General features: G+C 41.9%; 3 protein-coding genes and 1 long non-coding RNA gene across 6 annotated transcripts; 1 reads left to right on the forward strand and 3 right to left on the reverse strand.

Annotated features, from left to right (window-relative positions):
- Window positions 1-20,441: 20,441 nt before the first annotated feature.
- On the reverse strand, window positions 20,442-69,033 carry NUP155 (nucleoporin 155). 2 transcript variants are annotated; one of them, XM_077816771.1, is made up of 35 exons: window positions 68,853-69,033; window positions 66,468-66,605; window positions 64,868-64,964; window positions 63,573-63,643; window positions 62,890-62,982; window positions 61,544-61,710; window positions 60,458-60,563; window positions 59,801-59,874; window positions 59,355-59,446; window positions 59,106-59,203; window positions 58,469-58,621; window positions 55,091-55,191; window positions 53,171-53,341; window positions 51,557-51,667; window positions 49,956-50,050; window positions 49,268-49,356; window positions 47,783-47,845; window positions 47,543-47,693; window positions 45,521-45,587; window positions 43,587-43,705; window positions 43,261-43,364; window positions 39,549-39,682; window positions 37,643-37,834; window positions 36,730-36,868; window positions 34,367-34,502; window positions 33,418-33,571; window positions 33,039-33,143; window positions 32,706-32,860; window positions 30,811-30,940; window positions 30,026-30,139; window positions 29,320-29,440; window positions 26,383-26,493; window positions 24,685-24,821; window positions 22,265-22,371; window positions 20,442-20,892 (listed from the first exon to the last, which is right to left on the reverse strand). In XM_077816771.1, the coding sequence occupies exons 1-35, from the start codon at window positions 68,986-68,988 to the stop codon at window positions 20,754-20,756; spliced, it is 4,170 nt and encodes a 1,389-aa protein (XP_077672897.1). In that variant the 5' UTR covers window positions 68,989-69,033; the 3' UTR covers window positions 20,442-20,753. The 2 variants fall into 2 exon arrangements, with proteins under 2 accessions (XP_077672897.1, XP_077672898.1); XM_077816772.1 differs by lacking the exon at window positions 68,853-69,033 and adding an exon at window positions 67,977-68,035.
- Window positions 69,034-69,084: 51 nt separating this feature from the next.
- WDR70 (WD repeat domain 70) lies at window positions 69,085-339,306 on the forward strand. Its single transcript, XM_077816773.1, has 18 exons — window positions 69,085-69,218; window positions 71,341-71,403; window positions 72,041-72,124; window positions 89,619-89,739; window positions 97,073-97,265; window positions 153,098-153,157; window positions 169,772-169,905; window positions 185,566-185,719; window positions 189,834-189,910; window positions 233,629-233,803; window positions 272,553-272,652; window positions 282,133-282,217; window positions 284,214-284,352; window positions 316,217-316,317; window positions 317,921-318,000; window positions 320,395-320,511; window positions 320,916-321,078; window positions 338,118-339,306. The coding sequence occupies exons 1-18, from the start codon at window positions 69,167-69,169 to the stop codon at window positions 338,203-338,205; spliced, it is 1,986 nt and encodes a 661-aa protein (XP_077672899.1). The 5' UTR covers window positions 69,085-69,166; the 3' UTR covers window positions 338,206-339,306.
- Window positions 213,632-215,229, reverse strand: LOC144264861 (uncharacterized). The gene is made up of 2 exons (XR_013346122.1): window positions 215,094-215,229; window positions 213,632-214,647 (listed from the first exon to the last, which is right to left on the reverse strand). It is a non-coding gene; the product is annotated as an uncharacterized LOC144264861 (long non-coding RNA).
- A 57,440-nt stretch (window positions 339,307-396,746) lies between the features above and the next one.
- On the reverse strand, window positions 396,747-418,837 carry GDNF (glial cell derived neurotrophic factor). Of its 2 annotated transcripts, none has more exons than XM_077816254.1 (2): window positions 418,765-418,837; window positions 396,747-397,231 (listed from the first exon to the last, which is right to left on the reverse strand). In XM_077816254.1, the coding sequence occupies exons 1-2, from the start codon at window positions 418,835-418,837 to the stop codon at window positions 396,747-396,749; spliced, it is 558 nt and encodes a 185-aa protein (XP_077672380.1). The 2 variants fall into 2 exon arrangements, with proteins under 2 accessions (XP_077672380.1, XP_077672379.1); XM_077816253.1 differs by having other exon boundaries at window positions 418,666-418,837.
- Between the last annotated feature and the right edge of the window lie 157,879 nt (window positions 418,838-576,716).

Genomic DNA, 576,716 nt, shown 5'->3' on the forward strand with positions numbered 1-576,716 from the left:
AGGTTTGAAAGAAAAAACATTCAACCAGTTTCAGAGTAACAGCCGTGTTAGTCTGTATTTGCAAAAAGAAAAGGAGTACTTATGGCATCTTAGAGACTAACCAATTTATTTGAGCATGAGCTTTCGTGAGCTACAGCTCACTTCATCGGATGCATACCGTGGAAACTGCAGCAGACTTTATATACACACAGAGAATATGAAACAATACCGGAGGAGGGTATTGTTTCATATTCTCTGTGTGTATATAAAGTCTGCTGCAGTTTCCACGGTATGCATCCGATGAAGTGAGCTGTAACTCACGAAAGCTCATGCTCAAATAAATTGGTTAGTCTCTAAAGGTGCCACAAGTACTCCTTTTCTTTTTATTCAATCAGTTGTTTTCATGTTTTGGTTACAAGCTATATTTTTGAAGTTATAATCAATAGTATAACAGGATAATATCTAACAATGTAGAAAGCTACCCACAGTCTGCATTTTCCTTTTTGTATAATGTCTCAGCTACAGATGATTAAATATTATGACATACTATACTTTAGATAAGAGAAGGAAACTCATATGCAGCATATTGACGTTGCAGCGAGCAAGGGATGTGAAGGGGAACAAGAAGGATTTCTACAGGTTTGTTAGCAACAAGAAGGAGATCAGGGAAAGTGTGGGACCCTTACTGAATGGGGGAGGCAATTTAGTGACAGGTGATGTGGAAAAAGCTGAAGTACTCAATGCTTTTTTTTGCCTCGGGTCTTCACAGACAAGGTCAATTCCCAGATTGCTGCAGCACAGTATAGGGAGGAGGTGAGCAGCCCTCAATAGTGAAAGAACAGATTAAGGACTATTTAGAAAAGCTGGACGTGCACAAGTCCACGGGTCTGGATCTAATGCATCCGAGGGTGCTGAGGGAATTGGCTGATATAATTGCAGAGCCACGGGCCATTATCTCTGAAAACTCGTGGCGATCGGGGGAGGTTCCGAATGATTGAAAAAAGGCAAATATAGTGCCCATCTTTTTAAAAGGGAAGAAGGAGAATCTTGGGAACTACAGACCAGTCAGCCTTACCTCAGTCCCTGGAAAAATCATGGAGCAGGTCTTCAAGGAATCCATTTTGAAGCGCTTGTAGGAAGGAAGGTGATTAGGAACAGTCAGCATGGATTCACCAAGGGCAACCTCGTCCCAACTCTTGGCCCTTTTCTTGGCATATATCCCCAGCATAGATTTTAGGGTTCCATTGAATCTTTCAACCAGTCCATTGGTGTGAAGGTGGTCAGGGGCCATCTTAAGCTGTTTCACTCCACACGCCTTCTATAGCTCATTGAACAACTGCGACATAAAATTTGCCCCCCAATCAGACAAAATCTCCTTAGGGAAGCCCACTCTGCTGAAGATGGTGAGCAGGGCTCTTGCCACTGTTTTAGTTTCTATGTTAGACAGCGCAATTGCCTCAGGATACCAAGTGGCAAAGTCTACCACCACTAAGATATTGTTCATGCTTCTGGGTCGCAGTCTGGGCCTCAATTTCTTTGTCTTTTAACTCCCAGGCTAGCTGCCTCTCTCTTTCCTTCCCCTCTTGAGCAGCTTGTTGAGCTAAACTCTGGGCTTCCGTGGCTTTTTTCCTGGCAAATTGCGCATTAATCTCCATTTGTCTTAATACCATGTGTCTTTTATGTTCATTTTCCTTCTCAATAATCTGCAACCTGTGCAGTTCTAGCTTCTTTTGAGCGTCACTTTCACTCATTTTGCTGATTTTCCTGCCTCTATTTCCCTTATGCAAAATAAGCAAACAGAAAATAACAAACTAGTAACCACTTTGTCTGTTCTCTAGCCACCACACTTAAAACTCACTTAAAATCACTACCAGTGTCTCAAAGCAATCAGCTGTGCACAGATCCTGCTCGACAACGCCACTGTGATGGGTTTGGTCACAGAGACCCCCTTGGAACTGTCACCTGACGTGCTGGAATTACCTCTGAGCCCATTTTCCCTGCCAGCTTGGGCCTCCAGAACCCTGCCTTGTTGAGCCAGACACGCTAGCCTGCTGCAACACAGACCCAGGTCTGGTCCAAGCCCCCAAAACTGCAGAAATTTAACAAACAACTGCTCTGCAGGTTACCTGACTCCAGCACCGAGACACTCAGTTCCCAATGGGATCCAAACCTCCAATAAATCTGTTTTACTCTGTATAAAGCTTATACAAGGTAAACTCATAAATTTTCCGCCCTCTATAATACTGATAGAGAGATATGCACAGCTGTTTGCTCCCCGAGGTATTAATCACTTACTCTGGGTTAATAATAAACAAAAGTGATTAAGTATAAAAAGTAGGATTTAAGTGGTTTCAAGTAATAACTGACAGAACAAAATAAGTTACCAAGCAAAATAAAACAAAACACACAAGTCTAAGTCTAAGCCTAATACATTAAGAAACTGTTTACAGGTAAATCTCACCCTCAGAGATGTTCCAATAAGCTTCTTTCACAGACTAGACTCCTTCCTAGTCTGGGCCCAATCCTTTCCCCTGGTACAGTCCTTGTTAGTTCCAGCGGGCATCTTAGGTGAAAAGCTGGGGCTTTCTCATGACTGGGACCCTCTTTGTTTTGTTCCATACCCTTTTATAGTTTTGGCACAAGGCAGGAATCTTTTGTCTTTCTGGTCCCCACCCTTTCTTCTAAATGGAAAAGCACCAGGTTTAAGATGGATTCCAGTTCAGGTGACATGATCACATGTCACTATAAGATCTCCTTCTTCATTACCTAGGAGGTAGTCGATACATACACAGGAAGGCTTGCAGGTAAACAAACCCATTCACAGTTCATTGATTCTGAAGCACCCTTAATGGCTTCCACTTAATGTGTTTACATCAGTAATAGAAGTTTATATCTTATTCTCCTAACTCAAGACATAGAAATAATACATGTAAACAAATAGGATGAACAATTTAGTAGATTATGACCTTTGTAATGATACCTTACAAGAGATCTTTTGCATAAAGCATATTCCAGTTACTTTATATTCACAGTCAAAGCATATTTTCATAAAACATTATGGAGTGCAACATCACACTGTGAATATGGGGAAAGCAACAGATGTGATATATCTTTACTTTAGCAAAGCTTTTGATATGTTCTCCCACAGTATTCTTCACAACAAGTTTAAAAAGTATGGATTGGATGAATGGACTATAATGTGGATAGAAAGCTGGCTATATCGTCATGCTCAAGGGGTAGTGATCAAGGGCTCAATGTCTAGTTGGCAGCCGGTATCAAGCGGAGTGCCCCAAGGGTCAGTCCTGGGGCTGGTTTTGTTCAACATCTTCATTAAATGATCTGGATGCAGGGATGGATTGCACCTCCAGCAAGTTCACAGATGACACTAAGCTGTGGGGAGAGGTAGATACACTGGAGGGTAGGGATAGGGTCCAGAGTGACTTAGACAAATTGGAGGATTGGGCCAAAAGAAATCTGATGAGGTTCAACAAGGACAAGTGCAGAGTCCTGCACTTAAGACAGAAGAATCCCATGCACTGCTACAGGCTGGGGACTGACTGGCTAAGCAGCAGTTCTGCAGAAAAGGACCTGGAGATTACAGTGGATGAGAAGCTGGATATTAGTCAACAGTGTGCCCTTGTTGCCAAGAAGGCTAACGGCATATTGGGCTGCATTAGTAGAAGCATTGCCAGCAGATCGAGGGAAGTGATTATTCCCTTCTATTCAGCACTGGTGAGGCCACATCTGGAGTATTGTGTCCAGTTTTGGGCCCCCCCCCGCTGCAGAAAGGATGTGGACATATTAGATAGAGTCCAGTGAAAATGATCAGGGGGCTGGGGCACATGACTTATGAGGAGAGGCTGAGGGAACTGGGCTTACTTAGTCTGCAGAAGAGAAGAATGAGGGGGGATTTAATAGCAGCCTTCAACTTTTACCTGAAGGGTGTTTCCAAAGAGAATGGATCTAGGCTGATCTCAGTGGTGGCAGATGACAGAACAAGGAACAATGGTCTCAGGTTGGAGAGGGGGAGTTCTAGGTTGGATATTAGGAACAACTATTTCACTAGGAAGGTGGTGAAGCCCTGGAATGGGTTACCTAGGGAGCTGGTGGAATCTCCATCCTTAGAGGTTTTTAAGGCCCGGCTTGACAAAGCCCTGGCTAAGATGATTTAGTTGGGGTTGATATTGCTTTGAGCAGGGGATTGGACTAGATGAGCTCCTGAGGTCTCTTCCAACTCTATTCTTCTATGATTCTATAAATCCTTACCCACCTCAATGGTCTCTACGATTCCATCACCCTTCTCTGGGCTTCCCTCTAGGACACATCTCCCTTTGCACCCTAGAGTGAGGCTGTGAGGTCTGTCCCTTACTCATCTGCAACCTGTTGGTAGCCAGCAATCTGGACAGTTTTCTCACCTTACACCCCCCACTCCCTTCCTGGGGAAATGCTGCCTTTAGCTACAGGATGGGAGCTGGTCTCAACCACACCCACACCTAGAAGCATACAGTTTCCCACTGCTGCAGAGGAATTAAAGATACTCTCTCCCATTCCTTCAGCAGTTTCTGAGACTTTACGCTTCTCTGGGGTTTCAGAATGATATTCCTCCTTCCTGCAGGCAGACCCCTTGACAGCCCGAGCTACAAGGAAAAATGTCATTTTCCAGAAATAAAGCTATCGGGTTATTATCTACTGCTGCTGCAAATAAGACAGCTTCCAAACCCTCAGTTTCTATGTGCACTTTATCCAAAGGCACAAGGATTTTGTAACCTCCTATTAATAAAAAGTCTGCCATCTGTCCCGGCAGTATGTCACTTTCCTGTACAACACTTCTTCTAACCATAGAAATTTCTGCCTCTGTGTATTCCTACCCAAAGCCATTAATTTTTGCCATTGTTCTCTGCCATTAATTTTGACAGCCTTTATGTGCTTCATGCCTGGCTGGGCAGAGGCTCCTTTTACAAACTATGTATGATAAGTTGCAATTACCTGAGATGCCTCTGTGCTCAGGGTAGCAGCATTCCCATCAGTTGCTTGCTGCCTGTTCACTCCCAGTTCAGGACATTCATTCCTCAGGTGCTCAGTGGAATTACAGTGATAGCACCTTCTGGTGTCCTCTTTTTTTACAGAGGATTTGGGATGGGGAATAGAGGAATGGTTCTGGGGAGGTGAGTGCCCAGCATCCCATCCACCCTCCTTTTTCCCAGGGATAAAATGGGGATCCTGCTTTTCACCAGGTGTAAACCTCTGTCTGTGATTTGTTTACAATAGATGCTTGAGTTTGCTCAAATTCATCAGCTAGAGTGGCCATTTCCTCCACAGTTTTCACCTTTTTGTCCCATAAGCACTGTTTTACATCATCTTTACATATACTCAGGAAATGTTCTTGAGCAACAAGGTTACACATTCCCTCAAAGCTTGTAACACCTTTTCCCTTTACCCACTTTCCCATTAAATCTTTCGTCTGGTTTACATATGCCACATTACTCATCCCGGCACCTCTCTTAAAGCTTCTAAATTTTACTCTATATGTTTCAGGAGTAATCTGAAACTGTTTTAAAACCATTTCCTTGAATTTATCATAATCTGCAGCATCTCCAATTGGCATCTTATTGAATACATCCAGAGCTGTACCAGTCAACTTTGCAACCAAAGTGGGCATCTTCTGGTCCCCAGGGATTTTATGGAGCACACACAGCCTCTCAAAGATGATAAAGTATTCAGCAGTATTCCCTGTCTCACTGTATGCAGGACATAACCATTCCTATTTGTGGATTTTTGGAGAAGAGGGACTCACTGGAGCATGGGGGTTCTGGTTCTGCTTCTCTATCAAGTCCAGTTGGTACTTCTTCTCTCTTTCTTTCTACTCCATTTCCTTGGCTTGTTCCATGGCTAGTTTCTGGATCTCAGTTTCTTTGTTAGCCTCTATTTGTTTCAGTTTCAGAAGTCTATGGTATGCAGCTGCTTGCCTGGCCTCTTCTGCTTCCCTTTCTTTTATCTGTAATAGTTTTAACTCCAAAAGTCTTATGTTGTTTCTTCTTCTCTTCTGTCTGAAATCTGCACACTTCCAACTTCATGATAGTTTCACTTTCACTCATTTTGCTGCTTTTCTGTACCTCACCACTTGGCCACGCTCCTGCTGACTTCCTGCTCGACGCCTGCTCCTCCTTCTGGCCTACTGCTCGCCACTTTCGCCCGCTGCTCCCGCCAGTTACCTTCTGCTACCACCTGCCTCTCTGCTGTGACCTCTGTAGGTCAGTCCCTTAGTGATTGTCAGCTCTTAGTGACTTTTTAGCTCTCACCAGGCTGGGCAGAAACACTGTCCCACCACAAGTGATTTCAGCACTTAAAACAGCAAAAGGCTCCTAATGAAGCCTATTTATCTCTATCTTTGAATAGTGGGGAAGAACAGGTTAAACCAGACCAGAGACCCTTAGGGAGAGTTCATACCTCCTGGCCGGGACACTTGGCATTCGAGCCCCTGGCTTAATGAGGTCCGTTCAATTGAGGGTGACCCCCTCATTTGGGACAAGTTAAGCACAGTTGCTCTCCTTTACTTAGACAATAAAGACAACAACACTGATAACATTTCACTACCCCTGAATTCAGTACTAAAGTGATTTGTAACCCAACTCAAGCCAAAGTTGATCACTTGGAGCTACACAGCTCCTATTTGCTAGATATATATGCAGAGTAAGTGTATTCATGTAAATATAGTTTGCTACTGAAGTCTCTCCCATTCCCCAAATAGCTGTCAGGGGAGAGTTCATTCAGATTCTGCTTACATAATTTTTATAATTAACATGTTGTACAGTAATAGGTCAAAAGTCTTACAGAAATCTAAGTGTATTACATCAACACTATTTACCTTTATCAATCAAACTTGTAATTTCATCAAAAAATATATCAACCTAGTTTGACAGGATCCATTTTCCATAAATCCATGTTGATCTGCATTAATGACATTAGCCTTCTTTAATTCTTTGTTAGTCCAGTATCAGCTGTTTTATTATTTCACCCAGGATTAATAACAGGTTTACAGGCTTATAGTTAGCTGGGTCACCCCATTTACCCTTTCTAAAAATTGGCACAACATTAGCTTTCTTCCAGTCTTTGGGAACTTACCCAGTGCTTCAAGACTTATTGAAAATTAACAATGATCCAGTAAACTCCTCAGCCAGCTCTTCAAAAACAACTTGGATGCAAGTTATCTGGACCTGCTGATTTTAAAATGTCTCATTTCAGTATCTTCCATTTAACATTCTCCCGAAATAATAGTGGAGTGGAAAGAGACTATATCATCTGATTTATCCCCAAATGCAGAACAAAAATATTTATAGAACTCCCCTTCTAAGGGAATAACCACATCATTGGCAAAGGATGCTACAGTTGCATCAAGAACCTTTGGTTCTTGAATGTTATAGATCTTGAGGTCACTCTTGTTAATATACTTGTCCTTATCAGGCTTGTTCCGTTCATCCCTAATTACTTCCTCCAAGAAGGAGTGAAGGGTATTGCAGCCTCGGGAGGATTTTGTGGAGAGAAATTTACTCTGGGGCTTACTCTCAGGAACCTGCTCAGGTTTCGGAGCCAGACAGCTCACCTTCCTTAGTAGAAGAGAGAGAGGAGAAGAAGGAAGAGGAGTCATCTCTCCTAGATTTTTTTGTGCCTTTTCTTTCCTTTTTTTAGCCTTTTTATATATAAAACTTTTTTGCACGCTTTGGGGGCATAGAAACTGTGCTTTGTCTTTGGTGAGACTTTTTGTGGCTAGCCTTCCTTAGGGCCTGGAGCCATCTCAAGAGTTCTGCCTCAGAATCTTCCCCACTGGGTCCCATTCCCCCTGGGAGATGGGTAGGTGTGACATTCCCTTCGTATTATCTGGACCGGTGATCTGGTCACTCCAGGTCCTCGACTCTGGAAGCCAGCCTTACCCTGCCCTGCTGTGACAACTCCCACTCCCGGGCTCTTCACGCACAGCCTCTAGCATGTAAGCTGCTCCAAGCTATGTGAGTGAGCACTTTTGGGCAGCCACTGCTTGGACTGTGCAACCAACTGACACTAGCCAATATCTCCAGTCCCAGACACAACCCTAGGAACCTCTGTCTTGCAGTGTCCAGTTATGCCCGCTGGATGCTGCAAGCTTATATCAGTTCATCAATTTAACAAAGACATTGATATGTACCAGGCTTCTTGTCCCAAGGGGAGTCTCTGACACACTTCAAACCAAACACACTGCTTCAGGTAGAACAGACAAACAAATGTATTAACTACAAAAGATAGATTTTAAGTCAGTGATTCTCAAACTTTTGTACTGATGTCCCCTTTTACGTAGCAAGCTTCTGAGTGTGACCCCCCCTTATAAATTAAAAACACTTTTAAATATATTTAACACCATTATAAATACATGAGGCAAAACGGGGTTTGGAGTGGAGTCTGAGAGCTCCCGAACCCCAGTTTGAGAACCCCTGTTTTAAGTGATTATAAGTTAAAGCACAACAAGTCAGATTTGGTCAAATGAAATAAAAGCAAAACGCATTCTAAGCTGATCTTAACACTTTCAGTGCCCTTACAGACTTAGATGCTTCTCACCACAGGCTGGCTGGTTGTCCTTCAGCCAGGCTCTCCCCTTTGATCAGCGATTCAGTCTCTTGGTGGTGGTGTTTGTAGATGGAGGTGGAAGAGAGAGAGCATGGCAAACATCTCTCCCTTTTATCATGTTCTTTCTTCTCCCTGGGCTTTGCCCCCCCCGCTTCAGAGTCAGGTGAGCATTACCTCATCGTAGTCCCAAACTAACCAAGGGAAGGGGGGTGACTCACTTAAGAGTCCAACAGATCCTTTGTCGCTGTCTAGGCCAGTATCCTTTGTTCCTGTGAGGCTGGGTTGGGTTTGTCCCATACATGTTCTGCTCCTGGAGAGTTTTGTCTGGGCTTGTTTTAAGCCATGAGGACACATTTTCAGCCTCATAACTATATACATGAAATTACAACCTATAGCATTACTATAACAACGATGCTCAGTGCATCATGAGCCTTATCATAGAATCATAGAATATCAGGGTGGGAAGGGACCTCAGGAGGTCATCTAGCCCAACCCCCTGCTCAAAGCAGGACCGATCCCCAATTAAATCATCCCAGCCAGGGCTTTGTCAAGCCTGATCTTAAAAACTTCTAAGGAAGGAGATTCTACCACCTCCCTAGGTAACGCATTCCAGTGTTTCACCACCCTCCTAGTGAAAAAGTTTTTCCTAATATCCAACCTAAATCTCCTCCACTGCAACTTGAGACCATTACTCCTTGTTCTGTCATCTGCTACCACTGAGAACAGTCTAGAGCCATCCTCTTTGGAACCCCCTTTCAGGTAGTTGAAAGCAGCTATCAAATCCCCCCTCATTCTTCTCTTCCGTAGACTAAACATCCCCAGTTCCCTCAGCCTCTCCTCATAACTCATGTGTTTCAGTCCCCTAATCATTTTTGTTGCCCTCTGCTGGACTCTGTCCAATTTTTCCACATCCTTCTTGTAGTGTGAGGCCCAAAACTGGACACAGTACTCCAGATGAGGCCTCACCAGTGTCGAATAGAGGGGAACGATCACGTCCCTCGATCTGCTGGCAATGCCCCTACCTATACAGCCCAAAATGCCATTGGCCTTCTTGGCAACAAGGGCACACTGTTGACTCATATCCAGCTTCTCGTCCACTGTAACCCCTAGGTCCTTTTCTGTGGAACTGCTACCTAGCCATTTGGTCCCTAGTCTGTAGTGGTGCATTGGATTCTTCTGTCCTAAGTGCAGGACTCTGCACTTGTCCTTGTTGAACCTCATCAGATTTCTTTTGGCCCAATCCTCCAATTTGTCTAGGTCCCTCTGTATCCTATCCCTACCCTCCAGTGTATCTACCACTCCTCCCAGTTTAGTGTCATCTGCAAACTTGCTGAGGGTGCAATCCACACCATCCTCCGGATCATTTATGAAGATATTGAACAAAACCAGCCCGAGGACTGACCCTTGGGGCACTCCACTCGATACCGGCTGCCAACTAGACATGGAGCCATTGATCACTACCTGTTGAGCTTGACAATCTGGCCAGCTTTCTATCCACCTTATAGTGCATTCATCCAGCCCATACTTCTTTAACTTGCTGGCACGAATACTATGGGAGACAGTGTCAAAAGCTTTGCTAAAGTCAAGGAACAACACGTCCACTGCTTTCACTTCATCCACAGAGCCAGTTATCTTATCATAGAAGGCAATTAGATTAGTCAGGCATGACTTGCCCTTGGTGAATCCATGCTGACTGTTTCTGATCACGTTCCTCTCATCTAAGTGCTTCAGAATTGATTCCTTCAGGACCTGCTCCATGATTTTTCCAGGGACTGAGGTGAGGCTGACTGGCCTGTAGTTCCCAGGATCCTCCTTCTTCCCTTTTTTAAAGATGGGCACTACATTAGCCTTTTTCCAGTCGTCTGGGACTTCTCCCAATCGCCATGAGTTTTCAAAGATAGTGGCCAATGGCTCTGCAATCACATTCGCCAACTCCTTTAGCACTCTCGGATGCAACGCATCCGGCCCCATGGACTTGTGCTCGTCCGGCTTTTCTAAATAGTCCCGAACCACTTCTTTCTCCACAGAGGGCTGGTCACCTCCTTCCCATGCTATGCTGCCCAGTGCAGCAGTCTGGGAGCTGACCTTGTTTGTGAAGACAGAGGCAAAAAAAACATTGAGTACATTAGCTTTTTCCACATCCTCTGTCACTAGGTTGCCTCCCTCATTCAGTAAGGGGCCCACACTTTCCTTGACTTTCTTCTTGTTGCTAACATACCTGAAGAAACCCCTCTTATTACTCTTAACATCTCTTGCTAGCTGCAACTCCAGGTGTGATTTGGCCTTCCTGATTTCACTCCTGCATGCCCGAGCAATATTTTTATACTCATCCCTGGTCATTTGTCCAATCTTCCACTTCTTGTAAGCTTCTTTTTTGTATTTAAGATCAGCAAGGATTTCACTGTTAAGCCAAGCTGGTCGCCTGCCATATTTACTATTCTTTCGGGATGGTTTGTCCCTGTAACCTCAATAAGGATTCTTTAAAATACAGCCAGTTCTCCTGGACTCCTTTCCCCCTCATGTTATTCTCCCAGGGGATCTTGTCCATCAGTTTCCTGAGGGAGTCAAAGTATGCTTTTCTGAAGTCCAGGGTCCGTATTCTGCTGCTTTCCTTTCTTCCTTGTGTCAGGATCCTGAACTCAACCATTTCATGGTCACTGTCTCCCAGGTTCCCATCCACTTTTGCTTCCCCTACTAATTCTTCCCGGTTTGTGAGCAGCAGGTCAAGAAGAGCTCTGTCCCTAGTTGGTTTCTCCAGCACTTGCACCAGGAAATTGTCCCCTACATTTTCCAAAAACTTCCTGGATTGTCTATGCACCACTGTATTGCCTCTCCCAGCAGATATCAGGGTGATTGAAGTCTCCCATGAGAACCAGGGCGTGCGATCTTGTAACTTCTGTGAGTTGCCGGAAGAAAGCCTCGTCCACCTCATCCCCCTGGTCCGGTGGTCTATAGTAGACTTGTCAAGGTTCCTCCCCCACGCTGAACTCTAGGGTACAGATGTGGGGACCTGCATGAAAAACCTCCTAAGCTTATCTTTACCAGCTTAGGTCAAAACTTCCCCAAGGTACAGAATATTCCACCCTTTGTCCTTGGATTGGCTGCTATCACCACCAAACTAATACTGGTTACTGGGGAAGAGCTGTTTGGACGCGTCTTTCCCCCCAAAATACTTCCCAAAACCTTGCACCCCACTTCCTGGACAAGGTTTGGTAAAAAGCCTCACCAATTTGCCTAGGTGACTACAGACCCAGACCCTTGGATCTTAAGAACAATGAACAATCCTCCCAACACTTGCACTCCCCCTTTCCTGGGAAATGTTGGATAAAAAGCCTCACCAATTTGCATAGGTGACCACAGACCCAAACCCTTGGATCTGAGAACAATGAAAAAGCATTCAGTTTTCTTACAAGAAGACTTTTAATAAAAATAGAAGTAAATAGAAATAAAGAAATCCCCCCTGTAAAATCAGGATGGTAGATACCTTACAGGGTAATTAGATTCAAAAACATAGAGAACCCCTCTAGGCAAAACCTTAAGTTACAAAAAAGATACACAGACAGAAATAGTTATTCTATTCAGCACAGTTCTTTTCTCAGCCATTTAAAGAAATCATAATCTAACACGTACCTAGCTAGATTACTTACTAAAAGTTCTAAGACTCCATTCCTGGTCTATCCCCGACAAAGACCAGCATATAGACAGACACAGACCCTTTGTTTCTCTCCCTCCTCCCAGCTTTTGAAAGTATCTTGTCTCCTCATTGGTCATTTTGGTCAGGTGCCAGCGAGGTTACCTTTAGCTTCTTAACCCTTTACAGGTGAGAGGAGCTTTCCCCTGGCCAGGAGGGATTTCAAAGGGGTTTACCCTTCCCTTTATATTTATGACAAGACTACCACCACGACGTCACCCTTGTTGCTCACATTTCTAAAGTTAATCCAAAGACTCTCAGGTTTTTCTGCGAAGACACCCGACATGACAAACTTTGCATTGGATCACCACACAATCATATTATAAGGATGAACATGGGGGTGCAGGGTGTTCCCCCAAGGTACAGAGTGTCACTGTTAGAGCCCTGCTGATTGCCTTGGGATAGAGGGGCTGATTAGATGCCCTGCTTCTTTCCCCAGGACACTCAGAACCCATTTTAGGACTGGGTGAGGGGGTCAGACTTGTGACCCTGCAAGCTTCCCTTCTTTGTTCAGCAGGGGTCCCCTGGGACTGATCCCTGAATTGAGTGGTCAAGGTTCTCCCTGCTTTTGCAACCTCTCCCTGCTCAGCACTGGGGTTCCTGGTCCATTTTTCATTCGTTGGGGATACAACTTTCTCACCGGATGAGGCACCCCACCTGCCTGTCCAGCTCAAAGCACCGGGATCTAGTTAGGGATGGAAGGTTGGTGTAGGCTGGGCACGACTTGCCATCTGCTAAGTCTGGGAATGCTGCCTCACACATAGAGCACCACTTGGATTTGACCTGATGCTTTCTTGTTAGCTCTGCCATACCTGTAAGCATGGACGCCTGGTTTGTATAATTTTTGGTGGTGGCCAGAATGCGTCCAATCAGAGCTGTCCTATCCTTTGGACGGACTGGGGCAACCCAGGCCCCGTGCTTTGGGAGGCCCTGCGCTTCAGGGGGACATGAGGTACAGGGCAGGCTGGGGGGTTAGCAGAGGGCTTGGTGCTGGCAGCAGCCAGCAACCCGGCCCCAGCCTGCCGCACTGGCTCCCCATGTCGCTCAGGGGAGGGGGCGGAAGCTAGAAAGGGGTGGGGACTTGGGGGAAGGGTGGAATGGGCAGAGCAGGGGCGGGCTGGGTCTGGGTTGCTTACTGCTGCTGCTGCCAGGCCCCCCCATAAACCCCCCAGACCACCCTGGACCCTGCATCCCCCTGAAGCGAGGCCCCCCCCAAAGTGTGGTAAGCCTAAACATTGGTGGAGCCAGGCCCACGTTCCTAAATATTGGTGGAGCACGGGACCCACGGGCCCTTATAACTCACTGCCTATGCCTGTATGGGGCAGAGGAGTCAGCAGGCAGACACTGCAGTGGAGAGAAGATTAAACCCCTGAGGGGTTAACCAAGCCTGGGATGAGAAGGAATGCCAATGCTCTCCACTGCCCAAAAAATGGGCAGAAAAGTTAAAATAGGAATGAGAGCAGGAGCAAAAGAAAATACCATTGTGTGCTGCTGTGGAGGCAAGGAATCTGGCAGCAAGCCGGAGCAGAGAGGACAGGTGTTAGGATATAGATATTCAGGCCTGTCTCCAAAGGCCTGTACTGTAAGAATTTAGGTGTATTCTGATCACTTGACTAGTTATAGAGGTATAAAAGAAAGAATCAAAATCACTGTCTGCCAGTGTAAGGTCCTTGTCTTAATGTGACAGTTTGTGGCCCTGTTCTTAGGCTAAGGCCTTTGGCTAAGCAGCAGAGGCAGCCATAAGCTAGGAAGTGAACAGTCACATCCTCACATTCCAAACTCATCACATTGAAATAAGGTGCTATTGGGCTATTAGGAATACAATCCTGTCCTGATAGTGCCTATCACCTGCAGAGAAAGGGAAGTGCCTAGAAAATGTAAAAGGAAACTTAGTTTGATAGCATCCTATCTGGCAAGAATTCACTTATCACTAGCTGGGATGTGAAATCCTCACTTCTGTATTGTTTTGTCATTATAGCTCCCACTTTGCTATTGTTTGTCTGTATAATCTCTGTCTGGTTCTGTGATTGTTCCTGTCTGCTGTATAATTAATTTTGCTGGGTGTAAACTAATTAAAGTGGTGGGATATAATTGGTTAAATAATCATGTTACAATATGTTAGGATTGGTTAGTTAAATTTCAGGAAAATGATTGGTTAAGGTATAGCAAAGCAGAACTCAGGTTTTACTATATAGTCTGCAGTCAATCAGGAAGTGGGAGGGGGAGGGGGTGAGGGAAATGGGAACAGGGGTAAGGAAATTGCAATCATGTTTTGCTAAAGGGGGAAATGGGAACAGGGAATGGGGGTAAGGAAATTGGAATAATGTTTTGCTAAGGGCACGAATGGGAACAGGGACACAGGTGTAAGGCTCTGTGATGTCAGAGCGGGGAAGGAGGATACTAAGGAAGGAAACTGGAATCATGCTTGCTGGAAGTTCACCCCAATAAACATCAAATTGTTTGCACCTTTGGACTTCGGGTATTGTTGCTCTCTGTTCATGCGAGAAGGACCAGGGAAGTAAGTGGGTGAAGGAATAAGCCCCCTAACAACAGGGCCAGACAGTGTGGTGCCTAAACACTGATCCACCTTCCTGAGCTGCAGCCAGAGGACAGCGGACCAGACAGCTAGAGTTCTGGGAGACACTGGGCTGTAGCAATGTAAATTTGCTGAGCAATTGATTGATAGGCTTATTAAATGATGGTTCTGCATTTTAATTCTGTTGATCAGTAGCTGTAACGTACCTTTCCATGGTCCCTCCCTGAAATCATGTCCATTTTAACTTCTCCAACTTTATGCCAAGTGAAGTCGCATTTCTGTTAAGTTTAGTGTATTTCAATTTGGGCTGCCAAAACATAAGACAGAGGCAACTTAAAAAACTTATGAGTCTGCTTAGGGGAGTTGGCTTTCGATTTTATCTGTTGAATGTGCTAGAACAGTGCTTTTACTACAATTCAGTCTACTTTGAAAAAGGTGTTTGCTATACTCCAACTTCCTGTTTTTCTTTTCATCATAGGAGAACTATGTTAACTATTTTAAGACAAATTTTGGAACAATCACAACATACATTTAAAAAAAAGCCTTTTCCTTTGTATTGTCTTCCAAGTAACAGAATATTTTAACAGTGTGTAGTCCAGTAGCCAAAAATAAGGTCATGGGGCAGATTCTGAATTCAATTACACTCGTGTAAACCCAGGACAACTTGCTGGGTTCAATGGAATTTCTCCAAATTTATACCAATGTAACTGAAATAAGAATCTGATCCTTAGTATCTAAATCTCACCCCAATTTCTCTGTTAGCAATCTACTAAAGTCCTATTCCCAGACATGTTATAGTAGTTAAGGCCAAGAAGAACGTTTTTCATTCCGTGTTAATTTTAGAGACAGAAGATATTTCCTCACTGAAGCTTCCAATGAAAAAAGAATTAGCTAAATTTGGTAAAATATGGTTAACTGATGAAAGAAACTGTCAATCTCTATTTTCAAAAAGATGTTTAGACTTCAAACTCTGTTTTACCAATAGTCCTTACAGAGAAAAAATCTGATTGTTAATTTAAAAAAAACACATTTGGCAATATCCGTATTAAAAAATTACATATTGTGCATATGTCCATCCATTGTCAATATAGTTCAAATAAGCCACGTGAATTTCGATACCCAACATTCCATCAGTTATCAGGTTAATACAAATATTTCAAACTGAAAGAGAAGAAATATCTTCTACCACAATTTTAGACTAATATGAATAATGGTGAAAAGGTTTCCTGCTGTATGTTTTGAAAGATTTTAAATGCATTTCAAGGCTATCCCATGGTCAGACGAGGGATAAAACCTCAGGTATAAAGCACATTTATAATATCCATTGTAGAACCTGAACACTTAACTATACTTGAACAGTGCTCAATATTTTTGGCCAGCCACATGAATTCTCAACTAACCACTGGTCTATACCACCGTACACTTAGTAGTAAACCCAAAACCGAATAGATGCAGAAATGTAATCTAGAATCAAATTGAGTGCAGGGTAACTCCATTTCAGGATTGGAGGGTATGATTTAACTATTTCTTTCATCGTAGCTAGCAGCCTAGCAGCAGATGTCAGTGATATTAACTACTCTGCTTTACTTCAATAAGTAGAGCTACCACTTGGGGAATTAAAGGTTCTAGGTTCAGACTTCATCTGGAATGGATTCTTCATAAAAGGGAAGATATCAGATGACAGTAATCCTCAGACTTTCATTTTACCTTCCTAAAACATGAAGTGGAACAATCCTGATTTTTCCACTCATCTAATTTGTTCTTGTGGTAACGCACTTACCCATATTTTATGTTTATGAAACCTTTGTATTCTCCTTTACAGATTTACAGGCACATGTAAAAAAAAAGCAGCAACAACGATGATGGAAAGCTGAATGTATGGTCAAGAACATTTTTGCTTAAAGGTACAAGTTGCACAAATCTTGGAAAAGCAGAGACAATGCCCCAATGGCAAGATGACCTTTTTTGAGAAAAATGTCAGTCAAAGAAATTGAGTCTCTCATGTAAAAATCAGCTTTCCTCTCCCTTTGATCTCTAATTCCCACGTTCCACAGACTTTAAATAGATTTTTCTTGCTTTAAATTTCCTAAATTTAAGGCTGGGATATTACAGTTATGAACGCCAGGAAAACAAGATTTAAGGTTTATACTGCAGTTTTAACCGTAACCATCTGCAAGTATGATATATTAATAATATTTAGCGCTTTACATTTTCAAAGTGCTCTACAAACTAAACCTCACAACACTTGCAGGTGGTTGGCAAGTTATCCCCATTGTACAGATAGGAAAACTGAGATAGATGAAGTGACTTCCCTAACGTCACACAGCAAGTCAGTGGTAGACCTGTGTCTGGAACTCCATTCTTGTCTCCCATTCCAGTGCTAATTCCTCCAGCCTGTGCCTCATGCCCTATCAAGATCACATAACGTGGCAATACAACATATTGTTGAACAAATATTAAGTTTACAAATATGGGTTAAGTATGTGGAAACAAAAAAATAAAAGGGGAGCAGGGGACATAACTTGGTGTGAGTGTATGGCCAGTTAGGAAGTGAGGCTGGATTAACATGAAGGCTAACCATCATTACATTTTCTTGCAAAATTAAAAAAATATAAACTGCACAAATATACAAAATGCCTGAGCATAGAGATTTGCAGAAAATTAACATTTCTGTCTCTTTTGCAGAGAGGAACTAAGATTAGCCTTAAATGAAACAGTGCCGTTGTTGGGCTGATGTATCTTTTTCCGATACTTCCCCAGTTCACATAGTAACCCAACATATTTATGAGTTTGTGAGGTATTTCCACATTTATACGATCTGGGAGGAAAACCAGAATTAAAACGTCAGTTTTATTTTGGCCTACAGCTAACGTTGCAGGCTAGATCTACCCCAGTTTACTTACCGAATGAAGAGAAGCATGTTTTGGTGGGACAGAGAAATTAGAATCCTGAGTATACTTGGTGATTTGAGGGGGAAAACGTCCAGAGGTCTTCTCTGAATAAATTAAGTTTTGGAGCATGCTAAATATCACCCAGTAATTAAGTATATTTAAGATCTAAAGGCTATACATTGGTATCTAGGAAGTGTTTTCCTTTGTATGGGTGACTGAACAAATAATTCTTCTCTTCTACTTTAGAGTAGACAGAAGGTTGAGATTTGTGCCAACTGCAATACTTCTCCTGGATAATCCAGCCCTGGAAAAGTACAATACCAAGGAAAAGTCTTTTTGGTTAGTAAGTCGTCAAAAAGAGAAATTCCCCAAGGATGACTAAAAATGGAGATGGGTCTGACAACATAGTGTGGGGACAGAGGTGATTTCCAGTGTATGGTTTATGTAAGATCTGTTATTGGATATTTTCAGTCCCCGGAAAAATCATGGAACAGGTCCTCAAGGAATCAATTCTGAAGCACTTAGATGAGAGGAAAGTGATCAGGAACAGTCAGCATGGATTCACCAAGGGCAAGTCAAGCCTGACTAATCTAATTGCCTTCTATGATGAGGTAACTGGTTCTGTGGATGAAGAGAAAGCAGTGGACGTGTTGTTCCTTGACTTTAGCAAAGCTTTTGACACGGTCTCCCACAGTATTCTTGTCAGCAAGTTAAAGAAGTATGGGCTGGATGAATGCACCGTAAGGTGGGTAGAAAGTTGGCTAGATTGTCGGGCTCAACGGGTAGTGATCAATGGCTCCATGTCTAGGTGGCAGCCGGTATCAAGCGGAGTGCCCCAAGGGTCGGTCCTGGGGCCAATTTTGTTCAATATCTTCATAAATGATCTGGAGGATGGTGTGGATTGCACCCTCAGCAAGTTTGCAGATGACACTAAACTGGGAGGAGTGGTAGATACGCTGGAGGGTAGGGATAGGATATAGAGGGACTTAGACAAATTGGAGGATTGGGCCAAAAGAAATCTGATGAGGTTCAACAAAGACAAGTGCAGAGTCCTGCACTTAGGACGGAAGAATCCAATGCACCACTACAGACTAGGGACCAAATGGCTCGGCAGCAGTTCCGCAGAAAAGGACCTAGGGGTTACAGTGGACGAGAAGCTGGATATGAGTCAACAGTGTCCCCTTGTTGCCAAGAAGGCCAATGGCATTTTGGGATGTATAAGTAGGGGCATTGCCAGAGATTGAGGGACGTGATCGTTCCCCTCTGTTTGACATTGGTGAGGCCTCATCTGGAGTACTGTGTCCAGTTTTGGGCCCCACACTACAAGAAGGATGTGGAAAAATTGGACAGAGTCCAGCAGAGGGCAACAAAAATGATTAGAGGACTGGAACACATGACTTATGAGGAGAGGCTGAGGGAACTGGGATTGTTTAGTCTACGGAAGAGAAGGATGAGGGGGGATTTGATAGCTGCTTTCAACTACCTGCCAGGTGGTTCCAAAGAGGATGGATCTAGACTATTCTCAGTGGTAGCGGATGACAGGACAAGGAGTAATGGTCTCAAGTTGCAGTGGGGGAGATTTAGGTTGGATATTAGGAAAACCTTTTTCACTAGGAGGGTGGTGAAACACTGGAATGCGTTACCTAGGGAGGTGGTGGAATCTCCTTCCTTAGAAGTTTTTAAGGTCAGGCTTGACAAAGCCCTGGCTGGGATGATTTAATTGGGGATCGGTCCTGCTTTGAGCAGGGGGTTGGACTAGATGACCTCCTGAGGTCTCTTCCAACCCTGATATTCTATGATTCTATGGTATGTTTAATATGGATGCACACCTGTTTGTAGTTTGCACTACTGCTTTAGCTGTATTGGTCTCAGGATATTAGAGTGACAAGATGGGTGAGGTAAGATCTTTTATTGGACCAACTTCTGTTGGTGAAAGAGAAAAGCTTTCAAGCTATATTGAACTGAAGAAGAGCACTGTGCAGTTCAAAAGCATGTTTCTCTCACCAACAGAAGTTGGTCCAATAAAAGATATTACCTCACCCACCTTGTCTCTCTGGTAACTGTTTATAGAACAAAAATGAAACATTTACAGGTGGCCATACGTCTTGATGACTGTAGCAAGCTAAGCGCTATCTTACATAGATTGATCCTAGGAGGTAATTATACAGGATTCTTTGATTTTGTCCCATTTAGAAATGTAGGCAGACTGGCACTCAGAAGTATATGTGGTGAAAATGTCTAGCAGTTACGTTTTTCTGGAATGTAGCCCTTTTACACATTGTGGGTTTTCCAGGTAAAAATTAAGAGTTGAACAAAGCATAACTTCTATTAAGGAAAAAGATGGGAGAGAATGTTTGCTAGGCTTCTACTAGTGTATTTTTTTTTCAAATCCAGATCAAGCAAATTATGTCATTAGTTTCTGAAATATAGTCCTAATAATTCTATTATGGTGGCAATTTTTGTGCAAATAGCAGGCATGGAACGTATTGTCTTTATCAAAAGGTTAGCCATTATACAGGATCATGTACAGAGATACTTTTAAGATTGTGTTGCTAACCCTAGATCTAACCAGGTCTGAGGCCAGCTAGACAACTTTTCTCCAGTTTGTAATTCTCTTCTTGCTGCCTGCCAGTACCATCTCCATGTTTTTCATATTTGTCAATAGTGTATGATCACTTTTGAGATTGCATCCCAGTACTTCCTCCACTGCATTACGTAAATTATGTTTAGTGTAAAAAAAAAGAAAAAATGTTTTCCAAATACATTTAATCCTCAAGGGAGCAATTATACAAAGTATTTTATTTCAGCAGTATAAAAAAAGTTTTCCATTGTTAGAAAAATGTGGTGGTAGCAAAAGAAATTTATAATTTGGCAAATATACATTCTATTCTAATCTGTAGATTAGTAAGAGCATAGAACACACAAATAATCAATTGCAGCAGGAACTTTAATTTTCCCCTACTTCCTTCTGAGCATTTGTTCTTCCAGATTCCAGTGCAGACATCTGAGCTTCCATTTAACAGTTCATTTTCTCTGGACTAACAGTTCTTTATCATCTTAGTCAATGAAGCCGTTCTAATTTAGCCTGTAGGGATTTAAAATTCCCAATAGTGGTCTGCACTGTTAGTGTAGGGCTCATAGACTGAAGTTCAACAAGGTAGCAACTGACAGCATCCAAACATACATTAGTGAATCGTCGTCTGTAAAGAAAAACAACATTGTCAAGAAAACTCATTTTGGCTTTTGTTTATTAAAATTCATGTAAGAAAAGGAAGTGGGATTCCTTCAGATAGTAATGGAATAATCTGTAAATAACAAAAGCCCAAATCAGCTAACTTTAATTTTTCTAACATATAGTTAATGAAAAGCAAATATTTTAAATCTCATGTTTGTGACTGAAGTATACTGGGGAACTTGTTAAATCATTTCTATTTACCTGAGTTTTAACAGTTGCAGCAATTCAAAAACCAAATTTGTAGCTCTTGTCAGTTCAGGAGTGAAATATTTGTTTGAATAATTTCCAGTGTTTTTATCTAATAAATAATAATAAATTTAGAAGTACCCCCTCACTCAGGGATGCCTCAGAAGAACTATGCTGACTTGTTAGGAAACAATGTTATTTTGCAAAACAACTAGTTTTATTCAGTGAAATTTGTGAACATCAATGTAAAATTTGTAAATAAAAGTACATTTACATATACAAAATGGAATGAAAAAACTGAAAATAATCAGATATAAACATGATTCAATAGCAGGAAGGGGAAGCCTAAAATTAAAGATATGCTTTTCTAATTTTATTTATTTAAGTGAAATCTTATGCTTGTAAAAGGATGCTGGATTGTTAGTCCTGGAAAACAGTCCTCATTTCCCAGAATGTGCATTGCATGGACAGATTTACTGCAAGCTTCCCTCCACTATCCTGCCGATATGTCTGAACCCTGTTGCAGAGGAACTATTTCCAAGGGTAGAAGAATTCATACTCCACGGGTAAAATCCTAACCCCAGTTAAGTCAATAGCGAAACTTCTCATTAGAGCAATGGGGCCAAGATTTCACCTCACACCTAAGTAAATTCTTCACAAACCTATGGATTTTAGTTAAGCTCCATCAATAGTTGACAAGTATAAAATTGAAAATAGGTTCATAAAATATACACCAAAAATACCGTAAGTGTACCATATATGGTTGAAAGTTGTTTACAGAGAGGGCCAGTTGCCACTAAAGATTTACCACAATCACTGTGAATCTGATCCTTGAACATAAAGCTTCAAGAGGCAGCCAATTTTTGATGTAATTCGAGGGAGTCCTCATTTTTAAAGAACTAAAAACATTTACTTAAAAGTGAGACACAATTTGTTTAAAAACAAGCACCATAATAATTAAAGCCCCCATCACCTAAAACTACCCAATACATACCTCTGAACAACTGTAAGAGTAACAATGACTTTTGGTGACTCTACCTTGAGTTGCATTTTAAAATCAGTGACCCAAAGGGCTTTGGAGCTTCCAAAACAAATAACTTGAGAGTATATTTTTAAGTTTTGTGGAACATTTGTTTATAGTTCATAGTTACCTCTCAAAGTTAAGCACTTTGTTGGGGTCTTGTACATATCCCGATAATAATACATGAATACATTCCAAAAGGTGTAAAGGCTTTTTCATTCTATTCCAGTACGGATCCTAAAAGAAGATTACATCAATTTAGGGAGGCAGTACTAAGTTAATTCTGATTCATCGATAGGGAAATGTAGAGGATGTCAGTACATAAAAATTGCATTACTGCAATATTTTAAATGTTTGATTTATTACAGCAAAAGAATGAAAAAAAAGTGGGAACTGGATGTTCATTTACTTGCATGGGTTTCCACTAGGGAAACTGTAAAACACATGAAATTCATCAAACAGTATTGTAAATATTAGACTTTGTATAATTCTAAACACACTCTGAACTACTGAATAGTTTGGTAGGGTATGGATATGTAATGGGGTCTACAAACACCATATTGAGCATAGACAGAAAGGTTAGGAGAGCCTCTCCTGTTTACATGGAAGGAGCTTGACCACACCCCCATGTAGCTGCCACAGCTCCCAATTATGGAGACAGGCACCCACAGCTTCAGCCAATAGAGGAAACAAGGCCTGCTGCTATAAAGGAGAAATTACAGAGAAGGAAGGAGAGGCAGAAAGGCCTGGGATAGAGAAGGGGTGACAGCTCTGCAGCAGGCTGCCTCCACAAACACAGTCAAGAGACCGAAGCAGACTGCTAGACTCAATTAGAGGTGAGGACCCAAGTGTGACACTATACCCCATATTCATCACAGTAATATTATGATGCTATGATTATGGCATCATGGCGATGCATTTTGCACAATATGAGTAATGTGAGGTGTCATTGGAAAAGTTATGATTTGCTGAATATTATCTTATTTATAAGCATGTATCATTTTTGTATCTAAAGTTGTGAATATTGACTATGTATCTATATTTCAAATGTAGTTACACCTGGGTGACACCCACTGGGCAAAATGCTTCCAGCCCAGATAGCTGGTTGTGAAGGGCCCATTCAGGGTAATGAGCCATTAGGAAAAACAACAGGCCTTAGGAGAAGGTTATCCCCCACCTGGTGAGCCTTCCTGGGGATGCTCCAGACAACCTGTAAGTAATGGCTGCTATGAAGCAGTAGGGCATGCAAGGGGCATGTGACCAGACCACATGACACTGATCTCCATTTTGGGTACCTGTATTTTCCCACAAACTGGGCTAGGAATTGTTTTTGGAATAAAAGGTTCCCGCCATATGTTAAAGCAGGGAGTGACATCATCTGTGGTTCTTCACTCCCCACTACTCAACACTTAAGAGAAGCTTCTAAGGAAAAGGACTTGGACCAGGGGTGGGGAGCCCAAGCTGTGCCTTGAGAATCTGCAAGCCTGTTTGTATCATCAGTCAGGGTAAGAAATTCCTAAATCATATCCAATCTTTCTAGTATTTTAGGTTTAGTTTACAGTTTTGTTTATTTGCTAGGTAATCTGCTTTGATTTGTTTGCTATCATTTATAATTGCTTAGTATTTATCTTTCTGTAGTTAATAAGCTTGTTTTATGTTCTAACCTAAAGCAGTGTGCCTTTAAGTGAAGTGTCTGGTGAAATATCTCAGCTTGGTTACCACACATGTGCATATTCCTCTCCACATTGAGGGAGGGACATGCCTGGGGAGCTGGGAAACTGGCTGGTGTCTGCTGTTTACACTCAGGTAGCCCAGTTTGGGTGAGCGTTACTACCTGCTGTCGGGTAGTCGGGTGATTACAGGGCTTGGGTGAGGCTGGCTGTGTCCCCAACCCAGCTGTGTGTCTTAGAGGGGCGCTGTGGTTCCCACAGCTCCCAGACTGCACCCCAGGGGTGACAACTGGTCACACCAAGAACTACTCTGACCGGGGACAATCTGAGGAGCATCTGTCAGGAGCAGCAGGGACCCCTCAATAGATTATACCTGGAGCCAGTGACAGGGCAAAATGAACCACATAGATTATCTTTGTTCTTTAATCAGAAAAAACACACACTATGAACTAAACACGCAGGAAGTGATTCTTATTATTTGTGCCAGTCACAACCCAGGGAAATTAATAAGCTAAGAAAGATGAAATAGTTTGTCTGTTTCTGTTGACCTTGGCATTATGAACTACCTCTAAGAAAAAAGAAAATCATATTCAGGAATCCAAGACCTGTTGTCCATGCTGAAGTGCAGCAATTCTAATAATTTTAATCCTATTTATGATAGGCAGGAAATCATCTGTAGCTGAAGTAACAGAAATATCAGAGTTTAGTTTTCCTCACATACTAGGATCAGAAACAGTGAAGTTTTTTATTTTTTAAACTAGTAAGATATTCCGAAATCCCAAGGTCTATTAAAATGTCTGATACATCTCATTTTAACTTTAATATAAAATTTTAGAATTTAATGTTGAAGATAATATTTGAGCTCAAATTTTATCCTTACCCGTGCTTTGAACAACTGGTCATACACTTCAAGTAGCCTAGATAGTGGCACTCCAATTTCCCGCATAGTATAGGTTACGAATCCCACATCCCAGTTCAAAGAACAAACTTGTTGCTCTAAAAACTGCACTAAGAAATCTGAAAAAAAAAAAAGAACTGCCTGTTTAGGTTCCATCTTACTTTAATATTAGTTTAACAAAACTAATTAATGTTAGGTATCTACACAAAGTTATGTCTTCCTTACACAGAACCTTTCAACTGTGGAGATCAAAGCATTTTACAAAGTGGGTAAGAGTTATCCCAGAATTTACAAATGGGAAAACTGAGGCCGAGAGGATATGCAAGATGGGTTGCTTTCCACAGTCAGATGCTGTTATGAGCATCACAAGAGGTATTACTCAGGAGCAACAACACGATGTTACTAAAGGCTTAGCACATTGTCCTTGTGATACTTTCAGGCTATGCTGTTGTCCAGGGAAATTCAAGAGCCCAACTCTGATTTTCCCCTGTGACAGCACAACACACTGCTATTAGATTGCCAGACTAGTCTGTTTTATCCAAAATACCAGCACATCCATACCATGTTTAACTCTCGGTAACATAAAACTCTCGTATTTGCAAAAGCTTAGAGTGACATATATCCATGCAGGTTTTTATACAAACAACCTCTTCACCATGGGATTTGAGTATCTCAAAGAAGAAACACAGACCCCAATCTAATACAGGACACAGAGTTCCCATATATTATACTTCATGGAATTGCCTCTGTAGATATATAAAATATATAGATATGGCAAGTAGATACATAAAGAATCTAACAACTGTACAAAACACACACACACACACAATGCATATATTTAGCATGTGAATAGAAAGACGGCTCTACCCTTCAATGTCTAGTTTATGTAACTGTCCAAAAGTAAATTCAGCTGTTTGAATAGAGCAAAATAAGACCATTTCAGAACTTAGATTAGCTACAGTTTTGGGTGAAAAGTACTAATCATAGGTAAGTTCCAGGAATATAAGAATTGCCATATCATATCTGTATTATTAATATCTGTTTTTCCATTACAATCTTATCTATTCTCTTTTTCTAGCCACTCTCCCCAATCATCCTCCAAAGTGACTGTGATAATAAGCAAGCACCACAACCCCATTGTCCAAATTCTTACTCTTGGACAACAAAGAAATGACCAGCCATCTGCCCTAAAACCCATCATCAGGAATTCCCTAATTTACTCAACAACCTCAATCACTATTGTCTTCGCAATAGTAAACCTCAATGAAAATTGATTTCATTTTACTATTCCAGCCACAAGGGAAAATTTAACATATAAAAACAGTGATTAAATATTACAGACAGCGGAGGAAATAAAGTTTTCTTTAGAAACATAATCTTACAATTGTCTCTTTTCAGAAGAAAAAGACAGGTAATTTTCCATTAATCTGAAAAAAACTTGTTTCACCATGCTCTTTTGATTCTGTCTTGTATAAAGAGTACAGCATGTAAAGCTAACATTTATTTAACATATGCAAAAACAGCATCTATATATACTGGTAAATTTAGTTGCTTTTTAATTAGCATCATACAAAGTTTAAATACTGAATAAAACATGTATGTTTCAATGCTTAGGGAGTACATTTGAACCCATTGCCATAATGCCTATTTTTCTTCCAACTACTCTGTTAAATTGCTTACCTAAAGGAAAATAACGAGGTGTGCCAGCGTATATCTTTCCAAGCAATACCATCTTTAGACTAAGAGCTTGCATTCTGTCAGCTGGGCTCAGTGTTACACTGTCACTCAACTCTGAAAGAGAACAATTAGGCATATAATCTACCTTTAAAACTAAAGTTTATGGAGGGTAAGTAAATTAAAAAAAACAGCTATTACCTCTTACTACAGTGTTGTACTTGCATTTACCACTAACACTTCAAGCAAGTCTTTTCTAACCCTGACTTTTATATTCTTAGGGCATACACACAACTCCATTTATTGTTGGTGGGAAGTCAGTATGTATGCATGTAGAAATGCAAATACACTTTCAGATTTCATACGAATGCATATATGTTATATGAATAGGTTTAGTATTCCCTGGAATTTCACATAAATTCACTAATATACATGACCAAATGGCTTTAATATCTTAAGAAGTCTTATCCAATAGCTTTTGGGAGACCTATGTGAAATGAACTGTAGTTTCAAGCCAATACTCAGTGGAAAGGTGCACACATCGCAAAATCACCATCAACGATGACACAACTTTCCTGGCAGTCTCCAGTACAAAAGCAAGGACTGAGTGGGCAAGGAAAGTGAACTACTTGTTCACTATAGAGGTTAAGGCAAACTGGCAGAGCCAGGTGGGGAAGCCTGCCCTGCTAGAACCAGTGCTCTACCTCTTCTTTGGATAAACAGAAGACTTCAGTTTCCATGAGGTCAATTTGGCAACCTTTCATAAACACTAAATTCACCTGAGGTTTTAATCCTTCTCAGCATAGCTTTACTTAACATTTTGATTAAGATTTCCTTATCCTGAAACCTTCAGATGAAAGTCTGCAGGATTTCTGAAGCCATCTCTTTTAGAAATGCCCCTGTATAATGGCAACCAAGAGAAGTATAAACAGAGCTCTGCTCTGCCAAGCAGATGATCAGGGGTTTGAGGTCAGCAGGGGGTAGAAGTGGCAGCACACTCTGCCCTCTAGAAGGATCTTCACTTGCCATTTGGCAACTCATTTCTGTCTCCAGAGAACGCTATGTCCAGACTTTCCTTGAAGAGAGACATGGTTGCACATAATTGGTACAGGATGAGGGGGGAGGGAGGAAGAGAGGGGTGTTTCCTAGTGGATCACAAACTAAATAGGAGTCAACAATGTAATACTGTTGCAAAGCAAAAAAAGCAATCATAATTCCGGGATGTATTAGAAAGAGTGTTGTAAGCAAGAAACAAGAAGTAATTCTTCTACTCAACACTGGTAAGGCCTCAGCTGGGGTACTGTGTCCAGTTCTGGGCACCGCACTTCAGGAAAGATGTGGACAAACTGGAGAAAGTTCATAGGAGAGCAACAAAAACGATTAAAGGTCTAGAAAACTTGAACTACTTGGAAAGACTGAAAAAATTGGGTTTGCTTAGTCTGGAGAAGAGAAGACTGCAGTGGGACATGATAACAGTCCTCAAATAGGGCAAAAGGTTGTTATAAAGAGGAGGGTGATAAATTGTTCTTATTCACTGAGGATAGGACAAGTAGTAAGCGGCTTAGATTGCAGCAAGAGAGATTTAGACTAGAGATTAGGAAAAAATTCCTAACTGAGAAGGTTAGTTAAGCACAGGAACAAACTACATATGGAATCTTCATCATTGGAGGTTTTTAAGAACAGGTTAGACAAAATACCTGTCAGGAATGGTCTAGATCAGTGGTTCTCAAAGCTGGTCCGCCGCTTGTTGAGAAAAAGCCCCTGGCGGGCCGGACTGGTTTGTTTACCTGCTGCGTCCGCAGATTCGGCAGATCACAGCTCCCAGTGGCCGCAGTTCGCTGCTCCAGGCCAATGGGGGCTACGGGAAGCGTGGCCAATGGGGGCTGTGGGAAGGCAGCCAGCACGTTCCTGGGCCCGTGCCGCTTCCCGCAGCCCCCATTGGCCTGGAGCGGCGAACTGCGGCCACTGGGAGCCGCGATCGGCCGAACCTGTGGAAGCAGCAGGTAAATGAACTGGTCCGGTCCACCAGGGGCTTTCCCTGAACAAGTGGCTGACGTGCTTTGAGAACCACTGGTCTAGATAATACTTGACTTCTGCCTCCGTGCAGGGGACTGGATTAGATAACCTATCTCAGTCCCTTCCACTCCAACATTTCTATGATTCTATAAGGCAATGAAGGGGAGTAAGATGATTAATTGGGTGGGAGGATGTGCTGTAAAAAATGCCTATCTATAACGTGGGTTATTCAAGTCACATGTACATGTAAATCATCCTGAGATTTGTTTGTACAAATATTTGATTTCTATCTTTCGTTAGGCACTGGAAACAATCATGTTAACATTACTGAATTAATAGGCAGGCTCAAAAACCCAAGGACAGTTCAATTTCAACATACCATTTAATAAAGCCATTTTAAAAAAAATTGTGTAAATAGATAATGCTACTAACAAATGAACATATTTATTATTATAATGGAAAATAAGTGATTTTTTTCCTACGTATGTTATAACATGTCTTTGTGTTTAACAGCTGCATTCCACTCACTGTTAACACATCTTCTAAATCTTTAGAATGATTGAAATGAGGAGCATTCAGCTGCCATGTCCACAACTGGAAGAAAATGTACTTCTACTGCTGCAATACAAACAGACTCAAGCCCCAATCCCAAAACAAGCTACATGGGAGTACAGAGGATGAGGACCTCATCCTGTACTATTCTTTTGTTTAAATAATAAGCCTTTGAATTTCTACAAAATTCAAAGGCTTTGAAGTTAGGTTTTACATTCAATGAAATCTATACTGCAGAATATTCCTAAAAGATATACTTAACATCTCATGTGGATAGGATACTAACAGCAGCATAAGATCACTGGCACTAAGTGCTTTCATTATCAGTTATTCTATATTTCTAAGCTACTTCAGTCCCAGTCTGTCAAGACTTGCCTTTCTCAATTATTTCTTGCCAAAGAGTCTGCACCAAGATAGGGTCTGAATGCCCTGCACAATGTATAATTGCAAGCTTACACTCCGAGAGTTTGAAAGGGTCAGCAAATTCACCATACAGCTGCAATAAAAAAGACAGAGTTTGGTATTTCAGTCAAGACAAAACACCACGATTTATTATCTGAGTGAAATTAAATAGAACAGTTATTCATTAACATGCACCATACACAAAGTGAAACAAAGCCAAAATAGTAGACGGTGCATTTTAATAGCCATTGACAGATATTGCATGAAGAGCATTTGTATTGAATCAAGTCAGCTCTGTATCACCATACAATCTTAAAATTTTAAAGCAAGCTAAGAAAAAAATAGAGTGTTTGCCAATTCAACACCTCTAAAACCAAAGAAGCTATGCACTGTAAATAATATGTGTTTCCTACAGCCGACAACACAAAGAGAGAGATGAAATTATTGAAGGTAAAATATGAAAATATAAGATTAGACAGGCTAAACCTAAATATATATAAATTTTGAAAACAGGAAGCTGAATTCACTGTGACTGTTTTGGCTAATAGCTGATAAACAATTTGTTGGAATCTGTCATTCTCAGATATTAGAGAAGCTTATATTCAGGAGTGGGATATTGCATCTTCTTTTGCATGAGTAGTTTGAGCAGTCAGGTGAACATCAACTTATTTCTAATCACCTTGGTTATGTCCATCAGCTCAGAATCCAACTGGGAAATTGCATCTTGTACTGAAGAATGATGGAAATATTGCCGTTGTAATGTTTCCTCTATTTGTAGCTGTATCCTAGCCACCTAGTTTTAAAAAAATCAAGATAATTCAAGAGTCCTTCATTTCATCCAAAGCTATGGAAACTTGGAAAAACCTAGAATTGGTTCTAACATTTGAATACAGACATTCCATGAGTATATGGTAAAGACATAATCCTAGTAAAGTGAGTGAATCTGGATCCGCTGATTTTTACTGGGACAATGCATTTCAGCCTAAACAGTCTGTTTTTGCATTTACATCAGTAGAAAAAAAAATAGTGTAATTGTCAATAATACAAAAGACCTATGCTAACACTGATATTAATAGAAACATTAACTTTTCATCATAGCTTCTCCCCTGTCCTGTCCCTCCTCTCTTGTCCTGTCCATTCTCCTTCCGTCCAATGCCCTCGGCCCCTAACTTTTCTTTCCATTTCCTCCCTAATGAAGCCCACCTCCCAAAAAATAATTATGGAACTAACATGATGTTTGCTGCCATTACACAATTCACTCTGCTGTGTGCTATATCCCATTCCCCCACCCTGTCTGTCTTCTTTATTAGATTTTAAGCTCTTCAGGGAAGGGACTGTGCTGCTCTGTGTTTGTACAATGCCTAGCACAATCAGGCCCCCACTCTTGGTTGGTCCTTAGGCAGTACCATAAACATGATTAATAATAATTGCAACTAAGGAAAATGGTTTTTCATTTTTTCTTACTTCCATTTTCTCTTCTAGTTCATGTAGGAATTCACCATCTGCAGCTATCGATGATATGGCAGTGGAACTCTTGGCACTCAAAATGGCACGTGCAATATATTCAAGACGCTGCTGAAGTGAAATCTCTGTGCTGTAAAAGAAACATTCAATTGTAAGCCACGTGCCTAGAACATAGAATCATAGAAATGTAGGGCAGAAAGGGACCTTGAGAGGTCTAGAACAGCTACTGTGCTGAGGAAGGACCAAGTAAACCTAGACCATGCCTGACAGGTGTTTGTCCAGACCATGCCTGACAGGTGTTTTCAAAAACCTCCAGTGATGGGGATTCCACAACTTCCCTTGGAAGCTTATTCCAGAGCTTAACTACCCTTAGAGTTAAAAAGTTTCTCCTAAAATCTAATCTAAGTCTCCCTTGCTGCAGATCAAGCCCATTACTTCTTGTTCTCCATGTCCATTAAAGGAAGGACACAGTTCACACCATCCTCTTTATAACAGCCATTAACATATTTAAAGACTGTTTTCAGGTCCCCCCTCAATCTTCTCTCCAGAATAACCAAGCACAGGACCTTTTACCATGCTTGTTGTTCTCCTCAAGTTTCTCCCAATTTATCCACATCTTTCCTAAAGTGTGTCGACCAGAACTGGACACAGTACTCCAGCTGAGGAGTCACCAGTGCCAAGTAGAGTGTGACTATTACTTTCAGTGTCTTATGTATGACATTTTTGTTATTACACTCCAGAATATTAGCCTTTTTTGCAACTGCATCACATTGTTGACACATTCAATTTGTGGTCCACTATAAACCCTAGATCCTTTTCAGCACCTACTTAGTTATTCCCAATTTTGTAGTTGCACATTTGATTCTACCTTCCTAAGCATAGTACTTTGCACCTGTCTTTACTGAATTTCATCTTTCTGATTTCAAACCAATTCACTAATTTGTCAAGGTCATTTTGAGTTCTAATCCTGCCCTCCAGAGTGCTTGCAATATCTCCCAACTTGGTGTCATCTGAGAATTTTATAAGCATACTCTCCACTCCACTATCCAAGTCAAAATACTGGACTGACCCCTGTGGGACACCACTAGATATCCCTTACCATTTTGACACCAAACCACTAATAATTACTCCTTGAGTACGTATTTCAACTAGTTGTCAGTACTATAATACCCAGTTTTTAGTAATTTCATCTAGACCACATTTCCCTAGTTTGTTTATGAGAATGTCATGTGGAACTGTTGTATGCAATGGTGTTCTAGCCATGTCAGTCCCGGGATATTAGAGAGACAAGGTGGATGAGTTAATATATTTTATTGATCAACACGTCTCATCACTCTCACCAGTAGAAGTTAGTCCAATAAAAGATATTACCTCACCCACCTCGTCTCTCTAATGTGGAACTGTGTCAAAAGCTTTATTGAAGTCAAGATATATCATATCTACTGCTTCCCCCTATCCACTAGGCCAGTAATCCTGTAAAAAAGCGTGTTCCCAAGACTGTTCCCAAAATAATTATACTAAAGGGAGCATAGGAATCAGGACTTCTAAATTCTCCAGGCTCTGACACTGACTCCAAGTGTAACTAAATAACCACTTTGTATGTGCCCATCTGTAAGACATTTCTTCCTCTGCTACTCTACAATTATTATATAAAACTATATAATAAAATACACAATGTAACTAAGTTACCAGTCAATATTCTACAACTACATTAATTCTGTAACCTGTTTATTTCTGTGTAAAATATGCAACAATTTCCATTTTATCATTCTAATAGTAGCCAGGTTAAAAATAATATTTTAGGTTTTTGTTTATTGTTTAGTCTTTACACAAATTAACTTTTCTTTTATTATCTCAATACTAGGAATAATACACTGATGACAAACTGTCCATACCTGTGCATGTCTGCCAATTTAGCCAACACTCTGGCTGCATTACTGAAATTCCTGTTCTTCTCAAAGTATCTCCACAGTAAATCCATATAACGGACTTTGTTTTGATCAATCTTGGCCATACGCACCAGATATGGCTCCAGAAATGGGGAGGTAATCTGCAGGAATCATATAAACCACAGATAGGTCTTTTTTTTTTTTTTTTTTAAAAGCATCCTTAAAAACTTCTCTGTTCCTAGTGTGTGTTTTTAGCCAGTATTACAATCAACTCTTTGGGCCTAATAGAAGTACCCTACAAAATATTTTTGTGACTATGTTTGTTTTGCATGATCTTACCTGTAGCAGTTTATCTGCAAGGTCAGCTTGTATCAGCCAGTTGTAGAGAGCAATAGAGAAGAGTTCATCTGTTGAACGCTGAGCCAATTTTAGCATTTGTTCAAACTAAAGGAAGAAAAGCTCAAAGATGTTACTCCAGAACTGTTCACATTTCATAAATAGCTCAAAGTCTTTGTCACCGGGCTTACAAACATTGCATATTTATATGTGCCAACATCTATATTAACATTCAATAATTTCTGTGAACACCGTATCTTCTCACATACTGAAACAAATTCATTTCAAGTCCTGACTTTATCTCTGTTAATTTACTTTGCAACAATATGTTGTACAAACTTCCTTAATAGTTGTAACTAGGTTTCTTTTGTAAATTTCTTACATGCTGTCCCGCTTCTTCATTGCTCAGCATATTGGGATCAGATGACAACACTGGAGGGCCTGGCTTTTTGGGCACACTGGGAGACTGAGGAGCAGCTTTACTTTGATTTACTAGTTCCTGAAGGGTGTCAGTGATGCACTTGTAACTATTTAACCTGCAAGTAGGTGCAAGAGAAAGAACAGTTTAAGTTACAGATATCTGTGAGATCCTTGTTCCCACAAAATAGGTTACTATATACATTGAAAAAATATTTCTGAAACTAAAAGGAAAGGTTTTCTATAGGACCCTGTGAGTTGAATCAATGTAATTTACTACCAGTCTCTCTCCTCTGGAATGATCTTCCTCACAAATACTTTGTTGTGCAAATCCCCCACTTCAGTAGTAACTGCTAACATGCTATTTTCCTTTCAGTTAGGAGGGCAGGGTGCAAAGGCCTTGGAGGGTGCTTATTCCCAATAAGAAATAATTTAAGGGCTATACACTATGAATACTACTCCTCAGTCAGGTCATATTTTTCATAATGGAGCATCTTCCATTAAAAAAGTAACATGACTAAACCTGGCAAACATTTTACAGATATTCTTGAAGTCATTGCTGCCCCCAAACAATAGTGCTGTAAAGGGGGGCAGTTATAATCCTGAATATCATCCACAATTCCCTTTTTTTTTTTTTTTTTTTTTTAACAAGTTACAGGTTAATTCAATTATATAAAGTTTAGATCAGACAACCTTCCCCAAACCATATCTTATTACCTACGATCAGTTAACCTTTTGGCCAAAATAAAGATGGCACATCTTATCACTATCTAAGAAACATGCACTGAGAAAAATGTGTTCTCACCCTGCTCTTAATTCTAGAAGGCTTATCTATCATCCCACCCAAATCAGTGGAAAAGTTCTTATGAGTAAAGTGCCTTGAATAAAATTGCCCGTATATCCTGAAAACTTGCCTCTCCTGGAAAGCCTGGAGTCCAACAATATCCTCATCAGGTTCTCCATTTTTGTAGAAATGAAGTCCAAGACCTTGAGGATCCTTCTTCTCAGCAGCAGTAAGAGACAGTTCCACCACACCCTCATAGAAACGCACTTGAGATAAGGAAGAACTGAGAGTTTGGTCCATCACAATATTAAACATACTGCGAACTACTATACAATACTGAACTAATATATTGCACACTTCCCATTTTAGAATGCCAGAATTCCCCTCACTCCCAGTGGCCCTGATCCTACAAACACTTATGCACATGCTTAATTTGGGGGACTATTGACATGCTTAAAGTTATACATTTGAAGGATTGGGGCCCAAAACATTTTGAATATTACAGCAGTTGTATGATTATCTACAAAAAGAATTCATTTTCTCTGAATGCTAAGTTAACACAGAATGATCTTTCAACAACATGTATAGTATGAGACAACATCTGCAACAATAAACAGCCATTTAAATTCTACCCTAAGTGTTTTGTTAGAAGAATTTTACCAAATGGTTAAGTGCCTTGGCAATTTAGTGTAGAAAATGTGGAACAGTGCACAGGAGTATTTTTTAAATAGGAAAAATATGCCTGAGTTGCTCAAATCTAATCAAGACAAGCCATAAATAAAAGAAGATTTTGATGTGTATAAAATGCAAGGGCTAACAATAAGCTATTTATGGATGAAATTTGCTCAAAAACCAGAGGGAAATAAAAAACATGACACTAATGGACATCAGGAAAACTTCTTTATGCACAGAACAATCCATTTGTGGAATGGATAACAAAACACTAAAATCAGAAATTCAACCATGAATGTATTAAAAAACCCAAACAAATTCAACAAGTATAGTGCCTGAAGTAAATAGGATGAAATTCAATAAGAACACATGCAAAGTACTCTACTTAGGAAGGAACAATGAGTTGCACACAAAATGGGAAATGACTTCCTAGGAAGGAGTACTGCAGAAAGGAATCTGGGGATCATTGTGGATCTCAAGCTAATTATGAGCCAGCAGTTAGAACGGTTGCCAAAAAAAAAAAAAAAAAAAAAAAGCAAACATCATTCCGGGATGTATGAGCAGAAGTGTTGTAAACAAGGCACGAGAAGTAATTCTTCCGCTCTACTCTGTGGTGATTAGGCCTCAACTGGAGTATTGTGTCCAGTTCTGAGTGCCACATTTCAGCAGAGATGTGGACAAATTGGAAAAAGTCTAGAGAAGAGCAACAAAAACAATTAAAGGTCTAGAAAACATAACCTATGAGGGAAGATTGAAAAAACTGGGTTTGTTTAGTCTGGAGAAGAGAAAACTGAGTGGGGACATAATAGTCATGTACATAAAAGGTTGACGGAGGTACAAGGAGGATAGGGAAAATTGTTCTCCTTAACCTCTGAGGATAGAACAAGAAGCAATGGACTTAAATTAGAGCAAGGGCAGTTTAGGTTGGACATTAGGAAAACCTTCCTAATTGTCAGGGTGGTTAAGCACTGGAATAAATTGCCCAGGGAGGTTGTGAAATCTCCATCACTGGAGATTTTTAAGAGCAGGTTAGACAAACACCTGTCAGGGATGGTCTAGAGAATACTTAGTCCTGCCTTGAGTGCAGGGGACTGGACTAGATCAGGGATTCTCAATCTTTTTCTTTCTGAGGCCTTCCCAACACGTTATAAAAATTCCATGGCCCATCTGTGCAACCAGAATTGTTTTTCAGCAGATTTAAAGCCAGGGCTGGCATTAGGGGATAGCAAGCAGAACAACTGCCCAGGGCCCCACACCACAAGGAACTCTGTGAAGCTAAGTGCTCGGGCTTTGGCTTCAGCCCCGAGTAGCAGGGCTTGGAATTCGGCTTTCTGCCCTGGGCCCTAGTGAGTCTAATGCTGGCCCTGCTTTCTGGTTTATTTTGAAAGACTCCCTGAAACCTGCTTGCGCCTCCCAGGGGGCCCCAGAGTCCTGGCTGAGAACCGCTGGACTAGATGACCTCTTGAGGTCCCTTCCAGTCCTATGATTCTATGGTGAAAAGAAGAATCATTACAGATTAGGCCTATTGATGGACAAATGTAAATGAGCTGCTTAGATTCCTTCCATCCTGAAATATGACTATCAATAACAGCATAAAATAAGGCAAAGAGTTAACATATTTAGAATGTGAATTTGTACATAAGCTCCTCTGACTCCATGTGTTCATTTTTCTTACCTATATGTATATTTTTCTGGATTATCTCTCGGCTACTCCAAGAATACTATGCTTTGATCTGAAGTGCCAAAAAGAGGTAAAAATGGGGTCTGAACCAAAGACTGAACTCAAAAGTTGTCAAGTTTCCAGTGCTGTTTGCCTCTCACCTTGTCTATATTGTGCACAGACATTAGAAAGGTCCACTTGATTGCTGATCTTTTGGTACTCCTTCAATGACTCTCTTAGCATCTTCTCTTTTTCCAATTTGCTCTGAACCTGTCGGGACCGCTGAAGCAATTCATTTGCCTACAGTAAAACAATTGGAAATTTAAGTCCTTATTAATTTAAGTTACACTGTCATGAAGATTTTCTTTGCAATAACTCAGTTTCTGTTAACTCACATGTTTCAAAGCCTGAAGTACTACGGACCTTATCACTTCAAGTTTAAAAAAAAAAAAAAAAAGTTCTCTGCCCAGAGACAACATGTCAAGTTCTAGGCAGAAAGATTCTGTAACCAAAATAAGGGACAAAAGGAAGTTTTTGTTACTGGTTTACTGGCTGACTGAAATGAATGAATTAGTTCCTGTTTGAACGCTTGTTTTTAATGCTCCCGGGTGGATTACAGCGTTGTAAGATTGCTTAAATGTTAGGGCAAAAGAGGTTTTATATACATGGCTTTTTAACTATTACATAAATCTAAAGGAAATAAAGTTGGAGATGCAATTAAAAGTAGATTCATAATGGAAAATGTGCATTTAGCTATTGTATCACTACCAAATGACATGTCATTTAATGGCAAATAAATCTGACAGTCAAGAGCACAAACATTTTGTGCTCATTTGATCACACTACCTAATATTCTGCAAGTTTGGATGGAAGACCACTAATGATAATCAGCACATTTAAAGTAATTTCTGTTAGGCTTACATTGAGCTCCAAGAGGATACATATTAATATATACACATTAATATAAAATGCACAATAGCATTTTGCTAAGGCAAAAGAACAATTATACAGAACAATTCTGCCTTCCATGAATACCTCTCACTTTCACCACAGATAATCGAAAGTACATTATACCTTGGAACAGACAGCATCATCAGTACTGTACAGAAGTGGACATATGTCTTGTAAATGTGAACTGATGCCATCCACAGCAGCATTATCTCTGATGTAACAGTTAATGAGAGAGGCAATGAGTGCTCCAGTTAACTCTTTGTCTCTAATTACTAAGTCTTTGAAAGTAGTAATCTTCAAATGCTCTTGAAATTCCTATTGGAAGAAAAAAAATCCATTATATTTCCAAAGCTGCAGCATTCTCACATTTCCAAACAGGGCTATTATAATAGAAGCAAATTCAGCTGCTTTCCCAACAAAAAAATTTCAATGACCAAAATTCACAGAATCAATGCACATTTTTTAATGCATATTAACGATTAAAATAGAAAATACTATATTAAAGAGGATGGCCCAGCAGTTATGGCCCTTGCCTGGGACTCAGAAGAGCAGAGTGCAATTTCCTGCTCTGCCAAGGACTTCCTGTGTGGCCTGAAGTCTGTCTCACTTAAGTCTCTGTGCCTCGGTTCCCCATCTGTAAAACGGGGGGAATAATCCTATGTCCCTACCTCAGAGGGCTGTTGTGACAACGAATATGTTAAACATTGTGAGACATTCAGATACTGTAGGACTGGGGCCCATATATCTATCTAAGAGAGATGGATAAATGAATACTGCTGACTCAAAGGACTTTGGACGCAAAGGAAATTATGCATGTTTGCACCCTTGTTTGCTTCTTTGTATAAAGTCTTAAAGATTATCATCCTGTTTTTTAAAAAAATCATATAAATATCTGGTCATGTGAATCTTTTTGCAAACTAGTGGTATTATCTCTCAAGAGACTGAAAACTGCAAGAATGCAAGAGAAAGGTTTTTTTGTTAGTTTTAAACAGCTAGTTAACTAACTCTTGACAAACACTGGAGAAATGCTTCTTTTTTTAAAACAATCACTCCCAACCTCAAAAGTAGGGGACTGAGAAAACTCCCATGTCCATTTTTTAAACCAACAAATAAAACAAAGATACTTTCCCTCAGCGCGTACACACACACACTTCTGCAAATCATATTTAAAATTATCCTCACTATCACCAGGACAGAATTACTTATGCTCATAAATTAACTGCTGGTGCTAGGTTGGTGCTAATGGTGCAATGTTTTTCATTGCCAAACAAAAGAACTTTGATTAAAACTGTTATTGATGGGCAACTTAGAACACTCCATGTTGTTTACACAAGACAAATGTAGTTACTTTCTTTCCTTTATAAAGGTGACTTCAGTTCTACTTTCTCTGTCACTGAAATCAACTGTGTTTCATATAGGCTTTAGATTCCAAAGGTGTCTCCTGAGTTACTCGCTGCAGCATTTGTTGACACATCTGCCAATTATCTCAATGGTGGCAGCAGCAGAAGTTCCTCCACAAATTTCCTCGAGGACTGAACAGCCTTTCGCATCCCAAAACTGCTGGGACTTGAAGCCTCTGGTACCTGGGCCTTTCTTCCTCTGCTAGACCTTTGCAAGCCAGAAGGCAGGGAGTGAATTTTCTATGCAGGCTCATTTCAGTCCCATTGTCTTCACTCTGCACTTCCCAGACTTTGCTCAATGGCAAAGTGAGGACAAAGTGATTACAAAACAAACTCAATATTAACTTCTAAGCAGAGTTTTAAAAAAGCAAATCCAATATTACTTAATAGCATTTCAAATCGGCTAATTAGTTTGGGGTGTGAGAGCAACACGTTAGATTTTATTTTAAGGGAATACTTGCAACACCAAGAAAACTGAACTCTAGAAATCTCTGTACATGCTGTATAGGTTGTGAAGTCCATTTAAATGGATTAGACTAATTGTTTAAAATACATATTTAAGAAGTCCAGACTTGTTAAATGCAATCAACTAAAAAACAGACTGTTGTTCAGTAAAGTTTATACCATACCTTCTGAAGCTCACCTACAACAACATTGAATTGGTGCTCACAGAGAAGTTTCCACAAAGCTAAAGCTTGGCAGGTTTTGTGAACAAGTTGCTGGATCCCTTGAAGTGAGGTCTTTTCCGTTAACTGTGCCTCTGCTGTAACATTGAATAGATCATGGGTAATTTTCTATTCAGGTACTACATGTGGTCTTCTTGAGTTACTATGCCAACTTTTGTTTTACAATGACATTTCCCCATATTTTTAAGGAGTTTTTTCCTCTCTCTTTGATGTTTCATTTTCATTCCTGTTTGTGTGGATCTTTAAATCTCAACACTTCCCAAAACAGATACTAATTTGTCACTACTCATCTCCAACTACAAACACAACAGAAGACCTTTTTGAAAAATAAACATAGTTCTGTATGTGCATACTGATTTCATATATTGACCAGCCTCAAATAGAAGTCCAGATTAATAATTTATCATAAATTAAAAAAAAAGTGTATTAAATGAACTATACTAAATTATTCTAGAAACAGCAATTATAAATAATTTACTTAGAAATTTCCTTAACTTATGACTGCTATGGTAATGTAAATAAATTATTGATAATAGTAAGGCATTAACTAATCGCATCTTCTATTTAACAGCATCCCTTAAACATGAAATCTAAGTAACAAAAATAAAAAGGAAAAAAAAACCAATCCATGGATTGGAGTTAAGGGTGTGTTATGATGAAATATGAATATCTTTATATTGGATACAATATGTTGACTATGTAGGCAATGTAATACTTATGATGTCCTTAATTCACTTCTTTGATTAAGTGCTTGCATGTTGTGAAGATGCAACCACTACTGGTCACTTGGAAACCACAACTATGTTTGGAAAGAAACTTTTTGAGTTTTGGCATGCACACAGAAAAATATAACAAAACATTAATAGGCACTTGATCATTTTATTCTATTTAAAGGTTGTTGTTTTTTACTATTGGCAATATTTGTTACAGAAATGAGAGTGAAAGCATGAGAGAATTAGTAAACTGAAGAAACCTAAAGAACTTTGATCCTTGCTGTGTACGTGCACCACACAGCTAGTGAACTGATCTCATGCTGCATCTCTGTGAGTAACCCCTCATCCTGTCTGGTTTCTGAGTGCTGGCTGAGGTCTAAAACCTGTATTTAAGGAGGAAGCACAGTCTAATGGATTGGGTGACAGGAATTCATGAGTTCTAAACCAAGCTCTGCTATCTTCTTGATGGCTGGACTTTGCAAGTCTCAGTTATCTCATCAATTAATGGGGAGTAATACATACTGACCTACCTCACAGAAGAGTTGCTTGGATTCATATTATTACACCATTTAGAAAAGGTAAATTGCTACGTACTATGATTAACAAATACAGACAATTTTATGAATTAGCATGGCACAGATATTATCTGTATTACTGTATCACCTAGAAGCCCTATTCATGGACAGAGGACCCCATTATGTATAGAGACTTGTGACAAAAAGGAAGAAAGACCATAAGAATGGCCAAAGTGGGTCAGGCCAATGGTCCATCTAGTCCAGTGTCCTGTCTTCCAACAGTGGCTGGTACCACCGTTCTGATACTTCAGAACAGAATAGGGCAATTACTGAATGATCCAACCCGTCCGCCAGTCCCAACTTCTGGAAGTCTGAGGTTTAGGGACACTCAGAGCATGAGGTTGCATCCCTGACCATCTTGGCTAACAGCCACTGGTGGACCTATCCTCTATGAACTTATCTAATTCTTTTTTGAACCTAGTTAAGTTTTGGCCTTCACAACATCCTCTGGCAATGAGTTCCACAGGTTGACAGTGAGTTATGTGAAGTATTTCCTTACGTTTGTTTAAACCTGCTGCCTATTAATTTCATTGGGTGACCCCTGGTTCTTGTGTTACGTGAAGGGATAAATAACACTTTGTTATTCACTTTCTTCACACTATTCGTGGTTTTATAGACCAGTATCATATCCCCGCTTAGTCATCTCTTTTCTAAGATGAACAGTCTCTGCATATGGAAACCATTCCATGCCCCTAATAATTTTTGTTGCCCTTCTCTGTACCTTTTCCAATTCTAATATATAATTTTTGAGATGGGGCCATCAGAACTACATGCAGTATTCAAAGTGTGGGCATACCAAGGATTTACATAGTAGTATTGTGATATTTTCTTATTGTCTATCCCTTTCCTAATGGTTCCTAACATTGTTAGCTTTTTTGACTGTCACTGCACATTAAGCCAATGTTTTCAGAGTGGTAACAGCTAATTTAGACCCCATAATTTTGTACGTTTAGGTGATATTATGTTTTCCAATGTGCATTACTTTGCATTTTGTCAACATTGAATTTCATCTGCCATTTTGTTGCCCAGTCACCCAGTTTTCTGAGATCCCTTTGGAACTCTTTGTAGTCAGCTTTGGACTAAACTGTCTAGAGTAATTTTATATCATCTTCAAACTGCCACCTCACTGTTTACTCCTTTTTCTGGATTATTTATGAATACGTTGAACAGAACTGGTCCCATTACATATCCTTGGGGTACACTGCTATTTACTTCTCTCCACTGTGAAAACTGACCATTTATTCCTGCCATTTGTTTCCTATCATTTAACCAGTTACTGATCCATGAGAGGACCTACCCTCTTATCTTATGACTCCTTACTTTGCTTAATAGCCTTTGATGTGGGACCTTGTCAAAGGCTTTCTGAAAGTCCAAGTACATTATATTGACTGGATCACGCTTGTCCACGTGCCTGCTTACACCCTCAAAGAATTCTAATAGATGGGTGAGACATGATTTCCCTTTGCAAAAGCTGTGTTGACTCTTTCTTAACATATTGTGTTTATCTACGTGTCTGATAATTCTGTTTTTTACTATAGTTTCAACCAATTTGCCTGGTTCTGAAGTTAGGCTAACTAGACTAATTGCCAGGGTCACTTCTGGAGCCTTTTTTTTTTTTTTTTTTTTAAAAGACCAGAGTACAGACAACAGTCTAACTTTTATTTTATCCCAGTGCTTCTGAGTGTAAGAAATAGGACTGAGAAAACATATGCAACTACACAAGATTTTGACTTAATTCTTCGTAGAGGAGAAAGCAGCTTAAAAACTTCTTTAATTAGTTTAATTTATTGAAATGTCATGGGAAATGTGACCTGTGGTTTGCTATACCTCTGATAGCTAGATGCTACTGTCCTTAATAATTTGATATTCATTTTACAGACAAAAGTTATGTTTGTGAGTTGTTTAAGGAGTCAGTTTGAATACTAAATCTTACTATATCCAGTTGGAACTCATCCTAAACAGGATAAACATTTGTACTCTGTGATGAGTGATGTCACCCATCAAATTCAAAGCAGAAAGACTAGCAAGTGTTGCTAAGTCTACATTTGAGTTTTTATGTTGGGCACATGCTTCGTCCCCAGAGGAACCATATGGAAATGCCCACACCAATTTCCCCATAGAAATAAATGCAGAAATGTTGGTACTGACAAAATATTATATATATTGTCAGAAATGAAGAGCAAAATGTGAACAGTTGATGTCACCCAGACTACATCGTTCTTTGTACAGTTCTTACTTCTGAGTACAGTTTACTCAGAAAAGCCAGTTCTGCATTTTTATTCAGGCTCTTAACTGGAACAGCAGTGAGAGATTACCATTTGGATGCACCACCTTTTGCTACTCATTGTTCAAGAGTACTTCCCTTACCATGGAACTTCCTCTGGAGCTCTTGTTGCACTTGCTGAGAACTTCCACCATCAGGCCGCATGAACCCTAGTAACCTCTGCTGCAGGTTAGCTGGGGTGCTAAAACTGCAATTCCAAAATAAATTAAGAAGCTATTAGTGCAAACCCTGAACATTTATTTTAAAAAGAAACTAAAAACTACGTTTGAGAGTTTGAGTAGATATGTTTTATTAGAGAGGTAACAAACACTTTAAGCCAAATTGAACAGCATTGTTGTATCTATATGGAATAATTTTCAAAAAAGTAGCACTTCTATGCCTTTTGTAAACCAAACATATTCAATCCTACCTTGGGTTTCCAAGAGCTCCTACTGTTGCAAACTGTGAATTTCTGTCCAGAAATTCCTGTAAACCTTTTAGTTCTTGTAGCACAGATTCTAGCATGTGCGATGGAACACTGCTTTCAATCTGCAAGAGAAGGAGAGGGCTTCTTTACATTTCAAATCTCTGAACCTTTTAAATTTTCAGCTGAGAGATATAAAACGGTCACTAAAGAATAAAAACTATCAAGACAATATGACCAAAAGGACAACATATTGAAAGTGCTATGTGGAGTTAATGCACTATTATTAAGGCTATGATTTTGGCATGGAGGTCACGGTGTTCAAAGTAATCATGAATCTGAATGAAGTCTGTAAGGAGCCCATCCCACACTCACTCTGCAGCAACAGCATCTGTCGCATGGTGCTGGGCCTGGCTCCATAGGTGCCAGAGACGTGGGGCGGGGAGGACGATTATCTCCCTCCCGCTCTTTTTAAATAGGGGCCTCACCACCTTTTAAAACCTCTTTGGAAAGGAGCACACCACAGCCTGGCTAGCTGGCACCAGCTTCCACTCTGCATCGTGCAGCATCCTGGCTGGGTCCTGTTCTGTGTTGTGCCGCATGCTGGCAGTTGGGCCTTTACCTGCCAGAACTGCAGCGGCGGCTCCTCTTGGTGCTGGGGACTGGGTGAGTCTGGGATGGATCCGTCACTTGAGGACCTTGGACTCACCAGCAGGGAGGATAAGAAGTGGGGGTCAGAGGAGGGAAGAAGGTGGTGGAGAAAGAAACTCCAGGATGGTCATGCTGGACTTCTGCAGTCCTTCCAGCACCCATATCTGGCTCCCCACTCGGCCATCGCAATGTGGAGCACATGGTCACCATGCCATTCAGGTTTGGTGCATATGCCCCTCCATAGATGGAAATGAGGGGAGGACATGCCAAACCCGAGTGGCACTTAGACCATGTATGCAAGGCTGCAAAGCCTGGAATAAGGTAAGCTTGCTTTTACTACTTAAAAGCCCTTGTGCATGCTGATGTAGCAAAAACTACATTATTGGTGACCTTTCTGTGACTTTTCTTCCCTCTCCCCACAACTTTGCCATGAAATTTATAAAAATTTCCATGCCAAAATCATAGCCTTAACTATCATGCTCCACCTGAAGACCGCAGTCCAAACCTAGATTTGGCTGAATAAGAAGATGAGGCTGGCATTAATTTAGTACTCAGAAGTTTATCCACTCAGAAATCCACTACACATTTTGCCACATAGACTCAGTAGAAGCTCAAGACTAGAATATCAGAGATTATGCAGATTTTTGTTTATTAGAACATTTGCAGGCATATTATATATAATTTTCCTTGCATTTTTAAAGAGAATATTGGTGCCAGCTGACACCATCGGGAAATGAAATACTCTCTTGTTGCCACAAGTACTCCTTTTCTTTTTGCGGATACAGACTAACACGGCTGCTACTCTAAAACCTTGCAAAGGTCTGTATGGAGATGCAGAGCTCTTCTGTTGACTCACTCTGTCACAAGCTAGGACGCTACACAAAGGTTTAGATCAATTTCTGCTCAGCCATTCTTCTGGGGCTGTCAGCAAAGGAAACAGGATGCACTAAATTACAGTTTGGGTATTCTTTTGAAATAATGTGTATTAGGAGACTAAGACCAATGGATTTCATACAAATCACCAAACATACCAGCTAGTAATTTTTAGGCACCACTAATTTGGATAAAACTTTAAACTAGTAATTTAGACATGAAAGATTTTACATCCCCTTCCCAGTCCTCCTGTAAAGAACAATTAAATACAATCAATAAATATTTATTGTTTCTGCGAAAATGCGATGAGTATCACAATGCAGTGTCACTGATAAGAGAGGACATGTAAAAGTGCTAGAGAGAAATAAATAAAGTCTTTAAGGAAGATTTAAAAGACCAAATAATCTCCCACTTACTGCAACAACTTCTCGGTTACCACTCTTGAAAACTTTCTCAACTACTATACTGCCATCCCAAATATTTCTGAAATACAAGACAAAAGTATGTTAACACCAAATAAATTAACAAAAATGCCATTGGCCTTGAAAAATTGTTTCTTTTCTAAACCATTTCTTAATACAAATTGCCAATGTTTATGAATTAAAAAACCCTCCCTTCATCCTGAATCCAACCCAAAGATTCAACCTGTAAAAATCAGGGTCTTTATTCATAAAAAATCGTGAGCATAAGCTCTGTACCTTTCAGAATGAGGTAGGCACAAATTACAATTAAAGAAACAAAGCCTCTTTATGTGCTTTAAGAACACTAGGTTTGATTTCCTCAAATTATTTTGCACATAAGCTAATAGTAGTCTCAGAAGATGAGAGAATAGGCAGGCAACTATCATATATACCAGTGGTTCTCAGTTGTGGGTCCGTGGAACTCCGCAGACGAAACCCGGTGCCCTGAGCCCCAGCACTGAAGCCGAGAATGGTGCGGGGCTGAAGCCGGCGTCCCACCAAGTCCCTGAAGCTGGGATCGATGTGAGGCTGAAGATGGCCAAGTGCCCCTGCCCCCCCGTCCCAAGCCAGGAGAAGTGGGGGGCTGAAGCCGGAAGCCCCAGTACCCCCCATCCCGCTGAATCTGGGAGCTGTACTGGGAGCCTCTCCCTGCCTGTACATAGCCCCTAGCAAACCCCTGCCACCATCCTGAGCTACTCCCCTGCCTGCACACAGCCTCCAGCTACCCCTACCTGCACCCTGAGCTACTCCCCTGCCCGCATACAGCCTCCCTGCATCCTGAGTGGACTTCAGACTTTTTGAACTGAGTCCCCTCTTGGAGTTATATTTTTTGGTTGCATCCCTCCACAGCCCAGACAGGCTGGGTGGCCTACTGAGGGAGTCAGGGGGTGGAGGTGGCGCTCCCTCCCTGGATCCTACTGTATGGAACTGGCTCGAGCCCCGCCAGCCCTCCCCCCCCCCCAACAGAAGTAAAACTATGCCTATGCCCCAGCCTGGAGCCCCCATTTCCCCCCCGCCCCCACCAGGCCCTGGTGTTTTTGTAGCATGTAGAGGGGGGCCTAAGCAAGAAAAAGGTTGAAAACCCCTGAGATATGCCATAAAACACATTTTTTTCTTAAAGGAAGTACTTGTAGAGTACCAAAGAGGGTTTTTGTTCTTAAACAGGCCTCCTACTACCACATTGTTAGAGGGCAAGGTACAACTTGCCAAAATCCCCATTTCTGCAGTGCTATCGTCCAGCATACTAGAGATCAATAATACTATTATTTATTACTGGTAAGCACTAACAACTTGCTCAGAATAGGACACGGTTTTTAAAAATCCGTTAACCAAGAAGGCTACAAATTAGGGGCTCAGCCCTGTGAGGTGATGAGCATTCTTGTTTCCTACAGACTTGAATAGGACCTGAAAGCAAACAGCACCTCGCAGGACTGGACCATAAGAAACGAGTTTGCAGGGGTGTGTGCTTGTAGATGGCCCATTGCAGGATCAGGGCCTAAGTAGATCTCTTGCCCAGCTCACCCACAGAATGCAATACTAGCAGAGTTGTAAAGGGAATGATATAACAGATACCATATGAACAGGAAGGGAAGGAAACACATGGAACAGGAAGGGAGAAAGTGGAACAAAAAATTGCTGAGGCGTACTCCTTCACCTGCTCCGTCTATTATGTGTGATGATATACTTTCTGTGGGATAACCTGGGTGCTATTAGGTCTAAGAGAGGGAAGGCGGCCAACAGATTGGTCATTTTGTACATACATTACAATGTCTAACTACACACTTGTAGTGAGAAGCTAGCATGTAACATGTGATTACACTAGTCCACTGGAATTTACCTAGATTAGTCACATATACACACTTCTTAATTATTAAACTATAGTAAATACAGTATCAAAAGCAAATACTAAGCCATTAGTGGACAGAAAGACTATGTTATGAACTGAGTGACAAAACATCTTTTACACAAACAACTCACCCTATAATTCGAGAGAAGTATATGCAGATGCCATTGTGTTTTCCTGAAAACACTATCTCTGGGCCCATCATACCACTCATGGATGCGCCAGCCTGAGACATTGAACTGGCTGCAGCAAACATTGGGGTTGACATACTCGGAGGCTGCAAACCTAGGACAGGGACACATAGATTAATCCATTTACTTTTGATATAAATAAATCTAGTTGAGAAAACAACAAAAAATTAAAAAATAAAATACCTTGTACTGGTGTTGTCAAAAAGCTCGGATTAGGATAGGGACTGCCAATAGGCATAGGGGAACCTAAGGTGAAAGAAAGCAATATATACATTTATTGCATCAAAAACAACAATAAAAACCCATGATATGAAAAGAATGTTAAGATTGCCAAGTCAAGCACTCAGAAGTTAAGAAACATGAGAAATAAGTCTACCTGATGCAACCTTAGTTTGGCCCCGTGAACATATCCATTACCATAAAGTCTTTAATTACATGATCACTAACTATTTTTGCACAGGACCTTTCCTCATTTGGTGCGCAGAATTGTTTATGCTCACTGAATGAGTAGCTATTTAATATTTATTTTTATCCTAATCATTTAGTGTGGCACCATGCCTCATTTACTGCACACCATCCAAACTCGGCACCAAATACATGGGGCTTTCCTAAGGTATTCTCATTGCTAAAAAATGATTGAATTTCTCTTCACAACACTCCTGTGAGGTGAGGTGATATTATCCCCATTTTACACATGGGAACTGAGGCCAGAGAGTAAAGACAAAATTGTCAGAAGTGTCAACTACTTTTAGGTGTCCAATTTGCATAGCCTAGGGTCTGACCTTTTCAGGATACATAAGCCTTATATAATACTTTGTACATTCAGATTGGGGCTTTCATTGACTTCAGTTGCAGCTGTGAATTTTCGTCATTTCTCCAAACCAGACAAGTGTCTCAAGTTGAGTATCCAGAAAATGAGGAACACGCAATGGCCACCTGGGAAAATTTTGGTTTACGTTCCTTACCCAGTAACACATGGAACATGTCTGCGGAGGGGTAGAATTCAATTCACCAGGGTGACATTGAACTGTCTCTCCTGCCACCTCCCAACTTCTGCAATAAATGAGGCAGGGTTCCTACAGACAACAAGCTCCTTCACTACACAACCCTGATTCATTCCCAAAGCAGGTTCACCGTGCGCACTGAATGAGGCATGGTACTGCAGAGAAAACAGTAAGTGATCATGTAATTAAAGATTGTGTCATAACATTGATTGTGTCAAAAATCCTAACAATTAACTTATTTTACTTCTCATTTCTTCCATCACCCACATATGGGTAGACCTGCAGTGCCTGTGGAGGTATGAGAATGACACAAGTAAGAAGATACTCTGCAATATAGTGTTGATCAACTGCTTTCTGGCTGCCAAGGTGATTTTTGGCACTATGGCAAGAAGTCTGTATTTCCTTTATATTATGACAGCATCTTTAGAACACCTGGACATATTTTAGAATCACACCAGTGAACTCCTAAATCCAAAATAATTCAAAAGAAAAGTTGGAAAAACCCAACCCTAATAATCACCAGGTTTATTCCTTGAAATTGAGGCAGTGAATGAAAAGAAGGAAAATATTTCATATAAATAAGAGAGGGTAAAGATACAAGAAGCTGTGAAAATGAAACAAATTTCAGATTAAAAAAAAGATCAATGAAACATTTGCTACTCACTAGCAGGAACAGGAGAACCCAAAATTGGTCCTACGTTGCTTGGAGGAGGCAAAGCTGATGGAAATCGCATCTGTGCTTCTCCGCCATACCTAAGGTATGCCAGACAAAGACTAACTTCCTTGCATATCACGTACTTAGATCATCTGATTTTCAGGCCTTATTTTGTTAAATGTGGTTAAACAAACAGAAAATTATGCAATTTTTCATTTCTTGAGTTAAAAATACTGACCTCAAATTTTCAGAAAAAATTATTTGTGACTGTATGACTGATTTGTGCACTCAAATATGGAAACTGAATAATTACAAGTTAGATGAACAACAAGTCATTAGCATATTACAGACACAAATTCCACATGCTTTTTTCTGAACAATTAAGACATTTTTATTTGTTGATTTTTTTCTGGAGCGGAGTACGAGTTTTATGCAGAAGTTACAACTTCTAAAAAAACAAAACAAAAAGTTTCATATTCACTTCTAATTAAGTATACATGCATGATCAGTTGCATTTAAAATGCATGTTCCATGTTACTTTGTTAAGAGTTTACACTAATTTTAAAACAATACTTATACAGAACTCAAACAGTTCCTGCCTCCTGTAAACATACCAAGAGCTTCCTTTGTGGCTGTAATGGCATTCGATTTTAAACATAAAATTCAAGGCATAATCTACAAATTAATTGAAACTTACCTGAAAAATGCTCGGGTAGCCCAGGCAGACACTTCTCTATCACAAGCAGCAGCAGAGCAGGCAAGGATAAGGCAAGTGGCACAGGCCTGGTCCTCCTGTAGGAAATCATGATTTCTATCAGAGTGACAACAATTTAGACCATCGTGTTAAAAAGTTTGAAGGAGTTATACTGGCTCCTCACAAAATATTCAAGGCTCTGTTTGCCTCAACAGTGAGGCAATGAGGTCTATGCTACAGTTAGGTCAGCTTAACTACATCAGTCAGGCTGTGAAAAATATCATGTGCTGTGTGATGTAGTTAAGATGAACTAGGAAGAATTCTTCTGTCAACCAAGCTACCATTTCTTGGAGAGGGGGATTTCCTACAATGACAGAAGGACCTCTTCCATCACTGTAGTAAGTGCCACTGTAGCGTTTCCAGGGTTGACATAGCCTGAGTCTTGTCAGTTAAACAGAAAGGAATAGTCAGTCACAGTAAGAGATTCTGTTGTGGCAGGTAAAGTGACCCGTGAAAGCTTTCTGTGAACACTCTTGATTCTTGGTAGGTTAAATAAGCTAGCAGTAAATGAAATATATGGAAAAACTGTTTTATAGGTATAGATAAGACGTATTATACTTGTATGGAAATGTGAGTTTATTAAATTAGTGTTACAAAGGATAAGCATCTATATGATTTACAATGATTGTATTTGCTATTAAAGGACTAAACATTTAAATAAGCCACTGGAAAAAAAAAAACACGTCTCACCCACTTCTCAAAGAAATAATAGCCGAGGTTATTGTGAGGTTTCATTACTACTAAGCTGTGATGTAGAAATTAAGAAAGAACTACACGTGTCAAATAAAATCAAGTTCTGTGAAAAAGTTTCATTCTAGCTTGCTTGGTACCAGTTTTAGTAAAAAAGGAAGGTGGATTCTAAGTATTTGCAGCCACTGAAGCACATACAAAACTTTTCTGAAAAGGACTAGGACTGTGACACTTGTTTTTTCAAGATTAATAACTTTTCTAATAAGAAAATTACATTCCCAATTCTTGTCATAATTCTGCGTTTGTCACTTACATGAAGCAGACAGTTTTAAGGAAAAGAATATTACCCTTATGTTTTTAGACCCCATAAAAATGGTTACCTTCTTCCTTATACATTATCTTGCTTGTTCAACTGACAAAGCAGCATTATCTTGACCTTATAGCTACTCGGATAATTTGATGAGGAAGCCTATATAAGTACCTAGATATGATAAGTAATACAAGAACTAATATTTTTGAAGCCAAAGAATGGCCACATTTACAACACAAACTAATCCAGGTATATGACTGTACACCGAGGGCTTGCCTAATGGAGAGTTAGCATATAACAAGCTGCATTGTAAATCCACAGCACTCTAGACTGCCGCACACTGACTGGCCATGTGAACCCTGTCAAACTGCATCATGGAACCTTTAGTGTATGCTAGCAGGGTTCACATAGCCAGTCAGTGTGCAGCATGCTAGAGTGCTGTGGATTTACAACCCAGTTTGTTATACACTAATTCTTTGTATAGACAAACCCTAAGTCTATTCATAGAGGACTTTTTTCCCCATGGCAAGTTAAAAATTCCCACCTGATGCAACTTGAAAAACCTTTCAATCTCCTCTCCATCACCTCCTACATTGCAAACTAGAAGATGTCGCAGTTGATCTACAGGTCTGAGTTTATGAAACATAAGGCTCCCCTAAAGTAAAATAAAGCAATACAAAGTTTGAAATAATGAGATCTGCATGTTTTAATTGGCAAACAACAATTCAATACATTCATCTAACACCCTGAGGGCTTGTCTCACTTCAATGTTAGCTCAAGGTATAGTGAGTGTTGCTCCAACCCAACTCCTGTGCACACAAAAATCACTAGCTCAAGTAAAATGGTGTTTTAAACTTGAAATAGCTGGTCCATCGGGGTTACCAGCTGAAGTTCTAGCACTCCTCAAGCTAGTAATGCAGTGAGGCTGCAGCTACTTGCTACTGCTTCAGTTAGCAGAAGTCATCACTCTGCTAATTCAATCACTCTGTGTGGCTCAAGTGTTGTTTTCCAGTGTGGCCGCTCTCATTTGAGGGAAGCTTTTTTGAGTGTAGTAACTTGAGCTAACCAAAGCAGTGAAGACAAGTGCTGAGTTGCAATAATCAGGTCCCCAATAATCTGCAGCATTTCTAGACCACTTTCATAGCATGTAGCCGTACATTCTGTAATGGGTCCTGTAGTGTGATCTAACCAGACTCACAAATAGCCTTATGATAACAAAACTACAACAGGACTGCAGCAAGCTGGCAATTAATTTTATTATATTTCCTAATTGCTAAATTATTAGAAGGTTGAATTATTGCTACATTTTCCTTCCTATTGTAGAGAGTCATTAAATTTTACTACTACTTAATCTCAGCTATTTTTAAATGTAAGCCTTTTAAATAAAAAACAACTACCGAAGTTCTTGCGTCATGGAGTTTTTTTGTGAGGTGGCCAGAAATGGAATTCTTTGCTCAAAATTCCCCTAACAATAAATCTCTGCTCTTATTTCAAACTTTAGGATTCATACAGTTACCTCAGCAACCTGCATTTGTTCCAATTTTACATATCCACAGGTATATCTACACTTAGAGCTGGGGCTGTGATTCAGAGTTTGAGTAGACATATTTGTGCTAGCTCTCATGAAGATGGCATGCTAAAAGCAGTAGTGTAGCCACAGTAGCACGAGTAGTTGCAGCATGGGCTAGCTGCACCATGTATAACCCACTCAGACCCCATGGGTACGTTCTTGGGATAGCTAGCACATGCTACCGCATCTGCACTGCTGTCTTTAGCATGCTCTGCCCGAGTAGGTCTACTTGAGCTAGCAATCACCCCCCCCAACTCCGTGTACAAATTCCCTAAGAGTATGTTGAACTATTGGTCACCAGCTGATAATAAACCCATGTAACTCCCCTGAAGTCAACAGAGACAAATCAGTTTATGTCAGAAGATAATCTGGCCCTATAACCTTGAGTTGGTTTACAGAATTTACAAATGACTCCTTAACCATTTTTCCACTCCGCTCCCCCACCTCACCTTCACCAAAGGTATTCTCTGCAAACTCCATGCACATGGGTAGCCCTTTTCAGCACTGGGTCAGTCATTAAGCTTTAAGTTTCTGCTTCTCCCTCTCCCAATCTCTAAACAACAGGAAAAAAAAAAATCTATAACACACCTGGGCTGAGAGCAGAACAAATTTCTTTGGTGGCAGCATGTGTTGTTGTACAACAACAGGAGAATCAGTTATTGGAATAAGGTCTTTATTCAGTGGTGTTATAATCTTTGGAACTTTCAACTCATCTATGGCAGAAAGAGCCCATGAATGTCCATCAACATGTGTGGTCATCTGAGTAAGAGATGAACATTGTCAAAAGTTTGAAACAGGATGCACATTTTGCACACCAATGGTGATATCTAAATAACCAGTATTTAACATTACACAGCATAGAAACTGAAGTACTCTTAAGACAACAAGCCCCTAAGAAAATAAGACATTAAAAACAGATACATGCATATTTACCCCACCAGATTAAAAACTGGCTAAACTACTTCCAGTTATAAACTGCAAGCTCTTTGGGACAGATCATTATTTGTATGTACAATTAGCATAATGAGGCACTATGATGCTACTAATAATACAAATAGTAAAATCAAGCTGCAAATTGTACAAAACTCCAAATGCATAAAAACTGTTTATTTTTAAGTAATATCCAAGAGCTGCAAGTGAGACATGAGATTTTTAAAAAACTTCCAGTGACAGACTGGCAACAGTGATATATAATTGAGGCCAAGGCATTTGGTAGGATGGACGTCACTTAAAGGTATCTACCACATACTTGGTTTTCGTCCACACTCCTAGATCCAGTTTCTAACTGTCTAGTCTCCAAGGTGTTCCTTCAGCGTATGGTTGTTTTGTTTTGAAAGGACTCTTCCAATATGTCGGGGATCCCGCCAAGCTGCTCAAGCAGCTCCTACACCCACTCAGATCATCAGTCCTCTCCCAGCTCTCCCCGTGTATTTTAGGAATAGATGGAGAAGCCCTTTTGAAGGGCCAAACAGCAAACTGCCTACATAGGAGCTATCTAAGCATTATTTATTTTCTCTTACACAAGCATTGCTGAAAAGAAACAGAAAGAGGAACCAGAAGGGAGGAAACTGATGGGTGAGTCAGGGAATGATGAAAGGAGAAAACTGTAGTTCAGGTTTCAACTCTGTATGGCACAACCAGCCCCTTCCTCCAAACACTACCAAACTGCTTCAACCATACTACTCTTGACAGCTCACTTGTCCACTTCTCCAACAACAATCTTCATGCCTTCTTCCAAGCTGTACCCTATCCATGGAATGCCCTAACTGAACTGATCCATAAGGCAATGATTCTCTCCTCCTTCAAATCTCTCCTACAGACCCACCCTTCACCTGTGACACCTACAAGAAATGAGCCAAACAATGGAATGATTGAGGGAAGTATGGCGGAGCTGATATACTTGTTTAATTAAACAAAAATAATGTAGTATCTCCCCTGCCCTTCAAATGTTTACTCTTAGGGGAATTCTGCGCCACTGCGCATGTGCAGAATTTATGTCTCCCACAGATTTCTTTGCTTCCCCGCAGAAGTAAATGTTGCTCCTCTTAGATTATAAACGCTATGTGGCAGGACCACGTCTTGCTGTGTTTATGGACAGTACCTTGCACATTGCAGGCACCACCAAAACAAAAACAGTAGAAAATTTCCAACGATTTATAATGGCCAAGGTGTTTCTTACAATCCTACTTTGCATCAAACTGGGTTCTTCAGCTGGAGACTATTAAAGTGGCAGCTCCAACTGAAAGACACCAGCTCCATTCACAAAACAGAGATACCTAGTGTGAGACAGGTATGACAAAAAAACTACACTTAACTTTTTTAAAAAAAAAACAGTTACATAGCTCGATAAATATTTACCAAATAACTAGTCACAAGATTTTTTGTGTTAGTTATCTTTTCTATATAGGAACTTAAAAAGTGATTCATGGAGCCTATGATATTCAAATAATATTCTCCATGCCGCCTCAAAAAATTGATATTACTTTACAATATTGAAGAGGTTACTACCTGTGTTTCCATCATTGGTTTTTGAAATGGGAAAGAATCATGATTGATACACCACAAGATATCATTATCCTCATTTTCGGAAGCAGCCATCAGCAGGACACCTAACAAAAGAGTAAAATTAAGACTCTGTAGCGGAAGCGAAAACTTACATCAGGCCCACTGTTGCTAAACCTATATTTAAATTCAGTACAAGTCCATTCTACACATTCTTAAATTAATCTTACAAGGGGATCAACATCTAGCCATTGGCTGAGTTTATAAACTTAAGTATCTAAGGGGTTTTAGTGCAGATGTATATTTAACTGCTCTTTTGGTTCAGGAGTCTGTATTTGAACAGTCTGTTGGATCCCTTTTGCAGTATAGTCTAACATGCACTATATATGCACACAATGTATTCCAAGATACTCTATACATGCACACAAACAAGGATGAAGGTTAAAATTAAGACAGAAATGATTTAACGTTTTTCACTGATTTTTATGAAAGATTATGAGATGTTTAAATATACCCTGAAAGTAAAAAATATCTGGAAGTTATTTTAATAATAAATTCCATGCTGTGAAAATTTTAAATAGCTCTTCCCTAAAGTAGATTCATCACTCTATCACTAGTGCAGTGACAAAAATGCAAATTGCTGCATTCAGAGTCGGAGACTCAAGGTTCATCTAGAAGAAAGAGTTCAGTGCTAAAATAATACACAAACTCTCTGATGCACTTCAAGGATAGGCACATGAATATCCAATCTTCACAACACAAGGGCCTTACTAAGAATTTTCTGGAAGTCAAGGAGCCACATCTTATTTGTATATATTTATGCAAAATACACAGATTGTAATATGTGCTTACAGTTGTGTCTTCCACGACAGAGTAATAACAACTGCTTGTTACCAGTGTTCACCGGCAATAAAAGTGGTATGGCTTCACCCTACACTTCCAGAGGGTAACTGGATCATAACAGAATGATGCATGATGTTTTTGGCCCTTAAGCTATATGCTATGTAGCACAAGTTTAAACAGAAAAAAGGTTAACTAAAAATATAGAAGAAAAAAACTAAAATAATTTTACTGAAGAAAGGTTGGGTACTGTTACTGCTATGATCTGGACCAGTGGTTCTCAACCTGCAGCCCAATCAGCACACAACTGCAGCCCATGTGACATCCTCAGGGCCAGACAGGTACATAAGAACATATATATTATGTGGACGTGGCCCACATTACACACCGAGAGCTACATATGTGGTCCACAATGGCAAATAGATTGACAACCACTTTCTGGACCAAATGGGTCAATCTCTGCCTTGCTGTATGTCCTTGCAAACATCTACTCTGCAATCATTATCTCACAGGAGACCTATAAGGATTTATTAATACTAGTATAGTGTTCTGAACATATAAAGAACAATGTAAGTCTTCATTATTAGTTATTATTATTATTATTACTGGTAAGGGCTATTTATTCCAGATATTTAGAAGGGGTTCAAAGTTCAGAGTGTGACGAAGTCAGATCTGACACCTATACGTGAGTGGTCCTATTGGGTTCCAGGGAGATGAGTGAGTGCAAGCCCGCCCACGGCTAAAGGACCATCCCGCAGCCCATGGGGAGGATCCACAGAGCCCGGAAACTCAAGTAATTATGGAGGACAATGGACAAAATAACAGAGACAGGTGTGAAGGTCAAAGGGTCAAAAATAGGAAACCTGAGGGGACACTGATCAGAGAACCCGAGCCAGCGCCCACTGCTCCTCAAACGTGTCAAGGGAACCAGCAGATGCTGCCCAGAGGAACTCTGCCTGGATGTGTGAACGGAGGGAGGTTTGGAAATAGGCCCCACAGTCGCAGAGAACCGCCTCAGCCAACATCCTCTCCCTGCCGTTATAGATGGCCACCTTGGCCATCGCTAGGAAGAAACTGACGAGCAGGTCCCACGACTTTGTGGGACCATGGATAGGATGTGCATATATAAGGAGGTGGGGGGAGAAGTGCAGCCAAAAACTTAAAAGGAGGTCCAGGAGTAGCTGGAAAAGGGGCTGCAAACTGATGCACTCAAGGTAAATGCGGCAGGGTCTCCCTCACACCAGAGAAGGGACAGGCTTCAGGGACAGGAGTGAGTCATGCCAAATACACATCCGTGCTCACGGCTCCGTGGAGGAGCCACCAGCTGACATCCCCTGTGGGCTGCGGGACTAGGGTGGTTATAAGAGAGTGGTGGAAGTCAGGTATATCAGCCCTAAAATGGTAAAGGCCCTTTTCCCTTCGAGCTGAAAAGGTTACCTCAGGTTAACTGGAGAGCCTGAGGCCAATTAAGGGTTGCCTGTGATCTTCAAAAACCCCTTTTCTGGTAAGAGAGGAGGAGGAGAGATGAGAGACAAGTTGCAGCAGAGGTAATGGCAGTAGGGAGAAAAGGTTTCTCCTGGGGGGAAGGCTGCCCTCCTCCCTATATGTGATGCAATCAAGCCAACTGTGGTTTGGGGAAGGACTGGCACCCAGAAGCCAGCATAATAAGGCAACACCCCAGAGAGGGGGCAAGGAAAGGTACTCTCTTTTTGTATTTTGAGTTTGTTTCTTTTGTTTGGCTAAACAGTATTACTTGGGCCTACTTTGTAAATATTGAAAAATAAAGGAGATGGGGGTGAAGGACAGGGAGACCCTCCAGAGTAAGACCAATTTACTCCAGGCTCCCACCACCAGATAGAGAAACGCTGAGGCTGAACAGGTGGAGGAGGTGCCTTGTCACAATATGACTAAACTCAGTTAATACACAGCAAATTTAATTTGATACTGAAGCCTCAAAAATCTATGTTTTTATTAAAAACAGAAGAACAACAAACACGAATGGGTAACATTTTGAGGAACTGCAATGTGGTTTGGTCATGTAGTGTGTTCAGGGGCTTTAAAGTGCTTAGTTGCATGTCTCCCCTATGCATCTTTGAAAATTTACCTGGAAGACAACTGAATGGCTGAAGAGGTCAATTACACTATAAAGAGTTTTCTTCCATTTCTGGGTCACAGTTTTGAATTTAGTCTAGGTCAGAAGTGACCAAAAACTGAAGCCACCTGAAAGCTATTAGGCCGGCCTATATGAAATCAATTAGTAATTCAGACAAGATCACTAACACAACTGGCACACTTCTTGGCAAACTAAGCTCACAGACCAAGGACTTAATGGGCACAGAGCCTAACTATCACTATGTCATGTCTAGAGAATGTCTTTCAAGGATAAACTTGAGGTACAGTGATAGGATAGTGTACCGTACCACTGCCTGTGTTAAACTCAAAGTTTCCTACACCAAGTTTCCTACTGTAAAATGCAATCATGGTGGGACTACTTATAAAAGTCTTAAAGAATGGATCTTATTTAACCTGCACTCCAAGGCTTACCTTTGCTATAAAGAGCTCTGTGCACCTTTGATGGCTTCTCCACATTAGAAGCAGCGGAAAATCCTGGAGGTAAGCGGATGTGAACCAGTGTTAACATGGAGGGTCGAGCCATTGGATGCTTAAATGGGGATGTACTAAAATACATTCGTACACCTAGGCCAAAGAAAAAAGGAGATCACTCTTAGGCAATGGATTTTGTGGAAATATTATAAGTGGCTAACAGTCTCAACATATTTGATGCAAGGCTTAATTCAGAAGCTTGTAAGAAATTCTATATAAATATTATTACATTCCTTTCTTGAAAATGATCCTTCTATCCAAGTCAAATAATTCTGGTCCTGATCTGCCACTAGTTTTCTGCGTAACCTTTGACAAACCACTCTCCCCCTATTTCCTCAACTGTAAAACAGCATAAATAGTTATATGGTAGGATCAAGTATTTATCAGATGTCTGAAGTGCTTTGAACGTATGAAGCAATATACAAGGAACAGGTAACATTATTATAACGATTACTATATAAATGTTATAGTATGCATGGGGGACAGACAACCTTGCAAAGAAAAATGTTTGCCAATTTTCCGAACCTAAGCAGGTCTTATTTACTGATAAGGGAAGGAGGTAATATTGATTTCTTACCAGCATGTGTCACTGCCAGCAACTGACAATCTATAGATTCTGAATTTTCAATCACTGCTATCTGAACAATAGGCTTAAAAACAGAACGATCTATAGTCCTAAAAGAACAGAAAAGAGTTTACGTAACTGACATCATGCAATAAACAAATCAGAGAATACACAACACTCTTCCAAAGTTTGGTAAAACAAAAAAAAAGAAACAAACAGATTGCCCAATAGGAAGTATTTCAATCACACACTTCATATTACCTGGCAATGTTTCCAGCAGCAGAAACAACAGCATTCTGAGAAACAGAAGCAACTCTGGTCATTCCTTGACCATCTTGGCCCAGATCATAAACCTGTAATTTAATAACAGTTTAGTATTTAAATTAAATTAAATTAATGCACATAACTTTATCCCATCATGCAGTGACTCAGATTGCTCTCAATTCTTCTATGGCCTCAAGCTTCCATACACCAGAGGACTGAAGCAGTAGTCCTTCCTAGTTTTCAACAGCAAGGATTGTGGCCACAATATAGTTCAGAGGGGGAGGGAAATAAATGCAGGAATAAAATCCCTGGGGGAAATCCTTCATGTCTTGACTGGCATATAGAGAATCCTAATGTACAAACGTAGTTTTTCAGATGGGGAGGATAAAAATAACATATGCACGTAAGAAACTCCAAATAAGACATGGAAATTATTCAGATACCTGTATGACTCCTTTTTCTGAACGGGTATATAGGATGTTTCGAGAATTGTCAATGGCAATTTGAACTATGGGATCTGCAAAAAAAAGCATGTGAAAATCAAAACTGGATTTGGTGCAAACTAGTTAATACAGTAAAATTGACAGTACTGAAACTTTACAAGGGTAGATTTGCCTGGCATTTGACGGAATCACTCATTAGAATGTACTCATACAGGGCATTCCATTTACAATGGGCTCCTGCCCAGGAACAGATTTAAAAGTGACATATTAATATTTTACTGAAGTACAGTAGAACAACAGACTATCACTGTCTAATCCATTACAAAACAAACATTTTAAATATTTGTATAACAATTTCTAGTAAAAGTTTTGCTATACTGATTACAATATTTTCACTCCAGTATGTAAAACTTACCAAATTTATACCACAAAACAGGGACTTTAACCATTATGGCTAACATTTTCAGACTTCAATACCTAAATCCATATTTAGGGATCTAAGTAAGTAACTTGATTTTCAGAATTGGCAACCACTTGTTTTCGTCCCATAATCCCATAGTCTTTAACTCAATGCACCCAAGTGTGAAAATGTTGGCCTAAGGTTTTTTTTTTACATTAACTTATAAACATTTCAGTTATTGATACTTTATCACCTACCATCCTCTGAGAATGTGAATTGCAGCAATGAAGGAACAAGGAAAGAAAGGGAACTCTTTGAATGATTGATCTTTCTACATCGTTGACTAAACCAGCCTGCCTCAGCCTACAATTAAAAACATATAAAGCATTAAAACTAGCTAGGTAAACTAGCTATGTGAACTCCTGCATGATGACGCAATACACATAGTTTTCATGAACCCAATTTTAAAGGGACACTCTCCATTTGAAATGTAGATAATTTAAAAAAAAAAAAAAAGTAAAAGTTGTTTCAGAAACTTAGAAGCCTCTGAATCTCAAAGCCATTGTTTGTGGTTTTCTAATCACATTTTCCATTTTTGGGGTGCATGGGTGTGGTTGTAATATCTTTCTCTCTCCTGCAATGTGTCAAGAAACGATCCAAACAAAGGAAACTGATTGGCTGATTGTTACAGCCACCTGCTGAATATATCTTAAAATTAAGATTTTAACTTCTTTGGGCAGGGATTTACTTTTACAGGACATACCACAATGGGCCCATGACTTAGTTGGGACTTCCAAGAGCTGATATAATGTAAATTAATAAAAATAATCAGTACTTTCTTCAGTTTATTGTAATAAAAAAATAAACAGCCTATAAAAGACTTAACAGTGCCGCTTTAGAGACAAAGGACTGGGCTCAAGTCTGCAGATTGAGTCAGTGAAGTAAAATTAAATTCATGACAACAGATCAAACCTCATCCCAGTCAACTTCTAGGTTTTATCAGTCTCCAATAATCAGAACAGCTGCTCCTATTAAGGTGGTTTTGAAGGTAGAGATAAGATGGTTGGGGACAGCAGTGTCTGTAGAAGTTGTCAGAAAGGAGATCTCATGATGCTTGCCCTTTGCAGAACAATTTTTTTTGCTCATTTCTCAAATAAATTAGCTTATCACGACTATAGGTTGATAGCATTTCTGTATTAAGAGCTCAGAGCTATCACTCAAATAAATTAAGGCAGGCAACAGAATTGTGGAAATGAGGTGACAAGATTGACAAATTTTCAGTTCCCAAAACCCCAACCCCATAATCAAGAACAAAAATACCTTTGCATAAAGACTATATTCACCTGATAAGCTACTTCATATAAACAGCCATCCTTTCCAGCCAAAAAGATACGGCCATTTTCAGTGGAAGTTATGGTTAGAAGATAGGTATTATCAGTAGGGAGTGAATAGAGAGGATCTGGAAGCAGCTGCATTCCTCCAGACATGCTGTCATTCAGGGCTCCAGAACCTTAAAGAAATCAAGAAAAAACCCCCATCATATCTGTTGAGTTTGCTTGTTTAAATACCATGGTATTGTGATTTAGGACTATCTCAGAAAATCAGGAAACACTATAGTGAGACTGCAGCTTAGTGGACTGCCAGAGTTGGTTTCTTTCTTTTCTTTTCTTTTTTTTAAAGTCACAGCAAGTTTTGTTTACATTTTACCTCTCTCGGAAGCTTATAATCAATACTGTATGTTAAAATATTTTAAGACAATTAATATCCCAAAATCCTGACAAATCTAAACATAAGACTTCCCAGTTTGTCTATCAAACAGAGACATCATAACAACAACCTATTGAAAATATATTCTATTTTAGCCCTCTAATATTCTTACTCCCTCATAACTTTCTCAAAACCTCTCATTTATTTTTTCTACTTACACATTTCATGTGTAAAAATATACAGTACTGGGCTTGAGTTTTCTGTGATTCTGAATCAAATGCCAAAGAGTTCAGAGTCTGCCAATAAGTGTACCTTTACATTGCATTTTGCTCCAAGTGGGAGCAAGCCTCCCAGCCTTGGTTGACAGATCGGGGCTAGTGGGGTCCCACTAGCACTCTAAAAATAGCTGTATAGACAGATCTTTGAAGTTGCAGCTCAGGCTGGAGCTCAGGCTTGAAGCCATCACCAGCCCTAGGCTTCAGAGCCCAAGCCACAACTTCAAAGTGCTCTCTAGACAGCTATTTTTGGAGAGTGTGAAAGAGCACCATTACCTAGAGTCTGTCTACTGGTCAGGAAGGCATGCTCCTACTCGCTCCAAAATGCAGTGTAGATATACCCTAAGACACATTAAAAACTGATGCAGTTCACATGCTGCTCCTCCCTCAACACAATACTTGATTACTGGGAAACAGTTAACAGTCAGAGTATCTTCAAAAAGAACTAAAGGGTGGGTAACAGAGAGGATACTTCTCTGAATCTCTTGCAGGACAGGATACTGTATCCTACGTGAAAAGGATGCTATAAAGTTCTTTCACCCTGGACGCAGAAAGCCATAGAATTTTAGGAAAAGCCCCTTGGCATGCAGCTTAATATTTTTTAAATTACATAACTAGTAATAAATTAATGTTATGTGGTATTTAACTCGCAACTGAGAATATTATCCTAGAAATTTATATTTACTTGGGATGCGAGAGAGAATTACCTGCTTGCAAATTAGCATAGCTAAGTCCTAGAATCACTATATCCACAGGAGTGGCCAGAACCAGTAGGTATCGTACATGAGGCTGGAAAATACCTAAGAAAAGAAGAAAAGTTAGAACTTAGTTCAAGGCCAGTACACCAGATTCATACTAAGATCAACATTTTCCCTGCATGAAATTTACAATGGTCTGAGGGTTAGTCATATTGAAGGTCTGACAGCCTGTGACGCGCCAGAATTAGAAAACTATATACCATTCAGATGCCCAATTTTCCAATGCTTTATCTCATTCTATTCCAGCTCTGACAAGTCATGAAATATTGAGTCTTAAAATGATATTCCTATTACTATCTTCTTTTAACCTCCAACCCTACCCCCTCTCTCCAACTCTGTGTCCAATCTGATGTAAGCAGCTGTGACCAAAAGAACTACTACAGCTAGAAACCAATATTTCATGCCAGCTGACAGCAAGTCAGAATTCCTAGTTTTCAAATAGTATAAAACATTAGATTGTAACTTAGCAGTAATTGCAAGATCTCTAATGTTCATGACTACCTCACTACTTGTAACTTGTAAATCCTTCCATAACGCCTCTAGTTTCGTAAAGAAAATTAATCAGTTTTTTAAATTTTTGACAGTGTTCAGCAGCTATAGAATTCTGGTCACTGTCATGCATTTTTTATTACCTGCCTTTGGCTTCACAAGACCCACAGCAAGAATAGTTTCACTAAGACCATCAAAATAAGCAAGATCTCCCCTGTCAACAAATGAGAAAAAATTACATCAAAGCACAACAGAAAAGACTTTCAATATCCAATAATTTCTAAATATACAGAATCTGAAACTTTTAAATTCTTCTGTTACTATACAACAATTGTAACCCATCTTCTGCATTCTTTTCTTAGGGTGGAAGCAAGACCATTAGAATGGCACTGACCGAAAAAAGTCATCATAATAGCTATGTAACCAATCCTCTGTTTGGAATGAAGTAGTCATTTATGCTTTAAGTTTCAAATTTGAAATCCAACTGTATTTTTAATTCTCAGTTCCTTGTCTATTCACACAGTCTATTTTGTAGTCTATAGTACTCCCAAAGTTAGTCCAGATATAGCTCAACAGGAGAAAGGGATTCACTGCACTATTCAAAACCAACTTTCTTTCCTTCCTTCCTTCTTTCTGATAAAATTAGCTAAAGTGAGTTTAATTTACTATGGGGAAAAAAATCTATATATAAAAAAACCCACCTGTAATACCGTGAAGTTAGTATTATTCAACCCTATTGGTGCATGCATTCTGGAGATATTAACTAACCCTGTGTAAAGCACAAGTCTCATTTAAATCTCCTCTAGAAGTGTAATAATTCAGAAGAAAAACTGCAGTTACAGAAAATAAGTTATACTATAGAGACACATAAGGAACACAAACCCATGCACTGAATGGGCATCACAAGCATCTCTCCCTGAGGCATTCAAAAAGACTATGAATTTATCATCATAGTTTTATGAATCTTTAAATCATAAGTCAGGTAAGATATTTATATTAATAATAAATGTAAGTCAGAAAGCTTTGGTATATCTTCATCATTCTAAAGCCACATTATAAACATAAAAATAGCTGACTGTGGGAACATGATTGCCTACTACATATACACCATAATGCATGGATTAAACCTAGTCAACCAAGTTAATTGCTGTGTGAGCATACGGAGTCTAAAATAAAAACATTCCTCTTAAAAATTTTGAACTCAAGCTCAATATAAATACACCAACTTTAGGAGAGTAGAGAAGCCTAATACTAAAGGCATGCATTTTCCTTACCCATCTCTTATCCCCCCTACACCAAAAATCCAGAACCTGAAATGATCAAGGTACCTTAAAATGATAAGTACACTTCTGTGCTGAAACAAACCACTCCCCTTATAACCATGACTTAATTCAGATTTAACACCATATATACCTGAAGAAATTTGTTTTCTACATACCCATCTTCATAATTCCACATAAAAATGTCACTGTCAATAGTCAGCCATGCCCTGCTGATATCTGAAAATACTCCCATCATACAATTACATTGCATATCTGAAATACCACAGATGTAAGGAATAATGTACTCAGGCTAGCCATGACAAAATCCCCATCAGGCTATTTTAAAGTTGTAAGAATATGCACAGATACTAGTTAAAGAAGTTCTGTATGTGTGTACGAGAAGCTGACATATTTTGACAAGTGTGAAAAAATAAATGAAAACTACCTTTAAAAGAAATCAGATACAGATGTTGGGGGAAATTTCCTTGGTATTAGCTGTGCACCTCCCAAAGCTATGACATCATACTGCAGCTTTCTCTGGCCCTGCTTTGTTTGAAGATATTGCATATCAAACACATGGGGCATATTCACTATTTACTGCTGGTAAGTACCAGTAATACCAATGGACGTTCCACCTGTGCATCATAAATAGACTATGCTCCATGCTGGGAAAACCAATAACTACCACTGTTGATGCTTGGGCAGAATAAAATGTTCTCTCCTCAGACACCTTTTTACAGAGTTGGTGGGGGAAAAAAAAAGCACCATTTTGTAGCCCTATTACTTAAATGAGCATTAAAATTGAACAATCCATTGAAAGCAATAATGACTATTTTCACTTTCAAGGCCTTTCAGGCCTATCCCCACACTATCTACCACCAATGATGCCAGCCTCCATTGCCCCCTTGTTAAATTTCCAAAATAAGCAATTTTGTGCTTACTCCCATGCTGCCCCTCATGCTTGGCGGGAGTTCTACATAAATGTCTGCAAAGCTACATCATTTTTCACCTTCAAATCCTTAAAACTCTCCTTTGCTGTGCTGGTGCCTACAGAACGCTTGATAGTAGTTAGGCTGCTGGTGTGTTGAGATTGCTGCATATCATGCTGACTAACACACACTCACACACAAACCAAAATCTGAAATGGTGCCCCTGGTGAGCCAGGAGTGGCCAGAGAGCTGTGGGATGGCCCGGGGCTCTGGCAAGACATAGCCTCCTCCATGCGATAGCACAGAGCCAGCCTTGAGCCACAGGCTGAGTGCCACGCACCACGAGCTGCTGCACAGAAGTAACACCCAAAAATATTTAAATAAATGACATTCTATTATTTTTAACAGTGCAATTAAAACTGTGATTAATTGTAACTATTTTTTATTCTTGCAATTAATTTTTTTTATCATTTGACAGCCCTAAAAAGATATGCATCTCACGTAAGTAAGTTATTCCACTTGATTTTAAAAGCACTTTATTTTTACCTCTAACATATGCAGACCCCTTTAATTTAAATGTACTAAAATTGTTATGACAAACATACCCAACTGTCATTAAGCATCAAAATTACAATATGTAGCTGCCGATTATTGAAGCAACTTCACATAGATGGACCCCTGTAACTTCTTGGGAGCCATATGGACTTCAAGGTGGGTGTGTGCAGGATAAGGGTCCATCCAGGGGAAGCTGCTTGAAGGATCAGGGCCAAAGTGATTATGAAATAACAAAAGTTTATTTATAAAATTATTATACACACAAAGTAACATGCTATTTTTATTAGGATACGTCCAAATTGCTCCACTAGCTCAGGGGGAAGCGGGACTCTGCGGATTGAACTGATTTCTGGAAGATTGGGTATTGAGAGCAAACCAGGTCCTTGCAAAGGATAATCCATATCGGACATACCAGAAACTGTGGGACTACCTGCAATTAAAATAAATAAATAAATAAATAAAACAACACTTTAAAGTTTCATATGAAAAACAAGTTGTCAGCCAAAAAATAATACCCAATTGATACTTTACTTCAATTATCCTTAAGAGATTTCCCCTGCCCCAATATTTGAATTAGCAAGCACTAATTTCTGTTAAACCTGAATTAGACTACTTTATATTCCTCTCTTAATTTTGGTTGATTATTTCAGATAAATGGACAAACTAGAAAGTCCTTAAACCACAGGGAAGAACTAAACCAAATTTTAGCCCCTGATCCTTCAAAGACTTAAGCACATGTTTAATTTGAAGCATACGAGTAGTATTAAACATGAGTTTAGCATGTGTATAAATGTTTGTAGAATCAGGACTTTATACTGTAAATCCTAAATGAGACATGAGCAAAAGCAAAATTTACAATACACAAATAATACAAGTGCACTAAGAGTAACACAGCTCACTCAAAATATTTATGAAGTATTTTTAAAAGAGGGACTTTCACAATTTCAAGAGTATTTGTTTAAAGCCATATCTATAATATACATTTTAAATAAAGAAAACAAATAAAACATCTAGTGCCCTCCTAAAATTGGCTGATAGGCTCTCAAAATCTAATTTTATATATATGCTATAAGCACCTTCCATCCCAAAGGCTCTCGTAACTTGTTCACAAACTACATTGGTATAATACAAGTGAAATACAGTCCCCTCTGTCTATTATAAACTCCAAAGTTTATATTTACAATGTTTTTCTCCTGCCACCAAATGCAAGTTAGGCTAAATGCAAGGAGAGTCTCCTTTGTGGGAAGAGACTTATCAGACCAAGAAAAGTGACCATCTGTAAAGCTTCCTAAATGTTGTCTTCCTTTCCCTTTAGTTACACTTTTGACAGCTCAGTAACTTTTGAAATATTTTCATTTTAGAACTGCTGTTTCATATTCTATATTCGTGAAATCAGTTTCAAAAACTGTACTCTTTATTTGAGGAAAAAAGAGAACAAAATGTGTAATCTGTCCATGCACAAAAAGTTGCAAGATTGGGGCCTTGTTTTGTTGACTTTACCCTCTTTGGATGCATTTAAGCATCAATCTCTCCCCCCTTCTTTTTTTTCCGTTTTCCTCCTAGAGTCAACCCAATGCTATCGCTCACTATAGGATCATTTAAAATGACAGGTGCTTTAACTTAAGTAACTGTTACATGTAAGCGAGGTGCTCCTGACAAGGGAGAAACCTACATAACCCATCAAAGATGACTGAACTGAACCACATAAGGAAAGGAAGCAAATTCTCAACATACATGAAATATGGGCAATAAACTTTAAGGCAAACTGCAGGAATTATCTGGCAGCGCTAGCCTTAGTCACCTGTGGATGCTCACAGCTTGTCTATGGTACCAGCCCGATGGATGGGCAGCAATCAATCCAGCGGGGGAGAGGAGGAGTCGATTTATCATGTCTGGTATAGACTCAATAAATTGACCACCGTTGACTCCCATACACCACCTCAACGAAATCACAAGGGGAATCAACAGGAGAGTGTCTCCTGTCGACACAATGCGATAAGTAGATCTAAGTATGTCAACTTCAGCTACGTTATTCACATAGCTGAAGTTGCATAACTTTTAAGTCCATCCCTCCATAGTGTAGACCAACCCTAAAGCGCCTCATATGTAAGGGTATATCTACAGTGCAACAGAACGCCCTCAGCTGGCCTGGGCCCATCGGGCTTGGGCAATACAGGTTCAGGCTCCAGCTCCGACACCACACAAGAGGCAAGGGTCCCATAGCCCAGCCCAAATATCTACACTGCAATTTCACAGCCCTGAAGCAAGCCATGGGTGTTTCTCTGCAGTGTAGACATAACCTCGGAGACTCCTCAGCGGAACCAGGATTCTGAAGTGCAGTTTTCACGACCATCCGGAGGGGCTGGAGACTAGAGACGCCAGTGCCCCATGAGCTGCAGTTTTGGCTGGGACGTGACTGCCTGCGGGGGGCCGAGGGCAGGAAGAGGGTCGCAGAGGCACAGTACAGGGCGCTCTGGCACTGCTGCCCGCAGAGGGTCCCCAGAGCAGCCATCCCTGCAGGGGAGGTGGGGGGTAGCGCGCGGATCCCCGCGTGACCACCGGGCCCCAGCGGGATGAGCCGTGTGCGCCCGACCCGGCCGGGGAGAATCACAAGGGGAGGAGGAGGAAGCTCTGAGCGGGGGACCAGAGCGGTGAGCGGGCCCGTACGGATCCTCACCGGGCGCCGGCACAACCAGCAGCTCGGACAGGTCTGGGTAGCAGCGATCATCCTGGATCTGCCGGTCGATGATGCGGCCCGCGTTCTCCAGCGCCTCCTGCAAGGCCGGGGCGGCCGGGCTCATCGCCACAGGCATAGCGATATCGGCCGGAGAGAGACAGGACCGCGCCAAACCCCAGCAGCCACCGCGCCCGAGCGTCTGACGCACTTCCGCCTCACGACCAGTCACTTCCGGCGAAGGACGCCCCCGCAGGGAAGGGTTAAGTTTAAACTAGTCGCTGTGGTGAGGCCTCGGCAGGGAAGAAGATCCGGTGATGGATGCAGAGGAGACCGTTGGGGTGGGGGCGCTGGCGGCTGAGGCGTCTCGTGAGTGAAAGGGGAGGGGCAGGATGGAGAGCAGGACCAGGGGCTCCGAGAACCTGGCGGGGGGGTGGGAGGGGGAGGAGGAGGAGCGCCGCGCGCCTGCCCTGGGCGCTCGCACCTCGACTGCAGAGCTTGGTAATCCCTGGGCTCTTGGATCGGGCCGGGCCGTGTGCGCCGAGGTGACGGAATAAAAGAGCTCGGTTGCTCCTCTGAGGGCTGGTCTTAGCAAGTGACACCCCCCCCCCCCCCCCGGTCAGTGCCGAAGTCACTAGCAGTACCCAGCGCTTAGATGGGTGGTACCTTCTCAGCCAACGTGTGATTTAACTCCCGCTGCGCCCAGTCTGCGTCTCAGCGACAAACTCTCCTGCTGGATTAGCGTACAGCGCCGAGCCCCCCACGAGGCCTACATCCTTGCCTGTTCCTCACAAACAGATGCACGACCTGCTCTCAGGCAGAACATTAAGATATGTTCAGTGAAGGCGTGTCTAACATTAGTCTGTAATGTGTTGTTTGTACTTGATAAAGTATGAGGCTAGAGTTTTTAAGACCACAGTGTGGGCCAACATCTGTATTATTTATGAGTATTACTGTAGCAGCGAGATTGGAAGCTTGTTGTGCTAGGCACTCTGCATACACACAGTAAGAGAGTCTCTGCAGTGAAGAGCAGTCTAAAAAGCCAAGACAAAGAGCACAAGAAAGGACATCTCATCACCTGCGTTGTGCATGAACAAACTAAGGGCTTGTCTACACTGGCACTCTACAGCGCTACAACTTTCTCGCTCAGGAGGGTGAAAAAACACCCCGAGTGCTGCAAGTTTCAGTGCTGTAAAGTGCCAGTGTAGACAGTGCACCAGCGTTGGGAGCCGTGCCCCTCGTGGAGGTGGGTTTTTTTCAGAGTGCTGGGAGAGCTCTCCCTGTGCTGTGCCGTGACTACACAATCCAATGCTGCGCCAGTGCTTTAACATTGCCAGTGAAGATGTGCCCTAAGGCACTGAGAAATTAGGGGACTTGTCCAAGGATATACTTGATGTCTGTGGCGGAACTGGGAAGTCCCAAGTTAATATCTTAATTGCAAGACTATCCTTTCCTTAAGTAGAAGATGATAAATGGGAAAGAATTAACAAAGAGCTATAAAGCTGCTGGACTATTACCAAATGAAGTGCAAACCAATTAAATAAAGATGTTGTTACTAAAGGCTAGGATTTTTCAAACAAGCCTAAGGGAGCTAGGTACTATCGTAATATTGGGCCTACAAATTTATCCTAATTGTAAGCAAAACTATAAAGTGACTGTTGAATATCTCAGCCATTACACTTTATAACCCTGTCCCATTGGACACTGAGGCCTGGTTTACATCTAAAACTTAGGTAGACCTAGCTACATCGCGGTTGACCCAGCTACATCACTCAGGGCTGTGAAAAATTTCATGCTCTGCACACTGTAGTTTTGATGATCTAATCCCCAGTTTATTCACAGCTAAGTAGATGGAAGAATTTGTCTGTTGAGCTAGCTGGCGCCACTCAGAAAATCACTGTAGTGTCTATACTACAGTGGCAGATGGCTGAGATTTGAGCCTGTGTTTGTGCAATGTTTAGATAGAGTTCTCTCCAACTAACCATGCTGCTAAACCTGTTTGGGGGGATGATGCTAGGGACTTACAAGTGCAAGAAATATATTGGGGAAGGAGGACTATAAAGGGTAACTGGGGAACATGGAGAGGGAAGTGAGTTTGGCTGGGAAAACAACAGCCTGCTTGAGTGCTGCCACAGCAGCAGGGACAAGAGTCTGTCCAGCACCTTATCTGTGGCTACGATGTACTATGTGTGCAGCTCTGCTTATCCAGTAGGGCTGCTTCTCAGTAGCCGTGGGTTCAGAGAGTCCTGAGCGGATGTCTTTAGGAGTCTCTGTGAGTGGGCCAATCCCCTTGTGGCAGGGCTCTTCTTGATCTGCTGCAATCTCCCACGCAGTCACTTCCTGCTGGTGGAGGTGGCTCCTGTTGTGCTTCCTGGTGCAGCTCCAGCTGAGCAGCTAGGCACGGAGGGCGATGAGTGGCCACAACTGGGGAGGTGCTGGAACGGTGGGCTCTATGCACAGAATTTACTCTAACCATTCTGTTCCTTTGTAGATATGGAGCTGGTGGGAGGACCCCATCCGGAGCTAGCAGCCACGATGGGCTTCTCAGGCTTCGGTAAGTCCAGGGCTCATGAGAAGGGAAAATGAGGCACTGTCTGTGTGCTGGAGGGATACACCTTGTGCACTGGGAAAGTACTGGTTGGGGATGGTGAAGGGAGCAGTAGGCAGGAGTGTGAGTCTCTGTGGAGTAGGGTAGCATTATCCATAGCTGGAAAGCCTAGAGTACTTCTTGGGGCAGGATGCACTTGTTAAGGGTGTTGCAGTTCAGATGAAGCTTAACCCTGAAGCTTGTTTGTTCTTTCCCCAATTTTATATTATGGGTTGTGATTTAGAAGACTGTAAAATGCTCCTCAGTGGGTTGTACTATAGTATTTGTGGATTTAACTTTGACAATACTCTTGGAAATGCAATGTAAAAAGCATGGTAACATACGCTATCCAATTCACATCAATCACAGTAACTGTATATAAACTATGTGTGTATAGTGGGGAATAGGAGGTAGATTTTTTTGAAAGGCATGAAGGACAGTAAGGTGCCCAATTCCCATTTATGTAACAGTCCTAGTGAGAGAGTTTTAATCTGAAACTTGAATTGAAGAGCATCTGAGTTACCCTGGTCACTTGCTCATTTTAATCTTCTGAAGTTCATGTTACTTGGTCTTAATCAAAGTTTCTTTTTCACTCATCTTTTAGGAAAGAAAGCACGAACTTTTGACTTGGAAGCAATGTTTGAACAAACTCGAAGAACTGCAGTGGAAAGAAGTAAAAAAATGCTGGGTAAGATAGGTGAATCTCCCATGCTTGTGTATTTGACAAAAGGCTAACACACAATAATCTAACGTGTTTAACACTTGCCTTGTTTACATGTAGGTGTGAAAACATGTTGGAGAACATGTTTTAAAAATACACTTCATCATAGTGTAGACTGCTGTAGTGGGGCTGGATCATGCTGGGTTGACATACCGGGACTTTTGCTGCCTGGAGAATGCCGTTTTGTTCTCGAAACAACATCCTCCCTACAGTGTGTGGTGTATGCACAGTCACGCTACATTGAAGACACCATTTGTTAGAGCAAAATGGTGTCTTCTGCATAGCATGTGTGTGTGCAAGGTCATGCTGCCAGGGGCGTTCCAGTAGCTTCCCCTTCAGGACTTCACCACTGAGTGTGGACAAGTCCTAAATAGTTTGGGATCTGCTTACTTGAGAGATACCTCTCTCTCCAGGCCACACCTTTGTGGTTGAGATCAGCAAAGTTGCTGAAACTCCCTTATTATAAGTATAAGGAGCTACTTCCAAGTCATTATTCTGGACTATCTTTCAACCTTGGAATTTGTTCCCCACCACCCTCTGGTCAAAAATAACCAGAATTTGTTAACTTTCAGGCATAATACAAGGTCTGTGTAATTACTGATCCATTCAAGGAGGGGATGGGCACGTGGGTACAGGATTTGATTATCATGGTTCTGATTCTATGCTGAGAGCCATGTGAACACACTTCTGTGCAGATGCCTATTGGCTTTGGGGCTCTGAGCATTTGCCGGAGTATACCTGCTTTGTTCTTAGTTCAGGTTTGGGCCTAAGTCTGCTGTAAATTATGTATTTATTTGCTGGTGTGAGGAACACTTTGATGATATTGTGAAAATCACTTATATAAGGGGGTCAGAGCATTGACTTAAGCACCTTTTTAATATTGAATAAATCTAAATAAATGTTTCTTCATGTTGAAGTGTGTGATGCTGGTAAACCATGTGCCAGCTCATGCCAAAGTCACCATGTGACATTCCCCAAGGTGCAGCCTGGACTGTTGCACAGCTGTGCCCCCTCAGTTCGCCAACCTTTTACAGACTTTGCTTTGAGAGCAAGCACTCTTGGCCTGCTCTCACACAGCCCCCAGCATGTAAATTAATCTGAGCTATTCTGCAAAAAAGTTTGCATCAGCCACCCTTGAATTACACAGTAGAGCGACACAGCAAATTCCTTGTCCCAGACTTTCTCCACAGAAATATGTGTCTTGTATAGCCCAGCACCCGCCTGGACAACAATACAAGCTCATATAAAGTCTGTCATTTCATTAACAGAAAATGTTATGCACAAACCTTGTTACCTCAAACTGAGTTCCCAAACAATTCAATCCAAGCAAACTGTTTTAGATAAAATAATAAAAAGTTTGACTACAGAAAGCAAGATTTTAGGTGATTACAAGTAATAATGCATAAAAGTCAGAATTTTTTATAAAGAAATAAAAGGTAAAACACACTAAGTTCACTATTAAAGCAAAAGTGTCTCTCATCACATGTTCTAGCAGTCTTACTGGCTGAATTTTTCAGCCGGGATCCCTCCCTAGTCCAATGATGCTTCCTTTGTCTTTCAGATGTTTTTGATGCTATGAGTAGAGATGAAGGGAGAGATGTTTTGTGTCCTCTGTTCTTATCTCGTATAGTTATTTTCCTCTTTAAAAATCATTTTCGTCTGAGGTTCAGAAGACACACAAAGTCTATTTGCATGGGAATCCTCAGCTGTTCCTTTGCCAAGATGTAAATTTCTCACTCACACCCTTCTTCCTGCCAAAGAATGACCGGTTAACCAGGTCATTGAATTGTAGGACTGGAAGAGTGCTTGAGAAATCATCTAGTCTAGTCCCCTGCAATCAGGACTAAGTATTCTAGTCCATTTGATTATGTTAACACCTGCCTGAGGTATCAGTTTGCCTTTTGTCTCTGAGGAACTGGTTCGTGCCTGCCTTTCTAAACTTGGAACATGTCTCAGCAATGTCATATAGTAGACTCTTATTTCTCCACTACAATAATGATCAGCAAATTATGAGTTTTCAAATGGTGCCTCACAAGGCATACTTTGTAAAAGTGGTGGACATAAGGGTACAGACTTGTAAGACCCCATGTCTCAACTGAACACTGACAAATGCATAACTGGAATCATTCTGGCTCACCTGTGTGTTAGTATTGTTAAAGTAGGTGATACAGTTATATAAGAATGTTTCATGTTTACATTTTTTTAAATGCTTGAGAGTTGCTGTATGTATTAATTTCACTTATAACATCTATATCCCCTTATTGTATGGTGTCATAAACATACAGCTAAGGATAGCATAAAATCCCTCCTTTACCTGTAAGGGGTTAAGAAGCTCAAATAACCTGGATGGCACCTGACCAAAAGGACCAATAAGGGAAGATGATCCTTTCAAATCTGTGGGGGGAGGTTTTGTTTTGTGCTCTCTGTTTGTTGCTCTCTCTGGGACAGAGAGAGACCAGGGCAGGCAAAACACATCTCCTAAAACACTACCTGAAATAAGCATCTAAGATTACAAATCGTAAGTAATAGTAAGGAAATGCGTTAGATTATCTTTTGTTTTAGCTTGTGAATTTTCCCTATGCTAAGAGGGAGGTTTATTCCTGTTTTTTGTAACCTTAAAGTTTTGCCTCGAGGAGAATCCTCTGTGTTTTAAATCTTATTACCCTGTAAAATTACCTTCCATCCTGGTTTTGCAGAGGTGCTGCTTATACTTTTTTCCTTCATAATAAAGTTCTGTTTTAAAGAATCTGATTGATTTTTAGTGTCCTACAAATACAAGGGTCTGGTCTGTGCTTACCTTGTTTACCTATTTGGTTGGTATATTATTCTCAAGCCTCCCCAGGAAAGGGGTGAAGGGGCTTGGGGGGGATATTTTGGGGAAACAGGAACTCCAAGTGGTTCTTTTCCTGAATCTTTGTCTAACTCACTTGGTGGTGGCAGTAATACCGTCCAAGGACAAGGAAGAATTTGTGCCTTGGGGAAGTTTTTAACCTAAGCTGGTAGAAATAAGCTTAGCGGGGTCTTTCATGCTGGTCCCCACATCTGTACCCTTGAGTTCAGAGTGGGGAGGGAACCCTGACATAAGGTAATATTTAAGCATTTGTATTTTAAGTCTCTCTGACTGTGTAATCAGACAGAAGAGAGACATTAACTAGTGTAAACATTGGTCTCCAATGGAAGGTATGTCATGTCCTGGCTGACGAGCAAGGCCCTTCAATGCTAGAGAGATTATTGTGGAACATGAAAGAACTCTGCTCCTTTCCTGTCCCCGATGAGTCATACAAGTGAATGCCTCCCATCAGCTGAGTTTGCAGCTCAGAGCAGAAGGGACTAGGGTAAGGGAATAAACCCCAAATAAGTAGTAATTGTATCTTTTTGCTGGTTGGACTCTGAGAGACAGGATTACTAGGCATAAGCAAAAGAGCCAAGTGTTTTGTCTGGCTTAGCCCTAAAGGGGCCTATAGAGCTTGCTTGTCATAGAAGCTTCTATTACTTCAGAAACTTAAGTTATTTACAAGGTTAAAGCAGATATGTAGACAGATGAACTACAATCTTATTTTCTTATTAATAAATCTGTATAGTTTATTAGAGGATTGGCTACAAGTATTGTCTTTGGTGTAAGATCTAAGGTGCAATTGACCTGGGGAAAGTGACTGGTCCTTTGGGACTGGAAGTAACCTTGATTTGATTTGTGGTGTTAATTAGGCTAAGCTGGATGGTAAAACAGGTCAGAGCACGCTAAGGGGACTGTCTGTAGCTTCATGTTAAGGGTGTTAAAAGTGAAACTCAAGTATAGTGCTCCAACCAATGTTTGGGGTTTGTGCCCTGGACTTCTTAACAGTCTGCCCTGAGATTGGTACTCATGCCCTTGAGCCACAGGACAGCTGGACACTGATGTAGTTATAGCAGAATTCACATACTACAGGTCAAGTATATAGATCGTAACCTTAGTGCAGCTAAAGTTTAAACTGGATAGTGAGAGTTTTAAAGGTTAAAGAATAGACACAATGGATGAATCGCTATCATATGATGATCTTGGGAGAAAAGATATTCGAGATACATTTTTTTCAGAAAGAATATCCCTGTGACTGGGGTTCTGGAGGGAGCCAGCTGAGGTCACTCAATTAGGGGGAACTGCAAAGAATAGGGCAGACAATCACCAAAGCTGGTGGATATTCCAATACTTAAATTTAACAAATTTAACAAACCAGCACAAAACAGCTTCTGTTATACCTCATTGATTGCTCAGAAGTCAAAACAGTTCCCCTAAAGTAACCTAGTCTCAGACCTCCACCTAGTCACCCAAGTCAAATATGATGAGGATTAATGAAAATCTTAATCATAAAAGAAAAGGTTCTACTAATCCCAAAGGTTTGGACATGTTACCTCACAGGTTAATGAATATTCCAGATCTTACCCAAGTAATAAGAATTGACTATAAGTATCTAACTATAGGCTTGTGATGTAACCTTCTGTTTCCTAAGCACAACCAGTAATTATTACACAAATTAACATAGGGCAACTTATCCATTAGGTAGTCTATCACAAACTTCAAAGAGACATAGACAATGACATTATTTCACGCAAACTTTCTTCTAAACGTTAATATCCCCTTTTGATCTCTGAATTAATAGTTATAGTGACAGACAGGAACTATCTGTTTACATGGCTAACATTTATGAGTATACAGACAATTAGTATCACTTCCAACAACATAAGTTTGCATTTCAAAGTTCTAGCCCATCTACCATGAATGGCCCTAATTAACAATTGCAGATCTTTCTAACATGACATTAAAGGTTGGCTCTGGGTCATTCAGCCTGCAAGGTGCTTAACCCTTTCTGGCCATGTGTTATACTTTGTATAAGATTCGTTGCAATTATATAACAGTGATAATAATGATTTTCATGATTATGTTCTAATTAGACAACTTCACAATCTCCTAAAAAGAAAAGCCCAGTTCAGGAGCTGAGAGCTTTGTTCATAAGTTCTGACCAAGTAGAGTCCGAGGACCCTTCTGCCTCAGACACTGCAGAGGAGAGCACTGCAGTGGAACTGGACCAGCCCAGGAAGAAACAAGCACCAGAGACTGAGGGTGGAATTGTGGATCAGGGAGGCCGAGGCCACAGTCAAGATCAGTGAGGAGGTAGAGGAGAGAGCCCACCAAAGACTCAGGGTCAACAAAGAAGTTGATGAATGAGTCCACCAATGATGCATGGAACAAATTGAATCAGTCAAAGCCTATGAGGAAGCTGAGGAGAGGGCACAGAGGAGGCAGATAAAAGCTCAAATATTACAGTTCTGGTTATTGGGACAAGTAAAAGGAGCTTTCCCATCCAGTGAGTTTAACCTTCCCCCCTCCCCAAATAAAAGGGAGTGGGAGGAAGTCACTCAATGTATAAAGAAACTGACTGTGTAGAAGAATTCCTGTCCACCTTTGAGAGACTGTGGGATGCACAATATCCCAGTGGATAAACAGATATCTGTCCTCTTGTGATGTTAGCCTGGGCACAATCTGGATTGCTGAATAGCTGTCTCCTGAGTTCTCAAACCTGGGATACCTTTTACACAACTTTACTGGTGAACAGCCACTCCTGGCCAGTTAACGCACAGCCTCCAGCATGTAACTTGCTACCAGCTGCACAGTATTGAGTGCTGCTAGTTAACCACTCATGAATTATGCTGCAGAAGAACATCAGCAGATTCTCTAGTCCCAGACTTGCCCCCAGAAATGTCTTTTCTATTGCCTAGCATTTTGCTGAACAATGCAAGCTCATATAAAGTCTCATTTCATCAAAAGACAATGATGTATACTAGCTTTGTTATCCCAAATGGAGATTCCACCACAGTTTAATCGAAACACACCGGTTAGAAACAGAAAACAAGTCTATTAACTACAGAAAGAAAAGTAATGAGGCATTGTCCGAATTGGTTACTAAGACAACAAAAAGATAAATTAGGCATTTCGCGTGTATTTTAACAAGCTAAAATGGATTGAGAACAAATATCTTTCTCACCAGATGCTTTGCAGTCCACTGGCTGAGTTTTCTTTCACCAGGACTCCCCTTCTTTTACCCCTACCCCCAGTTCAGTTCTTTAAGAGTTGTTGAAGTCATGAGCAAAGATGGAGGAGAGTGAGATCCAGTGTTTTTCTCCCCTCTTTATAATTCAGTTCCTTGTGTTAAAAACATCCTTGCAGAGTCATGGTGACAAACAGCCACCATGTTGTGGATGTGAGGTTTGAATTGTCCTTGTGATGAAATGCAAATTTCTCGTTCACATCTTCCTCCTACCAGAGAATGGACCTTTAAACAGGTGACAGCTGATTAACACCTGGCTGGGGTGCTAGTATGCCTGTGTCTCTGAAGAACTAGTTTGGGCCTGCTTTTCCAACTTTAGAGCATGATACAGCAATGTTATACCATAGAAACTTACAATTTTGACACACATTCTACCAGGATAGTAAAGTTCAGGAAGTTTGAGTTTTTAAATGATACCTCACAAGGCATACTTTGTACAAAATTTGTCATTCTATAAAAGTGGTGAACACGATGGTATGGACTGTCACACCTCTTAACCAGATTAACTGGGAAAGCCAGACAAGTTTTTAATGGTATTGAGGAGGGTGATGCTACTGTGTATAAGAAATGTAAAGGAAATATATTGAAAAGATTTAAGATTATCCATGAGCCCTCAGAATGTTTGACAATATCACTCATGTTGAATACATAAAATGTGTAATTTTATGAGAAAATAGATATTGGGGTGGGGGCTGAAGGTGATTATAAAAAACTGTTTGATCTGAGGCCTAGGAGCAATTGTTATGAGTAGTTACAGAAGAGGTAAAGGCAGCTATGTGTGACAAAAAGCCACACACAAATTTATAGGCTGCTGTCATAAATGTAAAGGGAAGGGTAAACCCCTTTAAAATCCCTCCTGGCCAGAGGAAAAATCCTCTCACCTGTAAAGGGTTAAGAAGCTAAAGGTAACCTTGCTGGCGCCTGACCAAAATGACCAATGAGGAGACAAGATACTTTCAAAAGCTGGGAGGAGGGAGAGAAACAAAGGGTCTGTGTCTGTTGGTGTGCTGCTTTGCCAGGGATAGACCAGGAATGGAGTCTTAGAACTTTTAGTAAGTAATCTAGCTAGGTATGCGTTAGATTATGATTTCTTTAAATGGCTGAGAAAAGAATTGTGCTGAATAGAATGACTATTTCTGTCTGTGTGTCTTTTTTGTAACTTAAGGTTTTGCCTAGAGGGATTCTCTATGTTTTGAATCTAATTACCCTGTAAGGTGCCTACCATCCTGATTTTACAGGGGGGATTCCTTTACTCCTATTTACTTCTATTTCTATTAAAAATCTTCTTGTAAGAAAACTGAATGCTTTTTCATTGTTCTCAGATCCAAGGGTTTGGATCTGTGGTCACCTATGCAAATTGGTGAGGATTTTTACCAAACCTTTCCCAGGAAGTGGGGTGCAAGGGTTGGGAGGATTTTTGGGGGAAAAAACGTGTCCAAACTACGTTTCCCAGTAAAGCCAGTTAGAGTTTGGTGGTGGCAGTGGTTATTCCAAGGACAAAGGATAAAATTAATTTGTACCTTGGGGAAGTTTTAACCTAAGCTGGTAAAAGTAAGCTTAGGAGGTTTTCATGCAGGTCCCCACGTCTGTACCCTAGAGTTCAGAGTGGGGGAGGAACCTTGACAGCTGCAGAAATTGCTGATGAATATGTTGAATCAAGGGCCCATGGGGGCCCAAATCTCAGGGGAAGGGAAATCCCCATGTCACCCAACTTTGATTAAAAACAAACAAAACAAACAAACCAAAAACAAAACCCAAGGGAGACCATAGTTTAAAGCCCCCTACCAAAAGGGAAAGTAAGTAATCTACTGTCACTGTCAAGTATCAGAGTACCATCACTGTGGGGCTCCTGGCCATTTAGAACCAAATTGTCAAAAATTTAAAGTAATCCCATAATCCACACCTTCACCTGCCACTACTCTTGCTCCAAAGATAGCAGTAGGGCAGGAGGAAATAGTGAATATTAGGATTGAGGTCTTGGGAGTGTAGTGAAGAATTTATTTAAACTGTTAAGGTAAATGGCAGGAGGGACACAGCATTCCAAATCACTTTGGTCAAGGAAAGTTCGGTAAGGGAGGAAGACAGACTTGATCCTTAAGGTTGAGGATTTTAAAGGAGATACTATTGTGGGCATTAGCATTCTACTTCCTGCTGATGTTTTAATAGGCAATGATATTTTGTTCATCTCATAACTCGCAGCCAGAAAGAGTATAGCTCTTGCTCACTTGGCTTGTCTGTGGACATCAGGGAGGGTTGTGAGGATGAGAGAAATGCCCTCAGTCCTTTGTCAGCTGAAAGAAACAGTTTGTTCCCATAGGAGTGGTTTAGGTATTCCATTGCTTTGTCAGAGCCTGCTTTTGAGTGCAACTCAAAATAAGTTTACTGAGGCTCAACAGGCTGATCCTTCCCTTCATAAGGATAGGACTGCAGCTCAGAATAATACCCTTTCTTGGGAAGGAAAGAGTAGATTTCCCCTCACTCCCTTCCCCCCCCCCCCTTGAATGTGGTTTGTTGTACAGGGAGACTCCCTTAGGGGGGAAAAAAGGGCACTTTTGTGAGGTTTTCAAGCAGGTGCTTGTGCCTGCTACATACAGAACAGAATTGCTGTAGGTAGCTCATGATTGCCCCTTTGCTGGACATGTACAAGTGGAAAGAATCAGTGACAGGTTCACACAGAATTTCTGTTGGCCTTGTGTTTGAGACAGTAAAAAATTGCTGTAAGTTGTCTTATGTTAGAACTTTAAGAGATTAAATGGACCCTACAAGATACCTTTGCAGCTGTTGCCCATCATTAAACTTTGCAAGAGTATCTTAGATATTGTGGGACCCCTACCCATACCTTCCAGAAATGGAAAGAAATATCTACTGGTTGTGATGGATTCTGCCACTAGGTACCCAGAAGCCACAGCTCTGTCTAATATAGAAACTGAAACTATGGCTCCTACCTTAATTACTATTTTTAGCAGAGTAGTTTTTCTCAGGGAAATCTTGTCAGACTGTGGTGCAAATTTCATGTCTGTAGTTTTAAAAGAGTTATGGTAGTTATGTGGAGTGAGGCATACAATGGCTGCTTCCTATCATCCAGAAACTAAGTCTGGTAGAAAGATTCAGTGTGACATTGAAGTCTCTGGTGAGGTTCTCCTTTGAGGAGTGTCCCTGTGGGTGCTCCACTTCAGCTGAATGTACGTTCCTATACCTTTTCATTGGAGAATTTCAGCAGCAGTGCTTGTCTGGGTCGTGCATGCGCTGTCCCAATCTCGTGCTGCTGTTGGCCGCCTATCCAGCTCTATGTGACCAGACCACCCTTAGTACCTTCTCAACTGCCCTTGGCCTGAGATGGAGGTGTTAGAATAGCCTATTTAGTACTCTGGTTAGATTGTTAACCTTTTCTCCCCTTTTCTTTTTTCCTCTTAGAATTTTATTTTCTTCTTTACGCAGGTTTTGTTACCCCTTAGAGTAGTGTGTGTTCGTTCACCTTTAAGGTGAACCTGCTATAGTTGGAGCCATGCTCTGTTCACCGGGCTTCAAGTGCTGCCTTTCCTGCTGAGAAGTGATCCTTATTTGTGATGGACACTCCCAGTGTGTCTGGTGCCTTGGTCAGACACACCTCCTGCAGAAGTGCTCTCAGTGCCCCTACTTAAAAGCTTGCAACAAGAAGGCCAGAGATCTGAAACTCAAACTTATTGTAATGGAGAAGTCAGAGTGCCTGGTCTCTGACCCCGAAAAGCAGCCTCCCTCCGGACCCCGGTCCCCTTTGACCCATTCTGACAAACAGACTTCACCCTCCTCAAAGAGAGAGGCTCTTTGGAGGCTTGGAGTAGAGAAGCAAAGAGAAGCCTACTTCGTCCACCACGGTACTGACAGAGCTACCTAAATATGCAGCACCAATGCAATCTCCACAGGCTACCATGCCGCCTTCAGCTCCGTTAGCGCCGAGTGCTCCGACGTCAGCACCAATACCTACAATTACATTGGCACCGACTGCCTTGGTACCGAAACCATTGGTACCACATCAGTTTCTTCACCACAAGCACTTCCTTGTCTTGTCAACACCAGAATCACCACTCTTTGGCACTATTGTTACTCTGGTGCGCATGGTACTGTGCCACCCCTCCTCACCTCTGGACCCTCCATTTTTCAGTGAGGATGAAGATGGTGCTTACTCATCATGCTACTCCTCTCCTATTCCAACTAGTATGTCATTAGGTCCAGCTGTATAGCCCAAATATCACCACAGGACTGACACCCAGACGTGGTATGGGCACCAGTGGATCCCACCACCTATGCCATTCTCTACTGAGTGGCCCTACTGGGACCCCTGAGGGGCATACAGGAGACAATACTCCAGGCCCCCGAATGCCTACAGAGAGAGGACTAGATCTACACCACCCTTAGTGGCTGCAACATTAGAGCCCCCAAGAGGAAATTTTTGAATAAGAGGAAGAGACCCTGGAACAGAAAATACCCCAACAACCAACATTTCTTCTTCCCCAGACGAGGCCATAATGCCTCCACCACTCACAACTGCCAGTGATTTCAAACGCTTTCAGGAACTGTTCAGAAGAATCACTGATTCCCTTGAGATTCCCCTAGAGGAAGTCCCAGAGTCCCAACATAAGTTACTAGACATTCTGCAAACATCTTCAAAGATTACGCTTCCTGTAAATGAAGCGCTTATGGAACCAGCTAAAAAACTTATGGCATACCCCGGCAATAATGCTGTCCACATGCGAGTGAGTGGATAATTATATTACATTCCCCTGAAAGGGGATGGGCTTTTTATTTTCTCACTCCACACCTGTCAAGGTTCCTTCCCCACTCTGAACTCTACGGTACAGATGTGGGGACCTGCATGAAAGACCCCCTAAGCTTATTCTTACCAGCTTAGGTTAAAAACTTCCTCAAGGTACAAACTTTGCCTTGTCCTTGAAGGGTATACTGCCACCACCAAGCATATTAAACAAAGAACAGGGAAAGAGCCCACTTGGAGACATCTTCCCCCCCCCCCCCCAAATATCTCCCCAAGCCCTATACCCCCTTTCCTGGGGAAGGCTTGATAGGAATCCTCACCAATTTGTACAGGTGAACACAGACCCAAACCCCTGGATCTTAAGAACAATGAAAAAATCAATCAGGTTCTTAAAAAGAAGAATTTTAATTAAAGAAAAGGTAAAAGAATCACCTCTGTAAAATGAGGATGGTAAATACCTTACAAGGTAATCAGATTCAAAACACAGAGAATCCCTCTAGGCAAAACCTTAAGTTACAAAAAGGCACAAAAACAGGAATATACATTCCGTCCAGCACAGCTTATTTTACGAGCCATTAAAGAAAAGGAAATCTAACGCATTTCTAGCTAGCTTACTTACTAAGTTAACAGGAGTTGTAAGGCTGCATTCCTGATCTATTCCCAGCAAAAGCATCACACAGGATGTCAAAACACCACAGCAGATACATTGAGCAGAGAATTTGTCAGAACCACCAGTGGGAGCTAAACAACACAGTCCTGCAGAGCATATTCAAACACTGGAGTCACCCATCGTTTGACCTCTTTGCTACAGAGAATTACAAATGCCTACAATTCTGCTTGAGAGCAGGGTAGGAATCCTGATCCCTGGGCGATGCCTTTATCTTCAAATGGTACACGCCTCTGCTATATGCGTTTTCCCCCCCATCCTTCTGCTATTGAGGGTAATAAATAACATAAGGACTGACAAGGCCAAAGTAATCTTGATAGCCCCTACATGGCTGAGACAAACTTAATACTCATACCTGTTAAAGTATGGACCCCGTGCCCTTCTGCCGAACCTTCTGCCGCAGGATGCCGGAGAAGTTTATCAACCGAACCTGGAATGGCTTCACCTGAGAGCATTGCTCCTCCGTGGTTCCATCATGATGAAATGATTGTTAGTCTCTAAGGTGCCACAAGTACTCCTTTTTCTTTTTGTAAATACAGGCTAACATGGCTGCTACTCTGAAATCTGAAGATGTGAAAGACATATTATTAATCAGCAGAATGACAAGTACATGCAAGAGATTCAACATATGGTGTTACAACAAACAAGCCAGGGCCATTACTGCCCCTGTGTACCAATGATATTAGAATACATACTGGAGCTGAAGAAAACTGGCCGATCACTTAGCTCAGAGTACACCTCGCAGCTATTACTGCTTTCCACCACAAGGTTGTCGGTGTCTATTCACCCATCCTATCACCAAACGCTTTCTACAGGGGATCAGAAATGTCTATGTGAAATACAAGTCCATATCCCACCTTGGGGCTTGAACCTGGTGTCTTACTTATCTTCCATTTGAACCATTAGCAACATGCTCTCTGATTCATCTCTCAATGAAGTTAGCTCTCCCACTTAGCAGGCAGAAGTGATAATGATTAGGAAGGCTGGGGCTCTTATGTCACACCCAACATATGCCATATTTTTCAAGGACGAGGTCACCCTTAGACCTCATCCAAAATTTTTACCCAAAATATCTTTTCCACTTGAACCAACCAATCCACCTTCCCTCATTATTCCCCAAACCTAATGGGAGTAAACAAGATTCAATACTACACACTCTAGATGTCAGATGCATACTAGCGTTCTACCTTGGAAAAGGTAAGCCCATCAGGAAGTCACTGAGGCTCTTTATTTCAACTTTGGAATGATCTAAAGGTTCTGCTATATCCAAACAGGCTATCTAAATGAATTTCCAGGTGCATCCACCTTTGTTACCAACAGAAGAATCTACAACTCCCAGTGGGGATCTAAACTCACTCCCCCAGATCACTGTCAACTTCATTAGCCTTTCTAAACAATATACCGATTATGGACATATGTAACACATATGGGCGTTGGCACACACGTTCACAGAACACTACATGATTGACCAGGGCTCAAGATCGGACGCATTGTTAGGACTTACTGTGTTATCAGTTACTCATGCAACTCTGAAGCCCCTTCCATCCACCAAGCAGCAGTGCTCTACAGTCACTTGAAGTGGAGCACCCACAGGGACACTTCTCTAAGAAGGTTACTTATCCTGTACAGGAACTGAGATTCTTCAAGATGGGTGTCTGTGTGTGCTCCACTACCCACCCTCCTCCCCTCTTCTTCAGAGTTCGGTCTATGGACTCTGGTAGAGAAGGAACCAATGGGGGTCTGGTCGCACAGCACTAGATAGGCGCCCATATAAGATGGGGAGAGCACATCCACGACCCAGACAAGCACTGCTGCTGAAGTTCTCCAATCAAAGGTGCAGGGAAGCACATCTACCTGAAGTGGAGTACCCACAGGGATGCCCATCTCAGAGAACTTCAGTTACTGCACGGACAAGTAACCTTCTCATGTGTTACCCAACAAGAGAATGACTGGGATGTGTTGCTCCTTTATTTGTTGTTGGCATATCGGAGTGTACCCCAAAATCTACAGGGTTTGCCTCCTCTGATCTGCTTTACGGGAGATAGGTGTGGGGACCCTTAGACTCCCTGTTAACATAGTTGCACAAACCCACAGGGACCAATTTGAGACTGTTACTCTGGAGTCTAACTCTACAGGAGTGAGACAGGGAAATAGTCCATATCAATAGTAAAGAAAATGTAGTGGCATATGCCTTATCAAAAATAGGGGAACAGTGAGGTGTATATCAGGAGTGTAAGTGATCTCTTCCTACACCATTTTTGCATTGAGGGCATGACACTGGCAGACCAGGTGCCAGTTCATGCCAAGGTCCCCATATCTCAAGTGAATACTGAGAGATACATACCTGGAATCAGTCTGGCTCACCAGTGTGTTAGAATTATTAAAATTAAGTATCAGGATTATATAAGAATGTTTTTAGACTTTATTGAATGCTTGTGAGTTGCTGCATGCATCAATCTCAATTATAATATCTGTACTCCATATTGTAAGGCATAGCCTTTGATTTTATTTAAAGTGAATTTTGTAATGTGGTATTACACCACTATGGGTTCAGCTCTGGTGGCTACAGTTTCAAGCTTAACAGAGTGAAAGTCACTTCTGCTACTCGTTTTAGCGTTAGAGTCTCTAGGAACACAAAGACCAAGGGTGTGACCACACATATTCACAAGTACAAGGTCTAGTCTGTTTTAGAAGTTTTATTAAAGTTACAATTAAGGTTATGATTACCCAAGCATATAAAAATTTTATACAGACCTATGCATGTTACAAATATAGTTATACTCACATCCTTAACAATAGTGCTAGTGTCTGATTGCTCTCTCATGGCTTGATCATCAATAGAGGGATGGTTTCTGCTGGAGTCTCCCATAGGAAGCTCAAATTTCCCATTCTGGGCATCCCCTTTTTATAATGTGATTCTGTCTATACCTACATTCTGCACGTGTCCATAAAAGTGTCAGACCTTTTTTCTCTTCTTGGTCTGTGTCCCCTGGAAACTTAAGGGACCGCAATTTTCTATAGGCTGTGTAAATTCACTTTATGCTCATTAGCATTGACATATAACCTGTATCCTGTGGTTAAGACATGTCTCAGACAATTGTGCCTTTACAGTATTTTTATGATCTAATATTAATCTTCTGGGTAATTTTGAGCAATATTACCACCTGTTAACCTGATACCCAAGATTATGGGAAGAGAGTCACTTATGTCCTCATTTCTTGTCTCCAAGGCCTAAAATAGCTAAAAAGTCTTGCAGGCCTCAGCCTACAGGTTCTTGCGTTTCATCTTGTCTTACTTATATCTACTACATGGTTCCTCTAAATACTGATCAATCTTATAGTTTTATAATCCTACAAATTATCTCTAATATACAGCGAATATGGTAACATATTGATCAATCATATCACACGCTAAATGGACTATAATCATTGGCTACTAAGGTAATATTTACATATTTGTATTGTAAGCACTCTGTGACTGTTTAAATCACCAGACAGGAGATCAACATTAACTAGTGTAAAGTGTTGGTCTCCAACAGAAAGCATTATGTCATGGCAAGTGAGGAAGGCCCTTCGAACCAAGATAGACTATCGTTGAACGTTAAAGAGAATAATACTGTGTTGTTCTGCTCTTATTCCCCCTCCCCATGAAATGAGTCATGCAAGTGAATTCCTCCTATCAGCTAAGTTTGCAGCTCAGAGCACAAGGGGATGGGGATAAGGGAATAAAACCCCCTAACAAGATGGACCTGTATCTTTATGCTGATTGAACTCTGATGGGCAAGGATTACTATGCATAAGCAAAAGATCCCTCTTGTTTAGCCTGGGTTAGCCTTAAAGGATGTATAGAGCTTGCTTATCATAGAAGATTCTATGACTTGGAAAACGTAAGATAGTAACTCATTTGTGTACATATGTTAACCTGTTTTAACCTTGTAAATAACTTACTTCCTTTTCCTATTAATACATCTGTGTATAGTTTTATAGGATTGGATACAAGTTGTTGTCTTTGGTGCAAGATCTAACGTGCAATTTGTGATGCTGACAGACCAGGTGCCAGCTTAGCCAAAGCCCCAGGCCTCATTAAACATTTACAAATGCATAGCTGGCAGCCAGGCAAATTCACTTGTGTATTAATATAGATCAAAGTGATATTTAAATATAAAATTTATTTTGTTTAAACTTCATGAAAACTAATGAAATGTTACATGCACTGTTTTTTCATTTTTCTGTATCCTGTTATAAAGTAATAGCAAACATTTACATCATATGTACCCCTATAATTAAATAAATCAAATGAGAAATAAGCCTAATTAAGAAGTACTAATTCTTATGCATTTGAAGGCAAGTGGTCATTGTGTGTGTCATCTCCGAGCATATTTTTCTGAATTACTAAAGCCACCCCAATGTCTTGTCTCCCTCTGATAATAAGACAGAACTACATTTTTAAAAGAAACGGGCAGTCAGTTTTATCATGATGTAGGGGAGATGGTGTGAGGCTGGCAATGTGTTAACATCTAATATCTATTTTAATAATGCTAAGTTAATAAGAATGTGTTTTAGTATTTTATAAAATGCTTGTAGGATGTTGCATGTATTGTTCTCGCTCAAGTATATTTCATGTTATATTGTATCAGCAAACATTTTCATTGTATATAACCTTGTAACTAAGTAACCCATCAAACAAGAAAGAAGCCTTGTATAATGCAAATAACTGTCTCTTACAAGATGATGGTAAATCCTGCTCATTAAATGCAAATGAGCCATTATATGAGATCAAGGATCGAAGATATTAAGTGCATTCCTTCCCCACAGCCTTAACCCCATGAAGAAGAGATGTGTGGGAACTATTGCTGTCAACTTGGTTTCTGAGAGAAGAAGCTATAATATGGACACAAGAAAAATTCTTAATCTCTGGACTGTTTGGACTCTAATGGCAGAAGAACTAAACGAGAAGACAGAGATCCCTACATTTTCTCTGGGTAGCCCTAACAACTTTTGGGAAACTGTCAGATTACTACATCTCTGCTACCTTTTGAAATTATAGACTAATTCACCTGTTCATATATTTTTAACCTGCTTTAAGCTCTCATTCCTTTTTCTTAACTAATAAATCTTTAGTTAGTTTAGTATAGAATTGGCTACTAGAGTTTGTCTTTGATGTGAGATCTAGGATGTAAATCAATCTGGGTGAGTGACTGTTCTCTTGGGTGTAACCTGAATGTTTTGTGATTTTAGGTGCAAATGACCATTTATCACATAGTCCAGCTTGCCTGGGTGGCAAAATAGACTGATTATTTAAGGAGAGAGTCTGTGACTGCATTATAAATCTAGTGTAGTACTTAGGGAGTTCACATTTGTTACTGGGTTGGTGTAATCGAATTATAGAACATACCACCAGCTAGGGTATCTGCCCTGCTTTTTGAGTCTGCCCTGAGGGAGACACTCATGGCTGTGAGTCACTCCAGATAGTGAGTGAGATGGTTCTATAGGGACTCCTCTATAGTGAGGAAAATGGGAGTAACTAGTGAGAGCTGTAACAAATTTAATGATACCCATGTGTACTAGACTTGCTTCACCTGATTTAATTACCAATACCCTGTTCTGGAAAAAATTAAAGATCAGTATTGACTAATCATACCTTGTTGATGTTGAAAATGTTCAAATGTGAAACAGTGGTATATGCTATAAAACAGATAGTTAACAGTTTTAGTGTCTTAAGCTTGACTTTTCCCCGAGAGGTTTGTTTCTTTGAGTAATCATTTGGGTATCAAAATGACAGAGATTTAAAGGAAATTAGCTATTTTATTGTTTGGGAAAGTTAACCAATAAATTTCAATTAAAATGCTCTACTTCTGGAATATGTATCTGAAAATGAATTTAATAATACTGTCTCAAAAAGCAGCACCAAGTTTTCATTATTTTACATGGAGATCTAACGGTTGCATGTTCACTCCCTATTTAGAAGCCCGTGCAAGAGAAGAGGAAGCCCATAAAGAAGAAGAACTAAGAAGCCAACATGATGATGATCTTTCAGCAGCTTCAGGCTCAAGTGTGATGGGGGCTTGCTCTGCATTAACTTGCAGGTACCTAGATATAGTGGAAGTATCATACCATCTTACAACTGTTTTGTCTGAAGGGCTGTCTGTACTCTTGAGAGGAGGACAGGGACCACTGAACTTGTGTCCCCAAAACTATGTAAATGGACGTTTTCCACTACAATTTGCAATTATTAATCTACACTTTCTTAATATGGTCTGTCAATTTACAATCGTTTTATGGCTTATAAACACATTGAAGGGCTGTATGCTATTTTGATTGATTGCCATCTTCTCACTGTTAAGGCTTTGTGCACTTGTTTTCTTTATACATTTGATTCTGCCAATATTTTGTACTTAAAAAAAGTCCAGTAAAAGTCAATGGACATTGGGTCAAATAAATCATAACTGACAAATCAAGGAACAAATAGGTGCTATTGCCGCCTAAAATTGGATAAAACACATTTGTCCATGTCGACTGGAAAACAAATCAAAATATGTATGTAGCCACTACATGCATGCTACATATAATTATAAAAATATGTAGTTTTGTACCAGTTGCCTTATAGTGCTCACTATAGTTTGGCATGAAAACAAATTTCTATTATAAAATAGTTCTCTCCTGTTGCTATGTGGAAAACCTCACATGAACAGTGGCTAGTGATTTAAGTACCTGACTATACACCAAGTACTGTCAAATGCAGAACATAAACTGAAAAAAAATATAAATATTTTCTCTACACTCTTACCATACTAAAATGCTAATCTTCGGTATTGATACCTTGTTAATGGAAGGCCGAGAGTTACAATTAAACTTGCTGTGACTGATATTAGGTCTGAGACTTGCACAGTATGTGTGAGAGGGAGGTTTAAATGTAAGGGGTAAAGTAGGATGTGAGAGAACACAGAATAATAGAAAATTCTCAAAACACATTTCTTTTGGATAAGGGATTTGAGGAAGAATAGATTGGCTGTGCATGTTGGAAAGTGGGAGAAGGCAAGGGACCCTATTCAGCAATCTGATTCATGCAGGTGGACTCTTGTAACTAGAGGGAGTTCCAGTGTTGTTAATGGGCTCTGGGATTGCCGGGTTGGGAGCAACGGGAAGAGAGGACATGACATAAGAGTCTGATAGAAAAAGTCTGAGCTGTAGTCTGATTCCAGAGTTACACATTACCCTGAAAGTTATGATAAGGTGTTTGAACTTGATGCTGAAAGAGACAGGAAGCTGGGAAGAGAATGTGTCATTGTGCCCAGTGTTAATCTGGAGGGACAATACATAATAGTGAGAGGCTAGTTAAGGCCCATAATTCAGACCTTGGTACTCTCTTCTGAGACTACCAAAATTGCACCAAATACAGCAGTCTTTGTGATGCTTGTCATTAAGGAACTGATCCAAGGTTACCAACTTGTTCCGTTAGCCATCAGATAGTAACTTTTCCCCTCAATATTTAGTCTTTTTGTATTTCAAGTACATTGAGTCATCTAGCCCCACCCCATACTAAAATTAACCTAAGTTCTTGACAGTTTTATGTATATAATACACAAACACATTACTCCTGGGGGAATTCTGCACCACTGCGCATGTGCAGAATTTATATCCCCCACATATTTCTTTGCTTCCCTGCAGAAAAATGACTTTCTGATGGGGAAGCAAAAGGAAGCCACAAGAGCGGTCATGAGACCCTCCCCAGCAGTATGGTTCAGATGCCCAGGTCAGCTGGCAGAGAGGTAAATCACTATGGGGCAGAGAGGCGGGACTGGAAAAGACCCAGCTGGTGGCTCCTAACCTGTGCCGGGCTCAGCTGCTAGCCCCGGCTGGGCTGGGGAGGATGGGACTTCCTCTTCCCTTTCACAGCATCTGGGGCTGTGTCAGACCCACCCCATATTTCTCCCCTGACTGTAGGAAGCTCCGCAAACTCCCACTTTCTCCCCAAGCTTCCTGCACCCATCGCTTCTCAGCTACAGGGGAAGGGATCACTATATCGGGAGCTGCTTCCCCATCCACCAAACCCCCGTGCATACAGCCCCCCAACCACCTTCACCCCCCTGCAGAGTCCCATTACCATTGCACCCAGAACCCCCCCCCAACAAGCCCCTATTCACCAGATCCCCCACTGAACCACCCACACCCAGATTGCCCCACACCTGGATCCCCCCACCCTAAGTCCCTCCACACTTGGATCCTGCCTTCCTGAGCCTGCCTGCCTGCCCACACCTGGTGCATCTGGCACAGAGAGGCAGGGCTCTGGAGTGTTTCTGGGGCAAGCTCTGTCCTTGTGCTGTGTCAGGGTTGGGTGCAGCCTAATTGCTGAGTCCATGTCCCAGCGGGGAGCTGCACAGTGATCTCCCACCTCTGTGCAGCCAGTGGCCTGGGTTCCCCAATGCCATGCTGGAACCTCCACATTTATTTGACAGATAAAATTTGCACAATTTTAAAATATTGCACACATAATTTTTAATATTTTGGCATGGAAGCTCTAGGAATGTGTGTGTGTGTATGTATGTATTGTGACAAAGCACTGTCCTTGTCTCTGTAGGTCCCACGTTTCCTGGTGGATTTTGCTAGCCTCAGAGGCTCACTGTGGCCCTCCACGTAACCCTTCTCTCTCTAGAGGCAAAGGTCACAGCCTACTGAGCCATTTTCATCATAAGCCAGCAAGGGAGGTGAGGAGAGGCTACTCTTCCTTACACAGTCTCTGTTGTCTCCCAGTCTCACTGATTAATTCAGGGGGGGAAATGGAGGAGCCCACACCCACCCTCTACTCCAGGCTCCAGCCTAGAGACCCTAATAGTATTAGCTATGGTAGCTGATATTTTGGAAACAGGACACGTACAATTCTCTGGGCCACTTCCCCACAGCAGCTCCCCACTTCCTCAATATCTCCTTCACCCTTACCTCAGGGCCTCCTTCCTTGTGCCTGTTTTGGTTTGTACTGCTCAGTTTATCCAACAGCACAGCTTCCTCTTACAGCTCCTGACTGACACACCCACCCACCCACCTGACTAACTGGGAGGCTTTTAACTAGTTTCAGCCAGCCCCTGATTGGCTTCAGGTGTCCCAATCAACCTAGTTGTCTTCCCTGCCTTCTGGAAAGATCTTAATTGGCCCCAGGTGTCTTAATTGACCTGGAGCAGCTGCCACTTGCTTATCTTGGTAACAGGGATTTGTTTAGCCTGTGGCTAATATATCTGTCTCCCACTACTTTACTGTAGCCATCTGGCCTTGCCCCATCACAGTTTTTGTGTGTGTGTGTAAAGAGAGAGAAACGAGACAGCTACAGTATGTTGATTCCTAAATTAGCTATGAGGAGAAGGTTCTAATTGTTATGCTATTGGTATATTCATATGCATGCTTTAAGAATTCTGATTATTGTAAGGAGAACACACCTGCTAACATCTAGAAAGCAAAAACCAGTAGATTGTAAATTTACACTAATACATAACAGAGGGGGATGGAGGCATGGAAGGGAAGAGAGTCTTCCAGCATTTTATTACAGCTCTCCATTCTTCTCACTCCTCGCACCCCCTCATCTTTTAGGAGTGAAGGGGCAGCAGAAGATTTTATTCCTTCTATCTCTCCTATGCTTGCAGGGCAGGATCTCCTCTTTACTCTCTTTCAGCATTTTGAAAATAGGGATCTACAGTGTACTCTTGATTCTATGTTGGACAAATTGTAAATGTGAAGCAAAGCAAACAATTAAGGTTATAAATTCTTTGAGTCACAGATCATGTCACTGATTTGTTGAATTTCAGCATGTTGTCAGTGCTGACAAATTATAAATACATTGTGGGTTTGTTCAGATGTAAAGAAATTTTGGACTATAATTACAGGGAACATGGTCATACTTGTTAGATAGGCATATCCTGATCATCTAGGACTTTGCATGTCCCACATTGCTTCAGTGTCTGAGTATTCACTGTCTTCCGTATTGGGTGGATGGTAGTTGTTCAGTGTAAGGAACTAAACTTGACAGGCTATACGCAAGACACTTGTGTTGTAATATTTCCTGCTTGGTGTGCCATTCTTAACTGGAAGATGTGTTTGAAGATCTGGGAATTTATCTAAGAGTTGAGAAATTTAGATTTGTACTCAGAATAGTGCAGACTGGAACATCTTTCTTAAATCTGACTTTAAAATAACGTGTATGTGTTTAATTCTTGTTCTAAAAGACTGACTTGAACTTTCCAATCACGTTGAGTAATCTTTTATTTGTGTTTACTGATAAAATTAGGGCTGTCAAGCAATTAAAAAAATTAATCACGATTAATCACACAATTAAAAAAATTAATTGCGATTAATCACAATGTTTAAACAATAATAGAATACCATTTATTTAACTAGTTTTGGATGTTTTCTACGTTTTCAAATATATTGATTTCACTTACAACACAGAATACAAAGTGCACAGTGCTCACGTAATAGTTATTTTTGATTAAAATATTTGCACTGTGAAAGAGAAAGAAAAGAAATAGTATTTTCAATTCACCTAATACAAGTACTGTAGTGCAATCTCTTTATCATGAAAGTTGAACTTACAAATTTAGAATTATGTACGAAAAAGAACTGCATTCAAAAATAAAACAATGTAAAACTTCTGCGCCTACAAGTCCACTCAGTCCTACTTCTTGTTCAGCCAATCGCTGAGAGGAACAAGTTTGTTTACATTTGCAGGAGCTAATGCTGCCCACTTCTTGTTTACGATATCACCAGAAAGTTAAAACACGCATTTGCGTGGCACTATTGTAGCTGGCATTGCAAGGTATTTATGTGCCAGATGCAATAAAGATTTATATGTCCCTTCATTCTTCAACCACCATTCGAGAGGACATGCTGATAACGGGTTCTGCTCGATAACCATCCAGAGCAGTGCGGACAGACACACGTTCATTTTCGTTATTGGAGTCAGTCAGCTGCTACCAGTAGAAGGTTGATTTTCTCTTTTGGTGGTTCGGGTTCTGTAGTTTCCGCATCAGAGTATTGCTTTTTAAGACGTCTGAAAGCATGCGCTACCCCTTGTCCCTCTCAGATTTTGAAAGGCACTTCAGATTCTTAAATCTTGGGTTGAATGATGTAGCTATCTTTAGAAATCTCACATTGATACCCTCTTTTTGTTTTGTCAAATCTGCCGTGAAAGTGTTCTTAAAATGAACAACATGTGCTGGTCATCGTCGGAAACTGCTATAACATAAAATATATGGCAGAATGCAGGCAGGAGACGTACAATTCTCTCCCAAGGAGTTTAGTCATAAATTTAATTAATGCATTATTTTTTTTTACGAGCATCATCAGATTGGAGGCATATCCTCTAGAATGGTGGCCGAAGCATGAAGGAGCGTATGAATGTTTAGCATATTTGGCACGTAAAGACCTTGCAATGCTGGCTACAAAATTTGCCATGCAAATGCCTGTTCTCACTTTCAGGTGACATTGTAAACAAGAAACAGGCAGCATTATATCCTGTAAATGTAAACAAACTTATTTGTCTTAACAATTGGCTGAACAAGAAGTAGGACTGAGTGGACTTGTAGGTTCTAAAGTTTTTACATTGTTTTGTTTCTGGGTGCAGTTATGTAACAAAAAAATCTACATTTGTAAGTTGCACTTTCATGATAAAGAGATTGCACTACAGTACTTGTATGAGGTGAACTGAAAAATACTATTTCTTGTTCGCCAGTTTTACAGTGCAAATATTTGTAATAAAAATAACAATATAAAGTGAGCATTGTCTGCTTTGTATACTGTGTTGTAATTGAAATCAATATATTTGAAAATGTAGGAAAACATCCAAAATAGTTAATAAATTTCAATTGGTATTCTATTGTTTAACAGTGCAATTAAAATTGTGATTTATCATGATTAAATTTTTTATCACAATTAATTTTTTTGAGTTAATTGTATGAGTTAACTGTTTTTGTTCAGAACAGACCTGTTGTTAAATTATAAGCTTTCTAGGGCATGGGCTGTCTCTTTTGATGTGTTTGTATATTACCTAACATACAATGGGACCTTGAACTTGATAGGGACCTCTGATTTTTTTTTTTAAAGCACTTTATCTGTATTGGGAGTATTAATTTTACAAGTAATAAAATTTTTTACGCACAATACTTAATTTATTTTATTGTTTTTGCAATGGTGTATCTGCTGTTAGCACAACTGGGAAGTGGGTAACTGCTTTTGTAGAGCCAGCAGAGGGAGCACAAGAGCATTTATTTTTAGTAGCTTCTATGTGACCAGTAATAGTGGTACAGTTTTACTTTTCAAAAATGTCTTCCTGATTAAATTATGTGTGTTTGCACAATTCCTGTGGACTTCAATGGATGTTCCCTGTGTGAAATGGTAATATCACAGGGATCGGCAGCCTTTGGCATGCAGCCCATCCACTGACAGGCCGGGATGGCTTGTTTACCTGCAGCGTCCGCAGGTTCGGCCGATCGCAGCTACCACTGGCCTCTGTTCACCGTCCCTGGCCAATGGGGGATGTGGGAAGTGGCGTGGGCCACGGGATGTGCTTGCCGCTGCTTCCCGCAGCCCACATTGGCGGGGGAGGGCGAACCCGCAGCCAGTGGGAGCTGTGATGGGCCGAACCTGCAGATGCCACAGCTAAACAAACCATCCCGGACTGCCAGCGGCTTTCCCTGACAGGCCACTTGCCAAAGGTTGCCAATCCCTGTAATAGCACATGATCTTTACACTCCAGAGGCTACACTAGGAGATTACAGTGGAGATTGAGTATTTGGTCTAAAGTGCATGATCTCCTCTGCTTTAAGTTTTAAGGGTTGTAAAGCTTATACTGTATTTTGCATTTTCTCTGCCTTATTCTCTATTGCTTCTCCCTTGTGTAGTCGCTTTACACCTGTGCACAGTGAGTCTGAAACATTACAATTCTGATTTACTACTGCTTTACACAGGTATAAAATGCCTGCACAAGGTGCCAGGTACTGGAGAATCAGGCCCTAAAGTGATATATAATTAAGTACTGCTGTGACTGTAGACATTGAAAGCATATTAATATACCACCATTAATTAAAAAAAAAAATTAACTTTTTCTATTCTCCCGTGCAGTGATCCCTTGGTTGGCTGCTTTAGCACAGATTTCACCATACCTACCTACCAACTTCACAATGGTATTCTGTTCTCCCTAGATTCTTTCATTGTGCCTGTCACTACAGTATCTTTTTTTTTTTTTTTTTTTTTGCAAGTTTTGTTAATTGCTGTGAAGATTGTGGTGGACCTGTCTCTGCTCCCATTGAAGATAGTAGGAGTTTTGCCATTGACTTCAATAAGAGCAAAGTTAGGCCAATGCGGCGTGCTTCTGAAAACCACTCTAGAAATGCTGCATGTTACTTAAATAACCGTTTTTGCAATTCTTCCATACAGAGAGACAGAAAGTAGTGACAGTGAAGATGGTTCAAATGAAGAATTAATTGGTCCTCCTTTGCCATGCCAAACTTCCATTCGAGGACCAGCAGAGGATACTGATGATGATGAATTTATTGGGCCACCACTTCCACCAGGGTATAAAGACAGTGATGATGATGATGATGATGACGACATGCAAGAGGAAGATAATGTAAGTATTGTTTTTTTCCTAAATAAAGTATATATGTTTCAATATGCTGTGCAGATCTTCACATGTAACTAACTATTCTTTCTGTACAACTTAAATCAGTGGTTCTCAACCACGGGTACATGTAGCCCTGGGGGTACGCAGCAGTCTTCCAGGGGGTACATCAACTCATCTAGATATTTGCCTAGTTTTACAACAGCACTAGCAGAGCACTAAAAAAGCACTAGCAAACTAGCAAACTAAAACAGTACAAACTAAAATTTCATATAGACAAAATGAGAAAGTAAGCAATTTTTCAGTAATAGTGTGCTGTGAAACTTTTGTATTCTTATTTCTGATTTTGTTAGCAAATAGTTTTTAAGTGAGGTGAAACTTGGGGTACACAAGACAAATCAGACTCCTGAAAGGGGTATAGTAGTCTGGAAAGGTTGAGAGCCACTGGCTTAAATGGTGCTGCTGCTGTTCGTAGGTCCAAGATTTTTGGTTTTTCTAGTAGCTGTTTACCAAATCCATGTAATCTTCTTTTTCTATAGTAAAAAAAACCCTTGAATGCTTTAAACATACACACAGCAATGTCAGTATTCCAGAACAACCCAGCAGTACAATCCAGTGTGTGTGTGTAATAGATGGGGGGAAATTAACTAAGGATATGGATTTATGTTTCAGGTCTCAAAAGGGCTATCATACACTTGGCGAGAGACTTAAAAGTTATAGAAAATTGTTTGCATCCTGTTGTTAAATGTGCAGTATGGTATTGCAGAATCCCTTCCACTCAACACTCTTTTTTGATAGATTTTTAATATCTCCCTCTCCCCAACCATGGCACAAAATATTTTTCTGCTTTTTGAAGACGTATCTCCTTTAATGTCATTGTTGTAAAGAAACAAACTAGGATGCTATTGCAGGGAAAAATTAGTTTCATATGCTAAGTTCAATGGTTTTATTTCTAGTTGTTTCCATAATGTAAATGTGATTAGTAACACACGAAAAGCAACTAGTAACTGCAAAATCACTTCTCAATCTATTTATCTTTAGTATTGTTTGCTTATTGAAGCAGTGAATATAATCCTTTCCCAAATAAGAGGCCCAAATTCAGACAGAGTAAGTTTGCCAAAAATGTTTGGGGGGTAGGAAAAATACCACTGCAAATAAGTCTGATTATTTTTTTCTTTAAATCCAAATAAATAACAGAACAGCTTGTTCCAGTCTGGAAGGGAATGGTAAATTCAGGATTAGAGAAAAACATAGCCTGTTTTTTGTTTGCTTTTAAATATTGGAAGAGACTGGAAGAGACTGGATATTGCACATGTTCTGTTGACAGGGGCTTATTGCTGCATAATCAATTGGGGGTTTGGTCCACCTGCTTTTTCAAATCTCCTTGAACTGGAGATTTTATGACGTTTCCAATGTCCTTTGGTAGCTGCCATAACAGAAAATAGTTTCACTTGTGATGTTTTGGTTCTCTGCCTATATAAAACCTAGTTGTGCAGAAAAATAAAAATAAACAAAGTGCCCTTCTCCCATAATTAAGTGGGGTTTATTTTGTTTGGTGGGGGGATTCTGTGTAAGTTTTGAGTAAAAGTTGTGGATGATTTTAATTTTATCTGAAACTGTTTGCTTTATTCCAAGTGAATCAAGATATATATACAAGATCAGATCTACTGGCTGAACTACAGTCAGCCTCACCTCAGTTCCTGGAAAAATCATGGAGCAGGTCCTCAAGGAATCAATTCTGAAGCACTTGGACGAGAGGAAAGTGATCAGGAACAGTCAGCGTGGATTCACCAAGGGCAAGTCATGCCTGACTAATCTAATTGCCTTCTATGATGAGATAACTGGCTCTGTGGATGAGGGGAAAGCAGTGGATGTGTTGTTCCTTGACTTCAGCAAAGCTTTTGACACGGTCTCCCACAGAATTCTTGCCAGCAAGTTAAAGAAGTATGGGCTGGATGAATGGACTATAAGGTGGATAGAAAGTTGGCTAGATCATCGGGCTCAACGGGTAGTGATCAATGGCTCCATGTCTAGTTGGCAGCCGGTATCAAGTGGAGTGCCCCAAGAGTCGGTTCTGGGGCTGGTTTTGTTCAATATCTTCATTAATGATCTGGAGGATGGTGTGGATTGCACCCTCAGCAAGTTTGCAGATGACACTAAACTGGGAGGAGAGGTAGATACACTGGAGGGTAGGGATAGGATACAGAGGGACCTAGACAAATTGGAGGATTGGGCCAAAAGAAATCTAATGAGGTTCAACAAGGACAAGTGCAGAGTCCTGCAGTTAGGACGGAAGAATCCAATGCACCGCTACAGACTAGGGACCGAATGGCTCGGCAGCAGTTCTGCAGAAAAGGACCTAGGGGTGACAGTGGACGAGAAGCTGGATATGAGTCAACAGTGTGCCCTTGTTGCCAAGAAGGCCAATGGCCTTTTGGGATGTATATGTAGGGGATTTGCTAGCAGATCGAGGGACGTGATTGTTCCCTATGTTTGACATTGGTGAGGCCTCATCTGGAGTACTGTGTCCAGTTTTGGGCCCCACACTACAAGAAGGATGTGGAAAAATTGGAGAACGTCCAGCGGATGGCAACAAAAATGATTAGGGGACTGAAACACATGACTTATGAGGAGAGGCTGAGGGAACTGGGATTGTTTAGTCTGTATAAGAGAAGAATGAGGGGGGATTTGATAGCTGCTTTCAACTCCCTGAAAGGGGGTTCCAAAGAGGATGGCTCTAAATCATGGCTCTCGTGGGATTGTCCCCGTCCTCTTCTCCAAAAACAAACAAACAAAACCCTAAAACAAAACTACCCCCACCCCTGCCCTAGGACAGAGCGAGAAAGCAGTTCCACACACCCAAACGCTTCAGCTCTCCTGTCAGCACTTCTCGAGTTTGTAACTACTCTGTAGCACTGAATAGTTGAAGCCACACATAGCAAAACAGCTAGGCTTGGGAACTCAAGTCCTGCAAGAATATCTAATCCCAGGGGAATGAAAAGTTCTGCTGCTAGAAGTTCTAAAGATTTCAGTGTACACTAAATTAAATTAAAATAGTGTAAACTTTAAATCATGTTTTTATACATTGCCAACTAAAACCACATTTAAACCTCATGTCTCTCAATTTCACTAATGTACAACAGAAGAAGGATGTGGAAATACCTTCATAAATACTTCTTTCCTTAATTATTCCACTTCCCCCACACGTGTCTGCATCTTAGTGTCTTTCTTTCCTGTCACCCTTTTTATTTGTTTTTAACCACAACAGAGGTGTGAATAACACAAAGTATAAACCACGAGGAGCCCTTGTGGCACCGTAGAGACTAACAAATTTATTTTGAATGCCAGAGTTGGAAGGGACCTCTGGAGGTCATCTAGTCCAAGCCCCTGCCCAGAGCAGGACCAATCCCCAACTAAATCATCCCAGCCAGGGCTTTGTCGATCCTGACCTTAAAAACTTCTAAGGAAGGGGATTCCACCACCTCCCTAGGTAACACATTCCAGTGTTTCACCACCCTCCTAGTGAACAAGTTTTCCTAATATCCAACCTAAATCTCCCCTACTGCAACTTGAGACCATTCCTCCTTGTCCTGTCATCTGCTGTCACTGAGAATAGTCTAGATCTATCCTCTTTGGATCCACCTTTCAGTTAAAAGCAGCTCTCAAATTCCCCCTCATTCTTCTCTTCCGTAGACTAAACAATCCCAGTTCCCTCAGCCTCTCCTCATAAGTCATGTGCTCCAGCCCCCTAATAATTTTTGTTGCCCTCCGCTGGATGTTTTCCAATTTCTCCACATCCTTCTTGTAGTGTGGGGCCCAAAACTGGACACAGTACTCCAGATGAGGCCTCACCAATGTCTAATAGAGGGGAACGATCACATCCCTCGATCTGCTGGCAATGCCCCTACTTATACACCCCAAAATGCCATTGGCCTTCTTGGCAACGAGGGCACACTGTTGACTCATATCCAGCTTCTCGTCCACTGTCACCCCTAGGTCCTTTTCTGCAGAACTGCTGCTTAGCCATTCGGTCCCAAGTCTGTAGCGGTGCATTGGATTCTTCCATCCTAAGTGCAGGACTCTGCACTTGTCCTTGTTGAACCTCATCAGATTTCTTTTGGCCCAATCCTCTAATTTGTCTAGGGCTCTCTGTAACCTATCCCTACCCTCCTGCGTATCTACCTCTCTCCCGTTTAGTGTCATCTGCAAACTTGTGGAGGGTGCAATCCACACCATCCTCCAGGTCATTTATGAAGATATTGAACAAAACCAGCCCTAGGACCAACCCTTGGGGTACTCCACTTGATACCGGCTGCCAACTAGACATGGAGCCATTGATCACTACCCGTTGAGCCCGACAATCTAGCCAACTTTCTATCCATCTTATAGTCCATTCATCCAGCCCATACTTCTTTAACTTGCTGGCAAGAATACTGTGGGAGACCGTGTCAAAAGCTTTGCTAAAGTCAAGGAACAACACGTCCACTGCTTTCCCTTCATCCACAGAACCAATTATCTCATCATAGAAGGCAATTAGATTAGTCAGGCATGACTTTCCCTTGGTGAATCCATGCTGACTGTTCCTGATCACTTTCCTCTCGTCTGAGTGCTTCAGAATTGGTTCCTTGAGGACATGCTCCATGATTTTTCCAGGGACTGAGGTGAGGCTGACTGGCCTGTAGTTCCCAGGATCCTCCTCCTTCCCTTTTTTTAAAGATTGGCACTACATTAGACTTTTCCAGTCGTCTGGGACTTCTCCCGATCGCCATGAGTTTTCAAAGATAGTGGCCAATGGCTCTGCAATCACATCCGCCAACTCCTTTAGCACTCTCGGATGCAACGCATCCGGCCCCATGGACTTGTGCACGTCCAGTTTTTCTAAATAGTCCCGAACCACTTCTTTCTTCACAGACGGCTGGTCACCTCCTCCCCATGCTGTGCTTCCCAGTGCAGTAGTCTGGGAGCTGACCTTGTTCGTGAAGACAGAGGCAAAAAAGGCATTGAATACATTAGCTTTTTCCACATCCTCTGTCACTAAGTTGCCTCCCTCATTCAGTAAGGGACCCACACTTTCCTTGGCTTTCTTCTTGTTGCCAACATACCTGAAGAAACCCTTCTTGTTACTCTTAGCATCCCTCGCTAGCTGCAACTCCAGGTGTGATTTAGCCTTCCAGATTTCATTCCTATATGCCCGAGCAATATTTATATACTCATCCCTGGTCATTTGTCCAATCTTCCACTTCTTGTAAGCCTCTTTTTTGTGTTTAAGATCAGCAAGGATTTCACTGTTAAGCCAAGCTGGTCGCCTGCCATATATACTATTCTTTCTACACATCGGGATGGTTTGTCCCTGTAACCACAATAAGGATTCTTTAAAATACAGTCCATGGGTCCAGATCTAATGCATCCAAGGGTGCTGAGAGAGTTGGCTGATGTGATTGCAGAGCCATTGGCCATTATCTTTGAAAATTCATGGTGATCACAATTGGAAAAAGGCAAATATAGTGCCCACATTTAAAAAAGGGAAGAAAGAGAACCTGGGGAACTACAGTCTGGTCAGCCTCACTTCAAAGTCCCCAGCAAAATCACAGAGCAGATTCTCAAGGAATCCATTTTGAAGCACTTGGAGGAAAGGAAGGAGATCAGGAACAGTCAGCATGGATTCACCAAGGGCAAGTCATGCCTGCCCAACCTGATTGCCTTCTATGATGAGACAATTGGCTCTGTAGATATGGGGAAAGCGGTGGATGTGATACATCTTGACTTTAGCAAAGCTTTTGATACGGTCTCCCACAGTATTCTTGCCAGCAAGTTAAAAAAGTATGGGTTGGATGAATGGACTGTAAGGTGGATAAAAAGCTGACTAGATTGTCGGGCTCAACGGGTAGTGATCAATGGCTTGATGTGTAGTTGGCAGCCAGTATCAAGCGGAGTGCCCCAGGGATCGGTCCTGGGGCCAGTTTTGTTCAACATCTTTATCAATGATCTGGATGATGGGATTAATTAAACCCTCAGCAGGTTCGCAGATAACACTAAGCTGTGGGGAGAGGTAGATACGCTGGACGGTAGGGATAGGGTCCAGAGTGACCTAGACAGATTGGAGGATTGGGCCAATAGAAATCTGATGAGGTTCAACAAGGAAGTGCAGAGTCCTGCACTTAGGACAGAAGAATCCCATGCACTGCTACAGGCTGGGGACCGACTGTAAAGTAGTAAGCCAGTGTCAAAGCAGCAGTTGCAATTTGAGAGATCCTGGCTTGTAGCCCCATACATAGCCTGTTAGACCTGTTTCCTTATGTGATTAATCCTATACTTAGCCTGTATATATAGGATTTTTTTTAAAAGAGTTAAGTAAGACCTTGGTTTGAAAGATCTAGATAGTAGCTCTGCCGAGAGCAGATTGGACGACACAAGTGCTGTGGGTTTTCACAGCTAGCTGATTACTGTGTGATCCAATACTTCGTATAAATTGTTATCTTTATGTGGGAGAGGTGGGAGAAAACATACTGGCAAGCAAGAGAAATATATTGGTACACATTAGAGTGAAAACACTGGAAAGGTAGGGTCTCTTCCTCATGAAATTCGGCTAATATATGATATAAGCCACACCATGAACAGGCCACCAAAGGCTCAACATTGATCTTAGCCTTTGTTATCACTGTGGTTGAAATTTTAACAGTGTTATGAAACAATGCTTAAGATTCAACAGTAACCATCTATATAACAGTTTTATAGATTATCATCGTCCACAGAAAACCCATCTTCCTGTTGGGCAAAAAAACTATTTTGGAAATGTATTAGGAACAACAATATAATGTGGACAGGGTACTAGGCGTGCGTACCTTGCCATTTATATTGTAACTAGAGCATCTAATTTTATTAACTATATGTGAATCGATGGTCCCATTTACCCCACTGTTCCAATTTGTGGTTTAAACGGAACCTTCATTACAGTGGTGTAGGGAATATAAATAACAAGGTAGAACAATGTTTCCACTACAGATTGGCATCAAGTTGTAACAGACTCCCTTACTTCTTACTGCTGTATGCCAGTTCTGTTGCCCTCCATTAAAGATGCTGCATTTCCTTAGTGCTTTACATTTATACTTTTAAATCTTTGGGGATGAAGCAAGCAATAAATGTAAGTCATAAATATAAGCGTGCAATAAATAATATACATGTGGTAGCTGACATGCAAACTGTTGCTGAGATATGTAGGCACTTGTGACAGATTTACATGTATAACTCTCTTGATATGTGGATTTTGAACTCTGAATACAGTATCTTTTCACTTTCTGTCTCCATAGGGAAATGGGAAGCTTGCTAAGTTAAATTCTTGCTGTGGTACTGTAAATCCCTTAAGAATGCCAAAGGGGAAACAAAGTGTTGAACCAGCTGACTTTACTTTTCAAATGTGACCTTTCTCAGTGGCTTTCTCGTTTTCTGGTTGACAGTCTGACTTTCTAGAAATTTCCTTACATGGTTGCTCTGTATTGATTTATATCTGTTTGGATGACTGTGCATGAAATAACTACATAACTACATCTGATTGGGTTGGGGGGGGGGGGGAAGGGGGAGAGGCAGCAACTGGGAACCCAGATTAAAAGACCCAGAATGAAAAGTTTCAGACCTAGAGGTAGCAGCAGATGGATGTGTTTTAAGATTGTCTGAACTAAAGACAATAATTAAAAAAAAAAAAAAAAAAAAGTCTAGGTTAAATTTGTTTGAGAATAAGCAGAGGAGCAGAAATATGAGACTTGTGGGTTTTCAGTCTAAACAGTTAATTTGTAACTGGGAAAATTTTGTCAACATGGATGCCAGAGGCCTTTGGGGTCCAGAGCCTCCCATTACTGCTGTGCCTGAATTTAGCTATTTTTGTTTCCTGTGAAGGGAATAAGGAAACATCTGCACTTTCCTGATTTCCTGTCGATCGATTGGTGATCACAGTAAGATCCTCTGAGCCCCAAGAAAAGCAGGTGTTGATGTTATGAGAACTCCCTGATCCCTTTTTCCTGATTATACCTCAGCCTGGAGGGAGTTGCAGGGAAGTACTATGAGACCTTAAATGAAAGGATTGGTTCAGGAATATGCTCTTTGTTTCTAAACCAATTATGGGCCCAATTTTCTGTTCTGCCACAACATTTTTATGCTGATGTGACTCCGCTGAAGGACACTTTTTTTTTTTTCTACTTTTTTGATCTTGTAGGAAGCTAATTGCTTCCTTGACGAAGTGTAAACTTCAGCCATGGAGTCTCAAGTCTTCCAACTGTTCATAGAATTGTTACAGCACGTGCATCAATCATAGAAATGTAAGGCTTGAAAGGTCATCCCCCATGCTGAGGAACAAACTGGAACAGGTACAGAGAAGGGCTACTAGGATGATCCGAGGAATGGAAAACCTGTCTTATGAAAGGAGACTCAATGAGCTTGGCTTGTTTAGCCTAACTAAAAGAAGGCTGAGAGGAGATATGATTGTTATCTATAAATGTATCAGAGGGATAAATGCCATGGAGGGAGAAGAATTATTTAAGCTCAGTACCAATGTGGACACAAGAACAAATGGATCTAAATTGGCCATCAGGAAGCTTAGACTTGAATTTAGACGAAGGTTTCTAACCATCAGAGGAGTGAAGTTCTGGAACAGCCTTCCAATGGAAGCAGTGGGGGCAAATGACATATCTGGCTTCAAAACAAAGCTTGATAAGTTTATGGAGGAGATGATATGATGGGATAGCCTAATTTTGGCAATTAATTGATCTTCGACTACTCGCGATAGATATGCCCAATGGCCTGTGATGGATATTATATGAGGTGGGATCTGAGTTACTACAGAGAATTCTTTCCTTGGTGTCTGGCTGGTGAGTCTTGCCAACATGCTCAGGGTTTAGCCGATCGCCATATTTGGGGTCAGGAAGAAATTTTTCCCCAGGGCAATCTGGCAAAGGCCCTGGGGGGTTTTCGCCTTTCTCTGCAGCATGAGGTTACTTGCTGGAGGATTCTCTGCATCTTGAAGTCTTTAAACCATGATTTGAGGACTTCAGTAGCTCAGACATAAGTTAGGGGTTTGTTAGGGGGTGAGATTCCGTGACCTGCGTTGTGCAGGAGGTCAGACTAGATGATTGTAATGGTCCCTTCTGACCTTAAAGTCTATGATTCTATGAATTAAGTGTATATCTAGACCAGGGGTTGGCAACCTTTCAAAGAAGAAGATCCATTTTTTTTTGTTTTTGACCAAAATATTTAGAGAGCCGGATCACATGCAAAGCTACTTGTAGAGTTAGAATTTATCAACTAATAATAATTGAACATATTAAAGTTATTACTACTCACCACTACTTTTAATGCAACTTCTGTTGTTGGACATCTTTAGAGTTGCTCAATGTTTGGTGAATATGCCATGATTTTCATTTTCAAGCAGGACTCAAGATTCATATCTTGCAGTTGGCTCCTCAGTTTGTTTTTGATGAAATTCATGTTGGAAAACACTTGTTCACAGAAGTACGTTGAACCGAAGATTGGGAGAAGCCCAAATGCGTATTTCTTCAGCTTACTGTACATATCCGGTAGACCGTTCCAAATGTAGAATATAATCTGGTCTTGCCATTTAAAGTCATCCATTTCAGACCACTTGTGTTGTAGCCCCAGGGTGGATTTCTGCCATTCCAGCTTTTCAAGTTCAGTGACAAGGTCTTTCAATTTTGAATTCCATAAATCCTTGTCTTGCAAGTCCACTAATTCAAGTTCAAATTGCGCTCGATCGATTCCCTCAAATGCTGAAAAATTCAATGTAGAAGTGTCAGCTTCAAGCAATTTCAACAGAAATGACAAAGTTCCCTTCTGAACTTGTGAAATCAGTCAACAAATGCAGCTTGCATTTTGATGACTGTTTCTGCAAGGAACCTAACGTCAATGTTAGTCGTTTGTTTGTATTGCTTCAGTGTTGGGAAATGCACTAACATGCCCATCACAATGTCTCTTACAAACAAAGACAGCTTTCGTTCAAATGAAATAACTTCTTCCAAAATGGAAATTGCAGTGTTTCCTTTTCCCTGTAGTTTCCGATTCAGCATGTTTAAATGAGAAGTTAAATCCACCGTGAAATTGAATTTCTGCAGATAGTGACCATCCGTTAGCGCTACATATTTAAGGCCCTTTTCTCGAACACCCTAATTTCCTCAAGACGTGACTCAAACCTCACCAGGACTGCACCCCTGGAAAGCCATCTTACCTTGTTGTACATGAGAAGATCAGAATATTGGCAGTTAACTTCTTGAAGAAGCTCACAAAACTGCTGATGATTGTTAACAAAATTATGACAAGTGCTCTCAATCTGTAAGACCATTTCCTTTACTTTTGAGATTTCCTCTGGAAAGGTTTGTGCACAGAGTGCCTCCTGGTGGATTATGCAGTGAAATGAAATTACATCGTGCTCCATGGTTTCTTTAAGTAAAGGAACAAAACCTTTGTGTTCCCCCTTCATGCTCGGTGCTCCATCTGTAGCAATAGAAACTATTCTGTTGATGTCAATATCTTTTTGTTTCAGACATTCAGTGACAGCAGATACAAAATCTTTGCCCCAAGTTTGTCTTTTAGTGGCAATAATATGATCAACTTTTCTTGAGGACCTTGATCATTAATGTATCTGCCGAGTAAGGCAACCTGAGCGATGTCATCCACATCGCATGTCTCATTGCAGGCAATAGAAAAATCTGATGCTGATCTAATGTCACTAACCTGCTGGCTGGTTAAGTCTGTGGCCATCTTAACAGTTCTGTCCTTTATAGTCTTCGCAGATAATGGCATTTCTCTGATTTTCCTAACTATTTCATCTTTGTTTTTAAAATTGCCGAAGAGGTGCTTAGATGTTTTATTGAAACATTCTTTCACATATTCTCCAAATGTGAATGACTTCCCTCGTTTGATGATTGCTTGAGCTGCCATGAAACTAGCAGTAATGGTTCCGCTTGGCTCCTCCATCCATTTAGCAAACGTACATCTTGTTTGCTCTGCTTTGCGTCGGAGCTCCTCTACTGCTTTTTTCCTTGCATCACCAGCTGGATAGGTTTCAGCGAACGTCCAATGTTTCTTTTAAAAATGTCTTTCTAGGTTTGATTTCTTGTCGTTGGATAGTTTCTCGTTGCAAATGAAGCACGCTTGGAGTTCAGCTGAACTTGCTAGAAAAACAAGACTCCGTCCAATCATTTTGAAATTCTCGGTGTTTGTCTTTTATCTTTCTCTTTTTGGTTGTAATTTTTTTGATTGAAGGCATTTATCTGATCTGTTATTTCTGACTTTAGACTTGTTCCAATGTCCAACCATTTGAAAATACTAGTAAAGACATAGCACATCCGCTTCCTTTTCACAAGAAATTCCAAGAGTTTTATTGGTAGACAACAGTTGTCTTGGTAATGAGCCATTTGAATATAAACAGGAGGGGGCTGGGGTAGGGAATTGGGGTGCTGGAGGGGATGCAAGGTCTGGAAGGGAGTTTGGCTGCAGGAGGGGGTTCTAACCTGGGGCAGGGGGTTGGGGTATGGGAGGGGATGCAAGGTGCAGGCTCTGGCCGGGAGGCGCTTACCACAGGTGGCTCCTGGCCGGCAGCACAGCAGGGTTCAGGCAGGCTGCCTGCCTGCCCTGGCCCCATGCTGCTCCTGGAAGTGGCTGGCTGCTGGCATGTCTTTGCGTGCCCTGGCGGGGCAGGGGGAGGCGGCTCCACACACTGCTCCCACCCCCAGCACCGTCCTCACAGCTGCGGGCCAGTGCTTATGGGCGTGGGCAGTGCATGGAGACCCTCTGCCCCCTCCCTCCAAGGGGCGTGCCCAGACATGCCAGCAGCCAGACTCTTCCAGAAGCAGTGAGGTACCAGGGCAGGCGAGCAGCCTGCCTGAGCCCTCCTGTGCTGCCGGCCTGGAGCTGCCTGTGATAAGTGCCTCCTGGCCAGTGCCTGCACCTCAAACCCCCTCAAAAAACAGCTACTCGCAAGGGGGCATCCGAAGAGCCCCATGCAGCTCTGGAGCTGCAGGTTGCCAACCCCTAACCTAGACCATCCCTGACAAATGTTTGTCTAATCTCCAATGTTGGGCTCTCCCCAACCTCCCTTGGAAGCCACTTCCAGAACTTTACTACCCTTGCAGTTAAATTTTTTTTCTTATTATCCAAGCCAAGTGTCCTTTGCTGCATACTAAGACAATTACGTCTTGCTCTCCTCACAGTGGACATAGACAACAATTAATCACCATCCTCTTTATAACAACCTTCTACATATTTGAAGTATGTTATCATGTTCCCCGATCAGACTTCTCTTCTCTAAACCAACATGACCGGTTCTAATGCTGGCTTCACCATAGTACCCTGCCAGTGTGCCTCAAACCTGACCTGACTGGCCACCTGTAGCAGGGGGAGGGTAATTATTTCTCCGTGATAGATTTGTTTGTTAATGGAGACTGTTGATAGTAGTGTTTATTAGTATCAGTTGTGGTGGGAGGTAGGCATCTGTCAAGTGAGAACTGGTCCAAGGCTACCCAACTGATTTGTGTACACTATTGAACAGTTTTAGTAGGGGGGAGTACATTTTGGCCATTACTGACTTTTGTCTGGAAACTTTTCACTCTTCATTTGTATGGTAATTTGTTAGGAAGACTGATCACTTATTATAGCTGACTGTTCTGCCTTAGAGTACGTTGAATCAGTAATGTTGGTTTTGAATATTTTGCAGATACTTTATTTTATGGAGAGTGATCATATAATGCATGATGAGTACAAACTACAGGGTTGAAACATATCAGTGGTGTATGGTTTGTGATCTCTGCCTTGACTAACTTTTTAGTATTGTTCTTGGAACTAAATTCCATGAGACAGCATGTGATGGTACCAGTTATTGGGGATCTGTCTGTGCTGGATCCATGCTAATGGTGCTGGTTGGCTCTTTGGTTGTGGGGTTTTCTTGTGTGTCGTATTTGCCGTATACGTTTTAGACCGAATGACTGGTCAATTTATTATACTATATTATTCACATCTACTTCCCCTAAGGTCCTGAAGACTCTTGGTACCGGACATAGCTTTTGCAGGATCATTGCAGATCCCTGCAGAACTAAGCAACCATATCATGCCACCCTTACTTCTGCACTGCTGCCTTCAGAGCTGGGTGGCTGGCCGGCCAGCAGCTGCCACTCTCTAGCCGCCTAGCTCTGAGGGCAAGGAAAAAGGACGAGCAAGGACCAAAAAAAGAGGTCATGTCTGGGAAAACCCAGACATATGGTAGCCCTATTTTTTGTGATCTCACAACACCCCTACAAGAGCCTTGCAACCCACTTTTGGGTCTGGACCCCCCCAGTTTGAGAAACGGTGCTCTAAGTTATCAATTATAGCAATCATGAGTGTTACGAGTAACAGTAGTAGGCTTTAAAAAAAGACTTTCAGACAGAACTGTGGTTTAGGTTCAATGTCTCTTTAAAATATATTTGTGGCATTATGTGACCATGACACTTTTGAATGTTAAGGTATTTCATTTTGCTACTTGTATTTTAAATGGTTAAACAATTTCTTACTATTATCTAGTGCATTATCTAGCTTGTCTGTAGTCCTTTTCAGGCAAATGGAGCCCAAAGTTTGTTTGGCACTTTTGTTATAACACCTGTTTTCCCACGTCCTCATGCCTTTCTGAAAAAAGTCTCCTTGGCTGAATCTTTTCATGCTTGATCTAAGCCCAGAAGTACATTTTTATGGAAAATCTGAAGAAAATCTCATCAACCATTTTTGAGATATTGGAGAATATGAAAAGTATATATATTTTTAGTCTCTTCAGACTTTTTTCTTTCATTGATAACTTGGCCCATTTGCTTAACAATTTTTTTTAAGACTTGTATGCAAAATGGTGAGTTTATGGCCAAGATCTTCAAAAATGATTAGTGATTTTTGGATTCCCAAACTCAGACATCTTAACAGGATTTGTTTGTTAGAGGGGAGGCTCAATAGTTCATTTGTTAAATTTTGAAGAGTGTGGGGGTTAAGGGTAAATCACTTCTGAGCATCTTTAGCAGAATCTGCAAAGATTCTAACAGAATTTAATGATATCCTGTTTTCTTATGCCATCACATTGCATTTTCCCTACATGAACTGATAAGCCCACTGGTTGCTGCTAGCATAGTTTGCATGGGGTAGAGTTCATGGTCACATCTTCACTATAAAAATCAACAGTGTTGGGGAACCCAATTGCAGCACAGTTGAATCATATGAGGAGACAACACTGTTTCTTCTTGCAGGATAGCAGGGGTTGTGCTGTAATCATGTCCCTGAAACATTCTATAGCCTTGGATCTCTCTAAGGCTGTATCCTGAGTTGGGCAATGTTTTCAAAGTGACAGCCCTATGCCAAGTTTTAGGATTGTTTTGAGCCATTTCAAAGTTGCAGCAACAGTTTAACAGCCCACAGCAACTGTACTCTTCAGTTCAGGAATTGAAGAATACCATTTCCTGCTGATTTGGAGGGGGGAATTTAAGTAGACTGTAAAACAGAACACACAATTATGCTCTATGCAGATGATGCTCTTGAATTTGTATTAAGCTTGAGGTTACCATTCCTAATCTTCTAATCACTGTTAATAAGTTTAGAGACCCCTCAGAACATAAAATTATTTGGGGTATATTAGAAATCTTAGACATTAACAAATATGCCCACAAAGGCCTTTTCTAAAGTTGGAACTTTCAGTGGCAGTCCTTTTACATGAATATTTAAGACTACTGATTCCCAGTAATATTCAGGATATCCCAAAGATATGTATAGAACCAATTATTGCCCAAGTGGCTAGCAATTTGAGAAGGTAGAATTTGTTAATCCTCAGTTGGTTGGGTAAAATTAATATACAGAAAATGAATGTCCTTTCCAGAATCTCCCTATTTCTATTCCTCACTAGAAGCTGATGCTGCATCACTGACCCCAAGTTCAGTGAATGAGAACTGCATGGGACAAAAAAAGCTCATGGGTTTAACTCTCGGATCCATGTCTGCACTCCTCCGTTCTTTCCTCTCATGTTGGCACCATTACTGTAGCCTGACCTCTCATGTCAGCTATCTCAATTCCTGTATCTTCTAGCTTTTTAAGAAGCACATTTGTCATACCAGCTCCTGTAGTATCATCAATGTCAATAAATTCTAGAAAATGCTCTCTGACAGTCGCCATTGCAGGGACATTTTCACTAGGTTCTGTTGTTGCTACAAAACGCACCATTCAAGTAATTTGTTCCGTATCGCTGATGTCAGGTGTGCAGTCCAGAATAACAGAGTAATATCTTGCTGACTTCAGATCTGCCACAATCTTCTGTTTGACTTTTGTTGCCAGTAACTGTATGATCTCATTTTGAATTGCTTTTCAAGGTAGGGGTGTGTGTACATTTCTTGACTCTTCTTAGATGCACCTGGAGTACAGCATCAAACTCAGCCGTCAGCTCCACAATTGTAAGGAAGTTTCCATTGTTTGGCACATACAGCCGATCTGAAGTGCCACGCAGTACTAGGTTTTGGGTAGCAAGCATTCTCACAATGGCAATGAGCCTTTTCAGAACATTTTGCTAGTGAAGAGACTCTGATGCGATCTTCTCTTGAAGCTGATCATCTATGGTGACCTTTAACCTTAGTCTCATCTCAAGCTCTTTCTACCTATGGAATGATCTCTGGTGATTTGCTGCCTTCTCATGGCATGCCAGATTTCTAGCCAGATTTTTCCAGTCCTTTGTTCCTGTAGAAAACCAATGTGGCTGGAACATTAGACTGGAAGAGTTTGCAGCAAAAACAGTATGCAGCATTCTGGGTTTTTGACTACATGAGCCAGGGTCTCTCCACTTTGTCATCATTGGGGATTTCACGCCAGTAATGTGTTGGATGGAAACTTCTATTTTCATTGTCTTTGGGGAACATGAAGTTTTTCACTTGCTGTGGCCCATGCAGTACAAGGAAGTCCCTCAGGCCACTGCTCAAGTGGGTCCACAGTCCTGGATCATCTAGACTTAAGGAACTAAACTCAGTAGCAGCTGTTTCTTGCGCCTCCATCACACTCTTCTCTGATCTACACTTTTCTTCAGGAATGTGCATGGTTACATCCATTTGAGATGGAGATATGGATGTTGCAGTAGCTGCCAGGTCACCTGTACTCTGACTGGAAGATCAGGCATCCCCTCACCACTCACATCCTCACTGGGGCCGGAAGGCTCATCATGAACATTTGTCTCTATGTTTCTCAGAAGAGCTCCTTCCTGTTTAGATAGAAAAGCTTCCTTTGCTTTCTTTCCTTTTTCTGAATGCTGCCCCAGAAGAGTGTTTTCTTCTTTTACTCATGACTGGTGTTCTGTGCCAGCTGTAGTGGCTCTCAACACTCAATTGAAGGGGGCAAATAAGCAGGCTGGTAGCAGGGCCTGAGTGAGGGATGATATCAGCACTGTAAGGGCCTAACTGGCTCCTACTACTTCAGTTGACTGCCTGTTCTCCTCAAGTGGGTTCAGGGAAGCAGCAGGAAACAGGAAGCTCCTTGAGAAGCTGGTGTTAATCAGTCCAGGATCCTGGGGGTGCTAGAGAGGCACATAAGAGGCTCCTCCTCCTCTCTCTCTCTCCTGCTGCTTTCTGTTATTCCCTCTCACCTTTTCTCCTGCCTGCCGGTTATGTCTCTTGTTCCCTCCTTCCTCCAGCACAGCATTCCACCATGTCTGCATCTAGAGCAGAGAGAATACATATGCACCAGCAGCAGACACAATTTTCTACACTCTGGGTCCTAGTGGCACCCCCCTCCCCGCATCCCCTCCCCCTTCACAGTGGTCAGATTCTTACCAAAAAGTATCCCTCGCGATCAGGCATAATTAAAGATCACGATGGCAGTGTCTTCACTGAAGGTGGCAACATGAAATGTCAGTGGAGAGAACTGTGCCAGTCTGTATGCTTCATTACAGTCACTCACGATATAGGAAGACAGAACGAGTATGGAGCCGGAGCCATCAATCCTGCGAGAGGAAATGGTGTTTGCTATTATGAAAATGAAGCCTGGGAAAACACCAGGTGTAGATAACTCACCAGCAGAACTGTTAAAAAGTGACCATGGTATTAATTTTTCCACAAAAGATCATTATGAGGTATGGATAACTAAAAATTGGCTGTATGACTGGACAAAGGGAATCTTTCTGCCCTTTCCAAAGAAAGGAGACATAACAGAGTTTAGTAACAATTGAATCATCTCCCTAATATCCTATGTGAGGAAAGTTCTGCTGTAAGGTAATCCAAGATCACATGAAGTGAATGATAGAAGCAGAACTACCAGAAGAACAAGTTGGTTTCAGAGAGTGAGAAAACGTGATCAAATTGCAAATATCTTCATATTGTTCAAAAATGCAGGGCATACAATCACCCATTGATTATTATACTCAAAAGCATTCAGTGCTGTCTGACATGACTCTTTTGGACGATACTGGCAGATGTGGGGATTCTAAAGCATCTAATTGAACTCATTCCAAGTCTCTGTCATCAACAGACCATGGTGTGAACAGCAGCAAGCAACAGCGTGTGGCTTTCCACTGGGCAGGGTGTGAGATAAGGGTATGTTCTGTCCCCAAGCCTTTTCAACATATACACAGAGTTTATAATGAGACAAGCCTTGAAAGGTTTTGACAAAGTAGAAGGAGTTGATTTCCATTGGTGGACACCTTTTAACCGACCTCAGATATGCTCATGACATAACACTCTTTTTCTACAACCACTGATGTAATGCAATGAATGTTTGCATTTGTAAAAAGAGTCACTGAGGAAGATGGACTAACCCTGAATGACGCAAAAACTGAATGTACTCATGTTCAGATGATTTTAAAAAATAGTGTGCAAGCAGACATCATGATTAAGGGTCAAGTGGTAGAAGCAGTAGATGTATGATCCCAGGTACTGAATTCATATCCAGCTAAGGAGGCTGTTCCAAAGAAATCTGAAGAAGACTACAAATGGCTTACTCAGCCATTACCTCCCTTACAAAAGCTTGGAAAAAACTTGGCATCTCAAAATGTACAAAAGTTGACGGGGGAAAAGCTAATTTTTTCCCCATAGCAACTTATGGATGCAAATTGTAGGAAATGCATGCTGCTCCTAAGAAGAAAATTGGAGCTTTTGAGATATGATGCTGGTGAAAACTCTTGCATATCTCCTGGATAGAAAAGAAGACAAATGCTTATGTTAAAAACATTCTTGGAGAGAAATAGACCGTGCTGGTGAAATTCAACAGGTGCAAACGTGTTTGCTTTGGTCACATCAAACATAGAGATGGAAAGTTATTGTGGAAGGAATGGTGGTGGACCATAGTAGGGGATGACCCAGAAAGAGATGGGTAACATGCAGCATTACTGGGAGGTCAGCTACTGAATGTTGAAAGCTAGTGATGGATCAAAAAAGGCTTCTGAAAATTCTGCTATGATGTCACCAATATTCAGACATGAATAAATGGATTTGACTAACTTTACTTATAGTCCAAACAGTAGTAATTCGAAGTACAAGTGTGAAGAGCTCTTGTTTTGAATGAACCAAAAGTAAAAGTGATAACAGGTATTTGAAATATTTGCAATGGAGATGATTAATTTAGGGAGGTTATATTGGAAGGAATAGTGCAAGTGGCATGTAGTTGCATTTCCTTTCCAAAACAAGTCTTCACAGAATTTTCAATTAATAAATAATTTATATTGAACCACTGGACCTGCAGACTTTTCCAGTTTTATCCCTGGAGAGCAATTTTATTGACTGTCAGAATGTCTGCTGTTTGTCTAAAAGATGGCTTTTGATTTTTATGAATGTGATACTGTCACATATAACATTTTACAGCTGCTGCAATGGCATCTCTTATTTTCAGGTGGACACTTAGAGGTATATGGGGACTGCACATATTTGATGCTAACACTCTCCAGATCTTAATATACTATACATAACTTTCCTTTATTTCTCAGTTTCCTTTCCTGAATTTTAAATGTTTAGTATCATCCATTACAAATAATTAGGATCTTGAATAATATTTTACAGCAGTATCTTGTGTAGTATTTGTATTACTTGCTTCAGTTGCATTGTTACCGAAGATTGGTAAATGTTCAAAATATTGTGGCTATATAACAGTTATTTGATTTCCTTTCATAAATCATAAAGACTGCTCTTTTTCCAAAGGAACAGAAGAATCATAAACTTATAAATTAACAACTCCCCCTTTCCTAAGTTTAGGATTTTTGAGAGATGTGTAAAGCTTTCACTTGAATCCCTTCAGGTACACTTGGTGCCACATGTAAAATTTCTGTTCTTTTTGCTTCACCAGTTAGTATTTTCACAGAAACATAGAAATGTAGGTCTGGAAGGGGCTTCAAGGGGTCACCAAGTCCAGCCCCCGGTGCTAAGGCAATACCAAGTAAATCTAGACCACCCCTGACAGGTTATTAAAAACCCACAAGTGATGAGGATTTCACAGCCTCCTTTGGAAGCCTATCCCAGAACTTAACTACCCTTATAGTTAGAAAGATTTCCCAAATTACTAACCTAAATCTCCCTTGCTGCAGACTAACCCATTATTTCTTGTCCTATCTTCAGTGGACATGGAGAACAATTGATCACTGCTTTTTTTATAACAGCCCTTAATGTTTTTGAAGACTTATCAGGTCCCCCCGTAGTCATCTGTTCTCAAGACTAAACATGCCCAGTTTTTTAACCTTTCCTCATAGGTCAAGTCTTCTAAACCTTTAATCATTTTTAATGATTTAATCATTTTTGTTGCTTGCCCGAACTCTCTACAATTTGTCCACATCGTTTCTTAAGTGTGTTGCCCAAAATTGGACACAGTACTCCCTCTGAGGCCTCACCAGTGCTAAGTAGAGCAGGACAATTATTTCCCAGGTCTGTCTGTCTTAACTTTTTCTGCAACTGCATCACATTGTTGACTCACGTTTAATTTGTAATCCACTATAAACCTTCAGATCCTATTCAGCAGTACTACAACATGCAGAGTTACCCCCCCATTTTGTAGTTCATTTGATTTTTTTTTTTTTTTTCCTTCCCAAATGCTGTACTTTTGCCTTGTTTTTATAGAATTTCATTTGTGGAATTCAGGCCAGTTCTCTAATTGGTCAAGGCATTTTGAATTCTAATCCTTTCCTCCAAAATGCTTGCAGCCCCTCCTGGCATGGTGGTGTCTGAAAATTATATAAGCGTACACTCCATTTTATCAAAGTAGTTAATGAAAATATTGAATAATACTGTACCTGGGACTGACCCCTATGGTACCTCTCTAGATAAACGCTCCCAGTTGGACAGCAAAACATTGAGAACTACTCTTTTGAGTATAGTCATTCAACCAGTTGTGTGCCAACCTTAAAGTGTTTTCATCTAGACCAGTGATTTTCAAACTTTTTTACTGGTGACCCCTTTTATATAGCAAGCCTCTGAGTGCGCGCTCCCCTACCCCATCAATTAAAAATGCTTTTTTATATATTTAACACCATTATAAATGCTGGAGGCTAAGCGGGGTTTGGGGTGGAGGCTGACAGCTTGCGACACCCCCCCCCCCATGTAAGAACCTTGTGACCCCCTGTGGGGTCCCGACCCCCAGTTTGAGAACCCCTTATCTAGACCGCATTTCCCTAGTTCGCTTGTGAGAATGTCGTGTTACGGTCAAAAGCCTTACTAAAATCAAGAAATATCAGATCTGCTGCTTCCCCTATATCTGCTAAGCCAGTAACTTGTCAAAGAAGATGACACACTGCACCCCATATTCTTTGCAATGATATTATTATTATATGATTATGGCATAATTATGATGCATTTTATGCAAAACGGGTTATGTGAGGTTCTTGAAAAAGTTATGATTTACTGAATACAATTATCCTGTTTGTATACATGTATCATTTATGTATCTGAAGTTATGAATATTGACTACATAGCTGTATTTCAAATGTAGTTACACCTGGATAACGCCCACTAGACAAGATACTTTCAGTCTAGATCAGGGCCTCTCAACTTCATTGCAATGTGACCCCCTTCTGACAACAAAAATTACCACTTGACCCCAGGAAGAAGGAACAAAGCCTGAGCCCGCCCACTCTGAACTCTAGGGTACAGATGTGGGGACCTGCATGAAAACCTCCTAAGCTTACTTTTACCAGCTTAGGTTAAAACTTCCCCAAGGTACAAAATTATTTTACCCTTGGATTTCCACTGCCACCACCAAACTTTATCTGGGTTTACTGGGAAACGTGGTTTGGACACATCTTCCCCCCAAAATCCTCCCAATCCTTGCACCCCACTTCCTGGGGAAGGTTTGGTAAAAATCCTCACCAATTTGCATAGGTGACCACAGACCCAAACCCTTGGATCTTAGAACAATGAAAAAGCATTCAGTTTTCTTACAAGAAGACTTTTAATAGAAGTAAAGGAATCACCTCTGTAAAATCAGGATGGTAGATACCTTACAGGGTAATTAGATTCAAAACATAGAGAATCCCTCTAGGCAAAACCTTAAGTTACAAAAAAAGACACACAGACAGGGTTAGTCATTCTATTCAGCCCAGCTCTTTTCTCAGCCATTTAAAGAAATCATAATCTAACACATACCTAGCTAGATTACTTACTAAAAGTTCTAAGACTCCATTCCTGGTCTATCCCCGGCAAAAGCATCATATAGAGAGACACAGACCCTTTGTTTTTCTCCTTTCTCCCAGCTTTTGAAGGTATCTTGTCTCCTCATTGGTCATTTTGGTCAGGTTCCAGCGAGGTTACCTTTAGCTTCTTAACCCTTTACAGGTGAGAGGATTTTTCCTGTGGCCAGGAGGGATTTTAAAGGGGTTTACCCTTCCCTTTATACTTATGACCCCCCCCCCCCCCAATCTCAGCTAGGGTGAAACGCTGGCTGGGATTTCTTCTTGGAGCTCTAGGAAAAACGGAGTTAATAAGACACATGCACGTCTAAATATACTACCAAGTACATAAAGACTAACAATATTTTCCACATCTCAAGGACGATTTTAACCAGTTGATTCTGGGAAACTTTCATGGGAGAGTGCATCAGCCACTTTGTTAGAAGCTCCTGAGATGTGTTGGATGGCGAAATCAAAATCTTGGAGAGCTAAACTCCACCGAATAAGTTTTTTGTTATTTCCCATGGCGGTATGAAACCACTGTAGCGCAGCATGGTTGGTTTGCAGGTGGAAACGCCGTCCCCAAACATATGGGCATAGCTTTTCCAGGGCGTAGACAATGGCATAACATTCTTTTTCACTGACTGAACAGTTGCTTTCCCTCTCAGACAGTTTTTTGCTGAGAAACACTACAAGGTGGAATTCTTGATCAGGTCCTTTCTGCATTAAAACTGCTCCCACACCACGCTCAGACGCATCTGTGGTTACTAGGAACGGTTTCTCAAAGTCTGGGGCCCTTAGGTCAGGGTCAGACATGAGTGTCGCTTTAAGTTGGTTAAAAGCCTTCTGACACTCTTCGGTCTACTGAACGGCATTTGGCTGTTTCTTTTTGGTTAGGTCTGTCAGTGGGGCGGCGATTTGGCTGTATTGCGGTACAAATAGTCTGTAATAACCGGCCAAGCCTAAAAAGGATTGAACCTGTTTCTTTGACTTTGGGACAGGCCACTTTTGGATAGCATCCACTTTGGCCTGTAGGGGGCTGATAGTTCCTTGACCCACCTGGTTTCCAAGGTAAGTCACTCTGTTTAGGCCTATTTGACACTTCTTAGCCTTAACAGTTAGTCCTGCCTCCCTTATGCGCTCAAGGACTTTTTGTAGATGTTCCAGGTGGTCTGCCCAGGAATCCGAAAATATGGCCACATCGTCAAGGTAGACGACTGCATATTCTCCTAATCCCGCTAGGAGACCATCTACAAGTCTCTGGAAGGTGGTGGGTGCATTTCGCAGCTCGAAAGTACATTAAATTGATACAGCCCGAGATGTGTGGTGACGGCTAACCTTTCCTTGGCGGATTCATCTAGCGGTACTTGCTTGGTTAAGTCCAGTACCTCTTGGTTAAGGCCAAGGTAGAGATGAACGGGGCCCGTCCCAGTTTCTCTAATAGTTCATCTGTGCGTGGCATTGGATAGTTGTCAGGGCGAGTTGTACCATTTAGCTTACGGTAGTCTATGCAAAAACGTATTTCCCCATCTGGTTTGGGAACTAGAACCACTGGAGATGCCCATGCACTTCCAGAGGGGCGGATTACACCCATCTGTAACATATCCTGGATCTCCCGTTCTATAGCAGTTTTAGCTTGAGGAGACACCCGGTAAGGTTGGACTTTAATTGGGTGAGCATTACCTGTGTCAATGGAGTGGTATGCCCGTTCAGTCAGTCCTGGGGTGGCTGAGAACGTCGGCGCGTAGCTAGTGCACAGCTCCTTGATCTGCTGTCGCTGCATACGCCCAAGGGTCATGGAGAAGTTCACCTTTTCCACACCACCAGCACATTTCCCTTCGTGGTAGACACCTTCAGGCCACTCAGCGTCGTCTCCTCCGTGGGCTGTAAAGTGACAAACCTTTAATTCTCTGGAATAAAAGGGCTTTAGAGAATTAATATGGTACACCTTAGGCTTTTGGTTGGAGGTGGGGAATGCTATGCGATAATTAACAGCTCCCAGGTGCTTCTGGACCGTGAATGGCCCTTCCATTTTATGGGCCTGGAGCACCTTTAAGACCATGACCTGGTCTCCTACTTTGAAGGAATGCTCTCTGGCATGTTTATCATACCAGGCTTTTTGCTCTTTTTGAGCATCCTGTAAGTTTTCTTTAGCAAGAGCTAAAGAGGTTCGGAGGGTGTTTGGTAGGTTGGTTACAAAGTCCAGAATGTTAGTTCCTGGAGGAGGTGTAAATCCCTCCCATTGCTGCTTCACCAACTGTAATGGCTCCTTAACCTCACGGCCATATACAAGTTCAAATGGGGAAAACCCTAAACTGGGATGGGGTACAGCTCTGTAGGCAAAAAGTAACTGTTGCAACACTAAGTCCCAATCATTGGAGTGCTCATTTACAAATTTACATATCATGGCCCCCAAAGTTCCATTAAACTTCTCCACCATGCCATTTGTTTGATGGTGGTGAGGAGTGGCAACCAAGTGATTTACCCCATGAGCTTCCCAAAGGTTTTTCATAGTTCCTGCCAGGAAATTAGTCCCTGCATCTGTGAGGATGTCGGAGGGCCATCCTACCCTGGCAAAAATATTTGCTAGTGCCTGGCACACACTTTTAGCCCTGGTGTTGCTTAGAGCTACTGCTTCCGGCCATCGGGTGGCAAAATCCATGAAAGTCAGTATGTATTGCTTTCCTCTGGGTGTCTTTTTTGGAAAAGGACCCAGAATATCCACAGCTACTCGCTGAAATGGAACTTCAATGATGGGGAGTGGCTGGAGAGGGCCTTTGACCTGGTCTTGGGGTTTTCCCACTCTTTGGCATACTTCACAAGACCGGACATCGGTAGAAACATCCTTGCGCATTCCCTCCCAGTGGAATGACCCCCACCAATGGTCTTTGGTCCTGTTCACCCCAGCATGACCACTAGGATGATCGTGGGCTAAGCTCAAGAGCTTGGCCTGGTATTTAGTTGGAACTACCAACTGTTTCTGAGGATGCCAGTCTTCCTAGTGTCCACCAGAAAGAGTTTCCTTGTATAAAAGTCCTCTTTCTACAACAAACCTGGATTGATTAGAAGAGCTGAGAGGCAGTGGGTTGCTCCATGCCGCCGTCCAAGCTCTCTGGAGGCTTTCATTTGCTTCCTGTTCGGTCTGGAACTGTTCCCTTGATGCTGGAGACATCAGTTCCTCATTGTATTGTGGACCTATGCTTGGTCCCTCTGGAAGCGAAGTAGGGGATGGGGCTGTTTCCGTTGACTGTGGACCGCTCTCCGCTGGGACACTATGTTGGTGTTCTGGCTCCGGCTGAGCCTCTTGTGTAGGGTTATGGGCTGCTGCCAGTTCAGGTTCGGTGAGGCCCTCTGGTGTTGAGGTTGCAAGTACTGGATTCAGTGCTGGCAAATGGTCTGGTGCTGGTTGTTCTGCTGGTTCTGGGACTGGTTCCGTCTGGGTCTCTGGGACTGGATCCACTACTGCTGTTGCAGACATTGGCCTGGAGTCCGGGTCCATCACCTCTGACTGGGTCCTGTAGAAGTTTCCGGAACAGAGCTAGGCCTCACGGCTTGTTTAGCCTTACTACGGGTGACCATTCCCACCCTCTTGGCCTGCTTCACATGATTGGCCAAGTCTTCCCCCAACAGCATGGGGATGGGATAATCATCATAGACTGCAAAAGTCCACATTCCTGACCAGCCCTGGTACTGGACAGGCAACTTGGCTGTAGGCAAATCGAAAGAGTTGGACTTAAAGGGTTGAATCGTCACTTGGATCTCTGGGTTGATTAAATTGGGGTCCACTAAGGAAGCTGGATAGCTGACACTTGTGCTCCGGTGTTCCTCCATGCGGTGACCTTCTTCCCGCCCACACTCACAGTTTCCCTCTGCTCCAAGGGTATCTGGGAGGTATCTGCGCCTGCGGACCTCTGGTGTGATTCCAGTGCAATGAACTGTAATCTGTTGGGGTTCTTGGGGCAGTTGGCCATTACATGCCCCAGCTCGTTACGTTTAAAACATCGTCCAGCTGACAGGTCACTGGGGCGAGGCGAGTTGCTAGAGAATGGGGTGGTGGGACGATAAGGGGTCTGGAGGGTTCTTTGGGAGGTAGGTGGGGCCTTGGGCAGCCCCCGGTAATAGGGTGTGGTCTGGGGTTGTCCCTTCTGGTCTCCGCTCCAACTGCGACCAGTTTTCTTCTTCTCTGCCACCTCCACCCATCTGGCTCCAATCTCTCCTGCCTCGATTACAGTTTTGGGCTTCCCATCTAGGATATATCTTTCTATTTCCTCAGGAACCCCCTCTAAGAATTGTTCCATTTGCATTAGGAAGGGCAAATTTACTGGAGATTCAACACTTGCTCCTGCTATCCAGGCATCCCAGTGTTTCACAATGTGGTAGGCATGTCGGGTAAATGACACGTCTGGTTTCCACCTTAGGGCTCTGAACCTCCGACGAGACTGCTCGGGTATTATCCCCATTCTGACTCTCACCTTGGATTTCAACAGTTCATACTTGTTCATGTGTTCTTTAGGCATTTCAGCTGCCACCTCAGCTAAGGGTCCACTGAGCTGCGGCCTCAGCTCTACCATGTATTGGTTGGTAGAGATGCTGTACCCAAGGCAGGCCGTTTCAAAGTTTTCTAAGAAGGCCTCAGTATCATCGCCTGCTTTGTAGGTGGGGAACTTTCTGGGATGGGGAGTGGTACCTGGAGAAGGATTGCTAGGGTTTGTTGGTATATTCTGCTGAGCCTTTATCTTCTCCATCTCCTCCACATGCTTCCTCTCTTTTTCCTTCTCCTCCATTTCTTTGTCCTTTGCTTCCATTTCTTTGTACCTTGCTTCCATAGCTCTCCTCTGAGCAGCTGTTTGGTGTTGTTCTGCCTCTTTTGCTGCCTCCCTTTCTTTGTCCCTTGCCTCCATTGCTCTCCTGTGAGCAGCTTCTCGAGCTTTTTCGGCTTCTTTCATTGTCTCCAGTTTGGCCAACTCCAATTTGTGTAGTGCCTTGGTGTCTGTCATCTTTACCTCTCTGTTTTTAACTAACTTTACGCCCGAGGGTTAGAAATAAAACAAACAAAACTTGGCTTGTAAAATTTTGCTGTGCTGGAATAGGATACCTATTCTATGATAGTGATTGTCAGCTTACAGAAAAAGACAATTCCCTTTGTCTCTGCTTTGGCCCCCAATCAAAGCAAAAATCCTCCACTACTTGGAAACCTCCTTTCCAGCAGCCCCAAAGCAAAAAAAAATTCCTTTTCAAATCAGTGCTCCTTGTAAAAAAAAAAAAAAAAAAAAAATCAAAATCCTAAAAAAAAAAAACCCCAACCACTTTTGTCTCCAGGCAAATTTGTATAGAACACCCCCCTATTTACTTTTAGGGGAAAAAATCTCAGGTTTTGTGAAGACTATGAATTTCCCTGCAGGAGGTTAACTACTCTGCCTCCAGGCAAAGAACACCTGCAATTCACAAAGATAATCCCCTTTTGTCTCTGCTCTGGCCCCAAAGCAGAGAAAAAACTAGCTGCTTTCAGTTGGACCTCCTTTCCAGCAGCGCCAAAGGAAAAAAAAATTCCTTTTTAAAATCTGTATTTCTGGCTCAAAAAATCTCAAATTGATCTCAAAATGATTTCAGGTTAATCCCACCACTCTGCCACCATGTCAAGGTTTCTTCCCCACTCTGAACTCTAGGGTAAGATATGGGGACCTGCATAAAAACCTCCTAAGCTTACTTTTACCAGCTTAGGTTAAAACTTCCCCAATTATTTTTACTCTTGGATTTCCACTGCCACCACCAAACTTTATCTGGGTTTACTAGGAAAATGTAGTTTGGACACGTCTTTCCCCCAAAAATCCTCCCAACTCTTGCACCCCACTTCCTGGGGAAGGTTTGGTAAAAATCCTCACCAATTTGCATAGGTGACCACAGACCCAAACCCTTGGATCTTAGAACAATGAAAAAGCATTCAGTTTTCTTAAAAGAAGACTTTTAATAGAAGTAAAGAAATCACCTCTGTAAAATCAGGATGGTAGATTCCTTACAGGGTAATTAGATTCAAAACATAGAGAATCCCTCTAGGCAAAACCTTAAGTTACAAAAGAAGACACACAGACAGGAATATTCATTCTATTCAGCCCAGCTCTTTTCTCAGCCACTTAAAGAAATCATAATCTAACACATACTTAGCTAGATTACTTACTAAAAGTTCTAAGACTCCATTCCTGTTCTATCCCCTGCAAAAGCAGCATACAGACAGACACAGACCCTTTGTTTGTCTCCCTCCTCCCAGCTTTTGAAAGTATCTTGTCTCCTCATTGGTCATTTTCGTCAGGTGCTGGCAAGGTTACCTTTAGCTTCTTAACCCTTTACAGGTGAGAGGATTTTTCCTGTGGCCAGGAGGGATTTTAAAGGGGTTTACCCTTCCCTTTATATTTATGACAATTGCACTGTGACCCCCTTCTGACAACAAAAATTACCACTTGACCCCAGGAAGAATGAACAAAGCCTGAGCCCGCCCAAGTCCCACTGCCTTGGGAGGGGGGCAAAGCCTGAGCCCCACCTCCCTGGGTGGGAGGGGGCAAAGTCGAAGCCCCAGGGTTTCAGCCCAAGGCAGGGGCTGACACCCTTGGGCATCAGCTTCAGCCCTGGGCTGTGGGACTAGAGCTTCAGCTTTAGCCCCAGGCCCCAGCAAGTCTAAGCCAGCCCTGGTGACCCCATTAAAATGAAGTTGTGACCCATTTTGGGGTCCTGACCCACAGTTTGAAAACCGCTGGTCTAGATAGCTGGTTGGGAAGGGCCTATTCGGGGCAATGAGCCATTAGGGAAAACAGTAGACCTTAGGAGAAGCTTATCTTCCATCTGGTGAGCCTTCCTGAGAACACTCCAGACAGTCTGTAAGTAATGGCTGTTATGACTACAAGTACATGTGAACAGGTCACATGATTCTGGAGTCCATCTTGGGATGTCAGTATTTTTCCACAAACCGGTCTGGGAACCAAGTTTTGAAACAAAGGGTTCCTGCCATATGCTAAAGCTATATAAGGCAGGGAGTGACATCATCTGTGGTTCTTCGCTCCCCACACAAGACTCCTGGAAACATTTGAGGAACAAAGACTGAACTGAGGGAAGTACTGGACCCAGGCTAAAGGGATTTCTAGCCTATGCATGAAACACCTTGGGATTCCAAGCTGCAAAGCAAGTGTAGCTTGTGCCTTAAGAATCTACAAGTCTGCCTGCACCATCAGTTAGATTGGATAGGAATAGTAGATTCTCACCCTATCTAGTATATTAAGCTTAGGTTGCAGTTTTGTTTATTGGCTAGGTAATCTGCTTTGGTCTGTTTGCTATCACTTATAATTAAAGCTAAGATTTTGTCATGGTTATTTTTAATAAAAGTCATGGACAGGTCAAGGGCAATAAACAAATATTTGCGGAAGCTGTGACCTGTCTGTGACTTTTGCTGCTGCAGCTCCATGGTTTCCCCTGCCACTGTGGTAGCAGCAGGGTTTTCCCCTCCCCCCCCTCCACAAGGCTATCCCCAGTTGCTGGAACCCCCCTGCAGGGAGACCCTGAAGAGGCTGTCGCCTGTCGCTGGAAACCTGCAGGGGGACCCTGAGAAGGCTGTTGCTTGTTGCTCGGACCCTGCCAGGGCCCCACTGGCTGCCAGCTCCAGTGCCGCAGAGCCAGGGGATGAAGCAGAAAATGTCACAGAGGTCTCTGGAAGTCATGGCTTCTGTGACCTCCATGATATAAACATAGATTTTAAATGATTATAAGTAAGGCTATGTTTTGTAGTTAATAAACTTGTTTTTCATAGAATCATAGAATATCAGGGTTGGAAGGGTCCTCAGGAGGTCACGTAGTCCAACCCCCTGCTCAAATCAAAGCAGGACCAGTCCCCAACTAAAGAATCCTAGCTAGGGCTTTGTCAAACCTGACCTTAAAAACCTCTAAGGAAGGAGATTCCACCACCTCTCTAGGTAACTCATTCCAGGGCTTCATCACCCTCTTAGTGAAAAAGTTTTTCCTATTATCCAACCTAAACCTCCCCCACTGCAACTTGAGACCATTACTCCTTGTTCTGTCATCTGGTACCACTGAGAACAGTCTAGATCCATCCTGTTTGGAATCCCCTTTCAGGTAGCTGAAAGCAGCTATCAAATCCACCCTTACTCTTCTCTTCTGCAGACTAAATAATCCCAGTTCCCTCAGCCTCTCCTCGTAAATCATGTGTTTTTGTTTTAATCTAAACAAGTGAGCTTTGACTGGAGTGCTTGGGGAAAATCTCTGCTTGGTTACCACAAGTGTGCATTGCCCTCTTGACATTGAGGGAGAGGCAAGTATTAAACCCATATACTGGTCAGATTTGATCAGGGCAGGACAGTACTGCTTTGGGGTCCTAGGCTGGAAACCTGGTGATTAGAGAGCCTGTGTGTAACTGCAGCTGGGTGTGTCCTTACCTGTGTGAATGCTGGTGAAAGTGCAGGCTGGAAGGCTTTGCAGCTTGGCATAGCAGTACAGTGTGAAAGGGAGCCCAGGCTGGTGGGTCATAGGACTCAGTGTTACCCCAGTTCCATGTGGCACCCTGGGGGGAACCCGTCACAGAAGGAAATTAGGTTTGTTTAGTATGATTTGTTCTTGACAAATCCATGTTGGCTATTCCTTATAACTCTATTACCATTAGGTGCTTATCAATTCATATTAATCATTTGTTCCAGATATCAAAGTGAGGCTGACTGGTCTATAATCCCCTGGGTCCTTTTTGTTCTACCTTTCAAAGATAGGTTCCCTGTTTGCTATTTTCCAGTCCTTTGGGACATCATCCATCCTCCCTGAGTTCTCAAAGATCATTGCTAATGGTTCTTAAATTATGATACTTCTGCTAGTTCCTTAAGTACCTGACAATGAATTTTATCAGGCCCTGCCAACTTGAATACATTTAACTTATCTAAATATTCTTTCCCTCTTTTTGCTTGCGTTCCTTCCTCCTTGTTGTTAATATTAATTGTGTTGAGTATTTTGTCACCATTAACTTTTTTAGTGAAGACTGAAGCAAAATAGGCTTTATAAACTTTGTTGCTTCATTAACTTTGAGAATTTGAATATTTTGTATTCTAGACTTATTGTAGTTTTTAATGACTGTAACTGAAATTTCTCAAAGTGCAATCTACGTAATGAAGACTGACAAAATAAAATAATGGAGAAAGATGCCTTTATGCTTTTTCATCTGTTTATGTTGAACCCTTATGTAAAACTGAGACATGTAATTACAGAAAACAGGTCCTTTATTATAGCTAATCACTGCTGGGTGCTTCTGTTGTTTTGTAGAGCAGAAAACATGTCCTTCAGAGCTTCAGGTAATCATACAAAAACAAAAATAATGAGAGAAGCCTTTCCTCTCTATTTAAAAAATAAATAAAAAAGGCTATTCACATTTTGCCCTTGTTCATTAGGGTCAAGATTTCAAAAACCAGGAGATTGAAGTATGGTTCCAAAATACCTGCCTCAGTAGCTTCTCTTGGCTTGCTGTTTAATGTTGGCTGCTTGACAAAGATAGATTATTAGGCCATTTCCTTAATTTGAAGCATCAGAGTGGTCCAACTGATATCAGTGAGACTGTTTATTAGCTTAAAGCTAAGTGTTGGCAGTATCGGTATGACTGGCGATACAAACATGACATGCACAATAAGTTAATAGTATGAAGAAAATGATTTATGGCCCTGGAAACAACGTTCAAAATAGATGGAATTCTGGCAGCAAAAGTTGCTAGATACTCTGTTGGTACAAGCAAGTACCTACATAATCAAGCACAATAAGGGTAAGTCTACACTGTAGTTAGACACTCATGGCTGCCCCATGTCAGCTGACTTCGGCTCCTGGGGTTCAGGCTAAGGGGTTGTTTAATAGTGGTGTAGACATTCTGGCTCGGGCTGCAGCCTAAGCTCTGGATCCTTCCTACCTTGCAGGGTCATAGAGCCTGGGTTGCAGTCCGAGCCTGAATGTCTACACTGCAGTGAAACAGCCCTGCGAGCCTGAGTCAGCTGGCATGGATCAGCCGTGGGTTTTTAATTGCAGTATAGACATACCCTAAAGTCAAAATGAGTGCTTACAAGTAAGTAGTGTCAGCATTCTGCTCTATGAAGTGTCTCTTTTAAAAGGAGACACTAGGGGGCAGTAAGAGCATCTTTGTAGCTGCCGGACTGTCTTGCCATAGCTTCTACAGTCCAATTAGAAAATAATATACAAGAACCTGAAGTGATCAGTTTGGAAACAGTTTTGGTAGTAAATAGTCATGTATGAGGTTTATATTCATATATGTATATTCATATTTGTTATATTCATATTTAGAAACTTATTTCATAATAACTGAAAACTATACAAACCATTGCAACTGTTACTGTTCTGGCTTGTATTTTGGTGGTGCACAAAGGCCCCACTGGGCTCTATTGTGCTAGGCTTTGTATAAATATATAGGAAGACACAGTCCCTACACCACTGCTTATCATGTGATAGCCAGGAATTTGAATTAACGAAATACGTCCTGAAAAACAGTTTCTGTTTTTATGTGAATAATCTGTTTCTCCTCCTATAGCTGAATTGTACCAATTAAGATATTTAAAGCAATTAATTCTTTTACCTTTTTCGAAACTGAGTGCTGATATTTCATATTTATCAGAAAGCCAGAATATGCTATTGATTTACGTATCTCAAGAACTATCTGGGTTTAACTTGAAAGATAAACTGGACTTTTGATGCCTCTTATCCCAGAAATAAAAAACTGAAAAAATGAACTGCTTCTTTCTGAGGTTAATAATCTATCTTCTCAAGCTTCCATATGTGATTTGGGTTTATTAGGCTATATCTGCCACTTGCAAGAGGTCTTGTGTAGAGCAGAATTAACAAGGGAATTGAGAGCAGATTGTTCTGTACGAAGAAAGCTCATGTATGTCAAGCTAAGAATATTTCAGTTTTAGTCAGTGCTATCATTTCACGTATAAATAATCACCTTGTGTTTCCTGCCAAATAAATGCCAGAATCATAAGCAGCCCTATTGTCTATTGTTTTCTCAAGCATTATGAATATATTTTTCCCAGTGATAACACTTCTTTAAATAGATAGATGTATCCCTGAGCATTCATCACTATGGGAAATTCCAGAAATAAATACTAATCAGGCTTTGAAAATCTAAAGGAGGAATAACTAACTTAAGCATCCTCAATATCTACAAATTTTGCGTCCGTCTGTAATGTGTGCCTTTATGTAATGATTAAAAAGCCCGCAATGATACAGAATAAAAAATTAACCATTTAAAAAAAAACATTTAGATTCCCCATTGCTGTTGATTTCTAAACCTACTTTTTGTGAGAATTTATTATTTTAAAGTTCTTTTAACACTAAATCTGTTTTGACACCATTTATTCTACATTTAATTTTTTTTAAAAAAGAAAGATGTAGCACTCCCTACTACCACCATCACCCAACCATACTACTTGCTTTTGAGGTCTGCCTTACACATTTCCCACACATGCTGTTGGCTGTTCTCGTTACGCTTATTTTTTCCCGATTTTTCTGATTTAGATTTCAAGATTTCACTTATCTGATTTAGATTTCAAGCACCTCTCAGCAGGGACCTGAAATCCTGGCCACATTTAAGTCATTAGGAATTTTGCCACTGACTTCAGAATTTCACCCCTTATGTCTAAAGCTACGATTTAGTCACAGGTATTTTTAATAAAAGTAATGGAAAGGTCACGGACAATAAACAAAAAGTCACGGCCGTGACCTGTCCATGACCTGTACTGTATAAATACACCTGACTAAAACTTAGCTGCTGGGGATGGGGGTGTTCCAGTGGGTGCTGCTGCTGCTCTGGTCAGGGGGGCTCTGGTGTGCCGCTGCTGCAGGGGGGTGGCCTGGGGCCCTGTTGCTGCTGCTGCTTGGGCGGGTGGCCCAAGGCTCTGCTGCTGCCGTCCCCAGACCGCTGCTCCGGGGTAGTGCCCAGGACCAGTTGCCTGGGTCCACCTGAGCAGCAGCTGGTGTGGCTGGCCCCAGGGCTGCCCGAGAAGCAGATAGTGTGAGTAGCTCCGGGGTCCCCCCAGCTGCTTGGTTGGCCCTGGGGTCAGCTGCATCAGCTGCTGCTGAAGTCAGGGAGGTCCTGGAAATTCATGGACTTTCGTGACCTCAATGAGAGAACCATAGCCTTACTTATGTCTTAGGCCTGGTCTACACTTAAAACATATGTCAGTGTAACTACAGCGCTCAGGGGTATGAAAAATCCACATTCCTGAGCACTGTAGCTATGCTGACCTAACCCCTGGTGTAGACACGGCTAGAATGATGGAAAAATGCTTCTGTCAACCTAGCTTCCATCGCTCAAGGGAGATGCTGTTTCTTCAGTAACAGAAAATCTCCGGTGCCATGGCTATGCCACTACAGTCCTGTAGGAAACCATCAGTGCAAGATGGAAACATTGTTAGCTTCAGAAAGTAGCCTCACTGTGGGCTCTGCCGGCTGCCAATTGAAGTTCACTAGCAGAGGAATGTAGAAAAGTGTTCTGGTTAGCCAGGTGAGTTTGCTAAAGGGCCTTTACCTCCAGGAGGTGCTTCATGACTGCAGCTTTCTTACTGTGTACTCACATCATGGTGATGACAGATGTCAGTTTAGTGACAGAATGTTGAGTGGTTGTAATGGGCAAGTGTTAGGCAAATAAGAATCAGCAGCACGAGGAAATATTTAAGGACAATAGTAGGAAGTAACAGAGGCAAATGAACAGTATGAGCGTGGGGTGAGAAGTACAGAGCTGCTCATGAGGGAGAGCGAGTAGCAGAGGAGGAGATTTAAAGTACATTTCTACTCTGAAAAGTAACTGGGGGAAAAAAACAAACATGGTACAGTAAGGGCACATGTTCATTATGCCAATCACACCTGCATCAACTGTGCTTAGTTTACACATACAGCAAAAAGATTTCTTTTCCTAACTGCTAGCCCTACAATCTTGGCTGGGTTCTTTCTTTTTGAGCATCATTATAAGTGATGATAATTCCATAGGCAAATTATGCCCTCAGTTTATACTTCTGGAGTTCCAGTATCTGAAGTTACATTTTTCAGTAACACCCATGTAACCATTTCCATAGTTCACAAGTACATAGGTTTTTTTTTTTTTTGCTTCCTGACATCCATTTCTGTTCAAAACTGTTTTTGCATCCTTTTAGCAGTTCCTTGTGATAAAAATGAACTTGAGAGTAAACCAGGGTACAGAGGAAGATTCTGATGTTGGTTTTAAGGTGCGATGTTTATTAGGAAGATTGTCTCTTAGGTTAATGACTTCTGGAAGTATCTTTTGTTTTGTGTTCTTACTGTATGCAGTGTGCCTGGAATTGAAGAAAGGTGTATATAGAATATAAATACATTTGTTAATCTTGCATCTGTGCCCACTCATCTCTCATCAAAGGAAACAACCCAGTTTTAGAGTTCAAAGCTTCCTGAAAACTCTGAAATCGTGACAATACTGGATGATACACTGCCAGATGACTTAATTGAGCCTATGCCATTGTTCTCATGGAAATGGCATTCACATAAAGGAAAAGGCTGAGGTGCACAGACAATGCCCTATCAACTTGGCACCTTTAAAATGAGGATGGTTTACCATCTAAGCATCAGGCTTGACATACCTAGACAACCTGGAAACAGTTTCAAATCCCATCAGGGTCAACTCAGTCCTTCATCCATCAGAGAGGGATAAATTGAATTCATGCAGTTTACAGCGTAGGAGTCTTTTAGAGGAGACTAAAAACGGAGGTCCTGTCTGCTCTGTGTGAACATCAAAGATCGCACTGGAACCTTCATAAGGTTAGATATTTGTCCCAATGTGCTGGCCAAAATTCCCCGACTCCTACTGTTGTGCTGCTCTTTGGTTGCAGACTGGGCAATGTATACATACCCATGTGTCTGTCAGTGTTAACAGATACTTCCAGACTCTGGTTTGTGATGCACACAACCAGCTGAAAAACTCTATTTATATCCTTTTGCTCACTGTTAGCTTTTTTCTTCACCTATGTCCCACGCCACTGGAGACTGTTAGATGCAGTTCCAGAACAGCACTGTCTGTTGTGAGACTGCATTAATTTAGAATGCCTATAGATACGGTTTTCCTGTCCTTCATGGCAGCTTCTTTTGTGAGCAGCCACAAGAATTCAACATGAGCCGCTTGTTTCTTTCTCCCTTTATTAGTAACTTTTGGTTTTTTTTTCTTGTCTTTGCACTCCATATCAGACCTTCTGATAAGGTAGTGAATGGTGCCAGTGTTTCAACATTGTAAAAGAGGAAGAATTCCTTGAGTAGACTCAGAAGTTATAGTGTGAGCTTCCCTCACCTTCCCGCCAAAGCCCTTGTTGGTTGGTTTTTCCCTACAAATTCACAGTTCCAACCACAATAACATTGCAATCATGCACAGAAATTCTCCTGTTTGTTGCTCTCCTTCCCCCCAAAAGAAAAAAGAGTAAGGTGCTTGTGTGACAATATGGGAATCTGTACAAACTTATTATTTACTGCAGGGCTCTTTGTACCTATGTTATCAGACTGCAAATTCAATTTTTAATGTGGGAGTTAGTTGTCTTCTCTTGTGCTGTTAGCTCCATAATGGACCAAAGTTCTAAGGCATAGTGATACAGCCTCAAGGGCTGTCAGTAGGTGGGCTTTAACTGGGGACACAACATGGGTGAGGTAATTTCTTTTATTGGACCAACTTCTGTTGGTGAAAGAGACAAGCTTTCAAGCTTACACAAAGCTCTTCTTCAGGTTAGGAAAAATACTCAGGGCTTGTCTACACTTGAAACTCTACAGTTCTGCAGCCGCTCTAGCTTTTTAAGTGTAGATACTCACTATAGTGACAGGAGGAGTTCTCTTGTCAACATAGTTAACCCACCCATCTGAGGGTTTGACTACACTACCGGCTGGATTGATGGGCAGTGATCAATCCAGCGGGCATCTATTTATCGTGTCTAGTATAGATGTGATAAATCAACTGCCTATCGCTCTATCGTTGACTCTGGTACTCCACCTCAACGAGAAGTGTAAGGGGAATTGACAGAAGAGCATCTCCCATCGACACATTGCAGTGAAGACACTGCAGTAAGTAGATCTAAATACGTCGACTTCAGCTACGTTATTTATGTAGGTTTCAGAGTAGCAGCCGTGTTAGTCTGTATCCGCAAAAAAAATAGGAGTACTTGTGGCACCTTAGAGACTAACAAATTTATTAGAGCGTAAGCTTTCATGGGCTACAGCCCACTTCATCGGATGCATTGAATGGAACATATAGTAAGAAGATCTATATAGATAGATATACATACAGAGAAGGTGGAATTTACGTAGCTGAAGTTGCGTAACTTAGATCGATTCCCCCCTTCATAGTGTAGCCTAGCCCTGAGAGGCAATAGCTAGGTTAAGGGAAGAACTACAAGGCTCCGGGGGTGTGCATTTTTCACATCCCCTGAGTGAGGTAGCTGGGTCAACTTCAATCTTGAGTGCAGGTGTGACCTCAGAGCGTCACAGCTAAATACAAGGTGAAACTGATCCTTTAGCATAAGGAGTTAACATGTTGTAAGAGGCCATTCAAGATTAAGTGAGCAGTTAACACCTCTGCAGTTTTTTTCATAGATATTAAGGTCAGAAGGGACCATTATGATCATCTAGTCTGACCTGCACAATGCAGGCCACAGAATCTCACCCAACCACTCCTGCGAAAAACCTCTCACCTATGTCTGAGCTATTGAAGTCCTCAAATCGTGGTTTTAAAGACTTCAAGGAGCAGAGAATCCTCAGCAGCTGTAGGACAAAGGAATGTTAGTGGGTTGCAATGAATTGTTGTAATGAGCTATAAATCCAGTTTCTTTATGGAGTCCATGATTTTTAGTGTCTAGCAAAGTTATGAATTTATCTCCCAGGTTCATCTTTTGAAGGTGTTATGCATGTTTCCTTTGAGGATGTGGATTGAGAGGTCAGATATGGAGTGATCATTTTGTAAAAAGTTTCAGAGGGGTAGTCATGTTAGTCTGTGTCAGCAAAAACAACGAGGAGTCCTTGTGGCACCTTAGAGACTAACAAATTTATTTGGGCATAAGCTTTCGTGGGCTATAACCCACTTCATCAGATGCATTGAGTGACAAATACAGTAGGCAGGTATAAATATACAGCACATGAAAAGGTGGGAGTTGCCTTACCAAGTGAGGGGTCAGTGCTAACGAGGCCAATTCAATCAGGGTGGATGTGGCCCATTCCTAACGGTTGACAAGAAGGTCTGAGTGTCAACAGAGGGAAAATTACTTTTTGTAGTGACCCATCCATTCGATGGTGTCCAGTTTGCCAGTTAATTCCAGTTTTTGTAAAAAGTGTTCATCCACAGTGATATGGTGTTTTTGTCTTTATATCGTTTTCCTGGGTGAGTTCATTTGAGAGGGTAGTGATGCGTTTCATGCACATAATTGTTACTGCGGCAGTTAATGCATGTAATGCATGTGTACCTGGATGAGGTACATCACATGTTGTAATAGGCATGTGTAGGACCCAGGGCTCTTAAAAAATATATAGTGGGGGGTATTCATTACTGTAGTAGTGGAGATGTGTCTTCAGGTTTTGCATCTGTCCTCATGGCAGGGTCTGATTCTGCTTTTGAGTTGGTGTATCCTGCTCTGTGGGGAGTTTGCTTCTGATGATGAGCTTGGCAAATTGAGGGGGTGTTTGAAGGCCAGAAGAGAGGGACTGGGAAAGATTTCTTTCAGGATGTGGCCCCCAGCAAGTATGGGTTGTAATTGTTTAATGATACCCTGTATCGGTTCCAGTGTGGGATGGCAGGTGACGACTAGGTGTGTGTGATTGGAGGGGGTTAATTGCGGAGATTAGCCTTCTGTGAAATGTAATTGCTGTAGACAATACACTAGCTCCTAACCAGGGGACCTAGTTTCTTAGGGAGAGGTTGCCTTGGCAACAAAGTCACCTGGCAGGGGCATTGTGCTCAAGTGGGGCAGCTGGTGGGGTGTCGCTTGACAGAGCTAAAAGTTATGAAGAGGTAGGAGCTGATCTTTCTGGAGTCTTCAGTGCTTTTGTCCCAAAAGGAGAGAGAAGCTACTCAGCATGTGAAGGACTGCATAAAGCAGGGGGCCTTTCCTGAGCCAAGGTGCACTAAAAGGACTCCCAAGCAGGGGTGGCAGGTCTGTAGAAATTTCGGTGGTGCCCAGAACCCGCCCCCCCCCCCCACCTGCCTAAGGCTCTGGGAGGGAGTTTGGGTGGGGGAGGAGGTCTGGGGTGCAGGCCCTAGGCTGAGGCAGGGAATTGGGGTGCAGGCTCTGGGAGGGAGTTTGGGGGTGGGAGGCAGTGCGGGGTGAGGGCTGTGGGTATGGCTGCAGATGAGGCGTTTGGGGTGTGGGAGGGGCTCAGGGCAAGAGTAGGGGTGTAGGGGATGAGGGCTCTGTCTGGGGCTGGGAATGAGGGGTTTGGGGTGTGAGAGGGGCTCAGGGTGAGAGTAGGAGTGTCGGGGTGAGGGCTCAGTCTGGGGATGTGGGGTTTGTGGTGTTGGAGAGGCTCAGGGCTAAGGCAGGGGGTTGGAGTGCAGGGGGATGAGGGCTCTGGCTGGGACTGGGGATAAGGTGTTTGTTGTGTTGGAGGGGCTCAGGGCTAGGGTAGAGGGTTGAGAGTGCAGTGGGGGGGTGAAAGCTCTGGCTGGGGGTGTGGGCTCTGGGGTGGGGCAGGGCTGGGGATGAGTTTGGGGTGCAGGCAGGCTGCTCCAGGACAGGTGCCAGAGAGGACTCCCCCCCAGCCCTTTCCCTGCCAGCAGCAAGCTCTGGGGGAGGAGCCCCCCTTCCCACCCCACGAGCAGCACACTCACCCCCACCACTGTCACTGCACCTGCTCCTAGGGCCCCTCTCATGTCCAGGAATCTCCCTCGCCTCCCCTGTGGTGGGTGCCGGGGGGTGCTGCGTGCACCTCCTCCCTTGCTGTTGCCCCTGACTGTAGCCTCACTGGGGGTGAGGTATGGGGCTGCCCCCTTGCCCAACATGGGTCAGGAGCAGTGACTGCAGGCGGGGGGGCTACCTATGCTGGTGGAGGGTCCCGCCGGAAAAGGGAAGGGTCTGAGGTTGGAGAGCAGGCTCAGTCAGTCTTCCCTGGTAGTCGAGTTGGGTGGCACTAGGACCCTGCGGCAGCAGTTGCTCCAGGGAGGCAGCATGGAACTGCTCAGAAGAGGCAGCCAGGGAAGCTCTGCTCTGGGGCCCGGGGAGGAAGCAAGCAGGGGCCGGGGACACTCGGGGGAAGCGTGGGGGGGCGGCAGGTGGGCCGTGGGGGACACTCGGCCCCAAATATTGGTGGAGCTGGGCCTCTGGGCTCTGAATATTGCTGGTGTCAAGGCACCACGTAGAGGTATAACTCGCTGCCTATGCTCCCAAGGGAAAAGGAGTCAGAAAGGTCCAGGGGGAAGAAGGCTCCGAGTTGTAGCCCACAAGCCACGCACTGAAGCAGAAGAACTCCTGATAATCTAAGTGACTCCACCCCAGCCCAAAGAACAGCCTCTCATGGTCAGGAAACTGAGGCAGGAAAATGCTTGTAGTGTTTATTGTTTTGTGCTCTGTACTCTCTTGTGCTTTATCTGATTAAGTAAAAGAACAAATTCATTAGACTCTGTGTGTGTTAAATGCTTCACAACAACTGTGTGTCTCCAGAGAGAGTAACACTAACCCTGAAGCTTTGCACCTTTGGAATGGAGTTCTGGGAGAGGGTGCATTTAACTGTGAGGGAGTCTGAAGGGTCAGCCCTGTGCCCAGAGGAGGTAGGCAGCTGGATAGTGGGTTCTGGCTCTCAGGAGGGAGTTTTAGAGTGCAGATCTGCACTTCAGGAGTGTGCCTAGGGAGTCAGGGACCCAAGATTGAGGCAATGGCTGGCTGAACTCCATTCTGGCTCTGAAATATAAAACATCCAGGTTCCCAGAGAGCCAGAGGCTTGGATTCCCCTCACAACAGTCTGGTGTGTGGCTGGAAGGGAGCACCCAGCTAGAGCTGTGACAACCTGGATACCACAGAGTCGTGCACTGTAAATGCCAGATTAATAGGTTTTTCTATGCTTCAGTCTTTGTAGCATCTGAGCAGCTCTAACATTTATGAATTATTGTTGCAACATACCTGTGAAGTAGGGAAGTAATTTTTATTTGAGTGTCGTCTGCATATTCCCACTCATGAGATGCACTGGCTGGTGTAGCCTGGCTGGTGGAACCTTTTCTGAGCTATACTCATCTAAAAAACTTCATAATCATAGTATATGAAAGAAAAGTGCAGAGACTACATAAATCGAATTTTGATTCAAGTTAAATGCCAGAAAGAGTGAAGAAATACAAATACATTAGGTGGGGACTTCATTAGAATATATATGCAGCGGTTCCATATGGAGTACAGTGGATCAGGCCTCTCTGCATAGCAGTTTTGGGAATGATCAGGCAGTATATGATTCATGTTGCATAGCTGTAAACATTTTCAGGATCAGTTAAATGGAAATGAGAAACTGTATCCCATTAACCAGTCCTCTTAATATTTTTAGTGCAAAGTTTAGTTGCAGTCATTGAGTCATCAAACTACTATATTTGATTTTGTAGTAATTAAAAATAGTGTTGTTTGGAGGAACATTTTCTCAGCAGTGTGCAGGAGAAATCTTGTTGTGCTTATATATCAAGGGAAGCCAGGGTATAAATGTTTATGTAGATTAGCACACATCCTACACTTCTTGTGCACATCTTTGAACAGTTATTCCATACAGTAAAATTTCAGAGTCTTGTGTTTAAAGGAGAAGCCAAACAATTCAAGATAGCTGCATCTTTAACTAATGCAAGTTCTTTGGAGTGAGAGTTGTTTGCATTATTGGTGGTATTATAACAGGTTTAACAGCATTTAATGAACAAGGTAGTCACACAATATTGGCTTCCTTTGGTGGCAATTATTGTTTTGAGACTTACTTTATTAAAGAAATGTATCTAAGTGGTGTGTGTGTGTGTGTGTGTGAGAGAGAGAGAGTTAAGCAGATCTCGTGAGTACAACAAAAACATACTTTTTCCTATTTCCAGATGCATTGTTAGTCGCGTAGCAATTTATTGTCATGTCATATTATTCAAAATTGTGCTGCTATATCACAGTTCATAACATAGTTTAAATGGTAATGTTTTGAAGGTAATTTATGGGTGGTGTGGGAGAATTACTAATCGAAACAGTAATAGGATTGGAACCAGCTGTGTGAGCTAGATAGGAAATTGTCCTTCCTTCCTGCAGTAACTTAGACATGTTGTAATTTTTACTTTTTTTTTAATGCTTGCAATTCTTCCATGAATGGTTAGTTTATTTGCTGGCTGTAATTTTCAGTTTAGTTTCATATCTTAATTGGTAAACATATTTCTAGACTGAAGATTTTGGTATTGTTAGCGATAGCTATGTATATAAATGTCTTTTTTGGTGCCTTTTAGAATAAGTATGTGGGTAAACTTTTCTTTAAAATCAAAAGAACTGTTGAACATGAGGATCTGTGGATAACTCTCTACCACAGGAGGTTAGATTGTGTACAGTTAAGCTGAATTTCGGTGCATCTTGCTAACAATATTGAGATCTCAGAGATCTTACTAAATGTTCAAACCTTATTAAATTAAACCTTGTAGCAGCTCAGTATAATAGGTAAATATTCTAATTTTAAAGATGGAAAAACTGAGGCCTAGAGAAGTAAAATTACTTGCACAAAGTCAAAGAGCAAGGGTTGGTCTACACACACTTTTTGTAGTGCTTTAATTATATCAGTTTAAAAACCGATATAAACCTTTTATCATGGCTGCAGTTATATTGGCATTAAAAAACTTCAGTATCGCTTATTTCTGTGAATTTGATATTTATAAAATTTTATGCTCGAGTGAATCATCCTAACTCCTAAAATGCGTATCAGTCTCTTCCCTGACTAGAAAGTGTTATTACTACAGTACCTTTATCTTCATATGTGTTTCTAGGACATAGGCAATACTTGTCTGAGAGACTGTGGTTGAAATAGACTTTTTTCAGTTTTGAAAACTAGTTTTTATTTTAAAACTCATCAACCAGTTTTAATAGATTTAACAGTCTTATTATGTAATTGTGTGGTCTAAAGACATTAAAGATGTGCATATCGTCGACTCTTTGAGAATATTGGTCAGACCATTGGCTTTTGAAAAGCATCATTTCACTACACTTCTCACCAAAGTGTTCCAGAAGACACCTCAAACCATGAAAGAAAATTAGTGTGACTGCCATTCAGTGGTACAACCCCTGTTCTCACAGCAGTTGTTCACAGACAAAAGCAATATTCTCTTTCTCTGGGCACAGCACTTTAGTCTCCTGACTTGTCAATCTGCAACGTCCAGCAAAAAGCCATTGACTCTCTTCCGTAGCATCCTGTCCTCAAGCCATCTTCACCATCAAGTGGCAGGACAAGATCCCTGTGATGGGTTGGGTCACAGAGACCCCCTTGGGACTGCCACCTGTTGTGCTGAGACTACCTCTGAGCCTGTTTTCTCTGGCAGCTTGGGACTTCAGTACCCTGTCTTGTTGAGTCAGACACGCTAGCCTGCTACAAACACAGACCCAGGTCTGAACCGAGTCCCCCAAAAGCTGCAGGCTTAACTGAAAACAGCTTAAGAAGTGCTCCTGTCTCCAGCACCCAGATACCCAGTTCCCAATGGGGTCCAAACCCCAAAGAAATCGATTTTACTCTATATAAAGCTTATACAGGGTAAACTCATAAATTGTTTGCCCTCTATAACACTGATAGAGAGATATGCACAGCTGTTTGCTCCCCCGGGTATTAATACTTGCTCTGGGTTAATTAATAAGCAAAAAGTGATTTTATTAAATATAAAAAGTAGGATTTAAGTGGTTACAAGTAATAACAGACAGAACAAAGTAAATTACCAAGCAAAGTAAAACAAAAACACGCAAGTCTAAGCCTAATACAGTAGGAAACTAAATGCAGGTAAATCTCACCCTCAGAGATGTTCCAGGTTTCAGAGTAGCAGCTGTGTTAGTCTGTATCTGCAAAAAGAAAAGGAGTACTTGTGGCACCTTGGAGACTAACAAATTTATTTGAGCATAAGCTTTCGTGAGCTACAGCTCACTTCATCAGATGTATATCCAATAAGCTTCTTTGACAGACTAGACTCCTTCCTAGCCTGGGTCCAGCAATCACTCAGACCCCCATAGTTACTGTCCTTTGTTCCAGTTGTTTCAGACATCTCTTTGGGGTGGAGAGGCTATTTTTTGAGCCAGCTGAAGACAAAATGAAGGGGTTTCCAGGGCCTTATATAGTCTTTCTCTTGAGTGGAAACCCCTTTGTTCTCCTGTGTAAAATCCCCTCAACAAGGTGGAGTTTGCAGTCACCTGGGCAAGTCACATGTCTATGAATGATTCAGGTTTTTGCAGGTCGACGCCATTGTTTACATGTTAGTTTGAACGTTCCCAGGAAAACTCAGATGTGGATTGGCATCTCCCAAATTCCATTGTCAGTTAAGTGTTCCTTGTTTGGGCACTTTCTGAGAAAGGACTATTCTTAAGAAGCTGACCAAATGCTTCATTGAAGTTACTTAGTATCAAACAAATACATAGCCAATATTCATAACTTCAAATACAAAAATGATACACACACAGAGACAGCATAATCATAACCAGCAAACTACAACCTTCCCATAAACACCCCATTTGGCCTCCTCTGTATAAGAACTGATGCAACCATAGGACCCTGGTTGCAACAATGATCTATACGGTCAAAGTTTATGTCAATAACCTTACAATCCCCAACACTGAAGTCCTTGAGAGGTGCCAAATTCCTGGCATCGAAAGTATGTTCATCAGGTCTCGGTGGGTCAGACACATGATCTGCATGGAGGTTTCCCGAATACCAAAAGCAGTGTTTTACAGCCAACTTGCTGTAAGGATCGATCCATCCTCAGATACAAAGACCTCTTGAAGGCCAACCTTAAAGCATGCATGATAGACATTAAAATCTGGGAATGAGTTGCACTGGATACACCCAGATGGAGAGGTCAGTGTCATGAGGCCATGTCCACTTTAGAGGAGGGGCGTGTGAGGTCTTTGCAGAAGAGAGCATGTCGTAAGGACAGTGCCTCCAACCCTCCCTTCAACAATGAGTACACTTGCAAGTCATGCAACTGCATTTCGAAATCCAGGATTGGACTTGCTTCCCATATGAGAAGCCAAAAAAACCAATAAATCCAGAATGTAAGTCATTAGTAGCTGAACACTCATCTGTTGAACTGAAAGGAGAATCCATCAGAATTCATTAACAGTTTTATTGGTCTTTACTCCATTGTTTGTAAAACTTGTGGAAAAAAAGATAAAAACTACTTTTCCTAGTATGTGTACTCAAGTCCCTTAGCAACTATTTAATTTTAACTTACTGCTGGAGAAAACATAACTGTAGCTGTCTTTTGGTTTGTTGCTTGAACTACAAAGACATAGGTTTTTCACTGATGTGAGTCAGTATAACAACTCTGAAAGGTTTGCATTTCTAAAGGCTGGTGGCATTTTATCTAGAGCTTTCACAAATTTGCACAGACCCGCAGTTTGAATTTCATAATTTATTTGTTTTAAGTCAGGGGACAAACCTCAAGAACAGTAAAGCCACTTTCTCAAATTAAGAAAATATGGAAGTATTTTTGTGATTAAATTGTAGAATTGTAGGACTGGAAGGGACCTCAAGAGGTCTTCTAGTCCAGTCCCCTGCACTCAGGGCAGGACTAAATATTATCTAGATCATTACTGACAGGTGTTTGTCTAACCTGCTCTTAAAAATCTCCAGTGATGGGGATTCCATAACACAACGCTTGTTCTGGAACTGCTAAAGAATTTTTGGCTTCCATTAGTTTCTGTTGGTAGATCAAGTGAAAAAGCATAGATGGTGTGTGAGGTACATTTTTGTGTGTTTTATTATACCTTTTCTTGGCAAAGTATCTCTATAGATATTTTTTTCTTTCTCCTGAGCTAAAAGTATGCATTACATGGTACCTATGTGGACAGGCCAGCATGTCAGAGACCCATCCTCTGGTCTCATGACATGTTCCTTATCCTCTTTTGTTCCTGGATTCCTCCAATATACTCTGGTCTACTCCTGTGTGATTTCTGCACTTCAGAATTGTATGGTATAGAAATACAGATGTCTCCTTCAAAGTGGATATGAAATGTTAGTGGACTTCAAAGGGAAGGATGTGTGTATTGGAAAGAAGCATTTGGCCCTTAGTTATGGGCTTTCTTTTCACTGAGGTTTATTTTCACTTCTAGTTTCAAAGGTCTGCTGTCTTTCAGTTATTCTCTCTCCTTCCCCCCACGAAGGAGAAAGTTTAGCAAATTCTTAAAGAAGAAATAGTGAAAAATATATGGTGGTGTTTTTGTTTGGTTTCCCCTCATGAGCAAATAATGGAGAATGCTGATTTGTTCACTTTCCTCTATTGGGTAGAAACCAAGCATGGAAAGTTAAAGCCTAAAAGAATAATCTTTCTAAAAGTTATCAGTGAATGAAAACAGGTTTATAATTTTGCACTCTTAACTATATTATAGTGCTTGGCTGAGTAGTGCTAGATAGAGTTGCATATCTTGCCACCAAAATTAAACCATATCTTGCCTAAAACATAGGTACTTTCTTATAAAGCATAGTGAACGGTGCACAATAGCCTCTATCAAGTGAGAAGTATTGTATCCATTTGAAACTGAAGGGGTGGGGTATGTTAGGTAAGCAGAATGTAATTTATCTGGAGTATGGCCAGGACACTGGGGTTGAGAAAGATTCTCCTATGGAAACTGCAATGGGATTTTTAATGACCACATGCAATTTTACATTTAAAGCAGTTTTATCAGAGATTATAATTTGCCTTGGAAAAGACTGAAGTGAATCTATCTTGTTCACGTACATGAGAGCAATTCCAGCTCGTAAATATTAATGGAAACTATGACTTCACAGATTGAGGGCTCATTATGAATTTAGAAATCATCTGAGTGAGATTCCAGAATATGTGATGAAAAATAATCACCCATTACCTTTCAACTCTTAAAGCTAATTACCAGGAGAAAGAGGAGACAGGTTCTGTATACTTGAAGAGTGTAATATTTATGTATAAAGAGACATTTACAAATCATGCTGCAAATCTCGTTGTGTTACCTGTTGTTAGATACTGAACCAAAGGAGGTTTTTCAGGAAGGAAAACTGATAATAAGTGGCAAATGAAAGAAGCAAAGATTCTGTGCAAGTTTACTTACAAGTTTCTGGGAACAGTCTGAATGACCATTGACCGATTGTTTAATGAAATATTTTCTAGCTGACTTATAATAACGTTGTAGATTTGTGTTTTTAGGCATTTTTAGAGATGAAAGTCAAATCTAAGGTCTCTTGTCTTGCTAAGAAGGCTCTTCAATGCAGATCTAAGAAAAAAATCATGAGACTATGGATTAGGAGATGTTGGGAGAAGCAAGACAAGGTGCTATTTCTACATTGGTTAAATTAAGTTTGCCTCCTGTATGCATTAGAAAGGAAGTTCATGTATTTAAAGTCCCCATGAATTTTTGGCTGTATTCTTGGAGGGGTTTATTTTAGACCACAGAACAAATTAATAACTTTCCCTCCCGCCCACAAGTAATTAAAACTCAGAATGTGAGGCTATGCTGTTACAGTATTATCTGCATTAGCAATGGAGACTGATAAGAATGACTCTACAGCAAACTATGGCCCGCGGGACCATCCTGTCCGGACCCTGAGCTCCTGGCCCGAGAGGCTCGCCCCCGGCCCCTCCCCCACTGTATCCCCACCCCCGCAGCTTCAGCATGCCGTGCGGGAAGCGCTCTGGGCTGCAGGGCTACCTGCTCGTGCAGGGCAGTGCGGCAGCGTTTCTGGCTCTGGCCAGGCGGCGCGTCGGCCAGACATGCTGCTGTCAGCGGCTTGGTAAGGGGGCCGGAGGCCAGGGGGTCGGGTAAGGTGCAGGAGGTTTCTGGGGGGCAGTCGGGACAGGGCAGTTGGATGGGGTGGAGGTTGGGGGTGGTGGTGGGGGGGGAGGTCTCGGGATGGGGTGGTCAGGGGACAAGAAGCAGGGGGGATTGGATGGGTCGGGGTTTTTGAGGGGGGCAGATACGGGGCAGGGGCTAGGCTGTTTGGGGAGGCACAGCCTTCCCTAGCCGGCCCTCCATACAGTTTCGCACCCCGATGTGGCCCTCAGGCCAAAAACTTTGCCCACCCCTGCTCTACAGCATCCTCTTAATATTTTTCATTCCTTAGTGTCCTGTGCACCCATCATGGAGCCGTGAGAATCCTCCTAATTTCTCTTGCAGTAATACATCCCTCCCCACGCTGTGGATATCTCATGTGGGGACATCATCCAAGATGACTAATACACAAGATGGCTGTGTGTGTTTGCAGCCAACCCATTGTTGCCCTGGATACAAGTGTGCAGGATGTCATGGATGCTGCTAGGCTGGGACTTGTTGTGAGCACTTTGGACTTAAACTCGCATATGTCCCAAGGGAAGGTGAAGGTTGAGAAGCCTAGGAGAAGTGCACCCCATCAGCCTAGAGGCCCAGACGGAGCAGCACAGTCCTTCCTTTCACAGAGTGGCTCTCCCCTTTTTCCCCCTCACACACACTACAGCCAACATGACGCTTGGCCTCCAGCTCCCTTCCCAGCTGTCATAAAATCCTCCAGCTTCTTGGCCTGTTGATCCTCCAGAACTTGGTTGCTCATACTTAGGTGCATCTGCTGGCTTATTACAAAATTTTTCTTTTTATATTTCTTTTTGAAGCCACACTTTAGAAAATAAACACATGAGAACTGTGTGTAGTGAGAGTTAAGGTTTCATCAGGACCCACCCACCAACTCAAAACCCTAAAATCAAGGAAATGAAAAGTTAAGGGAAGAGTCTCCTGCCCTCCTTTCCACTTTGTTTGGCTACACCACCTGATAACACATTCCATAAAGCATTTGCTTCCATCTCCAATATATATGGAAAAACAATACATACCCCAGCTTTCTCAAACTTGCCCTCAAGCGCACATTCTTGACAGTGACTTCAGATGCTCCTGTACCAATAGATTGGGAAGTTTATTCTGTCTTAATTTTGTGCTAGAGTGCAAAAAGACATTCAGAACCCCTGCTCAGACCTCTACCACTTGAGCTACATGAGTAATTGCTAGCTTCTTGTTTAGGCACTACAGAAAGGCTTGACACACCCTTTCCCTGTGGGTTACACAACAGTTTGCTAGATAGCAGTAGCCTTCTGCATTAGCTATCTAATTGATCACGAATACTGGTAGAAGAATATAGGTTAGAGATAGGCTAACCAAAGCACATTGACTCTGAAAGGCAGTCTGGCTGAGTATGTAAGTTTTGGGTCTACCATGTTAGAATCCTGTGTTCTGTTCTTGAGCCTCTTGTTGTGATGTCATATAATCTATCTGCTGACTTATTTGTAAAATGGGGTGGCAGCTCAGACTTGAGTGCCTTCTGGGGTTAGGATTTATGGCCTTGGTTAATAAAATGGCTGGTGAGATTCCTGGATATATACACTGCCGTCAGTAGAGGTGAGATTTGAGCTCATGATCGTCTCTTGTTCAGCTCACGGAACTTCCCCTAGGCTACAGGGTATTTAGAAGGGTGAGAGTGTGTGTGTGTTTAGTGTGGGGGGAAGAGAGGAGTATGTGTGCACATATATCCTCTTTCTCCACCTTCTCTCTCACAACATGAGTTTAATCTGAGTGGACATATTACATCTTCACTGCTAAATATGGTAGATTCATCTTGGTGCATGTAACTTTTTAGTTATGGAGAAAAATTTGAAAAATCATGACCTACTACTGTCAAGGTTCCTCCCCCACTCTGAACTCTAGGGTACAGATGTGGGGACTTGCATGAAAGCCTCCTAAGCTTACTTTTACCAGCTTAGGTTAAAACTTCCCCAAGGTACAGATTAATTTTACTCTTTGCCCTTGGAATTTCCACTGCCACCACCAGACTTTAACTGGGTTTACTGTGAAACGTAGTTTGAACACATCTTTACCCCCAAATCCTCCCAACCCTTGCACCCCACTTCCTGGGGAAGGTTTGGTAAAAATCCTCACCAATTTGCATAGGTGACCACAGACCCAAACCCTTGGATCTTAGAACAATGAAAAAGCATTCAGTTTTCTTAAAAGAAGACTTTTAATAGAAGTAAAGAAATCACCTCTGTAAAATCAGGATGGTAGATAACTTACAGGATAATTAGATTCAAAACATAGAGAATCCCTCTAGGCAAAACCTTAAGTTACAAAAAAAGACACACAGACAGGAATATTCATTCTATTCAGCACAGCTCTTTTCTCAGCCACTTAAAGAAATCATAATCTAACACATACCTAGCTAGATTACTTACTAAAAGTTCTAAGACTCCATTCCTGGTCTATCCTCCCGGCAAAAGCAGCATACAGACAGACACAGACCCTTTGTTTGTCTCCCTCCTCCCAGCTTTTGAAAGTATCTTGTCTCCTCATTGGTCATTTTGGTCAGGTGCTGGCAAGGTTACCTTTAGCTTCTTAACCCTTTACAGGTGAGAGGATTTTTCCTGTGGCCAGGAGGGATTTTAAAGGGGTTTACCCTTCCCTTTATATTTATGACAAAAACAAAGAAAACCTAATGCATTTTCTAGCTAGATTACTTACTAACTTTACAGGAGTTGAAGGGTTTGCATCCTTGGTCTGTTTCCGGCAAAGATATCACACAGACAGACAAAAGCCTTTCCCCCCTCTCCAGATTCGAAAGTATCTTGTCTCCTCATTGGTCATTTTGGGTCAGGTGCCGGTGGGGTTACCTTAGCTTCTTAACCCTTTACAAGTGAAAGGATTTTGCCTCTGGCCAGAAGGGATTTTATAGCATTGTATACAGAAAAGTGATTACCCTTCCCTTTATATTTATGACAGGGCTCATTCAATGAGAGCACATGCAATGTCACTAGTGTTCCTCAATGACATTTCCATATTGGACATTTGCAGGGCCACCACATGATTGTCGATACATACATTTATGATCACTGCTTCTTCCAGAGCGGACGCTAATGTTGGAAGAACAGTCCTACGATCCTTACTCAGATAGACTCCAAGCCCCACCTCCGGATGGGGGGTTTCTGCTCACAAGTCACCTACTTGGAATACACATTTGCATCTACTCAAAGAAGAAGTGGTCACTTACTGTAACTATAGTTCTTCGAGATGTGAGGCAGTCGTATTCCACGACCCACTCTCTGTCCCCTCTGCATCAGAGTCTTCCCCGGGATGTCCGGTGCAAAGGAACTGATGGGGGTTCCAAGCCCATTCCCTTCCACCTTATATGCCCCCTTGCCTCTGTTTGCTGGAAGTTGGGGATGGATTATATGATGATTACCTGTTCCGTTCATTCCCTCTGAAGCACCTGACTTTGGCCACTGTCAGAAGACAGGATACTGGACTAGATGGACCTTTGGTTTGACTCAGTATGGCCATTCTTATGTTCTTATTCTGCTTTATTTAGCTTGCCTAGGGTTCACCTCAAGTTCAGCTAGGTGTAGCCCAAATTGTAGAATGACTGGTGTGCTCCTTACATTTTGTCTTATCTTTTAAACTGACTTTCTGGAAGGAGATCACCAATCTGAAGAAGCCCTGTCTTGGTGTTAACCTATAGTTGCTTCGAGATAAGTAAAAGCTCTATCTGGGGCTGAGAAAGAAGGGGCTGCTGGGAGGAGGCACCAAAAGCTCAGCAAACAGGTAGAGATGGAGTTACCTGCAACAAAGAGGAGCAGTGGTCCAGATTTCAGACTTGTGATCTTCTCTGCAGACATTCACTGTGCAAGCTGAGACCAAATTCTCAACAATGAAAGGTCAATTTAAAGGAGCAGGGCTGTTGGCTAGTTGAATAATATTTTACAGGTTTAAAAACTCATTAACATCTTAAAGCAATAAAAATGCAAAGTTTTCTAGAAATACAAGGAAAAATGTTGTCCGGACAGGTCAATTCCTGTGATAAATGGGAAGGAAAGTAAAGTTGCCATATCAAAACTTTTGTTTTGGTACACTCAAGAATATCTGTTCAGATTTCTTGTTGCTTCTAGTCAGGGTACGGATTCTCAGTTCAAATTCAACATTATTTGGCATGGCAATAGACTAACATAGAGTCCTAGAAATGTAGGTCTGGACGGAACCTTGAGAGGTCATCCAGTCCAGCCCCCTACACTGAAGGAAGACTAATTGTTCCTAACACATCCGTGGCAGATGTTTGTCTAACGTGTTCTTAAAGCCCTCCAGTGACCGGGATTCTACAATCTCCCTTGGAAGCCTATGCCAGTGTTTAAATATTCTTATAGTTAAAAAGTTTTTCTTAATATCTAACCTAAATCTCACTTGCTGTAGATTAAGCTGATTATTTCTCATCCTATTTTCAGTGGACGTGGAGAACAACTGATCACTTTCTTCTTTATAACAACCCTTAACATATTTGAAGAGGTTATCAGGTGCCCTCCCCACCCCCCCCTCTTTTCTTAGGACTTATTATGCCAGTTTTTAAATCTTCCATCATAGTTCAGGTTTTCTAAACCTTTTACCATTTTTGTTGCTTTCCTCTGGATTCTTTCAAGTTTGTCTACATATTTTCTAAAGTGTGCTGACCAGAACTGGATGTAATACTCTAGCTGAGACTTCACCAGTGCCAAGTGGAACAATTACATACGATAGTCCTGTGAATACATCCCAGAATATTAGCCTTTTTTGTGAGTGCATCACATCATTGACTCACATTCAGTTTGTGATCCTCTATAACCCCCTTTTCAGCAGTACTACCACCTAGGTAATTATTTTCCATTTTGTAATTATGCATTTGATTTTTCCTCCCTAAGTGTAGTACTTTGTACGTGTCTTTATAGAATTTCATCTTGTTGATTTTAGACAAATTCTCCTCCAATTTGTTAGTCGTTCTGAATTCTTACCTTGTCTTCCAAAGTGGTTGGAGCCCTTCTCAGCTTGGTGTTGTCTACAAATGTTATAAGCATATTCTACACTGCGTTATCCAAGTCCTTAATGAAAACATTGACTGGTACTGGACCCAGCATAGACCCCTGCAGGACCCTACTAGATCGATCCCCCTAATTTGACAGAGATCCATTGTAACTACTCTTTCCATATGGTCTTTCAACTAGTTTTGCACCCACCTTACGGTAAGTGTACCCCATATTTCATTGGGATTCCAAGTTAGTAACCCAAGGTTACTGTACAGTTTTATATTGAACAAACAATTTATTTTAGTATTTAGTCAAGCTTGTAGTTAAACTCCCAAGATGTGTGGGGTTCTTCCTAGCACAAAAGTCAGCACTTGTCAGAATATACTACCTAATTTTTTTCTTTAGAGCATGAAAAATCCTTGTCTGGTGTTCCTTGTTCTTTGGAATTACAATACTGGAAAGTCACTAGTTACATCTGTACTTGTGTGCATATATAGGCATTTGTTTTTGCAAGTTGGAGATATTTCTAGTGTCCTCTATAATTTAGGAAGTTTAGAGTTACTAAAATAGAATGAGTCACATTGATATTTTTTTTCTTTTTGGTAAATATTTGGCTATTTTTAAGAGATGCTTTGCCAAGATATGTCCCTGGAGGTTGTTATCTTAATTTTTGTTTTGAATAATCTAAACAGTTAGTTTAAATGTCAGGAATCCCTTGGAAAGCACAGAGTATAGTACAATGAACCCTCTGACTGTGTCTGATTTTCAGGAACAAGCTGTTAGAATTTTAAGATTTATCAGGTGGTACTGTTTACATGTATCTGTTGCTCCGCCTTATTGTTAAGCAGCCAGAAATACATTCAACGAGTGCTTCACAACAAGAAACCTCTTTATGTGAACTTTGTGTTCATCTCAAAGAGAAGGAGGCCAATTTACTACCACTTGGAGGTACTAGAGATTGAAATGAAATAAATGTTGGTCTGTCTTGCACATTTTATTTACTAATCTGAGGAAATTATATAGAAAGCTTTTTTATTGGTGTTTCTTAGTAGCTTTGAGATAGTTAAACAAAGTCATTTTAATGTTTTTAAATAAATGCTGTAACTCGCCTAAAAGATGAAGCACAAACAACTAATTGCAAATAGTCCAGTTCATTACTACTTAATATGGTAGTGACAAACCTCCTTTTTCATATTTGTAAGAGCTCCCTTGCCTGCTCTGCTGCTGCCTAACGCATTGAAAGAACTCACAAGACAGGCAGGTTACCCCTTAAAACTACATTAAGTACTGAAATATAGACATAATTTTGAAAGTAAACCTGTTTTTTGTGAGCAGGCATATAACATTTTCTTAAATGTTTGCACCGAATACACTAATAGCGTTCAAAATGCTCTGTTTTTGCTGCTGCTAACCAATGAAGATTTTCAATCTCTCTTTCGTGATGGAGGTTGTTCTTCAAAGTTGGTGCTTCCTCTGTTGTGGCAGATGCATACATCTCTGAAACTTATCACTATCTACATATATGATTTTCCTTGCCTGCCTTCTGTTTTATAAAATGTTCTAGAGCTATTGGTGATATCAAGAACCATAAATTACTGATGAGCAGTTTTTGGTATCACCCAAACAGTAATTAAAAGCACTTTAGAATATTAAGGAGGCTCAGCCATTGGAGGCTTAATTAATAATACAAAAATAACTTTTTCTGGTGCTTTATAGAGGTGGGGCCTGAACTGTAAATAGGGCTCCAGATCCAAACTTCTTCCCTAGGATTGTAGGTTGTTGGATCTGTAGTTATGATCCTTTAGGGTAGTGTATGCCAACATTCAACTAAGTGGTTCTGTGGGCTGTATGTAGAATTATCCCCTTTTCTGAAAAATTCTCTGGAGTCTGAGAGAAAGAACAGGTATAAGCTGTTTAACTAAGCACGTGTGTGAATTGAACCCTTTTCCTAAAGAGGCTATGTCAAATTCTGTAATATATTTAGACCAATGACCAGTTGGGGCTTATAGAATGTAAATGGAAAGAAATTAAAATAGGAATTATTTAACCTTATGCTACACCTATATCAAATAAATGTGCAACAATCTAATGCAAGCAACTTGCATTGTAGAATCTGGTATGCATGTGTTTTGATATCCCTTGTTAGGGCTCTACCCTACGGACAGTTTTACTAATTACACTGTAAACTATATTTTAAAAAGTAATTTTTAATTGAGTTCTTGTAGTAGAAAGTTATATCAACAGATATGACATTGGAATGATGGATTGTAACTATTTTAGAACATTAAGTAATGCCAGTTAAATGAGTGTTTTGTGAATGGTTCAAGTGACCTTCATTAAAACTTTAACTCACAGTGACTGGAATTCCTTCAGCTTTACTGCTTAGAGTAACTATTAACATATTTGTAACAGTTGTTAAATAGATGTTTTAGAGTTCTTATAAATCTTCTGGGGCTTGTAAATGGCTTTAGGTCTATATATTGGGATTAAACAAACTGCTCTGAATTACATTAGATTGACTACATCACATAGCCTGACACAAAAACTGTGCTAGTGGCATGCTTGTGGTCACAGTAGAGCTTGAGATAAATCTTTAAAGCCTATCCTTTGTCCTATCTACATTGTATATAACATAAATTGTTATGATGTAATTTTAGATTGTTGCATTAAGTGTGTAATAAATAATACTTGACAAAGTCAAATGATTTGAGAGGTAGTATGATTTATTAACATTTGTAATTCAAGATTTTAAGGTCTTTGGGGTCAAGGACCCAGCAGAAGAAGTTTTATTTTTTCTAAGGGACAAAATGGAAAAATAATAATATTTTAGATTATCGTTAATTTTTAATTGTTCCCCTCCTCTTAAGTATGTGTTCATTTAAAAAAAAAAACAAATTGTAAGGTTTCTTCCTTTTAAGGAAGCTATAAGAACCCTACATGGAATTTTTCCCTAAATACTTAAAGCCTATCCATTATTCTGTTTATAGTACTGCTACCTCATTAATAGCATATATATATTTTATAACATTTTATGCTGAAATGATTTTACTCTCAAAAATATTATCAGGAAAAAGTAGAAATTGGTTTTCATTTCCTGTTCAGGTTAAGTAGCTTATTTTAATGTTCATATTGTGATGGTTTTCTTGATGTAATGGCAATAGGCTAGGTCCATAAAATTGTATTTTTTTGTTTGTTTGTTTGTTTCAGAACCCTGTCAAGAAAATTCCAGACTCTCATGAAATTACACTCCTGCACGGGACCAAAACAGTAAGTGATAACTCCTAGACTTCTTATATTCTAATGGATTTCTCCAGAATTTTTGAACCACTTATGACAAATGAGATAAATATATATTTGGTTGCAACAGCAGTAAAGCTAAAAATGAAATACAGTAGGAAAAGGTGAGTAACCTCTGGGCAGCCACCAGTGCCTATACAAAGTTCCTTTCTGGACTCTGCAGCTATGAAGATAAGCAACAAAAGAACTGATATTTGGAGGCGAAGATGGAGATCATTAAGATTGATGGGTGCAAAGTGCTTTCTTAAAAAAAAAAAAAGTCCTCAAGTGTCTTGGAGGGGTGGCTGCTGATATTTGTAGTTTGTGGCTGCGGGTAAATCCTTAACTGGAAAACTGGATCATAAGAACAGAATTCTGTTGGGAATAATTTAAGCTCCTCCGATCAACTATTTTCCAAAAGGATTAGGAGAAAAGCAAATGACAAGAAGTCCATGTCAGATGGGCAGGATCCCCTGGGAGAATAACATGAGGGGGAAAGGAATCCAGGAGAGCTGGTTGTATTTTAAAGAATCCTTATTAAGGTTACAGGGACAAACTATCCCCATGTGTAGAAAGAATAGTAAATATGGCAGGCGACCAGCTTGGCTTAACAGTGAAATCCTTGCTGATCTTAAACACAAAAAAGAGGCTTACAAGAAGTGGAAGATTGGACAAATGACCAGGGAAGAGTATAAAAATATTGCTCGGGCATGCAGGAGTGAAATCAGGAAGGCCAAATGACACTTGGAGTTGCAGCTAGCAAGAGACTTTAAGAGTAACAAGAAAGGTTTCTTCAGGTATGTTAGCAACAAAAAGAAAGTCAAGGAAAGCATGGGCCCCTTACTGAATGAGGGAGGCAACCTAGTGACAGAGGATGTGGAAAAAGCTAATGTACTCAATGCTTTTTTTGCCTCTGTCTTCATGAACAAGGTCAGCTCCCAGACTACTGCACTGGGCAGCACAGCATGGGGAGGAGGTGACCAGCCGTCTGTGAAGAAAGAAGTGGTTTGGGACCATTTAGAAAGGCTGGATGAGCACAAGTCCATGGGGCCGGATGCACTGCAACCGAGAGTGCTAAATGAGTTGGCGGATGTGACTGCAGAGCCATTGGCCATTATCTTTGAAAACTCATGGCAATCGGGGGAATTCCCGGACGACTGGAAAAAGGCTAATGTAGTGCCCATCTTTAAAAAAGGGAAGAAGGAGGATCCTGGGAACTACAGGCCGGTCAGCCTTACCTCAGTCCCTGGAAAAATCATGGAGCAGGTCCTCAAGGAATCAATTCTGAAGCACTTAGAGGAGAGGAAAGTGATGAGGAACAGTCAGCATGGATTCACCAAGGGCAAGTCGTGTCTGACTAATCTAATTGCCTTCTATGACTAGATAGCTGGCTCTGTGGATGAGGGGAAAGCGGTGGACATGTTGTTCCTTGACTTTAGCAAAGCTTTTGACACCGTCTCCCACAGTATTCTTGCCAGCAAGTTAAAGAAGTATGGGCTGGATGAATGGACTATAAGATGAATAGAAAGTTGGCTAGATTGTCGGGCTCAACGGGTAGTGATCAATGGCTCCATGTCTAGTTGGCAGCTGGTATCAAGTGGAGTGCCCCAAGGGTCGGTCCTTGGGCCGGTTTTGTTCAATATCTTCATAAATGATCTGGAGGATGGTGTGGATTGCACCCTCAGCAAGTTTGCAGATGACACTAAACTGGGAGGAGAGGTAGATACACTGGAGGGTAGGGATAGGATACAGAGGGACCTAGACAAATTGGAGGATTGGGCCAAAAGAAATCTGAAGAGGTTCAACAAGGACAAGTGCAGAGTCTTGCACTTAGGACGGAAGAATCCAATGCACCGCTACAGACTAGGGACCGAATGGCTCGGCAGCAGTTCTGCAGAAAAGGCCTAGGGGTGACAGTGGACGAGAAGCTGGATATGAGTCAACAGTGTGCCCTTGTTGCTAAGAAGGTCAATGGCATTTTGGGATTTTTATGTAGGGGCATTGCCAGCAGATCGAGGGACGTGATCGTTCCCCTCTATTCGACATTGGTGAGGCCTCATCTGGAGTACTGTGTCCAGTTTTGGGCTCCACACAACAAGAAGGATGTGGAAAAATTGGAAAGAGTCCAGCGGAGGGCAACAAAAATGATTAGGGGTCTGGAACACATGACTTGTGAGGAGAGGCTGAGGGAACTGGGATTGTTTAGTCTGTAGAAGAGAAGAATGAGGGGAGATTTGATAGCTGCTTTGAACTACCTGAAAGGGGGTTCCAAAGAGGTTGGATCTAGACTGTTCTCAGTGGTAGCTGATGACAGAACAAGGAGTAATTGTCTTAAGTTGCAGTGGGGGAGGTTTAGGTTGGATATTAGGAAAATCTTTTTCACTGGGAGGGTGGTGAAACACTAGAATGCGTTACCTAGGGAGGTGGTGGAATCTCCTTCCTTAGATATTTTTAAAGTCAGGCTTGACAAAGCCCTGGCTGGGATGATTTAGTTGGGGATTGGTCCTGCTTTGAGCAGTGGGTTGGACTAGATGACCTCCTGAGGTCCCTTCCAACCCTGATATTCTATGATTCTATGAACCCACTGAAGTCTTGATATTCATGTGGGGGTCATTCACAACTCCAGAAGAATTCAAAGTTTCTGCCCGAGAAGAAAGGAAAAATTAGAGGTAATATCAAAATTTTAACTGATGCGACAATCCAAGTCCCAATAATGATGTCCTTTTGCACATTTATCATACCATTCACAAGAGAACCCTCTCGAGTGAACCTTAGGACATGTGCAGTTTTTTACCTTTCAAGATGTGCAGTGAATGAAGCAAGAGGCTCGTTTTCTCCTGCAGACTTCCTACAGATTCTTCCCCTCAAGGAGGATGACTATTTTGCCAAATTTCATCTTTTTCCTCAGTTTAGTACAGGAGTTGTTTAATAAATTCCAAAACAAACACATAAGTAAACATAAACATTGCAGAAATTATTTTGAAATTGAAAGTGGATCCCTCCTCATATTCAAAGAAGGCTGAACCATCTTGGTTCAAACTTAAAAAAAGAAAAATTACCTTCTTATGGAAAATTTCTGACTGATAGATGAAAGTTAAGAGCAAATGAAAATTGAAAGGTGGGGGCAAGGAGATTACAGTGGAAATGCGAATACAAACGTAACATTAGTGGCTAATAATTACTAACCTCTAAAGTGTGTGAATGCTGTCTCGAGAGAAAAATCCTTGAGCTAGAATAACTCCCCAACCAACATGGTTAGAGTGGTCCTGCTTGTAGGGCAGACTGTCTTTCACTAGGTTTTCTTGGTGGAGCTGCATAAGCAGATTATGATTTCTTTGACTGTTCGCAGCAGGATGCTGTGTCACCAAACTTTTCAATTTTTAATACCCATGTAAACCTATAGCGTTTCTTCCAGTTCTGATGTATCTCTGACAGAGAAACTGTTGAATACCAACAGTGAAGTGCCAGTAAGACTTCAGTGAAAGTAGTAATCCCTGCTGTATACTTTTTCTGTATGTGTAAATGATAATGCTTAAACATTTTTGAATTTTTAAGTGTGTGTATGTATGATGCCTGAATTTACTGGAAAAAAAAAAAAAGTCAGGGTTTAATGTGGTTTTTTACACTCATCATAGAAATGATTTTTTTCATAGAGCAGCAGTTAAATATGATATTTAAATTGCTGGTGCAATAAAACCTTCATGATACCAGGTCCGGAATGTCTTTCTTTTCTGGGATAGCTCAGTTTCATCAATGACTGTAAACATGATAATATTCAGAGTGTGTTATTTCACTAATAAAACATGTTCCTTTTTTATCCCAAATATTCATTTTTAGTGTATTCTTACTTTGTATTAAATACAAAAATATTACAGCGTAATAAATCAGAGCAAATCAGACGGGCCCTACTCTGCAATTCAGGAAAGCATGATCCAGCATCTTAAAAAAACCTAAGTTCTGATCCCGGCTCGGCCACTGATTTGCTATGTGACCTTGGAAAGGTCCCCATATCAATCTGTCTTTCTACCTATGTGTAAAATGTGAATAATTACACTTATCCAAGTTTTGTACAATATTTTGAGATCTGTGGGTGGAAATCTGTGTAGAAATGTTTCAGCTGTGAGCTCTTTGGGTAGGGGCTGTGTTCTTGTGTGTGAGGAAGGCACTTAGCATATTATAAATAACTCTTTTCTTCACTGTCACAGACACATACATTTCTCATCTGCTTTCTTCCTGCAATCCCTTCTCTTGCACCAGTGACCCCATTCTATCTCATCTCCTGACATCTATTATGCTCACTTTTATCCCCTTCCTCACTCTTCATCTAAACACCTGACTTTGCTCTGGCTCCTCTCCTCACAATACAAGCGTACGTTAGTATCTTCCATTTTAAAAGAAACCCATCCCTGACTGCACTTGCTTTTCCAACTACTGCCTCGTCTTCCACCTCCCTTTCATCTCTAGGATTATAGAACATGCTGTCTACGAAAGTTGTCTGGAGTTCCTCTCCTCCAATTCCATCCTAGGCCCTCTCCGATCTGACTTCCACCCTTTGCGCTCCAGTGAAACTGCTCTTGCCAAAGTCTCTAATGACCTTTTCCTAGACAGATCTCAGAAACGGTATTCCATCCCCATCCTCATCCTCCTTGACCAGTCAGCTGCCTTTGACCATACTCTTCTTGAAGTCTTGCCCTCCCTTTTCTCTGTCCTCTCCTGGTACTCTTCCTACCTCTCTAATTACTCCTGCAGTGTGTCCTTCAGAGAATCCTTCTCACCCTCTCCCCCCCAACTTTCTGTAGGGTCTCCATAGTTCTTCGTCTTTGGTCCCTATCCCTTCTCCTGAACACCTTATCTCTGGGTAATCTCATCTGCAAACAGAAATTCAACTACCATCTCTGTACAGTCATTTTAGAAACTTTATCTTTGCATCCGTCCTGAAGTGACATGTACCTAGTCAATACGGGGATAGTGGAAATCCCTCCATTATTGTTGAGTTTTTCATTTTAATAGCTTCTCTAATCTCTCTGAGTATTTCACAGTCACTATCACCATCCTGGTCAGGTGGTCGGTAATATATCCCTGCTGCTATAGATAGGTTTAGTTTATAGCTAAATCTTACATTTTTTTTCTGTATTTCTAAGATGTGTCCTTTCCTACCTATCCCACAGCTAAACTCTTGTCGAAGCTCTCTTTGTCTTGCTTCTTGATTACTTCCACATCCTTTTCTTTGGCTCTGATCAGTACAGTCTTGTCATCTTAGGTCCCTTGAGAATGCTGCTGCAAAGGTAATTTTCCTACCATGTCACTTTGAATATGTAGCTCCTCTCTGTGTATCCTTCCAGTGGATTACCCCTTTTTTATTGCATCAAACGTAAGTCTTCACTTTCAAAGCTCTTCATGGACTATTTCTACCCTACCTACGATTTCCCATTCACTATCAAGATGTCCATATCCAGCCTCTGATTGGCCCATGGTGCCAGCACCTTCGCCTTGTTAAATTTTTGAAACACCTTTGTGCTTTCTCCATGCTGCCCCTCATGCTTCTGATGAGCTTCCCGGAGATTTGTGTAAAAGTAACTCATTAGCCTACTTCAAATTCCTCCTTAAAAATATCTATCCTTTACCCATGATGCCTACAAAAACTTGACGATAGTTAAGGCACTAGTATACTGATACCACTACCTGTCATGCTGACCAATATTGTCTTACTGTTTCCTTGTACTCCCTATCTGTATTCATGTGTTGTCTCTTTTGTGTTATATTTAGATTCTGAGATATTTGGGGTAGAGATAGTCTCTTTGTTTTCGCAAAAAGAAAAGGAGTACTTGTGGCACCTTAGAGACTAACCAATTTATTTTAGCATGAGCTTTCGTGAGCTAAGCTCACGAAAGCTCATGCTAAAATAAATTGGTTAGTCTCTAAGGTGCCACAAGTACTCCTTTTCTTTTTGCGAATACAGACTAACACGGCTGTTACTCTGAAACCTCTCTTTGTTTTGTGTTTGTACAATCCTTAGTACATTGTGTTTCAGGTCCATGGCACTATGGTATCTTTTCTGATGAGATTACAAGTTTGGTTGATAAAGATAATAGTTTTCATGTAATATACTGAGACATCTGTAAGGTGTTTGACTTGCTACCACACAACGTTTAAATTCTAAGAATTAGAATGATATAATATTAGCATGGCACACATTTAATGGATTAAACACTAGCTAAATGATAGGTCTCAATGTAATTATAAACAAGTAATCTGATGAAGTGAGCTGTAGCTCACGAAAGCTTATGCTCAAATAAATTTGTTAGTCTCTAAGGTGCCACAAGTACTCCTTATCATTGAGTGGGTGTTTTTCTAGTTGGGCTCTTCAGGGATCGAGTCTTGGCCCTACACTGTGTAACATTTTTATCAATGACCTGGAAGAGAACATAAAATCACTGACAATGTTTGCAGATGACACAGATTGGGGAGTGCTAAATAATCAAGAGAACAGGCCTCTGATACTGAGCCATTTGGATTGCTTGGTAAACTTGGCGTAAGCAAACAATATGCATTTTAATATGGCTAAATGTATATATCAAGGAACAAAGAACATAGGCCGTACTTACTGAATGGAAGACTCTATACTGGGAAGAAGTGACTCAGAAAAAGATTTGGGGTTCATGGTGGATAATCAGCTGACCGTGAACTCTCAATGTGATACTGTGTCCAAAAGGGCAAATGTGATCCTTTGATCTGTAAACAGGAGAATCTTGTGCAGGAGTAGGAGATTTTACTTCTGTGTTTGGCACTGGTGTTACCACTGGTGGAATACAGTCTTCAGTTCTGGTGTCCACAATTCAAGAAGGATATTTATATATTGGAGATGGTTCAGAGAAGAGCCACAACAGTGATTAAAGGACTAGAAAATATGCCTTATAGTGGCAGTAAATCTATTTAGCTTAATAAAGAGAAAGTTAAGAGGAGACTTGATTAGTCTATAAGTACACTAGAACCTCAGAGTTAGAAACACCAGAGTTACGAACTGAACAGTAAACCACACACCTCATTTGGAACTGCAAGTACACAATCAGGCAGCAGCAGAGTCTAAAATAAAAAAGGGAGGGGGAGACAAATACAGTACAGTACTGTGTTAAACGTAAACTACTAAAAAAATAAAGGGAAAGCAGTATTTTTTCTTCTTCATAGTAAATCTTCAAAGCTGTTCTAAGTCAGTGTTCAGTTCTTCTTCCAGTGCTTGCTCATATCCATTCCCTGTCAGGTGTGCGCGCACCGCATTTACCGTTGCCAGAGATATTTTCCCCTGGTGTATCTGTAGGGCTGGCTCTAGTGCCCCTGGAGGCTCGCACTCATGTGCCGGTATAAGGGGCGCCACCTAAGTGACATCACCCTGCCTATGCACCAGACTTCAATGCAGGTCCATCTAGGGAGCTTGGCTCTCAGGGCAGTTGCTGCTTCAATGGCAGTATTGGAACCCGTGGGGGTTCCTAGCGGTGCCTGGGCCATTCTCTCAGCCGCTGTCTTCAGCGGTCTCCGAAAGGCCACGGGTTCCACCCCCACCTAAACCAGTTTCAGGGGCTGACTCAGACTCCAACCACAGCAGCAAGACCCCAGTGGTTCCACCGGAAGAGGCAACCCATCATGAGGCAACCCAGTCCCTACGATAGTGGTGGCATCTTCCTCCTCCTCATTCCCCGATGAAGTGGTTTCAGGCTCCACAAACCCGCTGCCTCTGGAGGCCTTTAGGGCTCATCAGGATCTCTTTAAAAGATTCACTACCAACCTCGGGCTGGAGGCAGATGAATTGAAGGAGCCCGCGGACAGCCTATTTGATGATATCTTGGCTGCAGTGGGGCCCTCTAAAGTGGCCTTGCCAGTTCATGAGGGGGTGGTAAAGCTGGTCAAGGTGCTCTGGCAGACTCCAGCGTCTCTGCCACCAATATCTAAAAAAGTGGAGAAAACATACTATGATGGGTTGAGTCACAAAGACCCCCTTGTGACTGCCACCTGATGTGTTGAGGCTACCTCTGAGCCCATTTTCCCTGGCAGCTTGGGACTTCAGTACCCTGTCTTGTTGAGCTTCAGTACCCTCAGAGCTTCTGGGGGACGTGGTTCAGACCTGGGTCTATGTTTGTAGCAGGCTAGCATGTCTGGCTTGACAAGGCAAGGGTTCTCTGTCTGATGTCTTCCTGCTCTCATGGAAGGATGACCTGCTGTACACCTTCCCAATTATTCCCCTGAAGATCAAAGAGAACAAGGTGAGCATTATCGTGATCGCCCTAGCGTGGTCGCGTCAACATTGCGCGTCTGTCATGCTTCTAGATCTCACAGTGGCAGCCCCGTGAATGAACCTGTAGGCTGGACCTAATCTTGCAAGATTGCAGATAGCTTCTTCATCTGAACCTCACCTCCCTGCACCTGACAGCATGGCTGCTGCATGGTTAAATCCGGACGCACAGGCCTGTTCGGAAAAAGTACAGTAGGTCTTGCTAGGTAGCAGGAAACCCTCTACTAGAGCTACCTACCAGGCCAAGTGGAAGCGCTTGTCTTGCTCGGCAGTCGAGCAGCGCCTTTGCCTGACTCAAGCTTCTCTGCAGTCTTAGACTATTTACTTGGTCTGAAGCACCAAGGCCTATCATTATCATTGCTCCAGGTCCACTTGGTAGCCATCTCAGCATTCCACCCACCAATTCAAGGCACATGGATCTTTTCCCATGAGATGACAAGGAGGCTCATCACATGATGGAAAGTTCCCAACCCAATTCCTCTGTGGGATTTAAACTTTGTCCTAGCCATACTCATTGCCTCCCTTTTCAAGCTCATGGCATGTGACTCCCTGCTTATCCTCTCATGGAAGGTTGCCTTCCTAGTGGCAGTTACTTCCGCCAGAAGAATTTCAGAACTTCAAGCCTGGACTTCAGATCCTCCTTACACTGTCGTCTACAAAAGTAAGGTCCAGTTGCGCTTCCAGCCCAAGGTGATGTCACAGTTTCATAGCAACCAGGACATCTTTTGCCCACTGTCCTTGCAAAACTGCACAGAATGGGCAAAGAGAGGTGTCTGTCTTCTTTGGATGGTAGAGGGCCCTGGTTTTTTATATTGACAGGACGAAGCCCTTCTGCAAGTTGACACAGCTTTTCTTGGCTGTGGCAGATAGAATGAAAGGGCACACTGTGTCTTCCCAGAGGATATCATCCTGTATCACAGCCTGCATCTAGGATTCTTACAAGCAGGCAAAGGTGCCGCCCGTAGCTGTCATAAAGGCCCATTCTGCAACAGCGCAAGCATTCTCAGCAGTGTTCCTCGCGCAAATATCAATCGAGGACATCTGCAGGGCTGCAACATGGTCATCAGTTCTTACCTTTGTGGCCCACTGTGCCATTACCCAACAGGTCCAAGATGCCAGTTTCAGAAGAGCTGTGTTGCAAGCAGCACATCCGTAACTCCTGGTCCACCTCCAAGGGCATTGCTTGTGAGTCACCTGACATGGAGTGGACATGAGCAAGTGCTCAAAGAAGAAACGTTTCAGAGTAGCAGCCGTGTTTGTCAGTATCTGCAAAAAGAACAGGAGTACTTATGGCACCTTAGAGACTAACAAATTTATTAGAGCATAAGCTTTCGTGGGCATCTGATAAGTGGGCTGTAGCTCACGAAAGATTATGCTCTAATAAATTTGTTAGTCTCTAAGGTGCCCCAAATACTCCTTTTTTCAAAGAAGAAAAGACCGTTACTAGCCTTCCGTAGCTCTTGTCCTTCGGGATGTGTTGCTCATGTCCATTCCATGACCCATCTTCCTACCTCTCTGTTGGAGTTGTCGGCAAGAAGGAACTGGAAAGACATGGGGCTGGCGGTGTCCATTATACTGGCCCATGAATATGGGCCTCTTCTGGGCACTAGAACCAGCCCTACGGATATCACGGGGGGGGAAAGAATCTCTGGCAACTGTGCATGCGGCACACACACACCTTACATTGAATGGACATAAGCAACACATCTCGAAGAACAACAGTTACGGAAGGTTAGTAACCATCTTTTGTAAACTTTTAAAAGAACAACCATAACTTTTTGTTCAGAGTTATGAACATTTCAGCGTTATAAACAATCTCTATTTCCAAGGTGTTTGTAACTCTGAGATTCCTACTCTATTGTAATGGGGAACAAATTTTTGATAAAGGGCTCTTTAATCTAGTTGAGAAAGGTATAGCATAATTCAATAGCTGGAAGATGAAGCTAGACAAAGTCAGACTGGAAATAAGGCATAAATTTTTAACAGTGAGCATAATTAACTACCGGAACAGTTTACCAAGGGCCATGTAGATTTTCCATCACAGGCAATTTTTAAAATCAAGATTCGATGTTTTTTATAAAATATGCCCTATGAATTATATTGGGGAAGTTCTTTGGGCTATGTTGTACAGGAGGTCAGACTGGATGATCACAATGGTCTCTTCTGATGTTGGACTCTGAATCTATGATTCTATGATGATAATAATAATACTGAAAACCAAATAATTACTATTTTAAGTCCTTATGGAAAGTTGGTAAACAACTTCATAGAGAGAATTCCAGTGGTGTGCTATAGAAATTACTCTAAATCCATGTAATGTAATATAGAATAGATTTTCTATGTGCTTTTTTAAACGTTCTGTAGAAGGTATAAAACCTATTAAATTCTACATAAAACACTTAAAGGTTCATTTCCTTTCAGTCCTGTAGGACTCTTCCATATGTTTTAAATTAAACGCTATGTTACCAATCTTTCCATAACTTGTCTGTCATATTTAAATACTACAGGAGCCTATTTGTTAACCTGATAAGGCCTGAACAAAGAGTCATCTTAATTAATTAGCCTCTTACAGTTTGTATGGCAACTTCCACCTTCTCTGAATATGTATATTTATATCTTCTTACTATATGTTCCATTCTATGCATCCGATGAAGTAGGCTGTAGCCCACGAAAGCTTATGCTCTAATAAATTTGTTAGTCTTTAAGGTGTTACAAGTACTCCTGTTCTTTTTAAAGTGTCTTATGTTTACCTGTTATTTCCTCCTTAGTAATCGTAGTAACATGGTATGAAGAACTGGGAAATCTGGGAAATGTCTGTATTTTTTATAAATATCATATGTACCTCAGTTAATATTATTCTCTGTGAATCCATAAGGTTTAATTCAAAGGAAACAAAACCATGGCAATGAATAGACACCTGAGGTAAACAGCTTGAAAGGAGCTAAGGTAACAGCAATTGGGCTATCAGTGGGGAAGAAACTGTCTGGTTCCATCCAGGCTTGTTTGTTTTACTCTTTCCAGTGCTAAAGCCTGGGATTAAAAGGGATTCTAAACCTAAAAGACCCTTGACAAAAGGCAGGGGGAGGGGGACTGAGTAAGCTAGAAGGACTGCTACAGTGTGTCCATGAAAAGCTGACCTGCTGGCAAACACACACACACACAGACACGTGTTGTGAGTATGACTCTCAACTCGGAGCTGGAGTTAGCTGGGCCGGGGAGCTTACTAAGGTGTAAGTATTACCCATGAGTGTGGGCCTTTTATTGTGTTACCCTTTGCCCTAAATGCTTTGTTCCTTTTGAGGAATGAATAAATAATGCTTTGTTTTGAAGATTCTGTTTCTCTTTCACTGCAAACTTATACTGTCACAGGATCCCAGAGGGAAACTCGTACAGATGCCAGAACAGTGTTGGACTTGTGTTGTTAATACCTTGGGAGTTAGGAGACTTCAGCCAAGAGATATGGTTTAAGTGTGGTTGGACCATGTGGTGCCACCTAGAGTGAGACGCAGGAAGCCAGGCTGTCACATGAGGTGTGTCCTCCAGAGCCACTATGCTGTGGCATAGAAGTTTTTATAATTTCTCGTTAAGAGGAGGAGAGGTGAAAAAGAAATATCTGATTGTGTTGAAAGATATTTTGTATGTGGGGAATTTACATAGTATGAACAGACATTTTAGAAAGTGTTTGCCTGGATTTTAAGTGCTAAAAAACTATACATCACATTGCATTTTAAACAAAATCCTGGCAGAAAAGTTGAATGAATTAGATCTTACGCAGAATCATACATGTATAAAATGTGCTTTTCTTAATTGTTTATAACCTTTAGCAAAACTACTTTCCTATTTTGTGTGAGGTGCTATCTACTTTTGCAGTACATGTTTGATTAAATTACCCTAGAAATGAAACTTGTGTTCTGTACTACTGTTTGTATATCAACTAATCTTCTGGAACATCTGTGATAATCTAAATTGGTTCAGATCACCACTGATCAATTTCCCATTGCATTGTGCTGCTACAGGCCAACTGAATAATTGGAAAAGATTAAAAATGAAATGGACACATCTTTTTGAAAAATATTGTTGAGCCTTTAAGTAATTTGAACAAATTCTCAAAATGTCAGAACAGAACATAAAATATACCTTGTGCTCATTTGGATGCTGCTTAAATATAGATGAAAGGTATATTTTATAAGCTTGATGGTTTGCCAGGCTTTCCTAAAAACCTTATATCATTTGCATTTTAAATGAATAGATTCTTGATCTTTCAACATCTCATCTTCTTAACAGTACTGTTTGGTGTCTGTTATCACTTCCTTTGGAAGACGCATTATTTTTCAGACCTGAAGTAATTCAGTTATGGCCTGTGTAAATAGTCTGAGTGCACTTTGGGTAGTTGATTTGCTGTATATCAAAACATTTATGGAAATATTAAAATAACTTATTTTCTGATTCGCTTTTGGTCAATATTTTAAATATACTTTTAATTTAAACTAGGTTATATAGGCTATAAAGTTTTAGTACAAACGTCTGGTATTATCAATGCTTGTCCAAAAAATAATAAAACAAAGGCACAACATTGTAGAGAACAGGTTGCATTATCCATGTCCAAGTTGTGCAGTTTCTTCTTTAATGCAGTTTCTATATTTGTGTGGCATTTTAAAATGGAAGTTGTAATTTCTAATTCAAACGTTTATTGTTGGGAACTACAATCTGGGAAGCCTCTTAGAAACATTTTGACTGCCTAAGAATGCAGCTGTCATCACTTTGAGCAGAGGTGAGATATAGATTGGGTATATACAGTACAAATAGATTGGATCGAATGAACAAAACAGATCAATGGAAAAAGCAGTTATCCCACAGAAGGGCTATCCAGTTTATTTATAATGAAATTACCCATCTACACATTCATACAGTAAAATGACAGTCCTTTAAAAATTAGTGGAACTCAATATCTTTTTTCAGGACATAGTCAATAGTACATAGAGAGTTTCATTTATTAAATGTATTTCATCTAAACTTAAATATCCCATCTGTATCTCTTCAGTCTAATGATCTTAGGCTGATGATGACTGTATTCCTGTGCAGCTGAAATGAATCAGAAAAGATTTCCCAAGCTAAAGAGTCTTTCCAGAAACCTGATTAATTTTCCAGTTGCCTTGCTTGTATATAGTAATAGGAGTTACTTTTTCCCAATGAAACTGCAGAGATAAATTTTCTCCTGACAGCTTTGACACTAGGTGAGCATGGGAAAAAGAACATAAAGAGATTTTCTGAACATCATGCTTTTTAACTTTTCAAATCATAACTGGGACAGTACAGATAGTAATTGTAGCAGAGAACCCCATTTTAGAATATTAACTGGATGCATGGTTAATATGGGGTTTGTCCACAGGCTCTACAGTCTACAAATCCTAAACAAGGTGAATGGTGTGCAAAGATATTTAAATTATTAAATAGTTAGCTTTTCCAGAAATGGGAAATTATTAAGTGGTCATATTCTGTTTATCATTGTCCTAAATGTGAAATTCATCTTAGTGGACAGGGCCTGAGGATTACGTGGTACCTGGGACCTTTTGATGACCGCTTGTACAGTGATACATTTAAACAGTTTAGGATAGAAAGTAAAGAAAAATGCTCTATCCAATTGAAACTACATGGGGAATTTAGGTAGGCAGGATGTAATAACCAAATTCCAGTTTGTGTAGAGACCCTGGACATAAATATCTGCTCTTGTGAAAAATGTAATGGGTTATCAGGGTTTTTTTTAATATCTCACCTGAAAGATGGCACTTCCAGCAGCAGTGCACCTCTAAAATAATGTTGGGTAATTGGATTAGTACTGACTCAGAAGAAAGGAATTTGCTTGATTAATCACTATCATCACTTCCTATACAACTTGGATTTTTCTGGCAGGTCTCAGGATGGAATCTCAGACATATATAATGGTAACCAAAGATGCTGGTGATTTTGACATATATCGCTTTAGGAGATGCCTACTTTCACGTTAAAAAAAATCTGGAAATCTCACCACAGGTTTCTATGGTTTTGCAACCAGAAGAAATATTTACAGCTCTATAGACACACTTCCCTATGAACTCTCCACTACTCCCACAGAATTTACAGAAAAGCATACATGTGATTAGAGTCTTCCACCACTGGAAGGGAATCATGTATTACCTTTTCTTGATATCTTGTTAGCAAGGGGTTTGTTGCTGCAGAAGATCATAGTTACTCTTGACCATATTGCTTCTAGTGCTTCTACTAAAATTTCCAGATCTTCTTCATTAAGGCCCAGTCCTTCTTCCCAATCCTGAAACCTATAGCTTGACTGCTGAACAGTAGGCACTACTAGAATATATTGATCTCTAACATTCTGGAAACATGTTTCAAATAGGCAGTACTCTGCTGTATGGAAATGATATGGCCATTGACACTGTCTCTCACCTCTTCAGAGTTCAGCCTTAAGCACTGGCAAGTGCTTCTGGATGCCAGAAAACAATCTAAATTAGTATCTCTGCTGCATTTAGATTTTCCTTGGGGAAGTTAAGTTACAGAATCTTCCCAAGGTCTTAAAGTGCTCTTTCTGAAGTCTAAAACTTGTTCTTCAAGCCCTCATGGCTCATCTCTTCAAGTCACTTTATTTCCTCTTGCTGAGGGTAGTCTTCCGTGTGGCAAAAGGGCTTCTGATCTGGGTGCTTTACTGATTATGTATTTGAGGAAGAAAAGGTAACCCGTGGCATAGCCCAGAACTTTTTTTCCAACGCTAATACCATCTATTCTGGGTCAAAGGACCTAGTTCTTCCCTCATTCTGCCTTAACCTGAAGCAACTGAAAGAGATTAAATGATGTACTTTGGACCTAACACATGAAATTTCACCTCTTACTTGCTAATTTCCATTCTTAGGGGAAGCCTGTGCAACCCTAACCCCCTCAAATTGGATTTAATTTGTAGTAATTCCAGGAGGGTTTAAAAATTTGAACCCAATTTTTTCATCATTTCTCAGATTTCTTATTTCTTCTGTTTACTGAGTTAGTTGTTCATACCTTTATAGGAGACCTTAAACTGGAGAGCTGAGTTGGTGGACAAAGCTTAATGGCTTACTTGACTGACAGCTTTGCTTCTACTACAATGTCAGTGCATTTCCTCTCACTAAGGATTTTAGACAGACTTTCTGTGAGAATAAAAATTAGGGGGGTCACAGGTAAATTTTTTTCTATTTTTTTTTCTTTGTTTGAAAACACAATTTATTGTACTGAAGACACTGAGAGGTAGAAAATATTACCTAAGTAGTCCTTTTCCACAGAAGCAATTTCTATAGTTGCTGCAGGGATGTTGCAATTCACTACTATTGATGCCACAATTCATGATTGTGAAGGGGAGGGAGTATGATCCATGTGATTGCCTGTGGAAGGGGTGATATCCATGAGACGCTTTCTATTAATGTCCTCATGTTATGAAAATTTGAAAACTCTTGGTGTGTAATTATTTAATTACACATTAATTGCAGTTTTAAATATTTGTCATAATTTTGTAGAATATTTCATTATAATGAAATGCTGCATTTCACTGAAACTTGAGGGCAATAATTTATGCTGAGGTGTTAGAAATGTTCATTTTGTAAGTGTTTTAATTATAGCAATGAACTATTGATTTTGTTACTTTTATGATACCTTTCCAGTAAATTTTCAAGTTTTTTGAGTTGTTACTTCTCCATGATGGCTTTCTTCTTTTGGTATATGCATCACCTATTCTTAATAATGCTTTTTGCATGAGCTCTCTACAGTTTTCATTAGAAAGCAACAATTACTAAGTAGTATACGTGTAAAGCTGTACTGGCATGGATAAATGGTACAGAGTCATAAAATGATGTAAATTAAATGTCATTTGATGATTATCTTACTAGAAATATTAGTATTGCTGGTATGCGTAATGGAAAAGGAAATTACATTTCTTCAGTAAGAGAAATGAAAACAACTGCATTCAGAAATAAAATAATTTACCCCAAACAAATGGAAACAAAATTAAATATTTTGTTAATTAACGTTTCTTCTTGAAATGATGCCGTCAGAAGGAGTGATTTTTATTTCCCTGTACATAATTCAGTCTTCACACAAGAGGTGACAGAAACTCTCCCAAAAAATGGAACACTGCATGGCTGACATGTGGAAGGAACAGACCAAGGCAATGACTGTGAAATATGGCTGTGTGAGACTAGTGCCATTCTGTGCACTGGTTACAGTTTAAAAAAAAAAAGTACAAAGAGGAAGATCAGACTACCTCTGAATTATCTTCATTGAATTCGTTTTGGTCTGTCTGTCTGTAGGTATCTGCTTTGGGTTTGGATCCCTCAGGCGCCCGTTTGGTAACTGGAGGCTATGACTATGATGTTCGGCTTTGGGACTTTGCTGGAATGGATGCATCTCTTCAAGCTTTTCGATCACTTCAACCTTGTGAATGGTATGTGTTGAGACTATCTTTCTGACTTAACAGCCCCTGTATTACAGCTTCTAGCTACAATACACTGTAAGTTGCAAAATGATTCTGTTGGAAAGGTTTTACTATCCCCTAATATTTCTACATTAGACAAAATGTGGATAGAGCTAGTTACATGCTGCCTGTCTTTCACATTTTGTTTGAAAGACGTGCATATTTTCTCTTGAGCTGGCTCAGCAAACTGTACTATTCAAATATTTAGCACCGCATACATAGGTATCAAATAAGCTAATTATAGGATAAATCTCTCAAGACAAATGCAGATGTAGTGTCTTTATTATATGCAGCAGGTTGATAGAATGTGCCCTGTCCCCCACCCCTCCTACTCGTACAAAGCTAGCTAAGAAAGAAAACAATTGATGGTAGTCTCATGTAGGCGCTTTAGTAGGAATAGGGCTTCTATAAGTACTAGTATTTTTTTGAGGAGAGCATCATCAGAGCCTTCAGCCCCAAAACCCGAGTTCTGCAAGCCTAAGTCAGCTGCCCTGGGCCAGCCATGGGTTCTTGTTCAAGTGCTTGTTCATGTCAGTTCCAATCAGGTGTGCATGTGCACGACAGTCAGACGATTTTTCCGGTAGCAGTATCTGTAGGGTCAGCCTGGGCACCCCCTGCAGTTGTGCCTTCATGGCGTCCAATATAGGGCCAGCCGACCTGACCCCCGCCTCAGTTTGTTCTTATCACCAGTGATGGCTTGCTAGAACTTCCCTCGCTCTTGCTTCTGCAAGCGCTTTTGGCAGTGTCCCATCGTGATCTGTATATAGTTAGTTTTTCTTAATAGGAGTAGTAGCTTTAGTAGTCATTTCTCTAAGTTTCCATTACGGGAGTGTGCCCCCCGCAGTTTCTCCCCCGACACCAGGGCATGCCTAAGTTTCCAGGGTTCAAATCTTGTGAAGACTGTGGCAAACTTATGCCGAAGAGTGACCCGCACACTTCTTGCTTGAAGTGCCTTAGTGAGAGTCACCAAAAGTACAAGTGCCGCATTTGTAAAGGATTTTGGCTGAAGACCCTTAAGGATCATGAGCAGAGACTCTTAATTATCCTCATGGGGGCAGCCCTCCGCCTACAGTCCAACCCCAGGTCGGCGGAGCATATGCCGAGTGCCTCCTCTTCGGTGCGCAGCGCATTGGCGCCAAGAAAGGAGGCCAAGGACTGCCGGCACCGACATGGCACTGAACATAAGACTTCTGGCAGGTGCCGATCTTTATCTCCGGAACCCCAGAAGAAAAAGAAGCAGGAGAGAGGGCCCTTCCTAAGCCTAAGGAGCCAGCGGCAAGGAGACCTCAGCCTAGCCAGCCTACTTCGGGCCCGGCGGTTCCCAGGGGCTTGTCGACTCCTGCTCCGCAAGGGGTCCAGTTGAGTCCGGCCCACTACCATTCTCTGGACTGTCATGGCCGGGACTTTCAACTCCCCTCCACTCTGGAGACCTTTAGGGCAGTGCAGGACCTTATTTGCTTGATGGTACCACCTTCTCCAAGGAGGGATCAGGCACCGGTGATAACCTGGCCACCTATTCCATCTAGGGGCAAGCTGGCATTGATGTCACACCACTCCCCGTCTCCTGCACGCCACTCCCTGACACTGGCCATCCATGTGTGGGAACTGCACCAGTCCCCAGAGGCTCTGCACCACTCCTTGGCACCACCCAGTGCTGCTCCTCTGTGGTCTTATTTTTGGAGACCTCTGAGTCCTGGGCAGAGTCCTATTGCTCAGATAGGTCCAACAGCAGGAGGTCTAGATCCTGGCGACACCGCCAGCCTCCTCCGGCGCCATGGCAACCACCAGCTTTGTAGCCCTTTTGAACTTCCTGGGTCAGAGCCTGGCATCGAGATCCAGATCGGTGTCAGTCACGTTGGCATCCTTTGATCCCGCCGCAGCAGCTGGCACCGGGACTATCTCTGGTGACTATGCCTGTGTCTCCACCTGCCCCTCTGACCTTGGCACCAACAACCTCAGCACCGGCCATCGCGGCACCAGTGACCTCAGCATCATCAGCTCACCAGCCCCACGAACAATGTGACACTCTCGGCGCCGAGGGCAGTGACCAAGGCCATGTGCCGGTGCTCTTGTCTTTGTCCTCCCCAGATGAGGCCATTGTGGGCACTTCGGTGGCCCCGCCCTTGGAGGATAAGGATAGTAGGGTCCTGCAACAGTTGTTGCGCAGGGTGGCCCAGGACCTGGGGATCCAGACAGAGGAAGTGGTAGAGGATGCTGATCCAGTGGCGGACATCCTTGCTCCCTCTTGGCCCTCACGTATTGCACTGCCACTCATTAAAACCGTAAATGAGACCACAAAAACTTTGTGGCAGACTCCGGCCTGTTTGCCCCCTACAGCTGTATCTGCGCCATCAAGAGCAGCCTGCAAGGAGGCCCTCATAATCAGTTTGCCTTCCTCCACCAAGGGTGGAGAATAAGTGAAGAGATGCTCATACCCCTTTAAGGGGACAAAATAGCGTCTCTCATGCCTCTTCGCTGTGCTCTGAAGATTGGGCCATTGTCTGCTGATCACTGTTACATGGGGCCAAGATCAAAAGCCCATATATAAAAGAAAGACTTAGCTATTCATGGTGGTTCTGGTTCTGAATATGAGGTAGTCATGAAGTTGTAGCCATGGGGAAAACCCAGTTGTAGGGTTTGAAAAATGGACACCTACCAGAGCCCACAGTTGGTGTCAGAGTGACCTCAGGTAAGCTTTTTTTTTTAAAAGCATATATGTAGGTTCTTTTAATGTTTTTAATGTTCTTTCTATAATTTTATCATTTTAAGAATGGATGTGCTTAGAAAGAGCTGTGTGGTAACTTGTTACTGCTGGCAGTTACACTATTTATCACGTTTGGAGAGAAAGCAAAGTGCAGACTCTAGCCTGTTTAGGTAGTCAGGCTTTCTGGGAATATAGTAGTATATGCAGGGAACTGTGCAGCCTGGAAAAACCTTGGTCAGGAGGGAGAGTGATGAGGGTCTCTGCCCAAGAGAGGTAACAGCTGGGAGCCAAAATTTTGGGACAAAATCAGAAACAATAAGGCACAAAATTAGTTGCATCCAGCAATAGACTTAAGAAGAGGTTCTATAAATACATTAGGAGCAGGAGAAAGAAGAAGGAGCACGTACATTGACTACTTAGCAGGGAAGGAGAACTAATTATGGATGACACTGAGAAAACTGAAGAGTTTAATGCCAATTTCAAGCTTCAAAAAGATCTCACAAAACTAAGTGATTGGGCAATGAACTGGCAAATGAAATTTAATGTGCATAAATGTTAAAGCAATGCACACTGGAAAAAATAACCCCAACTATCCATACAATATGATAGGGGCTAATTTAGCTACAACTAATCAGGAGAAAGATCTTGGAGTCATTGTGGATAGTTCTCTGAAGATGTCCACGCAGTGTGCTGCGGCAGTCAAAAAAGCAAACAGGATGTCAGGAATAATTTAAAAAGGGTTAGAGAGTAAGACGGAGAATATCTTATTGCCTTTATATAAATCCATGGTACGCCCACATCTTGAATACTGCTTACAGATGTGGTCCCATCATCTCAACAAAGATATATGGGCATTAGAAAAGGTAACCTTCTGGTTGCCTTCTAAGGTAACCTTTTCTAAAATTCCTCTTTATTACCCTGGAAAATTGGTGTAGTCAACTTGGACTTACAATAAGTGCCAAGAAGATTAAATGGTTTCATGTCAAAAAAGGGACAATAGGTAGTGTTGAAATGCAGCAGTACTGTAGAACAAGCAGAATCTTAACTGTTCCATCAGGGCCAAGGTTAAAAGATGATGTGCTTTATCTACGAGTGCTGCATGGAAATTGATGAAATCCTGGACTGAAAAAATACTGTTTGGTATCGAAGTCAACATTTATCAAGCCAGTGTATGAACGGTGCTACTTTATGGTCTGTAGGCAGCGGTGGTAAATGAAACGGACATCAGATGGTTGGGGGCAGTAAAGATGAGAGTTCTTAGAAGGATGGCAAGTGTAAAGTCGAACAATGTTAAGACAGAGTTAGAAGGAGATAGGATGTGAAATTGGGATTGACAGCAATCAAAAAGATTATGATGGTGGGGACGCTGCAGAAGACAAACAGATGGATAGGGTACCAAAAAAAATAATGTAAGCACAATGAAGGTCAGTTAGGCTTATAGGCCAGTCACCGACTAGATGGTGGAACATCATATTAAGGGACATGACAAGTCTGGCCTTAATGGAGAAACAATCCATGGACAGACATGAATGGTAATGCTCTACTGCTCCCTGTGTCTGCAAAGATGCTCTGAGTTAAGAAGAAATCTTTCTGGGTATCAGAGTTAGGCTGACTGGTCTGTAATTTCCTGGGTCTTCCTGTTTCCTGGTTTTGGAAGATAGGTATTGTGTTCACCTTTCACCAACCATATGGGACCTCACTCATCCTCCTTGAGTTCTTGAAGATAATTGCTAATGATTCAGAGATTGCTTCAGCTAGTTTCTTAAGTACTTGGCATAGTTTTACTCTACAGTTTTAATTTCCTTATTTTATTATCCATGTGGGAAATGGCTTTGTCAGAAAAAAAAAAAAATGAGTTCAAGCATTGTGCGTTCTGTCACAAACTAGACTTTTGTCTGAGATCAGCACATGACTTCTATTTGAAATTCATTGGGTTGTTGTTCCTTGTGTGCTCCCTTCATCCCTGAAGCATGCATCAAATAAGAATGTTGATAGAAAAATCTTCTTCTTTTTATGTAGTCTCCAAAGACTCCTTTTCCTGGATCTATATTTTTGATTTCTAGTGTATTATAACCCAAACAATTGAGTTTAAAAATAAAAAAAATAAAATCCTAAATCTTGGAAAAGGATTCTTAAGTCCTCCCTTCTGGCATCTTCAGTGTTAGAGTGCAAGAAGAATGACACAGTTAACCACTAATCTTGAGCCCAGCACAAAGATGATACATATATTTGACTATCTCTTGGGCCCTTTAGTGCTGAAAGAATCCTCAGATATGTAGGTACTTGGAATAACTTTGGATCCTTAAATCTGTTCATTCATGTAAATCTAGTTAGATCCTGTTGGATTCTTCAATAAGAAATCTTCAGTTGTCTGCAAAGATAGTTCTAGAACTCAAATACTGTTTCATCCCTGCCAAGGCAGTGAGATTTTTTCCAGGGCTTCCTCTGAGCCTAACAGGACTTCGGGTATGTCTACTCTACGAAATTAGGCCGAATTTATAGAAGTCGGTTTTGTAGAAAGCGGTTTTATACAGTTGATTGTGTGTGTCCCCATAGAACTGCTAAGTGCATGTAGTCGGCGGAGTGTGTCCACAGTACCGAGGCAACCGTCGACTTCCGGAGCGTTGCACTGTGGGTGGCTATCCCACAGTTGCCGCAGTTTCTGCCGTCCATTTGAATTCTGGGTAGAAATCCCAGTGTTTGATGGGGCTAAAACATTGTCACGGGTGGTTCTGGGTACATATCGTCAGGCCCCTGTTCGTTCCCTCCCTCCCTCCCTCCGTGAAAGCAAGGGCAGACAATCGTTTTGCGCCTTTTTTCTTGAGTTACCTGTGCAGACACCATACCACGGCAAGCATGGAGTCAGGTAACAGTCACCGTATGTCTCCTGGGTGTTGGCAGACGTGGTACTGCATTGCTACACAGCAGCAGTTAATTGCCTTTTGGCAGCAGACAGTGCAGTATGACTGGTAGCTGTCATCGACTTAGTCCTGGGTGCGCTTTTAATTGGGCGCCTGGGCAAACATGGGAGTGACTCAGCCAGGTCATTTCCCTTGTTTCGTCTTGTAGCAATTCAGTCCTACCGGCAGTGCACTGTCTTTTAACCTCCAGCCAGCAGAAGATGATGGCTAGTCGTCATACTGCACCGTCTTCTGCCGAGCACCCAGGAGATGATGATGGCTAGCGGTCGTACTGCACAATCTGTTGCCAGCAAGATGTATAAAGATAGATGAAGTGGCTCAAAACAAGAAATAGACCAGACTTGTTTTGTGTTTCATTTTCTCCTCCCTCCCTCCTTCGCAGATTCTGGGCTCGGGAAACAAGCACAGACTGGTGGGACTGCATAGTGTTGCAGGTCTGGGACGATTCCCGGTGGTTGCGAAACTTTTGCATGCGTAAGGGCACTTCCATGGAACTTTGTGACTTGCTTTCCCCTGCCCTGAGGTGAAAGAATACCAAGATGAGAGCAGCACTCACAGTTGAGAAGCGAGTGGCAATAGCCCTATGGAAGCTTGCATTGCCAGACAGCTACCGGTCAGTCGGGAATCAATTTGGAGTGGGCAAATCTACTGTGGGGGCTGCTGTGATGCAAGTAGCCACCGCAATCAAAGATCTGCTGATATCAAGGGTAGTGACCCTGGGAAATGTGCAGGTCATAGTGGATGGCTTTGCTGCAATGGGATTCCCTAACTGTGGTGGGGCCATAGACGGAACCCATATCCTTATCTTGGCACCGGAGCACCAAGCCGCCGAGTACATAAGCCGCAAGGGGTACTTTTCAATAGTGCTGCAAGCACTGGTAGATCACAAGGGACATTTCACCAACATCAACGTGGGATGGCCGGGAAAGGTACATGACGCTCGCATCTTCAGGAACTCTGGTCTGTTTCAAAAGCTGCAAGAAGAGACTTTCTTCCCAGACCAGAAAATAACCATTGGGGCTGTTGAAATGCCTATAGTTATCCTTGGGGATCCAGCCTACCCCTTAATGCCATGGCTCATGAAGCCGTACACAGGCAGCCTGGACAGTAGTCAGGAGCTGTTCAACTACAGGCTGAGCAAGTGCAGAATGATGGTAGAATGTGCATTTGGACGTTTAAAAGCGCGCTGGCGCAGTTTACTGACTCGCTTAGACCTCAGCGAAACCAATATTCCCACTGTTATTACTGCTTGCTGTGCACTCCACACTATCTCTGAGAGTAAGGGGGAGATGTTTATGGCGGGGTGGGAGGTTGAGGCAAATCGCCTGGCTGCTGGTTTCGCACAGCCAGATACCAGGGAGGTTAGAAGAGCACAGGAGGGTGCAGTGCGCATCAGAGAAGCTTTGAAAACCAGTTTCATGACTGGCCAGGCTACAGTATGAAAGTTCTGTTTGTTTCTCCTCGATGAAACCCACCGCCCCTTGGTTCACTTTACTTCACTGTAAGCTAACCACCCTCCTCTCCTGCCTTCGATCACCGCTTGGAGAGGCAATAAAGTCATTTTTGCTTCACATTCATGCATTTTTTATTCATTCATCACACAAATAGGGGGATAACTACCAAGGTAGCCCAGGAGGGGTGGTGGAGGAGAGAAGCACCAGGAGAGGTGGTGGAGGAGGGAAGGACAAGGCCACACAGCACTTTAAAAGTTTACAACTTTAAAACTTATTGAATGCCAGCCTTCTGTTGCTTGGGCAATCCTCTGGGGTGGAGTGGCGGGGTGGCCGGAGACCCCCCCCACCGCGTTCTTGGGCATCTGGGTGAGGAGGCTATGGAACTTGGGGAGGAGGGTGGTTGATTACAGAGGGGCTGTGGCGGCGGTCTGTGCCCCTGCTGCCTTTCCTTCAGCTCAACCATATGTTGGAGCATATTGGTTTGACCCTCCAGCAGCCTCAGCATTGAATTCTGCCTCCTCTCATCACACTGCCACCACCTTTCAGCTTCAGCCCCCTCTTCAGCCCGCCACCTCTCCTCCCAGTCATATTGTGCTTTCCTGCACTCTGACATTGTCTGCCTCCACGCATTCGTCTGTGCTCTGTCAGTGTGGGAGGACAGCATGAGCTCAGAGAACATTTCATCACGAGTGCGGTTTTTTTTGCCTTCTAATCTTCATCAGCCTCTGGGAAGGAGAAGATCCTGCGATCATTGAAACACATGCAGCTGCTGGAGAAAAAGAAAGAGGCAGTGGTATTTAAGAAGACACATTTTCTAGAACAATGGCTACACTCTTTCACGGTAAACCTTGCTGTTAACATTACATACATAGCACATGTGCTTTCATTCCAAGGTCGCATTTTGCCTCCCCCCACCACGTGGCTAGCCCCCCCCCCCCATGGCTAACAGCGGGGAACATTTCTGTTCAGCCACAGGCAAACAGCCCAGCAGGAACGGGCACCTCTGAATATCCCCTTAAGAAAAGCACCCTGTTTCAACCAGGTGACCATGAATGATATCACTCTCCTGAGGATAACACAGAGAGATAAAGAACGGATGTTGTTTGAATGCCAGCAAACATATATTGCAATGCTTTGTTGTACAATGATTCCCAAGTATGTGCTACTGGCCTGGTGTGGTAAAGTGTCCTACCATGGTGGGTGGAATAAGGCTGCCCTCCCCAGAAACCTTCTGCAAAGGCTTTGGGAGTACATCCAGGAGAGCCGCAAATGCCAGGGCAAATTAATCATTAAACATGCTTGCTTTTAAAACATGTATAATATTTTAAAAGGTACACTCACCAGAGGTCCCTTCTCCGCCTGGCAGGTCCGGGAGGCAGCCTTGGGTGGATTTGGGGGGGACTGCCTCCAGGTCCAGGGTGATAAATAGTTCCTGGCTGTCGGGAAAACTGGTTTCTCCGCTTGCTTGCTGTGAGCTATCTACAACTTCATCATCATCATCTTCCTCGTCCCCAAAACCTGCTTCTATGTTGCCTCTATCTCCATTCAAGGAGTCAAACAACACGGCTGGGGTAGTGGTGGCTGAACCCCCTAAAATGGCATGTAGCTCATCATAGAAGCGGCATGTTTGGGGCTCTGACCCAGAGTGGCCGTTTGCCTCTCTGGTTTTCTGGTAGGCTTGCCTCAGCTCCTTAAGTTTCACGCGGCATTGCTTCGGGTCCCTGTTATGGCCTCTCTCCTTCATGCCCTGGGAGATTTTGACAAATGTTTTGGCATTTCAAAAACTGGAACAGAGTTCTGATAGCACGGATTCCTCCCCCTATATAGCGATCAGATCCCATACCTCCCGTTCGGTCCATGCTGGAGCTCTTTTGTGATTCTGGGACCCCATCATGGTCACCTCTGCTGATGAGCTCTGCATGGTCACCTCTGCTGATGAGCTCTGGCCAGCGTGGCAAGCTGCAGGTGACTATGCAAACAGGAAATTGAAATTCAAAAGTTTGCGGGCCTTTTCCTGTCTACCTGGCCAGTGCATCTGAGTTGAGAGCGCTGTCCAGAGCGGTCACAGTAGAACACTCTGGGATAGCTCCCGGAGGCCAATACTGTCTAATTGCATCCACAGTACCCCAAATTCGACCTGGCAAGGCCGATTTAAGTGCTAATCCACTTGTCAGAGGTATATTAAGGAAATCAATTTTAAGAGCCCTTTAAGTCGAAAAAAAGGGCTTTATCGTGTGGACGGGTGCAGTTTTACATCGATTTAACGCTGCTAAATTTGACCTAAACTCCTAGTGTAGACCAGGGCCTAGCCCCCATTCTCTTTTCCTGGGAAAGCATCCATTTCTGCTCTTGAGGATCAGATCTTTCAGATGTAGCCTCTACTCAACTCTGGAAATTCCCTAATTTTAGTCGTCTTCTTACAGGTCCAAGTAGACTCTACTACTGTTGTTGAGATCTTGTTCGTGTACTTCTAAGTTCTGACTCTCTTGGCCATAACAGGGATGAAGTTTTTTGAACCAGGATGTAATTAATCTGGACTAGAATTTGACCAGGACACCCAGGTTCACACTCCAGATCTTGGATGATGTGCTCTGGTTGCATAGGTCCCTTAGCTATTCACAGTCTTTGTACTTGGGTTTTCCCATCTCCTTGGAGGTTTGCTTATGTTTCTTTTGCTCCTTGGCCAACTATCTAGAAACGAAAAAGGGAAAAAAAAATATTTCAGGAATCTCCCTTTTCATTCTTCTCAAGGAGAAAATAGTTTTGTGACTAAGGGAAAATATTCTTCAGGCTGCTTGTCTGATAAGCAGTCAAATGTCAGTGATATAAGTAAAGAGGGAGATGGTTTTTCCATTCTCTCCTCATCTCTTATCTCAGAAATAAGGCCAAATTTTATTTCCTTCATCAGTGTGGACATTGGCAACTTTTTAGATATTGGTTTTGTTTGGTTAGAGACTATTATGATTTATATTGTCTGTATTACAGTAACATCTAGAGGTTCTGGGATTGCGGACCCATTATTCTAGACACTGTATGACTACATAGTAAGATAGTACCATCCCTGAAGAATTTACAAGTTAAGTATAGAAGATAGAAAAAGGATGATGGAAAGGATTTATCCTCATTTTACAAATAAGTGCTTTTGAAAATGTTACCCTTATTTTTTGTATCTGTCCCATTTTCAAAAGTGACTTAGGAGCCTAAATGTCTGAGCCACTGTAATGGTCCTCGGGGTCTGGTTGGGGAGTGTGGCCTAGTGGTCATGGCCACAACCCCTGACTGCTAAGGGGGTTGTGGGGAGGGGAATCCAGGCCCTCCCACTCCACCGGCTCTGACCCAGTGCCCTTTGGGCTACGAGTAGTCTGGCAACCAAGGCTGTTTAAGGCTGTCCTCCCTGGGCCTCTTCTCTCATCCTCGTCCCCCCAGGGATCAGCTCAGTCAAAGGCCTTCCCCTGGTGAGGAAATCCAAACCAAAAGAAGTAAGAGGGAGTTACTAATGTCCAAGGTCCACAGGATACTTCCCTCTCTGGTTGCCTCTTGGGTGGGTCCTCCCTTCCCTCAGGGAGGGCCCCTTTGGGCAGCTGTGTCAGAGCCTTCAGGCTTCCCTCTGCTTTGTGCTGCTGGAGCTGTGGGCTGCAGGTCTGCCCACCTCCAGCTCTGCCACCCAAATGAGCTAATTCCCTGCCTTTTAATTCCTCCATCAGATGGAGCATTTGTTGCAGGTGTGGTGGGGAAGGGCTGGCAGAGCTCAAAATAATCCCTTAACCCCTTGTTGCCCATTGTGGGGTTTGTACACCTGATCAGTCACTTCAAGTAAGATTTTCAAAAGTGCCTAAGTGACTTGTCAAAGGTCACACAGAAAGTCTGTGTTATATCTGGGAATTGAACCCCAATCTTTATGGCCCTAGTACTATGCCTTAATCACAAGACACTCCTTCTCCTTGGCTAAACATCTCATAAACCATTTAAAAGAACGGGCAATACATTAAAGTGGAAACTCTCTCCTATGTAGGCAGCTCTCATTCTTGTTTTATTCCATTTCCTGTGAACTCTAGAGTCTTATTTTTGTACAATTATAATTCATCTGGCAGCTATTGTAGCCTATTAACTTCTAGTTCAAGCATTTTCAATTTTTTTACAACCTACATTAGAAAAGATTCCACAGATAAATGCTTGATCTTAAAAAAGTCTTCTGTGATGTCCACAAATAAATGAGTCAATGTTCATTTTCCTGTATCTGTCTTTTTAAAAAAAGTCTTTTAATGAAAAACCCATTACAAGAACACAGATATTTTATGTGAATAAACTTGAGTATCTGCTTGATTATATTCCTGTATCCTCCTTCTTTCCTCATCCCCTTACCCTCCCTCATCCCCTTACCTCCACCTCAGATATAGATTTTAAAGTCTTTGAAGCAGGGATAATTTTTAAATGTCTATAAAGATCCTACCACACTTTTTTGAGCATTAAAATAACTATCCTCCAGTATTTGCTTTTATGATACTTAAGGCTACGATTTAATCATGGGTATTTTTCGTAAAAGTCATGGACAGGTCATGGGCAGTAAACAAAAATTCATGGATGACTGTCCATGACTTTTACTATATACCCCTAACTAAAACTTGGGCATGGGGGCCACAGGTGCTCTGGGGAGGAGGTTGTCCGGGGCACCACAGGTGCTGGGAGAGGTGGCCCAGGACCCCGCTGGTGCTGGGGGTGGGGACTGGGCAGCGGCGTGCGGCCCAGGACCCCCGCTGGTATGGGGGGGTGAGGGGCGGGTAGTGGCACATGGCCCGGGACCCCTGCTGGTGCTGCGGGGGGGAGAGGGAGGGTTGGCAGGGCTGACAGGGGCTCCCTACCCAGCTCCACATGTCCTTGCAGCTCCTAGGTGCTGGAGGGGCCAGGGGGCTCTGCGGACTGCTCCTGCCACAAGTGCTGGCTGTGTAGCTCCCATTGGCCGGAAACCACAGCCAATGGAAGCTGCGGGGGCAGGGCCTTTGGGCGCAGGCAGCGCGCGGAGCCCCCTGGCCCTCTGCCACCTAGGAGCTGCAGGGACATGCCAGTGAGAGCCGGGGAGTCCCCCACACCCTCCAACCCCTAGCCCGGAGCCCCCTCCCACACTCCACTCCCAAACTGCTGCTGCTGGCTCAGGAGCTGCTCGGGCAGCCCCTGAGTAAGCACTGGCTGCTGCAGAAGTCACAGAAAGTCACGGAATCTGTGACTTCTGTGACCTCGGTAACAGACTCGCAGCCTTAATTATACTTCATTAACATTAAACATACATATTTAATTGGTAAGAGAATAAAATGTTAAACTTCCGAAAATAAACATTATTATTATTTTATATATAATTTTCATTTTCCCCAAAGACAGTAATTTATTGTTGGGTAAGAAAGAGTTTGTGAGACAAAAAAGTTTCTCCTATCTCCTTTTCACAATTGCTATCATGCATAGGTAACCTGCCTCTTCAGAGTCTACCATGTCATCCTGGAGCTGCTTAAAGTATTAAATATGGGCATGGAGGCATGCTGAACCTTCTTTGTGGCCTGAAATTTGTACTTCTGACTATGAAGTAGTATTCTGGATATATTAATGTCCAATTTTTATTAAAACTCAAGGTTTGTAATGATTTGGCAGCAAGTCTAGATTGTAAAAGAGTGCCTTTGAAGTGATTTTTGGCTTTTGCATCATAAAACAAATATATAGTTTTTTTCCAGAGATTCTTTGTATGCAAAACCTATGCTTATTTTAAGTTGCTGTTAGGAGAATTAAATACAGTTACTGTTAATAACTAACCCTGAGCTAGTGGATTTACAGTGGGGAAGAGGATCAGATAAGTGTTGCCACAGAAGGGCATTGCCTCATGGACCATAAAATGCTAAATTAGTAAGTGACAGATTGCTTTCATGAGTTTTCAGCAAAACCTTAATTGTGCATTAATTTCAGTGATTTATTCAGCTTCTTTTAAAAGTAGGAGAAAAAAATACGTTGGTGTTGAATCAAAAGTACATTCTCTTCCATCTGAAGGAGGAAACCCCATAGACACATGAATACGTATTGCTTGAAAAATTTATAACAGGCTTAATAGCCAGAGGAACATACCTAGTTCCCAGAGGCTGCAATGAAAGATTTTTATGCGGGGAGGAGGCAAGAGCAGAGGCTAGGGCAGTGGTTCTCAAACTAGGGCCACTGCTTGTTCAGGGACAGCCGCTGGCGGGCCGGGCCGGTTTGTTTACCTGCTGCGTCCGCAGGTTCGGCCGATCGCGGCTCCCACTGGCCGCAGTTTGCCACTCCAGGCCAATGGGGGCTGCAGGAAGGGCGGCCAGCACATCCTTCGGCCCACGCCTCTTCCCGCAGTCCCCATTGGCCTGGAGCGGCGAACCGCGGCCAGTGGGAGCTGCGATCGGCCGAACCTGCGGACGCAGCAGGTAAACAAACCGGCCCGGCCCGCCAGCGGCTTTCCCTGAACAAGCGGCGGCCCTAGTTTGAGAACCACTGGGCTAGGGAGACAGCTCCCTATTGAGAAACCCAGTCCCCAGTTGCTAGGGAGGATGTTAGGAGTTTTAGAATCATAATCTATTTTTTGTCAAATGCTGAGCTAAGAAGATACTGAAACTATGTTAAGAATAGATATAGGTATCTCCACATGATAACTAATTGTTGTCTCATTAATGGAGTCCTTCCCACCAACTTGAAATTTATCCTGGCCACACTCTTGGAATTGCTCTTTCTAAGTAGCAAGTATTCATGACTTGTTTTATAGATTGATCAGCTTTATTCTGCCATGTAAATTTGACCCAGGATTTTGTATTGGGCACTACAGGAATCTATGTACCTTAGGAAGAAAGTTTCTTGGCGAAATAGAAAACTAAATATAAAACTTGAAGCAATTTGGAGCTTATTTCTTAAGTCACATATCCTTGACCTTGCATTTTTGTCAGCAGTAAATTAATATAACAATAGAGATAATTTCTGTTTTACTTGAATGGTTAATATAACAAGATCATTCTTTACTCTCATCCTCTAATCACTTTGGTGACGTTATTGTGGTACTGTGCAGCAGAAAATATTGCAGTCAGTGCTCAGTATTGTTTCCAGGTGCAATTACTTAGTATTTATTAAAACAAACTCTTCTTATACGCACACATTTTGCGCATGAGGACTGAATTTAGCTTTGAATGTGTAAGCTGAAGGGAGGCTTATCCACTTCTACGAACAGCTGCAAGAACTTGTCCCTTAGATCAATGGCTCTCAACCTTTCCAGACTTTTGTAGCCCTTTCAGGAATCTGATTTATCTTGCGTACCCCAAGTTTCACCTGACTAAAAAACTACTTGCTTACAAAATCGGACATAAGAATACAAAATTTCTTCCGTTCTAATTTTGTTTGTATGAAATTTTAGTTTGTACTGACTTCATTAGTGCTTTTTATGTAGTCTGTTGAAAAACTAGGCAAATATCTAGGTGAGTTGATGTACTCCCTGGAAGACCTCTGCTTACCTCCAGGGATATGTGTACCTCGGTTGAGAACTACTGTCTTAAATGGAACAGATACAAAATGGTGACCACAAGTTTGTTTGAGAATTGATTCCCATCGTACAGTATCCAGTGAATTCTTAGCTGTGTTCTGGCACGTGTTCCAGCTCTTGTATTAATCAGCTAGAGGGCTTGGTTTGGGAGACGGGTCCTTTTAGGTTTTTTTTATTTTTCCTGAAAGTTATGCAATGCCACCAGTCCTTCTCCTTCTTTTCCACCTTTGTATACCAAGTTTTGTGCTTGGGTTAAAATCCACATTCACTTCCTTGTGAAACTTTGTTGCTTTTGATGTTTTGTTTTGTTTTGTTTGCACCCCATTATGGAGTTGCAATAGCAGTTTCATAGTTAAACTTTGTAACTAGTTCTTCATTCTAAGATTTTTTTTTTAACATCTCCTATTAATCCCCTACTATTGGTCTTTCGGATTGCTGTTGAAAACACAAGGAAAAAGGAGTTTGAACAAAAAGAAAAAGGTTTGTTTAATGTATCTAAATTTACACTTACCTTGAGCTAACTTAGGTGGACTAGGTAATCTTTCCTTCACTGAACACCAGGTTCTCCTTTCAGCAAGGCACTGCTGTCTGTATAGAGATATCCAGAGATATGTATCAAGCCCCTCTGGCTGGGTCAGCTTGCCTCCCTTGATCCAGGGATCATCTGTACCCTGAAGAGACCTACCTCTTGTGACACCTATTCTACTGTTACCTGGAGTTACAAAAGTACCCTTTGATAAATATGTTTGTCCAAAAGTAAAATGTATAATACTCTGTAAATGTTATTATGTAGGCAATCAGGTAGGCACAACTCATGCAAAAAAATTTCTCTCACTGCAGGCATAGCCTCTAATCCCTGCATATTAGTTGTCTCATCGAAATACTATAGATATACTATATGTTTATTTTCAGAGCATTTATGTTTTAAGGATTTTCTCACCTCTGATACATCTTCATTTTAAAATTGGCTTAAGGTAATTGTATTTAATGAAAACATATTTTGTGTTTTCTAATTTTTTTCAGTCACCAAATCAAATCTTTACAGTATAGCAGCACGGGGGATGTCATTCTTGTTGTGTCTGGTAACTCTCAAGCTAAAGTTCTTGACAGAGATGGCTTTCCAGTAATGGAGTGTGTTAAAGGAGACCAGTACATTGTGGACATGGCAAACACCAAGGTAAGTTAAGAAACACGGAACTTTAAATTGTAGTGTTCTATACTGGTATGGTTGTCTTGTACTTTGATTTAGGTTATTTATTGTTCTGGTGATAGTCCTTGATATAAAAACATTTTGTTCCCTTCCAAGCTTTCCGTATAACAGTGGTGGCAAAACTTACTGACCCTCCGAGCTGCATACAGCAAACTTTAGAAGTTCAAGAGCTGGGTCTCGGGGCTTCAGCCCTGCTCCTGAAGCATGGAGTCTCGGCAGGCACGCCCCACGGAGCTGAAACCCTGATACCCCTCCACTGGACTGAAGCCAGAGGTGGTGCATGGTGGGGCACATGGGGTTACTGGCCTCCCTGATTTTTGCTAAGGTTTGCTGGTTCTTCTTAGTCACATGGTGCTGCTGAGCCCTCTCACTGCATGGCAGTGGCTGGAGCTGACAAGCTGGGAGCTGTGGCCATGAGGAGAGGCAGTAGGAAACACCTGGGAACTGCAGGGAGCGCTGCTGCGGGTAAGGCGGGGGGACATGGCTGAGGAGCGTGACTCAAACTGTGAGGGAAGACGAATATTTATATTGTGCCACGCCGCCGCCCTCCCCTCCCCCCACCGCCCCCCCAGCAGGCTCCAGTTGTCTCTGACAGAAGTCCTTAGCCCCACCACAGAGCAGAAGCCCTGAGCTCTGCCCTGCCCCCCAGTCTGGTAGATGCAGATCAGTTTTGTGAATAGTTTAAAATTAATAATTTAAGTGTAATGATAAAATCTACCACTCAGATTTGTGATAAAATTGCCTTATTTAGTGGTTGTAGGGCTGACTGCCAAGTAACTAGCCTAAGTCCTGTATTACTTGATGCTATTCATATCAGAACACTATTTCTTTTGGCTAGCAGAATATGTATAAAGCCGAATAACATTAACAGCTGTTTTGGTTCTTGTTTAATTAAAAATAATGCAGATTTTTTATCTTGTAAACTTTTGAAACCTCACTATATGATGGTCTTACAATCAAAGTGCTGGAGTAGTTATGCTGTCATATTGACTTTTAGGTATTTGTTCCCTGGTAATTTTTTTAAATAGTTGCTAAAACTGTCTCCATAATAACTCTTAAAAACAATCTGAAACAATTTCAATTTTAGTTTTGCAGGTGTGGTTTTTAAATTTTATGTAATATTATAGGAGTCCTTTGTTCTCTTCAAACTTATTTAATAAGCTTGTGCCAACACTTCAAACATGTCAAACTAACTAAACTACACAAAGGAACTGGATAAAGGCATTTTCCCTAAAAAAGATAGTTTGCTTATTTTTTTCCCGGTCTTTTCTTGAAATCTTGTTTTTTGCTCTAGAATATCAGTGGTTTAAATTCTGGTAAAATGTCCGCCAGCAGATATTTCCATCTTGAAGAAATGGGTCTGTCCACTCTCATCTTACAAATTATCTTTTATGAAAATACATTCTGATCCAGTTTCAGATCTGCTTCAAGGATCTAGTTATATTTTTTAAAACTCTCCATGCATTAGACTGAAAGGTGACTCAAGAGCACTCTATTCCCACAACTCACTCCAACAGGGAGTGGCTGATACAGCTCAGGGTGAAACTTGTAGATCATGGCATTTTTGGTGAAGGACACTTGGCTGTGGAAATCCCAAGCACTAGAGATCAGAGTGAGCTAGAGTCTTGTCTCCTTGTCTGGGTAGATTGTTCCATACTTCCATGAATTAAGTGATGATACAGTCCAGAGAAACTTAAATCTTTAGGTGACTTGCCATCATGTGAGAGAGAAAAGACAAATGGAAGAAGAGTGACAGGAATAATTGAATTCAAAGGCACAAGTAATCTAGTTAAAAAAAAAAAAAAAGGAACGAATAATTGTGTTTTGGGGGAAAATGGTGAGGGAGTGAACTGTAGGGTATATATTGAAGTTTTCCTAGCACTCTCAGTAACATTTAATGTAACAGGGTCAGGTTGCATTTTCAGCTCTGCCCCCAACTCTTTGTGAGCACCTGGCCCCTCACTCCAGGGACCCATGCCAGCTACTGTGCTGTTCCGTCCTTAGGGCTCAGCCTGTCTCAGTCCTTTCTTCTTCCACCTTTATATATAGGCCCAGATATAGCCCAGCCCTCTTTAATTAGCTGGATTGGGTTCACCTGCTCCAGTACAGGGGAGCTGAACTCAGCCTAGGCACAGAGACAGCTACCTTGTGACAGCACTATGAGACCCATGCACTCAGTGATGATTCTCTGTTTTATAAAAAGAAAAAGAGTACTTGTGGCACCTTAGAGACTAACAAATTTATTAGAGCATAAGCTCTCGTGAGCTACAGCTCACTTCATCGGATGCATACAGTGGAAAATACAGTGGGGAGTTTTTATATACACAGAGAACATGAAACAATGGGTGTTACCATACAGACTGTAACAAGAGTGACCAGAAAAGGTGAGCTAATACCAGCAGGGGGCGGGGGGGAGGGGAAACCTTTTGTAGTGATAATCAAGGTGGCCATTTCCAGCAGTTTACAAGAACAGTAGGAGGGGAAATAAACAAGGGGAAGTAGTTTTACTTTGTGTAATGACACATCCACTCCCAGTCTTTATTCAAACCTTGGGTAAAGTAGGTAAAGTAAAACTATTTCCCCTTGTTTATTTCCCCTCCTACTGTTCTTGTAAGCTGCTGGAAATGGCCCACCTTGATTATCACTACAAAAGGTTCTCTCCCCCCCCCCCCCCCCCGCTCTCCTGCTGGTAATAGCTCACCTTTCCTGATCACTCTTGTTACAGTCTGTATGGTAACACTCAACAACTTGTTTAATGTTCTCTGTGTATATAAAATCTCCCCACTATATTTTCCACCGTATGCATCCGATGAAGTGAGCTGTAGCTCACGAAAGCTTATGCTCTAATACATTTGTTAGTCTCCAAGGTGCCACAAGTACTCCTTTTCTTTTTACGGATACAGACTAACACGGCTGTTACTCTAAAACCTGTCTCTGTTTTATAGTTACATTTTGAGACCTATCAGCGAGTTTTTAATCCGTTTAATGTGTGCCATGTTAATTTTATATTCTAGTGTTCAATCAAAATATTGTGCAGAACTAGTCAAATGCCTTACAGAAATATGTCTATTACATCAACACTATTGCTTTTATCTCTCAAACTTGTAATCGCATTACAAAAAAATCAAGTTAGTTTGATCAGACTTTTTTTCATCATAAACCTATGTTGATTGACATTAATTATATTACCCTCCTTTAGGATCAGGGTTGGAAGGGACCTCAGGAGGTCATCTGGTCCAACCCCCTGCTCAAAGCAGGACCAATCCCTAATTTTTGACCCAATCCCTAAATGGCCCCCTCGAGGATTGAACTCACAACCCTGGGTTTAGCAGGCCAGTGCTCAAACCACTGAGCTATCGCTCCCCCTTTAATTCTTTATTGATGTGCAGTTCCAATATCTTGCCTGGAATGGATGTCAGACTAAGGCCTATAATACCCAGGTCATGCTGTTTACCCTTTTTAAATCTTGCCCAGTATTCCAAGACTCATTAAAAATCAATATTTAAAGTCCAGTAAGCTCCTCAGCCGGCTCTTTTTAAAAATCTTTGCATGCAAATTATCTGGACCCTGCTGATTTTAAAATCTCTAACTCCCCCAATTTATTATTGGAATGGAAAAAGTATCATCATCACATGTCATATGTCGACATGAACTGTTTTTCTCTAAATACAGAACAGAAATATTTATTGAACACTTCTGCCTTTTCTACATTATTTTTGATAATTCTACAGTTTCCATCTAGTAATGGATCAATACCATTGTTAGGATTTTTTTTGTTCTTAATAAACTTAAATATATTTATTATACTGTAACTCTGCTGGCCATAATTTCTCCTTGTATATTGATTGTTTTGAATTTTAAAAAAGCATCCAACTTGATGGTTGTGTATTACATTATTGGTATGAAGGACTGTTATTAAAAGACTGTCCATTTTACGTACAAAATAATTGTCAGTAAGGAATATGGTTAATAGTGCAGGTTATTTTAGGTGGAGAGCCTGAAAAATGAGGGGAAAGTAAATGTCTATTTGAAAAATGTGTTTGCTGTAGAATTTGGTTCTCATGTTTTTGTGTTTTTCCAGGGTCATACAGCAATGCTTAATACAGGCTGTTGGCATCCCAAAATAAAAGAAGAATTTTTGACTTGTTCCAATGATGGGTGAGTATAGGTGCATGTCAGTGCTAGAATGTTTTGGGGGTTTATCAGCTTTTGAATTTTAGGACCTCCATGTACCTTCCCCAGTTATAACTTGGTTGCAAACAGTCAATTGTGAACTTGTTTGTTGAGATCTGGAAGCCAGTGTAAGACTTGTCTATAATTTGGCTTCTAGAAGAGTTCATTGGTTTGTCTACATTCTTTATTTTTGTTAATATTATGGTGCTTTTGGTGATGACATAGTAGGAAAAATATATGGATGAATATACTGTAATATATTTCAAATTAGAAAAAAGTAAAAATGAGCCCCCAAATGTAGTCATTTTCACTGAGTGGCTGGATGTCTCAATGGAATTGTAGGAGGGATGGCACAACCTTTCACTTCAAAGTCATAGGTTTAAATATGCCCCAGGTAGGTATTAATTAATGTTACCATTTGACTGCTGTCCAGTAGACGACTGGAAATGAATTTGTGGTCTCAGTCTTGATCCTAGTGGACAAGTGTCCAGATCACAAAAATCAGTGATGTTTGGCACTAATTTACATCCTTCTTGGAACTTTAAGCAGTGAGGCCAAGAATTAAATGGGCATGGAGACTTAAATATACTGATACCATTGGTCTCCCCAGTGCTCAGGACTGAGGGCAGTGAAGGAAGTTTGCATTGCTGCTTCCTTGGCTTGTTTATAATCTCCTTTGTAATTAAACAGAAGATTCTGGTAACCTGTGCCTTCAATATGGCACTTTTCAAAATGATAAAAGCATTGTATCAACACTACTCACCCACACCCTTCCCTCCCCCAGTGAAACCTAATGCTCCTTGTTGGAAAGTTCACACAGTTTGATGGGGAAAAAAGGAGGCATGTGTACCAAAAAATAATATTTTAAACTACTAGAGTTTTTAACTTACAAAAAATAAACAAAACCATTGAAATCACATTTTTCAGTTCTTAAACAAAAAAGTAAAGCAAAAATTTCTCTGGTATATTCAGCTATATTTCTGAAGTGAAAGGATTTTAAAATATTTTGTTTCTCTTGTAAACACAAAGGGTAGACAGTTTTACTGCTCTACCACTTTAAAATTCAGTACTTTTACTTAGCTGAACAGTTTGTAGATAGCGAAAAATAAATTAAGAAATTATGTACTCTCAAGACTGTCTAATTTTGTCTGCATAAATATATGCTCAGCAATTATACCAAATATGGATTCAATGGCTCTCCCGTGCTTAAATTGCTGTGAATTAAAAGGGTTTGGTCAAGTGAGTAAAATATAAACAATGCTATAAATGGATGTGTAATTATATTCTCAGAGACACCAAATGGCTGACATTATAAGAAAAGTATTTGAAACCATCTAGCAAACTTCCCATTTCCGTTTAGGCTAGCAGCAGTTTTCTCCAATATGTGGATGTGCCACTTTAAAAGTAACAATTGGCACTTAATGTTAAATCTGCAGAAAAGCTTTTATAGACTAAAGAACATCTTTTGTCAGGAGAAAATTTATTTTTCATGTTAACAAGCACAACAAAGTGTCCATAACTTAAGCAAAAATTATTCTCAGACATTATCCATGCTGTAGGAAAGAAGAGTCTATGACAGTTTAGATAAAGTATGTGTTTATGAGGTCATCTGTTTCTGCAATATTATCACTTGAAAGAACTGAATATTTAGGAGATACAGTTACTAATTTAAAGAGACTAATTCTTGTAAGTCTTGTTCATTAGTTTCACTGTTTGAAGGTTTCTTTAGTAAACAGGATTTTAAGCATATATTTCACTGTGGAGTAATGGCACGTATTATGGTAATACATATTAGGTGAATTTCTGGCTTGATTGAAGTCAGTGGGAGTTTTGCCACTTCAGCAGGGCCAGGATTTCACCCACTGTGATCAGGTGGGTAACCTTCATGATTACAGTTTGTGTCACAGAATGGACAAGAGGAAGAATGGTGCTGAAGAAGTAAGAAAGAGGTCACTGCAGTCTTCTCCAGAATTAAAAAAAATAATTACTATAACGTTTTTCTTTAGTGATTTCAGAAAGTTTTTTTTATTTGGAAAAATAATTTCAGGATCATTGAAAAGATTGTGGAGCAAAGACACTTAGAGCTAAGCAGAGAAGTAGGTAGCCTCAGGCAGAAGCAGTCAAAAACTATGCTATTGGTTTGTGCATGCTAGAAACCATTTTTTCCTGAATTTTAAATGAAACCGTTATGGGAAAAAATTATTCTAATTACTCCAGAAAGTGACAATATTCGTATTTTCTCTGATTGTTTTGTATTTATTAGGGCTGTCGATTAACCGCAGTTAACGCACATGATTAACTCAAAAAAATTAACCACGATTAAAAAAATTAATCGCAATTAAACGCACTGTTAAACAATAGATTACCAATTGAAATTTATTAAATATTTTTGGATGTTTTTCTACGTTTTCAAATATATTGATTTCTGTTACAACACAGAATACAAAGTGTACAGTGCTCACTTTATATTACTTTTTATTACAAATATTTGCACTGTAAAAATGATAAAAGAAATCATATTTTTCAATTCACCTCATACAAGTACTGTAGTGCAATCTCTCTTGTGAATGTGTAACTTACAAATGTAGGAGTTTTTTGTTACATAACTGCACTCAAAAACAAAACAATGTAAAATTTTAGAGCCCGCAAGTCCACTCAGTCCTACTTCTTGTTCAGCCAGTCACTCAGACAAACAAGTTTGTTTACATTAGCAGGAGATAATGCTGCCCGCTTCTTGTTTACAATGTCATCTGATAGTGAGAACAGGCATTCGCATGGCACTGTTGTAGCCAGCATCGCAAGATATTTACATGTCAGATGTGCTAAAGATTCATATGTCCCTTCATGCTTCACCACCATTCCAGGGGACATGCGTCCATGATAGGTTCTGCTTGATAATAATCCAAAGCAGTTGGACCAACGCATGTTCATTTTCATTATCTGAATCAAATACCACCAGCAGAAGGTTGATTTTCTTTTTTGGTGGTTTGAATTCTATAGTTTCCTCATTGGAGTGTTGCTCTTTTAAGACTTTTGAAAGTATGCTCCAAACCTCGTGCCTCTCGGATTTTGGAAGGCACTTCAGATTCTTAAACCTTGGGTCGAGTGCTGTAGCTATCTGTAGAAATCTCACATTGGTACATTCTTTGCGTTTTCTGAAATCTGTATTGAAAGTGTTCTTAAAATGAGCAACATCTGCTGGGTCATCATCCGAGATTGCTATAACATGAAATATATGGCAGAATGCAGGTAAAACAGAGTAGGGGACATATAATTCTCCCCCAATGAGTTCAGTCACAAATTTAATTAACACATTATTTTTGTAATGAGCGTCATCAGCATGGAAGCATGTCCTCTGGGATGGTGGCCGAAGCATGAAGGGAAATATGAATGTTTAGCATATCTGGCACGTAAATACCTTGCAATGCCAGATACAAAAGTGCCATGTAAATGCCTGTTTTCACTTTCTGGTGACATTGTAAATAAGAAGAGGGCAGCATTATCTTCTGTAAATGTAAACAAACTTGTTTCTCTTAGCGATTGACTGAACAAGAAGTAGGACTGAGTGGACTTGTAGGCTCTGAAGTTTTACATTGTTTTGTTTTTGAGTGCAGTTATGTGACAAAAAAGAAAGAAAATCTACAGTCTGCACTTTCACGACAAAGAGATTGCACTACAGTACTTGTATGAGGTGAATTGAAAAATAGTATTTCTTTTATCATTTTTATAGTGCAAATATTTGTAATAAAAATAACATACACTTTGATTTCAACTACAACCCAGAATACAATATATATGAAAATATAGAAAAACATGCAAAATATTGAGTAAATTTCACTTGGTATTCTGTTTAACAATGCGATTAAAACTGTAATTAATTTTTTTGAGTTAATAATGTGAGTTAAATGCGATTAATCGACAGTTTGTTCACACAAGTGAATTTGCCTATGGCTCTGGCCTGAGCTGGTGTGTCATCCTCACAATGACATCTATTTCTCTTTTGTGAAAATGTAATTGCAATTTTCAGCTCATTAGAATAGGAACAGAACTGGAAGTAATTGACAAACATCATCCAGCTGATGAGTTTTTTGTGTATATTTATATAATTAACATTACATTTTGGTTATGCTGAGGTTTAGCATAGATATACATGTGTGAATACACAAACATTTAAGTGAAGCTAATGGTATCATTTGGGTGCTCAGCACTTTTGAAATTAGAGCATTTTTGTACCTGAACCCCTTTGAGGAAATCTTGGGAAGCTTCATAACAGTAAAAGTAAGATTTATTCCCCTCGCTCTTTCACAGAGCTCAAGTTCTTCCTTTCCTTCTCCTCTTTCTCTTCTCTCCCTTTTTCCCCAGTGTTTCTTGGAAGTTGCAGTTCCTGGACTCAAAGCTACAGGAACCGTCTACGAACTAACTTACAAACACAAACTGGGATAGGTATCTGTACTGAGCTAGATACAACACACTCTTTAATTTTTACAATGTTTACTCTAAACAGTCACTTCCAAATCATCACTTGAGTCCAGTAACAGTTTTTCAGTTTTTTAGGCAGTCTCCTTTGTCTCACACTTCTCCTAATGCCTATAGAGGCAAGAATGAGACTAGGCAGTGAATCAGTTCCTACTACTATAGATTTTCCCTCATCACTATTGGTGTCATCGATGTTCTGCAGTCCAAGATAGAAATGACCATTCTCCTTTTCAGCTTGTAGCTGATGAACTGTGGACCATCTTGAAATGTTCCTTTTCTTTCCATCTATTAATACAGTAGAATCTTGTCAGATTTCTATCATCTGCATGAATAGCTTGAACATCCTTTTCTGACTGTGTCACAGCTTAATGTGAGGAAAATCTCCAGTTTGAAACTAGTGAGGTTTAGCACCTTTCTTACAATCTATGTACTGTCTAAAGAAAAGGAGTACTTGTGGCACCTTAGAGACTAACAGATTTATTAGAGCATAAGCTTATAAGCTCTAATAAATTTGTTAGTGCCACAAGTACTCCTTTTCTTTTTACGGATACAGACTAACACGGCTGCTACTCTGAAACCTATGTACTGTCTGTATTTCTCCTGTTTGTTCTTAACATGTTCACAAATAATTTCATTTGAAGGTTTAGTTGAAAAAGAGGACATGTAAGCCCTTGACAGGTAGTAAGATATGTATTGGCATTGCATCCTCTTAACAGTTCAAAGGGTGATAAAACTTATTTCTGTGATCTTGCTTGTAAACTGATAAACTGCAAACTTTCTTTCACCAGTTTGTTCATTCTTGACTAGACCATTAGCTCTTAGATGATATAAAGAAACTGTTTTGTGTTTGATATCATTGCTGTTGAGATAGTATTGCATTTCTTCGGAGGTCAATTCTATTACACTGTCAGTTACCAATTCCTTGGGAAATCCTTCTCAGGCAAAGACTGATGACATGAACTTAATCACTATTTCAGTGGTAACCTTTCCAGTGGTGTAACTTCCAGCACTTTTGAGTAATAGTCTACCATTACTATGGCAAACCTTTGTGTAACAGGATGATCTTCAAAGGATCCCATTATGTTGAGAGCCAGTTTCTCCTGTGAATAGTTGGGATAATCAACTGGTGTGAGGGATGTTAAAGGTTTTCTATGACTTATCACTGCTAGCACAAGCTGTGCAATTCTTGATTATTTCCTCAAATTGCTTGTCCAGCCCTAGCTGCCAGAAGTCTTGTCACAGTCATCTTTGAGTTAGACTCATCTCCAGAAGTCCTTCATGTTTCAGGTGAATTCATCATTCTCAGAAGTGTAGGCACAACAAGATGATCGATTTTTGAAATCCATTTATGTACAAAGGACAGCTCATGTGATATATGTCTGTAGGATTGCAGGTATTCTGGTGTCATCATCTTGGAAGGCCATCTGTTAACTATATAAGTCTTTAGGTCCTGAAGTACCTTGTTTCTCCCATGTCTGTTGCCCACTCTGAGATTGTGATCACTCCTTGAGTTGTAGCAGAGATTTGTGCAACTGCAGTCTTTGTCTTTCTCTGTTGCACCCTCATGACAAGGTATGGGCAGGTGACACAGGCCATCTGCAGTGGTGTTCTTGGCACCTGGATGATACATTGCCTGGAAATCAAAGTTCATTAATTTGGTGGCCCATTTTGCAATTCTTGGAGTTGCTTGTCCAGAACCTCACATGATGATTAAAGCGGAGAGGGATTAAGATAAATCTCCTATCCCACAGGTAGGCTCTGAAGTGTCTTACTTCCCAGAAACCTTTTTCTCAGTGACAGAATAGGATTTTTCGGATTGGTCAGGGCTCTGGAACCAAATGCAATGGTTACTTCTTGTCCATTTTCTAGCTGAGTTAAGACGGAACCAAGACCATGATCACAAGGATCTGTTGTGACAGTAGTTTGCTTCTCAGAATCACAAGGGCTAAGAACTGGGCTGGTGGAAATTGCAGGTTTTGTATCGTTAAAGCTGTTCTTGCACACTTCATTTCATTCAAACCTCACATGACTTTCACTAGTTCTGGTTTTGGAGAGATCATATTTCCTAAATATGCCACTGTATTGGTATGGAAATGACATGTCTTCTTGCTGATCATCAAAGCTTTTCTAAATCCACATCCAGTTTCTCTACAGGTAGGTAACCTCTTCTTATTCAGCTATCCATGTACTTATTACACAATGTAGATTGCAGTTATCTGGGTTACCAGCAGAGAGTCTCAGAGTGTCATATTTGACTGTTTAGGGACCCACATGTTTCCACTGAGAACAAAACTGTAAGACTCCATTCTTTTGGGCTCTTCTATTAGATAAACAAAGCTGGTCTGCTGGCACATTACAAATTCCCTTGACCTGGGAATTATAGAATAAATCTGAAGTATACTCTTATTAACCAGCTTTAGTTCATGGCTTCTTTACACAGTTGTTATCAATAAAGATAATTCACTACAGTGCACCTGACTACAACTATTTGTTTTCTTTGAAAATATTCCAAATGATGGCTTTCATGTAAAAACCTAAGCCTTATAAGACCAAGTTGCAGTTTGTCTTTTGGGCTTAGATGAATATAGGGCATAACATTTTAATTGAGACAAAATGAGCAAATAAATATTTCTTTATCCTTGAATTAAAGATAAATAGCATTCCATTCTTGTGCTTTGCAGATAGTTAGCTAGCATTGTAATAGCATAGAGAAACTTCCGTGAACAGACCTGACATTTTTATTAGGAATGTGGTGGTTATCCTTATGTACGTACTTGAATAACACTAATGAATTAACATGGATCCTTTCTGAAGGAATTGTTTGTTTGGATGTACATAATTAACCAGAATAAAATCCTACACATGCTCTCTTGAAATGTAACAAATGACTTTGTTTGCTTCTCTGTGTCTTATAACATTTAAAGTAAAGTTACATCCAAAAGGTGTAATTTGCAAATATACGACCCCATCCAAATTGTTGATGAAAAGCACCACTTCTCCCTTTAGAGTCTGAGTGAGGACATGTATCCTTGGTAATGTGTTTGGCCATTATCCAGAGAGCATTTCTAGTATTTTAACATCAATATGTATTTACAATTGAAATGTTACTCTGATGTAGCCTTTTGCATTTCTTTTGTGAAAGAAAGCCTTCAGAAAAGGAGCTGTCCGTACTCATTAAATTTCTTGACCCTGAAAAGTGCTGAGTACCCCAGACATCTTAAAGTTAATGGAAATTGCAAGTACACATCACCCCACAGCAGGAGGCCCAGAATTAGTGTGTTAAAAGAAAAATTGGTGGTGGTGCTGGTATTCTATTAATAGAAGAATATAAATGTACCGTTTAAAGACATAAAAAACTTAGTTTATTTATATCATGAAAAAAATCAGTTGATTTTTATGTTAAAATAGAGGAGGAAGAGGAAATGGATCATTTTGTTTTTTCCTATCTGGATATTTTCTTATCACACATATGATGGGTATTTCTGTATGAATAAGCAAGAGAGCTGGGTGATGATAAATTCTACAGCAGCGGGTGTTTTGTGTCCCTAGTCTTACTTCCTTTCTCTTTTTCAGAAATAGAATCACAGCCAACCTTGAAATTTAGCAGTCCTGAGCTTTGTGATTTGTTGATGCAGCCAGGACTGTGGTTACTTTACAGCTGGTTTACTATTTTAAAAAAAAAATAAAAATCCTTTCCCAACTATTATCTCCCCTATCCTCTTAAAACCCAAGTTCATACTTATACGCTTTAAAATGTATCTTAGAGACTGATAATAACCAACCTCAAGGGACCTCCTTAATAAAACATTTAGTGCTTAATTCTGCTTAATTACACCAGTGTAAATCTGGAATAACTCAGTGTACTTCATTGACATCAGTGAAGTTACTTCATATTTACAGCAGTGTTACAGAGGGGTACTCAGACTTGTTTTCATTCTTACATTGGTCAAATGTATGATTCATAATTGTGGCTAAATGCTTTACTGGGTAACGTGTTAATGTTGGCATTTTCATTATTATTATTTTATTTACTTCAGGCCTATAGGTGTGTGCATAGCTCTTTATCAATAAATTACAGGACAGTTCCCTGCCCCAAGAAGCTTGCAATCTAAATTAGACTCAGTAGCATAACAGATTACCATAAAGGGAGCATGGAAGGGAGAATGTAATTAAATTCATTCCTAAAACTTGTTTTCTTTTGATATCTTTTATTAACTTGACACCAAAGAAGATAACAATCATGTAACTAACTTGGCAGCTCTACTGCCATAATGGAACAATTGCCAATAGGCTCAATTAAATTTGCAAATATGATTTGTTGTTCAGATATGCATAGTGTGTAATTTGTATGCTACACTAGAGAGAGGAGCAATGGAGCTTCTGATACTGTATAGCTTCTATGTAATATTGGCTATTATTGGCATTGAGAAGATGGTTGTTCTGTCTTTGAGTTATCCATAAAATACCATTTTAAAGATTTACTCTCTCAAGCAGTGATACTCAGACTGAGGCTCATGAGCAGCAAGTGGCTCTTTAATGTGTCTCCTGTGGCTCTTTGCAGCACATGGTATTAAAACACTGTATGTTTTAATTATAAACTGATCTAAGTTATTAACCAATAAGGATCCTTTTGCTATGTTGTTAACCAATTGAAATTGATAAAATAATACTTGGTTAGTCATTTTGAATAATATATATAAACTAAATGTTTCCCTTGCCATACTGTTTAAATATAAATATCTAGTACTATAATAAATGAAACAATGAATTCACACTACTGTGGCTTTTTTGGGTAATGTTGATCCTAATTTGGTTCTTGAACTACTAAGGTCAGAGTATTACTGCTCAGATATTTGCACTATTAGATTGTTTGTTTAATTTTTTTTATCCTTTTTAGTGAAGACAGGTACATTAATCACTATTTGATTAAAAACTCTAAGGGTGGGATTTTCAGAAGCACCTCAGAATATGTCTACACAGCAACTACACTGGTAGCTGCGGGTGTCTGTCTGCTGTGTAGATATAACCTAAGTGACTTTTGAAAATCCCACTTTAAGTGCTTTAAATTAAGAAAATGTGGGTTGTGCATTTTCCTTCTCAAAGATTTTTATCTTAAATTTGAACTTTTCGTAAATGTTTTGGGTTTTTTCCTATTTATATTCATTTTCTTTCTATCTCTAGATGGTGTCTCTAAATATTTATTTTAAATCAAGACATGGCATGCTTCTGAAATTCTAACGCATTTCTATGCTTGTTTTATTACAAATTCTGTAGATGGTCAGTACAGGTAAAATGACAGTCAGCTTTGGCAGTTGTGTTGGTTGGGGAGATAGCTAGTATTTATTGAGCATGCTTAATACGCAATTTAAAAATATTTGTTACTTTAATTATGAACCTATTGTGTTCAAACTCAGCAGAGGTACTTGTCTTCTTCAGTAAAGAAGTATGTGGCAAGTCTGAAGTATTTAAATCAAACCATGTATGAGTTATATGGTAACAGCCTCACTTTCAAAACAGGAAAACCATTTCCTCACCATCAGAGAATTAAAAAATTGCTTAATTTTTCAAAATAGAAAGTTTGGTTTTCCGTGAAAACTACAGGTTAGAATATAATGGCACAGCCTTTCTATGAAGTTGCACCTGTGACTATAATATCAGTGAAAGTGTGTGATAATAGTTAGGATTTTGATTGTACTCATAAAGGGACAGTTTCTTAGCTGGTGTAAATCAGGGTGGCTCCATTGATTTCAATAGGGCTATGTCAGTCTACATCAGGTGATAATCTAGACCCTAATATTCAAACTAGCATCCTAGCTTCCAGGTGGTCCTAAAGAATATGGCCTAATGGAGTGGGTTAATGCCTTGCAGGAAGAGCAATAAGTAGACCTAGATTCAAGGTAGCCTTACTTAGTCATCTTTTATTTGCCATTTGTAACTCCCTTCACCCCTGTGGGGACAGCTATTCCAGGGGAAAAGGTAATTCACTCCTGGTAGAGAGTGGCTAATGCCACTTCTTTCCCTCACAGGTCCTATCTAGTGAGGCTTTCTGTAAAATCCAGTCAGGGCTTCATAGGTGTCCCCGGTGCAGAGGTTGCTCAAGAAAGAATCAGACTCGATGTATTTCCTACCTTCCTGGCACTGACTCCCACAGAACAGCCCCTGTATTAATACATTCCCACTCTAGGTGGCCTAAACCACCACTCAAGTCCACAGCCTGCAGTCTGTGCACTTTCACTACTACATAGTAGTTCCCCAACCTGGTTAAAGCATGTTTACATCTTGCAGTATTGACAGGATTTAACTGCATTTTAATCATCTCTCTGAATTGTGTTAAAGACTGACATGTTCTAACCATCCAACTAGGTTGCTGGAGTTCTGGTCCAAGTGTTCCTAGAATTCTGTAAGATAAGCACTGATATTGGTGAGGTTATACCAGTATAGGCAAGAGCAGAATTTTTCCCAAGTAACCCCATTATAAGCATAGCTGTTGTATGATCTTGCTTTAATTTTTATTTTTGTATGTAGTGAATTGTATGAATTTTTGTATATAAGAATGGATTTGGAGAAATGTGAAAATTAAAACTCTTTATTTACACATGCCATCCAGCAGAGCTTTTTGGATAACATTACTATCGTGGAGAAAGTCTCTGGATAAATATTAGTAGTCCGAACACCTTTTGCGTCATCACAGTGTTATACAAACACTTTGTGCTTAATATACACAGTTAATGCTGGCTATGCTGCAGTTTTCAGAACTGCTAGGAGTAGTAGGGCAGCCGTGCCAAGGCCAATACCAGACATTTGTATAAACACCACATATTATGACTTAGATTAGATACAATGTTTATTTTTACAAATTTGAAGACTAGTTATCAAAGTGCACTTGAAATTAATCCTCCGTCTTTCTGCCTTCCCCCAAACTCTCAATTAAAAATCTTTGCCTTAACATGCTTTCCATGGGTCACAACGCTTCCTCAGCTCTCGTTCCCTAACGCCCCTACTCGCGCTACATTGGTGACATCTTCATCATCTGGACCCATGGAAAAGAAGCCCTTGAGGAATTCCACCATGATTTCAACAATTTCCATCCCACCATCAACCTCAGCCTGGACCAGTCCACACAAGAAATCCACTTCCTGGACACTACAGTGATAATAAGTGACGGTCGCACAAACACCACCCTGTACCGGAAAGCTACTGACCACTATACTTACCTACATGCCTCCAGCTTTCACCCAGACCACACCACACGATCCATTGTCTACAGCCAAGCTTTAAGATACAACTGCATTTGCTCCAACCCCTCAGACAGAGACAAACACCTACAGGATCTCTATCAAGTGTTCTTAAACTACAATACCTACCTACAGAAGTGAAGAAACAGATTGACAGAGCCAGAAGAGTACCCAGAAGTCATCTACTACAGGACAGGCCTAACAAAGAAAATAACAGAACGCCACTAGCCGTCACCTTCAGCCCCCAACGAAAACCTCTCCAACGTATCATCAAGGATCTACAGCCTATCCTGAAGGCGACCCGTCACTCTCACAGATGTTGGGAGACAGGCCAGTCCTTGCTTACAGACAGCCCCCAACCTGAAGCAAATACTCACCAGCAACCACACAACAAAACCACTAACCCAGGAACCTATCCTTGCAACAAAGCCCATTGCCAACTCTGTCCACATCTATTCAATGAACACCATCATAGGACCTAATCACATCAGCCACATTATCAGGGGCTCGTTCACCTGCACATCTACCAATGTGATATATGCCATCATGTGCCAGCAATGCCCTTCTACCATGTACATTGGCCAAACTGGACAGTCTCTACGTAAAAGAATAAATGGATACAAATCAGACGTCAAGAATTATAACATTCAAAAACCAGTCGGAGAACACTTCAATCTTCCTGGACACTCAATTACAGACCTAAAAGTCACAATCCTTCAACAAAAAAACTTCAAAAACAGACTCCAACGAGAAACTGAAGAACTGGAATTAATTTGCAAACTGGACACCATTAAATTAGGCTTGAATAAAGACTGGGAGTGGATGAGTCATTACACAAACTAAAAACTATTTCCCCATGCTCATTTTTCCCCTACTGTTCCTCACATCTTCTTGTCAACTGTTTGAAATGGGCCATCCTGATTATCACTACAAAAGTTTTTTTCTCCTGCTTATGATAACCCACTTTAATTGATGAGTCTTGTTAGAGTTGGTATGTCAACACCCATTTTTTCTAGTTCTCTGTGTGTGTGTGTGTGTGTGTGTATATATATATGTTGCTACTGTATTTTCCACTGCATGCATCAGATGAAATAGGTTTTAGCCCACTAAAGCTTTTTGCCCTAATAAATTTGTTAGTCTCTCAGGTGCCACAAGTACTCCTCATTCTTTTTGCTGATACAGACTAACACGGCTACCACTGAATACTATACCATAGAGTCTCTTTTAAGTAGGAGCTCAGGTAACTGAGAGAGTTGGAAGCTACTTAGGTCTCTCTGTGGGGTCAGTGCAAAGATAATACCCACAAATGGAGCTGTAAGATAGCCCTAGCTCTTCATTTGATTCTGAACTAAACAGATTGAGAGGGAGGAGGGCTCAAGAGGCAACTGAAATTGCCAGGGATTTGAATTCTAAAATTCAGACGTAATGGTCAGGTCTGGGATTCCTCCCAAGAAAATATTTGAAAAGTGGAACTCAGGAAGCATGTCAGTATCAGATGAAATTTGACTCTTCTGCTTTAATTTCCTCCTCCAAAGTATCTTTGTTTTCAGACAACACATGGTTGACTTAGTGCCTTGGAGTATATCTACACTGCAATAAAAGACCCACAGCTGGCCCAAGTCCCGAGCTGGGGCTCTAGCCTGAGCCCAAATGCCTCTGCTGCAATTTTATAGCCCCGTAGCCTGAGCCCTGCAAGCCTGAGTCCACTGACCTGGGCCAGCTATGATTGTGCTGCCGTCTTTAATTGCTGTGTAGACATGCCCTTTATGTCCTGGCTGCACTACAGGAACCTGCATCCTGTGTGTTACTACTCTAACTAGCACCAAGTTATACCTGGGTGAACTGAAAATAGCAAAGTTCCATTGGAGGAGGAATGGGACTGGTACGAGACTGGAGCATTGCTTCGCTACGTCTCTCTTTGAGTCCTCTTTTGACGTTGTTGAGTAAACTCTTTTCATTACTACATGTCATACACCTATAGGTCCATTTCCATCTAGATGTGAACTCTCCATTTCCCAAAATTAACTCTGTGGTGAATTTTAAACTATCACTTAATTTACAGTAATATTTTCTCATGAGATACACATCTTGTTTTAATGACCAAAATTTTCCATTTACTGTAGTAATAGTAGGAAGTATGGTAGACTTAATAAACAAAACTCAGATATTTGTGTTTGATAGTGAAAAAAAATCTATGGGGTGGAACAGAATATTTATCTTGGCATGTTTGCTTACAAAGATGATAAATCTGTTCTCTTTAAGAAACTGAAAGTGGTTTATTAAATTGGCACCATCAACTTGAAAGTCAGTTTTCTGTCTAAAATTTTTATTGTAATTGTTAGTAACATTAACATTACTATACATAGCTGTACGATACATACTACATACATACTAACATATACGTACCCACTGTACTATACATAACATTACTATAGCTAAAAGAAATTAATTCTTTTTTTTCAATGTTTTCAGTTATTAGACAGTAGAAAGTGCAGATAATTTTGCAATTTATAATGTAGAATTTATTATTGTTCCCTTTATTGAGATTTTTGTTCCTCCTGATGTTTTTAAATCAACATCCCACTAACTTCTGTCACTTTCTTAATTTTCTGCCACAAGAAAGATATGAAGTTGCTTTAATGTTTGCCATTAAATGGGTGGTAGCAGAGTGAGATTGCATTCTTTCACTTCTGTTCTTTTCAAAGGCATGGAGTGTTCTGGCTGATGGTTGGTCTGGAAATATTTTGAATGGTTTGGGAGAAAATGTGGTTGATTTGAAGTGATATATTCTTTATCACAATTTTTTATTAATTTTAAACTAAAACTCAGTTTGCCAATATATTTTCTAATGAGATAAACATGTTGTGTAAATCTAAGCTGTCTAGCTCTCATGTACAGTCGATATTTAAGTACTGAAAGGATCTGATCCACAGCCAGTGGAAGTCAGTGAGTGTTTTCCTATTAATTTCAGTGGGCTTTGGATCAGGCCTTTACTCAGGACTCATCTTGAAAACACATGTGAAGCATGTGGAACATATTAACTGGTTTAAAAAGTGGTTACCTGACTGTATTAGCTCTCAGAACATAATTGTTAATATTGTCTAAAGTATAGACAGTTACTTGAGTACACTTGTTTTTGCGCTAAAAAAATGTTCAAGATACCAAATAACCAGGCTTAGCTAATCTATTGTCTAAAAACAAAATAGTCCAATATGAAAACAAAATCACTGTTTCCTGGAAGCAGTTCCCTTGCAGTGTGCAGTTCATCTTACACAGAAGATGTGCTCCAAAGTATGCATTCAAAATTAGCCATACTTATAATATGGTTGTTTACAAGCTAAAAGCACTTCATACATCACCCAAGATTAAAATCTACCAATCACTTTTTAATTTGTTTTCCTGTATCGACCTGTTCCTTCCTTATCATTAGTTTTGGATACCACATTCCAAGTACTAGGGGTCATGAAGGCAAAACCCAACCTGTATGAGGACACACTATTCATATATGTTGTCTTTAACAGGTTTCAAATTAGCTAATGCGAAAAGCTATATTTAGCTTTGCAGAGTATTGTGGGATATATATATATAATCAGCAAACAAGTCAGTTACCATAACCATGCAACATTCCTATTTAATATAATATATACAATATTAATATCATGCTCATAATACATATTTATGGGGTGGTGGAGGGGAATGGGTAACATATTTTGTGTTGGCTAACGTTAATCTGGAATCATCAGCTAATGGAGGTTTTTCTAGTGGGGTCCCATAAGGATTGGTTCTCAGCCCAAAACTCTTCAATATATTTATCAATGATTTCAAAGATAATATAAAATTCTTGCTGCTAAAATTTGAACATTATACAAAGATTGCTGGGGTTATAAATAACAAGTACAAGTCACTGAAAAAGAGCAATCAAGATCGCTTGGCAAGCTAGATGCGATCAAGGAAGTGCATTATGCAAGATCATACATCTAGGAAAAAGAATGTAGGCTGTAATGCAGGGTGGGGATTATTTTAGGAAAATGATTTAGGGGCCATTGTAGATAAATATCTCAATATGAGCTCCCAATGCAATGCTGTGATAAAAAGGGCTAGCATGATCCTCTGATGTATAAACAGAGGAATATTGTGCAGGAGTAGAGAAGCAGTGTGTGTGCGTGATGGCGTGTATAAACCCCACACCCTGTAGGCGAGAGTTAATGGGCTGCTATAAGCTCAAGTAGCCTACCCCGCCACAGAGGAAAGATGTAAAAGGGAGAAACCCAGCTCAGTTGGTGACAGATCTTGGACAAGAGCAGAGCTTTAGTCCTCAGATCCTGGATTGGTCCTGGCTGAAGACAGGAGCTGCTCAGCAGACCATTGTCTATTGAGACCCCCTATGACTGAAACAAGGCCCCAGTGCTGAACCATTACATGGAGACTGTTACTAGAGGCTCACCTGTGGGCAACTGAACTGCACTATAGCCTACCCAAAGGGTCTCTGAAGGAAGAGAGTCCTACTACAACCTTTTATTAGTTTATTTGTGTTTGGTTTTCCTTTCAGTCTTTGATAGCCCCAGAAGGGGTGGACTCCCATGGACTCTGTCGGAGGGCTGAGTCTTCTATAACTAGCCCCCGTGACAATGTGGTATTGGAGAGACCATTACTGGAATACTGTGTCCAGGTTGGAAAGAGTTCAAAGAAGAGCTACAAGCATGATTTATGGGTTTGAAAATACACCTTCAGTGAGACTAAAGGAGCTCGATATACTTAACTTATTAAAGAGATGGTTTAGAGGTGACTTGTTCTTTGCCAAGAAGTACTTACACAAGGAGAAGATATCTGATCCTTGAGGTCTCCCTTAATCTATTTGAAAAGTTCTAGTGGCTAGAAGTTGAAGTCAGCACCTTTAAGCTGGAAACAAGATGTACAATTTTAACAGTGAGATTAATTGACCATTGGAATGGATTGTCAAGGAGTGTAATACGTTCTTTGTCTCTTGGAGTCCTTAAAACTGGATATCTTTTTCAAACTGTGCTGTAGTTCAACCATAAATTCTTGGGCTAGATGCAGGAATCACTGACTGAAGTTCTGTGGTCCCAATTATGCAGGAGGTCAGACTGAATAAACATAGTGGTCCCTTCTGGCCATAAAATCTATGGTTTCAGAGTAGCAGCCGTGTTAGTCTGTATTCGCAAAAAGAAAAAGGGAAGGAGTACTTGTGGCACCTTAGAGACTAACAAATTTTTTTGAGCATAAGCTTTCGTGGGCTACAGCTCACTTCATCGGATGCAACTGATGAAGTGAACTGTATCCGATGAAGTGAGATGTAGCTCACGAAAGCTTATGCTCAGATAAATTTGTTAGTCTCTAAGGTGCCACAAGTACTCCTTTTTTCTGTTATAAAATCTATGATTAGTCCTGTTGAAAGAAGTCGGGCTACTTTTGGGTGTAAAATTACTTGTGTGGGTAAGAGTTTGCAGGATTGGGCCTTAAGCGTCTATTAAGCTCATTGTTTGACTCTCAAAGGCTGTAATCCTGCAAACAGACCCATAACCTCTCACAGAGTCCCAGAGAAGTTGATAGGCTCTATGTGGATAGAAGGGCCCGCCCATGTGGCACTTCTGGCAGGATATGAGCCTAAACCTTATCTCTGAGGTGTGTTCATTGCAAGCGTGTATTTGAGTAGTGGCTGATTCTTTCAAAGTCCCAGTCAGCCTCTGTAATACAACTAGCCATTTCACCACTGTACCCCTTCCCTGCCTCATGCACCCTTGTTGGTATCTGCAAATAGTTCTTCAATGGATTGCTTTCCATTAATTTTTCTATTGTGGAGGTAAAATCTTTTGATTTTATCCTGATTGTATCTTTCCAATATTTGCTAATAAAACTTTACACTGAACAGGTTTCTCTTGAAAGGGATTAGTTCAGTTTTGGCAACTTTTGTGCACCTCCTTGAAATGTTTCCAAACCTGTGATTTGGGAAATGTATTATGTATTATACAAAGAAAAAACATGATCAATACTCTACATTTTAGCTCATGTAGTGGTAGTGGAAACTTACTGTCCAATAATCTGTCCTATTGAGATGTACATTCATTCGTGTCAGTGTGATTTAGAATCTGTTGGCAAACTATTCACTCTCCAGTGGCTGAACTTTCAGTGAGATAAGTTGCAGATCTTCTTTTGTCATCATAAACCCTACTCGATCATGTACATTCCTCCCTCCCAAAATAAATACCTTACTTGCAGCCATTTGTATGTTCTTTCCGTTATGTGAATTACAATGCATGGAATGGATACTCATCAATATATAAAGTTACAGCATAGGAGTGCCAAAAGAGAGTTTTGTTAAAGAATTTTTTTTAAAAACTATTTAAATTTAACATAATTGTTTATTTCAGTGGCACCCACGACTATAATTACTCTGTCAGCATTTCCATTATAAAGCCCTGCTAACAACCGAGCCATAAAAATTTGTTTTGGGTTGAAACTAGGCATAAAAAGTCTGTCAAGAGAGCAATTTTTGAAAATGAAATAGTTTTTATATTCAAGTTACAAGAGTGGGGAAAAAACAGAAGTTAGAAGTTGTGATTTCAGACTGGTTTTATGCCATTACTAAAAAATGATTATTTTTTTGCCCTAAATGTGACCATCTGTAATGTGAACTCGTGCCTTTAAGTTTTTTATTTTAGAAAAGGGTTTGAAAGTGAATATAATGCTGGTAAAAATTGATATTCCTAAATATTGAAGTTCTCTATTGATCACAGAACACAACATCAACACTGCTGCTTTCCCACACAGCACTGGACATTTGTTGCTGGTTGTTTGACCTGGAGGGACCACCTCTAAGGGGAAAATGTGGTTCCCTTTCCATATCAATACAGTCCTTGGCCACTTTCTTGAGACTGCTAACAAGGGTGTCAAATAGTGTCAGTTATTATGATGTATAACTGGAATGAGGCCATGAAACTTACTTTGCATAAGTTACTGATGAGCCATCCCGCAATAATTCTTTTAATGACTCCATAGCTGGCCACTATTTGAACTGATTACCTAGATTTCAAAAGCTCCATATCATATTACCAATCCCGTGAGCCAATATACTTTGAAAATAATAGCGGTATTGTCAACTCCAAATGTTCTTAATGTTTGAGTCAGGTCCCAAATAATTACAAGATTTAAAAATAATAATAATAAATTTTGGGGTTCTTCTTTGCCATCTGGTTTCAGAGCCCTTAGAGATCACTTGAGGTTTTCAAGCTTTTCTACATGATTTCACGTTAAAACTGATATTCTGATGCAAGCTACTGATTCCAGCAGTTTGGGCTTTAAGAAGAATTCCAAATATTATGAGACTTGTGATAAAATCACTTGAGTTGGCAACACTTTTGAAAAACATGTAATTTGTGTGTAAAATAACAAATTCGTACAGATTTTTAGTGTCCATGGATGGTGTTATGTATGGTCATTATAATTATCTGTTTCATTAAAGAGTAACTAAGGGCTAACTGACACAGTTGACATCAAAGGAGCACTATTAGACTGTGGCCAGTTAGCATTGCTCTGTGCAGCTATCTGTGAAATGCACACAACTGTTGGTATTGTGACATAGTTAGACCCAGGAAGGAAATTGGAGAAGGAGCCCATCACTCTAAAATGGACAGAGGAGGAAATAAAGTTTTACAGCTTCAAAGGAACCTAACATTGGATGAAGATAGAGGGAGAAAAGATGAACTTGTGATTAAGATACAGGACTGTGAGTCAGGAGATATGCTTTTTATTCCTGGCTCTGCCACAGACAACTTCTGTTGCCTTGGACCAGTCACTTAGTCTCTCTGTGCTTCTGTTCCCATCTGTAAAATGAAGATAATACTTTCTTCTCTGTGTACATATATATTCATTTAATATTTGAGTTAATGTTTAAGGCACACTGATGCAGTGGTGATTGTAGATCTTTTACATACCTAAATCAAAATACAATCACAGGTTATCTCAAAAGCTGTACATGGGAGTTGCATGGGCTGAAAATCAAGACAGAATATGGCCCAATATATGTTTTGAGGGGGGGAAAAAGGTATTCCACAAAAAATGGCCTGAAAAAATGGTTTAAGCCTTCTCTTGGAGCTCTTGCTACATTTCCAGCGCTAGGATCTTACCTTTCATTGCACATAGGTTGCTAAAATTCCGGGGTAATTTAGGCTTGATCTACACTTACAAAGTTCTGCTGACACAACTATGTCGATTAGATTGTGATTTTTTTCCCCCCCTAAAATACAGTAACTCCTCACTTAAAGTCATCCCAGTTAACGTTGTTTCATTGTTACATTGCTGATCAATTAGGGAACATGCTTGTTTAAAGTTGTGTAATGCTCCCTTATAACGTCTGCAGCTGCCTGCTTTGTCCACTGCTTGCAGGAAGAGCAGCCTGTTGCAGCTAGATGGTGGGGGCTTGGAACCAGTGTGGACTGGCAGCCCACTTATCAGCTCCCCGCTCCCCTAAGTTCCCTGTGCAGAAGCTGCCCAGCAGGCTATCAGTTGCTGGCAGTTCAGCTGTCCCTCCCCCCACTGCCATGTGCTACTCCTGCCCTCTGCCTTGGAGCTGCTCCCCAAGCCACCTGCTTGCTGTGCAAGGGGAAGGGGGGATGCTAATGTCAGGGTGTCCCCCTCCCCCTTGCTCCTGCAACCTGCTTACCCCATCTCCATAGAGCAGGGGGACACACAACAGGGCTCAGGACAGAGAGAGCTTCCTGGCAGCAGCTGTGGTCTCAGCTTGCTGATTAACACTTAAAAGTGGGGCAGGGTACTTAAAGGGGAAATGCGCAACACACACACACACACACACACGGTGTGTGTCTCTGTCTGCCATGCTGTCTTCCCTCCCTCCATTCCTGCTGCCTTGTAGAGGGTGAGGCTAGATTAACAACGAGTTAACACTTGAGGGCTCAGCCAATTGCTAGTTCATCATTTAGCAGTAAGGCATTCCCTGGGAAATATCCCAGCCTCTGACTTCACCACCTCAACCAAGCTTCACAATCATCATTGCTGTGTACAGCATTAAATTGTTTGTTTAAAACTTATACTCTGTTTGTGTGTGTGTATATAATATATATATATATATATATATATATATAAAATATAGTCTTTTGTCTGGCAAAAAAAAAAAATTCCCTGGAACCTAACCCCCCACCCCATTTACATTAATTGTTATGGGGAAATTGGATTCGCTTAACATCGTTTCGCTTAAAGTTGCATTTTTCAGGAACATAAATACAACGTTAAGTGAGGAGTTACTGTAGTTGTGCTAGTAAAAGCCCTAGTGTAGATGCAGTTATACCAGGATAAGTCATTTTATACGGGTTTAGCATATTTTGATTCCTGAATCAGAATAAACTCTATTGATATAAGTACTTTTATAATGGCATAACTGCATCTGTGCTAAGGGACGTTTTTTGCCACTTTGCTGGCATAGTTATATTTAAAGCAGCAAGCATTTCAATGGTAAACCAGGCCAAATTCTGACGGTGTTGGTAGCAATGCCTGTTGTTATGACTGCCTGGCATTTCCCATTATGTGACCCTGTTTTCTCTTGCTTATAACTGACATATTTTAACCATTTGGACAATGTGTCTGCCTCTGGCTGAATGTTTTTGGACATTTTCAGCCAGAACAGTTCACCCATTTACAAGAAAAAGGCTGGGGAAAATAGTGTTTCGCCCATGTTCAATTCTGGTAACCTTTTCTTTGAACACTCTGACCCCCTCATGATTTGGAGCAAGGACTTGAAATTTGGCACATTGCTGGTCTTTGTGCCAGGAATGTGCCTTTTGCCATCTCCATAAAAATCTGCTTAAATTTTGTCCGAAATATCAACCTTTGAAAAATCACAGTTTGCACATGCTCAGAAGAGACTTGCTAGAGTTCAGTAGCTAAAATATCTGAAGTTTCCATCTGCACTGAGTATGCGTCAGCCTGCGGTTGGAGGGGCCTGAGAAGGACTGTCCCTGAATTTTCAACTCTGGGTTGCTATAGGCCATGGGGGAACCAGTGGGGTATGGGAAAGATTTGATGAAGAACCAGGGTGTGGAGTGAGAACTGGGAGTGTCTTGGCAAAGACAGTGGAAGCCAGGGTGGAGGTTGTGATAAATTAATGTTTGTGTAGCAATCAAATACTGTAATGATGAATACCATAAAAAAGCCCATGGAAAAATTAACAATTCTGTCTTGAGCAGCATTTGAATAATGTGCAGTAAATAAAACATAGAACTACACATTAAACATCGAAGAGAAAACAGGATATTGAACAGCTGCTCTTAAGTGAGCTCCAACCATTCTGGGAACTGAATGAGGAAAAAATGTGATCAAGTAATTAAAGACAGTATTATAATACATACTAACAAGGGGACCAAATTGAGGCATTTCTAACTCTTGAATGCTTGATTTTGCAACCTTAATGTTTCTTTTAGCACAACAGTTTTTATTTGTATGTATGTAATTCTGTGTAGATTCATATGCTGCACTCACTGCGATCATATCTGAGTGTCTTCCAGTAGTGGATTAAGCATGTGACTAATATCTGCCTGATACTGTAGTGTATGTATAGTTTACTATGGCTGTGGACTATAAGCAGCCCGTGAAAAATGTTTCTCAAAATTATACCTTTTGTGTGAAAATTCAAGAGCTAAGCATTCTTGCAGTCCGGACTCAATTATGAAGCTACAGTACATAACTACAGTATCACCAAGTTAACCCTCAACATTGTCATCTATAATGATATAGTGGAAAACTAGTTCTTTAAAACAAATGCTTCATGTAATACAGAATTCTTTTCATCCTATATTGTGTGTAGTGCACCACTGTGATAGGTGTGGCCCCAGCATTGTTGTGGATGAAGGTGTTAAATTCACTCCAGCTATGTGAAGATGGCTTTTCTAGCTGAACTTGTCTGTCTGTAAATATATACTATACAGAGCTAATTAAGAAAGCATAGCAAGTGAGCAGACTTGGCACAGAGACGTGTGAATAATTAATCTTTCTCTGTTCTGGCCTTTGCTGAATGCCGTATGTTTATAAAAGGGTTAGTAAAGCTATTTTTGTCTTTATAAACTATGTATGTTTATATTAATATTTTCTAAGGTTTTTCTTGGTGAAAATGTTAGTTGCTGGTTTAAAAAAATTTGGTCTTTTGAAACAGCTTGCATTTAAGCACTTTTTCAACTGATGTATACTTCAGAATTTCTGCATTTCTTCAGACAGCATAAGAAAAGTGGGCTAAATTAGAATTTATTTGAAAGATTAAAATTTAAAAAATCTTCTATGCCACTCCTGTCTATGAACTATTTGTACTAAGTGCTATAAGACAGTACAATGGACAGTGCCAAAGCATGTTACTTCTTCTAATAATTTTTGCCATACCCTGCTTCCATTTGTCACACAAGTAGTCTTATTAGGCCTTGGCACGATTAAAGTGAGAAAAGTTTGGCTCTATGTCTCTGTAGTATGTTTTTAATTAAAATCCATTGTACAAGAAGTTATATTTTCCAATGCATGGTTAAAGTGAAGTAGGTTTAGTCAAGTGTTTTTGTCATTCCAGCATTTTATAAACAGTAACTTTTTGCTGGTTGTTAAGTTTTCAGCTAAGCATCATGGGTTAGTATTTTAATCTCTCATCTTAACTTTTTAAAGACTCTGACCCTGGTATTGTATGTGGCTAGGGATCAGCTTGTTCTGCTGAAATTATAAACATGGAATCGAATGTTTTCTGTGAGGCCCAAGTTTATAGCTTATGTAGTTGGGGAAGCTCCCTCTGTTTATCTGCATAAGATACAAAAACTCTCATTGGAAAAAATATGGAATCCACTGAGTCATGGTAAATCATAAATGAAGAATTTGTAGCTCTTTCACTCTTTGTAGTTTGTAGATCTTTTACTTCTAGAATATTAATCCTGAAAAGTTTGAGTTTCTGATTTTGGACAGCAGTAAACACTTGCTAAAATGAAATCACATAGGCTAAAAATTGCATAAATATTTTCAATGTGGATAACATAGTCATTAAATGGCCAGAGTACACCGCAAGTCCATTTATGCAACCTACAAGGCAGATAAGTTTAACATTTTTTTTTAAAACTTCACTTGGTTGATCACTAATAATGTGTTTGGTCCAATACAGAACAAAGATATACACTATTCCTGTTCTCATACTGCTTCAGTCTCAGAGACATATGGGCAAAAAGAACAAAGTAGGTTGTCCCTTTCCTGATTCCCACTGCTTTTGAGGCTGTAATTGAATAGGTTGTAATTGAACTTTTACAATGGTAAACTATCATTTTTGTGTGTGCACACACACACACATCAGCATTTCAGAATCGTATTAAATTATACTTGTTTTAATCATATTTGAGCCCACAACTGCAGTCATGAACCCATGTTTGTCAGCTTTAACGGAAAAATAACTGAGGGGGAGAATTTAGATCCCACAGGCAGGACTGTGGCCAAAGGCTGGAATAAATATCTGATGTTTTTGTCTCTCTGAGCTCCACCTTTCTATGCCTGCTGCCTATCTTTTAAAACATCTCTTCCCTTCTTTATTATTCTAATGAGTTTTGTCACTTAGCAAAACCACACTGTGAGAATTTTAAACATATATGTAAGAGCATGCAAAACCCCCCATTTAATTTGGGCTTCAGATGTTCAGTTGAATACCTCCCTGGCCCCTTCTCTCTCTCCCCTTCCTCTCTCCCCCCCCCCGCCCCCCAATTTGTAGGAAGATACTGGAATTAAAGCCACTGGGATCTTCATTCTTTCCCAGCAGAGGGAGGTGAGCAGATAGGGGAAGTTCACTGCTTTCTCAAGCAAGGGGAGGGGCAATAACTGGACCTCCAGCTCTCTTTATTTGAGGAGCAGCTGAACTCTTGAGCATGGCCTGTAGCTCCACCTGAGGAAGCCCCAACTGAGAGTTTGTCCATCATTCAGTCAAGTTCTTCAAGTTCAGGATTCAAATCCGGATGAGCTAGGAAAGTCCTGAACCTGAAATTAGATAGAGTATCCAAGTATTCACATGACAGAATCATAGATTAGAAGGGACCAAAAGCTTCATTTAGTCTAACCCCCTGCCAAGATGCAGGATTTGTTGTGTCTAAACCATCCAAGACAGAAGGCTGTACAGCTTCCTTTTGAAAATCTCTGTTGAAGAAGTTTCCACAACCTCCCGAGGCAGTCTGTTCCATTGTCCTACTGTTCTTACAGTTAGGAAGTTTTTCCTGATATTTAATCTAAATTTGCTATGCAGTAGTTTGAACCCATTGACTCTTGTCCTGCCCTCTGTGGGAAACTTTCTACATCTTTATTATGGCAGCCTTTCACATATCTGAAGACTGCTTAATCTTCTCTTTTCCAAACTAAATATACCCAGTTCATTCAGCCTTTGCTCATTATGCTTGCATTCCATCCCTTTGATCATCTTTGTCACTCACCTCTGGATCATTTTGAGTTTCTCTACATCCTTTCTATACTTTGGTGACCAAAACTGGATGTTGTACTCCAGCTGAAGCCTAACCAATGCCCAGTAGAGCGGTACTATCATCTCCCATGACTTGCATGCTGTGCCTCTGTTAATACAACCTAAAAGTGCATTTTCTTTTTTTGCAACAGCATCACATTGCTGACTCATGTTAAGGTTGTAATCCACCACAACTTCCAGATCCTTCTCAGCAGTGCTGCTGCCAAGCCAGTTTCCCCCCATTCTGTATTTGTGCATTTGTTTTTTTCTTCCCTAAGTGTAGCACCTTGCATTTGTCTTTTTTGAATTTCATTTTGTTGTCCATAGCCCAATTCTCCCATTTATCAAGATGCCTCTGAATTTTATCTGTAGCCTCCAAAGTACTGGCAACCACCGTAGCTTTGTGTCATCTGTAAAAGTGATCAATGTGCTCTCCGTACTTATATGCATATCATTAATAAGAATATTAAAGAATACTGGACCCAGAACAGATCCCTGTGGAACCCGACTTGAGACCTTCCTCCAATCTGACATCATTCCTTAATAGTTATTCTTTGTTTGCAGTTGTTTAATCGCAAAGGAATTTATCATTTGAATGGGTGTGTTGAAATTGTATGTGTTGGAGTCACTCACAAAATGTGTAGTCAGCTGATAAGCCTGGGAAATGGCAGAAGGCTCTATCATTTTCTCAGATTCCACAGTTAATTTCAGCTTCTCAGTTCTGTAAAAAGTTGATATTGCCTTTTATAAAATTAACATAGTTGTATGCTTTTTAAGAATGTCCTTATTTTGGTTTCAGATTTAAAAGTTATTTGTTAAGAAAACTGAAAAATCTGGTTGTCCTAGACTTATTAGCTTTTTTTAAAAAAAATTTCATATTTGTTAACAGAAGTATAGACATGAAAAGAGACAGAATTTTGGGTAACATACTCTTAGAGTCTAAATGCACTGAGAAATACTCTGGTCAGGCAGGCGAAGGTCAAGGTGACACAGGCTGTGCAGCAAATGAGGTGAATCTATTATCGGACTGAAATTTCAGGGTGTAAGGCAAGCAGAACCTTGTGCATTAAAGAAATAACATGTTTGAGCTTCAGTTGTATTGTCCAGGGCAATGTAAGAGGTCACTTCTCCATTGCCTTCCATTAAAATAAGGTTTATAAGTATGGTGAAGAGTGAGAAAGTCTTATTTTAAATGGCCTGTCTCCTACCTTATTAGTTTTGTTTATAAACTGCCCAGTTCCTACACCACACATTTCCTAGAAAAATGGAATAGAGCTACATTTTCTTCTCTGTAAGGTGCCAAACAGATTAAATGTGTATGAATAGTGACCCAAAATGTCTCCTAGGAATGTGAGAAAGGGGCCTAAGAGCCATAATCTCCTCTCACCTGTGAACCCTTTCTTGATGAACAACAAAATGGAATCAAGGGAGGGTCATTCCCTTAGTTGCAAACACCTAACAGAGACCAAAATTTCATGTTGGAGGTAATGCTGGTCTTATCTATTATTACCTGCTCTTCACTTTCTGCTCCACACCCAGGAGAAAGCTTTATAGCAAAGTGGGAGCTGTGCTACTATTTGGAAGGATTGCAGTGAGTAGAGTATAGAATTCTCATTCATGTGGCTGCCCAGAGGTCATAGAATATCAGGGTTGGAAGGGACCTCAGGAGGTCATCTAGTCCAACCCCCAGCTCAAACCAGGACCAGTCCCCAACTAAATCATCCCAGCCAGGGCTGTGTCAAGCCTGACCTTAAAAACTTCTAAGGAAGCAGATTCCACCACCGCCCTGGGTAGCGCATTCCAGTGTTTCACCACCCTCCTAGTGAAAAAGCTTTCCACATATCCAACCTGAACTCCCCCACTGCAACTTAAGACCATTACTCCTTGTTCTGTCATCTGCTACCACTGAGAACAGTCTAGATCAATCCTCTTTGGAACCCACTTTCAAGTAGTTGAAAGCAGCTATCAAATCCTCCCTCGTTCTTCTCTTCCGCAGACTAAACAATCCCAGTTCCCTCAGCCTCTCCTCATAAGTCATGTGTTCCAGTCCCCTAATAATTTTTGTTGCCCTCTGCTGGACATTTTCCAGATTTTTCACATCCTTCTTGTAGTGTGAGGCCCAAAACTGGTCACAGTACTCCAGATGAGGCCTCACCAATGTTGAATAGAGGGGAACGATCACGTCCCTCGATCTGTTGACATCCCAAAATGCCATTGGCCTTCCTGGCAACAAGGGCATACTGTTGACTCATATCCAGCTTCTCGTCCACTGTAACCCCTAGGTCCTTTTCTGCAGAACTGCTGCCTAGCCATTCGGTCCCTAGTCTGTAGCAATGCATGGGATTCTTCCTTCCTAAGTGCAGGACTCTGCACTTGTCCTTGTTGAACCTCATCAGATTTCTTTTGGCCCAATCCTTCAATTTGTCTAGGTCAATCTGGACCCTATCCCTACCCTCCAGCGTATCTACCTCTCCTCTCAGTTTAGTGTCATCTACAAACTCGCTGAGGGTGCAATCCGCTCCATCCTCCAGATCATTAATGAAGATACTGAACAAAACCGGCCCCAGGACCAACCCTTGGGGCACTCCACTTGATACTGGCTGCCAACTAGACATGGAGCCATTGATCCCTTCCCATTGAGCCTGACAGTCTAGCCAGATTTCTATCCACCTTATAGTCCATTCATCCAGCCCATACTTCTTTAACTTGCTCACAAGAATACTATGGGAGACCATGTGAAAAGCATTGCTAAAGTCAAGGAATAACATGTCCACTGCTTTCCCCTCATCCACAGAGCCAGTTATCTAGTCATAGAAGGCAATTAGTTAGTCAGGCATGACTTGCCCTTGGTGAATCCATGCTGACTGTTCCTGATCACGTTCCTCTCCTCTAAGTGCTTCAGAATTGATTCCTTGAGGACCTGCTCCATGATTCTTCTAGGGGCTGAGCTGAGGCTGACTGGCCTGTAGTTCCCCAGATCCTCCTCCTTCCCTTTTTTAAAGATGGGTACTACATTAGCCTTTTTCCAGTCATCTGGGACCTCCGCCGATCGCCATGAGTTTTCAAAGATAATGGCCAATGGCTCTGCAATCACATCCGCCAACTCCTTTAGCACTCTTGGATCCGCATCCGCATCCGGCCCCATGGTCTTGTGCTCGTCCAGCTTTTCTAAATAGTCCCGAACCACTTCTTTCTTCACAGAGGGCTGGTCACCTCCTCCCCATGCTGTGCTGCCCAGTGCAGTAGTCTGGGAGCTCACCTTGTTCGTGAAGACAGAGGCAAAAAAAGCATTGAGTACATTAGCTTTTTCCACATCCTCTGTCACTAGGCTGCCTTCCTCATTCAGTAAGGGGCCCACACTTTCCTTGACTTTCTTCTTCTTGCTAACGTACCTGAAGAAACCCTTCTTGTTACTCTTAACATCTCTTGCTAGCTGCAACTCCAAGTGTCATTTGGCCTTCCTGATTTCACTCCTGCACTGCTGAGCAATATTTTTATACTCCTTCCTGGTCATTTGTCCAAGCTTCCACTTCTTGTAAGCTTCTTTTTTGTGTTTAAGATAAGCAAGGATTTCACTGTTAAGCCAAGCTGGTCGCCTGAAATATTTACTATTCTTTCTGCACATCGGGATGGTTTGTCCCTGTAACCTCAATAAGGATTCTTTAAAATACAGCCAGCTCTCCTGGACTTCTTTTCCTCTCATGTTATTCTCCCAGGGGATCCTGCCCATCAATTCCCTGAGGGAGTCAAAGTCTGCTTTTCTGAAGTCCAGGGTCTGTATTCTGCTGCTCTCCTTTCTTCCTTGTGTCCATAGTAGTCTATCAAGGACCTTTGGAGATTTGTGATATTATGCTTCTTGTCTCCTCTGCAAAATGACAATTGCTTCTCCCCTGACACCCACGTGACCTCCACTCTATGCAGATACTTTGGGGACTATGGGCTGTATTATCCTCTCCTGCAAAAAAATCCTTTGACTGAAGGTTGCCCTCTTCTCTTTCAAATCTCTACCAAAAATCCACTTATTTAATGACCATACAAAGTGAGATTAACTAGGAGGGGGAATTCAAACAAACGCACAACCAACTCCCACCAACTCTGATTTCTACTTCTGAATTTCCCAGGGTAGTTTGTCATATTTATATCTGTCCTTTAGAATAGATTGTATGTTCTTTGGGGCATGGACTGTTTTAATTTTTTGTGTTATAAAACATGCAGCATATTGCCTGTGTGAAGCAAATAGTCTAACATCTGAAACAGGCATTTTATTTTTAAAGTCTACTACTGCACTTTATCTCTCAGTTCCTTTTGCTTTCATTTCAGTTGTTGTTATGCCAAAAATATCTTTTCCTAACAATAACAATTCTTGGCTAGTGATGATGATATTACCATAGTAACAGAAACTGGTCCTAAGCAATCTAGATAGGAATTTAGAATTTCTTTCGTACATTAATCTCTTCGGGACTGAATGTAAGGGCTTGGCTTTATTAAAATTCGCAAATTACAAAACAGTACCTTAAATCATATTTTTTGGTTTTGTTGAATGTGAAATCATTGTATCTTCATGGTGATTTAACTTTTCAAGAGGTAGTCTGAAACTTTTATGAAAAAACGTACTGGCTATGCAGCACATTTCATTTTCAGCCACAACTTCTTTGCCCAAATGTTTTAAAGTCTGCTTAACCTTTAGGGGAAAAAATCACCTATGAAACTTGTGTATATATATGTTTTTACCCAAAAACAAAGTTTGTGGTAGTGATGGACTGAAATAAGACTAGATCTTGAGTGCCTTTTCGAAATTGGTACAGAGACAGCAATATTACAAACCCTTGGTCAGTCCACTGTTCATATTTCTTAGGAACATCAAAGTGGGGCTGTGGCCCAGAACAGGAAATTATTTGATATGTCTGCTACCTGTGGAATGTATTCAGAGTTATCTGTTGACTTTTAGTGACAAAAATAATTTTTTACTGCTTTGTATTTCTGATAGCTATGCAGATTCAATGCAGCTATGGGACAAGGGAGCTGGATTCTTTTTTGGGATGAAATCAGAATTGTTAACTGTGTTGCATTTGATGACTGTTACAGTTGAGGTGAGAACCAGAAAATGTAACTTGACTTTCAGATCCCAGGCTGAGTTAGGGAAGGCAGTTAGGAAACCCATCCTTTTACTTGTAAACTGGATAAACCAAATATAGACTCAACATGGAGTCCCATAACACTTTCACCGTCAGGAAATGCATTTTCAGGAGATGCATTTTAAGGAGATTGTAAATTGTTTCAAGTCCTGTTAAGATATATTGCTATAGTTACATAAAAACAGAAAATAATCTTTGTACTGTACCTTTTTCAAATCCACATAGGGCATTTAAAATAATTCTTTTTCCATTCACCATTAAATAATCAGTGTTTTCTTGTATTTGTTAAAATAAAGAATCTGAATATTCTTTACTTATTTATACTCTGGGTAACCCAGTTCGCCTGGTCTCTGGGAATCTTTTACATAAATGGTGGGAGAAACAAGTGCTACAAGAAGACTATAATTATAAAGTAAAACTATTTTTTTCTAACTGTATTAATACAATTCCAGGGAGGAGCACTCTTTATACTTAAGCCAAAAACTTTGTGTCTTGTGCACAGTAAGATGGATTGTCTAGTTTTAAAATCACAATAATATACATTTTTGCTTCTGTTTTCTTAGTTTGGTTGGTCACTCTGTTCATTGTTAACATAGTTGCAGAAAATTGGCTATTATGGTGAGATCTGAGATGGTAGCAAATGAGGCTGAGAAGACAAATTAATGAGATGCCTATAGTGTCAGCTGAGAAAGTTCCTCTAGAGAGCTTTCAATTATTGCAGAAGTTTTAATGGAGGGAGCTGTTTAAAGCTGGTTCCAATCACAGTTATTTATCTGGGTGGAGATAACTCTAAAACCAAATGAGCCACAACTATTTACAGCCTTGACTAATCAGAATCTTTAAGAACCATCCTGTTTTCCCAGATTCAGTCTTCCTGCTTTTGCTACATCATGCAAGACTGCTTTTGAGTCATTTCAGTTCGTATTGATGACACTAACTTGAACTGCGGAGATGTTCTTTCCCAGTAATCTTTTCTTTGATCCCTATACAGAGATTGATTATATTCCACTCTTATCTTTATCAAGGATGAGAGTTAGATTAAATCTAAACATATAGCCCATTTGCCTAATGTGGAAGATGGCATAAAATGTCCGTTTACTCTTAGTTTTTGTATAAGCCATTCACTGATTGTCTGTAACTGATCTAAAATTTCTCGATAATAAAAATCGATACACTTGCAGTTGTTAGATGTTGCTGAAATGGTAAATAAAATAGAGGGTTTACTTTTCACACAAGTATGGGTTGAGATTTTCAGATATGTTTGGGAGTCCCTGTAAAGTATATATGTTTGGCTTCTGACATAGCATTACACAACATAGATTTTGTATTTTTTTATTATTGGGCTCTATCCAGTGTAAAGGTAATTCTGCAATTATACAAGCTGCTCCCTATTTTAAGGGATTCTTTCTCTCTGTATATGCAGCTGCCTAATGCCAGTTTTGCTTTTATGTAGCCTGGTTATGCTACTTTACATATACCTGGTTATGCTCCTTTCTTAAGTGTGTGATTTGTTCCTGCCAGCTGTTCCAGTTGCATGGTAATTGGTCTCTTGGGAATGGTGACAGCACTGAATGATGCACCCCCAACTTTGAGGTAGGGGAAAGAGGTGGGGTGCAGTTTCTTCCTTGGCAGAGAGACAGCTGTTAACTGGGGTGGAGTGTTCTTAAAAGGCTGTATAATCCAACGCCTGTCTCCCTGACTCAAAGATCTGTAATGGATCAGTCAGGGACAACATAGACCTGTTGAGCCAAAGATTGTTTTGTCCATCCTCCTTACTTCCTTCTCAATCCCTGAACAATGATCATAATGGTGAAAGAGTGAGATGAGGCCAGGGGCTGGAGTTCCTCAGGTGAATAGGATTGTGAGAGGCCCCTTCATCTGCACTGCAAGTTTGATATTTGGAAATGCAAAATCAGAGTAAATATTAGCATGTGTGTCTTAGAGTTTTCTATAGTGTCCATTACTGTAATATTTATGCACTGAACTAGTAATTACAGTACACAAAGACCAGAGTAGTTTTCATATAAGCTTATGTTGATCTGTTCTCACAGGTTGTAGGGGTGTGTGGTTTCCTGGTGTTTTTGGTTTTCATACCCTTCCCATATTAGTTGTCCCTTGTCTTCTGAAATATAAAAGGCTTTGGTAAATTGTTTTCAGTCCTGTAGTATTTTCTGAAAATTGTCTGGTTAGTCTTATCTCATTGGGAAACTGATTCTATTGTCGTGTGTCCCTGCCTAAGAATGCTTTGTTCCCAGTTCTAATGCTCCGTTAAAAGCTGAAGTCTGATTATGTAACATGCAAGAATTTATCATTTTGGGAAGAGAATAGTAGCTGAAATAGACAATGGTAATTAAAATTGTTATAAATGATTCTGGGACAGAGAATTTTATTTTGAAAAAAATAAAAAGCAATTTGGAACCACTGAAGGAATTTGTGCCATTATTTTAAAGAATAATTTTATTAATCTTTTATCACATTGCTATATATAATATTGTACTGGAAATCGGCAAAGATTTGAATTAAAATAATAAACCAAGATGAAAAAAAAATGTCCAGCAGACTGCCTATCAGCACTCATGCTGTCTTCTAAAATATAAATGAAAGTTTTGCTTTTGATGATTTTAATGTTCTTTTTATCTAATTTTTAGAATAAACTTCCAGTTGGGCTAAAAGAATGTCGTAGATCAACTGACACTGACTCTGTTCATCTTTTTACTCAGGATATTTCACCAAAGAACGTGGATAAATATAAGCAAGAGGGATAGTCCAGTGATGTATAGAAAAAAACACACAGTATTTTTATTTTAAAAGAGAGAGGGAAGGATAATGCTACTGATACAGCTTGAAGCAAACTGAAGCACAATGGTCTGATTCTCTTCTCATATATGCTGTTTTTAACTAGTATAAATCCACTGTTTCAATAGAATTATTCTGAATTTTGTGTGCATTAGACCTGTTTTCACTTATAAAGATGGCAGGAGGCTATTCAGAAGACACCTTAGATTTCTTCTCTAAGAATAACACACACAGGCAGAGAGAACTGGCCTTGAGCTGGAATCGCAGAAGTGTCAGTAGTGTTCCCCTTCCAGGTTTCTTCACCCTCAGTATGATTCACCAGAATTAGTTGCTATTGCCTGGATCAAGGAGTTTAGGAAGATTGCTCTCTGAAAGGCAAACAAACAAAATCCCTTCAGATTAAGTTATCTTTAGTAACCTCATTCATGAAAGACACTCATGTAGATTTGTTCAGGTACATGCCTAGTTCAGTATCAAGTGATATTTTGAAATGCAGGCATTCATGGCTGTAAGCCTGGATGGCTGACACCCAAGAAAAACAGCTCTTTTCTTCAGCCAAACTTGAATGAAGACTTAGTTAACAAGAAGCAAAACAAGTTACCATTTGATGCCAGCTGGAAAGGAACGACAAGTGTTCTTTTCATTCCTCACAGAAGTTTAGTTACCCAAAGATACTAACATTGCTACAGGAAAATACTGATCAGTGTTGTTTTAGGAAAGTACTAGGACAAAGATAGAGGTGGAAAGGTTAAGCAAGAATTTAAGCACCACAATCACTTTCCGTTTTAGAGCACCACAAATGACTGGAACATCCTATCTTCTGGACTTACCAAGCTAATCAGCTACAAGGTCTTGCTGTTCCAGAAGCACTGGCTGGAATCACTTATGATGAACAAATGGGTACTTGAAATAGCCTGCTCGGGAAATGTGCTGAAGTTCATCTCAAATCCTCCAAGATGGTTCCTTTAAGCCCCAGGACTAAGAGATCACAGAAATATATTCATCATGCTTGGCTTTTTTAGGGCCTGATTGAAAGCCCATTAAAGTCAATGGGATTCTGGTTACATAGACTTCAATGGGTTTTCAGTCAGGCCCATGTAGTGGTTTTCATCAGTAGATTTCAAAGAACTTTACGAAGGTGGAAATTATTATTAACCCATTTTACAGATGGGGAAACTGAGGCACAGAGACCTTAAAATGACTTGTTTGAGGTCAACCAGGAAACCAATGGCGAAGTTGGGAATAGCACACAGTTTTCTGAGTCCAGTCCAATGCCCTATCCACTGGATCAGGGGTCTCAAACTCAAATGCCCATGAGGGCCACATGAGGACTAGTACATTGGCCCAAGGGCTGCACCACTGAGCGCCCCCCCACCGCTGCCCCGGCCCTGCCCCCACTCCACCCCTTCCCTGAAATCCTCACCCCAACTCTGCCCCCTCCGTACCCCCAGGGGGTGCAGGAGGGGTGCAGGGTGCAGCAGGGGGTTGGGGTGCAGGAGAGGTGCGGGGTGCGTCGGGGGCTCAGGGCAGGGGGTCAGGGTGCCGGGTGCAGCAGGCAGCTCAGGGCAGGGGGTTGGGGTGCAGGAGGGGTGCAGCAGGGGGCTTAGGGCAGGGGGTCGGGGTGCAGGAGGGGTGTGGGGTGCAGCAGGGAGTTCGGCTGCAGGAAGGGTTCGGGGGGTGATTCCAGCCTGGTGCGCACCGGGGGCAGGACAGACTCCCTGCCTGCCTGCCTTGCCCCCGGTGCACGCCAGGCCAGAGCCACTGTAGGTAAATGCTGGGGGGACAGAGGTGCCGCGGGGAGCTGGCACGCAGAAAATAACCGCGTGTTTGAGACTCCTGCACTAGATTATACTGCCTCCCAATATGAAGACAATACTCTGTTATGCAGCTTCTTCAGGAGGAAAGAACCCTTTTGCCTGTGCCCTCATTCAAGCATTTATTTGGCTTTTATTCCATCTTTTTCATGGTTCCGAATAAGTTGGGCAATCCATGAACAGTACTGGATCTCAAGATATTCAAGAAGTGGATGAAATATCTCAGGTTCTGGATGGAAGCTCTCTCATCATTCCTTTAAAACTGTGTCCTGCGGGAGATATCCTGACCTCAGTTGTACTAAAGGAAACAGTCACGTGCCAGTCAGATTGGAACACCTAAAATAATCACTAGGGGTTCTCAAGGGAGTTACAAAAAAATACCGTCTGGTATTAGAGCATTTTCTTGATTTCAAGCTTTGATCATTTTCCTTAAGTCTGAAAAAAGGTCTCTCCTTAGATCCCCATTATGATCCTTTTAAGGAATGTAAAACACTGCACTTCACTCATTTCAGTGGCCTTTTTGTCCTAGACCAATCCATGGAGTCTTTCCTAGTTGGTTTGGTTCAGTTGCCTTACCTTCCAGTTCACCTTCAGATTTTGAATGTCTTTAAGAATTTGTGCTTAATACTGCATATTGAGCTATTAACATAGACGTACAAAAACCCATAGCTTTCCTGTCTTGTAATTTATTCTCCTTCTCATGCATCCTAGGAGCTTGTTGGCTTGCCTCTTTTTTTTTAAACTTCTGACAGACATTGACCCTCTCATCAGTCATTGCTACCTGGAAGTCTCTTTCCATCTGCCCATAGTGTATCATATCATTCAATTTACCATATACTTCAAATTTTTTTCCCTTTCTTTATACACATAACATTTAATTTTGGGTGCCAGTCTCTTCTTTCTTTCTGTCAGTTAGTTTTTTACCTTAAATCTTTTCCTTATAACCTGACTGTGAGTATTCTAGTTTTATTATATCCTCTCTCTCTCTCTGTGTTCTCTTCATTTCTTTTTTTTTGTACTTAAATTGGCCAACAAAGCCCTTTCTTATACTGTTGTTTTTATTTGTTTTGAGATGTGGCAAACTTCTATTGGGCATTAAGTAACAGCTTTGGAACTAGCTTGTCTTGCCAATAACTGTTAATGGAAAAGATGCGTAATCATGCTTTTCATCAGTCATTTCAGTCTATGATTCAGTGCTTTCAAACTCCTTTCTTCTTTGTACCTTTCTTTTTGTGATTTGAATACTTGTATATTATGCTAACTAACCCTGGCGTGGAGGTTATGTTGAGGGTAAATTGTTATTTTTTATATGTTTCGGTATGGGCAGCCCATTTTGAATTATGTGTTTTGTAGAATATATATAGTGTGTCTTCATTACATAAGAACACCTACACTATGAATAACTATTTTGAAGTTTGTCTTTTTATTGGGATAAATAAATTATCTTAAATAATGAGAAAAATGTAATTTTCTTAAGATGCAAAGGAAGCACAGTTTGTGTTTTGGGGGCTTTTCTGAGGGTAAGGAGGAGGTATGGATAAAGATTTTTCTGGAAAGTTAGAAATGGATTGCTAAAATCTTGTAGATGCCTAAAGATGATAATCTGTTTGGAAGACCATGTTCAGGGTCTTTTAAAGGCAAATGAGTAGAAACTGGAAATGGCAAAATATTTTGTATGATTTTGAAATACACAGAGTTCAGGGGAAGCTCATAACAAACAGGCGCTCTTTGCAAAATCTTGGGATTTTTTTCCACCCACCCACTCTGAAGTCTGCCTTTCTATAGTAACTGGCTCAAAAGGGGGGTCCAATGTTCTCTCTAAAGCCTGTTTCTTAAATAATAATCCAGAACCTGGTCTTTATTCTGGCTTCCCCCACCCCCAAAAACGTTGTGTAGTGGATTTTTCCTTACTTTTGTAAGGGTCTAAATTATTTAAATTTATAAATGGTTAATGTTTTAATAGCTGATTAGAGTACAACGGATGAATACATTGCTTATAACCATGGTTTATAACCACGTACAATATATTGTAATGATGAGTTTATAATCATGTATACTGATCTTGTCTTTAACATGCTTATAACCACTATCCTTTTATTAACTCTCTAAGTTATTTATAAATGAATTCTTAATATAAAGAGTGACCAAAAATCATACCTGTTTGAGATGTAAAATATGCATAAGGCTTTCTAATATATAGGTAAAGAAAAAGAACAGTGTGATCAGATTCTAATGGAGATTCTGACATGATTTCTCCTAACTCCATTTTGGCATGTGCTTTCAAAATAGACAATAAGAAGATGGAGTCGTCATTAAATGGAGTAAGATAATTTAGTATGTCAGAGGGTCTATATGTAAACACAAGGAGCAAGAACTACTCAAATGTTACTAAAGGTAAATCTACACTGCAGTTAGACACCTGCAAGAGGCCTGTGCAAGCTGACTCGGGCTTCCAGGGCTCAGCCAAAGGGGCTGTTTAACTGCAGTGTAGACATTTGGGCCCGGACTGTAGGACCCTGTGAGGTGGGAGGGTCTACACCACAATTGAATGGCCCCTTACCCCAAGCCCCACAAGCCTGAGTCACTGGCATTGACCAGATGTAGATTTTTAATCACAGTGTTTTAAGCGTAGACGTACCCAAAATTACAGAGAGAAGGCACCCAAACCTAACCTCCTTCCTGACCATATCAGGTCTCCTGGCAGAGCCCATAGCATTGCAGGTAGCTTGCATCTCTGTTTTCCCACCCTAGGAGGACCATAGCAGGCTCAGCATGTAAAAGTCAGAAGAAATAATAATATTCTGTGAAAAAATTAGATCTTTCTGAGAAAGAGGCTGGCATGTTTGCTGCCACAACATAATGCCCAGCATTGTGTTCTCAACCTCAAACTTTCCTTACTTCAATTTCCCTAAATTCTATTTCTATTCACACATCTCTTACTTAGCATTTGCAGGGCCAGGCACAGATGTTTGTGCCACTTGTGGAGGTGATGATAAAGTGTGTGCGTTCTGGTCACTTTTTTAAGTATATGGGTTTTCTGTATGATATTCTGTTTTTCTTTCTCTTCTCTATAAGTCAGAATTGCCAAAAGTGGCTGCCATGGTACTTTCATGTGGAACTTTGAATAGGGGAAACAATGAATTTTTGAGCTATTTGAGTGAGTTATCTGCAAAAAATTGAGGGAATTTTATGGAAAGTGATTTTTTGAAGATTTTAAACCCATATAAAATAAATGTGCTTAAAATTATTTGTGCAAAATTCCATAGGATAATTTTCGGCAAGTTTGGATAAGCCCTTGTAGAGGGGCATATATGGAACAAAAATGTATGTGACCCATATGGAAATACAATATCAATAATGAAGCAGTTAGGGAATATATGAACACTTATGAGCTCATGTGAAAGTAGCATCTTTTCATGTTAGTTCTCACCTCACCCATATATAAGCATTTTTGATCTGTGGCAGCAGTCTACCATGTGTTATACACAGGTGGATCCCTGTACGCATGCAGAGCCTTTTGAAGTCAACAGGTCTCCACACGGGCTCCACACAAGCTCTGGAGTCTTTCTGTCTCCAGTGCATTGCAATATCTGGAGTCTAATTCTGTATGTGGATCAAATATGTCCTTTCTACCTAGTAACAGTTCTGCATTGGAAAGGGGATGGATTGAATGACCCTAGAAGGTCATTTCTATCTCTGAGTTCTGTGGAACATTAGACTTGTGTCTCTACAGCTCCAATGAGATTTGTATTTTGTTAATTAGTAGTTTATTTCTAGGCAGTCTCTTGATGTCATATTGACTATTGCACTCTATTTTTCACAATCCCACTGAAGGTTGACTCCCTTTGGGATTGTTAGGCTAATTAGATTTGTTCAAGGAAAACATGTGAATGGTTCTCAGTCCGTAAAGCCTGTGTGCTTTGTATAAATAAGGTCCTTTTATTAAGTAATTAGGAGGGTCTGTTGTGTTCTGTTTAGCTCAGATTAAGTGTGAGGACTGGATTATTAAATTCTCTGCCTTCCCTCATTCGTAATTGGGGATGTCAGAAAGGCTATGAAGTTCTGATTATTTTAGTGACGTTATTACACATCTACAACTCACTTATTTTTTTCTGTAGTATGTTTCTCATCCATTGTTATATTTGCTGTATTTCTCTGTGAGCTTTTTTGCACTTTGTGCTTATTTTACAGTCTGTAATGCTTAAAATAGTTATGAAAAAGTACTTCTTCCTGTAAAAACAATGAGGAGTTGTTGTGGCACCTTAGAGACTAACAAATTTATTTGGGCATAAGCTTTTGTGGCCTAAAACCCCCTTCATCAGATGCATGGAGTGGAAAATACAGTAGAGAGGTATAAATACACAGCATATGAAAAGATGGGAGTTGTCTTACCAAGTGGGGGGTCAGTGCTAACGAGCCAATTCAATTAAGGTGGAAATGAGCTATTCTCAACAGTTGACAAGAAGGGGTGAAATCACTTTTGTAGTGCTAATGAGGTCAATTTAATCAAGGTGGCCCATTTCAAACAGTTAACAAGTGTGAGTGTCAGCAGGGAGAAATTAGTTTTTATACTGACCCATCCACTCCCAGTCTTTATTCAGGCCTAATTTGATGGTGTCCAGTTTGTTGTCTATCAATGTGATATGTGCCACCAATACCCATCTGCCATGTACATTGGCTAAACTGGACAGTCTCTACACAAAGAATAAATGGACACAAATCTGACCTCAAGAATTACAACATTCAAAAACCAGTAGGAGAACACTTCAATCTCCCTGGACACTCAATAACAGACTTAAAAGTGGCAATTCTTAAAAAAAAAAAACCTAAAAAAAAAAACAGACTCCAACAAGAAACTGCAAAAGTGGAATTAATTTGCAAACTGGAGCCTGCACCCCGAACCTCTTCCCGTACCCCAACCATAGAATCATAGAATCATAGAATATCAGGGTTGGAAGGGACCCCTGAAGGTCATCTAGTCCAACCCCCTGCTCGAAGCAGGACCAATTCCCAGTTAAATCATCCCAGCCAGGGCTTTGTCAAGCCTGTCCTTAAAAACCTCTAAGGAAGGAGATTCTACCACCTCCCTAGGTAACGCATTCCAGTGTTTCACCACCCTCCTAGTGAAAAAGTTTTTCCTAATATCCAATCTAAACCTCCCCCACTGCAACTTGAGACCATTACTCCTCGTTCTGTCATCTGCTACCATTGAGAACAGTCTAGAGCCATCCTCTTTGGAACCCCCTTTCAGGTAGTTGAAAGCAGCTATCAAATCCCCCCTCATTCTTCTCTTCTGCAGACTAAACAATCCCAGCTCCCTCAGCCTCTCCTCATAAGTCATGTGTTCTAGACCCCTAATCATTTTTGTTGCCCTTTGCTGGACTCTCTCCAATTTATCCACATCCTTCTTGTAGTGTGGGGCCCAAAACTGGACACAGTACTCCAGATGAGGCCTCACCAATGTCGAATAGAGGGGAACGATCACGTCCCTCGATCTGCTCGCACCTGCCCAAGTCCCCTCCTGCACCCAAACTCCCTCCTAGATCCAGAAGTTGTTGACTTCTGAGTAACCAGTGAGGTATAATAGAAGCTGATTTGTGCTGGCGTGGTAAATCTAAGAATTGGAATATCCACCGGCTTTGATGATTGTCTGCCCCATTCTTTGCAGTTCACCCTTATTAAGTGACCTCAGCTGGCTCCCCTGGGATTCCGGTCACAGTAAGTATTGGAATATCCACCAGCTTTGGGTATTGTCTACTCCATTCTTTGCAGTTCACCCTAATTGAGTAACCTCAGTGTGGCTCCCTGGGACCCCTGTCATAGGGCCTACAGAGAGCTTTCTGCTCTCTTCAGCTTTCCCAAGAGACTTTCTCCTGGCTCTGAGACAGGTCTCACCTGCCCTTTTCTCACTGATTCTCTGTCTGCTCTCTCACTGGGTCTCCTCCCTCTCAGATTCTCCCTGGGAGTGCCTGTTCTGGCACAGGGAGGCTGGATCTGCTTCATTTACAAGGGCTGTCTGCCTTGTGACAGTTCAGTACTTGGCTTTGTAGAAGAACATAGGCTTGGAAGGGGCTGTGGCTTAGTGAATCAGAATTGGGATAAATATTCTGTGTTTAGAGAGCAGGATCTGCATCCATTTAAATCTCTTTAATAGGTCATAATTTGTGTACTACAATGTTATTCTGAACAGTTCATTTTATTATCTCTCTCACCTGGAAGTCACAATATAGAGGGAGTATTAAAACACAAACGAAAGAGAGTGGGGGAAAAAACATTCAGGAAACTTAACATTGAGCTTGATAATTAAATAAGCTGTTTAGTTCAACTTCTTGATCATGAAAATATCCTCATTACTTTTCCAAAAGAACATTCCTATCCTTCTCAAATTGTTTTGAATCACTTTTTGCAGTTATAAAAACGTAACAAATCTGTTTTGCAGATGTGGAATCTGCCATTTAAAAAAGTTAATTTTTAAAACTTGTATATATGATGTTTTTCGCATACATTTTCTTTTAAAAGAAAGTTATTATTTAGTAGCTAAACATGTTTATGTAGATTTTGATATCCTTCACTGTAAAAAATTAATTGTGATGGAAAGACAATATTGAAATTATAAGGTATAGTATTTAAAATACTATTATATGTAGTTTTTACTGAAATCCAGTTAACTTAGGTTTGTTGCAACGCAAGTGTGTGCTCAAAATAAGTGTTCTGTGTATGGACACATTTATCTAAAAAGACCCCTGCCATTTGACAGAACAATGAAAGGTGTCCAGCTATTACTTTTTTCCCTTTATTTCTACCGGAGCTTGGAAAAGACTGTGCCATTACTTGTTTGTGTATAGTCTTCACCTTAATAAGTGTTGAAGAGTTGAAGGAGGCCGCTTCTGGAAACCTTGCAAGGGTCTGATATAGCTTAGAACAGTTCTTTAAAGTTCCCCAAAATGTACAAGGCACCTTGCAAAACAAAGACACCGTTGCTACCCAGAAGAGATTACAGTCTAAATTTAACATGATATGAAACAAGTATTTATCAATAGGAGGAGAGAGAGGAAGGGGTGAGGAAAGACAAAAGTGACAATAATACTTGGTGTATGATCAGAATAAGTAATATGGTTAGTCCCTGAAGCGTGTGTGTGTGTGAGAGAGAGAGAGAGAGAGAGAGAATTTTAAGAGAAATTTGAATTTGGTGAGGGAAGTGGGCTGTTATGAACAAGTTCAGGGAGGTCATTCCAAGTGTAAGCAGCAGCATGAGATAAAGCATGAACGTGCCTGTGAAGGGTGGAGACTGAGTATGGAGATGGTTGTTGGCAGAGTGGAGCATGTCGAAGCATAGATAAACACTATGTGACGGAAAGGGCCTTGAAATGGGCCAGTGGGGATGTTTTTTGCAGTGTCCTGCATGGAGCTCTTCCCAGCCCAACTCTAGTAAACATTTTTATCTATGAGCTGGAAGAAAATATCAGTTCATTGCAGATGATGCCAAACATAGGTTGAATGGTAAACAAGCCTGTTCTACATAGTAATCTGGTAAGATGGGCTCTTTTAAACATGCATTTTAAGGAAAGGGGCACTGTATTATGGAAAGCAACGACTGAAAAAGACTTGAGGGTCATTGTGGATATTAGCCAACTGAACTGAACAAGAGTGATTGATTGGCAATCCCTCGATTTCGAGGATGATCTCTACCACGGATTTACATATGGATCCTGAGATGACTCAGGAGTCTGATCCTGGAACTGCAAATTCACACACAGTAGGTACAGACATTTTGTGGCAGGCCAGCGGCTTGCTAGGAGAAAGTTATTTCTTTTTCCTTCCTCCTCTCTCTCTTTTCAGCTTTGAGGGCAAGGCGCTTCTCGAAGCGGGCCACTGTCTGATGGAGGATATAGCGCCATTGGGGTTGGTTGTGGCTTGCTCTTCCCAGCTTGTGATGTCCACATCAGTTTTCTTAAGATATGCTTTCAGCATGTCATTGTAGCATTTCCTCTAACCATCACAGGATCTCTGACCAGGAGTGAACTGAGAGTAGAGGACTTGTTATGGGAGGCAAGAGTGTGGCATCCGCACACAATGTCCAGCCCAGCAAAGTTGGTACATGAGGATCATTGCTTCAATTCTGGTGACATTGGCTTCAGCGAGGATGCTGGCGTTAGTGCGGTGATCTTGCCACTTGACGCAAAGGATCTTCCAGGTTGCGCATCCATAGACGAGTGTAGGAACAACAATTGTCTTATAGACCTGGATCTTGGTGTCCTGCTGTAGGTCCTTGTGTCCTGTTCTGGGAAAATGGCTGCTTTGGTACAGTAGCATTTATTTTTGCCAGGAGAACCAATAAATTACATTCTTTTGTATCATAGGCATTGTTTTCCCTGAGAACTTAGTGATATCTATCTTTTTTTTAATTAATGATCTCCCTTCCCTTGCCAAATCCTGAAACACTTTTATGCATTAGATGCCAGAAGAGGTTTGAATTTTTATCTGGAAAGAACTCAACGTTTTAAAAGGACAGAAAACATTTGTGTCTAAGACAGTTTAAAGAATCCACCTGTGTCCCAGCCCTCTGTCCTTTTGGTGTTTATATGTATCTAAGAAACATAGAAGAGCTAGGCAAATATTATTCTTTCTTTAAAAATAAAATTACATACCATGTATTTTTTAATTCAGTTATACTGAAAAAAGTGGTTGCCTCGTATCATCAAGGGAATTCTTTAATATGTGTTAACTGTTTGTAAAGCAATTATTTCTTTAAATCTCTTGCCAGAACTGTGAGGACATGGGATGTTAACAATGACAAAAAGCACAAAGGTGTGTTTAAACCACGGTCAGGTCAAGGTAAACGGGTGATTCCTACAACTTGCACATATAGCAGAGATGGTAAACTTATTGCAGCTGGCTGCCAAGATGGCTCCATCCAGATCTGGGACAGAAATATGAATGTAAGTGAAGTATACTTTTTAACTTTAGCATTTCATATATTAACAGTTTCTCTTGCTAAATTTTGAAGTAGTTTTAGGATGTTTTATATTTTATACTTAAAATATTTTTTTCTGAAAGACAAGTATTTAGTAAATGAGGTTTAATATTTCCTCTGCTACCATATCTCTGTCATCTCAGTGCCTGCTGCTACCCCACCCAAACAAATAATAGACTAGCTAGCAACCTGATTTTGTCTATTTTTTATATATGTAGTGACAGCTATAAATAAGTAAAGTACTATCTGTCTAAAGATAACAAGGTGACTATGAAGAAGCTGTCACTTCCTATAGGCTCTTATGACATTAAGAAGTACATGTCAGTGTTCTACTCCAGATGTTGAATAAATAATTCATCCACTTTGGAATGGGTGATACAGGTAATATACAGAGGAGAGTAAGGTCAAAGCACACAAAGATGGGAATGCACCTCAAGTAAAAATGTTTTCTTGTTTTGTCCAAAACGTGAAATTTAACATGGAGGTGATATTACTCCAAAAGACCCTTGACTGGAAATCCCAAAATTTCATGGTTATGCTACATCCTCAGATGGGTATGGTAATGAGTTAGATCCAGAGCATGTGGGCAAGACCCACCAGTCAGACACCTCGTAAAGAATTCTCTGAAGTCTGTCTCATTATACTATTCGCTACATAAAGTTAGCAAGCTCAGTCTTGAAACTGGTTAGATTGTTTTGTCCCCACTGCTCCCATTGGAAGGCTGTTTCCGAATTTCACTCCTCTGATGGTTAGAAAGCTTCATCTAATTTCAATGCTAAACTTACTGATGGCCAGTTTATATCGATTTGTTCTTGTGTCCACAGTGGCAGTTAACTTAAATAACTCCTCTTCCTTCCTGGTATTTATCTCTCTGATGTATTTATAGACATGGTATCTCCCTTCAGCCTTCGTTTGGTTAGACTAAACAAGCCAGTCTCTTTGAGTCTCCTCTCATAAGGTAGGTTTTCCATTCCTTGGATCATCCTAGTAGCCCTTCTCTGCACCTGTTCCAGTTGGAATTCATCTTTCTTAAACATGGGAGACCAGAACTGCACATAGTATTCCAGATGAGGTCTCACCAATGCCTTGTATAATGGTACTAACACTTCCCTGTCTGTACTGGCACCACCTTGCGTGATGCATCCTAGGATTGCATTAGCCTTTTTCACAGCTGCATCACATTGGTGTCTCATAGTCATCCTGTGGCCAACCAATACACCCAGGTCTTTCTCCTCCACTGTCACTTCCAACTGATAAATCCCCAGTTTATAGCAAAAATTATTGTTGTTAATCCCTAAACGCATGACCCTGCGCTATTAAATATCATCCCACTTCTATTACTCCAGTTTACAAGGTCATCCACATCTTCTTGTATGATATTCTTCCCCTCCTCCATATTGGCAATATCTCCCAAGTTTATGTCAGATGCAGATTTTATTAGCACACTCCCACTTTTTGTGACAACATCATTAATAAAAATGTTAAATAAGATTGGTCCCAAGGCTGATCCCTGAGGACCTCCACTATAACCTCCCTCCAGCGTGCCAGTTTAACGTTCAGTATGATGTGTTGTAGTCTCCCCTTTAACAAATTCCTTATTGACTTTCAATTATCATATTAATCCCCATCTTCTCCAATATAACTAATAATTTCCCATGTGGAACTGTATCAAATGTCTTGCTGAAATCCATGTAGATGAGATCTATTGAATTTCCTTTGTCTACAAAATCAGTTATTTGCTCAAAGAAGGAAATTGGGTTGGTCTGGCATGATCTACCTTTTGTAAAAACATGTTGTATTTTATCCCAATTATAGTTTATCTCTACGTCCTTAACTACTTTCTCTTTCAAAATTTGTTTCAAGATCTTGCATACAATTGAAGTCAAACTAACAGGCCTGTAGTTTCCTGGATCACTTTTTTTTCCCTTTCTTAAAACTAGGAGTTCAATTAGCAATTCTCCAGTCATAGTATACGACCCCCGAGTTTACAGATTAACAGTCCTCGCTATCGGACTTGCAATTTCATGTGCCAATTCCTTTAATATTCTTTCATGGAGGTTATCCGGGCCCCCTAACTTAGTCCCATTAAACAAGTTTGACTTCCACCTCAGATGTGATAATTTCTACTTCCATATCCTGATTCCCATTAGCCATCCTGCCACTACTCCTACCTGGCTGCTCACAAAATATACAGAAAATTCAGCCATTTTTTCAGTTACCAATAACTTTTGTTATCTTCTTTTCTATTATATTTATTCTCAGGTAAATTGTTAAAGCGAACTGAAGTCACTTGCAAATTGGGTGACAATGCACATGATTCCTTTATTTAAGAAGCTAGGAAGGAGGTTATTAAATAAATACACTGGCCCAGATCATTCCCTCCTGTAGTGAAATCAGTAGAAGGGGATTGGATAGGCTTGGACTCTATGACTATTCCCTTGGGTAGATCCTTCCACATTGTCCTCATGGACACCCCCAGCACCTCACTGAAAAATGTTACAGGGCCTGGCCCCAAACCTGACTACCTCTTGGGATTTGCAGGCAGCCAGACCCATGTGTGCAGAGACACTGGACCGCCTACTGTGGCTCTGCCTTCCTCAGCTCACTGGCTGTTTGGCTCCAAAGGACTGCTCTTTCAGATTGCTGCTCTAGGGAAAGGCTACATGGAAAAGATCACACAGACTGGGATTGTATTATCTCCCTGAGTAAGCTGTGCAGAACCAGGCAAGGGACATATACATCCCTCCTGGCCCATCTACCCCTCTCTGGCTTCCCCAGTCTCTGTATTTCCCCCAGGGCCACCCCCACACACACATAGATACTAGACATGCAGAGATTTGACAGATGGTGCAGCAGAGATGGCAGTAAGGGGATGATCCACACAGGGAGGTACCTGTCACTGCCTGGATATTTGGGGCACACTGGCAATTCACAATGGTAAAAGAAAATATGCTAGAGACAAATTCATAATCCAGAGTGATCTCTTTATACCCCAAAATGCTAATTATTAAGTAATTTAAAATATTATTTATCAGTGTAAAGTCTAATTATTCATTTGTTTAGTCAGCATTTCCTGTATGGATGCCCACTTTTGGGGTATGAGAGTCCTTGGCATATGGGGTCAGAACTTTATAGCCAGCAGGATCTGTTAGTATTTTGTGTGTACCCTCTCTGGGTAGGTTATTCCATAGATGCCAGTTACAATATTTCTTGCTTTTCTTCTGAAGCATCTAATACTGCTGTAGTCATGGATTGTTACTGCTTACTTAATTTCACAAGAATGAGCACCCACACAGGAAATACCCAAAGAAGACAGGGAATTTGTCAGTAATTGGTGCCTGAATACTATTGTCTGTATGGATCTATATTCCCTGCATGTTTTCCCCAGTTCTTCAAGACTACGGATTACTGATTCAGTGTCAGGAACTATGTCAATTAGAAACACTGTCCATTTTATACTCTTTGGCTCAAGCATACAACCCAACAGACACTAGAAAGCTTTGAGCTCATAAGTTATGGCCACATGCATCCTTAGAGTGTGGATCCTTACAGGTAGTCACCTCAGAGAACCAAAATTATTGGGATATAACTTTCTATACATCACATATGTTTTCATGGTTGTAAAAGTTTAGTAAAGAATTAAATGGAATTACATTGGGAGTAGCTAATATATTCTTATCTGAATTTCTGAATAAAACAATAATGTTGTCTGTGGGAATGTATGTTCAATTACCAATATTTGTATGTGGTGATGGTTAACTAATATATGAAGTCATGGCCATTTAAACATTTGTGCAAATCCTGCCATGTTGTTACATGACACTGTATTTCTCAGGAATACTATCCAGAAAGTCCTGTCATAGGGTTGTATTTGCAAATAACTGTGTTATAATCAATAGTGTAAATTATCAGAATAGGGCCCAATTATTTAGAAGCTGAAGTAGTAATAAGCACGAGTAGGAAAAAAATTTCTTAGAGCCAAGCTTATGTTGTAAATCCTTGAAAACGTAACAACTCTAATACAACATGATGGCTTTATTGAACAAAAGGATATTGGCGAACAATTTTTCACTTAAATAAAGTATCATTATAATAGTAACCAGTTCAACTTCTGCTGTCAAAACTCTTAATTTGGAAAATGGGAACAAGCAATTTCGGGACTTCACAAAGATTAAGCAAAGTTTGATTGCAGTGAGGAAAGGGAAAGTATGCAGATATAAAGGGACAAAAAGCAAACTCCGATCATATTTAAAGTACACTTTGTATTTTTTGTGTCATCTATTTTTATTTCTGTTTTTATTTCCACTGTAAACCTAGTAAAACTTCCTAATGGCATGGAGTTTTTAGAACTCACTGTAAGTGTAAACTTGTTCTAACAGAATAATAAATTTTTCAGAGACTGGCTTTCATCACCTATGTATGCTCTTGATTTAAACATATACAGTATTGAAATATTAAACTTTCTGGTGTAGCTTTAACAATAGTGCTCTTGGTCATCTGCTTATTCATGTGCTTTTCTTTATGATCCTTTGTGTGTCTTTATAAAATGACATATTACAATGCTGATAGAGTGCACTTTAAGGTGATTATGAATAATTTAAAGATGTATTCTATGCATCTTTATCTCTTTTTCCAACCAGTGACCTCTAGGTAACTAAGGAGACTAAACCAGTTGTCAGAGAGAAATTAATTTTATAATCCTTCTTTTGAATTTGGATTTTTTTTAAAAAAAAGACTAAGATGATTTCCCTCTTCAGTGTTGTTGAGTCATTTAAAACCACACACATCTCTTTATTAAAACAATCATTACAATTTTGTTTCAATGGCATTTGAAGGTGTCTGTGTGCCTAACAGAAAAAATACTTGTGTATCCCTAAAACCAGGCATTTTGAAAAAGACAACATGGCCAAATAAAATCAATATTAAAAGCAGCATAAATAACTCGCCAATAAATTACCACATCAACAATAAATAAATACAAAATAAAGGAACTCCTGGGGAAAATAGTGTTCTCAAATTTAAATTTTGAGATTTTTTCATTTGGCAAATAATCTCAATTTATCCTTTTTTCATTATAGCTATATATATATGCTATAAAAATTGTCCTGAAGAGGAATTAGGAAGAGAGTGAGCCTGAATAGTGCTCAGGATATAGGAGGGCATTCCAAGCATAAGAAAAGGCACAGAGGTGTTTGTGGAAGAAGGAAAGCAGGGAAATGTCAAGACATGTCAAATTGACACAAAGCATTGGGTGTAAGCAGTAGGAGATGAGACAGAAGTAGGCAGGAGCAAAGTTATGAAGAACCAAGAGGTGGGGATAAGGAGTTTAAATTTGATGCAGAAATATATAGGAGCGATGCTTTTCTTTTGTTTTTAGAGAGATTTTTTTTAGTATGTCCATTCATCAAACTGTCATTTGACTTTGTTGGAGTGCATGCAGTGTTTCATGTATGACTCAGACTTTACTGTATCACAATAAAATCCTTTCAGAATGGAAATTAAGGTTTATAGATGTATCCTGAAAAACACTTACTGCTCTGTAACAATACATCGCTATTGTACGAAGGGACAAGCATTCTAAATAACAGTTTACATTAGACCAGTTGGTACCCATTCCCATGCCATTGTTGGGGACTGTGATTTGGCCCTTACAGAGCAGGAAGACAGACAAAACACAGTAATAGGATTTAAATCAGCCGCCACATTATCAATTCCATTCTAATAGAACAATCAGGCAAAAAATTATTCAGTGTGGGTAATGGGGGAGGTGATGGAGAGAGAATTGTGGGGAGGGGGGGCAGCTGTCCTGATTCACCCTCCCCCAGATAATTAAAAGGAGTTTCAACACCGTTGCTGAAAACTCCCACAACCCTGCCTGGATTGCCACAAACCAAATTGGGGGGTGAGAGGAGAGTTCCTTGCTTTACTAGACTTCAGGCCCATCCCTCTTCCTATAGGCAATATCATCCCATATACTTGGTCCCATGTACTTGGTTCCCAGGATCTGTGAACACCTTTAACCCCTCATACTGGACCCAAACATATTTTTAACAAACAAGATCATTAACCCAAAGCACCCTATTTATTGGGCCTCCAGGGTGCCAAGAGGAAGACCAACCCTCTTCCCCCCACAACCCCAAACAGCAGCCACTCCACAACACTGCAGCAAATTTGATAGAATACTACTTTCCCTGCCCCCATAAAAGCTTAATGCCCTCTGCATGCTTAGAAACTTGGTCTCAACCTGACACTAGGGGTGGGGGGAATACTTGCTGTCCTAGTATATGAAAGGGGGCTAATAAAGCTCTTCCCTGGGTCGGTAAGAGACAGTCAGCTCCCATGGCACCCTTTAAAGCAGCTAGTCAGCTGCAATGCTGGCAGAAAGCCATCCCTCATGTAAACCCACCCCTGGCAGCCCACTGGGGAAGGTAGCAGAATCCACTTAGTAGGGCTCCATGTCTTTTCCTTGCCATAACATCTAGAGCAGCTCCACTGCTGGCTGTGGGAGCATTACCCTTCTGCTCCAGATATGACCAACAAGTATCACACCTGAGCACAGGAATCATGTTGGTTTGTCTCTTGAAGAAGAAGCTATTGTGCTATAGTACTGTTAAACTATTTAATACACTGTAACATCATTAGGGTGAATAAAAGTTACATATAGTAAATGGTTTCAGAGTAGCAGCCGTGTTAGTCTGTATTCGCAAAAAGAAAAGGAGAACTTGTGGCACCTTAGAGACTAACCAGTTTATTTGAGCATAAGCTTTTGTGAGCTATAGCTCACTTCATCTGTTGCATGAAGTAAATGTATATAGTATATGTTTACATGACATTGAAGCAGTATTAAGCAGGGTTTTGATTTTAGTCACTGTTTATCCGTAGTCTGTGTACAAATAAGCACTATAGTTGATATAGATTATAAAATATATATTTATAGCTTCCTATGCATTGCTCAAAATAATGTTATTTATAAAGCTTTTATTCAAAGACTTACTGCAACAAATGGAACACTCTCCCCCACTTCTCACATCTCTTCTCTGCCTATTTCTCATTCCTAGTCCCTAGTCATTAGCTAAGTCCATCAGATGTTAGTCCAAGCCACATGTCACTTTAGAAATTTATTCTGTAACATATTGCATTGTGGTGTTAAGGGCATGAATTTGGCTTTTTGATCAGATTCACTTTTTCACTTATTACTGGTAACACGATTTTTGAATGTTTGATTCAGTTCTCCTTCTGCAGTTTTTTGGTGAAATTCCAAATCTCCCAGCTGTATGTCATGACAATAAAAATGCTTTGGAGGAACACTTTTTGTCTTCATGAAACAGACATTGTTATCTTGCTTCCCAAGCTAATGCTGAAGTTAGTCAAATGTACTCCAGCTTTGTCTTCCTTTTCTCTGAACTTTCCAACATGATCATGATCCATTCTAATCATCTGCCTTGGAGAGTTTTTTCATAGTCTCATAAATATGTACATTTTTCTCACTTGCACTATGTTGGCTGTATACATGGTTTCTCCTTAAGGTTCATGCGCATGTGCACAGACCGTACACATTAGGAGAACTATCTGTCAACTTCTTAGAAGTATTTTGAACCACTGTCAGCTTGTCTGACAACTACAGATTTAAAGGGTAGGAAAATAACTTCACTCATGTTTATAATAGAATGAAAATAGTAGTATGAAATATTTAACCACATAATGACACATTGAAACAGTGCAAACTTGGGTATTCTGAGGGTGGAAAAGAGAAGTGAATGGCAAGTGTAGGGAAGAGGACAAGGAAATGTGAGAAGAGATGTAGTTTAGGTAAAATTTTGAAGGACCTGCACAACCTTATTCATTTGCAGATCAAAGCTGCCAAAATGTTAGATCTACCTGAAATGTTAGTGAAGTTAAAATTATTGAATCCTTCTAAATATATTTTTAATACTGGAAGGGAGAACAGATAACTTCTACATGTCACAGTTTTCACCATTTGGAAATTGAGAATAATACCTGCCTTAAGATATGTTGTGAGTCTAAAATCACATTTGTAAAGAATACTGAGATCCTTGAGGGGGTAGGTAAAAAATAGTGTGTTTTGTTAATTGAGTAACATTTCTGAAAGCTACCTACTGGCATTTTACTAAATTTTTCCATAGAGTCCATAACTGACAAGTCCCTGGAAACTATTGAGATGCTCTTCCTTGAGTATGTAGAGTGACGTTTCTGTATAATAGATACAGTATCTGAATCCTGTTTCTCAGTCTCAGGGACAGTCTTGGCTCATTTTGTAAGTTTGTGAGGTACATCATTATCATTTAAACCATTGTAAACAAAATAGTAAATGATTAATTTACAGCAGATAGATAGTAGTACTAGTGCTATCTTTTGTATACAGCAAAATATTAACCAAAAATGTAAAACATTTTGCAAGTCTCAGCATAATTTTTTATTTGCTCTTAAGCTGATTGATTTTTTGCTGATGAAGAGGGGATATATTTAAAGGTGAATTTGTATTATTTTTTAATCTAATAATTTCATAGGAGGACTTACTATCAGTGATATGGTCAGTTCCTCATATTTTTTAGCTGTTTTTTCAGATATTTCTTACACAATGGCCCCAATATTAGTCTGCTACTGCTTGTACTTGTATTAAGTTTATATTCATTATTAAAGCTCTGCTTTGATGTTAAAATGCAGTAATATTTTATTTTAATGAGTTTCAAAGAGCCCAACCTCTGTTATATACTTACATTACAGAACTTAAAATACAATAATAATGAAGCCCCCTCCTATCCAAATAGACTGCTCACAGTAAAGTCACCAAAGTTGACAAAACGATAGCCCTTATAACCATTTGCCGAACAACCCTCAAAAACCTGAAGGCAAAAGAAAAGAGATGGGCCCTGTAATGTGCCCTAAAGATTAACAGATCTGAGCTCTGCACCTGGTAATTTACTAATACTCATCTTAAAAGTATTTTCCAAATAATTGTCTGATTTATAGAACTAAGATAAATATATTTCTGTAATTAGCGATTGTTTGCTTTTAAAGGGTTTTTGTAAGCTTTAGGTTTTAATTGTAAAATGTGACAGCAGGGGAAAAAAGTTGTAACAGGGACTGTATTTTCAGATCTGAAAAGTTTTACAAATAATGGAGCCATTTTGAAGATATACTACACAACCAACAACATGGCTCTAGATTAGATAATGCACACAGACTGTGTAAGATTGATTTTTTTGGCCTAAGAGGGGTGACCTTTTTGCTTTAGACTGGGAATCTAAGCCCAGAACTTACTTGGAAAGTATTTTGTAAACTTTATCTTGCTGTCCTTATTAATGGACTTTACAGCTGATGTTGCCAGACAATGCAATGAAAGCAAATAGGATGATCTGAGACTTGCTGTTAATATTTTCTCCTTTAAATGAAAAGTCCTCTGCTGGAATGTGTGTGTATTTGTTAAAAGACTGATTTTTTTTTTTTTTTTTTTTGCAGTTGGAGTCTGCTCTTTCCATTTGTAAAGACCTAGCTCTCAGGGCTAAATAAATATTTGTGCCAAAATGTAGCCTCTTAAAAAGGAGGTTTTGTTTGTTTGGCTCACATCCACTCAAATGCAGCATTCAGTACCAGAACATCATGGAGACTTGTGCAATATTATAAGTTTTCATTTGTGGTAATTTAAAGCTTTCCAATATTGCTAGCTTGGTATATTCTCTCTATGCCAGGTAGGCTGTTCTCAGCACTAAAGGTACATGATACGCATTTGTGTGTCTCCCTTTTTTTTTCTTTATGTAGAATTAGGCTTTTCTTAACATCATTATTTCTTAAAAATATGTTTTTTCAGTAAAACAAACCAATTTACTGATGGTTAAGTTTCTAAACCCTGTGGGTTAGGGGACAGAATAGGCTCACTGCTGCTCCTGCACGTCGTAAGAGGTGACTAAAGGGCAGGCTGCCTGGAGACGAATGGGCTCCTCCAGGTTAGAAATTTGCCCAAAACATACCATATGATGAGCAAGTCTATCATGTTCATACCAGATTGGTTGCAGCCTGGGTTAATAATGACCGCGCCAACCGTCTCCCACCAGGGCGGATGCGACAAGTATACTACTGGTGTAACCCCAACAAAGAGGATCCATGGAAGAGATAACATCACCATAGCCACATGGAACGTAAGGACATTGAGACAAATAGGGACGTTGAAAGAATTCGCATACGAAATGGAACAATACTTCTGGTACCTCCTAGAAATCTCTGAGGTCAGACAGAAGAGCTTTGGAGAGGGACTAACGGAAGAAGGCCATGTACTCTATTACTATGAAGAAGACAAACGTGTCAATGGCGTAGGATTTCTTCTGCATAAAGATATCAAAAATTCAGTATTAGGATGCCACCCAATATCCAGCAGGCTTATTTCCATCTGTCTAAAGGCAGTACCGTTCAGTATCACAGTGGTACAAGTCTACGCCCCTGCAACAGACTGTGACAATGAGCAATTTGAAGATTTTTACAATCATCTCCAAGACATCATTGATACGGTACACAAGAAAGATATCCTGATTGTACAGGGAGATTGGAATGTAAAGTGGGTACTGACGCACAGGCAGATTGGTGAGATTATTGTGGCCCTTTCCGTAATGCGGTAACCAATGAGAAAGGACTGAGACTTTTGGAGTTTGGCAGCTATAACAGTCTGGTTCTTGCAAACACATTAAGAGCACATAAAGCATCCAGATTATCAACGTGGCATGCATCTGATGGTTTGCATCACAGTCAGATCGACTACATCATGATGCAAAATTTTATTCTGGGATCAGTAGAGCTAAAACAAGGAGCTTCCCTGGTTCTGATATTGGAAGTGATCGTGACTTTGTGGTGCTAAACTTTTGGCTGCAGCTAAGGAAAATCGTCAGGCCAAAGTTCACCAGAATCAAGTTTGATTTAGAGAGACTTAGAGACCGAAGCATTGCAGAGTCATTCCAAGCAATGATCGGCAGGGGTGGAGACAATTGGTTGATTGCTCATCAGTGATGGTGCCCCAATGACCAATGCATTCATGGTAGTGATAATGATGAAGTTTCTAAACAAACAGGTCAATATACAGAATATAGATATAGATCAGTAGAAATTCTGCAGCGTCTTACCCTAAGAACATGCCTACACGGGGATGTTAATTGGAATTTGTTTGTTTGTTCTAAGTGCACCGTGGAAAAAGGGATAAACATTAAGGTGGCAAAATTTGCAGATGATACAAAACTACTCAAGATAGTTATGTCCCAAGCAGACTGTGAAGAACTACAAAAGAATGGGGAGAGGTAAATAGTGGTGTCCCCCACAGGTCTGTATTGGGCCCAGTCCTATTCAACATATTCATAAATAATCTGGGAAAAGGGTTAAACTGTGAGGTGGCAAAATTTGCAGATACAGAACTATTCAAGATAGTTAAGTCCCAGGCAGACTGCTAAGAGCTACAAAACATAATCCAGACTATAGATATAAAATGAGGGGGGTCTAAATTAGCTGTTACCACTCCAGAAAGAGATCTTGGAGTCATTGTGGATAGTTCTCTGAAAACATCAACTCAGTATGCAGCAGCAGTCAAAAAAGCAAACAGAATGTTGGAAATCATTAAGAAAGGATAATAAGACAGAAAATATCATATTGCCTCTATATAAATCCATGGTACACCCACATCTTGAATACTGCGTGCAGAAGTGGTCACCCCATCTCAAAAAAGGTATATTGGAATTGTAAAAGGTTCAGAAAATGGCAACCAAAATTATTAAGGATATGGAACGGCTGCCATATCAGGAGAGATTAATAAAACTGGGACTTTTCATCTTGGAAAAGAGACGACTAAGGGGGCATATGATACAGGTCTATAAAATCATGACTGGTGTGGAGAAAGTAAAGAAGGAAGTGTTATTTACTTCTTCTCATAACGCAAGAACTAGGAGTCACCAAATGAAATTAATAGGCAGCAGGTTTAAAACAAACAAAAGGAAGTATTTTTTCACACAACGTACAATCAACCTGTGGAACTCCTTTCCAGAGGATGTTGTGAAGGCCAAGATTATAAAGAGTTCAAAAAAGAACTAGATAAATTCATGGAGGATAGGTCCATCAATGGCTATTAGCCAGTATGGGCAGGGATGTTGTCCCTAGCCTCTGTTTGCCAGAAGCTGGGTATGGGCAAGAGGGGATGGATCACTTGATGATTACCTGTTCTGTTCATTCCCTCTAGGGTACCTGGCATTGGCCACTGTCAGAAGACAGGATACTGGGCTAGATGGACCTTTGGTCTGACCCAGTATGGATGCTCTTATGTTCAGAATACCACTATTGTCAATAAACAAAAGGCTTCTGTTTTGCCCCAAGCAAATAACAAACTAATGGATCCATAAAGATTTTGAAGAGAGCAGTCTCGCTACATCTGGAAATTTCTTGTGTTAAATATAAGACACCCAAATATACCAGGGGTAGTGAATAGGCGGACCGTGAGCCAATCCAGACCACCAGACACTTTTGAATGGATTGCAAAATATATTTATTTATTTATTATTGTTTTTGCAGTGTGAAAAATGTTTCTGTGGAGTCTGGACATTGATTATATCTTGACCAAAAAATTTGGACCTTGGCAAAAAATAGACTGCCCCTGAAAAATAATGTATTTCTGTTTCAAACTCTAGGTAAATTTTCCATAACCATACTATCCTATACTTTCATTCCATAGGTGTATGTGCCAGACCTTTGCTCTAGAAACTGGAAATCATACACTAGCTTGCCAGGAGCAAATATTAACACATTCATATGTTGTTTCTTTTTTTGTATGTGTCTGGTTCAGCCAGTACATCATAATCTGTACCCTGAAAGTAACAGCATATGATTGTCAGATTTTTTTCCTTTTTGCTAAGATAACATGTGCACTGCTAGATTTCGAAGTGCATTTCTTCTTTATATAATAAACAATTTATAGTAGGGAACTATTTGACTGTTTGCAGTAGCTAGTATAGTGGTGAGAGGCAGTTCTAAAATCTTTGTCTTTCACCCCTGTTGGAAATACCAAAAGGATCCTTCTTTGAATTGGTGTATAGTCAAAGAAAGAAAGCTTATGCCATAATGAAGTATGTTCTTTCTTTGGTTTACTGTTGCGAGAGAGAGAATATATACTACAGAAATCGTTGAGAAACTACACAGTTCTAGTAGAAAACAGTTTTTTTAAATATTGGAAACACTATAGTTACATAAGTAGAGCGATTAATATGATGGCATTTAAATATAGCACGTCGGGTATTGAGACCCTTACTCTGGCAAATCCCCATTCACTTTAAGGACTTGGTCTAATAACATTAAATTTGCATTTTTTTTCATAGCTTAAAAAATAATATGAAGAGTGACCTTTATGAGTAGAGTCAGAAAATAAAAAAGTTCCAAATTTTGTTCTAACAAGATGATAGCTCACAGAGGTGAACTGAGTTTCCAAAGTGAAGATTTCTAGATACTGTAATATATACACCACTGACACAAGCTAAGCCCATTATTGGTTTGGAGCCAGGTAGGATCTGTAATTTAGGAAAAGAATTTTATACTTGTCTGTGTAATGGTAAGTTAGCATAGGGCGTGAGTGTTTTCATTGTAGTTTTTTAGTATGTTGCTCTTTCTTGAGACAGGTGAGAAGGACAGCAGATTGGTACAGTATGTTTTGCACAAACAAGGATAAACATAACTTCGTGCAGCTCCTAATCTTTACATTTATATTATTACAAAGAATCCTAGAATTCATATCTCTTGCCATACTCAGGATAATAATTTTGCTGATACTGATGCGGATTTGTAAAAGTCCTCGCAAAAACATGTCATATAAATTATTTTAGACTTTTGAGAGGCTAGACACAGACTGAAGACAGTTGAGGAAAAAAATAAACCAGAAATATTTCCAAGACAAGTTGATTTTGAACTAGCATTAATTACAAGCAGGTTTTTGGTTGGTTTGTTTTCTTGGCCGCGTAGATGTTTGTTTTCTTGCATGATTGAGAAATGTCACCTTCTGGAAGTCGATTTTTAAATACCATACAACATGTATCCAGTTTTCTTGTCTCTCCCAGCCTTCCATTTGGGTGCAACTGTAGTGGGTGCTTGCTTCTGTTTCCTAATCAAGTTTTAGACAACTTTATGCTATGTTTTATTGGTTTGTCAGTGAAGAACAAAGTAAATGAGATGAATAAACAGTAGGGTAAAATAGAGCAGGCTGAAATTTTTTGACAAAAAGTTTACAATTTAAAAAATGGCTTTGGCAAAAATGAAATTTTTCAATTAAAAATGTTTTTTGATCAAATATTTTAATTTTTTCAGTGGGGAAATTTTGAGACAAATAATTGTTTCCTTTTTAAAATTGAAAATTTTTTGAAATGGTGAATTTAACTTTTCCCTTTTTCTCCATCTTTTTTTTCTTTTTTGCTATTGCTTTCTAATTTGGTTTGGTTTCCTTTTTCCACTCGAATTGTCAAATTTCCTTAACTTCGTATAAGTTGTGGTATCAAAAGGAAAAATGTAACATAACTTGCCATTCTGAGACCTAATGTTGGGCAGCAGATTATCCCAGATCTACCAACTGTAGGGTTCTTACATCTTCCTCAGAGACATCTGATACTGCCTACTTTAAGAAGCAGGAAACTGAACTAGATGGACTTCAGTTCTGATGCAGTTCCTTTGTTTCTATGTAAATTTTTCTAAAATAAAGTTTTGAAAAGTTGGAGTGGCAAAAGGAAACAAAGGAAGTGCTTATAGAAAAGTTATAATATAAGATTGCACATCAAAATACTGTGGATCAATTTTTGTTGGATTAACTTTATTACAATCAGTGGGGTTTACAGCAGGAATGAATTTGGTCCAATGTTTTAGACCCATAATTGCAATAACTGTGGTTATTAGAAGATACTGTTTTGTGTACTGATAATATCATCAAGCAGTTTTTGTCTTCAAAGCTATTTACAGACATCAGTTTATTAAAACTTGTAACACCCCTATAGCAAGGTAGAAAGAAAAGGAGTACTTGTGGCACCTTAGAGACTAACCAGTTTATTTTTTGATCAAATATTTTAATTTTTTCAGTGGGGAAATTTTGAAACAAATAATTGTTTCCTTTTTAAAATTGAAAATTTTTTGAAATGGTGAATTTAACTTTTCCCTTTTTCTCCATCTTTTTTTCTTTTTTGCTATTGCTTTAAACTTTTTGTCAAAAAATTTCAAAATAAACTGGTTAGTCTCTAAGGTGCCACAAGTACTCCTTTTCTTTTTGTGAATACAGACTAACACGGCTGTTACTCTGAAACATAGCTAGGTAGGCAGATATTACTATTCCCATTTGCAGATGGTGAGACATGGCCAGAAAAGTTATTTGACTTATCTATGATCACAGCTGTGGAGACACTATCACTGTTGGGATTAAAATTTAGGAGTTTCAAGCTTTTAAATCTATTCTTAGACCAGACAATGACACCTCTCACCAGCAGTTAGAGATCTGTCAGAGGAAGCCAGCACAGACATACAAAATAAAAATTACATATTCTAAAAAAATCTCTCTAATTTGGTAATCTTTATTGAGTGAGTTTCTTTGGATTCTAGTTAGAACACTCATCATTAAACCAGCTATTTTTCAGATAATCATACGTTAGCTTATTAAGCAAAATAAAATAACAATTCTTTTTCATGATGTCCCTACTACATAAAGCTTGTTTTTAGCAGATGTTGATACAAAACAGTTAGCAGAAAGGGTGGTGAAATAGGTGGAGCATTTTCCAGCTGTGTTTTATTTAATGTATGACTGTTGTGATACTACGCAGACTGAAACCAGATATATCCATGGAACAGCTGCCTTCCTTGAACCACGTTAATTTTCTCATGAGATAGAGAACTCAGTTTGGTGTTGATTATGAATATTTACATTTCACACATTTTGTATGTGTAAGTGTTTGTGTGTGTAGATAATGAATGTATATGTATGTAATAAATACATATTTATATCTAGATACTAGTTTATTTCATCAGATCCTGATTTCTCTCAATCTTTTTAATCTATAGTTATCTAAAGAGTAAGAAAGCTCACAGCATATAATTTTTCATTTTGGCTAAGTTATGTACCATGTAATTTTAAAATTAAGAAATTTTCTTGTGATGTATTTGGTTGCCATTTCACTTTTATTTTGTACGTCTGTCTGAACTTGGTTTTCCACGTTTTGGTTCAAAGTAATTGGCTGCATTCAATGCTAAGTGATCATATTTAATTTTCTTTCCTGTGAATCATACTGGCTTTGATTGAACAGTCAAGATTTTCAAAAATAGGAGCCTAAAGTTAGGTTTGATTTTTCAAAAACTGTGAGAACCCAGGAAATCCCACTGAAGTCAGTGGAAGATGGTGAGTCTCAGCACTTCAAAAAAAAAAAAAAAAAAAAAAAAAATCCGGCACATGAGCATTTGCTTGAGTACTTTTCCACATCTGGATTTTTAAGAACTATTTGTTATAATAATTTAATTTATGTTGGTATAGCCATAATGACCTGGAAGCTGAGAGATGTGAAAACACAGTGCTCACTCTTCAGAGCTCGTTTATATTGTTTAAATTTTCTATTGTGGTAGCATCTACTGGCCAGCCAGCACAGGGCCCCTTGTGCTACATTCATATAGTAAATGACAGTGTGTGTCTCAGAGAGCTTGCAGTCTAAAAAGAAAGGACTAGTGGACGAGACAGACATTTGGGTCAGGGTGGGGAATGAAGAAACGTAGGATGTGTGCAGTTCTAACTAATCAGGAGCAATAATCATAACTCCCTGCCTCTATAGCCATTATTAGGTTGCAGTTTATTATATTTATTACAGAGAAGAGGAAGGTGGCTTTGTGGATTTTGACTCAGGGGTTTTTTGTGTGTGTGTGTGTGTATGGGAAGAAGCACAGAAATGTTTGTGAGGGAGAAGCACATAAATAGGGGTTGAAGCTGCCATTGAATGCTGCCATTATTGGCAGAGCACAGTCTTGATTTCCTAGAACTATAAATCTGTTAAATAGGGCAGAGATAAGTGGTGGAGGGCCCTAAAATAAAGATTTATGTTTGATGCAGTGGAAGGAGACAAAATGGGTGCAGCAAGCCAAGATGATGATGATTCTGGTTACAGAGTATATAAGGGACTTCTGAGGGGTGAGGTGGTTGACATCAAGATTAGAGAGAGGAGATTACAGTGGTTGAGGCATATGGTGATGAGAGCCCGAAGAAGAGTCTCAGTAGTCTGAACAGACAGGAAAGGTCTAATCTTTTAACTATTATGTAGGCACAGGCACAAGATTTGGATATGACTTGAATGTGTGGATCTTGGGTGAGGGTTGAGTCAAGGATGATGTTCAGATTACAGGTTTAGTGGCTGGGAGGATGGGGTGTTGTTGATAGTCATAGAGAAATTGAGGAAAGTTATGAAGGCTGGGCAAAGAAGCTCAGTTTTGGCCACAGTGAGCTTATATTGCCAGCTGGACATCCACAAGGAAATATCAGAAAGACAAAATGCAGGATTGGATGGAGAGTGACAGATTTGTAGTGGGGAATTAATTTTGTGATTTGTTGAGATGAAGGTGATATTTGAAGTCATACCTGTGGATAAAAGCATGTAGAAATAAAGGCGTGGAGAAAGAAGAGCCAAGGGTTAAGGGTGCCCCAAACCATGGTGGACACCCACTGAAATTGGGAGAGAGGAAGAGAAGAATGCATCAAAGGAGACAGTGAAAAGGTGATCAGATGGGTCAGAGGAGGACCCAGGAGAGGATGGTGCCTCAAAAGCTAGTGGAGGGCATGATTTCAAGAAGTATATAGTAGTTGGCTGTCTCAAAGGCTGCTGAAAGGCCAAAGAGAATGGGGATGAAGCAGAGGTGCTGGGATTTGGCCAGGAAGAGGTCCATTGAGACTTTGAGAGCAGTTTCAGTGGTGTGGACAAGGTGGAAACCAGATTGGAGAGGGGAAGGGATGACATTGGAGGAGAGGAACTCAAGGCAGTGATTTGAAGGTGAAGGAGAGAGGGAGACAGGGCCGCAGTTGAAGAGTCAGGTAGGTAGAGTATTTTTCTGTAATGGAGAGGAGTCTGAGAAGAGTGAGAGATTGAGGAGAAGGTAAGGGGGTGAGGGAGAGAGTGGAGGCAAGGAAGATAAGGAGGCAGGATGGGATGGAGTCAGTGGGGGGGCAAATGGAGGGGTTAGAAGAGGAGAAAAGAATACAAGAAGCCTCAGTATTGGTGATGGGGGCCGGGGAGTAGGAGGAGAGTGATAGGAGGGACAGGAATGGAGATGGTGGGGTGAAAGTACGTCATGTTAGAACTTGTCAGTTTTCTCTTTGAAAAAGTCTGAGATCCTGAGCAGAGAGGGGAATGTGTGCAGGAATGGGGGAGGATTTAAGGGGGGAGTTGAAGGTGGCAAAGAAGTTGCTGGGATTACAGGTATGATAATCAGGATGATGAAGTAGAATTGTTTGGCTAGAAGAATGGCAGAACTGAAGGAGGAGAGAACAGATTTGTAGAATGGGAAGTCAGCTAAGTCACAGGATTTGCAATAAAAAAATGGTTTTAGGGGTGATCCAGGGCTGGGTCAGCCAGGGGAACCTTGCAATGGGAGAGGGGGTGGAGGAGAGTGTAGAATGAAGGGAATCATCAAATGTGTCAGTAGAGTAGAAGGAGAAGAGGTCTGGGAGTTGAAGAAAATTCATTTTCAATTAGTTGGAAGTCATGGAAAGACCAGATGGTGGGGAGAGAGGGAGGGGCACAAATGGACAGTGTTGAAAGGGACCAGATGGTGGGCAAGGGAAAACAGCCGTGGAGAGGTCAGAGAGAGAAATGTTTGGTAAAGATCAAATCAAGTGAGTGGCTATTTTATTGAGTTTGAGAGTTGACCTAAGTCTGAAGTTCAAATGAGGAGGGAAGTTGAAGTTACTGAACATGAATATGGAAAACTGAGAGGAAGATGCAAAGCTGGAATTCAAAATCAGAGAGGAAGGTGGGTGGAGAGGAGCCAGGAGGGTGGTAGGTGACGGGAAGTGGGAGGGAAGGAAGAAATGGGGAGGGAGGAAGGGTTTGGAAGCAACAATAGAGGAGAAACCCGGCACCCCCATCACCTTCCTTTGGGGAAGATTCTATGACGATTCTATAATCTGCAGAGACAAGATAAATGAAGATTATACAGTTTCTTGCTATGTATTTGGAGAATCCCTAACTCAGTGGGCCCTGGAGACTGATTGGGATATATTAGCATTGCCACAGTATTATTAATAATAAATAAAAAGATAATGATTTAAATGAAGTGAGAGAGAAAGAAGGACTAATAGATCTTTGGGAAGCCATTCCAAGCATATTAGATAGCATGGTACAAGTCTAAAAAATTCAGGTTAAAAAACGTAAATACACAGCAAAGCCCAAATATTTTATGCAAATATTTAAAAAAAAACATAAATACTTATTCAGAAATTGTACTGTAAAACACCAAAGCACATCTTTAAGAAGGCTTGTTTATTACAAGTTGTAATCTATCTTTCTCCTGTTTAACTTAAATGTAGTGCTGATGCATCTTGTGTTGAAGTGCAGAAACATGCATTATTCTCTTCAAAGTATCTTGCCAGACACTACTCTGGTGGCTGCAGTGGTTTTATTAATATCAACATTTGTTATACTTGCACCCAGACTTCAATCAGGATTAGGGCCCCATTATACTGGGTATTGTGTAAATCTGTTTAAAAGACAGTCTCTTCCTGGAAAAGCTTACAGTCTACAGCTGTAGTCTTGCAAGCTGCTGCATGTGGGAAGTGCTCTGTACTGTATGGCGTTCCATTGACTTCAGTGGGACACCAGATGGGCACAGTGGTCCACCTGCATGGAGCAACTGGCAGGATAAAACCTCCAGATTTAAGTTGATGCAGCAGGAGGGTTGTAAGAAAGTCTCTAAATCCTGTATGTTTTCCTTAACTTTATAGAAGGCAGTGTCATTAAGGAATGGTTTAAATTTACCCACTCACCCTCAAGCAGTTCTAAATTATGCCATTGGAAATTGAACTTTAGTGCACCAGAACGGCACCTTGCAGAGGCACTGAGATCTTGATTTGAAAGATGTTAATGTAACTGGAGGATGCTTTACAAAATATCTCTTACCCTGAAAGATCCCAAGGTCTGGTGCGTAGAAGTTGCCATAAAATGTTAATTGCTCAATTTATTTAGGACTCTGGGACTGTTTCTGAAGTAAGCGCCAGATTAAACCAAATGCAGTGCTTACTTCCTTACATTTGAATGAAACCATATGTTTTGACAGAATGTCTTTCCATTACTTAACAATGTGCAGAAACATTTGCTCTAATTTGAATGATTAAAATCTAATATTTTCGTGTTTTGGAAAAAACAGCTCCACAATTTGCAACTTGTAACTGCAGATTCACAATTTATGAAGGTGAAGTCAGAAATTACTGCTTTTTCGTATGTAAACTTCATAATAATTAGTACAAATTATTTGCAGCAGATAACTGTGAGATTTTGCAGTTTTCACTAATGTATATGTATAGCTTTCAAATTTGTGTGTGTTAATGGTCACTGGTGAATCATAAACTTTAAAATTAACATGAAAGAGAAGGAGGGAAAAAATGCCAACGGGTAAATAAATGTGACAGAGACTGCCAAAAAGAATGTGTTTAAGTAAAATACTAAACCGTCTTGACTTATTTCCCTTCTTCCTCCTTCATGCCCTATAATGGGTAGGCAACCTATGGCATGCGTACCAAAGGCAGCACGCAAGCTGATTTTCAGTGACACTCACACTGCCTGGGTCCTGGCCACCGGTTGGGGGGGCTCTGCATTTTAATTTAATTTTAAATGAAGCTTCTTAAAAATTTTTAAAATCTTATTTACTTTACATACAACAATAGTTTAGTTATATATTATAGACTTATAGAAAGAGACCTTCTAAAAGTGTTAAAATGTATTACTGGCACGCGAAACCTTAAATTAGAGTGAATAAATGAAGACTCGGCATACCACGTCTGAAAGGTTGCCGACCCCTGCCCTATAAGTTAACAGGATTCTCACTCTCTTCTGTTCGTATTTTCATTGTTTGTGTATTTCATGAGCTGCTTCCCTCTCCACTCAGTGTTGGAACGCAATATAAATAAAAATAGGATGTTCTCCTGGAAGGTGCTGAGCTTCTCATATGAGGTTCTAAGCACCATTCAGGCCTGTTTAAGGCAATGGAAGTTGAGTGCATTTAGCAGCTCTTCTCATTGTAGGACTGGGCCCAACATATTCTCGGTGAAAGAGCTTTGCTGACTTGTAGTCAGGGCAGTGGAGAAAGATGGGACAAAATCTTACTTAATTTTTAAATAAACAAAACAACTCCCACCCTCCCCAGCAATTTACTTTCTAGCATCCTGATAACCCAGTTTGGTTTTTTAGAGATTTTTTGTTTCAAATTTGTATATTTAAAAATTGTAGTAAAATAATCTGAGTATGCTTCAGATAAGTAAACTGGGCTCATAAAAGCCAACAGCCTCTGTTTGCCAGAAGCTGAGAATGGGCGACACGGGGTGGATGGATCAATTGATGATTACCTGTTCTGTTCATTCCCTCTGGGGCACCTGGCATTGGCCACTGTCAGAGGACAGGATACTGGGCTAGATCGACCTTTGGTCTGACCCAGTATGGCTGTTCTTATGTTCCTTGTACAATATTTGTGATAAAACATTTGTTCTTTTAGTTTTAGCTGAGTGTACCATGATTACCTCATAAACAGGATGCACTCTCAACTTATTTAAATATTTCATTGTGTTGCAAAATACAAACCTTACTCCACACACACACACACACACACCCCCTTGTCTTGGGAAAATCAAACAAATGAAACAATTAGTAGATCACAGTGCCAACCAGTAGGATATACTGTGTACAATCACAGAAGTATTATTAGTAAAACAAACATTACTGTTCCTTTTTTGGAGAAATGTGTGTTTCTCTTTGTGGAATTCATGTAAGTTTTAAACACTTATCTAGCAGGAAATCATATTAATTTGTCTTGGCCATCTGATAAATCAATTGAAAGCTGTAATTTTTTGGTCATGATTAAGATCTTTTATTTAACCACAGACACTGTAGTTTAATGTAGATATCTGTTTATTATTACTCAGACTACAGTGTCTTTTAGACTTATTAAAATGGGGTGTCAGTTTTGTGTGTGGGCTATGAAGACTTACAAAGATTGTGAGAAATGGCATTTGAATAATGGTTGAAGTAATTTTGTGGCAGCTGCACTATAGTTCTCTATATGTCCTCTGAAAACTTGCCCATGGCTGTTGCTTGCTGAAAATAGTTAAAAGCATATTTCTAGTTTACATGACGCTATTCAGGTTTTTTGTAAGTGCTATGTTTGCATGGGCAAATTTAGAGAGACCTACAGACTGAAACAGTGGTGTTATAGTAATGTTAATATTTTGTCAGGCATAAGGTTTTAACAAGATTTCCGTATGAGAGAAACTTATCATAGTTCAGTCAGTTCTTTTTTGAAGGAAAAAACCAAATCCCACAACCCTTTGACAGTAGCTGGGCAAGTCTATTTGGAAGCAATCAATATTTTTAATGAGAGAGGCAAGAGAGTGTTTTCCAGCTTAGACTAAGAAATATGTTTTTCGCAGGTATTTAGAAAGGGGAAATATCTTAAATGTTGACACACAAAAAGGCTAGCAAAGCAAGTTATTTTAGTGGCATGGGTTAGTTACTAGTTTATGAAAAAAAGCATAGGGACATTGCTTTTGTATGCTTGAACATTTTCCACATGTAATATAAAAACCAAAAGGAGGTACTGTCCAGCAACTTTTCTTTTATTAGTGATATTTATCATTGTTTGTTGGCCAAAAAGGACTGTTGTCTGAGATATAAAGTTTGACAGTACAGCCAGAGGTTCAGAGGAGACTTAATTTTTAAAACTGTTAGGAGAATATTTTGCAATACTATTGAGAACCCATGTTCCCAAAATAGGATTTTTGAAGTTTCTCTTGATTGATTCATTTTAAATAGTTTGAAACTATTTGGTATAGTTAATTCTGTCTGTGAGAACTCAGTAGATGGATGAGAAAACAAAGGCAAAAGGCATTCTTGTCAGTGTGTCCTAGATCACAGCCTTTTGTAACACTGGCCATCCAGTCGACTTGCCCTCTTTGTCTGCAACTCCATTTAATCAAGTGTTTCAGGTATTTTAGCCCAATTGTCTTCCCTGAGACCTTTAGATAAAATAATTGAATTTATGTGAATCAGCTTCTTACATCACTTTCAATGGAGAAAAGGGCCAGAGGTCTTTCACTTCCTGTTTGGTTATACCAGCCTGTGAATTGTTACAGTTAGTCTCTGTTGTTTTAAAAAAATGATTAACCGCCTCTCCCCTCAAAATTGAGAATTCATCAGATCAAGCTTTTCACATATGGTTCTTAAATTTTTTAGCATTGAAATAAATCTTTGTGAAAGAGCTTCATAATATGGCAGTAGGGTTCCTCACCACCGGGCAATATAAAGATGCAATTATTGAAATTAAGGATGATAAAAGATATGTTACATCATCGATTCTTTTGCTCATGCAGGATTGTTTCCCACATTATATTTTCTCACTGCTGCTTGAAAAAGCTGTAGATTAAAGAAATATCTGTATTCAGTACTATTCAGAAATGCTACTATAATATGGCAGTATGGAAATCCACTACTGGAATGTCTATATAAAATGTATAAACTACTGTTACTGGGTATAGGAGGACACATGACTGTGATTTTGGCAAAGAAATTAGAAAAATGGAAACAATGAAAAAATACATAGACATTTAGTACAGTTGAAAAAATGATCTATACACAGTGGATAAAGAAATATCACAATGTTCATAACCAATGATCACAGAAGTAGGAAAAATTGTACAAAGGAATCTTAAACGTGCTAATAATGCTTGAAAACATGTTTGAAAGGGAAAATAAGATTGCAGAGATGGGTGAAATAATCATGGATAAACTCTAAGACCTAAAGTTTCATGAATCTTGTTTGGCATTGGTGAGACCACTTCTGGAATAATGTGTCTGCTTCCACCATTTAAAAAGGATGTTGAAAAATTGAAGAGTTCAGAAAAGGGCTAGAAGAATAATTCAAGATGTGGTAAGCGCACATTACAGAGACTTAAGGAGTTTAGTATATTTAGGTTACTGAAGGGAAGCAAACTATGGACCGCGCCACATCCGGCCCACAGGACCCTTCTACCCGGCCCCTGAGCTCCAGGCGCAGAGGCTAGCCCTTGGCCCCTCTCCTGCCGTTCCCCCTCCCCCGCAGCCTCAGCTCACTGCACCACCAGCGCAATCCTCTGGGCGGCGGGGCTGTGAGCTCTTACCAGGCAGCGCAGCTGCAGAGCTGCGCCCTGACCCGGTGCTCTGTGCTGCGCGGTGGCGTGGCTGGCTCCAGCCAGGCGGCACGGCTGCCTGTCCTGGTGCTCTGGGCAGCGTGGCTGTAGCGCCGCCAGCCACCGGTGCTCCAGGCAGTGCGGTCAGGGGGCAGGAAGCAGGGGTTGGATAGAGGACAGGGGAGTTTGGGGTGGTGGTCAGAGGGTGGGGGTGTGGATGGGGTCAGGGCAGTCAGAGGGCAGGGAACAGGGGGGGCAGTCAGGAAGGAGAGGGGGGCCATCAGGGACAGGAGTTCCATGGGTGGTCAAGGAGAAGGGGTGGTTGGATGGGACAGGGGTCCCGGGGGGGGGTAATCAGGAATGAGAGGAGGGGTTGGATGGGGTGGCAGGGGGGCAGCCAGGGGCAGGAGGTCTGGGGGCGGTCAGGGGACAGGAAGGGTTGGATGGGACAGGGGTCCCGGGGCAGGCCGTCAGGGGGTAAGAAGCAGTGGAGGTCAGATAGAGGGTGAGGGCCGGGCCACGCCTGGCTGTTTGGGGCGGCACAGCGTCCCCTAACCAGCCCTCCATACAATTTTGGAAATCTGATGTGGCTGTCAGGCCAAAAAGTTTGCCCACCCCTGGTCTGTAACAACTTACCTAGGAAGAAGATACCACATGGCTCTTTAATCTAACAGACATAACCATGTCCAGTATTGGGAGTTGGAGTTAGAGGTAGAAAATACAATTAAATATCTTTCCCAGAGTTTGCAGAGATTGAGGCATGGATGAGAGCAAGATTAATATGTCTTCATCCAAATAAAACATAGGTGATACTGGTACGTTTGAAAAAGAAATTGGAAGATATGGCAAAACTATTGTCCCCCTCTGACTGAGGATATATCTTGGCTTTGTGTCAGTTGTGATCACAGTTCTGATTACATTGCCAAGTCTCTCTGGATGTGATCACCATTCATTGTGAACTGTGACAGCTTTTTTCAGGTACCACATTTCCTTTCTTTGCCCCCATAATTTATATCTTTGTCACCGCAGAATGAGAACATCTTGTATCTATTCAAAAGCTACAAATACTTCAGAATACAGCAGCACATTTATTAAATGAAACACATTTAATATAAATATTTTAAAAAGTAGCAATTTTCAACAAACCTGCCCAGCCTAAAGGTTTTAGGATCCCACATAAAATAAGGCTGCACCCTGAAAATGATATAAAATCTACAATGGGGTTCTGCATTTCTCTTTCAAAACTAATTTGCTCAGTTTCTCAGTAAAAACATTGTTTTTCTAACTGCAAAGTCACCCTCAATATATTACTCTACTGAAGAAAATAACCCTGAATTGTAATACTAAATCAAGTACTCTAAAAGTGATTGAAGGTTGAACAAAAAGTTTTTGCAGACACTGGGAACAGTTGATGCAGTTTTCAAGGAAAATAACTCTTTGGCCTCTGGCCTCCTAACATATTTAACTATAGCCTAATCTTGTTTACTAATCATTGGCAAAACTTTTTTTTTTTTACACTAACATTACTGCTTGCATTTACAGCTAAAATTCCAGTTCTCTCCCTCTCTCTCAATCAGTTTCTGAACATTGTGCATTAACTCTTGTTTTATGCCTTTCCTTTAAGCGAACAAATCAGTGGCCAATTAGTGAATGGGGGTGAATTTAGATCATAAGAACGGCCATACTGGGTCAGACCAAAGGTCCATCTAGCCCAGTATCCTGTTTTCTGGACAATGTCAATGCCAAGTGGCCCAGAGGCAATGAACAGAACAGGTAATCATCAAGTGATCCATCCCCTCTCACCCATACCCAGCTTCTGGCAAACACAGGCTAGGGACACCATACTGGCTAATAACCATTGATGGACCTATCCTCCATGAATTTATCTAGTTCTTTTTTGAACCCTGTTATAGTCTTGGCCTTCACAACATCCTCTGGAAAGTAATTCCACAGGTTGACTGTGAGTTGTGTGAAAAAATACTTCCTTTTGTTTGTTGTAAACCTGCTGCTTATTAATTTCATTTGGTGACCCCTAGTTCTTGTGTTATGAGGAGTAAATAACACTTCCTTATTTACTTTCTCCACACCAGTCATGATTTTATAGACCTCTATCATATCCCCCCTTAGTCACCTCTTTTCCAAGCTGAAAAGTCCCAGACTTATTAATCTCTCCTCATACGGCAGCTGTTCCATACCCCTAATCATTTTGGTTGCCCTTTTCTGACCATTTTCCAATTCCAATATATCTTTCTTGAGATGGGGCAACCACATGTATGCAGTATTCAAGATGTGGGTGTACCATGGATTTATATAGAGGCAATATAATATTTTCTGTCTTATTATCCTTTCTTAATGATTCTCTAATCTCCTTGAGCATTTCAAAGTCACTATCACCATCCTGATCAGGTGGTCTGTAATATATCCCTACTGCAATATTCTTATTATTCAAGCATGGAATTACTATCCATAGTGATTCTATGGTACAGTTTGGTTCATTTAAGATTTTACTTCATTTGATTCTATGCTTTTTTTCCACATATAGTGCCACCCCCCCATCAGCACAACTTGTTCTGTCCTTCCAATATATTTTGTACCCTGGTATTACTGTGTCCCATTGATTATCTTCATTCCACCAAGTTTCTGTGATATCTATTATATCAATATTCTCATTTAATACGAGGCACTCTCGTTCGCCCATCTTATTATTTAGCCTTCTAGCATTGGTATATAAGCACTTGAAAAACTTGTCACTTTTTAGTTGTCTGCCATTACATGATGTAATTGAATGGGACTTTTTTTCTTTTGACTGCTTCTCATCAGATCCTACCTGCATTTTATCATCTTACATCCTCTCCTCCCTATTGGGACATAGGGAATCTCCACTTATAGATCCTCCCTTAAGATATGTCCAAACCATGTGCTCCTTCGCACCTGTTGGCTTTCCCCCAGCCCTTAGTTTTAAAAAGTATCACCAAATTGCTTCATAAACACACACCTATACACTCAGTTACCTAAGCCTAAATCTACCCATCATTGTGGAGTGCCATTTGTGTTATATAGACAGTTCATGTCATGTCAAGTCCCCAAATATTTGACAATAGTGACAGCTTTAGCACATTTCAGCAAAATCTACAGTAACACATTCTTTCCTTCTGAAAGTATTTAATATTAGTCCTAGCAAAAGAATTCTGGGGTCCACGGAGGATGTCTTTATGACTTCCACATGACATTTTAAAGGTTTCATACCATATATCATGATCAGAATGAATGAACTATTCATAGAATACAAGGTAAACCTTGCTCTAATTTATGAACAGATTAGGTGTAAATAAATCAATGGATAAGGCCATAAAATGCTATGATAGTTTACTGAACGCCAACAGTGTTTTCAGCACTGTAGAAAACAGAGAGTAAGACACAGATCCCTACCCGAGGGAGGTTACAATTTAAAAAAGCCATGATAATTCAAGCATGTAATGCACCAGATAACTAGAGGCTACATTTAATGAGACAAGCTTTGTGTGTTCTGTAGCACACCAAAACACACTTGTTCAGCAAATTAGAGTCAATTGGCCTTGTGGTTGACATGTGCATTAAGGAATAATCGGCAAGGAGACAGGGAGCATAGCTGGTACATAAGCAAAGGAGGAAGTTCCAATGAGGTATCAAAAATGAGAGATGGGATAACAGGGCGAAGTGAGAGCAGCAACATAGGCAAGAGCACACTTTTGCAGAGTTTTAAGATGATAATGAAATTAAAAAGTAAGAGGAAGCCAGAGAGGATTCAAAAAGGGAAGCAACATGATCAGAGCAGCAAGTAAGGAATATATTCTGTGCACAAAGTTTGGATGGATTGAAGGGGAACAACATTGGAAGTACTGAAGTCGGAGAGGAGGAGATGATGGTTGGAGTATAATGAAGACAGGAGATGACCAGGCATTGAAAAAGCTGTTTCCCACAAATAAGTTGTCTCTATCCAGAAGCAAGGGAACAGGGATTCACATTGCAAAAAACCACTATCCCAACTAAAACACATTTGTCAATCCTAGAAGGAAGGAGCTAGACATGGTGATGCATATAAAGTTATGTTATACTTCAGAAATTCAAGGCACCTTCAGATTAACACAATGATACAAAAAATAAATGAGACTTTTGAACTTTTGACCATATTTCAAGGATACGTTTCAGTTAGTTGATGATTTTCCAAGTTTCTAATGCTTTTTTTAACACAACAGATTTGTTCTAGCCAAGGTTTTTTCCCCTTTTTCTTTTTGTGCCTAACATTTTGAAGCTATTTTAAAAACAGAGACATTAAATTTGAGGTGAATGGTGTAGAAAGTGGGGCCTGTAAGACACTGAGGAAGTTTTTTACTGTGCTAATCTCTTATTGAATTATAGAACTGCCGCAAGAAGAGATTACTTATTAATATTTTGCAATATTCTGCTATATTCCAGCTGCAAACACACAACCATACACAGTTATTCCCCTACCTACATGTCTGACCTCTCCCCTATATACCCTTTCACCCCCCTATGTTCCACGCAAGCTGACTTTTCCCTTTATTGTTCACTAATTTCCAACTTTATGTTCTCTTTGAGTATGTCTACGCAATAAGATAAGTCCAGGCTTGAGCCTGGGCTCAACCCTAACCCCCTTCCATCCATACATCAATAGTGCTAATCAAGGGCTCAAACCTAGGGTCCCAGGACCCCGCAGGGCTGGAGGATCCAAGCCCATGTTAAGCTGGGACCTGGGGTCTGCACCCTATTGTTTTCCTGGACCCCAGCTTGACTCAGGTCCAGAAAGTTCTCTGGATATATCCCAGAGTTCCCAGCGGTGGAGGAGCAGTGCTGCAGGAAGCCAGCGCAGCAGCTGGAAGCACCATTACTGCCTAGCCAAGCATGCTCCCTGTTTCTGCTCCTCTCGTGGTGGCAGCGGCTCCTGCTCCAACTCCTCCTTGCTGCATGGAGCTTGCCCAGAGCCGGGACCAAAAGCTGACAGGCAGGAGGCAGCTCCTAGCTGTCAGGATGTTGGGGGGTCCTTACCCCTCTACCACAGCCATGCTGAGCCAGGAGCTCTGCTGTTCCCCTTCCTTGAAGGGCAGCTGCTTGGTCCCTGCTCCACTCTCTGTCCCTTGCTCCTGAACCCCCGTGCCCTCCCTGGGGCTGCATGTGCTATGATTAGGATCCTACCAAATTCACGGCCATGAAAAACGTGTCACGGACCATGAAATCTGGCCTCCCACTGTGAAATCTTTTGCGTGCTTTTATGCTGTACCATACAGATTTCATGGGAGATTTAGTATTACAATTCAGGGTTATTTTCTTCAGTAGAGTAATATATTGAGGGTGACTTTGCAGTTAGAAAAACAATCTTTTTACTGAAATTGAGCAAATTAGTTTTGAAAGAGAAATGCAGAACCCCATTGTAGATTTTATATCATTTTCAGGGTGCAGCCTTATTTTATGTGGGATCCTAAAACCTTTAGGCTGGGCAGGTTTGTTGAAAATTGCTACTTTTTTAAATATTCAAACTTAAGATACCATATATGCTAACTTTTTCCCCCTTCCCATTTTCAACGATATGTTAGCTTGTAAAGGGAAAAACTTGTAAGTATCCCCAGGCACATAGGCTTTCTGGTTTAACTTCTGTGATTAAATACAAATAAATGTGTCTAAATCTGGGAGCCCTCGGCTAAATATCAAGGGTTGCTCTTCCAGTGCTGAAAGATTCAGTTTAATTGACCAATTAAATTGGCAGTAGTATAAATGTTTTACTCAGAAGAATCTAGATCCTACATTCATTTAGTGGAAATTTTGAGGGTGCAAGATCTAGGTTAGGCCAGATTCTTTTAAATGGTGTGACGGGGCAAGGCCAGATGGCTATAGAAAAGTAGTGGGAGATAGATATATTAGCTCCAGGCTAAACAAATCCCTGGTACCAGGATAAGTTAAATGGCAGCTGCTCCAGGTCAATTAAGACACCTGGGGCCAATTAAGAACTTTCCAGAAGGCAGGGAGAATGCTAGGTTGATTGAGACACCTGAAGCCAATCAGGGACTGGCTGCTGAAACTAGTTGAAAGCCTCTCATTCAGGTCGGGGTGGATGTCAGGAGCTGTGGGAAGAAGTTGTGCTGTTGGAGAGACTGAGCAATGCACACCATATCAGGCACAAGGAAGGAGGCCCTGAGATAAGGGTGAAGTGGAGCCTGAGGAAGTGGGGGCTGCTGTGGGGAAGTAGCCCAGGGAATTGTACGTGTCATGTTTCTAAAAGGTCAGCTACCATAGCTGATACTATTAGGGTCCCTGGGCTGGAGCCCGGAGTAGAGGGCGGGTCCGGGCTCCCTCCTTTGGCCCCCACCCCCCAATTAATCACTGAGACTGGGAGACAACAGAGACTGTGCAAGGGAGGATAGCTTCTCCTCACCTCCCTCACTGGCTTATGATGAAAATGGCTCAGTAGACTGTGACCCTTGTCTCTAGAGAGAGAAGGGTTACATGGAGGGTCACAGTGAGCCTCTGAGGTTAGCGAAATCCACCAGGAAATGCAGGACCCACGGAGAGAAAGACAGAGCTTTGTCACAATGGTTAAATTCCATATCAGTTTGGTGTGATGGTCATTTGGTTATGGTTAATTTATTTGTAAGTATCCATGGTATTTTGCAAACACAAAATAAAGCATTTTAAATTACGTGGTAATATTTAATAAATATTGAAGGATATTCATTTCCCAGAATAATTCACAGCGCATCTCAAATATATTATCACACATTCTGAAAACAACCTTTTTGTAGCTGATGTCATAAAATATGTGTTTGGGTGTTTAAGAATTGCACCAACAAAAACTTGTAGTTCTCATTTAAAATCTGCTCAATGTGTAGTGTCCAGAATAAGTATATTAATTTAGAAGTGACAATTTTAAATGTGCTTCCTAAGTGCATTGATTAAACTTAGGTTACACTATTCAGTTTCCAAGTAGTATAAGAAAAATTTACATCATTTCCCAAGCTTTCTTTATGTGTACGTCTAAGATGTACGTGCATTTCCGTCACATTTTAGGCAATATTTAGGACTCAATCCTGCAAAAAGCTGAGCAAATGAGCAACTTTACCTGTGTGAATATCTGGGCCCTTAATTTGTAAATATAGTATATTACACACGGAAAACTACGTTAAAAGAAATTATTATTAGTTTGCAAAGTCAAACTCTCTAAAAGTTTGGAAATGTCAGAATCAAGGTTGCCTGTGGAACCTAATTTATCCTACTTGTGCGTATGCATTATGATTCAGTCTTTAATTGCATAAAATCATGTTATTTTTTTTCCCACAGAACCACTGTCTCATTCAGTGCACAGGATGGATGGTGCTAATTTAATGAACAGTTCTTCAGTTTTTCAATGTGTGGCCCTAGGCCTTATTTACTCCATGCTGTTTAAACCTGGAAGACAGAATTATTGAATTTCCTCATAGGCTTTTCTATGTTGCTCATCATTAAAGTGTTGTGTGCTTCGCAAACATTAATTGTCTTCTCCCCAGCCCTGTGAGGTGATAGGGGTGTTACTATCCCCATTTTACAGATGGGGAGCTGAGGCACGGAGACCATTCTATCCCATTTTACAGATGGGGAGCTGAGGCACGGAGACCATTCTATAGACAACCTTAATTGTTACATTTCCTAACTTTTGAGTGCTTGTCTTTAAAACTTTAGTAATGTTTTTAATGTAGTTTGTTGTGTGTAATAACCTAGCTTTTTAAAAGCAAAGTGATCAAACAGAAATTGCATCATGTGGCATTGTATTGTCACCCACATGGGTCCTCAGGAGGGTTGGAAACTTAGGTCCACTGCACAGACCTCTGCCAGTTGAGCTAACAGAGTAACTGATAGCAATAGTAGATCGTCATCCTGTATGTGAACTAGCGCTAGAAGGGGATGAGACACACACTTTGCCAGTCGGTTCCACGATAATTGCTGACAGCAGAGAAATTGAGACACTGAGGAATATTGGGTTCTGCTATAGGCTGCAGAGGGGAGTGTGCTCTAGTGGGTAGAGACCCTTCTGCCCTGTCCCCTCCAATCTGTCTGTTCCAGGCCTGTCTCTTAGATTCATAGATTCATAGATATTTAGGTCAGAAGGGACCATTATGATCATCTAGTCTGACCTCCTGCACAACGCAGGCCACATAATTTCACCCACCACTCCTACAAAAAAAACCTCACGCCTATATCTGTGCTATTGAAGTCCTCAAATCATAGTTTAAAGACTTCAAGGAGCAGAGAATCCTCCAGCAAGTGACCCGTGCCCCATGCTACAGAGGAAGGCGAAAAACCTCCAGGGCCTCTTCCAATCTGCCCTGGAGGAAAATTCCTTCCCGACCCCAAATATGTCGATCAGCTAAACCCTGAGCATATGGGCAAGATTCATCAGCCAGATACTACAGAAAATTCTTCCCTGGGTAACTTGGATCTCACCCCATCTAATAGCCCATCACAGGCCATTGGGCCTATTTACCATGAATATTTAATTACCAAAACCATGTTATCCCATCATACCATCTCCTCCATAAACTTATTGAGTTTAATCTTAAAGCCAGATAGATCTTTTGCCCCCACTTCTTCCCTCGGAAGGCTATTCTAAAACTTCACTCCTCTGATGGTTAAAAACCTTCGTCTAATTTCTAGTCTAAATTTCCTAGTGGCCAGTTTATATCCATTTGTTCTTGTGTCCACATTGGTACTGAGCTTAAATAATTCCTCTCCCTCTCCAGTATTTATCCCTCTGATATATTTATAGAGAGCAATCATATCTCCCCTCAACCTTCTTTTAGTTAGGCTAAACAAGCCAAGCTCCCTGAGTCTCCTTTCATAAGACAAGTTTTCCATTCCTCGGATCATCCTAGTAGCCCTTCTCTGTACCTGTTCCAGTTTGAATTCATCCTTCTTAAACATGGGAGACCAGAACTGCACACGGTATTCCAGGTGAGGTCTCACCAGTGCCTTGTATAACGGTACTAAAACCTCTTTATCCCTACTGGAAATACCTCTCCTGATGCATCCCAAGATTGCATTAGCTTTTTTCACAGCCATATCACATTGGCAGCTCATTGTCATCCTATGATCAACCAATACTCCAAGGTCCTTTTCCTCCTCCGTTACTTCTAATTGATGCGTCCCCAGCTTATAACTAAAATTCTTGTTATTAATCCCTAAATGCATGACCTTACACTTCTCACTATTAAATTTCATCCTATTACTATTACTCCAGTTTACAAAGTCATCCAGATCCTCCTTTAGGGTATTCCTGTCCTTCTCTAAATTGGCAGTACCTCCCAGCTTTGTATCATCCGCAAACTTTATTAGCACACTCCCACTTTTTGTGCCAAGGTCAGTAATAAAAAGATTAAATAAGATTGGTCCCAAAACCGATCCTTGAGGAACTCCACTGGTAACCTCCCTCCAGCCTGACAGTTCACCTTTCAGTAGGACCCGTTGTAGTCTCCCCTTTAACCAATTCCTTATGCACCTTTCAATTTTCCTATTGATCCCCATCTTATCCAATTTAACTAATAATTCCCCATGTGGCACGGTATCAAATGCCTTACTAAAATCTAGGTAAATTAGATCCACTGCGTTTCCTTTGTCTAAAAAATCTGTTACTTTCTCAAAAAAGGAGATCAGGTTGGTTTGGCATGATCTACCTTTTGTAAAACCATGTTGTATTTTGTCCCATTTACCATTGACTTCAATGTCCTTAACTACCTTCTCCTTCAAAATTTTTTCCAAGACCTTGCATACTACAGATGTCAAACTAACAGGCCTATAATTACCCAGATCACTTTTTTTCCCTTTCTTAAAAATAGGAACTATGTTAACAATTCTCCAATCATACGGTACAACCCCTGAGTTTACAGATTCATTAAAAATTCTTGCTAATGGGCTTGCAATTTCTTGTGCCAATTCCTTTAATGTTCTTGGATGAAGATTATCTGGGCCCCCCGATTTAGTCCCATTAAGCTGTTTGAATTTCGTTTCTACCTCAAATATGGTAATGTCTACCTCTGTATCCTCATTCCCATTTGTCATGCTACTATTATCCCTAAGATCCTCTTTAGTCTTATTAAAGACTGAGGCAAAGTATTTGTTTAGATATTGGGCCATGCCTAGATTATCCTTGACCTCCACTCCATCCCCAGTGTTTAGCGGTCCCACTTCTTCTTTCTTTGTTTTCTTCTTATTTATATGACTATAGAACCTTTTACTATTGGTTTTAATTCCCTTTGCATGGTCCAACTCTACTTGACTTTTAGCCTGTCTCACTTTATCCCTACATGTTCTGACCTCAATAAGGTAGCTTTCCTTGCTGATCCCTCCCTTCTTCCACTCCCTATATGCTTTCTCCTTTTTCTTAATCACCTCTCTGAGATGCTTGCTCATCCAGCTTGGTCTACAACTCCTGCCTATGAATTTTTTCCCCTTACTTGGGATGCAGGCTTCCGATAGCTTCTGCAGCTTTGATTTAAAATAATCCCAGGCCTCCTCTACCTTTAGATCCATAAATTCTTCAGTCCAATCCACTTCCCTAACTAATTTCCTTAATTTTTGAAAGTCAGCCCTTTTGAAGTCAAAAACCCTAGCTTCAGATTTATTTTTATTAATCCTTCCGTTCAGTTTGAACTGAATTAGCTCATGATCACTTGAGCCAAGATTATCCCCTACGACCATGTCTTCTATGAGGTCCTCACTACTCACCAAAACCAAATCTAAAATGGCATCCCCTCTAGTCGGTTCATCAACTACTTGATGAAGGAATCCATCAGCTATCGCATCTAGGAAAATCTGAGCCCTATTATTATTACTAGCACTCGTCCTCCAGTCTATATCTGGGAAGTTAAAGTCTCCCATGATCACACAGTTTCCATTAGTATTTACTTTATTTTCTTCCTCAACCCTGGCTCCTTTTCTCAGTCCCAATTTCCTTCCAGTCCCAGTCTCTATTCCTGAGGCTTTTCATCCAGTCTCCTGCCCAGCCAGCCCTTGTTTCCCCTTCCTGTCGAACTGCTTCTGTCCAGCGTCTTGTCCAGCGAGTCCCAGTTCCTTACTACCGGGTCTTTGTCCAGTGTCTCTCTTTCTTCTCCAACTAGCTCCTAGCTGCTGTCTCCAGGCTCCTCATCCAATCTCAGTATTTTCTCTCTCCCTGTCTCCGTCCTCCACAAATACCTCCTGGTTCTTTGTCCCAGTCTCCTTGTCCAGCTGGTCCCATTTCTGTTCACCTACTCCTCGCCCCAGTCTCCTTGTCCAACTGGTCCCAGTCTTTCCCTTCTTCCCTCCAGCTCCTCATCCACCTCAATGTTTCATCCCCCTAGCCTGTTGGATCTCAGTCTCCACCTTACAAACAGCTCCCAGTCTCATTGCCCAATCAGTCCCAATGTCCTTTCCCTCCAACTCCCAGTCACAGTTTCTCTCTCTACCTCCAATCCCAGTCTAACTAGATTCCTTTTCCCTCATCCTGGTCTTTTGTCCCCACTATATTCAAATCAGACAGCTTTCTCCTCCACGCTAACTGGGTGCCATCAAGGAGTAAAGGGATCATTGAGAGCACAGGAGAGAACCTGCTGTCAGGTCCAGTATCTTGCCCCATCCTGACTCAGATCAGCCAGGAGTTGCAATTACAGGAATCTGAGCTCCCACCGTCATGGGTTGGATCATGGTCTCTCACTGTGTGGAATCTTAGATTTTAACTGTTAAAATTGAAGTCTCTACTGAGCATATGCAAAAGTGTAGTTTTTTAAGGGCTTATAACTTGGCCACATTTGAGTGGATTTTCACAAGGATAGCAAAAGGTATAGTAGACCTGACACATAGGCTACCCTCCATCAAATTTCAAGCACCTGCTCCAATGTATAGGCACACTAAAGTATTTCAGAGAAAAGGTTTCAAGAATCTTTTATCATGTTCAAAACACTGTTTCTCACTAGCCTTGTTGTTGGAGACAACTAGACTATTTTGGCTGGAATTTTTTTTAAAAAAATTCAGCCTGAGGCAGACGTCCAACATGAAGAATTTTAACCCAAATGGTTAAAGTTTGGCAGAATTGTAAGCAAGTGAAAACAGGTCTTATAGTAGGAAGTGGCAGACAACCTTAATTCTAGCTGCCTACGATTAAATTTATCTATGAAATCTTCCATACTGAAGGATTTAAAAACATGCACATGTAAGAATTACTTTTGTCATCTTACATGAACTGTATTCAAGCTCTTTTCTACGTGAACACTTAGTTTATGACCAGTTTGGGTGTGAATCTACCCCACACTAGCCTGGTTCACACTATCTGGTCATGTAGACCCTGCTCACACCCACCAACAGTTTCTTTGTGCACTTTGATTTAGACCAGGGGTTCTCACAACAAATGTTCTGGTGGCCTCAGAGTGCGGATATCAGCTCTTGCTGGTGGCCGCTCTAACAATTTTTCCTAAAATACTTAATTAACTTTAGGAAAAACAAATGAATATGCACATATACATGTCCAAATCATTGTAATTTATTTATGTAGGATTTTTTTTGGAGAATCAATAATAAAAATAATGTACAGTTGTCTCTATTCTTTACTGGACCTAAACAGAATAGAAACACAAATAAGGTGCTTTGCACGTTCTTGTCTTTTTTCTTATTGTTTCTGTTGCTTATTTTTAGACTTGCTAGCTACTAAGTCTGCTGTGAAAAGTGATATTTATTAACAAACATACAGGTATCACTTTTCACTGAAGACATATTGAGCCCTGGATGGGGAGGTGGGTATGGAGGCAGCAGGAGCCGGGGCAATGGGGCACTAGGGGAGGCAGTGGAGGCCAGAGGTGATGGGAGGGGTGGTGAGCTCGGGGAATGGTGCCCAAAGCCTCGTGGCTGGAGCCTTCCACCTGCCACCCCAGGGCTGAAGCCCGACCCCCACTGCCTCTGGGAAAGTGGGGAACTCACCTGCTGCCTGCTCTTCCAGCATTTGTGCGTCCAGAGAGGGGCCTCTGCTTTGCCCCGTCCCCCACCTCCCCACCAATAACCACCCAGAAGGCTGTGCCTGCAAGAAAAGTCCCTGGTGGCTACATGCGGCCATGGTTGCCGCATCTGAGAAACACTGATCTAGACCCATTTCAAAGCAGGTTAGATCAAAACACACTAAGGAACTGTTAGTGTATATCAGTGGATCCACATGGACAATTAATGCAGCATTCTAGTGGAGAGTAGATTTACATCCCAGTTTGCTGCAAACTATATGTTTGTGTAGACAAGCTCCAAGAATATCAGAAATGCAGCTTTGTCTGGGTAGCAAGTAATTTTTCTTTAACAGAGTATATCTGTACACAACATTTAAGGACAGAAAATAAAGAAGGATGCATTTTCTAAATGAAAGATCCGGGGAAGTTAATTAAGTGGAACGTAAATTTGTGAAAAGTGCTTTGGTATCTTTAATAGTTTGGACCTTTGTTTTAAGCAAGGAAGGGAGAACCTGGGTTTTGTGAAACCTGTACAACTTTTTGTAGTTTGAGGTTTCACAGAACGTTTTTTGAATTTCACAAAATATTTTTCCCTTTTTAATATAAGGACATTTCAAGACAAAAGCGGATTGTCTTGGTTAAATAAAAGTCTGTTCTATGCAAGCAAAAGATTCATGTATAAAAGTAATTCCTGCCCCTTTTTCTAGGACTGTCAGGGGAATATAGTTAAAAAACAAAAATATACAGCATTCCCAAACTTGAGTTTTGCAGGTGCAAAATGGAACTCAAACCTCAGAATATTTGAGTTTTATTCTAAATCTATAATCTATGAGCTTTGGCAGATTCTAAATTTGGCAAAAGAAATTCTCCCAGTCCTCCTTTAAGTCTTATCCAAAATATTTATAATGCATTTTGACATTTCTAAACTGTAAACCTGCTATAGGAGTGATGAGAACTGAGTGTCTTGTAATAAAAAATATTTTAATCACAGTCTTTTATTTCTGATCAATGTGAGTTACATGTGGGTATTGATTGTATGTAGATGTGTAATTGTTTTCCTGTACTATAAAATGAAATATAGTAAAAAGTTAAAATGTGCCTTTAAAACCATTATCATCATCGTCGTCATCTATAATGCAAAAGGAACATTTTTAAAAGATTATAGAAATGTGTACTTTTTTCCCCCTCCTTGACTCGAAAATGGTTTTCTAAAAAAAAAAAAGGCAGGAAATATAATAAAGAATGCTCTTAATGTTGTAAGGACATAAGTATATTCAGTCTGGAAGTAACAAAGTTTTTATATATGTTATTTTCTTGACAAACAGGTTCATACAAAGTTCCACTGCAGGCAGGCACATGCTCCTGGCACTGAAACTTCATGCTTGACGTTTTCCTATGATGGTACTGTCCTTGCTAGTCGAGGAGGTAGGTAAATAAAAAGCTCTTTGATGTATGTTGCTTAATGAAAGATGAGTTTAGGTTTCCGCCAATTATTAACTAATGTGGGAAAGAAATTCTGGCCATTTTAAATCATACCACCTAGAGGTAATTCTTCGTACTAGGAAAATAATACATTGAAATCAGAAGTTAGCTATTCTCTGGATTTTTTTTTTAAATCTGAAATACTTCACAAATCTTAATTTTCATTACCATACCTTACTCTAAAATTGTGTTTCATTAGCAGTTCTGAACATGGATGGGGGGAGCATGTCCAACTTCCTAAGGGAGTGCGGCAAGGCTTCTCACTCACTAGGTCACAACATCTCTTCTGCCCCTCTGTCATGAATAAATTTGAGTGACTGACTCTGTGAACTGTTGCGTAGGGATGCGGTGCCACTCAGATTTGGTCCAGCCTCTCTTCCATCAAAATGTAAGGGCATCTGGGCCAAATTTGAGTGAATGGGTTTGCAATCTGGCACACTGCATCACAGTCCCCACTAGCATTCATCAGTGCTGAAATTAAGGAGTACTGCCCTGAAAACGTTGTAGATGTTATGTGCTTTTAAACATTTCCTAGTCTATGCACAGCAGGATCAAAAGACTGGTTTATTTAAAGTAGAAGCTCCTTTATTGGAATCACTGTATTAATGGCTCCAGTTCCATATAGATTACATTGGAAAGTCCTGTTTTGTAAGGTGAAGGGAGGGCATGAATCAGAAAATGTTGAGAACACCTGCGGTACATTTATGGAAGGAAATTTATAAAAATAATTAAGGGAAATTGTAGAAGAAAATGATTTAATTTATTTTGCTATGTTTTTATTGTACAAATTCCAATTTTTTTTAATCCAAGCAATAATAATCCACCAAAATCAGAAATTTTAAATTTGAATAAAATAAACACACAAAATTAACTAATAAGAATTTTTCAAAATTAATACAAAGTGTTTAAAAGTATCAACTTTTTTCATTTGTTCTTTGTGGAAAAGCCTCCAACAGTATTCACTTCATATTGTTTACTGTTTATTCTCTCCCCAGTTCACTTGTCTATACACTGTAATTTTTTGTCATTGGATTGTATTTTATCTAATTTGTATTGTAAACACCATGAAAAGGGGAGCTTCTTATTTGCCTGTAAAGTGTTGTCAATCTCTGTGCTCCTGTATAAATAATGACACATTTATAAATGGTTCTCTGAGTCTCCTCTGTTGTTATAGGCTGAGTTTTTCAAAGCTGCCTATCATGCTCTAATTAGACTTTCTCTTTATGCCATTCATTTTCTTCATTTGTCCTTCCACGTGATACCTTCCTTCTGAGGATATTTTCTTAAGTTCCGTATTTGTGAATTTATTAAACTTGCTCAGTAGCCTTTTGCCGTTTTTTACTGTGGTGTTGTACTTCCTTCCCCCATGTTCTTCCCATCCTTATTTGTCCCCAGAATGTGTATCTGGATGATCAGGCATCCAGATGACTAGTCAGACTATGCCTAACTTACTTAATCATCAGTCTGTCACATTTCAGTCTAAATTGTATAAAAACTTGATTTATACTATTGCGGGATTTAAGCATAAGAAATGGCTCCTTAGTGCGTTTAAAAATATTACCTTAATATACAGTACTTGCCTGGTTAGATGATTTTTTTAAACTCTGTATATCTGCTATACTAAAATGAGAAGGATTCATGCTTTATTTTAAATTCTTTGTTTGGTTAATGTTTTAATATAAGTATTGCTTTGGATCTGTACCAATAAAAGCAGGTGTGGATCCAGCAGTCATAGATTAGCATGGGGATCAAAGAGAGGATCATTGTTTGGGTGAGTGGGGACTTTCACTGAAAGCCTGATTGCCTCCCCTGCATCTGATGTAGATTCTGAGTCAGAGATGAGGGAGATGAGGCACAGCTCAGCTGCAGGCACAGGGGAAAAGGAACAGCAGGAGAGTTGCTTATGGGAGTTCCTGGCTTTGTTCTTGTCAGTTATTAGCTAACAACCTGACAGAAATTTAAGAAAGTGATATTTACACACATTTCATTATTTTAAAAAAGCATGTTTGGCAACGTTTTCTTATCTTAACAATAAAGAGTGATTCAATAGTGTAGCTACTAATCATAAAAATAAAACTGAGTTTTATATGCTGGTATTATATAGAACTTACAATGAACTTCTCTTCTTGTTTATGAGATAAAAATCTCTGAAAAGTCATGTGTGGATCAATACATTTCTTTGGTGTATCACCTCAGAGGTGAACAACTCTTAGGTCTGGGACTCTTAAATAGTCAACTTATAAATGAAAACCAGTGCATCATGACTTCATGTAACTAAATTCAATGAAACCTATTCACCTCTGCGCTATCAGATAGCATGTGCAAATATGTGCTACCTGTATGGCTCAGAGATGAATATACTTCTTTTTTCCCCCCTCAATTTTTGACCATCTCCCATTTAAAATATTTAGAAGGAAAAACTGTTTCATTCAGAACTTCTTGATGAATATGAAGAGATTCCAGATACAGTATTTCTGATTAATACATTTAGAGAGTGTGTAACGATAATATTGGCCATGATTTTTAAAAATTTGGTCTATACAGACTTCTGTTTTGATGAATAGCAAGATGAATTGTTCCTTAAGGTAAATACTGACCAAAGCAAATCTGAAGTTAATATTTGCTTAAGTATATAAACTTGACATTCACCTCAATAAAATGCCAATATTTATTGGCACTAATGGATATTATATAGCTGTCACCAGTTTTTAATATCTGATTTGTAAATCAAGATGGATGTTTTCCTAAAAAAAGTCCTCTAGTTCATAGAATCATAGAATATCAGGGTTGGAAGGGACCCCTGAAGGTCATCTAGTCCAACCCCCTGCTCGAAGTAGGACCAATTCCCAGTTAAATCATCCCAGCCAGGGCTTTGTCAAGCCTGACCTTAAAAACTTCCAAGGAAGGAGATTCCACCACCTCCCTAGGCAACGCATTCCAGTGTTTCACCACCCTCTTAGTGAAAAAGTTTTTCCTAATATCCAATCTAAACCTCCCCCACTGCAACTTGAGACCATTACTCCTCGTTCTGTCATCTGCTACCATTGAGAACAGTCTAGAGCCATCCTCTTTGGAACCCCCTTTCAGGTAGTTGAAAGCAGCTATCAAATCCCCCCTCATTCTTCTCTTCTGCAGGCTAAACAATCCCAGCTCCCTCAGCCTCTCCTCATAAGTCATGTGTTCTAGACCCCTAATCATTTTTGTTGCCCTTCGCTGGACTCTCTCCAATTTATCCACATCCTTCTTGTAGTGTGGGGCCCAAAACTGGACACAGTACTCCAGATGAGGCCTCACCAATGTCGAATAGAGGGGGACGATCACGTCCCTCGATCTGCTCGCTATGCCCCTACTTATACATCCCAAAATGCCATTGGCCTTCTTGGCAACAAGGGCACACTGCTGACTCATATCCAGCTTCTCGTCCACTGTCACCCCTAGGTCCTTTTCCGCAGAACTGCTGCCTAGCCATTCGGTCCCTAGTCTGTAGCGGTGCATTGGATTCTTCCGTCCTAAGTGCAGGACTCTGCACTTATCCTTATTGAACCTCATCAGATTTCTTTTGGCCCAATCCTCCAATTTGTCTAGGTCCTTCTGTATCCTATCCCTCCCCTCCAGCGTATCTACTACTCCTCCCAGTTTAGTATCGTCCGCAAATTTGCTGAGAGTGCAATCCGCACCATCCTCCAGATCATTTATGAAGATATTGAACAAAACCGGCCCCAGGACCGACCCCTGGGGCACTCCACTTGACACCGGCTGCCAGCTAGACATGGAGCCATTGATCACTACCCGTTGAGCCCGACAATCTAGCCAGCTTTCTACCCACCTTATAGTGCATTCATCCAGCCCATACTTCCTTAACTTGCTGACAAGAATACTGTGGGAGACCGTGTCAAAAGCTTTGCTAAAGTCAAGAAACAATACATCCACTGCTTTCCCTTCATCCACAGAACCAGTAATCTCATGATAAAAGGCGATTAGATTAGTCAGGCATGACCTTCCCTTGGTGAATCCATGCTGGCTGTTCCTGATCACTTTCCTCTCATGCAAGTACTTCAAGATTGATTCTTGAAACATACATTAATTCAGGGAAGTCTTACAGTCTGTGTTATACAGGAGGTCAGACTAGATGATCATTGTGGTTCCTTCTTGCCTTATAATCTATGAATTTATGGAGCTCAGAGGGCTTTCTGGAAGGATTGGAGTTTTAGCAGCCATAGTTTCTTCATGGATAGAGAAGCAATTATTCTTAAACACAATGCCAAGTGGGATGGTCTATTGGAAGGGTAAAGTCTGGAGGACCAGATCATCCTGAGAGACATAGAAGATGGTGTAAGTGTAGAAATGTGAAATAATTTCTCTCCCAGGTCCATGTTCTGTCATTTAGCTTTTGGCTCATCGGAGGGAGTGATGAGCAGCGTCTGTCTCCTGGGTAGCTTCTTAATTGGCCTTCTCCAGCCTGGTGTGCATGAGCCATTGCACAAGTCCAGGGCTGTGACCTTGCCCCCTTTGAGGTGATGTACATTTCAAGGGTGCAACAGCATTGGAGCTCCTGTATTGCTCAGAGAAAACGGTGATGCTCAGGCACGCTTTCATTCCATTTTTCTCACACATGTAAGGGCCAGAAAATATTTAGATGGTGTTAAAGATATGTTTTTGTTTTCATACATTTAATATTTTGATGTTCTCTTGTGTTAACCTTTTTATGTAAATAGCTTTCCTGTGTGTTTTAAATAATTTTATCTCATTCTATAAACTTTGTTGTTAGTGCAGAGTAATGAATCTTTTCCAGTGATTTTTGTGATGATTCAGTTATTATCCTTGGATCTGTGCATTCAGAAAGAGACTTGAGGGAAACTGCCACAGCTCTAAAGCGTTGAGCCTTTCAGGCACTAGCACAACAGCCTTATGCAACACACGCTCGGTGACTTAGGCTGAGCCATGCATTTCCAGGTCAATTGCTTTCCTGGCTGATGTCAGCAGTGGAGCTCCCTGGAGATTATCACATGGTTCACTTTCCAATTTATGCAGTACTTTTGCTTCACAGTATCTTTCTCACCTTTCTGTATCCTATACAGTCTTTCTGATCAGCATTTTCTCCTGTCCCATCAGCATGTAGGTTCTAACTTGACTGAAGGCTGTTTGCAAAAGACCTATCTTGGCTCAGCAAAAACGAAGGCATTATTCTGGGAGCTCTCTGTTAACTGTGACAAATTTGGATCTAAACTCTAGTAGGAATGACAGTGGCTGATTCCATCATGCTAAGAGTCTGGCCACAAATAATCACATGGACCAGGGAACCTGTTTGTAATCCCACCCTGGGATCCTTATGCTGCTTATTGGCATGGTAGAAAATAGTCAGAGGCATTGTGTTTCTTGGTAACTATATAAAATCATCCCAGCTTCTCAGGAGAAGTCTGCCATAAGCACTGTTCCCTCTAAGCTGTGTGCATGTGCACAAACACCGTGTGCACAACAAGAAATTTTTTGCGCACACGGCCTGTCAAAAATTAGAGGGAACATTGGCCATAACGACTTAAAATTTTAAGTGGGAAAAACCTGTGATGTGGTATGCTCAAGCCTAATGTGAATTCTTCTGAATGCCCCATTTGAAAAACTGATTGACTGCCTTCTTTCTTCCTTTGAGGCTAAATTTAAAAACTTATTCCGTTTGGCTTCATCTGGCAGTTATTTTAGTCTGTCGTGAACTAGTTGAAGGTAGACTAGTGTTGCTCCAGCCCCAGTAGGAATTGATACATTTAGAAATCATTATTAAATAAACCCTGGTGTTGTGGTATAATAATATAGTAATTTTCCAGGTGGCGGTGACTTCACCTCCAAGTGTGAGTTTGGAGTACCAGTGTCTGATCCACATTCATATTAAATTTTCATTGATAAGGTAGTTCTATGGATGCATCCTAAATTTATTCTAAAGTGTTCTACCTTAATAACCAAGTCATTCTAACAACATTTCTTCCACATAGAATCATAGAATATCAGGGTTGGAAGGGACCTCAGGAGGTCATCTAGTCCAACCCCCTGCTCAAAGCAGGACCAATCTCCAACTAAATCATCCCAGCCAGGGCTTTGTCAAGCCTTAAAAACTTCTAAGAAAGGAGATTCCACCACCTCCCTAGGTAACGCATTCCAGTGTTTCACCACCCTCCTAGTGAAAAAGTTTTTCCTAATATCCAACCTAACCTCCTCCACTGCAACTTGAGACCATTACTCCTCGTTCTGTCATCTGCTACCACTGAGAACAGTCTAGATCCATCCTTTTTGGAACCCCCTTTCAGGTAGTTGAAAGCAGCTATCAAATCCCCTCCCCCCTCATTCTTCTCTTCCGCAGACTAAACAATCCCAGTTCCCTCAGCCTCTCCTCATAAGTCATGTGTTCCAGTCCCCTAATCATTTTTGTTGCCCTCCGCTGGACGTTTTCTAATTTTTCCACATCTTTCTTGTAGTGTGGGGCCCAAAACTGGACACAGTACTCCAGATGAGGCCTCACCAATGTCGAATAGAGGGGAACGATCATGTCCCTCGATCTGCTGGCAATGCCCCTACTTATACATCCCAAAATGCCATTAGCTTTCTTGGCAACGAGGGCACACTGCTGACTCATATCCAGCTTCTCATCCACCGTAACCCCTAGGTCCTTCTCTGCAGAACTGCTGCCTAGCCATTCGGTCCCTAGTCTGTAGCAGTGCATTGGATTCTTCCTTCCTAAGTGCAGGACTCTGCACTGGTCCTTCCTGAACCTCATCAGGTTTCTTTTGGCCCAATCCTCTAATTTGTGTAGGTCCCTCTGTATCCTATCCCTATCCTCCAGCGTATCTACGTCTCCTCCCAGTTTAGTGTCATCTGCAAACTTGCTGAGGGTGCAATCCACACCATCTTCCAATGCCCATCCCAACAAGACCTTTCTCCAGAAACTGAATGTGAAAATGACCTTGGACTTTTATCTGGAACTGACCAAAGCCCTGCAAAAGTCTTTCTAGCCTCTTCTTTTCACACCAATACAGTAGGTTTTGCTGTTAGCAAGAGAGATATGTCTAAATAACTGTCTGATTGCATTTCTGCATGCTACAGCTTGGCAGGTCTGCAACTTAAAGATCATGTCAAGGCTCATTCCATTAGGGACAGAGCAGCCTTGGATGCTAGCCTCAGATCTGTCCCTATCCAAGAAATTTGCAAAGCAGCCAAATGGCATTCTTTGCACACATTAACAAAGCACTGGTGCTTTAGTTTTAGCATCTAGACAATAATTATTGTTTTTCATGTTACAGAAACGAACACTTTGGTAGTATTGGGATGGGCACTGTTAGAAAATCCTAAAATAAATAGATATTCCGAAGTTAAGGAATTCAAAACCCTTGTTCTCTTTTCCCTCCCCCCGCCTTTCCAACCAACATAGATTTATTACTCTGGTCAAAATATTTTTATTTAAATTTGCCACTTTTCAACAAGCTTTCATGTTGAAGAGGTATCTTAGTCCTTCGTATTTTGTTTACACACACATACACGCTTCTGCTTTCATTCAAAAATATGCCACTTACCTTGATTTTCTTTTGTTATTGTCCATTACCCATTTTTCCATTATATTTTATTTCAATTACCCTCTTTAAGCTCTTTAGTCTCCATGAGCGGGAATCCACAGTGATGAATATCTTTAGAGGGAAGTCATTTTCTTTTCTCCAATTCTTGTGCCCTGGTTGTGTGCATTTCTGTGCATTACCACTCACCCAACCCCTCCCATCAGAGTTCAGGGGAATTCTGTAACTTATCTAGATTTAACCTTGTACTTTTTAAAATTACTTTTATATGCAAATTCTTCTTCTCACCTTTTGTAAGGAACTGACCTGGAATGCAAGGAGGTCAGCTAGTTGCCTTAGTGAGGGTTCTGTAATATGCAGGACCCTGTTGGTGCCTCAGAGACTCAAAATTCTAGAACTATGAGAATTTCTGCCTCCTCTCATCCTGGAAATATGTACTTCAGAGTAATAATCCATAAATATGCACATCTCTCTACACACAAGAATTACAGGTAACTACCCTTTTTTAACAGGTCGTTAATAGGACATAACTACCAAAAGGGAATAAATAGCATAACTTTGATTGACTTGCTGATTCATACCACATTTATCAAAGACACATGACAACAGCTATAAATGACTTATTGTGAAGTAGTTCTGGCTTTTAAAGTCACAATTGTATTGGAGGGGCTGTCCTGCAGTGTCTCCCACAAGGAATTCTGGCTGATTCACTCAGAATTTCAGTAGGAACAGGAGCGTACACAGGAATAGTGCCATTTTTGAAGGGGCACTTCCTGTGCCCCCCGCGGCCGGAGGAACTGCCTCCCTCCTCCTGCTCCACACGGCCAGAGGACCTGGTTCTCCCCACCACAGCCCCGGGCCCGGTGGTTCTGGCTCTCTCCCCCAACCCATCCCCCATGGCTCCGGGGCCAGTGGAGCTCGCTCTCTCCCCTGCAGCCGGAAGAAATGGATACCTCCTACAACCCCAGGGCCGGAGGAGCTTGCTCTCCCTGCCCTCTCCCCGGAGGAGTTCTGTGCTGCTGCTGATTGGGGAGGGGAACATGCCCCTGCTTCCCCGCCCCCCTTCTCCCCCCGTGTGTACGCACACCCCTGAGTGGGAGAACACATGCAGCAATTTTGGTACATTTGTAATGGGTGAAGTGTGTGCACCATCTGTAACTGGTCAGCTGGCTGGTGCAGAAAGTAGGCTGGGCTTTGGGACTACTTTCTGTCTACCCTTCCTTGCCCCCTTTGAAGTAGCTAATGCCTGCACTCCACAGTTGGCTGCTGTGTGTCTTCTAAGGAAAAGGGGAGAGCTCCTTATGCTCTCTCCTCCTCCTTTGCACCCATGTAGGATGAGCTGAAATCTGGCTCCATATATCTTATGTAACTTTTGAACTGTTCCTTCCATTTTAACCTTTGTGAGTTAGCTTGTGAAAAGTCAATGAAAATTAAATTGACAACTCCCCACTCCTCTCCCACCCCAAAAACAAAAAAACCAAAAACGGTTACAGCCCCAAAACCCCACAAGCACAGGAAGGATTACTGTTTAAGGAGTTTCCATTCTGCTAGAAACAGCTAAAAGTCATAAAGTGGATGTTGGCAGGATTTTGTCACTGAGGAAAAGTCCATGACAGTCTCATTGAAGCATACAGTAAGGAACACTACAGGTGGTATTTCTCATTATTAAACTTTAAGCCATTACTTTAGGCACAAACAACTCATTCTTTTCATGTAGCACTCCCGCCCCCTTAAACATGCTGATATTTTTCTCCTTTTGTTTTATTGATTTATTTAGCTTTTGGGTCCCTGGACAAAAATTAAGTTCCTACAAATATATAATTCTTGACTCTTATGTGTTAACTTTTGTCATTTGTTGTTTATTTCATAGGAGATGATACATTAAAAGCATGGGATATCAGGCAATTTAAAAAACCTCTTAACTCAGTTGAAGGTCTGTCCAGCTTTTTCCCAATGTAAGTACTTTATTCATTTACTCCAGCCTGTAGAAGCAGATGCAGAAACAGCCAAAGCAGGGACAGCTGTAGTGGGAGGTGTGGGTAAAAATGGGGGTCAGCTGGGGCCATCCGTGGACCCTGAATTGTTCAGAGGAGACACCACCACCACCTTCAAGCAGTCAGGAGCCCCTAGGAGCCAGGTGGTGCTGCCTTCTCCCCATCCTCCCACCATCTGACCTTCGGGAAAAACTGCAGAGGAACCAGCCAGACACTCCAGTCAATAGAGCAGCTGCAGAAAGAAGGCAAAGCAGGGACCTTCGGATATTCAGACAAGTTTGTACAGTTTTAACTGGACTTCCTCTGACCTGTGCAGATGGGCTGTTTGCACCAACCCTCTTGCTCCACCTCCCTCAGTCACTTCACCTCAGCTTCACTCTACACTTGCCCCTCTCACTTTCCACTCCCCTTCCCTGTTACCTTACCTTCCTTTCAGCTTCCCATCTCCCTTCACTTTTCTTTTCATGTAGTTTATTGCCTACTAAATAAGCCCACCCCCCAAAAATGACAATAATTGTGCAGCTAACATGATTGCTGTCATCACATAGTTCACTCTGCTTGAGTGTGCTGTCCCCTTCCCACCCTGTGTCTGTGTTGTCTATTTAAATGATAAACTCTCCAGAGCAGGGACCATCTGCTACTCTGTGTTTGTACAGTGCCAGGCACAATGGGGTCCCACTCTTGGTTGGTCCCAAAGCACTACCCACAATAAACATCAATAATATTTAATAATTAGCAGGTGTTGTGCAGGAGAGCTGAGTTGGAAAGTAGATAACTGGACATTATATGTAGGATCTATATGTTGAAATTATTGTGCTGGAGCTCTTGGAGGGCAGGTATTGTATTTATTTTTTTTATTTTGATTTGTACTGAACACCTAGTTTTAGGCACAGCCGGTTACAGCTCTCACCGAAGATTTATAGTTTTCAAATGATATCTCAGAAATAAGTCAAAGACACTCAGTTTTGGACTTGGAACTCTTTCTGTGTTTCTAGCATTGAGAAATAGGAAGGAGTATGTTGTAAAATAGTTTTGACCATCTATTTACAATTGTTGTATGCGACCAGGGTGTATAGCCGCTGGCCTAGGGCTATAACTGGGTGGAGGTCTTCAGGGACGGGAGTTACCAGACAGAAGTTGGAGGAATTGCAAGCCAAGGTCCCATACACAAGAGTCAGAGTCAGGCCAGAGTTGGACACCGGAGATCAGAAGTAGTACCAGGTTAGAATCAAAAGGCAAGATCAGAGTCAAACTGAAGTAGACAACGGGAGATCAGAGGGAGTACCAGGCTAGAATTAAGAGGCAGGAATCAGGGTCGAAGTCAAGCTGGAGTCAGAGACTGGAGATCAGGAGACAAGGCAAAGTCTGGCACTGCAGTGAGCCAAAGTCTGTGTGGGTGCCCAGACAACTCCCTGGGGTTAAGTAGGGCACTTGGCCAATCAGAGGGCCGCAGGGGACTATCACTCTGGGTCTCTTGGGTGGTATTTTCTGGGGCACCTACTCTCCACAGTGCTTCCTGGTTTTGCCTCTGCATGGCCTCCTGGTGGCAGTGAGAGAATATCAGGTGCCCCATGCTTTACAGAACTGGGTTCTAGTTCCTCGGATTTACAGTTGCAGTTTAAAATTAATTTGACAGATATTTCACTGGTGAAAATAGATTTCATGACCTACTTACTTGTTTACTGATTTGGAAACTGCTGATTTTTTGTTTGTTTCCAGTGCTGAAATTTTGATAAGAAAAAGAGGTATTTTTGTTAGTTTTGCCAAATTTGGGTATTTTGTGCACAGCTTTATTTGTACGTATGATTTTAGTTGTCAGACATAGTTAAGCCATTGACAATAGGTTTTAAAAACCTTTTGTATTAACTGTAACAGATAAAAAACCTGTGTTTGTAATGATGTTCCCAAAACATATTACAAGTGTGCCCATTATGATGACGATTTATTTTATCTACAGGACAGATTGCTGTTTCAGCCCAGATGATAAGTTAATTGTCACGGGCACCTCTGTTAAGAAAGGAGGTGGCAATGGGAAGCTTATTTTCTTTGAACGGGAGACATTCCAGAAGGTGTATGAAATAGAAGTCACAGATGCTGTATGTATTTTATTTTTCTTCTAAGGTAGAATTCAAAATGTAAATTAAATCAAGTGGTTTTTGTTGTTGTTGTTTTTTTGCATTTCACACACACAAATTAAGATGTCACTTCTCCTTTTTATGTGCAATATAATTCCCATAAACATACATGTAATCTTCATTAACTTCAAAAAATCTCATTTTTGAGGGCATGCCTGAATGAAGACAGTGTAGAATTCTCTGGAAAAATGCCACCCTTTATTTATTCTATTAAACCCTGGGACGAGATGTCCTTGAAGCAGAAGGAAGGTCCCTACTTTAATAGCCACTCCTATACTAAATGTGCTTCCCCTGGGGACTTCCAGTTGTGAAACCATGTATAAGTCCAAAGATTCTGACACACGTGCCTGTGCTGTTGAATCCACCAGTTCTCATGTTAAAAGATTCAGCTCTCTTTGGGGGAAAACCCATATTTGTCCCCAGTAGTTCGAGGTGTCAGTGCTATGGGTATAGCCCGGGTAACTGCAGAACTCCTCACATCCTTGTGTCAAAATATAAGTCATCTATCTGAAACCCTTGGACAAGGAATACCCTTTGTCAGCAATAATATGCAGTCCTAAAATACTTGAACCAATAATACAAGAAGGCTTATGTGTATGACTTGAACAACCAGCTATTTCCTAATACAAAAGTGAAGACTATGTCATGTAAAACAAATTGCCATAGTGGTGTATACAGGCAAGAATGTAGAGTTTAGTAGTCAGGGAGTGGAAAAGAGTTGTGGATGTCTGCACACCAAATATAAAGCATCCACTGTGGCTGATAAGACAGAATATCAGGTGGCCAATTATATGCCCCACTGGGCCTAGTAAGCCAATTCATTGATTCTCCTTTCTATGACGGGCACCTCCTGTTGACCCAACTGTTGAGACATATCAGTCTTCACTGGCACAGCCCAACAAGACTCCGGCTGGAGTCCATTTACACAGAGACTGATATTTGTATAAGAATTTTCTTCATTAGATCCCATTTTCTGATCCTACTTGATCCTGCAGTAAAATCTGCCTGAGGCTGAATTTGGTATAGCAAATATTTCTGTGTTGGAAGACTTGGAAATCAAAAACACAGAGAATTAAGGGTGAAGTAGAAAGAAGAGTGAGGTTTTGAGGGGGAAAACTTTTTTATTTTAACTCACATTTTATATATAGCTGTTATACCACATTGCAGTTTTTCTTTAGTATTAAAGAATTTCTCTAAAGAAAACATTGATGGGATTCCTACACTTTGGTCTCACGTACCTGCTGTGAATTCAGAATTCACTCTAGCTTTCAAAGATTTTTGGCCTTTTTGTGGCACCAGTAGTACAGCCTCAAATATCAGTACGACAGTGCCCTCTCTAGAACATCATGACAAATTAAAGGCATCTTCAGCTATGTAAGTTTAAACATGGGTTAAACATGGGTGACAGGCAGTGTGAGTAGCCCCGCTGGGGCATAGGGCAAATGACGAAAATGACACTAAAACTCCACAGGAGTGGGAGTCTGGAACTGGTCCTGATGGCTGCATCTCCTACTGGTAGGTGGAGAGAGCTCATTTTACAATAGCAGTCAGAAGAAGTTTGTAGAGACTCCACTTGACCTTTTTGTTCTACAAGAGTGGGAATCCAGTCAGCATGGTGTCTTTTATAGAAGAGTAGTTTCTTACCTGTTAATCTGTTTCTCTGAAAATGTCATTTGACTGTATTTCTACTCAGCCACCCAAGTTCTCTGAGTTGGGAAGGGAAATAACATTTTCAATGACTGACTTTTTTCCTGATGGTCTTGCTCTATGTGACAGGGTCGGGCCAAATGGCTACAGGAGAGTGATAGAAGGCAGATATATTAGCTCCAGGTTGAGTAAATCCCTTTTCCCTGGGTAAGGCAACAGGGAAGGTTCCAGAACAATCAGGAACTTTCTGGAAACAATTAAGACAGACAGGCTGATTAGGACACCTGCAGCTAATCAAGAAGCTGCTAGGATCAATTAAGGCAGGCTAATCAGGGCACCTGGGTTTAAAAAGTAGCTCACTTCAGTTTGTGGTGAGTGTGAGGAGCTGGGAGCAAGAGGCACTAGGAGCTGAGACTGAGAACGCGGACTGTTGGAGTACAAGCATTATCAGACACCAGGAGGAAGGTCCTATAGTGAGGATAAAGAAGATGTTGGGAGGAGGCGATGGGGAAGTAGCCCAGGGAGTTGTAGCTGTTGCACAGCTGTTCCAGGAGGCACTCTAGACAGCTACATTCCACAGGGCCCTGGGCTGGAACCCGGAGTAGAGGGTGGGCCTGGGTCCCCTCCCAACTCCTGGTCAGACACAGGAGGAGTTGACCTGGACTGTGGGTTCAGGAAAACGGCCAAACTGAGGGCTGCCATGAATCTCCTAGGCGAGCAAATCCACCAATAAGCGCAAGACCCACCAAGGTAGAGGAGGAGCTTTGTCACACCTAGCATAACAGTTCTTTAGAATTATTGGAAATTCCCAAATGCTTGCAATTTGAGGAGCTATCTACTTCTTACTCGTCTAGGCACTGAAACAGGATGTTCTAGACTGGGTATTGGGCTACTGACAGTTCTTGGAATTGGGAAGAGTGAACTAGTGTTGCCTCAAAGGGCCAAATATCTGAGAATTGTGGAGAGGATTCCAGCCTGTCTCATTCTTGGGGGCTGAAACCCAAGAGTATCTAAATAGTCCTTTTTAAAAACTGTAGTAAATGACTTTTTATCCATAAACGTTAAGTACTTTTACTTTTTCCTAATTGTAGCTTTAAAATTTAAGATTGATATTCTCTTAGTTTGAGTATAATCAATGGATAAACAAATGGAACAACACTGGAATTACTAAATATTATCATAGACTTTAAGGTCAGAAGGGACCATTATGATCGTCTAGCCTGACCTCCTGCACAATGCAAGCCACAGAATCTCACCTACCCATCCACTCCTGTAACAAACCCCTAACCTATGTCTGAGCTATTGAAGTCCTCAAATCATGGTTTAAAGACTTCAAGATGCAGAGAATTCTCCAGCAAGTGACCTGTGCTCAATGCTGCAGAGGAAGGCGAAAAAAACCCAGGGCCTTTGCCAATCTGCCCTGGAGGAAAATTCCTTCCCAACCCCAAATATGGTGATCAGCTAAACCCTGAGCATGTCGGCAAGATTCACCAGCCAGACACCCAGGAAAGAATCCTCTGTAGTAGCTCAGATTCCACCCCATCTAACATCCCATCACAGGCCATTGGGCATATTTACTGCTAATAGTCAAAGATCAATTAATTGCCAAAATTAGGTTATCCCATCATACCATCTCCTCCATAAACTTATCAAGCTTAGCCTTGAAGAATTAAGATTTACTAAAGCTGATCTCATGACATAATTTTCTATGAGCCAGCACTAATAATACCTCTGAAATTGATCTGTCCAGAATCCAACTTCAACACTGCACATCTAAGAAAAACACAGTTAAACATATTAGCGTTCATTTAAAAAAAAAAAGGGGTGGGGGGGAGACTTACCAGTACTCTGAAAGGCCATTTTTAAATAAAAGTAATCTGTTTTCTTAGTGCCTTTCAGTTGCTTGCACAATTCAGCTTTTTCATTAGTATTTTCTGTTTCTTGTTTTTCTCAAATTGCAATGTAAGACGAAGTATAAACAAATTGAGGAATGTTGAAGAATGAATGGATTTTAAAGGCATACAGAGTTTCTGCAGCTTACAAGTTGTACATGCTGCTTGTTGCAAAGATCACAGGTTATAAAGAGAGAGATTAATATCTTGTACGTGGTTTACAGAAAGATTCTTTCAGCAGTTTGGTACAAATTATTTACTTGCTTTCTACTGAAAGATTTCATAGTTTTTTTCCTCTGTAGTCTCTTAAAAATGTAAATAGAACACTTACTGTAATTGAAGATGAATATGTTCTTTTTCGAGTGATTTCACATGTCAGTTCTACGTTAGGTGTTTGTGTGCTCCACCGGCACAGTTGTCAGAGTTTTCCCTTAGCAGTATCCATCAAGGCCACACAAGTGCTCTCTCCTGCCTCATGCACCATGCTCAGGCATAAATGGCTGAGCCACCCCCGACTTCCCTCAGTTCCTTCCTACCACCTGTGATGGTTTTTGGAGCTCCCTCTCTTTGCTTCTGCAAGTCTTTAGGCAAATCCTGTGGCTAGTAGCCTTTGTATGGTTAGTTTGTAAATAATTTTTTTTTAATTGTTGTTTTGTGTGGTTCCAGCACCCGGTCTGGGTACTGGCCTCGGTACCAAAGATATGCTGCACTCTCCAGGTTTAAAGCCCTGGCACTCTTGTGATAAGGCAATGCCTAATAGTGACCCTCAACCCAGCTGTGAGCAACAAGTGTAAGGACTTTAAGCCTCCATCCTAAAAAGGATAGGACAACCAGACTAAAGTATCTGCTCCTCAAATAGGTGCTGTGTCTTTCATCGGATCTGTCTACCTCACTCCTGGTACAAAGCGCCTCTGCATTGACCAGTAGCGCACTTCCAGCACTACTGGTGCAGAGAGGCAGAGCGGGATCACCAGTACTGAGGAAGAGGCATGGAACCTGGACGGGGTGCTGGGACTGTCAGAAGAAGTCAAGCTCTTCTAAAGGCTCAGGGATGCATTCAAGGAGAAGACACTCCCTAGAGCACACCTCCAAACAGTGGAGTTCATTGACTCTGGAGCCCAGTACAGGCATGTTGAGACTGGTTCCTGAATCACCTTCATCAGCATCTCCTCACACGATGGAACCGCAGAGCGTCTTCCTAGTATGGTCTACTCCTGAGACATTTGAGGTTGCAAGAGTGTTCAAGAGACTCACCTGTCATGGCTTTCCAAGGTAGTATCGTAAGTGCCTTCACCTCTGCACTAGGCAGTTCCATCAATTCAGCCGTCAGGGTACTGGTTAAAGCGGAACTGTCTAGGGCAAAGCCACAGATGACCTCCCTGACTCCCCTTTCTTCACCAGCACCAATGGGTGTGGCACCGCTGTGGTCACAAAAGGAGGCAGCTGCTTCATCAGACTCTGAAATGGAATCCTATATGTCCCAGCCTAGCCAGTTCCACTATCACTAGTCTAAAAAAGAGGAGTCCTTGTGGCACCTTAGAGACTAACAAATTTATTTGGGCATAAGCTTTCGTGGACTAGAACCCACTTCATCAGATGTATGAAGTAAAAGATACAGGAGCAGGTATAAATACATGAAAGGATGTGGGTTGCTTTACCTAGTGTTAGGTCAGTCTCACGAGATAAATCTACCACTGAAACTTATCATTAGTCTGTTACCTGCCTGCCCTGTTTCAGCCTCAGTTACAACAAGGAGCTTATAGAAGGAACCCTTGGGCTATATCAGTGACCCTTCTGGAGCCCATGGTGCTCCCCCTGTCATTCAGGAACATCCCCGCAGCCACCTCAGCAAGCTCCATCTACTGGTCATCAAGAGCATAGGCAGCACAAGCACCCTAGCATTGGTAGCAAGCCTGGCACAGAACAGTTTTGGGATCTCTTGCATGACCAGCTGCAAAAGGAGCAGGAACTGGACCATCCCCCAGTACTGTTGGCATCCTCTTCCTCATCTCCTGATAAGGTAATTGTGGTGGAGCCTATTTCTCCGCTTCCTGATGATTTTAAGACCCATCAGAAATTGTTCACGGGGATGGCTATGGCCCTAGACATCCACTGGAGGAGGTCCAGGAAAAAAGTCACACAAGCTGGTGGACATTTTGACATCTGCATTTCCAACCAAATAGCGATAAATGAGGCTATTTTAGATCCTCTGGCAGAGCCCAGCTTCCCTGTCTCCAACTACAAAAAGAGTGGACAGGAGGTACTATGTCCTCTCACAGAAGTCCAAGCACCTGTATAATTATCCCCCTCCAGGCTCCCTTGTAGTGGCAGCAGCCAATGAAAAATAGAGACAGGACACCAGTTGTGAACCCACCCAAAAAGAGGACAAGAAACTGGACTTAACTTGGGAGGAAACTTTATTCAACAGGTGGTTCACAGCTTCATATTGCAATCCAGCAAGATTGCTGTGGTGGTACAATTTCACCCAGTGGGATGCAGTTTCAGAGTCTCAAGACAAGCTCCCAGATGAGGTGAAACAGAAGTTCTAGTCTTTGATAGAGGAGGGTAAGTTGGTCACCAGACCAGCTCTGCAGGTGGGTCTCAATACAACAGATTTTGCAGTTGACAGCATGGCCTCTGCAATCATGATGAGGCCCTCATCCTGGTTAAGCTCTTCCCTGCAGATGTGCAGTGGACAATCTAGGATTTGCCTTTTGAAAGATTGACAAGACTGCATGGTCTCAAAGACACTAGAGTAATCCTGAAATCCCTGGACATTTACAGCCTAGCAATCAAGTGGAAGGCATTCCATCCTCATCAGTCCCAGCATTTTCAGGGGTTTGTCCCTCTAGCCCAAGACCTGCCAAGGAGAAGGACCAGAGGTTACAAAAGACAGTTGCTGCCTGCTTCAGCTGCCACAAGTTCATTAAGGCAGGTGGCATCTTCCAGGAACTCATTTTGATGGACAGGTTGAGAGCTGTCTAGCAGTTCTAAAAGTGCCATCTTTTTTCTTTTCCGGTTTTTGAAAACCACCTTCCCCACTTCTGTCACGTTTGGACTCACATCACAACAGATCGATGGGTTCTAAGCAGAGTGGGAGTGGGAAGTATTCTCTAATTTATTTGTACCCCCATCCTGCTTCCCCATCCCTCTTCAGGGACCACCCTCTCACAAGACAATGTTACTGCGAGAAATACAATCACTTCTTGTAGAAGCTGTAGAGCAGAGGTGGGCAAACTACGGCCCACGGGCCCTTCCTGCCCGGCCCCTGAGCTTCTGGCCTGGGAGGCTAGTCCCCGGCCCCTCCCGTACTGTTCCACTTCCCCTGCAGTCTCAGTGCACCACGCCGCCAGCACAGTGCTGTGGGCCGGGCAGCACAGTTGCAGAGCTGCAGCATGACGCGGTGCTCTGGGCGGCGCAACTCTAGCGCCGCCAGTCACCTGTGCTCCAGGTAGCGCAGCAAGGGGGCAGGGAGCGGGAGAGGGGGTGGGAGGGGTCAGGGGATGGGGGTGTGGATGGGTTCGGGGCGGTCAGAGGGCGGGGAACAGAGGGGTTGGATGGGGCAGGAGTCCTGGGGGGCAAGTCAGTAATGAGAGGGGGGTTGGATGGGGCAGCAGGGGGCAGTCAGTGGTGGGGAGTCCAGGGGTGGTCAGGGGACAGGGAGCAGGGGGTGGTGGATGGGGTAGGAGTCCCAGGGGGGGCCATCAGGGGACAGAGGGAGTTGCATGGGGCAGGAGTTCCAGGGGAGCTGTCAGGGGGTGAGAAATGGGGGGGGTCGGATAGGGGGCCATGCCTGGCTGTTTGAGGAGACACAGCCTCCCCTAACCGGCCCTTCGTATAATTTTGGAAACCCAATGTGGCCCTCAGGCCAAAAAGTTTGCCTGCCACTGCTGTAGAGGATGTCCTTCCCTTTTTCAGAGAAAAGGGGTTTTACTCCTGATACGTCCTGATTCCAAAGCCAAAAGGTGGTCTAAGGGAGTTAAACAAGTTCTTAAAAAATCAAAATTCCAGATGTTCACTCTAGCTTCCATAATCCCTTCTGTAGAGCTCGGGGACTGGTATGCTGCTCTCAATTTAAAGGATGCCTACTTTCATGTGACAGTTCATCCGTGCCACAGAAAATATCTGAGATTCACTGTCAGCGGTTGCCATCATCAGTACACAATGCTCCTCTTTGGTCTCTCGACTGCCCCATGTTTTTACAAAGTGGATGGCAGTAGTATCAGCTTTTCTTCAAATGTCAGGGGTCCATGGTTTTCCTTACTTGTACAAATGGCTGATAAGAGGTCAATCCAGGTAGTAGATGGTGTCCAGCATCATCGTAAGCATAATTCAATCCACCTTCGATGCACTCAGCCTGCTGATCAACTCAGACATGTCAATCCTGTCTCCATTACAGAAAATGGAATACATTGGAGCAATTCTGGACCTGACATTCTGCTCCAGAGCAGTTCACAGCCCTGGTTCATTGACAGATGCTTTTCTACTGCTGTTGTCAGAGGGTCTCCTGTACACTTTTCCCCCATCTCTCTTCTGGCCAAAGTGCAAAGCTAGGTCAAACAGGTCAAAGCCTGACTTGTATTGATCACCCTGGCATGGCATGGCTCTGTCAACACTTGTTTTTCCTTGAGTAGTGTCCCTATGAGTACTCCACTATAGGTACGTCTGTGCCCCTGCGCTGCTGATTGGAAAACTTTGTAACATTGTCCATTAGGCACGCACATATGCTTCGTGCTGTGCCACAAGCACATGGGTGCTAACCCTCCTCAGTTCCTTGTCAACCACCCCTAGCTAGAGATGGCACTATTAACAGTCTGTTAAGGCTATTGTTCTCCTGTTTGCATTTGCAGTATTCCCCAGTATAGTTCTAGTTATAGTTCTGATTGCTATTTTTCTGTTCTTTCTACCTTTAATTTTTTTCTTCTTCTTTTAGTCTTTTTCCCCATTGGGGACCCTTCCCCTTAGCAGGGTATGTCCAGCTCCCTGGGCTTCAAGAAGTCCACACCTACAATGTGGCGATCCCGGATGCACTCTCAGTGCATCCTCTGCTTCGGTGAGGGCCACATACAACAAAAGTGTACCCTCTGCCAGCAGCTCCGGTCGAGATCCCGCAAGGATAGAGAGCTCTGTCAGAAGATTATCTTCATGGCGGTAGCTCTCCAACCTCAGTCTCCCGGCAGATGTGAGTTTTGCCACAACCTTCAACTTCTGGTCCAAGAATGTACCCACAGATGGCTCCTCCACCACCACCATCTTGGTACAGCCACCCCTGGGCACCTGCACCAGACCCTATGCCACAACAGCAGCCATAATGGGATTACTGGGCAGCACACCAAAAGCCTGCCTCACAAGCTTCAAGCCTCGCCCGAGAACTTTCCAGGCACACTACCTCAGCAGCAGTATCTAGGACCTCAGAACTGCCTTAGGAGATGGAGGAACAGGAAGCCGGAAGAGGAGGACATAACACCAAATACCGTATCTGCTTCCCCCACAGACAAAGCTGTCATGCCTCTCCCACCAGCTCTGGCAGATGACTTCTGTCCTTTCCAGGAGCTGGCGAACACCCTCCACATACCTGTAGAAGAGGCCAAGGACTCCAACCATCAGCTCCTTGATATCTTCCATTCTTCGTAGTCCTGAAAGGTTGTCCTCATAATTAATGAATTCATTTTAGAGCTGGCTAAAACAGTGTGGCAAAGCCCAGCATCAGTAGCTTGAACTTGTAAGCATGGGGACAAAAAATACTATGTCCCTGCAAAGGAATCAGAGTTCCATTGTTCACACTTGCCATCCAATTCCATCGTGAGGGACGCTGTCAATTCCCATGGCCGACAACACCACTCCAGGGCTGTGTCCTACGACAGGGATTGGAAGCGCTTTGATCTCTTTCATAGGAAAGCATATTCCTTGTCTACGTTATAGTTCCATATTGCCATCTATCAGGAGCTCACAGCCAAATACGACTACACAAATTACAACAAACTTAATTATTTTATTGATAAATTACCAGAGGTACATTGGGAATCCTTCAAGGCCATCATTCAGGAAGGGCAACTAGTGGTAAAAACATCACTACAGGCTGCCATAGATGCCGCCGACATGGCAGCTGGGTCAATCTCCATGGTATTGATGATGCAACGGGCATTGTGGCTCCACTTGTCAGGATTCCTGAAAGAGGTGCAGTCTGTGGTGAAAGATCTTCCCTTTGAGGACACGAGCTCTTTGCTGAAAAGACCAACACCTCCCTTCATACCCTGAGGGATTCCATGGCTACCCTCCGGTCGCTGGGAATCTGTACATTGGGGCAAAAGAGTTGATTTACTTCCCAATCCCAGCATAGGCCATGTGCGGCTCAGTACCAACCTCAGCTCCATTATGAAACGCAAAGGACGAAAGGAAAATTCCCAAAACACAAGCCATCTGGTCTGCAGCCTTCGCCCAAACCCCTGTATCTAAGCATCACTTTTGCCTGGCAGGTCAAGGCACCGCAAGACCACTCCCTATAACTGACACGGTCGACCATGGTTGTACACCCATTTGGCCACCGATTGGCTGCGTTCCGCAGTGCCTGGGAATGCATAATTTCTGTCAATGGGTCTTAAAGATTGCCCAATCTGGGTACCCCATCCATTTCATCTCCCTACCCCCCTCCACAACACCCTTCCCCATCCCTCTTCAGGGACCCTTCTCACTAGAGTTTACTACAGCAGGAAATAGATTGCCTCCTCCAGGTAGGAGCCATAGAACCAGAACCTCAACATCTATGAGGCAAGGGATTCTACTCTCGTTACTGCCTAATACCCAAAAGAAAGGGGGAGACCCATACTGGACCTCAGAGCTCTCAAAAAGTTTGTCAAAACTCAGAAGTTCAAGATGGTCACCTTATCAACGATCATTCCAACATTGGAACTACTACACCAACACCTAGAAAGCTCCGGCTCAAGGGAAGTGCAAGAGATTCTATTACACAGTAGAAAGTCCTCCACATGACATACTTAGCTGCAGAAATGGTCCAGCTTTCAGATTTGGTGCATGTCTCAACAAATCTCCCCAATATCTGTGACTCTTTCACGCATCCTAGACTATGCTCTGACCCTTAAAAAGTCAGGATTATCCCTAAGGTCTCTTAGGGTTCATCTAGCAGCTATAACAGCCTTTCACCAACCTGTAGAAGGATACTCGGTGCTGTCACACTCAACCACTAAAAGATTCTTCAGGGGTATAATAAACCTCTTCCCTCAACCTCCCCAACTTCCTATCCCCATGTGGGACCTAAAACTGATGCTGGAAGGACTGACTAGGTCTCTCTTTGAACCCATGACCACCTGTTCACTAACGAACCTATCAATGAAAACAGCCTTCTTGATAGCGATTACCTCAGCCAAAAGAATAGGAGAGATAACAGCTCTGATGGTGCATCTCCCTTACACGGTATTCTCTCCGGACAAAGTTACGGCCAGGCTGCATCCAAAATTCATCCCTAAGGTAACCTCCCTGTTTCACATGAATCAATTGATTCACCTTCTAGTCTTCTACCCGAAACCCCTCACCAAGACAACAGGGAGACTATACTTCATAACCTAGATGTCAGGGGAGCCCTGGCCTTCTACCTTGATAGGACAAAGGCTTTCAGGAATTCCCCCAGACTTTTCGTCTCCATTGCAGAAGGATCCAAGGGCTCACCAATATCAGCCCAGAGACTCTCTAAGTGTGTATCGAATTGCATTAGACAGTGCGACCAAATTCACAGCATGACCCCTCCAGACTCAGTTCGTACACACTCTACAAGATCGGTCTCCTCATCTGTCTCCTCCTTTAAGAATGTTCCTATCACAGACATCTGTAGAGCAGTGACGGGGGTGTCAGGCCACACTTTTGCAGAACACTATGTGATCACAGGGGACTCCGCCTCTGACGCCATCTTCGGCTCCACAGTGCTGTCATCTGTAACTGATCTGAAACCGAAGTCCCAGCCCTCTGCAATGCTGGTGACGCTAAATTTGGACACATGGTTGTCCAGTCCCTGTTCAAATAGACTCCAAACCCACCTCCAGTTGGAACTGCTTGTGAGTAATCTACAGTAGAATGGACGTGTGCAATCACTTGAAGAAGAAAAAACTGTTACTAACCTTTTCATAACTCCTGTTCTTCAAGATGTGTTGCACATGTCCAACCAACCTCCTTTCCCTCTGTCAAAGTCTGTCTGGTAGGAAGGAACTGAGGAGAGTCTGGGACAGCTTGGCCCTTTATGCCTGCACATGGGGTATGAAACAGCAGAGGGCACTCATACTGCCCTGATGGGTACCGGTAAGGAAAAAAATCTCTGGCAACTATGCGTTGGACTGCGCAAATGCCTATAGTGAAATTGACACGTGCACCACATCTTGAAAAACAACAATTACAGAATGGTTAGTAACCATTTTTACTGTTGCCTAAAACGTCAGTTTGTCTTACTGGAGAGAGCTACTTGCCCTGTTCCTATATATATCTATAGTGTTTAAATGAGGGCTGTCAAGTGATTAAAAAAATTAATCACGATTAATTGCACGATTAATCACGCAATTAAAAGATTAATCGCACGATTAATTGCATTGTTAAACAATAATAGAATACCATTTAAATATTTGTGGATATTTTCTACATTTTCAAATATATTGATTTCAATTACAACTCCGAATACAAAGTGTACAATGCTCATTTTATATTTATTTTTTATTACAAATATTTGTGCTGTAAAAAACAAAAGAAATTGTATTTTTTCAACTCACTTCATACAAATACTGTAATGCAATCTCTTTATCATGAAAGTTGAACTTACAAATGTAGAATTATGTACAAAAAATAATTGCATTCAAAAATAAAACAATGTAAAACTTTAGAGCCTACAAGTCCACTCAGTCCTACTCCTTGTTCAGCCAGTTGCTTAAACAAACAAATTTGTTTACATTTGCGGGAGATAATGCTGCCAGTTTCTTGTTTACAATGTCTCCTGAAAGTGAGAACAGGCGTTTGCATGGCACTGTTGTAGCCAGTATTGCAAGATAATTACCTACCAGATGTGCTAAAGATTCATATGTCACTTCATCTTCAACCACCATTCCAGAGGACATGCATCCATGCTGATGACAGGTTCTGCTCAATAACGATCCAAAGCAGTGCAGACCGACGCATGTTCACTTTCATCATCTGAGTCAGATGCCACCAGCAGAAGGTTGATTTTCTTTTTTGGTGGTTTGGGTTCTGTAGTTTCCACATCAGAGTGTTTCTCTTTTAAGACTTCTGAAAGCATGCTCCACACCTTGTCCTCCTCAGATTTTGGAAGGGAATTCAGATTCTTAAACTTTGGGTCGAGTTCTGTAGCTATCTTTAGAAATTTTACATTGGTACCTTCTATGTGTTTTGTCAAATCTGTGTGAAAGTGTTCTTAAAACGAACATGTGCTGGATCATCATCCAAGACAGCTATAATATGAAATACATAGCAGAATGTGGGTAAAACAGAGCAGGAGACATACTGCTCTCTCCCAAGGAGTTCAGTCAAAAAGTAATTAACACATTTTTTTTTAAACAAGCATCATCAGCATGAAAGCATGTCCTCTGGAATGGTGGCCGAAGCATGAAGGGACATATGAATGTTTATCATATCTGGCACATAAATACCTTGCGATTCAAACTACAAAAGTGCCATGCAAATGCCTGTTCTCACTTTCAGGTGACATTGTAAATAAGAAGCAGGCAGCATTATCTCCCATAAATGTAAACAAACTTGTTTGTCTTAGTGATTGGCTGAATAAGAAGTAGGACTGAGTGGACTTGTAGGCGCTAAAGTTTTACATTGTTTTGTTTTTGAGTGCAGTTATGTAACAAAAATATCTACATTTGTAAGTCTCACTTTCACGATAAAGAGATTGCATTAAGGTACATTCACAAGGTGAATGTACTATTTCTTTTGTTTATCATTTTTACAGTCCAAATATTTGTAATAAAAATAATATAAAGTGATCACTGTCTACTTTGTATTCTGTGTTGTAATTTAAATCAATATATTTGAAAAGGTAGAAAAACATCAAAAATATTTTATAAATTTCAATTTGTATTCTAATGTTTAACGGTGCGATTAAAACTGCGATTAATTTTTTGAGTTTTTAATCGCGTGAGTTAACTGCGATTAATTAACAGTCCTCGTTTAAATGTGTAATTTACAGTGTGTATATTTTGTGTGTATTCATGCTTATGTAGTTGGATTTACAGACTGTGTGTGTGTGCATTAAAAGAGTGTGTGAGTACACAAAGGTATATCAGTTGGTGATGAAGGACTTAATCTGTTCACCGGCCTCATGCAAGTAGTCTCAGTGACTTGAAGCAGGATTTAATCCAAAATGTTGAGGAAAAATTGCATCGTTAGCCCTTTATTTCAACAATGAAGTTAAAATAATAGGACTTATTAAGGGTAATTATAAACCAGCTCTGGTGGTACAGTATACGTATTGGGAAGAAAAAAATAACAAAGAACACTACTGTGTAGAAAGTTTAAATTATGCAGATAATACAGTTTTTATAGCTGTTTTGTATTGCTTCCATGTTTTTATGGTGTTCCAACAATATAGATAATTCAAAAATGCTAATGGGCAGTAAACTTAATCTTAAACCTTCTTGATAAATAGCCAATGCATTTGGCCTGTAAATGAACCCTGGTGGGTAATGGGACTAAATTGAATGGGAATGTCTGACCAAAGTAGTGTCTGACATTCCTTTCCATCATACCAAGCAAACCATTTTTCACCTCTTCTTTTAAGTTTTCATGGGAAAGTGCATTATTGCTTCAAAGCTGCTGGAATGAAACTTTTTGGTTTTACTAATGGGCTGCAGTGTGTTAGCCTCCATTGTTCCGACACATTAATTTAGTTTTCATGCACCTACATGTTTTTTTAAGGGCTAGTCTGCACTAGAAGTGCTATAGTGGTGCAGCTGCACCAATACAGGGGTGCCACCATAGTGCATCTGGTGAAGACACTGTATGCCGATGGGAGAGCGCTCTCTTATCAGCATAATAAAACCACCTCCATGAGACGTGGTAGCTATGTCAGCGGGAAAAGCTCTCCTGCTGACATAGCACTGTCCACACCAGCACTTAGGTTGGTGTAACATCACTCAGGGGGTGGCTTATTCAGACCCCTGAGTGACGTAAGTTACATCAATGTAAGTGGTAGTGTGTACAAGCCCTAAGATACTTTCTAAGACTAAATTCTGCTGCTCCTATTCCTGATCATCATGCCACCATGATGAGACTGGGACTTTCTAGGAGTAAAGCTTATTCAAAAATAACCTTGCTGAATTAGAATTAAGCATTTGCAAATATACACGGTACGTATGCCTGCATTTCAGGATACTGGCAGGATATCCCCTCACCGCATGCATCTGTACCTCCTGTTCAGAACCCTTAGTTCCCCCACCCACACATAGACCAAGGGGCTTGTGCACTGTGTTATAATCCAACTCCGGTCCAGCATCTGCAAAATTGGGCCCTTTGTACACACACTGCCCCATCACTAGGAAATGGTGAGGGTTTTATCTTGTGACTATTACTCATATTAAGCCTCCAACTTGTGCACAGCTAAAAAGGATGGTCAGCCAAAGAATAGTCTTCTTTAGATGTTCTAGATTAGATTCTCCCTCTGTTGGCAATAATCACTCTCTCAGCTGTAGAAAAATAAGTCTTGTTTTGACCAGCTCACACAGACATTCCTCAGTTGTTGTGTCTCCCATTTCTGTCTGACACAATAATCCTGCAAAAAAAGTTTTCCTCTTTTTGCCCTAATTCCAAATCTCCAAAAGTAAAGCAGTTGCACTCGTTAAATGTGGTAGGGACTTTATGATATTGTTTTCACAGAACTAAGGAGTTCAAGAACATTCTGAAGGCATGTGCTGTCTCTTTCTGTGGCCGAAGAAAGAAATAAAGGGCTTTTTATACTCTAGTATAATGAATCAAGGCCTGATTGACAGAAATTTACCAAATGGCCCAAGTTGATATTTCCTTGTGGTTTTTGAGTCCCGTTCTACTAAAGGGATTTCTGACTCCTAAGCAGAAAGTAGATCAGTATCTATTTTTATAGTTAGGGGGTGGTGATTTTGGTGAACATTCCAACATTCCAGCAGCAGAGCAATCCTTTTACCTGTATGGGACAGGGAGTGAGTTACAACCCATTAGTCTCAGGGCGGAGAAAGACTCTATACAAAAAACTGTGTTCCAGTTTAGACAAATTGCTATTTAAACATGAAAGTAGAAGTAACTAACAATCTGGAATTAATAGAAAGTTTGAGAGTAGGTGATGCAACCATTTTGACTAGAAAGTGGAATACAAAATACAGATTTTGGAAATAACAATGAAATTTTCAAAGATGGTGAGCAACTATTTAAAAAAGAATTAGGGTATGTCCTGATTAGAATGCAAAAAACTTGAGCTGTAGTAATGCAGTTTCCTGTATAACGAAGTAACTTTTCTCCTTTCATTCTGTGATGCCACAAGAATTAAGGCAATATGGACCTCCTCTTCCTACTCTCTCTCCCAAAAACAAAATAAGTGCTGCTGTCAGTAGTTATTTCGGAGTATGTGAAGAATTAACTATGCATCTTCAATCACTGTAACAACAAAAAGAAGGGGTTGTGTGCCTAATTTCCATATATGCTGTGCTGAAAAGGTAGCTTCAGTACCTAACAAGATAGGTGTTTGAAAATGCTCTGTCTTGCAGTTTTCCTCCAATATTATTAGAAGTTTTTTCCTATTGGTCAAATACAATGTGATTCTGACTAAGGTCAAGTACTTACTGTCCTAATGCAAGGAAGCCATTAATTGAAGTCAATGAAAGTTAAACTTGTGGCTCAGTTCTAATCTGACAATATGCTACATGCATGTATCAAAATATTTGCAATTTCCAAGATACAGAGTGCACACCCATGTGTCTTAAAAATTGGAATCCTGCCCTCAATTATTGCTCTCTGCAACTGTTTTTTAACCTATTTCCCATTAGTATATAGAGAATTGTAATTTTCTCTTACTCGTTTCCAGTCCAAATTCCTTTGAGCATTTCCATACATTTTCAAAGTCACATTTCACAAAGTCGAAAACATTAGTTTCAGAGTAACAGCCGTGTTAGTCTGTATTCGCAAAAAGAAAAGGAGTACTTGTGGCACCTTAGAGACTAACCAATTTATTTGAGCATGAGCTTTCGTGAGATGAAGTGAGCTGTAGCTCACGAAAGCTCATGCTCAAATAAATTGGTTAGTCTCTAAGGTGCCACAAGTACTCCTTTTCTTTTTGGAAAAACATTAGTGCTGCTTCCTTTACTACTTTATGCTCCTGAGTATTCTAATTCTAATAATTGTGTGAACACTACATTCTAGATACTTAATCTCCCACTTTATTTATTGCACTTGGCTCCTTTTCTAGGATGAGATCCAGAGGAGCCTCAGTTCTGATTTTTTTGGCTTTTTGGGTTTAAGGCAGACCCTTTGTATAATTTTAACATAGTTTTTGTTTTGTAAACAGGCTCTTTCGGGCTGGAGTGAAGAGCTTCAGCATAATATCAATACATGAGGATGTCTTTTTCCACTTCAAAGGGCAATTAAGATGAATTGTGTAAATAAATTTATGGCATTTGTTTTTCAGTTCTGCAAATATTTTTAAATGGATCAGTTTTAAATGAATTTTTGATCTTTTTCAGTTTTGCATACAACATAATTTGGAATAGTAACTGTCATAGGCCCATATGCCCCTGTCATGAAGGAAGGAAGAAAGCTAATTAAAGTACAGCTGTTCTCTAAGAGCCACGTAGTCTGTATTCTCTCCCTCCTCTGGTCTGTGGAAGCAGTTAGTGGGCAGACCACCCCTTCCTAGCCATTGTAGCATGGCAAACCTACCATTGGCTGCTGGCTCACCACTGTGCTCCAGGACACCAATAAAGAGAGATTACAAAGTGTGCAGTTGGAATTAATATTGTCACAAGCAGCATTAATTTTCTATGATTACTTAATACAGATCTTCAGCTGTTCTTGTAGGGGAGCATACCAATTAATGCAACTAATGGGCCATGCAGATCTTTTGCAGTGGGAGGAAAGTGGCTAACGGAGGGATGAAAAGGGCATTCACTGCCTGTATCTGCTTTTTCTCTTACTCCCATAATTGCACCATGATTTCTTTGTAGTTTTGCTCTCCTCTGTGCATACAGACCTTAATTATTACTCCCTAATAATACTTATAACCTTGCACTTTATTTTATAGTGTCAGTAGTTATTCCACAAGTTAAAATTAAAGTTTGAAGAAGTTTGACTTTCTGTCCACTTTCTGTCAGCTTCCCAAGGAATAAATTTCACAGCCACATCTCATCCCAGGGTACTTGGAAGTTTCTTGGAAGTTTGGGAAAATCAGAAAGAAGTTTTTAATGTGATAAGCCCTAATTCTGAGCTTGGTTCGGTACAGGCGGTAAGGGGTGCTAAGATGTCCTTACATTACCTTTTCAGTCTAGAGGTAGCCAGGAATCATTCTGCTCCTCTATAAAAGTTAGAACAGTCCCAACTATTGCAGCATCCCGGAGCATCCAGTTTGGTGCACTCCTGCTCATGTTTTGTAATGAGTAATCTTGTGGTATATATTGGTATGTAGTGGGATTTTATAGTCTCCTAAAAATTTTTTTTTTAACTTTTGCACATGTGTATATATATGCCATGTAAATCAGGTGGGTGGAGAATCAGGGATGAATGACTTTATGCCATCGAGGAACTGACCGAATGCCTTAGCCATTAATTTCCAAAGTTTTAAATGTATTATTTAAAGGTATAAAATTGTCTTTAAGACAGTGTAATATTTTGGAGATGGGGAAGTGAGAGGAGAGATTCCACTAAAACATACTTTCAAAGTGAACTCTTATTAATACAAGCTAAGGGCCCGATCCTGGGAAGATTTAATCCTGTCATCTAAGTCGGTTGACCTCTATGTAAAACTAAACACATATAAATCTTTCCAGAACTGGGCCTTTCTTGAATATACTTAACTTGAAGAATGGGGCTTCGCTTTTAATTTCCTGGTAATTGTCAGTTTATCTTTCAGGTTTTACATTCAGGAAAATTTTCCATGAAATCCCAGCAAACCTCATTTAAATATGGATATCCTTATCTTTAATTTATTGTGTTGTGAAAAATTAAAAAGCCAAGAAGTGTGAATTAGGTTGTTTTTTTTTTTTAAACTTCCTACATTTTGATCATTCAAATTTCACCCCAAATTCCTGACTTCAAAGTGTTTCTCAGAGTTTTCATTGGTTTGACTCCCATTCTTTTTATTGGAATGTTTGTGGCTAAATCCAAACCTGTTGCTTTGAAATTTTACTCATATTTTTCAGCATTTTTGTATTGAATTTTTTTTGGACACCAGGTTCTATTCTGCCCTCTACTGAGTCTGTGCAACCCCACTGAAGCTGTTAGGGCATAACTAAAGGTAGAAAATTTGTACCATTCTTTTTATTTTTATGTCCGTTGGTGAAACATGTCAACAGTTTAACAGAACATAGCAATGCTATGTAATAATTTAAGACAGGGATAGAAGTGATGAATATTGTTTCTACTTGTTAAATTCAGGGGAAAATTAGGAGAGCAGAATGTATTTTCCAAAGCTACAGTTTGTCCAGGACACTGAGATTAACATCCCTGCTATTAATTAAAAAATATCATAAGATATGTAATGACAAATTCTCACTATTAGGTCAATAGACACAACATTTATATGTTGTAAAACCAAACTTTTTCAAAACTTAACTTTTTATCTTCAGCTATTTGTAGGGTCATAGGTAAGGGTGCATGTTTTTAAATGTTATTAGTTTTGTAACTCCTGACTGGACCCCTTAAATGTAAATGCAACTCCATATAACCACTAAACCTCTGTGTCAGACAAAGTTAATGTTAATTAATTTATTGTATCTTTAAAAAATTATGCAAATAAGCAGCAAGAGGGACTTTCTTAAATAATATTACTTAATTATATTTTAAATGTTTTAAAGACAATAGATGGTACTGCATTAAAGTCAATAAAAATAAACAGTTCTTCACCATGAAATTACAGTTTATTGAAAATCTAAAGATATGATTTATGTTAGACTACATAGGTGCGTTAAATACATTTGCTACCTGGATACTTACCATGATGTTGACAGACAGGTGTTCCAACAGCAGTGCTGACATAAAAATTATAGTTTAGACAAACATACTGTCAAGAGAGCCCACTTGGCTGCTGTTATGGTGGCCTGTAATTATGAAGCCTGACTACTACTGTCAAAATATCTTTTTATGCATTTCAGTATCTCTTGTGCTGACAGGCCGCTTATCTCGCTGTACAGGTGGGCAAGAACAGCAAATCAAAATGACACAATTCAAACAGACCCCAGCACATATCGTCATGGCCACTGAGGCAGAAAGCAGTTGGCACTTTTGAAAGAGAAGTTTTGCTTTTTTAATGAAAAATATTTTTTATCAGCAACTCCTGCTGTCACTGTTTTATCTTATAGGATCAAAACAGAACCTGAAACAGGATTATGGTGTTTTTTTACCCCCAGTCAGTTTCAAGTACCTCTTGAGCTGAATATTTGACCTTTCAAATGGAGACCATGAAGATTAGCAGGAAGCTTTAATAAACTCTAAAGTTGTTGGTACTTTTATCTGCTGTAGTTGTTGCATACTATTATAGTTTAATTTGATCTCCTAAATCACTAATCCTGTGCTCAGCCTTGGAGACTTTATCTATGAATTACGAACATCATGTTGTACTGTCAAATGGGTCCTGCTGAGAGTTTGTTTTATAACTGTTATTCCTCTAGCTTTTTGCTGTTTTCACAGACTACTTTTAACATTTCTGCCATTGTAGACAAGTCCTCACTCTCCTCCAGTGGGGTTGACTTTCTCTGGTTGCTGGACCATTGGAAGATTTCACCTGTTTTGCTCTGCATCTAGCTGAAAGCAAAATGGGAGAGAGTGGGCTGATTTTGCACCCTTTTTCATTCAGTTAAGATTTTAAGGCCATTGGCAAGTTTAAAGGAATATAGTGGAATAAGGCTGTTCCCTAAAAAATTAGGATGGTGGCAGCTGATAGGAAGCCACACATGAGCTCTCTGGCTCATATCTGACTTCAAGTGTAGCTGTCACATTACCTCATCAATAACTTTCAAATCATTTCATAGATACTTCATTTAAATTTTAATAAACATGTTTTATCATAATAAGGAAACCTAAACAAAGGGAAACAACTCAAATATACTGTTGCTGTAATAAGTAGAGCTGAGTGAAAATCCAGTGTTTTGCCTATTCCTTGTCAATTCCCAGTATTAACCCTCAATTACCAATTTTTTTCCAGTGATTCATTATGAACACATGACAATGCAAAAGAAACATCTCTTACATATTCCAGTTTACCTTAATAGTGGGATGCTGACTGCCATTTTTAATCTGATACATCTAATGGAGCTATGTTCTTCCTGTAGTCAGCCATTTTACTATATCTTATTGGTACATTGACTCATCTTATACTCATAAATACAGCCTTGCACTCCGTTTTTTTGTTTTGGTGGTAGAGGTGGTTAGGGTTTAAGCTACCATAGTACATTCAAATGCATTACATACTCCTGAAACATGTTCCCCCACAGATGCTCTTTGCTTTCCCGCCAAAAAATGGTTTATGTGGGAAGCATAGAAGCTGCACCAGTGCTCACTCACCCTTCCCCGGCAGCATGGGTGCATCTGTTCAGGAAGCTGGGGGAGAGGTAAGTCACCACGAGGGGGGGAAGGGCAGGGTCTAGGGATGCCCAGCCGCCAAGGACCTTATTCCCAGCTGGGCTGGGCAGTGGGAGGGAAGAGGAGGAGGACGATGACGGAGATGGAGTTTCCCCTCCACCTTCCCTGAATGGAGCAGAGGTCAGATCAACCCCCAAAACCTCCCCTGGCTACAGGAAGCTCTCCACTGTGGGTGTGGTGGGTCTTGGAAGGGGTGTCTGGGTGCAGGGGGTGAGGCTCGGTGGGGTGGGGAAGGCTCGGCAGGGAGATTTGGGTGCGAGGGGACGTCCAGATGCACAGGGGTTGGGCAGACAGAGGGAGCAGCTCCCTGTACAATGATCCCTCCCCCCATTTCCTGGCCCTATTGCTCCTCAGCCATGGGGGGATGGGTCACTGTATGGGGAACTGCTCCCCCTGTCCACCCAACCCCTGTACATCTGGACGCCCCCTTGTACCCAAATCCCCCTGCCAAGCCTTCCCCCTCTGCACCCGGAACCCCACACTGAGCCCCTTCTGTATTGGGAGTCCCCCACACCCAAAGCCCCACCCTGAGCCTCACTCCTGCATCGGGAGCTCCCCACACCTGGACCCCCACTCCACTGAGGCCCAACAAGCTGCATCCTGACCCCCCACTCCCTCAGCACCCAGACCACTCGCTTGAGCTCTCCACACCCAGACCTCCCATGCCCCTGCTGAGCCCTAATCACCTTCACCTGGATTCCCCTGCAGAGTCCCATTCCCCGTGCACCCAGAACCCCCCTCCACGAGCATCCAGATCCACACAACACGCTGCTTGCACCTAGATTTAAACACACAGAACCCTGGTACTCTTGAGGTAATTCTGCACCTAAAATTTTAAAAAATTCTGCAACATTCTGCACATTTTATTTGTCAAAATTACAGTAATACAATAACAATATAATCACACCATTTTGAATTATTTTGACAATTTATTTCAAAATACTTGTCAGCAAATAATTAAAAGTGGTGGTGATTATATTGTGTTATTTTGACAACTAAAATATGCAGAATTTTAAAATATTGTGCACAAAATTTTTAGGGTTTTTTTGGTGCAGAATTTTTAATTTTTTGTGCAGACTTCCCTCAGGAGTAATGACAATCCAGTCTGTTTCCCCTGTAAGAAGTGAACTGATTCTTTTTGTCCTTGCTTTCTCTCAAAGGGTTTATAATAAAATGTTGCTTACTTCCTTGATAAGGTAGGAATAAGGTAAAGTCTCCTGAGCATAAAAATCCAATAAGCTTGATTGGAATAAATTTTGAAGGTTTGTAGCAACTGTATGAGCCATACTTGAAAGACAAGAGGTCATGGCAAAGGTGAAGAAGAAAAAGGAGTTTTGGAAGACTCGCTCCACCAGTGCATACCTCAATGTGGTAGCCAACTTCCTTCCTTCCTTCCTTCTGCTATCAAAAGCTTGTGAGGGTGCTACATATGAAAACAAATGGGCTTCATACAAAATGTCATCTTTGGAAGACAAATATATGAGACTTTATCTACAACTCATGGCGATCGGGGGAGGTCCCGGATGACTGGAAAAAGGCTTAATGTAGTGCCCATCTTTAAAAAAAGGAAGAAGGATCCAGGGAACTACAGGCCAGTCAGCCTCACCTCAGTCCCTGGAAAAATCATGGAGCAGGTCCTCAAGGAATCAATTTTGAATCACTTAGATGAGAGGAAAGTGATCAGGAACAGTCAGCATGGATTCACCAAGGGCAAGTCATGCCTGACTAACCTAATTGCCTTCTATGACGAGATAACCGGCTCTGTGGATGAGGGGAAGGCAGTGGACATGTTATTCCTTGACTTTAGCAAAGTTTTTGACACTGTCTCCCACAGTATTCTTGCCAGCAAGTTAAAGAAGTATGGGCTGGATGAATGGACTGTAAGGTGGATAGAAAGCTGGCTAGATCATCGGGCTCAATGGGTAGTGATCAATGGCTCCATGTCTAGTTGGCAGCCGGTATCAAGCGGAGTGCCCGAAAGGTCAGTCCTGGGGCCAGTTCTGTTCAATATCTTCATTAATGATCTGGAAGATGGTGTGGATTGCACCCTCAGCAAGTTTGCAGATGACACTAAACTGGGAGGCGTGGTAGATATGCTGGAGGGTAGGGATAGGATACAGAGGGACCTAGACAAATTAGAGGATTGGTCCAAAAGAAATCTGAAGAGGTTCAACAAGGACAAGTGCAGAGTCCTGCAGTTAGGACGGAAGAATCCCATGCACCGCTACAGACTAGGGACCGAGCACCTAGGCAGAAGTTCTGCAGAAAAGGACCTAGGGGTTACGGTGGACGAGAAGCTGGATATGAGTCAACAGTTTGCCCTTGTTGCCAAGAAGGCTAACAGCATTTTGGCCTGTATAAGTAAGTAGGAGCATTGCCAGCAGATCGAGGGACATGATAATTCCCCTCTATTCGACATTGGTGAGGCCTCATCTGGAGTACTGTGTCCAGTTTTGGGCCCCACACTACAAGAAGAATGTGGAAAATTGGAAAGAGTCCAGCGGAGGCCAACAAAAATGATTAGGGGACTGGAACACATGAGTTATGAGGAGAGGCTGAGGGAACTGGGATTATTTACTCTGCAGAAGAGAAGAATGAGGGGGAGATTTGATAGCTGCTTTCAACTACCTGAAAGTGGGTTCCAAAGAGGATGGATCTAGACTGTTCTCAGTGGTACCAGATGACAGAACAAGGAGTAATGGTCTCAAGTTGCAGTGGGGGAAGTTTAGGCTGCATATTAGGAAAAACTTTTTCACTAGGAGGGTGATGAAGCACTGGAATGGGTTACCTAGGGAGGTGGTGAAATCTCCTTCCTTAGAGGTTTTTAAGGTCAGGCTTGACAAAGTCCTGGCTGGGATGATTTAGTTGGGGATTGGTCCTGCTTTGAGTGGGGGTGGACTAGATGACCTCCTGAGGTCCCGTCCAGCCCTGATATTCCATGATTCTATGCAAAACTTAATTCTCTGGGTGGATGTAGGATGGGGAAGCAGTGACTGATTAGGCTGGAAAGCAATGTGAGAAAATAACTCTGACCTTCTCAATGGGAGGAAATAATTTAAAATATTGTTTGTATAATATGGTATACTATTATTACTGACAGGAATATTTTATTTATTTACTGTTTATATTTCAGTACTACCCAGAAGTCCCAGTCAGGATTGTGGCCCCATTGTGCTAAAGGCTGTACCTATACAAAAAAAAATGTGTGGAGAGCCCAATCTGGGCCAAAAATATCTAAATCTTTGGAGTTTCTGCAAGTAGTGAAAAACTTGATCCCACAGCTATCCTGGAACAAATTATTACCTTCATGTTAGATTAAATAATATTTCTGTGTTATCAGGATGATATATGCATGTAGTTAAATGCCATTGAATTCCTGACAGAATATCAACTAGAATGAACAAAATAGGAAATACAATTATGTCTACAATTTCAGATCACAGGCAGAATTTTAGCAGCAACCAGAAATAAAGAAAATGACAACTGAAGGGAACATTTTTAATTTTCCCAGGTGTTAGCCTAGCCAAGCAGTCCAAAGGAAGAGAGCAGGTCAAAATGAAGAGAGTGTCTCAAAAATAAAACATTAAAGCTTAAGGATTCAAAATTGGTTAATGAAATTCAATGATTGAATAAAATGAATTGGACTCTTCTGATAACAAAAGGCTTGAAGTCATAAAAACTGCAGTTTGATTAATAGTTCTGCATATAAGACCGTAGAAATTAGGAGCACATTTACTAAATATTTGTTGTGTTTTGTTGGTATGCTTGCCTAGATTTCCCTTTCCTGCTTTTCTCCTCCCTTGCCTCTCAAGTCAAAAATGTAGACATTAAATATAATTGGGAACTGTAGAATGTGAATATCGATCAATGAATGAATATTTTTGTTTCTGAAAAACATAACATAACATGTTTCAGAGTAACAGCGTGTTAGTCTGTATTCGCAAAAAGAAAAGGAGTACTTGTGGCACCTTAGAGACTAACCAATTTATTTGAGCATAAGCTTTCGTGAGCTACAGCTCACTTCATCGGATGCATACTGTGGAAACTGCAGAAGACATTATATACACAGAGACCATGAAACAATACCTCCTCCCATCCCACTCTCCTGCTGGTAATAGCTTATCTAAACTGATCACTCTCCTTACAATGTGTATGATAATCAAGTTGGGCCATTTCCAGCACAAATCCAGGTTTTCTCACCCCCCACCCACCCTCCAAAAACCACACACACAAACTCACTCTCCTGCTGGTAATAGCTTATCCAAAGTGACCACTCTCCTTACAATGTGTATGAAAATCAAGGTGGGCCATTTCCAGCACAAATCCAGGTTTTCTCACCCCCCCCCCACCCCCCAAAAACACACACACACAAACTCACTCTCCTGATGGTAATAGCTTATGCAAAGTGACCACTCTCCCTACAATGTGCATGATAATCAAGGTGGGCCATTTCCATCACAAATCCAGGTTTTCTCACCCCCCCCACCCCCATACACACACAAACTCACTCTCCTGCTGGATTTGTGCTGGAAATGGCCCACCTTGATTTTCATACACATTGTAAGGAGAGTGGTCACTTTGGATAAGCTATTACCAGCAGGAGAGTGAGTTTGTGTGTGTGGTTTTTGGAGGGGGGGTGAGAAAACCTGGATTTGTGCTGGAAGTGGCCCACCTTGATTATCATACACATTGTAAGGAGAGTGATCACTTTAGATAAGCTATTACCAGCAGGAGAGTGGGATGGGAGGAGGTATTGTTTCATGGTCTCTGTGTATATAATGTCTTCTGCAGTTTCCACAGTATGCATCCGATGAAGTGAGCTGTAGCTCACGAAAGCTTATGCTCAAATAAATTGGTTAGTCTCTAAGGTGCCACAAGTACTCCTTTTCTTTTTATAACATAACATGAACGGCATCATAGCTTTAAATCTGTAGGAATGCTTTAGGGCCGGATGATTTATTTATTGTGCATATTCATGCTTAGCTCCATGTGTACTGAAGTACTGAAAAACAATAAAACTAAAATAAGAACAGCTGCTACATGCTTCATGTCATACAGATGCCACCTTTTGAGCCTTATCAAATGTTTGGTTCTGTCTAAACTGTCTCTGTACCATTTAAAGTCTCAGAATAGATGAAGAATTTTATTTAGGTAATTTACTAATAACCTTTCCTTCCATACCTGGTTCTCATGAATATTATTTGGTAATAAGCTTTCCAGCTGTTTTGTCAGAACCTTGGCCAAAACTTTACAATCACAGTTTATTAAAGACAGGTCTATAATTAGCATCCTTGAGGCTTTTGGGTGGATTCCAGTCTGCCCTCTGGGGGTTCTCTGATTGTTTCCACTTGACGCCTTCTTCGGCCGATGGACACTGGATTCTTAGTCTGGCACCTCTCTGATCATTCATTTATTATCCACACCAAGCAGCCATCCACATACATCCTCTATCTCTATTTTAATCACAGTTGTTAACAAAGCGAGATAAATACAACAAAAGGCAGGGAGTCTCTGTGTGCTGTTTCTGTTGTTACAAAGTATTTGTTTGAGAACAGACTCTGTCTTAGGATGTACTAACACAATTAGCAGCCAAAAACCAAGAGACCTCCCTCTTAATTAGTAATACTCTGGAATTTAAACTATGGGGAATCAAACTCATTTGTGATTTTAATACAGAACTTCTTTAATATGATCTAACATGGGCTCCTCCACAGCAGTGGCCAGAGCAGCCGATGGCTCCTCCAGGGCTTCCCTCATGGCAGCTGATGGCCCCCGGGGCTTCCCTCCACAGCGGTGGCCAGAGCAGCCACTGGACCCCTGGGGTTCCCCTCATGGCAGCGACTGGAGCAGCCACCAGCCACCTGGGGCTTCCCCACAGCAGCTGGTGCCACAGGCCCCCCAGGACTCCTCCCCCACCACCCCCAGCTGCTGCCGTGGGCTACCTTGGGGCTCCCTCCTCAGCTGCTGCTTGCTGCGGGATTCCCTCCCCTCACCTGGTAGAGGTACACCCCCCCTTCTCCCCAAGATTCAATCAGGGGCATTTATGGTATAAGTCATGGACAGATCATGGGCCATGATTTTTTGTTTCTTGCCCGTGACCTGTCCATGACTTTTACTAAAAATACCCATGATTAAATCATAGCCTTAACTGAATAAACGGCTACTTCCCCATAATTAATCATCTGTTTCTCAGTAGCAAGTCTTGATTAATGTAGCCTAAAGCTGTCTTGCTAATTGTTCTTTGTTGGTAGTTTTTTCAGCTGTAGTGCACACACGCCATCATCTTCTGTAAATCTGGTTGCTTGAGTTTTGGATCTACTTTTGTTTGTTGAATGGATAGGAGTTGGGGAGATGATGTGAATCCCTAGGTCTTCCTTCTTCCCTCATTCACGGATCTCCATGCATCTTTCTGCAGAAGGTGCTGAGACCCCATCGCCCCCACCTCTGCAGAAAGCGGATGATCAGACTCAGGATTTGGTTTGGATACGTTCAGGATCTTTAAATGTAGTTTTGACTCAATGTTGTAGCTAAAAATTAGCAAAGGGTCTTGGGCCTGTATCCAGTACTTGAGCATGTGATGTCCTGTAGATGTACTTATCAGAGATTGAGCTATTATAGGAATCCTTTTCTTATATAAAGGACTTTTGCACAAAGCAGCATTGTATATTTCAGAATTATTGTTTGTCATCAATAGGAATTCTTTTTATGTATTATGAAAGAGGAGTACTTTAAAGAAAACATCACCAACTCTCACACTGAAGAGCTGAGAAATGGGTTTAAGAGACTTCGTAAAACTTCAGAATCCATGATGCTTTGAGGTTATTCAGTTTTAAACATAGCAAGAAACAGTCAGTTAAATCTGGCTGTAAACTAATTTTTGTACTCAGTTGTTAATTACTGTATTTGTACCCATAGTTTCACTTTGAATCTAGAAAACTGTTAATCTGAATCTCTATATAGCCCGTACTAGTGGTTAATCCAGGACTTTGTGCTTGTTTTTACAAAGTACTGTCAATCTAATTATCTCCTTCTGTTTTACTTCTCTGCTAAGAAATAAAATCACCTAAGTGCAGTGAGAGATTGTAACTTGCTGCTAATTAATGTGGTTATGACTTCCAGCCTGAACTCAACTGTCTCTTGGGTGTAGTTGAAACTAAGCACCAGCTGCCATGTAGTGATGCCATTGCAAATACTAAATGTTAAAATAAAACAGGATTTTTAAAAAAAATTATTGATTTTAAAATTAGATGGAATTTAGAGCAGGGCTGGATTAAAGGACACCAGGGCCCTACACACACCATAATGAGAGGCTCCTTATAGCCTTGCTCTGCCCCTGTGCCATGGCCCCCATTCTCTTCCAGAGAAGCTGGGGCAATGGCCTGGGGCCTGGGTTGTATCTGCATGGGTCAGGCCTCCTGTACTCTCCCCCTGCCTATGTTTTTTGGGATGGAGTTGGCAGAGTTCCCCAGAACAGTGGGTTGTAGAGTTATCACACCATTGAGATTCATAGGGAAGTGCATACCTTTCAGAGCTATTGTTTCAGACTGTCTGCGGTCTCAGGCTCACATTCTCATGCTCGATTCGCATTTTCAATCTTTTCTTTGTAGGCATGTGGGCTAGAAAATTAGGATATTGGGATTTTTTTTTAAATGAAAGCTGAGATTCTGACTTCATCATGTGACTTCAGGAGCGTGGTCCCTTGGTTTCAGGACTAAAGTGCCTGTGCTTTAATCCCTTCTTAGTTTAGGTTGCTCACTAAACACCTATCTACTAAAATTCTAAATTATATTCTAAGTGTAAAAGGCAAGTTAACTCTGAGTCTTAGGATATATGCAGTGGTTACTAATTCTTTATAATGTGAGGATTTTATTCTACTATCTTCACATATTTAGTGCCCAAGCCTGCAATGTTCTGTCATCTGAACTGTCCTTATTTCATAGTATCATAGGGTTGGAAGGGACCTCAGGAGGTCATCTAGTCCAACCCCCTGCTCAAAGCAGGACCAATCCCCAATTTTTGCCCCAGATCCCTAAATGGCCCCCTCAAGGATTGAACTCACAACCCTGATTTTAGCAGGTCAATGCTCAAACCACTGAGCTATCCCTCTCCCCAATTTGCATAACTGACTTCAGTGGGACTACTTGTATGAAGACTTATAATGATTTAGTCCCTAGGATTCAGTATTTTAGTCTTTCAGGGTAGTGTATGATCCAAAAAATCGACATGAGTATTTTTTGTCATGTGTTGTAAAGTAGATTTATACACCAGTGATATAGTAAAGTTACTTGACTGTTCAGAGCTTGGAGACATTTTACTGTTTCAGAAGATTTATAATGCTGTGTTTTATGGCAGTTTCTTCTGCCTGCTCTGAAGCACGTGCCACAGTGTTTTTAAGTGAGCTGTGCATGTTTGACAAGCTAGAATTGTAGCAATTCCCATCAGTGCATGAGCCACAATGTCTCAAGATTTGTTTTTGTTGGCTGGTGTCCAGTACCATGCTATATAATACATTTACTTGACAGAAGAAAGTGGTGAACTGCATTAACTACAAAGTTTTTAAAGGCTGGCAAAACACATGCAGTAAATATTAATAAACGAAAAGGCCACTTACCTTTAACCTTGAATTCTGCTATTAGCTGTGTTTGTTTTAGAATTACTGTAGCATTTGAGTAATAACTGATATTGCAACAACTAAGAATTGTTTTTTAAAAATAAACAGTTTATTAACAGACCTACACTGACTGCGTTGGTAACTTGTTATAGCAAGTGACAGGGATTATGGAGCTCCTGAACGTCAAGAAATTCAACTTTACATCCCTACTAGTTGCTACATGTAAAATGAGCTTTGACCTTTAATATGGTTGTATATTTAACCTTGCATACCTGTAAGAGCATGGAGAGGTGTCATTTTTTAAAACTATTGTGTCTGTGTGATGTGTGGGATGAGATTTATATTAGGGACATTTCAGGAGGCTCTATTAACTGCCACTTCATTGAGGCTCAGTACTGTGAAACCTGTTTCTCAATAAGTAATTGAGAAAAGCCTATATTTATCTTATAGCCAAAAGAAGGTCCAACTGATTAGGGCTTAACAGATTTATGGTTTTTCAGAATCAGGCATTCCACTAGCATATTAGCACATGGCTCATATTTAACATCCAAACAAAATTATATTGGGGCTATGCCAGGAATGGGAAGGAAAACTGGGATTGAGGTAGGGAGGTATTGGGTGGGTGGAAGGCTTGAAAATTGGCAGTGGGGGATATATAGCCATTCACTTATAGGTCACCAAAGTAAGTATACTAACTTCCTGAAATGTCTCCAGTCTCCCAAGTTACAGTATTATGTTTCATTTACACTCCCTATTATAATTTAAATTATTATACTTCTCTTGTTCAGACTAAAGTGAACACCTGTTTTGTAGCTTGTATAAGATGTATTATGCAAAAGCACTCTTTCTCACTCCCCCATCTCAATATCAAATATAATTTAATAAACAAATGATTAGTCCAGGTTGAAAGGTTCTCTTGGGCAAGGTGGAACAGTAGGCTTGGGAAGGAGGTTATGAAAGATGATTGAGCACATTTCAATGAAATAATAATATGAGCATGAATCCTTTTAGCTCTAGATACATATATAATATAGTTAATACAAGTCCTGTCAACACTATAACCTTCAGTCTTAGAGTTAGTTTATCGCTTTATAAGGTAGTTACCTCTCAAACAATAAGCACTCTCCAATTATCTAAATACATAGAGTCTGTTGTTTAGGTGAACATTAAGATTTGTTGTTCCTCATGGTAAATAGTGTCTTTGCTTTATTTACTTCCTCAGTCAATATTTGACCATTCAAAGAGATTTTTCATTTTGGTTTTGTAATTCAAACTGAAATCTAGTTTTCATAGTTTCATAGGTTATAAAGCCAAAAGGAACTGTTGTGATTATTTAGTCTGACCTCTTGTATAACACAGGCCACAGGACTTCCCTGAATTAATTTCTGTTAGAACTGGAGCATATCTAGTGATATGTCATATGGATGAATATGTTGTGTGTGTAAAACAAAAAGGTATTAAGGCCTTGACAGTCTAAAATCAGTTTGTGTACTGATCAAAAGAGGGGCGGAGGTATCATCCCAGGAGTATAGGCTGAGGCATTGACTACAGGCAGAGACTGAAATTGGATTAGTTCTTTAGGACATCCTGGGGAAAGGAGAAATCAGAATGAAGACTAACTGTTTTTAAGTTGTAGCAGAGTCAATGAGTGAGAGAGCAGCATTGTGTGTGAAAGTTTTAGTTCTATAGGGAAGAAAGACCATATGAAGTAAGACTCAGAGGAAAAGAGCTTCATTAATTACTTTAAAAAACCCTTACAAAGTTGTATGCTAAATCTAATTTCAAGAGCTAAACAGTTTGAGACACAAAAACACTGATCCAATATCAATATGTAATTTTATTTCAGAGTGTTGTGCGTTGTCTTTGGCATCCCAAGCTAAACCAGATCATGGTTGGTACAGGAAATGGATTGGCTAAAGTATACTATGATCCAATCAAAAGCCAGAGGTATTTAATATTTACATTATTATCGTTAAAACCATGTTTTTTTTTCTCAACCTTAGACTGACCGTATTAAAAGGTGAGGAAATTAGTTTATGATCATTTGTGAGGCAGTGAATCAAAAATAGTAGCTTATGTTTTTCAGAAGCAGTGCATTTTCCATTGAGCCTTTGATTCCGCTGTATACTTGGATATTAAAATTTGGAACTTTATCTGAGGTTTTGAATACTTTCCATGCGGTTCCATCAGTGTACTATGTGGAAATGGCATTAAGAATGCCCAACTAGCATATCCCTCACTGTCCCCAAAGACTGCTAAAGTGATGTTTGTAAAAAGACTGTTTAATGTAGTCATACTTGTTTTTCTGAAGTAGCATTTTGTTTAGGAGTCCAACTCTTAGTTTGAATTTCAGTGATCTGTGCAGTTATGTTGAAAACCCAAATTTGAGAAGAGGTGAGGAATGGAATGAGAGAATTTCCCATCTGTTTCACTTTCTTTGCTGCCCATGGCCAGTGACTGCATACTTAAAGGATGGAAAGGCAGAAGCAATTAATAAAAAGGGAAGCTAGCAGTTGAGAGTGGCAGGATGAATTTAAAGACACTGCCTTGTTTGGAATTTAACGTCCTCATCTCATAGTTTTTCTGCCAGTCCAGCACACTTTATCCCTGCTGGCAGATGGAGCAAGCACAAATGATTTTCTGATTATCTTCTCCCTCCTTTACATACAAAGATTTGTTCATTTGCACGCTCAGCTGCTTCTCTCTCTAGCAGCCAAAGGAGTATTATATTCTAAATTTCAGGCTGAATTTCATATCGGATGCTGGTTGTAACCTGAATGCTTGATTATGGGGACAAGCTCAGGTTCCCAAGATTTCTGGGACCCAAGTTTAATTTTTTCTTTCTGTGTATATTTTTGAAGGCTTTGTAGTGATTTGACATCAGAGCCTGGGTTCCTGCTCCTACATAAACAAATTCTTGCGCTTTCTCTTCTCTACATGCGTGGGAGACATCCTGTAATGGAGGAACCTTGCCTCTAAATTCAAAAGATGCTTACAGTTCAGAGCTGTCTTAATGTAACTAGGTAATCATGTAAAATGCAGGAGCATTCCAACCCTGAAGTCTCAATGGAAGAGGTGCACTCTTGTCTGTGATAGTTTCCTGGTTTCATTGTTTTCCTTTTCCTTCACAGATATATATCTATATAAATAGAGGGAGCACACCAATTTAAGTCTGTTACAATTTAAGTTACTTCCAACAAGACCTATGCAAGCTTTGTCCCATAGTTCTGTCAGGGCATCTCCATTTAGACCGCCAATACTCTTCTGCTTAAGAGAGGATAATTGGGCTGAATAGTTGCAGACTGTGTGGTGTTTTTTGGGTTGTGAACAAGCAAAGTATAAGATGAAACTACCACATGCATTTCCACCTCTGACTTTAAGCCACATTACAAATTCATCAACCGCTCTAGCCTCCCTTACATGCATACTCACAAATGTATTCATACATTTGTAAAAGTACTATTCAACCTGGCAGGAATTTTATCTTGAACAAACACTTTCTACTTCTATTATAAATAAATAAATTAAGCCACTTTATTTTTTATCCTAGGGGAGCAAAATTATGTGTGGTTAAAACAAAACGAAAAGCCAGACAGGCAGAGACTCTTACACAGGATTACATTATAACACGTAAGTAATTTAAACATATATTTATAAGGTGACCCTTATTCATTTCTCAGGCTTTTACCTTTATATGTCCCCATCTCAAAAAGTCAAACTGTCACCATATTGCTTTTACACTTCATAGGAGAGTGGGTATAGCTCAGAAGCTAGTCCACCATACTACACGTCAAATGAAAATGTTCTTGCATATACCCTGTATAGTTGTTAATATGGTTATTTACAAGGTGCAAATACAGACTTGATCTGATGAAATTCTGGATGGGCTAAAGTTTTCCTTCAGAAATCCAGGCTGGCCTTTTAAAGTTTATTTATTTTGTATGAAATATATATATTTCATACAAAAAACTTCATGAAAAATACTTTGAGATTGCAAAGATAAAAACTTTGAAGTCATGGAAAGACAGGATGGTGGTCTGTGCAGGTTGATGAAGATCTCTGACACTTGGGAGCATACACAATGTCAATGGAATGTTCACAGACTTAAAGGAAAATTTTTGAAGACATTCTACTAAAAATGTGAAAGTGGTGATTTTCCAGGTCTTAGAGCTCAGCCAAAGATATGTGGAATTTTTGTCTGAACAGATAAAACACCACTCAGAACTATCCTCTGCAGAATATCAAGTTTCTAATAAAAACTGTGGAGATGCTAGGGCTGTTCAAAGAAATCTTCAAAAAAATTGTTAACATTGGCAAAATTACCTGTTTTTCCGGAACCTCACTCTCGGAAGCAGCAAACCCATATTTGCTGAAATTTTCCAAATTTCAGTATGGAAAATTTCAGCCTCAATCAACAGTTAGTTTGGCAAAGTTATAAGCACATCAAAAGAGGGGCTTTATAATGGGTAATTTTAGGCAACCTTAATCGTAACATTGAACAGCCTATAATAGAAATAGTGTCTATACTTTCATTAATTAATGTTTGCATTCTAAAGTGCTTCGATTATGCAAATTTTCAAAAATTGGAGCCTAAAATCCACTGGGACCACAGCCTCTGAGTCAGTTAGGGGCTTTTAAAAATCCCACCATTAGATGCCTAAATATGGATTTCTCTAATTTTTGAAAATATTAACTTTATCATGAGGATTTGTCTGGTTCGTTCTTGCACATAATTGTGGAGACCTACTAGGAATAGATCCATACAAAGAAATATGCTGAAAATGTTTCTAAACTGATAGAATTTGGAATTTCACTTGACAGGTTTTTTTGTAGGTTTGTTGCTTGTTTGGAAGCTTTTCAGAAGCCCCTTCGTTACAGGCAACATAAAGCATCTTTTTACCAAGAAAGCACAACAAACCATATTTGAATTTCAGAATTGCATATACTGATTGCTTAAAATGCAGGAATGGCACTTGAGGGATTAGGTGTTACTTTTAAAATACAGGCATATTATTACTCAGCTGGATTTTCCTCAAACAAGCTTGACTCCACATATGGCAAAATCTTGGATCTGTACATTAGTCACCTCAAATGCCCTGTGCAAACTGATCAAGTTCGTCACTTGCCAACAAACTGTTCAGACACTTCATACTTCATGAATTCTGCAAAAATAAACTCTCAACATTTATTCCTAAAGATCCACAGCCATATCATCTTGGCTGTGATTTCATTAAGTCTAATAAATTAAGCAGACCTCCCAGAATAACTCGGAAAGAGATAATGATGATTCAGTGGATAGTTCTGATTCAGTATAGAGCCAGTGCCTGCACATTAGAGGCTACTGTGCTGCTGAAGATACTGTCTTTTTTTTGAGAGGTTAAGAACAACACACTGACAATTTGTGGTCATTAAAAATACCAGGGCAACTTTCTCAAGAGGTGTTAAATCCTGGTGTCCTGGCCAAATTCTGACAGCAGTAATTAGGTCCTGCCAACCTAAATTTGCCTCATTACTTAGGGAAAATTGATTTTGGCAGCATATGTAGAAGTGCATCACAACTTGGATCAGGGAGGTGATAATTCCCCATCTGTCACTTTGCGGTAAAACTGTGCCTGGTATTTTGATGTCTCAGCACCTCAATATTAGAAAGATGTAGAAAAATTGGAAGTTAAGAAAAGAGCAAGTGGTTGATCAGGCAACTGATGGGCTGACCAACAGAGGAATGAGCTAAATAAGTGTAAATTGCCCCGGCGATTTATTAGATTAGGGAATAGTCATTGGAGAAGTTGTGGAAATCTGGTTGCTTTAGACTTTTAAAAACAGACAGGACAAAGCCCTATAAAATATACTGTGATAAGCCAATGTGGAAGTATGTAAGAATGACATCCCTGGCATTGCACAAGTGATGGCATCCTCTCCATGTAAGGGTCAAAAGCAATCTGGCCCATGGGGTTAAAGATGTAAAAGTAAATGTGATTGCTAACATTTAGAATTGTTTTCCCAAACTGTGAATCTTCTCTTTAGCTCATGCCCTTCCAATGTTTCGTGAACCACGGCAACGAAGTACCAGGAAACAGTTGGAAAAGGATAGGCTGGATCCCCTAAAATCTCACAAACCAGAACCTCCGGTAGCAGGACCAGGTAACCCATGTTTAGTCTTTTCAGATTGTTATAAGTAAATGGGAAACTTATTTCCGAGTTCTAGAAGTAATTTTGCTTATGAAATTATATTTACATTGTAAATTGTTTGGGACTGGGAATGCTGTCTTTATTATGTGTGTGTACAATGGCTGGGGTGCTACTTCCATACAAATAAATAATAACAAAAATGACTAATGTTTTGTTTAGGCCCATAAAATATTCTATAGAACACTACTTTGACTGCAACTCTAAATGCTATTTTCTTTTCTTTCCCACATCTCTTTTCTTTACAGTAATATGTAAGTTCAGTACACTACTAGATCAGTGTTACAAACACAGTACTTCACATTTTGTCTATGTGTTCATTACTCTCAAATATTTTTTCTTTTTTTTCCCAATTATAGGTCGTGGGGGCCGTGTTGGAACTCATGGAGGTACATTGTCATCATACATAGTCAAGAATATTGCACTGGATAAGACTGATGATAGCAACCCCCGAGAGGCCATTTTACGACATGCAAAGGAAGCTGAGGATAACCCCTACTGGGTTGCTCCAGCCTATTCTAAGTAAGGAAACAATTTTAAAAAACACAAGTAATATTTCTTAAAGCTATTGGGAGTTTGATATAAACAGAAAATATACATTTTTAACAGCATTCTCTGCCTTTTCTGGATTATTGCCAATAATAAATAAATTAAGCGTGTGTCAGAGCTCTGATATGAAGGCAGTATGTACAACACATCAAATTGTTAAAAGTATACATTTCTAAAATTTCCATTTTTAAAAGCTAACCTTTCAGTGCTAGAATACTCTTTTAAAGCTGTCTAAAATGTATTTCTTACTGTTTCTCCTGGTCCTAAATCTGTTACAGTTAAACTCCAAGGTACTAAGTAATCCTGGCTTTACAGCTGGAGAATTACAAGAGTACCAGTACATATTTTTAAAATCTCTAACACTTTCTGAAGTAGATCTTCCTCTAAAATGTGTGACATAAGTAGCATGGTCTGATGTGGATGTATTAATATTTACAAGATTTTTAAAGATTCACACTACACCATCATGTAGGTATGTATACATGCTAAAAGCCAGACCCATGTTACGAGACCTGTGCATCTACTTAAGGCAGCTTGGCTATATAGGTGGAAGGATACTAAAAATAGGTTTTTTTTCCTAAAATAAGTCTGCTCCAAAATGGGGCATAAATAAAAACACAAGTGCTTGTAGTGGTATAATGATTTAACTGGCAGGAGTCTGGGTTGTCCTGTAGAATATAGTTTTGCCATTTATGAGTTAAGTTGTCATGTCTAATTCTTGCCCATAAATTTTTATACCAGCAATATTTAATGTATAATATGTGTGTGAGGGGTGCATATACATTACATATACAGACATTTAAACTATGGAATAAACTCCCTCAACCCTTTGCCTACTTGTAAGATTCTAAAACAATAGCCCACATTTTCTGCCTTTTTTGTTTATAAAAAATTGCCACTGCAAAATGTGTTTTTTTCAAATAATTATTTATTATTATTTAACTCTTAAGTAGCACTTTTCATCTGTAGATGTACAAATGCTTCACAAAAGAAGGTAAGTATCAATAATCCAATTTTACAGCTGGAGAAAATGAGATACGGAAAGATGAAATGACTTGCTCAAGATTACATAGCACGCAGAGCCAAGGGCAGAAGCCATGTTTCTTGACTCCCAGTCCAATGCTTTTAGACAATGCTGCCACGATGTAAGTTTTACTTCTGTAATGAGAAGATAATTAAGAAAAGCAGAGTTTGAAAGTTGCCCATAGTATGTTAACAGTGATGGGTATTTGTGATGTGGACACTGATCCTCTGAGCTGAGTACAACTTCTTCACACAGACCACTGAGCTATCACCGGGCAACAGTTCTTGATCTCCATTGACCGAGGCTGGCTTTGAACTGGGAAATATTAACTTTTATAACACCTATGCCAGTGTTACAAAATATATAAAATAAATAACTAATGCAATACTGCCTACATTTACCAGTCCAAAAGAAGTACTCTTTAAAAGGATAATTCTGGAAAGGTTACTATAATGGAGATGCCAAGTATGGTGGTTTTTTTCTTATTTGGAGATTCACATGTGCTGAAGATGAAATTTATTCCAAGTCTAAATTCAGATATTTTTACTTAAAATATATAAATATCCCTTCATAAAGAAGTAAATATGACCACTCATACCATCAGATATGTAGGTACTCCAGTGTATATTTGGGTAAGTATTTTAATTGATGAGACATTAGGTTTCATCCCTGACACCTGTAATGTAATAGACATGAAAGTTTTAAAACATAGTAGTAGTATAGAAGGCTCACTGTGTCAGGTGGGCAGATCTCGTTTCAGTTTATTGTTTAAAAACATATCTGCAGGGGAAGAAAAGAGCTGGCTGAGAAGTGGGGAGGATGTAAGTCCAGAATGCTATTAACTTATACACCAGACAGTGATGTGGGGGGCAGAGGGGAGAGCTTGGGCAATAGCCAGCACCATGCTGGCTTGACAGCTTGGGCAATGATAAATTTCATGCCATTATCCCTGCTTAAGAATCTTACTTTTTAAGAGGTATCCTATGGGGAATACATTTTAAAGTAATTTTTTATTTATATAGAGACACACAAATTTGGGCCCTTTCTGCATATCATATTACATTTCTGATGAACCTTTGCCTTTTCATACTTGGATTTCCAAAAACATAGGCATGTCGTTTATGCCTAATCTGCATGTACAAATTTGCCAGACAGATGTATCACTAGTCATTTGTGCACACAAATAGCCAATATAATAGTTGTGATAATTATATATATTGGACTTTGCTATGTAAATAAATGTGCCTTATTTATGCAACATTTTACAAACGTTTCCCAAAATATGTTTAATAAAAATATGCTAAATATAGTGTATGTTTGTCATAAATTATCTAACTTTTCAGCATACTTTATACTATATGCAGCAGTTCCTTAGGGGCAGAATTCTGTCTTCCCATGTGTCTGTACATAGCTTAACACTGCAAGTCTCTGGTTCTAAATGAGGTGTCTGAGCAGTACCACAGTATAAATAATACAAGATAATGTGATATTTTAATTATATTAGGAATCCGTTTAAAATATACTGTCCTAAAGCATAGAAAATATATACATTTAGTGAGTGTTCATTTTTAAAAGGGCTTTAATTAAATGATTGTATGTGCAAAACATGTATTTTTAAAATTGCACTTGTTCTTCCTATTTAACTTCTGGTGACCAGAACAATGCTTTTAAATTCACTATTTCTTTGTTCGTATTCTTTCTCTTAGATAATGTTTTATTTCTGTATGTATGGGCAATGTATAGTATCATAAGAACATAAGAGTGCCCATACTGGGTCAGACCAAAGGTCCATCTAGCCCAGTATCTTGTCTTCTGACAGTGACCAATGCCAGCTGCCCCGTGGGAATTAACAGAACAGGTAATCATCAAGTGATCCATCCCCTGTTGCCCATTCCCAGCTTCTGGCAAACAGAGACTAGGGACAACATCCCTGCCCATCCTGGCTAATAGCCGTTGATGGACCTATCCTCCATGAACTTTCTAGTTCTTTTTTGAACCCTGTTATGGTATTGGCCCTCACAACATCCTCTGGCAAAGAGTTCCACAGACTGACTATACATTGTGTGAGGAAATACTTCCTTTTGTTTGTTTTAAACCTGCTGCCTATTAATTTCATTTGTTCACCCCTAGTTCTTAGAAGGAGTAAATAATACTTTATTTACTTTCTCCACACCAGTCATGATTTATAGACCTCTATCATATTCCCCCTTAGTCATCTCTTTTCCAAGCTGAAAAGTCCCAGTCTTATTAATCTCTCCTCAAATAGCATCCGTTCCATACCCCTAATAATTTTTGTTGCCCTTTTCTGAACCTTTTCCAATTCCAATATATCTTTTTATGAGATGGGGCGACCACATCTGCATGCAGTATTCAAGATGCAGGAGTACCATGGATTTATATAGAGGCAATATAATATTTTCTGTCTTATTATCTATCCCTTTCTTAATGATTCCCAACATTCTGTTTGCTTTTGTGACTGCTGCTGCACATTGAGTGGATGTTTTCAGAGAACTATCCACAATGACTCTTGGTAACAGCTAATTTAGACCCCCTCAATGTGCATTACTTTGCATTTATCAACCTTGAATTTCATCTGCCATTTTGTTGCCCAGTCACCCAGTTTTGAGTGATCCTTTTGTAGCTCTTCTTAGTCTGCCTGGGGCTTAACTATCCTGAGTAATTTTGTATCATCTGAAAAATTTGCCACCTCACTACTTACTCCTTTTTCCAGATCAGTTATGAATATGTTGAATAGGACTGGGCTCAGTACAGCCCTCTGGGGAACACCACAATTTACCTCTCTCCATTCTGAAAACTGATAATTTATTCATACCCTTTGTTTCCTATCTTTTAAACAGTTACCAGTCCATGAGAGAACCTTCTCTCTTATCCCATGACAGCTTACTTTGCTTAAGAGCCTTTGGTGAGGGACCTTGTCAAAGGCTTTCTGAAAATCTAGGTACACTATATCCACTGGATCCCCCTTGCCCACATGCTTGTTGACCCCCCTCGAAGAATTCTAGTAGATTGGTGAGGCATGATTTCCCTTTACAAAAACCACATTGACTGTCTCCACAAATTATGTTCATCTATATGTCTGACAATTTTGTTCTTTACTATAGTTTCAACCAGTTTTCCCAGTACTGAAGTCAGGCTTACTGGCCTGTAATTGCCGGGATCACCTCTGGAGCCCTTTTAAAAATCTGGCGTCACATTAGCTATCCTCCAGTCATTCGGTCATTTAACAATTTAATCCATTTAACAATCTGTTATTTGACCAGGCTTTTTTTATATATATTTCCCCATGGGTGATTATTCACTTAATGAGAAAAATAGAAAATTCTTTGCATTAGCTAAAAAAATCCCTCGCTACATATTTAATCTTTTTTCCCCATTCCTGGTTTTTAAAATAATTTTAACAGAGGCGACTACTAGGTCCAAGTCTTTTTGCTGATCCCTTCCTTTAATTTTCATAATTCTGTAATTGTGATGACTGGGTTAGAGTTCATCTGGTCCTGATTCATAGTGGTAGGGTTAACAAGTATGTCATATTATCAAGTCATGGCTATAATAGACACTGTACTTTGAGGTTTTCCTTTATAATAAACAGCGGGCACAGAACCAAGAAAGTTGTGGTTTACCCTCACATTCTTAGTCACAAATAATACATGTGATGTCTCCTCACAGTCATACCATTTGCCTGAAGCCAGCTTTATTCTTTAGTGAATGAATCCTATCCGATGAGTAACAATAATTTAAAAGAATTTGACCTATGAACTTCAAATTGCAGTGAAAACATTTGGAATGAGACACTCTGGTTTTAAGTACTAAAGGAAAATGATTGTGCTTTAACCTCTGTCTTCTACAGTCAGAAGCGGGGGAAGTCTTTTTTATAAGTCTTATCGGGGCTGATCCTCTTGCATTTTAAACTTTTCTGCAAGAACAGAGGAAGGAGGAAGAGAAACCTGCATGTTAATTAGCTACTCTTTATGTAAAAGCCTCTGGATAGAAACACAATAATTCTGGCTTGATCTGCTGTATTTGGCAGACTTTTTTCATTTTTATTTGAAAGTACAATAAGAAAAAGCCATACTTAAATAAATCAGGTGTGGGAGAATATTTTAAATGAGACGTTTTTCCTCATTCAGTAGTTTTGAAATGCTTTATGAAACATACTCATTACACAGCTTATAGTCAACATTTATTTTTTGAAAGTCTCAAAACTAGTAGTGAAGATTAAATAAAATTTAAATAAAATATTACATTGCTGTAATAAAAGATTGACCTGTTTTTTAAAAAATGAGAATAAATGATCTATTTATTTAACTACATTGCTTAGCTACGGTAACGAATTATTTAAAGGAAGTTAAAACATTTTTAAAAGTTCTTTACTTACATTCTGACAGAACCATTATTCTGAAAAAACTGACAAAAATTGATTTATTAGGACTGGTTGTTTAATGTTTTTTAATCTTAGTTAAAATCAGTTAGGCAATGAAAATAAGACTTACTAGACAGTATCGCTTTCCTTTATAGAAGTTTAGGAATTGCCATATTGAAACAAGACCAGAACAGTCCATCTGGAATGCTTTCCAGTCTCCAGCAGTAGCCAGTTTCAAACTAAGGTGTCCACAAAGATCAGCTATGCAATAACAGGCCAATAGAGGAAATTTGTTCCTATCTCTAGGCAGTTGGTGGTGGGCTTGTGTCATGAAACATGGGTAGTTACATCTTATATCCTAGATAGTGTAACTGTAGATGTTATTTGCATAAGTGTCTTATCTTTCTTAATCTTTAAGTGGGTGCCCTAAAAGGACCACAGAGGGGAAATACAGGTACAGTAACCCTGAAACTGTCACAGAGGTCACAGTCTTTAAGTGGGTGTTCTAAAAGGACCATGGAGGGGGAATACAGGTGCAGTAACCCTGAAACTGTGACAGAAGTCACAATGGATGAAGATGGAGTAAAGACCTTGAGATTTGGCAGGGAATAAATTGTTATAGACCTTGGTGGTACCAGTTTCAGTAGGGTGAAGAGGGTTAGAAGACAGATTGAAGGGTTCAAAAAAAGAGTTTGAGGAAAGGAACTTGAAGCAACAATTGTAAAGATTTTCAACTCTTTGTGAACTGTTTGCTTTAACACAGCTTTACAGAGATGCTTTAATTATTTCAGGTGTCCTCCTATCTTTCAAACTTACCACCAGCAGGAACCACTAAATGTTGTAGCTGAGGGTCCAATCATCCACATTTGAAGTGAATGGGTATTTTACACTGACCTGAGTGGTACAGGATAGGGGCCTAAGCAGGAAGTATTTTGCTGTTAATCTAAGACTTTTATGGTCAACATTTTATATTTAGCAGTGTTAAAAGAAACAGTCATTAAAATAACATGGGCTTTAGAATTGGGGACACAATTAGAACTTTATGATCAGATGGTAGTGATACCATATGCTAACTAAAAGCAGATACCTACTGTCATAAATATAAAGGGAAGGGTAAACCACTTTAAAATCCCTCCTGGCCAGAGGAAAAATCCTCTCACCTGTAAAGGGTTAAGAAGCTAAAGGTAACCTCCCTGGCACCTGACCAAAATGACCAGTGAGGAGACAAGATACTTTCAAAAGCTGGGAGGAGGGAGAGAAACAAAGGGTCTGTGTCTGTCTATATGCTGGTCTTTGTCGGGGATAGACCAGGAATGGAGTCTTAGAACTTTTCGTAAGTAATCTAGCTAGGTACGTGTTAGATTATGATTTCTTTAAATGGCTGAGAAAAGAACTGTGCTGAATAGAATAACTATTTCTGTCTGTGTATCTTTTTTGTAACTTAAGGTTTTGCCTAGAGGGGTTCTCTATGTTTTTGAATCTAATTACCCTGTAAGGTATCTACCATCCTGATTTTACAGGGGGGATTTCTTTATTTCTATTTACTTCTATTTCTATTAAAAATCTTCTTGTAAGAAAACTGAATGCTTTTTCATTGTTCTCAGATCCAAGGGTTTGGGTCTGTGGTCACCTATGCAAATTGGTGAGGATTTTTACCAAACCTTTCCCAGGAAGTGGGGTGCAAGGGTTGGGAGGATTTTGGGGGAAAAGACGTGTCCAAACTACGTTTCCCAGTAAACCCAGTTAGAGTTTGGTGGTGGCAGTGGATATTCCAAGGACAAAGGATAAAATTAATTTGTACCTTGGGGAAGTTTTAACCTAAGCTGGTAAAAGTAAGCTTAGGAGGTTTTCATGCAGGTCCCCACATCTGTACCCTAGAGTTCAGAGTGGGGGAGGAACCTTGACAACGGTTATGAAAAGTTAGTTACTGTTTTTTCTTCTTCGAGTGCTTGCTCATGTCGATTCTATGCGCGGTGACTCACAAGCAGTATCCCAGGAGGTGGGCTTGGAGTTCGCAGATGTGCTGATTGCAACACTGCTCTCCCGAAATTGGCATCCTCATGGGCCTGTTGGGTGATGGCATAGTGGGCCATGAAGGTGTGAATCGATGACCAAGTCGTGGCTCTGCCGATGTCCTGGATTGGTATCTGCATGAGGAATGCTGCTGCTGAAGCCTCGGCTCTTGCAGAATGAGCTGTCATGATGGCCAGAGGCAGAACCTTTGCCTGCTCGTAGCAAGCCCAGATGCAGGTGATTATCCAGGACGAGACTCTCTGGGATGACACCAGCAGACCTTTCATCTTATCCACCACTGCTACAAAAAGCCGTGTCGACCTGCGAAAGGTCTTAGTTCTTTCATTGTAGAAGGCCAGGACCTATCTAAGGTATGCAGCCGTCATTCCTCCTCAGTTCTGTGAGGCTTTGGAAAGAAGATGGGCAGAAAAATATCCTGATTGTTATGGAACTGTGACATCACCTTTTGTAGGAATGCCAGGTGTGGATGAAACTAGACCTTGTCCTTGAAGAATGCTGTATAAAAGGGTTCAGAAATTAAGGCTCTGATTTTGGAAACCCACCTGGCTGAAGAAATTGCCATAGGAAGGCAGCCTCCCATGAGAGGAGCTGTTTATTAACAGGACCAGCACTTGACAGGTGGTCTATACTACGCCAATGCTGTGCTGAACCTGAATCTACGAACAGCCTTTGAACTGCCATACACTTTGTAAAAAGCCTTGGGGCTGCCGACAGACTGAAGGGGAGCACAGTGAACTGGTAGTGGTGTCGGTCCACCACAAACTGGAGGAACCACCTGTGTACATGGAAGATAGAATTGTGGAAATATGCATTCTTTAAGTCAACGGCGGCGTACCAGTCTCCCAGATCCAGGGAGAAAATGATAGAGGCTGGGAGATCAGGTGGAACCTCAATTTCTTGAGATATTTGTTGAGGCGGTGCAGATCCAGGATGGGCCTCAGGCCCCCTTTGGCCTTCAGGATTAGGAAATATCTCGAATAAAATCCTTTCCCTCTCAAATCTCAAGGAACTTCCTCTACAGCCCCTACAAGTAGGAGGGCTTCTACCTGCCATACGAGAAGTTGCTCATGAGAGGGGTCTGTGAAGAGGGACGGGGTTGGTGGGGGAGGAAGGGGTGGATGAAAACTGCAGGGTATATCCAACTGACCCAGTACTGAGCACCCAAAGGTCTGATGTTACATGGGACCGTGCAGCGGGGAAGGGAAACAAGTGGTCCAAAAACAAAAGAGGGGATGAATCCTGTCTCAAGTTTGGTATGCCGTACCCTCAAAAGGCCTGCCTAAACCCACTGGGGTATCTGCTCGAACCCGACTGGGAGGCCGGGTCAGAAGGCATGGACTGGTGATGTTTTTACCCCTTCCCTTCTCTCTTATAGGAGTCCTGTCTTGGAGCCCCTAAAACCTTGGAGGGATGTTGAGGTCTAAAATGCTTCCTGGAGGCCGGGGTGCGTACAGGCCCAGAGTGTGCAACGTGGCCCTCGAATCCTTGAAGCTATACAGCTTGGCGTCCATCTGTTCAGAGAGCAGAGCATTGCCCTCGAAGGGGAGGTCCTGGACCAACTGCTGCACCTCCTGGGAGAGGCCTGACTATTGGAGCACAAACAGAGCCTCATGGTGACCGCACACACCATCGTTCTGGCTGCCAAGTCTTACACATCCAGAGCTGCCTGGAGTCAGGCTCTGGCCACAGTCTTGCCCTCCTCCAGGATGGCCAAGAAATCCTGCCTCGACTCCTGCAGTAGGGAGTCTCTGAACTTGGCCATCAACCCCCACAAATTAAAGTCATACCTCCCTAGCAAAGCCTGGTGGTTCAAGATACGGAGTTGGAGGCTGCCCGTGGAATAACCATTCCTTCCAAATAAATGCAGTCTCTTGGCCTCCTTATTTTTTGGGGTTCCACCATATAGTACATTTTCTCCACCCTTTTAGAGAAATAGGGCAGAGAGGAAGAGGTCTTCCAAATGGCCTTAACTGGTCCCAACACTGCCTCATTGACTGGAAGGGCCACTCTGGAGGTAGCCACTGCCGCCAAGATATTAATTAGGCTGTGGGTGGACTCCTTCAGCTCCTCTGCTTCCAACACCAAATTCATGATACCCCCTTCAGAGGAAGTATCAACCCCTCCCGTAGCACTAGCTTCCTCCTCATCGTCCCTGGACGAGGCGCTGGCAGATCCTTTGAACCTGCTCCCACCAGATGATTTCAGGGCTCATCAGGAACTCCTGAAGTGGGTAACATGAATTTGGTGCTGGAAGTGGAGGAGCTGAAAGAATTCTTCTATCCCTGGTAGCCTTGGCAGGTATGGCCCCTTGGGGAGTGAGCTGAACTGGCAGGGACATCAAGTCCTTCGCAGCCTGGAAGGAATTGAGGAGGCCCGCAGTTGTGAGACAGCACAACAGGTCCTGGGAGTCCTGGGAATTGGGCTCAGGACCTTCAGCAGAGTGGCCAGAGCCAACTGCAGCTCTGGGGAGGACGAGTGGCCTGGCGTGGGTCTCATCATGTCAGCTGCTCCCCTTTGTCCCTCTTTGGTGCCGGAGAGCGCCCTCTCTCCGCATGCTGTTTCTTGTCTCTCTTCCTTGGCACCAGAGATGAACAGTGCGGGGAGGACCATAGTGCCAGCAGCACACTTCACACCAAGGCCAAAGTACTCAGCACTGATTTGGAGCAGGATGGCTCTGAGGATGGTCTGAAGGCTGTCTCCATCAACAGAGTCTTCAAACGAATGTCTGTCTTTTTCAGTCCTTGGCCTGAAGCCCCTGCAGATTTTACGCTTCTTCACTTGAGCTTCCCCAAGGCACTTTAGACAGGCTGAATACGGGTTGCTCACAAGCATAGATTTGCCACAGGTGGAGCACGGCTTGAATCCTGGAGACTGGGGAATAGTCAGTTTGTGGGATGACGTCCCTCTAAGATCAGGATAACTACCTACACTCTAAACACTAACTTTGTAACAAAACTGACTAATTACAACTATATACAATGGAATAAAACTCAAACCACTAGGTTAGGAAAGCCTTGCAAAGGCAAAAAGAAAAGGAGTACTTGTGGCACCTTAGAGACTAACAAATTTATTTGAGCATAAGCTTTCATGAGCTACAGCTCACTTCATCGGATGCATGTAGTGGAAAATACAGTGGGGAGATTTTATATACACAGAGAACATGAAACAATGAGTGTTACCTTACACACTGTAACGAGAGTGATCAGGTAAGGTGAGCTATTACCAGCAGGAGAACAGGGCGGGGGGGAACCTTTTGTAGTGATAATCAAGGTGGGCCCTTTCCAGCAGTTGACAAGAACGTGTGAGGAACAGTAGGGGGGGAAATAAACATGGGGAAATAGTTTTACTTTGTGTAATGACACATCCACTCCCAGTCTTTATTCAAGCCTAAGTTAATTGTATCCAGTTTGCAAATTAATTCCAATTCAGCAGACTCTCGTTGGAGTCTGGTTTTGAAGTTTTTTTGTTGAAGAATTGCCACTTTTAGGTCTGTAATCAAGTGACCAAAGAGATTGAAGTGTTCTCCGACTGGTTTTTGAATGTTATAATTCTTGATGTCTGATTTGTGTCCATTTATTCTTTTACGTAGACACTGTCCAGTTTGGCCAATGTACGTGGCAGGGGGGCATTGCTGGCACATGATGGCATATATCACATTGGTAGAAGTGCAGGTGAACGAGCCTCTGATAGTGTGGCTGATGTGATTAGCGCTCCCCCACCCCCCCCACTGTTCCTCACACGTTCTTGTCAACTGCTGGAAGTGGCCCACCTTGATAATCACTACAAAAGTTCCCCCCCCACCCCGCTCTCCTGCTGGTAATAACTCACTTTACCTGATCACTCTTGTTACAGTCTGTATGGTAACACCCATTGTTTCATGTTCTCTGTGTATATAAAATCTCCCCACTGTATTTTCCACTAAATGCATCGGATGAAGTGAGCTGTAGCTCACGAAAACTTATGCTCAAATAAATCGGTTAGTCTCTAAGGTGCCACAAGTCCTCCTTTTCTTTTTGTGGATACAGACTAACATGGCTGCCACTCTGAAACTTGCAAAGGCAAGAAGCTGTTCCAACTGCCATCATGGGTGGTAAGAAGGAACAGAGAGGGTGTGGGGCTGGCGGCACCCCTTATACCAGCACATATGCAAGGGGCTCCAGGGGGCACTAGTGCCAGCCCTATGGATACCACTAAGGGAAAAAAATCTCTGGCAACTGCACGTGGTGTGCGCGCACCTAGCACGGAACTGACATGAGCAAGCACTCAAAGAAGAATAGATATATCTCTGCAAAATGTTTTGGCTTTGACAAAACAGCATATTTTGATGGGAAACTGGTCGAAAATGATCTGACCAGGTCTGCTTTCTAGGTTAAAAGCATCTGCCCACAATTTTATTACACTTTAGGTTATAATGCACCAGTGCTTTCTTAGAGAAAAGGACTGCATGTGCTCCAATCAATATTACAATTCCTTCCTCTAAGCCACCTCCTTTTGTGAATGGTAGGGAACAATGAGGACACAGACAGGAATTATATGATTTGGCCAAGCAGATGCAACATTATTTAACTTTAAGATATCTCTTAAAAACACCTACCCTGGCAGTAAGAAAAAGAGGGAGTTACAGTTCTCCTTTTTCTCTTTCATCCTAAACCCCTCTGGCCAAAAATGCACTTGACAGTCTTCACACCTACTTGTCAATGGCCATCATGACACATTCTCAAATTTGTCTACCTTTGGTCTGCTGTGGAGATAGAGGTTGGTGCCTACATGCTGGAGGAAAGGAAACTGATGTTTTTTGGAAAAGTAGGTGTCAAGGTTCCTCCACCACTCTGAACTCTAGGGTACAGATGTGGGGACCTGCATGAAAACCTCCTAAGCTTACTTTTACCAGCTTAGGTTAAAACTTCCCCAAGGTGCAAATTAATGTATCCTTTGTCCTTGGAATATCCACTGCCACCACCAAACTCTAACTGGGTTTACTGGGAAACGTAGTTTGGACACGTCTTTCCCCCCAAAATCCTCCCAACCCTTGCACCCCACTTCCTGGGAAAGGTTTGGTAAAAATCCTCACCAATTTGCATAGGTGACCACAGACCCAAACCCTTGGAACTGAGAACAATGAAAAAGCATTCAGTTTTCTTACAAGAAGACTTTTAATAGAAGTAGAAGTAAATAGAAATAAAGGAATCACCTCTGTAAAATCAGGATGGTAGATACCTTACAGGGTAATTAGATTGAAAACACAGAGAATCCCTCTAGGCAAAACCTTAAGTTACAAAAAAGACACAGACAGAAATAGTCATTCTATTCAGCACAATTCTTTTCTCAGCCATTTAAAGAAATCATAATCTAACACATACCTAGCTAGATTACTTACTAAAGTTCTAAGACTCCATTCCTGGTCTATCCCCGGCAAAAGCAGCATACAGATAGACACAGACCCTTTGTTTCTCTCCCTCCTCCCAGCTTTTGCAAGTATCTTGTCTCCTCATTGGTCAGGTGCCAGCGAGGTTACCTTTAGCTTCTTAACCCTTTACAGGTGAGAGGATTTTTCCTCTGGCCAGGAGGGATTTTAAAGGGGTTTACCCTTCCCTTTATATTTATGACAACTGTTGTTCAAGATAAGTTGCTCACATCCATTCCATGACCTACCCTCCTATCTCTCTGTCAGAATTTCTGGCAAGAAGGAACAGAGGGGATGCAGGGCTGGCGGTGTCCCTGATACCGGCGCATAACCCGGCCCTATGGACACCACTAAGGGAAAAAAATATCTGGCAACTGTGCATGTAGTGTACACATACCTAGTATGGAATGGACATGAGCAACACACCTTGAAGAACAGTTACAAAAGGTTAGTAATGGTTTTTTTTCAACAGGAAGGTTTCTGAGGGTGATCTCTCCTGTGAAGCTGTGAAATGAAATTGTCATCCTCTAGCCATCTCTGCTGGAGAGAGATGTGGAGCTTTTACACAAGCATTGTGGTAACACACACAACTCTATTTTCCCTGTTGTGTTTTAAACTCTTTTTTTGTATAATCTTTAAGCGGCCTAGGTGTGCATTTCAGGACCATTGTGGCACTTCTTTGGTAACTGGTGACGCTTGATTTTATGACAGTCACTCAATAAATGAAAATTGATGGGAGGACTGAAGGAAGAAAGAGTGTCATAGATTTTCATACACCATGGAGCCCTTGGAAATGAAAACATGTTAAAGTAATAAGCCTGTTCTAATAATTTTTTTCTACAAATGTTAGTCATGCAGCAAACTCCTACTACCACTGGCAACTTCTAGCTAGTGGTATGATTTTTTGTTTAAGTTAAATAATTTCTGCTAGTAATGGCTTAACAAAAACTGAATTTTTCCTTTGCTCATGTATTTACAACGGTCAGATGAATGAATCATCCTAGGTGTCCCAAATCACAGTTATATATTCTGTGGAGGTGGGAAAGTTTATACGCCAGCTGAACCAAGTCCAGTAGGTCATTTCATGCTAATGGTAAAAATGCGATAGCAAGCAGACTTGATTTCCTCTTTGCATTTTCCCTAGATGTTGTTATTGCTAGGTTATGCTGCAGTTTTTGCTTTAGTAGTCTTGGAACATCTTACAAGTTTCAGCAACTATATCAATATTTCATATATCATGGTAAAATGATATTTTAAATCACAGTATCCTGCTCCCCCAAATACACAGGATTTTTACCATATTGTGAATTAAATTATTCTTCCTGGGGATTTAAATTAGCTGTTACCATGCAAGAAAGAGATCTTGGCCACATCATGGATCGTCCTCTGAAAACATCTGCTTATTGTGCAGTAACAGTCAAAAGGCTAACAGAATGTTAGGAACCATTAGGAAAGGGATGGGCGATAAAAGAAAATATCATAGTGTTCCTATATAAATCCATGTAACATCCACACCTTTAATACTGCATGCCGTTCTGGTGGCCTCATCTCAAAAAAAGATATATTGGAATTGGAAAAGCTGCAGAGAAGTGCAACGAAAATGATTAGGGGTATGGAATGGCTTCCATATGAGGAGAAATTAAAAAGACTGAAACCATTCAGTTTAGAAAAGAGACAACTAAGGGTGTCTGATAGAGGTCTATATGATACAAGTGTATAAAATCATGAATGGTGTGGTGAAAGTGAATAGGCATTTACCCCTTCACATAACACAAAAATTAGGGGCACCTGATGAAATTAACAGGCAGCAGAGTTGAAACAATCATAAGGAAATACTTCCACAGGTTGACTCTGTGTTGTGTGAAAAACTCATTGCCAGAGGTTGTTGTGAGGCCAAAAGTATAGCTGAGTTCAAAAAAGAATTAGATAAGTTCGTGGAGAATAGGTCCATCAATGACTATTAGCCAGGATGGTCAGCGACGCGACCCCACGCTTGGGCTGTCCTAAACTTCCAACTGCCAGAAGCATCTGGCACTGGCCACTGTCAGAGACAGGATACTGGGCTAGATGGACCATTGGTCTGATCCAGTACGGCCGTTCTTGTTATGTTCTTGATGACTCCAACTCAAATTATTATCTTCACAGATTTTTATATCAGAAATATAAGTTATCACAGGTCAGTTGTGTTGCACTAACAGACAACCTGATGTTGACCTGACTTGTTACTACATGACACTCGGAGACGTTTCTGTACAAAAGCCTAGATAGGCAGATAGACTCTTAAAGTTGGTTAATAAACTTCCATCAACAAGATTTGGAGAGAGAAGGAGAAACAAAGAAGATTCCATAAATTCCATTTCTTCAACAGCCAATAAAATCGTATGTTTTAGCCAGTGAAGCCTTCGTCCCTGGTGACCATATTGGCTGAAGTATTGCTGCTGCTGCTTACTTCTTTAAAAAAAATTTCCTACTGAAGAAGTGGAGTTTATGGAACTGTCTTTGAATTATTTAAAATGTCTGACTATTTTCATTTTTTCAAAATGTTTAACTTGATATAGTATGAAGTGTATTATCTTCATGCCTTGTGCTGTCTCATTGGAACGGATCCCAAGCTCTGCTTAAATGCAGTGAGATGGAGGGAAAGTGAGTTTGGCCTTGTCTCTGTGGAGACTTTTGTTCGCAACAAGCCAGGGTGTGAATGTACAGTGCTCTACCCTGCCTTGTAGTACGTTGCTGAGTGGACCCTGCTACCGCTCACTAAAAGTTCCATAATGCTTTTTGAGGTATTCCTATTTGAACTTTTAGTGTGTGGGAGGCTACTGCACATGCACTAAATCTCAAGATTACTCAGGGACCTTACACCAGTGGAGGATGGTTCACTCTGACATGGCCGTTCCAACAAAAACACCCCCAACACTCCTCACTCCTATGGTGGTGGTGGAGGGGTTGGCTGGTGTCGGAGGCAGGCACACCAGGGGGAGAGCCCTGGCAAAAGGCATTCTTCACTGATGATCTCTCGCTTCTTTAAATCCATGTTGTGCCACATACTTAGCAGACTGGAGAATCCAGCCTATTAATATTAATGGCTGTGTTATACACATTAGCTATTGTTCCCATTGAAGTCAGTGGTAACTTTAATTATGCCCCTTATTTTAAGTAAGTTAAGCACAATTTTGTTAAGGTTTATGCACTTTGCCAAATCTGCTGAATAATAGTTGTAATAATAATAATATATAGCACTTATATAGCATTTTACATCCTCAAAAGTGCCGTAAAAACATTAGTTAATATGCCAATAAGCCAAAAATTCTGTTGACTGCGTTTTGTACTTTACACTTGATTGTTGCTTGGAAGTATGAATCTGTGTTGTAGCCAATTTTAGAAATTCAGTGGTTTCACTAGTACTGCTTGAAGGTTTTGTGGTTATTCTTAAACATTAGATTGGGAACAGTAGACTAAACTGAGATTAAAGTGCCAAACAGCGGAATGAACAGACACAGAGTTTGGTGAAAAACTATTTGATACCGTTCTAGTTTAAAAAGTAGTCAGTGAATATTTTGTAGAGTTTTTAAGTATGTTGTTTAAATTACAAGCAAATAACGTCCGGATAGATAGGCTCAAGATTACTTTCAGGATACAGCATGTTCTTGTATGAGTATCATTACTTTTATTATGCTACAGTAGTGCTGGATGGTCTCTGTGGAGAGGAGCTGTTTTTTCATGTGTAGGCTTGAAAATAAGAATAGCACAGTTTCTATTTGATGACAGCTGTCAAACTTCAGTGGTTGAAAGATTTATTTTAAAAAATACCATGAAATGTGAAAATGTACAGCTCAGTTTTTGTAGCCTTATATTAAATTCCCTTTATTCCCGTCTGATGTCTTAATTTTATTAATTGAAAACACACATAACAGTGCCTGCTGAAGAGCAAACAGTACTTGCAAGAAATGCATATTTATTCATTAGTCTGCTTGTTCGTTCATTTTTTGCCTTAGAACAGCAAATTTCTCTGATTTGCTAGAAATTTAGTGAATATTTTTATTTCATGATTAAATGAAATAATTAAGCTGATAACGTTTTTTTCTCTTTTGGGAATCACAGAAGAAAGTGTTCACTTCTGCATAGAAGAGCTGTAGTTAATCATTATTCTGCTTCTTAATATTTTCTAGGACTCAACCAAAAGCAGTTTTTGCAGAAGTGGAATCAGAGGAAGATGAAACAGACAACAAACCAGAGTGGAAAAAGCGTAAAATATGAAGTACTTGATTCATGGTTGGGTGACTGTGGATTCAAAACAAAGTGGAGAGTTATTTCATTATGCAATAAAAGGTTAAATTCTTTATAAACAGAAATTCTTTGAATGCATTGCACGATTTCCAACTGAAGATGATTGTTGATCTGCCTTTTGTAATAAAAAGTTAATTATATTATGCAAAAATCTTATGTCATTTTCTTAACTTTAGATTTTTTTTAAAAAGTATTTGTATGTGTAATTTTTAACCAGAATACATCATCAATGATTAATGAGAAAGCAGCATTTTACTGTAATATTCCATATGAAAATTTTAAGTAAGAACATAAAAACTGGAGTTTTTCAAGCTTCTTTTATTTATTCCAATAACATCTATCAAGCTGTGCAAAAAAGTCATGATTTCACATTTTTTAGGAATATCAATTTAGAATAATTCTTAGGCATCAGGTTTGTTTAGCTGGTGTGCTAGTTTTGTAAAACATCAAATATTTTCTAGTATTTGTGGCTTATCTGAAATATGTTTCTTTTGAATTATACAGTCTCTCACATTACTGGTAAAGATTTTATAAGCTGTACGGAGTAAGAATGTACAATTCTGTATATTTGTCTGAATTAAAACATTGTACACTTGTTACTTTTTTTTTCTAATTGTGTACGGATTATTCAAAGTTAAATAGATTTTGTTCAGGCCTCTTAAATCTGTTGTTGTATATTGGTAAGTAATAACACTTGATAATGTGTGTTTGTAAGTCAATATACACATAGACTTGGGCTTGCTGAGGCGTATAGCTGAACTGTGCATATATTGGCTGACAAAGTCACTTTCTAAAGAGAGTGGGTTGGGGGGGGAGAAAACCTGGATTTGTGCTGGAAATGGCCCATCTTTATTATCATACACGTTGTAAGGAGAGTGATCACTTTAGATAAGCTATTACCAGCAGGAGAGTGGGGTGGGGGGAGAGAAAACCTTTTGTAGTGATAAACACCCATTTTTTCATGGTCTGTGTGTATAAAAACATCTTCTGTATTTTCCACAGTATGCATCCGATGCAGTGAGCTGTAGCTCACTAAAGCTTATGCTCAAATAAATTGGTTAGTCTCTAAGATGCCACAAGTCCTCCTTTTCTTTTTTCTAAAGTGTGATACTGACCTTTATAAAATGGTGGTATTTACCAGCAAGTTGCTATGGTAAATGTCACTAAGTGAAGGAGAGAGATTTAAAAACACAAAAACAAACCACCCTCCTTAAGGCAAATAAAGAGGAAGCTAGATCACTTGTGGGCTTGTATATTTTGGTTCTGATAATATTTTGGTTCTGATAATACTTGCTTGCATTTCTGCTTTTAGTGCAGGACACTGTTCTGACTTTCATTCTGTTGGGTGGCATTCTGTTGGTCTTCTGTGTTACTCAGATACCTTGTTTTCTTCAGACTCTCGTATATCAGGCCAACTCACGGCTGAGGCTTTTTCTAAGTCCTTCTGGTCCTGTCATTGGCCTGTCTGTCCAGATGTGCCAGCTCTCCGCTGCTGTTCAACTCAGTTGTGTTTGGTTTTATCTTCACCACTGTCCTGAGTCTGTAGCTACTTCATGTGACCTGTGTTCCACTGCAGCTTGGACAGTTGCATTTTACCATTGCTATTTGTTGACTAGACCCAGACCTGCTCACCTGTGCATATTGGCCTCAGGTTCTTGGCTCCTTGCAGGCTGCCTGATTAGCTGGGCATTCTGTTAACCGCTTCTTTTTCCTGTCCATTATCCCTATGCTGGGCTGCAGCAGACTACCCCTCATGGAAAGCAGAGTTTTGGTTCTCCAGCCCATCAGTCCCTGTGCAGGGCTACTGTCTTGTCCCTGGGAGGGTATTTTGCAATGGTTCAGCATTGCCAGGGAGGGATCCCTTCCTGTCTACATTGCCTTTGCCATCAGTCTCTTGTCTACGACTTCACTGCTGACTCTGCCTTTCTGTAGTTTTGTGTGGGTACTCAGGGGAAGATATTGTTTTAAGCCTAATAATCTGCTCCTGGCACCAGTTTAGGAGTTGCTGCAGTCTGGTATCATGATCCTAGACTATCTGTCAACATCATCTGCTACAATAAGAACGTCATTAGCTACCATCTTGATGATTGGGAGGTTCCTCTCATGCCTGGTTCAGTTTACATTGGAACACCTCCGGAGATGGACCAATGCCCATAAGCAATCATACCCAGCTGTACTTGCCAAAAGGTGCAGTAAAAGTTGTCAGGTGGCTGAATGGCTCATCTAGCTCAATACTCCAAAACCCATTCTTGATATCACAAACAATGAAAACTTCTTCCCTGGATAAGTTGGGTAATGTGTCCTCAGTTATAGGTAATGGGTGGTAGCTGATCCTCACTTTAGCTGAAAGTTTTCTCACTCTTACTATACTGCTGTTCCACTCTGCTAATTTCAGTGGGGTAATGATGCCTCCTCTTTGCAGGCTTGCCAGTTCCTCCTTCTGTGGTTCCACCACGGAAAATGGAACTCTGCAATTAGGTAAACTCATGGAGAGGTATGAGGGGGGTGTCTGTTTCCAACTTCATTTTGCCCTGTGTGTGTCCATCTCCTTGAAATATGTCCTTATATTCTGTTATAAGTTTGGATAGGGCCCACAGTGAATGTTCTCCCTCCTCTCTCAAGTTGAGGATGTTCTGGTGTTGTACTGCAATCACATCCATGGCTTGCACTTCTCTGCTGCCCTGAGTGGTGGTATTCCTCTGTATCAACTATTACAAATTCCGAACAATAACATTTCTTATTTTGTGGGTTTCTTATCGACAGCCTACATGTGCACACTGGTTTTATTGTGCATCATCAGAACTTAGTAACTTTTGGGATGGGAATGTGGGGGGTGCAAGAGTCAGGGCATAGGGTGTGGGGGAGCTGGGTATGTGTGGGGGGTGCAGGAGTCAGGGCAGAGGGTGTGTGAGAAGGGTGCAGGAGGCTGGGGTGTGTGTGTGGGGGTGCAGGGGTCTGGGCAGAGGGCTGGGAGTGTGTGTGAGGGGAGTTGCAGGGGTCAGGGCCGCCGGCCCCACTCAGCCCGCTGCCGGCCTGGGTTCGGCAGTGGGCTGAGCGGGGCCGGCACCTGGGACCCAGCAGGCAGCAGCATGCCATTAAAACTTGTCTCACGTGTCGTCTTTGGCACGCGTGCCATAGGTTGCTGACCCCTGCTCTAATATCTCTAAAGTTACGTGTGGATGCTCTGTAATGTATCTATTCCCTCTTTTGCTTCTTGGTGTTGGGTAAGAAACCCATTTGTGGTCACAATACTCATCAGACATTTTTATCAGCTATTCCAGTGTTTCAGGCATTATTCCTGGCCACAGCATTTCACTCATTCACTTATCCTTTCCCCCCAGTGAGATAGTAAAAATCTTTATCTTCATTTTCTCATCTTTATCCCCTATAGTCAACTATGTATGCAGAATCAGTTCTTGCATCCACTGTTTACATGATTGTGCCAGGGTTTATGTGTGGAAATCCAGCATTCCTGGTAGTTTGAACTTCTTCATGCTTTCTGTTTGCTCTATTTCTAGGTGCTGTTTTGTTTGCTGTGCATTTCCCTAGGCTGATTGCTGTCACCATATTTCACTTGTGCTGGGCAATAACATTGGAGGACTCCATGTTTCTAGAACTAAACTGGTTCTTTATTAAGAGAACTATTTACAGATGTGCTATAGTTGCAGCTAGCATTCCAGCCCACGTGCACAGACTGACTTACTGGTGCCTCCTCCAAACTCTTCCCTCCTGCATCCTGTGCTCCTCCCTCCAAGTTCTGTGCAGGTTGCTACACTCTCACATACAGCTTGTAGTAGAGGGAATTTTGAATGGTATTTTTCATTTAGAATAATGGAGGATTCCATTTCTTTTAGTGGGGGTTGGTCAAGATGTGGTCTAGTAGGTCCAGTCAGACACTTACACTGAGAGTTCACCTACTACAGGCCAGGACTTCTGGCTACAATATCCAGCTGCTCTATAACAACAAATTTCTACTAATTGTACCTTCATATTACCATAATAAAGGACAGGGGAAGAAACTGCATTGTTTTTCAAAAATAATGTAATGATCTTGACAATTACCTCAATCTGTAAGAAAATAATAGTACAGCTAAGAGAAAACTGTAAACATCTTGATCAACAAATTGGAAGTAATAAGAACCAAAGATTTATAAAGAAATGCCATTAGTGCAGTGAATCAGAAAATTTTAGTTGAACAATTAAGTGAGTAAGAGTCTGGATTGAAAACTGGCTCTAGGCCGTTAAGAATTGGGTAATGATAAATAGCAATGTATTGAGATGAGTGGGAGGTGACTAGTGGGATGCTGCCGGAATAGGAGTTATGTCCGGTCTTATATAACATCATCTTAAGCTCCCCCCTTCCAGTTCATTAAACAGCATGTTAATGAAATTAACAGATGATACTAAATAGAGGACTGCTGCAAACACCATTGAAATGAGAGAGACAGGAAATAACAAAGGGAGTGAGCCCTGGCAAATGCAAAATAATACAGCTGGAGGAGAGTGATTCAAAATGCAGATTTTTTTTTCTCATGGGAGAGGGACGTTTGGACTGTGGTAATATCTGAGTAGACTAGAGCAACGTTTTTCAAAGTTCGGGTTGTGACCCAGTACTGGGTCGCAGCATGTAAGGCAATGGGTCACTCTGGTCAGCACCACCAACCGAGACGTTAAAAGTATCAATCGTCAGTGCTGCCCAGCTAAGGCAGGCTAGTGCCTACCTGTTCCAGCACAGCGCTGCACTCTGGAAGCGGCCAGCAGTGGGTCCGGCTTCTAGGCAGGGGGGCCACGGCGCTCTGCGCGCTGCCCCTGTCCTGAGCATCGGCTCCACACTCCCATTAGCCGGTTCCTGGCCAATGGGAGTTGGGCGGCGGGGTGGGTGGGGGTGTGCCTGCTTGCACGCCTCCATCTAGGAGCCAGACCTGCTGCTGGCTGCTTCAGGCGCAGTGCGGTCCGCGGGGCCAGGACAGGTGGGAAGCTGCCTCTGCGCCTTGGCTGTGACACTGATTGGGAGCTGCCAGAGGTAAGTCTGTGCCCCAATCCCCTGCCCCAGCCCTGAGCCCCCTCCAAATCTGGAACCCCTTCCTGCACCCCAAACCCCTCATCCCCGGCCCTACCCCAAAATCCTGACCCCCTCCTGCATCCCTACCCCAGCCCTGAGCCCCTCCCACATGCCAAACCCCTTATCCCCAGCTCCACTGGGTCGCAGGCATCAACAATTTTCTTCAACTGGGTCCCAAGAAAAATTTTTGAAAACCACTGGACTAGAGCTTGTCGATGGCAACTGAGATGAGTTTGCATTCTGATGTGGTAGCAGCAAAAGCAAATGCAATTTTGGGCTGGCTTTGCAAAAGCATTGCTCCTGACTAGATGGATTAAGTGAGAGCTACTCTGGAATGTTGTATATTTTACACCTCAGCCCCAGAAAAGTGACAAAAGTAATTATTGTGACTCTAATCTGAAAAGTGACAGTAAAAATGTCCCCAGAAGGATCTATTTTTATTAGGGTGTTGATTAATAGCAGTTAACTCAGGATCAACTCAAAAAAATTAATTGCTATTAAAAAAGATAATCGCAATTAATCACAGTTTCAATCACACTGTTAACAATAGACTACCAATTTAAATATTTTGGATGTTTTTCTACATTTTCAAATATATGGATTTCAATTACAACACAGAATACAAAGTACAGTACTCACATTGTATTATTTTTATTACAAGTATTTGCACGGTAAAAATGATAAAACAAATAGTATTTTTCAATTCAACTCATACAAGTACCATAGTGCAATCTCTTTATCGTGAAAGCGCAACTTACAAATGTAGATTTTTTTGTTGTTGTTACATAACTGCACTAAAAAACAAAACAATGTAATACTTTGGAGCCTACAAGTCCACTCAGTCCTACTTCTTGTTCAGCCAATCGCTAAGAGAAACAAGTTTGTTTACATTTATGGGAGATAATGCTGCCAGCTTCTTATTTACAATGGCACCTGAAAGTGAGAACAGACGTTCGCATGGCACTTTGCAGCCAGCATTGCAAGGTTTTTACATGCCAGATATGCTAAACATTCATATGGCCCTTCATGTTTTGGCCACCATTCCAGAGGACATGCTGATGCTGCTCGTTAAAAAAAAAGTGTTTATTAAATTTGTGACTGAACTCCTTGGGAGGAGAATTGTATGTCTCCTACTCTGTGTTTTACCCCAAAATCTGATTGGGATGGGGTTTGGAGCATGCTTTCAGAAGTCTTAAAAGAGCAACACTCCGATGCAGAAACTGCAGAATCCAAACTACCAAAAAAGAAAATCAGCCTTCTGTTGGTGGCATCTGACTCAGATGATGAAAATGAACATGCATTAGTCTGCACTGCTTTGGGTCGTTATCAAGCAGAACCCATTATCATCATGGACACATGTCCTCTGGAATGGTGGTTGAAGCATGAAGGGACATATAAATCTTTAGCGCATCTGGCACGTAAATATCTTGCAACACCAGTTACAACAGTGCCATGCGAATGCCTGTTCTCACTTTCAAGTGACATTGTAAACAAGAAGCAGGCAGCATTATCTCCTGCAAATGTAAACTAACTTGTTTGTCTGAGCAATTGGCTGAAGAAGAAGTAGGACTGAGTGGACTCATCGGTTCCAAAGTTTTACATTGTTCTATTTTTAATGCAGTGTTTTTTAAACAATTCTACATTTGTAAGTTCAACTTTCATGATAAAGAGATGGCACTACAATACTTGTATTAAGTGAATTGAAAAAAATACTATTTCTTTTATTTTTACTGTGCAAATATTTATAATAAAAATAAATATAAAGTGAGCACTGTAAACTTTGTATTCTGTGTTGTAATTGAAATCAATATGTTTATAAAATGTGGAAACATCCAAAAATATTTATATAAAAGCATGCTATCCTTGTTTAACAGTGCGATTAATCGTGTGATTAATTTTTTTTAATTGTGCGATTTATTGTGAATAATTTTTTAATCACTTGACAGCCCTAATATTTATTAGCACTTAATGTTGATATCAAATGTACTCCATTTATAAGTAAAAAGTATTCATTTCTATCCGCCATGGGTAGTTTCCTTCTTGTGCATCATTACCAGTTATTTTAAAAAGTTCTGGCCACATTGTACTGTTACAGCTATCTGAAAGTCTGCCCTTCATTAAACCTTGCTCAGCCCATTCTGTTCAAAGGATTGATATAACTGACGTTAGTTCAGAATATCCACTTGAATTCTTCAAATTGAAAACTTTCTTTCCCAAACTTCTCCCCACACCTAATATCATATTTACGTTTACTTGAATTGCTCAAAATGCTGGACTGCTAGAAATGACGTTTTCTTCTCTAAAATCAATCTTGAACCATTTGTTTTTGCAATATATAAACAATTACATGTACTTTCAAACAAATACAGAGTAATAAAAAAAGGTAGATCTCATATTCGGCTTGCTAGCTGTTCACATTTCTTAGCGAAACAACCCAGGCCTCACTTAAATTTTGCCTCTATGATCTAAAATGCATTTTATTTTTATATAGCATTTTAATACATAATATCACAAACCACATTTCAGAGAATTTTTGAATGGTAAAGATGTGGTGTGAAATAATGATTTTCAAAAGGACATTCTTCTGCATATCAGTGACAAAAAGCATGACACACACAACAACCCACAACCACGCTTTTCCTTCAGATCAGTCTTTTACATGTAAAATTTATCATGATCTAATTACTCTTGGATATGTGAGACAAATGTTTGCATATGCTGCGGTGTTTTTATAATAAAGAAAAGTGAATTTTGTCCAAAAAGTAATTAATTACAAAATCTCAATCTGCTTCAATACAATATGGCTGTCTGTAGTTGATTAGACTAAGTATTGTGTCTCCATTGTCTTAGAGTCCAATTCTGCAAAACACTGAGCTCAGCATCTCACAGGATCTGGCCCACAGAATGAGATGCCAATCAGTTGTTAGAGGCTTTTTCTCATTTGCATAAGTACAGCACTAGAGAGGTAGGTAAAGAGATGGATTTAAATGGTGTCAAAGTATCTCTTCTCTTTTCTGCCTAGTGCTGATGGCCGACATTAGGTTGTCCTCAACTCGAAAGCCTCAGTTTAAGGAGCCATAGCTGTGTTGAATTTCTCCGTTAGTGAAGGTTGTAACATACATTACAGTAGCCTTTGGAGTTGGTGGATACTGAGCTCTGACATGTGATGGGTATAACCTTAAGCTATGTCATCCAACAGGGATCAGGAAATAAAAACAAGTATTTTACTAACATCCCTGTGTGCCACACCTTTCTGACAACAGAGAAAGTTTAATGACGGGATCTAATGTTACAAGAGCCGTAACAAATGCCTAAATGTAGTGTAGAGAAAATCCTCACGTAATGCAAGAAAGATCTTGGATGAAAGATATTTTAATGAGTAAAATTGTTGAACAGGCTGCCACATTTTCTCTCAAATGCAGTTTGAGATTTTGCCAATCTCAAGCTGTATCTTTTTTAATAAGACTATAAAATGTCCATTTGTGGGGCTCTTTTATTAATTTTACTATCTTTTAACTATTGTTTACACTGAAAAACATAAACATGAAATTTCAGTGCTTGTAGTGAGATAAGCATAAAAATGGTGCATATTCTTTCTTTGTCTCTTAACGGCTCAATCTAATCTTGTGTAAAAGTCACCCTGTATCAAACACCCAGCTTAGTGGTAGTCAATAGAATAGTATGAGAGATTCTGAAGAGTCCCCCTTTTCTTTGAAGAAAATAGTCTAATCTGTATACACACATATATATATATATTTTGCTGACATACCTGAAGGCCCCAATGGAGATCAAGCCCCCATTGCGCTAGGTTCTGTACAAACACATATTGAGGAAATGATTCCTTCCCTTAAGACCTTACAATCTAAATGAACAAGACAGAGAATGGATGGGAGGGGGACTATAGGCACACAGAGAGGAAGTGGCAGGAATACAACTCAGATATTCCAATACTAGACCATGTTGCATCCAATCGTTTGGAATGTTTAGATGTAGTGTCTCAAAAGGGAAGGTCTCCTTTTGGCTGTCACAATGTAGCTTGCATTTTCTTGCCTGCAACGGGGTTACAATCATAACTGTGTACTTGTACCAGAAGCCCCCTGGTAGCCTCCTCCTTTCAGCCAGCTAGCATCGCTGTAGCCAGCTTTCTCCCTAAGTTTCTCTTTTTTAAGGACCCTGAAAAGGAGTGATGGGTGGAATAACCCATCCCATCATTATGTTGTCCACCAATTAGGCATAATTTCCAACACACCAGGATTGGTTCACTGATTTCGAGTTCCACACTTTTCTCGTTTACTGAGCGTGATCATAACATAATCCTTTAGTTACATCTGTAGGCCTTTCTGTTTGGACTAATTATTTCTGTCTCACTTTTGCACTTTTTCCCATCAACATATATTGTTAGAGGTTATTGTGATATCTTACGAATTTTCACACACTTTTTACAGGTGAGCTTACAATTGAACAACATGTAGGCCCAATTATCTCAACAGGACTGACCTTTCAATATCTCATTCAATCGTTTCATTCCATTAATTCTTGCCTTAAATGGTACTTACAATTAGAAAGCATATAATTTCAGTGGGATGTATGGCAATTGCTATATTAGGACAATATTGGGTATTTGGCTTGCTGATGAGTAGGCTTTGCAGAATTCAATTTTTTATATAATTTCAATGGATAATATTGATGTTTATTTTTAAGCATTTTTTTCTATTTTTGTCCATTCAAATGCTCACAACTGAGCAAAAGTATGGGCTTTCTGCATTTTTTTCAGTTTTGATCAATTTAAAATTTCACAGTTATGGGCAATTAGGAGTAGGGATCAGAAAACAAGGGGATCAGATAATTTAATAACAGACGTTGAGATTCAAAGAAAGCTTTATAACCATTAAAATACAAATTGTCAACATTACATATCCAAATACACAAAGTAAATATCCTTAAATCAAATTCTAAGTTCTCAAGCAGAATTTTTATTACTTTCCTATCTGAAATATTTATTATCTATGGAAAATAATTTTTTGTCTGTTTGTGTGTGTACAGTGAAATTGACATTTACCAATAAAAATCTAATCCTTCCAAGCCGACTGCTGATGCTACCACACATGGTAGACAGTGAGTGGAGTTCAAGTGTGGCCTTTCAACCCAATAGACAATTGTCATAAATATAAAGGGAAGGGTAACCACCTTTCTGTATACAGAACTATAAAATCCCTCCTGGCCAGAGGCAAAACCCTTTCACCTGTAAAGGGTTAAGAAGCTAAGATAACCGCGCTGGCACCTGACCAAAATGACCAATGAGGAGACAAGTTACTTTCAAAACTGGATTGGGGGGGGGGGGGAACAAAGGGTTGGTCTGTCTGTGTGAGGCTTTTGCCGGGAACAGAACAGGAATGGGAGTATTGGAACTTGTTAGTAAGTAATCTAGCTAGAAATGCATTAGATTTCCTTTTGTTTAAATGGCTGGTAAATAAGCTGTGCTGAATGGAATGTATATTCCTGTTTTTGTGTCTTTTTGTAACTTAAGGTTTTGCCTAGAGGGATTCTCTGTGTTTTGAATCTGAGTCTCTCCATTTCACGGTATGGACACTCCGTGGCTAAACTCTTTGCAGGTCACATGCTCAGACTCTGTTATGGAGGTTCTCCTTGGCAGCAGGAAACAGTCCACTTGAGCCACTTCTTTGACTAAATGGAAGAGATTCATAGAATCATAAAAGATTAGGGTTGGAAGAGACCTCAGGAGGTCATCTAGTCCAACCCCCTGCTCAAAGCAGGACCAACCGCAACTAAATCATTCCAGCAAGCGCTTTATCAAGCCAGGCCTTCAAAACCTCTAAGGATGGAGATTCCACCATTTCCCTAGGTAACACATTCCAGTGCTTCACCACCCTCCTACTGAAATAGTTTTTCCTAATATCCAACCTAGCTCCCCCCGCACTGCAACTTGAGACCACTGCTTCTTGTTCTGTCATCTGCCACCACTGAGAACAGCATAGCTCCATCCTCTTCGGAACCCCTCTTCAGGTAGTTGAAGGCTGCTATCAAATTCCCCCTCACTCTTCTGTTCTGCAGACTAAATAAGCCCAGTTCCCGCAGCCTCTCCTCATAAACCATGTGTCCAGGCTCTCTTATCATTTTTGTTGCCATCCCATCATCCAGATCATTAATGAAGATGTTGAACAAAACCGGCCCCAGGACTGACCAATTAGACAGGTTAGTCAGGCATGACTTGCCCTTGGTGAATCCATGTTGACTGTTCCTGATCACCTTTCATAGAATCATAGAATATCAGGGTTGGAAGGGACCTCAGGAGGTCATCTAGTCCAACCCCCTGCTCAAAGCAGGACCAATCCCCAATTAAATCATCCCAGCCAGGGCTTTGTCAAGCCTGACCTTAAAAACTTCTAAGGAAGGAGATTCTACCACCTCCCTAGGTAACGCATTCCAGTGTTTCACAACCCTCCTAATGAAAAAGTTTTTCCTAATATCCAACCTAAACCTCCCCCACTGCAACTTGAGACCATTACTCCTTGTCCTGTCATCTTCTACCACTGAGACTAGTCTAGAACCATCCTCTTTGGAACCACCTCTCAGGTAGTTAAAAGCAACTATCAAATCCCTCCTCATTCTTCTATTCTGCAGACTAGACAATCCCAGTTCCCTCAGCCTCTCCTCATAAGTCATGTGTTCCAGACCCCTAATCATTTTTGTTGCCCTTCGCTTGACTCTCTCCAGTTTTCCCACATCCTTCTTGTAGTGTGGGGCCCAAAACTGGACACAGTACTCCAGATGAGGCCTCACCAATGTCGAATAGAGGGGAACGATCACGTCCCTCGATCTGCCGGCAATGCCCCTACTTATACAGCCCAAAATGCTATTGGCCTTCTTGGCAACAAGGGCACACTGTTGACTCATATCCAGCTTCTCATCCACTGTCACCCCTAGGTCCTTTTCCGCAGAACTGCTGCCTAGCCATTCGGTCCCTAGTCTGTAGCAGTGCATTGGATTCTTCCGTCCTAAGTGCAGAACCCTGCATTTATCCTTTTTGAACCTCATCAGATTTCTTTTGGCCCAATCCTCCAATTTGTCTAGGTCCCTCTGTATCCTATCCCTACCTGCCACCGTATCTACCACTCCTCCTAGTTTAGGATTATCCGCAAATTTGCTGAGAGTGCAATCCACACCATCCTCCAGATCATTTATGAAGATATTGAACAAAACCGGCCCCAGGACCGACCCTTGGGGCACTCCACTTGATACCGGCTGCCATCTAGACATGGAGCCATTGATCACTACCCATTGAGCCCGACAATCTAGCCAACTTTCTACCCACCTTATAGTGCATTCATCCAGCCCATACTTCTTTAACTTGCTGACAAGAATACTGTGGGAGACCGTGTCAAAAGCTTTGCTAAAGTCAAGAAACAATACATCCACTGCTTTCCCTTCATCCACAGAACCAGTAATCTCATCATAGAAGGCGATTAGATTAGTCAGGCATGATCTTCCCTTGGTGAATCCATGCTGACTGTTCCTGATCACTTTCCTCTCGTGTAAGTGCTTCAGGATTGATTCCTTGAGGACCTGCTCCATGATTTTTCCGAGGACTGAGGTGAGGCTGACTGGCCTGTAGTTCCCAGGATCCTCCTTCTTCCCTTTTTAAAAGATGGGCACTACATTAGCCTTTTTCCAGTCGTCCGGGACTTCCCCCGATCGCCATGAGTTTTCAAAGATAATGGCCAATGGCTCTGCAATCACAGCCGCCAACTCCTTTAGCGCTCTCAGATGCAACGCATCCGGCCCCATGGACTTGTGCACGTCCAGCTTTTCTAAATAGTCCCTAACCACTTCTTTCTCCACAGAGGGCTGGCCACCTACTCCCCATGCTGTGTTGCCCAGCGCAGCAGTCTGGGAGCTGACCTTGTTTGTGAAGACAGAGGCAAAAAAAGCATTGAGTACATTAGCTTTTTCCACATCCTCTGTCACTAGGTTGCCTCCCTCATTCAGTAAGGGGCCCACACTTTCCTTGGCTTTCTTCTTGTTGCCAACATACCTGAAGAAACCCTTCTTGCTACTCTTAACATCTCTTGCTAGCTGCAGCTCCAGGTGCAATTTGGCCCTCCTGATTTCATTCCTACATGCCTGAGCAACATTTTTATACTCTTCCCTGGTCATTTGTCCAACCTTCCACTTCTTGTAAGCTTCTTTTTTATGTTTAAGATCCGCAAGGATTTCACTGTTAAGCCAAGCTGGTCGCCTGCCATATTTACTATTCTTTCGACACATCGGGATGGTTTGTCCCTGTAACCTCAATAGGGATTCTTTGAAATACAGCCAGCTCTCCTGGACTCCTTTCCCCCTCATGTTATTCCCCCAGGGGATCCTACCCATCAGTTCCCTGAGGGAGTCGAAGTCTGCTTTCCTGAAGTTCAGGGTCCGTATTCTGCTGCTTCCCTTTCTTCCCTGTGTCAGGATCCTGAACTCGACCAACTCATAGTCACTACCTCCCAGATTCCCATCCACTTTTGCTTCCCCTACTAATTCTTCCCGGTTTGTGAGTAGCAGGTCAAGAAAAGCTCTCCCCCTAGTTGGCTCCTCCAGCACTTGCACCGGGAAATTGTCCCCTACATTTTCCAAAAACTTCCTGGATTGTCTGTGCACCGCTGTAGTGCTCTCCCAGCAGATATCAGAATGATTAAAGTCGCCCATGAGAACCAGGCGTGCGATCTAGTAGCTTCTGCGAGTTGCCGGAAGAAAGCCTCATCCACCTCATCCTCCTGGTCTGGTGGTCTATAGCAGACTCCCACCACTACATCCCTCTTGTTGCTCACACTTCTAAACTTAATCCAGAGACACTCAGGTTTTTCTGCAGTTTCATACCGGAGCTCTGAGCAGTCATACTGCTCCCTTACATACAGTGCTACTCCCCCACCTTTTCTGCCCTGCCTGTCCTTCCTGAACAGTTTATAACCATCCATGACAGTACTCCAGTCATGTGAGTTATCCCATCAAGTCTCTGTTATTCCAATCACGTCATAATTCCTTGCCTTCACCAGGATCTCCAGTTCTCCCTGCTTGTTTCCAAGGCTTTGTGCATTTGTATATAGGCACTTGAGATAACCTGCTGATCCCCCCTCATTCTCAGTATGAGGTAGGAGCCCTCCCCTCACAGATGTTCCTGCCTGTGCTTCCTCCTGGTATCCTGCTTGCCCACTTACCTCAGGGCTTTGGCCTCCTTCCCCCAGTGAACCTAGTTTAAAGCCCTCCTCACTAGGTTAGCCAGCCTGCTCGCAAAGATGCTCTTCCCTCTCTTCGTTAGGTGGAGCCCGTCTCTGCCCAGCACTCCTCCTTCATGGAACACCATCCCATGGTCAAAGAATCCAAAGCCTTCTCTCCGACACCACCTGCGTAGCCATTCGTTGACTTCCACAATTCGACGGCCCCTACCCTGGCCTTTTCCTTCCACGGGGAGGATGGACGAGAACACCACTTGCGCCTCAAACTCTCTTATCCTTCTTCCCAGAGCCACGTAGCCATGCAGTGATCCGCTCAAGGTCATTCTTGGCAGTATCATTGGTGCCCACATGGAGAAGCAGGAAGGGGTAGCGATCCGAGGGCTTGATGAGTCTTGGCAGTCTCGCCGTCACATCGCGAATCTTAGCCCCTGGCAAGCAGCAGACTTCTCTGTTTTCCCGATCAGGGCAGCAGATAGATGACTCAGTCCCCCTGAGGAGAGAGTCCCCGACCATCCCCACCCGCCTCCTTCTCTTGGGAGTGGTGGTCGTGGAACCCCCAACCTCAGGACAGCGCATCTCATGCCTTCCAACCAGCGGAGTCTCCTTCTGCTTTCTCCCCCCAGACGTATCATCTGGTCCACTCTCCGCAATGGTACCTGTGGAGAGAACATGAAAACGGTTACTTACCTGTGTCTGTGTTGCTGGTACCCGGACATTCCCCCTTCTTCTTCTGGAGGTCACATGTTGCCAAGCTTCTTCACTGGCCTCTTGGCTCTGCTGTGCAACCTGCTCTAAATCTTTAGAGCTTTGTGCCCATAGAAGCATATCCTGACTTTTGTCCAGGAAATCCTCAGATTCTTGTATGCAACGCAGGGTCGATATCTGTTGCTCCAGACCTTCAATCTTCTGTTCCAATATGGAATTCCAATTCTCTCCTCCAAGTGCTTCAGAATGGATTCCTTGAGGACCTGCTCCATGATTTTCCAGGAACTGAGGTGAGGCTGACTGGTATGTAGTTCCCTGGATTCTCCTTCTTCCCTTCTTTAAAGATGGGCACTATATTTGCCTTTTTCCAATCATCCAGAACCTCCCCTGAATCCCACAAGTTTTCAGAGATAATGGCCAACGGCTCTGCAATCACATCAGCCAACTACCTCAGCATCCTTGGATGCATTGCATCCGGCCCCATGCACTTGTGCATGTCCAGCTTTTCTAAATAGTCCTTAACCTATCCTTTCACCACTGAGGGCTGCTCACCTCCTCCCCATACTGTGCTGCCCAGTGCAGCAGTCTGTGAGCTGACTTTGTCTGTGAAGACTGAGTCAAAAAAAGCATTGAGTACTTCAGCTTTTTCCACATCATCTGTCACTAGGTTGCCTCCCCCATTCAGTAAGGGTTGCACTTTCCCTGCCCTTCTTTTTGTTGCTAACAACCTTAGAAACCCTTCTTGTTACCCTTCACATCCCTTGCTAGCTGCAACTCCAATTGTGCTTTGGCCTTCCTGATTACACCCCTGCATGCTTGAGCCATATTTTTATACTCCTCCCTAGTCATCTGTCCAAGTTTCCACTTCTTGTAAGCTTTCTTTTTGTGTTTAAGCTCACCACATATTTCTCTGTTAAGCCAAGCTGATCGCCTGCCAACATCGGGATGATTTGTTCCTGTGCCCTCAGTAAGGCTTCTTTAAAATGCAGCCAGCTCTCCTGGACTCCTTTCTCCCTCTTATTAGCCTCTGAGGGGATCCTGCTCATCAGTTCCCTGAGGGAGTCAAAGTCTGTTTTTCTGAAGTCCAGGATCCATATTCTGATGCTTTCCTTTCCTCCTTTTATCAGGACCCTGAACTCGACCATCTTATGGTTACTGCTGCCCAGGTTGCCACCCACTTCTACTTCCCCTACCAATTCTTCCCTGTTTGTGAGCAGCACGTCAAGGGGATGGTTCCTCCAACACTTGCACCAGGAAGTTGTCCCCAACACTCTCCAAAAATTTCCTGGATTGTCTGTGTACTGCTGTATTGCTCTTCCAGCAGATGTCAGGGTGATTGAAGTCCCCCATGAGAACCGGGGCCTGTGATCTGGAAACCTCTGTTAGTTGTCCGAAGAAAGCCTCCTCCTGGTCTGGTGGTCCATAGCAGATGCCCATCACGACATCACCTTTGTTGCTCTCGCCTCTAAACTTAACCCAAAGACTCAACAGGCTTTTCTCCAGTTTCATATTGGAGCTCTGAGCACTCATACTGCTCTCTTACATACAGTGCAACTCCTCCACCTTTTCTCCCCTGCCCGTCCTTCATGAACAGTTTATACCCATCCATGACAGTGCTCCAGACATGTGAGTTGCACCACTAAGTCTCTGTTGTTCCAATCATATCATAGTTCCTTGACTGTGCCAGGAGTTCCAAATCTTCCTGCTTGTTTCCCAGGTTTCTTGAGTTCATGTAAAGTCACCTAAGACAACTAGCTGATTGCCCTACTTTTTCAGAATGAATCAGGAGGCCTCCCCTGTTGCACCCTTCTCCTTGTGTTTCTTTCTGGTATCCCACTTACCACTTACTTAGGTCACCATGGTTAAAGCCCTCCTCACTAGGTTAGCAAAGCCTGCCTGTGAAGATGCTCTTCCCTCTCCTTGTTAGGTGGATCCCATCTCTTCCTAGCAATCTTTCTTCCAGGAACTACATCCCATGGCCAAAGAATCCAAAGCCTTCTCTCCGACACCACCCGTGTAACCACGCATTTACCTCCACAATTCGATGGTCCCTGGCTGGGCCTTTTCCTTCAACAGGGAGGATGGACGAGAGCACGACTTGCGCCTCAACCTCCTTTATCCTTCTTCCAAGAGCCACGCAGTCTGCAGCGACCAGCTCAAGGTCACGCTTGGCAGTATCATTGGTGCCCACATGGAAAAGTAGGAAAGGGTAGTGATCCGAGGGCTTGATCAGTCTTGGCAGACACTCAGTCACATCCTGAATTCTTGCTCCAGGCAAGCAGCACGTTTCTTGAGTCTCCCAGTCTAGACAGCAGATGGATGATTCCATCCCCCTTAGGAGGGAGTCCCCCGACCGCCACCAGTCATGTCCTCCTCTTGGGAGTGGTGGTCATGGAACCTCCATCCTTAGGAAATACATCCCATGTCTTCAGGTAGATGGGGTCTCCTTCTGATCCGTTCCCTCAGATAACTCTTCCAAACCATTCTCTGCCGTAGTACCTTTTCTCGATTTGGTCACTGCAAAAGGGGACACTCCACCATTACAGTCATCGATTCCCTTCATCCTGGACTATTTCCTGCATCGGAAACAGCAAGACCTGGCGGTGTCATCAGTAAAGGTGCACCTGGCCACCAACTTGGCTTTCCATTCCAGTTCTGCTGGCCAATCAGTATTCGTTAACCCCATGGTTGGCTGCTTCCTCCAGGGACTAGATCAGGGGTGGGCAAGCTTTTTGGCCCGAGGGCCACATCTGGGAATAGAAATTGTATGACGAGCCATGAATGCTCACAAAATTGGGGTTGGGGTGCAGGATGGGGTGAGGGCTCTGGCTGGGGATGAGGAGTTTGGGATGTAGGAGGATGCCCTGGGCTGGGATCAATGGGTTCGGAGAGCGGGAGGGGGATCAGGGCTGGGGCAGGGGCACGGTGTTGGGGCATGGGGGAGGTTCAGGGGTGCAGACTCCGGGCAGCACTTACCACAAGCGGCTCCCAGAAGCAGTGGCATGTCCCTTTTCTGGCTCCTATGCAGAGGTGCAGCTAGGCGGCTCTGTACACTGCCCCGTCTGCAGGTACTGCTCCTGCAGCTCCCATTGGCCGCTGTGGTGGTGGTTTGGGCAGTGTGCAGAGCAGAGCCCCCTGGCTGCCCCTATGTGTAGGAGCTGGAGGGGGGCTAAGCACCGGAGTGGGCAAGCCTCTGACTGTGTTCCCCAGTGGGAGCTTGAGGGCTGGATTAAAATGGCTGGTAGGCCGAATCCAGCCCACCGCTGGACTAGATAGACTGTACCCTCAAATAAGACTGCCAGTCCTCCCATAGAATCTCAACCTGGTGCTCTCGAGGCTGATGGGCCCTCCTTTTGAGCCCCTAGCAACATGCTCTGTCCTCTACTCTTCCTGGAAAGTGGTGATCCTGGTGGCTATAACTTCAGCCAGGAGGTTGTCTTAGCTTAAGGCCTTGACATCCGAGCCCTCTTATACTGTTTTTTATAAGGACAGGTACAGTTGCGGCCACACCCAGCTTTCCTCCCAAAGGTAATTTCATAATTCCATGTGAATCGGCATACTCTTCCAGTGCTCTTCCCTAGTAGTAACTGGGAACGGATGATCCAGTCCCCAGATGTCAGATGAGTGTTAGCTTTTTACGTTGAGTGGACAAAGCCATTTCAAAAATCAACACAACTCTTCATTGCAATTGTTGAGTGGATGAGGGGGCTTCCGCTGTTGTCCCAAAGGATCTCTTCATGGATAACGGCCTTTATCAGGACGTGCTACGACCTAGCAAAGATACTTGCCCCAGTACTTAACAGCACACTCCATGAGAGCACAGGCTTCCTCAACAGCATTCCTGGCACAGGTCCCCATTCAAGACACCTGCAAGGCAGCAACGTGGTTGTCGATCCATACCTTTACATCGCACTGCGTCATTACACAGCAGGCCAAAGACGATGCCGCATTTGGCAGAGCGATGCTGCAGTCTGCGACTCGGTGAACTCCAGCCTCTTCTCCTAGGGACTGGTTGGGAGTCACCTATTTGGAATCGACATGAGCAAGCACTTGAAGAAAAAAATGGTTATCAACCTCTCCTAACTGTTGTTCTTCGAGATGTGTTGCTCATGACCATTCCAAGTTTCACCTGCTTACCCCTCTGTTGGAGTACTCCGGCAAGAAGGAACTGCAAGAGGCGGTGAGTCAGCAGGGATCTATATACACTGCCATAAAGGCACGACTCCACAGGGCTTCGCAGCCAACCCAATGGGTACCACTGGGGGAAAAAACCTTCCAACAGCTGTGCACACAGCACACGCACACCTATTTGGAATGGACATGAGCATCACATCTTGAAGAACAGTTACAAGAGGTAGGTAAGTTGGTTTTTTGCACTGCAAGTGGACAATGTGAAGAAGTCTGATATAGCTGGGTAGTTGTATTTTAATTTAATATTGTGCTTAGGGAATCCTCTGAGTCAATATATGTGGATATGATAGGTTAGAAGACAGTTTAAAACCTAAAAAATGGACAAGACTGTGTGTGTGTGAGAGAGAGAGAGAGACCAACTCCCATTTTATGTTATATTTGTAATTTCTTCATTGACTGTAGATTGCTAAACAGAAGAACATACAATTTGTGCATATTTTGAAGAGTTCCTTTCCTGTGCTGTTAATGACTTAGATTAGATTAATAAAAGTTAAAGGAGTTTTAAAATCTAAAGCCCTGATCCTGCAGCAAGCTCCACATGGGTACAAAGACTGATGAATTCTCAGAATCAAGGTTTGTGATGCTTATGATTGACTATTTACTATATTCTGTTTAACTTTTCTCTTCAAAGGTGGGGATGAGGGGAATCTCCTCGCAAAGTTTCAGTCTGTCTTTGAGTTTGGATTTGTATGTAATAATCAAAATACTGCTTTACTGGAGGTACCGGATATCAGCCTAGTGTTAATATGTGAGTACTTGAGTTTGTTACATTTTTATTTTTAATTGGTGAATTTTACATATTATACAGGTAGACTAGAGAATCTTTACTGTTAAATGATATAATACCATCTTAAGTGTTTAGGAGGATGGCCATCATTAGGAACATATGAAAATAGGAATAAAAGATTGTCAAGGTTCCTTCCCCACTCTGAATTCTAGGGTACAGATGTGGGGACCTGCATGAAAACCCCCCTAAGCTTATTTTTACCAGCTTAGGTTAAAACTTCCCCAAGGTACAATCTATTTTACCTTTTGTCCCTGGACCTTACTGCTGCCACTACCAAGCGTCTAACAAAAATAACAGGGAAAGAGCCCACTTGGAAACGTATTTCCCCCCAAAATCCTCCCAAGCCCTACACCCTCTTTCCTGGGGAAGGCTTGATAAAATCCTCACCAAAAGGTGAACACAGACCCAAACCCTTGGATCTTAAGAACAATGAAAAAACAATCAGGTTCTTAAAAGAAGAATTTTAATTAAAGAAAAAGTAAAGGAATCACCTCTGTAAAATCAGGATGGTAAATACCTTACAGGGTAATCAGATTCAAAACATAGAGAATCCCTCTAGGCAAAACCTTAAGTTACAAAAAGACACAAAAACAGGAATATACATTCCATTCAGCACAACTTATTTTATCAGCCACTTAAACAAAACAGAATCTACTGCATATCTAACTAACTTGCTTATTAACTCTTTGCAGGAGTTCTGACCTGCATTCCTGCTCTGGTCCCGGCAAAAGCAACACACACAGACAGAGAGAACCCTTTGTTTCCCCCGCCTCCAGCTTTGAAAGTGTCTTGTCTCCTCATTGGTCATTTGGTCAGGTGCCAGCGAGGTTATCTTAGCTTCTTAACCCTTTACAGGTGAAAGGGTTTTTCCTCTGGCCAGGAAGGATTTAAAGGTGTTTACCCTTCCCTTTATATTTATGACGAAGATATTGAGAATTCACGTACAGTGATGGATGACATAAAAAATACTATAGATATATAGCTGCACTCTTTATAGCAGATTTTCAGGTCCCAGCATTTAAACAGATTTATTAGCCCCCCCCCCCCTTCCAGCAGCAAACTGAAAAATAATTAGACAAATTAATATCTGCAGGCAGGATTTTTTTTTTCAGTATAGAGTGAAATAGTTTCAAATCCTCAGCTGGGGCAAGTCAATACTATGGAGCTATGTTGATTTACACCAGTTGCGGATGTGGCCTTGGACTTTTAGTTTGTTTATTTTTCAAGGACTTGTAAGTGTTACACAGACACTAGTTTTGTTTTAACTAGAAAACTGACGGAAATCTGGGCCAGTGTTCTGTCTGCAGATTTGCAATTCTATAAACTGGAAGAGCTGAGTGTGAGCCAACAGAATGTGAGCGTATCTCTGAGGTGAGATAGTTAATTACACAAGGGAGTGGAAAGGATTGCCAGTTCTTTCATCGGGAGAAAAGTTCTGGGTGGCAGCAAGTAAGAGACTCAGAAAGAAAGAAAATCAAATGTATTATATATAGGGGGAGGATTGATAGAACTATGTAGTTTAGTATAATAAAATGTAGTTGTTTGTTCTTAAATGTAATTAAACCTTTTACATGTTGTTGTTGTTGTTTTTGTTTGGTTTGGTTTGGTTTTTAATTTCCTGGCATAGACAGTGTATGGACTTGAGTTTTTCTTTCTTGTAACTGTGCAGAAATCCACCAGCTCTTGTTCGCTGTCTTTGTGGGGTCAGGCAGTTTAGGTTAACGTACAGTTTTTAACATATATCTTTAGTAAAGCATTTTCATTTATTTGGATGAAAAGTACTATACAAATGCAAAGTTTTATTTATAACCACAATGTACAGTTTTCAAACTGTACTGATATAAAAAATCAGACAATAGGATTCACGTAAAAGATGTAAAATAAGATCATTTAAAGAATTTAGTGCTTGTGGTACACTATGTAAAGTGTGTTTGTGTGTGTGCATTATATAATACAAATGCACAGTGCATGTGCAGTATTTTAAATAACACTGTATAGAAATCACACATAAGATGCTCAAATCTAAGGGCCTAATTTTCAAAGGGGCCGCAACTTGGCCTTCTTTTAAAATGTATAAATGTCCATATGAGCACTTTTCAAGTATTAAGACCTGAACACACAGATGATAGAATTTACACATGCAAATTATTCATATAAATTGGTTACCCTTTTCATGCTGGTGTTATTTATTATTTGTATTGCAACAGTGTCTAGAGGCTCCAACTCCATTGTGCTAGGCACAAACACACAACAAAAGGAAGTTCTTGTCGCAAAGAGCTTCTGATTGAAAACTACACCTACAAGTATTCATGCATGTAGACAAGAAGGCTACTGTTAGCAAGCCAGGTTCTTTTTACCTGTGTATGTTATAGATAGACTTATATGACTCTTAATGTACTTTTAGCCTTGTTGACACACATATTAAGGTCATGAGGTCATGTAGTGTGTGTGAATAGCATGAGCGACACATAATTGTGATAATCCAGGATTTCTGAAATTACTAATTATATGTGAAAATGATCAGAAGCAGAGGGGAAGAGGTAGTGTGTGTATTACATGTACTGTAGTAAAGGTTTATGACATGTGTCAGTTCAAAAGAAAATAATAACCTGAACTTTACATGAGTTATTTGAAACTAGGGAAATAAAATAAAATAGAAGACAATTACTGACAGTTGGCAGAGCTTGTAATACGGAGTATTGTTGTATAATGTTCACTCAGTGCCTATAATTAGGTGATTCTGTAAGGAGACCACAGTGTACATTTGAATAGCTACTGTATTGAGTTAGTGATGTCACTCATCTTTACTGAGCCCTAAATTATTATGGCAGTGGGACAGTGTGAATTTTAATAGGTATGAAATCATAGCCAAATTAAACTTTAGTGAAGTAAACAGAAGACAGAGCTATTACAAGGGTGAGCAATGACACTATCCCTTTGAATCAAAGGTCTCCCAACTTGACTGATCCCATGTGGAATTGCTGGTAATTATTATTCTATAGTTATGTAATGTTGCAGAAAACAGTGATTATATTTTTGAAACCACTAATAATAAGAATTCAGTAGTTAATTTTGTCAGTATTATAATTCAGTGGGAGCTATCACATTTTCTGTTAGCTTTTGCATTTTACATATTTGTATGTAAATCAAAACATTCAGATGCTATAGTTAAGGGTATTTATGAGCTTCCTTTCAATATACACATAAACAAATACGACAAAAGGCTTAGAAAATCTGACCTATGAGGAAAAGTTAAGAAAATAGAGCCTGTTTAATCTTGAGAAAAGAAGACTGAGGTGGAGCTGATAACAGCCTTCAGATATGCTAAGGGATGTTATAGAGAGGGTGCTGGTCAGTTGTTCTCCCTATCCACTGAAGTATTTGGTTCCATCTACTGCAAGGAAGATTTAGGTTAGCTATTAGGAAAAGCTTTCCAACTATAAGGGAAGTTAAGCTCTGGAATAGGGTTCTAAGGAATGTTGTGTAATCCATATCATTGGAGATATTTAAAAACAGGTTAGATGAACACCTGTCAGGGGTGGTGTAGGTATACTTGGTCCTGCCTCAGCATAGAGGGCTGGACTAGATGACTTCTCAAGGTCCCTTCCAGCCTCACCATTTCTATGGTTCTATACATGTCAAAGATAAAATGGGAGTTCATATAAATATACACATGTGCAAAATAAACCTTGATTTTCACACCATATACAAAGCCAAACAACATGACACACCACCTGTTCTTGAAGAGGTTGTATTTGCTCTAGAAGTTTCTAAATTACACAACATCACTGTGACAGGTTTCAATCGGTCCACCGAGCCCCTAGGGGGCGATGGAAAGCTATGGTCCCACGGGCAGGCCTTAGTCACACCTTTCGGGCACTGGGGAATTAGCGGAAAAGGTGTGCCGACACGAGTCTGCAGCGTGCCCCTCAGGCACCAGGGAGCGCCGGTACGGGTTTGTAGTGCACGATTCTGCTACCCAAGTTAGGTTGGCTGGGGTAGGGGAACGCAGGCACACCTGACTCCACTGCATTCCAGCCCAGGGCCCTGACGGTGGCAGGAGGCGAAGGTCCCGCCGCTGGGTCAGCGGGGGACCATCCACACCCTGCTGACCAAATACACCCACCACACTGTGCAGTTCTTCCCCTGGGCTACTTCCTACCTGGTCTCTCAAGCAGGCCTCTCTGGTCCCTCCAGTTCGTCCAGGTATTCAACTGCTGGCAGCTCCAGCTCCCCCTCTGTGTTGGGCTCACGCTGGCCCGGGTTACAGCCTGGCCCCTCCAGGTCCTCCGGGTACTCAGCAGCTGGCAGTCCTGGTCGCCACAGGCCTTCCTCCCGGTCAGGTTCCTCCTGGCCCAGGGCCTCCCCTGGGTCGGCAGCAGGGTCTGGAGGGAGCAGCCAGCAGCCTGTGTCTGTCTCCCGCCCTTTGTACTTCCTGTCCCACTCCTCCCCTTCCGGGGATTGGCGTAAACTTGGTCTGGCCCCGCCCACTCAGGCTGAGAGGGTGACTCTTTACCCTCTGGTTCGGAGGGAAGCCACCCTGGCTCCCTACAATCACATATGCTGTTCATAGCTAGCAATCCTATACATTACGTTTTTCTGCCTATTTTCTTAAGTTTCTTGGGTGGCAAATTTTGTGAATCTCAAAAGGGATCAGGGACTCAAGCAACCATACACATTTGCTCAAAATCGACATGACTAAATCACTTCAAACTGTTCAACTGTTTTTGCATTCATAATTCTGATTCCTTGATTTGAAACGTCATTGTTTAGATGAGCTTTCAGGACTCACATAGCAGGGATCACAACAGGGATACTGCTTTGGTCCAAACTTATTTCATGGGTTCACTCTTCAAATAGCCTAAGTTGGAATATCAGGGTATGTGTACACTGCAATAAAACACCTGCGTTTGGCCTGGATCAGCTGACTCAGTTTTGTGGGGCTTGGGTTGAGCGGCCATAAAATTGTAGTGTGGCTATTTGGGCTCGGGCTGGATCCCAAGCTCTGAGATCCTGTGAGGGGGAGGGTCCCAGAGCTCAGGCTCCAGCCCCAGCCAAAACAGCTACACTCCGATTTTTGAGCCCCATGAGTACAAATCAGCTGACATGGGCCAGCCATGGGTGTTTTATCGCAGTGTAGACATACCTGCAGTCTCTGCCTAGATTCCAGTAGGATGATATTAAAATCTTTGGAGCAAAAGCATAAGATAGCCTATTTATTTTCTAGCAAGCATCTAAACATGAGGTAACTGGAATTCCTCCTGAATCAGCTATGTATCAGCCAGGACTAACCTTGTTTGTATACTGTTCAACTGAGGCCATGCCTATGTGGGGACACTCAGAAAAGTTAAGGCAAATCAGCTGAAGTTGTGAAGTTAAACCGTAATTTAAGAATTTAGTTACAGAGAACTAAAGCCACTTTACTCCTGAATGAGAGCATCCACACAAGGTGTAATGTGCATTAACTGAGGGTATGTTTACATTACAAGTGCTACAGGAGAGCAGCTGCAGCTATGCTGCTGTAGCACTTAGTGCAGACACTTGCTACAGCGCAGAAAGGGTATTTCTGTCACAGTAGTAAATCCATGCCCTCGAGTGGCAGTAGCTAGGTCAACAACAAAATTCTTCCATTGACCTAGTTGCATCTCCAATGGGGGTTAGATTGAACTAACTATGTCACACAGAGTGTGAAATTTTTCACGGCCCTAAGCAATGTAACTTGGTTGGCCTAAATTTTAGGTGTAGACAGGCCTTATGCATATGACTTCACACCTTTTGCTCATTCACCTTCACTTTCATGAGTGTCCCCATGCAGACAAGGCCTGAGAAACAGAAGTCGTAGTTCTGAAATGGTCAGCCAGCTTCTGACTGAGGGCATTCAGGTTTATAACTAAGGGATGTTTGAAGAGCATAGTTGGTGCAGAATTCCAGTGCATATGCAGCATCCCAAGCATGCATATTAGTCCCTGAGAAGCTCTATTATCTCAGAGCACCATGTAAATGTTATCTTTGGCTATCTGACATTTCTCTAGCATGCCCAGACATGTCTTTGAAATGGCAGTTCCCGTGTGTTTTCTGTCAAAAGCTCCCCAATGCTGCACATTTGTTTCTATCCAGAATGCTGTAGCCCTAGGAAAGATTGTGTGGTGTTCCTCTGAATCCACTTGTTTCCAGTGAATAAGTAGGTGTCAAGGTTCCTCCCCCACTCTGAACTCTAGGGTACAGATGTGGGGACCTGCATGAAAACCTCCTAAGCTTACTTTTACCACCTTAGGTTAAAACTTCCCCAAGGTACAAATTAATTTTATCCTTTGTCCTTGAAATATCCACTGCCACCACCAAACTCTAACTGGGTTTACTGGGAAACATAGTTTGGACACGTCTTTCCCCCCAAAATCCTCCCAACCCTTGCACCCCACTTCCTGGGAAAGGTTTGGTAAAAATCCTCACCAATTTGCATAGGTGACCACAGACCCAAACCCTTGGATCTGAGAACAATGAAAAAGCATTCAGTTTTCTTACAAGAAGACTTTTAATAGAAGTAGAAGTAAATAGAAATAAAGGAATCACCTCTGTAAAATCAGGATGGTAGATACCTTACAGGGTCATTAGATTCAAAACATAGAGAATCCCTCTAGGCAAAACCTTAAGTTACAAAAAAGACACACAGACAGGAATAGTTATTCTATTCAGCACAATTCTTTTCTCAGCCATCTAAAGAAATCATAATCTAACACATACCTAGCTAGATTACATACTAAAGTTCTGAGACTCCATTCCTGGTCTATCCCCAGCAAAAGCAGCATGTAGACAGACACAGACCCTTGGTTTCTCTCCCTCCTCCCAGCTTTTGAAAGTATCCTGTCTCCTTATTGGTCATTTTGGTCAGGTGCCAGTGAGGTTACCTTTAGTTCTTAACCCTTTACAGGTGAGAGGATTTTTCCTCTGGCCAGGAGGGATTTTAAAGGGGTTTACCCTTCCCTTTATATTTATGACACCCCCCCCCAAATCTCAGCTAGGGCGAAACACTGGCTGGGATTTCTTCCTGGAGCTCTAGGGAAAACAGAGTTAATAAGACACATGTATCTCTAAATATACTACTAAGTACATAAAAACTAACAATATTTTCCACATCTCAAGGACAATTTTAACCAGTTGATTCTGGGAAACTTTCACAGGAGAGTGCATCAGCCACTTTGTTAGAAGCTCCTGAGATGTGTTGGATGTCGAAATCAAAATCTTGGAGAGCTAAACTCTACCGAAGAAGTTTTTTGTTATTTTCTTTGATGGTGTGAAGCCACTTCAGTGCAGCATGGTCGATTTGCAGGTGGAAACGCCGTCCCCAAACATATGGGCGTAGCTTTTCCAGAGCGTAGACAATGGCGTAACATTCTTTTTCACTGACTGATCAGTTGCTTTCCCTCTCAGACAGTTTTTAGCTGAGAAACACTACAGGGTGGAATTCTTGATCCGGTCCTTTCTGCATTAAAACTGCTCCCACACCGCGCTCGGACGCATCTGTGGTTACTAGGAATGGTTTGTCAAAGTCTGGGGCCCTTAGTACAGGGTCAGACATGAGTGTCGCTTTAAGCTTGTTAAAGGCCTTCTGACACTTTTCGGTCCACTGAACGGCATTTGGCTGTTTCTTTTTGGTTAGGTCTGTCAGTGGGGCGGCGATTTGGCTGTATTGCGGTACAAATCGTCTGTAATAACCGGCCAAGCCTAAAAAGGATTGAACCTGTTTCTTTGACTTTGGGACAGGCCACTTTTGGATAGCATCCACTTTGGCCTGTAGGGGGCTGATAGTTCCTTGACCCACCTGGTGTCCAAGGTAAGTCACTCTGTTTAGGCCTATTTGACACTTCTTAGCCTTAACAGTTAGTCTTGCCTCCCTTATGCGCTCAAGGATTTTTTTTAGATGTTCCAGATGTTCTGCCCAGGAATCCAAAAATATGGCCACATCATCAAGGTAGGCGACTGCATATTCTCCTAATCCCGCTAGGAGACCATCTACAAGTCTCTGGAAGGTGGCGGGTGCATTTTGCAGCCCGAAAGGGACTACATTAAATTCATACAGCCCGAGATGTGTGGTGAAGGCTGACCTTTCTTTGGCAGATTCATCTAGCTGTACCTGCCAGTACCCCTTTGTTAAGTCCAAGGTAGAGATGAACTGGGCCCGTCCCAGTTTCTCTAACAGTTCATCTGTGCGTGGCATTGGATAGTTGTCTGGGCGAGTTACAGCATTTAGCTTACGGTAGTCCATGCAAAAACATATTTCCCCATCTGGTTTGGGAACTAGAACCACTGGAGATGCCCATGCACTTCCAGAGGGACGGATTACACCCATCTGTAACATATCCTGGATCTCCTGTTCTATAGCAGTTTTAGCTTGAGAAGACACCCGAGAAGGTTGGGCTTTAATTGGGCGAGCATTACCTGTGTCAATGGAGTGGTATGCCCGTTCAGTCAGTCCTGGGGTGGCTGAGAACGTTGGTGCGTAGCTAGTGCACAGCTCCTTGATCTGCTGTCGCTGCATACGCCCAAGGGTCATGGAGAGGTTCACCTCTTCCACACCACCAGCACTTTTCCCTTCGTAGCAGACACCTTCAGGCCACTCAGCGTCGTCTCCTCCCTGGACTGTAAACTGACAAACCTTTAATTCTCTGGAATAAAAGGGCTTTAGAGAATTAATATGGTACACCTTAGGCTTTTGGTTGGAGGTGGGGAATGCTATGAGATAATTAACAGCTCCCAGGCGCTCCTGGACCGTGAATGGCCCTTCCCACGACGCTTCCATTTTATGTGCCTGGAGCGCCTTTAAGACCATGACCTGGTCTCCTACTTTGAAGGAACGCTCTCTGGCATGTTTATCATACCAGGCTTTTTGCTCTTTCTGAGCATCCTGTAAGTTTTCTTTAGCAAGGGCTAAAGAGGTTCGGAGGGTGTCTTGTAGGTTGGTTACAAAGTCCAGAATGTTAGTTCCTGGAGAAGGTGTAAATCCCTCCCATTGCTGCTTCACCAACTGTAATGGCCCCTTAACCTCACGGCCATATACAAGTTCAAATGGGGAAAACCCTAAACTGGGGTGTGGTACAGCTCTGTAGGCAAAGAGCAACTGCTGTAACACTAGGTCCCAATCATTGGAGTGCTCATTTACGAATTTACGTATCGTGGCCCCCAAAGTTCCATTAAACTTCTCCACCATGCCATTTGTTTGATGGTGGTAAGGAGTGGCAACCAAGTGATTTACCCCATGAGCTTCCCAAAGGTTTTCCATAGTTCCTGCCAGGAAATTAGTCCCTGCATCTGTGAGGATGTCGGAGGGCCAACCTACCCTGGCAAAAATGTCTGCTAATGCATGGCACACACTTTTAGCCCTGGTGTTGCTTAGAGCTACTGCTTCCGGCCATCAGGTGGCAAAATCCATGAAAGTCAGTATGTACTGCTTTCCTCTGGGTGTCTTTTTTGGAAAAGGACCCAGAATATCCACAGCTACTCCCTGAAATGGAACTTCAATGATGGGGAGTGGCTGGAGAGGGCTTTTGACCTGGTCTTGGGGTTTTCCCACTCTTTGGCATACTTCACAAGACCGGACATAGGTAGAAACATCCTTGCTCATTCCCTCCCAGTGGAATGACCCCCCAAAACGGTCTTTGGTCCTGTTCACCCCAGCATGGCCACTAGGGAGATCATGGGCTAAGCTCAAGAGCTTTATCCGGTACTTAGTTGGAACTACCAACTGTCTCTGAGGATGCCAGTCTTCCTGGTGTCCACTAGAAAGAGTTTTCTTGTATAAAAGTCCTCTTTCTACAACAAACCTGGATCGATTAGAAAAGCTGAGAGGCGGTGGGTTTCTCCATGCCACCGTCCAAGCTCTCTGGAGGCTTTCATTTGCTTCCTGTTCGGTCTGGAACTGTTCCCTTGATGCTGGAGACATCAGTTCCTCATTGGATTGTGGACCTATGCTTGGTCCCTCTGGAAGCGATGTAGGGGATGGGGCTGTTTCCGTTGACTGTGAACCGCTTTCCGCTGGTGCACTATGTTGGAATTCAGGCTCCGGTTGAGCCTCTTGTGTAGGGTTATCGGCTGCTGCCGGTTCAGGTTCGGTGGGGCCCTCTGGTGTTGAGGTTGCAAGTAGTGGATTCAGTGCTGGCAAATGGTCTGCTGTTAGTTGTTCCGCTGGTTCCAGTTCTGGGACTGGTTCCATCTGGGTCTCTGGGACTGGATCCACTACTGCTGTTGCAGACATTGGCCTGGGGTCCGGGTCCATCACCTCTGACTGGGTCCTGTAGAAGTTTCCAGAACAGAGCTAGGCCTCACGGCTTGTTTAGCCTGGCTACGGGTGACCATTCCCACCCTCTTGGCCCGCTTCACATGATTGGCCAAGTCTTCCCCCAACAGCATGGGGATGGGATAATCATCATAGACTGCAAAAGTCCACGTTGCTGAGCAGCCCTGGTACTGGAGAGGCAACTTGGCTGTAGGCAAATTGAAAGAGTTGGATTTGAAGGGTTGAATTGTCATTGGATCTCTGGGTTGATTAAATTGGGGTCCACTAAGGAAGATGGATAGCTGACACTTGTACTCCGGTGTCCCTCCACACGGTGACCTTCTTCCTGCCCACACTCACAAGGGTATCTGGGAGGTATCCAAGGGTATCTGGGAGGTATCTGGGCCTGTGGACCTCTGGTATGATTCTGGTGCAATGAACTGTAATCTGTTGGGGTTCTTGGGGCAGTTGGCCTTTACATGCCCCAGCTCGTTACATTTAAAACATCGTCCAGCTGATGGGTCACTGGGGCGAGGTGGGTTGCTGGAGAACGGGGTGGTGGGATGATAAGGGGTCTGGAGGGTTCTTTGGGAGGTATGTGGGGCTTTGGGCGGCCCCCGGTAATAGGGTGTGGTCTGGGGTTGTCCCTTCTGGTCTCCGCTCCAATTGCGACCAGTTTTCTTCTTCTCTGCCACCTCCACCCATCTGGCTCCAATCTCTCCTGCCTTGATTACAGTTTTGGGCTTCCCATCTAGGATATATCTTTGTATTTCTTCAGGAACACCCTCTAAAAATTGTTCCATTTGCATTAGGAAGGGCAAATTTACTGGAGATTCAACACTTGCTCCTGCTATCCAGGCATCCCAATGTTTCACAATGTGGTAGGCATGTCAGGTAAATGACACGTCTGGTTTCCACCTTAGGGCTCTGAACCTCTGACGAGACTGCTCGGGTGTTATCCCCATTCTGACTCTCGCCTTGGATTTAAACAGTTCATACTTGTTCATGTGTTCTTTAGGCATTTCAGCTGCCACCTCAGCTAAGGGTCCACTGAGCTGCGGCCTCAGCTCTACCATGTATGGGTCAGTAGAGATGTTGTACCCAAGGCAGGCCCTTTTGAAGTTTTCTAAGAAGGCCTCAGTATCATCGCCTGCCTTGTAGGTGGGGAACTTTCTGGGATGGGGAGTGGTACCTGGAGAAGGATTGCTAGGGTTTGTTGGTATATTCTGCTGAGCCTTTACGTTCTCCATCTCCAGTGCATGCTTCCTCTCTTTTTCCCTCTCCTCCTCCTTCAGCCGCATGAGTTCTATCTGTCTTTCATGTTCCCTTTGTTTTTCCTCAGCCTGAAATCTGGCTAATTCCAGCTTTTGTTGAGCCGTGGATTTTGTCATCCTAACCTCTCTGTTTTTAACTAACTTTACACCCGAGGTTTAGAAATAAACAAACAAAACTTGGCTGTAAAATTTTGCTGTGCTGGAATAGAATACCTATTCTCCGATAGTGATTGTCAGCCTACAGAAAAAGACAATTCCCCTGTCTCTGCTCTGGGCCCAAATCAAAGCAAAAAACCTCCAACTACTTGGAAACCTGCTTACCAGCAGCCCAAAGGAAAAAAAATTCCTTTTCAAACTTGTGCTCCTCGTAAAAAAAATCAAAATCCTAAAAAAAAAAAAAAAGCCCCTGCCACTTTTGTCTCCAGGCAAATGGGTAGAACACCCCACCTATTTACTTTTAGGAGAAAAAAAAAACTTCTGGTTTACCAAGACTGAGAATTTCCCTGCAGGAGGTTAAGTACCCTGCCTCCAGGCAAAGAAAATCTGCAATTCACAAAGATAATCCCCTTTTGTCTCCACTCTGGCCCCAAAGCAGAGAAAAAACAAGCTGCTTTCCAGCAGCTCCAAAGGAAAAAAAAAATTCCTTTTTAAAATCTGTACTTCTAATTCAAAAAATCTCAAATTGATCTCAAAACGATTTCAGGTTAATCCCACCACTCTGCCACCGTGTCAAGGTTCCTCCCCCACTCTGAACTCTAGGGTACAGATGTGGGGACCTGCATGAAAACCTCCTAAGCTTACTTTTACCACCTTAGGTTAAAACTTCCCCAAGGTACAAATTAATTTTATCCTTTGTCCTTGGAATATCCATTGCCACCACCAAACTCTAACTGGGTTTACTGGGAAACATAGTATGGACACGTCTTTCCCCCCAAAATCCTCCCAACCTTTGCACCCCACTTCCTGGGAAAGGTTTGGTAAAAATCCTCACCAATTTGCATAGGTGACCACAGACCCAAACCCTTGGATCTGAGAACAATGAAAAAGCATTCAGTTTTCTTACAAGAAGACTTTTAATAGAAGTAGAAGTAAATAGAAATAAAGGAATCACCTCTGTAAAATCAGGATGGTAGATACCTTACAGGGTCATTAGATGCAAAACATAGAGAATCCCTCTAGGCAAAACCTTAAGTTACAAAAAAGACACACAGACAGGAATAGTCATTCTATTCAGCACAATTCTTTTCTCAGCCATTTAAAGAAATCATAATCTAATACATACCTAGCTAGATTACTTACTATAAGTTCTGAGACTCCATTCCTGGTCTATCCCCGGCAAAAGCAGCGTACCGACAGACACAGACCCTTGGTTTCTCTCCCTCCTCCCAGCTTTTGAAAGTATCTTGTCTCCTCATTGGTCATTTTGGTCAGGTGCCAGCAAGGTTACCTTTAGCTTCTTAACCCTTTACAGGTGAGAGGATTTTTCCTCTGGCCAGGAGGGATTTTAAAGTGGTTTACCCTTCCCTTTATATTTATGACAGTAGGATTTTTCATTTTTATCAGAATCATAATGTGTACAGTTGCATAGGTATGTGAGACAGTCTGCAGAAAGGGAGTTGGCAATGTGAGACAGTCTGCAGAAAGGGAGTTGGCAATGAGACCTCTGGAATTTGATGTGCTAGTCAAGGTGCACAACTTCAATAATTAAAATTGCTTCCTAATCTCACCCAAGCACACTGCTGGGCTTGACATGATCTATTGTACTGTGCAATACTAAAGGCAGCGTCTTTTAATATGGCTTGTGACATCCTGATACCCCAATATTCACCACTGTCATGTAATTAGGGTATGTCTTATACAAAGAACGTGAGGTATCATTCTAAAAGTCTTGATCTGCTAGACAGTAATATCTCATTGGATTGTATGTGCTGTCATCGTATGTGAAGTTATGATGTTTGGCTATGTATGTGTTACTGAAACATGTCATGAGGTTGAAAACACCCATAAGCAGCCTTTCAGGTCAGACAGTGAAAAGGCCAAACAATGTTAATGGCTTATTGAGGAAATGCACACAAGCACAAGGATTAACCCAGGAACTGTGTACAGTAGAAACCTCTCAGAAGTAGCACTACACAATGGGAACTGTTTGACCCAGGTCACAGCAAAAGAGCTTTCCAGCAAGTGGGGAGATTTATAAAAGGGGGGAAATGACATTATGGGGGGACCTCACTATCCCTACAACAGCACACCAGGAAACACCTGAGGAACAAAGACTAAACTGTGGGAAGTGATGGTCTCGGGCTAGAAGGATTTTTAGCCAGTGTATGAAAACCTGAGAAAGCCAAGGCAACTTGTGCCTTAAGAATCTGCCAGCCTGTTTATCACTCAGGGTGAGAATTTGCTAATTTATATCCTACCTGTCTAGTGTGTTAAGTTTAGTTTGCATTTTTTGTTTATTTACTAAGGTAATCTGCTTTGATCTGTTTGCTATCGCTTATAATCACTTTAGATCTATCTTTTGTAGTTAATAAATTTGTTTTGTTTTGTCTCTAAAACCAGTGCGTAACTCATACTTGGGCAGAAAGCTGTTGCATATCTCTCTCCACATTGAGGGAAAGGGTGAATTTTATGAGCGTACGCTGTATAGTTCTCTGTGCAGCACAAGACAAGACAATTTTGGGTTTATACTCCAGAGGGGGTATGCACTTGTGTGCTGGGCAATTCTTTAGCTGAGCTCTCCCATGCAGAGCTGATCTCAGCATGTGTGTGAATATAGCTGCAGCTGGGTGTGTCCCTACATGTGTGTGTGCTGGAAGGGAGCTTGAGAGCCTGTCACAGCAGCACAGAGTAAGGGGAATCCATGCTAGTGGCACAGGCGGGCTCATTGGTATCCCAGTTCCAAGTGGCACCCCAGGGGGAACCCGTCACGTGGATAAATGTAAATGCATCCATCTAGGAACAAAGAATGTAAGCTATAATTACAGGATGGATGACTTTATCCTGGGAAACAGTGACTCAGAAAAAAAAATTGGGGATCATGGTAGATAATCAGCTGAACATGAGAACCCAGTGCGATGCTGAGGCCAAAAGGGCTAATGCAAGCCTTCGATGCATAAACAGGAATTTTGAGTAGGAACAGAGAGGTTATTTTACCTCTGCATTTGGTATTGGTACAACCACTGCTACTGTGTCCAGTTCTGGTGCCCACAATTCAAGAAGGATATTCATAAATTGGAGAGGGTTCACAGAAGAGCCATGAGAATGATTAAAGGGTTAGACAACATGCCTTATAGTGATAGACTCAAGGAGTTCAATTTATTTAGTTTAACAAAGAGAGAGTTAAAGGGTGACTTGATTACCGTCTATAGGTACCTATGTGGGGAACAAATATTTTATAATGGGCTCTTCAGTCTAGCTGAGAAAGGTATTGTATGATCTGATAGCTGGAAGTTGAAGCTGCACAAATTCAGACTGGAAATAAGGCATAAATATTTAACAATGAGGGTAATTAACCATTGGAGCAATGTGCCAAGGGTCATGGTGGATTCTCCATCACTGGCAATTTTTAAATTAAGATTGGATGTTCTTCTAAAAGATACACTGCAGAACTTTTTAGGGGGATGTTCTATAGCCTGTGTTACACAGGAGGTCAGGCTAGATGATCATAATGATACCTTCTGGTTTTGGAATCAAAAGTCTATGGAACAACAGTTTTGTTTTTGGTTGGAATGCAGTACTAACAACATACTGCTCCCTAATAATCCTGGTTAGAGTATTTTAGTAAGTCTCTGAGTGCCTGATTCCTGTATGGTTCTCATTCCATGGTATTCCATTGTGAGCAGTCAAGCTTTTGGTGAACTAGGATTACACATTCCTTATGAAAATCTCTTATAAAATGTATTAAGAATTTAGACCAGTTTGGGGTTCTAGAGAAATTGCCCTAAAAACTATAGAACTTAATAGAGTACTAAATCCCTACTTATACAGGTTTATTGTATAGGTCCATAGAAAAGTTATCCTCTATTGAAGTCTGTAAGGCTGTTCCATAGGGGTTTGCAAGGAGAGAAACCCCAATTTTATATTCCATGTTGCTTAATTAATTTTGTTCCAAGCAAAGCAAAAATGTATGCCTGGTTAGCTGCTTTTTCATACCAATTAGCATATCACAGACTTGTCAGAGTAGACATGGCCTGTTAACAGAGCATCACATATTTGTAAAATAGCCATTTTTATTTTCAAAGCAGTAACTGAGCAATTCCAGATATCTTCACTATTGGAGGATTCCTGCAAAAAATGAATCAGATTTTGTATTTGTTACATCCATCATATGCTCCCTAGCTGCATTTTAGAGCTGGGAAATATGCCAGAGAGTGGACATCACTACCTAAAAAGACCTGCACTGTAAAGGCATAAGCATATACGCGATAATACAGGACAAAGGGTTTTATATAGGTTTTTTGGCAGTGGGCTGTACAAATAATAAATAATGATGTACATTATTGTTGGCAATGTAATACTAGCATTTCCATGTTGTTTACTTTCTGCTAAATGCCAGGTATTAAACACCAATAGAATTTATTAATGATTTAACTGGAATAAAAAATAAATCATGAAATCAGGCACCTGATTTTAGTTATGCACGATACTTTAAAGACATATAATGAAATGTGTGGGGTTTTTTAATTAAATGAAAAGATGAATCATAATTTGAACTGAACAGCTGTTCAGTGAGGCAAACAAGTATTTTATAAGGGTTTTCTTACACAGAGGAAAGAGCAGAATATTATGAAATTGTGAAGGAGAAAAAACTGAGCTTTAACGTTAGAACCAGAATAAGGATGGGATTTTCAGAGGTGCCTAAGGGAGTTAGGCACCTAAATCACAGCAGGCGTTGGGCATCTAATTCCTATACACTCATTTGAAAATCGCAGCCTGGTAGCATAGTTTCAAAAAAGGAAGTTCTGGAATATATCTGCCAGCAGTTTTGCACTAGCAATGTGGGTGGTCTCCATGAAAAGACCTGGGAGACCAAGGTAAGTGATGCAATGAAAAGGCAAATATCAAAACACATGCTGAAAAACAAGAGGCAAAGACCTGGAGAAGTTGCAAAAGAACGTTTTCTTTTTAGAGCACCAACATTTGCTGGTCCCTTTGCTAGAATGCTGGCATCCTCTTCCCATCATACAGGCACTTCAGTGGCCTGGTCCATTTGTATGCTCAGGAAGTAGGACGTTACTCTGCCTGCTGATTGGAATTGGTTGATTTAGACCCGAAATTAGTCAGGTCCTTTGGGAAGGGAGTAGTAAGGGGCTGGCCACTTTGCAGTTGGCCACCTAAGGGCTGTTTTAGCCACACTGACTGCCATATTTCTAGTATTGATCTTAGGTTAATGAGGCATGTTGACCACATCTGTTCCTTCTCACCACCTCCTGGTCTGAGTCAGAACTTTTGCTGACCTTTTGTTCTTAGTGATGCATTTTCTAAAAATCTTTAAAAAACAAAACTGTTCTTATTTTCGTTCCTGGTTAGGATTTTATTGTTGTTGGTTTTTTTTGTTGTACTTTGGTAATTCCTAGCAGTTTTTTTTAATTAAGGACTTGGAATCCCACAAAACAATCCCTTTACCCCACCACCACCTCAGCTCCCAGGTCTGCATACTGAATTATGCCAAAGACACCAGGATTCAAAGTCTATGCTTCCTGTCCTTGCTCGTTTTCCATTAGCGACAGACACCAACATTGTACTGTTTGTGGGGAGCCCACATCACTTCCAGGTGTAGTATCTGCCTCTCCTTCCCTGCCTGCACCCAGGAAGTCCAAGCTCTCTGCCTCAAAAAGAACCTCATGGAGGTCGCGATGGGGTGGAAGTCGGTTCCAGTCTGGAAAACCCCCCGCTCCTTACATCAGCCTGAGCGATCCAAGAGTGCTCCCCCTATTGTGGAGCCTCCATCCGGATCCTCTGGTACCAGTGCTATGGACCCCTTGTCTGGGACTAGCCATGCACCATGGAAGCATGTGCGTAAGCATGGCAGTAAGTCTTCCTCTAAATCTGAGAAGGACCCTGCACCGTCCACAACTTCTGGCCACTTGCTGGATCCATGTACCCATCCTGCTTCAGCTCCGCTGGTGTCCTGTGAATTGTTGGTCTTGACTAAGGCAACTTATGGAAGAGACACAAAAGGGGGCACCAGTTAAAGGGGGGCACCTGACTTCGCCCCCAGCCCAGGGCCTCCACGCTCTGCCTTTTCCCTCCCCATCATTCCCTGGGGGGGCTCTGTCCTCCTGCTGTGCTGGAAACCGCAGTGGTTAAAGAAGAAGAATGTAGGGTCACCTGGTGGCCCCATGTCGGCAGTGCCTCCAGCACCATTGTACCAGCCCCTGCCCTGCACCCAGCCCTTCCACGCAGCTGCATCTCCTGTCTGGGGTCTGTACAGCCCTGCCGGAGGACAGGGCTGGGGGCGGGGCTGGGGGCAGTACAGCCATGTTGGAGGAGTTGCTGGCATGGGGCGCTGGCTGCTGGGAGCAGGAACCCCATGTTCTGCTCCTTTCACCACTGTGGTTACTGAGAAAGCCTCGCAGTTCATTTCAGTAACTGAACTGCAGGCTCTCCTGGGAACTGCAGTGGTGAAAGAAGCAGAACATGGGGCCACCCAGCGGTATCCAGCTGCTTGGGCACAACAACGGCAGGATCAACTGGGTTGGCCATATTGGAATTCATGACCACAATATTTGTCTTCAGAACAGTCTTGTTCAGCTCAGGAGCACTCCTGTTTCACTGCCCCACCTTTCATCCAGTAGATGTTTGGAAATGGGGTTAGACAATGCACTGATCAGCCCGGATATGTGAGGTGGCCATGTGGAGTTTGATACACACCTTTTCTTCTCATTATGTTCTAGTACATGATACTGTGAGGGACACTTCATCTGGTGCAGCAGTCCTTCATTCTATGAGTCCGCAATCTTCCTTACCCCCTCCTCCTATCTAGTTACTGCTTGTCAATCACCATCAGTAGAATACAATAGGGACCATCACTTGAAGAAGAAGAGGAGGTTACTTACCTGTAACTAGAGGTTCTTCAAGATGTATGGTTCTTATCTGGATTCCAGTCACACCCTCTTTCCTCTCTGCTGCAGCTCTGTAGGCCTGTGGTGAAGAAGGAACTGGAGATGGGATCAGTCCACCCCATCCTTTATTGTCTTGGGCGAAACCACAAGGCAGTACAAAGAGCGCATGTGTGGACTGCTGAGCAATACTACTTTGAAAAGCTCCGGTTTCGGGCACGTGGCACACGCGCATAACCCTCAGTGGAATGCAGAAAGGGACCACACATCTCAAAGAACCTACAGTTACAGGTGTAAGTAACCTTCTCCTGCCATTACAATCCATACATGACTGTAGTGCTGTATTCATGGTATTCCCTATACTTAACATGGACAGTACCTGGGGAATATTAGTAGCCTATAGGAAATCAAATGATGAAGGCAAATGATTAATAGAGGTGGTCAAAAAATGGAATTTCTGACCTACACAAAATTCTGAGAATTTTGTTTTGTCCTGAATTGGTACAAAAAGTTAGAATCTTGGAATTTTTCATGAAATTAAATATTCCAAAAATATTTTTGACCTTATAAAAATGTTTTGTTTTGTTTCAGTAAGGTATTTATTTTGACTAGTGTTTTGACATATTATATTGTATTCACTTGAAACAAAACATTTGATCTTATTGAAACAAAATGTTTTGATAGTTTACCATTGAAAATTTTTACAAAATAGATATATTCTCACTAAATATTTTGAATCAGAATCTTCTGCTGGAAAACTGTTTCACTGGGAAATTTTCGATCTGCTTCAGTGATTAATACTAATTAATATGCAAAAAGCAGCTTGGAAAGGACTGACAAGTTCAGGGACATAAAATTGTCTGCAATGCAAATTAACCTATTCTACTTGTGTTGAAAGTTTTGTATATGGAGATGGACAGGAAAAGTAGAATGTCTTTCTGGTTCCTGCTGCTAAGCATCTTGGGAATTAGTATCATTGTGTGAGGCTCATTAAGACTAATGAAGGCCTGTAACTTTTAAACCATTTCCTCTGCCTTCTGACAGACTCTTCCTCCCAATCCCCTACTGCACAGATTCCTAGAAGATTCCTCCCTGGATAGATTCTTCCTCTTCTTGCCCCTGTATTCTTTGAGGCTGAGGCGTGGGAGAATACAAGTCTATATAACTAGTATGTGTGTATCTATGCACAATGGAAGCCGCCAAACATTAAATAACTGAGCAGCAAATTTACAGTATTAGGCTTTTACTGGAACCCTGGTAAATTTACTATGGGAGGTTAAGACCTCCATTGAATGTATGTGTGTAAATGTGTACATAATACTATACCACAGTAGGGTATTATTTACACTTACAGTATCCATGGTGATGGAGGGATGCCAGCAGCCTGCTGAGTCAGGTACAGACACGGGTACTCCTGTGAATGGCCCTCCACTGGTCTTGGCTGATCTGAGGTAGAGCCAGCAGCACACCAGTGAATATGCTTGCCTTGCACTTCTGTACTACTGAGCAGAGCAAGGAAAGTTTTTGGTGGAGCCACGTGAAGTTAGGGGAAATTCTGTGTCTGGGGAAAGATTCCATGGCTATACAAGGCCCTTAGATATTGGTGGATATGAAGATCAACACATTATCTGGGCTTTTTCCAGTATGTTGGAAATTTTTGAGCTAAAGCATTAAAAAGTGGGAAAGAGGCCCCATTTAAAATATGTGATTTCTTGGAAAAGCAGCCGTAAATGTCATCAGCAGCCTGGCGGAAATGAAATATATCAACGGTCCCAAATCATGAGTACGGGGGAATCCCTCTTGTTACAGAAAACAGGTCTCTATTTCCTAATGACCAACATTTGAAAGTTTAAAGAACTGACAATAAAACACATGATTAAATGAGTGCCAGAAAGTGGCCTCGACCATAAAACTATACACTGAGTGGTCATTCTAGTTAATCCGTGGCAGTATTTATTGAGTTATAACATTGGAAGAGATGAGTAAACATGGTTAAGACCAAGTGGGCTCAGGGGATTAATTACCTTTGTTTTTAAGATAAGCTTTACCATATTTCCTCAAAAATCTTCACATGCTGTAATTTTAAACTATACTTTTGAGTTCAAAGTTAAACAATGTCTAAGGAAGATATGGAAGATCCAGCACTTGAGGTGGGTAAATAAAACCTATGTACCTATTTTTAATTAAAGTACTGCAGACATCACTCAGTTCTGCAATTCTGTACTCAACTGAATTGTTTTTTGTCCTTCAAATGGTTAAAGATGCTTAAATCCTAAATATTTTTATGGGCTGTGCATTATTACCTCTTCTCCTAATTATGAAGCCAAGGAAAATCTAAGAGGAGTTGTTTATACAAAATGTGACAACTGTGATTTCTCTTCCAATTAAATGAACAATGATGCAACAGAGTAGGTGTGAGGCTGTGATAACATCATCTCCCTTCAGTTACTGTTCTAGAAAGAGCGATCTGACACAAACAGTCATTTTATTCAATTGTGTTAGCTCACAGTACATAATAACATCCCAGTCAGTGATAAATACTAAACAAAGCCTATTACCGAAGTGCATGCAGGGACCTATTTGTACTTCGTCTAGTAGGTATTACCAGTATCTCTGAAACCAGACTAAAGTATTCCCAAGAAATTCTTAATATATTAACATAATAGATTCCAAGTTTCCTGAAATGAGTGTGTCTTTTCTTTATACAGACTTTCCTTTTTAAGTATTCAGTTCTGGGAATGGCCCAAATTTTGTTCTACCGATGGTCAGAATCGGGGGGTGTTTTCTGAATACATGGTAAAAATATATCTTTTATGTTTTGTTAAATTGTATTTGGTAGGTGAGAGATAACCATGGATAGGGAAACCCAACTAAAGCTAGGGATACATGATATGAACACCTTTGTGATTATCAGAATTTGGACTCCTATATGCAACCAGAATGATCTAGCTATGGAGCAGTATCACTAAACAGAAATAAAGTACTTTTAGCCTTTTTTGACCCAAATGGTTAGCCAAAATTTGGGCTCCTGTGAAGTGTTTTGGTTAGGAGGAGAAATTGATGATGTAGCCAGATATCTGATGCAATCCTATTTGCAAAGAATGCACAAAGTCCTGTTTCTTTGAAAGGAGTCAAACAACAGGAGATAGTTTCTTTGCTCAAAGTTTCTTTCTAGTCAGCACTTAACCCAAAAGCTCTCTCTCTCAGCTTTTTCTTTTGGCTATGCTATCAGTGCTTCTGGGGCTGGTGTTTCCTTATTACCTTCTCTTTCAGAGACAAACAGACCATCACAAAATAACCAGTGAAACACCTTCAATCACATTTACCTTTCCTTTGGACAGTGTGTACCTTTGTTTTGTGTTGAGACTACTATTGTTTCAGCTGTCTGGTTCCATAAAGGAGCATCCCTAGTCCTCTGTCTTCATCACTCTCCAGCACAGCACAGCACAGGAGCTTTAAAATCTCACCTGTCCTTCAGGAAGGGAATCTTTCTCTTTTTTAGATTGTCAAATTTATCACATGGAATTCACTCTGTAATTCTGTGGGGGGAGAGAAAACCTTTTGAAGTGATAAACACCCATTTTTTCATGATCTGTATGTATAAAAACATCCTCACGGCATTTTCCACTTTTATGCGTCCGATGAAGTGAGCTGTAGCTCACGAAAGCTTGTGCTCAAATAAATTGGTTAGTCTCTAAGGTGCCACAAGTACTCCTTTTCTTTTTACTTTTTTTAAAAGTACTGCTTATGTCAAAACAATATCTGCATAATCAAAATGCTATTAAAAATAGTTTCTCATTTTAATCAAGTGTCTTTCTTTAGTAATAGGAGGCTTGTTTGCCTCCCTGTGAGGCTTGATTTTAAACTTCCAGATGATGCCTATTTGAAATGTTTACTGCCTCCTAGCTGCCAGTGATTGATGGGGAAAGGGAAATGGCAGGAGGAGCAAAGAAAGATCAGGGGATTCATAGATGGAGGCAGAGGAGGGAAGGAGAAGTAGGACCAGAACAAGAAAACAAAATGAAGGGGTTGAAGGCTGGTGTCCCCTCCAGAAAGACTAGGAAACATGAAAAAGATTAAATACATTTAGTTAGAAAGAGAAACTGGGTGGAAACAGGAGAGAGAAGATAAGACCTAATATTTTAGTTTTCTGTGAATACTACCATTGAAGGCTATAGCCCGGATCCTGTTCTGGTTTACACTCATGATTCCACTGAAGTTGAGCTATTCTGGTGTAGCTGACAGGAGACTCAGACCCACTGGGACCATTTAAACAACTATAGGTTGCCAAGTTACTCACATTTGTATTAAAAAGAAAATGTTAACCATTCCAATGTACCATCTGAGAGGAGGCCTGGGGTTTCTGGGCAAGTTGGAGGAAGCCTATAGGCTTAATAAACCTAAAGTATTATGAGCCAAATTATGTCATTTAGTGTCTGGCCTGTGTTGGGCATGATGCCAAACTGCTTCATCCCGGGGGAGTTCAGGGAGGGATCATGTCACAGGGGGTCATGATTCCTCCTCAAGCAACTCAGTACACAGAATGATGGTGCAGCTTGCTCCTCTGTGTGCCATTGTCTCATCTCCTCGCTGCCCCCATCTCAAGCTACCTTTGAACCTGTGTGCAGCCCAAGCAGGGAGACTCATGCTTCTCCGTGGGCCTGTGTGTTGGCCAGTCACAGTCTGTGCTCTGTATTTTTTTATTTCATCTCTTGTGTTTGCATGTGAGTGTCAATTATACTGTCATTTCTCTATAGTTAAGGTTGCAACTTCCTATTACAAAGCTGATTTTCACACATCCTTCTTAACAATTGTGGGCCAAATCGTGACCCACCTAATTAAGAGGGGGCAAGGCACCCTCTTAGGCCTTGTCTACACTATGGGGGGAGATCAATCTAAGTGTAAGCAGGGGAATAGTCCCGCTATTGTGGGGAACTTTCCTGGTTTCTGCACTACCCCGGTGAAGTGGGCTAGCGAAAGGACCTGAGTCCTCGCTCCCACTTCCTTTACCCAGAGGCCTCCCTGCCCTTGAGGACTCCCCTTCCACTCTCCTGTCTGGCAGAGTCCTCGTAACCCCAATAAGGCTGGGCCCAGGATTTCTGGGGGGCTCGACCCACAACCCTGCTGTAGTCACCTAGGACAGGGGCTAGGGTGTCCCCACTGCGGGATACTTCTGCACTGGGCACTTCTCTGACCCACTGATTATTACATACAATTTAAAGCAAATGCAAGTTATTTAATCAACAATTTTAAAAAGAATAAGGAAAAATGGGAAAGATTAAAGGAAACACATCACCCTGCTCTGTGGCAGGGAACATCACAAACAGTGTCTCTGGAATGTCAGGGCAGTTCACAGTCTGTTCCTTTAAGTCCCAGGCCTCTTTCTCAGGCTCTCGCTGTGCTGCAGGGACGGTGTGGGTTGGACACTCGCTCTGGTGGTGGTCACACGCTCTCAGGCTCTAGGTGGCAGGGCCCTTCTTCCCACCGTTGCCCGCACTTGTCGGGGTTACCAATCCCCCTCCGAGTCTGGCCTATAGAGCCTCCTGGCTGAGGCATCTCCCTGTGCTGGGCCCACTGCCCAGGGTCCCCCTCGCTCTCCCCAGCTGCTCACCACACCCAGCTCCGGACTGTTCCAGCTCCAGCTCCACTCTGTCTCAGCTCCAGCCCCACTCTGCTTCAGAATGGCTGCTGCTCTGCCTCCAGCTCCCTGGGCTGCTTCTCTGGCCCCTCTGGCTCTAATTGTTGCAGCTCTGCTCCCAGCACAGGTCTGCTCTGCAGCCTGCTTCTGTGACTCTGCTCCCAGCACTGACCTGCTTTGTGGGCTGCTTTTCTGGCCCCTCTGGCTCTGGTTGCTGCAGCCCTCCTCCCAGGGCAAATCTGCTCTCTCTGGGCTGTGCCTCTGGCTTTGGGGCTGCAGCTCTGCTCCCCAGCTCAGCTTGGGCCCCTGTTTTCTCCTTGGCTCGGCCCCACTTTCTCTGAGCAGGCAATTCCAGCTCACGCGGAGGACGGAACCCCCCTGGCCTCCTGACTCCCTGATTAGCCTCCCCGCCCTATCATTCAGGCTGACCTGGAGCATTGGCCTCTCCCCATTGTTCTTGGGGACTGTCAGTCTCAGGGTCCTGATTTCCCACCAACCCTTCCCCCTTTTAGTACTGGGAGCTAGCAACTAAAACACCCCCAGTGAGTGTTAGTAAGGGGGCAACAGTTCCCTTACATAAGTTACGCAACTTCAGCTACGTGAATAATGTAGCTACGTGAATAATGTGAATAATAATAAGTCGATGTACTTAGATCTACTTACTTCAGGGTCCACACTACGCAATGTTGATTGGAGACACTCTCCTGTCAACTCCCCTTGCACTTCTCATTCAGGTGGAGTCAGGAGTCGATAGGAGAGCTATCGGCGGTCAATTTAGTGGGTCTTCATTAGACCCGCTAAATTGACTGCTGATGCATCGATCGCCACGCGTCGAACCCCCAGGAAGTGTAGACAAGGCTTTAGTCTCCTGCAGTGGCTACCTGTATTACAGACGGTGGCATGAGAGGCAGGAAGGGAAGGGGAAGTAGGACCAGAACAAGGTTCCTAGGGCTGCTACTGTCCTTACAATGCACTGTCTAGCATGGTTGAGGTGGTGCACTGGGGGAAGTAATCTGTGCCAGATATAGGGCTGATGCAAATTTCTTACCTCAAGAACAAAGGAGGAACCAGTCATGGCCTGATCCTGGGGCAGTGCAACTATACACCTACACTGACTCAGGGCTTACGGCAATTTAATCCTATGTTAGTCAGGATATAATAAAAATGTTGGGTAAATTCATTACATGATATTGTAATTACAAGTGTTCCTAAATTACAATAGCTCCTTTGCAGATTTCAAAATCTGGTCTAGATTCAAAGTGGCAATGTTATAGAAGGGCACCTTTCTAACTATATAGAATTAATTTTCACAGTCGTGGAATTTGGTATTGGAAGTTTTCAAAACCAAAGAGTTGAGATCAGTTATCTAATGTTAAAAGAGTTTCCACACTGAACTCCGGTAGGAAAGCTTTCCCTCCTAGCATGCTTGTAGCCCGATTCACCACTGCATTACTCCAGTTGCATTCTGGTGTAACACCACTGAAGTCAATGGGGTAAATATAGATATGAACAATGTTACTGAAATACATTGTTTGTTTAAAAATTGATTTATTGTCTTATAAATATACCTATGTATATTTTATTGTTATGACGTTGGCTAAGCACTGCAGCCTTTACTGTGGAAAGTCTTCAGCGGCAGTCCGTGGGAATTTTACTGGAGTGAGGAGTGCAGGACTGGGTCCTAATTTAACATTTCCTTCTACTGAAGCACAATTAAACTTTTCATCATGATGATACTTTTCCAAATTAAGCAAACTTCTCAATATGTATTAAGGAGCCATTTCAGTCTATCTCTTGATTTGGAACAAGACGTCTTTGTCCAGCTACATATGTCATTTGAAGATCTATTTACATAATATGTCAGTTCCATTTATTTTTTCATTCTGATATTTTCTTCTATATTTTTAGTTCTACATCATATCAATAATAGCTGGTTTCCCGGCCTCTATTATAGAGCTTTGCCTTGTTTGGGGTTGGATTTTTTTTAATTTGTTTGTTTTTGTTTGGTTTGGTGAACAAATATGGAGGGACCAATGTTTAAAATCATCTGAGTTTATTTTATCATCTCTACAAGAGTGATCAGTGCTACTGAACAATTACGCTGTAGAATGCAGGTATGGTATACCATACCAAACTGCAGAAACATTTAATGTTTAGTGTAGATTTTATTCTAGATTTCCATTCAGGAGAGCAGAGTAGAAGGCTTCACATTGACCCTTTTGAATCTGACCCTTTCTCTCCGTCTGTCATAGCCCAATCTGTATAGCCTTGCCAATAGCACTCCTGTTTCCCAGAGGAGACTCTGCCATTGGCTGGCCATCCAGGGACTAAACCTCCAAAGCAGTTTCACCAAACACATCTTGGTTTTATTTATTTTTTCCTGCTTATAAAACTCCTGGGTAGCCTCTGGGCACATTTACAGTAAGTACAAGTCAGAAACCATGATGGAGATGGTCAGGCCTAGTGATCAAAGTCAGGGGTTGTCAAGGTTCCTTCTGCACTCTGAACTCTAGGGTACAGATGTGGGGACCTGCATGAAAGACCCCCCTAAGCTTACTCTTACCAGCTTAGGTTAAAAACTTCCTCAAGGTACAAACTTTGCCTTGTCCTTGAACCCCATGCTGCCACCACCAAGCATGTTAAACAAAGAACGGGGAAAGAGCCCACTTGGAGATGTCTTCCCCTCAAAATATCCCCCCAAGCCCTACACCTGTTCCTGGGGAAGGCTTGATAAAAATCCTCACCAATTTGCATAGGTGAACACAGACCCAAACCCTTGGATCTTAAGAACAATGAAAAATCAATCAGGTTCTTAAAAGAAGAATTGTAATTGAAGAAAAGGTAAAAGAATCACCTCTGTAAAAATCAGGATGGTAAATACCTTACAGGGTAATCAGATTCAAAACACAGAGAATCCCTCTAGGCAAAATCTTAAGTTACAAAAAGACACAAAAACAGGAATATACATTCCATTCAGCACAGCTATTTTACCAGCCATTAAACAAAAGAAATCTAACGCATTTCCAGCTAGATTACTTGCTAACTTTTTACAGGAGTTCTGAGCTACATTCCTGTTTTGTTCCCAACAAAAGCATCACACAGACAGACCCTTTATTCCACCCCACCCCCAGCTTTGAAAGTATCTTGTCTCCTCATTCGTCATTTTGGTCAGGTGCCAGCGAGGTTATCTTAGCTTCTTAACCCTTTACAGGTGAAAGGGTTTTGCCTCTGGCCAGGAGGGATTTTATAGTTGTGTATACAGAAAGGTGGTTACCCTTCCCTTTATATTTATGACACGCCACCCAAATCACAGATAGGGTGAAACACTGGTTGTGATTTCTTCCTGGAGCTCTAGGAGAAAACAGAGTTAATAAGACACATGCACCTCTAAATATACAACCAAATGTTTAAAGACTAACAATATTTTCCACATCTCAAGGATGATTTTAACCAGTTGATTCTGGGAAACTTTCATGGGAGAGTGCATCAGCCACTTTGTTAGAAGCTCCTGAGATGTGTTGTATGTTGAAATCAAAATCTTGGAGAGCTAAACTCCACTGAATAAGTTTTTTGTTATTTCCCGTGGCAGCATGAAGCCACTGTAGCACAACATGGTCAGTTTGCAGGTGGAAACGCTGTCCCCAAACGTATGGGCTTAGCTTTTCCAGAGCATAGACAATGGCGTAACATTCCTTTTCACTGACTGATGAGTGGCTTTCCCTCTCAGACAGCTTCTTGCTGAGAAACATGACAGGATGGAACTCTTGATTTGGTCCTTCCTGCATTAAGACTGCTCCCACACCACGCTCGAACGCATCAGTGGTTACTAGGAATGGTTTGTCAAAGTCTGGGGCCCTTAGCACAGGGTCAGACATGAATGTCGCTTTAAGCTGGTTAAAGGCCTTCTGACACTCTTCAGTCCACTGAACGGCATTTTGCTGTTTCTTTTTGGTTAGGTCTGTCAGTGGGGCGGAGATTTGGCTGTATTGCAGTACAAATAGCCTGTAATATGCAGCCAAGCCTAAGAAGGATTGGACCTGTTTCTTTGACTTTGGGACAGGCCACTTTTGGATAGCATCCACTTTGGCTTGTAGGGGGTTGATAGTTCCTTGACCCACCTGGTGTCCAAGGTAAGTCACTCTGTTTAGGCCTATTTGACACTTCTTAGCCTTAACAGTTAGTCTTGCCTCCCTTATGCGCTCAAAGACTTTTTGTAGATGTTCCAGATGTTCTGCCCAGGAATCTGAAAATATGGCCACATCGTCAAGGTAGACGACTGCATATTCTCGTAATCCCGCTAGGAGACCATCTACAAGTCTCTGGAAGGTGGCGGATGCATTCCGCAGCCCGAAAGGGAGCACATTAAATTCATACCGCCCGACATGTGTGGTGAAGGCTGACCTTTCCTTGGTGGATTCATCTAGCGGTACCTGCCAGTACCCCTTGGTTAAGTCTAAGGTAGAGATGAAATGGGCCCGTCCCAGTTTCTCTAATAGTTCATCTGTGCGTGGCATTGGATAGTTGTCTGGGCGAGTTACAGCATTTAGCTTACGGTAGTCCACGCAAAAATGTATCTCCCCATCTGGTTTGGGAACTAGAACCACTGGAGATGCCCATGCACTGCCAGAGGGGCGGATTACCCCCCCTCTGTAGCATACCCTGGATCTCCTGTTCTATAGCAGTTTTAGCTTGAGAAGACACCCGAGAAGGTTGGGCTTTAAATGGGTGAGCATTACCTGTGTCAATAGAGTGGTATGCCCGTTCAGTCAGTCCTGGGGTGGCTGAGAACGTCAGTGCGTAGCTAGTGCACAGTTCCTTGATCTGCTGTCGCTGCATACGCCCAGGGGTCATGGAGAGGTTCACCTCTTCCACACCACCAGCACTTTTCCCTTCGTAGTAGACACCTTCAGGCCACTCAGCGTCATCTCCTCCCTGGGCTGTAAACTGACAAACCTTTAATTCTCTGGAATAAAAGGGCTTTAGAGAATTAATATGGTACACCTTAGGCTTTCGGTTGGAGGAGGGGAATGCTATGAGATAATTAACAGCTCCCAAGCACTCTTGGACCGTGAATGGCCCTTCCCACGACGCTTCCATTTTATGCCTTTAGTACCTTTAAGACCATGACCTTGCCCCCTACTTTGAAGGAACGCTCTCTGGCATGTTTATCATACCAGGCTTTTTGCTCTTTTTGAGCATCCTGTAGGTTTTCTTTAGCAAGGGCTAAAGAGGTTCGGAGGGTGTCTTGTAGGTTGGTTACAAAGTCCAGAATGTTAGTTCCTGGAGAAGGTGTAAATCCCTCCCATTGCTGCTTCACCAACTGTAACGGCCCCTTAACCTCGCAGCCATACACAAGTTCAAATGGTGAAAATTCTAAACTGGGATGTGGTACAGCTCTGTAGGGAAAGATCAACTGCTGCAACACTACGTCCCAATCATTAGAGTGCTCATTTACGAATTTACATATCATGACCCGCAAAGTTCCATTGAACTTCTCAACCAGGCCATTTGTATGATGGTGGTAAGGGGTGGCAACCAAGTGATTCACTCCATGAGCTTCCCAAAGGCTTTCCATAGTTCCTGCCAGGAAATTAGTTCCTGCATCTGTGAGGATGTCGGAGGGCCAACCTAACCTAGCAAAAATGTCTGTTAGTACCTGGCACACGCTTTTAGCTCTGGTGTTGCTTAGAGCTACTGCTTCCGGCCATCAGGTGGCAAAATCCTCTTTCCTCTGGGTATCTTTTTCAGAAAAGGACCCAGAATATCCACAGCTACTCACTGAAATGGAACCTCAATGATGGGGAATGGCTGGAGAGGGGCTTTGACCTGGTCTTGGGGTTTTCCCACTCTTTGGCACACCTCACAAGACCGGACATAGGTAGAAACATCCTTGCTCATTCCCTCCCAGTGGAATGACCTCACCAAACAGTCTTTGGTCCTGTTCACCCCAGCATGGCCCTAGGATGATTGTGGGCTAAGCTTAATAGCTTTACCCGGTACTTAGTTGGAACTACCAACTGTCTCTGAGGATGCCAGTCTTCCTGGTGTCCACCAGAAAGAGTTTCCTTGTATAAAAGTCCTCTTTCTACAATAAACCTGGATCGATTAGAAGAGCTGAGAGGCAGTGGGTTTCTCCATGCCACCATCCAAGCTCTCTGGAGGCTTTCATTTGCTTCCTGTTTGGTCTGGAACTGTGCCCTTGATGCTGGAGACATCAGTTCCTCATTGGATTGTGGACCTAGGCTTGGTCCCTCTGGAATTGATGCAGGTGATGGGGCTGTTTCCATTGACTGTGAACCGCTCTCTGTGGGTGTACTATGTTGGGGTTCAGGCTCCAGCTGAGCCTTTTGTGTAGGGTTATCTGTTGCTGCTGGTGCTGGTTCGGTGGGGCCCTCTGGTGTTGGGGTTGTAAGTATTGGATTCAGTGCTGGCAATTGTTCTGTTGCTGGTTGTTCCGCCAGTTTTGGTTCTGGGACTGGCTCTGTCTGGGTCTCTGGGACTGGATCCACTACTGCTGTTGCTGACATTGGCATAGGGTCTGGTTCCATCACCTCTGACCTGGTAGAAGTTTCCGGAATAGAGCTAGGTGTGATAGCTTGCTTAGTCTGGCTGCGGGTGACCATTCCCACCCTCTTGGCTAGCTTCACATGATTGGCCAAGTCTTCCCCCAACAGCATGGGGATGGGATAATCATCATAGACTGCAAAAGTCCACGTTCCTGACCAGCCCTTGTACTGGACCGGCAACTTGGCTGTAGGCAAGTCAAAAGAGTTTGACCTGAAGGGTTGAATCATCACTTGGATCTCTGGGTCGATTAAATTAGTGTCCACTAAGGAAGCATGGATAGCCGACACTTGTGCTCCGGTGTCCCTCCACGCGGTGACCTTCTTCCCGCTCACACTCACAGTTTCCCTCCGCTCTGAGGGTATCTGGGCCTGAGGACCTCTGGTGTGATTCCGTGCAATGAACTGTAATCTGTTGGGGTTCTTGGGGCAGCTGGCCTTTACATGCCCCAGCTCGTTACATTTAAAACATTGTCCAGCTGACGGGTCACTGGGGTGAGGTGGTTTGCTGGAGAACGGTGTGGCAGGACGATAAGGTGTCTGGAGTGTTCCTTGGGGTGTAATTGGGGCCTTGGGCTGGCCCCAGTAGTAGGGTGAGGTCTGAGGTTGTCCCTTCTGTATCCTCTCCAACAGCAACCAGTTTTTTTCTTTTCTGTAACCTCCACCCATTTGGCTTCAATCTCCCCTGCCTCGATTACAGTTTTGGGCTTCCCATCTAGGATGTACCTTTCTATTTCCTCAGCAACACTCTCTAAGAACTGCTCCATTTACATTAGGAAGGGCAAATCTTCTGGAGATTTAACACTTGCTCCTGATATCCAGGCATCCCAATTTTTCAAAATGTGGTAGGTGTGTCGGGTAAATGACATGTCTGGTTTCCACCTTAGGGCTCTGAACCACCGACGGGAATGCTCAGGTGTTAGTCCCATTCTGACTCTCACCTTTTAAATAGTTCATACTTGTTCATGTGTTCCTTAGGCACTTCAGCCGCCACCTCGGCTAAGGGTCCACCGAGCTGAGGCATCAGCTCTACCATGTATTGGTCTGTAGAGATGCTGTACCCAAGGCAGACCCTTTTGAAGTTGTCTAAGAAGGCCTCGGTATCATCGCCTGTCTTGTAGGTGGGGAACTTTCTGGGATGAGAAGTGGTACCTGGAGAAGGACTGCTAGGATTTGTTGGTATATTCTGCTGAGCCTTTGCCTTCTCCATCTCCAGTGAATGCTTCCTCTCTTTTTTCTTCTCCTCCTGTTCTTTTTCCCTTGCCTGCATAGCTCTCCTGTGGGCAGCCTCTTGGGCTTTTTCTTCCCAGGGGTCAGAGCTGGAATTAGGAATGTAGAATGTGGTTTGAACAAGGGCTAAAGCAAGAGCAAGATTGGAGCAGGCTAAGGCTTGTGGAATCTGTTACCACTATCAGGCAGAGGAGAGTCCCCAAGCATGGGTGACAGGTGAACCGCCGGCTGAGGGAGGCTAGCCCCGGCCAGTCCTGCCCCCTCGCCTGAGAACTCAATCCCTTCTCCCACAGGAGCCCCTGCTCCTCATAGTCACCTGCCACCTCAGACCCAGAGCACTGGGAGGGTGGCATGCGGCCCCTCTGAGCGCTGGGAGGCACACAGCTTCCCCAGACCCAGTGTCCCCAGCCCCCCCAAGCACAGGCCGGGCAGTCTCCATCACCACCCCCGCCCCGCAAGCATGCTTTCCTGAGAGGAGCAGCCTGCCTGGGCTGGGGCCAAGGGGGAAGGGCAAGTAGGAGGGACCTTCGGGGAGGAGCATGGGTGGGGCCAGCCCGGGCTGTTTGGGGAGGCAAAGCCTGCCCCAGCCTATGCAACACACTGCCCATGGTCCCAAGCCATGAAATGACACTGAGCAGCCTGTCCTGCAAGGCTTATAGGCCCAGTTCCTGGCTTGTGGATTGGCAGGAGCCTAGCACAAGAATTGACTTATTAATGTATGTGACTTAATCGGGCCCTAGTTCAGGGATGACTTATCATCTCACAGTACCAAGCCTATTAACGCTTTGTGTCAACCAGCCCAATATTAACTAATGCAAAAAAGTAAGTTATCCTATCAATCAAACGAACCCCCAAAACCAAAGTCTCTCAGACATCCCTGTAGTAAAAGCCAGAGCAAGCTAAAATAGCCAGAGCAAGCTAAAATAGTTAATTTATGAGGTTTATTTCCTTAAAAGTGATTTAACCTAGCTAAATATATTATGCCTTTTTATCAATTTCCAAAACTCACCATCGCTATTTTTTTCCTTCTACCTAAAAAGCTGTTGGCCCTCCTGGTGTTGGTAGTTAGTAGTAATGATTGTGTGTTTATTAAGTATTGTTTAAAATCCTTTGCATTTCTACACAACCTTTCATTCAAAAATTTCAAAGGGCTTTAGCTCACCCAACATGCCCCGAGATAGGTAAACATTTTGATAACAGCAGAAAATGAGATGTTAACTGACAGCAAGTCAGTGGCTAGGCCAAGAATAGAACTTAGGAGTCTTGGCTTCCAGTACTTTGTTCTGAATGGCAGTACAATTAATTTTTATGTAGTTCTCTTATGCTTTCTATAGCTTTCAAGAATGGATTCTGGCTCTGGCCAGAGAGACCAGCCACGCTGGAGCAACACTGGCCCTAATACCACCTAGGGTGGCTCATCTCTTCATTGGTAAGAGTGGGAAAAGTGTACTGAACTGCTTTGTGCAATTTGCAAATCAACTAACTCCAGCCATTTTAGTAGTCAACTGTCGACCCCTGCTGAGGCCAAACATAGAACTACAGCATTGCCCTAATCATGCTTCCACATCCATGGGAAGGCAGACGTGAGGCTGATAAAGGTCAATGATTCATCTTTGTTACATATAAGGGCTACATTGTACCCTGAAAACTGCACTCCAGATCTTGGGAAATTGCATGATCTCTATTGAATGTAGAGCTGCCAATAGTTCCATGTGAAGCAGTTTATGTGAGCTAAGTTCCACCATGCTGTAACCAGCATAGTTCTGCCTTTCTGCATGGCTAATGTCCTGTGCTGTCAGATCTCTGGGAAGTTTACAAGGAATTTCATTTCAGATGTACAATATCTTTGAATACTATGCATTTAAAATGCAGATCTCTGACTGCTGCAACCTACTTACAACTAATTTCACTTATGTCCTATTTCAGAGTAACAGCCGTGTTAGTCTGTATTCGCAAAAAGAAAAGGAGTACTTGTGGCACCTTAGAGACTAACCAATTTATTTGAGCATAAGCTTTCATGAGCTACAGCATCCGATGAAGTGAGCTGTAGCTCACAAAAGCTTATGCTCAAATAAATTGGTTAGTCTCTAAGGTGCCACAAGTACTCCTTTTCTTTTTACTTATGTCCTAGAGGCTGTACTGCTATATATTCACTAGACACACAGTATGTCATTGCTGTTTGTGAAATGAAACCTAGACACCCATATGTTGTGTATGAAGAGAATGCATGTGTATTGTTTTGGTTAGGTCTTTTAAACACATCTGTGCACTTTTCAAACAGTAGGACACTCCCTCATCTTGTGGTTTCCACCAGTGCACAAAGCCGTATGTAAAATCCTTTAATTGTCCTATTATTAATTATTATTATGTTTGTTTATTAGGGTAGTGCCTAAGGGCCAACCAAGCATGGGGCCCCATTGTGCTAGGCACTGTCCAAACACAGAACAGTAGATGATTCCTGCCCCAAAGAGTTTATAATTTAAATAGACAAGATAGACACAGGGTGTGGGAAAAGGTCTAACACACAAGCAGAGTGAACAATGTAATGGCAGCAAATGTCATCTTAGTGCCTCAGTTTTGGAGGGAGGGTGTTTACTTAGGAGGGGATAAACTAAACAGAAAGAAAATGGAAGGGAGAGAGGACACTGAAGGGAAGGGGAGTGAGGGAGACAGGGCAGGTGGAGAGTGAAGCTGAGGCAAAGAGACTGAGAGAGGAAGAGTTGTGCAAACAGCCAGTCAGCACAGGGCATAGAAAGTCCAGTCAAAACTATAGAAAGTTCTCTTTCCAAAGGGAATGAGGGTTGCCAGAAACAATCCTCAAAACAACACTGGTCAAAAAAACCTGCCCAAACAGCCCCAAAAAAGCAGAGAGGGCAGGGGGAAGATTTGTATCCGTGGATCATGATGCTGGCTGAGGTTTGAGCGAAAATATCATTGTGCTGGGTGTGGGACATAGTCAAAGAAAAAAAAAATGCAGCTACAGAGAAAAGCAGAAAAAAATCCACACTACAACAGTATGAAAAATCCCACCCCAGTTCAAAACAAAAAACCAAAAACAACTCCCAAGCCTAAAGTCACTTACTTACTACTACTTTGGCAACCTGCTCTCTGCAGTTTTCTCTCAAGGCCACATATCGGTGTGGGGTGGAGAGGGAGGCACCGCTAGGTCTTAGTGGCCCCAGTGTAAGGTGATCTCCTCTGTACAATTCTATATCCAGGTAATATTGGGGCAGGGGGGAAAGCTGATCTGAGATTGGCCCCATTTTATCCTTTCATCCCGGTGCAGCAGTCCCTGCCTTGGTTGCTTCTGTTTACAGATGATGTTTGGAGCTGTAGCATTTAATGTGACCTAGGCAAACTGCTGTGAAAATTTATCAGCCCAGGCACCAAATCTACCCCCACCCTTTATTTTTCCTCTGATAGCTGAAGATAATGAAAAATCTTAATATTGTATTTTCCCATCAAGAAAAAGAAAAAGAAAAATTACTTGGACATGGTGAATGGAATCTTGCAAGGCTGATTTAGTAGCACATCAGTAAAGCAAAAGGCAAGTCACATACAGTTGTTGGACTGTAGCAGGTTGCACAGATGGACTATGCCACAGGCTAGGGTTGGCTAGAAATTGTTTGAGTAACATGTTACAGCAGGAAAAGTGTGTGATATACATTTCCTTTTCCTGCTGTGTGTGCCATAGGCCACAAAATGCTACAGTCTTTACAGTCGCTTTTTTGAAGCTATGGTGAGATTAGTTTACCTCAATATGTTTGACTAATGTGTATTTGGCATCCCCTTCCAATGTCTGAGCCACAGTTCAGAATGGGTACAATGGATGAGGAGATTTCCACATAGAAATTTGCCTTCATTTGGGATTTCCCCTCTGGATTGTAAAAAGGACAAGATCATAGCTCTCTGAAAAGGTTGGATGTGCAAGAAGTATAAACATCCATACAACAATAGAAATGAGTTTTATTTTGTAAAAAGTTATAAAATGAATATTGTACAAAAATAAAGTCTGTAGAGAACTTTGGTTGATTAACACAAATAACTGAGACATAAATTGTAGGTGAAGTAAAATCCTCCAGAGAAGCATACTCCTGCTCTTGATAAGTTTTTTTTAAAAAATCACAAACTTTACCCTTTGTAGTTTGAACATAGTGACCTGCTATAATTAGAACCTATTTAGGCCATTGCTTGAGGCAAGCTGTCAACCATCAATGAAGTACCATAGCAAGTGATAAAGTACTTATAATTTCTGTGCTCAAAGCTAGCGTAAGCTAACCACAGTGTTGCTGAGTTTTGACTCATCACACAGCCAGGATTGTACTATGCAAGTAATGCAGATGATGCTTTGACTTCTGTATGCTGCCCAACACAGTGGTTAATCCCCTGACCCAGCACAGCACTTAAACACGTGCTTAATGACTTCCATGGGACTATTCATGCTCTTGAGTGATTTGCTGGAGTGGGGCCTTAGACTGTCATCCTGCAATTGATTGCATGTGGTGGATTGCTATGAATTCAGAGCCCATGAAGATGACTGTGCTCACTTATCATTAATTGCAGGATTGGGACCTTAGTGAAGAAACTTGATTTAGGGCAAAATTCTCCTTTAAGCCACATGATGGTGGATCTTTGTGTTTTTCCTTTCTTTCTCCCTGCAAACATGGGACCTTCCCCACTGGTATCAGTGCAGATTCCATGCACTTAAAAGGAACAGAATAAGTGTGGAGCCATTGCATGGATTGGATAAGTTATGATCCTAATCGTTGTTGTTGTTCAGTAGGTTCTTTGCTGGATATTGTTTTTGTGGGAGTCAAGTCTTCACTTCAGTTGTCTATTATGTCTAGTATAAATACACTTCTGCTAATCTTTAATAAATGAACCTCCAGCTTCATAATTTGTGCTAATCCACTTGATACATAACCTCCTTCACCTTAAAGCAGTATCTTAGATGAAAACTTAAAATGGTTTTTACTATGCCAGTTTAATCCTGTAATGTTTCAGCAAATTATATAAAACACTGGTTATTTAACAAAATAGTTTGTTTACCTTCAGTCTACATTAAATCCAGGACTAACTATAAAAAGGGATTTAACCTTTTCTATATGGAAAGAAAAAACAAATATATCATGAAATTAAAATGACAAAAGTGTGATTAATCTTCATTTGTCAATCATAGTTATGAGATCAGTTGGCAGAAGAAGTGTTTGTGAGAGAAACTGCATCAACATTATAATATTAATATAATTATTTTTTTCTAACAAATTGATAATAATGGCCCCCATTCTACAACCTGCACTCATGTGGAGTGTCACTAACTCATACGGGTAGTAATGGAGTTACTCACATAAATGTTATTCAGCATGAATATGGATTGCAGATTTTGGCCCTCTATTTTGTGATTTTAAACATGGTTTTGTTAAAAAAGGTAAAGTCAGTGATTTTTTGCTTTCAAGTTAACTGTTAATACTTTTAAAAGCATGGCCCCTTGTTCCCAGCTTAACTGTCTTTGTATCTTGCGAGCACATTCCACTTTGGCACCTTTGAAAAAAACTTTAATAAATAAGGAACGGAAACTCATTATTGAACTGTAATAAATAACAATAACTTAAATCTCAATAAATATCTTCTGTATATTTATGTCTTTGAATGGATGCATTGCATCAAGTAGTCTGTTCACTCACAATGACCAAATATTAAAGGAGTTATGTAAGTGACATTAATCCTTTGTAAACCAAAAGAAACATATTTTGCATTTGTGTAAGCCAGGCTCATTGTTTCTATTATTGTACTAGGAGTGAGTGCTTAAAAACACAACTTGTTTTCAGAGGTAATAGAAGAATTAAATCTGATACTTAACTGTTTTGAAGAAATGTGAGCTATAAATAACCTAAATCAAACAGTAAGTGAAACTGTTTTGCATTGATTTTCCCCAGATGAACTTTAGTTGATTAATTTTGACACTTAACTTTTTTTTATTACATAGTATATGTGTAAGGTTAAATCAGGCATCTCCAGTGTTTTGGAATAACCATTTAACAAGCAATATTACAGTATCTTGGAGTGAAGCTAATACCACTTGAGCTTACCATTATTAATGCTACCCCTGTTTTTATAACTTAATAAAAAAAAGAACAAGGCATGATATTTAATAGGTTGTGTTTTTAAGCACATTCCTAGCTGATTCAACTCTCGTTGATAGTGGACCATGTCAAATGAAATAGTGATAGCAACCTCCACCCATCCATTGTGAAACTCCACCCCTGAGCTTTGATGCCTTTTATTTGCTTTCCTGTAGAAATTAAAAGTTCCAACTGTTCTATCCTGTCCAGTTTTCTGTGCTGGATCTTGTCCTACCAGGCTCCCATGACATTTGTTTTCCTACATCCTTGGTCCTCTTTCTCAGTTCTGAACAGAAGTTTCCTTGGGAACCTTGGTCCTGTTCTTTGCATTGTAGTAGGAATGCAATATTGTAATAATCTCAAAAAAAAAAATCAGACACATCCACATCTTTTAGCGGAATGTTTTTTCAATATATGGTAAACCAAGTTATCGTCCAAAAATGAAAGGTCATCATCGTAGGCAGTGGGTCTGCAGCAAGCTTGCCTCACTTTATCATTGACCAGCTTTTTCTTTCTGGTTAAGTTTTTTAAAATTTTGTCATATGTGGTCTCGGCTGCATCACAAGAACCACTGCAGTACCGGAAAATCAGCTCTTCTTTGGTTTCATATCCCAAATCCAAGTCAGTCACATTTAAATGTATTTCTGTTAAGACACAACCTCGATTTTTGCCCTTTTGACCTCTCCGTCCCTTTTTACTGGAATTTTCTGTATTAACTGCTGCATTTTGCCGACTTCTCTCCCGCTTAGAAAAAATTGGAGTTTGTTTATCTGGTGACCTTCTTAGTCTTTTTATAGTGGCTTGAATAAAGTCCACTACATTGTCAAACTGATCTGGATAATCCTCTGGCATGTTAGCTATTTGAAAAAGAAAGAGAGAACAGGTTTGTTAGATGTGGATGGTGATTTTTATTTCTCCTAGAAGTTTTAATCAAAGTCCACTACAACTTGACCAATATTATAACTCAACAAAATGTCATGTCTATGGAAGCTATTCTATCAATTTATTTCAAAAAGTATACATAGCAGGTCCAAAAACTGGGAAAGAAAAATGTGACAAGGTATAAATGTTAGATGAGCAGACCTACTGTAAAATGGTCACATAGACCTTCCTGGTCTACTGTACATAAGGGCTCCCTCTGATTATCATTCTGTTTAGAAGGACTAACAATGGATAAAGGATATGCTCCTGGAATGATGGCAGTGGTAGAAAGAAGCTGTCTGTAGCTAACTTGCTGGTCAAGTTGAGTTATTGCCCCTGGCTAAATGCTTGCTTTCTGATGCAGCTGAGGATGTTGTTATCAGAGCTGGCTGAAAATTTTCACGTGGAAGAGTTTTCTGTCGGAGAATAATGATTTGCCAAAATTGAAAATTTTGGCAGGAATGTACATTTTGTTAAAATTTTCATGGGAAATTATTGAAACATTTCATTTTGACTTTTATGTTTTGATATGCTAAAATACAGTATATCAAAATGAAACATTTTGATAGTCTGAAACTAAATATTTTAGGAGTATTTTATTTCATGAAAAATTCTGAGATTTCAACTTTTCATACCAATTGGAAACCAAACCAATTTTGAAATTCAGACATTTCCAGTGGGATAGAAATTCGGACTCTCAACAAGCTCAAGTTATTATGCTGTAAATTTAACTAAGGCTACATCTACACTACAGCCAGGATTGACGCTCTGAGATCGATCCACCAGGGTCGATTTAGCGGGTCTAATGAAGACCCGCCAAATCAACAGCAAATCGCTCTCCAGTCGACCCCTGTACTCTACCCCCAACAAGAAGGGTAAGGTAAGTTGATGGGAGAGTTTCTCCCTTTCACCTCTCGCAGTACCTCAACCGAAGGTACGTCGACTCCAGCTACGTTATTCACATAGCTGGAGTTGCATAGCATAGGTCGATTTACCACGGTAGTGTAGACATAGCTTAAGTGAAAAGGTGACTGGAGCCATTATATGGGTATAATTTTATTATTTAATCTAAATACATAAATAAATATACCACAGGAGTTCTTGCCTCATGCACAGTGCCAGAACTTGAAGGCATTGAAGGCATGCATCCTTTGCAAGGATCAGAGGGAAGATACCTGTGGATTTACCCCTCAACAGCTGGATGACAGGTAGGATGGTAGTGGATTGTGTTGACAAAATCTTCACAGATGCCAGAGCAGATTGCCATCTGTGAAATTGCTTTCAGAGGGTCAGATCCTTAAACACACACACAGCTGTACACTTCCTTCTCCAACACAGGACCACACCATCACCACCAAGATGGTCCAGTGCTTAGATGAGATCAGCTCATGGATGAAGAACAGCTGGTTGAAGCTAAAGCTGAGCATGACAGAGCTGTTGCTGGTGGGCAGAGAAAAGCATTTTGAAGAGTTTGCAGCCACAGTGCAGTCTCCTTTGGTTGAAGATACACACCCACAATTGGTCAATTCAGTCCATAGTTTAAGCATGCTCCTGGGTGCCTCACTGACCCAAGCTCTCACATAGCAGCATCTGTGAATAATGCTTTTACTGTCTCTGGTTGGCTAGGAGATTCCATCCTGTCCTGGCAAATAATGCCTTGGCCTCAGTTATTCACACTTTATTCACCTCTTGTCTGGACTACAGCAATGCAATACATCTGGGCACAAAGACTTCAGCACTTAGGAAACTCCAACTAGTACAGAACGCTGCAGCACATCTCTTCCTCAACAAAGGTACCACAAACACACCAGACCTATCCTCCACTCTCCACACTGGCTCCTTACAGAATACTGAATCAAGTTCACATTCTCAGTCCTTATTTTCAAGGTACTCATTAACCTGGGCCCCAGGATATCTAACAGACTGCCTAAAGCGCCTGGATAAAGATCATAGTTGACAACTCCACTCCTGTGGCACAATGGAACTCACTACAATAAAGTAAAGCTCATCTGTGCAGGAGACAGAGCTATCTCTGGGGCCAGTCCAAGACTGTGGAATGAACTCCTCCAGGAACTGAGGACCATCCAAATCTTACCACCTTTCTCTGTAAGTGCAAGGTGCCTTTCTTTGACCTGCCTTCTCTAACAGAAATACATAGCAACATGTATATTTATATATTTTAAAATCAAGAATTCCACTGCATACACTTCTCCCCCTGGAGAGCGGATGAGAGAACAAACATGTGACAGATGCTAGGATGAAATTCAATAAGGAGAAATGCAAAGTACTCCACTTAGGAAGGAAAGGGATCTGGGCATCATAGTGGACCACAAGCTAAATATGAGTCAACAGTGTAACACTGTTGCAAAAAAAACCCAAACAAACAAACAAAAACCAAACATTATTCTGGGATGTATTAGCAGAAGTGTTGTAAGCAAGACACGAGAAGTAAGTCTTCCGCTCTACTCCGCACTGATTAGGCCTCAACTGGAGTATTGTGTCCAGTTCTGGGCACCACATTTCAGGAAAGATGTGGAAAAACTGGAGAAAGTCCAGAGAAGAGCAACAAAAATGATTAAAGGTGTTGAAAACATGACCTATGAGGGAAGATTGAAAACATTGGGTTTGTTTAGTCTGGAAAAGAGAAGACAGAGGGGACATAACAGTTTTCAAGTACATAAAAGGTTACAAGGAGGAGGGAGAAAAATTGTTCTTCTTAACCTCTGAGGATAGAACAAGAAGCAATGGGCTTAAATTGCAACAAGGGAGGTTTAGGTTAGACATCAGAAAAAACTTCCTGTCAGGGTGGTTAAGCACTGGAATAAATTGCCCAGGGAGGTTGTGGAATCTCCATCACTGGAGATTTTTAAGAGCAGGTTAGACAAACACCTGTCAGGGATGGTCTAGATAACACTTAGTCCTGCCACAAGTGGCAGGCAACTGGACTAGATGACCTCTTGAGGTCTCATCGAGTCCTGTGATTCTATGGTAGTTATGTTGCTTAGTGCACTACTGGAAGGTGCTCAGGTGAATGACGTACAAGAATTTATATAGAATAAAATAGAACAGAACATACACAGAGCCTGAGTGAAAGGGCTGTGCATGTGGGAAATATGTGGCCATTTATGGTCTTAAACATCCTCCTTCCAAGCTCAAAGTATGGTGTAGGACTTCTGTGTATCTGGTTTGCAGTCTCACCTACAGTCCATACACAGGAGAAAGGACCATTCAATTCAACAGGGCCTTGTATGTGAGGCTTGTGGTAATAGGATCAGCAGTGTTGCCAGCCCTGCAAGTTCAAAAATGATGACTCCAAAAATCATGAAACTGACTTAAAAATCATGAGATTATTTTATTTTTACATCACATTTTTTAGGTCTGTTTTCTGATTTTTGAACTCATGGTGGGGATCACTCGTGTGTGTATGCATGTGCGCAGCATGTACATTTCATTGAACTTACTCTGAAACTCAAAAATAAACAAAAGGGTGATGTTGAACATACCCTGCTTCCCTTTACTACTGACTGTTGGAGGGCCTCATCCCACCTCTCCCTGGACAGGCTCCCCTAAACCCTCCCTACTCCTGCCCAGGGAACTTTCGGTAGCTCTTTACCCTGGACACTATCCCCTTCTCTCCTCTCTCCACCCAGGTGCTGCCCCTGAACAGCTCCCTCCCCACTTAGCTCCTTCCATCCAATGGGTTCAATCTCCTGCCTGCTCTGTCCCTCCTCTGGACATGTGCATTCCCAGCTGCCCCCGCCCAGGGACAATGTCCCTTCCTCTCTCCTACCCCCAGGTAAGGAGCCCAGTGCAGTGGATGGACTGCAGAGAGCAGCATTGCGTAGGGGAGTGAAAGGGGCAAGGAGCGGGTGCTGCCCCTGAGCACCCTCCCTACAGCTTCCTCTGCCCATGTGGGCTACTGCTTCTCAGCTCTGCCCAGGCAGAGCAACCTCTGTTGGAGGCAGCTGGAACTGCAGTCCAATTCCAGCAGCTAGGGCTGCCAACAGCAGTATTAGTGAGCGAAGCTAGAGCTGCAGCATCAGTCCTGAGTTGGGTCCCCAAAAATCATGAGAATGGCTTAAAAATCGTAAGTGTTGGGTTCAGACTGTTCAGACTGCTGGCATGTAACATTAAAAAGGTTGCAGAGCTATTTTTAAACTAAGAGATGGGGGAAAGACTATTGCTGCAGAGGAACATTTGGATCGGACAGAGACTTCTCTTAGACAACATTTCTCAATACTTTAAATGACTGCTTCTTGGAGCAGCTGGTACAGGAACCCACAAGGGGAGAGGCAATTCTCGATTTAGTCCTGAGTAGAGCACAGGATCTGCTCCAAGAGTTAACTATAACAGGACCGCTTGGAAATAGTGACCACAGTATAAAAACTGTTAACATTCCTGTGGTGGGAAAAACATCTCAGCAGCCCAACACTGTGGCATTTAATTTCAGAAAGGGGAACTATGCAAAAATGAGGAGGTTAGTTAAACAGAAATTAAAAGGTACAGTGACTAGAGTGAAATCCCTGCAAGCTGCATGGACACTTTTCAAAGATACCATAATAGAGGCCCAACTTAAATGTATGCCCCAAATTAAAAAACACAGTAAAAACTAAAAAAGAACCACCATGGCTTAACAACCATGTAAAAGAAGCAGTGAGAAATAAAAAGGCATCTTTTAAAAAGTGGAAGTCAAATCCTAATGAGGTAAATAGAAAACAGCATAAACACTGCCAACTTAAGTGTAAAAATGTAATAAGAAAAGCCAAAAAGGAGTTTGAAGAACAGCTAGCCAAAAACTCAAAAGGTGGTAATAAAATGTTTTTTAAGTACATCAGAAGCAGGAAGCCTGCTAAACAACCAGTGGGGCCCCTGGACGATCAAGATACAAAAGGAGCACTTAAAGACGATAAAGTCATTGCGGAGAAACTAAATGAATTCTTTGCTTCAGTCTTCACGGTTGAGGATGTTAGTGAGATTACCAAACCTGATCCGTCCTTTGTAGGTGACAACTCTGAGGAATTGTCACAGATTGAAGTGTCATTAGAGAAGGTTTTGGAATTAGTTGGTAAACTTAACAGTAACAAGTCACCGGGACCAGATGGCATTCACCCAAGAGTTTTGAAAGAACTCAAATGTGATATTGCAGAACTCTTAACTATGGTTTGTAACCTGTCCTTTAAATCAGCTTCTGTACCCAATGACTGGAAGATAGCTAATGTAACCCCAATATTTTAAAAGGGATGTAGAGGTGATCCCTGCAATTACAGACTGGTAAGTCTAACGTCAGTACCAGGCAAAGTAGTTGAAACAATAATAAAGAATTAAATTGTCAGACACATAGAAGAACATAAATTGTTGGGCAAAAGTCAACATGGTTTCTGAAAAGAGAAATCATGTTTTACTAATCTATTAGAGTTCTCTGAAGAGGTCAACAAACGTGGACAAGGGGGATCCAGTGGACATAGTGTACTTAGATTTCCAAAAAGCCTTTGACAAGGTCCCTCACCAAATGCTCTTATGTTAATTAAGTTGTCATGGGATAAGAGGGAAGATCTTTTCATGGATTAAGAACTGGTTAAAACACAGGGAACAAAGGGTAGGAATAAATGGTAAATATTCAGAATGGAGAGGGGTAACTAGTGGTGTTCCCCAAGGGTCAGTCCTAGGACCAATCCTATTCAACTTATTCATAAATGATCTGGAGAAAGTGGTAAACAGCGAGGTGGCAAAGTTTGCAGATGATACTAAACTGCTCAAGATAGTTAAGACCAAAGCAAACTGTGAAGAACTTCAAAAAGATCTCACAAAACTAAGTGATTGAGCAACAAAATGGCAAATGAAATTTAATGTGGATAAATGTAAAATAATGCACATTGGAAAAAATAACCCCAACTATACATACAATATGATGGGGGCTAATTTAGCTACAACTAATCAGGAAAGAGATCTTGGAGTCAACATGGACAGTTCTTTGAAGACGTCCACGCAGTGTGCAGCGGCAGTCAAAAAAGCAAACAGGATGTTAGGAATCATTTAAAAAGGGATAGAGAATAAGATGGAGAATATCTTATTGCCCTTATATAAATCCATGGTATGCCTACATCTCGAATACTGTGTACAGATGTGGTCTCCTCATCTCGAAAAAGATATACTGGCATTAGAAAGGTTCAGAGAAGGGCAACTAAAATGATTAGGGGTTTGGAACAGGTCCCATATGAGGAGAGATTAAAGAGACTAGGACTTTTCAGCTTGGAAAAGAGGAGACTAAGGGAGGATATGATTGAGGTATATAAAATCATGAGTGGTGTGCTGAAAGTGAATAAGGAAAAGTTATTTATTTGTTCCCATAGTATAAGATCTAGGGGCCACCAAATGAGATTAATGGGCAGCAGGTTTAAAACAAATAAAAGGAAGTTCTTCACACAGTCAACCTGTGGAACTCCTTGCCTGAGGAGGTTGTGAAGGCTAGGACTATAACAGGGTTTAAAAGAGAACTAGATAACCTCCATGAATTTAAGTCCATTAATGGCTATTAGCCAGGATGGGTAAGGAATGGTGTCCCTAGCCTCTGTTTGTCAGAGGGTGGAGATGGATGGCAGGAGAGAGATCACTTGATCATTACCTGTTAGGTTCCCTCCCTCTGGGGCACCTGGCACTGTTGGCAAACAGGATACTGGGCTGGATGGACCTTTGGTCTGACCCAGTATGGCCATTCTTATGTTCATTTTATTTGCCTTTTGTTTTTTGAGACTTTAAGGTACACTCAGGCAATACTTTTGCCACAACCATTAGGGTAAATTTTAGAAATGTACTTTTTAAAAAAAATGAAACCTGATATTTTCATCTAATCACTTGTCTCCAGGAGCTAGGGCTTTAACATATACATCAGATATTATGAGACTCATGATAAAGTTAAAAGAGTTGGCAACACTGAAAGCCACACATTCCCCTGCCAAACAACAATGGCCCCACTAATTTTCCTATGTAGAGAGCCACCAAAGAGTTCTGCTCCATGGCTCTCAAAGGATCATCATGTTCTCCGGGGAAGTTCTCCACTACATTCCCCAAGTCTGCATTTCCAGTTGATTAGAGGCATCAAGTGCCAGAGAGGATTTGGCCCTGAGCCCCTTTTAAAAAACAATTTATACTGCATACAAGAAGAATTTATAAATAAAGTAGGTCCAAATGTCATTTTGGAACAGCAGACTCCAACACGGCCATGTTCCAAATAAGGCAGAAACTAAATTGTCCCATCTGTTTTTAATGGGAAACTATCAGAGCAAATCTGGCACAAAATTCAGGTTTTATAAAGCTAATCTTTTAATTCCACTGTCAACAGATTTTTTGAAAAAATTCCCTTGCAGTGGTGACAACCCAGACAAGAGTATTAGTACAAAAAACCCTCAAAGCAAAAGTGACCAGAAATTTATTTTATTGGGAGAAGCTGGATCTTCAGCACTTTTGAAAATCTGATCACTTGTTTAGGTGTCTAATTAGTGATGTAGGAGCCTAACTTAAGTGCTCACTTTTGAAAATCTTGGCCATCAGGTTTTAGAGAAAAGGCTTAAATCCCACTCATTGCAAAATAGTTATCAGTAAAAGATGCCTTTTCACTAAAATGTAATTTTGAATTGAAACAATTTTTTCTGTTCCATGCAATTATTTTAGGAAAGGAATAATTTTGTATATTTATCTATAATAGAACCTCAGAGTTATGAGCACCTTCGGAATGGAGGTTGTTCGTAGCTCTGAAATGTCTGTAATTCTGAACAAAACATGGTCCAAAAGTTCACAACTGAACATTGACTTAATACAGCTTTGAAACTTTACTATGCAGAAGAAAAATGCTGCTTTCCCTTTATTTTTTTAGTAGCTTACATTTAACATCATACAGTACTGTATTTGTTTGGTTGGGTTTTTTGGTCTCTGTTGCTGTCTTATTGTGTACTTCCAGGTATGTGATTGGTCAGTTTGTAACTCTAAGGTTCTACTGTACATATTTTTTTACTTTCTATGTTAACTGGAATTGTGCGTAGCGCTTTAATGTATCATAAATGGTTGTTATGTTACCATGTCTAAACATCATTTACATTATTAACCCCAAAGTTCAGGGGGTTTGATTCAGCCCATTATAATGGTAGGGGTTGTTTGCAAATTTCAGATTCAGACCTGGGTTTGGCTCAAAGGCTCCTTTTTCCAAAATAAGGTCCAAAGTTTTAGTTCAGACCCCTCTCAACTTAAACTCTACTTCCATTTTGACCATGGTGAGCCCAAGAGGGTCCAGTTGTTCTCCCATTAGCCTCTCAAGCATTTTGATCATTCTGTTGCATACATTTATAAGCTAGAAAGAAATGGGTTGTGAAGGGGGGGAAAAAGACTCATTTAGAAATATTTTTCAGTAATAAGCCTATCAAGCAGAAATTAGAATCAAATCCCTGGAAATAAACTCACCTATCACATATGCTTAAACTAGCTATTCTGAAAAGTTATCAGGATTTAAACAATTAAAATAACACCAGTTTGAAGACTGACTTTGCTTTTATGCTTTGCATGAAAATGTGTGGGGGCAAAGAGTGAAACAGAAACATGTCAGTTCTATTCATTAAAAAATATAACATCAAAGATGCCAAGGTCAGTTTGTCTTTAAATGATTAATACTGTTCTAGTTCATTACCTTATTCACTGACTTGCCAGCTCTCAAAGAGACATTACATTCTTTCCTGTAACTTAAAATTCCCATAGAAACTGACACAGTCATTGGTGTCACCTGTCTCTCATCAAGGTGAAGTGTTAAGTATCCTGATGCATCTGACTCCTAGACCTTTTAATGTCAGATACAATGAGCCAGTATTGGAAAAAGTACTGAATTAAAATAGCTTTTGTAATTTTTCCTTTTGTGGTTACAAGGATTTTCTCTTTATAGCTCACTAGCTTGAAAGTCCATCATATGCTAGGGTATGATCAATAAATCAGTTGATAGTTATGGCTAATCTGCCTATTAAGTCACATTTTTAAATTCGTGTCCAGCCTTTTACAGGGTTTGCATTTGTTTCCCGTTATCTTTCTACCTCCTCAACTGTGCTTCTCAGTTCACAGTAGTTGCGAGAAAATCAGATTCCATCTCTTTCCAGTAAAAGAAGGAAATTAGGGCAGCGGTTCTCCAACTGTGGGTTGGGACCCCATTTTAATGGGGTTGCCAGGGCCAGCATTAGACTTGCTGGAACCCATGGTTGAAGCTGAAGCCAGAGCTCCACTCCCACCCAGGGCAGCCGGATTCGGGCTCTGGCCCCCTCTTCCTCCATCTGGAGCGGCAGGGCTTGGGCTCCAGGGCTTGGGCTCTGTCCCCCCACCCGGAGTCATGTAGTAACTTTGTTGTCAGAAGGGGGTCATGGTGCAATGAAGTTTGAGAACCCCTGAACTAGGGCCTTATCTCCACTACCAGGGTAAGTCTACCTAAGTTACACTACTCCAGCTACATGAATAATATAGCTGGAATTGACGTAGCTTAGGTCGACTTACTACAGTGTCTACACTGCGCTGCATTGACAAGACGCTCTCCTGTTGACTTACCTTATTCTTCTTGCTCCGATACAGTACCGGAGTTGACCAGAGAGTGCTCTCTGGTCGATTTAGTGGGTCTTCACTTGGCCCACTAAATAGACCCCCACTGTATCGATTACAGGAGCATCGATCCCCGGTAAGTATAGACATGGACAAAGAGAAGTGACAGAAAAATCCCATTTGCTAAACTTCACTTGCTGTCATCTGTGGCTGTATTAGGGAAAAACATGCTCAGGAGAGTTGAGTAAAGTAGATACAAACTTGTTCAAGGTGAGAGGTCTACAGTAAAGGACTTCTCAGGCCTAATTTTGAGGCCTGACTCAGATGCAAACTGGACCCAATACCACACAACCCAACCCAAGCACAAGAGGGTAGAGTTGTTTTCCAACCCAACCATGAACCAGAATCAGTGCTGATGCCACCTCCTGCCCATTGGGTTGGTGCAGCAGCAGCTGCATATGCCAGTGGCTGCATGCCCCCTTCCTATTGTGCATGCCACACGCTGTGCTGTTTGTGCACTACAGAGTGGTGCTCAGATTTCTCTGGCACGGTCACTCTGCAACACACACAGCACAGCCAGGTCATGGAGGATGGCAGGAGCGGGGCACACACAAAGGCAGGAAGTGGAGAGCCAACTCACCCCAACCTGAGCCTGAGAGAATCCAGTTGTTTTCCCACTCACTCTGACCCAGACCTGGGTCCCATCGGGTTTAGATCAGGTTGCAGGGCTCTAATCTTTGTGAGTTGGCTTACCAGTTGATCACTAGTTGGCCAATCTGAGTGACTAACAGTGTTCAAACTGAAGCCATTCACAAAATCTCCATTTGACTTAAGTAAGAACAAAATTGAGCCCGAGGGGAGGGGACCCTGTTTTGGCAGCTGCAGATCCTAAATTTGATATTGGTATGTGATAGGATTAGTGCATGGGGGAGTATGGTAGTGTACTGTTCCAGGAACAACCTGGCAAGCAGACTATGAAAAAGGCACAATCTGCCTCCTGGACCTTGTGCCTGTTCCTGGGCCAGAATGCATTTGACTGATATTGATTAGATATTATGTATTTTAATTGGGGAGATAATTCTATATTTTTTGCCAATACATTTTTCACCTTGAATATGTTAATAGTAGTAGATTGGCAGCTAGGTCACTCTAGTGAGGGGCTTTGATGACATTACAAATTTTTGATGACAGCAAAAATACTTTTGTTGGATAGTTAGATTTTTCATCTTCATCTCATCCCAGAACATCTTTGCAGGCACAGGAAGCAGTACAATGTCACCATTCATTCCTGTTCAGGACTTGTTTCTTCATTAAGCCCAGCCTGGTCATATTCCTGCATAAAATGTTCCTCCATCTAGTTGGTGGTTGGCCTCTAGGTCAGATTGCATTTGCATTATTTTCTTTGGCATGCTATCATCTGTTTTTCTGAAGTGTTCTCACCATCATAATCTCTCTCAGTTGTCGCTAATCCCATTGTCACACACTGAGATGTGGATGGTGTGTCCTAGTGGTTGGAACAGAATCTGTTGGGCAGAACTGGACTTGTGGTCAGGAGACAAGCCAATGGTCAGAGCCAGGAGTTGAGAACCAGAACAGAACCAAAGAGCAGAACCAGAGTCATGGTCAGGGGACAATCTAGTGATCAGAGCCAGGAGTTAGGAGTTCAGAAGTAGGCAGGGACTAGGGCTGGAAGCAGGTCTGGTGCAGCTGCAGGTATGGAACGCGTTGAACAGCCACTGTGCCGCTGTTCCTACAAGGCTTAAATGGTGATCTGTTGGCTCTTTTGTCCAACCAGGGAGCACAGTCACATAGAGAGGGTTTATTGGGCAGCAGAGCTCATGTGATTGCCAGGCAACCAAGCCCAGAGGCAGCTGAGTATCTGACATCCATATCCTGATTTGACATCCTACTCTCCTTCTAATTTCTTCGTTTGTCTTAACATTATTTCATCTTATACTTGCTATCTTCCAAAGAAGTCTCATCTCTACTGCCTTCAGCCTTCTGATGTTTTTTTCCTTTTAATGCAGTTGCCATTCATACTATAAAGTAATACTGTTAGTACACCGGTTTTATAAATTTTCACTTTTGGTACTAAATGTAATGTTTTTATCAGTCCATAATTTCATCAATCTCTGTGCATCAGCTTCTATGCAGCACTTGTATCTAAAGCACATCTTCTTTTAACTTCATTCTTGATGGAACCATCAGCACATATCAAGCTTCCTAAATACACATAATATTTTACTTGTTCTGTGACTTCACTGGCTGCTGCATTTCAACAATTCATCTATTGTCCCTTATCCAAGATACAACCACTTTGTCTTCTTGGCATATATTGTAAGTCAGTCGACTACAACAATTTTCCAAAGTAGAGTATAATCATTAATTCAAATGTGTCTGCCAATTGTACAATGTTATCTACATAAACTAAAGAGCTTAACTCTAAATTACCCAGTGTTACACCATCCAAATCACCTATCTTTCTTAATGTCCAGTTTAAGAAATGATGAAAACATAGGTGCATCCTTGTCCCCTTGCTTTGACTTGAACCAATTGCTTAATTTTCCATTTGTTCTTATGGCACTGTAGGAATCTTTGTACATAACTTTTATAATTGCAGTTATCCTGTCTGGAACACTACATGATTTTACTACTTTCCATAATGCTTCCCTCCAAACTGAATCAAATGATTCTGTGAAGTCAATGAAAACAACAAATGTCTTTAATCCCCATTCTCACTTTTTTCCATTAACTGTCAGACTGTGAATATCTGATCAATGCAACTGCAGCCTGCTCTGAAGCCACATGGGGCTTACTGCTGCCCCTAAAACTGGTCATAATCTGTTGCCAGTTATTTACATCATGATATTTCCCAGTACTGATGATAATAAGTACAGTATTGCATAAAGTGATGAAGAAATCACAAAGATTGGATAAGCAAAAGTTCTGGAAAGAAGATGCTCAGCAACTATAGGAGGCATCAAGAAAACAGGATATGAAAATGATACACAATAAAGTTAAGTTGTATGGAAACACAATCAGGCCAATGATGCTAGCGGGAAGAGAGGCTAATTTGTTGAACTGACAAATTCTGAAGTGGAGCTGAAAGTATGGAAGGAGCATTTTTGACAAAGTGCTGAACCTTGTATTCATTCAGATGCAAACATTCTGGACATCTAGATAAACAGGGCAACATATAAGGCTGTATGAATATCACCACCAAACCACCGTCAGACAAAGAAATAGAAAAAGCAGTGGAACCATTAAAAAATGGGAAAGCTGCAGGAATAGACGATAACAACAGCTAAGCTGCTAAAAGTCAACAGGGCAAGTGCTATCAAAGCAATAGGAAAAATATATAAGAAGGTATGGGAGCAAGAAGCATTACCGAATGACTGTCTAATGGCAATAGTTGTACCAGTCTTGAAGAAAGTACATCCTGCCAATCTGAATAAGTATAGATACATAGATTTTTTATTAAAGGCTTATAGTATGGAAAAGTGTTACTTTTAACTAATTATAATGTGACAGTTTTTCAGAGAAAGCATTATGATTTATTTTAATATATCTATTGTGGTAGCACCTAGAGGCCACATCTGAAATCAAGTCCCCACTGTGATAGGTACTATATTAAGAGACCATCTCTTCCCTTCAGAGCTTACGATGTGAATAGACAAGACAGGCAAAGGGTGAGAGAAGAAACAGAGATGAGGTGACCTGCCCTAGGTCACACAGCTGGTCAGTGATAGAACTGGGAACAGAACCCCAGTCCATTGCCACAGGATACTGGGCTAGGTGGACCTTCGGTCTGACCCAATATGGCCGTTCTTATGTCTTAACCCCTGGACCATTCCTCCTCTCTAAACCCTTGTATTGTTCAACAAAACAAGTATGGGAATCTGTATCACTGAAGTACATGTCCAGTGTCAGGCAAGTTCACATGTCTGTAAGCTGAATATTCTGTTTCATCACTCTTTTTATAACAATCTCATCACTATGGTATCTGAGAACCTTAAATAGGTGTTTATTACTCTATCAGTACCTGAAACCTATGAGCCTCTTGCTATTAGCCAGCACTATAGCAATGAGCATGTAGCCAGCTAATACACACATTACTGAGATTTCTAGGAGAGTAGTCTGTGATGGCCATACAAAGAAATTCCTTCTGGGATTTCTGGTACAAAAATCCTCCAGCAGTTCAGCTCTAAGTAATGTCATCAAAGCCCCTCACTAGAGTGACCTAGCTGCCAATCTACTACTATTAACATATTCAAGGTGAAAAATGTATTGGCAAAAAATATAGAATTATCTCCCCAATTAAAATACATAATATCTAATCAATATCAGTCAAATGCATTCTGGCCCAGGAACAGGCACAAGGTCCAAGAGGCAGATTGTGCCTTTTTCATAGTCTGCATGCCAGGTTGTTCCTGGAACAGTACACTACCATACTCCCCCATGCACAGGGCTTGTAGCAAAGCCATGATTGAACCCTGACTATGTGAATCTCAGTTGTTTTCAGTGATGGTTTTGCATTATGAATAATACCATATTTTTCTATTATGCTCTTTTACTTTCCAAATTTCAGCATTTTTAGAGTTTGTGTCTGGATAATGAACATACTATTAGCATGTATGTTTCTCAGTATGAAACCTGTTAGCATACAAGCTGATAATGTTTTCATACTATTACAATAAATAGTGCATAGAACTAAAACAGGTGCCACGTGTTCTACTGCAGGGCATCCCAAACTGTGATCCGTGGACCACTGGTAGCTCATGGAGCACTTGACAGTGACCTGCAGAGATGAGTCTGTTCACAGGATGGCTGTTATCCTTTCCCAGTTTCCACACAGTTTTAAAATATGGCCAAACATCCAGACCTAATATAACTTTTCCAGGTAGGCAATTGTTGTCACTAGAGAGTTGTTACGTGATTGTGAATGGAAGCGAAGGTGGTCCTCACATTTATGAGAGGGAATATGCTATGTGCCATTTGTGAATCAGAGGGAATATATCCATGAGAAAAATTCTCTGTTAAGACGTGGCCTGCATTATGAAAAGATTTCGGAATCCCTTTTGTTCTGCAGCTATGCCCGGATTCAGCAAAGCACTTAACAGGTGTTCATCTTTAAACACATGCTTAAATCCTAATCATCACAGCACTTATGCATGTTCTTAAATCCCATTGACTTCAAAGAAATTTAATTACAGTCTTAAAGTTAAGCACATATTTAAGTGTTGTGCCGAAAAGAGAGATAATTAAGCAAATGCTTAAGCTGAGTTGAGGTGGGACCTTATACCCTTTTAAAAAAATCTTTACTGAAATTTGTAACAGAATCTATTGACACCTATAGGATCTCTATGAAGTGTTCTTAAAACTACAGTACACACCTGGTGAAGTCAAGAAACAGATTGACAGAGCCAGAAGGGTACCCAGAAGTCACCTACTACAGGACAGGCCCAACAAAGAAAGTAACAGAACGCCACTAGCCGTCACCTACAGCCCCCAACTAAAACCTCTCCAGCGCATCATCAAGGATCTACAAACTATCCTGAAGGACAGTCCCTCACTCTCACAGACCTTGGGAGACAGGCCAGTCCTCGCTTACATACAGCCCCCCAACATGAAGCAAATACTCACCAGCAACCACACACCACACAACAAAAACACTAACCCGGTAACCAATCCCTGCAACAAACCCCGTTGTCAACTCTGTCCACATATCTCTTCAAGGGACACCATCATAGGACCTAACCACATCAGCCACACCATCAGGGGCTCATTCACCTGCACATCTACCAATGTGATATATGCCATCACGTGCCAGGAATTCCCTCTGCCATGTACATTGGCCAAACCAGACAGTCTCTACTCAAAAGAATAAATGGACACAATTCAGATATCAAGAATTGTAACATTCAAAAACCAGTAGGAGAGCACTTCAATCTCCCTGGACACTCAATAACAGATTTAAAAGTGGCAATTCTTCAACAAAAAAACTTCAAAAACAGACTTCAGTGAGAAACTGCAGAACTGGAATTAATTTGCAAACTGGACGCCATCAAATTAGGCCAGAATAAAGACTGGGAGTGGATGGGTCACTACAAAAAGTAATTTTCCCTCTGCTGATACTCACACCTTCTTGTCAACTGTTGGAAATGGAGGACGTCCGCCTTGATTGCATTGGCCCCGTTAGCACTGACCCACCACTTGCTAAGGCAACTCCATTCTTTTCATATATATACTGCTTACTGTATTTTTCACTCCATGCATCTGCTGAAGTGGGTTTTAGCCCATGAAAGCTTATGCCCAAATAAATTTGTTAGTCTCTAAGGTTCCACAAGGACTCCTCGTTGTTTTTATCATTACATAGTTCATTTTCATTCTTTTACCTTAAAACACCCTAAGTCTCCTGTAATATTTTTTGTGCAACTGAATATCCTATATGAACCTGTCTAAAGTATCTAGCGGTTTGTTTATTTCTGTTTTCCATCTTTATAACTAGGGAATGGTTTCCATGTTTCATTGAAATCTTCCCTTTTATTCTGCTTGCCATATATTGCTTTTTCATTAGATGCATCTTTTACATCTAAGAAGATCCATTCTAGTCCTGTTATATCTTTCCAGTGTCAAGGATTAACTGGTTTTGCCACCACTAAACATTTTGAAACCCACTCTATTTTAATGTCTGATAAAACTGAGGATTCATATAACTGCATTATTTAATATTATCTTACCGATTGCCATTAGGATATTATCTCAGAATTATGAGATTCCTGTACAACTCTACATCTTTTTCAAGCAGGTCCAGCAGAGATTATTATTTCTGAATTCTAGTTTCTGCAGTCCTAATGGGGATCAGAACAGTTTATGCAATATTTTAAACTGCATCCATTTGAGGATCACACTGTAGTAGCCTTATAACTTCTTTCCCATCTTTTGGTCCGTGGTCATCTGAACAGCTGAATTCCAAGAATTTCCCTTGAATATGCTTTAAGTAAATATATAGTTTTAAAATATGAATAATGAGAAAAATATATACTTGTACATTTATTTCCTTTTGAAGGACTCAGTCATTTTAATGTTAGTAATGTTTAATGTCTTTAAGCACCCTCCTTGGGAATGTATTAGACACTGTATGTGACACAGAATGGAATGATGGTGTATTGTATGTGTCTAACAAATGGCATATAGAATAAAGTCTATTTAGATAAGAACATATCATTTGTTTAGCACTAATAATGTGTTCATCTCTATATAGCATCAAAATATAAAGACAAGTCTTATCCTCATGACCTTGTATTCCAGTATCATATCCTGGCTATTCAACATTTCCTCTGTGTTTCTAATATAGTAAATAAAAACACTCCAGCTCACAGGCACTGACTTTTATTTTTGCGGGTGGGTACTCCTCTCTGCCCCCTCTTCCCTGTGCAAGTGGCTGGCAGGGCCTTGGCGGAAGAGGCTAAGCAGGGATGGGGCCTCAGGGCAGAGTAGGGGGTGGAGCCATGGTCTGAGCGCTGGGGCCCACAAAAGATTAATCTAGCCCTGCAAGCACTGAGCACCCCCTATTTTTTCAGTGGGTGATTGAGTCCTGGAGCACCTACAGAGTCAGAGCCTATGCTCCAGCTAAAGATGTTAAATGGCCTAACACTAAATTATCTTTAACACATAACAAATTCCTGAAATCAAATCACTAGTCAACAATCTAACTGTGCCTCAGGTACTGCAACTTATAAGAACATCATCTGCCTTTTTACAGAGAGAAGCTCCTACAATGTTTCTTTTTTTCTTTTCTTTTTTTTTTTTTTTTTTTTTTTTTTTTTTAAGTACACAGCTAGATCTTACACTGTGCTCCCCCTGTGCCAGTGATCACATTGTAGGTAATGGTCTATCTGACTTGGGATTCCATTTACCCTACAGTTACAGCCATGTTGATGTACCAATTAGAAAATACATATGCCTAACACTAGGTTTGCTTTCATAGGTAGGGCTAAAGAACATAGCCATTTAACCACTGTGTATCCAATTATTGGCATAGTTCTATTTATAATGTGTTTTGTGTTCATACAATACATAGTATCTACAGAAGCTAATTGTGTGCCACTCTTGCTCATACAGGACCCTTTGATCATGCCTTTATAACTAGGATAGCTTCCTCTCAGTCACTATAACAAAATATCCCACACTTCATCGCCCTATGTATTGTATGTGACATTATGCATATGTCCACCAGAAATTCTATCCCCCTGTCACACACTATCCCATATGGCTCTTCTGGTTACATGATCAAGAAGCAGGGGGCTGATTTAAAATGCTCTGTAATTAGTGCAGGCTACATTGAACAAGCTGGTGTCTACTTTAATCATATAGCTGAAGCCTGTACCGCTGGTGCACATTACTCTATGACCACTGATCTGAAATGGAGGGGTCATCACAGTACACCTGGTCAGATTGAGAGGTCAAGACCTTGCTCATAATTGGAGCAAGGGAAACTTTCAGGCCAATCTGAATTTGGTGCTACATAATCTTGTGGTCTCAGAGCACTATCAGCACCTCTCAGAGCACCTCATGGACAAAATGATGCAGTAAAGTGAGGAAAGATGAAAATGTGAAAGTCCTGGTATAACTGAGCTGACAACTCCAACTATGGCTCAGGCCACTGCTGGACAAAGTACCCCTCCTTCTAGGGAGCTGAACCGGAACAAGGCTAACCATTGCTCCTGGTAGCATATTGCAGAGCTACGCATATTTCAGAGAGGAGAGGGAGGATGAAGATCCACAAAGAGGAGGAGAAGCCATTGACTCCCATTACAGGTAGTGTTCAACCCATTTATTGTGTTGGGATGCATGTGTGGTGAGAGAGAGAGAGAGAGAGAGAGACACACACACACACACACACACACAAAATGACGTGTGGAAGAGGATGGGACCAAAGTCATGAGAGCAGATTGAGGAAGATAACTGTGGAAGGGGAACCCGTTAAAAAGTGCCTGAGTCTTTGATCTCTCTCTCTCTCGGTATTGTATTGGTATGAGCACTTTCCACATAAAATCAATAGCACATGGCGAAACCTCCAGTGGACTTTTTTTGGTTATTGTAATGGTGAAAACAGCTTTCAGTGAAATGGAATACACTAGCATGCCCTCTGCCTACACGCTAATGGCGTTCATCCCATCCTGATTCAGACTCCCCCAGACCCTGCTATCAAAATACAATCCCTGACTCAAAAGCCAGTTATAGTACTTTGAGTTCTGCCTACACCCTTTCTTATTATGGTGGAACCCAAAAACCACTGTGGGCAGAAGTGCAGTGACATATAAATCTCCTCACTGTATTTTCCACTTTATGCATCCGATGAAGTGAGCTGTAGCTCACAAAAGCTTATGCTCAGATAAATTGGTTAGTCTCTAAGGTGCCAAAAGTACTCCTTTTCTTTTTGCGAATACAGACTAACACGGCTGCTACTCTGAAACCTGTCATTTTGGATATTGTTAGCTTATTAGGCCCGGTGTTTTCAGAATGGCATCTAGATGCCACACATTTTTAAAACAGAAACAGTAATAAAGTGAATCAAGGTATTTAACTAATTAGGCTGGAATATCAGCATATAGCCAATCAGCTCAGCAAACCCCTGCTATTTATCAGGCTCACCGATGTAGTCAATACAGGAGTTTCTCTGAGCATGAATATTTCACCAGTCTTGGGAAAAGAACACAAAAAGAGAGACTCACTTATCCAGCTTTAACCTCAGGGTGAGTAGCAATGCTCATCTTTTCTTTGCACCCAGGCCCATCTATTTGTGATTTCCCTTGTAGGTCTGAACAGTGCAAGAGCATATTGCTCAGGTTTCTGTGGATAATTTCCCTAGTAGGAACATAGGAACTGATATACTGTATCAGACCCATCGTCCATCTCTGCTTGGCTCTACACTGGGCACATACTTCTGGAAGACACTGCTCGCTCATCCTGCCATGATTCACCTGAAACACAAGGCCCACATAAGGGACATCTCACTCCTTAATCTACAAGATAGCCAAACAACAATGAGAAGTTTAGTTATCCTCATATTGGAAATAGACTAGACCTAGTGGGTAAGTGATTAGTGCTTCTGCTACCTGTCTGTCTCCTCTACTTGCTGTGGAGTGGATGGTTTAGGTGGAATAACATATTTTTAAAATGTCTTAATAGAGGGATGATGTTATAAAAAATAGTTCTAGGCCTCATTTGTAGGACCCAGAACAATGGAACACTGATATCTCACCACCCTGAACTGACTTGTCGTCATGTAAAGTTACTAGTACAACTTTCTGAATGCTTTTTTCTTCCTACAGAACTGAAACAGCTGCAACTAGAGTAGGGGAGACTGGAACAAATGCCAGCAAAGAAGATCCTGAGGTTTTGTGGAATCTTCCACTGCACATACACCTTCCTTTCCATGTACCACAATGTAGAGGAAGATCGCAGCATCATAAAGCCTCAGCAATCCATGCAAGAAGAAGAAAACTAGGGAGGAGTTCTTTTGGTCATCTTGCATCTGATGAGGGACTGAGACAGACAGGATGCTGTCATTCATGGAACAGTGAGAAGTTCAGCTCAAAAGAGAGGAGAGCGAGGCCTGGGAAAGATTCCAATGGGAGAAAAATGAGAAAGAGTAGAGAAGATTAGAGAAAGAAGAACACAGATGTGTGTGGGGTGGGAGGGGAGAGAGGCTGAAGCCAAAGCAGTGGGAACAGAGAATGGAAAGTCGGTACTAAAGGGTAACTGCAAGGAAGGCAACTCTTGCATCACTTGCACCCAGGAGCAGCACTGTCTGTGTGGATGGGATAGAATTGTGCTACAATCTCAAGATGTGTTATAAATGTGTTCCTCAACATGGTTGTAACTGTAGTATCCTGTAAATTACAGTATCTAAGCAGAGAAGAGCATTACTTAAAGACATAGTGGGCAGTCTCAATTCTGGGTCTTTGCTTTGATGGGTTTAAGACAAGTCTCTTATGTTAATTGAATACTTCCAAGTTTAACTTGTGTATGTTGCCACTGCTTACTGAGTCATATTAATGCCAACTTTAAAGGAGCACCACTGTGTATTTAGAAATCACACTGCTCTCTGAAAATGCTTTTCTTGGAGACCTTTTGTTGTTTAGGTATTATTATTATTTATTATTACCTAGAATATAGATTGTAAACTGTCTCTTACTGTGGGCTGGTCTACAGACAGGCTTACACTGATTTAACTACATCAGTTTTCTAAAACCCTTTTTTATTTCAGTGTAAGTCTGATGTGGACAATCTTATTTTGGAAAAAAGGTGGATTTAACTGAGGTCAGTAGCAGCCCTACCTGTCTGTACAGTGCTTTGTAGGATGGGCTCCCGATCTTGGCTCAGGGTTCTAGGTGCTATTTTCATACAAACAATAAATAACAATGAGATTTTTAGAACTGAAAAGAGATTAGAGGGGAAAAGAAGTGTTTGCTATTTGGGATCAGTTCAGCAATTCCCCCTCCTTTGCATGGATCTTTCACAGGGGAGCAACAACTAGGAAAACAGGTTGTTTTGAATAAATCCTCTGATACAACCATGCAAACGGGATGGGAGCCGGTGTAGCACCCGCACCTCAGTTAGAATGCCCCGACCCCCGCCCTGCCCAGCACCCCGCGTGCCTGGGGGTGGGCGCCCGCCCCGCAGTTGTAGTCACACAGTCATGGGGCGCTCCGCGCAGCGAGCTCCCCGCGCGCGGGGTCAGGCACTGGAAAGGGGTTTAGTAAGACAGACAGCGGTGACTATGAAGGGGAACGTTTCTTACAGTCACTTTGCACAGCATAGGGAGGCGGCAGGCTGATGGGGGAGTGATCGTCTTCAGGCCCCTCTACCACTGAAGGGGGCCCCTCGGGAGGCGTCTTACCGGCGGGCAGCGGGGATGTGGAGACCGTGCTGAGCAGCACCACGCAGACAGCCACAACATCCCATAACGTCATCTTAGATTTCCTTCCGACACAGGCCCCTGGCGAAGAGGAGACACAAGGTTAGCTCCGCGCTCGCTGTGCGCCCGTGGGGAGCTCGCTCTGCTCTGCGCTCCGGGCTCCCCCCAGTGCCAGGGCCAGGGCGTCAGTGGCCCTCGCCCGGACGCGCCTTGCGCTCGGGCGCCTTCTCAGAAGCCTTCGATCCAGCGCAGGTGCTGGAGTGAAAATGATCAACTCCCACCAGGGGGAAAAGGTTCGCGCCAGCCCAGCCTCCTGCGTGGGGGATTCCCCAGAATCCCATAACCGAGCCGTGCACAGACCAGGGGGTCTGCCAGGGCCCTGACCTCCCCTCCCCTCCCGCCCCCAGCAGCCGGCTATGCCAGCTGATCTAATTCTTATGAGGAGGTTCACACAAACCCAGCCTTCTGCTCGCCCGTATCGCTCTGAAGCTCAGCCGAGGGTCTGCCCAGAAAACGCTGGGGCTCTTTGCGTCTCTTGCGGCCTTTCAATAAACCCAAAGGGTTTGGGGAGAGGCGGGGGCTCGTTACGAAACCCAGCCGGTCCTGGAGAGACGCTGCCCCCCATCCCACGGATTCAGGCTCACGAGGAGCCAAGGAGGAACGTCTGAAACGCTGCCTCCTTGCAATGGACAGGGCAGACACCCGCCCGCTCGCTAGATCCCTCTTCTCTGCCCACGGCTGTACTGATCCGTCCCCAAGGCCGACACCCCAGTACCTGGCTGTGTGGAGGCGATTGGAAAGCAGGGGAGCGGCGGGATTAAGTCTAAGAGGCACTGAAATGTCCCTGATGATAATCACGCACGGGAAGGGGAGTAGGGGGAGGCCAGGAGCTCGAAAGTCGAACTCTTTCTGTGATACAAATCGTCGTGGCTCGTAATGGGAATCCAGGTTGGGTTTAAGCGTATATTTTATAAAACCAGTCGCGTTGCAATTTAAATCCATCACACTGGCTTTTACATCAAAGAAGGGAGTTGGCAACTTTCAGGCTTTTGATAGTAAAATGTTATGGGCACCAGGAGGGTGCAAGGGGGCTGCTCCCATCCCAGACATGTGGGAGAAATCTGTTGTTGCTTTATTTACATCGACTCCACTCCAGCCAGTTCTCCGCTTTTCGCAAACACCTAGGTTTGGGCAGAGTCGTGTATTTTCCATCCTCCTTGTCTAGCAGATGTTAGCTTTCGCCTGTTCGTATTTTGTCTTTGGAGAGGAAACTCACTGAAACTGGTTTGTTCGGATTTCGTTAATGTGGGGTCAGATCTGGCAAATCTTTGACCTCTCTGCGGTCAGACTTTGCCTCAGTCAGGACAGTTGCATTTAGCCCTGACTAGCCAGGGATGTTGATTGTAATATAAATAAGAAATTAATGTCGCTTCCTGAAGCCCCTTTACAATTTGTCAGCTGTCATAAAAATATATTAAAACACAAAAACTTTAAAAAAAACCTAAGCAAGGCCCTTTCCTCCCTTAATATTTGGGAGTAATTCAGAGAACTACATTAGTTGTGTTAAATCTATCAACTCCAGGGCCATGATACATTTGAAAGCAAAGAACCACCTAAAACACCAGCGTCCCTAAAGCTTTCACCCCCTCCCCCATTTAACTGCAACCGATTTCCCTTCTGACTCAAGAAGAACGCCCCATTTGAGTGTTTTCCTTTCTGCACGATGGGAGGGGTTTTAACAAATGGATTTGCATTCAGCACTCAGATGATTTGCACAGCAGGGTTTGGAATGGGGAATATTTAACAAAGAAAATTCAATTCTCTCTCCTCCCATTAGGTGAAATCCCTCTTTCTCCGTCCAATACCAGAGCTGCCATCTCTGGGGCTAATGCGTTCATACTACCAATCTCCCTTTCAGAACTGGGCTACCTTATCCCAATCCTTCCTCCGCCTCAGACATCCTTAGGGCACCAACAAGGCTGTCCTGGCAGCTCTTTGCGTATTCTCTATAATGCGGGAGTCTTATAGAGACTTTTGCAGGCTTCTATCCCGGTCCCTTTGAAATCTATGGTAAATTTTCAGTTGACTTTAGTGTGGGTCTAGAATGTCATCCTGACTTTCTGTTATTGCCCTGTCATTGTACATTAAAGAATTTCAATAAAGATAGCTTTCAGAGTAGCAGCCGTGTTAGTCTGTATTCGCAAAAAGAAAAGGAGTACTTGTGGTACCTTAAAGACTAAGCAATTTATTTGAGCATAAGCTTTCGTGAGCTACAGCTCACTGCATCGGATGTGAAGTGAGCTGTAGCTCACGAAAGCTTATGCTCAAATAAATTGGTTAGTCTCTAAGGTGCCACAAGTACTCCTTTTCTTTTTGCAATAAAGATAGAGGCATCTGCACCAAACCGCATCACCCGTTGTGCTTGCTTTATAAGACAGATCCATTCCTGTAGGTCTAAGTTTAACTCGCATGTTCTCTACCACTTGCAAAATCCGTGTCATTTTCTTTGCCCGCTTTATTCAAAACAAATCTTTCGGTGCGCTATTTCTTTTCTGTTGCTCGTTTTTAAAGGAGAGAAGAAAACAGAAATTCAGCAGTCACAAGCTGCCCTAAAATAATCCGAACGTGGAGAAGAAATTTCAGCAAGGAAAGCGATTCCACTTTCCCTAAACCGGGAGTTAAAGTGATGAGGCGTGTTTGAAGAGTTTCCCCAAGTGGAAAGGCACGAAAGGGGGCTGGGGCCGGTGGTGGATTAGTAACCTGCTCATTGCTATTGTGTGTTAGGACACGTACGTTTCTGGCGCTAGAGGGCAGTGTAAACCGGCCGCTTGAACGGCGATAACTCGGTGTACCCACCTATTACAATACGGAGAATTTACTATGTTTGGGTAGCCCAGCATGATGTTTGGAGTGGGAGATTTGTATTTTTAGGCTACTCTTTGGAAAGCAACAAGAGTGAACGTTATCCCGCATGGATTGCTGCCGGAAAACTCTGCCACTAAGTTTCAGTCCTATCCATCGGGTAGCAAAAACCATCTGTAAAGGACAACTAGGCATCCTGGGATGCAAACCAACATAGGTGATGCCTTTAGAAGACTTGCACGGTCTGTGTTAAACCATGTGGCCACTTCAACACTCCCTCTTAATTCATACCGCGATTTCAAAGTTTTGTTTGGCTCTTAAAAGTTCCGCTCCATACTTAGTACATTGTCTGAGGAAAATGACCTCGGCAAATATGCGTTGGGGAAGTTCCGATGAGCAGGCTATTGAATAATGTAACAAGCAGAGGTGGTAGCTGTCAGCTCCCTGGAAACATCCCTCACAGAGTGGGATGAATCACAGCAAGGAAACTGTTCCCTGCGTTTCCCAGTGCTATGTTCATGCCTGTGCACTATTTTAGACCTTGGAGGGGTGGGGAACCTAACGATTGCTTTGTGACGGCGTGAAACGAATCCTGGCTGAAAGGTTTATTTGCACACGCCTTAGTTCGACCTCAGCTGCCTTGAGCGAGGTGCTGCGGAGCTCCCGCTTTGCTGCTGCTGGCCCGGTAGCAGCATGGGAGGATGCGGAGTTTAGACGGCGGCGTTGATTGCTGGGGCCGGGTCCGTGGCTGAATCCCTCCCGGATCGCTTACTCCGGTGTAAATACTTGGCCTCCTGGGCACACCAGCCCCTCCAGCGGGGTGCACTCTTGCTGCCGGGTCTGGCAAGCTGGCAAGAGACGCTGCAGGCTGGCGAGGGTGACAAGGGGTTCGCTGGCCGGTGCCTTCGGGTCCTTGTGCCTAAACTTCCCCCAACAGCTTCTGCGCCGCGCAGCCACCCGCAACTGCGGGTCCAGGCAGCGTCTGTGGCGGACCCTTGCCCAGCGGAGAACAAACACCGGCGGCAGGAGGTGCTCGGAGCTGCAGCACGGGGCGTGGCTGGCGAGCGGCGCTGGGGTGACACCGAGTCTCCATCCCCCAGTGTCAGCCCCAGCTCGGGGGTGCAGGAGCCCGCGCTCCGGCAGAATCCTCACTGCTTGGAAAACGCCTGGAAGGGCAGAAATTCGTCCCCGGCCCCTCGCTGAGGGCTGGAGGTGCTTTAAACTCCCGGCTCTGGCTGCGGGCCCGGGCAGGGCGCCCAGGTGCGAGAACTGCAGGGAGCGGCGCAGATGTTTGCATTGACCCAGGTGGCGTAGGCAGGCCCCTCCGCTTACTTCCCAGGATCCGAGGGGAAGACTATTAAACCCTGTTTATTTCCCAGGGGTGCGCTGGCTCTTCCCTGTGCCCCTCAAGACCAGCGATCCAGAGCCCCTGCCACCCCACCCTCCGCCCCCGCCTTCCCTGCCGCCACCCCAGCGCCTCGCCAAGGGCAGAAAAGTCACTTTACCTTTGAGATGGTCTCGTCGGACCCAGCACGGACATTAACTCCAGGAAGCCCGGCCGGCCGCCAAGGGATGCATGTGGCTCAGCTCGGGGATCCTCCAAGGGGTGCTCGGGAAAAGTTCACAATCCCGGATCAGGGGAAGGGCCTGCTGCCGCCGGCACCGCTCCGTGCGCCCTCCCGCGCCGCCGCAGGTGCGCGGTCCCTGCGGAGAGCAGAGGCGGCCCCCGGTTCTCGCCTATCCTTGCCCTGCAGCCGAGTCCCAGCTCAGCAGCAGCCTGCGCCGCACAAAGCGCCGCCTGGCAGCGAGAACTGGCTGTGGATGCTGCGGTTGAGCTCCTGCCTGGAAATCTGCGCAAGGCACCCCATCAACAACTGCGGGGAGTCCGATGAAGACATCAGGGCTCCTGGAACGCCAGCTGGGCCGGGGGGAACGGGGCACTCGCACATGCACGCGAGAAACAGCTGAGCCGGGGAAATAGCAGCCTGCGGGCGCAGCGAGGCTGGAGCTGAGATTTGCAGCTAGCAGCCGCCGCCGCCGCCGCAAGCCTTCCTCCTCCAGAAAGGGATCGCGTCACGTTGAAAGGTTAGATCCAAGAGGAACGTGTAGAGTAAGAGCGATCCCTCCTGCAATCCAAACTTGGTGCGAGAGCATCCAGCTGCTCCCGGCAGCAACCTGCGCGGGACCCACTTTAATCCGGTGGGGTCAGAGCGCTTGGTAGGAGCGATCCACTTTTGGGACCTGCCACCGGAGGGGTCTCACACGAGGGCAGATGTGGGCGCGCAGGCCAACGTGCAAAGCAATTGATTTGCCAGGGCGAAGTAGCAACGGAGATGGATTTATAGGGCCCCTTCTTGTGACGTGCCCTCCGCTGCCTCCTCTGATTCGCTTTCGGATCTAAACACACGTTAGCTCCCAACACTGGATCCGACAGAGTTTCCAAATATCTCTTGGCTGAAGTCAGAGGCTCCACATATCATGTATTACATGGCAAGCAATGAAGAAGGCTTCTGAAGTTGGCCGGCATCTTAGGCTGCATTTTCAAGCGGATGTAACATAACACCACACTTTGGTAGAAAGGCACACACACTCCGCATCCCAATTCCAAAGCTGTAACATCATTTCTAAAGGAGCAGGTCAAAGAAGGCTGCGTTAAAACTGATTTCATCCAAAGTTCCCCAAACCCGCAGCGGGTCCTTATCCCTAGCCAGGGCGGTTCGCAGGTGAGCAGAACGCTAGGGAAAAGGCGCGGGGGGGCGGGGGGGGTCAAAGAAAGGGGTAAGGAGACCTGCTATTTCAGAGGCTTTTCCTGATTTCTTGGTGATCCAGGTAACTAGACCGAGCTAAATCCAATTTCTGTATAGCCGTGCAAAGAACAGCACGTGTGTTAGGTAGTTCCTATACCGTAACGGCAAGCTTTGCTGGTGATTTCTACGGCACTATTAGGCAGATTGTCATTATAAAAGGAAATACGATCTGTCTCATTCACTTAGCATATTAGTTTCCTCTAAGATGTAGAATGCCTCTTAAATGTGTTGCTAACTCTTTAAACTGCGTGACCTATGCATTGCCTGAGATTTAAAAGCTGAACTGAGGGTTCAAACGGATTCTGTGATATGGACGATCTCTACTATTTTAGTAGCTGGAGGCCGAAGGAAGTGTAAACAGCTTCAGTTTACACCCATACTTCTTGTATTCATGACTCATCCAGTTGTTCTGAGGCATGAAGTCTTCTGTAGCCCATGTTATGCAATTTAAGAGAAGGGAGCCAGGGAAACAGGATTGAGAAGGGCGCAGGGATTGTGCAAATAAAGCAATTTTTGCTAAAAATCAAAGATCCACGGTTTAGGAAGAACGGCAGCAAAAGCGTGCGAAAGACAGTGTCTTTCCTGACCCTACAAGGAAATGAAAACATAACGTTTTGTGCCGCAACTTTGAATCAATATGGACTGCCTCACTCGCTCTTTCTGGCCAATGCTATAGGCCCGGACTACCCCTTTATTTAACTGTAATTAGATCTACCGCGTATTCTTAGAAGTAATGTCTTTAGACTGAGGGCTCTGAAACATTCAAGTAGCGAGTGACCAATAACTAACTAATGGATCATAAAAAAGTTGTACGCTGGTAAAGAAATTCCTCCAGATTCTAAATATCATTTTTCATCCTTTCCGTCATAGAAAAATAGGAAGAACCTCTTCTCAAACAAAACAAAAAAGCCTCTTTGCCTAAGACCCACTGAAACATTTGTGCTTTGCTTTTTTAATTTTTTCTTTACAGTAGCAGTTGATTAAGAAACTACCGGTAGCACTGACGAGGAGGCAGGTAAAAAAAGGCGAAATCCCAGTTTCAGTCAACTCCGTTTAAAAAGAGAGAGTGCAAAAAAAAAAAAAAAAAAATCAAGGTTTTCGAAATGCAAAAGGACACAGCTAAGAGGCTTTACCAACAATTCTCAGGTCTTGAAAACCTCTTAGTTGCGTTCCTCCAATTGAGACTTGTTTCTGTGCTACGCAGTAGCTGGGAAGGAAGCTACAAAGCCGCTTTAGAAAACTGAAAACGAGGAGCTAGCATTCAAGGGAGTACACTGGGCTACCAAAAGGGGTTTTGTAAAACACCATGCCAGGCTCAGACAACGAGATAAGCCAATTACTGGCAGCACAAATGACTTAGTGACTTCCTTATCCAACAGATTAAAGGGGAAACCACAGAAATAGTACTTTATAGCATTATCAGCTTAGAAAAGGGAGATTTCTGCTTTCAGCACGGGTGACATTTAAATGTTGGGGGAGGAATTATTTTATTATAAGCGAACTCTGAGTACATTCTAGGTAAAAGGATACTTTAAAATACTATCTGTCTGTCTTCCGTTAGGTATTTATAACATCATCTCAGGGGGAAAATGTGTTCTCCATCAGTTTGTTCCTTTTCCATTTACTAGACCTTGGGGCTTTAATTTTTAGCCAATTTCCCCATAAAAAGAAACGGGGCGTTTGGTTTGGAAAACTATATCAATATGCCATTGTTTCCCACTGGCATTAGCAGGTGGTTTTGTTTCTTTCCTTGTGCAAATCAACTATCTGAGATGTCAGGACAGCTCTAGTAATAGTAATGTTCTTAAGTATTGTTGGGGAGGCTAGAGGTGGGAAGATTTTACTGGCAGAAGTCTGGAATAGCTGCATTATTCATGAGCAATGTTGAAAAGTAGGGCTGTCAAACAGTAAAAAAAATAATTGCAATTAATCATGAGATTAAAAAAATAGTTGTGATTAATCACCATTCTAATCACATTGTTGAACAATAATAGAATACTAATTTATTTAAATCCAGTATTTTTGGATGTTTTTCTACATTTTCAAATATATTTACTTCAATTACAACACAAAATATGAAGCGTACAGTGCTCACTTTATATTATTGTTTTGATTACAAATATTTGCACTGTCAAAAGATAAACAAAAGAAATAGTATTTTTCAGTTCACCTCATTCAAGTACTGTAGTGCAATCTCTTTATCGTGAAAGTACAGATTACAAATGTAGAATTATTATTTTTAAATAACTGCACTCAAAACCAAAACAATGTAAAACTTTAGAGCCTACAAGTCGCAGCATGAAGGGGTATAGGAATGTTTAACATATCTGGCACCTAAATACATTGCAACCTGGGCTACAACAGTTCCATGTAAATCCCTGTTCTCACTTTCAGGTGACGTTGTAAAAAAGTGGGTGGCATTATATCCCATAAATGTAAACAAACTTGTTTGTCTTAGCGATTGGCTAAACAAGAAGTAGGACTGAGTGGACTTGTAGGAGGTGAACTGAAAAATTCTATTTCTTTTGTTTATCTTTTTTACAGTGCAAATATTTGTAATAAAAATAATAATATAAAGGGAGCACTGTATACTTTGTATTCTGTGTTGTAGTTGAAATCAATATATTTGAAAATGTAGAAAACATCCAAACTATGTATAATAAATTTAAATTGATAGTCTATTGTTATTTAAGAGTGTGATTAAAACTGCAATTAATCATAACTATTTTTAGTATAGGTGGTCAAAGGTGTCTTATACATCCAATTATGCAATTTACCATGTGGTTACCATTCCCCACATACGTACTGTGTGTGTGTAAAATATGTGTATATAATATACTGCATGAGGCTGTATTAATTTTTGTGCACTTCCTTTCTGCACTGTAGGATCCCCCTTCTATGCTTATGAGATGGGGCAGTATGTATACTGCCTCCTCTCCTGACAGCACAATCGTGGAAATGGGCGTTTCTGAAAAATGTCCCCATTTTCCAGCCACCTCTAACTGTATGCTCATTGGGGCACAGATTGTCATTGACTATATATCTGTACAGGGCTTAGCTTAATGGAGCCCTTATCTGAGGCCTCTAGCTGTGATCACAATAAAATGTTGAATGGTAAATGTTACTTTGCAGTAAAATAGTGAAACTTGATTTGTCATGGTGATCTGGCTGGAGGTCCAACAGGCTTAATATGGGTGTCAGTGGAAGCCCCTTGCATGATGTATGAATTTTAATATTTCCACTGGTGCATCTCAGTGTGAAGGAAGGAAAGAGCCACCAGCCCGACACGATGTTACTGGAATGTATCTTTCTACTCCCTCCCCACGTATCTTATAAACATAAAATGTTGTTTGGATGCATCCACATATCCATTTACTGAAGACCCATGAGGCCAGTAGGTCCATAAAAGCAACCAGGACCAAACTTCTAGATGTAATGGAACTTTGTGGACATATTTTTAGGCAAGGCCAGCTGATGCCACTATTGTGAGGGTAGTGCATAGAATAAGGCTGCTATGCTGGTTATTTCTTCAACTGAAATTAATTTTGAGATATGTTAAATTAATCCTGATGAATTTTCCTAGGAAATATATTTTGAAACAAGAAGATCATAAATGTTTGTCAGACTAACCCATCCTCCCCAGTACAGACAGTGCTATGAATTCTGAAACTGTAAATATGTTAGGATGAAATGTTTCAAATCCATCTTCAACTAAACTAACTGATTTATAATGTAGCTGGCTACATTCCATAGCAACAAGTTAGTTAATCAAAATAATGTTCAGATAATTAACTCTATTAGAATTTTTTTTACCATACCAGACTACTTATTACCGTAGCTGTTCCACTTGGTTAGAGATGAAATTGCACAATACAGATTTAATGGGAACATCAGAGTAAATTATTTTAGTAATATGTTACCCCTCCTGTAAATTCTCAAAAATGTGCAGAAATATTCACTTTAAAAAAATCTTAACTTTTTAAAGTAAAGCCATTTCATTAATGGGCAGCTAGAATAAAATTCTCCAAGGTACACCTTTTTATGGACAGCAGCAAATCAATGGAAGAGTGACAGTGTGATCTTTTTGAATGAAATTATGTATATGACATCTGTAAACCAGTGATGGACACCTATTAATTACATCTGCCTACCTTTCTATGTGCTTTAAGACAGAAGGAAGGTGCTTACAGGCTAAAGACACAAGACAAAGGGTGGAACAAAGGAAGTATTGTCCCCATTTTGTAGATGAAGAACTGAGGCACATAGGAAATAAGTGACTTGCCCAGGCCGACAAAGTAAGTGTATGGTAGAGCTAGGAGTTGAAACCTGATCTCCTGGATCCTAGTTGAGTGCCTTAGCCACAAGACCATCCTTACTAACTTAGGGCTTGGCTACACTTACAGTTTATAGTGCTCTAACTTGCTGGCTTAGGGGTGTGAAAAATCACACCCCCTGAGTGCAGCAAATCAGAGCGCTTTAAATTGCTAGCGTAAACAGGCTCTGAGCACTGGGAACTAATCCCCTCGTGGAGGTGGATTACCAGGAGTGCTGGGAGAGCTGGGAGACCACACTCGCACTGCAAAGCACTGCCGTGGAGCACTCCTGCAACAGCGCTTTGAAGTTTCCAGGGTAGTCATATGCTAATAAATCTGTACTGTAAATATTGGATACAGTGGGCTTAACTCTCCACTCACTCGCACTGCTTTTATGTTGGTGCAACTCCATGGAATTTACACCAGTGTAATGAAGTGGAGTCTGAGGCCCCATATTTGCAACACTATTGGAATTTACTCTTCTTTATTATTAAAAGCCTTGAGAGAGCTCTTCCCTTAGCATATACATTGCTTACACTGTTAGAAATAATAACAAAAGGAAAGCTTTATAAATGTCCTACCCACTTTGTCAGTGTGTTACTCTCTGAATATATCTAATTTAATTAGTTGATTCTGTCTTTCAGACTCTGTCTGGCCTTTGACAATAGGCTGAACCAAAGAGGAGAGCAAATCTAGTGTGCCGGGTCTGTCACTTCTATATCCCCAAATGAACACAGAACCCAGCATGGAAAGTCTCATGACAAGGACCTCTCCTTAATGGAATAGTACAGAAAGTGCCACAACCTAACAAATCATCTCCACACTATGGAAATAAAGTTAGTACTGGATGAAAATTTTGAGACTAATCCCTACATGCCGAAAAAACCTGAAAACTTTTTTTTTAGTTTTCAGCAACTCAAATCCCCACATTTTTGTTTTTTAACTGAAACATAGTTCAGGTTTTGACCAAAAAAAAAAAATTGTTCAGGAAACATGAAAACTTTAGATGAAAATATTCAAATTTGTCAATTATTATGTGGAACAGAAATATTTCCTTCCCATATTTAAAAGAGGTGCACCTTTCCATTGAAAATGTTGTCTCTCTAAAAACAAATTCAAGAGCTATTTGGTATAACGCAGCATGGTCTCACTTCTCAGTTCATTTGTGTAATCCTCCGAGGCCAACATGATGTATATAAATCACTGATGTTGTCAAACTCTTCACAGTGAAGTTTCAGAGTTACCTTTGAAATATAAAACATTATTTCCTATCCTCCATGTGCTCATCCATTTTACAATCAGTTCTTTATTTAGTATTAGAAAATAATCAAATCTAGGGCTGGGAAGCAATTAAAAATTATTTGTGATTAATCATGCAATTAATCATGCTGTTAAAACAATAATAGAAAACCATTTATTTAAATTTTTTTGATTTTTTCTACATTTTCAAATATTTTGATTTCAATTACAACACAGAATTCAAAGTGTACAGGGCTCACTTTATAATTATTTTTATTACAAATATTTGTATTGTAAAAAACAAAAGAAATAGTATTTTTCAATTCACCTAATACAAGTACTGTAGTGCAATCTCTTTATCATGAAAGTTGAACTTACAAATGTAGAATTATGAACAAAAAATAACTGCATTAAAAAATAAAACAGTGTAAAACTTCAGAGCATAGAAAGTCCAATCAGGTCCTACCTCTTGTACAGCCAATCATTCAGACAAACAAGTTTGTTTACATTTGCAGGAGATAATGTTGCCCACTTCTTGTTTACAATGTCATCTGAAAGTGAGAACAGGCATTCATATGGCACTGTTATAGTCGGCGTCGCAATATATTTACATGCCAGATATGCTAAAGATTTATATGTCCCTTCATGCTTCAACCACCATTCCAGAGGACGTGTCCATGCTGATGACCAGTTCTGCTAGATAACAATTCAAAGCAGGGTGGACGGACACATGTTCATTTTCATTATCTGAGTCAGATGCCACCAGCGGAAGGTTGTTTTTCCTTTTTGGTGGTTCGGGTTCTGTAGGTTCCGCATCAGAGCGTTACGCTTTTAAGACTTCTGAAAGCATACACCACACTTTGGCCCTCTCAGATTTTGGAAGGCACTTCAGATTCTTAAACCTTGGGTTGAGTGCTGTAGCTATCTTTAGAAATTTCACGTTGGTACCTTCTTTGCATTTTGTCAAATCTGCAGTGAAAGTGTTCTTAAAATGAACAACATGTGCTGGGTCATCGTCTGAGACTACTATAACATGAAATATATCACAGAATGCAGATAAAACAGCAGGAAACATACAATTCTCCCTGAAGGAGTTCAGTCATAAATGTAATGAATGTTATTTTTTTTAATGAGCGTTGTCAACATGGAAGCATGTCCTCTGGAATGGTGACGGAAGCATGAAGAGCCGTATGAACGTTTAGTATATCTGGCATGCAAATATCTTGCAATGTCAGCTGCAAAAGTGCCATGTAAATGCCTGTTCTCACTTTCAGGTAACATTGTAAATAAGAAGCGGACAGCATTATCTCCCATAAATGTAAACAAACTTACTTCTCTTAGCGATTGGCTGAGCAAGAAGTAGGACTGAGTGGACTTGTAGGCTCTAAAGTTTTACATTGTTTTGTTTTTGAATGAAGTTATGTAACAAAAAAAATTTACATTTGTAAGTTGCACTTTCACAATAAAGAGATTGCACTACGGTACTTATATGAGGTGATTTGAAAAATACTATTTCTTTTGTTTATCATTTTTACAATGCAAATATTTGTTATAAAAATAATACAAAGTGAGCACTGTACACTTTGTATTTGTGTTGTAATTGAAATAAATATATTTGAAAATGTAGAAAAACATCCAAAAATATTTAATACATTTCAATTGGTATTCTATTGTTTAACAGTGTGATTAAAACTGCTATTCATTGTAATTAATTTTTTAAATCACAATTAATTTTTTGAGTTAATTGCATGAGTTAACTGCGATTAATCGACAGCCCGAATCAAATCACATTGTTATTGAAATTAGTTTCTCCATAAATAACCCTGAATCACAGTAAATGTACCAACTAAAGTCTCATGAGGTGGGTCGTCTCCTATTTACCACCTTCCTCAGAATACAGCTGAAGATTGTATGGTGTGATATTGTTGCAAGATGCTGAGTGTTCTTTGTTCCCGTTGACATCTATAGTAGTTGAAGTTTCTCAGCACCTTGGAGGATTGGACCGTTAAGAAGAAATTTGGATGAAGGGGTTTATTTCCTTTCACTGCATTGGGATAATTAAATTTCATATGAATTTGTAAGCTCTTTGGGTGCAAAGACTGTCCTTTTGTTCAGTCTTTGTATGGCACCTATTGTAACTCGGACCTGGGGCTTCTAGGTACTATGGTAATATAAATAATAATTCTACATGTATGGTAAATCAAACAGTACACTGGGGTAAGATCTTCACTCCCACCAGGTAAACGGGCCAGAATGGTGCAACGACTACTTTAGTAATTTATGGGCAAACCTCAAATGAATCATGTGAAGGTGTCTATCTCCTCTAGGAAGACAATGCACTAGCTGCTGTGGAGTGGTGTTATCTGGGCAAAATGTCAAAGTGAACGTCTCCTATGAGCCCTTTACAGTTGATATGGCTGATAGAGACGGAAGGGTGTCAATTTAGAATCTACATGAAGAAGAAATCAGAGTAGTTTCAGAGATAATGAGAGTTTCAGGGCTGCTGCTCTTATCACCAAGTTTCTTAAACTTTCCCTTATCTAAACCACTATCTCATGTCTTCTCTTGCTTTGTTTTTATTCTCCAAAGGTGAAACTCACTTCTGTGCAGAAGGTCAGCTGAGGCGTATGCACCCTCACAGTAGAACTTTGTGACACAGGGATGTTTTGGTACCAACTGGCAGAGGGCACAGGGACTATGTAGTGGATACAGGGATCCCTTGGATTGGATATATGCAGAATAATCACCAAAGGGCAGCATGTAAGATCTCTGCCGAAAGCCAGTAGCCCAGTAGTCATCATAAACATTGTAAAATGTATGCATAGATAATATTTAAGGAGTTATATATCTATACTGAACCTTATGTTCTTAAAATCTTGGTGTTAAGGCAGGTCACCAAGAGGTCACATACCTCAGACATGTTCCTTTCTGGCAGGAGTTAACAGATGCTTATCTGCCTGTTTGATCGTACATAGATTGTCTGCCTCATAATGAAGGCCCATTTGCATACTGAGCAAGGTAAGGTTGAGAGACTGTGAAATCTAAAAGAAAGAAAATCTGCAAGGAGAAACAAACCAGCGGGGGGGTGGGGGGCGGTTTCTGTTTGAGTGAAGACGTAGGATGGTACATGTATATCTTGGGGGTGGGGGGATGAGGGAGCCCTCAAAGAAACACACTAGGTCCTTCATCAGGGAGGCAAGCTGAAAATGTACTAGTCTCATGAAAGGAGGAAAGATCAGCAAGCATTTTGGGTGAGCCAAACTCTACAAGACACGAAAGCAGGGCCACACGCAGGAATTTGTTTGACTGCTTTTGGAGGGGGCAAGTCAAACACATACAAATGAAAGGTTCACATGACCCCTTCCCAATTTCTTGGGACAACTCTAGCTGGGACACCCAGCAAGGAGGAGGCAGAGGTTGCCCTGGCAGTGGAACTCTCTGTGTTCCTGCAGCCTGGGGAGGTAGGAAGTAGCAGGGTGGCTGAGCTCCTCCTTCTTCTCCCACTCTCACAGCTGCTGCTTCTCCTTCCCTGCTGCTGAAGTCCCAGCTCTGCTGCCTGCTTTGCGGGCTGCCTGCTAAAGGGGGGTCAGGGGGTGGAGGCAGAGGGAACGCATGGGACTCCAGCATCAGGGAAGGAGAAGCAGCAGGCGGGGGAGGAGGAGCTCAGCTGGCAGTCAGCCACCCTGCTGCTTCCTCCCTCCCCGGGCTTCAGGGACACACAGAGTTTTTTGGAGGGGGGCAGCCCCTGCTTGCCCCCTCTCGTGCATGTCCCAGCATGAAAGTGTCTTGGGAATTAAGTATAGAGTGTAGAATGTGAGTTATGATTTTATTTTATATGTAAGCATTTGTTTCCCATACTTCTACCTGCTATTACTTGAATCTCTGTGCTTTGTTATATAAATGTGTACTCAATTTCACTATAAACATATCTAAGTGCTATGTGTTGAGCAGAGCGGTGATCTGAGGTGGAACTGGTAAGCTGGGGTGGACTTCTTCTTTGGGAGCAACAAATCTGTAAATACTGTGGGTAATTAGTGTACCAGGATCTGGATGTTCCAGGAAGACATTTGGAGAACATGAGGATAGGAGACTGCCTATCACTAAGCTGTAGAGTAACATCAGGGCTGATGAGTGCTTGTGATATTCGTGGCTGGTGGAGTTGGTGAGCTGAGTGGGCACAGACAAGGGGAAGATGGTAGTGAGGTGCCTCAAAACTCTGGATATCCTGGGCAAGCATCACAGACTTAAGTGGACTTGGTGCTAGACCTCTGCATAGGAGTGAATTTCACCCTTAGATTGCAGACTGTTTGGGGGAGGGATTATGTCTTACTCTCTAATTGTAAATAGCCAGTACATGTGCGGTGCTAGATATGATTCTCAGTATTATTTATTTTATTGATTATTAATAGCTCATATCCTGAGGAATTCAACTTTCTTAATCAGCTCGCTTTCTAATTTTAAGGGTGAGGGGAATTTGCTCAGACACCCTCATTTACTAGTGTTACCCTTTATATTTCTGTCTTCTGGACATTCATGAATGAGCCAGGGAAAAACTGGCCAGTCTCCTCAGGAACAATGTGTGATCTCATAGGAGGGGGCTGTTCTAATGTTATTGGTTCAATGAGTCAAAGCCATTATTTTTGCTCCTGGTGTTTATGGCAAAACTGAAATTTTGAGAGGGGGGCTCAACCCACACCCCTGTGTATTTCCTATGTATGTTCAGAAAACAAACATTGCACTTTGTTATAGCAACTGAGGTCAGAAGTCAGAACAATGCAACATGTGGAACAAAATCCCACAAGCCTTTTAATCAAGCTAGTCATTAAAATGAAATCAATTGTGCAAAAAATCCTTTGATTCTTAAAATCAGAGAAGAGCTCAAGATGCAAAAGGTCTGAACCTGCCCCCATTGAAATCAATGAAATGTTTGCTCTTTGACTTCAAAGGGAACAGAATCAGGCCCAGAATCTGGTCCCGATCTGGTTCAAAAGTTTAGAAACATTTGAATCTGTTTGACATTTTCTTGTGGATGTCCAGCTGTCAGCTTGAACTCAACATGGTCAAACGAGAGCATGGATCTTTTCTTCCAAGTTCTCCCACTTCTTTCTTTCTCAGTCACTGCAGATAACACCACCATCCTTCCTGCCGCTCAAGCCCATAATCTGAGCATAATTTTTGACTCAGCCCTCTATGTAGATTCTCACGTCCAGGCTATGTCTAAATCCTGCCATTTCACCTGGTTTACATCTTTAAGATTTGGCTTTATTCTCAATCCACACAGCTAATAAAACTCTCATCCAGGCCCTCATCATCTTGCATCTTAACTACTGAAGTCTACTCTTCTCTGGCCTTGACCAAGCCCATGTCCCATTTATATCCATTCAAAATGTTGCTACAAAGATTGCTTCCCTGGCTTGTCAGTTTGAGACTGTCACCCCTCTCTGTGCATGCCTCCACTGGCTTTCACTTCTCCATTGCATCAAACTACTTGTCTTCACTATTAAGGACCTTCATGGCCTAATCCTGCCCTATCTATAATCTTCCAAAGGCTGCTGAGATACTGATTCCTGTCTCTGCTCCATCAGTGACACCAGCCTTCATTGCTACTTGTTAAATTTTCAAACAAGCAACGTTATGCTGTCTCTCATATTCCCAGCCCCCACAATGCATGGGAAGAGTTACCCATAAAGTTACCCATCAGTGGCAGTTTGTGACTTTTCTGGCAGATGAGGCACAAATTGCAAAATAGTTATTTTCACCACCTGTCCAATGTATTATCTAATATCTGTTATTATAAGATTATTTTTCAATACATGGAAAAGAATCCAAATTAATTAATCTGGTTAGAGAGAAAGAAGAAGAGGAGTAATTCCAAAGTAAACAAACAAAAACACATTTACACATTAATTTAACTATCAGGCCAGCTTATGTTAAAGTCCTAAATGTAAATTGACATCGTTCAAGAAATTTCATATGCCTCTGCTTAGAGCATTTTCATGCATTCAAATAATAGACTGCAGCTGCTATGTAACTGTACTCCCATCAATTCAAAAGCAAAAAGCAACATCAGCTTTTAAACAAGAATTGCAAAATTCCTAAAATAAAAGTTTGTTTAATCAATTCATGCGTGTAGTTTGAGGGGGATGTCAAACTACACCTATGAATCAACTGGGAAACCCGAACTTCAAAATCACATATTATTTAGTGGAATATTCACTATAAAGACACAAAAACTGTATCACAAAATTATTAATTCAAAACAAGGCAGTTTGTCATGTCCTGGCAAGAAATTGTATGTGCTGTATTTGTAGCAGTGTCGGTCTCTAATATTTTGGGACTGATATGGCTACAAGTACATTCCCTGTCTTGCTAATGGCAAGAAATTGACAGGTATATATCCATTAAAGGAGATGTAAGCTTACCTTATTTATAGTGAAGATCAATCAGTCATCCTGTCCTTGAAGCAAAGGTCAGTTGCTTTTCTGGGAAAGACTGCAGTTCTTTTTCAATGGATGTTGTGGCTGGCACATTGAGATGACCCTGATCAAGTATGTCCTGATGTGTTTAAGGCAAGAAAAGCTTCTTTCCACACTTACTATTGTTGCTGGCGTAGTGGCAACTAAGCACCTTGCAGAGCCAGTTTCATTAAGTGCAGCATGTTGCTAAAAGAATGGTTCCGAGACTGCTTGTCTTTGACGATGCACTAAACTTGTTCTTGAGATGACCTAAATCAAAGTAGCTGCTGTAAGAGCTGGAGAGCGAGGAAAAGACTTCTTTGGGGAATTGCCTGCTGAAAGCTGGAAATCTTGAGTACAACAGCTCAAGAAAGTGGAGGGCCTTCATGTCTGCAAACCTGAGAGAAAACAGCTCAACGATATTATCAATGATTTTATTGTATAGTTGCAAATACATTTTCTATCCATCTTCAGGAGGATCTGTCTTCCATTTCCAAGCCCAGCCTATGGTCTTCTGGAGATGAAGGTAAGTCAGTGAGGGGAGTGGCTGCAGAAGTAAACACCTCTTTGATCTGCTCTTCTTTAAATAGATTACATCTGGAATGCATCCTTCAGCCCACAGTTCATTCCAGCAGTTCACTGCATTTGCTTGTGCGTGTAAAAAATGTGAGAAGTCTTACAAGGCTGAAAAAAAAAGGCCACACATTTCTTTAATTCACTGTGCCCCTTGTTGGAGAACTAGATTTAGTCTGTGACAAAACAGTGCACAAACAGAGCTTGAGGAGACTCTTTTTAAATTAGGGCTTGCAGACCTCCCAGCTCACTCGCCATCACTGCAACAGTCATACAACTAAGACACACGTTTTCTTTTATAATCATATTTTCTTATAACTGAATCCACAACCTGCTTCAAAACAACTGCCTTTTGATCTATGCTAACATCTTTAAAACCCATGAACCTCTCCTGGGTTTTCCTCTTCTTGTCCATTTGGCATAACACCAGTGAAAGCTGGCCTAAGTGAGAAATGTCAGTTGCTCTGTCTACCTTGCAAGTGAAAAAGCTGCACTCATCAATCTCATGGTCAATGTAGGAAGTTATTTCTTCAGCCACATATTCAATCAATTTGTTTTGAATTGTCTTGGACTGGCAGAAAAATGCACCCATTTTTTCCATCCTATAAACCTTCAACCCCTTGTTGTGATAAAAAAAAAAAATCAAAAGTTCCCTGAAATCACCCTTGTTGACAGATTCCTCCATCTCACAGTGGCCATGGAATGTAAGGTCTTGACGAGATAAAACAACCGAAATATCAATTAGTCACTTCAAAATCTCTGTATTCTTCTTGACTTTCTCATCATGCTCTAAGATCAAGGTGCCTTTGCTCACTAAGCAACACGTCTTTATGAGTGCTTTCCTGCTCTAAGTGTTTCAAGGAAAAATCACTTTTTATGTACTCTTGTGATGAGTTGTGTATTGACATGCTTTGTGACAGATTTTTCCAGTCACAGTAACCTTCATTAGCCCACATGATGTTTTTAGTTGAAAGACGTAAACAGAGCCAACAATATCATTTGCTACTCACAGCACTGCCTGTTAGCCATTTAATGACTCCTGTGGGCTGGTACTTCAGTGTGCCAGCACTCCCCTTTGGTCAGACGGCATTGTGCCGCATCTGCTTAGATCGGCAGAGCAGTCAGTCCTCCCTTCTTGTCTGAGTCTCTACAGTCCTAGTCTGGAGGTAAGGACGTTAATTATCTTTCCCACTGATGTATGTTTGGAGGGTTTATCTGGTCCTTGTCCTCAAGGGGCCTGGAACCCCCTTAAGTCTCTGTTTAAGGGAAGGTAGGGGAACCTAGGCCCATCCATTCAACTAGGTTCCAGCTCAGGGCCCTTAATCCAGACAGGCAGGATCTGTCATCGGCAATTCTCCTGCTATACCCTGAGCTCCTCCCTACCTCCCTTTATTCCGTAGGATTCTGAAACCTGGGGCTCCTGATCATCTCTTCTTTGGGTTGTTGTCACTAGAACAGCTTCTCACTAGCTTGCTGGCAGCACCTTCTTTCTCTGGCTTGCTTGCTCCCCTGGCAACTGCCCCACCCCTCTGCTTCTCAGCTCTTTTATCCTCCCAGCTGCTCTGAGGTTGCCAATCAGCATTGGCCAGCAGTTCCTGCCTTGGTTGCAGGCCCACATGGGGTCTATGCACCCCATGACAACTCTGTATTAAGATGTCAGAAATTGCCACGTTCTTTTCCCATCTTTCTTCAAAACCTCCATTGCTAATGGAAATCTGCCTTCCTTAATGATTGAGCATCTGTCTTCTTGAGATCTTAGTGAAACTCCTCTTTTTCTCAGGCTGCATACAATGTTACCTTCTAGGGAAGATTTTAAAGTTTTACAAATTCCAATATATATTACCAAGTTCAGGACCAGCCTTCGCTGCTACAGTCCTGCCATCATGTCTTCACCAAGTCGTGGTTACCACAGCTATATCCTTATAAAGTGACTGCTGAGTGTGGTAAATTGTCATGGTAACAAAGCAGCTTCTCGAGGCACCCTTAGCTATACCATGATTTGAGCCTCACACAGCACTACGTTTTCTGGCGTTGTGTTTCTCTTCTGAAGATGGACAGGGAGTGAGTTATGACATTTAAATAAAATCACAAATGCTCCTTGTGGAGGTATGTTAATGTATTTGATATATACATGCTTAACTGTCCTTAAAAATCTGTACATATACAAAAACGTATTTTGTAGCTTTTGGGAATCAGCTTTTGAATTCTTGGTTACAGTGATGAGCTGCCACTGATAAACATGCACAAAGTCACTTCATTTATTCCTTCAAATACCTCCTTAAAACCCTCCTCTGCCATGTTGCCTATAAGAAAATGGACAACGGCCCAGCAGTGGTCTAAGCACACCAGTTGCCTATCATGCTGATCAGTATTATCTAACTGTTTCCTTGTGTTCCCCCTGGTTGTTGCACTCATCTGTGGTCTTTTGTCTTATTCTTAGATTGTCAGCTCTTTGGGGCAGGGATTGTCTCGTTGTTGTGTGTACAGCACCTAGAACAATGGGGTCCTGTAAATGAGTTGGCTGCTGCCCATGGTCCCCTTTGTGGCTCAGGGCCCTCTGCCCTGCCGTGTTTTTTATTCTCCCTCTTCCAGGCCCTTTGACACAGATTCCACACACTTGCTAATCCAATCATCACCTTTATTTGGGGCTGGGTCTAGTCAGACAAAACAAACTCAAAAATAAAGCTTGCCACTGCCCTGCTCAGAGCTGACTCCATTGCAGAGTCACCTGCTCCCCCAAAACTGCTTCAGCTCTCTTTTAAAGAACCTGCAGCTTGAAGTTCCCACCCTGCACCAGGTGTTTCTGGTTGGCTCATTCAGCAAGCCTACTCCAGGCATTGAGTTTCCTGCAGGCAGCTCCCTCACTCCCTTTGCTCTCTCACATCCCTCTTGTTCTTTTGAGTGGGCATGTTGGGGCACTCATTGCATGGCTCGCCATCTGCATCCGCTCTGGACAGAAAGTCTGCATTCTGGTGGTCCTGGTGGCCAGGACAATGCTCTATGAGAAATGAAAGAGCTATAAGGTGAGGTACCAACAGGTAACCCAGGCATTTGAATCTTTCATCGTCTGGAGCCATCAGAGCACTGTGTGGCTCCAAGCAAATAATAGTGCAGGGCTTTCACTGCCCAATGTATTGCTAGGCACTCCCTCCCGAGGAACAATTACCAGGTCTCATGGTCCATGGATTTCCTGCCCATATGCAGAATAGGAGGTTCCTGACCGTGGAACTTCTGGGACAGTATGGCTCGCGGGTCCTGGTCTGAGGTGTCTGTGTGTGAAATAAATTCCTGTGAAAAATCAGAGCTACACAGTACTGGTTTGTTACAGGGAATGCTTTTAATTTCTTGGAACATCTCATCACATTGGGGAGGAACAGAACTGAGGAACTGTTATTTTAATGGAATAGGTAAGGGGAGTCATTAGAGAAGCAAACTCAGGTATTAATCGCCTATAAAATCCTGCCAGCCCAAGAAATGCCCAAATTATTTTTTTTGTTTTCAGAATGGGTGTGTTGGCTAGGGCTTCCACTATGGCTTTCCCCGTCACATACCCTAAGTATGTGGTCTCCTGCTTCCCTAATGTGCATTTCTTTGGGCTTGTGGTTAAAATGGTGTCCCTTAAGGCCTGAACGACTGCAGCTAAGTCCCTGATGTGCATTGGCCAGTCCCGACTAAAGACAACCACAATATCCAGATGGGCTGCCGGGTAAAGTTGATGTGACCACACCTGGTCCATTAGTCTTTGAAAGGTGGCCAGGGCTTTGTGTAAACCAAGGGGCAATTAACAAACTGGAAAAGGCCTATGGCATTGAGAAGACTGTCTTGCCATGGCAATCAGGGGACAGCAGGATCTGCCAATAGCCCTTAGTTAAGTCTAACATAGCAATGTATCAGGCTTGGCTGAGCTAATTGAGCAGATCATTAACTTGTTTGTGTTTATTTGGTGGAAGTCTATGCAGAATCAAATGGTCCCGTCCAGTTTAGGGACATGGACCACCAGATTATACAAGGGACTTCTCAATTCCTCAGTCATGCCTAGATTTAACATCTGGACTTCCTATATTAACTGGCATTTCAATCCCTCTGGGAATGGATAGGACTTTTGACTCAGCTGGATCCGAGGAAATGTGGAAGATATGTCCTAGTACACCGACACCAGCATCTCTAATTGCTCTTTCCGGCCAGTGGACCACCCATCCCCAAGTGGGACCCCTTTAATCCCTACCTCAACTGGTTCTGAGAGCTGGGGTCCTAAATCCTTATCTCCTGCTTCTGGATGGACAAAGAGGTTTTCCTGTGCCCTCCAGGGCTTTAGCAGATTTAAGTGGTAGATCTGCTTTGATCATTGCCAGTCTGGGCAGCCAAACTCACAAAAGACCATCCAAAGGACATCGTAGGGGCCTTGCCATTTGGTTAGGAGTTTGCTCTCCAAGCTGGGGAACAATAGGAGAACTCAGTAGCCCAGCTGAAATATCCTCATCCTAGCTTCCTTATTATACTGCTGGGCCTGGATTTGTTGGGCCTGGAATAGGTTGGCTCAGGTGAACAACTGAGGTGCTCCAGATTCTCTCTCATTTATTTGTAGGACAGAGTAGAGGACATTTGATGAGTAGGTAGGCTGGTTTCTCAAGGCTCCTTGACCAGATCTAATAACCCCCAGAATTCTCTTCCCTAGAGAAGTTCAAAGGGGGAGAAGCCAGTAGACACTTGCGGTACTTCTCATACCACGAAAAAAGGTACAACAGCAACGGATCCCAGTCTCTGGCTTCTGTCCTAACGAACTACTCAGAATTGACGTAAGAGTTTCATGAAACCATTTTACTAGGCTGTTGGTCAGAGAATGCTAGACCAAGGTCTGGAGCAGTTGCACTTTTAAGAGGGGACCAGACCTGTTGAAACACTTGGGATGTACAGTTTTTCCTCTGATCAGTGATAATGTCTGAGGGGAGGCTTTCCCTGGAAAAGGTCTGCAGTAATTCCCATATGAGGGTGGAAGTGAAGGTGTTCCACAAGAGAACAGCCTCTGGGTACTTTGTGGCAAAGTTGACTAGTACTAAAATAAATTTGTGGCCCCAGACACTTTTCTCTAGGAGGGTTTACAGTGTCAATCTCCACCCTTTTGAATGGGTTTGTTTGAGGGGGAGGGGAATTAAGGGAGCGCAGCCTCATCCCTCAGTCTGGGCAGGACAGACAAAAATCTGCTACTTCCTGAAATACATCTGTTGGGATTCGCTCTGAGAACTTTTCCATTCAGCTTATCTAGAACACCTTGTCCAGTTCTGGGAGAACACTTCATCCAGTTCTCTGGGATCTGAAACACTCAGTTCAACTCTGGATTTTGTCACTCAGGTTCTTTTATTTGGCATACAGCAAAGCTACGTTGAGTTGATCAAACTCAAGTGTAGGGGATGGGTATAGGACGTACCACACATCCAAAGTTACACAGGAAACTTCTTCCTTTATATACATTTACACATTACATTGCATTTGCTATACGTTACACCACACATTTTTGGACTGAATTGGTTACTTTGCAGGAACCAATCCCTGTACGGCATATTCTGTCCATGTACTGCACACTGGAACCTGATCTTTACATTTCAGGTTTATCTTGTCCATAGTCCCTAGCACCAAGGTGTTGCTGCTTATCTTAGCTCACACAGATATCCTGACTTCAGTATACTATTTGTCAAATTCTATTTACTACTTAACCTTCCAGTCACCTTCCCAATTATGTCCACTAAGAAATGAGGCAAGTTACTTATGTCAAGCCAGGCCTACAACATCCAGCCAAAAGAATTGGGCAAGTAGTCTTTCAAGCATCTTTGCATTACCCGGAGGTGGGTGGCATGTCCTGAACTGACTTCCCCATTGATTGCAGCCACCAGTTTGAAATATTTTTGGAGGGGTTGATCCTTGTGCTGAGTAGTGAGGAGATCAAAAATGTCATCTAGAGGATGGTAGTCCAGGGTGGATAGGGTCTCCATCTCAGTCATGGGTGAAGGTTGATCGGGAGCCTTTCAGGAGGTCCCTTCCAGGGGGTCCTCTTCTTGGGACAGACCTTCTCCACAACCTGGGGGTGCACAAGCCCCCCATCCCCCACAAGCCCAAGATTGAATAAGGCCTGGAGAGTTGCCTAGGAGAAGGGGCACAGAGTTTCTATTCAGGAGCATGGGGAAGTATTACCAATCGCAACCTAGGAATATGGACCAGGGAAAGTGCTTTTCTCCCCCCTCCCCCCCCGAAATACAGCTACTTTAATATAATAGATGCACTTGGGTAAGTACATCTTTTCCCAGGTGTGAAGGAAGTTTGGACCATTCAATCAGGTATGAGTCTTTGGATGGGAGCAAGTCTCAGTGTAGGAGCATTTGGCCAAAGCCAGAGTCCGTTAACCCCTCTAACCAGTGTAGTCTTATCTTGACGGGAACTAGGAAGGATCTTATGGGCTCCCTCTTTAGCGGGTCTGAGGTCATAGATTCGATGAAGTGACACCCAAAATAATCACACTCACTGCACGTCCCAAACTCCCCACAACAACAACATATGATTGAGCTCTTTTCAATGGTTGACAAAGGCCCCACCTTGAGGCCTGGAACACCTGCCCCTTGTGATTCCTGGGGAGGTAGGAGATTCTGTCCCTCATGGGGGCCCTGTACTGTGGGTGCCTTCTTGCTCTGTGGCACCAAAACCTGTCTGGCTCCAATGACTCTCAAGTTACCATGGAGGGAGGATCTTCCCAACACTCAAGGCCTCTACCATCAGAAACTTCTCCATTGTCTCTGTGGCCTCTGTGATGGTTGCTGGGTGAACCCACAGATCCAGGCTTGTAGTGCTAGAGGGAGAATTTTTAAATACTGTTCCAAAACAATGCTATCCATGAGGTCATCCACAGTCCTGATTTCTGGCATCAGCCCACATGCCGTGGCCCGTGACTCTGAGATTTGGCCACGACAGGTTACTGGAGCATGATAGAGCAGCCCTGAGACTGCTCTATCTTATACTCAGCTGCCTCTGGCTCTCTGAATTATTTCCAGCAGACAAGAACCAGCTGGATTGCATGTTTCTGGCACACCCCCTTTCCTTGGCCATACACTTGATACCACCCTCCCTACACCGCTGGGGTTGTGTAACTGTGGGAGGGGAGAAATGGAATGGAGGTGGATATTCTGGCCCTATGTCATGGGGATTTCCTACACTAAGTAAATCCCTGGGGAGCTAGTTATTGACTTTGTTTGCTTCTGGAGCAGTGAAAAGCAGACTTTGCAGAGGTCAAAATCTGGCCCTTAATCTTCCTTTGTGATATAACCATCTCCATAGCAACTAATTGTGACATCACAAATAGAGTATTAAGACCTCAGATAGGCATAAGCAAGAGTAGAAGCAGATGAACTCTACAGCTAAGATTTTCATGTAGCTACTGTTAGCAATAATAGACTGTGAATATATAGAATGAGAAGAGTTGCCTCAAGCAGGAATGTTTTTTTAAAATTTTCCACAGAGCATCAGTGGGTCTTTACAAGTCATTACAACACAAGGTTCCACTGCTTGGTCTAGGGAGTGTCTCTTCATTCAAAGTCCTAATGCCAGAGTGAGGTGATGCTGGCCATTTGGAATGGCAGGCTGTAAATAGCTGACTGAACATCTTCATTCAGAATCGTCATTTGTGCCAATGATAGTTTTTGTCAGACTTTAAAACACAGGTGTGAAATATGACCTTCAGTTCATACCCTTTGTGTTGATAACTATATGGTTTGTGTGTATCTGATCTGGATGTTCAGCTCTGTGGGCCAGGACTTCCCCCCCCTGTTTGTTTGTACAGCTTTTAGCTCACTGTTTTAGCTCACTAATTATTTTAGCAATTAGAAAATAAATAACAACCATTTAAAAAACAATCCCAGTGCAATGGTAAATTTTCTGCACAACATTTTCTTCCAGCTCCATTCTCTCAATGAAAATGATAAAAAAAATCACTGTAAAATACCAATTTCTTGTACATACAGGGACAGGTGCATTTTACAATGTGATTTTTATTTTCCCAATTTTTAAAAAAAGTGTTGCTTGAAAAATTTGATCTGTTGGTTTTGAGCCACATTCTGCCCATGCTACTGTGGCTACACTACTATTTTTTGTGTGCTAGCTTGGACAGGGTTAGTGTGGGTATGTCTATGAAAGCTGGGAATCACATCTTCCAGCTCAAATGTAGACATACCCTATACGACGCAAGTCTGGGAGGCAGAATCTGTCTTTTTATGCTTTGAATACATGTCATGAAGAAGACCTGCAGGTGTATTTCTAGGCTGGTGCACAGGGAATTTGTTTCAAATCCTGCTCAAGTTAATGTGAACTCAACTTGCATCTCTACGAAAACTCTCCCCTCTCCAGCTAACATACACACATTGTTTTCAGGCATGTTCAAGACAGAGGCAGCTTTTCACCAGTGCCGGCATTAGACTCGCTGGGGCCCAGGGCAGAAACTAAGGAGTGCCCCCCACTGGCCTCCCTTACCTGCTCACACATTGGATTTCTGCAACATTTCTGAAGCCGAAGCCTGAATCCCGCCGCAATTTACCTGCTTGCTAACCCCTAATGCTGGCCCCACTTCTTACTATAATCATCATGGGCCAGATTTTGCCATCTCTTTTTATAGGAAGTAGCATCTGAATCTGCAAGCAGTTTATTAGGCTACCCAACATGAGGAGAAAAGCGGGCTCTGGCCTAACTCACTAACACTGAGGAAAAAACGGAGACGGCACCCGGGAAAACCTTTAATTGAACACAGCAAGCACAGTAGCAAATATTTAAGAATGTCAGGTTTTTAATGAATTACTGCTAAACTGATGGCATCTTAAAAAGAAAATACAACAGTTATGAGATCAAAATTCTCATATGTGAAAACTGGTTTCATACACTTATAAGGTTTCTATAGATGCCAGCTTCTGATTGCTGAGACAAGGAAACAAAAGTTTCTGATGCCAAAAGTGGCTGCTGTCTTGATAATAAACTGTATCAAAATTGAAGTTGAAATGAGATCACCATCGTATCTACGTCTGCTCTCCATGTATCTGTTGCAGCTTATGCTGATTAGAAAATGGAAAACACATGGGATAAATCCGTCTGCCTTTGGGTTAAATCACATTTATTTCAGCTTTCTCAGGAGATTTAAAGTTAACTCAGCCTGATCATTTGTAAGAAACTTTAAATATAACGCACACGACATTTTGCTTTCTGCAGCCAAACACATAGAATCATAGAAATGTAGGGCTGGAAGGGACCTTAGAAGTCATCAAACCCAGCCCCCTGTGCTCTGGCAGGGCCAAGTAACCTTGACCATACCTGACAGGTGTTTGTCCCACTTGTTTTTAAAAACTTCCAGTAATGGGAATTCCACAACCTCTCTAGGAAGCCTATTCCAAGCTTAACTACCTTTATACTTAGAAAGTTTTCCCTAATAACTAACCTAAATCTCCCTTGCTGGAGATTAAGCTCATTACTAATTGTCCTATCTTCAGTGGACATGGAAACAATTGATCACTGTCCTCTTTATAACAGCCCTTAACATATTTAAAGATTGTTATCAAGTTCCCCCTCAGCTTTCTTTTCTCAAGATTAAACATGCCCAGTTTTTTTAATCTTTCCTAACAGGTCAGGTTTTCCAAACCTTTTATCATTGTTGCTCTCCTCTGGACTCTGTCTAATTTGTCCACGTCTTTCATAAAGTGTGGTGCCCAGAATTGGACACAATACTCCAAATGATGGCTCAGAGGAGCTGATTAGAGTGGAACAATTACCTCCCGTGTCTTATATATGACATTCCTGTTAATACACCCTGTGAAGAAACACACCCTCACACTGGGTGGGAAGAGGCTAACAAGCTCTTCTGGGCTTGTTCTATGCTAACAAGGCAAAACTGCAAAGCTTGTTCATCCTGGAGGAGGAGGAAATTTAACTTATTATGGGAAGGGGCAATTAACAGAAAGAAGGCTGCTCCACCCAGAGACAGAGGGTAACAGAGGCAGTCCAGCTGAGGAGAAGACAGCCATGGAACCCACCATTCCTGGAGCCACCCTGCCTGTCAGAAAAGCAATATGCCCCAGGAAGAGGGGTAGGAGGTAAACCCCATGAAGGGGCAATAGATTTTCAGAGATGAATCCCAGTGAAACCAAACATCCAGGGGCTGTCTGAGAGACTGGCCCTTGTTCCAGCCACCCTCCAAGTGTTGCCAGCTGGAGTAGAAGAGAGGTTAAATGATGGACATTGGGGCCTAAGGGGTTCTAAAGAGTCCTGCCTTCCAAGCACCCCAGAGCTTCATCACACTGTTGATTCAAATTCAATTTGTGGTCCACTATAACCCCAGATCTGCTTCAGAAGTACTACCATCTAACCAATTATTCCTCATTTTGTAGCTCTGCATTTGATTTTTCCTTCCTAAGTGAGGCAATAGTAAAATGAAGCTTGCTGCGGTACTTTGCACTTGTCTTTATTGAATTTCATCTTGTTGCGTTCAGATGACCACTTCTCCAATTTGTCAAGGTCATTTTGAATTCCAATCCTGTCCCCCAAAGTGCCTGCAACCCCTCCCAACTTACAACCTCTCCCAAGTAGTCAAAAGAGCTAACAGAATGTGAAGAACCATTAGGAAAGGGATTGATAATAAGACGGAAAATATCATATACATCCATTGTGACAGGGTCGGGCCAAATGGCTATAGGAGAGTAATAGAAGGCAAATATATTAGCCCCAGGCTAAGTAGGTCCCTTTTCCCTGGGTAAGGTAACAGGGAAGGTTCCAGAACAATCAGGAACCTTCTGGAGACAATTAAGACAGGCTGATTAGAACACCTGCAGTCAATCAAGAAGCTGCTAGAATCAATTAAGGCAGGCTTATCAGGGCACCTGGCTTTTAAAAAGGAGCTCACTTCAGTTTGTGGTGTGCATGTAAGGAGCTGGGAGCAAGAGGCACTAGGAGCTGAGAGTGAGACGCAGACTGTTGGAGGACTGAGGTGTACAAGCATTATCAGACACCAGGAGAAAGGTCCTATGATGAGGATAAAGAAGGTGTTGGGAGGAGGCCATGGGGAAGTAGCCCAGGGAGTTGTCGCTGTCGCATTGCTGTTCCAGGAGGCACTCTAGACAGCTGCATTCCACAGGGCTCTGGGCTGGAATCCAGAGTAGAGGGTGGGCCCCAAATCCTCCCAACTCATCCTGGTCAGACACAGGAGGAGTCGACCTGGACTGTGAATTCAGAAAAATGGCCAAGCTGAAGGCTGCCGTGAAGCTCCAAGGTGAGCAAATCCGCCAATCAGCGCAAGACCCACCAAGGTAGAGCAGGAACTTTGTCACAACTGGTGTCGGAAGTGGGATCTGGTGTCCACAGCGCGACGGAAGAAGGAAGGTGTTTGGAAGGAAGAAAAAAAAAAAAAAGGGAAGAGGGTCTATTTTTATTTTTTTTCACCACAATGGAGGAGGTAGTGCGGACACTGATACAAGCCCCAGCTGCCCAGCAGGAGGCTACTCATGTCCAGGCAGCCGCCCAACAGGAGGCAGTGTGGCTGCAGCAAGAGACTAATCACCTGCTGATGGACCAGGCTGCTCAAGACCAGGCTATGTTGCGGGAATTGGTAAACCAGGTAAAGGTCCTTACAGAGCTGAACCACGGCCATGATGGGACGCAGATCATGCGGGCCAGCAAATGGCTGCAGAAAATGACGCAGGAGGATGATGTAGAGGCATACTTCCTTGCCTTTGAGAGGACAGCCCTGAGGGAGACTTGGCCCTGAGAACAGTGGTCTGGCATCCTGGCTCCATTCCTGTGTGGGGAGGCCTAGAAGGCCTACTCTGATTTGCCTGAAGAAGCTGCGGCAGACTACCCCCAGCTGAAAGCAGAGATCCTGGCCAGATCTGGGGTAACAACTGCAGTGCGGGCCCAGTGATATCATGAGTCGAGGTACCAGGAAAACAAAACCTTGTGGTCCCAATTATATGACCTCATCCATCTCGCACAAAAATGGTTACAAACTGAGTCCCGGAGTCCGGAGGAATATACTAGAGGTTCTGGTCATCAACTGGTACATGAGAGGACTACTGCCAGACCTTCATGCCTGGGTAAGCCAGAACTGAACCCTCCACCTACAACGAGGTTGTCGCGCTGGTAGAAAGGCGAAGGACGATGAGGAAGCTGACCCGATCAGATAAGGAAGAAGCACCCCGGGTTAAACTAGCAGCACCAAGCCCTAGAGCTCAGGTGACTGGGCCACCAGGAGAACCCAGGTGGAAAAAGAGAGGGGCTGAAGGCCCACCAGAAGCCACAAAGAGTCGGAGCACTGAGGGGGAAGAGGATCGTGATGTTAGACTACCCAGACCAAGAGACCTAGGGCTCCATACAGATGTTACGCCTGCGGGGAGTGGGGACACATAGCTGCACAGTGTTCCAATGCCGAGGAGCCTATGCAGTGTAACCTGGGGAACTGGGCAGACCCATGCTCCCTAATCCACCTTGTGGGGGTCTCACTAACCCCACTTATGTACACTAGACCAGTGAAGCTAAATGGGGTAGAGACCACAGCACTGGTTGATTCGGGGAGTGCTATCACGCTTGTCTTGGGGAAGCCTGTGAAGTGTAGTCAGCTGCTGCGGGCTAAGCATACAGGGATAACATGCATCCATGGGACAGTTGGTTATTACCCCACCATCCCAGTAAAAATCAAGATTCAGGGGAACACTACTGAGATAGCAGCAGGTGTAGTCCCTAAACTCCCATACCCAGTGCTCATAGGGAGGGACTTCCCAGGGTTTGGAGACATACTCCCGGTAGGGGAATTGGAGAAAGGGGGAAACCCTGAAAGTAGTGAGGCATCCACAGTGGACTGTCAACCCCCAACCTTCTCTGAAATATCCCCAGTTTTGTTCTCCACTCCCAGACAGCATAGAAAGATGAAAAGGGAAAGAAGGCACTGGGAACCCGAATACTGGCCCAAAGCCAGAGGGTCGCTCTCGTAGGTAGGCAGACCCGAGCAGCTGAAAAGGAGGCCACCCAGGAGGGAGAAGCACCCGAGTCTGACCCACACCCTAATGCCTCTGAACCAGTAGAGGCAACAGAGACTGGCCCCCTAGATCTCGGGCAGATTAGCCCCGGGAGAGGAAATTTTAGATGGGACCAGGCTGAAGACCCAAGGTACGACAACATTAGGAAGGAGGTGACCGAAATAGATGGGGCCCCGTGGAAGGGAAAACCCAGGGACCAGGACCCTACTTCATAATGAAGAAGAATCTCTTATACCGGGTTGCACCAGTACAGGGGCAGAAGGTACAGCAGATCCTAGTACCTCAAAAACACAAGAATGCTGTATTAAGTCTGGCCCATAGTCATCTTTTTGCGGGGCATTTGGGGGTAGAGAAGACCCTGGCACGAGTTCTGCAACGATTCTTCTGGCCCGGAGTATATGAAGAAGCGCGGAGGTACTATGCATCCTGCCCGGAGTGTCAGCTGCACAGCCCCCGTCCCCACTTGAGGGCACCTTTAATACCCCTTCCCATCATAGAGGTCCCCTTTGAGCGAATAGCCATGGATCTAGTGGGACCCCTGGAGAAGACAGCCCGGGGCCACCAATGTATACTTGTCGTTCTGAATTATGCTACTTGCTACCCAGAAGCCATCCCCCTGCGGAACACGGCCTCTACAATGACAGCTAAAGACTTGGTGGGGATCTTTGCCCGAGTGGGGCCACAAAGGAGATATTAACAGACCAAGGTACCCCATTTATGTCGAAGCTAATGAAGGACCTCTGTACGCTGCTCCATATACATACCCTGAGAACTTCAGTCTATCATCCACAGACCGATGGGCTGGTAGAAAGGTTTAACCGAACCCTCAAGGCATTGATAAGGAAAGTGGTAAGTCGAGACGGGAAGGATTGAGACACCCTACTACCCTACCTTATGTTTGCAATCTGGGAGGTACCTCAGGCCTCAACTGGGTTTTCCCCCTTTGAATTATTATACGGACGCCACCCCCGTGGCATATTAGATATTGCAAAAGAAATCTGGGAAGAGGAACCCAATGAGGGGAGAAATATAATTGACCATGTGTTGCAGATGCGAGAACGGATAACCCGGGTCACTCCTATTGTACGGGAACATTTGGAAAAGGCGCAGGAGGCCCAGCGAACCCATTACAATCGCCAGGCAAAAGTCCAACAGTTCCAACCAGGGGATCGGGTGATGGTGTTGGTACCCACGGCAGAAAATAAGCTTTTGGCCCAATGGCAGGGGCCCTATGAGGTGGTTGAACCCGTGGGGGAAGTAACCTACAAGGTGTGGCAGCCGGGACGCCGGAAACAAGAACAAATTTATCACATTAACCTCTTAAAGCCTTGGCACCAATGAGAGGCGTGTGTAGTGGCCCAAGAGACCCCGATCCAGGGAATAATATGCAGGAGCAGATCAGGATATCCACTGATCTGACACCAAACCAGAAGAAGGAGGTAACTGAGATGATCAACCGATACCAGGATGTGTTTTCAACCAAACCAGGCCGGACCACTGAAGCATATCACCACATTATCACAGACCCTGGGGCAAAGGTAACTTTAAGGCCCTAGTGGGTCCCAGCAGCAAAAAGGGAGGAGATCAAGGCAGAGGTAAAAAGGTTGTTGGAGATGGGAGTCATTGAAGAGTCCCACAGTCAGTGGTCAAACCCGATTGTGTTGGTGCCCAAACCTGATGGCACCACTAGGTTTTGTAATGACTTTCGCCGGCTGAATGAGATACTCAAATTCGATGCATACCCCATACCCCGTATCGATGAGTTAGTTGACTGCCTGGGCAATGCCAGATTTTTGACCACCCTTGATTTAACAAAGGGATACTGGCAGATTCCCCTTGCCAAAGATGTGAAAGAAAAGATGGCATTCTCTAGACCAGAGGGTCTGTTTCGATATACTGTTCTTCCTTTTGGACTGCATGGGGCACCTGCCACCTTCCAGCATCTTATGGACAAGCTCCTACGGCCTCATACCAGTTATGCAGCGGTATACCTGGATAATGTGATTATTCATACCCCCGACTGGGAAACCCACTTAGGAAAGGTGGAAGTGGTTCTGGACAAGTTAAGACAGGCTGGCCTCACAGCCAACCCATTCAAGTGTACTACAGGGCTAGCTAAGGCTAAATACCTTGGCTACATTGTAGGAAGGGGGATGGTCAAGCTTCAACTAAACAAACTAGAGGCTATCCAAAATTGGCCCCGGCCGAATTGGAAAAAGCAAGTCCGGGCATTCCTGGGTGTGGTGGGGTACTACCAATGATTTATTCCCCATTTTGCTACCAGAGCGAGTCCCCTGATACACCTGATAGAAGCCTGGGGTCCAGACATAGTAAAATGGACAGATGATGCAGAGAAAGGATTTATGGATCTACAGACAGCCCTCTGCAGTAACCCCGTGCTTATAGCCCCAGACTTCAACAAAGAATTCATTTTGCAAACAGATGCATCTGAAGAAGGATTGGGAGTTGTCCTATCGCAGATGGTCAGAGATGAAGAACACCCAATCCTCTACCTCAGCAGGAAACTCCTCCCGAGAGAGCAGAAGTATGCCGTGGTTGAAAGAGAGTGCCTAGCTGTGAAATGGGCCATGGAAACACTACATTATTACCTTCTGGGATGACGGTTTACCCTTGTGACTGACCATGCACCCCTCCAGTGGCTGCTGCAAAATAAAGAGAAGAATGCAAGGGTGACTAGATGGTTCCTGTCCCTACAACCTTTCCAATTCACCATACAACATCGGGCTGGAAGCCACCATGGCAATGCAGATGGCTTGTCACGAGTACACTGCCTGACGTCCCAAGTTGCCCAACCCCGTAGTGTTGAGCAGAGGGGGGGGATATGTGACAGGGTCAGGCCAGATGGCTATAGGAAAGTAATAGAAGGCAGATATATTAGCCCCATGCTAAGTAGGTCCCTTTTCTCTGGGTTGGGTAACAGGGAAGGTTCCAGAACAATCAGGAACCTTCTGGAGACAATTAAGACAGGCTGATTAGAACACCTGCAGTCAATCAGGAAGCTGCTAGAATCAATTAAGGCAGGCTAATCAGGGCACCTGGGTTTTAAAAAGGAGCTCACTTCAGTTTGTGGTGTGCGTGTGAGGAGCTGGGAGCAAGAGGCACTAGGAGCTGAGAGTGAGAACGCAGACTGTTGGAGGACTGAGGTGTACAAGCATTATCAGACACCAGAAGAAAGGTCCTATGGTGAGGATAAAGAAGGTGTTGGGAGGAGGCCATGGGGAAGTAGCCCAGGGAGTTGTAGCTGTTGCACAGCTGTTCCAGGAGGCATTCTAGACAGCTGCATTCCACAGGGCCCTGGGCTGGAACCTGAAGTAGAGGGCAGGCCTGGGTTCCCCCCAAATCCTCCCAACTCCTGGTCAGACACAGGAGGAGTCGACCTGGACTGTGAATTCAGAAAAACGGCCAAGCTCCAAGGCGAGCAAATCCGCCAGTAAGTGCAAGACCCACCAAGGTAGAGCAGGAACTTTGTCACACCATGGTACGCCCACACCTGGAATATTGTCTGCAGTTCTGGCCACCCCATCTGCAAAAGTATATACTTGGAAAAAGTACAGAGAAGGGCAACAAATTGATTAATGGTATGGAAAAGCTTCCATGCGAGGAGAGATTAAAAAGACTGGGACTTTTCAGCTTGGAAAAGAGACAACTAAGAAGGGATATGATAGAGGTCTGTAAAATCATGACTGGTGTGGAGAAAGTGAATAAGGAAGTGTTATTTACCCCTCCACATAACACAAGAACCAGGGGCCACCCAATTAAATTAATAGGCAGCAGGTTTAAAACAAACAAAAAGAAGTACTTCTTCACACAGCGCAGAGTCAACCTGTGGAACTTGTTGCCAGAGGATGTTGTGAAAGCCAAAATTATAACTGGGTTCAAAAAAGAATTAGGTAAGTTCATGGAGGACAGGCCCATCAATGGCTACGAGCCAAGATGGTCAGAGACACAACCCCATGCTCTGGGTATCCCTGGCCTCTGACTGCCAGAAGCTGGGAGAGGACAACAGGGGATCACTTGATGAGTGCCTGTTCTGTTAATTTCCCCTGAAGTAACTGGCACTGGCCACTGTAAGAAGACAGGATATTGGTCTAGATGGATGATTGGTCTGGCCCAGTATGGCCATTCACCTTATAGTAATTTTATCTAGACTGCATTACCCTACTTTGCTTATGAGAACGTTATGTGGAACTATGTCAAAAGCCTTACTGAAATCAAGATCTATCACATGCAGCACTTCCCCTCTGGCTATTAGGCCAGTAACCATGTCAAAGAAGGAATTTAGATTGGTTTGACATGATTTGTTCATGAGAAATTCATGCTGGCTATTCCTTATAAACTTACTCTCCTAGGTTCTTACAAACTGTTTAATAATTAGTTCCAGTATCTTTCCAGGTATCATAGTTAGGCTCACTGGTCTATAAGTCCTTCAGTCCTCTTTGTTCCTTAGGTCCTCTTTGTTTCTCTTTGTTCCCCTTTTTAAAGAAAGGTACTGTGTTTGCTCTTCTTCAGTCCTCTGGGATCTCACCTATCCTCCATGAGTTCTTGGAGATTGCCTCGGTTAGTTCCTGACGTACCCTAGGATGAAATACATTAGGCCCTGCTGACTTGAATACATCTAACTTATCTAAATATTCTTCAACATGGCGGAGTGGAATAATTGTAGAGGTAATGATCTATTTTAAAATGATCATTAGTCTTTAACGGTGACCTGGAAGAGTTTCTAGTAGCCAAGTCTTGAGTTTCACTTGCAGCAGGTAATGACAACACTAACTCTTGCTATAAAACATGGCAGGCAGCTGTTTTCCTTGCACTGCTTTAGGTGTAAGGGGCCCAGCCCTGCTGCTATTGGATTCAATGGCAAAACTCCCATGGACTTCAGAGGAAAGAAGTAGACTTATAGTTGAGGGAATTGTTTGTACTGGGGTAAACACTGAGGACTAGTTTCCGGCTCTTGCAGCCAGAAACAGACTGGATGGGGTGCTGAGAAGCTGTGCTTCAGTCCAGATTTCCTGGAGGAATTTTGCATGACTCAATTAAAGTCTTGCTGGAAGTCTGGCTCCTTTTAGGCCATGTAGTTATATGGCATAGGTCATTGGAAAAACTTACTGTTCTTTATTGCCTGTCCTGTACAATGTCCTGAGACGGCTGCTTTTGAATTCTGGGTCAACTGCTCCTCAACACCTCTTGGTTGCTTATTCTCAAACACCTAGTTGAGACCTTTGTTGGTTTGAACAGAAGTTCTCTTCCTTGGTTCACCTCTGGTGGATCTCAAACAGTTTGTGTCCTGTGATGGTTCCATTAAATCTGTTGTCTCTGCTCTATCGATTCTGTTCTCAGTCCCCTACTATACATGCTTCATCCTAGGAAATTTTATCTGTCACCATGGCAAAATGTCATATGCTTATTTTAAAATGAGGTCTCATATTTCTTCTCTCTGCACTGTGTCAAGGACTAGAGAATCTAGAAAATTACAATTTATTATATCTCAGAATGACCAGCACCATGAGGGATCTACAGGGATCTGCAACCACCTTCTCAGTCTTATCTTTTGGGAGCTATTTCTAACATGGCTTTAGTTTAGGAGTGCAGCTGTTAGATCTAGGTTCAACATTTGAATCACATCTCTCTCCAGTGGTGAAATCTGCCTTCAGTCATCTTAGAAATATTGTCATTGTATGTCATTGACCTGCATCTCTGTCTTTGTTTCTTCTGGTTTATGTTATTGTAAAGCCCTCTGTGCTAGTTTCCAGTCTACAAAATTTAACATACTTCATCTTGTACAAATTACTGCTCCTGTGGCTTCATCTGACACCCTGTGAGTGAACACAGCCCTAGTACTTTGCTTACAGGTCAGTTTCAGTATTCTGTCTGAGGTGTGTCCACTAACTTTATAAAGCCCTTCAGAATCAGGGTATGAACTCCTCCTCTCTCTCTCTGAGTTGATCACACCTTCCAGCCTCACAAGTGCCAGCTGAGTTCACTGGTAACAGCCTGCTTGTTTTGCCAGTTCATAAATTTACACAAACTGGGCAGCTGCTGTTTCAGACATTTAGCAACTTCTCCCTGAAAGTCCCTGTCCAAAGATGCCAGAGATGCTGCTGCTCTTTCACTCTTTAAATCAATACCGAAGGCTTCGCTCTCACTGTGCTTTTAATTGTCAGCTTGGCATTGCACGCTGAGCTATTGTAGTGGGTATATTTTGTGAAACACTTTATTGGCCATGGTTCTATGAGAGGCTGAGCTCCCAGTGACTTCAGTTGGGATCGAGGGGACTTAGCACTTCACAGGATAAAGCTGTACGTGACTTGTAGCCCAAATTTGCTCCCATTCGAATCAGTAGCAAATTTCCCATTGACTTAAAGAGGAACAGGACTAAACTGTTGTACTGGAGTCAGCTCAAGACCTAAAGGTCAGTTGTGACTGTGAAGTTTTGAGAAACACCCCTAATTTATGGGAAAACATTTAATTACTAGGCAGAGGTGAAAAGATAATGCAGTCTAGAAACTTGATTTCTCTTTGTAAAAACAGCTTTCTTTTAAAGATAATATGTCTGGCTTTTTGTGTGAGGGACTGTGATTGGGTATACCTGCCCTGCATTGGACTGGAAAGAGTTAACCCCTATATTGTGGGCAGAGGAAGCCACACCCCCTCACTTCTGCCAGGCATGCTCCAGCTGGAACCACAGTATAAAAGGGAGCAGCTTAGCTCAATCTGGGCTGACCGCTGAGGAGTGAGGATGTGTGCTGTGGACTCCAACCTGGGAGCAGCCAGAAACCCAGACAGGGGAGGCCAGGTGCAGCATGACCCCGGGGAATACCCGGCTGCTTGCAGAAGCCCATGAGGGGAAGGCATCATTGGAAAGTTCGCTGATCAATGACCCCAGAGGACCTCTGGACTACAGCATAGGAAGACAGGGTAGGAAGTAACCCAGGGGAACTAAACATTGTTTCAGTTGTAGAACTGGGAACCCAGTCAGTGTATTTCAGATGAATCCCTGCTGACCCAGTGGCAGATACACTCACTGTTGATAGGGCCCTGGGCTGGGACCTGGTGGAGTAGGGAGGACCCGGATCCCCCTATCTCGGTCAGCAACCCACCTCTCAGGGGTGGCCCATCCCCCTTGGCTGTTAGGCCACATCATTGGCTCTGGCTGTTAGGCTACACTGCCGTTCCTATAAGGGCAATTCCATTGACTTGGGCCACTGGGCCTTACTGCCCTGTATTGAAGGGCGGTCCTATTGACTCTGACCATTAGGTCATACCGCCCTGAGGAAAAGCGTGGTTATTTGGACTCAGCCGCAAGGCTATAATCTCCTCTCCCTCCCACAAGGGGTAATAGGGTATACCTGCCCCATGACAGGGACACACTGCTGAAAACATTTCAGTGCAGAGCAGGAATCTGAATTCAGTCTTCTTGGTCATCTGCCAGTAAAAGCTATAGTTCTCATACAATATCACTGGGACAAACTCAACCTTCTTTGGCCTAAGTTCATTAGTTTTCATAGACAATTTTGAGAATTACATTTCTTCTTATGAAATACAAAAACTGATGTGAATTGAAGATTACAGTTGTATACAGGAACCCCTGCAAGAGTTGAATTTCCAATGGCAATGTAAATTGTATATTATATTCTTTATCTGAGTCCAATCAGCAGTTGAAACTGCTTTGTTTGTGTAATATATCCAAGTAAATGTGGCTATTGAGAGTTTAACTTATTTGCATTTTCTTCTTGTGTTTCTGCACATGTCCAAGGAGGACAAAGGATAAAAACAGCTTCTTCATTCAAAAGCAGTACATGGGATGCAGGCCTGCAAATGGGATCTGCCATGGTGTACAAAAGTACTCTGCTAATGCAATAGGAAGTGCATAAGGGATCTGATCAGAAGGAAAAAGGCATATGGCTGACCCATAATCCAGAAAGCATCTTTGTTTCCATCTGAAACAAGACGGTGATGGTTCTAACAGCACATTGCTCTTGAAGTTAGCAGGAGTAAACAGCACCTGGAAGTGCACTGAGCCAATCTGACATGCAGTGTCCTGCCTTGTGATGTCAGGATTATTATTATTTATTTTATTATTTGTGATGTGGAAATGCCTAGGAGCCCCAGTCATGGACCAGAACTCCAGTGTGGCAGGCACCGTACAAACAGAGAACAGAGAGCCATGTTTGGCAGTATATCTGATTTTATGTTGTTGTGTGTATGACAGTGGATTTACTGGTGACCTGCCAAGACTTGGCCTTAACATTAAAATATAGATATTTGCACTTTATTTCATGTTTCTAAGAGGGGAAAAAGAAAGCAGCACTGCCAATCCCAAACATTCAAAAATTACAAGTCAGGCCCTCTAAAATCATGATATTGTCTTAAAATATGCTGCGATTTAAAAATAATAATAAATGTGGAGTTCTTTTTATTTGCCTTCTGGTTTTTGAGTAGGGTGCACTCAGGGTGCACTCAGCTCATATTCTCAAGCTTTTCTTTGCAATCATGAGGGCTAGAAACTTCCTTTTTTAAACAATGAACACTGAGATTCTTATGTATTCGCGTGCCTCTGGGAATTGGGGATTTAAGATAAATATTAAAAATCACAAGCCTTGCAGTCTTACACTATATCAATCAATCATCTGTCAATATGGTGACATTGGAAAAGAGAGCAGAAGAAATGAGAGTTAAAAAATGAAGCCCTGACTGAGGCACTATAGAGTTGCACACCTGCATGTTGTTCAACTCCATACATTTTGAATTGTATCCTTCCTTGTGTCCTCTGCATACAGAATTTTTAAAAATCTGTATGACCTTGAGATTTAAACTCCCCCTCTTCCAAATTTATCAGAAGTCTGTTTCTCATTGTGTTGTAGCAGATGCAAACTTTGAATTTTTAGAGCTACATTTTCAGCCTGGACTTAAAAAAGGGCTTAAGTTTTGCAGACACAAATAACTGTGGGTTCAGTTTTGTGCTCAAGTTTGTTTATACCACTTAGAGGTCTAAGTCCTTGATTTCCATCCACAATTTAGAGTGTTTAGATATTATCAAAATCGCGCCTTTGATTTGCATCCACAGAAGTGGATGTTAGTGTCTGAAAATTTGACCCCTAATTAAATTCAGTAATAATTTGAAGTATATGTATGTGGTTTTTTAAAATCTCTCTCTCTCTCAATGGGAAATATATAATTTTGTTACTCATCTAACTGAAAAATAGCAGAACAGATGTTGCTCAAAGTTTCACATCATAAAGTTCATGTTCTGACTGTGTTCAAGCATGGAAAGTCTCAGTCTAAAAGGAGAATTCCTGAGACATTTCTGAGTAAGTGAGAATAGGGTTTTATAATGGTGGTTACATTTTTCAACCCTTACCATAGCTTTAATTGCCACTAATGTTATAGTTAAGGCTACGTGATTTACTCTCTCATGGCAAAAAATGTGTTGCCATGACAGTTATTCCAAATCTTCTTAAATGCATCCTCTGGTTATAATGTGACAGCTTTGTTTTCAATAATGATTTCAGAATAGGCTGCTGTGCCCCGGAATGCTGTAGTATTTGACTAGATGAGTATTATTTCTACCTCTCCTTATGTTTCATTGTTTTCTTTCTCTAGCTCTGTCAGTAAAATCTGCTTTTGTTGTTGTTGTTTTTATGTTTATTACAATAGTGTGGATTAAGCAAGATTGGAGAGCCATTGTGCCAGGCACTGTACAAACACAGTAGCACACAGGCCCTGCCCTGAAGAGTTTACAATCTAAATAGGCAAGACAGATACTGGGTGGGGGAATAGGCTAAAACATAAAAGTGGAGTGAACAATGTGATGGCCGCAAATGTAATGTTAGTTCCAATATTCTTTTTGGAGGGTGGGTTGAGATTTAGTTAGGAGGGGATTAGCTGAAAGGAAAGACAAGACAAGGGGAAGGTGATGGGTAAAGGGCACAGAACAGGTAAGTAAGAGGGAGGGGAGGAAGAACTAAGAAGCAGGTGTGGAGCAAGGCTGAGGTGAAGGGACTTGAGGCAGGGAGCAGATGGGGGGTGTGGGGTGTTGAATCAAACAGCCAATCAGCACAGGGCAGAGAATGTCCAGTCAAAACTATAGAATATATTGTTAATGTTCATCAGTCCCTGCTTCTGCAGTTTCTTTCCCAAAGGCCACATGGCTGGAGAAGGGATACAGAATGGGTCCTAGTGGCTTAAGAGGTGCTGACCTCTGCAGAGTTCAGGATCTGTGAGGCCACTGGGGGGAAGGGGTCTCCCTATCTGGGCCAGCTGCTTAAGCTGTTTCTGCTACCTGGACTGTTTTGTTTTTGGTTAAGGTAACCTCATAGCTCATGACTTAGAAACTGGTAGATGGATTAGATATAATAATAGAAATTAGTTGGGGACAGACACCAATTGGTGTCTTGAGGAGAAATTGAACTATGACTTCAGATGAAGGAGGGTCTGAAGCAGGTAATGGCCTGAGTGTAAGGTGGGTAAAGGGATTGTGCTACCCTTCCCTAACCAATGTCCGGGGGCACTAGTTATGGCCAAGGGGGCACAGGGAGAGGCGAATGACCTGAATAATAGAAAACCTGGTTACTGCAACTGGAAGATCTTGAAACAAAGCACAGTGGGGTGGCAGATCTTGGCTGAGATTCCAGAAGTACATTTTCCTAAGCACTGGCTTCAGATAAGCTGCTTTCACTATGGATTTATCTGAAAGTTGCTTCTGTGACACATTGCCAAGGATCTGCTTTCACAAGAATTGTAAGGGAACCTCACAGAGCTACAGTGTTGTGCTCAAACGGCTGAGCCACGTTTGTTTACTTCACATTGAGCCAATCACTTCAGTCTACCCTCTAAGTGACCTTTTGTTTGTAGACTAAAGGGAAAAGTTATGTAATAGCTGTAGCAAGCGATAAACAGAATCCCAACTTCAAACAATAGAAAAATTCTCCTGACCTTCCAAACTATATATTTTGTTGATTTATATATAAGCAACAACCAACTGTTGTAACGCTTGACCACAATATGGAAATCTGATGGATGGGGTGGGAATTGCTTATGTCAATGTTCTTAGCACTGCTATAGCTGATGGCAGTTTCATGAAACTACATTCTAAACTATGGGAAGCAAAGATCCCTCCTTTATAAAAGTGCCAAAAGCATCCTAGCATGCTAAATAATAGGGGTAGGGAGGACTTTCAGGGAAAAAATCATTTTATAATAAATGGCTAAAATATTACTTTTGGCTTATTGAGAAGGGCCAAATTCTGCCCACATCTACCACCCCTTTAACTCCAGTGGCTAAATTGCACCAATAGGATGTAAAAGATCTGGTATAGTTATTTGACCCAAACTGGAAGAAAGTGTAAAATATTAGTGTTGATGAAGGGCTGAATTTGATGGGAATCAGCTTGGGCAGTGCTACATATCACAGGCCTGATTTTTATTTACAGTAAGACCCTTTACACCACTCCAGCAGTGTAAAAAAATTCTTAAAATAGGTGTAACTGTAACTTACACCTACTTTGTGTCCCTTTTACACTTCCAGAGTGGAGTAAAAGGACCTTCTTGTTAATGAGAATCAGGTCCAGTGATTTAAACCTGGTTGATTAACAGACTTCCACTGCAATAATTTTAATTTATGGAAAAGTACATATCTTAATTAAGATTAATGTGCATTCTGTTTAATCTTCTTACATTTATAACTGAAGAACAAAAACATACAACAAATTAAACGTAATCCCCAACACTTGTCACTTAATAAATCATATATAAGCTGAAGGAGCATTAGGTATTATTCACATGCCTGCTCTTAGGTGCCCACAAGAAGTAAAGCACTCAAAGAAAACAAACATTTAAAGCAGGTGTTGAAATAATCAGGGTCAATAAGATAAATCAACTGGAATTTCAAGTGCTTGTAATGAGCACTGAAATGATCTAAAACCACTTTCTTACGTACAACAAGGTAATGAAAACAAACATGCTGACAACAATACCCCACACATCGTTTAGGTCATCTTGAAAAATATTAAATACATACATGGCTCCTAATGATGGTCTGCATGATTTATTTTACTTGTGATTAATCAAAAGTGTCATCTGCTTAAGTTTTACCAATATAACTATATAACCAGTATACTCAATGACCCGAAGAAGAGCTCTGTGTAACCTCAGAAGCTTGTCTCTCACATCAACAGAAGTTGGTCCAATAAAAGATATACACTCACCCACCTTGTCTCTTTAATATCCTGCGACCAACATGGCTTAACACTGCATACAGTTAACTATGTTAGTTAGTTAGGAGTGAGTGTGTCTCCCGCCACCCCCCTCGCAAATAGTTATACTGGTAAAAGCCCTAGCGTAGATTCAGTTATGCCTGAATGGTTTATTTCAGTTCCCAATCTGGAATAAGCTATTGTGACATACTGTACCTTGGGGGAGCATCTTGTAACCCCCATATTCCTCATTTGTATGTAATTGTGATATTGCGTATAAGGCATGCCATGTGAGGTATCAGGGAAAGGTTATGATCTGCTAAAAGACATTGTTCTATCTAAATATGTGTATCATCAATGCATATGAAATTATAAGAACTGTGTGTATGGTTTTCACTAAAATATGGTGTGGATTTGAGAGGCACCCAGATACTAGCTCTACAGAGACAATGACAAGGGAGGTAAGCAACACCCAGGTGGTTTCGGCTGAACAGACATCACCAGCCATTGTTCAGCAAGGGAACTACAATGCAATGACTTACCTGCATAAGGCCACATCAGGGGAATTGCTCAACCTTGCCTGGGGACTCAGCAATGCCCACCAGACATGCCTGGACTTCTGTTCTCCAAGCACATGGCTAAGGGTATAAAACAGAACACGGGCACCATGCTTCACCTTTCTCCTGCCCCCATCTATGCTGAAGCAACAAAGACACTCAGAAGACTGAAGACTCCAACAGAGGAGACTGGGCCAGGTTTAAGGGGCAAACCTGCATATTAAGGACTGCAATACCCAGTGGGCTGAGAAAAACTGTTTAATCTAGATGTTGCCCACTCTAATAGGGTTGAGAGTTTAAACTGTATGCTCACATTTTATTTTATTTTGGTAACTAACTCTGACTTTTTGCCTAGCACTTATAATCCCTTAAAATCTATCTTTGGTAGTCAATACATTGGTTTTACTGTTTATCTTTACCAGTGAGTTTGCTTGAAGTATGTGGTAAATCTGCTCAGGTTTGTAAAGGCTGGTGTATGTCCACTTTCCATTGATGAAGTGGTGAACCAATTAATAAATTTGGATGGTATATTCCTGAGGTACAGTGCTGGGAGCTGGTGGGATTTGGCTGGTGCCTTTCTCTATGTGATTCATGAGTGGCTGTGGGAGCCTTCATGCAATCTAGCTGGGTGTGGAGTTTCACATGCGGTTGTGCTGAGTGATAACAGTGCCTGGAGCGCTTTGCTGCTTGTCACTAGCAAAGCATTGTGAGAGACAATGCAGGCTGGAGAGTTAATGGGACACAGTGGTCCCACAGTCCCAGGCTGCACCCTGGGGATTCCATCACAGCTATACTAGTATAAGGCACCATTGGTGTGCTCACTGCATGGAAGAAAGCAAGGACGTATTGTATGGGTTTTAACCAAGCTGCAACTTTATTAGTCAAATAACTTCCAGGATTACCATTACGGAACAGCCCAGCACAATCACTTGCACCCCACTGGTGCTTTGACAATTCTTGGAGGCTCCCTCCACAAGGGAAGCGAATCATCACACTAGGAGGGTCTCTGGATGCCTCCACTTGCCCATTAGCAATCTTGCCCCTGTTGGGGGCTGAGGTGAGATAGAACCTCAATGCCCAATAAGCATCACTGTCAAGTGCATTGGCAGGGTGGCCCCAGAGGGTAGTGCCCAAACCCGGGTTTGTGTTTGCCCCTCATGGGGATTAGACACCATGCCCCCATCTTATAAGGAGATGCCTTTGGTGTGATGTCCTCTCTCTTTAAATGTTTGAGCACTCCCCGGTCCCCAGTGCAAAGTCCCACTTTTGTGCTGGTTTCAGTTTTGCTGCCAGAACAACAACGTCTCCACAGCAGACAACTGTGTATCCATCACTCCCTCTGTGTCTGACTGTCTCCTTCTCTGCTGGGTCCAAGTATAACACTCAGGATGCCCCCTATGTTACCTTTTTATTTATAATTTTTTATTATTTTTTCCAAATACAACAAATACCAGATTCATCATGATGCACAAAGTAAATAAAGAGGGTTAGGACAAAGGCAGGGGAGGGGAAGTGACATATTTATCTTCAGGATCTATGTTAATCATAGATCTTTAAAAAGTCAGCCCAAATTACTTTGAATTTTTCAGGCACTCCCTTTTTGTGGAATGCCAGTCATTCACTAGGTGCGAGGTCAGCCATGAGAGGGAGTGACTTTTCCATTTTTGCAGGATTAATTATTAACACATTGGAACCATGCTGCCTGGGTACCAGGTAATCTCCAGGTATAAGGGATATATCCAAGAATGAAACTTGCGGGGGAGGGCTCCAACTTAGCTTCCAATATCAAATTGGTCTTTGACCCATCTCATACCGGAAATTTGTGATACAGGGGCATTCCCAAAATATATGAGCTAATGTAGGACCAAAAGAGTTATATTTCCAACAGCGGTCAGCATTTATGAAGCCCATTATCATGAGTCTATGTGGGGACCAGTATATTTGAAAAAGTGTCTTCTAGTGACTAAGTCATAGTCTCAGGTTTATAGTTGCTTTTTGAACATTAGATATTCATTGAACTGTATTCCATTGGGTTGGTGGTAGCTGTTTATCCAAATCTCTGTTCCAAGCAATTCTCAAATTATTGATCTCTGGCAGAGTTTTTTGGGCCAGAAAATCATAAAAGGATACCACTGGTGGAGTAAATCCAGGAAGTTTCCTTCAAAATAATAAAAGTTCTGGAGGTTCTGGAGCTCCCAATGCATCTAGTCCAAATACATTCATAACTGGGAATACTTCCACGTTCTGGAGCAGGGAAAGCCAAATTGTTGCTGAAGATCTACAAATGGTTTAAATTTATCATTGTCAATTAGCTGCGACACAGTCATAATTCTTCTCTTCATCCAATCCCTCACATCAAGGTTTTGCCACTGATTTTAAGAATGGGATTGCTCCATAGGACTGCCTCTACGTGGAAGAATAGATGGAAGCAGAACTTTCTAGCCACGTTTGACCAAGCTTGCCTCAGAGCTGTTATTATGGGAGCTCTGGAGCCACCAAATCTACAATAATTTGATCCCACAATGCCTGAAAGGGGGCAAGGGTACACCAATTCTTGTTCAACCTGTACCAAAGGTGGGATCTGTGAGGTCACTTCTAACAGCCACATCGATGCCTGGCTTAACAGCAAGGAGATGTGATAGTTTTCTAAGTTGGGAAAATGAAATCCTTCCAGAGACAGGGGGAGCTGTAATTTGTTCAGAGTCAGTCTAGCTTTTTTACCTGGGCCCCAAAGGAGTCTTCTGAAAATATTACTGAATTTCTTAAAATAAGTTTGAGGAATAGAAATAGGGAAATCTCTCAAAACATACAAAATTCTGGGAAGGACATTCATTTTCAGTATATTAATTTTATCCCCTCTATTACCTTTTTGGATCTGGAGCCTAAATCAGCAAGTTTCTGTAATGGGTACCTGACAACTAAATGACAAGTTTCAGAGTAACAGCCGTGTTAGTCTGTATTCGCAAAAAGAAAAGGAGTACTTGTGGCACCTTAGAGACTAACCAATTTATTTGAGCATAAGCTTTCGTGAGCTACAGCTCACTTCATCAGATGCATACTGTGGAAAGTAGATCTTTTTATTCACACAAAGCATGAAAAAATGGGTGTTTACCACTACAAAAGGTTTTCTCTCCCCCCACCCCACTCTCCTGCTGGTAATAGCTTATCTAAAGTGAAAAAACCCAACCAGCCACGGCCAGTCTAGTGGTATAGGGAAAAATTCCTTCCCAGCCCCAAAGTGGTGACTAACTTCACTTGCAGAGACCTAGATAGTGGAGGAATGGTGGGCTGACTGCTGGTAACCAGCTAACAGGAAGTGGCCCTGAGCACCTGGCTCTTATCATGGCTCCAAATCAAATGCCAGATCCCACCGGACCTCAAGCCTTCTCTGGAAGTCTTGGGCAGTGGAAATCTTGTGGGACCCAGTCCATCCTGTCTTTTTTTGCCCTCTCCCATAGTGGGAGCCACCAAAACACACCCTTCATTAAGCTCAGGGCCCTCTGACGCTGGTATAACTTCATCCACACTAGTTGGATTTTTTCACTTTCACTATACTGGTATGCTTAAAGTGGCAAAACTTTCTAGTGTTGACACGCCCTCAGTTTCTCCATAACAATGGCACCAGAATGCCATGCCTCAGTTTCTCCATAACAATGGCACCATAACAATGGCACCATAAGCATTGCTACCTGTGGGCGCTTCTGTAGCTGCATCCTGAATTTACAATTAAGCAGGTGAAATAGTGATTGAAGATGTTAGAAAACGACTCCCTTCTAGAGGCAACCCATCCCCAAGCCTTTGTGTGGAAACCTCTCTAAGATTATTAGGGTCCTAAGAAGGAGGGGGTTTCTCTTGTCCACTTTTTTTTTAGGGGTGGATGAATGGGATAATCTTTAGGCCGCATGATGTTCTCTCTTCACTCTTTCTAACCTACTTAAAAGAGCCTCCAGTTAGGGAGACCCTACCATGTGCAGCCCTGGAGTTTTAAAATTATTCTCTAGCTGACTATCTGTCTTTTTTCAGACTTTACACCCACGTAATTTATCATTTACAAATGCCCAATAGCCATACCCAATAAACAGGCACAGTAGTATCCTCGACCATCCCTTGGTTATGGGGTGGGTGTACATGAATGCATAAAGCTCTCCATGCAGCAAGAATTAGAATTAGCATTGCATGGGTGCAGCTTTGGATACTAGTGGAAGTTCCTGAGAGCCAACAGCTGCAGAGATTCATTTGGACTGGATAGGGCCAAAAGCAATTCAGATATAAGGGTTCCATTGTTTGCTCAACTTGCTTCACTGTGGAGTGCAGCCTGTGTTTAATTTTTAGTTAATATGGCATGCACAGATAATAGGCCATGTTAAATGTCTGCAACCAGCTTCTATTGTAATCTGCTAGAAGATTCTTTTTGTGGTTTAAACTTTGGCATATGAAAAACTCCAGTACTTTACATATACAAAATGTCAGTTATGTGCCCCGAGGCAAAAATCTAAGAATTATACCAATGCACTGATTGATCTGGCTCTAGATAATTTATCTGCAGAAGTATATTTCATAATTTAGGCTCAAAAGAGGGCTACAGAGCTCACTTGTTTTGAGTAAAAATTGCAGTCATTAATTTCTCATTAATTGCAAAATGTCTAGATTCTACAGCACAAGAAAAAACGAATAAGGAACTGTATTTTACAGGAGCCAATAATATGTGAGCGTGATGCTTTATTCACTCAGAAGAGTAGAACAATGGAAACTATCTGGGGTAAATTCTCTGCTGATTTAAGGTCCTGTTGACTTTGGTGGAACAGGAGTAGGGGCTTACCTTCTGTGCAACATCACTAATTTCAGTGCAGAATCTAGTCTGTAATATTAGCTAGCCTGATATCTGCAGCCATTACTACAGCAAAATTCCCACTGTCTTCAAAGGGAATTTTGCATGAGTGAGGACTGCAAGATCAGACCCTTTGTACGCATCCATAATGCAGTGCTCTGAATGCAGCATAGTCTGTTGAGAGAAAGCTATAGTTTAAAGGAGGGAACAGTTAGGAGCACTTATTTTAAAAATCTCATTAGCAAAAAAACCACACACCCATATGCATGTGCTGGTCTAATTTCTGAACAAAGAGAATTTTTTCACTATACAAGAGGATTGCTAAGAACAGACAGTAAAAGAAAATCATAAACATAAAGGACCAGATCCTCATTTAAACTCAGGCTACTTTATATTGCTCTGTCAGTGTAAATGGGCCTTAAAGGGAGAGTACTGCAGTACTGTACATCAGAGTAGTGTCAGAATCAGACCCACAGCACGTAACACTGCACTGGATTTAAAGCTTCTGAGGTATTTAGAATTTGCTCCACTTGATCAAAACAAGAATCTAATGAAATTGTAGCAAAAGCTTTAAATTGTTGAATGGAATATGGGGTTGGAGTTTGAAGTTTCTTTAGTAAAAGAAGCTTCCAGGGATAGAGAGCTGAAGTTCTATAGCTGCAAAAGTATATGGAATATAACTCTTTGTGAAAAAGTCCTGTCTCCAATATTTCAGAGCTAGTCAAATTACTGGCAGCCAGAGTTGTGTGGGAGGTGAAATCTAGAGTGAGTGAAGAAACAGAAACTCTGGGCCAGATTTCTATCTCTGTGACACCAGTGTAAATCCAGACAAGTTTCCCTGAAGTAGATGGAGTTGTTCCAGATTTACAACATGTAATCGAGCTCAGAATCTGATCCTCTAGTTTAGACAGCTAGGTATTCTCTGAGTTAAGAATCTGAACAATTATACAAATTCCCATCAGAGAATGGAGGAGTTTTCTAGTAATAACCAAACCAGCCAGATCAGGAGAGAAAGGAAGAGAACAGACAGAAGGGAGATACAGGAAAAAAATAATCAAAGAATTCTAAGGACTGAGCTAGAATAAAGCAAGTTACGATGCAGCCCACATTGGGACAAATCGCTCCCAAAGTGTACAGCCCAGAGTGGCTAGGAAAGCAACATTATACACCAAACTGGTATAAGATCAATCAGTGTGCTATTCATGATTTCACTGAATGGGCATAGTGTGTTTGTGTGTCAGAATAAATAGAAAGATATGAGCCTCCACTGATATAAATCCATGTGGCTCCATTGACTTTAATCCAGTTTTGTTGATTTACACCAGCTGATGAACTGCCCCCAAATTCTCAAGTATGGACATAAAACAAAGATTATTTGTTCTTCAAAAAGATCAGAAACTCCTGTGATCATCTACAAATTAATAGGATAATCTCTCTCTCTCTCCCCCTCCCTCCCTCCTTATAGAACACCTAACATCACAGTATCTAAGTTTGACATTGCTCCTTAAATCAAAAAAATAGTTAACGGGATATGAATATACTGTGCTGTATGTATTAAAATATACTGCGTGCAAGATCTAAAAATAGATCATGGAATGTGAGTTCTATTATATATATATATATATATATATTGGCTAACTACATAGTAATGTATGAACTATTTACATAGTATTTTATTTCACTTTGCAGGGGAGGATGTGAGTAAAACAATACGGCCAGTAAAGTACATGCTATTCGAATTCATAAAGCAATTCTTCCCATGTGTGTAAGCAACCACCTCCCTCTTGCTCACCAACTGATGTTCTGTGTATCTTTCCCCTCTCCTCCAAACAAAGAAGAGGATAAAATGAAAGTTGGCAAAAGCAGATGTATCTGAGGCTGATCCTCTGGGACTCCTATCACCCACTACAGCATGAATTTCTTAAAAGCCAGGCCTTGCCTGTAGAGCCACAACTCTTCAAAGGGTTTTTGAAGCATGACCAGGAACCTATAAAGATGCATGCTAGCAGGGCCAGTTGTTACACAAATAGTTCTCTCCTGACTCCACCACAGTTTACACTGACACCCCTCCCCCTCCAAAAAAACCCAACAAAAAACAAAAACAAAAAACTAACTGCGTGTTGTTCATAGAGAGAAGCCGATGCAGGTCAGAGAAACAGGGAGCCTTATGCTACTTCCACCCTTCCCCTTTTGCCCATCTGAGCAGGTTTCTCTGCTCCTTTCTTTCCTTTTGCTGCTCACATTGGAGGGAGAGGATCTGAATACAAATTTTAAATTCTTTGGATGCAGATTAATTTTTCTTTGCTCAGGATTCACCTGGGACACAGAGACTGTGAAGATTGATAAAGGGACTGAAAACATGTCCTCCTCTGGGTTCTGTAGTGAAACATTGTACATTTTCACAGCAGTAATTCCCAATGAATCACAATTGATCCCTGTGTCTTCTACAACTGCAACATGCTAATTACTATGTTTTAGCATTATGTTTTTAATTGACTGCACATATAGTAAAGATATACTAGAGCTGGTCAAAAATAAAAAGGAAACACAAATTTTACTTTAAAATATTTTGGAAAATTTTCCTCATTTTTTGAAGTAGGGAATTTTGTTGAAATTTCAGAATTTGAAGAAATGTCACCCATCCCCAGCAAATACTTATCTCATTACCTGCGAGTTCACCACTTGTAGTTTCAGGATACTGTGTGTCTTTGCCTCCCTCCATTCCCATCTGACAGTAGGTGTAAAATAACCTTTTTTTAGTCACTATATCTCATTATTTACAAATTATATATGCTAGCTCAGTTCAGTTTGTCTTTTATAAGAGAGGTTCACCTTGGAAAACAATATCTTCAGTATACCTGAGATATAAACATTCATCTGGGCAAAATTTCAAAGGGTTTCCAAAACCGAATCCATGAAAATTTTGAGTGTGATATTTTATACATGCAACCCCCCTACATTTCCATGTGTGAACCCATTCATATCTCAGCATGACAATCACACACAGTATTTAGAATATCACAGTGAGTGATAAAATATTGCAGGTGTATGTTAGAGGCCATCTATTCCATTATAATGGTTGCTCCCAGGAAAAGACAGACATAAGATTTGTAATCTGAAACTAATTTTCTCTTTTTTTTAATGTTGTTGAGTTATATGTGTTAGAAAATCTTAGTACAGTTTGGTGTTGCATGTTTACATGACTGACATATAATGGCAGTTACATGTATCACTGTTACAATGTTAAAATTGTGGTTGGAAAGATCCTTCAATGGTGCTTTAAACCAGGTGAGGATCTGCTTTTACAATTTCTGCTTGTGTTTTTGAGTTCATGTATTCACATGAAGGATCTGAGGGTTATAGTGGATCACAAACTGAATATGAGTCAACAATATGATGCAGTTGCAAATAATGCTAATATCATTCTGGGGTGTATTAACAGGAGTGTTGTATGTAAGACATGGAAGGTAATTGTCCCTCTCTATGTGGCACTGGTGAGCTCTCATCTGGAGTCCTGTGTCCAATTCTGGGTGCCATGCTTTAGGAAAGGTGTGGACAAATTGGAGAGAGTCCGGAGGAGAGCAACAAAAATGATAAAAAGTTTAGAAGATCTGACCTATGAGGAAAGGTTTAAAAAACTGGGCGTGTTTAGTCTTGAGAAAAGAAGACTGAGGGGGACCAGATAACAGTCTTTAAGTATGTTAAGAGCTGTTATAAAGAGGATGAGGCTTAGTTGTTCTATATGTCCATTGAAGGTAGGACAAGTAGTAATGGGCTTAATCTCTAGCACGGGAGATTTAGGTTAGACATTAGAGAAAATTTTCTAACTATAAGAGTAGTTAAACTCTGGACTAGGCTTCCAAGGTCTATTGTGGAATCCCTATCACTGAAGTTTTTTAAGAACAGGTTGAACAAATACCTATCGGGATGGTCTAGGTTTACTTGATCCTGCCTCAGGGGGCTGGACTTGATGATCTCTCAAGATCCCTCCCAGCCCTCCATTTCTATGATTCTAGGCAAAAACTATTTTTTTTCCATGCAAAGGAACCCTATTGAAATGTTATTGTCAGCATAACATTCAGCCCTCAAAACTCTTCCATCATAACTACTGCTTGTAGAAGTCAGGCAGAAGGTGCTGTTTGAAAACACATAATAGAGATAACATTTTTCAGTATCCAAGGCTTTTCAAGAGATGGCAAAACAGCCAACAGCAGCCTACACATATGACAGGCTTGGAGCTAAGACCAGAGCTCTCATTACACACAGTTAGGAATTTTGTTGAGTCAGACATCACGGGTGGAGGAATATTATTCACCTCTTGGAAAAACTATAAGGTTGATAGGGTGTGTGGCCAAGCCTATTAGCAGGGAAGGCAAAGTAGAAGAGAGAGGAGTAATCTTTTTCTTTATATTAGCTAGGTGACATTCAGCCATGAACACCGGGCCAAATCCTCAGCTGGTGTAAATCTGCGCAGCTCCACTAATGTAATCTCCATTGACGTCAATGGAACAACATCTATTTACGCCATCCGATAACTTCCTCAGTGAAGAAATTCAGTGCTGGGAGGGCTGTTTTCAAAGAGGTAAGAAAATGAACAGCAAGACAAAATGGCAGATTTGAGCAGACAAAGATGTTTTGTATCCCTTAGTATTTAAGGCTTTTCAGTAGGTTATGGAGTCAGTTGATCAGATGAATTCTGTAGAAGAGAAATAATGAAATACTGAGAATGAGAGCCACCTTTAAAGCCATTTTGAAAGGCCTGGGAGCTAGAGATGGACAAACTGGGTAAGACATTTTGTTGAAGAGCTTGAATATGAGTGCTTTTTGGCTACCTATGTGTAGAGCCTGAGGGAGCTATATTAGGAGATTTGGGGTCTCTGAGGGTTCCTCAGGGCAGGCAGGGTAGGGTTTGCCAACCTGTTTGGAATCAGATGTATTTCATAAGGCAGAGTGAACATCACATTCTATTGAGGAGAAGAAGGCATGATTCTTCTCCTGGCAGCTCAGTTCAACTCTCCTGCTCATTAGGCGTTGAGTACCTTCAGCTCCAAGTATTAAAAGATTAATCGTGTGTGTGTGTGTGTGTGTGTGTGTATGACTGCTGTCCTGACATATTTGGATGGATTTGGTGGGAGAAGACTTTTTTACCTTGCAATTTCCCAAAGTAACGACCAGCTGGCCACCTCTAACATCTGTTACAAATGTGAGGAAAATAACATCTTTGGGAAAACAGAGTTGGTATAAGCTTGAATGGCAGATGAAATTCAATGTTGATAAATGCAAAGTAATGCACATTGGAAAACATAATCCCGACTATATATATAAAATGATGGGATCTAAATTAGCTGTTACCACTCAAGAAAGAGATTTTGGAGTCATTGTGGATAGTTTTCTGAAAACATCCACTCAATGTGCAGTGGCAGTCAAAAAAGTGAACAGAATGTTGGGAATTATTTAGAAAGGGATAGATAATGAGACAGAAAATATTATATTGCCTCTATATAAATCCATAGTGCGCCCACTTCTTGAATACTGAGTGCAGATGTGGTCACCCCCATCTCAAAAAAAATGTATTGGAATTGGAAAAGGTTCAGAAAAAGGCAACAAAAATGATTAGGGGTATGGATTAGGGGTACGGCTGCCATATGAGGAGAGATTAATAGGACTGGGACTTTTCATCTTGGAAAAGATACGACTAAGGGGGGATATGATACAGGTCTATAAAATCATGACTGGTGTGGAGAAAGTAAATAAGGAAGTGTTATTTACTCCTTCTCATAACAAAAGAACTAGGGGTCACCAAATGAAATTAATAGGCAGCAGGATTAAAACAAACACAAGGAAGTATTTTTTCACACAACACACAGTCAACCTGTGGAACTTCTTGCCAGAGGATGTTGTGAAGGCCAAGACTATAACAGGGTTAAAAAGAGAACTAGATAAGTTCATGGAGGATAGGTCCATCAATGGCTATTAGCCAGGATGGGTAGGGATGGTGTCCTTAGCCTCTGTTTGCCAGAAGCTGAGAATGGGCGACAAGGGATGGATCACTTGATGATTACCTGTTCTGTTCATTCCCTCTGGGGAAGCTGGCATTGGCCACTGTCAGAAGACAGGATACTGGGCTAGAGGGACCTTGGTTTGGCTGTTCTTATGTTCTAATTATCTCTGTTTTAAATGCAGTTTATACTGAAGTAGAGAGGAACTTTCTGCTTTTAGAAGGTAGAAGCTGTTGTGTCCTTTTACCCAGTTGAGGCTCTGTGGTTAGTTCCCCTATTCTTTTGTTTGTGAAGGAAAGATGTGACAGCAATCCAAAGAGATTTAAATTTATTTAAAGAACTGCTGAGAGTGCATGAGAAGAGTGGAGGTTTAGCAGTTTCTGGTAGATAATTATTTGTATGGACTTTTAGAAACCTTTCACTGAATGCGGATGCCATGTGGCATCCTCTGGCCATTTATTCCAGAGGGGAAGGCTGAGGCCAACTTCTTCAAAACTGGCCTTGTGTTTTTCTATTTTTGATATCTTGGGTTCATTGCAACAATGAATAGTTTAAGGAAACTCCTGGCTTAAGCAGGACTTCCCAAATTGAAACCTAGGCCAGAGTTTACCCACTTCAACAAGATTGGACCATGTTGTCTGTATCAGAGTATATTTCACACCTGATTTGACCAGGGGCTCCACAGGATAAGGGAGAATCATCAACCACAAAGATGAAGAGAAAGGAAGAAGGCCTTGCCTTTTGGGTCAGCAAGCCATCTCAGTAAGACGGATGTTCCAGGGCCCATGAGACTGATCATGTCTGAGGAAGGAATTCATGATATCAACCCAGCTATCTAGCCTTGACCAGCTCCTTTTATCTGAGAACACTTGCCTGCAACCATTGATTGGTCCTTGACTGCAGCTACCCCTCCCATTGCATGTGAGTCCCAAGACTATGGGAGCTGAAGAGTTTGAACCACTTTTTATTTTAAGTATCTTATTTTTCCTTTTTCTGTTTTTCCTTTTTGTTTTTATTTAGTGGGAGAAATCTCAGCTTTCTATTATTTTAGGGTGTGAATAGGTAGTTGGGAGAATGAACATGTATAGGAATTCCTGCACAGATGACACAGGCAGGTGCCAAAGAAAAATCCCTTCAATTTAAATATTCCTGAAGTCTGCCTTAAATTCACTGAATCTGTGTGATCCTAATTTTGTGAAAGGGTCCAAAGAAACTAAGCTGTCATCTATATATAGTGCTAAGTGAGAGAGCTGCTTAACATCCTCCTAAAAAAGTGTCTTCTAGAAGTTGGTAATTAGTGCTGGGGCATGGAGCGATGTGTGGGGAGGAGTCATGAAACAAATTAGCCACCACACAATAGTAAAATTTAAGGCAGAAACTTCCATTGGTCTAAAGGTTGGGATATAGAGATAAACAGTAATTTGGTTTAAATACCAAAATATTCACTCAGTTAAAAGTTGATTTCACTGCAGTGGGTGCAAGTTCTATAATTGTGGCTTATAACTAAATAATTGGCAGCGTCTATGAACTTCCTGTTTCAGGATTTGTAGGGATTGATTCTCTGCTGTTTTAATTTGATCTGGCTAAACTGATGATTTAATTTCAACATTGCTGCTAACTTGTTCATTTGATCAGATTTTCACCTCAATTTGATAACTGTATTATTCAATTCTTTGTTTAATGATGTTTATAGTAGTGTAGCCTTAGTGATTATGCTGAGTCATGTTTCTTTCAAGAAGCAACTGAGGTCAGAACCACTGAGAATCTTTGGTGGGTATTAGCCAGCCCACCTCGGAGCCTAGCGAACTTCCTCTAAATTAACCTTTTAGTTCTCACAGAAACCACCCAAAAAAAGTGTGGGTCAGATTATGACACCCTTGCTCATGTCAAGTAATACGTTAGTCTCATTTCAACAGGGCTAGTCAATGAGTAAGATACCTCTCAAAATGAAGTGGTGGATCAGAATCTGTCCAGGATTACTATGGCCACATAGTTATCTGTGATGAGGTTCAATAAGGATAAGTGCAGGGTCCTGCACTTAGGACGGAAGAACCCAATGCACAGCTACAGACTAGGGACCGAATGGCTAGGCAGCAGTTCTGCAGAAAAGGACCTAGGGGTGACAGTGGACGAGAAGCTGGATATGAGTCAGCAGTGTGCCCTTGTTGCCAAGAAGGCCAATGGCATTTTGGGATGTATAAGTAGGGGCATAGCGAGCAGATCGAGGGACGTGATCGTCCCCCTCTATTCGACATTGGTGAGGCCTCATCTGGAGTACTGTGTCCAGTTTTGGGCCTCACACTACAAGAAGGATGTGGATAAATTGGAAAGAGTCCAGCGAAGGGCATCAAAAATGATTAGGGGTCTGGAACACATGACTTATGAGGAGAGGCTGAGGGAACTGGGATTGTTTAGTCTGCGGAAGAGAAGAATGAGGGGGAATTTGATAGCTGCTTTCAACTACCTGAGAGGTTGTTCCAGAGAGGATGGTTCTAGACTATTCTCAGTGGTGGAAGAGGACAGGACAAGGAGTAATGGTCTCAAGTTGCAGTGGGGGAGGTTTAGGTTAGATATTAGGAAAAACTTTTTCACTAGGAGGGTGGTGAAACACTGGAATGCGTTGCCTAGGGAGTGGTGGAATCTCCTTCCTTAGAAGTTTTTAAGGTCAGGCTTGACAAAGCCCTGGCAGGGATGATTTAATTGGGGATGGGTCCTGCTTTTGAGCAGGGGGTTGGACTAGATGACCTCCTGAGGTCCCTTCCAACCCTGATATTCTATGATTCTATGATTCAATCTCTTTGGATCAGACTAGCTATTAGCAATGTAACTTAGAGCAAACTGGCATCAGTTTGGCCTTACTCCACAATAATAAGGCTAATGGATAAGAAAATAAGTTCAATGGGAAAAAACACAATTCAGACTGATGAAAATAAGTCTGAAGAGTGTAAGATTTAAAAAGACTGATTAAAAAACTCCAAAGACTGATGAAATATTGGTAAGACTGATGAAATAATGAGATTGATGGAAAAATAACCAAACCCCTTTTTACATTTGAAGTGGAAGGAAAAGTTTACAATGGTTACCATTGCCACTGTTCTGATAAAGTAAAAGACTCTGAGCTTGATTTAGGCTTAGACTCTGGGCTACTGTTCTGGATGTTCAGGCTGTTGTACTTTCTCCCGCACTGCTCTGGACTCTAGCTCTGGTTTCCCGGCTCTGCTCTGGGCTGCTGCTGCACTGTCCCCATCTCTGCTCTGGCCGCACCAGCTCACATGGAGGATGGATCCTGGTCTCTCAACTCCCTCACTGGCTTGCCTGCCCTGTCAATGCAGCTGACTTGGATTGCTGGCCTCTCTCGATTGTCCCTGGGGCACTGTCAGTCTCAGGATCCTGACTCCTCTTTGGCCCTTCCCCTTTCTCCATACCCCCTTACATCAGGAATGGGGGGTTTGACATGAGGTGATAGTTGTCTAGGGCTGAAGTATGAAGGGTGGGTTTCTTCAGTCTTGGCCGGACTATTACATGTTTAAAGGAAGAAGGGAAGGTTTCTTCTCTAAACGATGCATTGGTTATTTTGGTCAGGAGTGGCACCAGTTGCTCATACCTCTCCTTTACAAATCAGGAAGGGCATGGGTTGTGTTCACAAATCTTGGGTCGTGACTTCTGGATATGCACTAGATCTGACATAAGCTCATCTGCCATGCCTCAGATGTCTCTATTTAATATGCAGAGAGGAGTTGGACTCCAGTCAGACTGCATCAGACAGGACTCTCGGATTCCAGTTTATGCAGGACATGTCAGAGGCAGACTGGCATTTTTAGCCATCAATTTTATGACTGTCTCAGCTATGGATTTCTGGTCTTAGTTATTGTATTTTGTAAGTGATCTATATGATCTGGGATTAACTTTAATACCAGCTAGAGTAATTATCAAAACATGTGGCATGCTGATGACACACTTACAGCTTCACATAAACTGGTAAACATTCTGTTAACCATAAGCCAAGAAGTTTAAATCCCAGGCCAGCTGGAAACATGCTTCCTGGATCTCCTTTCCTGACATGTTTGGTTTGTTTTTAAATTTGAAAAATGAGTGGCTGGGAAAATATGGAAGCAGAAGATTCCATTTGAAGTTTCAGACATTGCATGATCACATCTTATATGTCCTTCTCTTTTCTAACCACCTGGTCAGGAGAACTTCTGAGTGCCCTCAGCTGCCCAGTCCTGCTCTCACTGAACTCAGTTGCAAAACCTGTTGACTTCAGTGAGAGCAAGGTCAAGCCCATGGAGTTCAATGACAGTTGACGATGCTCAGCACTTCACATTCATTTTTTATTAATGTTCACTGAAGTGAATTAAAGCTTCAGTCCTGCGAATCCTTGATTCTGATGGGCCTGCTAGTGTGACTAAGGACTACTCTTGTGGGTAACTGGGATAATTTGTGTCATTTAAGGCCCACCCTGTTCTGGGAGCAATGCAGAGCCTTATGGCCTCAGAGAAAGTTGTGGAGGGCAGGGGGGCAATCCCACCCTGAGCTTCTCAGTGCACACCAGGAGTGTACAGGCTGTATCCTCCTATGGGATGGTGACTCCTGCTCTGCCTGGTGCACCCAGCCCTCTCCATGGATGGGTGTGTATGTGGAGCGGGAGGCCTGGCTTAGAAAGAGGTTCATTGAGCTTCTTGGAGAGAAATGCTGCAGAGTGCAGCCAGATTTGCACACTGTGTATACTGTGAATGTGAAAAATGAAAGGAATAGAGCAACAAATGATGAAGGATAAAGCACATGCCAGAGAACACTCAAACATGAGCACATGAAGGAAAAAGGGTTAAGTCAGTAATGAATCCTCAGAAATAGTTCTCGGTTTAGGGCCTGAGCCAAAGCCCATTGAAGTCAAAGGGAGAATTCTTGCAGCACAATAGCAGCATTAGACGGATGTAAGTAGCCCTACACTGCCATTCCTCCTTGTAGAGGAGATGCTGGGAGCAGGGGCTGGGCGCCTGGTTAGGGATGTGTTTGTGATATCATAGACTTTAAGGTCAGAAGGGACCATTATGATCATCTAGTCTGACCTCCTGCACAACGCAGGCCATGGAATCTCACCCACCAACTCCTGTAACAAACCCCTAACTTATGTCTGAGCTATTGAAGTCCTCAAATCGTGGTTTAAAGACTTCAAGGTGCAGAGAATCCTCAAGCAAGAGACCCATGCCCCATGCTGCAGAAAAAGGCAAAAAAAACCCAGGGCCTCTGCCAATCTGCCCTGTGGGAAAATTCCTTCCCGACCCCAAATATGGCAATGAGCTAAACCCTGAGCATGTGGGCAAGACTCACCAGCCAGACACCCAGGAAAGAATTCTCTGTAGTAACTCAGATCCCATCCCATCACAGGCCATTGGGCATATCTACTGCTAGTAGTCGAAGATCAATTAGTGGCCAAAATTAGGCTATCCCATCATATCATCTCCTCCATAAATTTATCAAGCTTTGTCTTGAAGCCAGATATGTCGTTTGCCCCCACTGCCTCCCTTGGAAGGCTGTTCCAGAACTTCATTTCTCTGATGGTTAGAAACCTTCGTCTAATTTCAAGTCTAAACTTCCTGATGGCCAGTTTAGATCCATTTGTTCTTGTGTCCACATTGGTACTGAGCTTAAATCATTCTTCTCCCTCTGTGGTATTTATTCCTCTGATATATTTATAGATTGCAATCATATTTCCTATCAGCCTTCTTTTAGTTAGGCTAAACAAGTCAAACTCATTGAGTCTCCTTTCATAAGACAGGTTTTCCGTTCCTCAGATCATCCTAGTAGCCCTTCTCTGTACCTGTTCCAGTTTGAATTCATCCTTCTTAAACATGGGAGACCAGAACTGCAAACAATATTCCAGATGAGGTCTCACCAATGCCTTGTATAATGGTACTAACGCCTCCTTATCTCTACTGGAAATATCTCGCCTGATGCATCCCAAGACCGCATTAGTTTTTTTGACGGCCATATCACATTGGTGGCTCATAGTCATCCTATGATAGACCAATACTCCGAGGTCCTTCTCCTCCTCTGTTACTTCCAAGTAATGCGTCCCCAGTTTATAACAGAAATTCTTATTATTAATGATGCTGAGAGGATTCTTGAGCTATGGGGTAGTTCTTAGGCAGACCTCGGGAGGCTGCTCTCAATGAGAACAGGGCCAAGCCCAGGGCTGCTTTAACTTATGTTTTGGCTCTTGCAGCAGGCCAGAATCAGGGTGCTGTAAAACTACAATTGTCCACTCTGGGCTACATCACCTGTGCTGTGCTTTTCAGGGGGCTCAGCACAGAATCTAACCCTTTGGCTTTGGTCACATTCAACCCAAGGAAGTTTTCTGCCATGCACTGAATGTTAGGAGAATGGAGATATGGGAGAAATCATTGAGTATCAACAGCATATAAATTACCCTCAAACCTGTCAGGTCTAGTCAGTTTGCCTAGGGAAGTACAGTATACTCAAAGAATATAATATGGAACACAGGACTGAATCCTGAAGAAAACTTAAACCATTGCTGGGGAAAAAAGCCTTTTCCTCAGAACTTGGGGGTGGGGGAAAATGAAAGAAGAATAGGAGGGACCCTGAAACCCAAAGACTGAGGAAAAATGTTGAATAAGAATATCACAGGCAACAGTGATGAATGAAGCATAGAACACTAGAAGAATTAGGAATAAGAAGCTTTGGGACCGAGCAACAACCATTAAAATCCATCAGTGGCACCATTTCTACAATCATCACTGCAAAACTCTGATTGATGAGGATCAAGTAAAACAATGTGGTTAGAGTTATATCAGGGATGAATCTGGTCCATTCAGTCAAAAAGGAATAACTTGGCTCAAAACAGAAATGGAAGCAAAGAAAGCCACTGAAAGTTTCTGAGAAACTGTTTAGCATGGCAGGTTTTCATGGGAACAATTAAAAAGTATTTTAAGAATCGATTGAAAAAATGTTCCCGGATGGCTAGTGATCCACCTAACAAAGATTGTCACACTTTAATATTTTGGAAGGTAAATTCTTTATGCATTGGTTTGGAAACAAACTGTGCTTTATCCCACTAAGTTGCAGATATTTTAGATGGTCATTAAATTCCTTTTTATTATTTACTTGTTGATTGGAAAAAAAAAACTTGGATAGCAGATATTTTTCTGTTCAGGCAAAGAAAGGGACAGAGACTCTTCTGCTATTGCTAAAGATTTTTTTTCCTGAGGTGGGGGTATCAGTCCCCAGGGCGACAGGGGCCAGGGGCAAGAGCACAGCAGGGCGAGGGGTGGGGTCGGTCCCTAGGGAGAGGCAGGGGCTGGAGGCAAGCACACTAGGGTTGGGGGGGTGGGGAGTTGGTCCTCAAGTGAGGCAGAAGCTGGGGTCAAGAGCACGCTGGGGTGAGGAGGGGTCAGTTCCCAGAATGAGGCAGAGGCCAGGGCCAAGAGCACAGGCGGGGGTGGTGGGGGTAGTGAGGGTGTCAGTCACTGGAGCGAGGCAGGGGCCAGCAGAAATATAGCAGGGCAAGGGGGGAGGGAGTGGACAGGATCTGCACCCTGGGGCAGCACGGACACAGTACCTACTTCTCTTTGCCAGAATTGGGTGCGTGGGTGCCAGTTCTTTCTCTCTCCAGCTGAGCTGCAGCTCCTCCAGGCAGCAGCAGCTGCTTTTCCCGCCCTCCTGGTGGGGAGGCTGATTGCGGTTACTCCTGTAACCAGACTTTTAGTGTCCAGTCTGTAGTCTTGACAGGACACTGCCAGGTCTCCTTTTCGACCAGAAAGTCAGGTTGAAAACTGAACACCTGGCAATCATAATCGGCCCTTCTGAGTGTGAGCCTGGCATGATGGCACCATTAGTGCCATAGTAAACCCGGTACTGGTGGGGGAAGGAACTGGTTTTGCTATTATAAAATATGCATCAATATTATAGTCAGCACTCCCATTTCCACCTGTCTATGACTGAATGCAGAATGGACTACTATTCCTGTACTTTCTATCAAAACACATTGTGTATCACTTTCACTGAATTCTTAATTTATTTGTTTTGAAATAGTGGCAAAGCATATGAATATTTTACTAGGCTGTAATTTCCACCTCGCAGCAGTTAACTTAGACATGGGAACCTGATCTTACACTTGCTAAGAATACTAGCTCTGTGAGGAATTCCTAGCTGGCTATTGTCCTCATGCTCAGCTAGTCTCCTCATGGGCTTTAAAGGTATAAATAGAGAGAGACAACAGAGGACACTGGCAGATTTCTCTTTCTGTCCTTCCAAGCTTCCCAAATGAATGACTCCCCTCACTTTGTTGCTATAGAAAGGTCTGGCTCCCTGTTTGGCAGCTCAAAAGACTAGTAAAACATGTCTTTTGGAGGGATTCAAATGAAGCCTCATCCTCTACCTCTCTGTATAAGAGAATGGAGAAGTCTAAAGATACTGTAGGTCATGCCCTCAATGTCTCCAGGATCCATCTTCCATGCAATTTCAGAACTCTCCAAACCGATCACCATTTCCTCTTCCACCTTGGGTCAGAGATTCCTATGTGAACTCCCACCTTGAGTGATTTAAGACATTTTAATTTCTTGTGTACAAAAATCTAAGTCTACAATGTGCTCTGGTAGCCAAGGACTTGAAACTTCTACTCATGAGTCTTTATTGGACTTTAACTGAGAGGCAATACTGAAGTTAATACTACGGGAGTGAAATTCTGGCCCCATTGAAATCAATGGGAGATCTGCTATCCACTTCAGTGTGGCCAGGTTTTCACCCTTGGAGCTTTGTATGAACTAAAGAAGTTTACAGTTGTTTCTTCCTGCACTGAGGCAGAGAACAGAATGGACGTCAGTGGATATGCAGAGCAATCTTGACTTTCCAATTCTGTCACCAGCTATAATAGTTGTTGTTTACATAGATGCTCAGAAGGAGGTGTACACAAGGGAGAGAGAAGATGAGAATGTGACCAGTAATCTCCGATGGAACTCATCTAGTTATTCCTGTTTTCTCTTTTTCTTCTCTCTTTTGCTGCTTATTTGTGTCCAAAATTAACAGTTATGATAGTGGAGGATGCTTGGAATGACGGAGGGTTTCCTTTAAAAGCACAACAAAGCTACTCCTCGTGATTGAATGAATCTTCCTTGCCATATACAAGTACAGAGGATTTAGGGTATCAGCACTTGGATATCACATTTGGCATGGGTTTAGACCAGTGGTTCTCAATCTTTCTCTTACTGCGACACTCTTTTCTATACTGGGATCCCAACCAAGGACCCCATTTTCCAACATAGGAAGGGCAGGTTAGTTGCAAAAACCTGAGACCTTTCTGCAAACCCCATGTTGAAACCCCTGGTTTAGATTATTAGCACTAAATACCATACTAACAGCATTGTTGTGTTACAGTGATATGCACTGTATAAAAAACTAAGAGAGATAAAAGTCAGTATACAAATGAACATGGTGTTAGGTTTAATATGGTGCAGCTACATGGATAGTCCTGAACAAAGCTGTGTAAAGAATAAAATAAATACTAATATAAATGATTACGGCCACCAGAGAAACTGAAGTGGAAAAATCATATTTCTATTGGGTTTGCAATACTGTTAGTGAAACATTCTGCAGATTCATTTAATCCAGTTTAAGTTTTTGCCACAAAACCAAATCTGAGGGTCTACTTGATCCTAAAAACAATGGGACAGATAGTTCAGCTGGCCACAAGTAGCTTTGGCAAATGTAGATCTCAATTCCCACCAGCTTAGTGACCCTCACCATTCAGTTCACAGTGCTGGAAACAGCAATGTAGCAGACTAGTGGCCCACTAGCCCTTTGCTGCGCATGAGAGTAGCTTTATTTATATTTATACAAATTCAGTTGCCATAATAAAAAGCCACAATCCTTGTTAATACAATCTGTCCTTTGCCAGCTGCTGCATTCTTCTGATAGTTACAGCTCTTCCATTCAGGACTTTCCCTCATAACTACAACTGTGTGAACAGAAAAGCTTTTTTAAATGCTCTTATTTACAGTCCTGGAAAAGGGAGTGCGATCAACACACAAGGTCACCAAATGCCTAGGGAAAACAGTAAGGATTATTTCCAGAGGCAACATAGTGGCATAGCTTCTTGCTCACTCACAAATTGCATGTGACACTGTACTTTAAAATGCATTCTCTGACCTAGCTGGAGCTGGTTATTAATTTCAGACATCCGTTTTTTAATGGGGGTTAATTGTTCACACACTCTGTAGACTGTAAATTATTTGTATTGTGACAGCATCTGAAGGCCTTGCTCATTAGCTGCTTTGAAAGAATAGAAAATTGGACCCCTAAATTTGGTTGTAAGTGTATCTATTCCATAAAAGTGACACTGACCCCTGAAGGATGTCGTTAAAGAGAATGGGGGGAATAAATATATGTCTTTCCCAGCTGTGACAATCCCACTGAAGCAAACATAGACAAAAATTAAGGGCCCAGACATTGCAACCTTCACTCATGTAGGGAATTTTTACTCAAAAAATAATTCCATTGACCTCAAGAGGATTATTAATGTGAGTAAGGACAATTTGATTACTTATGAAAGGATTGCAGAATCAGGATCTAAAACAATGGTTCTTAACCAAAGGGACGTGTACCCCTGGGGGGGTACGCAGAGGGCCTCCTGGGGATACATCAACTCATCTAGATATTTGCCTAATTTTACAGGCTACATAAAAAGCACTAGCAAAGTCAGTACAACCTAAAATTTCATTCAGTGACTGGTTTATACTGCTCTATATACTATACACTGAAATTTAAGTACAATATTTATATTCCAATTGATTTATTTTATAATTATATGGTAAAATGAGAAAGTAAGCAATTTTTCAGTAATAATGTGCTGTGAAACCTTTGTATTTTTATGCCCGCTTTTGTAAGCGAGTAGTGTTTAAGTGAGGTGAAACTTGGGGGTACACAGGACAAATCAGACTCCTGACAGGGGTACAGTAGTCTGGAAAGATTGAGAGCCATTGCCCTAAAATATCTATTTGCATATCCTCATCTAGTAACACTTTCTAAAGGCCTGCCACCAGTTTAAAGCAACACACACATGAAAGGGTATTCTATTCTTAGCCTAAGATTTTAATAAAACAATTTCAAAGGTCTAGAAACTAGGGCCCAGATCCTCAGCTGGTGTAAATTGACATAGTTCCATTGACTTAAGAGAGCTATCCTGATTTACACCACCTGAGGATACAGCTCCACAATTATGGCTGCTCTATTAAAATGTACAATAAGTGGGACAGATAGAATATAAACTGTGAGTGTGCAATGTGTGCATTAAATAGGTAAGCACAAAATAGGTGGTTTATATTTTTAATGAAATATACCAATATTTTTATGGATAAAACAATAAAATAATATTATGTCAGGGAAATATACAGTATGATATATTATGATATATCAGTATTATGATATTGAGCCAAATTTGTCCTGAACGTACAGCTGTTGACTTCAATGAGGTGATACTACAAATACATTTGACTATCAAAAATGGCATACATATTACTCACTGGCATTATTGGCTGTGAAACATACATGGAAGATACATGATTATTATGTGCAATATTCCATAGTCTGTTTGACGCCTGGCTACTGAAGCATAATCCCTTGAGGGGGTAAACCTGCAGTTCCTGCTCCATGGCAGGTGGACTTGATGGTTAGGATTTCAGTCAGGTTGATGCTTCATTTATTTGCTGCCTGTAGAACTCAGTGTTAACGATATTGTGACAAAAACAATCTGCTATGGCTCTTTGAAATACTGGTATCTAAATGAGAAGAGCGTACATTAGTTGTCTTGTGCTGAATGATCCTGCCCGGTTTGCTGTGTTCATTCCTGTGGCTTAGTATCGTTTGTTTTTATTTTTGGTCTTTCTAGGAGGAGATGTGATGGCTATTTGCAGATCAGGCCCAATCCTGCTTCCACTGAAGTCTGTGAGAATGTTGGCCCTGATCCAACAAAGCACTTAGGGTCTGATCCTGCTCCCATAAAATTTAATAGCAAAAGTCCCACTGACTTCAATAAATGCAGGATTAGCACTTAAGCACTGGGAATACTCAGATGCTTAGAGTTATGTATGCACTTTAGTGCATTTCTCTTTGCGGGCCTTAGTGACCAATAAAAGCAGGACTGAGAGCCTTAATTTCTTTTGGGACAATTGTTAAATTTTAATAATCAAATACCTTTTTCTGTCAAGAGTAAAAATTAGAATTATGTAAAACATTTTTGGTAAGATCAATGACTATGCAAAAGAGGACTGGCAACGTCAAGGCTTGATGTAGCTTTGTTTGACAGGTTCAGGTATCTTTTGACCAAACCCGGGCCCAGTTTCAAGTGGACATGGGGTTACATATGGTTTGGCATCCAAAAAAAGGTGTAACTTGCCATTCTGTATGATCTGGATGCAAAAAGAAACTAGAAAGTTCACTCTGAATATAGGATTTATCTGAACCTGAAGCGCCGAGTGAAACTGAAGCGCTATGAGCGGAGATGAATAGAAACTGTAGGAAATGTTTGCACATCCCCCCAGTACAGTAAAACCACCTATTTTCCCTTGGCGTCTCTGACAACATTTGAATTCTCTTGTTTCAGTGACATCGAGCTAAGCAGGAAGACAAATTCATTTGTCAGTGGCATTTTCTGTTATTTTGACTTGTCTTTTTCTTCAGATTCCCTAGAATAGGCATGTGCTACTTTTGTTTGTTAGCGCATCAAGGCCCAATCTTGCATTTCACTCCACAGTTGAAATAAGCACTAATGGGAGTTAGGCACCTAAATACCTTTGAGGATCTGAGCCTAAGAGTCTGGCCCAAAGCCCACTAAAGTGAGTGGAAAGACTTCCATTGACTCCACTGAGCTTTGGATCAGGCCCCAGCTCAGTAATAAGTTCTGTACAATTGGTGTTGGCTTTCTGGAAATTTGTTCAGAAAAAGGTGCAATATGTCAAAGGTAGGATCTGAAGCTGGTTTATTCTATTCCACTCTCATTAAAAGGCTCTTTTAAAATATTCCTACAGGGTGAAATCCTGACACCACTGAAGTCAGTGAGGGTAGGTCTACACAGCCAGTGGCAGCAAGCCTCCCAGCCCTGCTCAACAGACTTAGGCTAGTGGGGTTTGCACTATTCCTCTAAAAGTAGCTGTATAGATAGCACTTTGAAGTTCTGGCTTGGGCTGGAGTTTGGGCTTTGTAGCCCATCCCCATCTGCAGGTTTCAGAGCCCCAGCTGCAGCCTGAGCCACAACTTCAAAGTGTTATCTACACAGCTATTTTAAGAGTACTAAACAGCTCTCTTTGTTCGGGTATGTCTACACTGCAATCGGAGATGTGACTGCAGCTTGGCCCAGCATACCCGTACTAGCTTTAATCTAGTTAGCATGGCTAAAGGTAGTAATGAAGAGGCCTTGGCACCGGCTTCAGTGCAGACTGTACAATCCTGGATCCTGGATCTGTGTTCAAGTTCCAAGCCTGTACTGGGGTCCATGCTGCTGCACTGTCACTCCTATTTTGAGCTATGCTAGCTAGATTTAAGCTAGCATGGGTATTCCTCCATGAGTTGAAATCACACCTCCGATTCCAATGTAGATATACCCTGAGAGTCTGGTGTTTACAAGCTCATGCCTAAAAACACATGTGCAGCCAAATGCCTAATATGCATACAATATTTTCCTGACTATGCATGCAAATTGGGGATTTGCGTGTACAACTACCCAATATTTGTGTGTAATTATAGTAACTATTGTAAAAATGAGACATATAATTTCACCCACATTTTTTCATGTGTCCCTTGCCTTCTGACTGAGCTGGTGAAAATCAGGCCTTTAAAATCTGAAGCTCTCCAAGGTGCAGTTCTAAAGAGAGCTCGGCATTTTCTGCTGTTTGTCAAACCTCTTTCAGAAACTGTTTCACTTTGCAGTCTGCCCACAGAAGCGTGTACTTATAAAAAAGGAGTGAAAAAGGCCAGCACAAACAAATATGTTTAATTCCTAATAAAAGGCTTAACAAAAATAACCCCCACTGTTTTCATTTTTCAACACAATTAAAGAAAAAAAAGGTTGCAGGGCTGATTCCATCTTGTGCTTGGATAAAGACAAATCTGCAAATATGTTTTGCCTTTCCTGCAAAACAGACAGATTCCACCATTTGTAAGTGTAATTTGCTGTGGCCTGGTAACATAAAGTAAGTAATACACCTCAGTCATCTAGCAGGGGTGGCAGAGTGAAAATTTTGAGTTTTGATTCCACCTCATTGCGTTGTGACCTTGGGTAAGGTGGTGAACTTTTCCCTGATGTCAAAACTGGACCCAGCTGTCTCAGACTGTAGTCTGTCTGTCTTTGCTACTGTTGGAATTTCTGTGTATTCAGGTAGCAGTTTCATATGAAGCATCCATTCAAATGCATGGGATGTCAGGACATGCTGGGCATATCTAGTTGCATTGTATGAATGCATTTATTTGGATCTACAGTACCTTACACTTCAATAGGCAGCAGCACTGGTAACATTGTTGACATTTCTGTGGCTGTAATTACATGTCTGAATATAAAGCCCCATTAAGATGAACGAGGGAAATTCACATCTGTCTTGGTGAAAATGTTTTATTTTGTTAGCATCCCCACGATGAAAATAGTATATTATTATCATTGTAAATAGCGAACAGAATGGGCTAGAAGCTTCATTTAATTAAAAAATTGGATTTTAGAGAGTTCACCAAAATCACTCATAAAACCAGAAATTTATGATTTGTGCTATTACAGATTGTACATAGGAACATAATAGCTCCATTCTGGGTTGGACCATGGTCAATCCTGACCATTATTCGATCTCCAATGGTGGCCTGTACCAGAGCTTCAGGGGGAGTGTCCAGAACAGGGAAATTATGGAGAGATTCACCCGTCTTCCATTCCTGACTTCTGGTAGTCATGGCTAAAAGCCTTTGATGGACCTATCCTCCATCAATTTGTTCAGTTCTTTTTTGAACCCAGTTATATTTTTGGCCATCACAACATCCCATGGCAATGAGTTCCACAAGTTAGTTGTGCATTGTATGAAAAAGTACTTCTTCTTGTTTGTATTAATCCTGCTACCTATTAATTTCACTGGGTGACCCCCTGGGTTTTTCACTGTGTGAAAGGGTAAATAATGCACCCCATCACTTTTTCCACTCCGTTCATGATTTTGTAGACTTCTATAATGTCTCCCCCTCTTAGTTGTCTCTTTTCTAAGCTGAATAGCCATAATCTTTTTAGTCTCTCCTCACATGTAAACCATTCCACACCCTTGATCATCTTTGTTACCCTTCTCTGAACATTTTTCACTTCCACTATATTCTTTCTGAGGTGGGGCGACCAGAACTGCACACAGTATTCAATGTGAGGGAACACCATGATTTTATATAGTGATATTATCTTTTCTGTCTTATTTTCTATCCATTTCCTTATATTTCCTAACATACTTTAGCCTTTTTGATCACCACTTGTCTTTAACTTCTGGATTAATGTCCCAGGACATGGGGGTGGGGGCTCTAAGTTTAGAGTGTCTGTCCAGTTAGTTACAAAGCACAACACTTTGAAAGTCAGCACTTTGATGCTGACAATGGAAGGGGGCTAACACTGAATGGTTGTGGGCATTTCTATAGGAAATAACTATATTGTGCTTACTTAAGAAGCACTGATTTCCTAGCAGTCATTCTTTCATATGCTACACACTTACAGCAATAAACCAATATTTTCAAACATTTTTAGCAATTTTTTATTTAGCAAAATCAAATTATATAAAAAAATCCCAACATATTAAACTGGAATGTTCAGAAAGGTGAACAAAGGGGAGGAGCTAGTTAAGAGGAAATGTGAGGCAAACTTGATAACAGAGGGATATATAGCACCTCATTTAATCAAATCACTCCCCCATGTTCCTTTCCTTTGTCTTTCCTGGTCCTTTGCGGGATCACATGGTGAAAGTGAACCTAAGGGGGTTTCTCATCACAGAGACAGAATCCTAAAAGAGAAAACAGCATAGTACATAAATGATCTGTGCTAATACATTGTTCAAGCCCCCGCCCCTTCCCCCCCAAATCCATAACCACCCAGCGGGACAAACACTGTCTTTCAACTGAATATGATACCCTCCCCCCCTTATTTAAACCAACACTTTGCACTGCTTCACTATGCATACCGGCCACAGTGCTATATGACAACTAACAGCTGAAAGAATAAATCAAGGATACCGGCCCTTAGAAGTACTCACTTGACCTTACTTGACGTGACCTGTAATATCTCATTGGCTGGGGAGGGGAGTAGCCTTTCTCTAGGGAAAGTAATCACATCCTCCCTAATTTTTCTTTTCTGAGTATCTGTGAGTGTGTTTGGGGGAGGGGGCTTGCCAGAGAGGAAATATTCCCCCTCTCCCTCCTCCCCAGAGATTATTCTCAGGAAACCACAATATAAATCTTTATTCTGCAGGGAAGTATTTGTCATGTGAAAAATGTTAATAGTAATCCTGTATCACACTGAATGGGAGGGCTGGGGGGCAAGCACTCAATGGTTATTTTTTGGCCTGACCAGAGTTGCACAGGGGAGTGGTTGAGGGATTTGTAAATTTTTATGACTACATTTTCAAATATTGTCAAAGGGGCCTAGAGTTGTGCTTTCAAATCCATTTTTGCATCTAAATCAAAATATAATCAGAATCTTACACTACATGCTAATATGTCTAAGAAAATGGGTCACATTTTCAAAAAATGCACACGACCAACTCTTCATGCACAAACACCTGTGTGTGCAGGCATTAGAATCCATCACCTCCATGCACAGGTGTTAGGCCATGTCTACACTGCACTTTCGTTATTAAAACTTTTGTCGCTCAGGGGTGTGGAGCCCCCACCCCCGAAGGATAAAAGTTTTAATGACAAAAAGTGCTGGTGCGAACAATGCTTTGTCAGCGGGCAACGCTTTCCCGGCGACGAAGCTACTGCCCCTTGTTGGGAGTGGTTTATTTTTGTCACTGGGAGGGCTCTCTCCTGGTGACAGAGTGGCTACAGTAGCATAGCCACACCGTTGTAAGGTGCGCAGTGTAGACATAGCCCCAGTGTTCCAAAAAGCCAGGCATTGGTGTTTGCTTCCGCAAAGTTGCATGAGCCAAAATACAGGTCAGGGAGAAGCCCCTTTGAAAATCTGGCCCATTTCCATCTGGCATCAGAGAAATCATCTTAAACAGATGGATCTCAAAGAGATAAAAGTGGACAAAATGATAACTAGCTGCTCAGAGTGAGACACCTGATTGAATTAAGTTAAATTGCTATAAACCAGTTGTAAACCAGTTGCTAATATATATAAAAGCTAGATATTAATAATGATGGACTTTCCTGGGCATAAGAGAAAATCGTAAAATCAGCTCCTTTTGATGCAACCTGGCTCATAAATGATAGTAGTTTGAGTTTTCTTTGAGTGAATTAGAATGTTTCATGCCATCCTGAGAAACCTATCCCTGCCAATTCAGTTTTGGATGTGTGACAGCCATTTAATATAGCCTAAGGGTGAGAAAAGAAATGGAGCCTTAACAATAGTCATGTGTACATTGTTATGAGCTGGGTGAATCTTGTTATGGGTTGAGTTAAAACCTCATTGAGATTGATAGGTGTGAACTCACCCTCAATTCAAACAACTGTAAGAATAAGCCTCACCTAAGGCAAAAGATGTGTATGAACCTGGCCAGGAGCTTTTAGATGAGTATTACTTTGAGTAGATGTGGGGAGTAGGGAGAAGAGAGATCTCATGAACCTGAGACCAATCAGGAACAGACATAGTGAGAGAGGCAGGCAGCAGCAGCTAAAAAAAAGTGGCTGGCATTAGAAGAACCCTGGGGAGATGTCAGGGGTGCAGCCTGAAAAAACAGCAAGGAGTCCGGTGGCACCTTAAAGATTAACAGATTTTAAGGTGCCACTGGACTCCTTGTTGTTTTTGTGGATACAGACTAACACGGCTACCCCCTGAGACTGAAAAAAGTGCTCCTGGTGCTGTGAGCAAAAGAAGCTGCTCCCTGCTGTTTGATTCCTCCTGTGTTCACAGACACAGGACTCTGTACATTTTTTGCAAAAAACCAAAATTGTATCAAAGAAATATCTGTCTACCACCAATTTCCTAAACTGAAACACCCTCGGGGTCCCAAACTTTGACTACCCACTCTTGTCCAAAAGGGGCAACAATCTCAGATACATCATTTGACAGTGCGTCCATAATTCCTATGAGTAAAATATGTAGTCTCCGATCACATCTTAGCAAAAAACAGAACGGACTTGTGGTTTCAAGTCTCTGATTTTCATTCGGGGGGATAGATTCACAAAGAGACATGGGCATTGTGATGCTCAGAGTTACCATGCCTAATTGTTAGGCTCCTAGAAAATCACTGGGATTCACAGAGCCTGGGTTTGGCACCTAAACTCCCTATACAATGAATGGGGAAAGATAGCTGCCTAAGACTGTGATTCAAAAGGCAGCGCTCTGAGTGGGCAGCCACCTAAAATAGCCCACAGGAGATGCTGAGGAGATGGGGAGTGCTGAGCCTTGCCCCACTCAGGGCGGAGGGAGGCACCTATCTCTGCTTCGGATTCACAGTCATGAATTCTTTCCTGGACTCAGGCAGCTGTGGAATTTCTGGCAAGAAACAGTCATAGTCGGAGGAGCTCCTGAGAGCTGGCCATCAGGACAAGAAAAGCAGTAGTCTGTGACGTCTCGAAACACCCCAGCCCAGTAAAAGGAGGCCATGGGACAATTGGAGGGTTTCTCCTTCCCTAGATGCTGCGCGCAGGGGACCTCATTGTCCAAGTGGAGTATCTCCCACATATTCACATGCAGCAGTTGGGCCTCAGTTTCCCAGTCTGTCTCACTTGCTGTATGTGATAAGCTCGAAATGGGGCCATTGTTTCTCTTTCTGGGGGTGGGGGGCTATCACTCCCCCATTTACCACCACTAATTGATCATATGCACAGGAGAAGGTGGGGGCCGCCTATGGTTCCCACACAAAATTGATATATCGGGCAAGGATATCTGCGTAGGCTTTATAGGTCTCAGCTTTGTGCAGAGGACTTGGGTGGGATATGGGTTGAGCTCTTTGGCATGATGGTCCCTCACCAGGGTTGTCGAGGTCACTCACGCCTACCCATGCAGGTTCCATAGAGGAGTGACTTAGATCCTGAGATTATGGTTTTTCTTGTTCTGCCAGGACCTCACCAAACTGTTCCCAGTCCCTGCTTAGTATAACTGAGTAGGCCAGCATGGCTGCTAAGCCCACCCACATGCTTGTTGAATGTTCCCCCACTTTCAATCATATTTGCTGTGTGGGGTAGGGCTTTATGTCCGCATGGACACACTGGAGGAATATTGTCCCTCCTGTGTCCTTCCCTGGGTCTATGAGCTGCTGGTGGATAAAGGTCTGAATACATCCCGAGTCCACCAGCCCTATTGCTTTCTTTCTCTCCATCCACACCTGGACTATTAGCTTGGCAGGGCTTTTCTCATAGGCCCTAGACTGGTACACACTTGCCTGAAGTTGCATTCCATATAGGAGCTGTCTTTATAGAAGGGGTCTATCTGCTCACAGAGGAGGGACTTCCTGTCAGATACCATAGCATAGGTCAGGGTTTGGCTTGGCAAGTCATTGCCTTGTCGGTCTGACCTCTTTGTGGCTTCATAATGGGTTTTGCTAGATTGTACCAAAGGCCCTTATGGGTGGCAGAGGGTTCTGACAAGCTACTGTCCTTCCTTGCTGCTCTGGTATGGCGATCTAGCTTCTTTTCTTCAGTCAGGGATACTTGTGGAGCCTGGCTGGGCCTTGTACCTCCCATCAATGGCTCTTGGTGAGTCTCTCTATCCTTCTGTGATCAGTCTCTGGGCACTCTCGGGCGGTGGTGTGGGGTGGGGTGGTAGGCAGCTAGATAGTTTTCTAGAATATTCACAGCATTCTTCAGGGTCTCAAGGCAATGCCCATCCTCCTGCTGGTAAAATCTGGACAAATTGTTCTATGAGTATGAGCCCTGCCACCTATACCCTGATCCAGGGCTCTGGTTTCAACCACCACCAGCAGTGATCTTTTAACTTCTCGGCCACCATTCACAGGTGTCTACCACTGAGTGTCATGCCTCCACCCAGGACCGCCACAGGTGGGTCTCCTTGGTGATATCTAAATAGAGCATGCAAAACCATGCTCTGAAGTGTCCCTAGCCTCTGTTTGCCAGAAGCTGGGAATGGGCAAAAGGGGATGGATCACTTGATGATTACATGTTATGTTCATTCCCTCTGAAACACCTGGCATTGGCCACTGTTGGAAGACAGGATACTGGGCTAGATGGGCCTTTAGTCTGACCAGTATGGCCATTCTTATGTTCTTATGCAATTGAGAATCACATCTTTTACATTCACAGAAAGAAAAGGAGGACTTGTGGCACCTTAGAGACTAACAAACTTATTTGAGCATAAGCTTTTGTGAGCTACAGCTCACTTCATGGGATGCATGTAGTGGAAAATACAGTGGGGAGATTTTATGTACACAGAGAACATGAAACAATGGGTGTTACCATACACACTGTAACAAGAGTGATCAGGTAAGGTGAGCTATTACCAGCAGGAGAGCGGGGGGTGGGGGTGGGCAGGGGGAGAACCTTTTGTAGTGATAATCAAGGTGGGCCATTTCCAGCAGTTGACAAGAACGTGTGAGGAACAGTGGGGGCGGGAAGGGAATAAACATGGGAAAATAGTTTTACTTTGTGTAATGACACATCCACTCCCAGTCTTTATTCAAGCCTAATGTAATGGTGTCCAGTTTGCAAATTAATTCCAATTCAGCAGTCTCTCGTTGGAGTCTGGTTTTGAAGTTTTTTTGTTGAAGAATTGCCACTTTTAGGTCTGTAATCGAGTGACCAAAGAGATTGAATTGTTCTCCGACTGATTTTTGAATGTTATAATTCTTGATGTCTGATTTGTGTCCATTGATTCTTTTACGTAGAGACTGTCCAGTTTGGCCAATGTACACGGCAGAGGGGCATTGCTGGCACATGATGGCATATATCACATTGGTAGATGTGCAGGTGAACAAGCCTCTGATAGTGTGGTTCCCTTAACCCACCCAGCAATATTGTTAATCCTTCCAACTGTACTCTTAGCCCAGCAAGAGAATCTGTCCTATCTTGGGGCCTCTCCTTCTGCCCCTCTACCCCAACGAACATGATACAGTTCTGTGGTGACCTAGAATCCTATTTTCGACATCTCCAACTCAAGGAATATTTCCAACACACCTCTGAACAACATACTAATCCACAGAGACCTTCCTACCAACACTACAAAAAAAAGGATTCTGGGTGAACTCCTCCTGAAGGTCGAAACAACAGACTGGACTTCTACATAGAGTGCTTCTGCCGACGTGCACAGGCTGAAATTGTGGAAAAGCAGCATCACTTGCCCCATAACCTCAGCCATGCGGAACGCAATGCCATCCACAGCCTCAGAAACAACTCTGACATCATAATCAATCAGGTTGACAAAGGAGGTGCTATCGTCATCATGAATAGGTCAGAATATGAACAAGAGGCTGCTAGGCAGCTCTCTAACACCACTTTCTACAAGCCATTACCCTCTGATCCCACTGAGGGTTACCAAAAGAAACTACACCATCTGCTCAAGAAACTCCCTGAAAAAGCACAAGAACAAATCTGCAAAGACACACCCCTAGAGCCCCGACCAGGGGTATTCTATCTACTACCCAAGATCCATAAACCTGGAAATCCTGGAAGCCCCATCATCTCAGGCATTGGCACCCTGACAGCAGGATTGTCTGGCTATGTAGACTCCCTCCTCGGGCCCTATGCTACCAGCACTCCAAGCTGTCTGAGACACACCACTGACTTCCTGAGGAAACTACAATCCATCAGTGATCTTCCTGAAAACACCACCCTAGCCACTATGGATGTAGAAGCCCTCTACACCAACATTCCACAGAAAGATGGACTACAAGCCATCAGGAACAGTATCCCCGATAATGTCACGGCAAACCTGGTGGCTGAACTTTGTGACTTTGTCCTCAGCCACAACTATTTCACATTTGGGGACAATGTATGCCTTCAAATCAGTGGCACTGCTCTGGGTACCTGCATGGCCCCACAGTATGCCAACATTTTTATGGCTGACTTAGAACAACGCTTCCTCAGCTCCTGTCCCCTAATGCCCCTACTCTACTTGCACTACATTGATGACATCTTCATCATCTGGACCCATGGAAAAGAAGCCCTTGAGCAATTCCATGATTTCAACAATTTCCATCCTACCATCAACCTCAGCCTGGACCAGTTTTCATCCAGACCACACCACACGATCCATTGTCTACAGCCACGCTCTACAATACAACTGCATTTGCTCCAACCCCTCAGACAGAGACAAACACCTACAAGATCTCTATCAAGCATTCTTACAACTACAATACCCACCTGCTGAAGTGAAGAAACAGATGGACAGAGCCAGAAGAGTACCCAGAGTTACCTACTATAGGACAGGCCCAACAAAGAAAATAACAGAACGCCACTAGCCATCACCTTCAGCCCCCAACTAAAACCTCTCCAACGCATCATCAAGGATCTACAACCTATCCTGAAGGACGACCCATCACTTTCACAGATCTTGGGAGACAGGTCAGTCCTTGCTTACAGACAGCCCCCCAACCTGAAGCAAATACTCACCAACAACCACACACCACACAACAAAACCACTAACCCAGGAACCTATCCTTGCAACAAAGCCCGTTGCCACCTGTGTCCACATATCTATTTAGGGGACACCATCATAGGGCGTAATCACATCAGCCACATTTGTAAAAGGGTCCCTCGATGTTTTTTGCTCAGAAGGTTGGAGAAGCTGACCAAATTTGCTTATTTATGATGGGTGTCTTCAGTGCAGACCGCAGATTCTTACTTTCTTCTTACTTTCTTACTTTTTACTTTCAAGGAGCCCTGCCCTTTGTGGGGCTTCTTAAGTCTCTCTGGCTTACCCTGGGAGTTCACTGCACTCTCTGTAAGGTCAGGGAGAAGATCTCTTGTCTGGGAGTTACGTCTGAGCCTCCAGGAGTCCCTCCAGTTTACTGTAGTTTCCTCCCTTTTAAAGTCATCCTCCCTACCATACATGCTTGACTGGTCTGGAGAGGTGGGGCTAACCCTGCCCCCAGGGCCTCTCTGGCACCTTCCTCATCTGAATGGGGGTCTATATACCCTCTAACTAGGGATTTTGTGAATACCAGTGGTGCCTAAATCTGGCATTTAGGCAACTAAAGTAGTAGTTAGGCACCTAAGTTCCTCTGTGAATCTAGCCCAGGGTCTCATTTTTTCAGACTTTTTGCTTTTTATTAACTTTTTAGTTACATGTATCTTAAGAAATTCAGATTATACCCAAGAATATCATCTTGGTTCCGGAGTGTAGAGATGGACTAGAATCTTAGGTGGCATAAATTGGCATGGTTTCATGGACTTCAGTGAAGCTATGCTGATTTATGCCAGCTGAGAATTTGGCTCCATGCCTGACCACAAGAAAAAGGTTATCTGTCTTCTCTCACTTTTCAGGAAGTGCCGTCTTGTGATATATGTAGGCTTTCTTCTTTTGCGCTCTCTAAATCAGGCAGCCCTTCAAATAAGGAAATACTAGCAATCATGAATACTGGAAATCATTTACCAGCTACTTCTTCACTGAGGGCTACCTTATAAGGATTAGCTAGAAAGCTCTCTATCATGGCACAATGATTAAAGAACACTGATAAATGGCTTGTTAAAGTTGAACAATGGTTGCTCAGACATCTTGGGATTGTCTGGCAAAAAAATACTTTGATGTTTATGTCCAGTAGATTGGGGGGAATGATACAGTACAGTTATCTCCTGAAAATAGTATTATTCCATCCCTAATAACGTAGCCACGTGTCAGTAACAGTATGAGTTAGGTACATGGCAGATCTGCCTTAGGGCTTGTTTTTGTTTCCATGGCAAATCTGCCAAGGGGTTCATTTTTCTAACATGCATTTAAGTTTTCAGAAATTTGACAAAGCTTTTTATGTAGGAATCAGTTTTATGAATCGGCATCTGTTGCTTAATTGTTCAAATTCTGCCAGTGGTTGATATTCTTTCCTCCGTTTTTGTAGATAAGGGTCTGATCCTGCACCCCTTCTTCACGTAAGTAGTCTTGACTTGTGTGAGTAGATCCATGTGAGTAAGGGTTTGCAGGTTTGTGCCCCAGAATCTCTTGCTACCTATTAGGAAACCTATTTTGATACATTTAGTTTCCATGTAACTCACGCTGTAATGACATGTAGATGATTTTTCCAGGGAGCCTCCCCAATTACTTGTTTATAGTGCTCTTGCAGAGTGTAATTCATAACTCATTTGCTAGGTGTTTTTTTCCGGATTGAGCAAAAATGTATTATTTAAAAAATATTTTGTGCAAATAAATAAGTTTTCTTGAAACTGCAGTTCAGTGTTTTAAGACTTTGAGAGGCTTATTTACTTATTTGTTTACTTATTTGTTTGTTGAGGGTGGTCCAGTATTAGTAATATTTATTATTTTTCGTCATGTGCTCTGAATTTCAGTATTTTTCCTGACAGTCTAGAAATAATTAACTGCCAAATTATATAAATCTTACTGGGGAATTTGGACCTTAATGTTCACAGCAAAGAACAGAAAAATTACATCATCATAGGTAAATATTCGTTATGCTTCAGAGCAAGCCTTATGTTTTTGACTTTTAACTTTATTAGTAGTGTGAACAGACTTCAATTCTGTAGGATATGAATTCCTCAATTTTTCAAAAAATCAGTGTCTCCTTTAATTACTCATTCCAGCTTCAAGGAAAATATCTATACCATGTTTTATATGTAAATCCAGATTACTTTTAAATACTTACCCACAATGAAATAGGACATAGGTCCACAAACAGTGGTACATTTTAAAGCAGATAGGTCTGACAATCCACATGAATGTTAAATGTGTGTTTCTTTTTACATTTGAGGCTGTGACAGTTTAGCTTTAATCTCACACTGTTCACAACATAAAATGTATCCTCTACTGCAAAGATAACTGTGCAGCTGAGTTTGCAGTGATGGATTAATAAAATTAACAGGTGAATTGACAGTTGGAGAAAGGACAGTAAAAAAAGAATGACAAGGTAGTTTCTCCAAAGTTATGAGCAATTAGTCAATAAACATAGCCTTCCATACAAAGGGACAAAATCTAGAGAGAGAATTCCTTTGGGCTGCTGTGAAGTGATCTTGACCTGCCAGTGGAAAAGATCTGCAGGAGGCATGTATATTGGGCATTCAGGGGTCAAATGAAAGCCTAGAACATTGTATCTTGATGGCAGATGAAGGTGATATTAGGTCTGATACTGTGAAGTGCTAAGCTGTATGCACTCACACTACAATCAAGGGTGTAGAAGGTGCTCAGCACATGACAAGATCTAGGCCCATTGTTACATAGTTCATTAAGGCTTTAATTTTCAAAGTCCCCTGACCTAGGGCCAGATTTTTAAGGGTGTTCAGGCACCTGAAGCACCTAATGGGCACTTAATGGATTTTAAAATGGGCACCTAATGGATTTTAAAATGGGCCTAGTTGCCTAATTCATGGATACCTTCAAAAATCTGACCCTTAGGGTTCCAACTGCCATTGAATATCAATAGTAAATTGAAAATCCCAACCTGTATATTCATTTATAAACACTGTGTTGTATTCACATTTTACAATTAACATTTAAGATTCTTTTTGTATGTACAGGGATTGTTCAGTGTTGAAAACTAGCTGAGCATTGGTCCCTGAACAGTCATGTGGTGCTTTGTGGGGCCAAATGGAAAATTAATTGTATATGATAAGCACCTTTTATTTCCAATAGGGAGGGGTGGACTCATGGTAAAATTTTCTTTCACTTTGCCTTAATTTTGAGTCCACAAATGTAGAGTAGGAAGGGTGGGGATGAAATTCCATTCATACCTGATTCTTTTTTTGGTCTGGCTAACAGATTTCACCTGTGACCGTCCACTTCTTTATGTTCTGAAATTAATTTAATAAGACGTTCCCTTCAGTAATGTCATAGAATCGTAGAATCATAGAATCATAGAATATCAGGGTTGGAAGGGACCTCAGGAAGTCATCTAGTCCAACCCCCTGCTCAAAGCAGGACCAATCCCCAATTAAATCATCCCAGCCAGGGCTTTGTCAAGTCTGACCTTAAAAACATCTAAGGAAGGAGATTCTACCACCTCCCTAGGTAATGCATTCCAGTGTTTCACCACCCTCCTAGTGAAGAAGTTTCAGCTAATCCAGCTAACAGATCCAGCTGGATTCAGATCCAGCTAACAGAATGGAACTGTAGTATGGTGAAAGAACAGCAAAGATTTTTACCTCATTGGTGTGACTTTCTGCTCATTCACCTACACAAGGAGACAACTGTAAAAATCAGAGTCAGTAAAATTGTTCCTAATTTCTGCACTTGACATACTGTATGTATCCAATATACCGTGGGGGCTTTTAATGTCAGGCTTTCTGCGAGCCCAATCCTGAGGTGACTGAAGTGGATGGGAGTTTGTTGCTTCAGGCACTAAGAAACTTTCCAAATCTGTAAGTTGAGGGCTGTAAAATACAGATCTTGCTTCTACAAAGAGAGGCCTTCTCGGTCTCTCATTACTTCAAGGAGGGGGCCTTTTCCTCACTGAAGGATCGATGCGCATGTAAAAGTATGGAGTCAAATTCCACTCACTCTGTTCACAGTGAGAAAGACAAACAGAATTTGGCCTATAAGGAAATATATATGAAAAATACACTTGCTGCACAATGGTATCATCTCCAAATCTGTCACATGACACTGTGTCCAATTTTCTTTATTTTGTTCATGTATAGTTGTGCCATCAGACTCTAATCTGGCATCTAATTAGAATGAGGACATGGGGCTCTATCATGCCTCATGGTCCATGATCATGTATATGCAGTGTCTACCTTTCCTAATGGGGATGGCAATCAGCTGCCACTGTCCCACTGGCTCCTCTTTCCCTGGACCCCACAGTAGGCTATTCAGCAGCCTGGTGATCTACGTAGGGGAAGTGATGGCACTGGACAGGCCAGGGAGGAGTAGGTCATCTTGAGGGCAGGACACAGATTGTCCTTTGTGGAGATCACTGTGGGAAATAAAGCAGCCTAGGGCTCTATTACCTTGCCAGTGGAGCTGCTCCATGGTGGTAAAGAGGGGAAGCCATGGTCTGGGGAGATGCGGATAGCATTATTCCAGAGGAGTCATGCTGCCAGGGAATGACGGGATGGGATGCCAAGGGTCCAGAGCCGGTGCCATGGCACAGGGACTTCATGCAGACGATGCTGGCCTCCTACAGTTCCTAGGCATTCCATTGGTTTTGGAGCTGGACCCATGGTTCACTGTGTAGAAAGGGAACATACCCTGTCAGTTTTCCTCTCCCTTAGCCACCTTTCATGGGCTTTTCCATAGGAGGAAGTAATCTGGCACATTGCTCTTTTTTATGCAAGGTCTTCATTACAAAACCAAAGAGTATTAATACATATATAGCAGTTATATTACTAAATAGAATGCAGATAACATGATGGAGGAGGAGAGGAAGGGATATTTAACTGGAAATTCTAAACTATCCTCTCCTACAGTAGGTGTTGCATGAAAAGAATGTTAGCAACCAAACCCCCAAATTCTGGCATTAGATTTAGGGTAAATTACACAAGTTGGATGAGGTCTAATCCCTAAAATTTTTACTCTGGCAAAAGCCTGTGGAAAACAATCCCATTATCCTGAGTGAGGATGGTAGGATCAGCCTCAAAGTCAAATTTCATGATAGCCTAATCTTGCTGCAAAATTCACTTTATTATAATATTATTTGTTAGACATGGTCTTTACTGCTATTTCGAGAGGGAACACAGAGAGTTCCTGACTTAGAAACTTAACTTGTCAAATATAAATGCTATCATTATAATCATTATTTCAACATTGAGAAGTGCTGGTAAAGTTGTTAAATTAGATCATGTATTTTTCAGGGCAAGATTATATAAAATGATTGAAGAGAGTCACAAATTTAACTTAATGTAAAGCAATATTTTATTGAATATTTTGAAACAATATTTGGCTGAATATTTGTAGCAACATTTTTATAGGTTTGAAGATATTAAGCACTGGATATTCTGGGAATTTGTTTTGAGATGTTTCAACTGAATAGAATTAAGAAGCGTGTGAGAATATGTCAGACTCTAGGACCCTTGTTGAGATGTCTGACTCCTCCTGGCAGCCAGCTCAGTTGGATTTCATTAGCTCCAGCCAAGGAATATAAAAGGGTTTGTGCGTCTCTCTGAGTCAAAGGAACTAGGGTTTGAGATGGAAGGTAGGGTGACTAGAACATAATCTAGTATTTCAGATCAGAGTATAGCACTGAATTATATAATAGAATTCAAATGTTTTCAGTATGTTTTTGTCCCATTCCTTAGGCATCATAACATTTTGTTTGCTTCTTTGACTGCTGCTGCTCATTGACCAGAGATCTCTCCAGTGAGCTCTTGGCAATAATGCTCAAGGCTTTTCCCTCAGTGGTTACAGTTACTTTAGAACCTAGCAGTTGTGTAGGAATTCCTCACATTATTCCTTCCAGTATGCAGTACATTGCATTTATTACCACTGAATTTCATCTGCCATCATGTTCCCTTGTTAAACAGTTTCATTAGTTCCCTTTTAAGTACTCCACGGTCTTTGGGCTTGTTGATGCAGGGGGTTTATAACCTGGATTGATTTGACATGCATTATTTAACTCGCAGTACATAAGCCTCAGTAATAGCAGGATGCTGTTTCTTTCGATATGCGTCATTGTTTACTGATAGCAATAGCTTGGTGCCTAGGATGGGTTGTTCTCGGAGAGTATCCAATGGTCCTTTGCTTCACTGCTCAGCAGCGTGCATTCTGGGATTTTTTTTGGCTCTGAATTGTGGGTTGCATAACAGAAGCCAGGGAAATTCAATTTTTTTAAAAATCCCATGTTTCCATTGTCTCTAAGCCATGCTTCCTTTCTGGGTGGGCTAGCACCATTTTTGCATTGCTGTTGTCAGCTTGGATCCAACAATGGTCTGTGCTGCTGTGCTGGCAACCGTGGCAGCAAAGGTTGCATGGCAGAATTTCAGCACTCAAAGCTGGATGACCCTCAGGATGCCCTGGATTTGTATCATTGTTTACTGATAGCCAGGTGGCCATCAGCGCATTGGGCTACCCTATTAGTCTCTTACCTGACCGGGCCTCTGGATCCTTACTGGGTACCCTTTTTGATAGCCACACCGGGAGCATCACTGCACCACAGCAATGGAGGCAACCTCAGGGCATTCTTGACTTTGTGAGAGAGGACTGGGAGACCCAAGACACGCAGATACTGGGAACTGTCCAGTATGTGTTACGGCTCTGAGAGCGACTTCGGGCCTTGGGTGCTTTCGCTCAGGAGAACCTGTGACAAGCCCAGCAGACCCAAAAGCAACAATATAACAAAGAGATGAAGATACACAGCTTTGAGCCAGGGGACTGGGTTTTACTCTTATTATCCTCCACAGAGTCGAAACTCCTGGCCAAATGGCAAGGTTCTTTTGTGGTGTCTCGCCATGTAGGACCAGTGGACTATGAGATCCAGTTACCTGGGCAACAGAAAGAGAGGCAAATGTACCGTGTGAATTTATTGAAAGCCTGGAAGGCCAGAGAGGTCTTGTTCATTGCCCCAGGGACCCAAACTGGGGCCACTAGTGGGGGAGCTTCTGGACCCAAAACCGGCGACACTGGGAGAAGGCCTCAGTCCCACACAGCGGGAAGAGGTACAGTGCCTCCTACAGGATCTTCCAGATGTCCTGTTTACCCTCCCAGATGGACCAGCATCATAAGCTACCATATCGCAACCACCCCGGGGCAAAAAGTGAGGGATGACAACCATCTTCTCCCTCCCAGAAGATGTGGGCGGCTGTTCGTCAGGAACTTAACACAATGCTCGAGACAGGAGTAGTAGAGGAATCGCAAACTGAGTGGTGAAGCCCGATCGTTCTGGTCTTGAAACAAGATGGGGGCCATTTGATTTTCTGTAGATTTCCACAAGGTGAATGCCATCTCGTGATTCGATGTGTACCCAATGCCATGCATCAACAAACTCCTCGAATGGCTAGGGGGAGCCAAATATCTGTCAACGCTGGACTTAACAAAAGGTTATTGGCAGATACCCCTGACGCCAAACTCCTGGGTGAGGACCACCTTTCTCACACCATATGGCCTCTTCCAGTTCGTAACAATGCCATTTGGGCTGCATGGGGCAGCCACCACCTTTCAGCGGCTGATGAATAAGGTGTTACAACCTCATGACCAGTATGCAGCAGCTTATATCGACGATATTGTGGTCTGCAGCAGCAACTGGGCACACCACCTTCAACACTTACCAATGTACTCCAAGCCCTTTGGGAGGCCAGCCTTACTGCCAACCTCGTGAAGTGCCACCTCGGACATGAAGAAGTGACCTACCTTGGATACATAGTAGGAGGGGGTAAACTATGGCCACTGATTGATAAAGCACAGGCTCTTTCTGATACCCCTGAACCAAAGACAAAGAAACAGGTACATCAATTCTTAGGACTAGCCAGATACGGCTTTGCAACAATTGCAGCCCCCCTCTCTGACCTGACTAAGAACTCCCAGCCCCGGCAGGTGCGATCGTATGACCACTGCGAGAAGGCCTTCCAGACTCTGAAAAAGCGGCTGGCACAGGAGCCAGTTCTCAAACATCCTGATTTCATAAAAGCCTTCATACTTCAGACCACTGCCTCAGAAGAAGGGTTGGGAGCCAGGCTGTCCCAGGAGGTCGATGGGGAAGAAAACCCCATCCTATATCTGAGCCATAAGTTATTCCCCAGAACAGCATTATTCGACAATTGAGAAAGAGGCCTTGGCCGTGAAGTGAGCTATCGATACCCTGCGCTACTGCCTATTTGGCAGCACCTTCATACTGGTGACTGACCATGCCTCCCTCCGATGGTTACACAGCATGAAAGATACCAACCCCTGGATCATGCATTGGTGCTTCTCCCTTCAACCATATTGACTTCTGCATGTGTCATTGCCCCAGTAAGGCTCATGCCAATGTGGACTTCTTCTCCAGGCTGGGAGGAAAGGAGAGGAGATGGACCACCCTTCAGGGTCCCTCTTAAGAGGGGCAGCTGTGACAGGGTGTGAATACCCCACACTAGGCAAGATAGGGTTAACCCCACATTATGGGCGGCGGAAGTCCTTCCCCTCAGACGGTGCTGGGCATGCTCCAACTGCTGCCTCAGTATAAAAAGGAACAACCCAGCTCATTCTAGGCTGATTGCTGGGGAGGAAGGACACTCATTGGAGGCTCCAGCCCAGGAGCTGCTTCAGACCCTGACTGCAGGAACCAGAGAGGAGACCAGTTGCCTACAGCCAGCTGACAGAGTCAAAGTTCCAACAAGCTACCTGCACTGGGAAGCTCAGAGACCCCAACAGCCCAGGGAGTGGGGTGAGTGATATCTCCCACCTGAAGAAAGTCAGCGTGTTGCGGTAGGATCCCCACTGACTGAGTGGTAACCACACTCCTCCTACCCCAGCCGCCATCCACTGCTAGGTGACAGCCCACTTCCCTGACTCCATCCACTAGGCCACACAGCCCCAAACTCCAAGGCAGCTATATTGACTCTGGCCACTAGGCCACACAGCCCTGAACTCAAGGGCAGCCATATAGACACCAGAAATTAGGCTGCACAGCCCTTCACCTGAGGGCAGCCATCTTGACCTTAACCACTGAGCTGTGCTGCCTTCAGTCTAAGGATCGTCTGATATACGGTAGTCGTGGTGATATCACAACCCCACCTCATCCTGAAATAGGATGGGGTGTGCATACTCCGCGACAGATGCCTATTGCTCATACTTTGAGTGTCAGGCCTGACAATATGCAGCTGACATCCAGCCACTAACCTGCAGAGTGGGTGGGTGGTATGGATTGTGAGCAGTCCAGTCTTGTTTATGGGTGGTGGAAGTCGAACATTGTGACAATCCTTATTTTACCTTTTGCTTGTGCCTAGATACTTTTGGAGAACCCTATGAATTATTTAAAATCGATGTATTTTCTGTGTAAAATGCATTGAAGATGCTTTATAAATGAATGTTTAAGTTTGTATTATTAAACAATGTATTACATAGCAAGCAGCAATAAAAATTCAAAGTGGCACAGTGCAGCAGAGGGCTGAATGCAACAAGGGGAAGTGGTTTACAGCACCTGTCAAGGATGATTCCCCACTCCGGCACTTTGAGTGCAGAAGGTGGGGGCCCGCGAGGACTCTAAAAATTAATACTGGCCACTCTAGGCTTGTATTAAACTCCCAAGGTTACAGCTTCTCTCTGATCTTGGATGGGTAGATGCCGCCACCACCCAAGTGCAGAACCCCTTTGAGAGTACAGGAAGGTGCACTTGGGAATTCCTTCCCTTGGGTTACCCTCAAGCTCTTTCACCCCACCTCCGGGGAAGAGCTGAGAAAGAAAAAAAAAAAAGGAAATCAGCTGTTGCCACAGCTAATTGAACAACATATGCACAAACCTCTTAGGACACAAAAAATCCAATTCTGTTTTTTTTAAAAAGAGGTAAATTTTATTCATAAAAAAAAGAGAGAAAATACATCTGGGAACTCAGGCTATTACTAGATTTTAAAAGAGCCACTACAAGAATTAAGCACCAAGAATAGCTTTCTTGAGGTCCAGCTTAAAGGTTACAAGCAAAACAAAAGCACCCAGGGTTAGCACAAAGGAATCCACAAGCCATAAAGAAATAAAAAGAGATAAACCTAATCGCATCTTCCTAGACATTTCATCATCTACTTACATATCTGGGATTTTAAATGAGTAGTTTCTAGGTATGATACTGAGGATTTTTCATACCTGGCCCAAACTGCTTACAGCATAGCTGTTGCCCTGTCTGCCTCTCCCCAGGAGAACAACCACAGACAGACAACAGGGGAGCCTTTGTTCAAAGTTTAAAAAGTTCTAGCCTTCCTATTGACTCTTTTGGCCAGGTGTCTACTCACTTCCTTTTATCTATGCATAGCAGTGAGACTTTTTAACCCTTTACAGGTAGAGCAATTAGAGGACAGCTCCTAAGAGGGATTTTATAGCTACTGGCTGGCTGGGTGTCCATAAAGGGAGCTACCCCCTCCCCCTTAATTTATCACAGCACCGCATTGCCTGCTGCCCTAATAGCAGCCTGAGTTGCAGCAGAGCATTCTGGCTCAGTGTTGCCTCCAGGAGTTGCCTCTGCCCCAGTCTTTTTCTTGATGAATCTAAATAACTTTGTGCCACCTCCCATTTTTGCCACCTCACTGTTGTGTTCTTATTCTGTACCCATCACCATGATTTCTGAGCACCTTCTAAGCGTGCATCTTGCATGGTGCACCCAATTTTCCAGATAAATAATAAGTGTGTTGGACACAGGTGCTAGTACAGAACTTTGGGGCACCTTACTGCTATCCCTTTGCCAACCTGGAAGTTTATCATTTGTTCCCACTCCTTGTTCTCTGGCTCTTAGCCAGCTTCTAATCCATGTCAGAGCTTTACCTCTCACCCCATGACTAGTTAGTTTTCTAAGAAGGAAGAACAGCAGGAAGAAGCCCAGGAAATTTTCTTTCTCTGCCCCATCACCTTGCTCTCTGGTGTTCCTCACTTCTCCCTTTTTGTCCTTGGAGATTTAGCCTGTGCAGGGGTAGGGGCTGATGGTACTGATGCTGGAGAAGGTGGTTGCTTCTTCTGCCTTGCTGCTCTCAGTGCCAGACCCCCCCCCCCCCCACACACACACAAACCACCATTGCTCCCTTGCTGTGGTGCAGTGAAGAGCAGGCTGAGTGGTGACCAGTAGGGAGGCAGCAGACAGAGCAGTGACTGTCTGGGAGGAGGAATGCATGGCTGCTGTTAGTGGTTGCTCTGTGTCTAGCAGAGAGGGCCCTAAAGGATAGAGATCACAAATACAGACAAAGGTTTTAATTGCCTTTGGCTCCACATATGGGACAGATCAGTAGGGCTGTGGGACATCACATGGCAATTATGGTTGTTTGGCAAATCAGATTAAAGGAAGAGTTTGTTGCTGAGCTGCAAAGTGATTTGTGGGAAGGTCTTTTTTTAGGGGGGTGTGGGGGGGGAATGTCTCTTTTAAGTTTCCAAACAATAACCATATTCCTATGCACAACTCTTCTTTTAAAGAACTGCAGCATATAGTTCCAGTGGCAGCAGCCCGCAAGAGTGCAGGCTGTGAATCCTCCGTCTTACACCACGCTCTGGATCACAGTACTTAGAATCTGAGACTGATAAACTGGCTGAGGTGCTGGGAAGCAGCAGGAATGAAAGGCTAAAAGAGAAATCAAAGGAGCAAAATGAAGTGGAAGTGCCCCAGATGGTGATGAAAGGAGAACTGGGGAAAGAGAAGCTATGAAAATGCCAGATGAATACTGTTCCTATCCTATCTTAGAAGAGAAGGAAAGGGGGACTATAAGAAGGGACTAGAGAAAAGTCATTGTGCTGCTAGAAAGACCACTTATAAACTGTGGTATACCAGCTTTTGCACGGTGCCCACAAGGCCGGCTGCCCCAGAAGGCCCATAAATAGAGAATGCATCTGTGGAAGGCTTATGGGTAAGGTGCTTCGGGGAGTGAACTGATTCATCCTCTGGGCAGGCTCTGCTGATGGAGGACGAGGTGCCCTCTGTAAACACGATCCCCAATGGAGCGCAATAGCACAAAGGGATAGCTAGATCTCCATTAGGGAACAGTTCAGTGAGCCCCTCTGCACTTCCCCCCACCCCGACATCAGGAACAAATTAAGCCCTATAGGTGGAATTATGATGAGGGAGATTTGTTGTATCCGAAAGATATTACATGACAAGCTTAGCGCATAATACGCTCTGTGGCCATCCTCAGACAGTGCCTCTATTGCATAATGCTGCATTTTGCCAAAATTAGAATATATGAACCATTGTTGTTGGTGTCCCTTCTGTCAGTGTATTTGCCCCGATTCGATAATGAAACCAAAGATTGTCAGACTGTAAAAGCTAGAGAATTAAAGAGCATTTCTGGCAGTTTCTGCAGTCACTTTGTGGGTGTTAGGGGAATAAATATCATGTTTGCTAAGGGGCTCTTCAAATTCCAGTTGTTAACCAGGTGAGTATTCAAAAGATACAAAACTTGGATACTTTCATATGCCATTTTAAATACAGGTTCATAAATCTCTGCTCATCCATCTCCTCTCCTCATGCAGATTACCATTTATGTAAGACCTTTGGATTGGGTTGGGTTTTTTCACTATAATTCTTCCCAGTTACATCTGATTTGTGTGTAAAAATGTTCAGGGAATGATTTCTAGTTAAAAAAACTACTCCTCTGCTGGCTTATAGTTTATGGTACAAGTAATAATTTTCATGAAATCTGAACCAATACATTTATTATCTGACTGTTAGGTGGAATTTCCAATTACTTTATATTCTAGCTTTGCATGGTGATAACCAAGGCTACGATTTAGTCATGGGTATTTTTAGAAAAAGTCACGGACAGGTCACGGGCAATAACCAAAAAGTCAAGGCCAGTGACCTGTCCGTGACTTTTACTAAAAATGCTCCTAACTATATCTTAGGTGCTGGGGGAGGGGGGCGGAGGGTGTGCTCCAGAGGATGCTGCTGCTCTGGGGGGGGCGGTGGAAAGCCTGGGGACTTGCTGCTGCTGCTCCTGGGGGGACAGGGTGGCCTGGGGCCCTGCTGCCGATGCTCTGGGCGGGAGGGGGGGCCAGCCGTGGCCTTGCTGCCACCACTCCAGGATGGGGGGCGGCCCGTGGCCCTGCAGCCACTGCTCCTCTGGGCAGGGGGTGGCCCAGGGCCCCACTGCTGCTGCTCTGGGCAAGGAGTGGCCCAGGGCCCTGCCCTGGGGTGCCACTGCTTCTCCCAGACTGCTGCTCCGGGGAAGCACCCGGGACCAGTTGCTTGGGGCCGCTGGAGCAGCGGCCGGTGCGGCTGGTCCCAGGGCCACCCCGGTTGCTCAGGCAGCCTGGGGTCAGCCGCACCAGTCGCTGCAGCTGTGAAATTCACGGAGGTCCCGGAAAATCACGGAATCCATGACTTCTGTGACCTCCATGAAAGACTCGCAGCCTTAGTGATAACTTTCTAAAGGTCACTTCAGCTGATTAAAGTACAGCATAGTGACAGCTGCCATAAATATAAACTCCTCTGCTGCTATATTTTCTTAGCCTGGATTTTACTTTAATTTTAAAAGACAGGGATATACGAGTTTGGAAACCGTCAGTGTCTCTGAACTCCCAGGTGTGTGGAGGCCCAATTTGGCTAAGGTGGGTATTTTTGACTGACACCACACCCAGTCAATGGTTACTGCCATCTAAAGTGATGCTTTGCTTCTCAACCACCAAAATACAGTCAGTGCAGTAGTACCCATTTACACTAGGCTGAAGATAAGCTTTGATCATGAGCCCATATGAATGATGGCTGTGCCAGAAACACTCCCTTTGGGTTAGATCCAAAGTCTGTTGTAGTCAATGAATAGAATCTCATTGACTTCATCAGGCTGTGGATCAGGCTCTTTTTTCCTTGTCAGGCTTTTAGAGGCTGACATAAAAACATTAATAATAACACCTTGACCCTTCATACACAGCCTGCCTGTCAATAGGTTGGGCATTTTGGAGGTGCTCCACATAACAATTAGGTGTCAAAAGTATCCTTCTCTCCTTCTGGGCTTTGTGTGTGTTGATTTAAATTCTAAGATATGTCTGCATATTCATTTTCAACTGTCTTCCTTGGGAAGATTTAAAGTTTTAAGATGGTGCCAATATGTGGGACAGCACAAAGTCGCTCATATTACGGAACATTGGCAGTCTGATCTTTGAAATGTGATATATGTTTCACATAATTAATCTTAATGACTTATTCCAGATGTTCCTGGAAAATGTAGAAATTAAGCTTTCTAATTTTTTTATTATGTAATGATACTTGCAAAACAAGGCTAGAGGGTTATAAAAATGAGCAATGCAATCATTTCAAGAGTATAAAATTACCTAATACTTTGAAATATAATTTCATAACAAAGAAAAGATAAAGGGCCTGACGATTCACTCTGTGACACCAGTTTTACATCAGTGAAACTGTCTCTTCAGTGGAGTTTCACCAGTGGAAAACTGGCATAAAAGACTAGAGAATCGGGCCCAAAGAATTAAACAATGACAAAAGGTAAATGAAGTGCTTGTGGAAGGTGTAAGATTGATAACTTTGGGAAATGAAGATCTCTATTTACAGAACAGTCCCATTTATCCACTCTACTACCAATAAGCCTTAACCCTAAAAAATCATCTGCATGGTTGGGAGTAGTTCATTCTTCATGCTCTTCAATTCCTGACATTTCTGAGCGGCTTACAACAAAGAGGTAGGCTCAAAATGAATGGAAGACTGAAAACTATCTTCAACCTTAACCTCTAATAACTTCCAGATTAGCATTTTTCCCTAATGGAAAGACAACGGGAAAGAGTATTTTTATACTGACAGTATATGTATCTTCACAGTTCCATTATTTTGTGTCCATGTAATGTGAAAGGAGTCCAGGAGAGCTGGCTGTATTTTAAAGAATCCTTATTGAGGTTACAGGGACAAACCATCCCTATGTGTAGAAAGAATAGTAAATATGGCAGGCAACCAGCTTGGCTTAACAGTGAAATCCTTGCTGATCTTGAACACAAAAAAGAAGCTTACAAGAAGTGGAAGATTGGACAAATGACCAGGGATGAGTATAAAAATATTGCTCGGGGATGCAGGAGTGAAATCAGGAAGGCCAAATCACACCTGGAGTTGCAGCTAGCAAGAGATGTTAAGAGTAACAAGAAGGGTTTCTTCAGGTATGTTAGCAACAAGAAGAAAGTCAAGGAAAATGTGGGCCCCTTACTGAATGAGGGAGGCAACCTAGTGACAGAGGATGTGGAAAAAGCTAATGTACTCATGCCTTTTTTGCCTCTGTCTTCACAAATAAGGTGAGCTCCCAGACTACTGCACTGGGCAGCACAGCATAGGGAGGAGGTGACCAGTCCTCTGTGGAGAAAGAAGTGGTTTGGGACTATTTAGAAAAGCTGGACGAGCACAAGTCCATGGGGCCGGATGCGTTGCATCCGAGAGTGCTAAAGGAGTTGGCGGATGTCATTGCAGAGCCATTGGCCATTATCTTTGAAAACTCATGGCGATCTGGGGAAGTCCCGGACGACTGGAAAAAGGCTAATGTAGTGCCCATCTTTAAAAAAGGGAAGAAGGAGGATCCTGGGAACTACAGGCCAGTCAGCCTCACCTCAGTCCCTGGAAAAATCATGGAGCAGGTCCTCAAGGAATCAATTCTGAAGCACTTAGAAGAGAGGAAAGTGATCAGGAACAGTCAGCATGGATTCACCAAGGGCAAGTCATGTCTGACTAATCTAATTGCCTTCTATGACGAGATAACTGGCTCTGTGGATGAGGGGAAAGCGGTGGACGTGTTGTTCCTTGACTTTAGCAAAGCTTTTGACACGGTCTCCCACAGTATTCTTGCCAGCAAGTTAAGAAGTATGGGCTGGATGAATGGACTATAAGGTGGAATAGAAAGCTGGCTAGATTGTCGGGCTCAACAGGTAGTGATCAATGGCTCCATGTCTAGCTGGTAGCCGGTATCAAGTGGAGTGCCCCAAGGGTCGGTCCTGGGGCCGGTTTTGTTCAATATCTTCATAAATGATCTGGAGGATGGAGTGGATTGCACCCTCAGCAAGTTTGCAGATGACACTAAACTGGGAGGAGAGGTAGATACGCTGGAGGGTAGGGATAGAATACAGAGGGACCTAGACAAATTAGAGGATTGGGCTAAAATAAATCTGATGAGGTTCAACAAAGACAAGTGCAGAGTCCTGCACTTAGGATGGAAGAATCCCATGCACCGCTACAGACTAGGGACCGAATGGCTAGGCAGCAGTTCTGCGGGAAAGGACCTAGGGGTTACAGTGGACGAGAAGCTGGATATGAGTCAACAGTGTGCCCTTGTTGCCAAGAAGGCCAATGGCATTTTGGGATGTATATGTGGGGGCATTCCCAGCAGCTCGAGGGACGTGATCATTCCCCTCTATTCGACATTGGTGAGGCCTCATCTGGAGTACTGTGTCCAGTTTTGGACCCCACACTACAAGAAGGATGTGGAAAAATTGGAAAGAGTTCAGCGGAGACCAACAAAAATGATTAGGGGACTGGAACACATGACTTATGAGGAGAGGCTGAGGGAACTGGGATTGTTTAGTCTACGGAAAAGAAGCATGAGGGGGGATTTGATAGCTGCTTTCAACTACCTGAAAGGAGGTTCCAAAGAGGATGGATCTAGACTGTTCTCAGTGGTAGCTGATGACAGAACAAGGAGTAATGGTCTCAAGTTGCAGTGGGGGAGGTTTAGGTTGGATATTAGGAAAAACTTTTTCACTAGGAGGGTGGTGAAACACTGGAATGCGTTACCTAGGGAGGTGGTGGAATCTTCCTTAGATATTTTTAAGGTCAGGCTTGACAAAGCTCTGGCTGGGATGATTTACTTGGGGCTTGGTCCTGCTTTGAGCAGGGGGTTGGACTAGATGACCTCCTGAGGCCCCTTCCAACCCCGATATTCTATGATTCTATGAAATATTTATGGATGCAGTTCTTCCCAGTGCAGAGAACCAACACAAGGTCTATGAACCATTTCAGCTCTATTGTCTGTGCTTTGGTGTTGTCCCTCTGCACAGGGGTAAATTTCATCCATTGCAAGTACTGAATCTAAATTTCGGGGACCCTCCTTTGCAAAATATACAGAATGCAGATTGAAGCTGGTTTGGGCCCTCTCTGTTTCACCCAAGCTCAGACTTCTGGGACCACATCATTCCAGTGCTTTGCTCTCTGCATTAGCTCTGCATAAAATGCACACTCCATTTCCAGATCCCTGTCCCAGTTTTCATAGCCCTGCCTGAAATTGATCCTAGCTACATGAGTCCCTCTCTCTCTCTCTCTCTCTCTCTCCACTTATGCCCATGAACTCCCAAAACATCAGTGGTCCACAGGAATGATTAAATTATTGATCAATGAGAGATGCTCAAGACCACAGGACATAAAATGTTCATGGGAGCTGGACCAAGTGTTTGAAACACAATACCATCTAAAATAAGAATGATCACTAATATCACTACATACACAAGGGGGTGGGTATGTGTGTGTACACACATACATTCTTATTTTAGCTGATATGCTGTATAATATGCTGACTGGGTAAGAAAAAAAATGGTCTGGTGGCACTCAGACACGACAGTGTCGGGATGCGATAGAGGAACCGAGGTGAAGGAAAAGAAGGCAATAAATAGAAGGCAATGTGGATTTGTTACAAATGAATCATGACACATTAAGTTATATCTTTGCTGCTTTCTTGCAGTTTAGTGAAGTAAGGAAATGTTGTGCAAGTGTTAATGCTAGATTTTATTTTATCTTTTAAACTTTTTAGTAAGGCAAAGTTACAATAAACATTAACATATTACATTGTATATTACTTATTCAGGATCATATTCATATTCAAAGAGCCTGGCTAAAGATTCTGGGTGAGTGGCTTGGAAACCCTTCTCCCCTGAGCACACTAAAAAAGGGTGACCAAATTTTGAAATGCCTGCCCTCTTTTTGGTGCTTGTCTTGTGCACACATATTTGGTGTGACTGCTTTTCCATTACAAGGCATTCCCAATTCCATAGGAGGAGAAGTCACATTTTTCCAATAATGTGATATACAAAGTCTTACTGCTAACAATAAAAAAGAAATTAATTTGTCATTCTTTTTAAAATGTCAATCATTTCCTGGAGCATTGAGTAAGCAGGGGGATCTCTAAGAAGTCGGCGTTTTGTCATAAGATGAATCCCTTCCATAATTTCCTCCCAAAACTATTAATTCCTGGTCACAGCCACCACATGTGCATGTATGTTCCCCTTTCCCCACAACCCTCCAACAAAGTGCCTCCCTAGTAGCGAAAATATGATGAATCTTAACTGGAGTCAAATGCCATATTTACAGTAATTTATAAAATTTTTCTTTATGAACTAAACATATTGAAGATGTGTATCCCATGTCCCATACAAAGAGTCACATGCAGATCTGTTTTTTGTCCAGATCCCTCTCCCATCTTTTCATCTGGGGTTCTTCTGTTATTAACATCTTTTTCAGTCAAAATTGTATATATCTTTGAAATTAAACCTTTTTGTTCCAGCTTGCTCCTGGTTCAACTCCTCATGTGTCGTTAAAAGTCTAGATAGAGCCATCTCATATCCAGATTTCACAATAAAATGTTTGACATGTAAATATTGGAAATAAGGGATATTGATGTTATTTATATTATTACATCTCTCTTGGTATGACTTCAAATCAGGACCCAGGAACAGCTGTCCCAAATTGAGTGATCTCAGCTCTTATCCACAATGAATAGTCACTTTAATATTTCCTAGGGATAAATTTCTGATTATTAATGAAAGTAGCTAAGGGAGAGAGCCTTGGCAGCAGGAATTTTAAAAATGTGACCAAAGCTGCTAAGGTGGATGAATAGGCCATTTTTAAATTTTTGGTGACCTATATGTCTTTTTAGCCCAACAATGACTATAAATTGCTATATTTGAGGTGCAGTCTTTTTTGAGTTTTACCCAGTGTTTATATGGTCTATTGTTAACTAAGCTGGTCTCACATCTTTTAATTGTGATGCACAGTAATAAGTCAGGTTTCAGAGTAGCAGCCGTGTTAGCCTGTATTCGCAAAAAGAAAAGGAGGACTTGTGGCACCTCTCTAGACTAACCAATTTATTTGAGCATAAGCTTTCGTGAGCTACAGCTCACTTCATCGGATGCATTCAGATTAGGGAAAGTTTGTCCATCCCACTTTTTAGTCTTAAACAGAACTTTAGAGCTTACCTTTGTCTTTTATGTTTCCATATGAATTTTAATAGCACATCCCAACATGTTGTTAATGTCATATCAGGGATACTGTCATAGAGGGCTGGAAGCTAGCAGGTGAGCCAGTACTCTGCTCATCAGGTGCCAATCATTGCCCCGGAGAAGGCTGGGGATGTGCAGCTAATTAGCTGATCAAGCCGGGAGGACTGATGAACCAATTAGCCATCAGCTGAGGAGCACAAAAGACGACACAGGAAGGAAGTGAGAGGGAGGACCTGGGCTTGCTGAGCCTAGTATGGTCTGAGCTCTCAAGGAAGGGAGACCGCTGGTCCTCCCTTGCTCTCTGGAAAAGTGCTAAAGGGCAAAAACACATGAGAAGACTCTGCTGCACCCAGATTGTGTTGGTGTTAGTGATGGGGAATATAAATAAATTCACACAAAGTTGTCTGAGAGGTTTCTGGGGCATCAGAGAGGATGGGGATGGAGCATGTCGCATTACAACTGGGGACTTGTCTGGGACCTGGCTTGCCCAGCTGTGGTGATAGAGAAGCCAGACAGGGGGATGCCACTGTGGGAATTCAGCATCTGAGTGATGAAGCAGACTCTGCAGTGCTTGGTGGAGCAACAGAAAGTGCTGCAAAAAACTATGGAGGTCTTCCAACAATCACACCACCTGGAGAGACAGTCCTTGCTGGCATGGCAGGTGGAGCAGCAGAAGAGCCTGCAGGTTCTTCATCAGGGAACAAATGCCAGGGGAGCAGTAGTTGTTTCAGAAACGGGTAAATTCTGGTAGGGGATGAAAGTATAACAGGATTCAAAACTATATGAAAGAACTAGATAAGTTCATGGAGGCTAGGTCCATCAATGACTATTAGCCAGCATGGTCAGGGATGTAACCCCATGGTCTGGGTGTCTCTAGCCTCTGATTGCCAGAAGCTGGGGATGGATGACAGGGCGTGGATGACTACCTGTTCTGTTCATTCCCTCTAAAACACCTGGCACTGGCCACTGTCAGAAGACAGGATACTGGGCTAGATGGACCTTTGGTCTGACCCAGTATGGCCGTTCTTATGTACGAGAACAGCAATTGGACACGGGGTCGGTCTGTGTAAAATGGGGACTGCTGATGACCCTGATGCATTTCTATTGATATTTGAAAGGATAGCAGTGGAAGCCACCTGGGAGAGAGATGAGGGGCCTCCAGTTAGCACCCTATTTGGTGGGGGAGGCTCAAGCAGCCTACATAGTCCTGAGTGACAAACAGGCCAGTGACTGATACTGTGGAGGTGGCCATATTAGACAGAATGGGCCTGTCTACTGAGAAGTACCAGCAGAAGTCTCAGGCCATTAGATGGGCTGGAGATGTACAGCCCAGGGCATTTGTTCAAAGGTTAACAAATTGGTCTACCCACTAGTTAAAGTGAAATACAAAGTGTGTGGGTGAAATTATGAACTCCATAATGAGGGATCCATTTCTGCAAAGCCATCCTGAGCACACCTGTATATGGGGTAGGAGGCATCCACTCAAAACACTGGCTGTGGCGGTCAAACTCGCAGAGAAATTTGAGGAAGTAGATTTCCCCTGCAAGGGGGTGTGTCCACCTAACAGACTAAAGCAGGGAAAGAAGGTTGGAGAAGTGGCAGGAGTAAAGCTTGCAAAGAAGAAAAGGAAGGAGACCAAAGGAACTCCTGCTTGGAGTTGGGAAATTACCTTTTACTAATGGTGGGAGACTGGGACATCTAGAAAGAGACTGTCCCTATATGGACTGCCGACTGACTGAATTTTGTGGTTGGACTGGGACCTTGAGGGAGTAGCTGATAAAAATGCCAACCATCTCAGTGAAGGTGGGGAACAGATGGGAGATTGGCACAGTGGACACTGCATCAGGGTGTTTGCTGGCCAGGAAAGATGTGGTAATGCTACACTGAATCCTGCCAGTGGAGAGTCTGAGTCTGGAGTGATTCCATGGGGAGTGAAAACTCTGCCTATTGGCTGAGATACCCCTGGAGGTCTGGGGAAAGTTCAGATGGAAATGGGTCGGGGTTGTGGATAGGTTGCCCCATCAAGTGGTGTTAAGGATGGAACCCTTTGCCCTTTAAGAAGAAAGTAGGCATCTGACGGCCATGCCAGAAGGGAACTGAGCCACTGGGGAAGATTGAGAAAGGGCTTAAAGTAGGGGAAGAGGAGAACCCTAGAAAACAGGATACAAGCCAGAAGATGAAAGGGAAATGAACATTCCCCAGGAGAAAATGGAGAAAGGGAAGAACTGACTGAGCAGGCAGCTGGGGGAAAAGGAAGCCTGAGAGTATCAGAAGGAGCAGGACTGTCCCCAGAATGCTTGCAGCCAGGGCCTTGAGATGAGGAACCCGGGAATACAATTATAGGGCTATAAGAATGAGAGATGATAGATAAAAAGGGACAATGGGTGATAGGATATGCCATGCCCCAAAATAAAGAGAGCAAGTGTGTGGAAATTAGATCACCAAATTGCTCCTGCTGCAAAGACTTGTGAGTGGAGACAGTTGTGGGAACAACCCCTGCCCACTAAGTGTGGGTGGAGGATGGACAAAGCCTGCAAGGAGATTCTGGATAATCATTTATAAGGAAGGGAAGGCGCAGGTCAAGGGAAATGAGATCACACAGAAAGAAACTTCACTGTTAGATTAAAAGGAGGAAGGGGAGGTATTGAGATCCTGTAGATTTGTCTACCTTCCAAAACAGAGTTATTTAACCAAACTCTCTTCTTCTGGAGCTCTCATCTTTTTGAGATATGATGCTTTATTTATTAGGATCTCCCTCAGTACTGCATTTCCAGTTCCCCAGAGAACTCTTTTATTGATCCCTTCCTCAACACTTTCTTGTATATATTTCTGAAATTTATCTTCCAGCTCTTGACCTCTAACAGGGTTGGACAACAAAGCTCTATTCAACTGCCAGGCTCTTTGTTTTTCCATTGAGTCCCAATCTTTGAATCTAATACATGCAGACAAAGTTATCGCTCCCAGATTAGCTGTTTTGACTAAATTAGCCAAGGTCTTAGTAAGAAAACTCATATCAGTCCCTGAATAAGATCCCTGATCCCTGAATCCCTGAATAAGATCCAGCAGAACAGTGTGTATAGTAAATCAAAATACGCCTGTGGTTATATTCCCTGACCTGTGGATTCATCTCCTGCTGGACATTCACCATATCCTGATTTTTTCTAAGTGAGTCAACAAATTTGCACTTGCTCCTCCCAAATGCCTTCTGTGTACATTTGATTAATCAAAAGCAGGATTAAGCACCTCGTTAAAATTCTCTGAAGAATAATATCCCCTTCCTTAATCTTTTTAGGAATTAGGAAGTTTTATTAAAAAAAAAAGACACTTGCCCTTGATGGGCATTATATACTTTGGCAAGGGTGAGATGTTTAAACTTTATCTTTCAAGGACCCCTTAATTACAATATCTGCCCGCTGTATCGGGGTTGTGTTGAAACAATAAAAGGGAAATATTTAGCAGTGTGTTGCCACCCCTTTACTGTTAGATTGTCCTGGAGAGAGATATGGCAGCTGTGTGCAAGAAGTATTCAGGTGTTTATCATAATTTTAATGTTAGATTTTATTAAGGAATTTTGTATAATTGCACATTAAGTTTTCAGAGGGAAATTGCAGAACTGTGGATTAGATGGAACTAGTGTAAAATGGACACAATTCTCCCCATAAAACTGAATTTTTTAAAAAAAGCACAGAAAGTAATTATTCGCTTATTGTCAAATTAGGATGCTGCAGGGTCATATTGTGAGGACAATGCCATTCACTGCTTTCATTACTGACTTGAAAGTAGTGGTGGAGAGTAGACTAGTGGTATAAGAAGAACTATAAATACGTTGGCGAGTATGGTTTAAAAATACTCTGACGTGATGTTGACACATTGGAGAAATGGACTAAAGTCAGTTGAACAAGTCTCAAAAAAAGTATGGTTCACATAGGAAGGAATAAATGTAGAATGAGGGAATTGTGTGGACATATACATCACAGAAATATCTGGAGAATATAGTAGATGTAAACTGACTGAGTCACTCAACAATGCAACACTGATTGAAAAAATGCTACTATTGTATTTGGTTGTATTAGCAAGAGTATCTCACACACAGAGCAAGTATAATTATTTTGTTCTACTCAATGCACCATTAGCAGTACTATATTCCGTTCTGGGCACCACATTTAAAAAAGACCAAGACAAGTTGGAGAGAGTTCAAAGGAGAGCAGCAAAAATGATACATGTTTTGGAAAATAAGACCTATGTGGAAAATGTTAAGAGAAGCGAGAATGTTTAATGTAGAGATGACTGATGGAGACATGGGAACTGAGTACAATACATCAAACGGGGTGTCATGATGAGAGCTGGTATCACTTGTTCATATTAGTCGCTGAGGACAGAAGTAGTAATGGGCAATGCAGAAAGGAAAATGTAAGTTAAGTATGAAAGGTTTATAAGAAGAACAATGCGATGGAGTAAGCTGCCAAGGGAGGCTGTGAGATTTCTTGCAGGGAAGGGATTCACAGCTAAAATAAAAAGAAAAGGAGTACTTGTGGCACGTTAGTGACTAACAAATTTATTTGAGCATAAGCTTTCATGAGCTACAGCTCACTTCATGGGATGCATACAGTGGAAAATACAGTGGGGAGATTTTATATACACAGAGAACATGAAACAATGGGTGTTACCACACACACTGTAATGAGAGTGATCAGGTAAGGTGAGCTATTACCACCAGGAGAGAAAAAAAACCTTTTGTAGTGATAATCAAGGTGGGCCATTTCCAGCAGTTGACAAGAACATGTGAGGAACAGTGGGGGGATGGGGGGGGGGTGGGGAATAAACATGGGGAAATAGTTTTACTTTGTGTAATGACACATCCACTCCCAGTCTTTATTCAAGCCTAAAGTAATGCCATCCAGTTTGCAAATTAATTCCAATTCAGCAGTCTCTCATTGGAGTCTGGTTTTGAAGTTTTTTTGTTGAAGAATTGCAACTTTTAGGTCTGTAATCGAGTGACCAGAGAGATTGAAGTGTTCTCCAACTGGTTTTTGAATGTTATATTCTTGAGGTCTGATTTGTGTCCATTTATTCTTTTACGTAGAGACTGTCCGGTTTGGCCAATGTACATGGCAGAGGGGCATTGCTGGCACATGATGGCATATATCACATTGGTAGATGTGCAGGTGAACGAGCCTCTGATAGTGTGGCTGATGTGATTAGGCCCTATAATGGTGTCCCCTGAATAGATATGTGGACACAGTTGGCAACGGGCTGTGTTGCAAGGATAGGTTCCTGGGTTAGTGGTTCTGTTGTGTGGTGTGTGGTTGCTGGTGAGTATTTGCTTCAGGTTGGGGGGCTGTCTGTAAGCAAGGACTGGCCTGTCTCCCAAGATCTGTGAGAGTGATGGGTCGTCCTTCAGGATATGTTGTAGATGCTTGATGATGCGTTGGAGAGGTTTTAGTTGGGGGCTGAAGGTGAGAACTAGTGGCGTTCTGTTATTTTCTTTGTTGGGTTTGTCCTGTAGTAGGTAACTTCTGGGTACTCTTCTGGCTCTGTCCATCTGTTTCTTCACTTCAGCAGGTGGGTATTGTAGTTGTAAGAATGCTTGATAGAGTTCTTGTAGGTGTTTGTCTCTGTCTGAGGGGTTGGAGCAAATGCAGTTGTATCGTAGAGCTTGGCTGTAGACAATGGATCGTGTGGTGTGGTCTGGATGAAAACTAGAGGCATGTAGGTAGGTATAGCGGTCAGTAGGTTTCCAGTATAGGGTGGTGTTTATGTGACCATCGCTTATTAGCACCATAGTGTCCAGGAAGTGGATCTCTTGTGTGGACTGGTCCAGGCTGAGGTTGATGGTAGGATGGAAATTGTTGAAATCATGGTGGAATTGCTCATGGGCTTCTTTTCCATGGATCCAGATGATGAAGATGTCATCAATGTAGCGCAAGTAGGGTAGGGGCATTAGGGGACGAGAGCTGAGGAAGCGTTGTTCTAAGTCAGCCATAAAAATGTTGGCATACTGTGGGGCCATACGGGTACCCGTAGCAGTGCTGCTGATTTGAAGGTATACATTGTCCCCAAATGTGAAATAGTTGTGGGTGAGGACAAAGTCACAAAGTTCAGCCACCAGCTTTGCAGGCAGCAACTAGGAGTGGATGCTTAAAGACTTAAACTGTTCTCTCATCCACCATAAGCCTGATCTCCAGGAAACAGGAGTCCTGAGGCCTCTCTCTCCTTTATAACATCAGGATGATCTATTGCCATCACATTACAGGACTGGCTCAGATGTGCTAACCTAACATTTTAGCGGACCAGTCCTGTAGTACTTAGTATTACCTATTGAATAAAGTCACAGGGATTATACTCCTGGGGGAATTCTGTGCCAAAAAATAAAAATTCTGCACACACTATTTTAAAATTCTGCAGATTTAATTTAAATAAATAACACTACATAATCACACCAGTTTCAATTATTTTGGTAATTTGTTTCAAAATACTTGCCAGCAAGTATGTTTGTAACAATACAGACACACAAAAAAATTCACCCAGGAGTAGAGCATTAAAGAAACCCCTATGACAACCAAGTTCTTGTTTCTCTGTCCCCTCCCATCCAGAGTTTAGCTGGGGTGCCAGACACCCGCAACCCCTTCCCAGAGTCCAGCTGTGCCTCCCAGCCCAGACACCCACCCCTCCACCCCCAGAGCAAGCTGCGGACTCCCCCTCCCCCAGATACCTGTGCCACTGTTCCCTCTAAGCTGTGCACGTGTGTGCACGCACACAGATCCTAAACCCCGCACACACGGCAAAACACCGCATGCACAAAAATTTGCACAGAAACACAACAATTTGCACAGAAGAAATTTTTTGTGCACATGGCCTGTCAAAAATTAGAGGGAACATTGACCTGTGCCCCCTCCCCCCTAGAGCCCAGCCATGCCCCCCTAACCCAGACACCCTCTCCTCCCCCCCAGAGCCCAGCCCTGCCCCCGCCCCCAGCTCAGACACCCACCCCTTACAGCCCAGGGATCCAGAGGGAGAAACAGCCTGCTGCTTGGTCCCAGGCTTCTGTGGCGTTTCCTGCGCACGGCCGCCTCTTTCTCTCAGGTCGTGTGGGGAACTGCAGCTGCTGGGAATGCTCTACTCTCTCCCCTCCCCCCATACAGTGTCTTCCATGTGGGAGCTGGGCTCTGCTGGGTTCAGCAGCCTCTAGTGGTGGCCAGAAGCACTACAGCACATTTCTGTGGGGGAAAGGAAATTCTGTGCAAAAACCATTAATTTCTGCACAATTTTGTATTGCGCAGTGATGCAGAATTTCCCCAGGAATAGGATTGAGACCTGGATTGTCACAAGATTATCATCAATATAGAGCTTTTCATCTTCAAAGTACTTAACAAATGTTGACTAATTGATCTTTGCATCAACCCAATACAGCAGGTAAGTATTCTTATCCGCAGTTTAAGGATGGTGAAACGGACAGAGTTTAAGTGTTTTAAGGGATTAGAACTCTCAAATTTCTGGTTCCTTTGCTGTGTTGAGACTGTTAGATTGCACCTCTCCTTCTAATCTATGATCACTTCAATAAAATAAAATAGTTAGTAGGAAAGGAGTTGGGGCCAAATCCTTACCTGTTGTCAGTCAGCATAGCAATAGCACAAGGTTGATTTTTCACTAGCTTAGGACCTTGCCCTTTTTGTGGAGCATTACAATTCAAAAATGTGTTTTTTCTCTCTTTACAAAACTAGAAACATTATCCTGTAACAGCACATCCACAGCCCCATACTCCTGTCAGTTTTTCCATTTTTAACTGAACCGTAAAATGTACTCTGGGGTGAAATTTAGCATTCAGCATTTGAGCCCAGGCAGGGGATTTTCTGGAGGAAATTTGAAACAAGCCATTTGATTTTAGAGATAGAAGAATGAAAATAATAAGAAAACAGTCAAGGTTTTAAAAGTGCTCTTCATGGACGTATATAACTTCAAAACAGTGTTCTTTTAAAATTCAAATTGGATGGTCAATAGTCACTAGGGTGTATTAGGTACTTTGGAAATATTAAAATAAAAAGCAAAGGCGGGAGTTAAAACAAAATATTGGAAGCTGTTCATGTGCATGTGCAGACATATTTAAATTACCTCAGAAGTTTTGAGTGTTTTTTTGGCCTGCTCTCATTATAGGTCTGTGCCAGCACTGGTGCAGTCTAAACACCATAAATTGTATTCTGTTCAGCCTTATTAAAGTCCCTTTACTACAGCTTTACCCAGCTAGCTCTGCTTTGTTGCATTTTTAACCTCCAGATCCGGGGAAATGTTATTTTATTAATCAGTCATAGTGAGTGCCTGGATGCCAAGAGGAGTGTGTCAATGCCTGATTTGACTGAAACTTGATGCCTGACTCCCCTTTTCACACTGAAAATTTAGCAGGCACGAAGAATTGTGAGTATAAATGATGTCAGTTAGATATTTGGGTACTTGATTGTGCCCACATGTCAGGTATTTAGCTATGAAATGATATCAACTGCACCTGCAGTTAGCTGCTGGTGCAAATTTGCACCAGCAATTTTGTTACTGCAAATAGTGGGTGCAAAAATCAGGGTGTGTGCATTTGTGACCAAAAATGGCTCTACAATAATCCATGTGTCCGTGAAAGACTATGCTGAAATCAGTTAGGGTTTGCAACAGAAGATAGTAAAGGGATGAAAACGGACATTTCAAGAAAGTGTAGCATGTTTGTGTTCTCCTTTGAATAAGTACATTGTAGTGCCCCTTTAGACGTCTAGAAATGGTCCTTTGCAGATTGATATGGGAGGATGTGTAGGGTAAAAGCCTGGCCTTGCTCACTGGAGCCATGCTGGGGTTAGAGCGCACACATGACAGAGTGGCTCAATTTGGCATAGGAGGAAACGCACTGCAGGGTCCACCTTACGGTTCCTTTAAAAAAAAGCATGTTAGCAGTAGCAGCAGCCTTAACTTGCATTGTACATCACAGCACATAGTCTAGGAGGCTGTTTGTCTGGTTACACCCCACACACAGCAGACCATGCCCACTTCCAGCAGAGGTGCACTGATTGTATGGCAGCTAGGCCCACCCCAGTGTAAATTTGAATGCTAGGAAAAAACCCTACTCTGCTGCCACAAAGGTGCGCTATGGCTATGGCTATGCATTCAGCTGGAGATCTCAACTCCAACTCAAGGAGATGTGCCCACACTAACTCAGATCAAGCTAGCATGCTAAAAATAGACCATAGCATATTGTTTCAGCTTTATCTTGTTCTTGTTTTCTACCACAAATTTGGTGTTCCTTTTCAGAAGTTTTTGGGCCAGATGCTGAACCTGGCACTTTGGCTGCTTTGCCTTGCTCTGTTAGCCACACCACATCAGGATTGTGGAAGAGGTGATGGCTGAGAGAAGGGACATCCTTCCACTCCAGTGATCCACAAATGTGGGAATGGCTCTATAAGGCCATGAGGTGTCAGGCATAAGTTTGGACAGCCCTCGGTCTGCTTACACCTATGAGGAGAATGGACCTGGTCCCTGGGCAGCTCAGGATCGGGTGGGGGCATAAAGGTATCTCAAAACCACCTTCTTCCTCCCTGCCCCAGCTCCTGAGCTGTGCTGAGTGCTGCTAATCTGTAGCCCAGGACCTCTGGCCCTTGGGTGTAAGTAACAGCACTCACCTGAAGAGTCATGAATAAGATTAATAGTGTATGGAATAGTGAAAATAGTTCTACCATCCAAAACTCAGAATACTGCACAATATGCTGGATTAGGAGGCTCTTTCTCATTCTGACATAGTTTGCTCTGAGCTGTTCTATTGCACTGGATGGGAGAAATCTTATCCAACACATTGACAAACTCGCCACGCAGGCACACAAGAAATCTTTTGTAGTTGGGTTAAATGGAGCAGTTAGAAAAAGCTGCAGCTCATTCGCTGGAAAGAAAGTTATCCCCATAAAAGTGAAATGCTAATAATAACCATTTGTAGTGGGTGTGTGTGTGTGTTGTTTTTCATTGTAGTCATTGGTTAGCAAAAAAGACCACTGCCTCCCAAGAAACATTTTATTCATTTTCTAGTTGCATTTTTGTCAGCAGCCCAGTTCAGCATGGAGATTTTGTACGGATGGTAATTAGTTTCAGCTGATACGTACTGGCATGCATTTCCCAAATTCAATAAAAATAAACACAGATATAATAGCATTTTTAAAATGATGCAGTGTTCCCTTTTTAGAGAGAGAAAACACAAACACGCTTCCTGACAACACTGCAGTATGACATCAGATCAGTAAGTGAAGTGCTATAAAGAAAAACAACGGGAAAATATTGCAAAGATAGTGTTTCCAACCTCAACTAGCAGACTGCTAAGGATTCTATCATTTGCATGAATACCTTTTGATGGGTTTAAAAAAATCCTTGCACAATGGGGACTGTATGTAGCTGACAGCTTAAAGCTTTTGCAATGGGAACTAAGAAAAGTTCTGGATGTTAATAGAAGCTTTTACTGAAAATTGATTTAAGCTTCTGAATGCTAGAAGTGTTATTTCTGGTGTTAGGTTAAAAAGATCATAATATGGTATTCATTAAACTGTACAGCCTAAAATAACATCTGTCTCTCATGAATAAGGGATAAGATCTCATTTTATCTCTTTTTATTTGAAAACAGTATTTTTGCTTGAAAATTATAGTTTTGTCCCATTTAGAGGAATAACATTAAACATTACAGTAATTCTATCACATCATTTTAGCAAAACTGGAATCTGTTTAATAAAGATATACAAATAATTGCAGCACTTGATTATAATAACTTCGGAAACCCCAATCATGTTTCTATCTGTCTGGGGCTACCTTAATTCCTTTGTTTGATCTTTTTTCATTAGAGCTCCCAGGTACTAGGGAAAGTACTGGATCACTTAATCTCTGGTATGTTTGGTTACTGTGAAAATGCAGTACACTCACCAGGATATAAAGCCAATACTAACGTTCAGGATGCTACTGTAAAGACCTGCCTGTGCAATGTGCTGATTGATTGCTTCTTGGGTGCTGAGCTCCCACTGTCTCCACTGATTATTCACATGGGTCTAGTCACATGGATAAGGATCATTCATAGGTGTAAATGTTTGCATGTCCAACAGCCCCAGTCCTGCAGTGTGATCAGTGTGGGTGGACCCTTGTATGCAACTGCTTGGTAATGAAGTAACTGAAGTCAGTGGGGCTCTGCACAATCACACAAGTCCACCCATTTGGAATAGCTTGCAGGATCAGGGCCTTTCACTGTAAGCTCTTTAGGGCTGGGGCTGTCTTTCTGTTTTGGCCATGTCTACACTGTAGGTGGGAGTATGCTTCCTAACTTGGGTAGACAGACACATGCTTGCTCTGCTTGAGCACTAAAAAACAGCAGTGCGGCTGTGACAGCATGGGGAGTGGCTCGGGCTAGCTGCTTGAGTACAAACCTGCCTGACCTCCTGAGTTCATAATGGGGGGCTAGCTCGAGCAGCTAGTGCCTCTATCTACCTGTACTGGGAAGCACGCTTTCAGCTGCTTGCATAGACATATTCTTTGAGTCTTTCATGGGGCCTAATACATTGTAGCTGCAAAATAGACGAGGAATAATAATAAAAATGATGCTTTGCATAATGACAGGTTTCAGAGTAGCAGCCATGTTAGTCTGTATCGGTAAAAAGAAAAGGAGGACTTGTGGCACCTTAGAGACTAACAAATTTATTTGAGCATAAGCTTTCGTGAGCTACAGCTCACTTCATTGGATGCATACAGTGGAAAATACAGTGGGGAGATTTTATATATACAGAGAACATGAAACAATGGGTGTTACCATACAGACTGTAACAGGAGTGATCATGAAAGGTGAGCTATTACCAGCAGGAGAGCGGGGGGTGGGGGGGAGGAGTAGGGGGGAAACCTTTTGTAGTGATAATCAAGGTGGGCCATTTCCAGCACTTTACAAGAACAGTAGGAGGGGAAATAAACAAGGGAAAATAGTTTTACTTTGTGTATTGACACATCCACTCCCAGTCTTTATTCAAGCTTATGCTAATATTAAAAGAATTGGCACAAGAAATTGCAAGCCCATTAGCAAGAATTTTTAATGAATCTGTAAACTCAGGGGTTGTACCGTATGATTGGAGGATTGCTAACATAGTTCCTATTTTTAAGAAAGGGAAAAAAAGTGATCCAAGTAATTATAGGCCTGTTAGTTTGACATCTGTAGTATGCAAGGTCTTGGAAAAAATTTTGAAGGAGAAGGTAGTTAAGGACATTGAAGTCAATGGTAAATGGGACAAAATACAACATGGTTTTACAAAAGGTAGATCGTGCCAAACCAACCTGATCTCCTTCTTTGAGAAAGTAACAGATTTTTTAGATAAAGGAAACGCAGTGGATCTAATTTACTTAGATTTTAGTAAGGCGTTTGATACGGTGCCACATGGGGAATTATTAGTTAAATTGGATAAGATGGGCATCAATAGGAATATTGAAAGGTGGATAGGGAATTGGTTAAAGGGGAGACTACAACGGGTCCTACTGAAAGGTGAACTGTCAAGTTGGAGGGAGGTTACCAGTGGAGTTCCTCAGGGATCAGTTTTGGGACCAATCTTATTTAATCTTTTTATTACTGACCTGGGCACAAAAAGTGGGAGTGTGCTACTAAAGTTTGCAGATGATACAAAGCTGGGAGGTATTGCTAATTTAGAGAAGGACAGGGATACCCTACAGGAGGATCTGGATGACCTTGTAAACTGGAGTAATAGGAATAGGATGAAATTTAATAGTGAGAAGTGTAAGGTCATGCATTTAGGGATTAATAACAAGAATTTTAGTTATAAGCTAGGGACGCATCAACTAGAAGTAACGGAGGAGGAAAAGGACCTTGGAGTATTGGTTGATCATAGGATGACTATGAGCTGCCAATGTGATATGGCTGTGAAAAAAGCTAATGTCGTCTTGGGATGCATCAGGAGAGGTATTTCCAGTAGGGATAAGGAGGTTTTAGTACCGTTATATAAGGCACTGGTGAGACCTCACCTGGAGTACTGTGTGCAGTTCTGGTCTCCCATGTTTAAGAAGGATGAATTCAAACTGGAACAGGTACAGAGAAGGGCTACTAGGATGATCCAAGGAATGGAAAACTTGTCTTATGAAAGGAGACTCAGGGAGCTTGGCTTGTTTAGCCTAACTAAAAGAAGGCTGAGGGGAGATATGATTGCTCTCTATAAATATATCAGAGGGATAAATACCAGAGAGGGAGAGGAATTATTTAAACTCAGTACCAATGTGGACACAAGAACAAATGGATATAAACTGGCCACTAGGAAATTTAGATTAGAAATTAGACGAAGGTTTCTAACCATCAGAGGAGTGAAGTTTTGGAATAGCCTTCCGAGGGAAGTAGTGGGGGCAAAAGATCTATCTTGCTTTAAGATTAAACTCGATAAGTTTATGGAGGAGATGGTATGATGGGATAACATGGTTTTGGTAATTAAATATTCATGGTATATAGGCCCAATGGCCTGTGATGGGTTTTAGATGGGGTAAGATCCAAGTTACCTGGGAAAGAATTTTCTGTAGTATCTGGCTGATGAATCTTGCCCATATGCTCAGGGTTTAGCTGATCGCCATATTTGGGGTCGGGAAGGAATTTTCCTCCAGGGCAGATTGGAAGAGGCCCTGGAGGTTTTTCGCCTTCCTCTGTAGCATGGGGCACGGGTCACTTGCTGGAGGATTCTCTGCTCCTTGAGGTCTTTAAACTACAATTTGAGGACTTCAATAGCACAGATATAGGTGTGAGGTTTTTTTTTGTAGGAGTGGTGGGTGAAATTCTGTGGCCTGCGTTGTGCAGGAGGTCAGACTAGATGATCATAATGGTCCCTTCTGACCTAAATATCTATGAATCTATGAATCTATAATTATATCCAGTTTGCAAATTAATTCCAATTCAGCAGTCTCTCGTTGAAGTCTGTTTTTGAAGTTTTTTTGTTGAAGAATTGCCACTTTTAGGTCTGTAATCGAGCAACCAAAGAGATTGAAGTGTTCTCCGACTGGTTTTTGAATGTTATAATTCTTGATGTCTGATTTGTGTCCATTGATTCTTTTACGTAGAGACTGTCCAGTTTGGCCAATGTACATGGCAGGGGGGCATTGCTGGCACATGATGGCATATATCACATTGGTAGATGTGCAGGTGAACGAGCCTCTGATAGTGTGGCTGATGTGATTAGGCCCTGTGATGGTGTCCCCTGAATAGATATGTGGACACAGTTGGTAACAGGCTTTGTTGCAAGGATAGGTTCCTGGGTTAGTGGTTTTGTTGTGTGGTGTGTGGTTGCTGGTGAGTATTTGCTACAGGTATTTGCTACAATGCCCTTCTGCCATGTACATTGGCCAAACTGGACAGTCTCTACAAAAAAGAATCAATGGACACAAATCAGACATCAAGAATTATAACATTCAAAAATCTCTTTGGTCACTTGATTATAGACCTAAAAGTGGCAATTCTTCAACAAAAAAACTTCAGAACCAGACTCCAATGAGAGACTGCTGAATTGGAATTAATTTGCAAACTGGATACAATTAACCTAGGCTTGAATAAAGACTGGGAGTGGCTGGGTCATTACACAAAGTAAAACTATTTCCCCTTGTCTATTTGCCCTCCTACTGTTCTTGTGAAGTGCTGGAAATGGCCCACCTTGATTATCACTGGGGGGTTCCCCCCCGCTCTTCTGCTGGTAATAGCTCACCTTTCCTGATCACTCTTGTTACAGTGTGTATGATAACACCCATTGTTTCATGTTCTCCGTGTATATAAAATCCCCCCACTATATTTTCCACTGCATGCAGCCGATGAAGTGAGCTGTAGCTCACGAAAGCTTATGCTCAAATAAATTTGCTAGTCTCTAAGGTGCCACAAGTACTCCTTTTCTTTTTAATAAAAATGATGAATACTAAGGATCTTCATTTCCATTATAGGTCTGTAGTTTCAGAGCTTCACAGCAGGATCATGAAAATGCACTATTCCCATTTCAGCTTACAACACTTCTTACAACTGATTTGTGAAAATTAGTTTGGCTGTTTAGTTATTTGTTTGACTTTATATAGAAACTAGAAGTTACGGATTTCCAGGGCCACAGAAATCTTTTTAACTAAATTTTGCAGACTGCACAGCAAGTCCATAATGTAGACCTGTGAATTTGGCTGTTCTGGAAAAAAAAGCTTGTTGAGGAGTTAGTTATTTTGATTCAGATTTTTAGTTCACAAACATTATTTTTATGTACTTTCTGTTAGTAAAATAGACTCTGTATTGAAAGCAACTGTTGCAACTTGTCCTGTCAAAGTGTGTGTGTGTGTTGAGGGGGATATTTCTGTAGTTTCTGATGGTTCTGTAACAACCATGCAGCCAATAAAGAATTCTGTATTTAAAAATGCATAGCCCCAATCCTGTAAGTGGAACAGTAGGGCTTTCTGGGTGGGAGCACCCTTCATTCTCAAGAATTCTCTGCTGCTCAGGATCAGGTCCTAATGCATTCTGAAGGTTGCAATTTGTTATGTTTATATGAGATCAACACCTCATTGAAATATTTCCCTTCTTTCCTCTTTTGTTCTCTTTGCCTTGCTCCATTTATCTCTTATCTTCAGGACAAATGTAATCATAGAACCATAGGCTTAGAGGGGACCGTAAGGGTCATCTAGTCTAACCCCTGCCAAGATGCAGGATTTGTTGTGTCTAACCATCCAAGACAGATGGCTACGCAGCCTCCTTTTGAAAACCTCCAGTGAAGGAGCTTCCACAACCTCCCCAGGCAGTCTTGGTTGGAAAGACAAATTACTCACCTGCCCCTGGGGGTTTGAGCCAACTGGGACATCTGTGTGCAGCACCATGGGCTGGACCCCTCTGGAAAACTGACCACTGGGGACTCCCTCAACACTAGAGCTGGGAAAATCATTTATTATTATTTTTTTAGTTCAGTGGCCAAACTGGGGGGAAAAAATCATTTCATATTAAACTGAAATGACAGTTTTTCAATTTTCCCTGCCAAATGAAAACTAAATAAAATAAAAAACGTCTACTCAGCATCTTATGTGAAAAGTCTGCGCATTGAAATATTAATGTGCTATGGTGCCTTATTAATATTTTGATCAGCTAGCAGGTATTAAAACTACAAGTGCCTTGTCTGCACTAGGATTTTAACAGTGTTAGCTAAGACTAAAATACATCTTCTTCTCTTGTGAAGCCATGGTCTAAATGAATGACGTACATGTATGGAGAATGAATTACTTTCTCTCCCTTAGTGATGATTCCTGAAGAAAAAGATTGAGGCATCTTGACAGAAAGTGTGGGCAAGTCTGTCCTGATGCTGCCACCTGTGTGATGATCCCTGATCCGTCGAGAAATAAAGGCTTGTTCTGGGTGCTCTTAATTCAGAAACAGTTTAAAAAAAACTTTAACATGAGGTAGGAAAAAGTGACATGGAAATAAAGTTGTTTACAAGCAAGGAGGCTGAAACTGCCTTTTTAACTTGTCCTGTATTCCCCAGGTATCATGGCACACAGTGCATCCCATCAAAATCTGCGGATCTCGCTTATATGGCCCCCATTACCGTAGTATCTGAGTGCTCCCAAGCTTTAATGTAGTTATCCTCACAACACCCATGTGAGGTAGAGCAGTGCTATTAGCCCCATTTTATAGATGAGGAGCTGAGGCACAAAGGGTATATCTACTCTGCAGTTGGGAGCAAACCTCCCAGCTGGGATCATGCTAAAAATGCCAGTGTGGATGTTGCAGCTCAGGCTCTTAAGCCCCACCCCTCTAGGCTTGAGACCCTGAGCTGCAACATTCACACTGCTATTTTTAAGCATGCTAGCTCCAGTCTGTCAAACCAAGCTGGGAAGCTTGCTCCTAGCTGCAGTATAGACATACCCAAAAAGACTAAGTGACTTGCCCAACCTCACACAGGAAGTCTGTGACTGAATAGAGGCTAGAATCCATGTCTCCAAGTGCTAGGCAAACACCCTAATGACTGGACCATCCTTCCTCTCCTACAAGTGAGAGGCAATGAGATAAACTAAGGAGCAAATGTTAAGCTTTGCTTTGAATGTTCTCATACTTGTCCGAAATTGTCACTAGCTTTAATGTTAGCCAAGGATAGCATTTGTGTTGGATATATATGTGAGGATACTTTAATATTATACTTGGTATCGCTATGCTGAATTACAGTCCATACAGCTGACTGTGTGCTGCGGCTTCTGGTCTGTTAGGTTCTTCATTTCAAAATTGATTTAATAAAGATGGGTCCATTTCAGTAGCTGATGTAGAACTGAAGTTACATAGGAAAAGTTTTGGGAAGGTAATCACTGAAATACTGTGGATGAAACATGCACCTGATTTTAATCTACTTTATGACTGGTTCTCATGTATTTTTTAAATGTAACTTGAAATGGAGAAGCATTAGTTGTTAAGGGAAAAGAGTCCCTTCGGAATATTTTTCATTTAATTAGATGAATGTTGTACTCATGCACAAAATGGATTCCGCATATTTTATAGTTCTAAAAAATCTGATCGTAACCAGTGAGATGCTATAGTAAGTTAATTGGGAAGGATGTGCATCCCTAGAAAAGATACAGTACCATACCCGTGCTTCTGAAAAAATACCATTTCTGTCTTATGTCATTTGGCCTCATTCAGAACAGACTGGAATATTCTTTGGTGCTACTGATTGGAGCAGAGTATACGGTAGTGAATCAAGAAAAATAAGAATAAAAATCTGATTGGGGTGATGGTGATGGACTAGAAGGATGGGGAATTAAAAACACATCTTATAGTTAATTATTTAATTAATCATGAGTCAGGCCCTGAAAAATCATGAAATTTTCTCAGACTTTTTTTGTAATTGCATTATTTTTATTTGTCTTCTATTTTTTGAGCTTTTAAAGTTCATGTTTTCATGCTTTTCTCTGCAGCCATGAGGTCTAGAAACTTACTCTTAAAAATAATAATAAAAAGTTCAGCTTCTCAGGTAATCCCACAACTCCTGGTACTGGGGCTTTAGGCAAAACACCACATTTCTCAGGACTGGAAGGAGTTAAGATGGCCAGGCAGGCTGCCAATTAGCTCCACAGGCTACATCTAGAGGAGGAGCCCGGAAGCAGGGAATTGATTGGAAGCAGGTTCATCTGGAGGGGCCTATATAAACCAGGAAGCTGGCAACAGATGGTGTGGTAGGGTTGGAAAGACTGGGGACCAGCAACAGCCAATCAGGACCCAGTAGGCTGAAATAAAAGGAGCTGCTTGGTGGTAGCGAGACAATTCCTGGCTGGAGCCAGAGGAGTGAATAGAGATGCGCCCTAGCTTATAGCCAAAGGACCCAGTCTGGGCCAGGGCTCATTGCTGTACCCAGTCAGAGGTAACAGTTCAGAAGGATCCCTACTAATTCAGTTTCAGAAAGGGCATTTAGCCCTAGAAGGGCAGGAAACCGTTTTGTTTATAATTGGCCCTGAAGGGCAAGGAACTTCTTCTGTTTAAGTTTGTTGTATCTCAGAAGGGTTTGGATTGTGTGATCCTGGCCAGGGGGCTGACCCAGTAAAGACCTGAGAAGGCAGGCTGGGAGCTGAAGAGACTGGTGCACTGTGCTTGGTCTCTGGGGGTGCTCAAGGAGGTGAGTGCAATCCACCACAATGGGAAATGAAATTTTGCGTTTTAAACAAAATGCCTGCAGAAGTGCAAGGCCAGCATATGATTGCACGGGGACAATGGCATTGAAACTACAATTCTGGTAAGGAGCTAAATCCCATAGAAAGCAATCTTACACTAAATAGTCTAGCACAGATATTTATAACAAAAATAAAGCACTTTTATTACAAGGTGTAGTCAAACAGACTTGTTCAGTAGGTTAAATAATTGAATTATTCATATTAAGTCAAGTATACTTGGTACTTACTGTAATGGATATGCAGAAATATGTAGTGGCAACAAGAAACGTTACACATGTACTTGGGCAAAATTCAAGGCTCTTTTAGATTTGTTAAAATTAAAACATAAAGAGAGCATTTCACAAAGAATCCTAAATCCTGTTGAACTTGTAACCCCACTGACACAGCTCTGAGAAGAAGCTATGTATGTGTGTATTGCAAGTGTATTATTAATTGCCTGATACAGTAAGTACAATAGGTGCAGTGTTCACTAGAAAGAGAAAGGACTCTTTGGGTGTTGAGAACTGGCAACTGATTCAGACACAATAAGGCCATGTTGTTCTTACCTTTATCTGGGTGTGAAAATATCATGAGAGGTGGCTCTGGCAGTATTCCTATCCTGACTGGAACCAGGAAGTAGAGAGACCCTTACAAGATGCGGGGTTTTGTGAGCTGCATTGATTTAGATAAGTGTTCATCCCAAACTTTCAGGGACCCAAGTTTTTAATGTTTTCCCACCCATCCTTACACCAATTGTGTGATTGCAAAGCAAATGTCTTTTCTGGAATTGATGATGATGAGAAATAGCTGTAACTGAAGGGACAGATGACATGACCATCATTGCTGTAGCATGACTTCAAAGGGAAAGAAATGTTCTGGGACTGTGAGATTATAGTAGGTCCAAGTAAAATTTTTGCAGTTTTTGATTAGTTTTTCCCTTGGAACACTGCAGAGAATGGACTGCATACAGCTTTCTGGCTCTCAAATTATAGTGTCGCTGGCAGAAAAATATTTAAACCTTAAAAATATGTGTACTCTATTGTGCCTATATCTTTACAGAGCTTTATTTGATCTTGGCAGGGCAAGCCTCTTTTGAGACAATTGAAAACATCTTTTTAAAGCTGTTGTTATATCTCCAAACAGCTAATGAAAACTAAATAGCTGCAAGCCCAATTAAGGCAGCCGTAAGATTACTGCACATAAAATCTTAGAGTTAGTACCGGGTCTAGTTTAGCTAGGCTGCTAATGTTTTACACCATACTGATATGATGAGCAAAATCAACAAATGGCCGCTTATAGGGCAACAAAGTGTTGTTGATGCAATGTTCTCGTAATAGTGTCAGGCACTTTAAGGCATTTTTTGTAGCTTGGCACAACTTTGTTAAAGTAGTAAAGCATTCTGGAATTTGTAGGATTGGCAGTAATGCATTCTGGGAAAGGGGCAGGGGTATAAAAGTGCTCTCTTTTCTCTTCATCTGAAAGAGACCAGACTGGTTGTGGAGCTCTCTACTGAGAGATCATGTGCTATGGGTGGGTCTCTCTTGGATGGGAATGGGAAGGAACCTGGGATGTGATCAAAGTTATCTCAGAGAGAGAGAGAGAACCAAGAGAGACTGGGGAAGGAGAATCCCTGGTCGAGGAATTTTATTTTGAGGACTTAGATGCTTTGTATAGGGAGTTCTTTCTGGGTGAAGGTCGTGACCCTGGATATTGAAGCATAGCTTGTGGAAACCTAGGGCCAGACTGCTCTGAGTTGAATAACAGTGCTGGGGCTTTAGTAAATTTCAAATATATGTAGAAAAGCCAAACTGGATATAGAATACTTAGTCTATCCTAACCAATTATTCTAATTCAGTCTGTGATGCAACAAAATTCTTCTGGGCTAGCCATATATCCCTGCCAAACATTTGATTTTAATAGGATATTTTTACCCTTCGCTGACACACAATACTCCTTCAGTACTGGCATATCTAATGAAAACCATGGGAGATCCTGGCTTCAGAACCTTGCCCAAAGAATACAAAACAAGAGATGAGACTGTGGATTTGTCACTTGTTGGATTTCCTCCCTCCGCATCCCATCACTGAGGGGAGAGTAGGTCTCAATTCATCAAGTTTGTTGCATGAGGAAAGCTTGAGAGAGTTGGTTTCACTTTCAATGGAAAAGAGAAGGGTTAAAACATCTCTGAAAAGTGACAGCATTCATAAATATTAGGCATCCTTATGCTGCACTGGCTGTGCTCCCTAATTCCCAAACAGATGCGATTCTACCCCAGCCTTTCTTGACTATGCCACTTTGATAAAGATGAATTGTCGCATACTGATGGGATGCAGTGTCTCCCAGATCTGGTCATCTTTCCTGAAGATGAGGGCAACTATAATCTGCCCTACTTCATGTAACTTGGGTGTTTCCTTTGGGCTTCTAAGCAGTCACCAACCTGGCTGTCTGTTAATGCCGAAAACTCTTGGTCTGGGCATGGCAGCAAATGAAGATAGACACAGGGATGGATTTTAATAAAGTTGTGGCTTGCCACTTAAATTTGACACAAGCCGGGGGGGGGGGGGAAGGGGGATGCTACCCATTCTCAGATTTGTTCATACCAGGCGTTTTAAGTGGCTTCAATGCAGGGGTTATAGGACTCACACCATATAACCCATAACTCCAGCTAGATCTTCAGCTTACCCTCTAGGATTCAGCTCGCTCTTCTGAATCTTTTTGTCCCTCTTCCTCACAAGGGTTCAAAGTTTTCCCCAATCCCATCAGTATAAGGTTCATCAGCAAAATCCAAAGTCACTTGCTTCAGGGAAGTGTCTTTTTAATCCCACTGGTTGGAATGAATCTCTAGCAAGTAGTACCACTAACTACTAAGTTCTACTGCTATTTAACCTAATCATGCAAGATGCTGCAAGGAAGGTGAACGTCTCACCAGACCTCTGCCAATTTGTCCCCAATGAGACCCAAAAAAATCCTTCCTGACCCCCAAACAGGCAATCAGTCAGACCCACAGCATCTGCAAAACACAGCACCTACACTACAGATGCAGGTAGGGGCGTGGGGCTGCTGAAACAGCACAAGACGGTTTAAATTAATGAAAGGGGAGAACCAGGGGGCAATCAGCTCTCCGCCTCCAACTGGCCAATGAGTGGGCAGAGCCACCCGTGGATTCCCCCAGTAAGTACTCCCCCACTTTCTTTTGGGGGCAATCCCAATCACTGCTAGTTCCATCAAGTTTCCCACCTGTTGCAGCAGGTGGGTGGCGTTGCTGAATGTCTAGATTGATGGAGGGAGAGAGAGAGAGAAAGACGCACACACACAGAAATTTGAATTCCTGTCCAAGTCCATTAGAAAAGCCTGTATGGTTGAATATATCAGTTGCTTTGTAAATTTTTTTCTTAAAAAAACCCAAACCTTGATGAATTGTAAAGTTGCTTTTAAATTTCCAAAGCTCAGAATCCATTAGACATTATTTATAGAAAATGTCACTGTGGTCCTAGCAGTAAAGTATAGGTAAACACTCAAATAATAGTAAGAAGGTAGCAAATGTGGCTTTATGAACTGAACAGGATAAGACGATCTTGGAGGCACAGTTCTGTATTTTGCCAGTAGAAGAAAACAATTGTACAACACATAGTTGGTCACCTTCAAACAAATTCTATATAACCCTTTTTAAAATGCTTGTAAATGGTGAGTGTAATACAACAGTGGAGTACATATTAAAATTGAAGTGATTGCATCTCCAGTGACTTTATGCTATAATTTGTATAGTCCCTTCCTATGAGTGCATCTTAGACAAACTTTCACTGTGCTGTACTTTAATTGCATGGTAGTACTATCTGGTCCTGTAGCAGAGTACTGTCCCTTTAAGGCCACAAGAGAGTTTGAGAGACCAGTTACCCAATTTCATATTCCAGAATAACCAAAATGGATTTCGGGTGAGAGGAAGATGGTCCTGATGAATAGTTGGTGTCTGGAAGGGGGAGATTATAGGAAAAAATCCAGGCCATGTTTCCTGTTCCCCAGCCTGTAAAAGAAACATTGTAGAGTGGATGGGGCAAGGTCCCCCGCTCTTCCAGCTGGCACAGACAAGTGTTTGGGATAATTAGACCTCCCTGGGAAGGGTCAAAGGAATTCCCAGATGACTGGGGGTGAGTGAGTCAAAGGAGGCTCCCAGCCCTGTCAGGGAGAGTTTGCTGAGAGGAGAACTATGCTGGGACATAGTCCCAGAAGGAGAGGTGTGGAAGACCTGAACCGAGGGATGAGTTTGCAAGTCAGGGAGGACAGGATTAAAGGTTCAGAGGCCATGAATCTAAAGGCAAAAGAAAGGGGGGGGCTCTTCTGGGGGCCTGGACTATATCAAATAAATTAAACCCCTAAAGAGAGGGGGGAAATATTTTAAAGGCTTTTGGGTGAGGGTGGATTAATTCCAGGAACCTGAAGGGAAACTGAGGCAGGGGACTGCCACGCATGCCACACCACAAGAAGGCATGTTTGGAGATTGCATCCCTTGTTGGGGGTCCCATATCTTTTTCCTTCCAGTCCTTAAACAGTCAAAATTCTACCTAAATTCAATTACATATGCTCATGGTTAACCATTAACGGTTTAAAGAGCATGTTCTGAGTGGCTGATAGAGGTTTACAATGGCCAATGTTTGTAAGCACAGCTTGGAGTTTGTAGCTCCTGGAACTCTGGACTGAGCCTCTAGGGGGTCCTACCCTATGAACAATAATGGGTATTAGAGCCCTCTGATGCCATTTCCTAGTGTGTTGGCATCAGAGTGGGGACAGAATCCACTGGAGGCTTCTGCATAGGATGATCTGGACAAGCAGTTTGCTGGCCCAGTGGTGAGCCAGGGCTGCTCAGCCCTTCAGTGGGATGGGACAGCCTGACTCAGAGACAAAAACAAGTATTGGTTTTCAGTTTTGATCTCTGAGTTGGAGCATAGAGAAAAGCAGAACAGCTCAGGGAGTCTCTGATTAACCCCCTGCACACACACAAAGGGAGTCTTTTGAACTGCAGTGGGACTAGAGCATGGGTCAGGCAGTTCCAGCCCTGTGGAGACCAGCATCCATAGTGGCAGAGATCCAGCCCAGTGCCAGCTACTGAGACCTCCACAGGAGCCCAGACCAGGGAGCCAGAAGAAGACCCTGCCCTACCCAGGGGCAAAGATGCTGTAAAAGGATCTCCCTTTTTATTTTTTTTTTCTGTTTAATGCTGGCCATTGTTCAGAGTGCTCCAGCACTTGGCTCTGGACTGATCTCCAGCATACCATCTGCCTGGGAATGTGCCAGGGAAGGTGCTAGAGGTTGCGAAGAGTTGAGTGGTGGGAAATTTTGTTGAAGTTTTAGCACTTATTAGGTAACCCAAGCCCTTTCCATCCTCAGATCCTATTATCCAGTGCCCAGTAAAGTCCCTCTTTGTTATACTGTTGTTTTTGGCTGTGTCACTCCTTTGCTGGGGTTTGTGTTGATGTACTTTATTATTTCTTGTGCACTGGAGTTTATATGCCTTGCCAGCAGTGGTAATGTTATTTCTTTCCCCAAGAGACAGCACAGTTTCTGGCACAATGAGGAGTCACTTTGGGTAGAGCCATCTGGCATTGGGGGGAGGAAAAAAAACCCAGGACCTGACTCATGTGAAAAAGCCACACCCAGTCATAAGCACCAGGGCCACACTTTGCAGGATCTACAATTATTGATGTTTACACTACATTAGTACCTAGAAGTTCCACTCAAAATAAGGGTCCATTGTGTGGGACATCATAAAACTCTTGTTTATCCTTATTTTACCTCATGATTCTGACTGATGGATGTAAATACCTCTTTTACAAGACTGTCCTTATTTCCATTGCCATTCTGCTCCCATTAAAGTCAACACTTCTGAATAAATAAAGACTGCATTGCAGGATTACGGCCTAAATTGTACTATTAATGACTGATGTATACTTTTATGTTGATACAGTTAGGGTGGAGAATTGAAATAGCTCTAACCCTCCCTTTGTTTTTGCACACGTCACTTGCATGCTCAGTATTTTGCCCTGTGTTCCTAATGCAGATATACACATGCAATACTTACATTTACAGGATTAAAACTCATCTGTGCTCCGTTTGTGCATACAAATGCAGTTGGCACATGTATCATTTGCATACACTCATGATAGGCATTCAACTATATCCCTAAAGCTGCATGTAAACAAACAAAATTGCATTTTGAAAATCTGTCCCCCCTCTATCACTCCTGTTCTTTGGTGTGTGCCTACATTGGACTGACCTTGAAGGGAAACCTCAAGACTTGAAGATACAAGCTGGACCAGAGAACTGAAAGTAGGCAGGTGGATGAAGAAAGTGGCCAGTGGAAACATGTGACTTCAAGAACAAGACTGAGGAAAAGACTGGTCAGTGAAGGAGAAATAGAACTGAGGGACAGGTCCTCTGATGGAAAATGAAGGAGAGGAAGGGAGTAACAGAAAATGGGAGAGCAAGGAAGAAGGGAAGAGTGTCTAGACCTACAAGAGACTAGGAAGAGACAATGGAGATAGTCAGAGCTGAGAGTTCCAGGAGGATAGAAGATGACTCACACAAGATTGCAAATGAGAACAGAAGACAAGGAGACTTGCAGCCAGGAAGAACAGAAGGGGGAAGCCAGAGAATTGCACCAACACCAGGAAGAGGCAGGTCTATGTGACCGATGACTCCCTACTAAGAAGAACAGACAGGTCTGTCTCCAGAGCTGATCTGGAGAACAGATGGGTGTGCTGTCTGCTGGGAACTAGGAAACAGGATGTGGACCTGAGGCTGAAAAGGATCCTAATGGGAGCATGAAAGAATGCACTGTTTGTCCTTCATGTGGGAACAGATGATTCTCACTGGGACACTTCCAGGAAGACTTTCCCGTGCCAGGGGAAGATACTTAACAAAATGGAGGCTTAGGTAGAATCTCACTGGAAAAAAAATCACCTGTTCCTAGAGGAGGAGAGTGAAGGCAAAACAAGATTGTGATGATCAAAGGCTGACTCAAGCAGTGGTGCTATAAGGAGGGCTTTGGGATGTTCTACCACTGAGAGGCATTCACGGGCTGAGGACTGTTCTAATGGGATGGACCCTACCTGAGTAGGGAGGGAAATGGACTTCTAGCATGATCTATTTGGCACAACTGATTAAAAGTGCTTTAAACTAGGAATTTGGGGGAGATGGCTGGGAGATACTCATGTAATCTCCACGCCTGATTCTAAAAGCGAGTGGCAGGAAAATCAAGTAAAAGAGGGTAAAGCAATGGAGAAAGAAACAGAGGGGAGGGAAGTGATGAGGGAAGCTGCAGGTCCATTAGTTTCACCTCAATTGTACAAAAGGCCTTAGAACAAATTTTGAAAGAGAGAGAAATTGAGGATGTATAAGTAAATGGTAATTGGGATAAAATGCAACCTGGTTTTGCAAAAGGTAGATGGTGCCAGACCAACCTGATCTTTCTTTGAGAAGGTAACAGATTTTCTATACAAAGAAAATGCATTAGATCTCATCTACCTGGATTTCAGTAAAGCATTTGATACAGTACCACATGGGAAATTAGTAGTTAAATTGGAGAAGATGTGGGATTAATATGAGAATCAAAAGGTAGGTAAGGAACTAGTTAAAGGGGAGACTACAATAGGTCATGCTGCAAGGTGAATGGTCAGGTTGGAGGGGTGTTACTAATAGAGTTCCCCAAGGATTGGTCTTGGGACCAGTTTAGTATTTTTATTAATGACCTTGCCACAAAAGAGAGTTTCAGAGTAGCAGCCGTGTTAGTCTGTATTCACAAAAAGAACAGGAGTACTTGTGGCACCTAAGAGACTAACATTTATTTGAGCATAAGCTTTCATGAGCTACAGCTCACTTCATCAGATGCATTCAGTGGGAGTGTGCTTTAAGACTTTTGGATGACACACAGTTGGGAGGTATTGCCAATTCAAAGGGGGTTTGGAATATAAAGCAAGAAGACTTGGATGACCTTGAAAACTGGAGTAATAGGAATGGGATGAAGTTTAATAATGCATGGTCATGCACTGAGGAACTAGAATTTTTGCTATAAGCTGAGGACATATCAGTTGGGGGCAACAGAGGACGAGAGAGACCTGGGTGCATTGGTCAAACACAGGGTGACTATGAGCTGCTACTGTGATGTGGCCATAAAAAAGGCTAATGCAATTCTGAGAGAGGGAGAGATTACCATTATAAAGAGTTTTGTGTTTGAATTTAATAACAATATGAGATTGATATCTGATTAAATTTCACTTGAACCTGTTAGTCAGAGATTAGTATAGCACAATTACAGAATACTGAAAGAATAGATATATTACCACCCTCGATATAAGGTAAAGAGTTGGTTTCTTATCTTTCTCCTTTAACTGGTGGGATGCCGACAGTTTGCACTTCCCACTTAAATCCCAAAACTTCTGTCTTTTTATAGGAGATGAGACAAACCCCTTTTTAGAGGGCAAATACTTTCCCATGATTAATTTCACTGTGTCCTGTTCTGACATCTTCATTTTATCTCATTACTTATGGAATTCTTTGTATGGTGTCTTTAGGTTACATGATCGATAATGTAAGGGGAATTTTAATCTGGTCATTATTACTGTTTCATCCCTTACAGAACCCATCTGCAGTAACAATAACCTTATGAACCACCCTCTTCATTACTGAAAACATCTGCCATAACCAGTATCCCTTATCAATTAGCAAGTGTTTTGTTTATACTTTTAATAGTTTGAGGGTTTTTTCCTTCCCTGGATAATTGGATTTCCATAAACCTGAGGACGCTGAGGATAACTAGATACAGCCTGTCAGGGTTCCCTCCCAACTCTGAACTTTAGGGTACAGATGTGGGGACCCACATGAAAGACCCCCTAAGCTTATTTTTACCACCTTAGGTTAAAAACTTTCCCCAAGGCACAAATCCTTTCTTGTCCTTGGATGGGTACTGCTGCCACCACCAAGTGAGTTAGACAAAGATTTAGGAAAAGGACCACTTGGAGTTCCTGTTTCCCTAAAATATCCCCCCAAACTCCTTCACCCCCTTTCCTGGGGAGGCTTGAGAATAATTTACCAACCAAATAGGTTAACAAGGTGAGCACAGACCAGCCCCTTGGGTTTTTAGGACACTAAAAACCAATCAGGTTCTTAAAAACAGAACTTTATTATAAAACCAAAATAAAAGAAGCACCTCTGTAAAATCAGGATGGAAGGTAATTTTACAGGGTAATCAGGTTCAAAACACAGAGGATTTCTCTTTAGGCAAAACTTTAAAGTTACCAAAAAAAAAAAAACAAACCCCAAAAAACCAAACCAGGAATAAACCTCCCTCTTAGCACAGGGAAAATTCACAAGCTAAAACAAAAGATAATCTAATGCATTTCCTTCCTTTTACTTACAATTTCTGTAAATTTAGATGTATCATTCAGTAGAAGCTGGATTACTTGCTTGGTCTCTCTCTTTGTCTCTGGAGAGAACACACAGAAACACAAAATGAAAACAGATTTAAAAGTATCTTCTCCCCTTATTGGTCCTCTTGATCAGATGCCAACTAGGTTATCTAAGCTTCTTAACCCTTTACAGGTAAAGGAGGGATTTTATTGTACCCTTAGCTGTATGTTTATGACACAGTCAAATGCTCAGTCATATGAATTGCTAAATACAGAACACTTAAAAGTTAAAAACCAGTGCTGTGGACCTGAATTCAAACACACTCTTTGCTAATACCATAAAGACACTGGGAGAATAGTGAATACATAAATGAACTTCTATACAAAGAGAAAAGAGGATTAAAGTGTAAATATTTACTAACAGGTACTAACACAAGGCACTGGTGAGACCTCATCTGGAATAGTATGCACAGTTCTGCTGTCCCATGATTAAGAAAGATGAATTCAGACAGGGACAGGTGCAGAGAAGGGTTTCTAGGATGATCCGAGGAATGGAGAACCAATCTTATGAGAGGAGACTTGAGGAGTTTGGCTTGATTAGCCTAACAAACTGAAGCATGAGGGGGGATATGATTGCTCTCTATAAATAAATCAGAGGGATAAATACTAGGGTGGAAGAGGAGTTATATAAGTTAAGGGCCAATGTTGTCATGTGAAAAAAATGGATATAAACTGGCCATCAATAAGCTTAGGCTTGAAATTAGATAAAGATTTCTAAACATCAGAGGAGTGAAGTTCTGGAACAGACTTCCAAGGGGAGCAGGTTTCAGAGTAGCAGCCGTGTTAGTCTGTATCCGCAAAAAGAAGATGAGTATTTGCTTCAAGTTGGGGGACTGTCTGTAAGCAAGGACTGGCCTGTCTTCCAAGATCTGTGAGAGTGATGGGTCATCTTTCAGGATAGGTTGTAGATCCTTGATGATGCATTGGAGAGGTTTTAGTTGGGGGCTGAAGGTGGTGGCTAGTGGCGTTCTGTTATTTTCTTTGTTGGGCCTGTCCTGTAGTAGGTGACATTCTGGGTACTCTACTGGCTCTGTCAATCTGTTTCTTCACTTCATCAGGTGGATATTGTAGTTGTAAGAACGCTTGATAGAGCTCTTGTAGGTGTTTGTCTCTGTCTGAGGGGTTGGAGCAAATGCAGTTGTATTGTAGAGCTTGGCTGTAGACAATGGATCATGTGGTGTGGTCTGGATGAAAGCTGGAGGCATGTAGGTAAGGAACTAACCAGCAATCGCACCCCACACAACAAAAACACTAACCCAGGAACCTATCCTTGCCACAAAGCCCGTTGCCAACTGTGTCCACATATCTATTCAGGGGACACCAGCAGTGCCCCTCTGCCATGTACATTGGTCAAACTGGACAGTCTCTACGTAAAAGAATCAATGGACACAAATCAGACGTCAAGAATTATAACATTCAAAAACCAGTTGGAGAACACTTCAATCTCCCTGGTCACTCGATTACAGACCTAAAAGTGGCAATTCTTCAACAAAAATATTTCAAAACCAGACTCCAATGGGAGACTGCTGAATTGGAATTAATTTGCAAACTGGATACAATTAATTTAGGCTTGAATAGAGACTGGGAATGGGAGTGTCACCGTGCCTCAGTGGGTTATGGTTGAGGATGCCAGATTAAGGACAAACTTCTGAGAGAGAAGGCAGACTTAACCCAGACTGAGGGTTATTCCACAACATTCATGTCAATTGTTTGGTTAGCATTTGACTGGTCTGTTCTCAAAATATTATCCTGAGCACACACTTTATTCAACCACTCAAGATTTAGCTGTTTTGTTTTTAGAATAGGATTCTGTTAGCAGCAGGGGTGAAATCTTGGGTCCCAGTGAAGTCAAAGTGAAAATTCCTATAAACTTCAACAGGGGCAGGATTTCACTCTTGGCTTTGTCCCCTTCCAGCATAAAATTATGGCATGAAGTTTGACAACATCGGTTTTGATAGTTATTTTTTTAACCTGGTTTGAAAACATGCCTCTTCCTGTGTGCAGTTATTTATTTGTTTTTTTCCCGTAGGCCCTGAATAATGATCTTTATGTATTATGAGGTTTTCTTCTGTGCATTTTTTCTTATCTCTGATGCAAAAAGCTACATAAATACGGGTGGATAGGTCTGGACTGAATGATCTTATGCTAGAATTTGTATAGTGATTTGAACATGTAAAGACTGCATTAGTGTATATTATCTTCCCAGTTGACATGGATCCTGGTTCAAGGAAACAGTAATTATCATTTGCTGCATATACATGGAACAGTACAAGATGGTGCAACATGAAGACTTCGATGCATCTGCTGGATACAATCTAGCAACTTTCTATAGTTTTGTATAATGGAATCAGGAACCAGAGGTAGAAGAATGAAGCTCTTGATGAAGTTAACAGGAACTCCACATAGAGGGATAGCAGTTTTGGGCCCTCACTGAGCTTTAAATAGAGGTAATAAAAGCCCAGGTAAGGGCTGCCTGGGTTTGGACAAACAACCTTTAAATGCATACACCCAAACAATGGCCTTGATCCTTTGGAATGGCTGAAGAATGCTTCATGCAAGCCTGGAGGGGGTGTGCATGCAAAGGTTCCTGGTGTAAATTATAGCAGCTGGGGATCAGCTGGAAATAGGAATACCCTATCATTTGCCTACACCATCGGCTAGGGAGGTGGAAGTGCAGGAGTTTCAATGATACCCCTGTGCCTTTTGAATGGAGGGAATCCTCTGACTGGATCTCAGCATTCTCTCTTGATGATGTTTAATTTTCTTTGTTGAATATACTGTGTCTGTTCATTGGAGCATGTATGTTTCACCCCAATATAGACCAGTCCACAATATTGTGAGACTATGCACTCTTCATGATTGACAATTAGCTTCTCGATATTTGTGAACAAGAGGGTTTCAGAATTTACAGAACCATAAGTTCTCCCAGCAGTGTATTCTGCAGTGTCTCTAAGGGACATGCAGGCAAATCAAATGTAAATTATCAGTATGATTTTTTTTGAGAATTATATTAGTTACAATTGTAAGAAATTGGCTGAAATATTGTTAAACAGACAGTCTTTTCAGTTTATTCTGTCAATGAAAGAAGTTTTGTCCAACCATTCCATCTGCTACAGCAACATAATGTACAACATTAGATTGATCCTTTCCATTCACTCTGATTTAAATACATTTTGCAAGCTCTTCAATCCATTCCTCTTGATACATTCAATTATGATACTTCTGGGAAAACACATTTCTCTGTTAAAAATATCCAAAATATATGTTATAACATAGGTCAGCATTATGTCTGCATAGCACATTGCTTCTATAAGACAGGACTCAATCATACAATAGAAAGGTTACCATCCTGCTCTGTAAAGGTCAAGGCTCAATTGGCTTTACCTCCCTTTAATTGTTGACTCTGATTTTGAAGAGTGGTTGTATTGACTTTTGGCCTTGCATCTTGTCAATTGCAGCTCCAGTCTTGGTATTTAGACAGATGTGAAAAGCAACAGGGACTTGGGCAGACATTTAAGACAGCCAGAAGGATGCAGACATTCTTGGAAACTGATGCAATCAAATCATTAGGCTAGATTGCAAGACCCAAAAGACATAGTGATCTCTTTCTCTCTTCCCTCAGATTGTACATATAGTTGTCTGAAGCAGGGAAACCAAATCTGCGTGCCTTGATGAATTTTTAGTCACAGGTAGACTCAAACATAAAACACTAAAAGAAATGTTGAATTTTGGTTTAGACTTCCTGCCTTTTCTTGCAACTTGAAGAAAAACACCATGACTTCCATTTTTCTAGCTGTAGTAGATGATCATTCACTAATGCTTTCATATATTCATATAGTTCCTTAGTGTGCAGTTTCCATAACATAGCTTCAGAATGTAAACAACTATATGCAAACAAAACTGCTAAAATGGATCAAATGCAAAACTGTGTCTGACATTCTGAGAAGAGAAATTAATTAATCATTATTTGTGTTAACCAAGATCATACTGATAGAAGCAGTAAGAGTTCCCTGAAGAGTTTGAAATCTAAATAGATAAGAGAAAAAAAAGGGTAGGGAGAAAGGGATATAACATACAGAGTTATGGATTGCAAACATTCTAATTTGTGTGTGTGTGTTTTTAAAATATTTTTGGATGGGATTTTGTTTTTAAGACATCTAGTAGATGGTTTCTCTTAAGGCTAGAAGGCTTAAGATCATGGTGTTTTAAAAGAAACATTGAACACCATTTTTGTGAACACATTGCTTAAAAGTAAGACCTTACTAAAATTTGTAGACTGAAGGCCAACATTTACACTGATTTCCCCCAGCCAGGTTTTGGCTCATTGCTTCATCATTCCTTTCTGTTCCTTGCTAACAGTTAACTGAACCCTGATATGTAACATTCTTCTAATACAATGTGCCTTTCTCCTCTACACTGCAACCAAAGCCAGTACTGGTTTAGAAATCCCTTTAGAGTATCTAACAGTGCATTCACTTTATTCATCAGGTATGCTCAATGCAACACAATTTGTTAGAACATGGTGAAAATCCTCCTTTAAGTAAAGGTTTTTCTTGCAGACTCCACATTTCCTAATCAGATACATTCTCCCTGTGCTTTGTTGCCATTTATTTACACTTTGAAATGGGAGGCTCTGCATTTAATATTCCAGTTGACTCTTTGTTATCCTTGTTACAATAGACATCACATAGCTGTCACAGTAACAAAGTATGCCTCTTGTCTAATGTTCTGGTTTTATTAAAGCTGTGCGTGTCTGTGTTAAAGGGAAAGGGGTTCCTCTTGGGGAGACAGCTGCACATCTATACAACCTTGGTCAGCTGTGCTAAGTGTAGAATTAAGGACAGAAAGGAACATCCAGAACAACAATACAGGAGTGGAAAGGAGCCATAAAATATTTTAAATGGGTGAAACAGCAAAGAGAAGGTTCTGTTTGAAGCTTGATTACATAGGACAAGTAATCTACTGTCTCATCTACTAATCCATGGTATAATGTAGTTTTGTAGTTTGCTTTTTTTTTCTTTTTAAGGAAGCACAAAGAATACAATGTCCTGAAGCTAAACTGTTCAAGCCTGCTGGCTAAAGTTAGTCTCTTACATAAAGGTAGCTGGATTTTTATTTTTTTTCCAATACTCAGAACCTGCAGCTGTCATTGGTGTAGGTGTAAATCACTTTTGTTTTATTGAAGTCCACTCCAATATATATATATATAATACATAATACCTCAGATGGAAAAATAACTGATCTGCCTCTTCCTCTCCCTGCTCCCCAACACATTGGGGAAAATCTCATATCAACAGTTCAAGGATTATTCTGAGCAGAGGTATTCTTGCTATCTATTTGTCAGATAAAATAAATAAGGATAATGCGGCTAATCTTGAAGGCCATTGATATCAATGGAGTTAAATCAATCTACACCAGTTGTGGCTTGGTCCTTTGTGTCTTTCTTCCAAAATGCTAAATTGTTTCATGAGCTGGATAAATTCTCCAGATATAGGTCTATCATCATTTTCACAAGTTAAGGGCCTGATCCCACAGTCCTTGCTCAGATACAGCTTCGTTGCTGTCAATGGCACTTGTTCATTCTTCAATCCTTGTGCAATATAAAGAAGTGCTTATTTAAAAAAAAATAGTGCCATGGTTCAGGACACCAATGAAGTCATTCACCAATGGGCTCACTGCTAGAGGTTTGTATGTTCATGCTCTTGGCTGAGTCAGTGTATTCTAACTTCAGTTTGGTAGCATAGTTTTGGATACAAACTATATAACGGTTTGTAAGCACAATGAGCTAGGTATGTGCAGATGGCACTTCAAAGATGGGACACCTACATTATGGGTTGACCAGACAAAACAGTTGTACATTTCCAACCTTTATTTTAAAAGCATTTCTATGCTCAGACTTAATTCTGTGCAATAAAATGGCACCTGTTAAAAGTTGGTAAAGTTCATGAAAGGTTTACGATAAAGTAGCAGTAAATCAGGAAGCACTAATGTCTCAAAGCAAATATATATTATTGAAAACCATAATCCTTCATTAGTCACAACCACACCTAATCTTTTTGTTGCCAATATTTGCAATAAGCAACTACAATAGGTATACCTGCAGCCAGAATGTGCCTCTATGCAGTCCCTGTCGAAATCATGCCACCTAATATTCAAATTCAGCCACATCTTTGGGAGAGAAACAGCAGCATTTTATCCAGCATTTTGGAGAATTTAAGGCCTGACTCTATTGGTACAGACTGTTTTAACAATTAATGCTCTTTTAGATCTTAGAGATGAACACACTAAATTATACAATATTATAAATGAACAATATTGTATTACTCAATTCAGACAATTATGAAAATAAATTGCTTTCCAATAATCCCAAACTAAAAAATGCAGCTATTCTGTTCATACACGAATGTTATAAATATTCCTGGACTAGAAGGAAATCACATAATTTAAGGGTTTAATTAGCCATTAAATTTAATACATGGTTGCTGTTAAACCAACTTTAACTTTCTAATGGGCACCACAAAATCCTTCACTGTTTAATTTTTCTTGGGAAATTAATTGTTCTGGGATTTATTTCTTGTTGAAGCCTTTTCTGGATAAAAATAGACTCCCTCCAAAATATCCACATTTTCCCTCGTTTGTTTTTAGGGAGTACCTGTGGGAACCATACAATCAGGGCTTCTCACTATGTGCTCCACTTTGCCCATTTTCCATTGGGCTGTGGTTGGAAAACTTTTGGTTACTGCTACTTAGCCAAAGGCTGTAGCCAGTTACATCCTTGACTTGCTTCATTAATTACGTCCTTTATTTAAAAATACTCCGAACTTAAATAGCTCATAACATTACATCTCACAGAGGTAATACTACTGTACTTTGGGCCACTTCTATGTAATCAGGGTTTGTATGAATTCTCCCCTGACATCTAGTGATGAGCTTGGGGGAAAAGACGTCAGGAAGAGACCATCTTTGCATAAACACACCTACTCTGCCTAGGTACTCAGCAGACAAAGCTGGTGTTGGGTTACACTTGTCTGCAGGGATAATAAATGTTATCTTCATTGTATGAGTAAAAGGCAGCAGAACTGTGCTTAGCATACCCGGATTGAGGGGGTCACCCTCAATTGAACTGCACTCGCTAGGCAGGGGGTAGGTTTGACAACTGTCAGCAAAAGGATGGTAGCTAGGGGTAGGTGTTCCCACCTGGAAGTGTGGGCTCTACTTAAGAGTCCTAGATACCATTTGACCCTCCTTCTGTGCAGTGTTTAATCAGCTCTGTCTTTACATCAGTTGAGTCTTTGTTTTAAGTAATCATTAGAGCTGCAATCAGTGATAACCAGATCTAGCTACTGAGCTTTTCATCTGCCATAGGATAGTGTTGCAGTGAAAGAGCCTGCACTAGCAATGAGGTTCCCCACTATGCACTGAAATCACTGAGAGCTGGGCTAAATGGTGGGACCTCAGAATGTGGCATTGCAGAGCGGCAGGTGGCAGTAGAGAAGCTGCTGTAGTGCCAGAGTGAATGACTGCAGCAGCGGATGGTGAAGGCAGAGTGAATGGTGGCAATTGTGAATCAGTTGCAGAGAACTCAGCAGCAGCTGAGGCATTGCTTGATGCTTCCCTCCAGGGGTGAGAGTTGAACCCATATGAATTCAGTCTTTGCTAACCAAAGGCAGCCAACTGTGAGTGGGGTGCAGTGGAGGGAGAGGGGAGTGATGTGCTAAAGGGAAATTCATTCTTTGGACTCTCCCACCTCAAGGTAAGAAACTGAGGTACAGGACACTGCCCAATGCACTGTGGGGTCAGGTTGACTTATGATCACATGGTTTTATTTTAAAACTAATGCTTGGTTCCCTTTCCCTTTCCATAAATGTTCTTTTGTTATACACAGACTCCGTGCTTGTGAGTGGGGAAGTATTGTCCCTTAGAGGAGTCCAGAGGTGGTGATTAGTTTTCCCAGATTACTGGCTGGGGGCTTGAGCTGGTTTTGTATTGTTAAGAGGAGCCCCTAGATATTGACCCTGGCTCTTGTTGCTGTTGACTCCACCTGGCAGAAGGGTTGCATGTGTAGAATTCTATAGTCTTTTATATAATGCATAATCAAAATAGCTACAGCAGTTCCTAAGGCTGTGATTCACAGGGTCAGATATTTAGAGATAGCGGAATGTATATGTGTAACACCGACAGACCCCGGTTGTCGGTGGGTAGGGTCGAACCTGGGACCTCAGTGCATGAGCCTCTACAGCATGAGCTAAAAGCCAACTGGCTGTTAGCTAAGGCTGTAGAGCAGACTCATTAATTGCTCTCCCATTAATTGGTCTTTGGTGTGTGGGTTACATATGCACATGGTTGTCAGCCTGCTCTGCTGTATATTCAGACCAGAGAACCCATTCTCAAACCCACCTCCTCCCCAGGGAGCCATGCTGAAATTGTGGTGATTGAAACGCATGTGCACACAGTTTGTGTTAGGTGCACTCAAGGAACCAATTGTGTGGGTGTACTTTTTTCATGTGGCTTAGGGTTTCATTTTTATCTGTGCACGGAGCAGCTCTGTAGTTCAGAGCCCACTGCACAGAATTGTGTTCTTCCAGACACAGGATAAAGGTCAGAGAACCCCAGGCTTAGTAGACCAGACATCCCTCTTCTCCCCCATCTAGTGTTTGCACATGTGTGAGAACTCTAAGTTACTGTAAATCCGAGAGCTAAAGGCTTAGAGGGCTAGAGCTCGCTGCTCCCTCTGTAGAGGAAAAAAAAAAAAGAAAAACCAGCTCTGGGTATCAGCCTTGTGTAAGATACAGCCTAAAGTAAGTTGGCCACCCTGGGTGTACAAGTGTTGAATTCTGGTTTGAGAATGGGACTCAAGCTCAACAAGCAGAGGGCAGAAGGTTCTGTCCTAGAGATCAAGAGCTCTATACCAGGCAACAGGACTCTGCCCAAGAGTCCTGTTTTGCTCTGGGTTTCTCACCTTGACATTCTGGAACCTGGGTGGAGTGATTCTGTGGGGCTGGACCAGTAGTGCACAGAGCTGACCTCCCAGTGAGGACTGGACCACTAGAGGTGGCTGCACAGAGCTGACTTCACCTTGAGGACCCAACTGGACCAGCAGCAGTGCAGAGCTGACTCCACAGTGAGGCCTTCACAGCAGTATCAGAGCTGATGTTATGACCCTGGACCAGGTAGCTGCATGTTGGAGCAGGACCTGGTGATGTGGACCTCTCTGGAATGGAACAGAAAGGCGATGGAGAGCTTATGTCTGGTGCCCCCAATTACCATTAACTCTAACTGGATTTCTGAGTGTAGATTCAGGTGGGTGAATATTGTTGTGTGATTAAGAATTCTGGACTTCAACAAGCCAGACAGCTGATACTTGAAACTGTGGGGTTGGCCATACTCCTGACACTCTGGTGTGTGTTTCTCCATTTTTGCTCTTCCCCCTTGTAGTTCCATGATCCCAAATACTCTTGAGAGCTTGTGAGTGGAGAAGAACCACCTGCAGAGACCAGGCTTTATTTTAATTTGCCAGAGCCAGAGGTAGGAGTCTGGGAGGGGGAAGGATTCAAGCCATCATTCTAGTTATTTTAGAAACCATATTGGAGTTCTGCAGTTTGCCAGCAGCACAGTGTAAAACTAGGTGGCACTGGCCAGGGAGAGAATGTGTTTAGGGCAGCAGGGGGATGGTGCTGTGGTTCTCTTGGCAAAACTAATACATTGAGTAGCTCTTTTGAGAATAGCATTGAGGAAATGAGGAAAAGGGGGAGGCTGTGAACTGGATAATATCTTTGGTGCACCCAGTTGTCCTTTGGAAGGAGCCTATAGCTGGGATTTCTAAGGAAGCTGTGACCTTTGCCACAGGCATCATCTGACTACTGTGTCAATCTCTCCTGGTCCCCTTTTAATACAGACGTGATTGATAGTTTGCTTATCAAACTCTGAAACACGTTCTCCTCTCCATGAGCCTTGTAAAGCTGCATGTCTCCCTGCATTCCACTCTGCTCTCTCATTTGCCCCTGTACAAACATGTTGAACAAACATTAAGAACATCAGCCTCTTGTTTCCCATTTCTGGAGAGTGAATGGATCATCCCAGCCAAAAATATGACTTTACTACTATAGTCCAGTCATTCTACATGCAACGAATCAAGGTTGTATGTCCTGGATGAACCCCAGAATACTTAACCACTGCTAAAATGTTCACAAATCACAAACAGGCCATCCATTGCGTGATTCAAAGAGGAGTCACTGTTTAGGCAAGATTTCAGTGCCGCTTTTTTCCATAAAAGCTAAAAAAACAGCCCTGATTAGTCACGCAGTCCCAGGTTCCTGTGTCTGCCATCAATGTGGCATCTTGGCTCTAGTTAAGAGGAAAGGATGCATAATGTTTTCTAAGGCCCATGTCAAAGAAAAAATAACATGGGGTGGATAACTTAGCATCCTCATCTACGCAAGAATCAGTGCCTGAGCCAAAACTACTACTTTCCCTTTGTCTGGGGCTATCATCCGATTCAGGACCCTTCACCACAATTGGATGGCAGCATGTTGGATTGGTAGCAATGGTACTTGCTACAAGTCCTTCCATTCTCCTTATTCTGCTCAAAGGCTTTAAGAGGACCTCTCTTTACCTGCTTAAAGCCCTGCACTAGAGCTGACTGAAAGGGGTTTTTTGTGTGTGTTTGGGGTTTTTTTGGGAAAAAATGCAGATGCACCACTGAAATGGGTTAATTTGTGTCACTTTTGCCAATTTGTTTCAGCCAAAAAAGTTTAATTTCAACATTTTCAAAACAATGCTTCAATTTCAGTTCAAAATGATTTTTTTGTTTAGAAATTTCCTTAAATTTTATTAACAATCCAAACATTTACAAAAATGCTCAAAATTGAAATAAATTTTTATTTTTCCTTTTGACTTATCAAAACTTCCATAACATTTTGTTTTTGGTTCAACCTGAAACAAATTTCCCTCCCCAGTTTTTTTGGGAATTGCCAGCAAAACCTCAAGAAACTGCTTTATTAGCACACCGCTACCCTGCGCCACTTCCTTAAACCTAGGCAACTCAACCATTCTCTGCATTTTTTTGGAGTACACACTACATAACTACAATACATTAGTAGGGTGAAGGGAGGGGAAGAGGACCCCAAAACTATATCTACTGATTCTAGCAGTTCTAAAGTCTAGGATGCACCAGTTATGCATGATGGTGTGTAGTTTCACATTTGGTTCCTGTGAGCTGGTGTGCTAATGTGACATGGCCCCCTCTGGCCAGACAGAGCATTGCACAGAGTTCACTTGATCTGGTGGGGCAGTCAGTCAGCTCCTTTTGCCTGAGTCCCTAAGGTAGCCCCATTTTGGGCTATAAAGGGTGTTAGTCTCGGTCTCACTGGGATGTACAGGTTTTCCCTTTCTGCAGGGTTAGCCAAGGGGTTAGTTCTTAAGTCTGAGGCATCGCTAGGGGAACCCAGTGAAGTGGTTAGGCCGCGGTGCCAGCTCATTGTCCTGAGCCCTTTCCTACCTCCTTTGGTTCTGTAGGCTTCTCCAGCCTGTGGATCTGGTCATCTTTTCTCTGGGGTTTTGTCTCTGGTCAATTTCTCACCAGTTTTCTGGCAGGACTTTCCTTCTCCAGCCTGCTTGCTCATCCGGCAGCCACCCAGCCCCTCTACTTCTCAGCTCTCTTATTCTCCCAGCTGCTTGTGAGGCTTCCAATCAGCACTGTCTGGTGGTTGCTGTATTAATTCCATGGTTGCCCGGTCAGCCTGGGCTCTCTACTCCCCATTGCAGTTTCCTATAAGGGTTTGTTGCTTGGGATATCTGTCACGGAGTCCCTGGGCGATGCTCTGGAACTGCTCCCTACAAAGCCAGTCAGGACTCTGGGGAAGTCTCCTTTCTGTGAGCAGATTGTCTGCAGGGCAAAAAGCTCACACAGTTTCCACCTTCGTGGGTCTGACCTCGGAGCATTCAGCATCCTCTGCCCCCCTGTGCGCTTCCCACAGCAAGTCCGCCCAGGCGGGGTCCTGGGGAAGCCAGAGGGTCCTGCACCCCAACTTCGCAGTCAGATGTGACTCTCAGCCAGCCACTAAAACAGAAGGTTTATTAGACGACAAGAACAGGGTCTAAACGAGCTTGTAGGTACAGAGAAAAGGACCCCTCGGCCGGGTCCATTTTGGGGGCAGTGAGCCAGACAACCCCGTCTACACTTCACTCCATGTCCCCAGCCAGCCCCAAACTGAAACTCTCTCCAGCCTCTCCTCCTCTGGGCTTTGTCCCTTTCCTGGGCCAGGAGGTCACCTGATTCCTTTGTCCTCCAACCCTTTAGCTCTCACCTTGCAGGGGGGGAGGGCCAGGCCACAAATGCCAGGAAACAGGGTGTCGGCCATTCTTTGTGTCCAGACCCCTGCACACACCTGCCCTCTAGGGCTCTGCAACGATCATACACTCTTATCCCACCCCCTAGATACTTAAGAACTGCATAGGGGAAACTGAGGCACCCCCACAATATTCAGAGGCAACATTAAGAACAGTCCTGCTTCGTCACAATATCAAACAAAAATCTCTTTGTCCAGGGGAAATGGTAGGATTTTTGGCCACAGGTTCCTTGAGACAATGTTCAAAATAGCGTAGTACTATTTACGCTTTACAGATGGGAAAACTGAAACACGGAGGCTTGGTCAAAGTTACACTGCAAGTCTATGGCAGTGCCAAGAATACTGCTCAGATCTTCTGATCCAAAGTCTTGTGACATAATCATATAATATTCTTCTGAGCTTTTTCCAGGCAAAATATTTAGCCACACACTTGACTTCAAACATCTGAATAGTCCCGTTGGGAGTGTTCACATGCTTGCATTTAAGCACATACATGTTTTTGCTGGATTAGATCAGAGCACTGTGCACCTTGCGGGATGGAGCCCTGGGCTCAGACTCCCATTTCATACAGTTAGTCAATGACACCTCTGAGAACAAATCACTATAATTTTGTGTCCAGATATACTAGACACTGATTTGTGGAGTTTTTGGTAAGGAAGATTTATGGTTCAGATATTAAGAAATCTATTAGTCTCCTGAGAAGGTAATAACTTTCTGAACTCTGATACTAAATCAAACTTTTTCACTTTCAAATTTGTTTAAAATGTGGTGGTCTGGCAGATCCTGGGGTGCAGATATCCTTGAATAGCCTTCTACAGTAGTCCAACTGTTGTTTTAAACAAGCAGTGAAGAATGTCAGAGACCTTAATTTTGCTCATCCTGGGATATCTCAAAGATAGCACTTTTGAGCTTCTGACTCAACAGAGGATCTACCACTGTACAGTATCCTTAGAGTGCCGTTGACCTTTGGCCTCATAAACAGCTATATACTTAGGGTATGTCTTCACTACCCGCTGGATCGGTGGGCAGCGATCGATCCAGCGGGGATCGATTTATCGCATCTAGTCTAGATGCGAGAAATCAACCCCCGAGTGCTCTCCCGTCGACTCCTGTACCCCAGCGCCACAAGAGGCGCAGGCGGAGTCGACGGGGGAACGGCAGCAGTCAACTCACCGCGGTGAAGACACTGTGGTAAGTCAATCTAAGTACGTCGACTTCAGCTACGTTATTCATGCAGCTGAAGTTGCGTAACTTAGATCGATCCCTCCCCCCCAGTGTAGACCAGGGCTTAGCCACAAATGCAACCCCTAGCTGGCAGGGCATCTACATTGGCGAGGGGAAGGTGGACATAGGGTGTCCTAAGAATTAGTTTGTGGGGAAAATCCAGGACTCCTAGGTTAGCCTTTGTTTAAAACCAAGCCTGGAAAAGGACACCTTTCTTATTTCTGAGGAGATTGGTGAATGATGACCACCCCCCCCCCCCCCCGCCCCAACCCTACATGCTTAGGAAATATACAAATGCACGATCATATATTTAAAGGCATATGTTTATTATTAACTTACCCTACTTTCTATAATAGAGATTTTATTTCTACTGGGATGCTGGCTAGGAGAAATAATAACACAGATCAATTTGTTTTATTTATATGTCCTTTGAGTCATCACAAGGGGTCTGGTCCCTGAAGCAAGCTGACATGTCAAATTCACTAGACCATCCCACATTTGTCACAAGGTTAACTTGAGTTTTATTGCTTCTCAGTGAAATAAGAGAGACAGAAATTGCAGTGAAACAAGCTGATCTTGGATAGGCCCAGACTTACAATCTACTTTACATCAACTGACACGGCCAGTCAAAAATCAAATTGCTCTGCAATGCCATCTCTCTTGAAATAAGGCAAAGTGGGAGTATAACCCAATTGTTTCTTGAAGATGTTAGTTTTTTGCCTAACAGGTAAGGACTATGATTCTTGTCATGCAGAACATATTCCATTGACACCCAAAAGGGCTGCAAAGAGACCTGTGCTTAATTGATGCAGCTGAGACAAGCTGGGATTATGCCATTTCAGTTGACACGTATATTATACACAAAATGTCTATGTGAATATCATTAATAAAATACACTGTAAATGCAGTCACAGTGTTTACATGGTTGTGTCTGACACTGATGTCTACAGTACATGTGTAATATTAAGTTACACAAAGGAAAAATAATGTACTGTAGATCAACTTGAACCCTACAAGCAATTTATATTTTATTATTTAGTCATTTGTTACAGGGCTAGTCCAAGTGACTTGCTGTTTATCTGTGGAAAGAAGCACAGTATATCGAATAAAAACATTTTTACATTCAATAGTATACTGCACATGCCAGGTTAAGTTGTTAAGTAATTATGCCAAATAAAGTTGGTGGAGATAATGAAGAGATCAGATTTTGGTGGTTCAGCTATACTGTACTGCTCACGAACAGAGAAGTTTACTTCTGTGACTCTGAATTTCACAGTGTGATTTTCCCCCCCCACCCCACATATATTTTTTTAAAGTAAATTAGGATGCAGAGACTTGTTAAAATTGACTGATTGAAACTGGTAACTGACTGTTTCATACCAAGAAATTCTAGCAACATAACCTTCTTGTGGAAGAACAATAGACAACGGAGGCTTAAGTAAGAGACACCTGAAATGAAAGCAGATTTCCATGAATAGCCCCTTCAACCAGAGATTACAATAAAATGCTAACTGGCTTAATGGAGCAGGTTAGCTACTGATGCCTAATTCAATTTGTTTTCTATAGACAAGCATTCTTGATCGGGGTCAAGGCAAGAAACTAAATACTCTACCCAAATTGAATTTCTATTTCTTAGTTACATTATTTTTATTCTAGAAGTTGTACAACACTAAGAAAAGAGATCTGGATTTTAATGTGTACCATTAATATAAACCACATAAAACATCTAGAGGAATGACTTAAAACAAAGTTCCTTTGGTTTTGTATGTGTTTAAGCTTAAATTCCTGAGTGGGGTTAACATGTTCTCTAAAAATATTTATTTTGAGTTTTGATTGAAGGGTGACCTTAATTCTGGCATTTCATAACCTTTGAGTGATTGACTTTCCAACCTAATATTTTTATTGGGGGTAGAGGGGGAGTTAAATTTCCTGGCTTTAAAAAAAAAACAAAAAAAGCCTCCATCACGTGGCACCATATTGACACCCACATGGTTCATGAGCAGATTTGGAACCTTTAAATCCAACACACAGACCTCTTTCACTTGAGTTAATGGAGTAACTGATAGCATTAATAGGTCCTCTGTGTGGACCTGCACTGGAAGTGGATGGGATGCTTTGCCATTGGATTCCATAGATATTTGCTGACAGCAGAAAAATAAAACTCTGGAACTTTTTGTTCTATTTTAGGCTCTGGAAGGGAGTTAGCTCTGTAGGGTACAGATTCTTCTGCCCATTTTACCCAAGAATGACCTCTTATGTCCTGTTCCTGTCCCAGTCCTGTGTCTTTCCCACCCCATGTTTCTCATCCCAGTCCATTCTACTCACCTAGCTAGTCCTAATCTCCACTCCTCAGGTTTCTCATGATAGTCCCAGTCTCCTTCTCAAGCAAATCCAAACTCTTCATCTCCGTCCCAGTGTCTCCCCACACCAACTTGCACTTCCAGTTTCCCTCTCCCCTCTGCCAGCGTCCAGTCCCAGTCTTCCCACTTCCAACTGCCCCACCAGGTTTCTTGTCCCAGTCTTCTACTCCTTAGTTCCTGCAGGTTCGGCTCTTGTTCCTTCTGTATTTGAATCAGGCACCTTCTTCCTCCATGCTATGTGAGCCCAACTGGGGTGGGGGGAGTTGCTGACAGCACAGAGGAAACAGCCTGGAGCATATCCAGTGCAGATAGCATCCTCAGGACATTTAGCTTTTGAAATTTGTCTCCCTTAAAGCATGTGCAAATTGCTATTTTTCAGAGGCTTATAAATTGACCAAGTTTGGGTGCTTTTCATAGGGATGGCAAAAGTCACATCCATGACACAAAGATTGGCCACCTCTCCTTCTTCCCCTCCCAAGCAAAATTTCAAGTGTGAGGGAATGTAGTGAGGTGGTATGGTTCCCTGTCGCCCCAGAGAGAGACAAGTCCCTCCAGACACTCATCTGGCCAGAGAGCTCTGAGCCCGCCCCCCAGAAGGACAGGCGTTGCCCCAGAAGGATAAAGGTCCGACCTCAGGGCTCACTGGGGAAGCAGCCGGCCTAGCTCATGAGTGGGAAATCCCAGTGACCTGCAGAAAACCTGAGGACTGGCCCGACCTGCCCCACGCCAGCTACCTGGAGGAGTTGCCGAGCCTGCCCCGCACCAGCTACCCAGAGGACTTGCCAAGTCTATGCCTGGCCAGCTATCCCGAGGAACCCGTGTCCTGGACCCCCCTGAGGACACCACCCTGACCCAGGTACCTCAAGAGGGGGATCTGGAAGTAGTCTGGGGGCAGCTGACCCTAGTCTGGCTGCAGCACTACCAGAACCCATGTCAGTGTATTGCGGCCAGGATCCCCACTGACTCAGCTGCTAGGGCCCCAGGCTGGGATGCAGTAGAGTGGGAGGGCCTGCATCCCCCCTGCCACCCAACTCGCAGGTGGCAGTCTCCCCGTCTCCCAGGCCCTTTGGAACCTAGGGCCTGAGCCTACTGTATATATACTGTTACTGCTCAGCCCTGGCCTGAGCGCCTGACCCACCACTGCCCTGCCCTGACCTAGGGCCAGGGCTTATTGTGGTATTTCCACCTTCACAAAGGCCACGGAGGAAGACTCCTGTGGTCGGACTAATTCCCCACAAGACCTATTCCCCAATTTAGTGAGGTGGTGTGGTTCCCTGCTGCCCCGGAGAGAGACGAGCCCCGGCTAACCTCTCTACAGGGAGCTACAGTTTTTCAAAGAAAAGCTCACCAGAATTTTTTAACCTGGAAAAACAATGTATTTTCCTCTCGCCTTGTTCTCCAATCGCTGAACCATTTTGGCTGAAGTTTTCCAGAAAAAATTAGCCTGAGGATCACTGGATGATCACCTGTTCTGCTCATTCCCTCTGGGGCACCGGGCATTGGCCACTGTCGGAAGACTGGATACTGGGCTAGATGGACCATTGGTCTGACCCAGGATGACCGTTCTTATGTTCTTATGAGACAGACACCTGGCATAGAAAGCTTCAACCCAAATATTTAAAGTTTGGGGAAATTATAAGCAACTGAAAACAGGGTCTTGTAATGTGAAGTGTCAGGCAATTTTAATAATAGATGGTGCTATCAGCCCTGACCTATAATATTTCACACATGTAGGGTGGTATCTTAAACTCAGAGAAGGCAATGGGAGGGTTTCTTTTGATGTCCATGAGACTTGGCTAGCACCCTTCATCAGAGGATCTAAAAACACTTGACAAGGGCAGGTATACCGATCTCCATTTTACACAGGAGAAGAGAAGTTACACAGAGTTAGAGAGAAGTTGAGGCCAAAAATTTCAAATGAGTGGTTCCCAAATCCATGTTTAGGAACCACTGAAGGCAGCACCTCCGAGTGTTTATGTATGTATTCCTATGGCTAGAGCAACATGACACCTGTCTGAACACTCTGACTACGATCTTCAAAGCACCCTAAGAGAGCTAGGTGCCCAAATCCCATTGGAAGTCTCTCCCATCGGCATGGAATGTCTTCACCAGACACGACACAGCTGTGCTGCAGTAGCACTATATGTGTCGATAAGCCCATAGATAAAGCAGTCTAGAAACATGCAGAAGTGGATGTGGCAGTTACTATAGGTTTCAGAGTAACAGCCGTGTTAGTCTGCATTCGCAAAAAGAAAAGGAGTACTTGTGGCACCTTAGAGACTAACCAATTTATTTGAGCATGAGCTTTCGTGAGCTACAGCTCACTTCATCGGATGCATACCGTGGAAACTGCAGCAGACTTTATATACACACAGAGACCATGAAACAATACCTCCTCCCACCCCACTGTCCTGCTGGTAATAGCTTATCTAAAGTGATCATCAAGTTGGGCCATTTCCAGCACAAATCCAGGTTTTCTCACCCTCCACCCCCCCCCCACACAAACTCACTCTCCTGCTGGTAATAGCCCATCCAAAGTGACAACTCTCTACACAATGTGCATGATAATCAAGGTGGGCCATTTCCTGCACAAATCCAGGTTCTCTCACCCCCTCACCCCCCTCCAAAAAACACACACACAAACTCACTATCCTGCTGGTAATAGCTCATCCAAAGTGACCACTCTCCCTACAATGTGCATGATAATCAAGGTGGGCCATTTCCAGCACAAATCCAGGTTTTCTCACCCCCCCACCCCCATACACACACAAACTCACTCTCCTGCTGGTAATAGCTCATCCAAAGTGACCACTCTCCCTACAATGTGCATGGTAATCAAGGTGGGCCATGTCCAGCACAAATCCAGGCTTTCTCAGACACACCCCCCTTTTCCCGGGGACACACACACACACACAAACTCACTCTCCTGCTGGCAATAGCTCATCCAAACTGACCACTTGCCAAGTTTAAATCCAAGTTTAACCAGAATGTCTGGAGGGACGGGGGGGTAGGAAAAAACAAGGGGAAATAGGCTACCTTGCATAATGACTTAGCCACTCCCAGTCTCTATTTAAGCCTAAATTAATAGTATCCAATTTGCAAATGAATTCCAATTCAGCAGTTTCTCGCTGGAGTCTGGATTTGAAGTTTTTTTGTTTTAAGATAGCGACCTTCATGTCTGTGATTGCGTGACCAGAGAGATTGAAGTGTTCTCCGACTGGTTTATGAATGTTATAATTCTTGACATCTGATTTGTGTCTTTTATTCTTTTACGTAGAGACTGTCCAGTTTGACCAATGTAAATGGCAGAGGGGCATTGCTGGCACATGATGGCACATATCACATTGGTGGATGTGCAGGTGAACGAGCCTCTGATAGTGTGGCTGATGTTATTAGGCCCTGTGATGGTGTCCCCTGAATAGATATGTGGGCACAGTTGGCAACGGGCTTTGTTGCAAGGATAAGTTCCTGGGTTAGTGGTTCTGTTGTGTGGTATGTGGTTGTTGGTGAGTATTTGCTTCAGGTTGCGGGGCTGTCTGTAGGCAAGGACTGGCCTGTCTCCCAAGATTTGTGAGAGTGTTGGGTCATCCTTTAGGATAGGTTGTAGATCCTTAATAATGCGTTGGAGGGGTTTTAGTTGGGGGCTGAAGGTGACGGCTAGTGGCGTTCTGTTATTTTCTTTGTTAGGCCTGTCCTGTAGTAGGTGACTTCCGGGAACTCTTCTGGCTCTATCAATCTGTTTCTTCACTTCCGCAGGTGGGTATTGTAGTTGTAAGAAAGCTTGACAGAGATCTTGTAGGTGTTTGTCTGAGGGGTTGGAGCAAATGCGGTTGTACCGCAGAGCTTGGCTGTAGACGATGGATCGTGTGGTGTGGTCAGGGTGAAAGCTGGAGGCATGTAGGTAGGAATAGCGGTCAGTAGGTTTCCGGTATAGGGTGAGTTTGTGTGTGTATGGGGGTGGGGGGGTGAGAAAACCTGGATTTGTGCTGGAAATGGCCCACCTTGATTATCATGCACATTGTGTAGAGAGTTGTCACTTTGGATGGGCTATTACCAGCAGGAGAGTGAGTTTGTGTGGTGGGGGGTGGAGGGTGAGAAAACCTGGATTTATGCTGGAAATGGCCCAACTTGATGATCACTTTAGATAAGCTATTACCAGCAGGACAGTGGGGTGGGAGGAGGTATTGTTTCATGATCTCTGTGTGTATATAAAGTCTGCTGCAGTTTCCACGGTATGCATCTGATGAAGTGAGCTGTAGCTCACGAAAGCTCATGCTCAAATAAATTGGTTAGTTTCTAAGGTGCCACAAGTACTCCTTTTCTTTTTGCAGTTACTATAGTTGTTTCTAAAGCCCTGCAGATGGTTTCTGTTGAGGGCAAATAGTCTTGCAAGTGCCACACATTCACCATCTGAGAGCTGAGCCAGTCAGAGCTTGGACATTGGGGCAGGAGCGCACGGGTTATAAATATGGGGACTGTAGACAGCCCTGTGGACTCAGTGACTGATGTGAAGGCAGCATCCAATACCTGTATTGCTTTGGATACAGGATGCAGATTCCCATATCTTGCTGTAAAACTGTCGGCTTGAGGAGAGATTTGGCTATTGGATCAAAGTGGCTGACAGTGGTGTTGGCTGTGAGGGTATTTGGCTGTTTGCTGAGAAGATTCTGGACTGTTCAGAGGGGACTAATAGGTGCCATTCTCCTCAGACTCTGGAGAATTCATGTCTGTCTGTCACACACACACACACACACGCGTTTTTAGCCTCATTATAGAGACTGAGAAATCATCTCTGAGATCAAAGGGTAATGTGTCTGTATGTGTGAATCCAGAGTACAAAGTGTTTGTGTCTTGATTAAAATCTTGCACTTGTAAATCTATGTGAAAGCAACAAAGCGGGGAAATCTGTATAAAGAACACCAAAAGATGTATTGCCTAATAGTTTTGTTTAAGGAACGTTGTTGTTGGAGCTCTGTTGGTCCCAGGATATCCGAGAGACCAGGTGGGTGATGTAATATCTCTTGTTGGACCAACTTCTGTTGGTGAAAGACAAGTTTTCAAACTTACACAGTGCTCTTCTATAGGGCTGGGAAAGGTACTCAGAGTGTTAAGCTAAATACAAGAGCAGAACCGGTTAGGAGTCAACACATGTTTGCAAGAACCATTCACCTCTCCAATATCCTGGGACCTACAAGGCTACAATAACACTGCAAACAACAATGGGAGATATAAAATTTTCCTTCTGAAATGGAAGCTCCACAACCTGAAGGAAAAGGAAGCAAAACTTAACGGTAACCTCTATCAGGAAGTAGATGTTTCTAACTTCCCACTTCATCTTGAATAGTCTTTTGCAATGTGTTACTCCTTATCTGTTTTACCCTTGTATTTAGCTGAGTACATTTCACAGTCCTGAAGAAGAGCTCTGTGTAACTTACAAGCATGTCTCTCTTACCAACAGACATTAGTCCAATAAAAAGATATTCCCTCACCCACTTTGTTTGTTTAAGAAAGTTATTCAAAAATGTTACTAATAGTATTTGCAAATGTATTTGTATTACATGTTTTGTTCACTAAGGAATTGTATGGTACTCTCTCTGACACTGACTGGCAGCTATTACCACCTACATCCTGGGATTTGCATATCATAGCTCTGAGGTTTTAATTGCAATACTCTTTTTTCTTTTCTTTTCTTTTCTTTTCTTTTCTTTTCTTAAAGGATGGAACTCTGGTCTGTGGCTTATCAGAGAGGTAAAGAGAGGTGCAGGAAAAAGGGGACAGCAATAGTTAATATCCTCTCAGCCGCTCCTACATTGTGACCAACTTATTTGGGCTATTTCAGACCAAAGGAGGGGGACTCTCAACTGTCTGCCAGCAGGCCCCTTTTTCTATTCTTCAGGCAGTTGACCGCAAACATGGAAACATCAGTGGGAGAGAGGTATTTGCTAGGTATGCAATTAATGAGTCTGCTCTCAGGTAGGAAGACCCTAGCCCCAGCTACGGTTTTAGGTGCCTAAATGAAACCTACATTTGTCCCAGATAACTTGCCCAAGGTCGCACCATGTGTCACTGGAAGTTCTGAGAATAGAACCCAAGTCTCCTGACTTCCTAGCGCTGCCCTATCAACTACCTCTCATCACACCCACTGTTCTGAAATCTCTGCTACAACAGGCACAGACCTTTTGTGGGTTTGCCACGTATGTAGTAGTAATTTAGTTTTTAAAACTCAAGGAAAGGCATGAAAATTGATGCAGAAAAATTAGAATACTTAAAATCACTTGAGACCAAATCAGCCTTCATATGTAGGCATGGGTTCTAGTGGCGTCAGTGAGAACTACTGACTTCAGTTGAGAGCAAACACAGGCAGAACCTGGATCATGCTCTCCGCTTAATTACCAGAAGCTCCGAAGCTGTCCAGACATGTTAGTTTGCAGTATAGATCTATCCTGATGTTTAAGGGTTGTGCATTTTTAAAAAACTGAATATAGTTCTTGTGTAGATACAGCAACCAATCTTCAAATATTAAGAACTTTTCAACTTTTTACATCAAACCAAACAAGCTGAAACAACTTCGCAGACTGAGAAGCTGGACCTTTGTATCTTAGCAAGTCTCTTCTTAGCTGGGTAAAGTTCCTACATTTTCCCTTCTCCCCATTTAAGAACAGTGAGACGAATTATTTTGAATACAGGAAACTTTCAATTAAGGTAAAGCTTCCATGGCTGAATATCTAATTCCCCAAAAGAGAGAATCCACAGTATGTAATGAAAAATCTAACTACCATAACCACAGTAACAGCAATTGGCAGTTCTATAATCACTGCCTACTTCAAATATTCTGCAATTCATAATGTAACTATATATGTGAGTTCCCTATGTGCTATCTAACAAAATATAAATAATGTAGGAATCCCTGTTATCCTGATGTGCTTCTTAGCAGTTTTACACAGTAGTCTAAAGAGCACTAGTGTTAGGGCTTGGCTACACTTTCGAGTTAGAGTGCATTAAAGCAGCCCCAGGTGCCCTAACTCACGACATGTCCACACTGGCAAGGCACGTAGAGCGCCCGGACTCTGCGACTGGAGTGCTCCTGGTAATCCACCTCGACGAGAGGCATAACGCTTGCTGTGCCCTGGCTGGAGCACTGCAGCACTAGTGTGGATGCCCTGGTCTGTTGTTACGCTCTGATCGGCCTCCAGAAGTGTCCCACAATGCCTGTTCTAGACACTCAGGTCATCACATTGAACTCTACTGCCCTGCCCTCAGGTGACCAACTGACAGACCTGCCCTTTAAATTCTCTAGGAATTTTGAAAATCCCCTTTCTGTTTGCTCAGCAAGGCGTGGAGTGCTCTCAGAGAATCTTTTCAGGTGACCATGCCTCCACGTGCCACGTGATCCCCAGTATGGAGCAATGGCAAGGTGCTGGACCTGATCAGTATTTGGGGGGAGGAAGCTGTCCAGTCCCAGCTGCGCTCCAGCTGTGGGAATTATGATATCTTTGGGCAGATATCAAGGGACATGATGGAAAGGGACCATGACTGGGATGCACTGCAGTGCAGGGTTAAAGTGAAGGAGCTGCGGAATGCCACCGCAAAGCCCGCGAGGCAAACCTCCACTCCGGTGCTGCCCCTGCGACCTGCCGTTTCTACAAAGCGCTGGACGCAATACTTGGGGGCAACCCCACCTCCACTCCGAGGACAACCATGGACACTTCAGAGCCCAGTGCAACAAGGCAGCAGGAGGAGGAGGAGGAAAGTGGGAGCAAGGGTGCTGAGGAGGAGGGAGACACCCCGGCATCCCTAGATGCATGCAGCCAGGAGCTGTCCTCAAGCCAAGAGGAAGGTAGCCAGTCACAGCGGCTGGTGTGTGGGGAAGGACAAGCACCAGAGGAGGTGCCTGGTAAGCAGCTTTTATTTTGGGAAGGACTATTTTATTTTAGTGTGGGCTCTTGGGGCGAGGAGGGTTAGGGCTGCATGCATACCTAGATGTGGAATAGGGAGTTGATGTGATCTCTCACATTGAGGTAATTGGCCTCAGTGATCTCTTCAAAGGTCTCATGCAGAAACTGGGTAATGTGCTTGTGCAGGTTACTTGGGAGAGCTACTGTACTCCTTGTCCCAGTAAGGCTAACATGTCCTGGCGACTGTGCCGTGAGGGGTGGGGGGAACATTGCTGCACACAGGCAAGCTGCATATGGGCCAGGCAGAAGCTGCATTGTAGTAGAAGACCCTCCCTTGCTTTGCAGGTCACCCTCAGCAGTGAGATATCTTCCAGGACGAACTCCTGTGGAAAATGTGGTGACATTGGTTCACGGCTGTACTGTCTTCTGGGTTTCTGTGCCTTGGGGAGAGCTAACAGCTGCAAGGGGCCCCAATACTGAACAATCCGTCCCCCTTGCCCCTGTGCTTACTCATCATTTTGGGGCTCCTGTGGCTTATGTGCGCTCACTTTGGGATGGGCAAATTCTGCTATAGTGTAGATTGTGCTTGTCTTTAAGTTCGGGGGAATCATTGCTCTGTCTGGTGTGAACAATGCTGCCTCTGTTAAGTGTTGCATTTTGCCTTTACAGATGCAACCTTGAGATCTCAGCAGTCTGTGTTATCACTGGCTGAAAGACTCCAAAGAATTAGGAAGAGGCCATGTAGAAGCAAAGAGGACATGGTGCATGAAGTCATGCAGCAGTCCCTTAAAGAAAATCACAAAGCGCAGGAGTGGTGGGAGAGTAAAGGGAGGGTCCACTGGCAGAATGCAGAATGGCTGCTAAGCAGTATGGAGCGCAAAGCGGACTCGGTCCAGGCGCTCGTGGCCACGCAGGCGGAGCACTACCCCACCCGTCCCTCCCCTGCAGCCCTTGTCCCAAAACTCTTTCCCTTGTGCCCCCACGTCACCTCCATCCCACTTTTCCCCACATCTAGGTTCTTATCGCCACCAGCTGCCTCCAACACCAGTAGCTTCACCACCCAGCCCTGCAAACTGCGACCCTTACCCACTGCACTCAACCCCCATCACCCTGCATTTTAGCCAGCCCGAAGCGCAGCACTCGTTGCACAGCACTCCCGACAGGAAGGCAGAGTATGATAACAGGACCTACGCAAATCTGTGGTTGAACTGTTCCCCATCCCACCCCCTTGCCCTTTTTGTTTCCCAAGCAGTTGTGTTTCTTTTCAATAAATGAATATTCTTTTAAATAAATGGATTTTTTTGGCTTTGAAAACATTCTTTATTATTGCATTAAGTAAAAGATACCTTAGCCCAAGAAAGCAACAGGCACTACAAGTCAGTGTAGCAAGCACAGATTCCTACTAACTTTGGAACCACCGCTCTTCACTCCTGTGAAGAGCACCAAACATTACTGGTGGATTTCAGCCTCAAATTGCTCCCTCAAGGCATCCCTAATCCTTGCAGCTCCGTGCTGGGCCCCTCTAATAGCCCTGCTCTCTGGCTGTTCAAATTCAGCCTCCAGGTGTTGAACCTCCAAGTTCCATGCCTGAGTGAATCTTTCACCCTTCCCTTCACAAATGTTATGGAGGGTACAGCACACGGATATAACCGTGGGATGTTGTCATTGACCAGGTCCAGCTTCCCATACCGATAGCACCAGCAGCCCTTTAAATGGACAAAAGCACATTCCACGGTGTAGTGAGGCAGTATGGTGCCCCACCACCCGGCAGAGGGAAGAACCTCCCCAGACGCCAATGTGGGCGGAGCCAGTGGATCCTGCGCCTGACCCCCAGAGGTTGAGGTGCAGGACAGGAAGTATAAAAGCCCAAACCCAGAGCTCACTTGGGCCGCAGCCAGTGGAGAGGCCAGATGCCTGTGGCCTGGCTCCAGCTTGGGAGACCCCAGCAATCCGCGGCCGACCTGAGGACTGGCCGGACTGGCCAAAGCTTAATGCTGACGGGTGCATGGAGGAGCTGCCCAGCTTACCCATCGCCAGCTACCCGGAGGAGCCGCCCAGCCTACCCATCGCCAGCTACCCAGAGGAACCCATGGTGCTGGAACTCTCTGAGGACACCACCCTGACCCAGGTACCCTACAAGGGGTAGTTTGGAGGTAGGCTGGGGCAGCCAACCCTAGTCTGGCTGCAGCACTGCCAGAGCCAATGTCAATGTGTTGTGGCCAGGATCCCCACTGACACAGCAGCGGGTCTTCGGCCACTGCTAGGGCCCTGGCTGGGACACAGTGGAGTGGGTGGGCCTGCATCCCCCCTGCCATCCACCTTGCGGGTAGCAGTCTTCCGCTCTCCCTAGTCGCTCAAATCCAGGAGCCGGGGGGTTGTTGAACTATTTGCTCAGTCCCTGCCTGAGGGCCTGAGCTTCTGACTGGGTGTACCTGGAACTATTTTGCACTGTCCCTGGCTGAAGGTCTAGGCCATAGACTGGGTATTCCCCAAGCCAGCAGAGAGGGTGTAGAGAGGCGGTGTGGTGCCCCACCACCCTGCAGAGGGACATGCCCCGGCCAAGTCCCCTTACACTCAGTCATTCTGCACCGACTTAGCCTGTTGTTGAACTGCTCCTTGCTGCTGTCAAGGCTTCCTGTGTAGGGTTTCATGAGCCACAGTATTAAAGGGTAAATGGGGTCTCCAAGGATCACAATGGGCATTTCAACTTCCCCTATGGTGATCTTCTGGTCTGGGAAGAAAGTCCCGTCTTGCAGCTTCCTGAACAGGCCAGTGTTCCAAAAGATGTGTGCACCTTCCTGGGCCAGCCTGTGTTAATGTCAATGGAACGCCCACAGTGATCCACAAGCGCCTGGAGAACCATAGAGAAATACCCCTTCTGATTACATACTCGGAGGCTAGGTGGGCTGGTGCCAGAATTGGAATATCTGCGTCCCATCTATTGCCCCTCCGCAGTTAGGGAAACCCATTTTTGCAAAGCCAGCCACAATGTCATGCACGTTACCCAGAGTCACAGTTCTTCTGAGCAGGATCTGATTAATGGCCCTGCAAACTTGCATCAACACAATTCCAATGGTCGACTTTCCCACTCCAAACTGGTTAGCGATCGATTGGTAGCTGTCTGGAGTTGCCAGCTTCCAGATTGCAATAGCCACGCGCTTCTGCACCATCAGGGCAGCTCTCAATCTCGTGTCCTTGCGCTACAGGGTGGGGGCGAGCTTCTCACACAGTTCTATGAAAATGGCTTTTCTCATCTGAAAGTTCTGCAGCCACTGCTCGTCATCCCAGACTTGCATGATGATGTGATCCCACCACTCAGTGCTTGTTTTCCGAGCCCAAAAGTGGTGTTCCACGGTGGTGAGCATGTCCGTGAATGCCACAAGCAATCTTATGTCATGTGTGTTACGTGAGTCGACATCATTGTCGGACTCCTCACTGTCGATTTGTAGCTTAAGGAGTAACTCAACTGCCAAACGTGACGTGCTGGCGAGACTCATAAGTATATTCCTCAGCAGTTCGGGCTCCATTCCCTCAGACCGAAAGGGAAGACAGAGCGCGCAGTACAAAAAACATTGAAAGATGGTGTCAAATGTGGACAGAAGCACAGGGATTGCTGGGATGCAAAGCGATGCATCACGGGACGTTGGGACAGGACCCAGAATGCCCCGTACCCCCCGCTCCCTTCCCACAAGCCACAGCACCAGAATGGGAGGAGGTGCTCTGTGGGATAGCTGCCCATAATGCACTGCTCCCAATGCCGCTGCAAGTGCCGCAAATGTGGCCATGCCAGTGCGCTTGCAGCTGACAGTGTGAACACACGGCAGTGCTTTCCCTACTGTGCTCTCAGGGGGCTGATTTAACTCACCGCACTCTACATCTGCAAGTGTAGCCATGCCCTTAGTTTCAGCACTAGTGTTAGTTTCAATGCTGGTTTCATCCCTTCCATGGGGTTGGTAGCATTGATACTCAGTACTGGAATCTCTGACATGTTTGAAATTACTATAGCTTTGTGAATGACCTAATTAACGCTTGCTGGGTTGCAGGACAGACTGACCCTGATCTTATTATAATGTGTCATTCCATGTACTCATGGTAAGTAGGGTTATTTAAGAACTTTACTCAGGATTGTGGCATATAAACAGTTACAGGCTGTGTCAGTTACAGCAGTCGTAAGCGTAAACATTTTTCTTATGTGGTCTAACATTCCAACCATCAGCTGTCATAAACGATAGCTGCATTTTCACATGGTTAGACCATACTGGGCCAAATCCTCTGCTGGTGTAAGTGGGCACTACTCCATTTTCACTACCTAAGAAACCATCCCACTGTCCCTTTAATATGGTAGTTCACTTGTATGTGCCACTAATTTTGAATAAAATTAGAATCTCTGAATGTAGTGTAGGGTTTTTGTGTCATGTGTTTTGAATTTCAAAGTGGTGCTGTGAGGTTGGGGCTTTGGCTTCCAGCTTTGTTAGACTCAGCCCAGAACAATGCCAAAGATTTGAAGTATTAGTAACTTAATCTGGTTTATGTTAGTGTTTCTTGTCACTTCAGAATGCAAAGTCTTTACAGTAGAATAATTATGTAAAATTAATTGAATTCAGACCCTGCCTGACTTATTTGTGAAATGAGCAATTCCTGGGGGTTGTTCCTCATTTTACAGTTCAGTGGCAAAGTCTCCAGAGATAGATTATGCCCAAATTTAGGGAGCACAAATCCTTTCCAAAGGTGAGGAAGAGGCTTTGTCTGTCCGCCTTCTCCACATCAGCCAGGGAGCTGACTAGCCAAGAAGGAGGAACACTAGAAGGTACTCTGCTGAGGGGAATGGGCTTCTCCCTAAGCTGTGCAGTTCTGCACCATGCAAAGTATAGGAGTGGTTAAATGCTAGAATCAGGCCTTAAATAGTTAATGATTAGGGGCCCTACCAAATTCACAGCCATGAAAAACACACAGCCTCCAGGTGCAGTCTGTGAAATCTGGTCTTTTGTGTGATTTTACCCTATACTATACAGATTTCATGGGGGAGACCAGCATTTCTCAAATTGAGGGTCCTGACCCAAAAGGGAGTTTCAGGGGGGTCACAAGGTTATTTGACGAGGGACCACGGTATTGCCACCCTTATTTTTGCGCTGCCTTCAGAGCTGGATGGCCAGAGAGCTGCGGCTGTTGGCCGGGTGCCCAGCTCTCAAGGCAGAGCCCTGCCAGCAGCAGCGCAGAAGTGAGGGTGGCAACGCCATACCATGTCACCCTTACTTCTGTCTTGCTGCCTTCGGAGGTGGGTGTCTGGAGAGTGGCGGCTGCTGACCAAGGGCCCAGCTCTGAAGGCAGCACTGCCGCCAGCAGCAGCACAGAAGTAAGGGTAGCAGTACAGCAATGCCCGTATAATAACCTTGTGACTCCCCCCCTCCCCCCCGCCATTCCTTTTTTGCGTCAGGACCCGTACAATTACAACACCATCAAATTTCAGATTTAAATATCTGAAACCATGACATCTTGTGATTTTTAAAATCCTCTGACCATGAAATTGCCCAAATTGGACTGTGAATTTGATAGAGCCCTATTAACGAGTCTATTTTGTTTTTCCTACCCCAATTATACAATAATTAGGACAGATAAACAATTGTGTGACCATAAAAATGTGGGAAAGGAAAACAGGATAGAGCCTGGGCAATCTGGGGGAAGTGTGGGGTGCACCAGGGAATACATTGCATCTCTCCTCTGGTCCTATGACGAGTCTCAGAAACAGCCAGTACAGCTAGCTAGAGGCTATATTATCAATCCAAAAAGAAAAGGAGTACTTGTGGCACCTTAGAGACTAACCAATTTATTTGAGCATGAGCTTTCGTGAGCTACAGCTCACTTCATCGGATGCATACCGTGGAAACTGCAGCAGACTTTATATACACACAGAGATCATGAAACAATACCTCCTCCCACCCCACTGTCCTGCTGGTAATAGCTTATCTAAAGTGATCATCAAGTTGGGCCATTTCCAGCACAAATCCAGGTTTTCTCACCCTCCACCCCCCCCCACACAAACTCACTCTCCAACATCACAAAAACTAAATCATGGGAAAATTTCAATTATATTTTAAAAAGCTTCTGTTGGACAATCAAAATGACAGCTGGCGGCCTTGAAGGCTCTTGTTAACTTCACTTTTTGCTGCTGTCAAGCTGAAAATGTCCATGTAAGTTCTTCCAAAGTGGATTTTTTGTTTGTTTGTTTGTTTTTTTGGAAATCCCTTCTTATGAAAACTTCCATATTTTTTGACATTTTATCCTGATTCAGGATGACACTTTTTCAAAATTATGAAAAATTTTCAGGAAAGGATTTCTGTTTTCTGGCCAGATCTACTGAAAATTTCTACTCCCTTCCAAGCAATAGTGGAGGAACTCCACGGGAGATCCCTGTGGCGATTTCTTCTGCCAAAACTCACTCCTGGGATTTTCCTGTGGCGGGGATGAGCAAAGCCCTAACTTTCTATTATGCTCCTGCTTTCTGTCTCATGCCATGTTTGCAACTATTCTGAGCACTTTAAATGTGTACTTTGGAATTTTCTGCCTAGCTAAAAACTCTGCTTAACAAACTGAACAAAATACAATTGGCACCATTACAAAGTGGGCATTGATCACATTGTGGCTAAAGTTCTATGCTTAGAATGCGCAGTACCATGTACACGAGAACATTTCTATGATTTAATGAGATGAGGTAAATGCCTATCTTTTCATGCTACACATTGTATTCATTTTCTCTTCATGTGTTTTATTGCAGACCTGGATATTCTTTTGAACAATATCCTGAAAAGAGAAGGTGGAAATGAAGGTGTTAAAAAAGTTTAAATCAGTTACAAGAGAAAAGCAATTCAATTGAACTGCCAGGTAGCATGAATTCTTGCACTTTCTGCTTCCTAAAAAAAGGCCACTGTCAGTATGTAGCCTCACATTCTTTTCTATATAAAAAACTTCTACTGTCTCTGTCATTTAAGATCTGTCTTCTTGTCAACAAGAACAATTAGGTTTAAATATATTTAATTACTCCCCTTAATTTTCAAACTATAATGGGTATGAAACTAGCATACTGAAATGTTCTGCTCAAAAAACAAGCTCCCTAGCTCCCTCTTGAGTCAAAATCCAAATGGTCAAATCAAAGAGAAATTATTTCCTTATAGTTTCATTTTGGGGGATTTTTTTTCATCTTTTGTTAATTTCAGTGGAGTTATTTTCTGTTTACCCTGGTATAAATGAGATCAGAACCTCTCTCTCCCCCCCCGTCTTTTAGATTCTTAAGTGATGCTTTCCTGTACAGATAGTCTATCTTAATTTCTGCACTCTCCTATATCTATCTCCTTTTAATACTTAAATATCTTAAAGTCCATACTCCATTATTTTTACCTCCCTTCCTCACTGACATCAGTGGAAGTTTGTTTGAAAAGCAACTGAATAAAATCAGAGTAAGGCCATCAAGTGCGTTGGTCCCTTATTTGTCATGACCTTGGGAAAGTGCTTTGCACATCTAAAAACCCAACTGTATCCAGCATAGGTTAACTGAGGTAGCAAGGGGAACACAGTTGCCATTGCAGTCGAAAGTACCAGCTGGATGGTATCAGTTTAGACCCTGACCGTGCACTGCACAATGTCTAGGGCAGAAAGTGGCACCCCTTGTTTAAATTTGCAGTGCCATTTCTGGATCAAAAGGTTTTGGAACTTGTGTTATGTGAAAACTATCAATATTTTGACTTTTTGTTCTGATTTGGGACAAAACAAATGTTGAAATATTGGAATTTTCTGTGGGTCAGAAATTCTGATTTTTTTCCCCACTCCACTCTAGTATCCACTCGTTCCCATGTGACTAGCACTTTTACACTAGTAGGAAGAATAAATGCTTCAGAATATTTTATTGTGATCTGAAAAGTCTTTGCCCTTTTTTCTATCTGTTTTAAAAAAGAAAAGCTAAGCTGTTGGGGGTGGGGAAAAGAAAATCAAACTGGGTGCTTCATGGCACAACAGAAACAATTATAGAGTGGACATTCCCTCCTGCCCCTTCATCAAACTACAGCAGGGCTGTGTCACAGAGCCCCCATTGGATGAGGGGCTAAAGTCAATGCAGCTTCCTGCTAGCCTTCCAGAAGTGCTCATGAGTACTGCTATATACTGATGGTAATCAAGGCCGGGGTTGGGGGTAAGGTACCTTTGGGGAGACAGGGTCCTCACCAGGATCATAAGAATGGGCTCAACCCCAGACTGGTAAGTCATTTGTTTTCCCTTTTTTAGTTATGTTTACTTTTTTTTTTTTTGTTATAAAAATTATTCCCCAAGGAAAAGACCTTACCAACTGGCTTTATTTTCCTTTTCTGCTAAGCCTTTTGTTCAGTTAATGTCTTTTCCTATACCTTTTATCTGTATACATTCTACTGTTATGGTGCCATTTTATCTGGGTTTTTTTTTATAGGCTTAGCTATTTCACTTCTTCAGTCCTCTTCTATCTCTTTTTTACGTGTTCTACTTCTGCATTGTAAAGCTAATGACAGTATTTGGTGAGATTATACCAGTATAGTTGTTATATATAGTTACTAGTTTTCCAGCATAGAAGTAAATCGAATGAAAACTAGTCCCAGCAGATGTGAAATCGGCATGACTTTCTTTGTCAGATTTAATTGTTTTTGAAGGCTGACACAATGTAGCCTAAAGTGCGCTGAATTTTTCAGTACTGCTGTGGCATTTCAGTAGCTGGTAGAAAATAAAGCAGGCTGGCTCTGTACATTTTACATTCCCAGGAACTGAGTTCTGATGGCATCCATGCCACTGCTTAGCTTTTCGCTGTATTACTATGCTGTCAAGCAATCATTATTTTTTTAAAATGTATTTAATATCATGTTAAACGTACGTATTTAAATACTCAGAAATCAGGCTATTACAACCTTGTATGCCTTTGCACTTCCTGTATATATTACGTATATATTTAACATCAACAGGAATATATTAATGAACACAGTTTAAAAGTGAAAGAGGAATATAAAG

Source organism: Eretmochelys imbricata, chromosome 5, assembly GCF_965152235.1.
Source record: "Eretmochelys imbricata isolate rEreImb1 chromosome 5, rEreImb1.hap1, whole genome shotgun sequence".
Taxonomy (NCBI): Eukaryota; Metazoa; Chordata; order Testudines; family Cheloniidae; genus Eretmochelys; species Eretmochelys imbricata.

Excerpts from the sequence above, each read along its gene's own strand:
- GDNF (XM_077816253.1), bottom strand. The coding sequence starts at position 418,837 with ATGACGTTATGGGATGTTGTGGCTGTCTGCGTGGTGCTGCTCAGCACG. Across the intron at positions 397,232-418,665 it reads CTATGCTGTGCAAAGTGACT|CTAACATGCCAGAGGATTAT; the intron begins GTAAGAAACGTT and ends TTTTTCAAATAG.
- NUP155 (XM_077816771.1), bottom strand. The coding sequence starts at position 68,988 with ATGCCTGTGGCGATGAGCCCGGCCGCCCCGGCCTTGCAGGAGGCGCTG. Across the intron at positions 60,564-61,543 it reads TATATGAAGTAGCTTATCAG|GCTGAGGCAGGCTGGTTTAG; the intron begins GTGAATATAGTC and ends TTTTAATTGTAG. Across the intron at positions 43,365-43,586 it reads GGAGCTCTTGGAAACCCAAG|TTTTAGCACCCCAGCTAACC; the intron begins GTAGGATTGAAT and ends TTGGAATTGCAG.
- WDR70 (XM_077816773.1), top strand. The coding sequence starts at position 69,167 with ATGGATGCAGAGGAGACCGTTGGGGTGGGGGCGCTGGCGGCTGAGGCG. Across the intron at positions 69,219-71,340 it reads GCTGGCGGCTGAGGCGTCTC|ATATGGAGCTGGTGGGAGGA; the intron begins GTGAGTGAAAGG and ends GTTCCTTTGTAG. Across the intron at positions 272,653-282,132 it reads TGTCCTTGCTAGTCGAGGAG|GAGATGATACATTAAAAGCA; the intron begins GTAGGTAAATAA and ends TTTATTTCATAG.